The 576,716-nt window shown below is 43.9% G+C and overlaps 5 protein-coding genes and 1 long non-coding RNA gene across 18 annotated transcripts; 2 read left to right on the forward strand and 4 right to left on the reverse strand.

The window, feature by feature from the left end:
* Nucleotides 1-3,756: 3,756 nt before the first annotated feature.
* On the reverse strand, nt 3,757-81,369 carry PLXNB1 (plexin B1). Of its 4 annotated transcripts, none has more exons than XM_063411718.1 (38): nt 81,282-81,369; nt 59,504-59,775; nt 42,193-43,336; nt 37,475-37,657; nt 36,931-37,059; nt 35,041-35,141; nt 34,230-34,362; nt 33,379-33,535; nt 30,452-30,560; nt 30,245-30,353; nt 28,798-29,661; nt 28,554-28,679; nt 27,364-27,486; nt 26,226-26,319; nt 25,811-25,977; nt 24,634-24,785; nt 22,627-22,732; nt 21,119-21,255; nt 20,322-20,498; nt 19,967-20,135; nt 18,607-18,849; nt 17,177-17,353; nt 16,710-16,858; nt 16,231-16,331; nt 15,248-15,465; nt 14,889-15,067; nt 14,334-14,400; nt 13,643-13,789; nt 13,004-13,181; nt 12,061-12,164; nt 11,320-11,404; nt 10,434-10,600; nt 9,926-10,086; nt 9,557-9,704; nt 8,794-8,858; nt 8,635-8,710; nt 8,208-8,282; nt 3,757-7,670 (listed from the first exon to the last, which is right to left on the reverse strand). In XM_063411718.1, exons 3-38 carry the CDS (start codon nt 43,324-43,326, stop codon nt 7,566-7,568), a joined length of 6,615 nt encoding a protein of 2,204 aa, XP_063267788.1. In that variant the 5' UTR covers nt 43,327-43,336; nt 59,504-59,775; nt 81,282-81,369; the 3' UTR covers nt 3,757-7,565. The 4 variants fall into 4 exon arrangements, with proteins under 4 accessions (XP_063267788.1, XP_063267790.1, XP_063267787.1 ...); XM_063411720.1 differs by lacking the exon at nt 81,282-81,369 and adding an exon at nt 62,068-62,219 and having other exon boundaries at nt 59,525-59,775; XM_063411717.1 differs by lacking the exon at nt 81,282-81,369 and adding an exon at nt 62,068-62,219.
* Nucleotides 81,370-88,995: 7,626 nt separating this feature from the next.
* On the reverse strand, nt 88,996-93,221 carry CCDC51 (coiled-coil domain containing 51). Of its 2 annotated transcripts, none has more exons than XM_063411541.1 (5): nt 93,100-93,221; nt 91,530-91,759; nt 91,068-91,401; nt 90,603-90,767; nt 88,996-89,875 (listed from the first exon to the last, which is right to left on the reverse strand). In XM_063411541.1, exons 3-5 carry the CDS (start codon nt 91,383-91,385, stop codon nt 89,099-89,101), a joined length of 1,260 nt encoding a protein of 419 aa, XP_063267611.1. In that variant the 5' UTR covers nt 91,386-91,401; nt 91,530-91,759; nt 93,100-93,221; the 3' UTR covers nt 88,996-89,098. The 2 variants fall into 2 exon arrangements, with proteins under 2 accessions (XP_063267611.1, XP_063267610.1); XM_063411540.1 differs by having other exon boundaries at nt 93,036-93,110.
* On the forward strand, nt 93,091-97,536 carry LOC134558073 (uncharacterized). The gene is made up of 4 exons (XR_010082276.1): nt 93,091-93,194; nt 93,275-93,330; nt 95,110-95,197; nt 97,370-97,536. It is a non-coding gene; the product is annotated as an uncharacterized LOC134558073 (long non-coding RNA).
* Nucleotides 97,537-100,897: 3,361 nt separating this feature from the next.
* CCDC174 (coiled-coil domain containing 174) lies at nt 100,898-112,954 on the reverse strand. Its single transcript, XM_063411689.1, has 11 exons — nt 112,803-112,954; nt 111,283-111,387; nt 110,274-110,374; nt 109,325-109,383; nt 108,227-108,407; nt 106,642-106,737; nt 105,654-105,790; nt 105,182-105,276; nt 104,780-104,927; nt 103,834-103,968; nt 100,898-102,764 (listed from the first exon to the last, which is right to left on the reverse strand). Exons 1-11 carry the CDS (start codon nt 112,842-112,844, stop codon nt 101,476-101,478), a joined length of 2,388 nt encoding a protein of 795 aa, XP_063267759.1. The 5' UTR covers nt 112,845-112,954; the 3' UTR covers nt 100,898-101,475.
* A 15,228-nt stretch (nt 112,955-128,182) lies between these two features.
* On the forward strand, nt 128,183-388,593 carry GRIP2 (glutamate receptor interacting protein 2). Of its 5 annotated transcripts, XR_010082283.1 has the most exons (26): nt 128,183-128,377; nt 328,176-328,256; nt 331,429-331,564; nt 332,325-332,470; nt 335,245-335,331; nt 335,587-335,662; nt 336,280-336,425; nt 342,104-342,251; nt 344,062-344,231; nt 347,955-348,080; nt 348,731-348,883; nt 349,105-349,291; nt 355,272-355,417; nt 356,041-356,121; nt 364,405-364,471; nt 365,276-365,421; nt 365,705-365,849; nt 370,109-370,248; nt 372,561-372,737; nt 375,132-375,200; nt 375,500-375,653; nt 378,492-378,612; nt 381,942-382,178; nt 383,863-384,009; nt 384,354-384,483; nt 386,452-386,553. XR_010082283.1 is itself a non-coding variant. In XM_063411633.1 (25 exons), the coding sequence occupies exons 1-25, from the start codon at nt 128,323-128,325 to the stop codon at nt 386,647-386,649; spliced, it is 3,339 nt and encodes a 1,112-aa protein (XP_063267703.1). In that variant the 5' UTR covers nt 128,183-128,322; the 3' UTR covers nt 386,650-388,593. The 5 variants fall into 5 exon arrangements, 4 of the variants coding, with proteins under 4 accessions (XP_063267703.1, XP_063267706.1, XP_063267705.1 ...); XM_063411633.1 differs by lacking the exon at nt 384,354-384,483 and having other exon boundaries at nt 386,452-388,593; XM_063411636.1 differs by having other exon boundaries at nt 384,354-386,588.
* Nucleotides 388,594-390,701: 2,108 nt separating this feature from the next.
* SLC6A6 (solute carrier family 6 member 6) lies at nt 390,702-448,976 on the reverse strand. Of its 5 annotated transcripts, XM_063411818.1 has the most exons (17): nt 448,792-448,976; nt 444,336-444,371; nt 441,696-441,761; nt 437,312-437,368; nt 424,727-424,966; nt 424,012-424,146; nt 421,216-421,450; nt 415,221-415,353; nt 411,802-411,936; nt 409,788-409,891; nt 409,550-409,674; nt 404,750-404,862; nt 402,215-402,352; nt 401,073-401,175; nt 400,089-400,189; nt 399,234-399,404; nt 390,702-397,803 (listed from the first exon to the last, which is right to left on the reverse strand). In XM_063411818.1, exons 3-17 carry the CDS (start codon nt 441,748-441,750, stop codon nt 397,663-397,665), a joined length of 1,986 nt encoding a protein of 661 aa, XP_063267888.1. In that variant the 5' UTR covers nt 441,751-441,761; nt 444,336-444,371; nt 448,792-448,976; the 3' UTR covers nt 390,702-397,662. The 5 variants fall into 5 exon arrangements, with proteins under 5 accessions (XP_063267888.1, XP_063267889.1, XP_063267890.1 ...); XM_063411819.1 differs by lacking the exon at nt 437,312-437,368; XM_063411820.1 differs by lacking the exons at nt 437,312-437,368; nt 441,696-441,761.
* Nucleotides 448,977-576,716: the final 127,740 nt, after the last annotated feature.

Below are 576,716 nucleotides of genomic sequence, written 5' to 3' on the forward strand. Positions count from 1 at the left end.
TAGTGTGTATTTTCAGGGGCTTAGCGGGGTCTGTGGGATCCCCTCCCACTGCCAGGGAAAGCACCCCTCCCTATCCCCATCCTGGAGGAGGGAATTTGGGCTGTGGCTGGCAGGAGAAGGCTCCTGCTCCAGAGGGGTGTGAAACAGAACTTGTATTCTAAACACTACAGTACTGCTCCTCTGTCCACAGTCCAGGCCTGGTGCTGGAGCACGGGTTTCTCACTGACAATCCTGTGATATCCCAGCAAGGCCACGGGACATCCTGGCAAGGGGCTGCTCTGAGGGTTTGTTACTATGACAGCCCAAGGCGTAAACACCAAGACAGCACAGACAGACTGATCCAACTGCTGTCCCCCAGTGCCACAGCACTGATGTAGGACTGGCTTCAGTACTGGTCACCTGAAATAGCAGCCCAGAGCCCATGTTGCTAATGAAATACAGATTTAAGCCACAGTAGCTGGGGCACTCTCAACCCAGCCTTTCATAATTTGGAAATGTCACTTGCTGTACAGCTGAAGCTTCAGGCTAACACACTGTCAAGAGATCAAGACAGGTGATAGTAATGCCCATAGACCATTATCACAGGTAGAAATATTGAAGTTTAAATCCTCCAAATCAGGTCACTAAAGCTAAGAACTCATCTGAACCAGAGGAGTCTCAGAAATGGTTATAGAGGGCTAGCAGTACTGATGGGAGGGTGTTGTTCTGGAACAGTAACATCTTCCAGGTGCTGAGACAGCACACCTGTTTTGACTCAAAGTTTTGACTTCCTCAAAACATTAATGTTTCTTTCCACATGCTGATATTCCTCTCCCAGCACAGCAGCCAGAGGCACAGCCTGTCTTTGGGCACCCAGTGAGCTCCCAACAGAGTTCCAGTTAAGGATCAGACTGGGCTCAAGACTTTCATCCTGTCAGGGAAAACCCAAAGTGCCAGAGCTGGCATTACTCTGTTCACCCAAGCCTGCACAGAAATATGAAAGGGGCTCAAAATGCCTCCCTGTCCTTACACTTCTACACCTCTAACCCTTGCATTTACCTTGTTCAGAATCACTCTAAGTATAAACCTCCCGGATGCTGCATGTCTGCATGGCCACTCTTTAGAGCAAATACTTGCTGACATCTTACCTATGAAACAGAACTGAAATCAAAATTTTCCTCATTTGTGCACATACTAAGCTTATCAGTACCCTCACACACTCCTGTGCCACCAGCATCTGCCTGAGCCTTCTTCACTCACATCATGAGGACAGCAGGGCCAGAGCTGAGAGCAAGCAAGCTTTAGTTATGTGGCTTACCATTCACCTGCCAAAGGAAAACTCAGGAGTGTGTGGAGATGGGAGTTCAACAGCTTCTTCCCTTGGTATTCTGGTGATAGGAGACTTCAGTGAGAAACAGGACCCAGAGGCACATCCAAAGACTCATCCTAGCCCTAGGGCTGATGGAGTTTTTGGGCAGTTCACTGGGCCCTGGTGGCCTTGTTGCAGCAGAGGCAAGACAAGTCTATCCTTAGGCATGCAAGGTTTACCTCCATCCACCCTCTCTGGATGGCAAAAGATGAAGAGTGTTGCTATGCAACTTGGTACAGGAAAGTGAAATGCACTTTTCTAAGCTTTGTGATAAAGGACAATTGGTGCTTTTAATCCTTCATTTCTTGACACTTTCACATTAAATACAACTTAGTTCACTTTTGTCATTCTAACTATTTTGTGCAGAACCCACTGAATTGCTGCAGGCCTGGAGTAGCTCAGAGAACTTCAGGCCAAGGACTGCTCCTGCCTGTTTGTGAGAGCCACGGACAAGGGGTGATGCTTCACATCTGGCCTGGATTCCTCCACCCAACCTGCATGGAACAGCACAGAGCTGCCCAACACCAGTTGTGCCTTATGACACCTGGACCTCTGGAGTGGCAGAACTCATTAGAGCAGTACACACTTCCAGCTTCTGCACCACCACAGAGCTACAAGCCCTTGCTGAGCACAGCACCCCTGCAAGTCACAGCACACAGCACACACGAGTGGGGCTGGCAGGGGTCTGAGCCCCAGGGCCCAGCACAGACTCACCCTGCAGCAGCTCACGGGCAGGACACGCCATTCCCTTTGTCATCTGGCTCATTCTGGAGCTCCCCAAAGTGAGATACCAGCTGGTCCTGTTCTGATTTTAGTTTGCACTGCCCCAGGAGGGATGTCCTTGAGCCCACCAAATTTCTGCATCACTGGATGGACGTGGTGAGGAGTGGGGCAGAGTATCAGATCACAGCACCACTTCTGGGAACAACCTTGGCTTTGGGAGAGCAGGAGACCTCAGACAGCTGTGGTGGATTCACTTTACTGCTGGCCTCTCCCTGCCTCCCTGGCAGCAGGCCTGTCAGCCTGCAGTAGATTCACAGTCTCCACAGCAACTATTTATAGCGGGAAATTCACAGCTCTACTGAGATGGAAACAGAGAAATTCTCCCCCTCTGCACTGCCTTCTCCAGACCCAGAAACTGTGGGGCTGCCTGACTCTTCCCCCTGCTCCCAGCAGTGTGCCAGCAGGACTTGCTCCTGTGGCACCATCTTCTGCCTGGCAGAGCCGTGTCTGCTGCCAGACCAATCTTTGTGCCACACTGCTGGACCTGAGGAACCTCAGCCTCTCCAGCAGAGCCTGCACACAGTCAAACACCATCACAGCACGGTGCTGGTGGCCACAGAGCCCATGCTTCTCCTGTTCCTTTCTCTTGGAGAGCAAGTGCAGCAGCATCCTGGGGGGACCCGAGGATCCCAGCACCATGCAACACTGGGGAGGAAAAGGCCACACACAGTAAGAATCACATTTTTTTCCTCCCACTGCCACAAGCTGCAGCCTCACACCGGAGCTGGGCATGGCCTGGCCTCCCCCTCACTGGGGCCCTGGGCTTGCACAGCTCAGGTTTCCTGGCTGAGGCTGCAGAGAGCAGGCCCCAGCCCTGCAGCAAAGGGTTAACCCTGCCTGCAGTAGCTCTGCTGCAGCTCCAGGCTGCCAAACCCAGGCCAGGGCCTCCCAGAGCGCTTCTCCCCCTGCCTGTGCCCCTCTGCTCTCACCTGCCTTCCCTGCACTAAAAATACCAAGGGAGGGGGCAGAGGCTGCGCCAGGCTGGGTGCTGGGCCCTGCGGGGCAGCATGCAGGGGACAAGTGCTTTGTGACCCCTTAAAGGGCAAAAAGAACATACAGAGTACAGAGAGGAGGGGCTAAAGGAGGGGGAGAAACAGACTCTGTACAAAACTCTGCTAGTAAAGGAAGGGGAGGGAAGCGGACAGATGGGCCAGGAGCCAGATCGCTGTCTGGGAAGAACTGTGAAATTCATTTAAGAATTGTTTTGGTAAATTAGGAACACTGGCTTCTGCCTCACGCTGGTGGACAACAGTGACCAAGAGTGGCAACAGTGTCCCTTCAGCAACCCTCACCCAGTGAGAGAGCACAGCCAGAGCTGCCTCGCACCACGTGCCCCCAGTGCCAGCCCAGCACGAGTGTCTGTGGAGGGAGGCTGCCTCCTCCTGTGGGCAGGGATGGGATTTGCTCTGGAAACTGTAGAGAGATGCAGGTGGAAGGTGGCACAGGGTTATCCTTAAGAAACACAGCCAAGGGAGGAGGGAGAAACCTCGCTCCTCGCACAGCTTCCAGGTCCCGGTGCTTAAGAGTTTCCACTGAGGAAGAAAAAGAGGCAAATACATTCTGCATAACTGCATCATTATGCAATACAAGCATGACACAGAAGTTGTATATTAAAATTTATTGAATTATTGTGTAAGAATTCTCTTTATTAAAATCATTTTGACTCTAAACTGATTATTTACAGACAAAACCTCTTATATCACCAATAGATTCCTACATCTCAGAACAGTATCTACAAACAGTTATTACACTATGTAACAAAATTCAGATTTTTTTTTCAAGCTTTTTATATTAATTATTAATTCAAATTTAGAAAGACAGTACCTTGGGTGCTCTGAGCAGAACCTAAGGTGTGGCAGGGCATAAATGCAGGTCAGGCCATACCATAACAGACAGACACCAAGTCACAAGGCTGGGAGAGGACAGAGTCACCACGACAGAGGACCAGGAAAAAGACTACAAGAGCAAATGCCCTGGGTGTTCTGGAAACCAAAATAATCATTCCCACAAGAAAGGCACACAAAAAAAAGATTAAAAAAAAAAGCATCTTGCTGCAACCAGGGCACACCCTGAAAAAGAGATGGCGTTCCACCAAGGCAGCAGCATCCAAGAACCTCTATTTTTATTAAAATCAGCCATCATTTCTACCAAAATAATAAAAGCTTTCAGGTACAGTCTAAATTTGCCACCGCAGAGATGACAGCAAGAGCTCTCACATCTACGTCACATGGCGCCAGCTGTGCTTCATCATGCCAAAGGGAGAGACATTCAAATACACTAAGGGAGATTCATCTTAATACTGATCAGTTCTCAGCCTGTCACCCAGACCACGGCAGAAACAAGTCCCTCCCTCTGCCCGCAGCTCTAAATAAAGCCGGGTGCCTGCCACTGGGGAACATCACCATCCTGGGAGGGCACTGCAGCAGTGACATCCCTGTGTCCCACAGCAGGGCACCGGCCGCGGCGGCAGGGCTCTCTCTGCTGGTGCCCACAGAACTTGCTACCTGTGAACAAACAGGAACATCCAGACAGGATTCTCTGTTCTTGTCAAGAAATGTCCAGTTGGTTGTAGAATCAGGCAGAGACTGGAAAAAACTTGGAAGGATCATGAGGAATAAATAAATAAGTTTTCCCTGCAATAGGGAATTTCATAATAAAACATGTTTTGTGCAAAATTAAATGCAACAGAACCCTGTCACAGAAACAGATTTTGCCACAGGAGAGGGGCACGGACGGAGATAGGAGGGGCCCTGCCTAAACAGCCAAGCTGATCCCAGTGAGGCCCTTCAGTGCATGTCCACAGGGAGGAGGATGCTGGTATCTAGAACACTAAGGACAGATGGATGGGAGGAGATGGGAACTACCAGCTTTCCACCTCCACTGCACCTGCACTGGGCAGTGTGTCCTGTCCAGCCATGCAAGGACAAGCTGAAGATGTTAAATAAGTCAATCACCTATGTTTAGCTCTATTTTTAGGTCTTGATTATTGCTCTAATAAAAGCAGACCTCCACAGATCCACTCAGAGCAAGCAGATGATTTCCAACATCCAGGAACACTACTGAGAAGCAGGGAGAATGTGGATACTAGTGGGAGGTGGAATGAGAATTAAGCCTCAAGTCACACTGTTCTGGGAAAGTGCAGAGATAATTCTGCAAAAATAGGGGCAGACACTGACAGCCTGCAGAGCCAGAAATCCAGCAGAGATTCTGTGGCTTCTGACAGACACTCAGCAAATTGGAGAGGCCACAAATCAGGGTTTATTTCCTAGGGCAGAAAGTCCATCCACCAACACACAAGGGGACACTGCTACTCCACCACTATACCTGCACTTGCCTCAAACCAAGGAATCTCCTCCTGCAGTCCCTTAAGGAATGGGCTTTACTAACATGCATTGTATTGGCTATTTCCCCTCCAGCAGTCCTTTCCTCCACTCAGCTTTTTTGGGGGGGCAATTTAATCAGATTTAGTCAAGACAAAGGTTTCCAAGATGCTTTTGTGAAAATGAGTGATCAGGCAGGAGTGAGTCCCTAACTGGTCTTCACCTGGGGAAAGAGACAAACTCTGCAGCCCCATTTTTGCCTGGCAGCAGCCAGCCAGCCACCCTGCTGCTCTGTACAGCAGGACAGGAGCAGAAGGTTGCACAGGGAAGCTCATGCTCTGGGCACACTATGTACCTGGGAATACTGCTATACTGCTGAGAGAGGGTCACAGAAGAGCCGGCTTTGCAGGAGGAGAGCCCAGCATTAGCCTGCTCCTAGAACAATTTTGCAACTGCACAGCACTCACACAAAGCCAGAGGGCTGATGGAGCAGGCCTGGAATTACTGCTACGTGCAATGTAAAGAGAGGTAGGGATGTGATCCTGCTCTGTTCTAGCTCTGCCAGATTGTGTCCTGGCCCACACGATCACCAACTCAGAGTAGTGATAGAGGAGTCACACCTGCCTGCCTGTCCCAGGCACACAAGATATGGATTTGGGGCGGGGAAAGAGAACAAGTAAAGCACCCTTATAAATTAGCTCCTAGAAAGGCAGAGAACTGGTCACAACATGGAGGAACTAAGCAGGGAGCAGTGAGGAGCTGCCCAGTGACAGCTGCCAGGTAACTGTGCTTGTGCCTGCTCCAGGCCTCTCCTCCATACACAATTCATTCCTTTTTGCAGGATGCCCGACCCCCTTGGGAACATGATGGTTGTGCTTGACAGCTCCTTTGAGTTCACAGCTCACCAAATAACCCTTCTATGTGCCACACGGGAGAGTCTGAGCAGTGGAGCTGAGTTATGTGTAAGGCAAGCCTAAGGGAAGAGCACAAAGAGAGCCTGGGACTGAGCTCCAGGGAAAGGTGAGCTGCTGGTACGACAATGGAGACACCTACAAGTCATCCCTGCAGACAAAGCAGTGGAGAAAACTGCTCCAGTGCTGACAGACATTTGTCAGTAGAAGTGCACAGAGATACTTCTCCAAGAAAAGCTTTGTCTCAAAGCCACGAAGTTAAACATTCTCCTTTAGCATTTAAATACATTAACTTTCTGAGGGTATTTACAAGTCAGTTCAGAGCAGCAGAACAGCTGGACATTGGAGGAAGGGGGAGTGGCACAAGGCATTTGTTGTGCTTTTCCAAAGAGCAGGGCAACCTCTGACCACAAGGAACCAGGAAGACAGATTCAAGCTGAGCCAGTGGAGACCAAAGTGAGCCAGGTAGTGACTCTCGCACACTGAGTTTGTCCTGAGGCAAAGGGTGAGGGGGTGCTGTCCACAGTGGGCCCTATGGCAAGCACCCATGCTGGTGAGCACATTCCAGCCAAGCAGGTGCCACACACAAGCTGTCAGAGACCAGAGCACTTGGGAGCAAGAGACCTTCATGACTGGACACTCTCCTTTCTACATCCAACATGTGGGACCAGCAGGGACATTGCTGCCAGGAGTTTCTCAGGAGTGCTTGCTAGCTGGGGACAGAGGTTAGCACAGCAGTCAACCCAGGCAAAGCTTCCGATCCTCAAGGACATGAGTGGTTGCAGCAGGGAGTGTTCCAGCACTGGAAAGGGCATCTGTGCAAGGCTGAGGACTCCACAGACACAGTGCTCAGTGTTGTCACCTGGGTCTTCAATAACATGGTTTGGAAACTTGGCACATTCACATAACATCTGTAGGAAGGACCTATGTGGCCCCTCAGCAGTCTGCCAGGGAAAAACCAAAGTTTGTCCTTTTTTGTTGTTTGTTTCATTTTGCTTTTAAAAAGAAAAAAAAAACCTGTAAAAAAATATTCTCTGAGATGCGAGGACGCTTGTACTTTGTACTGCCTTGGCCATCCCCTTGCTCATGTCACCCGCAGGTTCCTTGGAGAGTCTGGTTCCAATGGCAGCAGGACACCCTGTTTATCAGCTAGGATGAGCACTGTCCCCATTCAGCCAGGGGAGAGCAGTCTGTCTGTGCCTGTCACAAATCTGTGACTTTATTCTCCACAGCTGCTGCAATCTGTTGCAGTCTATATCCAAGCTGCATCTTCTGTGCCGTTGGGTCTTCTTCCAAGGCAGTAATGATCTGCAACAAGATAGAGCTCACTGGCAGCTCTTCTCCAGCACACAACACTCAACCAGCTGAACTCCAAGCATTATGGACAACTTCAAGCTGGAATTCAGCATGCTCTAGTCTAGAGTGGGTATGTAGTAATTCATCTCAAATTAACCACAAAGGTATTCTAGATTCATTGTAGAAACTTACAGACTTTACAGGGCAAAAAGAATGCTAAACTTCTCACCTGAAAATTAAGTCTTTAGTAAATTAATCTGAATAAACTTTATTTCTTTCTTAAGTAGAGTATTTGGATATTGGTAATAAAAATGAAGAAGTACACATGAAATCCCAAAAGCCTCCAAATTAGAAATAAGTTCTTTTTGCAATTTCCCTTGCTCTTTGATAAGAATAAAGCAAACTTATGACACGAGTTATGCATGCCAATGAAATAATACACAGTTTTGGAATAGTCTGGCTGCTCTTAATTATTAATTTTTGTAGGTTTTTTGTTTGGGTGGTAGAAGAAGAAAGGCATATTCATACCTGCTGGAAACACACACTCACCTGGTCATAGTACTTATTGATGTATTTGTACAATTCATGTAGAGCCACCAGGGAATTGAGGTCACCTGAGTAATTCTGCTTATAAGAGAAGAAATCAGACAAAACCATGAGACACCTAACAATTGTCCTGTCAAATTCTGTCCTCACATCTCATTAAGAAAGCAAAAGGAAAGGGAATTCACCAACAGTTCCTAGCAAAGGAAAAATCACATATATTTCTTGACCTGAATCCTTGACTACCCCTCTCCTCTCCAGCACTACCTGGGCAGATCCTCACCCTCCCTGTGGTGCAGGGCAGCCACCAGGCACAGTCAGTGTGTCTGAGCACAACTGCACACTCAGCTGGAATGTCTCATCTTTGCATTAGTAACTCTCCTCTGGACACACAGGTGAGGGGCCAGGTGACTTCTGAAATGCTTTGATTTACCCGTGACAGCTCAGCCAGGGCAGAGTTCATCTCCTGGTCACTGGCAGAGATGGTCTGACGAATGTCTGCGTAGTACCTAGACAGGGGCACACAGGCAATTTAGAGCATGGTCCCTCCTCCTCACTGCTGAAACGACAACTCCTCACATCCACCACTTACCTTTCCACCATCTGCTTGTAGCGAGGAATGTCCCGGGCATAGAGCAGCTTATTGATTGGAGAGTCCTTGAACATCCAAAACCAGAATTGGTTATGAAAATCTCCTGTATTGTGCTATGGACTAACCTCAGCAAGTAACAACATCACTTCTGTTTTCTGCCATTTGTTTGGGATCAGGAATTTTTTGTCCTTTGCATGGAGAGGCACTTCAAATAGGCTCTCTTCTAGTAATGCAGTCTGAGATACCCTGAGATGTGTTGATGAAGGGACCCCTGGGATCCCTAGTCCAGCCTTCCCCTTGGAGCTGGGTGATCACCAGTATGAGATCACACTGGCAATGGCTTTGAACAGCTGATGCCTGATGTGCTCCAGAGATCCACCCATCCCATCTCTGGTGACCTGTGCAGGACTGTTCCATCCTCACCACAGGGTGAGCAGTGATGGTGCAAAGTCTTTCCAATGGCCAACCTGAATGTCCCAAGTTGTATCCTGTGACTCCCACTGTCTGCCACAGCCAATTGGAGTTTACCTCTGTTCCCCAAGTAGCTGCAAGCTGTAAATGAAGAGCACGCCTCAAAAATTTCTTGTTGCTATGCAAAATCTGATCCTCCCTCCTCTCTTCCCAGGAGCTCCCCTTACTCTCCAGCTGCACATGGAAGCCAGAGGGAGCCTGGCCTGCCGTCCCATGGTGCTATCATTGCCTTCATAAGGCCGCACTGCTAAGCTCTCTGTGCCAACCATGCTCCCTTCTCCTCTGTACTCACCCGCCCTAACTTATGGTCAGCTATTGTACAGGAGTCCATGAAGGTCTGTGCAATGACCAGCAGCACAGCGTCCACGTTGTCTGACGTCTGCACATCAAAAACAAACTGGGGGTTCTTGATGATGTTGATCCAGAACCGCAGGGGAAGGCTGTAGAGAGGTCAGAAGTGCCAAAGGACATCAGCAAAGGTAGCAGCTACATTGCTGAAAGATAATCTACATGCTTTGCCCTCCCAGCAAAAGCAGCTCTTCACCCTATGGTCTGCTGCTTTGCACTTGCATTTTGTTCTCCTCAGTAGGAAGATTGCTGTCACTTTGCAAGCTCTAAGCAAGCCAGCAGTGCCTCCTCCAGGGCCCTCAGAACACCCTACCTGTTTGTCTTCCAGATATGGATGGTCTCAGGGTCTGCGATCCCGTAGTGTATGGCCTGCTCATCTAACAGGTCAAAGAAATATTTGACTGCCAGAGGAACAGGGCGGTTGGTACTGAGGATCACCTGGAACAAGTCGTCCACAAACTTCTGCAGAGTACCCTGTGGAAAATCATGTAGGACAGGGTCAGCACAGGCAGAGGAGAGTAGAGAGCCTAGGCCTTACATATGAGAAGCCATCCTCTTCTTCTCAGTGACTGCCCTTCACCCATCCCAGGGTACTCCACCCTCCCTGAAGGGAGCAGCAACAAAGGAGAATGGATGCCCCTGTGGTTTGTGGAACAGAGGCCAGGGAGAACCTCAAAGCAAAATGTAGAGGAGACTCAAATATACTCAAAGCCACTGCAGGTAAAGGGTATTGCTTCGTCTTCACAACACCCCTGCAATCTGCTGGGGGATATGAAGGAAGGCAAGACCCCAAGCACAACACAATCTGTGCTTCTTCTCACCTTCATTGAGAGCAGACGTGTCAGGTAGATCTCTGGGATTGCCTTGGCCCGCTCCCGATCTCTTAAGCTCCCACGCCGATGCTTGGGAAGTTCTGGCTCTTCTGTTGGTTTTACCAGGTGCCAAAGTTTGATCCCACCTTCATCTGCATCCTCCAGCATCGGTGTTTCTAAACCAAGCAGTTGTTTACAGATGAGTGTTGGCTGTCTCACAGCAGACCTTGGTCAGGTGAGCCCCAAGAAAGCAAGATTTCCCAGTATAACAGAAACACAAATGGGAAGGAATCTCTGCAGGCCTCTATCCAACTTCCTGCAGAGTACAACCACTGCCAACAGCACAGCAGGTTGCCTTTGTTCATCCAAGACCTTCAAGATCTTGGAAGCTTCCCCAGAACAGAGATCCCCCACCACCCCAGTGGTCTGTTTCAGGGTTGAACCACCCTTTTGCTGAAGAAGTTTTGTTCCATATCCAATTTGAATCTCTTAAGCTGCAGCCTGTGGCTATTATCCCTCATGCCACAGGAGTATTCATGGTGTTGTTCACTCTGCCAGGCAGTAAGGAAACTGCCATCATCCCACTCTGGCTATGCTCAGCACCTGAACATGTTAAGATTTGTGCAAGCTGCAGACTGCAGTCAGCCCTAGAGAGTCAGGCAACTGTGCTTGTTCTGCATTTTCACACCCAGCCCAGCCTTCCTTTGCTCTCACACTTTTGCTTTTCTCTGACCTCACTTGACCAAGCTTTCACACTTCCTGAGAGTCCTATGGGGGTCCAAGGCATGTGTCAGCCTTCTGTATCAGCATAAAGCTGGGGCTACAGCAAGAAACTTGTCCCACTAATTGGCAAGTGCTCTAAAGTATTTTTATGAGAACAAGACACGAAACTCACTTTCTCCTGGGATGTAATCCTGATTTTCCCTGTGGATGTGCTTGGTCAGGCGTGGGACGAGTGCTACTGTTGCTCCATCAGGCACCTGCACACAAGCAAAGAAGAACATTCAAAGCAAATGGCATGTTTCTCATCAGCACAATAGGCAAGCGCTTGTAAAGCAAAACAGGCTGTACCATCACTAGAAACAGGGACAGAAACAGGGATTTTGAGGCACCATCACTGTCTTTCCTGAGGGCGAGAAAATCTTGTCTGTACAAATTAAGAAACAAATGTTCAAAGTACAATAAAGATAATACTCAGGGACTGAGGTCATTCACATCTAGAACATGTTGCAGCAAAGTGCTGACACATTGGTGCAAGATACAACATACTGGTGCAAGGTAATTAAAAAATCCCTCTTTCCATTGTCAGAAGGTACCTGGAAGTTCAGTGCGTCATCACCTCCTAACTGATCTGGCCTGGAACAGGAACAGATCCAGCACATCACTTCACTGCAGTATGAACTTATGCCTGTCCTTCCAAGCCCTACACATGTCCACATCTCAGGTATGGGATAAGGACAGGGTTGTGTTTGCTGATGTCAGGCTGCAGCCACAGCACTGACTTAATTTGAATATGCTCTGTAAGAAAGGTCCAACCTTTTGACAGTGGTCACCAGGAGCCAGAGCCATAAACAGATCATGACAGTGTGCAGAAGGATGAGAGAAGAGATAAGGCAATGGCAGATTGAGTTCTGACCTTGTAATGCTGCAGAGTGTTCAGACGTTTCCAAGTTCCTTGAACAACAGATGTCACATCCTCATCAGACAGTATCAGGTGACCTGCCAGCCCCGATCTCCACTCTACAGTCAGTGGAACACAGAAGATGAAAGGATTAACTGCTAATTCGAGGCATCATCTGCATCATCCTGGCTGACCTCATTAAACGGCCTCTGGTCCTTGTCAACTCTTACCTGTGCTGTTTCACAGACAACATAACCTGAGCAAGTGCCTGTAATGCATCTGAGTCCTGCAGTCACAGGACAGACCCCTCTGAGCACAGGGACAGGTGGCCTCATGGCCTCCCAGGTTCTACCTGTCATGCTCCTACAAGTTCTGTCAGATTGGGACTCTTCAAGCAGATGGTTCAAACCACAAATATGCACCCATAGTTCTTATCAGCTACTATTTCCTCAGTACCTTCTCATCCTTAAATGTCACCATTATTCATCAACAGAACTAAGAAGATGGAAAACTGAGTGTTTTCTCTTCCAGTGTCAGTTCTACCATTCATTAACTACCACGGGCAAAATGCTCCCTGACATATATTATTAAGAGGCTGCCATTGACTTCAGGAAGTGTCAGTCTATGCCCACAGCATCTCTGCACTGCATTCAAATCCCCCTTCCCTCCTACACATTTTCTATCCCTTTTTTCCATACACCTTTGCCCAAGGCATTGCTGTGGTCTGAATCTGGCAAAGAACGCCATGAAGTGAAAGAGGCTGAACCTGACTGCTTCTTTTCCACCCCTGCCCCTTTCTGTTACAGTCTCTTCCCTGCTGTGTCCAGCCAGAGTGGTCAGTGATTCTGCACACTCAGCAGAGACTGACAATGTCACACATGCCAAGGTCTGTGCACAGACAGCAAACCACCATCCTTCACTTCCTCACTGAGTTTTGTCACCAAAGAGCTCTGCTCACCGAGGTCCAGCGTGTCTGGGTCTGGCCGGTGACAGTATGGCGTCCCTTTATAGATCTGATCTAGGATTTTCTCCTTCACCTGCGTTATGGTGTCACAGTCCAGCACTTTCGCAGAAATCCCTTGAGACTCTTCTGCCCCTCCTGCACCAACTCCTGCTTGTGTCAAAGCATTTAAGGTCTGGGGAAGAAAAGGTCACAGCTACTCAGCTGATAAGATTACATCTGACACATTTACACCTTTGATGGTTAGCATTCAGGCAAGTTAGCAGCCAATCCTTTCATTGAGAGATTCAGAAAAGAAAACATCGACGATGTTAAACACCTCAGTCTTGTGTTCTTAGCCTTGTGTCAAGAGCTGGAAGCCAATTCAAGAGCACTAGGGTGGAGCTCCGATGTGCAATCAGCAACGTCATCCCCTTATTTCTAGACACAGCACAGCACGTACACCAGATGACTGTGGTGAAGGCTCCTATCAGCCTGGGGCAAAAGAGCCCGATTTAGCAGAGCTCTTCATCATCTACATCTGCTGGAACAAACCTGGCTCCCAGGAGACAGTGGCAGGATGCTGCAGCTGTGCCTCGGTTATGGGAGCAGAGACATTCAGCGCTGTCTGAGAGAGGACAGAGGCTTGGCACTTACCAGAGTGCGGTACTCCAGGTCCTCTCTCAGAAGACGGTTGTCGTTCAGGGTGTATTTGGCTTTCCCTGTCACCCAGTCAACGGGCCCTTTGTCCACCTGGTGTTTGATTCCTCGAAACAGCATGTAAAGGGGCTCCCCGACAGAATCCTGGCATGGAAAGGAAGGAGAGAAATTCAGCTTGCTCCTCCCAGCAGAGCCCCAGACCTGGAAACATGGATATCAAGCAGGACTGAGGATACAGCAGCTGAGCCACAGTAGGCAAAGACAGAGCCTGTGCCAAGAGCTCCTGCTCCATGCACAAGAAAAGTGCACCATCCAGCTACCAGAGATGCACATGACCAAGGCACTGCTCTGCCTCTGTGCCACTAATCTTGCCACCTTCCCCAGCTCTCCAGAAAAGGAATCAGACCAGCATCTGTCCTCCCATGCACAGACCAGCCTGTGGCCTGTGCATTTCAAGATAAAGGAGCTACATTGAGGCCTCTGTGACCTGGTGACACACCCTGGAAACAATTGGTATTGATGTTGATTTAAGAATCCCTGCTCCCAGTGAGCAGCCCAGCTCTTATTCCTCACCCTGAAATACATGGTGACCCTGGCACTATCTCAGCTATGAGTGAGGCACAAAGCAAAGCTGTGCCTGTCTCCCCTCTTTTGGCCCCTCTACATCACAACAGGACAAAGAGCTCACCCTCACAAATGCATACAGGCAGATGGACATCCAGTTGGTTAACAGCTTCTCTACCACTGTTTCTGTCCTGAAAGAGAGCATCAGGTTGGTCACAAGAATGTGGTGCAGAACCAGGGGAGATTTGGAGGCAAAGATCACTCCCTTTGGAAGAAGGGCACACTAAGTCATGATAGAGAATGGAGAGAAAATAAAAGCCTTTTGATACCAGCACAGTTAATGCTTTGCACACTACTTATTGGAAGCACTTGTCAGCCTGAAGGAGGCACCAAATTACAGAATTGGAGAGACAAGAAGCAGGGAACAGTGGAAAGCCTCTGGTAGGTCTCAAACAAGAGAAATGTGTTCAGATCAGAAGGATGGACCAGATAGGAGGCTACTGGGGTTCTAACATGGGAGATATCTCAGTTTAGCTTCCAAACATGGCTTGACTGAGAACCCAGGGACCTCTAAATAGCGAAGTGGGATTAGAAGACCTGACAGAGCCTTTCAGAGCTTGCCAGCCAGGCAGAAAGGCTCTGTTTCTAACTGCCAGTGGGACCAGGCTGGCTCACTCACCTTCGCAGCATCAGCTTGGGGTTCTTGGCCACATACTGCTCCACAAGATCATTCAAGAGTGTTTTGAGTATGTCAGTGAAGTACTCCAGCTTCCCATGCAGCGACACCGTGAGCAGCGATGCCACATAGGCCCGGTCTCTCGGAGAGAAAGTGCGCTGGATCTCCAGAGTGTGGATGAACTGGTGGGGAGAGACATGAGCCAGTGTGTGAATCTGCTGAAAGCAAAGCAGTCACAGCTGCTGGCTCTTGGAAGGAGTGGTGCAGGAGCTGTTAAGGAATGAACCTTAATAGACACTGCCCACCTGCTGCCAGGAGGCTCTGGCCCCACAGCAGGCTGCCAGCAGAGAGGGGGACATTACCTTGGTGAGGAAGAGCTTGCTGTTGAGGAGGTTGGAGAGCTGGACCAAGCCCTGCTCCACTGTTTGCCGTCGGCACTCAGGGATGTCAAGGTCCCTTTGCAGCGGTGACTCACGGTGGCCCGGAAAGAAAATGCGTTCTGCATAGGACTTGTAGTCCAGGAAGGGGATCCCTGTGCCCACAAGGTCACTTGTGAGGTCCATCATCTCAGTCATCAGGTCTGAGGGAAAGGAAAATGCCCATGAGGATGACACAACTGACATGATCTCAACTGATGGTGCAGAGCATGAGGTAAGGGGAGGAACCAGGGCCAGCAGCATAGGACTGAGAAAGAGGAAGGATGTTTCCTGTCAGGAAAAGGCATGTTGGGGTCTCATTGCCAGAATATTTAAAACTAGACTAGGCAGCAGGAGAAATAGCATGAGCAAAGTTCTAATCAGGAGCTGGTTTCCAATTTTATTTAATTTCCTTCCAAAGAGGAAGCCACTATTCAGCACACATCTGTGGTTACAGGCATTACCTACAGCAAAGACAGAGTATTAGAGACCTGCTCCTCACTCCTTCACACATGAATTGGGGACTACAGTTTCAGAGTTTCAGAGCCCCAGGTCTCCTATAGTTGTAAAGAGCTGAAGTGCAAGGTTTGTAAGCTCAGAACATGGCAATTCAACTCGCCCTACACAAAGACTGGGCTAGTAGCTGTCCTTAAGATCCCTCCAAGTGTGCTGTCTTGACTTTAGCTCTTCGTCTGAGTCTGGAGGATGAAGTGTAGAATAAGAGAGGTTTGTATGGATCATTGTGCTCTTAATTAAAGAATAAAAAAAGGAAGAATTTGGCTCTACGTTTCCATGCTCTGGCACAAGATAAATTATTTCCTGCTCTGAGCTACGCAGACAAGTACACAGGAATGGGAAGAGAGGTAGGGTTGAGAGTGGTTCTCCAAGTTTCCTTGAAGCTACAAAAACCCTGGAGCTCAGTGACTGACCTGTGAATTCCTTTTTGCATCTGTCCCGAACACTTGTTTCCAGATTTTCCAGCTGGATTTGAACTTTCTTGTAATCCCTCAGAGCCTGTTTGCTCTTCCTCCTGCAATAAGAAGCAAAATTGTTCCTGGTGGCACTAGCCCAGGGACTGTCCTTGCCAACTGCTGTGTTGCTGCCAAAGACTCCAGGGCAGTTGGAGCTGAGGCGATTTCTACAGAGCATCTTTGCAGGATACCACACAGTGTTCCATAAACTAGATGTGTCTCTTGAAGCACTCATTAGATTCTGAATGAACCACAGCGCAGACTGTGACTAGCAGTGCAACATGCCTCCCTCCCACATCCAACACCACCACAGGCTCACAATTCGGCACAAAAAGAAAACTGTAACTTTGTTTAGGCCCAAGATGTACACACTTTTTCACATCCACTGAAAACATTGTGAGGAACTTAAAGGCCTCCTACATGCCAGAACTTCTTACCTGTATATGAAGACGATGACCAGAACAATCAGTGCCACAAAGGATGCACCAACACCCAAACCAATCTGTGCCTCCAGCGGGAAGGTGAGCTGGCTTTCCGTGTCATACTGCACTCGGCCCAGGAGGAAGTTCAGGTTTCCCATCTGAACCTGTGAGAAGAAGGCATTTACCAAGATGATTCCATTCCTCTGTGCAGGAATGAAAAACAAAGCCACAGTGCTTCTCCAGAACGAGCATAGGGAGCACACAGCTGCCCACAGCACAGTGAACCCAGCTACACTGTTTACTTTCAGGCAACTTTAGCTGTTAAGAGCAGAATTTGAGAATGAGGCCAGTTCCCTGCCACCTCTGTTACTTCCCCCATCCCTCAGCAGGGCGTCTGCCTTTCCTAACTTCCCATCCCACAGCCACTTCTTGCACATGCTCCAGGAAATGACAGGATTTAGGCAGTGCTGCCGCTTCCCTACCGTGAACTCTGGGAGCAGGTCCGTGCCCTCCCGCTTGGTGCGGTGCCGCGGAGCCGGCTGCTCCGCGGGGGGCTCGCAGTAGAGGTGATTCCTTGTTAGTGTCTTCACCACACAGATGCCTTCCCCAATCATAGCCATAACTTCATCCTTGGAAATAGCCAGATCTAGATTTTCCCCCTGAAATAGATTTGGACAGTACATGAGATCAGGGAAAAAACAACTATGGATTGCCATGGCTTCAGAGAAGATGGAAGAGATCAATACCATAAGATGAAAGCAGCCTTTTTTCTTCTTTGTTTAGGCTCACATGTGAATTGGCTGCAGGGGTTAACTTTGTAAGCAAAAAAATTCATTTGCATATGATTTAGATTTAGCTTTGGGACCTGTAGCATACTGCATAAGTACAGTTATAAATAGCCTGTCCTCTTAAGGCTCTTCAGCCAAAACACAGCTAAGCTCAGCTCTTCACTCTGTATATTTAAAAAGGCAGTCTCAGTTAACCTGCATGCTCAGCTGAGTCAACCAATTGCCTTTCAATCAATGCCTTTCAAAGGTGTAACATGTCTGTGCTATTTCTCTTATTTGCTTTAATTTTGGGGGAATAAGACTTTTTCTTTTTTTAATAAAACCATGCTGACTGATGTTAATTATATTTTTATGCTTTAATGCTTTCTAAGCTCAGAGCTCTGTCAGGTTATCCCGACAGGCTGGCAGAGCAACCTCCTTGTCTTTTCAAGTTCTCTTCCAGTCTTCTCAAACTGCCCTACATCTCCAAGATGCATTCAACTGCAATGGCAGTGGTCTAGACATTTCTAGGTTCTTACATCCTCACAGTTTTTACCCCTATGCAAAGAGAGAGCTTGTGGACAATTTGCACCTACAGCAGCAGCCTTTACTTTCTTTAAGACTACTGGACTGAAAAGTACTTGTCCATACAAAAGAAATACCTCAGAATTTTTTTTCTTGCATATAAAAGCAGTCACTGTGCTCTTCTGTATCATCTTTAATGAGTTATTTTCCTGCCTTCACTTAGTAACAGGTCTTCCCCACTGGCAGATTCTTTTACTCCTAAGTTACATCTAGAGGAAACTGAAGTAGTTATGAGAGAGTCAACAGCTGAGAACAGGATGTTGGGATAATGCAGTACTAATATCTCATATTCAAACAGTTTATTAGGAATACAAACCCCCCCAAAAACAAACCACAGAAGTTTCCACAAGCCCTATGAAGTCCCTAACAATGATTTATGGATTCAAGAGGCTTTTTTGATGCACTCTTTTCCCTCCTCTTAGGTACTGTTTCTCACAGGCCAAGACAGATGTGCTGTGGCAGGTTGTAACCTGTCAAATGTTTTAAAAACCTTGCTGTTGCATGACACCAACTTAAAACTTCATACAAGGAATATTAATTCCAGCTGGTTTTTGTCTTACCTCCACAGAGATGACACTTCCTGGCTTGTGACGATATGGTTTGGCAGGGTCCTCAGCATTCAATGGTTTTAGGATAGGGTTGACTTCATAAGAGAAAGGCATGGGATGCAGTGAGTTGAAATCAAAGCTCAGATTATCCAGAATAAATTCCAGTTTGATACGGGCACTCCTCAACAGCAGGTTAATGGCTGGAGTTTTGCAAAGGATCAGGTAGGAAGAGTTAACAAGACATGGTTCTTCAAACTGAGGAAAAAGGCAAAAAAGAGTGTCAGTAATGGAACACCAGTACTTCTCCTGCAGCTTGGCAATACTTTCCACCCCAAACAATCTGGGGCCACTCTGCATTCTTCTAATCTGGAGAAATGCCAGAAGAACCCTGCTTAACTGTAAAGGGGAAAAATCCAGGATCTGAGGAATTCCCCATGTTCCTCTAAAGGAACCTTTCATAGCACTGGTTTTGTTGGAAGGTCTCAGCAGTGGGAATGAGCTCTGACATTCCCCTGGCAGCAAATTCTGGAGAGAGACCAGCTTCAGATTTCCCTGCTTTGAGAGAACAGGACCAAATTCCTTCAATGCAAGGCTGTTTTCCCAGTCTGAATGCTTCTGTGAAAGTGTTCTCATGCCTGGTTGAATATGTTTTACACATTTGGTGAAAGTATTAGAGTCTTTTTTTTTGCTGCCCTACAGCCACAAATCTTTCCTAAGAACATTGATAAAAACAGCTGTTATTGATGCATGTGCATCAGGAGTGCATTTATGGACAGGAAGCCCTTCATCATTTGCACTAATAATGCAAATCCTTCTTGTACTTGGGCTGCCAAACCACCCTCTACCTCTGCAAATTCTGCTGCATACTCTGTGACCTTGGTGACCACATCAATACTTCTGTAATGACCCATCTCAGCAGACTGGCAGCAGGAGAGCAGAAAATTATTGTGGTGCTGATAATTTCACTGCCTGGTTTTGTACGTCAGAGTGAAAGAGATCCCAGGAACTAGAGGGATAGACTGAAAGACATATGCTAAAGGAAGAATCTGAAGCACAGACACACTGGGCCACACAAGCTCTCTGGCTCAGATGTAGATTTCTTTATCTCCACACTGCTGCCTTGCTATTTCTGTCCCACATCACAATCCTGCACATCTCCAGGCAGAGCCAGACCCAGCCCATGGAAATGTTTGTGAAAGTGCTTAACCTCTCAGTCTGGCAGAGAACACTTCCACGGGCCAAGACTTGGTACAATCCAAGCAGATAACAGCAAGTGGTGGGAAGAAAAAAGTCCTAGGGAAAGAGAGTGCTCCTCTTCAGAGGTGGAACATCAACCCCTGTGCACCCACATCCCCACTGAGTGCTGTGCTACCTGCTGGATGCTGCACAGAGAATCCTCAGGACACTCAGAGTCTGGGATGATCCTTCGCCATCGCCCCGTTCCTCGGCGCCGGCGTTCCGATGGAGAAACTGTAACCCGGATCTTTGGTTTCTGCACAACATCCAAGTTGTATCCATGAATTCTGAGCACTCTCCCTCCGCTGAAAGACAAAAGTAGCTGATCTGACTCACTTGTTATTCATCAGTTCAATTTCATCCATGCTCCCATCCCTCTGTTTGTGCTCATTCTTACAAGCCTGGCTTTACTCCAAAGTACCACTCAGAGATAACACTGGTGCAGCAGCCCCAGCACACTGCCCAGGGAAAAGGACACTCATTCTTGCTACCTGAGGAAGCTTTTAGGTGGCTCCGCAAAAGTGATGTTGGGATCCAGAGTATATCTGAAGAGGGATCCTTCCAGTCTCCGCTCTTGCTCCCCATATTTGATAGTGACTGGGAGTTCTGTGGACACATTGCTGGGACTTGTCTGGCATGCCAGCTGATCCTCTGTCATCTCAGAGAGGCTTGGAGAGACAAGAAGAACAAGGGATTAACACAGCCATTGCAGAGACAGATTTTATAGTAATGTGTCTTTCTCTTTGCACAGAGTCTGCAAACCTCTTCTGCTATTTTCCTAAGTCTCATGCTGAAAGCTCTTGTGCCTTATCTGTGCAAGTAATAATTGCTGGGCAGCTGTCAGGAGCAGCACATGGACAAAAAGCAGGTACAGTCACTGTCCAGACTGAGGAGACTGGACATATGCCACCAAGGCCTGTGTAGCTTCTCACCAGCAGTGAGGTGAGGCAGGTGTGTGTGTCCCAGGGTGCAAGAGAACAAGCAGCTCTTGGGATCAGGCTGGAGGAGCCAGCTGCAGCTGCCTATCAGCAAAAGCAGAGTGACAGGATGGGTTACAGCCCTGTCAAGGGACAAGCAGAACAGAGATGAGCAGCCCTGCTCACATCCAGGGAAGGTGGGCCAAAGTCTTAGTTGGTTGAGATTGCTGCCATGACCCTCCCAGGGAAGATCCCCTGGAACACAGAGGAAAGCAGAGCTCCAGCTGCTCCAGGGCAGCATCACACCTTGGGAGGCTCTGGGAAGGAGTCAGGGCAGTGCACAGCCAGCACATTGGCAAGTTTGATCTTACATTTGACAAGGCAGGTCTCCAAGCAGGACACTGATCTCATTAGGGTGCCCAGTCAGCAGTTTTGAGCCTAGAAGGGTAAGGCAGGTTCCTCCTGCTTTGGGACCCTGAGTTGGAACAATGGATTTCAGCTCTGGATTCTAGAAGAGAGATGAAAAAAAAAAAAAAAAAAAAAAAAAGGGAAGTGAGTGACAAGGATCTCAAAAGATAAGACAAGGAAAAAAAACAGCAGAATGTGTTCAGTGTCCTCCAATGGTGTGAAAATAGAAGCTACAGTTCCAAACCACACACAGGCCTCCAGCAGTTACTTTACTGAGCAGAGGAGGGATCAATCACACCAGCAAGAACCAGGAATCCAGGACCTTTCCACAGACTGCCAAAGGCATATGGATGCTGCAACCAGCAGAGCTGTGAGCCTCACACACAAACCCAGGGATTAACAGTTCAAAGGGGTTGTTTAGATCAGTAATTGGATTAATAACTCATGTTAGGAAAAACAAGGTAGCAAATAAATTGCCTGTTTGCCTAGCAGATGAGGAGATTAACAGCAGGGAGCCCTAAGAATTTTTGTTGAGACCTGTTACCTGCTGTAACAAAAAAAAAAAAAAAAATTAGGACCACTGAGGAGCTGCAACAAAATTTAGAGAAACCAGGCAGAGAGATACAAGTAAGTCACTGCTGATAAACAAAAAGCAAGATCCTTGAAGTAAGAAGGAGGAGGGAGAGTTACAGGATAAAAAGCAAACACGTACACCACTGCTAGTCTCTAAATAGCATCCTGGTGATAACCAAGAGAAGAGCAACAAGCACAATCTAGTACATAAAATGGTTCTATCAAGCCAAAAATGAAAGAGCTTAAGACTTGTCAGAATCCCTTTCCCCTTCCCACGGGAGAGGGGGACATGCAACTACATATATAACTTGTAAATTGCACAGACAGAAAGAAAAAGAGGCAATTGTATTTAAAAGTTACTTAAGTGTTATTTTATAGTGTTGGATTTAAGATACCAAAAAGTTATCAGAAACATGCTTTAAAATGATAGGAAACATTTCTCTGCACAATGCACAGGAATTTTGGACTTACTGCCACCAGATTGTGCAGGTCAGAAGATAAAAGCATGTTCAAATGCAATTTGCATAGTAACAAAAGAAAAGTCAGAAGTCTTAGTAAGATGTTAAGCCGTCAAAAAAAAAATCTTCAAGTTGGAAACACAGAGGAAAAATAGAGAGTATCTTTAAGTATTTAACAGTTACCATTGTCAAGAATGAAATAAAATCACTAGACTACAGGATCTTTACTATTATCTAGTACAGCTATTCTTATAATCTAAAAGGGAGTGAGGGAGAACCAAACCAAACCAAAATCCCAGTACACTACACAACACAAGCAGCAGAAAAATCTGATAAAAATACCAGCAGCAAGTGCCAGGTAGACTCCTGTAAGTTCATGCAATAAACAGCCATTTAGCAGAGATACTGGGAAAACAGGGGAGATATTACAGCTATGTTACCTGATAGGTAAAAACATGACCAGAAACTCCACGGCCTCCTCCAGGCACTTCCACCACTATATGCCCAAACCTCTCTGTCCAGCTCCCGCCAGTGACGCACACGATGCTGCAGGACAATCCAAGAACAAAGTCACACCAGGGGAGAGCAGGGGAGCTGCGTCCATTGTAGCATGTCCTAAAAACATCTAGCAACCAAAAACATTTAGTTTCCTTCTTCCAGCCTTATCTGATGCTCTGAATATGCAACCAAACATCGAGAAACACCTCTAAAAAAGCTGGGTTAGGTGCAGCAGAAAAAAGCAGGGATCAGTTCCAAACAGACTCCTTCTATCTAAGATTACTCTTTCTGCAACAGACAGGATGAATCCCACTGTGTCACAGATGCACAGAGTCCAACAACTCTTCTATTTTCCAGAGTTGATCAAAATCAGTTGCATCTGGAGGACCTCAGGCCAGCAGTGGTCAATCCACACATTAGTGCTGTGTCTGATGCAGGAGACGACTCAAGGACTGGCTTTAGCTGTCACTGTTTAGCTGTCCTGTCTTCAAGCAGTGGCCTCTGCAACTAGCCAGATCCCCCGATCTGCAGCAGTCATTCCTCCCAGCCCTTTTTTGAGACATAATTTCCTATGGGAGATGCTGACAAAATGAAAAGTCAAATTGTACTTAGAACAGAGCAGCAAGGAGTCCCACGTTACAGCATTGATTTGCTAACAGAAAAGCTAATCTGCAGGAGACTTCCTAGCCCTCCTGCATAGCAAGAGATTAATTTTGTCTGGGCCTTGCTCAGGAGCGGGTTCCAGGTTCACAGCTATATCCCCTCAACTAAAGAGGCTGAGGAATTTGAACTTAAGCAGTGCAGTCCAAGCCAAGACCCTGTGATGCCAGGTGATTTACAGATACAGAGCATAGACAGTGCTAACCTCAGAAAGATTATGCTCTAATTCTAGGATGAAAACAAAAAGCAGATAGATCCAGACAAACAAATTGCACAGACAGGACAACACTGCTCAACACAGCAGGCCATTCCCAGCAGGATCTTACCTGGCTCCTAGAGGGAAGGGTGCTACAACTACTACTACCATGGAATGGAAAAACATGCTTTTAATGTTTTTATGTATGTGATAGCTCTGATAAGAGGTTACTCACAATCGCTCTCCTCTTCTCCTACTGGTTGTTTGGCTCCTCTCCCTCCCTTGTCCAAAACTCCCATCTACCTGCCCTGCCACAGGCCAGCTACACAAATATCCTTTCCCCCTTGCCTTCTAGTTATCCCCCACTCATACCTCTTAACACCTAACTACTGCTTTACTACTTTGTTCTGCCCTGGCCAGACACACTGGCTGCACAATTCTCTGTCACTGACATAAGCCAAATTCAGTATGATAGGTCTTCCTGCTTCTCATCCTTCTCCTTACCATTACTTTTACACGCACTGTGTGACCTGTCAGGCACTCCTGGCCACTAGAAGAGTGGCACTGGGCCCACTAGGACTTCCTCATCTGTCCCCTGCAGAGAGGATCTTTTCTTTGATTTTGTTCTTGTGGGGAAGTCTTGCTAGCAAGTGAAGACTGACAGTCTAGGGGTGTGCCTTCCACCACGTGTTCCCATCCTCACCCTGTATTAACATAGTCAGGCTATTTCCCTGTCAGGGACACTTGCACAAGCCATGTCCTTTGCTGTATTGAAATCTCTGGTGGCTGAGTGAGACACCCATGAAACCGCAGGGTTCTGAGCCCACAGCTCCCTGACCTGACTGTGGGCTCTGTCTGGGCAGTGTGGTTGGAACACGCCATCACTGTTCGGCTGTCGCCTTGCACACAGCCTTATCCCTATAGGGTCACTGCCTGAGCAACTACTCACACAGTGACCTGACTCAGGGCACTCCCTGGGAACGGGCAGGGCTCAACAGCTACTGCAGCAAAGGCAAAGACATCTCAGGCTGGGTTAGCAGCCAAGGGAAAAGCCAGCGCCTGCCTCTGGGAGGAGGTTTCACAGATACTCTACCTGCTAGAGATCTCATACTCTTGAGCATCTACGGCACAGGGAATTCCTGCAACAGTGACAGTTTCTGCAATGTCTTGATGTTTCTGCCCGAGGTTTGAGCCAGTGATGGTGATTCTAGTGCCACCTTCCACTGGTCCAGACAGGGGGTACACCTGCAAAGACATCCGCGCATGTGTAAATGTCACAGTATCTCAGGCTCCACAGTCTGGTGACCGATCTACAGCACAGAGCCCTTCAGCTGCCCTGGTGCAAACTCTGCCTGCTCAGGTCACTGCTGTTGGCTCCTTTTACTGGCTAGGACTAGTCCCAGGTTGCAGCCTCATCAGAAGAAAGGTCATAAAGAACACCACAGTTGTAGCTTTCTTTCCCATACCTTGCTGTTGCCAGCAGTCCCCACCCAGAGGTGATAGTTCACTTAGAAGGCAAAGACTGCTCTGCTTTGCCTTCCCACTGACATGCTGACCACTCCACAGGGCATTTCTGCTGAAGAGTGGGAATGCACAAGCCAATACATGTTACTAGTATTGAAGCAGCAAGCACCATTCCCCCCTCAGCATCAGGACAACAATGAATTGCATGCTGCACAAATGTCAAAGCTGTGCCCCTGAGCAGCACCCAAGGTAAACTAAGACAAGATGCAGCACATGGATGTTGTGCACCACTGAAGGGAGGACAAGCTGACAGCAAAAGGGACACATGGCTACAAACACTTGTCATGTGGCAGTTAGCAAGAAACATTTAAAATAAACAGACAAAAATAATTAATTCCAGTAACCCGTCATGCCTTTCCCATCGTTGCTGTGCTGCTGTCATTAGGTTTTACCCTCCTTTGCCCCAGGCATAGCTGGGCCAACCTGTTTCAGGGTCTGGCTCAGGATAGTTGGAGGATCCATCCTGTGGACCATTTCCCAGCTCCTGAATGATTCTGGCGTGCCAGTTTCAGCTGAGATACAAACGAATCATTCCCTACTGTTCTCTACCAGCAAACTGAACGCCCAGCAACAACAGTGTAGAATCTTCACAACACTGAGGGACTCCAATTGAACTTTCTCTTCAGAAGGTCAATAAATTAATGAGCTGCACTATTTGCACTCTGAGTTCACAGCCCTTTGATTTCTGCTGCAGAACAGAGCCCTCCTTGCCCTGTGTGCAGTACGCCAGTGAGCAAATTACTCACAGAGTGAATGAGAGGTGCTGGACACAGGTCTTCGATTTCTTCCTTGCAAGAGCCCCTGAAGATACAGCTGGGGTTGTCACCTCCACACCACACACAGTTGTACTTTGAGTCAGCTGTTTGGCAGCGGCTACAATCAGTGTGTCCCACAGAACAGTTGTAAAAAGTCACTGCAAAGGAGAAAAATTCAGAGGTACCTGCAAACATCCCCACAGGGCACAGCATAACCCAGCAACCTGCCTTTTACAGACCCCACTCCTCCTCCTGCCCCCATGACAAGTGACAGAAGTGAAGCTCTGTTTCTCTTAGTTTTCTTGTGATAGGACTACCACAGGTACAAAAAGCCTCATTTGAGGATTTCTCAATTCCCTTCCACCTCATCTGCTGTATTTTTACTGGGAAGGTGTTGCACTCCTACCATGAAGATCTGCAGCACTGTCCACTCGAAGGTGTCGTCGCCTCTGTACAAACACCACAGCATTGAATTCGAGTTGAGGTGCTGTGTAAGTGTACTGCAAAGACAAAGATCATCAAGAAGACTTAACAGAGGCAAAATCAAACCAGCTGAATAGGCAAGAAGCATCAACATCCACACTGAACAGTGCATGGCACATACAGCCTACATGGAGCTTCCATGCATGCAGACAAGGCAGTGTTAGTTAGGGCAGTGTTAGCACAGGCTTGTCCTCACTGGTTCACAGTCACAGTTCTGCTCTAGGAAGAGTAGCAGGTTTTGGTTCACTAAGATGAGTGCTGAACACCAAGTCTGTGCTCACAACAATACTTGCCTAACTTCCTAATTGCATTCCTAAGTGGCCAACCCTATCCACAAGCCCCTTGCTCAGAAAGCTGCTCAAGCTGGCATTTATGCAACTTCATTACATAACTCAAAACAAGATTTTACTTGATCCTACAACTGATGATGTAGGATCACAATTGGTCTGCAGGGCTCATATGCACAAGAGCCTGTGTTTTTCTTCTCTTTTAACTATATGAGTTTGTGAACTAAAAATAACATCTCTGCTTGCAAATCTTGCCTTAAGTAAAATTCACACAGCATCCACAAGTGTACATGTCTGTTTTAATTTTCCCTGATAATTTTAAATCCACAGGCTTGCTTCTATCACCAAGGACAAAATCAGCATTTTTCTTACTAACATCTTTTCTTTTGTACTAACAGCATTTTTCTTCTCACAAAAGAACAATCATCATGGAGGTCTCACAGGAGTCATGGTGCAGATAATGACAAACAACAGTGCCTGAAGCTAAAGCAGGAGTGGCACCATGCTGGCCAGTTTAGAGACAGCACCATCCCCTGCTACAGCCAGTGAAGCAACAGGTCATGTGGCTCACACTGCACAGACTTCCTGAGGTTGAAGGTACCAGTACTGGCAGGCAGCAGCATCACAGCTGAGGGCCCCAGAGTGCTAAATATTCTACAAATACTTTTGCAAACCATGCTTTTTTTCTCCAGAGCTTGCCTTCCATCCTACTCTTGCTGAGCAAAACCAGCACCTGTGTGAACTGTGAAATGGCACAGTAATCTCAGCACTCACCTCGTTCATCTGGCAAGTGATATAACAGAGGGACTTGTTTGTTTCTTCTCTTTCCACATAAGCTTCCATCACCACTGTCCTCCCCTCCAAATTCAAGACACACTCATAGTCCCACTGCTGGTCCTGCAGGAGGAGACACATTGGCACCATTTCCCAGTGACACACAGCTTCGGGCTGCACAAGTGCTCCCCTGCCTCTGAGTTCAGCACCTTTCCCCAAGCCACCAACATGCTCCTCTCATTTCCCTCGTTATGCCCACTCTGTGCTATATTCAAAGGCTCTCCATGCTGTGACTGTCTCCATGTATGGAAGACAAACCAACACAAAACACCTAGAAGGGAGCATGTGTGTCACTCTGCAGAGAACTTAGCACAGAGGGAAATTAAAAACACCAAAACAGTGGGACTGTGAAGTTATGCCAGTACATCCCTGTGAAATACTAGCTTGGAGATGAAGATTAGAGTACACAGATTAGAGCATGTAAAAAAGAGTAAGTGTACATTTCTCCTCTGCTGTAAACCTTCCACTGAATTGCTTAGGTACTTCCTGTAAAAAAGCTAGATATGCATCTCTCTGGAAACAGCTCTACTCCTCTGAGCAGTGCAGTATGTCAGGTTTAATGTATAAAGTAACAATTAGACTGTGGGCTGCATGTTCTGAGTTGTTTTTTGTCAAAGGTTACTAAATCACCTTCTGTCTTCAGAAGCCAAGAGAATTTTTATCAGAGGCACACCCAAGAAACAACTGTCAAGTGTGGTTTTCCCCACTGTGGAAGTTTCAGGTATGGCAGGAATAGCCACATTAACACGAGCATGCCAGAAAGGAAACGGAACAGATGACTTGTCTTTAGCTTATGGAGACACAAACAAACAGGATGGATTCAGCAGAAAGTTATTCCATGAACTACCCTCTGCAGTGCAGCACAGGTGCAATTTAAACCAAATACATGCAGATCTTCTCCAGCAGGCTGGTGCACACCTGTACTCTCTGTCTCTGAGTCACCTTCTGTACACCAATATATCCAGCTATGGAACTCTTTATGAAGAGAAATAGGTTATTTCTCTAGGAGAAATCTAGGCAGAGTCACACCTGTATCTTACATGGATTTTTAGCAGTCCAGTGGCCAAGCTGCCCAAACAGTGCTCTGCAATAATGCAATTTCTTACTGGTGATGGCACTGAGCTGACTACCTGATAGAGGTGGAAGTTCTTTCCCAGCAGGGTTATCTTCCTTGCCACATTGACTGGAAACAGCGAAGATCCCTGGATTCCCTGCACACAGGGACATGCATTTGGACCCCAGCTAGGCTCTTCACTCTGAAAAAAACCACAGGACACAACACCTCCTGTGTGCTGAAATACTAGACTGGCAATCTGTAAGAAAACTTCAGAGTTACAGCCTTAGACTGTGAACTACAAAAGGCCAGTAACTTACCTCCTCCCAAAACTCAGGGACATCATACTGATAATCGAGGTCAGGGTGAAGGATCCTGGGGAAGTCAGGGACATCCCTCTCTGAAGAATCGCCATCACCCGACAGAAGAGTAGAAGCAGAGAAAAGAGACGTGTCATTCTCAGCCTGCAGCAAATCCATCCAGTCCTCTGTGTCCTGGAGCTCTGTGTCTTCCTCCAGCAGTGACTGTGGGGGAGCTGATGTTGGGAGCTCTGAAACCGAGAGCTCAGTTCCTGGCAATCCAGGAGCATCATCAGAGACCACAGGGCTCCCTGGCACCTGGCTGGGGGTCTGGGGAGATGAGATGGCAGATGTCAATGCCTCTGTCATAGGAGAAGGACTTGGAAGCCACTTGAAAGTCATGACATGAGGGGATGGTGTTACAGCAGCCACTGCAGACGTGTGCAGAGGGCTACCCCCGAGTGTGGTGGGTGGGTCTGTGTGCTGGGCCTCCTGGGCTGTGGCTGGCCCTTCCGTGGGCAAGGCTATGTGATCCACGCTTTTAGACGGGCTGGAGAGGACAGATGCAGCAGGAGAAGTTGTGTCTGGCACAGTGACAGCAGGTTTGTCTGCTGGCGGTGGCAGCGGGGACTCTGTGGCAGCCTGGAGGGAGGCGGCGTCGGTGGCGAGGCTCAGGTGGGGGTAGCCGGGGCTCTGTGTGGGCTCCGGCATCACCTCCGAGGCCGCCGAGGGCGTGACGTGGATGGGCTCCGTGTGGGGCACAGTGCTGGGGCTCACGGGCACAGGGGTGGTGACAGGCTTTGTGGCCATGGTGGGGGCTGTGGTAGAGGACTTGGTGAGGGGAGCAGCTGAAGAGGGATACACACTCGAGGTTGGGATCTGGGCCTAGAAAGAAACAACACGGTGGGATGAGGAGAGAGAAAGAAACGAAACAGAATAAAACTCAAGCAGAAAAACATTCCATATGACTTCCCACAGACAAGAAGCTGTTTTGCCCTCTGGATTTTAACAAGAGCCACATCTTATACAATCTTTTAGAATGGGATTGGGGAACGTTCATAGTGCAGAAGATCCAGCAACACTCCCTCTTCCCACAGATGCCTGCACTGGCCTCCTCTCAGAGGGAGGTCTGCTAGACTTCATCCTTCACAAAAACGCAAGGCCACCTGTGGCAGCCACAAACTGGGCACCTGTTCCACTCCCTGTCAGCTTGCTCCTGTCCTTCCACTTTGACCACACTGGCTGCATAGTCCCAGGACAAGGGTGACCTGCTTCAGCTGACGGCACTCCCCCAGAAACCTGTAGTATCAGGGATGCAGATCCTCATGTCACTCCAAGGGGAGCTCCTCTGCTCCAACAGCTCACCTCCTTGCTTGATGTGACTGACAATTGCCATTTTACCTGAGAGGAGATCTGACTCACTGAGGCTGTGAGAGCACACAGGACTAGGACTGAGCAGGAGACGCACCCTTTCATTGTAGATAATGGTTCCCTCCTCACAGGTTGCTTTGTGGGTGCACAGGTGCTGCTGGATGCACCAGTTACATCCCCAGAGACTGCTCACACACTTCTGGCACCTGGAAGAATGACAGAAAAGCAGCTACTAAGACAGGACAACCCAGAAAGGGACAGCCACCCTCCCTAGAACTACAGAAGAGAAAAAGCAGGTGCTCACGGTGCCGATTTCCACAGCAGGGCCACTGCAGCACAGTCATAGAAAGAGAAGTCCACAGAAGCAATGAAGATGTCATGGAAACGCACTACAAGCTTTATGGTGACATGATCTGAAAATGAAAATAAAAATTTCTTAGAAATGGAGCCCCTACAAGTTTGCCATACTGTTAGGAGACACAGCATGCTTTAGGATAGACACTGTCAAACACTGAGAGAGATTCCCTTCCAGGCTTCTAGCACCTCAATCACTGGATTATCCTATGGACACCAAAAACAGGTTGGACAAGTTCATCAGGAGTAGTTTGTGACAGCTCTTGCCAACCCATGGGAAAGAAGCCTGGTCTGAAGATCTGTCCATCTTTATCTCTATAATTCCACTGCCAGCTCTGTATTACAGGAAGAAGTAACACTGAGGCTCAAAGCTGATTGTCTTTTGTCATCCAAAGGAAAATGAAGCCTTAAGAACTGATGTGCCCTTCACATGCTGCCTGCATCTTGAGAGCTTTGTTCTATGACCAGACTAAGAAGTGAGTCAGGAAAGAGGTTTATAAGATTTCTAATCTCACTTGCAACAACTCAAGGCTTATCTGCTTTAAAATCCAGGTCTCCCATCAACTACAAGCCTCAGGATAGCCCTGTTCTCTTTGGGAAGAGACTGTCACTGTTTTCTGTAGATCAAATAGCTGCAGAGATGGTCAAAACTTACAGCAGCTGATAGCATCAGCTGGAAGAAGATATTTTGCATATGAGAGCACTAAATCAGCTAATTAAGCTTGTCCCAGACAAATGCTTCCAACCTTTGAGCTGGTTACTAGCTCTTCAAACAATGGGAACATACCACATTCTCTGCTCAACCCCAGGAGCTGCTGTTTCTCCAAGGCAGTTAGCAATAACAATAAGTAACAAGAACCTTGTGAAGTGTTCCTCTCTGAATGAGATTTCAGATATCCTCTTGCAAGCAATGTCTAGTCACAACAAAACTATCAACATGTGAAGAACCAGTCAGGTCTAAGCTGGGTTTGTGACAGGATGGCAAGGGAAGCAGTATGCTAACAGAACACTGATGAGGGGTGTATTGAAACCCAGGATGTGCAGAAAACAAGGCTATATGCAGCTGGAGGCTGGAGTCATTGCAATACTGCCAGCTCCTATCACTGTCACAGAGGTGATTCCATTTGGCAGTGGTGGAAGGACTAACACCTCCCAGGATTTCAGGGTTATGACACCATATTTATAAACGCTCCTTTCTCTGGAAAGGCCATTATTTCCAAATGACTGCCAATAATGCTATTTGACAGAAGTTGAGGTGGAGCACTTGCAGATTGAGAGCAAGAGCTTGTGCTACTAATTTGGAGCTCAACAACTACACATGATAGATGAGCTGGTATGCAACCTTTAAAATAAAGCTGGAAAATGGCAAATATTTTAGTGAACTGGGGAAAGTATTATAAATAGGAATAGGAAAGGGCCCTAATGAGATCTCATTTAGAAAACAATGTATGAATCTGGTTACCGGCTTCAAATTCATCTTAGCAGAGTACAGAAGCCACACAGAAAAGGAATAACAATACAGTGAAGGGGAGAGGAAGTCTGAGGAACAAGAGAACACAAAGAAGAAGCAGGCACAATTACACAGCAAAACTCTGTGCTAGGAATGCCTGGCCATAGTTCATTGAGTGGGAGAAGCACTGCGGAAGCAAAAGGACAACACAAATAGATCAAACGGACAGAAACCATCCACGAGCAAGTGTATGCTGCAGAACAGGAGCCACTTGATAAGTCTCAGACACAATATGAAAGCAATGTAGGTAAGGCATCTTGGAATAAATGCAAGACTGACTTACAAAAGAGTTGATAAGAATATCTGAAGCCTGTAATAATAACAACTAGGCTATGGCTTTATCTACACTGATTTTGCATAACTGTGCTTAAATTCAGGCCCGTACAACCAAACAGAGAAGCAAATGCTGCCCCCTCTGCTTGCAGTGGCAGTGCATGAAGCCCTCTCCCCTCTTTGCCTGACCACCCTGAATGGAGAGCTGGTGGGTTTGTTCCAGACTAAAGCAGTATGAAAGCCAGATATTAAAATACTGCAAATAATATTGAAAATGAAGGCGTTTGAGATTGAATGAGTGTGTTAGCTGAGTTCTGGTGCAATGTTATGTCCATGGAGATTGCTTCATACCTATTAGCCAGCTGCAGACTTGCACAGAAAAATCTCTTCAGCCATTTAGGTGAATGGTGTGGAATGTGTCCCAATGGACACCTGCCTTTTACTTCAGATGAACAAGCTCTTTGAAGAGATCAGCTCATCAGAGCTCACACTGACAGGTTGGGTAAAATCCAATGCAAAGAAAACAAATCGAGAACTTTCCAGGTTCTTTAGAGTGGCCAATCAGCAATATTCAGAGAGCTATTATTCACAGGCTGACTGTGTATTTTCTGAGGTTATGCAGCATTGAAGATTTATTTCTATATTTAAGGACCATGGGTCTCTTCTTGCCTTTCCTTACATGTACTTCTTTCTCCCACTACATGGATTTTAAGAAGGTTGCATTTTGTTTGGTTTTAATAATAAAACAATATTTATGAGCATTTTCTCTCCAGATTTATGAAAAAGATGCCAAACCAGCCACCTCTCTAAACTGCATTTCAGATCACATTCAGATTTGCATACAACCCTTCAAACAGGATCTCCTTTCCAACTATCAGAATTTGGCATTGGAATTTGGCAACAGCCCAGAATAGCACAGGATGTGTGTGACATAAGTAGAAAGCAAACAGATATTATGAGGAATGAAATGAACACCTGCTGACAGTCCACACACATTCATGGCTGTTAATCCTGGCAATACGACGACCTACAACATACTTTCTCCCAACAATGTTATCAGAGCTATCATGCTCCATTTAAAGCATTTCACTAACCTGTTCCTGTTGGCAAAGCTGGTGCTTGGCTGGGATCTGGGGAAGGACACATGATTCCTGACTCTGTCAGAACTGCGGGGCTTTCGTAATCTTCGAAATAACATGAGTAAAATTCTTCCTCACGCAGAGAAGGTAAGTCCACGATGGCCAAGAATATCTGCCAGTTCAATAATATCCAGTAAATAATTTGCCTTTACTTAATGTATTTTTTTTGTTCTGTTTTTTCAAAGGAAGGATCCCATAAAGTATTATCTACCAAAACACTCGTTTTCCTATAATGTCTCCTAGGACTGACTGTTCCATTCATCATCTCTTGCCATTCCTGTACTGAAGTTGGCATCCCTCCAGCAACTGACAGCTTCCCCCATTGCCCAAGCCTATAGCAAAAGACAGGCTCTTGCCACCTCCTGACACAATGACAGACTTCAAATCACTCCAGCACCTTCTTAGCTTTTCTGCCAGCTATCACATGACACACAGGAGCTGTAATTTTGGGCCACTCCTTTCAGGCCTTCCTGACAGCAAGTGACAGAAACACTGAAAGCACAGACACAGGCACCTTATAGATACTAAAACAAGGAGGGTCCCCATCCAAGCAGGCATCACATACTCCAGAATACCCAGTAACTTTTAGCAGGCAAGGACATTTAGTTTTAGGGAAAACAAAGAAACAACCAAAGAACTGAATTAACAGCTTGGCTGTACCAGGATATAAGTCCCCCATGTGAGGCAGACAGTGTGCCTGAAGGTTCAGTGTTCCCCAGTGAAAGCAACAGAAAGACTTTTGACTCCTCAGTTTGCAGAGGACTTTCTATAATTTTGAGCATCATCAGAGGATCACCACCACTCACATTTCTCTTCTCCTCTCTGCTGATATTGGCTGGAGTTAGTGACTGGACAGACAGACACTGCTGTGTAGAGTTAAAGCTCCAGAGCCACTGCTCACTCAGCCTGGACCGCAAGCACTCGGAGCGACGGCTGCACCTGCAGGGGAACAGCAAGAAGCCCTGTGAGAAACCTGAGCAGCAGTTTGTGTTTGGCTTCCAAGCAGACACTGCCTGTCTCAAGCCTTGCTAGAGTCTTGGGGAAGCTACTACACAAGCCACTGAAGTCTCAGCCACCCACCACCCTCAATAATAGCATGAACTGTTGTGAAATTATAAATGAGTAAGCACTTCTTGAGCTTCAGGGGTCATGAACTTATTCCTGTGACTTTCTACAGGGAAGCCAAGCAGGCAGGCAGACACAGACACTGGAATAAACCATGTCTCATTAAGCAACAGCACTAGAGGAGCAAGAAGTGAAAGAGTGCAAAATAATACACCAGAGGAAGAGAAAATATAGTTTCTCTAAACTTGCAATGTAGTAGTTTGAGCTGAAGTTGGACTAAAACAAGGCTGAAAACTAATGAACAGGAGAATGGTGAGTGGTGCTGAAGACCCAAAAATTGCAATGGAAAAATGCCCCTAAATGTAACTGTTATTGCTGCTGGCAGTGTTTTAGGAAAGCAGAGAGAGGAATGGTAAGTTGGAGCAAATATTCCATAAAGGAACTAAAAATAAACTAAATCCAGACATAGATAATAAGAAAGAGAGTAAGCGGAGACAATCTCTAGGCATCCTACCTCCAAAATCCTTACAGGTGAACAGGGATCTGTCTTACCTTCCTTGAAGGACACACCAGCCACAGTAGGGATCTTTCAGTGCCAGACAGGACTCACAGTCCAAGTACAGTGAACATTCCGTTATGGGAACCTTTACCACCTGTCAAAGACAGAAATGAAAAGTGGAAAACACAGCACACACAACACAGATCCCAGGTCATTGGCTTCTAATGCCTAACTAGCAAGTCCCATCATGTGCGTGCTCATCAAAACAACATCTTGAGCCTCAATTTATCCTCCCATAGAGACAAAGAAAAAAGGAAAAGTTTCCAGAGCCCATCTGAATGGCCACTTCATATATTGGTGAAGGACACCTAAACATTAGGCTGTAGAGAAGCACTGAGAAAAGCAAACTGTATTGCTATTCGTTGGCTATTCCGCAAGACATTTTGCAAGGAGGAAATTTTATTTAGTCATGAAACTGCATTTTAACAAAGTGAATTACAGAATAGCCAACATAATATCATCCACTCTTTTGCTTTTCTGGACTCTCTCATGTGAGATCATCTCTCCTGACATGCAGGTGACTGAAGCTGGAGACAGCATCTACAGCTGAGGCCTCTGAATCCATCTGCACTATTGCCCAACTCTACCTGGCAGAACCATCATTTTGACTGAAAGCACACTGAAGCTTTGATCAGTGTGGAGCAAAAACTTTCTGCCATCTCGGGGTAAATTTTACTTGCAAAATTCTTCTGCTTTAACTTACCACCCTAGCTGATTTCAACCTCTTGCCCTCTTTAATCTGCTACTACACTTCAGTTACTACTGTCAGCTGCTGTGAAATACCAACTTCTAATCCCAGACCTATTACTTTTGCTAAGTAAATGATGTAATTTGCATCTTTTAATAAGCAGAACAATTACTGTTAAGGATATATTTCAGATTTCCCTAATCTTCTTCCACTCAGAGATTTCAACTCCTGCTTTGAAGTGTTACAAATTTTACAAGTATCTCAAAGTGCACTGGGGGAGTGAAGGGAAGCAGTGGCTCTCATTTTTTGTTTGCTCTTTCCTTCAGAGTAACTCAAGGACTGCTTTTCCTTTGCAAGGAGGATCCTTTTCTTTCCAGCTCAAGGAGCTGATATGAGTGGTGGTACAAATCCTCTCAAATAAAGTATCCATAGCTGGATTTCCTACTCAGCAGACACCAGTATCTCAAAAGCCTGAGGCATTGCAGTGCCTCTTCTCCTCCAAGTGCCTCTAAGTACAAATAGAATTACAGAAAGCAGGGGTAAAGAGAAAGGTGCTTCACATGGGTCCTTCTACCACCTGATTTCATTTGCAAGTCTGTTATTATATCCCTGGTCAGAGAACACCTCTGCTATATGAAGACATTTTCCACACATTCCTGCTTTTTGTACGTTACAGAAGAACAGCTTCATCTTTTAACTGATTAAAAACAGAAGTGCTACACTTTATTTACACAAAATCTCTCTTATCCCTTTTTAAGATCCTACAAAACCAAGCTGAGTCACATGTGAACCCAGAGGCTTTCTTCTGCTCAAGGGGAGATGCAAACTGTTGCCCACACAGCTCCTGCTCAACACAGTGGAATCCAGGAATTGGTGGTCCCTTATACTCATCCCAGCAGAGCAGCTTTTTACAGCCTGCAGTTCACATTCCTCCATCACTGCTGATACAGCCTGACAGACTTCAGAAAATGCACGTGCAAACAAGCCATGGATTAGGGTAACAAGGCTCTCTCCCTGCTTCCTCCATCTTTTAGGAAAGGTCAGTCCCCATTCCTGTAAGAAGACTGGCAGGCAGCTGCTGCCCAGCACGGGCATAGCCAGGTGCAGTTTCCCTGTCTCCCCTGCTCCTGTTGGCAGCTTGTCTGGACATGTAGTGCTTTCAACTCCTCTGTGGAAGGGATTGTATTGCTCTTACCATTGACTGGGTCATGACAAAGAGGTGCTCCTGCAGCTGGTCGAACAGCAGGTCTGCACTCACCATGCTGTTTGGCTGGATAGATACCGAAGCGTAGGTGTGCGCCTCTCCCTGGGCTCCCAAGTACACCTGCAAGAGAGTCACAGCTGTGAGCAGGCAAAGCCCCACCACAGGAGCTGGGGCACCCATTCTACAACAGGATACAAGCTGGAACCACTGCTGTGTGCAAGGATTTGAACTTCCCACCAGAACCTCCATGCAGTGACTTCAGCCACAGGAAACACATGCCCAGAAATACCTGTGCAAACCACGCAGGGTGCACCAGCCCTGCTGCTGGCTCAGTGCAGCTGTAACCAAAGACAATGTGAGCACGTTTGGGGCATTCACATTTTCCACAGGCAGTACAGGGTGAGAAGAAACTGTCTGATGATAATGATCTTTAGTAGGAACTCAACTTCTCAAGGAAAAAGAAAAACTCCTTTTTTCCCCTTCTACCTGAGCATCCCTGGTTAGTTTTATCCTTTTTGCTGCATGCAGATCATACCTTGTGCAGCCTTCCTCTGCTGTCTCCAAGAAAAGCAATGGTGTGGCCATCTTCCACATTCACTGCCACAGCTGTCAGACGGGCCTCAGTTTTCTCCAGGAGCGGGGCTGCTTCCAAGGGTACCCGGCTGGCCATAGGGCTGGGAGTGTGGTCAGAGCCACAGGGGTAGGCATACAGGGTGTCCTTTTTAGAGTGAAAAGAACAGGGAAATCAGTACCAAAAAATGGGTACAAATAACCTTAGCACATTTAGCACTTCCCACCATCCCCTTCTCCTCAAATTCCCCAGCACTGAATTCAGCTTTAACCCTTCTAAGCTTTTTTTACTGAGGACAAACCCACCCACGTTTTAATAATTAGTTTAGGTATGTTGGCTGTCTGTACCCTCACAGAATCCTGCAGACATTTCAACCAGTTCATTCAGCATCAGTAATGAAATGCACTGAAACTCTCTCAAGTTCTCCAAAACACACTGCTGTTACACATTGCCATGATACTACTTTGGGGAAGGTTTATTGTGTTTTTCTGAACAAAGGAAAAAGAATGGAATTTCTGTTTCCAGTGCAAAGCCACCTTGTGACAAGTTTCACTTCAAACAATTTGCATGGCTTTGTGATAACACCTGCAAGTTAAATTCTAAGCCTGAAGTAGAATCCCCATGCATCAGGACATACATAAACACAGAGTGGGACACAACCTGCTCCAAAGAGCTTATTAAGTGCACTTAAGAATCAAAGACCACATACAAGAGACATCATTGCACACTGCTTCAATCCTTCTAAGTCTTGTGAGAGTTCTGAACATTAACTCCACTGCTCTGTGCAGAAACAGTCATTCTTCTGTTCCAGTTAGTTCCCTCCCAGTGCCACCAAACCTTTAGAACTGCATTCTAAAGAGGAACAATGAAAGCTGCCAACTTATTTACTATTCGTTATGTGCAGAGAAAAGATATCCCATTATGATTCATCTTTTTCCTAAGTAACAAACTCAGTCTTATCTAGGATAGTTCCTCTGTTGCTTTATAGCTTTCTTGGTGCCCTTGTTCCACGTCCATTTCAATTTTACAGTATCCTGTTGGAGACTGAATGCAGGATTGTTCACCCAACAATTAATATCCAAAACACCGTTTCTTAATTGATCAGTGGCTTGCCTTCAAACAATGCGGCTTGTGTAAATTCAAGATTTTCATCATGAAATCCCTTATGGATAATGTTTTCACTCTCCTTTCCAGCCCTTACTAATTACTCTGCCAAAGCTGAGCATGGAGCAGAGCATTAACCATGTGGTCCATGCTCACTCCAGCTCTCTCTCTTGCCTCAGGCGACGTGGTTCAATTTAGACTCCTTGTGAGCAGGGTTACGTATTCCTTCTGCCTGATGTCTGTGGCTTTGCATTTGGCAGCTCAGGCTGCGTGGTACCAACCGGCACCAGGCAATAGAGCTGCCCCCGTCAGAGATCCATGATAACAGCACATCATGGCATTCCTGAGGCATCTGCTTATCTCCACTCACTGAGCCTGTGGAAAATCTGGCCCCTTCTCCCCTCTCCTCCCATTTCTCTCTGTTTTTGTTTTGTTTTTTCTGTGTGTGTGTGTTTGTGCTGTTGTTGGCTTTGTTTTTTAAATACTTGACTGCTTCTTGGAGAAACAAGAAGCAATCAGCAGCTTTTGATAAGGTCTATGGAAATCCCACAGTAAAATATATTTAGCTGCTCAGCTCTGTTCCCTTCTCAAATGCATTGTTACCTTAGCAGGGAAACAAGGCTTGACACAACAGTTCCATTAACAAACCATACCAGTTAGACTAGCACTAGTTTCAGTCCAGTGCTTTATTGTTTTCTTTTCAAATACGAATTCAATGATTTTTCTGCACACTTTGTGTAAGGGTCTGACAAAGTCTGAGGAGGTTATAGCTTTTAATGATTGCTAGTTTGTATACTCCTCTAAACTATCATTCATTTTTAGTGGCATACGTTTTTCTCACCACCTGTAATTTGATTTTTAAGCTTCTTCCAATCATCTTCTTGTAACTTAGAGATTTCTATTTCTCCAGCTATCCAATTCCTTCAAGATTTATTAGGAACCAGGCCATTGCCAAAATTCCATGCTCCAAAGCATTAGGTGCTTATTTTGAATGGGATTCTAGATATCTTTTGCAACCTTTGTACAAATTCTGGAGCCTAATGACCTCATTACTGGCTGATTTTTCAAAGACTGCTTAAAAAACATACATATACAAGTCAGAAATATTTGTAAGCCAGTCGTGCTCAGCACTGCTATTACCTATTTGTCATGCCAAGGGCAAGTCACTTCACACGCAACATTTATCTACCATAAACCAAAGTGACCTGTGCAAGCTCTCCAAGCACTGGCATAGCCCAGCCGTGGCCTCACAGGGGCTGTCTGTATAAAGTACTTATATAAATTTACATAGAAGCTCTTTGAATTGCTTGCAATGACTAACATCTTGGCAACATTGCAGAAAATGCACTTGAGGGATCACCAAGTGTCTTAATGAAATGCAGCAGCTGCTGCTGTGAATTCTGCTGTGTATATACTATCTGCACAGGTAGGAAATAACAATAGGACAAGCTATATCTATGTATGAAGAGGACTAAAAACAAAAGGATAAGATACATGCCTTGAAAACTACACCCACAGAAGACATGCAGCCTTCCCAAGCCTTGTAGAAACATGTTTCACACTTCCAATTTATCAAGTCACTAAACAGCATCTACATAGACTCCTGGATCTCATAACTAACAAATCTCCAGCAAACTGAACAAATGAACTGGGTCTGAAATTCTTATAAAAACAAGCTGGCTTTTTTTTTTCCTCCCCAGATGAAGAGGTTGTATTGAACTGTAAAACTCAATTTTAACCTCCCTTTCTGGGCTGAAACCCAGAGGCAGAGCTAACTAAGGAAAAGGGCATACCTTACGCACTAGTTGGTTTGGAAGCAGAAAAATGTGAAATTAATTAGCATTATCCTTATATCCAGCACAAGCTGCCACCATGGAAAACAAGTTAAAACTGTTCCTGCATAAAATGTCCATTGACAGCTGCTTCCACTCAGCCCTGACTGGAGCAGGCTGGAGTTGGCACAGACCTTTACATGATGTCAAATACAATTTGAACGACAACCGCTACCGTGTGCTGAATGGTGAAGGATCAGGTTTGTTAGGACATTTACATATCATTGGACACACTTGTTAATAAGACACCACACTACAGTCAGCCCACTCAAGCCAAACGATCCAGCTGGGATCCTGGGATCACACACCAGGAATCACAGTGACTGCCTTTTCTGCCCACCCTGTGCATCCACTTCTCCATTGGATCAAATGGTATAAGGGTACTCCATATCATTTTGAATGAATGTTTTTCTCATCTGCTCATACCTGTTTGACATTCAACTCCCTTAAGCTCCCCTAAAAATCACTTGCAACGAGTCCTTCCATGTGGCCTTTCAAAGGACTCATGGGGCATGTCTAAGAAATACAGTGACAGCAGGACACCAAGCTGGGCAGTCTCCTGCTTCCCAACTCTTACATACTCCTCCTAGCCTTACACTCATCCTGTTCCAAGTCTGCTCTTTACCCTTCCCTTCCCTATCATTCCCTTCCCTTGTCCCACAAGTACTGTACAGTCAGCTTTAGCTACTGAAAGGAAAACCATAATTTTGAGACTGGTTTTGAACCACACACCCAACCCCAGAAATTTTTAAAGCTCTTATGGTACCACTTTGCTCTTTGCAGCACCAGGCTGGGAAGAGGCAATTCTCTGGACAGCCTGTTCTGTACAGGGAAGACACAAGACAACATACTGCTCTGCTAAGGACCTGAAACACCCTTGCTGCAAACAGGCTGCTCATTGTCAGAGCCTCAGGCCAGGACACTGCATCCAGGAGAGCGCTGCTGCCCTGTGTTTGTATCACTGTCCCTGATTTTGCAGCCAGTGTGGCCACCAGATGGTGAGAATTCAGGGTCACAGCCACTTCAGGTCACATTTTTATCCTGCAACATCCCATCATGCTTTTGTCACTGAATTAAAGGATGATCACCTCTTACAGCTCTGCAGAAAAAGAGCCAGCTCAGGAAAAATGTGCCCAAAATTCTGCAGGACTAAAGCAGTCTACAGGAAACTGGGATTTTCACAGAATCACAGAATTATTAAGGTTGGAAGGGACCTCTGGAGATCATCTAGTCCAACCCCTCTGCCAAAGCAGGGTAACTTAAAACCTGTTACAGGAACGCATCCAGGAGGATTTTGAACATCTATTTGTTGACAATTGGTTTCACTAATGTTCCTTTTTGTTCCTCAGTGCCCTTGCAGGAAGCTGTTGTGAGGTGTACTTGACCATAAGCAACAGCAACTGCCTTCCCAACACACAGGAGCACATCCTGTGCTCCTCTCCTTCCCTGCAGTGAAGACCAGGAGATGCAACAGACACAGCATGACTTGAACAGCAGCATCAGTGCTCTTGCCTGGTATTGCCACGAGACAGGCCTCAGGGCCAGGTCACACCAGATGCTCCTTCCACTGCCACATACAGTTCATCTCCCTCGGCAAGGAATCCTGCCCATGTGGGACACAACAGACTGAGCCCAAAGGCTTTTAACCCAGATTTCAACATCCATCTGTGTAGGCAAGATAACTACAGGAACAAAGAGCAACACAAGAATACGCTGCAGACTGCACAAAAGTGCAAAATCACTTACCGCTGGCAGCTGGACACAGTTGGAACTGACATCATATTCAATATACGCCACTTCTGTCCCTTCCTCTGACTTGCCATCTCTCATGTAGCAAACATCCCTAGTCCAGTTGGTCAGGCGATCCACCTCCTCCATTGCGTATACACAGAGCGCAGACTCCTCGCTCAGTTTCCCAGAGGAAGCCTGCCAGGCAGAGAAAGCTGCGAACAGCACTTCCCCCTCAGTGTCCAGCCACCCCTGGGCCAGTTCCTTTCCCGGCCAGGTGACATAGGCTGCTTGCAGGAGGCTGTAGGTATTGGCTTTGTTCTGGCAGAGCAGAGGTAACTCCACATACGAGTAATAGTGGGAGTCATCCAGGCAGATGCGCGAGATGTAGGTCTTGTACTCGCGCGATTGGGATTTGAGGTCCCTCCGGTAGAAGAGGAAATAGACACTGGAGCGGTAAGTGAAGGATTTAATGAAATGGTGGTTGTACTCTGACAGCCGGCCCACAGCCAGTTTTGCTGTTTCTTCATAGGAGAAAATGGAGTGAGAGTCTGTTGCTTGAACATCCCCTCCATGGGCCCTGAGATTCCGGGTCGTGATGGGAGGAATCCCTCCTCCCACTCCTCGGCTAGTGTACCCTCGTCCCACAAACAGCAAGGGCACCTCATCCTTCGAGTAGGCGATGAGTCCCACAGTGGTGATATTGGGATCATTGGCAGCAACGTACTGAGTGTCACCAGGGCTCTCTGGTCGGAAGAGGACGTGGTCGATGGACGCCAGGCTCCTCTTCTCACAGATTCCCTGGTGGACGCTGCCACACACGATGAGCTCCTTCTGCACAGTGTTGACCAGCAGCAGCTTGTTGTGATTGTCAGTGTGGTGTGCCTGAGGGCACTCCAGCTTTGAGACCGGGGGGAGGCAATCCTTACTGTCCAGAACTGGTCCAGTCTGAACCATGTTCTCCAACAGCAGGTCAGATGTCAGCTGAAAGAGAAAGTTGGTGGCCCCCAAGTAAATGGTCCCAGATTCCAAGTCCATGGACAGGTGGAGGAATTTTGTAGCATTGTGTGAGAATGTGACATACTGCAGTCCCCGTGGAACTGATGCTCCCAAGAAACAGAGAACGGGAAGGAGGAACGTTCCCAGAGGCATGGTAAAGACTCTGCAAGAGAGGAAAGGCTGTTATAACTCCTTGGAGGCCAGAGTAAAGATTAACACTCAAAATCCTTCCATAGCACCCACAGCAAGAGGCCGTCAGGAGTATCAGAGATTTAACTCAGTCATCTCCACACCAAGATGACAGGCACAGCACCCTCAGGAGAAGCTGCAATACTGTAAGTACATGCAACACAGAAGCTGATCACTACTCCTGTAACATCAGAAAAATCCACATTTAAGTCGACTCCTGCAGAGCTGAGCTATGATGCTGTATTGGAAGTTCCCCAGGACAGGACCAATTTCCATAGGAGCCAGCACATTGCATACGGTGTTAATGAGCAACACCACAGTAAAACAAACTGCTGTCTAAGACAAACACAAACCTGCAGGACCATTGTTTAAATACACTGTAGCTGAGATCCAATTTTGAGCAAACTTACAAGCCCTTCACTCTGAATTTGATCTAGATACCATAATTAAACCCTCTCTTTGTCATCACTTACAGCAATCAACAACCTCTTGTGAGTCTAAGGCTGTTCCACTCACGCTTCAAAAGAAATCTTCCGATGCCATCTCTGCCACTGAGCATCACCCACCCAAGCAGAACCTAGGTGACAGGATGAGGCCTCTGGAGTATCAGTCATGTCAGCTCTCAGCCTCTCCCCTGGGGCCACCAGTCTGCCCCAGTCCTGCCAAGCCAGACTCTGTGGGACTGCATCTCCTTGAGAAGTTACGCAGCATGTCCAGGTGAGGGGGAGACCACCTTTACCTGTTCACCTGTTACTGCACTCTCTGGGGTGGAAGTCTCTTACTGGCACTTATTTCTCCACAGCACTTCTCCCAGTGCTGTGAAAGGTGATTTAAACATGCCTGTTTTGTGGACAGTACTCTGTTCCTTCCCTGTCCTATGTTTCAAAGTGCAACCAAGTCCAGGTAGGGTGGATGTTGGACAGACCCAGGGAACCACCAGACCTGTTAAGCTCCTCTCCAGAGGATATTTAGACCAACTTCTTTTGAAACCTAATGTGATCCACTCAAGCTGCGCCATGGATGGGAACAACTGCTCCGGGCAACATAGGAAACCCCACAGCATGGTGGAAATGTGGTAATAAGTACCTGCAACACTCAGATTAATGCTTTCCCCATGGAGAAAGGGAAACAGCTGCAAGTACTCAATAATATACTATGAGTACCATCTCATTTAAATTGAGAAGTAGGTGGTGATGCAGCTGTGAATCTATTTCCTTCCTCCTCTCCCTCCCTCTTGCAGACAGGGCATCAAAGCTGCATAGAGCTGCACAGCTGCCAAGCTGGGTCAGAGGCTCCATGGAGCTGATGAGTACAGTATCTCCTCCAGAACTGGCCTGTAATCTGCTGTGCTCATTTTGGCAACTTGCTCCTCAGGGGTGATACTAATTTTGTAGTTAAAGTTAAGAAAACTATCATCACTTCCCTCCTAGGGCATCAGCCCTCTTGGGTCCTCCTGGTAAGCTCAAAGTGCTTTTAGCTCAGAAGTGCTTAAAGCACAGAGCATTTCAACATTAAACTACTCCAGCATTTACTGCAGGACTTAACCAATTTAGGTCACAAACTTCTCAACCCACAAACTGTGCCTTACACTCATTCTATACAATGCTCAGCACACAATGTGCAGAAAACACAGTAGCAAAGCTGAGAACAATAGCTGTAAGATTCTAGATCCATCTTCTGCTCCCCTGCTATTGCAAAAAAAAAACCCCACAGAAGTCTGCTTTCTGGCTGCTTTGTCAATAAAACTGGCATCTTTGCTCTACCTAAAGACCAGTTGAGAGGATTAGTTTACTTGTGAAATCCAGCGGATGGAAGGTATTATAAAAACAACACTTTATTAAATATAGGCTTTGTGAAGCTCTGGAAAAGCTCCACTTCACACGGTTCTTGTAGGTAAGTAGGCAGCACTGTCAGGATATGCCCGGGTGCAGGAATGCTGGCTCTGGGCTGGCAGCTTTCCCCCAGAGCACACAGCCGCTGATTCACACCGCACCAGTGCCGTGTTTAGGCTACGTGCACACTGGGGCTTTTGTTTGCCCTGATAATGGACACTTAGTGCTTTCTGCTTCAGAGCTATGAACACACTCTGCTTCACCCAGACTGGCAAACAGTCCTGAACTACCCCAGGAGTCTCAATGCGAGGGCATTGTAGCACCTGAGAGAAACCCTCATTGTCTGGGAGACATTACGTGAGAAAAGCCAGCAAGTAGATACACACGGATTGAAGGGAGGAGATCTAACTGGACTTTATCCCTCAGGTTTACATCCGCAGAAAAGATCTTGCTCCAACTCCAACATGTCAGTTATTTTTAATGCTTTTTCACCATTTCTACTGGAGAGAACTTGATTTAAGGAACCCCTTAACAACACAACTGTCTCTATACCTCTGCACTGCCACCATGCAGATGTCACAGTAGCTTGTTGTGTGACTGTCTGGAGTCTCCTCAGCTTCAAAGCTGAAAATGCCTGCAAACAAAACTATAGGCTGACGGCCATCCAACAGCATGAGCTCAACTATGTTGTGAACAGCAACAATGACATGGAGAAGAGAATCTTTGATCTGGAAGCAGCTGAGAATCACAAGACGTCACTATACTACACCACTCTGTGGAATCTGTAATCTTCTTTCAAGCTAATGCAACCTTCCTCTGCCAGCACTTACACAGTAAAATCGGCATGTGTCTCCAGGATTTATGGATTCTGAAACAGTGGCTTTCTGGCTAGAGGTTATGCCTACAAGTGGCACGACTCTGCTCTGTGTCCCACAGAGCCCCACCAGCAACCACAGAACCAACCAGTACTTCAACTCAAAGCCCGGCACATGACACTACTCCAGCAACATGGATCTTGTTACAAGCTCATTGATCTGTATTTGAACATACCCCAAATCTTTCACTGAAAGCATTTTACCTTTTGGAGCACCTCTACTGGAAAGAGGTTGGAAAATCAACTAGTCCTTCATTCCAGCAGACCATAATCAGATCTTGCTGTGGTCAAGGCTCCAACATATAGCTACTCTACTTTCAGTCACCAATATCCCCCTGAAGTCACTTTGTTAAGAGCTAGTCCTTAAACGTCATCCAGGTAAGAAACTGCTCTCTAATCCTCATGACTCTGTGAGAACAGAGAAAACAAAACAAAACAGTAGTACAGCATGTTCTGTAGGCTGGTTCTAATCGCCCTGAACAATGGATAAACATGGAATATACTGCTCTTTGTTGCTCTTTGCTAAAGACCCATTAGCAAATGAACTTGTATTTATTGCTAGGTGAGCAAACATACATTAGAAATGAGCATGACTCTGTAGCTATCAGTTGCTAGAAGCATTTGCACCCTACATGAGAATGGAGAGGAAGAAAAAGCCAGCAGTGGCTTTTGATTCCATTTTCCAAGTTGTTTCTCAAGCACAGGCATCACTGCCTTTTTTATGCTTGCCTTTCAGTTAAGCCCATCACAACCTCTCCGGGAGGACAGGAAGGAGGAGGATAACCTACATTTAAATCTGATGGTTTCATGACAGGCTACACTACGGAGCTCTTTATGGATTTACTGAACCATTCTGCTTCCTGTGCTCACTGCTAGTGTATAACACAGCTGTTGCAGACAGATTGCACTAAAAGTGTGTAGCCTTTAATTAATTCTGAATGCAATTGCCAAGGTTTAAAGATTCCTTTTAAATGTTCCATTTTTTTGATGAATTCCTGTTAAATAGGAAAATGGTCCAGACAATACTCTGAACATTGCCTCTAACTCCCTGTAAAATATTAATATCCAAATAATACTGCTGAGTTTCATTTATTTAATCTGGATCACAACAGAAGGGCTGGAGGATTAGTCAATTCTGCCACAGGATATTAATATCACAGCCACATAACAACAACTTGTAACATTAAAGCAACGGCACTACTGTGTTACTTAAAATTTGAAGTAAGACCATGTTTTCTGTAGCACTATTTTTACCTCTCTGACCTCAGGTATCCCTCTGTGAAACTTAACTTATTTATTAAAGAAACAAACCCAGAATTCATTTGGGCACATTTTAACAGCGTATCAACACAGAGATTATTCCAATCCTCACAGATTATTTCCCTAATACCACATTCTATCCTCCAAACACAGAGAGGTCAGCTAATGTTCCAACTTCTAGGCTAGATTTCATACTCACCACCAAACTGAGCAGAATTAGCCTTGGAAAAAAATTAGGTCTCTGAAATCTGCACCTGCAATTTCTGCCATATCATTTGCAGAGCCAATCCACAGTGTGAGCACTAGAAGATTTAAAAATTAAAAGCACCATTCCTCCAGCTGCACGATGACCCTTGTGCTCCAGCACATTCACACGGCCCAGCCACAGGAGGACGACCACTGCTCTGTTTTCTGCACAAAAGCCCTGGATTACAGCCCCCTTCTAAGCCTCATATGCGCAACAGAGACTTGCTGTTTTCTGCTGTGAAAGATGGCATTCCCATTAAATAAATAAATCTTTCTTGAGTTTATTTACTACTACCAGGCCAGTTCCCTGCTCCGTTGTTTAAGAAGACTTGCAGCAAGCAGTCTCAGCAGAGATGAACACAAACCTCTGTTTTCCAAGTGAAATTGATCTCAAGGAGAATCCCAAGTCCAAGCAATGGTGTCAGAGCAGGACTGGCACAGACAAGGGAGCTCTATTATACCAGATGTGAATAATACCAAAGCTGGTGTCAAAATAACTTAGAAAAAACCCCCAAACCCTTAAAGGCAATATCAAATACAAAATGGCAAGGTGGCAGAAATTCTGTACTGCAGAATTAACAGCATTCTTAGACAAATACTTGGGAAAGTTATGTTTTCTAAATCCTTGATAGTTATTGCTGAACATTACAAGTTAATTTTCTGAATGGGGGTTGAAGTTTTACTAAAAGAATGTTGCACAAAATATTGTCAGCTATGTGATACTTCAGTAATGCTTGTGCATTACTCTTTGGAAGAACTGCAGAAGGTGCTTCTACATTTTTGGGGCTACTTAAATATTACTTTCAGCCATACTGGAATTAACTGATGGTAGTAGACAGGTATTTCCTCTAAACAGCTCTAGCACAACCAAACTTTACCCTTGCACTGATGAAAATGTATTATAAACACTAAGCTTCCAGTACAACTGGTTAATTAAGTGTTAATGATTAATACAATGTTAAATAGTGAACTTTTTACAAATGAAGACCAACTACACAAACATTTACAAGGAATATAAAGTAACCACACAATGCTTACTGTTGAAGTTTTCTTCATATATACTGTATCATTGCAAATCAAGGGTTGACTTTTCTACTTTACCATCCTCTCAAACACTACCTCAATGGGAACTCAAGACCATGTTCCACGTGCATTTTTAAAAGAGGATATCAAGCCAGCTATTAGTTTCACAGCACCTTAACCAAAAGATAATGTTCTGCCAGTGCTATACATTTGAAGATTAAAGTCCTTTAGGATCTGCTCCAACTTTCTGTGTAATCAAACCACAGAACCCCACTAAATACTCCTTCTAGCCCATGAGCTCCTGACTGAAGTCTCCTAGTGATACCAGGATTTTTTCTTAGGGCTCCTAAGTTACAGAAACTACCATCTTAACCCAGCAAGCTGATACCTGAGGGCTCTTTACCCCAAGTAAAATGCCTTGTCATATTGTCTAACTTTGCTTGTCACAAAATCTTCCAAGTCAAAGAAGCTTCTAGTCACTTTTTGAATTAACAGTTTGAAAACTAATCCTCCTTCTTAATCCTCCTTGGGCAAGATGATAAAGACAGCTATTCTAACTCTGACAGAGGTCCACCTACACAGAAACCCTAGCTGCAGCAGTAGACAATAATAGACGCCTAAGAAGTAGACGAAGGGCAGACAAGCATAATGCAATCCTTCCCTTACACATCCTGCCAGCTTTGAGCTTTCCCAAATCACAGATTGCAGCCATGTGTAATCCTTTGCATGGATACATTAAGTGGTCTGAGCTTCTTCAGTCAGAAATACTTAATTTTTCTAGTAGCTCTCTGAGCTCATCCCGATTTGTCAACATCCTACTTATTTAGCTACCTGACTTTTTTAGCTACCTGGATAAGCATTCCCTTTTGACAGGACCTGACCTGGACAGGCCACTCCATTGGCTCACACTGCACTCAGAGCAAGTGTTATTTCCCCCAGTTCCACCAGTTCTCCATTTACACACACAAGAACCCCTTGATCTTCCAGCTGCCACATCACGTGTTATGTTTGCATGTGGACAAATACCATCAGTGACTTAAGTATTCTTTCAATTAGGGAAAAAAAACCCCAAAGTAGTTAGGAAAAAATATCCCATTCTCTTAGAGTATATCCAAAGAGCCTAGACAGGTTTACAACTGTAATAAAACTCTGCCAGGAAAGCAGGGCTCACTGAAGTCAGCCATCCAATTGGCTCTGCTGAGCAAATTCTCTGTTTCTATGATAATCTACATAAATCTAAGCCCATCACTCCCCATTAAAAAATTGCCTGCATGATTTCAAGAAACCAATTGTTGCCCAAAATATAGATGAGTATGTGGAGCAGAGAGAAACCCCTGCAGCACTCAGGAAATTCCAAGTGCAGATTTCTCCTTTCTGTTTAGCTGAGATCCAAGAGACAGTTTTTAATCTGGTTAATATTAACTAAACTGATTTTAAAAGAACTGTCAGCTACGAATCTTGAAAAAAAAAGTTAAGTTATCATGGAATTAAAGTCACAGTCCCTATCATGATTTAATGGGTAGTTAAAAGACAGGTGTTTCCCTGTCAGATGTGGGTTATCAGTGAGATCTGCCAAGAGCTTATTCTGCAATCTGCACTGCTCAGTACATTCACATAAGATTTGAGAAGAGGAATATGTCTAGAAGTGGCAAATTTTATTAAAAAAATTAGTAATCACAATCAAATTCAGAGAAGACTGTAAAAAGAGAACTTGTGCACTTTAAAATAATGACACAATATCTTAGAATGTCAATAAATACCAAAACCAACAAAAAATAGTCGAGGTACATAAACACAACAGGATCAAAATTAGCTGTTATCACTCAAAAACTGAAAACTTCATAGGTCAGTTCAGTACTGAGCATCAAGCAAAAAGGCAAATACAGCCTTTGGAGTAATTAGGAAAGAAAACACGTATTCCTATTATGCTGTTGAATGCTGAAGGCAGCTCTGATTCCCACATCTGAAAAAGGAGACAATAACAAAAGGGACAACAAAGATGACCAAAAGCATGAAACAGCTTCCATATAAGGAGAGACTGAGCAGAGCAGGACTTTGGATGGACAAAGAAACAGCCAGGGGGAAGATATGGAAAAGTCAAGAGGTCTGAAACGTGACAGTGTCAAGATGAAAAACATGGAGTTATCGATGGAGTTACATGGTTATGCTACCATATTTTACAATGCAGAAACAAGAGACCACTCACCAAAGTTACAGACAACTTTCCTAAGTCAGCTCAGGGACATTATCACTGCATGTAGAATATTTCAAATAACATTTAAAATGCATAATTAAGCTGTAGAGATCACTGCTGTAGGATGTCATGGAGACCAGAAACATAAACAAGTGAGAAGATGGATTATATAAATTAATGGAGAATAGATATATTCAAGATCAGAGGATGAGATACAACTCCTTGCCAAGCGGGGCCTTAAACTGATGATGGTCATAAGCTGGGAGGCAAATGGAAGGGGGGAGAATGAAAAAAAAAAAAAAAAAAAACAAACCAAAACAAGCCCACCACATTATACATGCCCTGTTTCTTACAATTCCCATTAAGCATCTGCTTCTGGATCTTGTCAAAGGCAGGATACTGAGCTAAACAGAGCTTTACAATTTGCCCCAGGATGATATTTCTATTTAAACTTCTATTTTATAGTACATTTATAAGCTTTATTTATTTTTAAATTTTAAGAATGTACTCCAGCCCTGCCTAAACACATATTTAGAATGTTGGAAGCCTAACCTCCCTGGCTGTTTCCAAAGGCAGTATCTCTTATGTTAACATTTAGATATCATCTAACTGAATCCTGACAGCACAACACAAAAGTTAATGCACACCATGAGAAAGCACAGCCAGGGCCAGAGCCACAAAGCACCGAAGTGGCAGATGCGAGTTTAGTGCACCCACAGTCCCTCTCTCAGGAACTGCTCTTCCCTGTCTGCCAAGCATTTGATGGAAACTCCTCACTCAGAGTGAGCACAGGAGACCAATGGAACAGCCAAGCCTTGGGCAGCACTCAGCAGAACTACAATTGCTAAAAGTAGGTCAGGACCATCTGTTCCAACCAGGGAGAAAGGAAAGCTGGAGCACACCAGACTGGCCAGGTATTACAGAAAACCTTAATCTGGGATTTCATCACTACTTCAAACAGATGTGATTCATATTTTACTGGCCTCCACCTCAAACAAGGCACACCTTTCCAACCACACTGCCCTCCCTGTCATTAGGGGTACCTCTCCCAGCCTCAGCCAGGATCCTCCTGTTCTCAGCTTTTGCTCCACTGGCTACAAAAGCCAGAATCCTACTGTGCCACAACTGTTTTGCGCCAATTTCTATGTAGCAGAAATGCCCAGCTGCTTCATCCAGAAACAGGCAGGACAGCACACGATCTCAATGTAATCACTTCTGCCTTAGAGTCTATTTTCCTTGGCAGGATGCCCTGCAGAAGGGACAGAGAAGACCTCTGCAACCAGCACATGCTTCCCAGAGGACAGGACTGTGACCCCTAACCAAACTCTCAAAGAAGCAAAGGCTACACCCCCAAGGCAAGTTCTTTTGCATGCAGCCTGGCCTTGGAACAACCCAGCAAAAGAGGAGAGAATCTTCAAACACCCTTATGAAACTCCTGTGAAAAAGCACCGGTCCTACACTTCCACTCCAAGAGAAAACCCCATGGTCTCCATGCCAGCATCAGCCCTGCAGGTTTGCACAGTGGAAGGGAGAACACAGACCACAGAAGGAGTTCATGCCAGCAGTGGTACAGACCACAGGCAGACACACAGGGACCACATCCCAAGCTCCACCATCCAGTCGTCAAGATGCAAATGAGAAATGTTAAACACTGTAGCCTGCTTTGAATAAACCCTTTTGCTCTGCAGATATGGAGCAGTGCAGAGTGCTCTGTTATGTTAAAAAAAATTTCTTGATACCTCTTAAGTCTCAGATTTAGTATCACAATAGATCTAAAAAGAACTAATATGCCCTGAGAGGACAGGAAGAATTCTTCTTGGTGTTTTCCTTAATTTCAAACAAAATTCACTTTTCTGTCCTCCCCTAATGTTCTGGAGAACCATACATCCTGACAGCAATTTGACAGTTTTCCCCTCTCCCTCCAAGAGTGTCAGCAGTTCTGGCTATAGCCACGGATACAGGCAGTAACCTGCAAGTACATTTAATGCAATGCAGCCACATGAATAGTACCTATCCCCTCCCACCCAGAAGAGACAGCAGAATAAACAGAACTCCACATCACTACCACAATCTGCTTGTGGTTTCCCTTCAAACCAAGATGAGGTGTATTTTACCTTGTATTACTCAAGTTATGTTAAAGCATTATCAGAAATGACGCTTTGATCAATTATCTTCCATGAATTAGTGCCTCAGCCAGGAAGGTTCTCAGTCATCAGCCATGAACTACTAGGCTCAATAGTCTGGCAATTAGGTTACACAAGTCTGTTAGATAATGATCCAAATTGAGGTGACCAGACATTTTTTTCCACCTCAGGAAGCCAACGCCAAGGCTTTCATAAAGCCAGTAACAGATAACACACCATGCTGTTCAAAAAGCCTGGGGACCTTCCCAAGCTTGGGAAGCTTCACAGCTATGTACCATCTAAGAAACAACAGCTCCCATCACATTATTGCAGAAGCCTGAACAGGTTGGGTACAGACCTGAGAGCCAGGATCAACTTCACTCCACTCTCAACAGCTCTAAACAGAGACTGTCCCATGCAGGCTGGATATTCAGTGCTTTCAAATGAAGTCTAACATGGATTGTGGCCCAGGAACCATCCATGAAGGGCATTCAAGGTGCACGTGGTTGAGGAGTCACAGGCTGGCAGCAGCCATGTAGCCTTATTCTTCTACTGTGCAACCACAGCCCTCCATGCCAGACACTGCCCACTCTTGGAAGTTCTTGTTTCAATGATAAAATTCAGAGCACAAGACTGCATACAGAGAGGTGTGAGAGAACTATTGCCGTGCACAGGCCACCAGGCAATGCTCTCCATAGCAGAGTGGGTCCACAGCCTGGTGGAGTGAAAATAAGCAACAGGGAAATTAAGTGGCAAGGGAAGAAGAAGCTGAAACCCTGCAAGATTTGGTATTTGGAGAAATAAACCATGCACAACAAGAGTTCTCCAGTTACTTTGTTAACAGGCAGACATCTAGTCATATCTTACCCAGAACAAGGAATTTTATAACAAGAAATAATTCCCAATAAGAAATTTTATATCTTCAAGTGGCTTTACAAGCACAAATTTCTGTTCACTCAGATTAAGGAGATACTAATTTTTTTCTGGCAAAATATTTCAGCTCCTGGTACAGGGCTGAGAAAACTTCTTTGCTGCTGTCCCAAAGGCACAAAGGTTCAGAACCAGCTACCTGCTCATGAGAGCCAGGAATCTAAAAAACTTTTTGGTTGAGATTGTTCTTCACCTGATTCGCTACCCTCCTACCTGCACAGTCTGACAGCCACTGGCTAAGCAGGACTGACTGGCTCATCCTTTCCCCTTTCAGGGAAGCCCAGACCTTCACCTGAGGGCTGCAGAGATGCACTAAACAGGTCTGCAATGATAATCTGAAATGCAAACTGCTATGAGCAGGAATTTCAGCCAGTATAACCGGCTGACTGTTGGCATTTCAAGAGCATACTGCCTTGCCATGGTCACCCCTGGGCAAAAAAGTGCCCAGGAGACAGGAAAAAGAGATTTACAGTAGCATGTTAGGAACAGCACTGAGTTCTACTGCTGAGTGGTTGCTCCTCTGCTGGAAGGAACAGCTAGACAGAACAGAGAGACTGGTAAGGAAACAAGGGAGAAGTATATACATCTGTGCTGCAAGGATAAACCTTAGCCTGTGGTCAGCACAGTTCTGTTTGCAGATTGTCCCAGTTCCAGGCACCTTTCCTCTGTCATTTTAAGCTGTTTACTCCACACACATGGCAGGGACTGTGCCTTCCTCTGGGAAAGGAAACAGTTTACTCTGCCACACATAGATAACTAATCAAAATCCCACAAAAGTGTGGCTCAGACAGCACTTTTCAGACTTACACATGGACCAAACTGAGCAATCAGCTTACCCAGTGTCAACTCAGGAGTCCATGGTGGGGCTGACACAAATTTAGCCTCATAAAAAAGTTTTAGTTTAAATCTTCTCAGGGCTTAGTGGGAAACACACTAGTTAAAATCATGGATCAGCTAGGAATAGAAAAGATCATACCGGCTAAAGATGGGTTCAAACTAAATCTAATCTGGTCAGACTATCCGGAGAATGGCAGACAGGTCCAGCAAACACAGAAACAAGCTGAGAGAGAATCACTGCTTGAGTCAAGCTACTGATGAAAACAATAGCTGAGAAACTGAGAACAAACCAGGAAAGATACTCTGTAAATGGGGCAACAACTGAGCCCATTGCTACTTTGCAACAATGAGACTTAGGGTTTGGGGTAGAAATTTATTCCAGCATCAGAGCTGACTAAATCAAGATAATGGGGGAGCAATCAACAGGAAAGGAAGTTCAGTCCCCTCCACCTGTGCCAGTCTTCTCCAAGGTGACCCTTGTCCTAATCCTGTACTCCACCTGGATTCTCCCTCAGCCCCAGGCCTGTCTGTCTTCCCACAGCTGTAATCTGAGCACACAACTCCTCAGACACTCCATGGAATAATGTTCACTACACGACACGCACACAAGACTGTATCTGTATCCTTGGAGACAGGCTATAGCTTCCCAAAATACACCAACTCAGTTTTCAGTCACAAGAGCCTGCCTCCAAGAATACACAGCACCACAGTTCCGCTACCGGTCAGCTTTGCGTGCATAGCTGCTCCCCAGGGATCAAAGCAGCAAAGAAAGTCAACAAGTTTTAAACTGACCCCCCCACTTCAAAACTCAAAAGGATACTGCCTAACAGCAGAGACCATGTCTCTGGAGACAAAACAACAGATAGCCTGACATTGTTCTCCTCCTTCTGAAATTAAAAGTTCAAAGGAACAACTAGGGCTGTTCTGTACTGTGCCCTCTGCACATTTGGGTAAGCATCTAAAACCAAGGGCAAGAGCTGACTTTCAAGGGTGAAGCATCTAGAAGTGAGCCCTATTTTTGAGTTATTTTTAAATGTTTAGATGGGACCTAAAATAGGACCAGTGTTTTGAGTACTTCTGAAGAGTATGAACCTCACGTAGGCCATGATATTTTTGGTTTGAAAAAACTTTGGAACAGAGGTTTTACTGTTCATACATCAGCTTATCATCCATTTTAGCTCAAATTAAATTAGAGTCCATTACGAAGCAAGAAACATCCTTTCAGGGAAATTAACACAAATAAGATGTAAACTATCAGCAGCAAGGCAGTCTCTGTATCTCAATAAAACCTTCCATCCCATAACAGCAGGAACAGCATTTGCCACAGATAAAAGGGGAAAGTCAGCTTCTCTGCTTGTAATATTCATCTTCCCACCACTTTTCCTACCTGTGCAGTGCACTCTCTGCCTCTCTTCAAGTCAACAGCCTGCAGATGCCAATAGCCCAAGGCAACGCCCTCAGCAAGCAAGAGGTGCATGCTGCACATCACAATCAGCACAGAACCAACCTAGAACACAAGCTGTGCCAGTCTCTCGTTTTTTAGGAGTCTTATTAGCATCTCCCCTCCCACCCCATGCTGACAAACCGGGCTGCACTTGTCTGGCTCTGGCCTGAAGCCTCAGACTGAAGAAATCCATAGTAGCACCTCACCTCCCTGAATACTCTCCCAGGCTCCAACAATGAGCAGCTCAGGGACTCTAGGGATAAAGGTGGTTTCTATGCATTTAGTATCCTTCAATGGCTCCTTCTTCTACAGACCTGCCCCATATCTTCATATACACACAAATATTTGGCATTCAGAACATCCTGTGGCAAGAAGCTTCCCATGTTAACTGCACACATGAAGGACTAACTTGTTACTTGGTTTTAAGCTTACTACATGCTGTCTCCACGCAATACCTATTCATACCTCTAATGGAAAAGGGAAAAAAAAGGCTGCTCCCCTGTTGTGGTTTAGATTTAAACCACAACACTCCCCCTCTAAACTTTCCAGGTGATTCAGGAATTGAAGATAACTGTCATTTATTGTTTTTCAGGTGGAAGAATCCCAACTTACTCTGTTGTGCTTTGTATGGAAGGTAACACTCAATCCTGTTCACTGTTGCTGCTGTTCCATTTCTAAAAACAGAGGATATCCCTATTAAGATGCCAATGGTTTTCCTAAAGCTGTAGAAAATTCAACTTCCATAACAGCTGGAGGAAACTAGTGTGATGGTTATCAAACACAGCAGGGATTCCCCACTTCTATAGTGAATTGCTGTCTGGTAGTTCTCTGTTAAAATATTCAGCCTAACACTTTAAACTGAGTTTGTTCAAAAGCAAGTTTACTTTCAAGCCACAGCATTCAGCTGCACCTTCTTCCACAAGAACAGGGTGTATTTCTAAAAAACTTTCTCTCCCTGATAGTTCTTTGAAAATACAAATTATCTCTGAATTAGCCTGCTCTGATGAAGGATAGATCCCTCACAAGATTGTGTGCCAGGGATTTATTCTGTCATACATTCTTCATGAACATTTCAATCCAGAAGTTTTTCCTCAAGTATGGGCACAGTATTTATAGATTTCCCGATGCTACATAGAACAATGTTCTCCTGTAGAGTCATATAAGAATATTTGGGTTTGGATACTGTTTGGATCATGACTCCCAAAAATCCTGAGTGATTTCATCCACAAATGCTGTAAACCTAATTGCTTCTCACATTCTTTATGAGATATAGAACTTTGTTAATAATATATGCTTAGCTGACTAAGCAACCTAAACTTTCCTGTCAGGCTGAAATAACTTTCCCAGCTTTATTCTGTCATTAGCTAATTTTACTATTAAGAGCCAAATAAGTGTTGTTTAAAGATGCAGATATGTAGAAGTATAACTGGAACTAAAAAAGAGAAGGAAGGCCATTAAAACCCAACAGAACAATATATTATCTAGAGTTACAACATTCAGTGCTAACAGCTTCTTAAAAATATAAACCTACTCCACAATTTAGGATTTTGAACCACACTCCAGAGGTTAGAAGGAACACCTCATGCCACAAATGGCCCACAACTGGTCAATAACAAAGAACCCTTCTCCCAAGGTTCTATGAGCACCTGAGGTCCTTTCAAAGGCAAAGGTGAATGCTTCCCCTGAAGAATTCTTGCCTTGCACACAGCACTGCAGTTGTGTGTATATCTTTACTCTTAAAAACTGGTGGTGCACAGAAAATAGGGCAGAAAATCAGTCCCTGAACTGCTTAAAAAGGAGGGAAAGGAAGAGGAGGGAACAAATAACACTCTCCTAGGTAACACCAAGTTGCCACTCCGGCTGCACAGGAATGAAGTCGAGCGCGACTCAGATAATAACCGTAACTCACATTTCAGAGGTTAGTTTGTTCAGACATGATCTTTCACACTTAAAGGTACTAAAAAGCATATCCTCTAGTGCACTTCTGCTGGAGCACTTTTTCATTGGGATCTGGACAGAATCACCTCAGTATCTCAAAGAATACAACAGACAGTCCTCCGGCCTCCTTACGATCTTGTATTTTTTTATGTACCCTGAAAGCATGGATCCAGAAGGGACTGGCCTGAATTCAAGTCATCTCAAGTACTTACTCATTCCCTATTTCAAACAGCTTTGATTTAGTGGTTTTATTGGAACCACCCAGAGCAACGCAAAGCTGAGGCAACCAGACTCTCCAATCTTTGTACATTTGTTATATGTATTCAGGATTTATTCTTCCATGCTCCAGATTGAAAGAGATTTTCAAAACTTGCTCTTTATTATCTAAGAGTTCCATGCAGGTCTACTAACAAACTGAAACACACAGGCTGCACCTCAGAGAGGTCTGGGCTGGGGGTTGCTGTCTCATTTTGTTCGTTTTTATTTCTGCTGATTTATTTCCCCTGATGTTAGAGCTGCAAATCCAACAAACAGACATTCTTCTGATGAAGGGTTCCTGTACTCCCAGTGCTCTAACGTGATACTCATCTCGCCAGTGCAAAAGTCAGTGACTCATCTACATCAGCTCCTGGTATCCAGGTGCTGGGGTTTCACTTCCCAGACAGAAGTTCATGCAGATTTGCAGATCTCCAGCAACTCATTCAGTCTGGGATCTCTGGTGTACCACCCTACATTAGATATTCAAATTCCCATATTCAAATCCCATGTATTCACCTACAGAGTGCTTTGCCAAGCAAACTGACAGAGGAGTTGTAACTATCCTGTTTAATAGGATGCAGGCTAAAAGAACTCAGTTTCAGGAAGACATTTCTTCAAGAGTCTACAGCTGTCAACACCACAAAGCTCAGCCAGCACAAAGCAGCTCATCACAGTCCATGGTGATTGATAGACAGAGATGAACGTCACTCCTGCTCCAGGAGTCTGTCTTCAGATTTGGCAATCCTCAGTGGCCCATTTCTACTTATAGATCACCATGAGAAACTCACAGTTTTGTTTGTTTTGTTTGTTGTTTTTTGTTTCTGTCTGTAGGTTAAATTAATTCCCTTCTACAGAAAATTCAAAGTTTAAAAGCTAGTTTTTATATTTCAAGTGCAGCACCAGAGGTGCCAAGAAGACTTGTAAAAGGTGTACAGTGGCCTGACTTTGGCAGCACTGCAACCCACAATTCCTAATCACTCTCTCAAGAAATTTGGGGCAACAAAGAAAAAAATTACAAGCAAATAGGCAACCTCTGGAATAAATACAACTGCTTACATCAGAACTCTACAGAAAGAGCTTCCATTGAAGAGATGTCCTTCATCCTCCACAGCATTTCCCTGCATAAAGAGAATTTTCCTTCTGCAAAGGGAACAAGTGAACACTCCCACATACACCACTCACTCTTTCCAGCAGACCACGTGCCTGGAGAACTCGTCCAGCTAATCACAGGTGGTAGAGTTGGTCAGGTGGGCTCGTCACGCAGCAGCATCCAGAGGCTGCCCAGCATGACAGTGGCCACACACACGGAGAGGATCAGGAACACGGAGGAGCCCAGCGGGCTGCAGCAGTCCATGGGCATCCCAGTGATGACTCCTGGCACATTTTCCTTACCATCTGGACTCTTGGGAACGCTGAGACACCTTCATTTCTCTTATTGAAGAGTGTGCCTCAAGCTGGAAAAAACAACAGAGCATGAAATGCAAAGATTATTTTTCCAATAAATTAAATCTGTTGCACTTGACTCCCGCTGTGGTTCTCTTCCCCTGAGAAGGCATGGTCTGGCCAGCTGCGCAAAGTCCAGGCAGCCCTGGGAAAACAATGGGATCTTTTTCTAGCCAGAACCAGCCTTCCTGTTCACCCTTCTAACCATGGCATGGAGGACACCCCCAGTGTGTCTGCGGAGGAGAGGAGTCTGTTGGCATAGCAACTGTGCACGCTAACTCTCTGCTAATGAACAGGGATAAAATGTTTTGTTCTCATTAGGAAAAATACAGACACATTCCTGATTGGTGAGTAATGTCTCTGCCTCTGGGAGATTAGCTCAGAGCTGTGCAGCCTGAAACAGCCTCAATTCAGCCCACTGCAGTGCTTCCCTTGAACACTCTCCAAGGACCCCACATCTCTCAAGGGAAAGACCACAGAGCCTTCTGCAGCACTTTGCCTTTGGGCCTGAGACAGCTCGAGGCGACAGTAATGAGAAGAGGCTAGACAGGAGCAAACCAGAGCAGGCACAATGGGAACACACCCCCTGTCCCTGCAGGGGAGCCAGCTCTCGCTGCCTTGGCTGCACCTGGGTCCCAAGCTACTGCTCAGCCAGTGAGAGTTTCTCTTTGTGCATCCACTGCAGGTCTGCATTGCACAGAGCTCAGATCAGCCTGGGAACCCAGCTCCTACTCCAGCCACATTTCCCAGCATTGTGGGTGAATAAATGGACAGAGCAAAGAGTTGCAGAACACTCAACAGCTGAGCTCGGCGACCATTAGATGCCTGCGTGCAGAAAAGACAAGGGCTCCTGCCTACCAGCCTTTATTAGGATTTTGGCATTAACAATCAACAAGATCCATCACGAGTCTGGCATTTACAGAGTATTTGCATCCTGTAGTTCTATCACTAAGGTCTGTCTCTGGGTGCTAACCCAAGCTATACAAAGCCTCTGTCCACACAGGCAATACTGCTTCCCAAACCCTCTCCCCTGGCTGCCACAGGAGCCAGCACAGCAAGTGGGAGGATTGCACTACTTCACTATTTGCAAAGAAGATCTGGGGCAGATGCAAGGCCAGACACACAACGCACAAGCAAAAACCCAGTCTCTAACCACACCTTTGCCAGGCTTTTGGCATAACCTGGTCTATACAATGCAAACACAGCCCAGCAGAATCAAACTGCACTCCGAGCCCACAGTTCATCTCTCCTTTATGCTGCTATTGGATCCCATTTGCTCACATCAGTTCACCTGGCCTTGAATTCAAAAGCTGTTGAGAATAGGGACTACACCCCTTAGACCTCAGAGTCTTTCTAGGGGCTGAACAGGTATGCAAACTCCCTTCTTCCTCTGGTGGGAGACAGGTGCTGGCCAGGATTAGTACCTCACACAGACACACTCAGCTCCACAGCAAACGGGGATATGGCAGAGCTCTCTTGCTCTCCCACACCCCTGCATTGCTGATGGAGAAAGAGTGCGATTTAGGCTCACAGGCAGCTGCAGGCTGCGCTCTGAGCACCTGCTAACTCCCTCACCCAGCCTCTCAGACTTTCACCTGCCCTTTTCCTGCTCCTCAGGGCTTCAAACACCTTCAACTCAGCAGCTCAAAGTGATGCAGGAGAAGGTAGAGTCAGCATGGGGAAGGAAGGACTCAGTTCCCTTATGCCTTTGAGAAAACGTGCAGGTGCTGGAGCGAGTTCAGTGTTGCTGCTCTCCCTCAGCCACAAAACCTGTGTGTTTAACCTGTACTGCAATCTGTCCATAGGACTGCTCGGGCTTCATTTCTACTTTATGTCCTTCCAGATGAGAATTCTGTTATTTCGGTCTCTAGGCAGGCACTCTATTGCCTCCAAAGCCATCTCTCTTTGCCTAAATAAGAGAAATAACCCAGGCTCTTGCCCAGCAGCGACAGACCCGGCCTTGGCTGGCGGCCCCTGCCCAGCCTGCCGTGAAGCGCAGATCCCTCCCAGACCAACACGAGGCCAGAGGGGCCGGGGTGCCGCTTTCCAGCCTCCAGGCATTTTACTTGTTCCAGGCGATCCCTCCCCCAGCCCTCAGAAAGGAAAAGCCGTGGGAATGGAGCTCAACACCCCGAAGTAGGCTCACCCCCGGGCGAAGAGGAGCTTAACTCCCTGCGCGCCGGCGGGCAGCCCTCGCACGGGCTGGGGCACGGGGACATCCCGGGAATGGCCCCGTCCTGCTCTCTGCACCCACGGGCACCTGCACCACAGCCCCCGGTGCTGGGGACAGTGAAGGGACAGACCTGCCACTCGTCCACCACAGCCCCTCTCGTTTTCCCGGAATGTTCGTCACTCCCGCAGCTCTGCTTTCCAGCTTTTCCATCCTCCAGCAGCACACAGACAGCAAGCCACAAGAGGAAAGCCCTCTTTTCATCTTTCCGCTCTCCCAGCAGGTCCTAGAGGCTGCCCATTTAACAAAAAGTTATCTTTACCACGTCATCAAGGCACTTTTCCTCCCTTTTGCCCCACACGCTGCCTGCGGTCAGGCATCAGCCAGCATGTCAGGAGTTAAGTCTGCATTTCCATTCTCCTGACCTGCACCAACGCTGGCTGAATATCGAGCTATTCTTTGCAGCTTGATAAAGCATGAGAAAGCTAAAGGCCTCACACACTCCTCTTTTCACAGCTTGGCCTGCTGCCCACAAGCTGTCACTCCCTGGCACCCAGGGCAGAGAGAGAGGAGAGGCCAAGCTGCAGCCAGCTGCAATGAATCACTCGCTCCGTCCCTCCTCCCCGGGGAGCGCGGGTCCCTCCTTCCGGCGAGGGGACAATGCCTGCCTGCCTGCGCCGCTTCTTTCACAGAAAAAGCCATCCTGGCCCGGGGGGCTCCCATTGCAAAAGCTGCTGCCACAAAAAAGCGCACAGCAGCTCCCAGCAAGACCGAAGAACAAGGATTTCTGCTCAGCAGCTGGACGGGAAAGCACGGCTGCAAGTGTTCAGCACAAACACCACTTAAAAATCTGAAGTTGGTCATTTGTCTAAATTGCAGGAAATTCTGGAGGAAGGCTCAGGCACAGAATCTGATTTGAAGGAGACACTTTATCTCTTCATGCCCCACTAATACGGTATTTATTTTGGGGACTGATTTCCATTCAGTCCCTTCCTGGCTGCCCTTTTCTTTCTCACTGTATCAAGCCCAATTACCAGGTTTCAGCCAAGCTCTTTCAAACACCACCACCACCCCCTCAAGTTTATTTTGATGGGTTCCATCACACAAACTTGCTTCCACACATTACAGTTTGTTCTTCATTTTTAACACAAAACAGCAGAAGGAAATGCCCAGATCTCAGGGTCACTGACATCCACGACAAAAAAATGTAGCGAAGAAGGCACAGGAAGACCAAGGTCATCACATGCATTTCTTGTGCTATAGACCCACATTTGGAGAGCAGTGCTTTCAAAAGGTAAAGATGTACAAGCCTTTGCAAGGTCAAGCTTTGCAAAACAGCCTTTGCAAGCTGTTTGCTTTCTGAAAAAGGGGATATTCTTTAGTAAAACACATGCAAACTCAACCCCTCTCCATCAGCCAAAGCATGAACTGAACAGCAGCATGTGGATCCACATGGATACCTTCATCCACTTGCTTTTGTCTCCTGCAAAGAATAACTTTGCTGCACAGTAGCCAGTCCCTACTCATCAGCTGCATCTCTCCCAGTACAGAGAAAGGAGCTGCAAACTGAAGTTTTACTGGGAAGAGGATTTAACCCCAAGCCCTACAAAGGCAAATCTGCATTACCTCAAGGGCAAGATGAGAGGTTGCTTTCCCAGCATCATGTGCTACCATGTTCAGCATCCCTCTTCTTCCACTAGCACTATCCCAATGCCCCATATCCCTAACAGCCATACTCTGCCCCCCTTTCCTACCCAAAGCAGCCATTTAGGCTCCAAATTTAGCATACCTGTCTGGTAGTGCACTTCAAACTCAGTCAGTGTCAGAGCAGGATTAAATAAATTCCTCTTATCTCTTCCTGCACTTGCAGGGTGATGAGGGAAGGAAGAACTGCACAGTTCCCACCTGGCAGAGAATGTGTATTCAGTGAGAAAATCATCAACTTTGTTTGGATCACAGAGGTGATCCACAAAGGGTTTCTTTTATTATTGTTGTTGTTTGGGCTTTCAGGGTGTTTGTTTTTACAAAATCTGGAACAACACAAAACAAAATCGTGAAAATAAACCTTTTTTTTTTTAAGAGAAACAGAAGGACCTTGACTATTCCTAAAGCCACCTTCATCACAAACTACACCAACTCTTAAAAACACTCTTTCAGAGGCACAGGCTGTCAAGATTCACAAGTAATCATAGTCAATGCCACTTCATCCCATTCTCTGCCAGATGACACACTACGTATGGATTTCCCTTTATGACACATTTATAGCACTTTGTAAGGTTTCTCCTGCACTCCTGTACATCTACATCAGCACGTGCACCCTCCACAACACCTGCAGCTACAAAACTAGTACATCGAAAAGATTATTATACTGAGCATCCGTATGTTAGCAAGCTCCGGATCTCGGGTTACCCCTTGTGCAAATGAAACTCAAAACACTCCCTAACCACACTCACACACACTGTTGTGCTGTGGGAATGCCAGCTCGTCTGACACTGGCCCCTCCTCTGACAGAAGGATCTCTAAATGCAAAGCTTAATAGAAACAGTTAATATCCTGAGTGTGGCTCTGAGCCATCTGAGCTCTATGTGTAATATAATCGGGTTCATAATGCCCAGAATAGCACTCTGGAGTCCTAGGACAGACTAAGACCTCACTGTATTAAGTGTTGTGTAGATAGTTGCAGTGGTGCCGTTTTCTCCTCTGTAAAATTACTGAGCACCATATACAGGAACCAACCATAACCCATATTTTACAGAAGTTGGGACACAGGAGAGCAATGTATACTTTTCAAATGTCTTTTTTTGGCAGCTAAATCAAGTTAGTATTTTCACAGACACACTGAGGGAGGGAGGGAAGGGAACACTGAGGTTACTCTCTCTCCAGAGCAGACAGGCAAAAGCCTGGTTCAGCCAAAGCTCACTGAGGCTCTTTATGCTCCCATTCAGTGACAGAGGTCACTTGTCGAAGCCTGAACCAGACCTGGTACAGGGCTGCCTGCTAAGCATGCTGGCAAAAGGATCTGAGCTATACCCTTCTCTGCAGCTGTTTGTGTTTCTTCAGGAACACCAAAGACCTGGAGTCTGTCCCAACACTGCTTGTACTGCCTTTGCTAAAAACATGCCTTTTAGCTCCAAAGTAAAATTTGTCTTGAATTCTTTGTGCTCTGAAGGAAGAAAGCCCATACACAGGATCCATGAAGAAAGTAATTGGATGCGTTTGCCAAAACACTTAACTTACACAAATTCTAATTTTCAGCACAGATTCCAGGATCCTTTCCTACCACAAACACAGGTTAGATCCACATTTGAGCTGATTACCCTTTGATGCTCTTTAGGTTCGCATTGCACAGCAGGTGCTGCTCATACTTCCAAAGCATCCACAACTCACAGCTCTTCATTTCATTGATCATTATGAAGCACCAGGTCACGCTTTCTGGCCTTCAGCTGATCACAGTTCATGAGCTTTCTGCACATTTTGGGCTTAGGAACAGTATGAGTTTGAAGTGAATAGAGACTAGATGTCTTCTGGCAAGATGCCTGAGGCAGAGGCTTCCAGAGAGAAATTCACCATTTCCCAGGCTAATACAAATGGACAGGCATCCCCTTGCTTCAACTGTTATTCCCTGTTTGTGAACTGGCTATGAAGAAAGACATTCTCCTCTCACCTAAAAAAAATCTGTGGTTTTTAGCACTGCTTTGCCTTTTTTTTCTGCTGTGGGTTTTTCCCTGAAGAAGAGGAGTCCTGTCAGCCCATGCAGTGTCTGACCAGGGTCCATCCTGCCCTGGCAGCATGTTCTCCTGAGCTAAACAGAACAGGTGGGGAGGCAGGAAGACAAACTTCCACAATGCTGTTTCTCAAACCAGATTTACAGGAATACAGTGAAACAGAGTACAGTCATGTGAGGGAAGACTGAACACACTTATAGCTAACCAGCAAGACTGCCATGAGAGACTGTGACCTAAAGACAGATTTTCAGGGAAAAACACCAAATCCAACAATCACATGCAGCCCAACTGGGAGCTGCCACTGCCTCCACTCTTGCTGTACCACTGCAATGCAATCACAACCACAGTGAGATCTTTCTCACTGTTCCTCTAAGAGGAGGCCATAAAAACTACCTCATCTTTTGCATGCCATGAATGATGAGGATCTGAAAGTCTGGGTTTTGGCATCTAAAGTAACTGCTGTGAAAATGTTACAGGAGATTTTTTGGTAGAACAGGTGAGAAGAGCTTTCCAACTTCTTGAAAAAGATAATGTATACAGAGGGAACCCAGTGCAGAACAGCAGGGACAGCAAAAATGGAAGTCCCCCTGCTGTGGTGAACATTCCTGAGGCTGTCAGTGTAGGAAAGAGGAGAAAGTTGGTTGCTGCTTTATCTGTAGCCACTCAGGAGACAAGCCATAAAGATCTACAGAAATTCTGATTATCTTCTGGAATAACAGATGCAGTTTTTGGGAGAAAGATTTTTCATAGGGATATTTTTGACTATTGGTTAAATAACTTCTTTGTTCCAGAGTACAGCAAAGAAAAAAAAAAAAAAGAAAGACCCTTCTTGCTATTGCTTTGCCATTCCAGACATTGTCATTGTCACCTTTCAGATGTGTAAGCATAAGAGACAGCAGCAGCTGAGCTGTAGTAATTAGGAGGGAGAGATGTGCAGGCCTTGTCTCACATCTTCCTGTTAAGATGCAGTTTATACTTTGGCAGATTTAACAGTCCCCAGTGAAAATAAGCCATCTGCATCTGCTCCAGCACACCATCCTCATTTCTGCACCCTTCAAGCAGTTCTGGAAAAATCAGCATCGCCTCCCTACTTTATTCAGGCCCAAATGCAGTCACAAACCCATTAATTCTCTTACAATAATGCAGGAACACTGGCTCTAGATCTGTTCACAAGGCATTTACTAAAAAAAAAAAAAAAAATTTTTTTAAATTTTCCCATTTTATTCAGGCATCTGCTGAGTTCCAAGTTCCACTGCTTTCTGTACTTGCAGCAGGGAAGCCAAGAGGGACGCAAGCAACCTTATTCAATTCTATTCACAAACACCCTTCCTTGGGAAAGCCAATAACTTTCACAGGGTCTCTGCAGACTTTGCTCCACTGCTTTGCACACTGGAGAATGGCTGGTTGGTAATCCTCTTTTCACTCAGTGAGCACAGACCCAAAGGTTTTCATTCCTGTGAGCTCAGAAATTTCCATTTGAGAGAGACATTTTCCTGGCAGTTCTCAAAAGATGCATTTGTAAAATAGGGAAACAACCTCAAGGAATGCTAAAGCAAAGGAATAAAGCTGTATGTAGACAGCCTTTCTACCTCAGCCAGGAAAGGAAATTCCTTCTCAGCACCAATGCCCCATAAACACAACCTACTCTGCAACTCTCAAATACTTGATCAACACAAAGTGACCAGCTGACCACTCTGCCCGGTACAACCACCAAACATTTTCCTCAGTGTTGGTTTCAGATCACCTGGGGCAACAGCCTCCAAAATCTCAAATGAAAGAAAAAGTCCAGAAACGTGTATTTGTGTGTACATGCAACACAAGCAAAGAAAAGGGGTGCACTTCAGATAACTACAACACATTAGAGAGGTGAAGCTGTTCCACTGAACTCACTACAGGAAGACATGCTCACATCAGCGGTTTTTAAACTTGCCATAGTCCATAGACTTTTGCTGTCTCCAAAGATAATTAAAAAGCCAAATCCATTGTTGTATCTGTACCGTAAAACATTTAGAAGATTTGAAATCTAAAGAAGTTGAAACTGGCTTCTTCCAAGTGCAAAAGATTTAGATGGCCCAAAACCAAGTCCCAGAAAAAAGCCCTAGTCAGTGGCTCAGGAATGCCAGCTCCTTAACGCCAACCAAATGCATACAAACCTCTGGTAGGGCAATTCACAGTATCATCTCCCATAAAAACTCACTTAAAATTGCAGCTATCACTCACCTCCTTACTTCTGTGCCAGGGAAACCTAACTGAGTCTCACTCTGCTCTCCAGAGTAGTCAGCCGAGTGAGCTATTTTCCCTGCCTTGCTTTGGGGAATTCCTGCTTAATGTTTCTGTAAAGAGAAACAAGAAGGCTTCACACTGCAACAGGCAGGATCCCCTCCATCACTCCCAGCTCCTTAGCAAAGGCATTCCTGAGGTGCACTGTGCCCTAATAAATCAACAAAAGTGCTCCAGGTTTCCCGGCAGCTGGAAACTGGAATTCTGCAGTGAAGGCAAACACCTCTCCAGCTAAAGCAAACACAGCCAGGGAGCCCCTGCTGAGCACCACAGCTACTGTCAAAAGAGGGACAGAGGGAGAAGGTGGGATCATAAGGCATCTGGGCAATAAAGGATGATCCAACATAAAGACAGAAGATGGTCATAAGCCCAGCCCTGACACAGGCATTCCTCTTTGCAGGCATGTGCTTGCCAAAATGGTTTATCAGAATAAACCCACAAAACCTCATTTTTAGAGCAATGACCATCTTGCCCTGATACAGATAGTACTTTTGCCTTTAAGAGCATTTATTTTAGTGTTTAGAAGAGCCATGTAAAAGATCCTACAAAAATACAGTACAAAAATAGCCTAGTCTTAAACAGCTTATAACTTAACTCTAAAATAAACTAAGACAAAGGAACAGCAGTGATCAGTATGAGCAGCACTCAGCTCAGCAGAACAAGACGACTGCTGTTTCCAGGGGTAAAGGAAGGCATTTGGGTTTTTTTTCTTTTTAAACGGTATAAAAGAAAAAATCTGATGAAAGATTTGAGAGAAGAATTATTAGGTGGGTTGGAATACATTTATGGGCCAACCACCTCTCAAAACAGAAACCAAACCAGCATTTTTCAAAAGCAGTACAAGGAAACAACAGAGGGTAATGTTACCAGACAAACAGCAGCAAGAGCCCAGTTTCCAGTACTAATATTTGCTAGATTGCATACAAAAAACTAGATGGGCTGCTTCAGTACCTCATTTTCAGTTGCACTTGGCAAGTAAGGGAAAGGAGAAACCAAGCAGGGCTGAAACAGCGACAGTAAAAGCAGAAGAGCTGACTGCCTCAAATGCTCTTACAACAGGCACAAGCCCATCAATACCATAAAATACCTCTCATTCAAGAAAACAAAGGCATGTTCCTCAGATGCACCCTGAGAGCTGGAATAAATACCCAGATTTTACCATCTCCCCCTCCTGATGTTTATGCGCTCCCACAGGGAGTTTCCTGGTAACGCTTTCAGTGCCTGGACGGGAGGTAGCAGAGAGTAAGTGTGAACAAATTTACTTATGTCAGACCCGATCTGGACTGCAAATCCAAGTCTTCAGCTTCCCTGGCATCATTTGGAGCCCTCACTTTGAGACCACTGTAAGGCACATTTTCCTTCCCACTCCCTTGAAGAACCACCATACACCAGTCCACAAGCAAATACTGTCTTTAGGGTAAATCCTGGTCTACCTACACGTGCTTAATTGAGACACACAGATGCTAGGGAGCTGACAGGGCACAGCAATGGTGCAAAGCCAGCAGCCCCATCAGCAGGTGAGTGCCAGGAGCTCCCACACCACAAATCATCCCCCCACCCAGCCTGAGGGAGATCCAGCTGGCAGAGCTGTGTTCTGTTTGGGAAGACTGAGTGGCACTCAAAAGCCCTGAGTCCCAGGAAAGAAATAACAGATGAATGTGCTGGGTGAAGGACTCCTACATATGTATATGTGGAGAGAGAGACACACACACAAAGGAGGGCAGGGGGGGCAGCTGGGAAGAGTGACAGCAAGACTTGTCTCTGGGCCTTGTGCTTATTTTGACCTTTCAGTTAAAGATTCTCCAAAAAGGCACTGCTCAGCCCCAAGCCTGATTAGATGTCTTGGGAAAAACAGAGCACAAAGCATCACACATGAATGAGCACAGAGCCATAACACGATCTTGATATTCCCACCCATCCATATGGCCAGAAAAAGCAACATTCTTCAATGCAAACATTGGCAGCATCAATATGAAACTAATGTGTTAATTAGCAGATTTTGCAATCCAGCACACAGCAGAGACTGCTGATGGTGGCTATTATATAGTCAATCAGAAGTGAAACAGAAGAAGTACCATGTTACTTAAACCATTCACAACAAGGTTAATAATTTGCTAATTGCATATTTCTGGCCTGAGCAGACCAAGGTCTGTTTTTCAAGCTTCTTTTCTCAAAGGTATGTTGAAATGTATTTAGTAGGGCAAGCTCTCCATCACTTACAACTCTTCTCTTTGTTAACATTCAGTCTCAACTTGAATGTTTAGCTTCAATTCAGGAAAGGCCACTGCCTTGCTTTACACAGCGTCAGACTAAATGAGCTCAATGATTACCCAGCCTTGTAAAACTCTTTGGTTTTCAGCCCGTAAACAATCTCAAGTTATTCTGAAACAATCAGAAGCTAAATTACAATGTTCACCAGATTTACTTCTTGTATAGGATTTTCACATTGAATGCAAGAGAAGATTATAAAACTGAATTAGTTAAATACCACTGGAATTTAATGTAATTTCTCGGACTACATGGATTTACACACTAAATGCTTAATAAAATGCTACTCTCCTAGAAAGTTTAATCAATAAAATAAATACCACAAAACAGGTGAGATACACTGTTTATTTCACCATTACACTGTATTTCTAAGAAATATAAAAAAATACAAAGATTTCATTTTCAGGAGATATTTGAAGTACAAACCTCAAGCTGACACTCCTGTCATGAACAACATTCTTTACATCCAGGATGTACCACTTATGGTGCATAAAACATTAGACATAAAGAAAGTTTAGAGGGAAAAGAACAAACAGGGATGAAGAACACGACTGAACTGGTCTTGGGGTTATTTCTAAAGCACGGAAAAACAGAACTCAATTGCACCAGGACTAGTCAGAGTCACATAATTTAAGGTACGGCTGCTCTGATTTCCTGCCTAAGACACAGGCACTGCTCCATTTTATCCACTCACACCTCCATAAAGCCCATTAAGTGGTTCTGTGAAATGTAGTGGTTTATGGCATCCAGACTAAAGGCCTTTGGAGGTCAAAATGTAAGTTCACCACTCTGCTAGTAGTTTGCTACAATGGCTCCATCATTCTTCCTGGCAGCAAGGCCAGACTAATTTCTTATTTGTTTGCCTTCTGCCTTGAGCCATTAATTCCTTCTCTGTTGGATTAAAGAGGAGCTCCTCAGAGTCAATTATGCACATGTTTTAACCAAGTCACCTCTCAATAGCTTTTCTGGCAATCAACAGATTGGTCCTGTGAGTGTCTCAGTACAAGGCATCTTTTCTTGAGTCCTTGAAAAGCTTATAACTTTTTTTTTTTTATATCTATTTTACTGTCCTGCCTCCACCTCTTCTCCCTTCTTCAAGGTCACTGCTTTGGTGAGGCGCAATCAGTGAAAAATCAGTATCTCTGGCACACGTAAGTCCAAACTTGCCTGTATCAGATGGATGTAATTTCAGTGGACCTGTTTTACAGCATAATGGAGGAGCTACAGAAATCAGGCTGCAAAGATCATATCAGTTCACTAATAGTCAATTATCTGACTGTACTAAATTTAAGGAGCATATCTTTCTTAATCACCATTTAATAATTTCTCCAAAACCTCTAAGGAAAACTTCACTACCTCCCCAATCTGCCAAGGACTTACATTTCAGAATATTTAAGCAAGAAAATGTCAACATTCCTGTCATTTCCAGCCATGGTTTTGAATTTGTCCTCAGCATGGCCTGCTTCTCTGCTGAATCAACATTAGCAGTGGCTTTAGACTTATTTACAGAATACTGATGAACTACTGAACAGCAGAGTACACTACTGATGCTTGCTGAAGTCACCTGCTAGGAATACCATTTTCTGAAATGTACTCAGTAAACCATGAGTTCAGAAAAATCAGCCTTTTCTTTTAATTAAATAATTATGAGGTATGCTGTTGGTGTTGGCACAGATCAATTATTCATTCCATTCTATGACTCCAAGTCAAACATCCAAGAACCACATTACATGAACAGTCACCTGCTGCTGTGTTTTTTTCCAGAAGCACTTTCTTACTATTAACATGACCTATCCCTTCAGAGGTATCTTCTGCAGTATACACCAAAATTATAAATACCCATCTCAAATCTCCCCTAAGACCTGACTTATTCAAGATGACTGCATGAAAAGCATTAATCCCTTGTATCAACTGGGAACACCAGATCACAAGAACTGGTACCTTCCTCTACTTCTGTTCTAGAAGGAGGCCCACTGAACTTCCACCTCTAATCAGATTTCCACTGTGTGGCACTTCTCATTTTGTGTTACTTCTTATTTTGTGTTATACAATAAACACATATCTAAGTTTGCAAAGAACACAAGGCAGAGAGCTCATGCTCTGTGACAGGCAGGAGCACAGGCCAGGTTTGGGTGTGGAAGATCTCTGCCTGTTCTACCACTCAGAAGAAGATCATTCTAAGGCAAGAGTAGAATGAAACATGTGGCTTTTACCAGTCCTTACCTTGGCATTTTCAAAGCAAGAAATTTACGTCCCATTGTGAAGCCCCCTGTCCCAGCTACCCAGGAACACCAATCCCTGGCTGTGTGTCAGGGACAAGATCACCAAGAAAGCTCCAAGCGGCAGGAGCAAGCAGCCTATGGAAAACTGGTTTCAGGGAAGGCTACCCATCAGTTTTCACAGCAGAAAGTCTGCTCATATTTATGCATGACCGCTCAAGTGAACTGCATGACTGCTTTTGTTGATCTGCTCGCAGTGATCCATTCTTTCAGTAGGAACACCAGGAGGAATCCACGCTGCGATTGGGCAGGGGAAAAAAACACCCTGTGGACATACTGAATGGGACAGAAAATTCCCCTACAATTTCTGTAAGTCTACTTCCAGCAATGCCCTGCATTGACTTTTGTAGCAGCTTTTTGGGACACCTTCACACATCAAAGCTCAAGCCACACCACAGCAGTAATTTTGACTAAATCTGCTTTAGAAATTGATTAAACCATTGATTTTTTTCATAGCTTAGATAGACACAAAGTGACCTTTCCATCCCACAAAAAAACCAAAGGGAATCAACACACATAAACAGTCTTCATTTAAAAGGCAGTCTTTTGCTCCATTAGAAGGAAAGTCCTGCAATACTTATTTTTTCCTTGCAGCTCTCAAAAGATCAATTCTCCTTCCTGCACTTCAGCTTTGCATCTTTCTGTCCAAAACAGGCCAAAGGCAGAAGACTTCTCAGAGCATATACAGAAAGGCAGCCTGAAGAGAAACATAAGTCTTCCTGTAGGTCACTGAGTGGTAAAGATATCAGTACTATTTTGTCAGCTAACAGTTTTATTTCAGTCTGTGAAGCAGCAACACAGAGAACAGTTCCCAGGAGAGACAGGAGTTTTACAAGCACAAAAAGTTTTATTATTTCTCTATACAGAACGGAGGTTTTTGAGCTGTTATTGAGTGGAATAACAAGGATGGTCCATGTCTTTATACTGGCTGAGACCATTTCCCTTGTGAATCACTGCATACATATAATTTCTACCTGCTTAAAATAAACACATTGTGCTTTGTGCAAAGTTCCTTCATTAGGACCTTGTGCCTTCTGGTACTTCCTACATGGTGCACTTGGGGATGCAGATTACAATCCTAGACCTGAACAGCCAGGTATCATTTATGTTTGGGTGATCAAACAGGCTCTGGCAGCCTGCAGAAACACAGTGTCTGTAATTGTCACTGCAACACCCGTTAGGACCACACTGTGCTGGCAGCAGTGGGAGGAAAGGAAACAGATGCACAGCGCAGTGGCTTTCAAACATTCAGGAAAAGGATGAAACCACAGAACTGAGTGCAGGTCATTCTCCTGTAACAGCTTTGCTGAATGCAGCAGCATCCTGGGATTTGCATGTGGATGCTAAACACCTGCAGCAGGCACAGACACAAACCTTTGATCAGCAAGAGAACACTGAAATGCAAAAGCACTTAAACAGAAGTGTTCTTGGGACTGTGTGAGCAGCACCAGCATACAAATTCCTCCCAGCAGGACACCCGTCCCTGTCATCCACTGAAGGGTAAACACTATTCAGATGTTATTTGTCTGTAGCTAATGAGTTTGGCATTCATAGATCCATGGCAAGAGCTCTGCTACAGCAGGTAGCAGAGGTGGGATCTGTAGCTGTAGAAGTATTTGGATGGCTGGATCCAAAATAACACTGGTCTGTGATATGTCCATCAGCTTGCCTCCTCTTTCTACTTTTCACAACCCTTGTTCACAGAATTCAACGGAGACAGCTCTCCACAGTGGTGAAGCCTAGTTAAGCATTGTGAACAGTGGCCATTACCAGTATATGTCACTAAGGAAAGCTTCATGATGCCACCACCCTGTACAGGCATCAGACACACAGTGAAATAGAACAATTACTTGCAAGACCATCAACGCCAGGGGCCTGCCTGTGTTCTGAGCCCAGAAAATGCATTTACAAAGTTCAAGTATCCAGAGAAGTACTGCCACCACAACATAGAGGAAGAAATACAAAATACAATTAGCAAGAAAGCATGATTGTCAGAAGCCTTTATATTTGGCACTCTGCTGAGCTTGTTACTGAGGCTACTGACACAGGCTTTCACCTCCCCTGCAGACCAGTTCAGTGTGGAGAAGGAAAGGCCCATGGTGACTTGGGCACTGTGAGGACAGAGACTTGACTGTCCCAAGCCCAGAGAAAGCAAAACAGGCTAAATGGCTCTTTCATCTGGTCCTGTGCAGCTGCTCATATGGCCACACTGCCAGCAGCAAGTCCCTACTGCCCGTGTGTGCTGCTGTGGGAGGTAATCTTGCAGGTACCTGCCCTCTGGGCAATACAGAGAGCAGGAGCAGCATTTGTATGGCAGCTGTTCCACCTCACCACTCCTTTTTCTTTAGCTCTGCATCATCTCAGCAGTGCTGGGCACAAAGCACAACCAGACACTCCAGCTCTGGGACTCCAGCTGCCTGTTACTGAGGCCAAGGAGCTCAGCACATCGAGCCACTCAGGGATGGCAGTGCTGCAGGGGCTGCTCTGCCTTCCTGCCAATTCAAATTTTGCCTGTGCTGCCAAGAGGACAAGCTGGTAGCAATCACTCAGGGCCATTCTGAAATTGCACATGCACCTCTGTTGGCTGTCACACATCTGGAGAACAGTTTCTGGTTACAAATCCCCAAAAGAGAGGAAAAAAATTAGATCAAAGGAGGAAATAAACAGTACAAGTCAGTGTTACCCATTACAGCCACAGCAGTGCCTCAAAAGGCACAGTCACACAAGGGAACCACACCTCTCCATCACAGCCATGAGAAAGCTGCACTGCTACACAGGACAAACAGCAAAAAGCCCTTGCAATCTTTGTCTTAAATCTCTCTCAAGTTTCAGGTTGACATGAAATGCTATTCAAAATACATTTCAACTAAGGATCAGAATATAAATTCACAAATGCTATAGTCTTCCTAGGTACTTCAACATTTCTGCAGCCTCATTCCATCCATTTCTATTAAAATGCTGGAAAGATCTGGCAAATAAACCAAGCCTCTGGTTAGTAGTTCTCCATTTCCCACAGTGGTACACCTAGATCTCATGTAATTAACTCAGCTGCACATCAGCTTTACCATTCACTTGGGTAACACCATTTAGTACTAGACTGCAATCTGTATGCAAGAAGTCAAGCAGGAAACAAATAAAGATCAAAATACTGATGTCAGTACAATTCAAAAGTCCAGGAACTGCTTCTGCACTAGAGATCTCCAGCACATACAACACTAGAAGCAGGAGACAGTAGAAGACAGGTGGGAAGAGCTTATGGTGTGTGGAAGACAGCAAGCAGATGATCAAAATGCTCATTGCACAAGTTACCAGAAGTCTCTCATGTATGAGTATTTCATAATTCACTAACATAATTGCTTTCTCCAGCATTTTAAGAAAGTTCAAAGCAAAAGAAACTTGGGATCAAGGCTGAAAGTCCTAAAGAGACAGGTGCTTCAGGGCCATTAACTAACTCTAAGCTGTCCAAAACCCTACAGCAGCTTCAGTAAAGACATTATTTCTGACAAAGCCCAATCTGGTAGGACCATCTCTGAAGCTATGGTTCCTGTGCTTTAAGTGTTGTTGTCTGAAGGACTTCCAGCTGAGCAGAACACTCAGCAGGCAATGCCAGAAGCATTTTCTCAGGCATTTGCTTGGCCAGCTGTTCACAGACGTTGGCATTTCTTTATGGAAACTAGAGAACCCAAAAATTCTTCTGTGTCTCACACATAAGGATGAGGGCATGGGCACTTGTAGGTACAGAGGGATTTCAAGAGCACACAATCTTCAGGAGTCAGGGTCAGAGGGGGGAGACAGATGGCACTGCAGTTCTTAATGTAACTCCACACAGGGAGCGGAAGAGCAGGGAAGCCACTTAACCAAATTGTGAAACAGTGCAGTACAGGAAAGCTAAAAGAGCAGAAATTGAAACAAAAATTATTTTGAAATGGCATACATGGGCAGAAACCCTCAGCTGAAAACACTACTTCTATGTAGTAATTTTGAGAATTATAACAGGGTAAGATGTCAAACATACCCATTCTATTTATAGAATGACATGCAATTTAGTCAGAAAACAAGTTTCATCAGCATAAATGCTTGAACACAATCAGCCTCCTCCACCTGCACAGTTCCAGGCACAACTACCCTCCTGCCACAGCAGAGCTGCAGGGAAGGGTAGGACACAAGCACTGCATTCTCCTTGGAATAACTTCAGCAGCAGCATGAACCTCATCACTGCGACTCAATACCACATTATGCCAAGATAAGCTGACACACATGTTTTTTTCACTGAAACCCAGAAGCACTGCCTTTAATTTCAGAATGAAGGAAAAGTGCAACGAGAGGGAGAATGGTGATGACTTGAAATTGTCTGCACCTGCAGATACAAAGCAACAGCAAACCATTTAGTCAATACTTTACAGCTGTGTTTGCCAATGGCTCACCACAGATTCTGTGTGGGTATCTGGAGCAAGTGGTGACACAATTCCTAAACTCCAGTCCCCAGTACAGAACCAGCCTAGCTAAACCACCACCAGAAGCAAAGATCAATCCCCTTACAGCCTGTGACACAGGGACAAAAGACTTCCCACAGGAGATAGACCAGGAATAGATACAAGCAGCAAGATAAAATTACAGCGTTCAGATACTTCCAGAAGGGAAATGAATTATCATTTTCTGAAAGGGAGTAGCAATGAAGTTGCAAAAATGTTGAGATTTTTGCAGAGCAGAAGGTGGAGAAACTCAACAGTTCCAGGCTGTTCCACAGTTGAACTTCAGAGCCAAAAGCAAAGCAAAATCTCACATGTGTACCAGGCACTGAAGAAGTGATCCTAACAGTACTTGCAGTTTTTATACTGCAGGCAAATCACTAAAGTTCACATTCAATTAAAGTCTGGCATCTGTAAATTTCCTTAGGATCTGTTTCATTTGAAGATTTCATTTCACATTTGATCAACATCTAAAATCAGATCCTGCTACCACAAAGTTCTTTTCTACTTCTTTTCCCCTTCTTTTTCTTTCTTGAGACTGGCAGGCAGGACTCGAAAGTGAAGGTCTAAAATTAAATTCAGGATACTAGAAACTATTTAAAAATGGATTCAATAACAAAGCTAAACACAACAAAACAAAACAAACAATGCAAAAACTCAAAAAAACCCAAAACAAAATATCCAAAACAAAACAACCAACAACAAAAATCGACCTAAAATAAAACCATTTGTTTCTTCTTTTTTCTTTCCCTCATGAACATTAGGAGGCAGCACTTACTTCTAGTTAATGAAAAGAAGACCTAAATTGTTAATTGTTTCCTGGAACCTCAGAATAGCTCAGATGTCTTAGTTACTACTTGGCTGAAAAAAAATTATTAGCAGTAAAAACAAGTCCTCCGCATTTATTACTTAAGCAGCTGGGGAGAAGAGGCAGAGCCTTTAAGAGCTCACACCAAAGCTCTGTGGTTCTCCCATTAGTCAGGGCTGCATGTTGGTACAGGTTGGAACATCCTCCTTCATGTTTTTGCACCTTTGCAGCTTAGCAAGTCTGAGCTCCAGCAACTAAAACCCCAGCCAGTTTATTAAGCAGGGGAGCATCTCAGTTATCACTGTGGCAAACCACAGCACACAGGCTGATTCTTCATGGTTCCAGAGAAATGTGCAGGTAGCAAAACCCCCTTTGTGCTGTTTTTAGGGAGTCTCCTACACTCAGTGTGCCACTGGGTAAAGTCCTTTGGCTTTCACCACTGTGCTGGAGTAAAGACTGTGCAACACATGAGTTTACTGTTTCCCAATTAAATTAAGCATCTACTCTGCCTTCCGGAACAGCAGTGTCACGTCACAAGACTGTGCACATGCTCCTACTGCCTCAGTCGCTGAAAAACACAGACAAGAATTTATAGGAATTGTCATCCGGCACTGAGACAAAACCAGACAAAGCCCAAATAATGATCAATATGAATCTTCACTAAAGACAGCATCACAACCAAGATGCCTGCAGTAATAGGACAGGGAAAATGATACCAGCACAATGAAAGACCAGCTGGCACATTCCCATAAAGGCAAAAGCAGCCCTCCTGTGGTTTTCATGAACAGCAGAAGATGAATCCTTTCAGATACAGTAATCCTGCAATCAGATACTCACAAGAACCACAAATAAATGCAAATCAAATCCAGGGCTTAAACAGATTATAGGGAATGCAAAGGAGGGTCAGTAGAATGCACCAGATCCCAGCACACAGAGCACAAAGACATTTCACTGGAGATCCAGGTGAGCAAAAAGGGCACCAGGCCAACCCCTGCTTCCTGAAACTAGCTTGTATCTAGAGGGCTAATTCTTACAAGGAAGCAGGCAGGCTCATGCCTCCTCTGACTGCTACCACCCTGCACAGCCTGCAAGCCAGGATGGATCAAAGCCCCACCATGTTCCTCCAAGATGCCCTTATGCAAGATTGGGAGGGTTCAGCTCAGAACTTGGCTACAACAAACAATTTGAAGTTTCACAAGAAAAAAAAACAACAGCTACAAACAAAAATAGAACAGATGGAGAGGCTGTCAGTGAGGAGAAGAAATTGAAGTCCTTGTGAGTTTGCTTTGACAGGCAGCAGGAAGGACTGAGAGAAGAAGATGACAGAAGAGAAATAATGTCAATCTACCCAATTCAGCAGTAAAGCTTTTACCAGAAAAAAATCTCAAGCATTTCTGGGGAGTGGCTGCTTCATCTTCTTCTGAACTTGTTCTCGTCTGTTGTTCTCCCTCTCCAGCTGACACTGAAACTTATGCTGAAAGAGATACCATGCTTCCCTGTACCCATCACTGCTGCTAAAGGACCAGTCCAAAAAGCAAACAGCAACAGTGCAAGACAAAGTGCAATTACTTTTGTCTTCTGTTGAGCCGTGCTGGATAGCACACACCCCACACAAGCAACCTGGGTGGGTGCTTTTTCCTTCAGAGCACACCCAACATACAACTGGCACTGCTTAATTTGGCAGGCAGCCTCTCTCCAGGCTAACGGGGCCACCTTCGGCAGCCAACAGATACTTTTCAGACTCGTTTAGTCCTTGCAGGCTCTGCTGGCATTGCCAGGAAAGCCCAAGCGTGCCAGCAGCAGCAACACTCCAGCAACAGCCCCGCTCCACACAAAGACTGGCACTGAAGGGAACGGCTCTGCACACTCCTTACAGCCCTCTGGCAGCGATTCCCTCTGCCCTTATATGGGAACATCCCGTGGCCCCGCCGGGAATATGATGCTGTTGGTGGACATGAAAGGTAAGGCAATACCTGAGCTGTCAGCAGGCGAGGGCAGAATTTTTCTGTTCTGAAAAGCAAGCAGAGTCTTGGAGCCTGAACTCTTTACAACACTCACATGGGAGAAAGCAGAGATTAGAAGTGTCAGCTGCTGACAGTCTGCACCCACCTTTCTCAAGAGTTATGCTGGTGATTTTAATCTTATTAAATATTGTTAATCGTATTACTAACTTAACTCTTTTCACATGGTGGAAGAAATTTAAAGAGAAAATTCCATATATGACCAAGCTATAGTAAATGCTTTCTGGCCAAATCTCAGTTCAGGGCAAGACCCTGGCTTACAGATTCCAGTCCAGCTGCACACAGGTGTGGATGTGCACAGAAACAGTCTGCTCAGCACCAGACTGCCTATGAGTCACCTTCCTTGCCAGATTCTTCTCCATCCATAACTTATTTGCTTTCTTCTCCTGTGATTCTGCTAGGGGTTGCTGGCCTCTCAAAGTGACCCTGTTAAAAGCTGTGAATTTCCATGCCCCATTTATAGACGGGGAAACACCAATTTCTCCATTACAATGCAAAACCACGTAGCAAAACAGCTCAGTGCATCAGCTTCCCCCTGAATCAGGGTGAATGCTTCCAGCAATGGCTTAGCCCCCTGACGTCACACAGACACATCATTAATATAAGTCATTGATTTTTGCATTTCATACACAAGGCAGAACACTTCTGTGATCCCTGTTCAAAAAGTGAGGTCACAAATGAGCAGATCACATTCAGCCTTACATAGAATGGAGCACTTGTTTAAGTAAAATACTGACCCCACTGTTTTACAACACTCAGGATTGTAGCCCCTTCTCCTTTGTAACTACAGCAGCACTTCACAGATACTCTCCCAGGACTACTCCTGTTCCAGACTGCTGCCCTGACACAAAACAGCAGCCACAGAAAGTTTAGATTTAAGAAAAGAAAGATTTCAAATTGCAACTCTTGGAACACAAACCACACCTGCAGAGGGGCCCAAACACTTGCTGCAAACTCTTTCAAAAGGGATGTGTTCGAGGTGGAAAGCGAGGTCTCCAGACCACCGGGAATTACCCATTCGGTGCGCTGCGAGGCGCGGGGCGCGGGCCGGGCAGCTCTTGCAGCGCGGCCGCACGGGCTGCCCGACCCTCAGCCCGCTGCCGCCTCCCACCGAGCCCTGCCCGGTCGCGGGGGCTCGGCCGGTCCCGGCAGCGCTGCCGCCGGCGGACGGGCTCGCCAGCCCCGCCGCCCGCTCCTGCTGCTCCTCCGGGGCGCGGAGCCGCGGGACCCCCGCCCTCCTCCCCGCAGAGCCAGCCGCGGGAGCGGCTCGGAGCGGGGGCTTTCCCAGCCCACCGGAGCCCCCTCGCCCCGCCCGGGAGGCGCCGCCGCTCCGGAGGGGCCGCGCCCATCCCCCCACGCGGAGACAAAGCGCGGCCCCCGGGCGGCACCTGCCGCCAGCCGCTGACCCCCGGCAGCGCTTCCCCGGCCCCGGGCCGGGCGCGGCGGGCAGCGGCCCGCATCCCCCTCCCCGCGGCCGCGGTGCCCGCCGCCCCTCACCTGCCGCGGCGGCCGCCCCGCTGCGCTCCCGCCGCCGCCGAGCGCTGCCCGCACCGAGCCGCGGAGCGCCCGCCCCGCCCCGCTCCCGCCGGCCGCCCCGCCCCCCGCCGCGCTCCTCCAATAGCAGCCGTCCGCTCCCCCGAGACCCCGCCCCCGAGGCGACCCCGCCCCGCAGGATCCGGCTGCCCCCCCCTGCACGCGGCCGGCGCCGAGACCCCATTGGCTGGCGCGGGGGGGGCGTGGCCGGCGGCCCCTCCGCGCCCCGGGCCGTGCCGGGGTCCCCATCCCGAGCCCGGCGGGGACGCGGCGCTTCTGTCGCTGGGCACGGCGAGCCCTGCCTGTACCGAGCACAGCGAGCCCTGCCTGTACCGAGCACGGCCCGCCCAAGGCCAGAGTTCCGGACGTTGCCGCCAAAACGAGCGGCGGCTGCCGGCCCGTCCGAGTGCACAGCGCTGCGCCAGAGGGGTCCGCCGCGCCGCTGATGAGAGCTGGGCTTCAAGCTGGGCGTTTTGGAAGAATTCGCAGCGTTTCTCTTCTCTCTGTGTTTGTAGCTATGTGACTGCAGTTAGGCTCGACAAGCCTTTGTGCTCGGCTCAGCCGAGAGGTGCGAGTGACTGGGAAACTGCAGCGGGCACAGGGCACAGGTAGCAAAACCCGACAGCAAAACCCGACAGCAAAACCCGACAGCAAAACCCGACAGCAAACCCGACAGCAAAACCCGACAGCAAACCCAGTGTGTGCCCCTATGCGCACACAGCATCGGGAAGCTCAGGCACAGCCCAGCTCCAGTTTGCAGCGTATGTGGGAACCAGCACATTAGCGACATTGAAGAATGTGACAAAAGCATAGTTATCTCTAGCTGCAAAACAGCGAAGTACATACCATTCTAGCTGAAAAGTCAGTGGAGACAAAAGCTCCATAAAGCAGAAGTACCTGAAGTGATATGTGTAGTATAAACTGGTATTTTTATTCCTGTGAAGCTGGAAGCTCCAGTTAAGGGCAGCGCAGAGGCTGGTGCCCTGTGTAAGAGACAAAGGCATTTCTTGCCACTTAGAACTGACTGTATAAAATCCTCTCCCTGAATTAGGGGTAAGTTCTGTCAGTAACAGCTCTACAGAGGGACAGAATTAATGCTCCCATTTTTCTCGCTCACACTGTAACTTCTGTGTTTCCCAGATGTGCTGTGCTCTGTTGTGTTGTTGATCAGTGAATATACAGTTAGTCTAACAACTGACTTGCTATACATGCAGTGATTGACTGTCAGGTCATTTGCCTGCTGAGCTGACTGCCAGATGTTTGGCAATCCCAGACAAAAGATGGAGTTATGCCTTGAGCACCCAGCCACAAATTCTGTGTGGAGGAAAGAAAACATCTCTGAGGATGTGAAGGAGTGATTCAGGAGCTGTAGGTAAAAGCAAACTGAGGAAGAGTGCACTGGCCTGGGTTGTGCACAGTACAGAATTTGCCTTATGCTGGGGTGCCCATCACTTATCCTTCTTGGCTACAGATGAAGCTACAGATCTCCACTGAAGACATAATGCTGCTCTGAAAGTCTCAGTCGGGCTTTCCTCCCACGTGCATTTCTGACATTTCAGAGGGACATAGTTGGTACAAATCCCATGTCCAGAAGTGTCATTAAACATCTACTGTCTTTGTTACAATGCATCAGTCTCTCATACGCCCAGCCCCCAAATTTTATGAAGGAAAAAAATACGTTTGAAAGTTTAGAGATGGTGAACAGTCCCCAGGATCTGGCAGCGTGACCACGATCTCCCAAAGAAGGATTATTTCAGAGGCAACTGCTGGCTGCTTCTCTGGACCTTTGCTCCTTGGCCCTTCACTATGCTGAAGAGTCCTTGCAGCCTGCTGTATGCAGAGCCCATGAGGACTCCCACGAGGAGATGATCCCTTACTTGTTCTTCTCCCAGTGCAGAAAAAGCCATCTTATTACCACACCCCACCCACTGAATCGCTCTTTAGCTTAGAGCTCACTGAATTATCATCTCACTAATCAGAGACATTTTAACTGCACTCAAATTGCATCCGCCAAAATCCAGTTTTGGTGACTAAGAGCATTAAAAAAAAAAAAAAAATCCTGACTTTTCTTTGCTCCAACCCATTTCTGACTTAAAACACTAATCCCCTTTGTGCCTTTCCCCCAGAGCCAGTCCCAACCTGCAGCCCCTTCCGTCTGGTAAAAAATATCTGCAAGCTTCACTTAGAGAGCAGGAAAAACTCTATGAGAGCACATTTGAAAGAAGAAGCTTTTCCTTCTACTCCGTGGCAGGGTTGCTTCTGGGAACTGCATGCAGGGCTTGCCTTGGGAGCAGAGCAAGAGCTTCTATGCTCTTTAGAGATGCTACAGTGCCCCCCTCCCACCCCTCCTACAGCCCTTCTGAGTGACAAGGGTATTATAAAACCCGTGTGGGATTAACCATTCCCTCTTTTGGGAAGAGTTTTTATCAGTCTGCACAAAAATTTTGCAGTTCTTAAAAAAACATGAACAAACCAATCAAACCCTAGAGAAAAAGCTAATTCTCAAACATTATACAGCTGAAAATGGTGTCACACAAAACCCAAACATCTTGAGGAACAAATGAAAACAATTTTTGATTTCCATTAGTTCAGAAGGTTTTTTTTTTATTGTGTTGTTTTTAGTATATTTAAATCCCTAAAGGATCCTTTTCTGTAAAGACCCTTGGTAATGTCTGGTTCTAAGCAGGTTAGCTAAGTTTCTTACGTAACTATTATGATAATCACAAGGCTAGCAGCTGCTTATGCTCCTTTTGATTTCCTTCTTACTCTTTCTCCCTCCAAGCCCTGGATGAGACACTTCAAGAAAGTCACAAGGGATATGTGAATACTGTCTATAGCTTCTGGGAATAAAGTGTATTTAGAGCAGTAATTCAGGGACCAACAGAAGGTTAACTACATCTACCCTACTTCATATCTGGCTCCATTCCTTTCAAGCTTTCAGTTGTCAGAACATTAGGAAACAGCATTAAGGTCTTTGTTCTGGCCATTTGGGCACCTACATATCTGATGGCAGCAGTCTGTTGATGTTTAAAGATCTGATTTTGAGTACAAAAAATAGCCAATACCCCAGAACCTGCAGGGATGGAGCAAGAGACTCTGAGCCCACACCTATTTGCATAGGTTTGCTTTTCTCCCTGCAGAACACAGCAAAACAAGCTTGGGATGCTGGTGGCAATCCCTTTATCTTGGAGCTCTGCTGCTGTGTTTAAGCACAGACCTTCTCAGATTATCCAAATGCCAAACACCAGAAATCTCACTTCTCTATGCTTTACGAGTGAGGTCATGAATGTAACTTGCTAGCAAAAATCTGGCAATAAAATACAGTTCTAAATATATTATGGACAAATCCAGCATTGTCTGCCTTTTCCTAGCTCATGAACCTCATTCCTACAACAAATCTCAAAGCTGTTTCTGAGGTAAACAGGACACCTCTACCACTCCTATGCTCCACAAAGAGGGAAGTACTTGTGTTTAGAAGGTATCTTGTGAAAGGAACTGTCTTTTCCAAACAAACAGATACAAAGAAATCAACAGGAGCACCTGCAACTTGCAACCAGGATCCTAGAATGTCGAAACATTCAAAACTCAAGTATTAATAAATAAATATATGTCCTGATTGTGACTCTACACCTAACTGCTTTTGTCCTGTCTTCTTAAGCAACATTTTCTAGTTCTCTCCTGGGTGGAAGGAAGGGCAACTTTTCTCTTCAGAATGCACCTACTGTTAGAAGTCTGCAGTGACCTCATTCAAAGTTATTTCCATAGCCACAAGCTGTTTGCTTTTGAGTTACTGGTGGTTTCTCAAGGAGCAGTAAGAACTCAAAATAGCTTAGCATGGGCCAAGCTCAGGCCACTGCCACCCATTTTTCTATAGTTAACATCTATCAAAGGGTTTCCTGTTGCTCTTACCAGGTTCTCTCTAGCTCAGCTTCTGTGTCTTGCCAGACAGAGGAACTAATCTGAATGAGCACTGGCTTCCTCTGACCTATACACAGTACCCAGGTCAGTCCCTTGCCTCACCAGTCTTGTACATGATTTTGCAACCACCATCCCCCTTGGATGAGCATTTGGGGCACAGGGCTGGCTGAACCATCCTGCCTAGGGAGGTCTTTGCTCACAGAGTAAGAATTCAAGTCTCAAAAGGCCATAGCAAGCAGAAATTGTTGAAGAAAGGATCTGCCGAGAGACCTCATTCCAAAAGTAAAACTCATCTATCTATTATAAACCTTTTTAATAACCCAAAGGTATGCAACAGAACAACAGAATGCACTTTTTTTTTTTTTTGAGGGGGGGGAGTTGGGATTTGTTTTGTTTTTTATTTTACTAGAATAGACCTGAAGAGCTCAGGCAACAAAGTACTCACTTAGTCCTGGCTGAATCATCAGGAAACATGCACTGAGATGTCATGTGCTTGTGTAAATCACTGCTGCAAATGTTCCTGAGCTGAGGTGAGTGCCCAGGTAAACACCCCCTGCACGGCTGTGCTGGTTTTGTTCAAACTCGTGTATTTGCTGCCCGTGTTACCATGACAAAGGTTTAGCACAAAGTACTAAACAGATTATACATATAGTCCATGTTATAGCATCTTCCTGAGTATTGCCTTCAGCCAGCTCAGGTACAGCTGCCCCTGCTGCAGCCACACCTTCAGGCTTTGGGGTGCACATACAGTGCAGTGCCAGGCTGCACACTGAGATCATTGCCACAATGGAGCGATGATTAATCCAGGATTGAGGGAATACACAAATCTTCTCTCCTAATTATTATATAGTCACAGTTAATTACAAGGGGTTTTTCCTAATTGAAATTATTCTGCTGTCACTTCACATAGGAGGATTTAGCAAGGAAGAGCAGAACTAAGCGAGCCATGGTAATTACTTGTAACCCAGAGCTCTGCCAGCGGCACACAGGATCTGTTCCTGAATCTTTGAAACTCCCTATGAAGGACAAGATCCAGTTATTTTCATCTTGATACATACACCTTCCAGCTCTTCTCAAATTTTGGGTGTTATTCAAACCATCATTTATCACAGATTTGTTTGCTACTGTTCATTGACTGTTCATACAGTCCTTGAGTGACTTCCTGTAACTCTACATAGAGTTAAAACTACAGACTGTCATAATACTCTCTTTAAATAGGTAAAAATCAGATCTCTTTAGAGAAATAAACAGCCCTTGATTTTGTTTTCTCATTTGTTGTATACAAGTTTAGGCTCAGACCTCTGCTTGTTTTGATGCCACCGAGTACCATTCAGTGAGTGCTGCACTGACTTTCAAGTTTAACTGCCTAACCTTCAGCGTTTAAAAATCATTCTGATATATATAATCCAATGTTTAGTGATGTCAAATAACAAATTCAGCCAGTTATACTAAGGGAGGCCAACTTTATGTAATTAAACTGAAAAAAAAACCCAAACCAGAACAAAATTCTCAGTGACTAGTGTGGCAAATTACAAATAGAACCATTGTACTAGTCCTTCCCCTTTAACTACCCATTTGTCTGATTTTCATTAAGTTCCTGCAAGAAATATAACCTGTAAAAACCCTTGTGAAATCATAAAATGAAATATTATAGATTTGAAAAATTCTGTTGATCTGTATGAACACTTCTTGATACAGCTAAGTGTATGGGAATTTTATCCCAGTTCCAAAGCCAGCAGATCAAACTGCTTCCCTGATGAATGTTTGTTGCTCACTTCACACTCCAAATAATCAATGTATAAATCAGCAGTGGCACTTCCCAAAACCACCTTTTACACTTTCATCTCTCATACAGGTAGTGAATCACCAAAGATCATTCCTAACACTGTTTCTTTATTGTCATTAGCACTCAGTGATACTAAATGAAGTTCGTGCCACATACATCCCTGTCCCAAAGATCTTGCAGTCTTAGGAGCTTATAATCAAAACCTCAAACTCTCTTAAAACAGGAGGAAGTCCCACCACAGCAGTGTGTGCCAGGCAAGCTGCTTACACAAAATCATTACAGCATGAAGTGAGCACTCTGCTCTTTGTCTGCAAAGGTCCCTCAGAAGTGCTTGTGAAGCAAGAGTTCCACTCTGGATTTGCCTATCTGCTGCCATCACAGGGAGAAAACTGTTTCTTATCTGAGCCATACCAGAAACCTTGTGTGGCCACACACAGATACTGATGTTTAGCTGTTCAGGCAAGTGTTTTGCCTCAGTCAGCCAATTTTCATCCTTCCAGGGAAAACCGGCAGCTGGACCTTTCACTTCTTTCCAAATATTATTTTGGAGTAGTTTGTGTCTATTACTGCTGATGTACTGGCTTTAAAACACCTGCTGTAGAGTAGCATTTCAATTTCTAGGCAGGACAAAATTAGGAAAAAACCCCAATACAACAAACCTGGAGAAAGTTCCAATGAGATACTAGCAAGGATAAGAAAGTGATTGCTCCATAGATGATTACTAAAACCACAAAATACCTTAGGAATGACGGGTTAAGGAGTCTCTAGAGAAAGCATAATTGGCTTATATTGTCAGAATAAACACCATCATACTTTATACAGCTCTGTATCTGAACCCTTTTCCTCTTTCTCTGCCTGCAAGCCTTGAAGGACATGCAGATATCAATAAGAAAGAGCTGAAACTTCAGAAATGTTTTGGATACTTCATGACAAATCATTCTAGGAAAAGGTTACTACGTGTAGCTTGAACATATTTTAAATTCATCATACAGCTGTTTGTTAAGATAACTCCTAATGATATGTGAATGAACAAATGGCAAAACTATGAAGAAATGAAGAGCAAAATATAGAGAATTATACATGAGGCATTTAGATCAATGACAGAGCAAAGGAATAATTGGAACAGGAAATCACAAATCCAGCTCCAGAGTGAAAATCACTGTACATTTTATCAGTTACATGATGTCCATCTCAAGGTTCTGTCACTCAGTAGTGGCTGTGGTGTGGGGTGGTGAAGATGTAATAGAACTTCATGGTGTCCTGGGGAGAAGGAGGTGACAGGAGAACAGTGATGGCTCTGAGGGGATGCAGGATTTGGGGGGGATCACCTCGGCTCAGTTCTGGCACTGTGCAACTGGAAGAAGACAACTCCTTGTGCCCAAACCTGGGGGAGAGGGAAGAGTGAGGGTGGAGGGACATCAGTTCATGGTCAGATCTCAAAACCTGTCAGTCCCAGCAATAAATGTGTCTGAACCTTGGACGCTCAAGGGGTCTGGGAGGTGGCTGGGGCTGCAGGGAGTGGCTCGGGGCTGGGTACAGGGATCTGTGGGTCAGGGTACTCAGGATATGCACCTGATTACACTACAGGGCCTGTCCTGGGTTACTGGGGCCACTGGGGCTGCAAAATGGGGCCCATTGGGGTGAGTCAGACCCTGATGGGAACAACTGGGACCACTGTGGGGTGATGTGGGGCACTGGGAGCAACCAGGGGTACAACTCGGGGTCTGAAGGGGGCCCTTTTTGGCCTCACAGCTGCAATCTGGGGCTGAGCAGGGCATTTAGGACACTGACTTGACACACAAGACTAGCCAGTAAGAGTGAAACAGTGAATGAAACAGTGAATGGAATGAACAGACCAAAGTGTGGCATTTCCTTTGCTTGTGGAAAAGCACAGTGTGACAGAGACTTGGCATGGAGCCTGCAGCAGTAATGGACTAAGGCTTTTCATGTTTTGCAAATACACAGGAGAAGGCATAATGAGAAACACTACAGCAGCTTTATTTGGACTTGTACTCCAGGTACTTAGAGTGCAAGTTTACCCTTATTAATCTAATAAGTTGTGGCAATTCATTAGGGATCAGTTCCCTTTTAGTATGATATAGAGTACAGGCAGAGTAATGGCAAACATAGCACATGTCAGTGCAGTGCTGTAAATAGAACTTCTCTTGATTTGCGTTTCCAGTCTCCGCTCGGTATCACACAATTCCAAAATCACATCTCTCACAGCAGCAGCCTGGCCCTTGCCCTCCCCTGAAGGCCTTGGCATCACTCTTTCTGTAGGTCGGGAGTGGATGGCGAGCTTGACACTCTGCAGCTCGGACAGCACCTGGGTGATGCTTTCCTGCAGACTGTTAAACTGCTGCTGTAAACTCCCTAGACATGAACTGACTTGTTTAATGTAGTTCAGCTGTTCATTTAAAGGCATTAAAAGAGAATCTATTTTTATGGAGTCATTCCTGGTTTCTCTAGTTAACAAAGCCCCTTCTTTCACTCCCCGTGATGCAGTTGTTTGCAGCACATTTTTTAGGTCTTCTATGACATCACTGAGATCTTTCTGCTGCAAGTAATGGCTGGAGGCCTGTTCTTTGATGGCTTCTTGTAAATTTATCGGGCCCTTCTGTGCTTCAAGCACCAACACTTTCAATTCTTGCAGCCTTACTCGATTGACATAGGTGGAACCAAGAACCCCAATAATGGCTCCCAGTACAGAGCCAATAATAGACCAGTTCTTCGTTTTTTCAGCTCTTGTGCGCTCTTTCTCATGGCTTTCCCTGACAGCTGCAGAGAAGAGAGAGAATTTTTCTCTCTCAGATTCTTCTGCATTTAAATATGCAGCTCGGTACCTCTTCTCTTCCTGCAAGAAATACAGTGATGAGAAGATATAATATGAAGCTATGAAGTCTATACTAAAGGAAAAAACCCCAAACCAAACCCCAGTGCAGGTGAAGGAATGGAAATTGGGAATGTCTATTAGTAGTTTTAGAAATTTCCCTTGAATGTGGGATTTTCTTTATTATTTCTCATGAAGTCAATGAGACATCATTTTAAGTCTGAGAAATGGAGAAGGTTATCAGGAACCACAGCTGAAGATCCTGTACATGAGAATCTGCCGTGTGATGACAGAAAATGGCTATGAAAGAGCAAGATTTTTCACTCCCCATAATGTTCACTGTTTCTGCCCTGCTGACTTCACCAGACATCAGCAGAAGGCAGCTGAGAGAATTTCCATGAAGTAACCAGAAAGGAGTTTCTCTCATCCCATGGAGAATTAATGCATTGAATGGCAGCTTTTTCTTAACTACTCATGTACAGGTTACCACTACAACAATTAATTTTCTAGGCTCATTATCTTCAGTTTGATTTTCCAAATTTACTACCCTACTTTAGCACTAACATATAAAATTTGCACAGAGGATCAAACCATTGATAATAACTAAGTAAAACAAGTACCCTAAGAAATTAACTCTGATCACACATTTCAGAACTGAACTGCATCTACAAAGACAATCAATCACTAGTGAAGGAAACAAAGCACACAGATTTTCAACATATTCACCAATGCTTAAGTACCAACAAATTACCTGCAGCAACCTGTGCTCCAGAGTTGCCAGTTCTAAATACTGGGTGTCATCCCGAGAGACCCTGTCTAAGCGATCCCGAATTTCCTTCAGTTTAATCTGCTGGGCTTCTACATTCTCACGAGCCTCTCGTACTATCCCTCGAGCTACCATAAAGACATTTTCTGCCTGAGAAGAAAGAGCATTTGTTTTAGAGACTTATTACCATACAGACCTAAATTGCTGAATTATACAATTTTTTTTTTGTGTGGGGGGAGGAAAAAAACCAACAACAAAATAAACCACACTCCAGTTCAGGGGATAAGCTCTATTTACTACATGCATAGCCTAGAACATATTCACAGTACCTACACAGACAGCAAAAGCAGAAAAAGACATAATTCTCCTTGGATAACCTCACAGATAATGTTTATGCTTCATATAGCTCTATCCATAATTTTAAAAATTCTGCATTATCTCCATGTTTACCTCTGTCACTTTTCCCTGAGCCTCTCGAACTTCATTGATTCCAACAAATTCTTCGTATCTGTCCCACCAATTCCTGCATGTTGCAGACACTTTTTGGAGGGAGTTTTTTCCCAAAACAGTCCCTGACTCTGTGATCCGATGAAGGAGACCCATGGCCATTTCCACTGCAGACTTGGCTTCGGGCCTCTTGGGCGCTGATGGGCAGTAAGTCCTCACCACGTGTAAATTCACTTTTGGACTCCACTTCATCAGTGAATGGTGATACTGCAGACCACAGGACACTGAGGACACACTTGACGTGTATTTCATGGGCCCCATGTCTTAATTTTAATCACTAAATAAAAGGAAGAAAAAGAGAAGCTATTGAAGTATGGTTGATTCATAGCTCTTCGACTACATGTGTGCCAAAAGGAATCAATTCAAGAATGGCTAAACCATCGCGACTTTTACATCACTGCTTACCCAGAGAACTTTCCACAATTTTCAACGAAGTGCAATTGTGCTAAAGATTCCTGATTTTCTGTTAGGAGGTGCTCCCACCATGCTTCATGCTTCTTGATTCCTAATTCACCTACAGCGTGAAGAGCAATCATGTGCAGATCCAGTAACAGCAGGAATAACTTCAGAGGAATTTAGTGCTTCAGCAGAGCAGTGATTGCATGATGTGGTTTGTGCCTTAGGTACTCACAATTCTGCAAAAGAAAAGGAAAAAAGGCAGAAAGGGGACAAAATTTTGATAAAAATAAATTGTGGCTCGATCATTCTCTTTATCTTACATTGCACAGATACAGGAAGTGTTGAATGATGCAAAGACAAAACCACAAAGGACAGAGGGAAAACCCAGAAGTGCTGAACCAAACATAAGCATTCCCATGGAACTACCTACAAAATAATAAACCAGGACAAGCCACAAGAATAGAAAAATCTCAGGCAGTGAATCACAGCATTCTAACACACAGAGCTGCATTTTAAAATGAGCTTAAAGTTCTTGCTTACCCTGCAAAAGCAGGCTGCTAGTTATGGTTTATTGTCTACTGATTTAAAATAGAGTTCTACTGCGACCCATTCCTCTAAAAGCTGGAAACAGGAAAACTTTTCAGTCAGGTTGAGTATGACTATATTAGGTTTTGACTAACATAATATGAAAACATGAGTTACTGAGAACACTTGATAACTGCTGCATAGTATTTTTAATTATCTAAAAACAGCTTTCCTTGTTAATCTTGGCTAATAAAGGCCTCTACACAAAAAAGTATTGTACCAGCTGGAAAAATTCTGACCACCACAGGTTCATTCCCTGCTGACTAGTTCTAGCAACTAATAATAACATTAAGTGGCATTATAAAATTTTTACCAGTTGTTTTACGTGTGTAACAACATGGAAGATCAAACCCACAAGAACATGGAAATGAAGGAAGCTCTCTCTCCTGCCAGCATCACTCAGCACATCTACTATAATCAGCAGCGATGAACACCTATTCGACACTGCAGGCCACAATAAACATCAGCTCAATTTTGTCTGTTCCAGACTACAAAATCCCCCTCTCTTAATTGCATTACTACCTGAAGAGTTTAAGCAAATATTCAGGCTACCGGGCTATAGAGAAAGAAGAAAGGTGAGATTTGAAGAAGAAATTCTATGCAGACAGTCACAGACTGTGGTGAACGTGATCTCAGCCTGAGCTCAGAGGACACAGGAAAGTTGTGAGAGCTTAATCTGAGATGACGTGCCTTGCTTCCCCCGCGAGAAGCATTTCCTCTGCCTGCAGTCACTGACAAACACCCTCTCAGAGGCCGCCGCACACACAGCGCCGGTGCCGAGCGGGTCCCATTCCGCGGGTCCCGCCCGCCGCAGCGGTCCCGCGCCGCGGCCGAACGCAGCCCGGCGCTCCCGCCGCGCCCCCACATCCCGCAGCCGGCCTCCTCCGCACGGCCGGCCCTTCCCTGCCCGGGGGCCCTTCCACCGACCCGGCCGAGCGCCGCTCCCCTCCCGGCCGGCCCCGGCCCGGCCCGGCCCCGCCGCGCCCCGTACCTGCCCCGGCCCGGCGGCGGAAGCGGCGGCGGCGGAAGCGGCGGCGGAAGCGGCGGGAGCGGGCGGAGCGAGCGGAGCCATGTCGGGCCGGGAGGGTAAGGCCGCGCCCGGGGCCGCCGGGGCCGCTCGCCCGGCCCCGCCCGGCCCTCACTGTCTGTCTCCTCTGTCTTTGCAGGCGGCAAGAAGAAGCCGCTGAAGCAGCCGAAGAAGCAGACGAAGGACCTGGACGAGGTAAGGCGGTGGGAGAGCCCCGGGAGCGGCGGGGCTCAGCCCAGGCCGTGAGGGAGCCGGAGGGCCTGGCTGCCCGGGGGGTTCCTGCGGACATTCACAGGAGCAGACAGTGACAGGACGAGGGCGAATGAGCTCAAAGTGAAAGGGAGGCGGTTTCGATTAGATATTAGGAAGATTCTCTTGCCTCTGAGGGTGATGAATCCCTGGCACAGGCTGCCCAGAGAAGCTGGGGCTGCCCCATCCCTGGAAGTGCTCAAGGCCAGGTCGGAGAAACTTTGAGTAACCTGGGCTTGTGGAAGGTGTCTCTGCCCGTGGCAGGACTTTGGAACGAGATGATGTTTAAGGTCCCTTCCACCCCAAACCATTCTGTGTTTCTCTAATTCCATGGCGACATCCCTCCTGTGTTCCACCGTGCTGGTGGATGCAGCAGTGCCGGAGCATCTTGGAATGCCCTTGCCAAAGCATCAGACTTCCATCTTCAATCACTGCGGTTCCAGGAGCCTGGGATTATTGTGCAGCTTGGATAAATGAAGTACTAAGAATTGCTTGTTAGAGATACTCTGAATCCTTACATTTAAGTATGGATGTGAGCTGCTGTTTCTGAGAATAGTGCATGGTGGATGAGGTGCCACTGTTTGGAAAAAGGCAAATACAGTATCTCTTTGAAAAAGGAAAAAAACCATAGCTTTTTAAATAAGCTTTATTGTTAAAGAAATGGTAGAACGAATAAAGTGCTTACAAGGATCCAAGTTATAAATGTTTGTGTGTCAAAGGATGTAATATTTCGTTTTGTCTCAGCCCTGCAATACTGTGAGCACTTGGAAGCAACACATTGCAAAAAAAACCCCACAGAAGTGGATAAATGTGAGGGATTGTTTTACTAGGAAAGATACATTAGCCTACAGGGGACAGGAAAACCTGGAGAGAGAAACAGAGTATTCTGTTCTGTGGGGGGTAGGTAGGGGAAGTAATATGGTTACATTGCAGCAAGGGAGGCTTTAAGTGAAAGAAGAGGAAAGCTTTGCAGTTGTGAAGATGAGCCATAGACTGGATTGGTGAAGAATCTGTGGAATCTCAATCAATCAGTCTCAATCAATCTCCATCTCAGTCAGTCTTGTCAAGGTCCTCAGTTCAGTTACCCCAAAGTCCTGAGCGCTAAGTTAAAAATCTGGGTCCTTTTCAGCCTTGGTATCTGTGAAGAATGAGTATCTAAGGGACAGAGTATGTGTGACTTCTGGATTTGGAGGCTCATCCAGCAAGGAGGCTCAACAGCTGCATTGCCTGTACAATTTGCCAGCAGTATCACTAGATTTCTTGGAATTAATGCAGATTTATTAAACCCAGCAAAAAGGACTTATGCGTGGGAGGATTTGAAAAAAAAAAAAGCTTTTTTACAGGTGAAAGCAGCCTTACTTTATTTAGATTATAGTCTAAATGTTTTTGTTAGTGCCTATTTGCTGGGCTCCATGTGTCACTGAGGGCATGTTAATGAATGATGTTAATGCAAACGTCTGTCAGTCAGAGGGATCAATCCAAAATGAGATTATGCCATGGGAAATAATTCCAGAAAGACCAAACATACAGTGTTAGTTTGTGGTACACCAAAAACGTGGTGATAATTCTGCAAAGTTCTGCATATTTAGCATTATTCAGCCATCCTGCCTCAGTCCAGTCAGGTGTTTGTTGCTGCTGGAATATTACATTTGTTTTTCATTGCTTCTCAGTTTTTGAATTTTTCTGTGGAAGAGATGTTAAAAATGCTGCTGTTCTTTCCTTTAGACGGATCTGGCATTCAAACAAAAACAGAAGGAGGAGCAAAAGAAACTTGAGGAGATGAAAGCAAAGGCTGCTGGAAAAGGGCCCCTGGGTAAGTGAGGTGTCACCTTGGCAGGAGGAATGAGGGTCTTGCTGGCTTCAAAAATTTCATGTTTTTGCTTGACAAACATAAAAACGCAGGTGTGTCTGGGTTATTTAACATACATGTGTAAGTTGATGGCAGGTACAGATGATCTGGAACAAATAGAGGCTATTTTTTTTTCTTTTCTTCTATCTTCTTTTTTTTTCTCTTTTTTTCCTTTTTTCTTCTTTTTTTTTTCCTTTTCTCTGCATTTTCATCCCCGAATAATGCAAGTTCAGGTTCAGCAGGCAAAACACTGTGTCTGACATGCTGACCTATTCCACTGGTATGTGGAGGGACGTTTCTACTCTCTTTTTAGCACACCAGTCGTTTTATTTTCTTTTCAGATGTATTACATGTAGGCTTTGCCACAGTCCTCCAAGTTTGACAAATCCAGTGCTTGTCCTCTGAGAGGATAAATTTCTTCAAGAGCAGGAGATTCTTGGCAGGGAAAAAAAAAGTGGCTGGAAGGGAGTCTGGCTCCAATTCCTCTGCCTGAGTGGCTGTAAAATACGTGACACTTGAAGTGAGTTTCCAGGAGGTGCCCTGGTGGTGCAGGGAGCCCAGTCTCTGTCTCATTGACAGTCAGGGAGTGTCCATGTGGGTCTGCACTCGCCTTCTGCTCCTCCAGTGTTTGCCATGGTCCCATCAGAGATGTTCAAGGGTGCGCCCTGCCTGCTCCCATTAATGTTACCACTTTTCCATTTTGAGAAGATCATTAAGTTCACACTTTACTTCCTATTTTTCAGCAAACTCGCAGTCTTGAAAGATCTTTCCAACAATCCCGTAGCAAAATAGTTTCATTAACAACCTTTGCTATGGAATCTTGTCAGGTACTGTGTGAAAATATGAAGTCCTCTGAGTTTGCTTTATTCAGACACTTTGTGATAGCCTCAGGATCCCAGCAGGTCAGTGAGGAAGGATTTATTCTTTATGGGAATCCTCTTTCACATGACTGTTCATTCATTTGCTTTGTTCCAGCCTGTGTTATCTTCTCAGACACTGAGCTCAGACTCACTGCTCTGTAGTTGCCCAGTTCTTCACAGAACCCATTCCATATCTGGGAGCTTTGCTGGCAGTCCATGAGTCCTCTGACACAGTGTATATATTGGTGCTTTAAATCTTAGCCAGCAGATCTGCATTTTTGCATTACAGCTTGTTGGGTGCTCATGAAGGAAGTGTTATCCAGTCCCGCTGACTTGGAACATCATTTATTTATCTCAGACTGATCTAACTCCTCTGTTTTATCCATGTACAGAAAGTGTGCTGGGTGTGGGACTTGAAATGTCTTTGGTGTTTCAGACAGATGCAGAAGAATTCATTGAGCTTCTCTTTTGTCCATACCATCCTGAATTCATTCTGTGTAGGGTGCTTCAGCTCAGATCTTTTCAGAGTTCTTTCTCTGCCCTTTTCTAGACTCGGTGTCAGTCTAGAAAACCTGGCCCTTGTCTGATGCTTACCAAAGTAGGTAAAGATTGTTGTGTTGCTGTGGCAGGGTCAGCCTATTTCCAAGGGCCTTATTAGCAGGGCAGTGCTGTTGGAATCAAGTTGCAATGCAGGGTCTGTTGCTGACCCTCGGCCCTTGCAGTCTGTCTTGGTGCAGCCTTGCTGTTCTCTTTCCTTCCCACTGGTCAAACCTGACACAACTGGAGAAAATCAGCATTTACAACAAATGCCACACTTGCTGCTGTGTCAATACCCAGTGTTCTTTCACTTTAGTGTTTTCAGTAGTCTGCAAGGGAATTCCAGTACCTGCTTCTGCAGAGCTTTGGTCCCAGCTGGGGGCTTTAGTGTAGGGATACTTTTATTTCTTTAGCCTTGATTTTGATTTGACCAGACTGTTCTACTGTATAAGAAATGATCAATGGAGAAACAAAGTAACTGTTGAAATATTTAGTTCCATTGTAGAATCGTAGGGCATATTTGGTTCCAGGAGAAACTTAATTTCTAATGTTAAATAAATCCCTGTTTACTGTAAGGTGTGTGAGATCAAAACCACACAGGAGCGGTCACACATGCAGAAACAATTCACCAGTGGGGACTTGGGCCTGTTCAATGGGGGGATTCAGCTTTATGAGGAACTGCATTTGTAGCTAAGCTCTGTCACAGTCAGCTAACCAGCTGTGTTGTTTCTTTTGGCAGCCAGTGGTGGAATAAAGAAGTCTGGCAAAAAGTAGCTCGATCAAACTGCAAGTGATCAAGTTACTCCATGGACCTGCAGACTTCAGAGAGTCTTGAAAACACTCTGTCATTTGGGAAACATTGTACATTTTGTTTAGTCAGAATAAATCCTTTTTGTTAAGATGTGATATTTTCTCTTTACCTGTAGGTTTTGTTTAAAAATTGCTTTACTGTTCTGTACTGGAAATGAGACTTTTACTGAAGACCATATGTGCCCTTGTGCAGCCTGAGTGTATCTGGTTGTTTAGTAGTCATTTGTGAGAATAAATTTCAACTTCTCTCTTTTGACAGTGGAGTCAGGGCCTGAGTGTTAAAATCGGCAGAGTTTTAATCCAGAGGCTTAAGTTTAGTTGCAGTTGTCTGAGATGTGGCTATAGCAGTGTGTGTTTTCCTAAGAGCTCTGAGTTTTCTTTAAACAAAAGTTGGGTTATACTTCTAGCACCTTGGGGTCAGCCCCTCCAAACCAACACTCCTTTCTGTGTTCCTGCTTAAGAACACTGCTGTGCCCTACAGCTCCACTGCCGGCTGAACATGCACTTGCCTTTGTCCTAGAGATTGTCACTGCACCATTTTCCTAGGCTACACACTAACATCACAGCTCCTTTACACTCATGGAATGCCTTTGGAGTGGAGAGGGGAGGGGAGCAATGCTTTTGAGACTAGCTTAATTCTTGAAATGAATGGCAGTGATTGAATACTGGTTATGGAGACTTGAAGGAAGGAATACGCTGTTCCCAAGGTGGGAGTTACAAGGGAAAGAATCAATTCAAAGCCTTCATTACTGAAGAAAAGTGGTGATACAGAAACTGTTCCTGCTGTCAGGGAAGGCAGCTGATGGCTGCAGGCAGGGAAGGGCTTCTGACAACAGCGAGACTCGTGGGCTGCAGCGGTGGGGGGAGTTACATGGGAAATCTGGAGTCTGCGCTCCTAAGGAAGAGACTGCAGGTGTTGGCTATTCGGTGCACAGCGGGCTACTGAGAGGGTTTCCTTGTTAAACATTTTTAGAGGCTAGGGGCGTCACCTCCTTCCCTCTGAAACGCGAGGCTCCGTGTCAGCAGCGCTGGAAGGGCGGGTGCCCTGGACCCTGGGAGCTGGAGGCGCAGGCCTTACCCTGCCATCAGCCCGTGCCGAGGGCCGCCGGCAGCGCCGCTGCCACGGGCCGGGACCGGGACCGGGACCGGGGTGGGGACCGGGCGGTGCCGCGCGTGGGGTCCCGCCCTTCCCCGGGCTCTGCCGCCCCCGCGCGGCGGCCGCGGACCCGTTACCGCGGCTGCGCGCATGCGCAGTGCTCTGCGCCGGCCGCTTCCCGCGCCGGGAGCTCCGCGCCGGCCCCGGCAGCTCCCGGCGCGCCCAGCCCCGCACGGGAGGCTCCGGTTCCCGGGCTGCCCGGGCCCTGAGCAGCCAGCGAGCCATGCGCCCCCTGAGCTGACACAGCTACGGCCATGTAGGTTTTACCCCGCGCATCAGCCTCATCTCACGTGCTAATCGTTCACAGGAAGATCAGATCCCTGCTGCCCTCCAAAAGGGGATACATCAGCCCTCGGTGATACTGAGAAAATTGTCTTCTGTCAAAATACTTCACTGGACATCAGATTGAGTCCTGCCAGCCTGATAGAGCGTATGAAAGTTGAAATTCAAGATTGCATCGTTCTTGCGTTTTGGATAAAGATACCTTTGGTAACAGAAAACTATTCACACAAGAATGCAGGACAAAACTGCCTTAGGTACTGAGCAGGGACTGCCCCTGCATCTGTGCAGAACACTGAAGGCAACACCAGCCACCATCAGTACCTCTCGGGGCAGAGCTCCAACCCATGAAACACAACCACAGAGAGTGCTTACATTTCTGCATGTTCAGTGAGCAAACAAGCTGGCTTTGCTTGACTTTCATCAGTCAGACACGGATGATGGCAGATCCCCACCCACACTGCCCCCCTGGCCCCCATTTCCACTGGTGTCAAAGTAGGCAACCTGGGGGTGGGGAGGGACAGGGACACAACACACTCCAAAATATGAGAGAAATAAAACTTTGGCAGTGTATCAATAAGGAATTGTTTGCCCCACTGAATGAAATGAATGAGGCTGCTGATCCCAGCCAAGCTAACTTGAGGTGGTCTGAGGGGAGGACAGTGAACGGAGATGTGTGCTGCACAGCATGAGACAATATGCAAAAAGCATTTCAGCAAAAAAGCAAGACAAGAGGGAAGGAGACCAAATGGCGAAGTGACAGATCACTGCAGTGGGAGAGCTGTTCTCAACAGGCTCAACTTCAGCGTGGGCACTGAAGCACCCTCCTGGCCAAGAGTCTTGGTTAATACTAGGCTGTGGAAATGAAGCTAAACAAAGGAACACTGACTGTATCTTTTTACATAACAATATGTAATAAATTGCATTTCATTTCTTACTGCAGCTTCAGCTCAAAGTTGAACTAATGCAAAGATAATATAACTCCTAAATCATAGATACACATAACATTATCACAGTCTGAAGGGCACAGGAAAAAAAACCAGCCCAAAAGCCAGTTAGAAATGGATCTCAATTAAAATAGCAGCAAAATAGACACAAATATTCTTTGCAGGGAAATCCATTGAGGGGAGACGATTGCCATAGTCAATTCAAGTCAAGCTCTACTGTTTGAAAAGACTTTGCCTGCTCTTTACTTTGCCCGCTCTTTTCAGTTAGTTCAGCTCCAAGGAAATTATAACCCTGCTCTGAATGGCTTCCAAATACTGATTCTGTGAGGTCTTACAAGAGGAAACTTCTCTAGTGTAAACCAGCTGGCCCAGAAAACTGGGTGTGACCTCTAAGACGTTTTCCATTCTTGTTTTCTTCAAAACTGGGACAGTGGTATGCTCTTACTTCAGAATAGTATTCTGAGGTTAAATTAATAAGTAATTGCAATGTACTGTTCCTGCTTTGCAAATTCCAGTGCAAAAGCCAGTGATGTAGGAGCTGAGGCTAAATTAGAATTTGAGCACAGAATATGTTCTTCTGCACGTCCTTCAGTCACACTGAACATCTTGGTGTTCCCCAGGCTTGCAGAGCAGCCTGAGATCTGACTGAAGCACACAAGAGGAGCACATCAGCTTCGTCTCTTTGGCCAGTTCACTGTTGCATTTAAATGTTCACTGTTTTGACTTCACCTCTGCCATTTAACAATCTATGCAATTGCCCATTCTAACCTGCTTTTCTAGGTCTTATCCTTGTATGAGGCTTTTAAAACACAAGTGGAGTGATCTAAACTACCTTCAGAAATAAAAGCCTTCTACATGGCAAGTAAGTATTCTCATTTACTAAGATTCTGAAATAAAGGTTTGGTAGATACTGGTCTGCTTTTATATTTAATGACTGTAGTATCACATTTTTTGGGGAAAAAAAAGTAGTAAATAAAGCCATATATATACCTCCTTACACAAGAAAAATATAGTTTTTGGAGAATTATGAAAGGATTTTCTCAACCAGTAAGACAGCAATTTCAGGTGTCAAGGCTTCTGCTTCAATGATGTGTTTATTTTTAGCCTACCCATCATTATTTATTCATTTCTGCAATGTCTCCACTCTAAAATGCTGCACAGAATTATGAGCTACATATGGACCTCAGGAATGCACAGGCCATGAGAACCACAACTGTTCACTAGATCATATTTGGCACCTCTAAAAGACAGGAGATTAAATAAGGAACAAAATAATTCTGTATTTACCAGCAGAGGACCTACCATTTCCATATTGTTTCTGTGGATGTCACAAGTTGTAGTACCTCCAAACCAGAAGCCAGCTAGAAGCAAACAACTAAAGGGGTTTATCTCTTGAAAGTAAGTAATTATTATACCCTTAAGTTCAGGTGTAAATGTCAAAGTTATATTTTAGTGAAGAGGTAAGAATTAAGAAAAACAACTGGGCAAAATATAGCTGTGATGTAAAACAGCTTAGGTATCTGGGAGATTTATTCTCATGTACTTACAGAAACTTATTTTTCCCATATTTGGGAAAATAATATTCTGCTGAGCACAGAATTAATTATATTTCAGTTCTTTAGATCATGGTTCTTGCTCATCTTTTTGCTCAGCTCAAGTCACTTGTCTATAATAAGAGAGCATGTCATCTAAACTTTGGTAAAGTGGTTCCTGATTTGGAGTATCACTGCTGTCCGTCTGCACTGGAGGTTCCATATCCTGAGTGCTGCAGCCACTGGCCTGCGTTCCTGCTTGCACATCCTGGGTGCTGCTGCCACAGGTGTCTGTTCCTGGTGGCATCTCTTGGGTGCTGCAGCCACAGATGTGTGTTCCTGGTGGAACATCTTGGCTGCTGCATCCACAAGGGTGTATTCCTGGTGGCACATCTCGACTGCTGAGATCACAGACCTGTGTTCCTGGTGGTACTTCCTGGCCACTGCAGCTACAGGTCTGCATTCCTGGTGGCACACCCTGGCTGCCGCATGCACAGGTCTGCACTCCTGGTGGCACACCCTGGGTGCTGCATGCACAGGTCTGCACTCCTGGTGGCACACCTTGGGTGCTGCATGCACAGGTCTGCACTCCTGGTGGCACACCCTGGGTGCTGCATGCACAGGTCTGCACTCCTGGTGGCACACCTTGGTTGCTGCATGCACAGGTCTGCACTCCTGGTGGCACACCCTGGGTGCTGCATGCACAGGTCTGCACTCCTGGTGGCACACCCTGGGTGCTGCATGCACAGGTCTGCACTCCTGGTGGCACACCTTGGGTGCTGCATGCACAGGTCTGCATTCCTGGTGGCACACCCTGGGTGCCGTAGCCATAAGCTGGCATTGCAAACGGCACGTCAGGAGTGCCGTAGCCGTAGCCGTGCATTGGTGGCACCATTCCTGGTGCCCCATAGCTGTAGGCCTGCCCTGGGAAGGGCACCTCGGGCGTGCCGTAGCCGTAGGCTGGCATGGGCGGTGGCACGCCCTGGGCGCTGTAGCCGTAGCCCCGCAGTGGTGGCGGCACACCTCGGGCACCGTAGCCATACGCCCGCGCTGGTGGCAGCATGTCCTCGTCATCGCTGCTGTCATCCTCTGCTGATGACACGCCCTGAGCGTCACGGCCACCGGGCTCTGCTGACCCTGGCTTGTCTGGAACGTTGCTGTTGGAAGCCTGTGCTGATGGTGGCACATCTCCAGCGCTGCTGCCACTGCCCTGCCCTGATGGCCTCTGTTGGTTTTGTGCTCTCTCTGTTTCCAGTTTTTCAGAGGAGGTTTCAGAACTGTTCAGATTCCGATTTCGGTAATAATCATCTTTCTTTTGTCCCAAAAAGTAATCAGAAGGCGGTGCAAATTCTGGGTCTCGCTCATCTCTAAGTTCTTCCTGTTTCTTTTCCCATTGTCCAAACATCAGTTCTGTTAGACACAGGAAAATGGTAGATTTAGCATAGATTTCAAGATCTGAAGGTCAATCAGACAGGAGGGAAAACAAACTGGCAAACAAAAAAGATGCAACTGTGTAAAGACACCTGAAGTTCCTTTTCCACCCCATACTACATGGAAATACAAGAATCTAGTGGAGATTCCTACAGTGAACCACCTTTAGTTCACTTTGCATTTTAGAGTAACTGTCCTCTGCTTTCTGCGTGTAGTACTTGCTGCAGTGCTGCCTGGGTGTTAGTGAGATACCAGGCTTCCTCAGAGGAAGGAAAAAAATAGTGTCAGACAGGATAAAGATTTATGAGATAGGATCTGAAAGTCTGGGGTTTTAATGGAACTTTTATGGACATCATATTTGAGTTTTTCCATGAAGTTTTCCCTCACAGTGATGTTCATTAATGGAACATAAAGATTGAGAAGTAAGAAGAATCTGGAAATACCAGTATTGCATAGAAGAGGAATAGTGCTGTTATAGTACTAAAGAAGGTGAGCATTTATCTGCTTTGCTTATTCCTTGTTTGCTTTTACTTAGAAGTCAGGCATCAGATTAGAAAAATGTGCATGAACTTAGATTAATAGTGCAAAATGAGTTAATAGGTTTGGGAAGGATCTACAAAACAGCCATCAATTTGTGACAAGGAAGATGCCTCAAAAGGGGACACAGGCACTGAAGTGGTCTCTGCTTGCATCATGTTTTAGTATCGTGTTGTACCTGTTTGTGTGATACATCCTGCTATCAGGTAGCACAAACCACAGGAATATATCAAGAAAATTCACACTGTACATCTTATGAACTACAGAATTTGTCATTCTGTCAACCCGTCAAGATCATCCAGAAATGCAGTAATTCACACAGAAGAAAAATTTTGGGGACATTATAGCAGCTATTGATACTAAGGCATCCTTGTTAGTCACTGCCCTGGACACTGGAGAGTCATCCGTACCAAGGCAGAAAGGATTTCTGTGCTTCTCAGTCTTACCATACTTTGGTCACAAAACAGAAATGCTCTTTCCCAACGATGTTCCCGAATCTGCATTTCCTTACCTTTGCCTTTATCCCACTCTCGGACATAAGGCACTCCAGGCTTTGTATCTCTCCTCTCCTGGATGATAACCTCTACCTTCCTACTCGCTGCAGTAACTCTTGGAGGTTCTGGTTCCTCAGCAGCACCTTTCACCTCTGTGTTACAGGAAGAGATAGTAGAGATTGTCAGTTACAGAACAAAACCTGTATGACACTCACAGGTAAAAATAAGAACATTTATTTCCCTTTATCTCAAATAATAACAGCATCTCTAGTTCATCTACTGGAGAAAACAATCTGCATTCTTATTCTTCTGAACAACCGTAACAGCGAGCAGTGGCACGATGCTGTTCTTCATTTCCAGAACACTTCACAGTTAATCACTTAGTGACACAGTGAAATATTAGCTACATTTTCCAGTGGGAAACAGACAGTACAAGTTGACTATCAGTGTTGTAAGGGAGACTGCACAGAGACAGGACTAGAATTCAAATTCATTACCCTAAATCCTAGAGTCAGCTGTATCTCAAAATCACAGACTGCACTGAAACTGCCACAGTGCATATTGCATGATATAAAAATTGACTTGTTACCACTTATTCTACCTCATCTTCATAGAAGAAAAAGCCTTTTTTTCATAGAAGAAAAAAGTACAATGTCAACAGCTCTAACCTCAACCTGCATAATTAACCCATGTAATTCCTGCTGTCAGGTGTGAATCAAAAAAAAGGCTACAATCTATATACCATATTTCTATCTGCATTATTAAACTATTTCTGGCATGATTTTATATCTACACACAATTCCATCAACTCTCATTATCCTAACAGTTATGTTAATTGTATATATAGAACACAAAATACAATATATTGAATATAAATTAAATATAAATTAGAATCTGTCTCTCCATAGATCAAGAAGAAGGTGAAATAGCAAGTATTTAACTTAAAAAGGCAACAAATCATACCTCCATTCTCCAGTTTTTCTGCCTCTTCCTCTAATCCAGCTTCCCTTAACTTTTTAATCTTCCGTGCTCGAAGTTTGGACAGCCTTGCATCTAGAGCTGCCTTCCTCTTCTCCTTCAGCTGTTCACGTTTATTTCTCTGGTCAAGTGTCTTAACAGCAAAGAAAAAAATTAATTAATCTTCCTTGGTTATTATAAACAAGTACAGATCTTCCTTCACAAAACAATTAAAAGCAATCCTAATCAAGTACCAGGTTTCAACAGGAAAAAAGAAGCCAAATTTCTTTGGCTTCTTTAGAGTCAGTTGCAGGCATCACCTAACACAGCACTTACACAACAAATCAAAGACAGTAACCACTGAAAGCACTGTGCCCTCACAGCCCAGTCTGCTCTTCACTCTCATACCTGCTCCCTCAGCATATCCAGGGTTGCCCGTTGTTTATGCCTGAGTTCTTGGTCCCGAGAAAAGGCAAAGTAACCAACACCGAGCTGCCTGGCCTCTGGAAAGGAGAAAAACAATAGGTTCAAGTCAGATTCAGTTTATAATTGACAATAACTACAGCCTCCCGGCAGTCTGCTTTCGGATGTGGTATTATTCCCAACACTACACTAGTTTTAGATGGCTAAAAAAGGCTTGCTTTAGATGATACATAAAGTGAAGATTCCTGAAGGAGAACACAGGATGAGGAAGAGAAACATTTGAGAAAAATGCAATTTGAAGAAAAAATAGATCTAGACTTATGAACTGGTAACTTTCAACAGTTATTACACAGCTACACTTTGCCATACAAGCTGAGGAAGTAACTTTCCCTTGCTCCCTCTACAACTGATCTCTTTGGTGATACAAAGGTAAGTGATATAAAGGATGGCAGTGTACCATTTTCTCGAATGTCCTCATAATGTATGGGTCCCATGGGTTTTCTGAGGGCTTCTTCTTCTTCCTTTTCCCACTGCTGCCTCTGAAGTTCTCTTCTCATGTCTTCAGATAACAGAGTATTCCCATCAGGTTCTTGTCTAATTAAAAAAAAAAATTAAGGATTACAGAACAGAATTTACCAGTTTGTCAGTACCAAACAGTGCAAGTATGATTTGGTTTGATCCACTACTGCAATTTCCAGAAAACACGGATGGATGTAGACACTACTTAGTGATACAATGCTGATGACTATTGTACATGATCAAGATAGAAATACAAAGCTGCCTCTAAAACAAGGTACTGGTAGAACATGTTATTAAAAGACAAAATCATATCCTTTCTCAGAAGCTTTATAAAATAGTTATCAAATCACAGAATGGGAGATAGAATAATCAGTTATTGGCGTCTGTGGGGATTCTAGCAATCACATATAGGAACGTTTCCGATTTAATGTGAGAAAATGAAAGGTACTTGAAGTAACAAAAAGGTATGCATTTACCCAAGAGATCCAAGCAAAATAATAATATTCAAATATTAATAAGGAAGTAATTTTAACAGAAAAGCTGTTAAACAGCTGTTTAACACAAGAACGAAAGCAAACAAATGGAGGTCTAACAAATTCACTTTGAACATCATAAAGAATTGGAATCGCTAAAAGACTCTCATCAGTTTCCATGTTAAACAGAAGCAGGAATCACTTTCCCGGCATTTTATGGAAGGTATAATGAAATACAAGGACCCTGGTTTTTAAAGATTCAACGAATATCTGAGATTGCTATATCAATTTATTAAAAAACCCCTCTCTGCAAATTATGCAAATCTAGAGAAAGCAGTTACATCAACTCTGGATTGAGAATGGGGTGACAAAGCACAGCCCCTCTTCCTTCTCATTAAAAAACAGTATGTTAAATACTGAGAGGAACATGTAGCTCCATTAGAGAAACCACACCTTTTGCCTTGAAGTTCCTGATCCATTTTAAGTAGGCTTGGTAAATCCTTCTTCATACAGCGTCTAGATCGGCCCAAGAAATCAACATAATCAACCCTGTAATGAAGGAAAAAGAAATGTGAAGCAAAACTTGTATTTGCAGATTGACAGAAGTCTTACCCAGAAGACAGAGGCAGTGATCTCTTTCCAAAGAGAACTTGACACCTCTCAACCTATCTCTGTTTGAGAGTTGCTCTTGCTTTTCACTTAACACACTCCTAGTTTAAGAGGACAGTTCTGAGTGGGGCATATGACAGTTCTACCAGACATTTATTCAATCTCCCTTTGAGACTCCTGTTTGCCTGGGCAATAAAATGGTGTAAAAGATGTTCAAAAGCAACAATGTCACATAGTTTTCACAACAAAATAGAACTCAGCCTACTGTTTGCTTCCCATGGTGAGGATAATGATGCAGCATTGACTTCTTGTGGATATGAAATCGCTACAATACATTTCAATTATTGGTCTAAAGGCCATTCAGAACAGACTGATAGTGTGCATTCAACTGGCATAACAAAGGCTGACTAAAGCACAAGCAAAATGTTCCTCTGAAGCTATTGTGCTTCTTATTCAACTCTTTATAGTACTGAGCACCTGATTTAGAGTTGTTGGAAAAGCTATTAAGAGCTACATTTATTGTCCTGTAATGTAGGAAGTTCTTTAGCATCAAGCTGCCTCAATTATCCCATTCTAAAGAATATTACATCTGAAAAAGTATAACTGGCAATCTAGCTCCCAACCCCCAAACTTTTAAAGATCTGTGCTTTTACTAAGTCTTTTACATAGTTTCTAAGGATATCTACAGTTTAGTATTTGAAGAATGGGGATGCTGTTTTGTATTGGTTACTACTGGTTTAAACTGATTACCAGAAGTAAAATCTCTTGTTCCACAAACATTTTAAACAAATGGACAAGGAAAATGTTTAGTCAGAACTGGTTTCATAACTATTCATAATGTCTCAGATGAAAAACTAGTGGTTACTTGGAATGACACAAAAAACTGTTAGAGACTATTTGCTGTGCTGCAGGAAAGTGGAAGAAATGCTGAAAATTGTGTTCTTATTCCAAGCAGTTTTTCTCCTTTAAGAGAAGGCTGTACAATGAAACGACTGCTCATATTTTAAATTACTCACAATTAAAGAAGGAAAGAAGAATACTATAAAATCCTCAAGTTTTGCTAAAATACATTCCAATTCAGGACATCAAAGCATAAAATGGCACCAATACCGTTATGAGTACTTGCATAAACTATGCAAGAAAATAAGAGAGGTGATTATGTTGTCCCCCTATAGTACATTGCCCTCACTGCAGTTTCTCAAGATCCTGGATTCTATTGCAGTGTTACCTATGTGGAAATGAAAGTGATATGGTGGACTGTCTTTATAGGAGATATCAAAGACTGTTAACACTTCCTTGTCAATGTGTAGTATTAAACAAGAAAAACAAAGGTGCCACTTCACACATTTTGGAAAAGAAAAGTATCTTCTCATGCAACTCTCAAGAATAAGAGTGGCCAGGCCAGATGAGCCCAGTCAGCAGCACCAACCATTCCTCATCCGGGTCCTCTGGCGGTGGAATGTCTGCTTCAGGCAGAGTTTCCTCCTCATCTGTGTCTCTTTCTGAAGTCTTCCCGGCAGCTTCGCTCTGCTGCAGCTCCTGTACTTCGTGCTGTTTGTCTATGATCTTCTGAGTGAAATCCACCAGGTACAAATCCTCAGTCTCTTCATCTATGGCAGAAAATCGATTCTTAGAGAACAGCCATGAAAAGAGCAGAACTGAGCACAAAATCAATACCAAATAGCTACAATCAGCTTCTCAGCTGCCAGCGATGCCCTTGACCACACTATTGGGGAGTACTTAAATCTCATTCAGTGCCAAACAAAGCCCAGAGCTATCAACTGGCTCCACACTGATAACTTTTATTTCTGAATTGAAGTTTCAGAGCGATGTGTGCAGTACAGAAAAGGCTGCATTCTTTGCAGCAAAACATTCTCTGCTCGATAACTATTTCATAAGCAAAGGATTTCTCATGTGATACCTCAAATACTTTTCTGATGCTTAACATTTGGTATGCTGGCAGGAAGCAAGCATTCATGAGGGTACTTTTTATAAAAGTAGAGGAAAGTGGTGTGGTCATGTGGATGAAGATGGACACTGATAAAGAAAACAGATTAATTGCAAAGAGATTTGTATTCTGTATTAGTAATAACTTTTTGAGAAGGACTGAATGTGTGAGAGAAGAAAGGAACAGATTAGCATTCTCTAACCCTATTAGCTGCACGACTGCCATTTACATATGGACCAGCCAGACTCCTCTCCTGATCCTCTTTTCCTCATAAAGGCCCAACAATTAGAATGCATAACTGAGCATCAGCAATGCAATCCAAAGATTGCACAATGGAGAACATTTTTTTTTTGTTTTTCTATGATACTGTATTGAAAAACCAAAATATAGCCCATCCACTTATAGTTCATTCACTTAATGAATGAGTGAAACAAGCCCCTAGTGCTTTACTTGGTCAGGCTGTCCTTCAAAAGGTTTTTTTTTCTCCAGTAAATGTATTTTTTCTCCTTTTCAAAGTGGAATAAACCATGCCAATCAGTTTGTATAATAATTCCAATAATTTGGAATAGTATTGTTCACCTGGGAAGTCTCCTTTTGTCATTTTCTCATACAGCTTTGCTTTCTCTTCAAGCTTCTTCCTGAAAAAGAAAAAAAAATTACCTTTGCAATCCTGCCAATTCCAAGCACAGTTTAAAGTGATCTATTTAGCCTTAGATAAATGGAACAGGAAAATCCTGGGTGTGTTGAGCTGTTTATTAGAAGATGACTTATGCCTGGCTTCTGTGTTGAACATTTACTGGCATTTCTGAAGATACAATCTTTTCCAGTTCCAGAATTTATATTGAAAATAATTTTAGTGAAGTTACAAATTTAGTCTCCAATGTAATTTGTCAAGTAGGCAGAAAAATGTTGTTACAAGAATTCTACCTTTATCGAATTACTGTGGTCTTTCAGATAAATACTGGAAGCTAAAGCATTATTTGCAGATACTGAAAGACAGTTTTACAAGAAAAAAAAAGAGATAACACAAAGTTACACTTAATCTTAGAAACTGAAGAGAAAACCTTAGCTGATTTCTGGAATTTCAGAGAGCAAGGAACTGCTTACAGAAGCACATCAAATAGTTTATAAATGGCATTTTCAACATATATGTTTTTGTACAACCAATCCATTTAGAAAATGAGGTAATTCTTGAAAAATGTGAGCCATTTTCTGTCATGCCCAAGAAACACTTTGCTACAGAATTTTAACATGTTGCTGCACTGCACTGGCTGGTAGTTCTAAAGATGACTTTTAGAAAAAAATCAGTAACTTGACACATTTAGACAGCTGTGATAATGTGAGGTCATGAGAGCATAAGACTGCTGGGATGCATTTTGTACACCACTGGCAAAATGTATGGATGATGCTGGAATTACTGGCTGGTCTAATGAGAACTGCTGGTTAAAAAAACCTCTTTCTGTGCTTTTATAAATACCAAAAAACGAATTCTGCAAAGCATTCCTTTCTTACAGAGCCTAAGAGCTACCTTGATTGATCCAATATATCCTGCTCTTCTGCCTTCTGCTCAACATCTTTTGCAGCTCGATTTGCAACTCCCGTGTTCTGTTTGGTCCAGATACTTGCTTTCTAAAAAGGACAATTTTGTAACAATAAACAAATAGATGAAAATATTGAAATGGTAACAATTAAAAAAATATTTCAACTCTATAATGCAAACAGTGCACATCAATCATGGAAGACTTTGTAAATAACATCTTACACCTTATTGTGCTGTAGGATGCAGCAGGTATGTCATGAATTAACCCAGGCTGCAAGATAGTATCACAGTTAAGGGCAGGCTGAGAAGCTAAAAAACCCAAAGCCACTCAGAAATCAGACAGAATCTATTCTGGCAAAGATGTTAGGGTTAAAAGAACCCAGTCATGCAATCTTGCTAATTAAATATGTACTAATAAAGCTAAAAATGGCTTCTATTCTCTACTGCCCCATTTTAGATAAAAATTACAATCAGTTGGCCTGTTTGCAGCATAACACTGTAAATCCTGCATGTGCTTCAAATATGGCAGGAACAGCACATTCTGCTTCTAGAAAGCTACAGAATGAACAAAACCCGAAGTGTAGGATAGAGCAAAACAAGAGAGATAATTGTGTGTTCATTATTGTGCACCACAGATAGCAGAGCATTTATCAAAGAAATTCAGTGGCTCTAGAAGAATCTCTCATCCTCCATCCTGTGGCATCATAGAAAATCCTCTAATAAGAAAAGAAATATCTTTTCCTATAATTAAGGAGTGTGGATCGTTGGGGAATGAAGATTAAGTGAGGATTTAGATAGGCATAAGCACAAGACTACACTGTCTGCTGTGCACAGGAATCTCACCTGGAAATGAACTTTAAAGAACGTTCTCATCACGTACATTTTATATTTGACTAGAAACACAGCTCTGAGTATTTACTACTATTTAGATTTGAATATTAACTTCCTTACTTTCAGGAGAAAGAATGACAAAAACAACAATGGAAGATTTTTTTACCTTATTAGAGGTTCTGGGCTTTGCAAAGACGCCAGCATCTTTCAGTAGTTTTTCTTTCTTGAATTCCTCTTGCTTTCGGAAGAGTTCGGCTTTGAGATCTACCAGCTACACCGCCAGCAAAACAACACATAAATCACATGTAGAGACATGAGTTACTGCAATAAATACCTGTATCTCTATGAAAACAGTCTGGTTTTGGATAGGAGCACTTGATTGCATTTTTATGTGGAACTTTGAAGCACTGATCTGATCACCAAGATCACCTTTTACAGCAAACAAAATAAAAAACCACAGAATGCAAATTATGATTAGGGATTGAAACAATCCCCAAAGATATCCTTGATCCTTTGCTACATAATGAGGATGAGAGAGGCATAGCTCTGTCTAGATTTTACCAGCCTCCTAATGGCAAACAAATAGAGAAGAAGCAATGAAAAACACTACTGAATATGAAAGGGAAACTTTTAACCATTTGATAGTTAATAAAATCCTGTCTCAAAAGAATTGATAAAAGTTTGCTATCACAAAAATATTTTTCCCACTGCTTTATGTACTGTTTAACAGTTTTAGATTTTCTTTCTTCTTCTTTTAAAATAAATATATGAGTAGTATTGCCACCTGTGACCAAGGTCCATCTCAGCTTTTATTAAGAAACAACATGGGCAGGGGTGTCATATCTTGGAATTACAAAACTAGTCTGGAAGAGTATATTGTAATACTTTTCCTGCAAGTCCTACAGACAACAAAATTCAGAGATTTACATTAAACCAGGGAAGTGGAAGACTTTGGTATTAATATTTGTCCCACTCACTAAAGCATTTGCTTTTCATGTCCCTGGGACAATGAAGTGCAGTGTCGTAAAAATCACCTGTTCTCCCTTCTGCTTAGAGGTGATCATCCAAAAATTCAATGTAAAATATTTCACTATTAACTACTAACCTACATTAACTATTTACATAACTCTTCATCTGAAGTATTCGGCAGCACCTCTTGTGAGCGTCCTGGAGAGCAGCGAGGGGCAGCACCTCACCATCCCTAAGGGTGGGAAGTTAATTTGCCACAGCACAGACCACCTGATTCTTAGGAAAAGCTCTTTTCCCTGTTATTTTATTTATGGCGTACTTTTATCATTACATCAGGAATGCCAGCAAATCCAGGCCCGGCAGGCTCGGGTTTGGAGCGCAGGGCGTGTGCCTGGTCAGGAAGGTGAGGGGACAAAATCCCAGCCCCGACACTGTCACAGACCAATATGCGACACACGGCGCTACCACAGCCCTTTAATCCCGCATTTGCTGCAATGACTGCATATCACAGCGGGTTAAGGCGAGGACACAGAACGCCGGCACTTCCCCGGTGCGCTGCTCTCCCTGGAAGCGACGGCACCAGCGCATCCTCACGGCCTGCGCCGGCCAGGCCCGCCCCGCCCGCGGGAGCCCCGCGGCGGAGCACACCTCACAGCCCTACAAGCCTCCTGGGCAGGCGGAGGGATTCATTTTGTCTCTCCCCGCTCAGTCACTCACCGAGGACGCGGCCACGTCCAGAGGTTTCTTCCTCCGGTCCATGGCGGCCCCGGCCCTGCGGCCGCCTCCTCCCCGGGCGGCCTTGCCGTAAAGCGCGGCGGAAGCGCGGCGCTATCGCGACAGTGCTGCTGAGGGCGGGCGCTGGGCGCTGCCGCCATGTTGGCGCGGTCTGGGCCGGTCAGGGGCGCTGGGGCTGGGTGGTTTGGCGGGGCCGGAGCGCTCCCGGCCGGGGCTGCCCTGGCTTTGGGTAACCCGTGTGCTCAAACTGCGTGGGAAAATGAGCGTTTCTGGCAGGTGTGGGACAAATCCTCCAGGCGTCCCGCTGGAAATGTGCTTGTGCAGCCGCGGGGCCGCAGCTGCTGCTGTTGTGACAGAGCTGGGGTGGCCGCTGTGTCCAGAAATGGGCAGGATTGCAGGCTGGCCCGGGGCTGGGGTGGGGCTAGGTGGAGAAGGACATGGTTCAAACTTGGCACCAGTGTTGACCTGAATCTGGACTTCTTACCTGGTGCCAGTGCTAAATCACATGCTGAGGCCAGGTATTCCTGTTTTGTATTCTTGTTTGTGCAAAGTTGGGAGCTGGGTGGTGACCCATGGTAGGTTAATTCACTGATCATCCAAACTTCACACTATTTATACAACTTAATAAACAAAGGCATCAATATTTGTTAGTTACAGATTACTCAACTCCCCTATTTGGTCCTTCTGTCTCTTCCTTCTCCTGCTAATTAGTCTGCAGGCACAATTCTTCCCTCCATTTGAGTCTGGGGCCCATTTTGAGTAGGTGGTCGATGAGTTGACATCATCTCCTACTGCCAGCATCACCTTTCCCCAGGTACTGCTCAGTTCTGACTTCACTCCTGGTGCCTCTCATCCCGACAGCCCATTCATTTGGGGATTGTCTTCTCTTTTTCTTAAAACAGCAGATTAGCCAAACATAGGATGCTCACAATGCAATTGCTTAATCATAACCATCCATCTATAGCTACTGATTAACACCTAAAAAAAGCACAAAGTTTGACTCAACCCCTTATCAAAACCTTGAGAGCCTCAAATCTTGAGGGGTTTGGTATCATTAAGAGAAAAAAAAAAACCCAAAACAAACCACACCAAAAAACCCCTAAACGCAACTAGGAAAAAGCCAAATCCAAACCAATCAACTCAAACTAAAACTCTTTCCTGGCTTAGTTGATAAGTGGGTGTCACAGAGATGAGACCTGAAGATAACAGCCAGGTACAAACCCACCTACATGTGATGGATCCAGCTCTGTAACCTCAGAGAGGAGCATAGGTGCTCTTGGGGAGTGAGATTCAGAGATTTAATTATACTGGGTAAGTCTTTATATAAATTTTTCATCCCCATGAAGAAAAAGGACTGTCTGATAGGTTTTAATTGAACTACTGGTCATAGTTATCTGTGGTTGCAAGAAGAAACTGCCTTTCACTTGTCTTTAATAAAGTGGAAAGCGTATAAGGTGCTCGATGTTGTTGCTTGGCAGCGTGACAGCTGATAGAAGCACCAGATACAGTTCTGAGTTTGGAAATGTATTACTTTTGGGTTTGGCAAGCTGGGTCAGGCCTGTGTTTCATAGTTTATGGACACAGAACTACAAAGCTGACAGAGATAATCAGTTGCTAGGAAAGCTGCACCTGTATTCCAGGGAGTGTGAAGTGTGCAATTGAGAAAGAGAAATTTCTGGCTGTAATGAGGCTGTCTTGCTTTTGGCTGTTTAAAAGGGGAATTGGTGAGAGACAGGTACAGAGAAGTGCAGGTCATATTAGAGCCATGAAATATTTCAATCTGCAATGGAAGAAGAGAAACATGCATGACTGAAAAATAGGGCAAATTAATGAAAACATCTGTGCTGTTCTAATTAAATCACACTTCAACAAATCATTTATTGTTGCCTGTTCAAACCTCACCTGAAGACAACACTGAGAAGGAAAAACAGCCCAAACCCAGGCCAGGGTTGGTTCTTAAAATGATTCTTTCTGGTTGAGGGTGAGATTCATCACCGAGTTTGTAAGGAAAATCTGTGCAACTGAGTTACACGACAAAATGTGGGAAAAGGAATTAATCCTAGAAATTCCAGGCTGTCTTGTGCTGCTGTGAGGATTGCAGAGCCGGCACCTGTGTTCCTGCAAGAAGCAGTGGATTGTTCTGTGGGTAGCAGGGCTCTGGCTGGGCGTGCCTGGGCTGGGAATGAGTCAGTCACTGACGCTGTGTAGAACCGAGCAACCTTCAGCTCACGTTCTCTCTCATGTAGCATCAGCAGGCAGGGAAAAACATGGACCAGGGCAGAGGGGAGCACTGCTCCTGCCGGAGCTGTGGGATTGCTGTGCTGCCAGGCTCCCCCAGCCTTGGGATTCGGCACTGAGAGCACACACACACAGATGGCTTTGCGAGCATTCATGTCGCTTCAGTGGTCTTGGATTTACAGCCTAAGAACTGACAAGCTTTCACACATATGATTCCCTCAGAGAGGCTCCATGTCGACTCTAACCTGTGAAGGGCTATTCTGTGCATTTTTTTAATCCAGCCCACAGGAATTCATAAAATGCCAGTGAGGGAGGAATAAGAACACTTCAAATTGTAGTGTTCAACACTTCAATTGAAGTAAAATCAGCTTAACGTAAAGAAATGAGGTGGGGAAGGGGAGGAGTCTGCTTCAGTGTACAGTAGAAGCTCATTGTGGCTGTGCTGTGCTTATTTTTCATCAGGAATTTGTGAAAGCTATATGAACTACCACATCTGATCCCAGACTGCTGATAGCCCTGAATTTCTGGGGAATAATTGATTCAGCACTTCCAATTAGTATGCTGCTCATTTTAGCGTGAGGTCTAATTGTGTTTGTTTCCACAAAGCTCCATCAACACAAAAAGCTTGTTTATTATTTTTGAGGAAGACTGGGGATCACAGTGGATTGTTATAAGGGGATTTGTTATAAAACAGTGGTGTTTCATTGTCTCATAAAATTGGTGAAAGATGCTGCACAGACTTGAAATGAATCAGTTGCAAAGTTTTGGTGTGGATTTCTCCTACACCCGCCTACCAAAACTTGCAGGAGCCCCAGACCAAATGATATTGATGTTTGGAGGTTTTGTTCTTCAGAGACTGATTCTCTTATCTCAGACACTAAGGTTTTGTCCTACCCTAAGGCCTTGATGTTCTATCTTATTTTCTACATCTTGGCTTTAAGATGAAATAAAATGGTGAATAAATAACAGCTGGACATTTTGTGAGATAAGCCCTAGTGTTAGGGCACTGTGTCCTCATACACTTTCAGAGCCACTCAACATAAGACAACTCATCCATGTTTTTCTGATGGATGCAGAAATTCCTTCTGGTTTTCTTTTAATTTTTTTTTTCAGTCTCTTCATCTCAGAAGTTATCATATGAAAGAATTTGTGTTATGTCAACAGAAATCTTTTTTAAAACACAGCAAGATTGTTTTTTGCTTTCTATAGTTTGCATAATTTTGGTTAGCTGGAGTATTTGTGGAATTTGTGTGTCTTAGTGTGTGTGAGGCTAAAAATGACTGTGGAACAAGCAAAACTGTTTGCAGACTAATTCTTGCAGCATCAGAGGTCCAGAAGTGTTTCTTTCCCTCCTAGAAAAGATTGTCTCTTCTCCAAATCAAGTCCCAGCATATCTTTTTTTACTTACTTCTGTATATTTTCCCAAGGAGACCTGAAACATAGTCTAGACTTTTGTATTTTTGTATTATATTCTCAGAAATGTGCAATTGCTGCAGCAAAACAAACAAGCAAAAGAGGAAACCAGAAGGCCTTTGGTAGAAAGTCTAAATGGACACTGGAATGTTTTTCAGGGAGGCTAAAAGTTAGAATCATTTGGGTAGCTAATTGGCAGTCTTGCAGACTAGGAGAAAAAAAATCCCAAAGATAACTGCTTGGTAAATTTTTGAGCTCTTTTGCATGATCCTAGGCAGAAACTCAAAACCAGAAGAGGTACACAGTAAGTATTTAAGTGGCATGTGTGTGGCTCTGGTTTTTTGCCTGTTGGGTCACAAGTTGCAATGCCAGATTGCTTTTGTGCTATTTTAGTTTTGCTTGCAAACTGAAAATTAGTAAAAAAAAAAAAAAGGTTTAATGATGGTTTAATGCTAAATTGAATGGAGATTTAAAGGAGTCTTGTTCTGTTGTATGGGAACCTATATTTTCTGTTCAGTTTATAATACACTTTAAATCATGTCTTGTGTCTACACTATTGTCCTCTCTCCTCTCTTCATGTTATGAGAGAGAGAACGCTGTTATGTGCTAGTTGTACAGAAATTGTAATTCCTCTCAAATACAGCTTGAAAGTAGGGATTTCCTGAGAGCATCCAACAGCTTCAATCAGAAATAGGCTTAATGTCATCTTGCAGCAGAATCTGTAGGAGTGACATAGTTACTGCAACCAGAATTAGCTTTGAAAACTACTGTTGATAGCCATGATTTTTTAGTGTGCATTTTGGCAAGCTTTGCTGCAAATGGGTGTGATGACCCTTCCTCCTTTGGGGAATGTGTGCATGTTCTTAAGTCTGATGGACATAAGAAAAATAAATTGAGCATGAGTTCAAAAGAAGAATAGGTTTTTCACTGTTTTCCTGTTCTAAGAGATACCAATGGATATATTTTCTACACTGGAGATGTAAAAAGGAAATTTCCGAAGGAAATTGGCTTATCAGTTTCATTGGTGGGTGGCTGTGCAATATTTTCATCCTCCGAACAGGAATTCTAATTTATTGGGCTGCATGTGTTTTCTGTGGTATCTTTGTGGTTGGCGTAAAAGACAAACATGCCCTTTAAGGAATTGCTCAACTCCTTGTGATTTACCCATTCATCTGTCCACCCTTCTTTCACCATCTGCTTCTTCCGCTGTGGACATGTGAAGTTGCTCCATGCCTGCAGCAAAATGCAGCCTGGATGGTTCACAGTCAGGCTTTTGCATGCAGCAGGGTTTTCCTGTCTTTGCAAGCACGGATGGACTTTTCTCTTTGTCAAGGTGTAGCCCTACAAAGAAGCTGGGTTTTGTATTCCAGCTGCACATCTGCAAACTCCTTCGAGACACTACAGACTTGTATTTCTTTGTCTCTAGGTGTGGGATGCCAGGCTGGAGGAAGTGCCTTGTTTTTTGTCTGCGGAGAATGCAGGACAGAGGTAAGGCAAGAGGGGAATATGACAGCAAAGGGGAGATTATAATCGAGGGGATGCCCATGGGAAGGGGTTGAGTTTGATGCTCCTTTTTCTGCTCATTGATATTGTTAAAGCTGCAGGATCCATCCCAAATCTTGAGACTTTTTATTTAAAAGAAAGAAATCTACAGTGTAGCTTTTGCTACACAGCAAAACACAATTTCACTTGAAATCTTTCCCCTTCCAAAGAGCTGATCTAGATGCTGCTGGTGAATGCACACCTGCTCTGTTACATCTCAGTCTTTGATCTGGACTAACGGAGCTTTTATGGTTGTAAAGTTGACTATTAAAAACATCTACCAGAGCATAACATTTGGGAGCTCTAAAGCTCATGTACCTACTTTATGGTCTGTTTTTCTTTTAAAGAAAACACTGGGCTATTGATTGTGTCAGGTAGAGAGACACATGCTCCTTATAGCTGTAGCTTTCCAAAGAGGCTACTTTCTAGCTGTGAGTTTAAACCCTGTTATTTATATTTATTTAGTGTCACAATGATGATGTAAGTCATATTTATATCACTTCTTGTAAAATGCCTCTGTTTATGTCCTGCTGTTTGAGCTGAATTATTTTAAACCAGCAGGCTCATGGCAGCAGACTCAGGTTTTCTGACATGGTGGCAGAAATCTGGGTCCTATAGCACATTGCTAGGCTACTTTGGAGGAGGGGGAATAATTTATATTTACTAGTCTTTGCACAATAATGTTGAATTGCAGTTGTCGCTTTTTTAATGTATATTGAACGGTGCTATTGAAATCTGAACTTGGTGGGATTTCAGTTCAGTACCAAGCAGCATGTTTTTTTCCCTTAGACCAACAGAAATCTCTGAAAGCCTGAGGTCTTTCATTTGTATTCTCAGGCTAGAAATGCAAGAAATGCAAAGAATATGACTGTTTTAGGAATAATTAATTAATTAAATAAATATATGTATACATAAATCTTTGTTCTGTGTTATGAATGATCTTTGAATTGCACTTCAAGATGCAGACATGAAGACATCACTTCTGCACACTTACTGTTTATGGAGGGTCTGGTTCTTGGCACTGAGCAGAAAATGGGCTGGCATGGTAGAACAAATTATCACTGTACATGAGATTTCCTGATGCATTGGAAGGATCAAATCTGCATACTTGGGCAGGACACATCTCTGGCACGGGATCATTTTTACCTTGATGCACCAAAGAGGTTTAAATCAGCATAACTGGGGATGGGTGTTCTCTACCATATGGGCATTGATTATCTAGCAGTCATCTACCATCTGCCTGCATAGATGGCTATGTGGCAGCTATGATTAATTTATTAAGAGAATAAGAGTATCTTGTATATGTAATCTTTCTCTGATACCCTGGTAGTGAAAAGCTGCTGTTAGATGTTTTAGAACTAAAGGGAATTTTTTTCCTCCACTGTAGCTCAAAGCCTTGGTCCACTCTAGTTTGGATTCCTCTTTATTTTCTACAGTGAGATGTATCTGCAGTGAAGTGTTCTTTCACTATCCACCATCTTGTGATTTATTCCAAAAACATGAAGTGAAAGACACATGTTGTCTTTCTGGACAAAGTCGTTGAGCACTGTCTGTGTTTAAGGGGAGGCTGGAAGGGCTGTTTAAGGTAATTTTCTCAGGAAAAGAGAGAGCAGTGTCTAAGGCAGAAAGGAGCAGTTGTGGATGGCTCTCTCCTGGCTCCCCTCTGCAGCAATGTCCCCGAGGTGTCACCCTTGCTAGAGGGATCTCAGGGCGGTAGATGGCACTGTGAGACTGTTGTTGCAGCTGAGTAATTCCCTTCTCAGTGAGACTGTGAGCGTTTGGCAGAGGTGACCTCGCATAAATTAGTGTCTCCCCTGCACTTCCCTGTCATCTCGCCAGCACCGGAGGAGTAAATTGGTTTCTTCTCCCCATTCCTCTCCTACATATAAAGTTAGGTGAGAAATAAGACAAGTGGAGAACCCTGAACTGTAAGAAGAGCTGGCCCCAGATTTCCAGCTGCCAGTTTCAGTTCGGTGAGAGTTAGTGAGACTTGAATTTTGGGTTCTACTTTGGCCAGCTCTCTGCAATAAAAGTTGGACAAATGCTTGTATGTTAAGTGGCATGAAATAGCAGCCATCCTTTCAATCTCCCAGCTGACAATGTCTTTGCAAGGGGTGAGATTGAAGATTAAATAGGTGAGGAGTTCTTCAAAAGGGTTGTTAGCTTTCCAGGGACACCAAAACACACATCTTAAGGAAATCCATGTTCCTTTTGCTTGAGTGATCCCTGTCCTGTTGTTGAACAGGCCTTTAGCCCCTAATACGAAGGCTACTCCTCATAAGGGCCTTCCCATAAATATGTTACTTAAAATAGAAGCCCAGAAGGCACCAAAATGTTGCTATATGTATCATGAAAGCTTAGAGTGATTGTGGATGTTATTTTAGCAATAATTGAGAAAAGAAATATTGAGTCTCTGTGCATAGAGAGAGCTTGAATTAAAAGTGTGTGTGGCGCTGCTGCTATTAGTCAAATATAGACAAGTGGAATGAGAACTAGAATAATACTTCAAAATGAATAACTACATCAGGCAAAAGTCCAATGATTTCTTTATTAAGGCTTTGATGAGCGCCAAGCAACCCCTCAGTTCTACCAAAGAGTCATACAAAATGTGAATTCCAGTATTTTATGAAACACTGGAGGAGGGAGCCCACACTGCAAGGAAGTGAAGGGTTTTTTTTTATTTTTTTAGCTCTTGCCCACAGTGCTCATTTCCCTGCCACCTGATTTGGGAGAGATCAGAACACCGAAATGCCATTTATTGTATTTTTATATCCCTTTTGAATGTACATGTAAAATTACAGAATGTTTCCTTTAAGACCAACAGTCAATATCAATGATTTGCAACTGTCTTGCCTCCTTCTCTGATCTGAAATAGACTGCAGTCATTAATGTGCTACTGACAGCTGGAGCTGGGTCACAATGAGAGGGATGAGGAGGCAAGACAGTCATAGTAATGACTTTTAACATATGTTGACAGAGATGTAGTGTTGCTTTCTGCACCCTGCTCTTTGCTTGAACTGCTTCTGTTCATTAACCAGAAAAAAGAAAACCACCTAATTTTTTCTAATGGCAATATTGAAGATAAATTTCATGAGATTCAAACTGTCATGTGCTTTATTGAGAGATGGATGGATAGTGTTTCTCTGCTTACTATCAAGTGCAGTGTGTTTTGGAGGAATAGATGAGTGCTTAATGCTAACTCTGGTTAAGGAGGGAGACTGAGACTGTGGCACGGGTGAAGGCTGGGTCCAAGCCTGTCTTTATGTCCTGAGCCGTCTGCCAGTAATGTACAACAGTAACTCACCTCACAGATTTGTTTCTCACAACTTCTGGTTCATAGGATTCTGGATACTGTTGGTCAGCAGGGCCAAACTATTGGGAGTCAAACCTACCAGCTGCTACCCTGAGTCTGACTGTCCAGAGCAGCTGGGATTTGCTTCGACTTCCCTTCCACTGTAGTTCTGAATGGGCTTCTGGGCATGGCAGATATCGCAGTCTTGTTAATAGAAGGCACAGAAGTACTTCCATTGTGTATTTCTTTCATGGTTGTTAAAAGAAACTGAGCTATTCCTGGAAGAAATGACAAATCCCTGGTGATCAACTTTTTTTACTTGCACAGCTCGTAACCAAGAAAAATACAATTTGTGAATGCAGGAACAGCTTAAAGATCCTTTCCCATAAAGAACAATTTGTCAATCAGGAAAATAAAGCAAAATGTAGAGCATGTCCTAATGGGAAACCTTCCCATGCTGTCTGGTGTCTGGCATTCTGGTGGGTGGTGCAAAGCCAGCTATCCTATACCTGATAGCTCTTTCACTTAAGTGATCTGTGAAATTTCCCTGGGGCACCTCTGCAATGAGGAGCAGAGATGAAACCTTACATAGCCAGAGGCAAATCTTGCTACTAAGTGGATGCCTGGAATGAAAACCTCTATGTAGCAGTGGGATGGTGTGGAGATTTCTGCTGTGGGTAAATGGTGGTAAGCACAGTTTTTGCTTGAGAGGGTTATGTGGCTTTATGAAGCTAAGTATGGAACATGGACGTGGTGCAAATCGTGACACTTTATTAGTGATGCTGTGTGTGTGTCTAAGGCAAAACATGGTGGTGTGTGCAGGGGAAAAACTAATATGAAAAAGGGAAAGAGGTTTTTAAAAAGAGAAAGAACATGTTTCCAGCAACTCCATCTTCAATCAAAAGTTAGAAAATGGCTCTTCATTGCTGTGACCAAGTTCTCCTGTCTTCCAAAGTAATGCTCCAGATCACACAGCAGCTTCACAGTGACCCAGACAAAGCTGTTTACTGGCTGAATTGAGGAGATTTTCACAGAGGATGGAACCAAAAGTATTGTCTCTTATGTTGCGCTGTTGTCAACAGTATTAAGCAGTTGCCAGCTGCTAATGCTTCAGACTCTGCTGTCTGCTTCGATGTGGGGGGTAGTACACAGAATAACATGTATCATGCATGGCCACCTTGGATATTGAATTTCTGACATGTTTCAGTAGCCTGGAAATCAATAGGCAGCAGCTGCAGTGGAGCCAGGGGCACTGCAGGGCCCTAAACTCTGCTGTTAGCAGGGGAAGGGGCACACACCTTGGAGTCTTGCTTCAACATGGATGGTTTGCAGCATGAAGGGAGGAAGATGCAAGGCTTCTCTGTCTTGCTACACTGTAGTCCTCCCAGCACCATATAGTGAGCTGCTGGGTCACTGGAAGGTAATTGGGGATAATCTCTGTGGTGAGGCATTGGCAGTAAGTGACAACATTAGGTTTGGGAACAAGGTGGACAGCCAATGTTGTGTTGTTGGCAGAAAAAGTGGCTGGTGTCTGTGGCTTCCTCTAAACAGCATCTATGAGTTAAGAACCCTCAAAGGAAGCAAACCCAAAGCTTCAGCACTAGCATCAGCCCAGCAGTCAGGTCAGCAAAGACAGGCCTTGTGCCCAGGAGAAGAGATCTGCTGACAGTGTTGCAGGAAGTAGAGAACCAAGTAGAGAAACCCCTGGGTTGGCTGGCCACGGGAGCCTCATTGCTTCAGCACTCAGAACTTGTTGCACATGTACTTTGTAGGGTTCCTGTAGAAGGAAGATGACTTTGGAAGGAGGTGAGGGGTGGATCTGAGTCCCTTTGTGCTTATGCTGTGATTTCCAAGGGAGGAGGTGAAGAACCAGTTCCTGAGCTGACTCCAAGTATGTCTTTGTGATGGAAACAAGGAGGATTTCAGCTCCCTTCCAACACGAAGAGAGCACAGTGGTGACCATATTCTCATGGAGGCCTTAAATGGTGTGTATACCTGTGTCAATGAAATCCAAAGACATCTGTCTAAAAGGTATTCAGACATTCAGAGAGATGAGTATCATCCAGAAGAGGCAAAATGACAGATTGCTTCCAGCCTTCAGAACCTAGCTGACATGAACACTTCTGCAGAAATCCATAGTATGAAGTGCCTGACAAGAAGCAGGCAACAAAATAAGTAAACTGTTTGCACTGCCTGAATTAAAGGAAAAAACAGAACCAAGTTGGATTAGTAAGTAAAGTTGCTATTAATCAACCTCTGGTGGTAGCAAAGTGAAGCTAATGCATTTTAAAATTGCCTTTAACCTTCTACCACGACAGGATCGTTATTAAATTCCGTGATCTCACTGCTGTGTATGGGTATAAAAGCGAGTGTAGCAGCCAGTGAGACAAACCCATCATGACGCCGTGTTGTGACAGAGATTGATGCTCTGTATCCCCACTACCCTTCCATGTGCCTGAGAGGTGAAAGTAGGGACTGGTTCTGCATTAATGCAGCCATGTGCTATGTACATATGGTGGCATGGAGATAAATTTCCTGTAGTCCCTGCCTTCTCCATGTACAGCTGTAAGGATACAGAGTGCACTGCTACAACACTCAGCAAAGTAGCCCAGCCTTGGTAGAGAAAGAAAATTTATCTTTTACTTAATTAAATCTAGGACTGGGAGTGAGAAAGGAAAAGATTATTCTAGACACCTAAATAGATTTCCTTTGTGTAGGATTACATAGCTCAAAGTAATTTCTATCTTGATCTTAACTATTGAATGCTGCCTGGCAGTAGCACCAGGTCAATATGAAGGGGAAGAAGCCCACAGTCCTCTCTGTTTCCCCAGAGAGTTTCATGATGCCTCCAAATCACTGTTGAAATAATGCAGCCTTGAGGGTGCCACCTCACTAGTGGTACATCTTCACTCAAGCTGCTAGGAATGGTGGGTGGACAGAACACCACTCCTAAGGGTCTCCCAAGTGCCAGATCCTCATGGATTCAGAAACGGCAAGAAAGGAGCTCTTAACACACTTGGTTTGGGGCCGAAAGTGAAGATTGACTCATTTCACTGACTTTCCTTGTTGCAAGAAGCCAGCTTACTCTCGTTGTGAGATGATGAAATGAGTGACCCTCAGAGTGAGGGAACACATGACAGTAGAGTCATGGAGTCAACTGGAGCTGTCTAGAGGCAAAGAGTTTAAGGACTAAATGGAAGCTAAAAAGCTAAAAGGGACATTCTCCCTTAACCCCTGCAGGAAAATGAGACTTTTACATGGGAGTGTCCTCTCGCCACACGAGTGGCATCACCGTGTGCATGCAGAGTGCAGGAGAGGTGAGATCCTTCCAGTTGCAAATCCTGGTTTGAAGGCTTGTGACAGGCCTGAATCATTGCTCAGTAGCCAGCTTCTGAGACTGGAAAACCTGGTGCTCTCATATTTTTGTTTTTCTTACAGCTATAGTGGTATTTAAAGCACAGTGGAGCCAACTGACTCTTCTTATGTGTCACTGAAAGCTGGTGGGAGGGAGATACAGAGTTTGAAGCTACCCAGGACCACTGAGACCATGCTCTCTACAACCCATTAAGAGCAAACCTGTAATTCAAGACCTCCCATCATTCCTCCAGCCCTAGAGAGATACCCCAATACACATGCAAGGAAAATTTGTTTTTTATACTGAGGCATGCTGCACATTTAGGCTGCACACACTGCAGGGCGTAGACCTTTCCTTTTGCCCAGCTTAGCAGCAGCTGGGACTTTAGTCTTGTTGTACTCTGTGTTCCTCAATGAGCCAAGGACCACCAGCTGCTGAAACAGCCGATGCTCAGGGCACAGTAAAGTCCTCAGTTGATCAAACCAGGTCGTCCTGTCCTGGGGCATGTAGCAAAAGGGGAATCTCTGCCTCACAAATTTGGTTTGACAACCATTTCTGCAGGATGGGGGAGGACAGCAGTACCTCCTAAAGTTGTGGCAGTATCCATGTTACAGTGGTGCCTAAAATCCTGCAGCTGGACATTTCAGTTATACAGACAGATTAGACATTGCTCAGTGACATGGCTATTCACTTCTAAAGTTTTCTGTGGACTTCTTGCTGATTGAAATATCCCTCCATGACTTCCCTCCAAAGAAGTACCATAGTATCTGTCTTACATTGATTCTGCTTATGAATTCTCTACTGGTACTTCCAGGTATGTTTCATTTTCTCTAACCCAGTTTCCTATGCAAGTACTGAAGTTAGTACTTGAGAAAATCTCACCACACTAACTTTGACTCTTTCTACAATAACGGATATGTCAAATTCAATTCTTAAGACCTCTAAGCTGCTTTTTAATCTAGTAATATGCTTCCTATTTTCATGTTTATTTATTTCTGTGGTAGCAGTGTCCTTTAAAGAGCAGTCTAAAGACACTTCAGGGAAAGAGTCTTTTGTGCAAACAACCAGTGTGAATGGCAAAACCAGATGAGCTTTTAGGTACAAAAAGTGTCAATTTAACCTTACTTTAAGAGCCCCTTCCTCTATCGTGTTTGTTTCAGATTCTCATTACTTTTTCTGAGAGCAATATTAAATCAATAACCATCACTTTTCTGGAAATCTTTTTTCTAATTCCCAGAATCTGGAGATCATCATGCAATTATAAAATACAGCTGTGGAAATCAAGGCACAAAAAGGGCAGGTGATTAGCCTGTGTGGGTGGTTGAGTTAGTCATATAATTCAACAGCACTTGTCTCTCTGTGCTGCATTTTAACTATTGAAGAAGCATCATTCCCTTTCCCCAGGATGCATCCTGGCTTTAGATTAGTCCTTCTCAAAAAAGCTTCTGAGTTGTGCTATCAGAATACTTGGGCCATATCACAAACTTTCTGTAGACTAGCATGATGTACCCTCATCCAATCCAGCTGTGGAGTTGTGATTTGTCATGAGTCCCAAAAGTACAAAGAAATTGCAAGGAAGGGGGGTTGTGGTGGTGGTGGAGGGGGTGTTGTGTTTTCCTCCAGGGAACAAGCTGTGCAAATGTGCTGTATTTAGCACAAGGAAAGGAGCTCTTTAAGAAGTAGCTGGATGGGGAGTCAATCCCTTCTTATGTTTCTAATCTGAAGGTAAATGTGAGCAAAAATATATTTTCATGTCTGTGAATTTTTGTGTGCTGCTAGTGGGGTATAGCAGGTCTGAGCTATATCTGTGCTCCTGCTACCAATATTCCTCAGGAAATCTCTCTTAAAAGTGATTGCTCCAGCTGGCTGGAATAAGCCTTCAGGTGCCATCACTCCCATTACTGTCCTTTAAACTGATGGGTAACTGTGGTTAGAAACATGGAAGGGAATCAGCCTATACAGTGCTGCTCTCTGCTGTGCTGGGAGCCTCTCATGCAGTCCTAGGGCATTGCATACTGCTGTCTGCCTCTGCAGTGTTGCAAATTCTTATGCTTAAATGAAGAGGGCTGTCTGTTCTCATGAGTTTATGATTGTCCCAGCTTAACTCATTGGAAAAGCATGCTACAATAGTAACTTCAAAAGACCCTCTGCAGCCCAGCTCCCACATTGCTCTTCAAGAGCTTGGGGGACAGGGGGAGAAGCTAATTTAACTGTAGGCCTTTAACTCAAGTACCTCAGATAGAATTCTCATCCCCCAGACTGCCCTAAAGCCATGGGTTTCTGCTTTTGGCCCCTCCTGCAGAAACTGATTTTCTCCCTTGGTGCACTCAGAGCTTTAGGAGGTTGTTTCAAGGAGATTCCCAAGTATTTTTGTGTTGAGCCACTTCCATTTCCACCAGGCACTGAAAAAGTTTCCAGACTCCCACCTCCCAGCATGGCATATGCCACGTCACACTTGGCTGGCAGCTCCCAAAATGGCAAATGCTTCTCAGATGTGAGCAGAGCATAGAGGGTGAAGCTGCTGCCCCTTGGCAGGGTGCTAGGCTGCCCTGCAACAACTGCTTTTCATGCAGGTAAGTACAGAAAAGCTGAACTGAAAAGCCAAGGTCCATATGGATGCATCGATGGATGTATTCTCTTGCTATCATAACTGACCTGTTCCACATGAGTAGCATGAGACACCAGCCTCTGAAACTGGAATTAGCTCATGCTATCCCAAGGAGAGCTTGGCTCCTAATATTTTAGATTATAGCAGATGTTGCACATAATATAATAACTCTCACAAAGGGAGGCAGAGATGCAGAATGAGACCTACCAGATAGCTAATAAAAGAAAAAGCCTCATGAAGAACAAAAAAAAGCTGCTAGCGATTGCAGTGATATGTTGCCCCCAGGAAATTAAAAGCACGAATGCCCTGGCATATGCAATAAGCATCTCCTTTGTGTCCATGTAAAAGTGCTGAAGCGTCTGCACTATTAAGAGATTGAAAAGATGCTTTTAAGTCTTCAGTTCAGCTGCTTGCAAGTGGCAGTGAAGAAAATGAAGTAGATCTGCCTGGCTGCTGTGCAACTTTATTTACCAGAGAACCCACCTTCAGGATAAACACACGCGTCAATGCACGCACCTGTGTGGGGCTGCCAGGCAGCTGCCGCTCGCTGAAGGGAAGAGGCGCCAGGCTCCAGCTGTAACGCGAATGTAGAATGGGAACAGTGTGCTCTCCGTATCTTTCACGGGCAGATATCTGTCCAACGTCAGCCGGAGATTTGGGACCCGCAGGGAGCCGGTGTGGGTCTGCGCCCGGCGCCTGTTTGCAGGCGAGGCCCATCCTGTCTACGCAGACCACCCCCCCGGTGGAAAAAATACACAATACATACATACTGACACGATTTTTCTACTCCCCTGGCCCCAGTTTGGCGTTCCCCGCCCTCCGCGGCGCGGGGAGCGCACCTGCGCGGCGGGCGGCCCGGGGCTGTGCGCAGGCGGGGGCGGGCAGCGCTCCCCCGCCCGGCCCCGGCCCCGCCGCCGCCGCCGCATGCACCGCCCGGCCATAAAAGCGCCGGGGAGCCCGGCCGCGCTCGGCAGCGCCCGCCGCTCCGCCGGCCCCCCCGGGCCCCTCCAGCCGCGCCGCTGCCCCGGGGGGCGGCAGCGCCGCCCCTGCCGCGATGCCGGGCTGGAGGAAGAGCCTCGCCCTGTGCCTGCAGCGGATGCAAGAGGACGGTGAGAGCGGCGGGGGGAAAGGAGAGCTGGAGGTGCTCGGAATTACCCTCTGCCTCCCCTTTTCCGTTAACTCTGTGGGGTGATGGTGGTGGTGATGATGTGTGTCCCTCTGGGAGGAAGACGATCCTCTGCTGGCATGGAGCTCCGCGGATGAAGGGACTGGAGGGAGGGATGCTCTTTGTGCCGATAAACTTTGCCGCAGCCAATCTTCCCTTCCATCCCTTGCTTGGGCTTGCTTGGGTTTTGCTTTCGTGTTATTTTCTTCGTCAGGTGGTGGGGGCAAACCTGAGCGCGAGGTGGCTGCACGGTCCTTTTTGGATATTTACAGGGACTTGCCGTATCTGAGCCCCAACTTTCTAAAGCTACTGGTGATGCAGTTTCCAGCTGGTAATTTTTCTCAGTGCTAACCCCACCTGGGGAAGAAAGGGTTTCCAAATTGCACAGAGAACGTGTTATGGTAATCTGATTCCTATTGTGCCGCTTACTGTTGCTCACAGTGACTGTGAATTATTTTGTTTACATGCTCAAGAGTGTGATGTTAAATAAATGCTGGACCTGCGGCTCATAAAAGTCATGAGAAGACATCCACAAGGTGGCACAGCATAAGGGAGGTTTAAACGTTGCACCCCGGCTCCTGCCTTTGTAGATGAACAGGGATGAGAGTGGTGGGGAAAGTTTATGTCTCTGAAATGAAGTGCAGTTCTCCTGTGCACTCATGGGACTCAGGTGTAGGAGCTGATCCAGGATAGGCAGAAAGAAGTAGAAATACCTATTTTATGAAAGTCTGCTGCTCTGGTGCAAAGTAGCTAATGGTCAGCTTTTCCTTTGGGTCCCTTCCCAGAGTACCTCTCTAGACTGTTCTGGTCTGTAAAACAGACTTAACAAATATATGAAGTGGAACTGTTGCAGCATTTTGTGTGAATAATACAAGAATTGTGGAGTTCTTTGAACCTGCTGGTTAATAAGCACAGAAAGAAATTGTGCTGTTAGATCCCCTGCAAGGTATTAGGATAGCGTCATTAAGCTGCTGTGTCTTTCTGATGCTGATTCCTGGCTCCCACTGCTTTGGGAGAACACCATGTATTTCTGCTGCTGGATTGCTCTAGGACCATGGCTTCCCCTTGGAGCTTCCATCCACCTGAGATAGAGCTCTTAAAAATCTTGTCCTGTAGAAGAGTGAATTAATCCCCTGCTCAACACACCGAGACCTGTTGGCAAGAATTCAGCCCTGTTATGGTGCAGTGCTTTGTAACACTGCCTTGCTGCAGCTGGCACAAATCCTTTTGCACCATTAGATTGAGGTGGCTTTGGGAACCTGATTAAACATTCACAGCAGGGACTTCTTGATGTACAGCTGTACTGGGTTAGTGTTTGCTGGGTTACTTTCTCTGTGACTTCATATGTGTGTGTACTGGCTCTTGTCTCTGGCTCTATGTAATGCCTTTCCTTCTCATCCCCCTTTCCTCTGACTTCAGTCCCAGCACTGCAGTGAGTCTGTGGCTGGTGTGCGTCCCTTTGATACATTGCATTTATTTCCACGGGTGGTTCAAAGAGTAGTCAGTCTTGGGGTGGTGCCATTTAATGGGAGAATGGCTTCTCTGGATGGATAAATCTTGCAGGCTTGAGTTGATATGCTGTATGGAGGAAGATTAGCTGAGCTTGTAGGGAACTTCTTTCCCTTTTCCACAAGACAACCGGTTTGATGGTTGTATTATAGCATATAACTCTGCAGGGGCAGCAGAGGAAGTATTTGGTAATGTTTTTGTAGCACTGCAGTGCTAACAGGTATGTAATAGAAGGTTTTGCATCATGATGTGTCCCTGTCTGTGGCAGAAGGATTGGAACTAGATCTTTAAGATTTCTTCCAACCCAAACCCTTCTATAACAACACTGCAAGAAATGTCTGCACTGTTCAAATTTTGATTTGGCAAACCAACCTCCAACCAGTATATGAAGAAATATTGACTTCTGTTTTTCTTTATTCAGAGCAAGTTATGTCTGCCTTGATGGCATCTCTATGCCTATGTGGTTGTGATAGATTTGTTGGGGTTTTTTTATACCCAAGCTGGGGAGATTTTCCCCCAGGCATGTGTATTCTGGCCCATCATTTTTTTCAGTTCCTCTGAGGACCACAGTACTTAAGCTTCCAAAGGAAATGTCCTGGTTTTCAGCAGGAGCACAATTGTAATTAGAAGAGTGGTATATTTTGGTTACTGACTATTAATGTGCTGAGCACCTTTTGCAATTTGCAGCCATTCAGAGATGGATTAGAAGCTTCATTAATCACAGTTGGTAGAAAGGTCAGCTATGGTAAGTCACATAGGGAAATGCAAGATATACACAAACTGTGCTGAAGTATGATTGCCATTTCAAAATATCATCCCCAGTGAATCTCTTAATGCATTTTTGCCTTAAAATTTCTGTCTGCAGGAAGATGGGAGTGACTTCTGGCCAGTGTATAGAAATCCTTAATTATATAATGTTGTTGGTTTCCTCTACCACAAAGAGGCTTGTACATGGGATGTCCTACTGCTTATTCTGTTTCATGCAAGAAAAAAAATTAATTGGTGTCAATGACATGGAAGTAATTGGCGAAAAATGTGTTTCCTCCAGCCTGCATTGATAACAGACCTGTTAATCCAAAGTCATGGGGTTGATCAGCTCCTCCCTGCATTACTGTGGGGTTGTCTCAGACCTGAAAGGAGAGATTAAAGCATACAGTTTTTCTGTCCCTCACTGTGTGGCCACATCTTCTGCTGGTTTCTTTCCCTGATAACTCATCCTCTTTTGAGGCAGTGATGAGATCTAGTTGGCCCTGCCAGACCCTTTTCCATCACAGTTTCTGCCCTTCTTATTGCTGTCCTTTATGTGAGGACTGATGGATTTGAATTGCATTCTTGCTGCTCCAAGGTTTTCAGTGGCAGAAGAAGCAAAGGCTAATTTCTGCTTTGGTAGCAAGGATGTATGTGGGCAGGTGGGAAAGTCTCTGTGTTTTTGGCACATCTCAGTGGATGTGGAAACTGTGTCTAGAAAGGATAAACTGTATCTGCAGCCTGAGAATTAGAGATGCTTTTATCCAGACTGGTGAAACAGAGTGTTAGCTAGATGCATAGGACTTGTGTAAGATGTGCCACGGTTGTGGGTAGACACCCTTTGCTTACCCTGAGATGTTTTTCTGCTTCGAGGGAGAGGGAATACAGAGTTTGAGTGTAAATTTAGGTTGTTGATACAATTCCTCTTCCTCTCCCAGATGGATTTCCTTGAGTAAAAGCAGAAAATTTTGACTCTCACCTTTAGAACTCCAATATGATACCTTATAAAAATAAAAGCCAAAACCAAACCTTACAAAAGACTGAGGTAATGGGATTATAAAATATGAAGTGAGTTATCCAACCCTTGCTTGAATCATGAGGCAAGTGGAAAGGAGGGGAATGGGAAAGGGACAAGTCAGAGCTGCCTCAAAAAGTGACGATGTAGCAGGGCTTTGTTGCTGCTGTTTGCTTCCTTTGCTTGTATACAGCTCCGTGCTCGTTACCTTGGAAACAGCTGTAGGAGCATATAGGGGCATTTTGCTGCTGTGCAGCCGTGGGCAGAGGTGTCCTGTGGTGCATGGAAAGGAAAATCTTTGGTGGTGCAGGTTGATTTGCAAGATGAGGGCAACAAAGTAAAAACCCGTTGCAAGAGCTCCCTTTCTTGGCTGTCCTGTCTTGCTGTAGGTACAGTTTGGCAGGAGTGGGACTCTGGGGAAAATTTAGCAGGGGGTGGATTTTCATGATTTTGGTAGAGTTATTTAATTTTTTATAATAGGAAGTATTATATAAATATCTCAACAGTCTGTTTTGAGGAGGCTTATAACAGCTGGGCTGTGGACATCAGATTTTTATTCAGTTCTCAGAATAATGTAGTGGGATGCTTTGCTCAATAGCTCTGAAACTATGTTCATGACTAGAAATGGGATTCTTCTACTTATTCACATGCATCTGGAAGAAGCATCCCACTAAGATGGAAATTTGCTGGGTTTGCATGATTAGCAGAAAATTAGATCTTTCAATGGATTCCATGTTGTTTGTGATATGCGTGTGATGTGTAGAATAACTGCTAAAAAGAATGTGAATTGTCTTTTGTTCACTTACTCATAAACATTTTGATCTTGCAAATGTTACGGTGTGCCTGACTTTTAATCAGTTGAATGATTCTGCTATTTCAAATAGTGTTTTTTCTTGTGCTTGCCACATCAGAAATAATTCAGTCACTTGGAAAGGTTTTTTTTTTTTTTTTGTTTTTATCAAGTTGTCTTAGGACCATCTTTCAGTGCCAGGTTGAGTCTGTTCCATTTTAATACATTGCTTTAGGGAGTCCTTTTGTCCAAACCTACAATGACATGATCTATTATACTGGCACTGCATTTTCAGTAAAGAAATTCGGCTGTGTAGCTGTCACTTACTTAGCGTGCAGTTGAAATGTTACAACTGAAGGGCTGTTACATCTGTCCACTGTATGTGGTGTATTAATGTATTTCTGCATGTGATACTCTTGCTGTACAATGTGTCCAGGCTTTATCACAGATGAGGACTTGCTCACACATAGCTCAGGGATTTATAGGCTGCTGTTTGTTGGTAGTACTCATTATACGGGCACTACTTTTAAACAAAATGTAAAAATAGAGGTTCTGACCCTCCAATGAAGTATGGTATGGAATTAGGATTGCATGAAGGCTGTGGTAGTAATGCTTAGGGGATAATGCTCACTTATCAACCTGATGGAAGAGCCAGAGCAAATCCTGCTAGACTTTGATGGGGTCTTTTTTTGCTCATTAATATGTTGATGGGGATTTGGCACCCATTGAGTGAGTAATAACTGCACACAAGCACTCTGTTCACTGCTCCCTTCCTTGCTGCCTGTCACACTGCTCTGAGTTTGAGCTGCTGCTTTGGATCCTGTACTTCAGCAGTCAGAAAATTTAGCTCTGATTGAGAAGTCCTGCTCAACTTGGGGATGAAGCCAGAAAGGTTTTACAGAATGACTCCAAAGCTGCATTGAAATTTGATTAAAGACAGAGATTGATCATTGTTTTGCTTTTTGAAGTGATCTGCCAGATTTTACAACCGGAATGTGCTCCCATATCTACAAACTTCAGCTTTATGAAACTGTATGGACATTGTGGCTTCTGCTCTCTTGTTTATGTTATTACCCTGTGGGGATTCTTGTGAAGAAGTTTTATTAGCAATATTGAGTGATGATGCTCAGTGCTGACAAAAGCATCAGCTGCAGTGGTTTGGCATGCTTTTTCTTTAGAGCTGCCAAGGTTGGAAAGTGTCAGGAGAAACCTTTCAGGATGCTGAAGACCTTGATGGAAACCATGAATTGCGGTAGCCAGGAAAATTTCAGAGTGAGGAGAATTGCCAGATCTGTCTGGAATTAGGCCATGTTTGATGTTCTCCAAACCTATTGGTGTTTCTATGGACTCATGCCAAGTGTAGTGGCAAAACACATGGGCAATTCCCAAGAAATGGATGTGGTCTTTGAATCTGCCCCAGTCTTGAGCTGTGATTGCAGCTACTGACCCAGAGAGCTCCTGATGCTCTGGGTTGCACTGAGGAGTGCTCAGGTTAAACCAAGGTGTGTGGCCAATCTGAGGTGAATGATTTGCTGTGCCTTTTTTTTCATTTCTGTTTGTCTCTTCTAAGTAGACACAAGTGGTAGAGCTACTTAGTGGTAGGCAAAAGAAGGCTGTCCACCAGGGCATGAGTTCTATGCCAGATTCTCTTTCTATGGTTAGGATTGTGTAGGCCTTCCTACAAGTGTCTCATTTTACTGACTGTTTTGTTAATTATTTGCCTTCATTATAATGGAATAAAAGTATTTATTTTGAAAATGAAGTGAATTTAGAGGCAAAAATGTAGTAGAATAATTATAGAGGTAGAGCTCTATTGAAATTACCTCTGTGTAGACAAGCCCCAAGACAGTGAATCAGGCATTTCTGGAGCTCTGCATCACATAAATGGAGCCATTTCTTTTAATAGCCAGACCTAACCATTGACATTCAAAGCAGTGATCTATGTGCAAAAGGCTTAGATTTTCTAGAGGTACCCTTTCTTTTCTAGAGGAAGGTGAAAGCTTTTTTTCCCATTATGGTCTCTTTTCCCAGAAAGGCCATGTCTCATATTCCCATGAATGTTGGTGATGATCCCATGTTTGTGGGAACTGCTCCTGCATTCATGTCTTGGGCTAAAGGCAGTCATACCATCTAAATATCTGTTTGTGTTCCTGAAATGAGTATAGCTGCTGTGCATTGACACTGGTATAACTGGGATTGGAACATGGCAGCATTTGATTGAGAAAATAAATCCCATGCTGATGGTCTCTGTTGGAAATGGGAGCATCTCTTCTGCAGTGCTTGGCCGGGGTGAACCACCCAGTGGAATGGAACATTCCCTCTTGGAAGGGTCTGCATTTTGTCCGGTTATTCTTGGTCTTGCTGTGTGCTCTGTCCATTGAGAGAAAAATGTAATGAAACTTTCCATTTAAAATCCAAGTAGAATTTTTATTCAGTCTTCTTGTTTTGTTAAAAGAATGAATTATCTTTTTATTTTCTCCAAATTTCCTCCCCCTCTTTGTCTTTGGAAAATAAAGGAATTCAAATAAGTTTGTAAAATTTATTTAGTTTAGCAATTATGATGATTTCCCTGTTTCTGACTCTCCCCCTCATTAATGTTAGATGAACTTGGCATCTAGTAATTACTGGCTTTCACTTTTCAGCCAAAACTATTTTCTGGCTTCAGCAAAATTTGCAGATTTCAGTGATAGTGTTGAGAGCACTGCTTTCCACTGGGAAATTAGTTCAAACATTTTCTTCTGACAGCTTCAGGTATGTGGCATCAAGACCATTCTATATTTAAGGAGAAGAGGTTTTTCATGGTATTTGAGCTCAAGGAAATGCACTGCATTAGGATGGGGTTGGATCCATGTCTTATCTGCATTAAGTGGAGGTGTCAGTGACCCTGCCAGCAAAGCTGCTGTGTCTTGAGGAGTAGAAACCTCTTGCTGAGGCCACAAAATAAATTCTATGCTACCTTCTTCAAATTATCTATGAAGTAACACAATTTTTTGCTTAATAACTTCATTTCCACTGTGAACAAAGCAGTACAGAGCTTTTGTTTGAGCAATTCTATTAATACTGGCTACTATTTTGTTGCCAGTCAGAGGCTTTTTAAGGTATTTATTTGGATTATAGATTTTGTTGCCTTTTCTGGTACATGTGGTACTGTTAGTCATCCTGGTGACACTTCATTCACCTATACAAAGGAATAAAAGTTCCAGCTCACATTTGAGTATTGCCTCATACAGCCCGAGAGGGGAGCTGCTACTTCCATAAAGCCTGAGAGATCTCACTTGGGTCCCGTGGGATGGAGCTGAGATTAGCTGCTAGAATTTTTTCTTCTGTCTTCAATTTATAAAAAAATTTTCAAATCTCTTCTCTGTTCTCAAGGCTAAGTTGAGTTGAATGTACAGAGTCTGCACAGAGGACTCCAGTCTCATCTTTGGTCCCAGTTTGATGAGAGCAGTAACCAGGGGAGCAGGGTGTAGACTGTAGAGTTGGGGGTGGAAGGCTTGTCCTCATTTGCATCCCCTTGCAGCAGAGGCCTTGAAGATTTAACAACAAATGAGATGCAAAGAAACAAGGAGAAAAATAAGATAATAAGGCAAACTGTCAGGCAGGGTGGCAGTTTTGCAGAAATTAGTGATGCTAAGTTGCTCTCTTCTTACTTGGTACCAATATGCTTTTCTGGTTCAGTTTTTCTATGTATGCTCAGGAAATGATGTTTCCAAGAGTGGGGGCTTCCTCATTAAAACTGTTTTGCCCAGATCCGTAGCTTCTGATTATTGGAAGTCAGGGGAAATTCCCTAGGGCTGTCAGACTGGGATGAATTTAGTGAAGGGCTGGGAGGATATGTTAGTATTCATAGCAGCTTGTCTCGGGGCTATGTGTTAATCCTGAACAGAGGGCAGTGTTGGGAATGAATATTTTGTTTCTAGATTAAAAGCTCTTTTGTTTTCTTTCATCTTGAAATAGGAGGCAGTCAATCTCAATACTGTACATGCAATGATGTCTGTAAAAACACCCTTACAAACTTCCCTTTTGAGGTTAGAGGGCAGATAGATCTGTGTGAGGTGTGGCGGTGCTGTCTCAGTCTTCTTCCCCTTGGGAGCGTCATCTTTTCAATCTTCCTCCATCTCTGGTTCTCCCCTTCATGTTGTGGAGGTTTCTTCTCAGCTGGAAGGTAGCCACAGGTAAAATGCTTTGGCTCTGTCCCACGGGGAGCTGTCCAAGTTGTTTCAAACAAAAGCAAAGTTCAGGCATGCTGCAAATCCCATGGCAGACATTTAGATGAGATATTGATGCTGTGAGCATGCTCCAACTCACTGGCCATGCTTTGCTACTCCAGAATCTTTCACGGACTTTGTGTCCTTTGCATCCTATCCAAACACCTTGTGCAGCAGCACCTGGCTGCATGAAATGGCTGCCACGTTCCCCAGTAGATCAGGCTGTAGCCCAGTGATAACTGCAGCAATTCCTGTGTCTGGCACTTACTGATGAGTTGGTTGGTGTTGAGGGTTGGGCCACAGGCCTTTTGGTCCTGTGCCTATGACTGAGCATAGGGCTTGCAGAAAAATAATTTTATCATTTAGTTTCTCAGAGTGATGGGGTGTTTTCTCTGTCATTTGAGATTAGTGGGACTGAGGGGTTCTGTGCTACTCTGAAAACCTCTGCATGCCACAGTCTTCGTGTCTGCGGAACACGGATAATGACTGCCCTTTAAAAGGTTTTGATGCTCAGATCAAAACGGATATGAAAGTGCAGTTATTAAGTGTAACTTCATGGCTGTCTTCCTCTGCTTAGTGTCTTCATAGTCATAATTATACCAATTGAGCCAAATATTTGAACAAAAATGAGGTAGAAAATGTCTTTCTGGCACAGGGTTGCAAATCTATTGCAGCATAGAGCTGGGCAGAAAAAGATGATCTGTTTATGTGGATAAAAATTTCCCTCTACAGTAATGAACTGTGCTGCGAGTTTACCAGCTATCTAATCTAGTTTCCATCCGTTACACCAAGTGATAATCCTCTAGCAAATTAGGTGCTGTTAGCAGCATTTCTGTCAGCCTGGCTCTGGCTGCACATCTAGGCAACCTGCCTTTGAGGAATTTCAAAATTTGCCCTAGTCATTCATGCTGCTTCCTCAGCCTCTGGAGACTGCATTTCACATGTAATACAAAGCTGAACTGTCTCACTTCTTTAATTGTATTTATTCTGCTTTTCCTCCACCCACCACCTGCCAAGGCTGTTTGGCCATGTCTAGAGCTGGCTCCTGGGTTGTTTTCTTGGAATATCCATTGTAATTGGCTTTTTGGTGTATCCTGTCCTACTTTAATATAATTCCTTCACTGTTACTGTGCTTATACAGGGACTTGTTACTTAAGTGGGTGGGGGATCAGGAAGCAAAATGTGTGCAAACCAGGCTGGGATGCTGGTTTCTCTAGGGCTTACTGCTGTAGGTGTTCTTGCCTGAGGATGAGCCGTACAGCACTGTGTGCCTTTGGCTCCCAGAGCCAGGCCTGCTCTGTGGTGAGCCCCGTGCTGCTGTGGCAGCTGGCCCTCCTCTGCTCTTTGGAGCTGCCCCTTGCCAAGGGTCATGTACTGCCTGGAGAGATTCAGTGACAGTGATATACTGCAGGGAATGCCATCCAGTTTCTGTCTCTGAATAATTAAGAGGGAGAGTGTGGCTTTTGGCCAGGGAGCGCCATCCTCTTCCACCCATCTGCTTCCCTGACTGTTGCTTGGAGCAGCTGCACATCTCCAGGGGCTTCTGGCCAGGGCAAGGGGGTGCAGATTTGACTACTCTTTGTTGTCTTGCCACTGACATACTTAGTGAACTTCATGTCCTTGGGGTGCTGTTTTCCTGTGCTTCTCTTTTGTGCAAATTCACGCCACGATTTTTAATTGCAAGCTGCAGTGGTAGTTCTTGGTTTCAGTGCTGTGGTGGAGAGCACAGAGATGTGAGTGAGGGACAGGGACTGGAGGAGTGTGGAGTGAGGGGCCTTGTTTTACTGCTATCTCTCTCTGCAGCTGTGAGCTTCTGATAGAAATCCAGCTCCAGCACAGCTGGCTGTAGGCTGGAGGTGCTGCTCAGCAGTGTGCAGGGAGGGCAGCACTGAATTGCTCTGCAGGCAGACCCCTCATGCTCAGGTGTGATGGGCATGCTGGTAAAGCCCTCATGAAGAAGGAGGAGGCCTGTTCAGCACCATGTAAAGCAAAAACCACTGACAGATCAGCCCTTGCATAGGAGGGGCAGGTGATGATGACAGCCTCTGCAGTTTCAAACCAGCTGAGGAATTCCCTATGTAAAAGTTTTTTAATGTGACTAACTCTAGAGTGAACTGGCTCTAGAGGCTTTTCATAGCCCCTCAATATAGTAGGATAATGTAATATTTTTATTAGCTGTGGCCCTGTACAGTGGGGGTGGTCCAGCATCTGACCCGTTGGACTTTAACACCAAGTAAGTGACAGGCAGGAAGACACCTCTAAAGTTGTGACAGCTTTTCAAACTCATGTCTGGGGACTGTACTCTACTGCAAGCTCTTCCCCACCTACAGCTTTTCTCATTCAGTTTCCTGCTGGAGCTCAGCAGATTTCCTGTGATGATTCACTGCTCTGAGCCAATGTGACAGTCGGTGTGTGACTCCTATCTACCTGTCACCTCCTCAGCCTGCCACTAACCAGCTGGGTGGGTTAGCCACTGGCAAGCTCTTTAACTCATTTTGACACAATGAGTTAGTCAGGCTCACAAGTCAGAGCTGAAATAGACCTTATCAGACAACACACAAACTTTGATTTGTTCTGTGAGTATTGTTGGTGGTGTTTTGGGGAACATTATGTGAGTAAAGGAGCAGAGGTCCATTAAGAGATCTTTTAAAATCTACTTCCCTCTTTTTTATTAATGAAAATTCGAAGCTGAATGAAAAACAACAATTGGGGGTGGATAGGGGGAATAGGAAGACTAACTTATGCAGCTAAGTAAGCAAGCGGATGGAGGTACACTGTGCTGTGACAGGATGAGGTATTGGGAAGTGCAGCTCTCTCCTAGTGTATAATGTTCTTCACTGCAAGGGAGACAGACACAAATCTACCCATCCTCCACAAAAAAATCTTTGTGGAATGGTGTCCTCTTTCCAGGAGGTATTTGTTTCCAACCAAGAGAATAAGTCCCTCTTCCTGGCTGACTGTGGTGACCCAGCACTGGCAGGGACCTCTGGGGTCTATTTGCCCTGTAAGTGAGACGTTAAAACACCAATCATCCAGGATAATACTGTTTCAGGAGCTCATTGATTTTTAGCAGAGGGAAGTGAGTTAAAATGATGAGTCACTGACCTATTTGAAAATTAACAACCTCCTCAGTGCCATTAGGAGCTGGTAATAGATCATCCTGGACAAGAGCTGGTAAAAGGGGATTAAGGGGTTTCCTTGTGCCTGCTGTTGCTCTATATTGTGTGTGGCTGCTGTTTCACTCAATTTTTTTTATGGATAAAGAAGAAGCACACTTTACATATAAAAAGCCAACAACCTCTTGTGAGCATAACTGAAATTTAAGTCTAATCCTTATTAGTCCTGCTGTAATTGTTACAAACAAGGAAAGGGTGCTATGCTCTTGCTGAGGACATGTGGTAGTGGTGGATAGTGCAGTTGGAGCTGGTGTAAGATATGTCTCCCACTAGAGATCCCCTTGCATGGGGTTATCTGAATTAAACAGTAGGGAATTTACCTGCAAGATTGCTCCTTGGCAAACTTGTGCCTGCCTTCTTTGATTCCCCCTGCCCAGGCTGAGGAGCTGATTGTTTGTTCTGGGATTTAGATTGCCACAGAAGGTGTGGAGAACTGAGGTCTGGCCTCCAGAATAAAATACTCTGTGATTCACCTTTGAGAGTTGATGACCAAAATGTAAAATTTTAATTTAAAAATTGAATAATACTGTAATGGATTTTTTTGCTTCTTGCATTGTAGGCCAACATTGAGCCCATGGTTATTTGCTCTCTCACAATTTAAATATCAGTTCCCACTTCCTTCTTATCTCTAGTACCTGCACAGGGCTTTGGTTTAATAAAGTGGAAGTCTGGTGCTGAAATGTCTTCTCTGTTTTGTGCTAAGCCTTGACTTTGGGAGTTCAGTCAGTGTTGTGTGCAGCTTTATTTTGATCAATAAAGCTGCTAGTGATGTACTTTGCTATTAAGTCTTAGTTCATTGATATAAGGAGTTACAGGAACTAGGGGAATAACATGGTTAATTAAGTTGGTTGGATTGTAAGGTCCACAGGGATTGTGCCTTTCTTTGTATTCTCTGAAGCATCTCGGACACTTCTGATCACTATAGAATAATTACTTTCTTCTCAGATGCTGGCAGTTTGAACTATTTAGTTGCTTTAAAAGTATGTGCAAAGTGCATTTCAAGGCAATGAATTCCTATATGGACTATGGAGTTATGGCTTTGTAGCCTTTGGCTTTAGAGGTCTAGGCAGTAGTGGAGAAGTAGACTTCTAATAGAATTTAGTTAAATAGTCCCAAGGAATCTGGATCTTTGTGTTTGCTTGCCAAGATTTCTTGTGAAGTCGTTACCCATGCTCTTAGCAAAAAGCCTGTGGGGCAACTTTTAATGTGTTTGTGTTTTATATCTTGGCCTTACAGCTAATTCTAATTATAGTCTTCTTGCCATCCAATAAGATATACGAAGAAATAATACAGAAATAAAATCAGGCTCTAGACAGATCTATTCTGTAGCATCCATTTTTCAGGAAAGTAATCAGATTTCCCCCTGTCTTAAATGAAAATTTATTCTGGATATAGGAAGTCTTATACAGAGGTATTCTTCCACAGTTTTTATATCATCTAATTTATAGCTTCTCTTCTTCTCCAAGGGAGTTGGAGACCTAAACCTTCCATTCTAGGTCTGTAATTTATGTTTTCAAAATTCAGTGATTGTAATCTCAGTGTTTTTATGAAGTTCTGCCGTGGAGGTGCTCAGATAAGGTTGTATATTAAGTATTGGCCAACTTGCTAGGAGCAAAACTGGGATTATAAATTACTGGAAACATTCTCAGTCCGCATGAGCTGGTTCTTGTGTTAATGTCTTTAACTTCCTTTGAAGAATTAGCGAAGATGATCTATAGAAAGACAGACTGCATGGAGCTATTATGTGGTGGCTGGAAAACAATGCTTATTTTAATAACCTCCTAAAGAGAAAGAGAATATGTTTGTTGAATTTTTAAGATGGCAGTAAGTCGAAAGATATTACAAAAACACTGGTTAGGAAAGCATGGGCTTGATCTCTTGAGACATCCTCAGGAAAATTCTCTGAATTCCATGACTTTATAGGAAAAGCAAGGTGTGGAAGATACATGAGGACTTCATTTGTTCCTTGTAGAAACTAGAACTTTTTTTACTTAGAAAAAAGGTGGATGAAGGAAGAAAGCACTTCTGTGTTGCTTGGCGATGCAGCCATCAAGAGAAAAAAAGTTGAAACTGGATTTGCCTAGTGATCTGTTTTGAAACTGTACTTATCCTTTAAAGATTTAAATTCAGACCTGTGCATTCTGTGCCACCCTTTTTCGGATGTTCTGTGATTATTTTCCATGTTTACACTTCCACAGGAATGAAGTACTCATCTGAATCTGGAATTTAAACACTTGGCTTTGGTGTCTGTGGTCTTTTTAAGGTTGATTTTTTTTTTTTTTTTTTAAATGAGAGGATTTTTGGTGGATGGTTCTTTTGGTAGTGATTTTTTGTGTGTTTTGGTTTATTTCTTTTTTTTTTTCCCTCCAAAAGCTTAACACATTTTGAAATAGGACCTATCCCCATATCCAGTTGAGAGCAACTTATAATTTTTCCTCTTTGTTTGACTGTCATTTTTCTTACTGTTGTGGGTTTTTTTTTTCTTATTGTTGTTTTTTTTTTCTTATTGTTGTTTTTTTTTCTTACTGTTGTTTTTTTTTTTTCTTGCTGTTGTTTTTCAAAGTGAGACAAGGTATCATACAAAATTTCCCTAATGCTAGCTGTGATGATATAGATATAAATGAGCCACTTCCCCTCTTGCCCCATCTATTTGTCTTGTCAGGAAAACATTTAATCCTTACTTTTGCTCTCCCAATTTGTGTGTACTGTTCTGTGGCATATTGACATGAAGCCATCTCTATAAAATTAATTTTGATGTGAGAAATTTGGCTTTCAGTATTTTTTTTTTGTTACTAGATAGAAAGCAAAGATTTTGTGTGGCTTTTTTTTTCCTTAGAGAAAAAATTTTTTTCTTTATAAAAATACATTCCTTGTAAAAATGCCAACATAGTTTTTCCAGGAATGATTGCTATATGTGGTTGGTACAAAGTCAGAAGTACTGAAGAATACCAGCCCTGATAATAACTGAACTATGCAAGGACAGCTTTTGTGATGCATCCAAGTGTTGCATGGTTTGAAGGAGGAATTATGTTGTGTGTTTGTGGCTATTTGTATGGTTGGTTTTTTTCTATATGTGGATGTGTGTTTTAAAATCTTGCCTGCAGACATCTGTGTTTGCAGAAGCATCTGTCACTTGAATGAAAGACTCTCTCCTTGTCTGCTGTGCCTGATGGAGTCATCTTACTGTCATCAGTGCCAGATTTATTGGCAGCAGTGTGATTAGATGGAGACCAATGAAGGTGCAAGCAATGCAGTGTGCCTTGCTCTCTTTTGTGTGGCCATTCCTGTGGACAGGAGGAAGAGGGGACAGGAGGGTGCTGGTGTGGGTCTGCCAGCTGTTTCTGCAAATGCCTCTCCAGTTTCTTCCCCATCTTGCCTTGAATTCCCATTCTGCAGGATTATTCCAGCTGCTACAAGAAGCTAATTTAATAAGCTAGGAGTGGCTGCTCTATCAGCTCTTTCCAATGTTAGTAAAACACCATTTCTCTTTAATTTTCAGTGGCTGGTTGTACAGGCTCTCAAATCAGTTTAAAGGGCTTGTGGTATGTGTGGAGCTGAAGCAGGGCAAGGAGGAGCGATGCTCCTGGAGGGGAGGGTGAGAGCTTGCCCAGAGCTCCTCTGTGGACATAGAGTTTCCATGTCTCTAAATCCCCTGGAATCCAAATCTCTATGGTCTGGAACAAGGAGCTTTCAGCAAGTCTTCTGGTGTAAGTATCTTAGATTCTAAAGAATTGCGTTATTCAGGCTGTAGTCTTGTATTTATGTGTAGACCTGAACAGATCTGTTCCTCTTCCCAGCCTACTGAGTTCTCTGGGAGGCTGCTGCTTTTCCTTCTCTCAAAAACTGATAGTGGGGTATATATAAAATTATATGTAATGGTAACATTAAAGCACTTCTGTGAGCAGCATAGGTGTTACCTGCCAGCTTTTCCCAGTGATGCAGTGCTGGTGTGGGCATTGCGTTACCTGTGTGATACTGCTAGATTTCAGATGAGATTCTGAAATCCACTCTCTCTGCCAACAGTGATGGCTGCCATCACAATCTTTATCCCAAGGGACACAGTACACATAAATGTATCTCTGTTTTAACCACCCACACCCTGGAATGCCATTGCTACTACAGATCTCTCTGCCTGCAACTGCTGTTCAAATGGCAGCATGGTTGTGGGCTGAGATGTCCTGAGATTCTCGAGTCTGCAGGAGGAGAGAAACTCACCAAAACACTCACAATGGAATTCCAGAATGACAGTGCTTTACCTGAGTGTTACAAATATTTCTGTGGGAGGGATAAATATCAGTTCTGGAGAAAAGACCACAGCAACTGAGATGAGCAGAAGTACTGCTGCTGATCTTGCCCAGGACCAGAAGCTGCACTAGGCAAATTGCCATCATCAGTGAGCAATGAGGGAAATCCCAAGACATCTGGAGGAGGAATGCTGAAGTGCTTCTGGAGGAGAAAGATTGACAGATGGACTTCAGGGCAATGCTCTTGTAAGAGCTGCTGAGCAGAGAGAAACTCAGAAGCTGAATGTGGTGGAGGGATGTGAGGTCAGATAGGCACCTTTGTTCTGTGAGTCCCTAACTCCCCTTACCTCCATCCTGAACCCTTGCAGCAGGGAGACTCTGGAAGCCATCACTTCACATTATCGGTGTGCGTAGGCTGCTTCAGGCAAAGCACCAGAAACCCATCAAAAAAAAGAAAAAAAAATAACAAGAAAAAAGGGAATAGTAAAGCACCTTCAAACTGCTCCAAGTGTTGCCTCTGCAGTGGATTCAGTTTCCAGCAGTAAATCACTGCATTGCAAAAAGCAAAGCAAACAGGGGAGCACCTGAGTACTGAAATAAACTCTGAAATGCAAAATAAATCCTCGCAAGAAGCTCAGCAACAGCTCATTTAGTTCTCAGGCTGGTGATGTTTGGGTTTTGGTTTTATTATTTTGGTTTTAGGGAAGGAATGAAACAAGATTTAAGCATTAAAAACCTTGAAGTAGTCTTCCCCCACTATGAGAGTTCTTTTGCAGCAAACTACTCAGGTTTGGTAGGAAGATCTTGGTGTAAAAAGAGGGAATAACAGCTTGAGGCTGTTTGAATTAGCTGGGAAGCTGAGTGGTGCAATGTCTCTCTTGACGTGGAGTTGCAAACAGTGCTCAGGGCTTTTGTCCCTTTTGTGCCCTGGTATCACCTTGGACTCATCTTCCAGTGGGTGTTTCAGTCCTCCCTATTTCATCTAACCCATCACAGGAGCATTTGTCATCGCTGAGGTCAGTACCAAAGCACAGCAGCCCACAGTGCATGGATCAGGTCTTTGCCTGTCCAGAGCCACTGTGACTCAAGATAGTTGCCAGCCAGATTTGTCTCACTGTTCTGTCTATGCACTTACTCAAGGTATTTGGCAGGTCACAATGGACTTGAAAGCTCACCTGTCTTCTGCTCTTGGTATGGTGATGTTGGAGTATCTAATGTGACTCACTTCATGTTATGCTCAAGGTTGATATGGTCCTCTTCTGGAGAGTTTTTTAATTTTTATTTTCATTGTCTGCAAAGCCTTTATGTCATCTTTATTCATGTCCCAAACCTCTGATGGACACCATGACCTGAAAGAAGAGGCTGTATATCTTTCTTTAGAGCTTTGAGGATGTGTCTTGTGGAAATGAGGCAACAGAGGACCAAGTCTGGATGGAATGCGAAAAGATAAATGCAGACTGCTGGCTTTATTTCATGATGAAAAGATGTGGGAGTACCTTTTAGAAATACTGTTATAGCTTGATAGTATAACTTTGTGAAAGTGATGATTTAGTTATTCTGGCCTCCAAAATGGGCCCTGCCCTGCCTCATTACCCAAATAAGAATTGTAAAATTCTTAAACTGTTGAGAAATATAGTTACAGCTCAGGTCATAGGCAAGCAGAAAGAAATGTGTAGGATTGTCCTTGTGTTTGGCTGTTGAGCATTGCCAGCCAGCCTGAACTTAGTGTCTGTGATTCCTTAGGTTTTTAGCTTTTATATTTTTCAGATCCTGTACTGCACTAGTGTATAACTCTGAACTCTATGTGGAGTGTTAGTAAGCTCTCTTCACATTTTGGTCAGAGAAAACAATCCTTCTGGGCCTGAGAACCAAGGACAGCTTCTGCCTCAGGCCCTGAAAAGCATAAACAGAAATGATTTGGAAGGAGCAAACTGGGGGGATGAGATTTCACCTCAAGCTGTAATTAGAGAATTAACCCCTGATATGCAAATAGACCAAACTTATATCCATTTGAAAAACTTGTGACTGTCGTCCATATTGAATGTAGCCTCTGTGAGGCTTTTACACTGCCCAAGGTGTATCCTTTGAAGGCCTTTTATTAAATACCTACTTTATTCTCTAACTCTGTCTAGGCTGTGTTCTAGGTACCCACTCCAAGGCATCATCTGGACCTCAGTCCTCTGCCACCTCTTTGATAACACTTTTCATCTTACTGGGGAATTTTTTGTGCAAGATTGAGATGTCACATGCACCAGCATCCTTATCACACAAATGTAGCTACAGTACTGAGAGTTTTCATTTGCTGTCACCATCATTTATTTCTTGGGTTCCTTTTATATTTTCCCAATACTTCATTCTAAGCAGATGGTTGGAGGCTCTCCTTGTTGGCAAACTGCAAGTGAAAATGCTGTTGGATGGGATTTGTTCACCTAATTTTGCCTGTCTTCCCCCCTTCCTCATTGTGGAAGGGAAGCCAGTGGTTTATCTTCTTTTGCCCCATCCAGATATGTGGTATATCCATGAGCAGCATGTCTGCAAGGGCTGCTTCCCCCTGTGAAGGGGTGCCCACCTGAGATGGAGACACCCTCACTGCCAAGTCCAGAGCTCCAGCCAGACTTGGTTGGTAGTAAGTCATGGGTGGAACAAATAGGCCCAAGCTCTCTGAAAGATTAATGTATTTTAATGAGATAGCTGAAGACATCCAGAGAGGCTGGATGTCTCCAGCCAGGAATCCCCTTTGCTGGCTTTGAGGCAGGAGGAAATGGAACTAGAGATTTGGATAAAAGTAAAATTTGAGTTGTTCTTCAGTGGAGGCAATGATTAGTGATTCAGATATGAATCAGTCAGTCCATTAAATCTTAACCTTGCTTATCAAGTCCTCAGAGATCTCACTTTCAAAGCTGAAGGCCTCTGATGGTGGCTAAGGGCAGAAGGGAATGATGTAAACATTTGGTGTCCCAAGTTGGGGCAGTGTCTTGGATGACTGGCAGATTGCCTCTTTCATCTTTGTTGGCCTACTCAAAAGACCAACAAGTTGGTGTAAATCCCTGCTGTGCTGACTTGTAAAGATCTTCATTTAGGGTAGTCTCTTCTGCCCATGTTTCCTCCAGCACACTGCAGGCAGCAGTTTAATAGAAATAAAAATTGATTAGTGTGGTCCCTTGTGAATCTTTCAGGGGTTTGGCAGTGACTGCAAATAATATGTGTGCAGCTGTTTAGTGAAGGGGTGAGATGGCTGTTATTCCTCTTAAAAATTGATCAGTGCTATTCCTGGGTATTGATCTGAGCCTCCTGGACAGAGGAGGAGCCAGCCCTGTCCAAGGGCACATGGATAGTGCTTCTTGAGGAGGCTGGGAAAATAGCTCACTGTCTGCAACAAGAAAGTTTATTCTTGGTCCCATCTTGTGTTTTAACCTTTTTTCTTTAACAACTTTCTCTACAGTCATGCTTAAGAGTTTGGGTTATGGGAGTCCTCAGTGTTTAGCACCTGGAGGAAGCTATAATGACAATGGCACTGTGGCTGAACAGATCTAGCACATGTTAGTGTTCTGTATTTGCTTAGGGGAAGCATACAGTGCATCTCCCAGGCATAATTCCCACTGTAGTGGATGCAGGCAGGATGACACTGGACCAAGGAGCTTTTCTTTAGCTCGTTCCAGTATTGTATTAGTTGGTTTATGATAAATGGATTTATCAAAGTCTGTGTAGTCTGACTGGGAAAAAGTGTGTCTGCAGGTGGTTCGAGTCCTTGTCATCCTTTTCTGTTGCTCTTCATTCACAAAAGTCCCCATGCTTTGCTAGTTTCCCCTCAGCTATGAATGTATCTCTGCCATTAAATGAGAAGGGCAGGCAAGCTGTGGTGAGGTGATGAGGACCTTGCCTAAGGAAGAAATGTGCCCACAAACCAGAACCAGTCCCTCTTCACTGGTATATGGCATCAAATGCTATCATACAGCCCATCTTGTCAGCAGGAGGTCAGAAAAGATGCCCAGGAAACAGCCACCTCTGTCATGTATTTCCCTCCCTTGTCATCTCTGTCCTCTCCTGAAAGCTGAGCTTGGCTTTTCCTTTGTAACAAAAGTTGATTAGGGGAACAAGATATCAGGGAGGGTTTTCAAGTCCAGGTTGCTGGTATATACCAGGTAGGTTTTCAAGTCCAGGTATATACCCAGGTGTCTGCAGTTTAGTAGGTCTCATATTGTGCATTCCCTTTGCTGAGCACACAGCAGAAGCTGCAGAACCTCTTCTCTCCTCTCAAGGCTGCCTTTTGGGAGCCTTTAGCTGGATGCTTATCCCAGGCAGTGCCAGCTGAGTCGGTAACTGACCCTAAAACACTGTGTGCAATAGTGGTGTGACCTCTCCATCTTCTGTTGGAAATCTGTGACCAAGCACTGAAAAGTAGCAGAGCTTGTGCTGGTGAGTTGTTGTTGCTGTTGTAGTGGGTTTTTTGGTTTGTTTGGGTTTTCTGGTTTGTTTGGGGTTTTTGTTTATTTTTTGGTGGTTGTTGCTTTTGTCTGTTTGGTTGTTTTTGTTTTTTAGCTTGTAACCATAGCTTTAATCCACCTTGAAATGAAGAGTGAATAAATTTCTGTGGTCTCCATGCCCCAGGGAAGTCTGTGTGTTAAAGGAGAAGGTTGCAGAACTCAGGAGTTTGTTGCATGGGATTAGCTGGGAGGCAGATAGGATCCTTTTTTATTCTTTTGGTAGTATACTTAGTCTCTGTGAGAGTAGTAGGTTTGTCTGTGTTAGTATATTTTCAGGGAAATATATCTGAAAATGGACCCATCCTTGAGGGGAAACAAGCTCTGTCATGCATTGGCTGCTCCTCCATGGTCAGTAGCAGGAGGACCACAATTTTTGCTGCTGTACTGGCTCTGACAAAGCCTGTGGTGCCTCTCCTCATGGATGCCCCATCAATGACCAGGATGCTGTGGTGATGGACATGTTGCCTGGTAAGTTTTGCTCCTAAATCCTAGGAAGTGTGGTTACAAGTAGGCTGGGCTGTAGTGTTTCTGAGCTCACTGGTGGAGGTGCCCAACTCTGCTGGTGGGGCTGGGGGCAGTGCCCAGGGTTTTGGGTGCCAGTGCCTGCACCCAGCCCTGGGGCTGGCTTGCCCTGCTTGGTGCATATCTTGATGCCTGGCATTTATTTAGGGCTTGTCCTTCAGCCCTGTGCCACTGAATCCCTTCTGAAGGAATTAATGTAGGAGGAAGGGGTGTCTTTGGGCTTGTAGTTGAGACTTGTTGCTCTGAGCCAACAGCAGGAAAACCTCATGAGAACTGGAGGAAGCAAGACTGGGATAGAATTTGCCAGCAGAGCATTCACTTTGCTCACTTTGTTGAGGAAAGTGCAAGCCAAATGACCCAGTAATGGATCCTGCTGAAGGGGCAGCAGCCTTGGAGGGACAGTCAGTTCTGGTGCTCCCCATCCTTACTATGGCATGGAAGCAGTTTTTCATTGCTGTTTAGTACCTCCTGCAGCAAACTATTCCTTGCTGTTCTCTTGAAGGGTTCATGACTGTGAATAATTAATTTCCCTCTTTTCAGGGTTTTTTTTTTTGGTGTATGGGGGAGTGTTTTTGCACAAATCTCAGTCCTTTGCTGCCTTCACATCCTGTTGAAGATTATTTAATAATATACAAATATCTGCACAGAACAGGGCTGCTGGCTTTTGGGTGATGACTGTATTAGCTGTGCTGCTGACAGCTCCTTGCATTTTGTGCTGGAAGATCACTTAAACAATGAAATAAGCCCCTGGGGAAAGAGGTAGGAAGGCTGCTGTTTGATATTTAAGGCTTGATTGCACAAGGAGGGCGCATGAAAAAATCAAGCCCCTTGGGAAGGTGCCAGGCACGAGGCCCACACAGAAAAGGATGCTGGAGATGCCTGGGTCGTGTGCTGGCTGTCCCTATCAGTCTGAGTGCCTTTGCCGTGACTGTGAGCGCAACCCCTGAGCGATGCTGCTGGCATGAAATTGCTGTGAATTGCAGTAGTCTGGTCCTCTGGTTGTGGCTTGCCAGGATTTGCTGAAAGATTTACTTTACCAGATCAGGCTTCTGGGGTGTTAAACACAACAACCCATTTTAGATGGTACCTGATGTAACTAATCTAGTTATGCCAAGATACATATTGTGTCCATCTGTTGAATCTCTTATTTGGACCAGTGGGTGATGGTCACTCCACACCAGAAAACATATTTCAGAATTAGTGAGTATTCAGAGGATGAAGAACAATTAATGATATGCTAAAGCTTTTCTGGTGTGAAAGAAAAAGAGACAGGAAACCTACCCTAAAAAGGAAATAAAGAAGAAAAGATATCAGTAAATGAGTACCCCAATGGCCAGTCTGGGGAAGAACAAATTGGAGTGTTCAGTTACTCTTTTTGGTCCCTTGTTTCAGTTCTTGATGCTCATGAGCTGAGATGTGGCACTACACAGAGCTGCCACCAGCCTGTTCAGTGCAGTGCATCATCCCCTGCTATTTGGGGGTGAGCTGTTTGCAGTAACAGAGATGCTAAGAATTGGCATTGCTATATTTGGCAACAGAGCATTTCTGTGCTCATTGTCATCATTGTCTTTCCCCTTTTAGTGATATCTGTAATGAGGAAGGAAGGACAGAGCTTTATGTTCCAAATAGGGAAGAAGGCCTGGATAGCCTCCTCCATCAGCAGCATGAAAGGCCTTCGTCCTTCAGAGCCTGGTAAATCTTCCATGAAATTCAGTGAAATGGCTTCAGGTGATAGACATGTGACAGCAAGTCAAGCCTGACCCCTGTGACACAACCTTCAGTTCATTGAACTGATCCATGCCTATGCCTCACACATCCCTTGGATCACCCACAGGCAGAAAACAACTGCTGTGCTCTGTTTTCCCTACTTAGGTAGGATTTCCTTTTTCCTGTATGAAGTTAGGTGAATCTCCTTCTAGGAGAGAAAACTACATCAGGATAATTAAGGAGTGTGCTTATGTCTCCAAAAGTCTGGGTAGCAGAGGCTGAGCAAGGGCACCATTTATGACCACACAACCAAATGTTATTGGGAGTGCCTTCCTAAGAGTGGCAGGTTTGTCATTACTGAGCATTTGGATTGACAAAGGATCCAGCTACTGAGCCATGCTGTGTGTGGCTGGAAAGTGCATCATGGCTGCTGTCTTTCTGCACACCTGATCTTGCATAGTTATAGTGTGGCCAGAGACAGAAATAATGTTTTCATGGTAAATTAATTTCAAAACTTCCAGGTACTGGTTTTGCTGTAAATTATAAAATATAATTTAAAAAAACTCACAGAAAAGTAAATATGGAAGCATGACTTCTAATGTAAATATGTGTGTGTAAATACTAGAATCCAGGCATTCATTATGTTTAAACTGAATTGAATCTACCCAGCATGCTGAGTCTAATTTCTAACATTGCTTGCTTCCCAGTATTTCTGCTGTGTCTTATTACCAAAAAAACCTTCAAAACAGTGGGGTACATCTTGTAGGTAGGATGTGGGGAGCTGGAGAGATTTGTCCAGGTGTAAAGCTGTAACAGGACCTGATTTCAGATGGTTTAGTAGACCATATGGCCTTACTTGCAGGGATGAGAGACCTCCTTTATAACCAGAAACTGCAGCTTTTGGGATTTTTGTGCAAGGAGGTTTCACTGTTTTTATGATCTGCAGGCAGGTTTTGGCTGGAGTAGTTTGAGATGGTGTGGAAACCCATTCTTTTCTAAACTGCTGTTCCCAGGCTATGAGTTTTCTTTTTCTTCCCTTCTACAGAGCTTGGGCTTGGAAATGTCTCCTCACTGAAATAAAAGGTGATCTTGAAACTTTATGGCAGGCTCATCATTTCTCAGAGTATGACTGCTATAATAATCATCAAAGCACTAAGGAAACGATGGCAGCTTCACTTTACTTTAACTCCTGCTAGTCACTGAACTTTAATCCTAGTTTTACAGCAGTATAAAAAGTGTCATTAAGCTGATCATAAATCACTTGGTTTGCTGGGAAAACTGTTAGGACCATTCTGGTCCCACAGAAGAGGTGCTTGTTTGTGATGACAAGTTTAAATGCAGCTGTGAAAAAAAGAACCCAGTGCAGTGCAAGCAAGATGTTGGTATTGGCTGGGAGGGGTCAGTCCTGGCAAACCTGGAGCTGACAAGAAGCAATTTAATCAAAGTGGATGTGTTTATGAATCTTTGCTGGGCTTTGCTGTTTCTGGATGTCTCTGGGGTGACTTCTGCCAGGAGCAGGGTGCTGCCAGCATGGAGCACTGTGCTTCAGTGGCCACTTGTTTTTTCCATGTACAAAACTGCATTTCTACCCTCCTATCACTCTACTCTTGATACAGAATAAGATGTTTCACATGCTGAAGATGTGCAGAGTTCACCACATTTCCTGGAGCCACTGCTGCAGGACTGAGCAATGCTGTGCAACTTGCCTGCAACAGGACTGTCTTATCTGTCACCTGTGTGTGACCCCTTTAGTACTGAAAATTTCAGTGCTGAAAGCTACCAATCAGACAAGTGGTGTGTTCAGAGCTGGGAACTAATTTGAAGTAGATGATTTTATGCTCACAATTTCACAGCCTTTTAAAAATTGTCCTAACAAATACCAGTGTTCCCTCTATTCAGCCTTCTGCTGTATCGGGGGTGATTTATGACCTGTGTGCCTGGCCCAGAAATGGCAGCTGCTTGCTGAGTTCTGTTGGGCAAACATGTCTGAAGATCATGAATTAAGTAAGTCATGTGTGGATTAAAATATCATGCCAGCTTCAGGATGCGGAGGAAAAGGAGTGTTTTGGGTTTTTTCCTCACAGCTGAAGTCTATTAGACAGGGCTGCTGGAGAGCCAGACACTTCGCTTTCATCCCAGAAATTCATCTTTCTCTGTGCCTGAGTTACTCTGCTTCATTTAAAATGGGTCTTCAAATCGGTTTTTGCTAAATTGCTGCAAAATCCTGTGTGGATGCTCTTCAGTTGATTTAATCTTGGTTTATGTTGATTTAGTTTCTTGCCAACTTTTGCTAAATCCATTTGAGACAGAGTTAAATCAACTTATGAGTGTCCTTGCAATTTAATTAAATCGACTGATGTAGCTAATGTAACTGATTGTAATTAAATGCAAGCAGCTTTATACAAAGACAAGCCCTGAGGGGCTTCAGGAAATCCCATCTCATGTTCCCATTAGCCCCTACAAGGAGGAGTTTGCTCACAGTTTACCATCTCTGCCTCTGATCCTTGTCCCAGAGCAGAACTTTGCTGTGTTGGGCTGTGCCTTGCATTTACAATGAACTCCATCCCTAGTGGCTTAGCCTCGTGGCTCTGCCCCACTGCTGCCATCCCTTCCTTGGGTGACTGTGTGCCCACAGCCTGGGAGAATGGCACTGGCTTGCTTGCTGCCCTAGATAAATAATAACCTGCTCAGATGGTCAGTCATTATGAAGTTGATCACTATGAATTCCATCATTCTGAGTACTTCTGCCTAGAAATGCACTGCTTTTTCTTGGTCTAGGCCTCAAACTGGAAGAAGTGGTCTGTAATGATGTAATCTTCTAAAAAACATCCAGGTCCCATGCCCCAAGGGCTGCTTGTTGTTTTCCAGCAAGGAGTCTTGCCACTTAAGGGAGCAAAGATCCTGTGTTAACATGAATTTCTCTGGTTTTGAGTGATAGAAGAAAGGACCAGATGGGAGAGCAGCCAGAGCAGGCTGCAGCATCCTTTTCCCCTGACCCTGCTGGCATTGCATGGATTAACTGCAGTGACAGCAGCAAAGGCAAAGACAAGGAGTATCCCTCTTCATCCACCCCCTGCTACTCATGTCCCCAAAAGTCTGGATAGCAGAGGATGAGCAAGGGCACCATTTATGACCACACAAACTTTTAATGTTTTTTTTTTCCTGCTCAGTTTCTAGCTCAGTTCACATATTAAGAAAACATTAATAGCCTCTGATGATAGTTTCATGCTCTGTTTGCATCCTTCCTAATGGGAGCACTCTCTCAATGAGCTGAGGTACCATGTGCAGATGTGCCACTCAGTGGCAAGCCCACAGGGAGTTGTGAGGCTGTTCATGCCCTGGTATTGGGCTGAGCCCATGAGCCCCTAAAAGGGGGTTGCTCACAGTTTACTATCTCTGCTTCTGATCCTTGTCTTTAAGGGGCTTCAGAAATGATCTTTGGGCCCTGAGGACCCAGACTGGGCTCTAACACTGCCTCTGCTGCCAGATACATGTGTGATGGAGATTCTTTTTCAAGGGTTATCAAACCTTCTTGGGGTCCACCTTGCCAAGGGCTTATAGGTTCCTTTTTTCCTCTCTCATCTACCTCTTTCAGCTTGGAGCAACCCTGAATCTTTACTGTGCCCTATTCTCCCTCTTCGCAGCTGTGCAAAAGCAGTGGGAGAGTGGCACTTGGGCTCAGTGAGCTGAACAAAGTCTCTGGCCCAAGAGGCAACAACAGAGGGAAGTAGCTAAGGAGAAACTCCGTATGCAGGGAATTCTGAGGTGCATCCATGGCTAAGGAATAGGAACGCAGATCAGTGGTGAGGTGGGAGCCAGCAGAACTTTCAGCAGCATCAGTGGGAGGGGATTTGTGGACATAAAGGGAAGTGACTGGCTTAAAAAAACCCCCAAACCACAAAAGCTTCTTTGTGTGATTATTTGTAGAGGGATGTGGTAGACATGCCCAAACCACCTTTTCTAGGATGGAGTTACTGGTGGAAACTGAGGTCATCTTAAAACAGCTGATTGTAAAATCTAGCTGTCTGAAGACTGGTAAGTTCCACATCTCAGAACAGTGTGTCAGAAGAGACAGGGCAGCCTTTGGCTGACATGTTTCAAAAAAGTGTTGGAAATGGGCCAGGCTGGATGGCTGAAGTGAAGCTGACATCTTACAGAATGGCTGAGGAAAGCTGAGCAAGGAAGAGTTGAAGCAATGAACCAGCAGACTCAAGGCTACTGAAAGCCTTTGGGAGTGCGGGAGGGAAGGTACCCTGAAAGACACTGAGGGTAAAACTGAATGTGATACAATCTTTCTCAACCTGTGGGAGTTGAGCAGGGAAAAAGAAATCTTAAGGGACAGCCCAGATGTTCATCTGGCTGTTAGGTGGAGCAGATAAAACAATTTGCACCTAAAAATAGATTTTGTGTCTGGAAATGCTATAGCAAAGAATGAGTGAATTCAAAACACTGAATTTTGTTCATTTGTTAAAAAATCCAATTTGGTGTGCTCTAGTCATCCTTAAAATGCATTTAGATTTTCAATGAGTGAAAAAATTTGGAAAGTGATTTTGATTATTTTGATGTTGTTGAAAGGGAAGTACTTGTGGAGAAGTTAATGAAGAAGAGAAAAAAAGGGTATTTATAATGTTCTTGGCCCTCCCTCTAGCACTAAGGGAGTGTTTTTGTACATGAGGAACACAAGTGTGTTGCCATCCACCATCAAGGCAGAGGAGGAAGGAAGCAGAGCAGAGATGGTGTGACATGAGAGGAGCATGTGCCACATACAGTATGTACCTGTGTGAGGTGTATGTAGCCACCTATACGCAAGTCAAAAGTCCACTTAAATAATGAAAACAGCATGAGAATGGAAAAAGCAGGGGGGCTGCTGGTGTGGGGATGTGCTGTAAGATATTCTGATCATTTAGGGCAAAGTCCTGTACAAGTTCAGCCCAGAGAAAAATAGGTAGGGAGAGAGGGAAGGGGGAATAAGAACCTCCAACAATGAATGCAGAGCCTGCTGAATGTTAGTATGAAACACATGGGGGTTACCTAACTCCTTTCATTGAAACTTTTTTCATGTTCTGAAGACTTAACTCCCTCAATTTTTTATTGCTATTTTTAGCCAAAATCCCCTAGAAAACCAAGAGCATAATTTTGCCACAAAAAACTTGCCACAAGGGAGTTCCCTTGGAATGTTGGGCCAAGATGTTCTAATGGGTGGGGTGAAAGAAACTTTAAGCTGGAAACTGTCATCTTGTATGAAAAGGAGGTATTTTGTGTTTGTTTTTTTAGTTGAAAAAAATATTCACAGCACCCTCTTGTCAATGTAAGTGCATCTCTAATTATCTGGAAAACATAGTTCTATCCTGTGGAGGAAAAGATCAGGGAAATCAGCAACTGCATTTTAAGGAGTGCACTCAATAGATATTTCTTATTTTAGCTGTGAAATGTGGAGGAGGAAGGGAGAAAAGGATGGAGAGACCGGACTACAGAAAAAAAGAAATTAAGGAAAAAATGAGCAATAAAGGATCTACTGCTGGTGCAGTATTTATTTTTTTTCATCCTATTATATTTTCCAGCAGGAGTTCTCAGCTAGAATGGTTTTGGGGAGAACAATAGGATGTGAGCTTTCCCTACTGACATTAAGGTAGTTAGCAACTCTGCATTTTGTAAAGAGATGATAAAATGAAAGATGTGAATGCAATCACTAACATTGACCTGGCTGTGTGTGAACTGCTCATCAGCTGCTGGGTAGTAAACACCGAGTTTGAACCTGAGCTTTTTTTTGTAAAATTTGTCTCTTGAGATATTGTTTTCAGATGTTTAATACAATTTTTTATGTTTTTCTTTTGGTTGCAAATCAACCTGTTTGGTTTGGGAAGGACAGAGGGATTTGGTAACCTGGAGATGGGATCCTGAGAGCAGCGACCCATCTTCCTGCCATCATGTGTGGATTGCTAATGACAGGAAAGAAGGGTAATGGGGAGTGTTAATAAGTATCTTATTCAAGGATCTGCAAAACAACAGGAATTCCCAAACAGGGTGGGAGAGGGACCACAAATCACATACATGCACGAAGTGAGCATACCCATGTGGGAAGGGAGCCATGTGGTCATGCAAGAGGAACTGGGTCGGTTTTGAAATGTAGTTTCATTTCATTAAACTTCAGTGTTTTTCAGGATCTCTTTCTCAGCCACACAGATCCTGCTGCAAGCATCCTTGTGTTTAGCTGCTTGGTAGACTATGAAATGTGCTTACAGTGCTCTGTCCCTGACCACAGAATCCCTCTGATTCTCACTAATATTTGTTATTAATAATTATTTTCAACTTGACCTCTACATTTCCTGTCCAGCAGGAGCAAATATATATTCCCAGTACCACTGTGACATTCTTGGGCAGTAATTTATTTCCTTTCTTTATGCTCCCAAGATTCATAAGATTGGTTTTAAAGCAAAAGCCATGGGAAATTTGTGCAGTCTCTTTAGGGGAAAGTCCTGCTCCTCCATAGAACATGCTGCAGGATTCTGTTAGATTTGATGGGGATTGAGCACTGTAGAAACTGTAGCACTGTGTGAGTGCTGGTTGTTGGTGGTTTTGTGTGTTCTCTACTGCCAGAGCTGAATTTGTGGGATTTCTTCACAAAATGTGCTGGGCTATAAGTAAAAAGCTTCTCTTTGCCCTAGCTCGTTCTAGAGCTGTGGAAGTCTCATCTGCCCCTGCACAGATCCTGCTATTTAAAGCTGTATCTTTGCTTTCAGGTTAGACAATATTATTATAATAGTCACTAGTTTCTCTTATAGATTTCTAAGCTGGGAGACCCCCTCTCACAGAAGGACTCCATATTTCCTTGATGTTAAACTAAGATGTTTTTTAGATTGGATCTGATTAATGCAGGCTGCTGATAGAGGCTCATTAAGGACAAGGTTTTGTTGTACAAATGTGTTCAAAATTCCCCTCCTGGACTGTGTGGTTGGAAAGGGAAATTGGCTGAATGTGGCCATTGCAGCACATCTGCAGCACCTCTCTGGAGAGATGCAGCTTTCTTACAGCAGTACTGCTTCAGCAAGGTAATTTGCGCAAATCCAGAGCCTTGTGCATTGTGCTCACCCTGGTAAAGAAAACTGCATTGGGGAAAAATTGCCCTAGCATGAAGGCTCTTCTGGGGAAAAGGTATTCCCATGGCCTTGCAGTCAAATTTAATGACAACACGCTAGCAAACCCAAGAGCACTGACTGAACATCTTGCAGGCTCTGTCTGCACTGGAGCTGGGCTGCAGCCTGGCTGTGGGGATTGTGTCTGTCATTAGGAGCTGTGAGGATCCTGCTGCCTGCCTTAGCCAGGGTCTCCTGCTTCCCTGGTCCCAGGGCTGCAGGTGGGTGACAGCAGCAGCATTTCTCACCTTCCTGTTGAAACGAAAATCTCCAGCAGCTGCTGTTTAAACTTCAGGCCTGAAGCTTGGCCATGAAGGATGGCTTCCCCCAGCTGAGGCTGCTGCCAAAGGGAGGGTTAATTTTGCAACCCACAGGGGTTGTGGAACTGATGAGATTTGCATTGGGGGATGTAATTGCTTTGGGGACAGGTGACCCTGCAGGACATGAGACACATGGAAGCAGCAGGCTGAGGTACAGAGGTGGGGGCTGCCAGGTTTGTGTTGCTTCCCAGTGTACCACTCCAGCTTGGTGCTGGGCAGCTTCACTCAGCTCAAACCTGGGGCCCAGGTAACACTGGGAAAGGAGTTTAGTAGGATCTTCCAGTCTGTAGGTGCTTTGTTGTTTGGCTTACACTGCAGAATTTATAGCTGTTGATTCCCAGCTGTTGGTGTAAAGTAAAATTGAAGCACTGCGTTTTTGTGGTTTTAGAGTTACCTCTTAGAAAAGAAGAGAAAAAGTGATTTGATAGTACTATAAATTTTATATTTCCATGCTTGTAATAGTAGGGAAGTGAATCCAGGGGACTGTTGTTCTTTAGGCTTTCCCTCTGTGATAGCAGGTCCTGTCCTGCTGACCCATGGAGAAAACGAAACCATTGAGTCACTTCTGGAACTATTGCATTTGGCTCGTGGTTTGTGGGCAGTTTTTAGCCATGTGATAGCACTTGGGTTTAGCAACTGTTTAAGGAATGTGCAGCTGTTGTCTACTTCTCCATCCCCTCCAAACATTGGTGTTCCTCAGGATTTTATATCAATTCACAAACAGGTTGAAACAAAATGCAGTGAAGCAGGGTGGTAGATGAAGTAACCTAATAACTATCTGATAGAAGAGGAACTCACTTGTGACCCAAATTAGAAATAAAATTAAAACAACTCTTCAAATGTGTTTTCTTTCCACTTTCCTCTGGTCCTCTAGGCATTGAAATGAGAGAGGACATGACAAAATACTGAGCTGGATATAAAATACTGCTTTCTTTGCTGAGTCTGGCCCTGCTGTAATCCTAACTGCTTGTGACTGAGCAGGGTTTGAAGGATCACAGGCCAGGGATTTTTGATTTGCTCTTTAAATAGATTCATGTGTGAATGAGGCATCCCTGGCTATGTGATTTTCAATTGGTCTTTTGTGAAATTTCATGTATTTTTAGTAAGACTCTCTGCTTCCTAATCCATTCTTGGGCCCCAAAATTTTTGTTTTTCTCATTTAACAGACAAGCCTTTTGGCATGGCTGGATTTTGCTGTATGAGCAATATTCCAAGTCCTTGCCTGCAGAAGTTGAGCCAGCATGGCTCTAACACAGACTGGAATCTTGAGTTTGGGCTGCATGTGACCAGCAGAGGTGGTGACAAAACCTCTAAATAGAAAACTTCTCTGCTTACTGTTGGAAAGCTTCTTCAAGCCGCCCTCTCCTTTTTTTGAGGCTAATGAACTTCAGCTCTTGTTGACTAGCATATTGATTTCTAAACCCCATTGGAGCTGTCTTACACAAAGACTACACCTCTTGGGGTGTACAGTAGCATGGAGGGCATTCCCAAGGGAACACTATCCTCTGGAGAAGGCCCCCGAGCACCAATCTCCCTAGTTCATTGGACATGGCTTTTCTCTTAAGGTGGTCCTTGCACCATGCTCTGTCACACAGGCAGTTCTGAGTTTAATTTTATTACTGTTTTATTGGTCCCAGAGAAGAGCAAAGGGAACTTCTGCAGGTCACAAGGAAGAGTGGAGGTGGTTTAGCCACAAGAAGTACTCAGTGTGGTGTGGAGAATTCACTGCAAAGAAGCACCTGTTTTTAATTAATCTTTTGAACCAATTTGGTTCTAGCAAACTAATTCCATTAACAGGCTAAGCAGAATAATGACAGGCACAGCTGCTATAATTCCTTGTTATGCTTCTAGTTAAAACAAAATCCTCTTTGCATCAAAAAACACTAATCAAATGTGTTCATTAGGAAATCTTTGGTAGCTGGGCACATCCAAATGTTTTACATGTGTTTTCATAATTTTTCCCCTCCCTACTATACGAACAAAGTATGTAAGTGATGAGGTGATTTCTCCCCAGAGAAACAGAGCTAATTGGTGCATTAATGCTCCTGAGATAAATCAAACTGAAATCACCTGCTATGCTTAGCTATAGGGTAGACTTTCATATTAGCTCTAATGTTATTTGGGATTATTTCAGTTTTGAGTTGGTTGCTTGCTTTACAGCCAGACCTGTGTTCAAGCGGTCATTTGCTGTCTTCAGAGAACTCTAATGTGCTTGAATTATAGTCTCACTACCAGGAAAAAGATAGTGTCAGACCATCTAGCTCAGTTATCCTATCCCTGGTAGTACTAAAGGATGGCCCAAGAAAAGAGGACAGTGTCGATGTGTACACTGGGTGCTCATTCCTTGTGTGCAGTCTTTCCCCTGCTCCTGCCTCCCAGTCCTGGCTGCGTGTCCTGCTCCTTGAGAATTGGCTGCAAGTTGGTGATGCTCTATTGAATCCCACCTGTGATTTTAGCCTCCTCCCCATCCGTCAGCTGTGAGTTCCACAGTGCTGCTGTAAATGGTGCAAGAACAACAGCCTCGCTTCATTTGGTTTAAATGATTTGTCCTTGTGTGTGCCCTAAATCACCAGGGTAGCCGTGTCTCAGCTGAAAGGCCAAATGCTTAGGGAGGAGAGAAATACTGTGAGGGCATGAATGATCAAATGGAGTAGGCAAAATATGAAACCCAAGGAGGCAAGAGGGGAATGTGGGTTCAGACCTGACTCATGATCTGGCACTCAGCCTTCAAAGGAATGCTTCCCGCTTGTCATACTTGCCACGTGCCTGTGCAGGGATGTGTTGTGTGCTGCTGCCCTTCAGAGATTTACAGCTTACCCTCGAGATCTGACGTTGCTAATTTCTAAAGTGCTAGTTTTCCAAACTGGATTTATCACTAAGAAACAGATGAGGTTTCATGGATTAGACTCAAGTCAGCTACCCTGAGAGACAGTGTAGAAGGAGGGGGTGCTGGCATAGTCTGCAATTCTTCCTTGCTGGAGCAAGTCAGAAGCATAAACCAGGAGTGAGGCCAGGTTCTCTCCTGAACCCAGGACTGGGCACTGCCCAACACTCCATGCTGCAGTGTTATCACCCAAGTCCTTGCCTGTAACTGGCCTTCTTCTGGTATGTCTTGTCTCACTTTATCACTGTGAGGAAGGTGTAAAGGTTTCTGGTCTTGTTAGCAGTGGCACCATCTCCTGGTGTGCTGACTTCAGGTCTAGCTGGTGAAACATCCTGGCTCCCTGTTGTAAGGGTCGACTGGCTAGAGCTGTGCCATGGGGCTTTCATGTCTAAAAGCATCCTATCTTAAGGTGGGATGCTCTTGTAAGCTGCTCCAGTTTCCTTGTGTATTTTTATAATGCATAAAACCCCATTAGAGCCCTGATGTGCATCTGGGGTCTCTTACCCTACAAACATAAAGTAAAAAGGGTATTGTTAAACTATTGGGAAAAGCACTGGTTTGCTATACTGGGGCTACAGCTGCTTGTATGTCCTCAGGGACATGATACTGCTCTACCTGTGTGGGTTCTATTGCCTGCAGAGCATATGTGGGGCAGCTCTTGCAGTTACAGTGAGCAAGCTGGCACTTGTTAGACTTACACTGTGAACGGATGTGAGGAAATGGGCTCTTGATTTTTGTGGAAATGTTTTCAGTGCAGCACAAGGGAAGGAAGAGGGAAATCTAAGTCACTGAGATAATTTTGAGACTGGCTGCTCCACTGTGAGATTTTGCTGAGTGATTTCAGAAGTGACATTCAGCACAGCTTATCAGCTTAGTTTAGGAAGAACTAGAAATTAGAGAGTGATGGAGGCCAACCTTCAGAGACCAGCTTTGTCAGAAGGCAGCTGCCAAGCAGAGCTTTATGTGACTTGCATGCAGTGGAGCAAGACTGTGGAAATCCTTATGGCTCCAACTGGCAGTAGCTTGTAGATAAACAAATGCACAACCCTCTGCTGACTGTGTCCATCCTCTCACATAGGTGTGTTGGCAGGCACATACACACACCCTCTTGGTAAGCACATCCATATCTCAACTTTCCCACCTGAGGTAGCTCCAAAAAGCCTTCTCCAGAAAGATAAACAGGAATGTGGATCAACCAGTGCTGTGATTGCTCCCCATCCGGGATTAGTTTCTGCTGTGTTAGTTAGGGAGATGCAGGTGTCCAAGCTGAAAGCTGCTGGGCATTTGTGATGGCAGTGTCAGGAGGTGAGTGCAAGCAGCTGCAGCACCCCTGCAAAGGGAGTGTTGTACCCAGCTTGATCAGCCCTCAGGTTATGGGGCTGCATTCTTTCTATGGACCATGTCTCTTGTTTTTCCTGTTGCTCTCACTCTGTCAATGCAGATTGTGAATTATGTGGGTGTTCTGCAGGTAGCAAAGATGATATTCAATCTGCTTTTTTAATGGTTAACCATCCAGAGCCACTTTTCTCTCGAAAAAATCCGGGGTATCCAGTGAAGTTATGCTAGCAACATACTTGGCATGGAAAGCTGATTGAAAAATCTCTTTGCTTCTCTGTGAATAAACCCCTGACACCTCATTTCACTGAAACCCCCAGAAAGTGGTGTGCAGCTTCTTTCTATAAATACTGATCAAGGCTGCTAAAAGCAGCAAGGCCATCCATTTCTAATTACAAAGCTATTTCTGCCAGTAAAATATAATGTTTTATCTATTCTTTGCTTTCAAAACTCACTGTATTTGCATGAATTCATGACAATTTCTCTCTCAGCTTACATTGAATATGATGGCATTTGAACTACAGCTCCCAGAGTATCAAGCATAAGCAGTACTCCAAACATTCAGAAAAATACAAACAAACCAAGGAAACAACACCAAAAAAAGACCCTTAAATCCCATAGTAGCAAAGTAATAATCACTGTTAACATTTCAAGGCTTAATGCTTCAGCCGTGGTACTTAATCGATAATTGAAATTGCAAGAGAAATGTAACGCTTGAAATTCATGCAGTTAATTTTATTGCTAGCACTTGTAATTTGAAAGCAATTCTGAAATCAATATGACTTTTTTTTTTTTTTTGCACAGAATGGGAAAGCCTGGAGTGGGTTCAACCACAAACAGTTCAGTATTTAAGTGGGACCCACTGTTCTGTAAGACATCAGGATTAATTCTATCCATTTTCCCCCCAGCTATAAATAAGATCTTCCCTACACCATATGGGTGTATTTAACGTGTGTAAGTTTTTTGAGATTGTATTTCCTAAAGGCTTCAGATGCTACTCTCAGATTTTTCTCTCTGTCCCACAGGTTGTTTTGAGTGCCAACAGGGCTATGGGAGAGGGGAGAGGCCAGAAAGTTACAAAATTTCTCCCTTCCTAAATCCCATTCCTTCTCAATGAAACGTGCTCCTGCACTGTTTTCCCCAAGCTCTATATCTCCACTGCTGCAGACTCCAAAGGAGATATTAATTAAGGCAGGAGTGCGCTGGGGTGATTTGTACCTCTGTGTCTTCCCAATGAGCTCATCAGGAATGGGCTCCTCTGGGGCTTCTGGGGGCTGCAGTGAAGGTAAAGTTACAAGATCCTAAGCTGGAAAAGCACCACAATGCTCTGGTTTTGTCTCAAGTAGTTAAAGCTTCTGTAATGCATATGCAGACTAGCCAAGAGCCAACTGGGATGGTTGGATCCTTCAGAGATGTCTGTTTGTGCTGCAGGGGTCACTGTGTTGTAGAAAACTTGGCCTGAATTAATGCCTTGGGTCTCAGTGGGGTTGGAGAGGCTCTCTGGGCAGTCCTGGTGGGCTTCCCTGAGAAGATATGGGAGACCTGGAAAGGCAACCATGGTGCAGAGAGTTGAAGGGGTTGTTATGTGTGTCTTGCAAATATGTATTCCATCAGGAAAATGGCCTGACTCTAGCCTTGGAATTTCTTTTTTGGAAGAGTCCAGGCAGTTTTGTAACATCCCACCCTCTTTCCAAACTGCTGAAGTTTGGCAACTGCGCTCTCCCCCCCACGCCCCCCAAAAAAACCCCAAACAAACAAACAAACAAAAAACCCCCCAAAAACCCCAAAACACAACAAAAAAACAAAAAACAAAGCCACCCCAACCCAAACAAAAAAACCAACAAACCCAAAACCTCATAAGCCTTGAATCTGAAGAAGAATCTTATTAATTGCCACTAGTGTGTGTAGTCTTGTTGGCTGGAGGACCTTCATCCTTATCACCTGAAGCAGCTCAGATGAGTGGTGACTCCTGAGCCAGCCCTCCTCAGGCGTAGGGGTGAGAGTTGTCAGCTTAGATACTCTCTGCATGCCTGTGCTTCCCCTGTTCCAATACAACTGCATTTATGGGCACAGCAACAAATACCACTTATTTTGCAGACTAGTTTTGTGGTGCTGAAGTTCAAAGGTTCCTTTTGACAGAAAAATCTATGATGACACATGCTGTGATCAAGAGCTTGTGCCTGGTTTTTGAGCCTGTGGTGTAAGCAGGGACCAGCATGGGCCTCTCTCCCCTGAGTAGGGATTGGGACCAAAAGCTGCCATCCAGGCTGTCTCACTGCTTATTCAAACTGGCATCCTCTTGATCCCTGTGGGAGTGCTGACAAATGCAAGAGCAATGGTTTCTTTATATGAAAATCACCTAAATAAGCTAATTTTAGAATTAACAATGATCTGATTGTTTTCCAAAATACCTTTGGTGTGTAACTTCCAATGGCTGACAGGACTTTGTAGGGGAGGGTTTAAATAAGAAAGGTGGTTTTTTTTTTTTTTTTTTTTTACCTTTGCTTTCATCCATTAATTTATCAAGCTAATTAACTGGTTTTACCCAGGGACACTTTGTTCCTATGCAATGCCCTCCCCTATCTGAGTCAGGGGAAGGCATCTCTGCACACACAGGGTATATTCCTATCCTGTAAATGGTATGTAAGTAGGGTGGTGCTTTCTCATTCATTTGGCTTCAGTTTAATCTTTTCTCACTTCACCCTGAGCTCAGCTGAAGTACATCACAGGTTCTTCAGCTAATTAACACAATTACAGCTGTCTGCATCAGGTTGGGAGATTGAGTTAGAAGCTGTCAAGATCCCAATATACTGGAGTCTCATTACTGAGTCTCCAGTGCAGCCACATATAATGAAATTCAAACAGATCAGGTTAAATTAGATTAGCTAATGGAATTCTCATCTTCTCAGTTTAATGTAATTCTCAACAGTGACTCTTTAGTTTACTTACAAAATAAAGGTTTCTTTGAGTTGGATTTGACCTGACCCTGCAGGCCTGAACTCTTTGGACCTCTGAGAAGTTAATGTTCAGGATCTGAACTCTGTGGGCTTGGTTGGTTGGTGGCTTTTGAGCAGCCTTGTGCTAGGGGACTGGAAGTAACTTGGTGCTGGGAGAGGAGGCTCTGCAGTGCTTTTTGTTAGTGTTTGTGGGGTGGCCCCAAGGGACTTGAATGGTGGCTCTCTCCTGCCCTCAGTGACTGTAGCTGGGATAGAAGTACAGAGCAACTGCCTGTGCCACAGGTCCTGTACCTCAGTGCAGAAATAGAGGGGCCAGAAGAAATAGCCTCTGTTGCATCGCACTTTAAAATGTTTGTTTTGTGCTATTAGCAGCTCGTTCCTTTGTCCTGGTACTGAGAAAGAGGAAGGATTGGAGCAGGCACCTGATAAGTAACTCCAATGGGTTGATGCTCTTGTTTCAAAGTAGACAAATTTCTGGAAATACAGTAGTACTTGTTTCTTTGGTAAACTAGGGGTGAGAGGACATTGTGAAATATTAATCTTTTTATAGAGGCAATGTCTTGCACAGTCCCTTAGCAATCCCCAGCACAGGCAGCAAAACCAGCAGTGCCAAAGTGAGTTAGAGCAGCCTTCAAAGCTTGATGGGGAGCTGCAAAGTTGTGCAGAGCTGCACAACTGCAAAGCTGCTGAAGCGTCTTTGCTGTGACCCTTTTTGTAATCAGCAAGGGAACAGGCAATATGTAATGGAAGGTCCCTGCCTGTCTCAGTGGCTTGGTGTGACAGCCTGTGCTGATGGGAGATGCAGGGTCTGAAGATGGCAGGGTCCCAGTGCCTGCTGGGGGCTGTACTGAGTGAGGATCCCTGGTATTGTGTGGCTGCTGCTAATCCTGGAGTGACACTGCATCTTGGTGGAGGGTCACTGGATCTTTGTGAAAGTGTCAAAAACTGCCTCTCTGTTTAACTTAAAGAGAAAACAGTGTGAGTCAGGAAAGGATTTGCGTCCTGGTATCCCCTTACCAGCAGAGAGCCAGTGAGGCACACAACAGTTGGATAGAGCGGGAAAGAAACAGTATTCGTTGTATTTTTCTGTCTTTACAGAAGCTGCTTCACTTCTTGAACTCTGTCAGTGTGGCACCTTTTGCAAGAACTAAATTAATTTAATTTGCAATGACATTGAGTGTGGATACTTGGTGTCATTGTCTGACAGCAGAAGGGCTTTTGAGGAGCTGTTGGGGCTGTGTTCAACTCAGATCTCCACCTTTCCTGTCTATGTAGTGTCTGCAGTCAGCACATCAGTATTTATATCCCACTGTCATGATCAGAGTCCCTCCATAATCACATGAAGCTTTTGATTCTCTTCCCCAACTTCCAGTAAACAGAATAAGTTTTGGTTAGAAAAAAAGTAACTTCTAGTCATACAATGACACTCCTAAGGACTTTAAACACTTCTCTGGGTGGTATTAATTTGGTAGCATCTGCTAGTAAAAGTGAAGGTCTCTGAGCAAAAGCAGAGTCCTCAATCCAATTTTCTTGTGAGAGGCTCTCCTTGCTGTGACATCTATGCCGTGTTCTCTGTGGGGTTGGTGGTTTGGTGGATGTATTGTCCCTGTAAGTGTCCACCTGCTCACCCAGGCTGATGCACTGTGTTCAAGGCACAATACATTTTGCTGGTTATGGGATGCTGCTGGGACTGGAAGAAGTTACTCCTAGCAGGACTCCTCTCTCCTTCCTTAACACACATGTCTTCTCAGCTGCAAATCCCATCGCCAGCATAATAGTTGTTTTCATTGCTTCACTGGGAGTAGTGAGGTTAACATCTCGAGCAGCAGCTAAAATAGACACAAGCAAATAGCACAGTACCTTAGTCCCCTGGAAATTACTCTTTTCAGTATGGAGTTTTGTTTCCTTTTTGTCTCCCCCCACTTTCTTTTAAAAGGCAGAATTACATTTTATTTACAACTGGGCCCAGAACCTGTAGTTGGCTGTTTCTGCTTGCAGAGTCACAGAATAATCCTCTAGATACTCCTTTCCCAAGGAGAATTTTCTGGTTCGAGGGTTGTGAGACCTTGGCAATTCAAGATGGAGCAGTTCAACCACAGTGTATCATTGTTCTTAAATGTGGCCTGTTGCAAATAAGGTTCCTCAGTGGAGCAACATCTCTATGGTCCTGCCTGCAGTGGAGCTGGGAACAAGTTCAAGTTGTCATTGCAGAGATGAACATCTTTCAACATACATAAATATCCGCTCCTTCTCTGTTGATTCTCCCACTTTCCCTATAAACAGACACACAGTCACTCTCCAAGTGAGCCATCTGGGTTTGACAGATGTCGCTGGCTTTTTCTGGACCTATTGTTAAATGGGAAAAAGGGAGGGAATATTCTGAATTGAAGGAAATAGCTTCTGATGGCAGTCTGCAATTTCATGGGCTGGGAGATGAGCTGCCCTTCTTTCCTTCAATTGCCATTATCTTCATTGATTATAATCTGCATTTGCAGCCTGGGAAAATCACTTCTTGTGGGAAGTCCTGGAATTGTCACTTTTTTGGGAAGGAAATTTAGGTACTTTAGGTACTTTTACTCTTGATGCAGAATTAGTGGGCTTTTTTGTACTTCTGAGAGACGAGACATTGGTTTCTGAAACTATATAGTGAGGTCTGTAAAGCTCTGATCTGGGACTTAATTCTCATACTCTGGATGCCTTTTATCCATCCTGATCCCAACACTTGGCAGATGCTGGTACAAGGTAAAGGCCCTCTCCTCTCAGTCTGAGAGCTACATGCACTTGTATATTCTTGAAGCCTCTTTGAATCATGATATTTGCTTCCTAATGTAGAAAGATCTCCATATCTGATCATTTTTGACAAATTGTGAAATTAGTAAAGTTGACATTATGGCTAAATACCAACATCAAATATCAACATCATGCTGCCTTTTTTTTTTTAATTGGCGATGAAAGCATGTGAAATACATTAACTTTCTGAAAGTGATGGTATTAAAAATAGAAGGGGAGGTGTGTATGAAATGCTAAAGGTCATGCATCAGAAGTGAATTTCAAGGCATTTGTTCAATGAGAGTCTGTGATGACATGCTTTGCTTCTCCTTTTAATGTGTGTGGGGGTGAAGTTTCAAGCTCTGGTTGACACACACTCACAGACATCTTGCTCTCCTTGGAGTTTTCTGCCACGCTCGTGGTTCTGCCAGTGGTGGTTGTGAGGCATCTAGCACAGAAGACAATGTGCAGTTGTGGGCTGAACATGGACATGTGAACGTGCAAATTATCATAATACTTCAGTGAGAGCAAAGTCTGAAAGGCACATTTAGGACAACTTTGCTAAAATTGCAGATCTTACGCTTGCTTTTAGGGTTTATTCAATTAGTTTAAAAAAGGAGAGAAGCAGGGGGAGCACTGTGCTTACTCAATCCTGCATGTATGGCAGCACACCAAGTGTGAAACTGTCAGAGATAGAAGTTTGCTAAAGAACTCTAAATGCTGAAAACCTTTCTTCCTCCTCTGCATTATCTTCCCTGAGAGATGTAATAAAAGGTGATACTACATAACCTATGTTCAACTCTGAACCCTGAATCCTTGTCAGCCTGTTGGAGAGTGTGTGTGAAAAGTCTTTGTACAGATTGCTGCTGTGCTCCTGTATTTGACACCAACTCCCAGATTTGACACCAACTGTAGCTCCCAGCTCTTCAGTGTTTGTGCTATAGAAGTGTGTTTCTGTTTTGTCAGCTTCAGATGTATTTCTACACAAAAGTTCCTGCCCTGCACTGTAAACATTTCTGAAAAGATTTTGTCCCTACTGTGTATCCTGTAGTGAAATGTTTTCTTGCAAATGTTTCTGGAATGGAGCTCTGGGTTCATGCTTTTATGTGACTCTAGGGAAAAATGGCAATTTCTACAGAAGGATTTGACTGTACAATAATTGTAAGGGAAAACAAACAGAAATTAAGTGGCCAGCATTTTGTATCAACAGATGTTTTTTCAAGTTAAAAATGATTTGTTCAAATGATTTGCATTTAAGGTGGGATTTGGGCGTGAACAGAGCTTCAAGTACCTTTCCCCATCCATCTGCCCCTTTGGCATCTATGAGCCTTTCTGTAGCAGCATCAGAGGCATCAGTGCACTGTGTGGCCACTCTGCTGAGCTACCACAGCTCCCTTAGGTATGGCAGAGTTCTGCTGGCGTTTTTCCTCTCCCTGTTGGACTCAGTCTTAGAGCTGTTTTATCAGCACTAGATTCTTCTTGTGATTTCCTTGCTCCTCATCCTCTTCTCTCTCCAGCCCCACTGCTGTGCTCCTTTTATTTTTTTATAGCTTGTTGTGCTGTGTATTCTCTGATGGCACAGGAATAATCCCAAAGTGCTTTGTCCTGCTGAGTGCTGGGGCTCAGCCTGGGACATTTGCAGAACTGGCAGTCCCTCTCCAAGAATTGAGCCTGAAGGGTCTTGTATTAGGGTGAAACAGGCAAAACTGGGGAACACATAATGTTGTGGAGTCAAAACTTGAGTACCCAGACAGGAAAGCACGGAGTCTGTAGTGCTGAATAGTGTGAGTGGTATCAGCTTGATGCATTTATTTTGCTTATCAAGATCCACTTGCTGGAGGTGCCTGAAAGCAGGACTTTTACTGGCTGTGCTGAAGAAGTGAATGTTAACAGGAAGCCTGGGATTTCCAGTGGGCTCCATGGAAATGACATACTTAAATCACTGTAAATGGTGGCATTTAGTTCCCTCTGGGGATACTTGGAAAGCCCTACCCTGCAAATGCGAATCGATTGCAGCTTTGTGAAGAGAAGTGTGATAAAGCGGTTTAAAAAGCTCAGTGAGGGACGGGAGGCCTCTGCAGAAAGGGATCTGTGAATTTAGGAGCTGAAATGCTGTCTGAATCAGCAACTGGATGAATTGGATTTGTTTCAGGGGTCAGTGCCCAAACAAATATTTTCAATAAGACATTCATAAGCCTTTATTAAACCTAGACTGGGGCCACCCTGTCTGAGACAGTGAAGGAAGGAGACTCAGGATAAAAGGTTTGCATTAGTATTGGTAGTTATGTTTGGGCAAGGATGTTTTTTCACCTTACATAAAGGGAAAGCAAGTCCAGGAGGTATCTGTGAGATGACAAAAGAGACACTTGGGACATAATTTTTCCTTTTGCATGAATTTTAAAAACACCTAAAGCTAGAAAAGCTTTGCCCTCAATAGTGTCTCATGAAATTCAGCATTTGCTTTCAAGTGAAAACAGCTATAAACACATATGGACAAGGAGAGGGAAAAATGCTTCTTCAAAGGAGTTAACCAGCATGTGGAGCAGAGGGCTGTGTTGGTAATGCCCGCTTGGATTTTTTTGAAGACATTAATCCAGGTTCCTCACAGAAGATGTTTAAGGAAATGAAGCAGCAGTGAAAAAGAGAAGGCAGGGTTTTAGAGGAATAGTTGGTTAAAAGATGAACAGATAGTACAAGTAAATAATGCATTTTCCTGGTGGAAAGAAGTCACCAGCAGAATACTGCAAGGTCTCATGCTGGGACCTTGTATCTTTCAAATATTAATCGGAGACTTGAAAAAGGAACAAAAAAGAAAAGAAATAAGTTTTGGCAGCACAGCAAACTATTTGGGATGGTAAAGACAGGAAAAGTACAAGGATGTGCATAAGGATATTCTGAAACAGAATGATGGGATGCTAAAATGACAAATGAATTTCAGGGAAGGAGTATGTGAAATGATGCAAGTAAAAATAATTCTGCATGTACATAAGGCAATGAGCTGAGATGCCAACAGGCTCTGGGAGGCTTGAGGTTCTGGGTTATAAAGCAGAGCTTCGTGGTTGGCTCAGTGTTCAGCAGTGATCAAAACCAAGCTGAACATTAGAAGTTATTAGCAAAGACTGTGGGAAGAAAACCTGCTGCAGCTGTGTAAGCTTGTGTTTGCACTGCCTTCTGCTCTTCATCTGGCTCTGGAACAAACCAAGAGAACTGGAAAGAGGTTCAGAGCAGAGTTAAATCAGAGGTATTGGATTGTTTTTCTACAAGGAATTTTCAAGGAAACCATGGTTCCTTAGTCTATGGTTGAGAATGGCTAAGGTGAAATACAGCAGGAATCTGTAAAAACCATCAGAGATGGTGAAGGTAAATAGGGAATGATTTCTGGTGGTCCATCTCCAACAGATGAAGGGCAAGATTGCAAGTTTTGTTTGCAAGGAGTGCAGTTGTAGCAGAGCATGTAAAATAAAGTTCTAATTATGGGTGCTGTGGCCTTTTTGTAAATAGGAAGCCTTTAATGAAAGATTGAGTAGTGGACCAGCAGAAAGATATCCTAGGAGAGAAAATGGTGAGTGCATGACTGGAGACAAATTGATTTGATTTCTGTGTGCCCCAGTAGGGTGGTAATTCATGCTGTTCCCTTGCTGGTGTGTGCTGAAATTGCAATGCTGATGTTCAGCCTATGGCTGTCTGGCTGTTGTGGCATAGGTGCCACTTGGCAACGTGCGCCATTCCTTCGGTTTGATTTGAGACTGGAACTTCAGCCCTATGGAGCATATAGGTCTTGGGAGAACCATTCCCTGGGAGACCTGAGTGTCTTGCAGACCCAGATTCTTGTGGGAGATAACTCCATCAACCCTGTTGAAATCTGTTCAGAGTGGGGCTGGGAGGCAGTGAACTTCACTGGCTTTGCTTGTCACCACCTGAGCCATGGTATGCTTACACTGAAGAAGCAAAGCAGATGAGATGCACTTCCAAGCACAGTATCTGGGTTTTATCTCTGTTAATAAAAAGGAAAAAAGTTAAAAGGAATCTCTGGAAGGGGGAACAACCTTTAAATTGATTTAATTTTCAATCTGGACAGATCTCTTGAAGATCTAAGTGTTTGTTGCATCAAGCCGAGATCTTCCTCCTTGCTCAGGGCAAGTGTTACCTTGTAAGAATGAAATGTTTCTGGGATCTGTGTGCCTGCTAGTAACAGAGCTACGGACCATGTCAGGCTTCTTTTTTTTTTTTTTTTTTGAAGTCTCTTTTATTTCTAATATAGTTGTCTGCATTTCACAAATTATCTGAGGTTGCTACTGTAGTTTTGCATTACTGGGCTACACCCTGTGGATGCTATTTTGGCTGCTGCTCACCCAGGTACAGGTCTGCTCTCTCTGCCATGGAGTGATTTCTTGACAGTAAGGGTCAAGTAGAGTTGAGTTGGGTCAAAACTCACCAGGTAGATGCCAGGTCTTATTTAGAACACTCTACCTGGGGTTTTGTTGGTGTTTGAGTGTTGTAGAGACACCTGAATTGCTTCTTGTATGTGCTAAGGACATATGGCTGCCCCGAGACTAATTGAGTATTTTAATGAGCAGAGTTTGTCTGCTCACCTAAACATTAGACTGAATGGATGTTCAATGCGTCTAGCTTTGTACAAGGCTGAGACTGCAACTGCTGTCCCATTAGGCTTCAGCTCTTTGGATTTACCCCTGGCTGCTGTTAACTTTCTCTCCCCCAGAATTACTTTGGTGATGTGAGAAAGGGTGAGCTAGAGGACTTGACCTGTGCTTTTGTGACACTCTTTTTCAAAACATCAGCCCTTTTTTAGATTCCAGATTGCTTTTCAATGCACAGCTTTTATTCAGACTTGACTACCACTTTTTGTTGATTGTTTGCCTCTGTTTTTCTAGCCTTGAAATTTTGGCTAATTTAAAGTACTAGTGTCTGTTAAGAATGCACGTTACTCTCCACTCTTTCTCATTTATTACTTCCCATGAAGTCCTGCTGTTAACTGCAAGCCAAAAAATTTAGCCTTGGCCAGTCTAAAAGAGCTTTCTGAGGAGTAGCTGGGGTAGCTGGTGGGAGCACTGTAGTCACAATTCTCCCAAAACAAATTGACTTCTGCTCTCTGAGAAAAAACACAATATAACTTTCTTTGTCAGGCCAAATTTGTAAACTAGAACAATTTTGGTTTTTAAAAAATTGTTCAAAGATTTGTCTGCTATTAGCTTTTTCTGAATTGTTTTAATGAAAAAAATTAATGGGAAAAATAAGCTGATAATTATAGGCTGAATAAATTCTCTCTAAATCTGAGAATTAATAAATCCAGGACAAAAGAGTCGAGGCAAATAAGATTTGGAGTATCTTACAATAACCCACTGGCCTGCTAATGTGTATGGAATACTGCAAAGGAAGATGTTTAACAATGTGCTCTTACATGCTTTATAGGGCATTTGCATCAGCAAAGTCACATTCCCTCTTATGTGCTGCTGCTTGTGGACCAGCAGTGTTTCCTAAATGAGAATCTACATGTATTAGAAAAGGTCACAAATATGCTCGATTTTGCTATGTTCTCTGCTTTGAAAGAAAAGCCCTGGAAAAATGCATGATATCTGAAATTGTACCCTTTTTTCAGTGTTGTGCCCACTAATTCCCTGATGAACAGCCAAAGTGAGGTCCTGGGTGAAAATGAGCAGGATGAACCCTGCTGAATGTAAATGATTATTAAGCCACCTTGCCCTTATGGAGGTCTCCATGTTCTGTGTCATCCTGAGGCTCTTGGATTGCAGACTGGAGGGGCTACCGTGGCTCTCCTGAGCTTAGAGCCTGTGGATGGGACTGTGCTGTCACACAGGCTGCAGTGGGCACCTCTGTGTTCAAAAGCACATTTTCCTCCCTATGGACAGCAGCACAGACTCATGAGCTGGCACTGTTAGCAAGTGTGTTTTCCCCTCACACAGTGCAAGAATAATTATCCTCTCTCAGCAGTGCAACTGTTTCTGTTCCCTCTGATTTATGGAGGCAAAGAACTCATTTGGGAGGATGAGTCAGAAGTAATTGAGCTCCAGGGGGCTGTATTTCATGGCTGCTCCTCTCTTTATTTTTGCCCTGTACTGCACTTCATGGTTACTAGTTCTTTGGCCTTCCAGGGAACATTTAGTAAAGCTTAGGAATGAGCTCAGGTCTCGGTTCACGTTTAGAAACCAACCTGATTCTGTAAATCAAGAACGTGTCACGGTGATAATCTTTCAAGATTTGTGATATTATCATAAATGTAATACGATTCATAGTTGGCTATTCCAAATACTTGGCACCTTCTATAAAATGCAGGATGGGTGCAAGAGCTGCTCTGCAGGGACTTCCACATGTAGCTGGTGCTGGAGTGGGATTTGGCAGCTGGTGAGTTGCAGGGAGTGGTGCTGGGTTTAGTTGCAGAACATAAATTAAAGAGGATTGCTAGGTATAACTGAAGCTCCTGGAAAGTAAGAGTCCAGGGAAAGCTTTAGGGAAGTGCTTGTGCTTCTGCAGAGGAAGCCCAAGTCCTGTGTGTCAGTTTGTGTGTGAGTATGATGCTGGTGCTTGAGCCATGCAGACAGACCCCAAGCAATCAGGGATTGATGGCATGGCCTGGGAAAAGGCGGGATACAGAGCCATCACTGCTGAACTGATGTAAGCAGTAGGTGGTCAGCAGATGTGTTCTGCATGTTACTGGTAAAGGGCTGTGGGCTTGAACATCTGCATGATGTCTTGAGAAGGGTTTTGAGTCCCACAGTGGGTGAGTGTCAAGGCAGCATGAAAGGCCTGGGGTGGTCTGAGCTGCTGGCTGTCCAGCTGGCAGCAAAGAATGAGATTTTTATTACCCTCCTGAAATAATTCCAGTCCTATTGTGGTGGTGAGCAAGGCACTGGTGTTCACAGGGGCCTTAATCCTACAGGCAGGATTTGAGTTGAGGACTTGAATAATCTTCCCTACCTTTCTAGAAGGGCAAGGCAACCAGTTAATCTGGAAGCCTTGGGTAGTGCAATTCAAGTTGGGATGTGTGCTTTTTTGCTGTTCTGGTTTCTCCTTCTTGTGTATGTATTCTTTAAGTTCAAAATTTTTCCTGCAGAAGTGCCCTGGTGACAGGAAAGAGTGAGATGGCTCATGAGGTGCCCCGTTCCCCTGTGATTTTGCTTAATGCCTTTGCCATTGGCTGAAAAGGCTGCTAAATTCAGTTGCTGGCTTCTCCCAACTTGAGACTGACTGCTAAACTTCTATACAAGCTGCAGTGACTGATGACTCTGCTTTTGCATTTCCATTTCTATTTACAGTTTAATTTATCTCTCTCTCTGTCAAGTGCTTCTTGAGAACACTTCAGTGGCTTTTTCCTTCAAGTGTAGCAAAACCAAACAAAAGAGCCTGATGTTTCTTTGCTGGACTGAATAAGTCACTGTTATGATTGATAATGGTGAAACTGGTTTATAATTTATCTAAACAGTGATGTACATCATTAAAAACAAAGCATGCAAACTCCAAGTCCTCTGTGGATCTGATTGCTTTGAACAGCAGATGATCTCTGGGGAACTCAGAGTGGGAGTTCTAGTTCCGAGGGTGCTTTGAAGCATTGTAAGAAGTAATCAGGAAAACTGAGGTGATGGATCAACAATTCATTGATTTATATGTGCCTTTGATGGGTGGAATTGTCAGTTGCAAATGGGCTTTGCTAGCTTTTAGCCAGTAATCCCTTGGTTGTTCCCCTCTGCTTATTTCTGCTAAACAGAATGCACTGTCTCAGAATTAATCCTATTAGTTAATTACAGTCTTCTTTTCTCTGTGGCTTCTTTAGTCTGCAGATCCAAACCGTGAATGGTGGTATGGGTGGCATAATATTTTGTTTTTTCTGTGCTGTGGCCAACTCAAATTTGGGGTATGGATGCTTGTGGAGATTAAACTGAAAACAGAAGTGTTGTGGACTCTTAGGAATTTTTCTCAGGTGCACATACTTGTGCTGTTTGTCTGCAAGAAGAGTTTTAGGGAAGAAATGAAAACACAAAGGAAATCTGGTTATAGCTAAACCTAAGGAACAAGCAAGCCAGCACCTGTGGAAAGTTTTCAGGTGAAGCTGCCAACCTCTCTAAGATACATTTTGCAAACTGAATTTTCCTGGCAAGGTACTTAAGGTTTGCCGTGCACATGTGCTCTGTCTCTGGTGTATCATTTGGGCAATGTAATGCATCCAGGTGCTCATTTTGGCAAAGCTATCCTTACTGGTGAAGGTGGTGCCTGGTGCTTTTCCCTCAGGGCAATGAAAACCTTGATCTGTCTGTCCACCTACCTGATGGCCTTTCAATCTAACCTTTAAAGCTGTGCAGTGCCCTCCCATGTACACCTTTCATGGATAGAAAGTGTTGCTTCTCTATTGCAGATAAAACTGGTGGTGACTTCCAGTCATGCTTAGTGTTGGGAGAGATTGAAACTCAAGTTCTCTGACCTTTGGACTATCCTTCATCTGAGGTGAATTGCTCCATGGACAGTTTTGCCAGTGCATGGGTTCCTCGCTCTGAAGCGCTTCCTTCCCCAGAGATGGAAATACATTCCCATTTCTCTCTGTTGCTTTGCAGCTGGAGTACTCAAGGCACCAGGATCATAGAATATCTCAAATTGGAAGGGACCCATAAGGATCATCAAGTCCAACTCCCTTCTCCTCGCATCCAACAATCACTGTGTTAATCAGAGCTTATTTTGTACTTTGCTGCTTTGAACACAAATATCTCCAAATGGCTTAAAGATGGCATGGTTGAGTAGTCATGTGAAACAACTCCAGCCTTCCAAAAAATCCAAAACACAGGTGGCTGCTAAAAATGATGTTGCCTGGAAAAGTCTTGTGCCCACTTGATTTACTAAAAACAGTTACTGCTATCAGACATCTCTGTGGCTTATGTCAAGGGATTTTCAAGGTTAGTAGTAGATTGCGAGTAAGAGATTATTTTCTTGTTGCAGGGCAGAAGGTTGGTCCCAAGCTACTGGTAAATCATATTGGTTAGCAAGAGGAGTATAGGAAATCCAGCAGAAGGTGTGGAAGAGGTGTTTGCTGTATCTCAGCCTGGAATGCAGTGTTGTAATTCAGATGGCAGAGTGTAAGATACCAGATTGCTTTAAATGTGTTGCAATCCTGTGGTGTCAAGAGTTTGATGTGTCCCCAGGGGGTTAGCAATGAACAGCCCCATCTCCGTGCCAGACTTTGGAATCACAAGGTGTATGCAGAAGCTTCTCCTCCACAAATCCAGAGAGACAGGCTGGGTCCTTCAAGTAAATGGATTGCTTTCAGCATTCAGTGAAAGCCTCGTGCTGTTTTTGATGGCACTGCTGGATAGAAGTGTTCCCATTGCCGTTGGTGCTGCCTCGTTAATACTGCATTGCTCCCCTGCCGCGGGGATTTGAGGATGATTTAAGTGTCTTTGCATTGTCTCTTTGGAGGAAGGGAGAGAATTGCAAGGGAAGCTCTGTCAGATGTATTGGACCAGTGCAAAACAGGCTAGGGTGGTGTGGTAGGAGGATAGTGGAAGGGGGAATGGATACTGAGGGATGGGCAACGTGGCCAGGGCAAACCAACTTACAGGGCTGCAGGCAGCTTCCTTGCCTCTGACATGTGCTGTTCTGGGAGATGCTGCTGGACCATGGAGACACTCCAGTGCAAGGCATCAGCTTTTGTTGGCACTGACTGGAATCTATCTTGTCCAAATTTGTGTATCTGCACTGACAGCAAAGAGCTGGAGTCTTTCCACTGTCACTGTGGGGTCAAGCAGCTGTGGAGCTCTGGCCTCCTGGTCCCAAGGTAGGGATAAGGAAAGGAAAAGGGTAAAGGGCCCTCCCTCTAGGCTTTGGGGGCAAAGTCCATGGAAACAGTCTCCTCCTGTCAGTGAGGAACACTGAATCCTGCTGCATTCTTAACAATGGAGGTACATTTATGCTTTTCCAGGAGCACAATCCCATATGGGAGGAATTTTCTCCTTGACAAAGCCTCTTCTGAAATGAGAATGCCCTGTCACTATGAGTGCATCAAGGAACATCAGGGGGCACATGAAAGCAGCACAGTATTTTTAAGCCCCTGCATTGCTATGGTGTAGGGTAAAAGGTCTTTTAAATTTGATTTAAAGTCCTTTTGCTGATAAAGATACAGGCTATGGATGCAAATACTCTTTCATCTGATGACACCTGGAGATGAATATATTTCTTCTAGATTTTAGAATATAGAAGAGGGTATGTTATATATTTTGATTTGTTATGCTAAGTAATTGTAAAATATGTTGCAAGGTTTGTTGTGGTGCCACCACACACAATTACATTTCTTCTGTCTTCCTTTCTTGCCATTCTATATCACCCTTTTTCTATTCTCAATATTGTATATACAAAATGAATTTATACAGTTGAGTGGGCAGCTGCTAAACCCGGGAGGCTCCAAATGATCTTCTTCCAGGGAAAAACCTGAAAGAAACCCTTGGGGCTTTTTTTGTCCCAGAATTTTAGGTGGAAAAGATTGAAAGATACAGTTACTATAGCTGTGGCTATATGTAATCTTTATGGTTTAAATCTCTATATTGATATATCACGAATGCTGGAATTATATTTTCCCTCTTCCTCTCTCTTGAAAACAGAATTTTCATTGGTGGGAGGAATAGGTTTAGGACTGTTAATTCCAGTGCAAACTGAAACTGTGAGCCTTCACAGCATGTTTAGACTTGAAGTGCCAAGGTAGGAGATGCAGTCCCCTCTGAGAAGAGAGCACTCCTGGGGGGCACGGTGCTGGGTTGGAGTGTCCCTTGTGGTTCTCTCCTGCCAGCTCCAAGCCAGGCACAGAGAGGACCTGACCCTGCCCATGCCCCATCTCCAGCAAGCATCCGGCCCGTTGAGTCGTAGAGGTGCTCAATTATTTTGATGAGCAATTGCCTGTTGACCTGGGAAAGTGCTCTGCAAATGTATCAAACCCCATCAGCCTGATGTGAATAAGCAGCTCTGGCAGAGATCTCTGGGTGTTATTTTGCTGCCGTGAGAGGTCGTGGATGGTGATTTTAATGAGTAGCCCTGAATGAGAGCAGCATTTCTTGCAGTTGACAGGGGCCCCCAGGGCTGACCTCAGTAGCCACCCAGCCCCAAACCCTGGCTTAGCCTGTCCCCCACTGTCCTTGGAAGGACAAGATTTCTTGAGGCTGCTCATGTCCTCCAAGGAGCCACTTGTCCATCCTTTCCCCTAATTTTCCTGCTGATTATACCTTTCATGCGGGTGTCTGTGTTTGTCCCCTGACACCCTGCCTCAAGCAAGATTGCTTTGGGTTTAGTTACTCAGCAGAGCTGGTGTTTCTTCTGAAGGGTTCCCAATGGCTTGCTTCCAGACTGGTATCTGTGTACTTTTTATTATTCAAACTGAAATAAATACATGAAAAATGTCTTACTTTAATTTCTATCAGAATATATTTGTTTTTCCCTTAGGAACAGAAATAAGCAACCAAAATATCATCTATAATTTTTTCCATGCTTTTCACTATGAGACCTAGAATAGTCCTGCAGACCACTCCCCCCTTCAAGCTCAGTCCAACTTTTTCCAATTGCATCTAATGGGATTTCTGCCCCCTTTTCTTCCCTAAGGGCAGTGACTACCCTTGTCTTTATACTCCAAACCAGCAGCTATTCTGGGGTAGATCATGGGGATAGATATTATAGACCAGCTCTGGTCATGGACTATTGAGTGTTTTTTCATAGATAGGGTGGTGGGAAACTCATGTTTCCCTCTGTCTTGTCCTCTATCCCCTTCACTAATTATTTATCAGCACTATCACAGCAGTGTCCAGAGGCATCTGATTAGGTTTTCACTGTGCTAAGCGTGGCTCAGAGAATTCCTTTGGGGTGATAAATCAGGAGTATGAGGAAGAAGAAGGGTGGCTGTGGCTGAAGGGTCAGAAAGGTAAGGTACGTGATGCCAGAGTAAGGACCTGCTAAACGCAGCATGTTTCTGGTAGCATCAGCTTCTTTTTTGTCGTGTTTGTGATAAAGATCTTTTGCTAAATGGATCACTGAAGAGAGAGTCACAGACTTTAATCTGATGCTGCATTCCTATTACCTAGACTTGCACTTGTAGGGCTTTATTTGCAGACAAGTGTGTTCGTGGTAGTGTGCACAACCTCTGTGGCTATGTGGGTGCTTTATCTCTGTGCACCTGTGCTGCAGCAGGATGGCTGTCCTGCTGTTATCTATGTGTTTGGAAGGACTGGTGCAGAGGGAAAAGGAAGATGCCTCACTTGAATTCATATCTTAATATCTACAACACTTAATTTTATTTTTGCATTGTCAATTAAGTATTGTTTTGTTGTATTGCCATAACTCCCTCTGCTGGTTAATTTGACAGTTTAACGATCTGTTTTGACTGATTTTACATCTAGATGTAGCAGGATTATGTATTTCAGACTGCCTTGGATGGAAAAGGTGAGGAGTTTGTACCCTGTGAGGGTGATGTGTTTGCTGCCTGTTCTTGCTGTACAGGTTTGCCTCTCTCTGTAGCTGAGTAAACCCATTGCTCTGATGTCTTGTCCTCTGACTCAGAGCTACTGAGTGAGTCTGTAGCAATTAAAACCCCATCAGAAGGGTTTGGGTCTTTGCTACACTGCTGGGCTGCAGCTGATAGATCGGGGGCCAGAAACCCAGGCTGAAGCCGTGCCTGGGAGTGTGTTGTTCCCTACTCCACAAGCACCACTGTAAAAGGAAATCCCAGCTACAATGGGAGCACTGTGTCACGGAGATTCCCAGGAGTTCCCTGACACTAGATAGCAGTTATTAAATGCCATGCTGAAGCTGAGACTGGCAGCTGTGCTGGGCAGAAACATCTCACTTGGAAGAGTCAAAGGTGGCTCAGAATTTTGATCTCTGCTCTGCTGGGTGGCAGCTGTGTGTCCTGTGTGGGAGCATCACCTGCCTTTGTGGGTATTGCTGCTCTCTGCTACACCTCTACCTCCTAGCTCCCTGCTCCACTTGCCCATGGGGAAACACTTTGTCTTTTTTTAACAACTGATCATTTCCCCATCTATAGGGCATTTTAACACACTGGCCCATCTGTGCTGCTTGGACACAAAAACACAGAAAAATTGCCTTTGTCAAATGACATACAAGAACCACAAAAGAATTGCTTAATGAATATCATCTCAACTACAGAATAAGTACTAAGTTCCTGCGAAAGTGTAAATTATTTTCATATATTTTTATATATACATATATGCATGTCTTTGCAGGAATTTCAGGACAAAAATAATAAAGTGTTCCCCTTTTGCCAGCATAACAGAAGAGACAGATACTATCTCTTTGTTCTCTGGGTATTATTTCTTGCTGCTTTGTATTGAATTTAATTAAATTCTGGACATCTAATACTTAGAGTTGATGGATTATATTTAAAACTACATGCTAGCTAGAAGTATTGTGGAGAGAGTGATGAAATGTTGAGGAGCCATTGGGCAGAGCCCTTTTATCCCTATCTGGCTCCTAGAGGTTCACCTTGATTTAGTGCAGAAGTGCCAAAGGTGTCACAAATATGTAGCTGGGAAGTTGAGATGTGGGTGGTTTGGATCAGATGTAAGGTTGGACCCACATACTGGTGTATTTCTCCTGTTTAAAAATATTATTTGAGGTTAGCTCCTCTTTTCTTCTGGTTTTCTCTGTGCTAATGTAACTGCTGAACTTGGTGAACTTGTGTATATGTCAAATCAATATGAGACTGGGGAAACAAAAACCTCAGCCTTTTGGCATTGGCTGAGCTACCCCAGATTTGCTGTATTTTGGGAAGAGGGTGGAGTTGGGTATTTTCTTGTGGAACTAATGGATGAACTGAGCTGAACTCTGCTCGTCCTTTCACACATTCGACATGACAGTGCAAGAAGTCTAACCTGGGATGTGTGTTCTGTGGTTAGAGCGGAGTGTGGGGATCCCCTGCTACCCCCAGTCCAGGAAGCAGTGTGGTCATGTCTAGGGATGCAGAGAGCATCCTCTCAGTGAACAGCTGGGCTTAATTTCCTTTTTTCTGTTCAGTTTTGGGCTGTTAAAAAGGCCCAAGGAAGGCAACCTGGGGAGGTGGAGATGAGCAGGTGCAGGAATGAGATGTAGCCCATGAAGGGAAGCCAAGGAATGGAGATGAGGAACGAAGTCAGAGCTGGGAAAAGGCAGGCAGTAACTATCTCACCTGGGCAGGGCTGAGCTGAAATCCTCCTCAAAATCACCATTCCTAGTGTGTCACATAAGGGGTCAGTTAAAGATAAGAGGTTAGGCAAAGGTTTTCATGTTTGTAAGAGCATCAAATCTGCTGAGCAGAGCTGGATCTGTAAAGTTACAAAAACTGAGTGGATGAGCGTGATCCATTACTCCTTGCAGGGCTGAGAGGGTGTAAGGGTACCCAAGGGGACAGCAGGGGTCAATCTTGCTGGAAGGGTTAATCCTCCCTGGAGCTGCTGCAAGCAAAGTTGCCAGTTCTTGGAGACCTGGGAAAGCAGCACTTAAGGTGGGCTGGAGGAGATAAAATGCTGTAGTAGTGGCAAAGCTGTGAAAAGCACCCTCCGTGAGGGGGTTACAGCTGCAGACAGCTCTGTGGAACTCAGGGGCTCGGGCAGTGCAGGCGAGTGCCAAAGGTGCTGCGGACCCAGGCGGAGCACTCGTGTCCCTTTGTGCTCGTATGCTTGTCAGCGTGGGTGCCAAAATGAGGAATATTCATCATGACCTGACTGTGCTGCTGCTGGTAGGAAATCAGTGGGCTCCTCACCTAGCTTGCTAGACATGCATCCCATGCTCCCAGCTGTGCCTGTTGCCTGTGCTTTATCTGAAAGAGAATTGATCGCTCTGGGAAAACGAGTGATGGAGGAGCTGCAACACCTTGGTAGAGAGCAGGTAAATGCCCCAATACAGTGCTTGGAAACTTTCCTGGGCAGTTTTGACACATCTTAAAAGCTGGTGTTTGAGAACTGGACCTGAGGGATCTGCTGGCATTGCAGTGCAGTGATTTGTTGTGGCTGGAAAAAAAAATCAAAGCTGCAGAACTAGGGAATGTATTACAGTAATTAACTGTGGCCTGAAGAAAGTGAGGGACATCCTGGACACAGAGGAAATTAAATGGAAAGTGGTATTGACCTTATGTGGGATGGAATTGCAAAGAGTTCTGTTTGCTGGGTAGAAATTAATTATTGGATTTTGTCTAAAGCAGAGCTTATGTAAGAGGCACGTCTGTCTTCCAAACTTTGCCACCTCAACTCTTTGCTTCTCTGCTCATTAAAGAGGCACAGTCTGCCCAGTGACAGTTCAAGCCAGCTGCCAGCTCAGTGGGGCTGGCTTGCTAAGGCTACTGATGTTGTTTTCATTCAGGGATGTTAGACAAAAATTTTAGTTGACTGGGGGCAAATCGAATCTGTCCACCTGTCACTCAAAATGCAAACCCCTGCAAGCCCTCCATGTGCTGGTGGTGGGATGTTGCCTTGAACAGGGATGTCTCAGCAGAATGAGGGTGAGGATGATGTTGAGCTGAGATCTCCCAGTTCCTCCAGGGTCGTGGGATTGCCTCTCCTCTCTGTTGGTAACCAAGGAAAGCAGCTGCCTTAGCCAGTGCTGCTCGTGCTTTGGTTTTCCTGACACTGCCGACCTGGGCATGTCCAGGATGGGACATCCCAGTGGCAGGCATGGGGATTTTGTTGGCAGCACAGGACACTCTGCACTCATCTGCAATAGAGATTCAGAAGTAAAGGATGTGGATGGTTACAGTAGGGATATTTTAACTTGTATATTTTTGTGCATATCCCACAGGAGACCAGATTGTAGACCAAGACTGGTAGGCACTTGTCAGACAGAGAAACAGTGTTTAATTCATTGATTGTTCTGCCAGAACCTTGACAGTTGTGCTTTCTCCGTTTTCATTTTCCCACATGCAGAGAGCAACTCCAATATTTTTCTCTTTATGTTGACCTTTGTTTGAAATGAAAGTAAAAGAAAATTGTAGAAAGCCCCAGTGTGAAAGCCAGGAATCAGTCTCCTTTCATGTACTGCATGGCTTATATTTCATGGAAAGGCCATGTGCCTCATTAATATATTTTCATCACAATTTGTTTTCTAGGAGAAATGATTTTTCAAAGGAAGCAAAACGTTACTGAAAACACTTGCTATTTCAGTTCTAATGTTTTGCTGAAAGACATTTTTGTTGCTCATTCATGTTTTTAGGAAATCTGTGGAAAATGTCAAACATTCCAGACTTTGATTTTGTAATAGAGTATGTCCATCCTTTCTCTAGTGGTCCTTGTCAGTATCTAGAGAAACTCATTTTTTATATGAACTAGGAAAAATAATAAGAAAGATTTTTTTTTTAAATAGGCAGTTCTACTGAAAAGCAAAGCAAAACCAGAGGAAGGAAGCAAAGCCCTGCCTCCGTGCAGTGTCCACCAGTGCAGGCCCTATCTGTGAGGTTGCTCTATCCCTGAAAGAAGAAGATAGAAGAAAACCAGAGCTGCCCCAAAGCACTGCAAGAGCATATTTAAGTGGAAATAATAATGATGCAATTATTTTCCCAATAAACCAGCATTTAATTGAAGATTTAATCCTTCCAAAAAGTAAAGCAATAATGATTAAAAAAAAAAAAAAAAGAAAAAAAAAAAGAGAAAAAAGAAGTAAAAAAATCTGTATTGCAAAATTACTTTGGGGGTTAGTGGTGGGAGATTCCTTTATTCCTGCTGCTATTATGGAAGCTTACTGTGTTTTATTTTTAATGAAGAGATTATTCAAAATAGATCATCAACAAAGACCATATTCTCCTAAACCACTGTCTTGCATTGGATGTACAGTTTTGTTGCTGAGGTAGAGGGATAGGGTAGCTGTATATGCAAGATGCTGCTGAATCCTTGATCTCTTTCTATTACTTAGATTTTTGATTTTGTGGGTCCATAACACTTAGGGAAACATATCTATCTATACTCAAAGGGAGTATTGGGATGTCTTGCCAGTGTGTTTCAATCTCATTTATCCTTTACTGGAGCAACCCAGCTGCAAACTTTTTTTTGTGGCTGAAGGAGTGGAACAGGGTTAGGGTTACATTCTACCTGTTTGGGGACTGTTATGTTTGAGTCCCTCAGATTTATTTCCAGATATAGTCCAATGGGCAGCTGAGACATGACCTGCTGCAATGCAGCTGCTCAGTGACTGTGGTTCTTTTTGTTGGTTACCCCTGTTCAGTCTCTCCTGGTTTTTTCATGGGGAGAAGCTAAACAGTGGGAATAGGGTATCAGTACTAGACAAAGGGTTATCTGCTGTAAGATTCCCAAGTGATCAGAGGACAGAGGCAGGTCACTTATTTAACCTTGCACAGGGTAGAGCCAAATTGAACCAACCTCAGATGAGCTGTTGGAATCAATCTCCAGGCTATGAACTAAAACTCAATTCTGCCACTGATTTATCAATGTGTTCTGAATACAGCCTGGTGCTGGATGTTAAGGAGCTCTCCCATGGAAGCACAGTTACAGTTCCCAGCTCAATTCTGATCCAAGGGCTCTGAGCTCAGACCCTTTAGGATAGTGTGCGAGGAAGGCAAAGCCTTGCAAGCATCACTTCAGGCTCAGCAGAATTAACAGTAAAGTGTGACCCTCTCTAGCAGGGAGTGGAGGAGAGGCTTGTCACAGATTTTGACACTCCCTTAATGAAATCAGTGACCTTTCCTAATGCCCACAAGTACATGCTGAGCTGGTGAGCCCTGCTCTGCCCTAGACCATTGCTGCCCTCAGGTGAGAGGGACCTCAGACAGATAGCTGGTATCTGGCATCACCTGTGGTGCAATCTTTGAACTGCCAGCCTGTGGTGTTTTGGAGAGAGCTGACAGGACTTCCCTGTGCTGCTGCTTAGTTTCAGACTTTTTTGTTTTGGTCATTTCGAGTGAGTGATGGATGAATTTCTTGTGTGGATTTTGAAGGGTCTGAAAAATGTTATGCAATGCCGTCCATTTCTCACATCACATTTTTGACATAGGAAGGGACGATGAAGAATATGAGGTGCCTTCCTTTAAATTTGCGAGACTTCTGCCTGAAATGGTTAATAATGGGTATTTTTGATAGAAATAGAGTAAAGACCTGGAAGCATGGATCCAGGAAATGAGTGTTGTATAGACTGCATCTGGGAGGGAGATGTTGCAGCTGGTACTGCTGATATCTCACAAAGGGAAGGTTGGAAGATGTGCATGGAACAACAGGCTGGGGTGATCCCTTGGTGCAGGCACTCTGAAGCTGAGACAAGTAATGAGCTTTCCTAAAGTCAGAACATGTGTGCAGATGCTCTTTCCCCTCTTTGTTAAATCAAGAGAGAGATCAATTAATTATTTTCATATTTTCCTTTCATTTTACTGTGTGTTTTCATTGACCTGAGAAGGAGTTGGGTACATCTGACCTTCTTTGACTTAACCTGAGCACTTATAAACTATTTCAGTCCAGTGTGGTGTCAACCTCACAGTTCTTGATTGAAAGCATTGGGAGGTAAAGGGTCCTTAGGCAAAATTATTTTTTTCATCTGACTGTGTGCAGTGCTACTGATAGAGGCAAACAGAGTGAAAACATAGTAGAGCTGAAAGTCTGTTCTCTGTTGTGTAGAAATGATTTAATTCTCTCAGAAACTTCTGTTCACCAGCCTATCAGACTGCAGTAAGAACCGTGTGCATTTTGTTTCTCTTCTACTAACTGGGATATTCTATCCTGTGGTGCAGTATCATAAGACTGGCAAGTTCTAACACATCCCAGTAAGTCATAGATTTTTGAAATAGCGAGACTTTATATGAGCTGCAAAACAGAACCATGCCACATTTCTTAGGTTGCCTTTTGGTTATTTGCACTGAAAGCAGTGCCAGTGAATATTTGGGGGGGAAAAGTTCAGCAGCAGCTCAAAAGAGAAAAGAAAATTCAAAGCCAGACTGAGTTTCCTTTTCATGTCTTTTATGGCCTTCTGTAGTCTATGGGGGGGTCTTTACTTCAGTTTGCATGAAGTTACTCTTTCTGTTTGCTGTTCACATCTCTTGGTTTCTGGGTGTTTAACGTTGGTAATTTTTTGACTCGTGGATTTTGATGTGTTTTATGGCTGCTTTTGTCTGTTAGTGCAGCTTCTGAAATCAAGGCTCTAAGATTCAATAATGAACTTCATGAATCACCTTTGGCACTGTGTATGTACTGTACTGAGGGAAGGAGGGTGCTGCGTTCAGGAGGAGGGTGTGGGACTGGCCAGCACTGCCAGGAACACGGGATGGTGAGAACAGGCACCCTGTGGCCATTGATGCAGCAGCAGCAGCAGGGCAAATGTGCCCACCTCTTCTGTGCTCTCTGGAGACAAGGTTTACCCGGCCTGGAACAAGAGAGGGCTGAGCTCTGTCCACCTACATTTACCATTGGTTACATCCTTGCATCTGCTCCAGCTCCTTGCTGACCCATGTGAGCAACTGCTTCTGCACCCAGGGCATTTCAAAGCTCAAGATTTTGATTTTCAATCTAATCACGTCAAAAGCTATTGCCTGCTTTTTCTATTTCTTTAAGAAATTTATCTTATCTCTTCCCAATATCCGTGTCTGAAATCTGCTGCTACTGGGACACAGACTCTGTTTCCATGCACAAACACACAGAATGGAGCAAGAGAAGCAAGGTGGGAGTAAGCATTTTCTTATTAGGGCTACAGTTTGAGATAATGAAAATAATAAACAGAGTCTGGGAGGTGCTGCCACATGTCCTGGTGACTGCATGAAAGGAAGATGAGAAAGGGTGTTGTGATGCCCTGGAAAAGATTGAAGTCCTCGTTAAAGTTTACAGAGCTGATTGAATTAATGTCAGGCTTTATCCAAGTGTTTTTATACCTCTGTGCTGTCCTTCCTTCCCATCTTCAACAAAGACCTGTGTTCTGTCACCAATCTTGTGCCACAGCTGTAACACTTCCATGTTTCAGCTGGGTCACGGGGAATGATGCGTAGATCCACAGAATTGCTGCTGATAGAAACGAAGATCTCAGTTGCAGCCTAAAAATTACAGCTAGCCAAACTAGTTCTTGGGACAGCGACAATGCTGTGTATAGGCAGTGTGCAAAATGTTGCACTACAATGTGTGACAATCATTGAGAGCAATTGACCCAAAGGGACTGGGTGCAACATTGGAGTTTGTGGGTGTGTCAGGAGACTGGAGCTGTTTGGGTGACAAGGATGTTTTGGATGTGGTTGAGTTCAGCCCTTCCATCACTAGCTTGGGAAACAGGTGAACTGCTTCACATGAAATCTCACCCTTGCTTCCAAATTGTATCCATGCACAGATATATATGTGCCAGTGTATGTGTAGCTTGAGGCAAACACCTGACATGGAGAATGTCATCCCAATCCATTCAGTTTGGTGGAGATTTAAGCAGCAAAAGACAGAGTCTTATAATGGAAAATAGAGTTCTCCCAGCACAACTTGGACTCCAGTAAATTGAGGAAAATCCCTCTTGAGCCTCACTGAATGGATCACTTACTGAACTTATCATGGATTGAGCTGTGCTGAATGGATCACTGAGGGCACTGTTTCCAGAAGATGAGCATTCCCAGTTGGTCCCTTCAGAGGCTGAGCAGAGGGAATTGTAATTGTATGGGCATGTGTGTAAGCATCCATGGCTGGATTTTACCTGGTGTAAATCAGTTTAGTTCAGGAGCATCTGAGTGGCTCAGGCCAAAGCTCTTGTTCATGGAATGAATGTGGAGCACCAGACTCCTGCCCTCACAGTCCTTCTGTCTGGTGTCATTCCCTGAGCTGCCAGGTCAAAACTCATGGCTGGAATGTTAAAGACTCTAGACACAGGATCAAAAATGAAGGAATTGAAAGGAAAAAAGTGCTCCTCTTCATTTAGCAGTGGTTTTGAAATTTTCCTCTGCAGCTGGATCACATTTTCAAGATTTTTCTGTCATTTCCTTTGCAAAACTAGACACTGTGTGTGTGTGTGCACAAATTTAGGACCACAGAGAAAATGTAAATGTGGTGTGACTTGGGATAAAATTAGACTGACAGTGCTGGGCTGTTGTTACTCCATACTGGGCTAAGTCATCATTATTTGGATTTGCTGGAGTCCAGAATAGGCTTAGCTCATGTTTTGAGCAAAGCCAGCAGTCACATCCTGCTTTCTTAATTGCTATTTGAGATGAACCATGATAATTTCCATTATGAAGCCAGTTTTAATTAAGCAAACAAAACCTCTCTGCTATTTTTTCTGGCAAGCTTTTGATGACTTCTTCTGAATTGTGACAGTCGGGTTCTGATGTGTTCCTCAAATGCAACCAGATTTAGAAGCTGCAATAAAGAAGAGAATCATGTGCATGGCTTTGAGCAGCAGTTTTGCATAGCCCAGAGTCTGTCAATGCTGGCCAGTGCATCCCAAGCAGGATTTTAGCCATCAGTGTTCCCTAAGTGCTGGATTGCTGGTGGATCTGTAAGCTGATGTGTAGTTGAATGCAATAATTCAAGGGACCAAGGGGGCTTAAACCAGCCGTGAGATGCTTTGTGTTCTGGGTGTTGCTGCTTCCACCTAAGACTGCAATTTCAATTGTGTTGGAGAGAGAGCCATAACTCCCCAATTATTGTTACATTTTCTCTAATAGAGAGAACCAGTCCTGATCTTTATTGCAAAAAAGTAGTTACAATATAATAGGCTGTGGCCAGAGTTGAAGGTAAGGCAGGCAGATATGTTTGATTTTTTTGTGTACGATATGTACATGGGAAAAAAGTCAGACTCTCATGCAGGAATCAAGGCATGTAGGGTGTATGGGCTGAGTAAGTCACTGAGGAGCTGCTAAATCACAGTCCTGGCATGTGAAAATCCCTTCCAGCCAAAGGGTAAGGGGATGGTTAGGTGGCTTAACATGGGTGGTTAGATGAGGACAGCAGGTAATTTATTTCTCCCATCTCATGGTACATAAATGACATATGACAGATAACCTATTACCTAACTCTGTAATAACCAAGGTAGAACACAGGCAGGAATGTGCCTTGCTTCATCTTTTGCTTTCTCTTGTGACAGCCCAAGAGGACATGGGCTCAAGCTGTGTCAGGGGAGGTTCAGGTTGGACATTAGGGGGAATTTCTTCACAGAAAGGATTGTCAAAGCATTGGAACAGGTTTCCCAGAGAGGTGGTGGAGTCACCATCCCTGGAAGTGTTTAAGGAAATACTGGATAGGGCACTTGGTGCCATGATCTAGGTGACAAGGCGATGTCTGTTCAAAGACTGGACTTGATGATCTCTGAGGTCTTCTCTAACCTAACTGGTTCTGCAATTTTCACCAAATAAAAAGTATTCTGTGATTCTTACCGCCAAACTAGCAGAAGAGTTAAAGACATGCTTACTTGGGACTTCCTTGTGTAGTGCACAGCAACAGCACAACTGTTATTTTGCAGGAGAGCAGAGAAGGATGGTGGTTTCATGAATACAGCCCAGGGAACAAGGCTGGGTGGGTACAGGAGGGGGTAGATAAAATTCTTGTTTATTCCCCTGTATGGCCTCACTGTACCTGTGTGAGGAAGAAGACAAACTAGCACTTACTAAATGGTACTTGTCCTTGCAACAACAACCAAAGCAATACTTCATTATTCACTAAGATTGTGGGACTACTTTTCCCCTGCTCTTCCCTGTGAAAAATTTGAGCTAAACACAAACTTTTAGAGATAATCCTAATTTAGGCTGTTGGGATCATTTGCAACCAATTATAATACTCCTCTGCTTGAGTCCACCTTCATCCTTTGAGTTGTCTGATGGTATTTAGCCATGTGTTCTGTGGTTCTTTCTGAATCACTTTTTACAGTCCTTATAATATAATAATTGGGCTCCTTCCCACACTGGTGGTACTAATGGCTGTGTTAAATAATATTGGTAATCTATCTGGGGCTGCTTAGTTGTGATCCTACTGTCCTAGTGGAATGAAATAGATTAAGTACCACTCCCCAGTGAGAGTGTAATTCATAAAAGCAGGGTGGACAGTATGCTCTGCCTGTCTGATGTGTTTTAGAGAACATCTCTGCTGATGATTATACTTTGGGAAATTGGAAGAACATTTCCCCAGGACATATAAAGTGACTGTCTATTAGGAACATGTAGGGGATGTGTCAGGTTTTCAAGAAATGTACTAGAAAGAGAAATTAAGTTTGAAAAAGCCAGTGCACTGAAGAAGGCAGGCACCTCCTTTTTCTTCCAATGTGGATGAAAGTGGATTCTGCCTAGCCATGCATGCAATTTTAAAGCTGCATATACAGGCTCAGGAAGGATCAAAATGGCATTTTCAAGAGGCTGGCAGAACTTGTCTGAAACAGTGGTACCTCATTAGCAGATGCTGATCCTATCAAAAAAAAAAATGGTGTATTTTGCTTCACTGAAGAAGATGCTATCTTAACCCTTCACTCCCCAGTGGGAAGGGAAGAGTATCTAGGCAGTAACGGTGAAGGGTTTGAGCAGAGCCCTCCTGAGGGGCACCCAGGGTTCAGACAAAGCTGGGAGACACTGCAGCACTGTCTATCCAGTTTGATTTATTAATGGGCTGCCCTGCAGGAAGGAGTTGTTTGGAGCCCACACACCCTCAGTGCTCTGCTTGGGGAGCAAGCTGCAAGTCATGTCTGGTACCACACATGAAGCTTTGCTTTTTACGTAGTAGTTTGGTGCCTGTGAGGGTGTTCCCAGGAAAGAGGGATTGTGGAGTCACTGGTAGAGGAGGATAGGAAGTGTGTTGGAGGCAGCATATAAAATCATGGAGAGAAGTAGGCTGTGGTTTTATACTCTGAATCTTACAGTGACAAAACTAATGCTGAGACTGTCAAGCTTCTGAGAAGCTTAATTTTTCCTCTTGCCATATGTTTAGTGTAGCCATCCGTGCAGTGGGAGGGAGTAGGCAGATAGAGGAGGAAAAGGAGCAAAATTGAGGTGGAAGTCAGGGTCCTGGAGTTGGTCTTTGATTACTCATAGGCATGGATCCATTCAGGCCCAGGTGGTATAAGTTGGCAAGTAACTCTTCTAGTAAATTTTTTAAAACATTTTTTTAAGAAAGCAAAAGCAATTAATGAATCTTTAACTGTAAGGCTTATGTCTCTAATCTGTAATGCTGAAGAGCTCAAGGGAGAAGGTTCAGAATAATGAAAAATTCTCTCAGCTCTACCTGAGCTATGGAGGAATCTTTTAGCCAATCTTCCCACCAGCAGCTGCCAACAAGTGAGGGGGGGGGGGAAGAGTGATGGAAAGAGCCTTTATATCTAAGTAGGTTGTATTCATGATTTCCTGTGTGGTATCTACCTGAGATGAGATTCTGTTCACATCTTCATTCTCTCTCATATTAAAGAGTTTCATTATCACCTAATTGCTGCTTATTTTCCTCATTCAGAGCATCCAGGTGCTGTACAATGTTCTTAATCAAGTGTGGAAAGACCATTTGTCAAGAAAGTTCCTGCTTCTTCAGCAAGGTGCTTCTGAAAAGGTTTTGCCTTTGTCTGTGCATATCTAGGGGCAAAACAAGTGACAAGAGTCTGGGACCTGACTGAGGATCTTCACTTGATCCTACCAACCTTGTCTCCATGATCACACTTCACCCTAGCAGTGAAAGCCTCACCTGAACTGGAACTGATTTAATGGTATGATTCTAGTTTTGGCCTTGCTGAGCAATTCTTGGGACAAGTAGGTTACTCAGTCAGGAGGCTGAGGGATGAGCAGTGTGAGATGTTACTGGAAGCCTTAAATCCTTTGCTCTGTAGAACTGGAAGACTGGCTGGGGAAATGCACAGTTTTGAGCCCAGCTGGCTGGGGTGGTAATGAAATCAGAAGTTAAGTGGGTTCCCCTTGGCCTTATACATCTTGTTTTAGTCACAAATTGTCAACTGTGAGAGAGGTTCTTGAACTGGAATATCAAGGGAATAGTTCTAGTGATGTCAGGTGTCTCCAGGTGTCTTAGGTTCAGGCTTTATCTTTTTGGCAGTGACGAGGTGATCGGAGTGATGGACTGTTGTCCTGCTGGCAACGCACAGGACTTGAGAACTTGAGTGTGCTTGTCCGTATCATAACCAGTGACACTGGGGAGTAAGGTAGAGAATACTCTCCTTAGTGAAAGGGACAAATGTTGTCCCCTGTCCAAATGAGACTGACTGTAGAAAACACTAAGAACATTTATTCCCCTCCACCTTACAGAATTAATCCAGTGGAAACAATCTGGATTTAAGATAGCATGCCTGGAATCAGAATAAATACCTTGTTTTTCTTGACTATTAGGATATTTACTGGTTTTTGGGCAAAACCTCTGCTGATACGACTCCACCAAATTTAGTGAAGCTTGGATCAAGATCTCCAATGACATATTTTTCATCCAGTTCATTAAGCAGCAAGCAGTTGGATCAGATAGGACACAGAAAGCACAAAACACTTGCTGAGAATGTAATATACTTCATTAGTCATCTGGGTTTGCAAAAGAGCAGGGAGAGAATTGTACCCACATCACCAAAGTCCTGCCAGCCCTTGGTGGGTGTCTCACTGTGTGTCTCCAGCCCCTGTTTGAGCAGTGCTGTGGAAGGGCTGGGATGCAGCTCTATTGATCACTGGCTGAATGATGTGCAGCTTGCTGAACTGAAATGCCATAAGAGGAAAAATATCTGATGGAGCAAGTGCTAAGGGACAAAAAGATAAAGAGATGAGAAAGCATATTCACCCCCACAGAAATCCTATTGATGCCGTGTTGCTCCCAGGCATTGCTGGTGGGAAAAGGGGAGCAGCTTTGAGGGCTTCTGTGGAACAGCAGCCACAGCGCACTGAGCAGTCAATATGGGACCACAAGGAAATGTTTATGGTGCTTTTGAAAATGAAGTTTTGTTAATTTTATTTTATTTTTGCTAATGCAGTTTACAGGAAGTCCCAGCTTTCTTTGGGAGGGGTTGTCAGTGAGTTTAGCATGAGCTAAACATATTCTTGGTGCTTACAGTGACCTGTAGCAAGTGTGCAGGAAAGGGTGGATATCGCATGTGCCTGTCAGAGTGGTGTGCCAGTCGCTCTGAGCCCTTCAGCACAAATATCTACGGCTGTGTGACTGTGGGAGGAGAAGGAAAAGGATGTGTGCAGGAGAAAGAAGTTCTGTAGAAATGTGGAACAGAGGATTACACCCACAACAATTGATATGGCAGAGCAAGGATTGCTGCCTGTGTGTGACATTGTGTGGGAGAGATTAAAGTCACCCTAGGCAAGCAAGAATTGGGTGTGAAGCAGGAGAAGAAAGGGGGATTAAGTTGGAAGGGATGTGATAGAGGAGGAAGGAGTCTTCCTCTGGGTGAAGCACAGGTAGTGTCAGATGACAAGACTTGGATGATGTGGATAGTAGGTGCATTGTAGCAGAGGTACAAGGGCTGAAGGATCTGCAGGATGGACCTGGGGTCACTCCTAAAACTCAAACTTCTCCTGGAGATTCCTATTCTTCCAGCTCTTGGAAGCAAGTGGTATGAGGCTTACCAGAACAGCAGTCAGCCCCAAAGATTGGAGTGGTGCAGGATGCTTCAGAGTCAGGTGAATTGTAGGGCTTTCTTACTCTCAGGAATTGGTTGTTAGAGGCTTTCTGCTTTTGGGTGCATTTCTGGGTTCCCCAAGTGCCACTTGTTATCAGCTCCCTGGAAAGCCTCCTGCCACTGCAAAGGAATCTCTAGTGGAATCTAGCTGAGATGCCCAGAAGGTTCAGACTAAATCTCCATGGTGCCAAGTCCTACATTAAAATGTAATAAGGGATACTTTTTGCCCTAACAGTATTTTTCTACTATGCCTGGAAAAGACAAAACAATGTATGGTATGAACCAGCCCCAAAAAAGAGGGATTGGCGCAGCCTCTCATGGATATCAACATCAGCACATTTGGTACAAGGGAAGACCTTGGAGGCAAACCTAGAGGGGTTTAGAGCTGGTTGGAGTGCTGTACTGCAGGTGTTGAAGTGCAAAGGTACAGAGGAGACCATCTGCTGAGTGTCTAAGGCTGATGCTTCAGTTATATTTGCATGTAGGATGCCTGCATTGTTTACTTATGTTTAAAATCCAGCCATAAATTGTACTTTCAGTGGCTGTTACACATTTCCTGCTCCAGGAGCAGACTTTCAAAGCCCACAAGAAATACTCAGTTACAGTTATGTCTGATTTAAAGGGAAAAGATCTGTAGCTTTGTAGCCTTAATAATTTGCTCAAACAGCTGTAGATTAGTGAAAGTGTTGCTCAAGGCATATTTCCAGAAATAGCGTGGCTTGGCCCGCTCGAGTCACATTGGTTTAGGAAATGTGTTTCTGTTTTTAATGCTGGAAGTGCACACAGAAGGTGATCTACCAGCGCTCTCTGGACTCGTGGTTTAGCTGGTCAGGTGATGTCCAGAAGAGCTTGAAAACTGTTTCTTTGTGGAGTTGCAGAGGTCTTTAAAATCAACTTATAAAATCACCCTTAAAATCACCTTTTACCTATTGTAGAGGGAATGTCAGCCTCACTCCAGTGAGTGGCCACCAACTGCTCTGCAGTCAGAGCACTGAGACCCTGATGTGATATTCCTGTCCCAAGAGACAAAGCAGATAAATCTGTCACTTCAAACACTGAGGTGAAAGAATGTAAGAAACATCCCACTCTGTGGTATTGGACACTATTGAACTTCACAGATTGATTCACCAGGAAAATTATGTTCCCTTGAAAAATGCTCTTTTAACTGTATGTCTTTTCAGTCCATTGTCTCTTAATTTGATTGAGGACAGAATGCCTAGGCACAAGAGGCTATTTGAGAAGAAAACTGCAGTCATCAACTGGAACTTGAATAAGAGTTCTCATTCTCTGTCACACAGAGAGCCACAGGGACCTCACTTCATAATGTTCCATGTGCTTTCCACAGAGAGAGGTGCAGTCCTTTAAGGTCCAGTCAGGGGCAAGTGTGAAAGCAGAATTAGTGTCTTCTCATGGTATGTAGTTTGAGATCATGTAATGTCCTGTTGATTGTTGAAATACCTGTTTTGGTAGCTTCCACATTATCCCATTAATATGGGATTTTTCCTGGCTCTGAAGAGAAGCATACAGTAATTGGTATGAGCTAAGCATTGCCAGGAGAGCAGGGACCATGCTGGCCCTTGTTCTGGTTGTGTTATGGACTCTAATGAGTCCTGTAAGGTCCGTGAGTGTCCCAGATAGTACAAGAATAAAGTTAAATGTTATTTGCTCCCTTGTGAAGATCTGATGACTTGCTAAGTTGTGCCCTGCAGTGGGACTGACAAACGCCTCCTGCAGTCATTGCTGCTCAGGATTCCTGTGGTGGAGGACTGAAGATCCCTCCCTTCCGAGGCTAAGAGGACATGGCACTGCTCCCACTTCAGTGAACACACATCCACTGTTCTGTGTAAGAAGCAATAAACCTGCTAATTTGTTCAAATGCTGCTGCCCTGTAATAACACACACTTTTCTTCTGAGACACTCACTTGATTGGGATTTTTCCGTTGATGTCTGGCTTGATTTATCTGTTTCAAACATGACTGCAAATAAAAGCAGCACTCATTGAGCTGATCCAGTTTGACCTGACAGGGGCAAAATGACAAGCTGGATGGTAATTCTCTTCCAAAAGAGATTGACAGTGGTAGATCAAGGAGATATGGATTGGTTGGTATTTTACACAGAAGTGGTACACTTCTTTCCTTCATTGCTTTCATAAGTCTGAATGCAAAGGTTTTTGCTTGTGGATGGTAGATATTTTTTGGAGAAGGAGGCAAACTTCTTTATTTTAGAGAAAAAAAATTGATGCTGCTTGAGAATTTTTGACCACTCTTAAAAAATGTTGCTAGGCTGGTTGCCTGAGTGGGCAACATGCAGGGAGACTGCACTCAGGTGCTCTTCAGCAAAGCTCCAGCTGGTTAATAACATAGAAAGTAAAAAACTTTAGGCTTGCAAATATTTTAATTTTCTTGAATTGGTTGTTAAGAAAAAGGCTGTGCAAAAAACCAAACCAGCTGTGTGATATTCTGAAATGATGTTATAACCATTGTATGACCTGCAAGGGTAGGGAGATGATTTTGGAGAGCTTCTAGACATATCTGACTATAAAATAGGAGAGGATATTGCATGTCCTTCCCATACTTAAGGCAGTGGTAATTTGCCTGTGCCAGAGACAGGAAACAGTGACAAAGAATAAAACATCCTCTCAAAAAAGTTGTCCTGTGGAGCAACACCAGCCTGTAAAGTGGTTGTTGTGAATTTGGAAGCACTGGGGTTTGCCACGTGAGTGCTGGCTGTTGCTCCACTGGTGAAGGCAAGTGAGGAGTTATTATTGCACTAAGGTGCAGCACAAGACACTCACTTAATGACTGGAGTATTGCCTGTGGGGTGAGCAGGAGCTGGGATGAGAAAAAATTCCCTATTTTCTCCCTTTGTTTTAGTTGTTTTGCAGATAACTGACCTAGGATGCTCTTGGCTGGATTGGCAGTTTGCCCCTCCACAGAGGGGGCAAAGTAGCTTTAAATACAAAACAAACTCTGTGTGGCAGCTGGTCGTTTTCAAGGGCATTGAGAAATTTGGAGATGAGTCTAAATTTTCACTATCAGACAGCACTAAAAGATTAATTCTCTTTGCAGAAGGGATGCCACAAAGTCTTACTGTCTTTGGCATGCACAGGTCTCCAGGGAGAGGAGAGAGGTGAGGACGGCAAAGAGCTTGTGGACTTTCATAACGTTGTACAGCTTTGGGTTTGCTGGTCTCTTAATGAGATTTAATTGTGGGCTGCTTGCTTGCCACTAGATGACAGCCTTACTCTGTGCACCGGGGCCTTGGTTATCATTAATAGGGGGCAGGGAAATGACCCTCTTACAGGACATGTCCTGCCTGTCTTTCTTCCAAATGCCTTCTTGCAAGGCAGGGGGAGCTGGGCACAGATGATGGTGCAGATTAGCTCACTTAATGGAAAAGACAGTACTTGAATCTTGGACACACTTCAGATGTGAGGACAAATCAAAAAATGAAATCAAGAATCTGCATTTCTTCCAAGAATGAAAGGATGGATTTTTTTTTTTTTTTTAGCTGCAAAGCTGTACTCTTTGGGTAGTTTCTTCCAGCCTGACCCAGTATGGTCTTTGAGCCAGTAAGCTCTGAGCTCTGCATCTGGCCTTCAAGCTGGCTCCCATTTGTGGTGAGCTTTCCTGGCAGAGTCCCCTCCTTCCACTGAGCAGAGAGGGAATGAGGCATGAAGCATATCATCACAGAAAAGTCACATACTCTGTTGCATTCCTTGATTGCTTTTCCTCTGTGTTTTTCTTGTCTTCGGTTTCAGTCTGTCTTGTTGCAGATGCAAGAATCCAATTGCATGGGTTTTTTGGAGGGGCAAAACATCCTACCACCTTTCTTCTGCAGGCTTTTGGGATCTGCATGATGCATATGTGCTGAGAAGGAAAAATGAAAATTGCCCAGTTAACGTGACGTTGCTATCCAGTTGTTAGCATGGCATAGTATATAAAATTATAGAGATCAGCAGGACAGGTTTAATGGCTTGAAAGCTTTCACACTGCCAATGTAATAGTATCAAATCTGAATATATGTGTTTTATATCAGGGCTGACTTTGAGGGTGTGAAAGGAATGCAAGGTGGAGGAGGTAAAATGTGAAAGCAGTCAGGGAGATTTTAGTGTTGGACATATGTGGCCTATTACAGCCCTTCTCAAGGAGGCTTTTGGAGAAAAACCCTTGCAGAGGTTTTGAGTCCTTGGTCAACTGTTCAATTATATTTGTACCATGCCCTACCTCAATGTGTTTGCTTCCATGTGATCCCGGGAGCCTTGAGCCCACCTTGCCTGGAGGCAGTAGCACTCCTACTTGAACATGGCTTTTCAGCTTTGCAGGACTGAAGAAATCCTCTTGGGTTGCTCCTCTGGCTCTGCCCAAGCAGAGCAGGGCTATACTTTGTCTAATGTGTTGTCTATCGTGGAGCCTTTGGCAAGGGATGCTAAAGGGAACACAGGTACATGCTAAGGTGTTTCAGTGTCCAGAATGTGTTGCTGTCAGGATGATGTCAAAGAAATTGGGTTGTAAGATCATTATTGAGCAGGATCCTCTCAAAGTTTGAGCCACTGAGCTTATATCTTATATCATTGAATTCTCTTTCCCTCCTTCTCCTGTCCTTAAAATTTTCTCTGTTATGCAGTCCAGCTTGGGAGGAAATCAGGGATGGATTCACTGGAGCACATGGAGGGAGCTGGATGGGCAGCCACTGGGCCAGCTCATGGGACAGGATCCTGGAGGTAACAAGCACAAGCCCACTGCTGCACCTCACTGCAGACTGCTCCAGGCAAGATATGCAAGGAAGAGATGCAGGGAAACATAGTTGCTTTGTACAGTACATTACATATGCACACAAAAGATGTATCTTGTGGTTTGTACAGCTGCCCAATAACCCCTCTGAAACAGCTAATTCCTGGATATAAGCACATTATTATCTGTTTTGATTAGGGTACTAATACATATTAATATTTTACTGCTTTCCATCTATCAGCTGAAGGAGGCATGTCCTTTACAAGCGCTTAGTTAGCTGGTTATATGGGCAAAGCATATAAATAATAATAAAGAGAGGGGAAAATGGTAATATCTGGAGTGGAACTCATTAATTACTACTTATTAGTCATTAAGGAGTGAACAAAGTGCTAATTGACGTATGTGAGCTTGACTAGCCATGAATGTTTTCACATGACTGTAAGAGAATCACTGCTTTTCAAAACACTGTAAGAGCATTTTGAATTCTGTTAATTCTTTTTGCATCCGTGGTCTTTGCTGAAGGTTTTCAAGCTGTGCAATTGCCTGATGATACCTAATAGTTATTTTCAGCAGAACTTCTAGCTCTAGAAAACTGTTGGAGACTCATCCTTATGTTTGAAGATTTGCTTTGGTTTGTATTTCTTTTCACTACCTAGTACATGCCTGTGTGCACCAAGAAAAAAGGAAACTCTGTTCAGCTGAGCCTTGTGGTCTTTCTGGGCCACATTCTGCTTTCATTGCCAGCTTTCTGTGTTTGTAAACGTACCTTATACTTACTGACAGAGCTGAGGTTGGGTTCTGTCCCCAGGTATCTCTGTATGTGACCAGCTTCATGTGTGTGCACATGCTTGTGTGCAAAAGTCTCCCTCACTTACGAACCATTGATGTAGAGGGCACATTTTGTTGCTTAATTGCAGTGTGTTACCCATCCTTGTTCTGTTTGAGGCAATTGCACAGAAACACTGAATGCAGCACTGCTTTGTTCTTTGCTTTTTCCCTTTTTGTGTATTTCTTGTCTCTTTTTCTTCCTTTCCACTATTTGGATGCTGAATTGGGATTTATCCTGTCCTGTGTGGGTGACTTTCCAGGCACAGATAGGTGGTGGTGGCTCTCGGGCTGTGCTGTGCCTGCAGGGACACGCTGCGAGGTGCCGCCGGCCTCGATGCCCAGCTGCTCTGATGCTTCCTGACAGCTGCGACTGCATCCAGGAGGGGAGGTCTGAGCAGGAGCATGTCTCGGTCCCGTGCTTTTATTTCTGGCTCTGTTGTGAAAAATAAAGCTTTCCAGCACATTAAATATCCTTTTGGGAAACAGAAAGCGCCATCTCCCAGCTGCGTGTCTGGCTGTAGTGGCCAAGCCTTGGGTGAGCCTTTGCCCCACAGCAGCCCTCAGTGCAAGACAGTTGTGGGTGCCCTTGACCAAAGCTTGAGTGCTGTGAGAAAAGGCTTTTCAGTTATTTGTGCTGATGATGCAGCAACTCCACAGACTGTTTCCTTGCTCCCTTTGAGCTGAAGGGTTGTGGCTATTTGTCCTGGTTTTGCACAGTGGTCCTGGCTTTTAAGGACCTGGATTTGTGACTGAGCATGGAAACATTGCTATTGCTGGGGAACCCAAAGGTGGCATTTACTGCAGAGCAACAGAGGCAGATCCTGGGGACTTGCTCTCACTTTCCTAAAGGAGAAATAAGGAATTGGATGGAACACCTGACTCTGTCGAAGGAGAAAAGCCCCAAATCCATTAGGTCTTCTGTTTTACATCCTGCTTTAGTCTGTAACAGATATTTTGACGGACAGGCCCATACTCCTCCCCATGAAGGGCAGGGGTGTTGCACAGACTGTAACTTGGACACTGACTGGACTGTGTTTTTCAGTGTTTTGGATCATTTGTAACATGAGTGATCCTTTCAAGGACTAGGGCCCCTAGACACTTTGTCAGCATTTTACGTGTTTATGTTCCACCCATGCTCCTTCCCTTCAGCAGAGACACAGGAGAATGCAGCTACAGCGGTGGTGCAGATTACACCTTGTCCAGTGACGCCTCACTGGCTGCACAGCACCCACAGTGAGGAACAGGAGTTCCACCAGGATTTCTGAGCAAGGACAGCCCTTCCTGGAGGAATATCTCCATCAGCATGGAAGCTTGCAGCTGGACTTGTTCCTTCTGTTTGTTTGTTTTAATGTTAGCTTGTTAATTATCCTAAAAAAGAAATCTGTGTATGTTCTAAAAATAACAAATCCTTACATGCTTTTGTGCCTGAATAATCTCAATTTGGTGACCCACAAACCATAGGCAGAAGCATAAAAGAAATAATTTTCTTTTTCTCTTGGGAAGCAGATGGCTCAGTTCAACTTCTGTGATGTTCCCTGAATGAAATTGTGTTGCAGACATGCAGCAAGAAACTAATTTCAGGAGTTTGAGAGAACTCTGGAAGGGTGAAGGGACCAAAACCACAAATTTCATGTCTCAACAAGGGACAGGAGAGAAGATGTGGGAGGACAAATGGAGGAAATAATTATAGTGCAGAGTTTATTCCAAGCTTTTCCTTCTGTGCTTTCCTCTGGAAAGAAATAGCAAAATTCACATATTTATTCAGTGTTTGCATTTAATAGCAACCTTTTTTCAGTCTGTAGTTCTTGGCCTGAAGCTGTTAATTGAACAATTCCTTCAAGCTGTTTGCAATTCATGTTGTGGCAACTCACTGTGTACATCAGCTGGTGATGCTGCACTTTCCCCTATGTGACCAGAGCAGCGTGAATTTGGAACTGTGTATTTGCACATATTGTTTGCAGATGGATGGCTGGAAATGTGTAGCCTGCAAATATTTGAGTGTCTGAGTATAAAATTTGCTTTTGCTTGAGTGTTCACACCTGTAAAGCTCAAGCATCAGAGCTGGTACTGTGAGAAAAAACAAAGTCTGGAGGAAGGACAGTGAGGAGGAAGAAGATGGTTCAGATCAGTCACTGGGAATATCCAGTCCAGAGAGCATCGCTGTGCTTGAGGACAAGAGGAGAAGGGTGAGGATTTTGTTGAGGAAATGAGGGCGTGTAGGAAGAGGAGAATGGACTTCAGCTAGACCAGCAGTTGCTGAGGGCTGATCTAGCAGAAGGAAGAGGCTGAGCCTGCGGAGAAGTCAGAGGATCTGGATATGATGGAGAGGTGTGGAGTTCCTGCACTCCTCTGACTGGCTGGGTTATCACTCCCTGCTCACACTGGGGGTGTCTTTTCTCCTGTCTGTGATGGGTGAGAAGAGTGCATGAGACCAGTAAAACCATGGGAAGTTGTGGTAACTGTTAACTGTGGTGACTGTATTGCTTATAGTCATGTGCATCATATTTAAGCAGAGTACAAAACTGCGTTCAGGAGCAGAGGAGTGTTGTGGGAGCAGCTTGGTTTTAGCCGCTCCAGTAGCACAGAGCTGGAAAGCAGAAGATGGAAGGAAAAGGCTGGAAAGGCCTCAAGGACTGATAACATTTTAAATTTTAAGAAGCAGTTGAGTTGGATCTCTGGCACTTATATCTACTCATTGGTGATGATCTCTATCCTATTTATAAGGATGCTTTCAAACTAACTGGCTTCTCTGTGCTACTGTGTGGTGAAAGCAGAGACTGTTACTGGTTTCTTGAGCATCCTTGGACAGCTCATTTCCCATGCCTCATTTTCCCCATGATGGACACAAATGTTGATTCTACTTTTAGGATGTGTTCTGGCATCATCTATCATAAATCTACAAGGCACTTGTGAAAAAAATAAAAACAGTCCTGCCTCAATGGGTCTCTGGAGGGAACAGGGTGTATGGAGTAGGAAATGTCAATGCAGGAGCATTTTTGGTCAAATAAAATACAAGGACTAGTAGAACAAAAAGATGAAGAGTAAAAGTAAATAAGAACACAGTTTCATTTACCTCTCTCTAAACAAATCACTCTGTGTGTGTATACATAAGTATATATAGATATACACACACACACACATATATATGTTTATATGTATATTCTTTTCCCAGAGCAAAATAAGATACAATTTAATATAATGAAGTCTGACGCATTAACAGAAAGGTGCAAAGGCTTGTGAAGCTGTGGAAATAATTGCTTTGACTCTTGCACTGGAGCTTTAGGATAGCTGGATGATATTGTTTTCTGCCTCTGTCATTGTCTCCTTGTTCCTGTGCCTTACCTAACACAAAACATCATCCCTGCAGGCTTTGGAAACTGTGGCAAATTGTCATCTCACCGTTACTAGCTTTTTCTTTAACAGACAGTTTGTATTTCCATAGCCTGCAGCTGCCATCAGGCTTCCCAAAGAAAGGAAGGAATGTTTTTTCTATTTGTTTCTCAAATTCTAGACAATTTTATACCCTTTTCTTCAAGAGGGACTGCATTTGCTTCCACAACAGAAGAAAGAGCTTGCTAAGAGCTTTATCACTGTGCTTACATTGCTGCAGGCTGGTGTCACTGTTGTGCTTTATGAATTTTTCCCTTTCTCTCCCTGACTAAGGGTTGTCCTTCCAGCCCACTTGGTTGTGCGGCCTCTGGAGTAGCCCTGCAGCAGCAGCACCAAATTGAGCTCCTCTTGTCTGCCCTTCCAAGTCCATATTTCTAAAAGTAGTAAAAGCAAAATATCATTATCCCCTTTTTGCAAGGAGGAGATGTGTTGTGGAAAGGAGTTGAATGTGACAACAGTGTTCATGACACAGAGATGTCATGCTCTTGAGAAACTGAGGTGATGTGTCCTCTGAGCCCACAGCATGCTGTGCAGCAGCCTGGTTGCTCATTGATGGTGTTGGATTTTAACACTGGAGTAACCAGCTCCAGTGGTGAGGACCTTTGCATCTCTTTGTCCCTTCTGTGGGTGTCCCATCCTCCTCACAGAGGAGCAAAAGATGGCTTTTCTCCAAAGCCTCTGTGTTCTTTGAGGATAGGTAACATGTGTGAGCTCTAATCTGGTGGTATTTTTAGCTCTGCCAGGAGGATTTGGTCATTTCAGTTCACTCTTACTGATTTTTTGTGTGTGTGACATTCAGCCTACAGCTGTGGAACGTCTCTGGTTGCTGACCTCTCTGAGCAGCCCTGCAGTGCCACGTGGTGGAGCTGTCTTTGCATGGATGACTGGTTTTAAGACTTGGCAGCTAGGGAGGAAAAGTGGAGTAGAAAACCGATCCTGAAGAGCAGTCAAGGATTAGCTAGGGAGATTGTACACTGTAAATTTGCATTTCCTTTCCTAGAGAGTCACAGGAAATGCAGAGAAAGACTGACAAAGCACAAACGTCAACAAGAAAACCAATAGTCTTGAGCTAGTTTTGAACTTCAAAGAAACATCCAACTAGTCTGAGGCAAAATTACAGGCCTTGTTATCCAAGCTCATTGATGCCAAGGGGCTGGTGCCTTGGAGCTGTGGGGGAGTAGGTTGGCTTCTTTTTGCTTGTATATTATTAAAACCAAAGCCAGCATGGTTCTGATTTTTTTTATTTTTTAAAATATGATGTTTGGTAATGATGCATGAAGCAGAAAGGAATTTATTTGATTTCCCTTTCCCCCTCCACCCCAAAAACCAATCTTAGGTGTTTTGCATGCTGTGAGCTCAGGAAAAATCATGCTGAGACTTTAAATGGAACAAATAGGATGAGAGAATCATTAGGAAGGGAGAAAAAGTAAGAAATGCTGTAGCTGTTGGAGTTTGGTCTTGGAGTAGTACAGGGATGTGATGGCTTATCAGATGTGGTCAGTACTGGATGGAAAACACTGCAGGAGCTGGAGGTGGCAACTGTAGTGGTGCTGATGTGAGTTCCAGTCTCAACAGAGACTGTTCAATGCAGGAGCAAGGTTCTTTTCTGCCTGGCCTGAAAATCTGAGGGAGACAACTGCAGACTAAAGACCACTTGCTGGCACTGTTCTATCTTCCAGTGCTTTCTGAACTGGTGAAAGGGGTAATGAGATCTCAAATCAATCTTAAGAACTCTGTTACTATCCCAGAGAAAAGTAGCTCCTGAGCAGCAAGGATCCAAGCTCAGAATGGTCCAAGGCTCAAATCCACATCCTCTGATTAGACAAACAGCTGGCAAAGCTCACTCAGACTGACAAGTCTAGAAACTGGGGGCCTGGAAGCACTGCTGGGATATCAGTTTAATGCTTGATGTAGGAGCTGCCACGATTAGCAATGCTTTGCAGTCTTCCCCACAGCCTTCATGCTGCTATGAGCAGGAGTACACAGAAACCAGCTGGTCCTTGACCAAACCCATAGTGCTCTCAGGAGCACAGTGTGGTTGGCAGTACCTGAGAACCCACCAATCCAAATAAGTCAAATTTTCATTTGTTATTGGATCATCAGTAGCTGAAATGAACACAACTTCTCTTCCAGGCACTCTTTACAATGTGTGGCCATTAAAAACTTCTAAGAGGTGTTCACCTTCTTTATTTAGTGTTGCATGGAGGTCATACCTGAAATGCCATCATTTTATGTGTTCTGACTTAGGAAACTTTTTTAATTTAGAAGGACATAGGCAGTAGAAATATCAGTTCATTCTTGTTACAGCTTGTTAACTTGGTTTAATTCTCTATCACTTGATATGGCAAAGCACATTTTGGCAGCTGAAAGGCCTAACCTATTGGATACAGTACTCCCTGCTCCTTGCATTGATTGCCCTTTCGACACTGTCACCGGGAACGGGAATAGGGTGGTAATGCCACGTGAAATGTCAAGCACACATGTGCTCAATTAGTTTATACAAGCAAAGGGCACCTTTGCTTAGAGGCTACACTCATTGCAAAATCCATAATGATGTAACAGTGAGGCTGTGGCATAACCTACCCTGGGCAAGAGGTTCAGGGCTGCTGCTCCAGCTGGAACTTCCTTTACAGGGCAGGTTCTAAGGGTGTCTGGACTTGCATCCTCTTGTGATAATGACTTTGCATCATCATGAACCTCTGTGTCACCTGACCCTTCATGCAATTTCTGGGACAGGTGACACAGAGACATGGGCAGCCAGCACATCATGGTCCATTGGGAAATCATCCCTTTTCCCCAGGGGCCTTTGTGTGGAGGACAGCAGCTGGTAATAGACCATGTTTCTAATGGAAATGGAAATCATTATCCTCTAGTTTTGTAGTGATGTCCGACCCAAGGACAGCCCTGCATTTTCTCATCTTCCTCTAAAGTCGGTGACAGTCACTGTCTTGAGGCTTTGGAAACTCTTCTGAGTTTCCATGTTGAACCTTGTTTTTCATTCTATTTCATTCACACTAGGCTAGTTGTAGACTAGTTGTAACCAAACCTAGTCACCATAGAGGGAGACCACAAAACTTCATAAACTTTAGAATGTGCTTAGGAATGATTTCAAATAAAACTTAAAAGCTCATTATTTTATTGAGGAGCAGTGGGCCTTGTTAGGCACTAGTAGTGAGATGCAGGGCCTTGCCTTTATGGGTTGCCAGACTGAGTTTAGTCAGACTGTATGTAAAGCATGTCTCAAGTTACAGTTCATCTTCTCTCATTTCCACCTGAAGCCACAGTAAATCCTCTGTTGATGTCCTAGTTGTTCTGACAAGAATAGGATGCTGCTGCCAGCCAGGGGGATGATCAAGAAGAATAAGCAGTAGGGGAAGGGCCTGGACTGGTTCTGTAGTGATGACAATATTTACATAGGAACCCCTGAGGACTAATCCATAGGTGAAACAATCGAGCTGATGGTGCATCAGGGAATGGGCACAGCAGTGTGTAGGGGTCCGTGGTGACCTCTGCAGTTCAAAGCTGCTGGGGGAATCTGGTTTCTCTGCCTGCAGGTTTCTCTGGAAATGACAGATAAAAACCTGTGTGTAGGTTTAGATCCATGTTTCCTAGACCATGCTGACGATTTATGCATTTATTCATGGTGCTAGAACTCCACGGGAGCTTATGCATTTAACATAAGCCAGAATCTAATCTCCACCAAAGGTCTAACTAATTTTTATCAACAGTCAGTGCTGCTGACACCTTTAGCTTCTTATAATTTTCCTTGAAAGTAACAATAATTTCAGGAAAAAGTAGGATTAACTCTCGTTTAGTCTTCTCCGTGTTTTAACATTCCAGCTGTTTTGAGCTTCGTTGAGGACTGCACACTCTAAGTATTAGGACTGCATTGTGGTTTCTGAACTGTTTCCTTGGGAATGAATATGAAAGAAGACTTCTTTAGGAGGGTACACTCCTCTTCCTTGGGTAAGGGCACTGCAGAGCAACTGTCTCTACTGGACTTTTCTGACATCTGCACCTCAATTTCTGAACTAAAGCATTTAGGAGTGAGAAAAACAAAACTACAGAACTGTTTCTGAACATTTTGGCTGGACATGCTGTTTTCAGCCTGAAAGTGGGCAAATGTCCTCTTCTCCAGCACAAATTGAAGGGCACTGGTTGAAATTACTGCTTTTATTACAGTGAAATTGTAATAAGGTTCCAGCACAAGTGAGATTCCATCTTATCCAGAAAAACCAGCATACATGGTTTGAGCTAAAATAGCCAGAGAATGGTTTAGGACAAAAAGAGAGCAATCCTGTATTGCTCCACTGGAGGGAAGTGTTTGTCTCAGTGTCAAAAGTATCATTGTAATTTTTGTCCTTAAATCTAGTTCTATTTCTTTTCTTTCAAGTGCATATTATGGAAAATGGCAGTTAAAAAGCAAGCTGTGCCCTTGTCTGTAGATTCAGCAAATTCTGTGCCCTTGCTTTCAGTTCAAAATAGATGCTGCAGTCTTCTAAGACCACCTCTGATTGAGATATTTAAGCTTCCAGGGGAGGGGAAAAAAAGTTAAAATAACTGTTTTTGGGATCTGTTGCTTTTCAGAGATGACTGAATTACTGTCATTGTCTCTTTTGGTGTAGACCTTTGACATTTGACCGAGTGTCTGACATTTTCTTCTAACAATAATGAAAGCAGTAGAAAGGGACAGTTTTGGTACATGTTTGAGATGTCTCTCTGCCTACCAGTGAAGTCCTGTTACCAAATGTTTTCTCAAGCTGTGTTAGCTGATACTAGTATTTCTATTATTTAAAAGCTTAAATTAGGAAAGGAAAAAAGTAGCCCATGAAAATGTATATCTGCTGGGTGACAAATGACAGTGTGGCTCAACAGTCATGATGCTACTGACTGTTTTTGGCTGAACCCTCTCAGAAATGAAACCACACAAGTTCTCTCAGGTAAGTGGGACTTGATGAATTCTGCTCCACCATCCCTTTGTAGGCAGGACTGTGCTCTGAGCAAAAATTAGCATTACCTGACACTATAAAAACATTTCCAGGAGGCTGCAGTGCCAGCACAGTTGTGTGCAGTGATGAAACATGAAATTTTCTACCAGGAGATGTTTGATTTCTGCAGAGGATCAAGCTGGGTCTTGGCTCTGTTAATGCATCCTGCGGTATCAGGAGACAAGAGAGGACACTAGTGGTCACTGTTACATTAAATAAGCAGCAACTGTATGAAATACAAGAAAAAGATGGGTTTGTTAGAGACATTTCTTGGTTGGTATTTGAGAGATTTTGGTTTAATTCCATTCTTTTATTGCGAGTTCCTTCAGACCTTGGACAAATCACCAAGAGAAGCATCAGCCCCATCTGAGATTTTGCACCCAGAGGTGATTCCTGGCTCAGGCTGCATCTCTGGGGACATACAGCCCACATGAAAGCAAGACGTGTGAATTGTAGGCCTGAAACCAGATCTTAGCATCTATGCTTCATTACCTTTTTTTGACATAAGGATGATGGCTAACAGCATTCCCTTGGGAATGCTGTGAGGATAAATTAAAGATGGAGTAGAGAAAGGTGCTGGTGCAGAGAATAAAGAATTAATAGGGGAGAACTAGCAGAATGCCAGAAAACCAGTTTTAAGATTAAGGCAGAAGTTAAAAATATGGGGCACATATTAATGCAGACATTTGCTTGTAGATTATTTCTTCTCTCTGCAGTGAGCAGACAGACCAGTCTGCTTTTGCTCATAACTGCAGAATTATCTCCTCCAGTCACTGCACATGAGTGACTCAGTGGTAATTTCTGATTCTGAGGCAGGAAAGTGACTGCAGGAAAGTGCTGGAGACACTTTTAGCCCTGGGTGAGCAGCAGCAGTGTGCAGGGCTGGTATGCTGAGTGGGGCTGGGAGTGCTGGCTGCCCAAACAGGTCTGGGTTCTCATCTCCTCTGTGTTCAAGCTCCTGCAACCATTTCTTCCTCATGCCTTCCCTTTCATCATTTTAAAATCCTAATCAAAACCAGGAAGGAGATAAATGCAGCCAATCTGTTTAAATAGCCCTTCCTTCCCACCTAGGCCATGCATAGCTCCTAAATTTAATGGGAGTCTTTGCATAGCTTTGGAGGCTGCTCTAAAAATCCCACAGAGGACACTGCGAAGGATTGTGATCGTTTTCTGCTCTCAGAAGTGTCTGCTAAAGGACTGCCACTTTCTTCTGTCCTGTGGCACAAAGTTATGCCTCAGCCTTCTGTCTAGAATGAGACTGAAGGTGCTGCTCTTCAGTGGTTTGGTGGTTTAAGTAGTTAAGGTACCATAAAGTTCTTCCTATTGTTAAAAGTATTGAGTCTGGGCAATTTTTTTTGTAATCCTTACAAAACACAAGTGCGCTTTTTTTTTTTTTTTTTAATGTAAGAGAAATAGTTTAGATAAATCTGGACTCTTTGCAGAGGAGAAGCAGTTATAAAGTCTGGCTAAGCTGCTTGTCAGAGTAAGAGGCTTTTCCTGCAGTGTGTGACTAAAGGGCACTGTGCCCACCTCAGGTATCAGTGAGCTTTTTAAGGTGCTAGAAGAGGTTGCAGCTTCGTCTGACTTTTTCTGGTCATTCTGACTATGTGCCACATAGGATAGAGAGTCCAGAAACTGCTCAGTGCATTTAATGTGTAGTTGATGCCCATGTGTACGCCTTGCTATTGGTGCTGGAAGTGCTTGGAGAAGGTTGTTCTGAGGCTTTTGGTAACTGGGGAGCTCTGAGTAGTGAAAAGTCCTGGGCAAGCTTCTCTCTGGGAGACTTGATTGTCTTTGTGCTGGCTACCACAGACTATTGCAATGTGGGAACTGTGCTTGTTCAGCCAGGGGGTGAGAGGCTCTTTGGCTTCTCCTTTCTGAACAGTGATGTTTTTAACTAGGGCTGATCAAATATACTCCAGAGGAAATCTTGCTTTGGTTTTCATTCTCCAGGTGCAGCAAGGATAAAATTCTGCTCTGTTCTGAGTTTGGCAAGCCTGAGTGAACCTCCCATGTGATTTTAACACCCTGATGGTCCCAGATCTTTGGATGCTGGGAGTAAACTTCAGGAGTGATGTAAGTGTGCCTGAGCAGCACTTCAGCTCCCAGGGCACAGATGTTCCCTGTGCCCTGGGAACAAGACATTTTGTGCGCTTTGCTTTTCACAAGGGGATGATTTTTCTCACATTTGTCTCACAAAGTGGGAAGGCTTTCATCTTTCCAGCAGTGATTCAAATAAAGCTTGAGTCACTGTCAGAGAAGTCTTTACTATCTGATAGCTCCTCTGTAATCTGGGAAGAATAATTTGGTGAGTGTTGGTTTAGTCCCTACTGGGACAGATGTCTGCGTCATGAAAAATCGATTTGCCATTTGAATAGAGAGGTTAAATGGACTGTGAAGACTGCTCTCCTGTCAGTTCTAGAGGCAATGATGGCTTGTGATTTCAGCATATCAAATATAAGGCACCTTGATAGGACACGGAGGGAGAAGACTGCACTGCCAGGGCACAGTCTGCAGGTACTTTGTGGATAAAATGCTCTTTTCTTGGCTTAGAATAACCAGAGTATGCCAAGAATACAAGGGTACATTTGTGTGAATGTAAATGAACCTCTGTGCAGGCATATACACATGAAAGAGTGCACGGTGCATATGAGGAGAAGAGGAAGAAGAGTGAGTCAGATCCAAATGTCGACAGATGACAAGAAAATTCCCATTTAGCCGAAACATCCGAAGAACCTCCGGGAAAATGACAGCTTGACTCTCAACTTCGAAATGCTCATTGGTGACCTGGTATAATATCATAATGCAGACCTGTCTTCATCTTTATCCCACTTTTTTACATGCTTTTATTTGCCTGACTCATTTTCATGTCCACATCACAGTTCAAATCATTTTAGCAAGACGGCTGTGCTTAATCTGACTCCCTGTGCCATGTGTATCTTGTTGATTACAGACCCTCTTAAGATGCCATTATGAGTACTCTTTGCATGCCCTACTGTCAGCAGCTTTTCCCTTCCTTAAGCCTTTTGAATGTCTTTGCTCAGGAGATTATAAGCCTTTCAATAAGTACAGGATGATTACTGAATTAGTGTAAATTTTGCTCTGGGATTGCCAGTCACTTAGAGCCAGAAAACCAACAGCAACTGAAGGTAGCTGTGGATCTTTGCTAATGTCTGATGGAAGCCAGAAAAGTCATGTCCTTTTCCATGCAAATTGTCAGGAACTGATATTCAGGAAAGTTTGATCTTGTTTGTTCTGCTCTCACGCTCCAGGTACTTGGGAATAGGTGAAGTCACATGGCACCTCTGGGTGCTTCCTGCTCTCTGGTGCAAGCCAGGCTGGAGCGTGATGGGAAGATGCAGAGAAGGGGAGAGTAGGCTGGCAGATGACAGCCAAATCATTCATTAAGGTCTGCTCATTTCTGTATCTCTTGTCAGGAGCAGAAATCAGGATAAACAGAGATGTATACAGTTAGAAAAAGATCTGGTGGAAACAACCTCTTTGAACACCCTGAGGTGTGTGGTGTGACACTGCTGTCTCCCAGCAGCAACCAAAGAAAAGCAGATGAGTCACATCTGAATGCTCATTTATCCTACTCATTCTAGATCATGCTGAGCAGATCTCTGATTTCTCCCTTCCTCAGTTTATTGTTTCAGTACAGTAACATGAGAGGACATATTCCAAACAGTTCCCTCTCTGACTTGCACACTACCAGGAGTGAGAGGATGATTTGAAAGACTGTACCCACATTTTAAAATAAGTTCTGTGCTGGGATGCTTGAGCAGCTCATGGAGGTGGTGTATTTAGCTCCAAACCCACTCTTGGTCTATGTCTCACTTTTTTGTGCAGGCTGCTATTAGAGGACATCCCATTAATTGCTTGCTGAAATCTAATATGACATGTTTAGGATGACTTTTAGAATGTTGACAGGGGTTAGGCACCTAGTCCTATGGAGTCTTCCTGCAGCCTGGGTTCCTTGACGAGTTGGCAGCTTTTGAGAAATCTCCCAAGAGCACTGGGAGAAAGAAGCAGCAAGCAGGAAACCACAAAGCAAGTGCTCAGTGTATCTGAGTGAGTAGCTGCTCTGTTTGCCTTTGGCAGAGTACCCACAGGTAACAGTGATGGCACAGGAGTTGTGGGTTGGGAATAACCTTTTCTCCCTGCTGGAAATAAAAAATGTGATTGTTTCCCTCTGCCACACACTGTTTTGAAAATGAGTCTGGTTTGATTCCAGTCAACCTTTGGAAAACCAATGTCGGTTTCAGATTGCAAACAGGGGAGGTTTATGGACTCAGACTGGCTCTGTGCACACTGAAAATGTTGTCAAGGGTCAGGCTGTGGCAAGTGTGGCCCAGCTCGACCCAGGGGCTGTGTGTGCATGGAGTGGGGGTCATCTGTGTGATACAGGTGTGCATCCTGAGGGCTGTTAGGGGGCCCCAGAGACTCATTATCTCTGCAGATGAAGGACTTACATTCTCATGTGTTCTAGTCCAAGCATTCTGCATATAAGGCAGGCAGCAGCAGATTGGGTTAAATCCTAGAGAAAATGCCAAAGATTAATAATCCAGGAACTACATGGATGCATGAAACTGTTGGAGGCACTAAAACTGCAGGTAGAGGTATCGGTGTGTGCTCTTTTATGTCAGTGATCCTGATATGGGCGAGTCTTAAAGTGGACTGACTTTTTGACTATTGCCATGAAGTCGGTAGGTTTCTGCTGGGAGCCCATTTACAGAGAAATATTTATGCTTGGGGAATGACAGTTACTTTTATGCCTTAGGCACTGATCTGATAAAAACAACTAGTGCAACAAGAAGTGCACTATTCCACTATTCTGGTAGCTAGTAGTTTTTTGGGAAAGAAAATATCAGGTTGGTTTTTTTTTTGTTTGGTTTTTTTTTTTTTTTTTTTTTTAGAGAAGGAATTCTTAGTTTTTAGAAAGTCATTGTGTTTAATCATGCTTTTTGAAAATTAGAATGGAAATTCTGTGTTTCAAAAAAAATGTTCCACATTCACCACAGTAACTTGGCAGAAAATTGTGAAACCCTTGGGGACTATTAGTGCTTTCAGTCCACATCAGAGGAAGCACAATCTCCTGAAGATTTCCTTTTAGTGGGTAATGAGGAAAAGAGGGCATGGGTGAAGCTATATTTGAGTGCTCCTGCTTTCAGCAAATTTCTTACTTCTCCCTAGCCAAGTGTTGGCATCATATCACTCCACTCTGGTAGGTTTTGATGGTAGTAAATCATGAATTCCCAGCAATTATGAATTTGACTTAATTTTTTCCCCTTCTTCCTTTGCTGGCTGGCTTTTGGGATAATCATGGGGAGTCAGGCCAGACAATAGGACAGCTGAGTGGATGGAGGGTGTCAGCGTGGTGCTTTCTGCAGCAGGGACTAATGATGTGCTCCAGATCCCACAAGAGACACTAGCTGGTTTTTGGAAATGGCAGTTATCAGACATTTGACCATGTTTGATTAAATCCTTCAGCTGTGTTATATGTGCAAGTGAAATGTGATTGCAATTGTCCAGGCATGCTCTGAGTATTGTAATGGTTTTTTTAATGTAGCAAATAGTTTCTATTATCTAATTTCAAGTGATATTTTTTGCTTATTCTTTGTTTTACACCATTCTGTTTCTCTGTTAAATTGTCCATGTACCTCTCTTGGGTGCATATTAATGGCAGATGAACAGGTCTGACAAATGGGTGTCCAAAGCTGCAGAGAACAACTCAGATGAGCAGATCACCATTTGCCTGCACAACTGCAGTGGCTGCAGCCATGCCCATATTCAAATGTACTCTTGTTTTTAGATAAAGATGTATGGGGGAGGTAAAAACTCTGTCCTTATGCAAACTGGTTTAGGGCAGTGTGTCCCCTGAAGTGCCTGCCTGCTAGAGGAATGAGAGGGGTTGAATCTTCCACGTGGTTGTGGGAGGTAGTTGGTGCTTCTCTGCAGAACCCCTCAGAAGGATTTTACCCTGGTGCCATAGGTTGGGTCCCATATCTACAGGAGGCTAGTGGTCAATCACTAGCAATCAAGTGTCGTCTTAGTTGCTTTATCTTTTCCCTTCAGGCAGAGGAGACTCCTTACAAGCTATATATAACCTACCTAGTTCCTCCTTCCTGCATCTGCCCCAGCCCCTTTGCTCTTGGTTTTCTTAGACCATCTCCCGGCTTCCTGGGTTAGCTTCATTGATTGAAGTTTCTCCTCTAGTTAAAGGGAAAAGCAGCCCACATTTGCAGAACAAAGTGCAACCCTGCTGAGGTAGTAAGAGAGGAGGTTTGAGGAAACTCCTATTGCTAGTTATTTTTCAAGATGCTCTAATAAAACAGTGTAGCTTAAGGGTACCCGAGAAGCAAAGCTCAGTAGCATCAAAGTTGGTCTGAGCACAGAGCAGGAATGAGATGGAATGCATGGCTCAGCCATAGTGATTTATTTTTGCAATTATTGTTTAAGGTCAATATTGCAACGAAATAAACTGCAGCATAACTAAGCTAGACATGGAGGAACCTGGGTGGTAGAATTTATGGTCTAGCTCTGCACTCCTACACTTTGAGGAGATTTTAAAGAGAACTGTATGTGCTTAGCACCTGGGAAAAATCAAAAGCCATCTGTTAAGTGTTTGTGGGACCAGATTTTTTTCCTTCTGTCCAAGCAACTCTAAGTTGGACTAGGGGCCTAGAAAAATGGACCTTGTACAAAAGCTAACCACAAATCAACTCAAAGACAATTCTATTTCACTAACATGCTAGGTTTTTTTGTGTGTATATGTTATTTTTGGTTAAAAGAGCCCCAGTAACTAGCCAGGTTTGGGGAGCTGTTTTGGCATCTCTCACTGTCCTATGTTATGTCATTTTATTCTGTTAGTTCAGTGGTAAGTGCAATAAGTTCATAGTTCTGGGCCCTGTGCTCCCTGCTTGGCTTTTGAGTTTTGGAAAACTTCAATTAATAGGCTGAGGTTTTTGTAGTTGTTTCTTGCTGGGAACAAGGCAGAAATTGTAGAACATGGAGTAGGAGAATTACAAATAATACATTTCAGTGTTGAGGGGAACAGGACAACACTGATTTTTGTTTTGTTATTGCCAACAGACGACAGTAGTTTTGCTTCTATCCTCTGGTGGCATCAGTTCTCCTGGGCAAAACAGCAACACAGCTTACTATCTGTGGCTGTTGTATGTGGCATTTGTCAGGGGAAAAACAACTCCTGCCTTGTAAATTACAAAGAGGCAGAGCCCAGCATTGGGGTGCTCAAGGGGCATTGTGCCTCTTTAACTCATGAGCCATGGCATCCTGGCACAGCAAATCTGTTCATAGGTTTTTGTAGGTTGCTCTCTGAGTTCTTTGTCTACCTGTTAGTTCCCAGTGTAATTTATTCCAGAGTGTTCCCATTTCAGTGTGTGGTTTGCAAAGTCAGCGCACAGTAAACGTGTTTCAATCTTTGCAGGCAATTAAAGAGGTGAAAGTAGGTTGAGTTCATGGAAGGACATGAGGAGCAGCCGATTGCCTGACTTGAAAGGCTGCTTATTTTTTCAGTGCTGCTGATTTCTAGATAATGACAGATGCTTATACTTCAAGGTGAGATGGAACAGGAGAAAAGAGATTATTAGCTGTGTGAGGGGGTCAGTATGCTTCTGCATGGAATTCGAGGCCAAGGCATTCAGGTTCAGCTGTCTGAAATGAAATATCTGGAATACAAAGAAGAAAATCTGAGCTGAACTGGCAGCAAAATTTACATGTAGCCTAATGAATGCTTTTGCACTCATTGAATTGAGTAGTTGAATTCTCTTTTTTTTTTCTTTAAAACTTGAAGATAATTCCTTTTAGAGTTCTTTGTGCTGTCCAGCAAGCTGAAATGCTTTAAAGACAGTGTTGAAGAAACAGGTAAATGTCACCAGGCAGAAATCAAGAGAGATACAAGAGCAAACAGTATGTGAAACTCAGCAGAGCAATAAGCAGTTAAGGCTGTTTCTTCTCCAGGGCTGCTGGACCTAGCTGCCTGCTTGGGAAATGCCTTGGGGATGAAGGATCTGAGTACTACGAGATCCAGATTTTACATCCATAATGAGTAAGGATTAAATGAAAGACTTCTAATGTTTTGTTCTGTTGTGTGTTACGGAGCAAGATTTCATTTATAAAGGTGCAGTTTTATAAATGTTCCCTGGTGAGATTTGTGTTTGGTATGGTCATGGCAGTCACTCTCTCCAGCCAGGGAAGGGTGCTTATTACTGTTTGAAGGGAGCTTTTCTCTATATACACTTAGTAATGGATAGGATGTCTTTATTGACTAGATGATGATGTCTGTCTTTGGATGCATTTTTTTAGAGTGGAACAGAGCTGCTGTAAGGCCATACAAAATGAAATTTTCCAGTTAAATTTTGAATTTGCCCTCTGTTCATGGCTGCATAATCTTTTAGATACATCAGGTCTGGTTTGCAGAAGGCTAACAAGTGGCTCTGGACAATCTCCCATGTCTATAGTGAATAGGCCAAGAAGGAAGTGGCTTAAAATAGCCAATATGGCGGATAGGAGAGAGTTTTATGGCTAGGAAAACCACCGAACTTTATGAACAGAGGTAGCTGGTTTCCTTTACCCCTGTGGCAGCCAAGGTAGGTTGTGTCCAGCAAGGGAGGCAAAGGACAGATCCTTGTCTCTGTGTTCCTGATTGGGGAATGTGATGTGTCCCCACATCCACAGCAGATTCACTCCTAAAAGTGCCAACATGGCCTGAGGTTAGAGGGAGGAGAATAATTGTTCCAGAGTTTCCAACATCAGTTATTCTCTGATTCAGCATGCACAGGGCCAAGCAACTGTCCCTGCCGACTTCTGAGGGGTTCCTTTTCACCTAGAGACTGCAAAGGGCTAATTAAAATTGTGCCCTCCAAAACTTGGGTTTAATGAAGTGTTAAGTGACAGAGAGGGATAAATAAATTTAAAAATCCTAACAACTTCAATAGGAGGACAATTGAATCAATTTTCCAACAGTTTTAAGATGCATGCAAGTTGCAGTAGCAAGAACTAGGACCCCATTCTTCTGGGCTGAAGTGTGGAGGTATCTTTGAGCATTTGCCCTGGCTGTTCCTGCCTTAAATGGAGGAGCAAAGTTCTGGGATGAGGCTAGGCTTTGTTCCACTATTTTAGCCTCTCTGACAGCAATTCTAGTAAAGATACATTCAAAATACCGTCAGCAGCACTGGGAGCCCAAGTGCTCTCATTTCCGTCCTGTTTTCACACTTACCTGTGCACTATTTAGATGGTCCAACCCCAGGTCTGGGAGTCTGTTTTACTGAGGCAGCCTTGCCTTTCTTGCATTCTTTCAGCAGTAAGAGTGAAAGAAAATACTTTGAGTGGCCCTTTGTTCTGCTCCTATTCTCCTTAGTGTCAAGAATGAAGATGTCCCCTGACTTTTCTGGAGTCAGAAGAAAGTAAAATGGTGCTTCTTACGATTGTTGGTTTTGATTGAGATGTTCAGATCCCTTGGCAGGCAAAGTTCCCTGTGACTGCTCTCCTTTCCTGCCCTTTTGTCCTTTCCCTGTGCAATAACTAAAAACATCTGGGTGTGAATTCCCCTTCTGCCTCCATCTTTCAACAGGTCAATGTCTTGCTGTGCCTGGGGCAAACTTACATTGCATCTGGTTGTACATGGAAACCAGAGCAGTTTCAAGGAGCAATGCAATATTGCCTGTGTTCAGGTTTGCCTGGAACAGCCCATCCTCCTATCTGACTGTAGAGAGAATCTGGCTTTTATCAGCAAAGACTTCGTTCTGTGAAATGTGGATGGTTGTCTACTTAGACAATATAAAATGATCAAGAACAAGGTCAAACTGTTTTATGGGAGATAAGTCTCTGGCCTCATGCCTTCTGGGGAGAGGGAAATGTGGAGCAGCCCCACACAGACCAAAGAATTGCATGGGAACCGTGGGCATGGTGCCACCCACTCTATACTAAGGCAGGGCTACTTTCCCCCAAAGAAATTCCTTTGCACTATCTATTACATGTGTTTATGTGCTATGGTTGCTTGGCAGGGTGTGAGTTAAACTTGAATGGATTTCTGTCCAAAAGGAATTGTGAAAATAAATGCAATTCTGCCTCCTTGCTCTCCTCCTCATGCTCTGGCTCTCTCCACCTGCCTTGTGTCAGAGCAATCACATAATCATATGGTGCTGAATAAACAAAAGGGCCTAATGTTCTGAATGTGGTGTAAGCGGAGCAGTAATGGCAAATGACACAGCTTTAATTTCTTTGATAAACAAATCTGCTCAGGGAGTTGGTTTAGCTCACCAAAGGGACATGGTGGCACTCTTGTTCCTTTTCTGCAGTGGTAGGAGTGTGGAAGGACCTAAGCAATGGGATTGGAAGGGCTGGCTGTGCAGCTCATGTACTAGCCAGATTTTTGTGCTGCCATTGCTCTCTGATTTCCTTGGGATTATGTTTGCCATGGGCTTCTTTCCAGCTGTGCAAAGTCTCTCTCAGCTGCCTTTAATTTCCAGGATGCTTCTTTAGTGTTCATTGCCAGAAGGATAAAGAGGAGCCTGGAAAGCAGCAGCTGTCATGTGAGAGCTGTAGTAGATCAGATAGAAGAGTATTTACTTCATAATTCTCTTTGCAACTTTTTCCCAATTTCACGGTCCTGGGTAGGGTAGCAGGAAAGCTGATGCGTACCTGTCAGTCACAGCATCTGCTGAAGGGCAATCAGGGGCAACAAAGGAGGTGAAAAAGAAGATAAAGCAACCAAATCAGCTAGGTTTCAGTGGGGTTTTTCGTGCCTCCCATACTCCCTTATTCCTGCCATAATTCCAGACAGCACAGTCTGGCCAAGGAATGCATGAGGCTTGACCAAATTCCCACTCGGGCAGCCCATCTCTCTGGGCAAGATTTTTCAGCTCTGGAGATGGTGTCTGTGCTCTCAGCTGCTGCTTTTACCCTGTTATAGAGAAACTATTACTAATAAATTATTCTTTATTTACTTTACTTCTGGCAACCAACCCTGTAACATTCAAAGCCTTGTTTGGCAAAGCTGACCCTGGAGGTTATGGAAACTCCTGGGATTTGGGGCCCTAGGGAAGCTGAAGTGCACTTGGGTGTTTTAGGTTTTTATGTTGCCACCTCTAGGTTCCTGTAAACTCACAGTGTGAAATGGGGGCCTAGAGGTAGAAACCTGGTAGTTAATATAGTTGGATCAAGTGTGGAGGGGCCTTAGATCTGGGTGAAACTTGAGTCCTTAGTTTTGCCCTTTTCACCTTGAAAATTAACTAATGAAGCAGCTTTCCTTCTCTTGCTCTGTTGGCTTGTGCACATTCCAAATTCTTCAGGAGAAAGAGAAGCCCAGGAGGCTAAATCTAATTTTTATTTTTTAAATTTTTTTTTGTGACAAGCAAGTAGGCCTGGGTAATGGCTAAATCTTTGTGTGCTGAACAATAAAGAAATAGAGAATTTGTTTAACTACATAAAGATATGAACTCTGTAGCACCCTATTGTAAAGTGGCTCAGAATTGCACAGGTGGCTCCATGCATTGCATAGCTGTGGGGAACCCATACATTATGCTGTCAGGATGAATGATACCCTGTTTTAATGGGAACAACAGGAGTCATTCATTACTTCAAGAGCTCCTTTCAGGCTGACAAGGTGGTAGCCTGCATTCTGAATAGCATATTTGAAAACTGAAAACACTTTCCTTGTGTGCTCGGAAGAGGCTGTGGTGTTCTAAGTGTCCATGGGATGAGCACTTCTCCTGCAAATCCCTGCAGGAGGTAGAGACAGAATGGATGGCTTCAAGGGTTATTGCTATGTTTGCAACCTCACCTCAAATCCTGATTTAAAGGCAATATTTGCAGAAGTGATTTATGAACCTATGTGGCACACAGTGGCTGTGGGGACCAAAGTTATTTTACAGCTTTTGGCATGTTTTATCCTCTGGCTATAAATGAAGATGTACTCGAGGGTCTTGCCAATAATTATAGAAGGGGAAACTACTTTTGATCACGTAGGTTAGCAGATGTGTTGTGAAAAGTGCTGTGTTGCAGAAATTGGGTCTTTGGCCCATTGAAATGAGGATCCAGAAACCAGTGGTGTCCAAAGTCAGTGGTGGCTCTCAGGGCTCTCCTGCCCTGCAGACCTGCAAGCAGGACAGAACAGTCTGTGCAAGTATGGGGCGCTGCTCCAAGCTGTGGAACACTGGAACTGTTTCACAGGCAGTGATGGTGTGGTGTGCTCAAAAGTGAGAAATATCCTCATCTTCAGCCAGAGCCAATCAGCCCCTTGTGTGCAAGAATAGCAGAGTAATAAATCAGGAATCAGATCCCATCCATAATCTGGAGATGTAGTTAGTGAAATCCCTCAGTGGCTTTTTCTGGCTCAGGTAATGGTAATGTGGATGCAGAAATGCTTTAAACCCATCTTTGCATGTTTACCCTTGCCTGGAACAACAATCCTTTTGGGTGACATGGTCCTGAATTAGAGGCGTGTGGTGTATCTCAGTGTCTTTCCTCTGCCCTTGCTGATGTTCTACCCTGCCTTGTGTCTCCCTAATATTTTTCTGTTTATTGTTACCTTCAAACTTTGAAAAATATTTTGTATTATGTTTTTTGGATCCGTTCAGCAGAGCAAAATTGAATTGTTTTTGACTATTCCACCACCTTTCATTTTCTAGTACTGAATTAATTCTCTTTAGCTGTATTTGCTTACCCTAATGCCTCAAAATATGAGTTTACATGTTAAATTAATTTTTTCTTTATAAATACATTTAGAGTCCTTGACATGAGTTATGATTCCTTAGCCTTTAAGCCACCGTGAGTTTATGTTTTCAGAGCCTTTTTGTTGGTAATTGTGAAGTTTACAAGTGTGGCTTTTTCAAAAATAAAAAACCCCTGAGATTCCCACATTTACCTTCAGGAATTGCAGATTTAAAAGAAATACTAATTGTTGAGACTCACAGAAAAATCATAAGGCTTGGCCACTGTGGGCCACATAATCTTAAATTTTTAATTTGACAGGTTAAATGCTAACAATCTTATGAATGGTGCATTTCATCCAACAGGAATTAAATTAAGAGGTTCCTGGTGATTTTTTTTTTTCAAAATTGAGCACTGAGACTTGCAAAATATAAGCTCTCACATGGGAAAAGTGTGTCCAATCAGCAACAGAGAAAGAAACAAATCCAAGCTAGGAAGCAACCTGTGAATTCACTCAGAGCTGGTCTGTACAGTCTGAATACTGAGAAGTTGTTCCTTGCAATAATTTTTATTTCTGGGGGCGATTGTTGTTCCATCTTACTCACTGACAGAGAAACCCTTTGGGGCATCACTGGAGCACAAATGTCAACCTTGTCTGCTGCCTCTGCATCTCTTATGTAAGAGAATTCAAGCTCTGCAGTCAGGACTGCTTTCCTTGGCATTGAACAGAGACCACAATCAGACCCATTGTCAGAGGCTTTGTAAAATTAGTTTGGGTTTTCCCCCCTACATAACTAGTTTCAACCACAGGATGTCAGTGGGGAGGACCTGAATACAGAGGCTCTGTTGATAGCTTCCCCTCTGCTTGTTTATTTTCAGTTGCCTGCTATTAGGTCATTTATCAACATCTGCTGCCTTCAGCACATGTGGCCACACGTTTCTCGTGCTGTCATGTGCTATCAGAGGTGGCAATGGCTGTGCCAAGGGCAGGTCAGCAGCCCTGGTCTGTTTGAACTGAGCATTCAGTGTGGGATCAAACTGCTGTGCTTCAAGCAAGGAGCTCTTCATCACATCTGGGAGATTTGTGTGCCTTTGTGATCTGTCCCATCCACCAGGCAGCCTCTGTGCCCCCAGTCTGGGCCTTTGGACCTCCATAATGGGGAGCTTCATTTTGGATAAGTCATATTTTTGTTAGGTCTTGGCCTGAGAAGCTTTTATGAAACTCTTGTTCTTAATCCTCAGAGCAGTCCTCTCTCTTCTATGAAAGTTGATATAGAGAAAATAAATCTCATTGTGTTTTGTTCCTGAACTTTAACCCCATTGCCTGAAGTGCTGAACCATGCTGTGCACCAGCCTGTTGGGTTGTTCCTTCTTTTTGCTTTTCCTAATTTCTATAAGAAATCTCTTTGCAGGTGGACAGAGATGGAGGCCTTTTCTAGGTTTTGGATGCAGTGGAAGAAAAACTCATTTACTGCAGTGAGACATGCAGGAAGAGTTAAGTGAGATGCTAATGAACATACTCTTAATTGTGCTATACATATATCATATATCTGTGTGTCTATCAGAACTGGAGAGGCCAGAGCTACTGCCCTCCAGATTTTTGTGTATGTGTGAATGTGGAAAATAATGGAATGGAACTATTTTTCTTGCATCATTTAAATCTTGTAGAAATTCAGTGACCAGGAACCTGAACTGTATGGTTGTGCTGGGATCTGGGAATTTGAAAGTGAAATCTCTTCAGTTCTCCAAAGAAACTGAATCAAATGGCCAATTTTATCCCATCTCTAATATTTACAAAAGAGAAAAATTATCAGTTATAATTACTTACTAGCATCACAGTAGGAGACATTGCATAGGAGAAAAAAGCCAAACTGATAGCTCATGGATGATAGGATGGAATTGCTCTAAAAATTGTCATAAGTTGGGGTGGGATTTTGTGTTTTTTTCCATGTCAGCTTCATGGTGTGGCTTAAATTCAGCTGAAGAGCAGAGGAAGAAATTAGAAAACTGGTACTGAAATGTGGAGGAGATGAAGACACAAAGAAAATTTCTCTTAAGCATAACGTCTAGCGCATGTGCTACATCTAATGTTTCTTGCATGTGCGGCCTGAACAAGACAGACTTCTGAATTTGGGCTGAATCTGGCAGAGAATGTGTGCAAACCTGAGAAACCTGTGCAGGCCAACCCCTATTAGAGCTGCACACCTGGCCAGGCTTAGGTATCAGCAGAAGTGCCCAGATTAATTACAGAGAGGGGAATATTATGTGTAGCAAGCCAATTTTTTTTTTCTATGGGGCACATTCAACACTTATAGCAAGCCATTACAATCAGAATCAGGTTGTATTATCATCTGCTGCTTCAAATTGCATGCAAATCTCCTCAAAGCCTACCTCTTCCCAGTGAGATGGAAAGAGAGCTTTTCCCCCCATTTTGCTAATGCTGCCATCTCAGTGTCTCACTCCATGACATTTAACATCTTTGCCAAATTTAATTTGTGCAAAATCAGCTGCTTAGTTGTGCTGAGGGCAGTCCTGCTGATTTTAGCAGTATGTGGACACCACGGTGATTGACACTGTGAGAGGCAACCCCAGGGCTCCTGTGAGAGACTTGCCAGTCCTGCATTGCACTGCTGCACTCGGCTTGTGGAGCAGCCCCAGATGTGGCCAGAAAGGTTAAATTTGCTCTTAGAAGATAAGGATGTTTAACTGGTCTACAGAGGAGGCTGTAGCTGTATTTTTATGGCCTGGAAAGTGACAGGGTTTTGGTATTTGGTGGAGAAGGGTGGATGATTGCCTGGGTGTAATTTGTTTTGTCATATTTGCTGCTGCTGAGGAATACAAAGAGCAGATGTGAGTTGGAGGGACAGGAACCTGTAGTTGACCTGAAGTTCTGTACTCACTTTGCTATACTGACATTTCTGTGGATGATGCAGAGTCCCCTACTCACCCAAACTGACCAAAAAGTTGGCACTCAAAACCCTCCCTGCTCTCTTGTCCTCTACCAGCCATGCCCAGCCTGGCTGTTGACTATGTCTGTTGTTCATGGTTAGATAAACCAGGGCATGGACACTGCAAGAAGAGAACAGAGCTGAAGTGCAACTCATTTTCAGTACTTCCTACTTACATCTCTGTGTGGGCTACTGAGGCACACAGGCTTTGGTGGAACAATTAGGAGAAAGTATTCTATCTACTAATTACCCTTGTTACCATCTAACCCCATTCCCCCAAATAGTTGTTCCATAATTGCATTTTTTCCTTGAATAAGCTTAGAAAATGGTAAAAGTTAGGGTTTTTTTATCTCTTGATATTTAAGTATATCCTTGCAGTGTCATTTGAAATTATCTTGAGATTTGGACAAAACTTTTAAAATAATTAAAGATATATGTCTTAGGTTTTAAAATATCTTATCCTGCAGACACAGACATGTGAAAAGTGCTTCAAGTGCATAAAATTTTGTAACTATTTACAGATGTTTTGACACTTAATCTTGGTGATTGGGGAAGCACAGCTTGTAGCCAAGTGTTTAAACTAAGAAAGAAACCTGTTGCATTTATTGTACAAAGGCCCTCAAACAAGTTTTGCCTGTGAAAAGCCCTTTGACACATTCTATGCCTCAAAGATCCGACTAGCATGTAAGGCCAAAGTTCTGGTCAGTCTCTGTATTCACTATGCCTCAAATACACCATGAATCCTTTGTCCTGAAGGTCATGAGTGCATTGATTCATCGAATTGTCTAAGTGATGGCCCCTGTGAGTTGTGCTGCCTTGTAAGGACAGAGAACAGTGTCTTGGTGTTTCCATCATGATGTATGTCTGTTTGCTAAAAAAAAGAAAAAAGATATTTATTTTTTCTTGTGAGGAAGTCTTTGATTTTTATAAGATATACAGAGAGACTGTTTCAGTTGTTTACCCGGGGATCATAAGATCTATAGGCATCAAAAGCATTTATTTGATGAGTGTGATCTAATACATTCAGGTAATATTCTGATGATTCCAAGGGTATTAAAAGGAATCCAAGTCTAATGGATCCTCTTGATAAGCTGAGGGTGTCATACATGCCTGTGTGAAAGAAGGAAAGGTCACTCAGTATCAAGGAATAAGGACTAACTCTTCATCTAGAGAAATCTCTCATCTGGCCATTTGTCATGAATGTGTTAGAGAGGTGGAGATTGAGAGATTTTCTGGTTTAGATTTTAGATGGGTTATATTAGCCAGTATCTTAGCCTGTAGCACATGTACAAGGAAAGTCCTTTTTTTATCCCTAGTGATGGCTGAGCTTCAAACTTTGTTTTAGCAAAGGCAGAAAAGCTTTTAGATAGTTGGGTACCCCCTGAAGTATTATCTGATTCTGTTTGATTTGCTTATCAACTCAGTTTTGCTATGGCTTAGTTACAGGTTATGAATAAATATTCCTACTATGGTAAAATATTGGCTATTGAAAAGTTCTTGCATCTAGCAGAGAGGAATTAATGGCTGAAAGATGGAGCCAGATGAATCGACAGCAGTAGGGTGATGAATGTTTGAAGGAGTAATTTTAGATAATGATTGAGATTAAGGAGGTAAAGAATAGAGGAGAGTTAACATTTCTTGATACCTTCAGATCATGATTGAATGCCTTTCTGGAAGATATTTTTCAGGATATTATGCACTGCTGAGCTCAGTATAAAGAAAACTGGGCAAAAGATAATGGTCTGTGTTGGAAAGAGCTATCACTGGTTATCAAACGGTGTCTCCTGGCTTCACATGTTATGAATTGAAGCAATTGGTAGGTGGTGCTGGGAAATGCATTTCTTTAATGTTTCCAGGACTTCTGTATGGACTGAAAGAGTGAGTCATTTTTATCACATTAAAGAACCCCCATCAATCTGATGAGCGTGGACTAAATGTTTATGCTGATGTCTCACTTCAAATATAAATTGTCATAATTTATGACTGCTTTGTAAGTGGAGGACATTTTTTGAGATCACCTATTTTATAAAGACTTAATTTTGCAATTATAAAAAATATTTTAAAGGTTTGTTGCTTTACTAGGAAATCCTCTAATAGGAAAATCTTATACAGGCAGAAGATGTCACAAAGGGGAAATCCTACATGGTAAAAAAAAAAAATCTCATCTGTCACAACGTGTAGTATGTGTCCCTGGGATGTTTCTGTGGAAGGCTGCAGTGAAATGAGAAACAAGAAAGTATTGGATGTTTGACTACTACCTGAATTTTACACTTACACAGAAACAATGGGGTTTTTTCTCTGCCATCGCTATTTAGAAAAGGGATTTTATTTCAACATTGTACTGGAGGAGAGCTGCAAATATTCCTTCCTTGTGCCAAGGACCCCACTGGTTGACATCACCAGTGGAGGTAAACCCCTTTGTAGGCTGGTAGAGGGTCTCCTGCCACTTCTGCTCTAAGGATGCCACTTCCAAACTGTTTCACATGCAATTTTAAAGTGGAGCATTTAAGTATCTCTCTTCTGAGACCCATCACATTGAACTCCTGTACATTTTTCACTGAGATGCTTCCTTGAGGAGATTCCCTGTCAAACTATCAAATCTCTGCAGAGCTGCTGGCTTTGTTTGCTGTAGCAATCCCTTCTGCCAATTCTTAGGACATGTGTGGATCTGAACACTGTCAAGAAGGACAATGATTCATATTAGTGCAAAATGCTTCTGACAGAGCAGCAGGTGTTGCTCAGTGTTATCTTCGCCATGGAAGCCAAAGAGAGCTTGGTGCCTGAAGAAAGTGAGGAGATATTTGCTGGTGGAGCCCAATGCCAGACATCTATGCAAATACAGCTCCTTTTCAGCATTGCAGGGCAGATGTTAACTGAGGTGAATACATGAATATGGGCTGGGGAAGAGTGACTAGAATCGAAGGCAGAGATGAAGAGAACTTTTCCATCTTGATTTTCATCTTTTTTTTTCTCATGGTGCAATATGTGGTTGCTGTATAAGAAGGAATGATGAGCTTAGGTGGACCTTTGATCTGATCTGCCATGTATTAACCTGCTGCATCAACATAATCATTTCTGTTGATGAATTGGTGTCACAGTAGCAGTGAAACTCATCCTTCAGGGGCAAATTATCAGTTTTCTTTTCCCAGTGTGTGTGGTGTTGCCTGACTGTCACACTATACCTCACTGATGCTAGTTAAGCCTGTATGTTAGTGGATTTTGTCTTATGGGACTTGGCACTGAGATATTGCAGTGATGGAAATAGTACAAATCCTTTAGGCAGGTACAACAGCTCACCTGGAAAATTATGATACTGAACAGGGTGAGAAATTTTCTGTCTGAGAAAAGAAATGTTGAGAAATTTGGGGTTCTGAAGCCAATACATACCTTGAGGGTGTGCAGGCACAGGGGCCAATACCTTGCTGTCTCCCTTCTCTGTGCTGTGCTTGACTCTGAAATAGGAATCGTGATCAGAGCCAACTTCCTACTAATTATGTACACACAGAACAGTGCAACATCCTCTGAACGAGGTATTTATACCGTGGGATCCTTGTGCTGTATAAATAACTGCAGCACTGCAAGCATTGCCTGCTTGACTGTAACCACACTATTTATATAAATCTGACAATGTAACTACAGCTATGGAAGACGATTTAAATACAGCTGGTGAAGTAAGTGCACCCTTAGGAAGATATAACTAACTACACAGATAATAGTATCAGGTAACTATACCCACAGGAAAGCATAAACATACAAATAATAGCCACAATGTAAGTGTAATATAAAAGTCAGAGGGTCTCAATATTGATATAATAGCAGTAGGGTATCTTTACTCAGAGGAGAGGAAAATAACTGTGTGAATAGCAGTTGCAGCCCAACTGCAGTGATGGAAGATGGGAGCTCAGGGAGCTGTGATATCTAACTCCCAGTAACAGGAGGTCATCTGCATGTGGCCAGAGAAGGTTTCAAAGTAAAACTTTAAGTATGGGAAATTAGCTGTGGAGTGTGTCTGTTCCTGGGCAGTGGAGTGCTGGGAGGGGGGGTGTTGTGTTCTAGCCCAGGATGATGATGGATGGAGGAGTGCAGTGGATCTGGCTTCTGCTCACTTCCCCAGGAATTCAATTCAGTGTATTTCAAAACATGATCTTAAGCTGAAACCAGATGTTCTGATTGAGTTTCCAAACACATGAAATACTGATGGGCCTATTCAGCTCCAGAGCAGCAGCATCATGAGGCATGTGCTGGGTACAGGATTAGTAAAGTAACTTATGCTGGAAAGAGGGGACAGGAGAACAGAGAGATTCAAAAGAAGCAATTTGTGCAGAGACAAACAGAAAACACAAAGGGAAACTGTTAAAATAATGTCTCAATTTGTTATTTTTTTCTTTTTTCAAGCCTGATCTACCTGACCTTCTAAACAGAGATAATTTTACTTTTCTGTTCATCTGTCTTATAAAAAGATAAAAAGTGAAATAAAAATCATTGCCAATTATTCTCTGTTTGTGTACAGCCATTCAGCAACAAACTTGACTGAAGACACAGCAGAAGCAATCCACTTTCCCACTGCCTGCCATGTTGGATTGAGACTGTGGACTCTGAGCTGTGTTCAGATAGAAATTGCATCGAGTAAAATAATGATTGCCATCTCCTCTAGACCTTCACATAGGCTTGTTCTATTTCTTAAGGTGTATGTTTGACAGTAGAAGTTGAATGCCTTAGTTTTAAAATAGAATCAGTTTAAAGCTTCCACACAGTACTAGTCAGTTAAGCTCTTGTGCTAAGTCAAGAAACTGGGTTTTGGAGTGGGTTTTTTTGAGTTAATTTTTTCATTAATTTTGTGGAAGATGTTGATTGTCAAAATTTGAAATTAGATACTTGTGAGGCTGTTTTGAGGGTGAGCACTGGAACAAAACCAAGTCCAAGGCATGGTGTTTCTGGGCTTGGCAAATCACCTGGTAGATTTCTGAGAAGTTTCTCTGATCATTTCTGATTTTTAGAAACAGGGAGCAAAATATGTTCTTTGATCCCTCTTTGGAAATGTGGTATAAATATGTAATGATTAGCTTGGTTTTCCTTTGTCCTTGGTGCAGTGACAGCTGTCTGAATGCTATGACAGCTCTGTAGGAATTGGTGCTTGGAACAGACAGGTGGTTGTCAAAGGGAGCATTGTATCTTAGGAACACCTCATTGGAAATCTGAGTTACCTCCATTTTAGAAGTAAGCTGAAGTGTCTGACTGCTTTACCTTAATGTGCCAAGGATATCATTTACCCTGCAAGCAAGATGATCAGAAAACCCTTGGGCTCAGTATTAAATTCCTACAGGGTGCAGGGATACAGGCACAAAGTGCAAAGACCAAATGAGATAAGAGGTAAAGTTTTCTGCCTGCAGCTTCCCACTTATGGGACTGAGGACATGCACTATTCCCTGCAGAAAACTTCTTAGGGAGGGTGTATCATTAGCAATGCATATTCCCCTCTTTAAAGCTCAATTTGGGAACCTTTCCTGATTTGAAGTGACTGGAAAACGATGGGGCAGTGATGCTGGTGGGTTGGGTTTGGGGAGGGAGAAGCCCTGCAGGTAGAAGGATAGGCCAACAAGAAGGGGAGGGGGAGGGAAGTGATGCTGAGCATGGGGAGATGTCAGCTGCATTATTCACCAGTTTCCTTCAGGCCAGCTTCAGGACTCACATTCTGTTCTGCTGCATTCAGAAATCACCATGGTGAGTGCTCTGTGTAATCTCCCAGATGATTTAACAACACCAGTGGATAGATTTAGCAGATGGTATCAGGCGTGAGTAGCAATGTCAGACAGGCCCCCATAATCACTGCTTATGTTTGTTGAGACCAAGAATTCTGGATTGACATTAGGTGCTTGTATTGGTTGCAAGTTCCAGTTGGGTCTAGTCCTAATCAGAGTCCTAAACAGGTCAGTAGCTGCAGAAATGAGGAAGACTTGAGAACAAATCTGTTGCAAGAGCTAACAGGACAGATAAGGGGTCCTCTTAGTCAGTGATAAGAGCATCTTAATCATAAAATAGTTTGGGTTGGAAGGAACAATTAAAGAGCATCCAGTTCCAACCTCTGCCATGGGCAGGGATGCCATTCCCTAGACCAGCTTGCTCAAAGCCCCATGCAGCCTGGCTTTGAACCCTTCCAGGGGTGGGATATTTTAGCCTTGGCCACACAACAGTGAAGTGCTTTACTCTTGCTGTGATCCTACCAAATTTTGTTTTCCCTTTGAATCCCAAGGAGGTAACCCAGGATTTTTTTCTCTCCCAGAGGAGCTGCCTCTGCAAATGTGGTGGGTTTGGTTTATTGTCACTTTTTTGGATCCAGCTGACAAGATCTGTCACAATTTGTTGTCTTTATTGCACTTCTTCATAGTGATTAAGGAATTCAATATGCTTTTATTTAGCTAATGACTAGAAATTGTGCATTATAAGGTTTCAGTCCCAAAATTCCTTCACATGATACTTTTTTTCTGCAGAAGTCAGGTGCTTTGTGTCAGCCTAACTTTCAAAGAAATGCAATAAAATTTAATGGTAATGGAGATACAGTTGTACTTCATCAAATGCATTTGTCTTTTCCTTCCAATCCTTTTCAGCATTGCAAATTTTATTTGAGTCTGACTTCTGTTTCATAACCTCTCTTGCATAAGGCCATTACAGAATACTGCATCTCAACCTATACATGCTTTATGGTGGTAGTGGGCCAAATTCTATCAATGCAGGTGATTCACAGTGAGCTTGTAGAATTCCTGTCCACAGACTGCTATAAATGCAGGAGGTTTGTACAGACCTTCACAGACCTTTCCATATAGCTGGAAGAAGTGCCTGGTGGGGTGATGTGTTGGTCAAGTTCAGGCTGAGAAGAACACAGACAAGAAGATAGTTTAAAACTTGGGAGATTTCTTGCAGGAGTCATATGCACCTGCTCTCCTGCTGGTCTTCACTTGATACCCTCTTGTGCCCACTGCTGAAGGCAGCAAAGTTCAGTTAATCTTGGTGTTGGACACTCACTGATTTATTCAACAGAGGATTAAACTGTTGTTTGGATGTCAAGTCCTTTTTGGTTCATTGTTGTTCTTAGGAGGAAATGTGAAACAGGCAGAATTTTTGTCAGTCAATAGCAGTTTTCATCAGCATCTTAAACAGAAAACCCCACACTAAGCCGATCAGAAAAAACAGACATATTTTTCTCTGTGTGAACTATTTTCATCCAGTATTGTCTTTCCTTTCTGTTACAGAGTTTTTTTCCTGTTATTTTCCAGCTGGCCCAAATACTACACTGCTTAGCATAGCAACCTCTTTTTAACTGAGGTTTTTCTAGCATTAACACCCTTGTGTTTCTTTAATTGGAAATGCTGTTGTTGCTATACAAAATTGCTCAAAAATTATCCTGTGATCCAGAGGTTTTCTTTTGTGAAGGCAAACTGAATTGCTAAGGATATATCTGTACAAGGATGGCAAATCTGCATCAAAAATTGGCAGTGTTGTAACACATGAATTTAACTGAATACCATAATCATTGTTTCAAAAGATTTGTAGCCGAATTGCTGCCTTTTTAGTCTAGGTCACCAGCTTTTTCACAGGAAAACATCCTCACAATAACGTGGCTGTTGAGTGGTTTTTATGATGTGTCATTGTAGTTTCCCGTTGTTCCTGTATGTGCAAATCTATACATGATAACTGGACATACTGGACAGAGGCAAAGGACTGAGAGCAAGTGGGATTTTGGTGCTGAAGAACAGCCTTGGCAGAACAGCCAGACAGCAGGTGAGGCACCAAGGGTTTGTCTTGCTGCTGCCACTGCCACATGTGCCACAGTATAATTTTTATCTCTCTGCATTGCCAGTCCAGCAGAGTTACTGCACGCTGAAGTGTGAACTCACTGTTAAAAAAGAGCAGTCAAGGGAGGATGGTTCTTTGTGTAACTTGGCATGCTGTGGATGAAAGGAAAATATTATGCTCTGCAGTTTGAGAAGGGCTGGGGAAGCTCAGCACTACTTAGGAAGAGCAAAGCTTCACGAAGGATAAGAGGTGGGATTTCATTCACTGCTTGATCTCCTTTTTAATACTTCTGTAGCTTTTCAAATTCTTTGTCTTGTAGCACTGTCAGTTGAGAGACAGAATGGCATCTTGAAAGCCAGGAGAGGTGTCCTGCCTGGGTCCCTCTGCAGCAGGACCTCACGAGTATGAAGATGGCCATTGCCGCTTGTCACCTCAGCCCTTGAGTGTCAAAGCCCTTGTCCTTCCCTTGCTGGTGCTCAGTGTTAGTGTACTGAGCTGTGACCCTGCCTAAAACCAAGGTGGGTTCTGCTGCTAGCAAATTTTGCAGTATTTCTGAGCTGCTTGGGAAGACAGTTCTTCAACCCAGTTTTCCTTCTAATCTTCATTTCTGCATGAAGATAAAAAGTGTTTTCAAGGATTCCCTTGAGGACCAATTTAGAGTTCAGTTTTGATCGAATTAGTTGGATGTATGTAAATAGAATCACGCATTTAACAGAAACCCAGATGAAAGACACTTTCAGGAGGGCTTGGGGCAGATGCTGTCAGTTTAGCCTGCAGTAAGCACCTCAGAGAAAATCCTGTGCTTCTCCCTTTTATCGTGATTTTTTCCTTTCTCCTTCACATCTCAGCCACTGGTGAATGCTGTTGTTCCAAGATGCATATTTGTTTTGGGTGCTTGTGCCTTGAGTCTACCTTGAGTCTGTGGTTGGTCCCTTTTACATAGTTGTGGGCCTCAGAAAAAATATTTTTGTGCTGTTCCAGAAACTCTTGTGTTTGAAAAACTGGAGTCATAAATATGGATGGCATAGTTTGTTGGCATGAGCAAGGAGGGGGTAAAGATGAAGGAAAACTGCTTTAATTAGCTGCCTTTGTGTTGAGGGAGAGGCACTCCATGTGTCAGCAGTGAGAGCGGGGGACGTGGGGTGCTTCATTGCCTCCCTGCTGAGGAGGGATGAGGAACAGCCACCTGCAAAGCCAACAGCATGGGCAGGAGGTGCAGTGAATGGAACAGGGTTCTGAGTACAGCTGGGAGCTTGAATGGCTGCAGAGTCCTGCATCTCCATCCACAAACTGGGAACACAGGGACTGGCAGCCAATTTCACCTTGGCAAGATAAGCCTGGACCACCTGGCTCTGCTCCAGAGGCATCTCCTGTGAATGCTGAGGAAGGAGACTTCCAAAGGCTCACCTTTATTCCTCATGACAAGAGCCTTCATTGCAATCTTCTTGGCTGGTTGTTTTTCTTCATATAGGTACCTTGTGAGGTCATAATATGACTGTGTCACTGTTTTTGCACCACAAAACACCTGTTCATCCTCCTGTGGGAAGCCCTGATCTCTGCAAGTACTTGCTGGGCTTTTGTTGGGAGGCACTGCTTGCTGCTGGTGCAGCAGATTTGCTTGGATCAGCCTACCAAACTGAGAACGCAGAGAAATCATGAGCTATGGGGCAGGGGGCAGAACTTGTGCTTTCCTAGGTGCTTTGGAAGTGATCAGCGTGCTTCCTTTCCACCTTTCCACACTAAACTGAGGCCTTAGTTTGTGTTCCCTTGGGTTTGCAAAGCTCAGTGCCATAATCTGAAAAATGTTGAGCTTTACATGACAAAGAGGACTGTGTACTTTAAGATGTATGTAATCGTTATGGGACCATTTCTTTCATTTCTCATAGCACAGAAACATCCCCAGTAAAGCACAGCTTTTTGAGCTTTGTATGCAGAATTATCTCTTCAGTGCTGCCCTCACTTGCAGCTATGCTGTTTAGTCAGGGCCTAATCCAGTTCAGATGAGGTTGTACTGCTTCTTTGACATGTCTGTCTGGCATATGGTGCTATGCAGCCAGATACCCTGCATCATTGTTAAAAACAAAGTAAATAAGACACTGTCCATCTCCTCCCTCCCACCCCTGAGCCTGCATGTCTGTCTCCCTGAATGTGGGCTCTTGAGAGTTATTTAGCCAAAGGCTAAATCACATTATGCCATACATATTAACTGGAAACAAAGCAAGTCTCAGCAGACACCTGAGCAGATGCCAAATGTCAAATTTGATGGAAAATGCTTAATTACTTCTCCAAAGCCTACTTGTTTTTTTTCCTTCTCCTGTGTTTTCTGAAAATTGCTCTTTTGCATTGAAGAAAGTGAAACGTCTTCCCTGATTCAACCCTTGGTTCAACTCTCCAGAATGGAGTTTTTTGTTCCTACAAGAATCTGGGAAACTCAGATGAGGGAGCTTGGAAGAATGTGATCTTTTCAACATAGTCCTTGCAGCTTTTGTTCTCAGTTTCATGATCACTTTCCCTCTATAGAATTGATTTGGGGGTGTGAGATTTTATTTCTGCTTTCTGTCCCTCATCTCTTCAGTGTATTTTTGCTCCTTATCTCTCTGGCTGTATTTCTACCACTCACTTTATTCCATGAGAGTGAGCTGCAGAGAGTGTGGTGGTGATGACACTTGAGAGTAGATGTGCTTGGGAGTGAGTCTGTGCTTCTAAGTGAAATTACAGATCAATCAAACTCAGATGATGGGAGTCTGAAATGTGCAGAAACTCGTTAGAGGAACTGTGCATGATGTGTGCGAAATTCAGGTTCTGCTCACTATAGTAAAGCTGGTTAGGGTACAAGCTTAAAACTCTCTTCCCACAGCTGAGGTGAGTGCATTGTCCATGAGGCTGTTCTGGGAGGACCTCTATTTTCTCCTTGCTGTATTTTGCTGTTGGTCTGGTGATGAATTCAGATGAGTTTTATCCCTAGGTGGGACAAATGTGTATTTATGAAATCATTGTTACTCTTAAAGGATAAAAGATCCTGCCCTACAAAGACACAGCAATTGGGTGTGTAACCATTCAGGATGACAGCAGTGAGGATTTGAATACACAGCCTAGATTTGAATATAGGATCTTAAGCTGGTGCTATTTCCAGGAGCTGTATTTTAGCTCTTGGAGAGCTTTATATGCAGAGGTTGAGAGCTGTACTGCCAGCGGAAGCTTTACATATCCCAAAGGGTGGAAGGCTGGAAAGGAGGGTTGCAGAAACCATGAGGGCTTTTGGAAACTGAAAGTCATGAGGACACTGAAGGTAACTCACACAGTGCTGCTCCTACAAGTAGCCTGTACGTGAAGCCTGTTGAGAGCTCAGAAATAAGGCGTGTTGCATTTTTTCATACCTGACGTATTTTCTGTGATAAATGGATTTCCTGTGCTTGGATTTCCCTGCTTTCCAGATCTGCCTGTGTGTCTTCCCCTAACCCTTCCATTTGCTGAGTTTCCCCTGTCCCACTGGGGCAACCCAGCAGCAGTAGAGCTCTTCCTCACGCAGTACCTCCCGGCACACAGGGAGCCGTGATTTGGGAGGAGGGCAGGGATAGTGGTGTGTGCATTTACTGTTGTAATATTTTCATAGAGGCGGGAAACTAGATAGCATCTACAGGACCTGAGAGCTGCATGGCAGGGCTCGAGGAGCCTCTAGCATGACATTATCATAAAAAAGTGAATTGTGAAAAGAAGAGATCGATGTGAACTTATACTTGTTCTCTTTAAAGGGTAGTTTCCTTAATGCCCCCACGCTCTCGCCTACCCCTGAGCAGCCTTTGCCATCTTCAAGCAGTCCTTGTCCACACAGGTGTCTGGACTCACACTGGGACACACAATGCCCTCTCCCATTGGGCTCTGCTGTTTGGAACATCTTCAGTCCCATCCAGAAGCAAACCCAGAGCAATTCGCTTTGATGTGTGAAGTCTGAATTAATTAAACGACTGAATTAATGTTTTGTGCCTCTTGGGGAAGTGAGCAAGGGGGATGTGTTGGCCTATATTTCATCAGAGGGAAAAACTTGTTTAGTTGTATGCACAGAACCAAGATATCTTAGACTGCATGGTCTCTGTGTTGATCAAGTGCATGATCTCCAAACCTGCTCCATTTCCCATGCAGCCGGTTCTTGCACTCTGCAGAGCTGCTGGCCAAAACAAGGGCAAAGTGAAACTTTCTTTTATTTTTTTTCTTGAAAATTGAAATAGGACTTTGAAGAATCATCTTTTCTGGCCATTTGGGGCAGGACCTTGTTGGAGACCATGAACACCCTCCCTTCTGAGGAGGAAGTTCAATTTCCGAATGTGAAGCACTTGGATGCTACAGTGATTTACTGCTCTAGAGGAAGTATGACCATGGGACCCTGAATTTAGAGCAGCCTTTGATTGGGGTGAGGTGAATTGGGCTCTGAGAGTCCCCTGGATCTGTAGATTCATTGGTGTGTGGAAAGGCTGCTGCCTTTTGGTTATCATCATTCAACCACTGAATAGAAAGGAGATGAGACTCTGGGTTAAAAACAGTGCATATCCTATAATTAAAAATGTGCACTTTCATATTTATGTACTCAGAGGCTGAATTCAAGTAATAAAACCCTTTAAATGTGCATTTCATGAGGCTTTCATCATGCAGTTTATAGTTTTAATATTCTTGCACCTGATTCTGTTTCATGTGGTTTTTATGAGCAATTTGTCTGGAGTGGTCAGGGCCAGTGCAGGCTGTGACAGTGTTTGCACGTGGCTCTGAGCACAGAGAAGTGGGAGCTGGCAGCCTGGAGCTGCCTGGGGCCAGCCTGTCTGCCAGCAGAGCAGGCTCCGTGTCCTGGCACCGTGGTGCCCTGATAAATTATGCCCTGAGCCCCCTCCACACAGGGCAGGTTTTTCCAGCAAAGTTGAGTGTATATTACTTGTTCAGCTGAATCTCAGCTGGACTCTCTTCATTGGATAGGGCAGAATGCTTTAGTATTCTAATTAGTCATTAATTAGGGGTGTGAGGTCTTAACACATAATGCCTGATGTGTCACAGGAGCTGCTCAGCATCTTGCAGGATGAGCCCCCAACTTGTTTGCTCAACTCCAGCATTGAGCAAACTGCAAACGGGGAGGGAAAAAGATGATGTTTTATTTTTTTGAAACCAAGTCATCTTATGCTTTCCCCATACAAAATTGCTCTAAGAGAGTGAGCATTTTTCTGCAATTGATTGATTATTTTTCTGTGATGCTTCCTCACAGGAGCAATGTGTTGCTGTGGATCCTGCTCATTGTTCTGGCAAGGGATTTTATTAAATTTTTCTTCTTTGTGCAAGATGCTCTTGAGAATTGAAGCTGAATCAACGGTAAAGGAACAGGGCAAAAGTGAGAGGCTACGAATTAGCAGAAAGTTTTGTTCTTATGCAAAATTTCCTGGGTTCTACCTGGTCCTTTTTATTAGCTTTATTTATCTGGGTAGAAACTCTCTGAGATTACAATCTCAGCTTCCAGGAATATTTGTCCTAGTCTTCTGGCTTTGAAAAAGGGTCTCCAAGCCATCTCAGGAGTGACACTCTGGTTGTTCTTTTTTGCTACTTGCAATCTGTCCTGTTGCTATAGGAAGCTGTAAATGGTTTGTTTGTTTGCTTCTTTTCCTACACAGCTCCTGTAAATCTTTCCTCCTTTTCTCAGGGTGTGAGTTATGACTCGTAGGAGGTTAGTGAAAATCACCCTGAAAGGGATGGGAAGTATCAATTTGCTGTAAGTCGTTTATTTATAAAGGCTGGGAGAAACACTTGTGGAAATCACAGCTCTGGGCCTCCTGATGAGTGTCCCCCTGCTTGTGGCTCAGCAGTGGTGTGGATTGGTTGTGTCCCTGGCATGGGACGGCCGATTGTGTCCCTGCAAACCCCTGGGCCAGCAAGGGGAGGAGCAGGGGGTACATTGCCACCCCGTGTGCAGACCCCTTCCCTCCAGATCCACCGTGGAAAAAGGCTTGGAAAAGCTTTGACATCAGGGCTGGCACCGCTGCTTTCCCCTTGCATTAAAATAAGCCTCCCACATAGCTCAGCTTAGTGGCAATCACAAACTGGGAAATATTTTCCAATAGTCCACAGCACTGGCAAACCTGCATGTGGGGGATGTCCTGTCAGGTATTCAGGGTGGACCTGCAAGGTAGGACTTTGCAGGACAAGGAGTTTAAAGGGAGATATTTGCCATTTCAACAATTTTTTTTTTTTTTTTTTTTTTTTTTAGTTTTAGTTTTTGCAGTGAAAAGACCTTTAGGAAGAGCAGGAGGCTGGGTCTGACTGTGCTGATGTCAGTCTGGATTTAGCTGTCTTAAAGGGAATGAGGTTAGTCTAGACTGACACCGGAATAAAAGGAGAGGGCAGAATTAGGCTTACGATATCTAAAAAAGTCTTAGGTCCTGATTCATCAAAGGAGTTCAGTATGGCTGAATTCTTCCTAAAGCTCATATGTTAGCATTTTGCTGACAGGGGACGTTTATTTTTATTCAGAAATATCAGAAAGGATAAAGAGGAACACTTTAGAAATGGTTTCTTTCTGACTAGAAGTCTAATTGGCTCTAAATTTTGGCATAAACAGGAGAAAACGTTTTAGACTGAAAATTTCTTGTATGTTAAGTAATGTATTTTACTGCAGAAAGCAGCTTCTAATGCAAATATTGTGTCAGTTGCAATGACAACAGTGGAATAATTATTTTTGATAATGAAAGAACATACTATTCTTTTCAACCAAGGAAGATAGAGTAGTCATCCTGTAGGATTTTTTTTTACTGGCTGTAACTTATTTCTGTATGATGTTGTAATCGTGACATAATCACAATCTTGAGATAATACAAGCACTTGACTGCCCTTTATGCATCAAAATACCCCAGAGATGTAATTATCTTGTGGCTACTCTATTTTCTGACAAGTCTGATAGCTTAAATATTGCAGACCCTGAACATTGATATGCACAGAAAACATTAAATATTCATTTGCTGATACATGTATTTATAAAAATCTCATTTCTCCATTGAGTGAGCGGTGGTTTTCAGGTCACCCAATTCAATAACTGTGAACATATTTGAGGGCTCAGGAAATCTTGCTCACTTGAAGTTCTGTAGTTTTCTTTTTTTTTTTTGGGGGGGGGGGGGGCGGGGGTGGGCAAAATAAATGCAGTAACTACTTTTCTGGGAAAGGAATACATTTTTTCCACAGTTTGTTCTGCTAATACTCCCTGTGTACTGCATGTGCAACTGTGCCTGCCTCATTGTTGTACATCCATGGAAATAGGCAGTGCTGTGTGCCAGGCTGCAGCTCTTTCCACCTTTTGCAATGCACAAGATTGACCTTCCACCCTCCTCGTGGTTCACAGTGGGGAGGGACACAGCCTTGGTCTGGCTGCAGGAGGGGTGTAAAGCTTTCATTTCATCTCTTCTGTCTCCCTGATCATGGTGAATTAAACTTCATTTTTTCAAATTGTTAGAAAGTGTTTGACGTTTCTGCAGGATGAGCAAATCCATCTCTCCTCGCACCAAAAGTGTCTGTCATGTGTCTTGAAGGAGAGGATACCTCCTCAGTCATTTGTGGCCAAAGCAGCCCCTTTTGCTCAACCTGTGTTTGGCCAGCCAGGTGTCTGGGATGCCTCAGATTCTGAAAGAAGAAATGACCAGGGCTAGTAGCAAATGTTGGAAGATGCCTCAGCTTTTAAAAAGCAAAACAATCTGTTCCCAGCTGTATCAGCACAGAGTTGTCCAATTCACCTTTTGGACAGTGGCACTTATTTGTGGCTGCGTGGCCCCTGTTCGTGTGACCTGTGGTGTCCACACTGTACATGCATGAATGCTGTGCATGCTCTGGGGTCACTTTAGAGTCTATATCTGTGTTACATTGGCTGCTGAAGCGCCAGGTTTGTCCTTTTCAAGCTACTTAGGGTGAGGAAGAAGATGGGGATCTCTCCAATGAGTTTTGAGCAGTGCATTAGTGTCACCTCTGATAGCAGTGAATGACCCAGGAAAATCAGCTGGGAGTGCTCACCAGTGATTAAACAGCAGTGCAGAAAGAGGTATCTGTGCCTCAGGGGCTTTTCTGCTGGTGTGCCCCACTGAAGTGATGGATAAATCCAGGGGCTGCATCTTCCTCAGTGACAAGTTGAATCTTCCCCTTGTAATTGCCTGAAACACGACTTGTGGTAAGTTGGACAAGCTGAGCAGTTGTGCTGCTGTTTTTGTTTATCCAAAAGTCACAGACAGTGAGGGGTACTCTGCTTGAGTCCAATGTAAGGCAACAGAGCAGGATCCAACATGTCTGGGCTTTCTTTAAGGTAAAAGAAAAGAAGAAGAGTGTAATGAATCCCATGTCGTCAACCCAAATAGTTTGCTGCCATTTCTCTTGCACTGGCTAATAATCCATTACAGGAAAAATAGATTACCTGCTGATGTACAACACACAGGGTGATACATGAAGGGAAGATGTTCTCTGGATCCAAGTAGCCAAACAGTTTCTAGCTGGAGCTGTGTCTTCTGTAACAGGTAGGTGCAGGAGTAACTTTTGCAGAAGTGAGGAGCTCCTGTGCTATGCTTACTGAAGAAAAAATAACAAAGCCCCCTGTACTTTCAGACATGCCATGACTTCAGGTTGGGGTACTCCTGCTGTAGTGATAGAGAACTGTGTGGGCTTGCAGTACCAGGCTGTGGTGATGCTTTTGGAATTTGATGTTCTGTTCCAGTCCTTCCACAGAGCCTAGCTGTCATCCTGGCCTTATTTCTGTGTAAAAAAAAAAAAAAAAAAAAAAAAAGGCACGCCTTTGTTGTGTGTTTTTGATCTGTTCAGCTCTGAGGAAACCTTTTTCAGTATCACTCACCTCAGGTATGTAGCTATTTACCTGTGGTTTGAAGAAGACTATCACTTTAATGCTTTATGTACTTGAAAGGAACTTAAATAAATAGCTCCTTTATTCCTTCCTTTTAGTTTGTCTTGGACTCTTCACCCCTAAGAAATTGTGAAGCCAAGTGGAATAAGAAAAGGGCTGCATAGCAAGCAGTATGCCCATGAAATGCATTTGTTTTTAATTGCCTCATTAAGTCAGGTTATGATGGATTATGTGACCTTACCCAATGCAGCTTGACATAATGGGATGCTGTCAGAAGTTCTGGAATAATAGAGTGATATTCACTTGACTGGGGTTTTCTTGCTTGTGTTTTTAGCTGTTTTGATCGCTCACAGTGGTTATACACATTAAGAATGTCTTGGCATGAGTAAAGGCAAGGTCATTAATGCTTTTTGTCATGATTACTCGATGAGCTTGTTGTTCCACCAGGAATTAATGCCTTGCTGGTAGCACAGGAAGGAGGCGTGATGCTGTCATGCTGTGCTGCAGTGGGGCGGGTGTTGGGCTCACAGATTTCTCATGGTCCCTCCCAGGGCTCTGTCCATCAGCTGTTATCAGGGATTGCAGCCAGTGACAGCACAGCCATTCCCAGCAACTCACAGAGCAATTTTCAGCTGAGGTCTTTTAAACGATTTGGCTGGTGTTTAATAAACATGTCTAATGTGGCTTGAGGGGGCCCCTCCATGTTGCACATTTGTTTTGGAGAGGGGCATAGCAAACGGAGGTGTTGTGTCCAAGGCAAAGCAAGGTGGCTTGGCAGCAGGAGCTGGCTTTGCTCCCTCCATGAGGGAACAGGAGCCCTCTCATTTCCTGGCATGTGTTGGTAGCTTGTGTAATGGAGAGACACAAGAACATTCTCCTCTTCCCATGATAGATGAGGTTTGTAGGTTTTAAACTGTTTAAATAAGACTTTTAGCCACCAAAAAGTAGAAGAAAAAACTCCCAAACTCCCACTCTCAGGTAAATGATTATGCTGCATTTGTTTTCCAAACCCTCTAATAATAATATAAAAAAGCCATTTTGAATGCTATTCCTTTTGCCTTTTCAATTTCTCCCTTGGAATCTCTCATCTGTTAAATTGGTTTTTGGATTCATCCCAGGCTTATGAATATTTCTTTGTCCCTCTTCACTTATCTGTCTCTACTCCCCCATTCTTTTCCAGAATAATTTCCAGTGGATGAATTTTTTGGAAACAGTATTTCCATGTGTAGGTCTTACTCGCCCAGCACATCTTTCTTTAAATAATACTGGTGTTTTTTACATCCTGGATGGGTTCTGTTTAATTGCTGAGAGCTGGACTGTTGACTTGGACGAAGCCCCACTGTGTGTAAGTGCTCTTACAAGCATTGATTAGGATGGCAGGTTTTGACATCTGAGTCAGCCAGAAACCTTGAAGTACACCATTTGGGACTGTTTGTTGGTGATAATGAGTCTCAACTGCCATGGACTTTTCTTCTTCTTTTTTCAAAAGTTTAGAGCTTTCTCCTTCATTAGAACAAGGGCATTCTTCAGACTCCCTTGAAACGGATGCAGCACCTCCTGTTCTCCCACAGTGGTCATTGCTATGGATAATTTTGAAGGAAACAAGTGAGATTTAGGAATTTTTTCAAGATACTGGATTTATTTGCTTATTTACATTACAGCTCACTGAGAAACTGATTTCCATAATCACTCTTGAGGTTTGTGGGACAAAAATGAATTCTAAACCGGAATGCATCTAAACTTTAAAGTTTTCCCAGGAAGTTGAAATTTTAGTGTATTCCTTATGAAAACACTGAAATGTATTTCCAGGAGAGTAGATTGCTGTCTGGCATTTCTATGGGACCTGAACTTAGCATTATTCTTATCAGCTTCATTTGAGTTCTGCAGGGGGAGGTGGTAGGAGAGTGAGAAAACTCATCTCAAGTCAGATTTGCAGTTGCTGGGGCTTGCAGCCTCTGCAGCTCCATGGATCCCCGTGCTTCTAGGCCAGGAATGAGCTTGCAAGTGTCAGACAGGGCTGAGCAGGCAGCTTGGCCACTGTGGTGTGTGTTTGTAGCATATGAAGAGAAAACACAACTGCATGCCCTTCTTGTTTGGCCTCCAGCCTTTTGGTCCAGACTTCTTGCACAGCCTGATATTCATCCATCCCTCCTCTCTTTACCCTGCTGAGCTTTTCCAACCTTTAAACTAGTTGGTTTCTGAACATTATCTATGTTGTGGCTTCTGTGGACATGGAAACCTTGGAGAACCACAGCAGAGCCAGCCAGTCGCCAGGCTCCCCTGGACGTTCATGAAAATGGAGCTGCTTCTATCAAAGTTCTCTTAAAGCCTGTCAGTCCTTTGGAAAAGAACACATTTAATCAGAAATCTTCTTTTGTTTCTGTTCCTCCTCTCTCTACTCATCTATTTCCTCGTTCCTATTCCTATGCTTGTCTTGGTCTTCTCCTTTACTTCCAACCTGAAGTTCTGGTACCAAGTGCTATTTTTGGGCTGCCAGCCCCTTGCAAGCAGTCAGACTTAGCATGTTTTGGAAAAATGCAAGCAGCTTCTCAGGGGTAACAGAGGAAGCCACAGAGCTGAAAGCTAGCCCTGATAGAATCCAGGGAGTTTTTACTGTCATGAAGTTCTTTAGCAAGAGTTGTTGTTTGTTTGGAGCTGCTGTGCAGTGATTATTTTTCAATAAGAACTTCAACTTCACCTGAGTATATCTGTAGTGATTACAGGGCCGAACCTAAATGTCTGGGGAGAATATGCTAAACTTCACTGCTACTGGTGACAGGCTTTAGTAATACCTGCCTCCACAAGCCTACGGCTTTAGACATCTGCCTCATTTGGACTTGCTGCAAATGACACCCCCAAGGAGCTTAGGGGACTGAAATAATCTGTGCTGACAGAATGTGGTGTGGAAATGTCCCTCCTTAACTGTTTTGCTGATGCATGACTTCAGTGTGGAAACAAAGAAAGATTGATGGCAGAGAGCAAGTTTAAATCACACTGATGTTTAGGCTTGACCTGGGTTAGGCACTGAAGAAAGAAATAAATGGAAGAGGGAAATTGGGTCCAGAAGTGTCATTCCTGTTGTTTCTTAACTGTCTAAGGCACTGGTGAGGGAACTCAGCATCTTGTGCCAGAAGCAGCACTGTGAATTGCTTTGCTTGGCAGTGCCATCTTTTCAGAGCATTTTGTTTCAATTCCCTTAGAACCTCAGTGGGAGAGCTGAGTCTCTGAACAGCTGTAATGAGCCCACGAGTTCATTTCCAGATGGGGTCTCCTGGCATTAAGAAGATGGTGAGATTTGGGAGGAGCAGTGAGCTAGCTGCTTCTCACTGGCTATGGCAGCTTCAAGGGTCAGCAGATCCTGAAATTAACAGGGAACAATGAGCCAGCCAGGATGTTCTGGCACATGAGCCAAGATCCTGGGTGGAAGCTAAGGGAAGAGGAGGAAGACAGTGAAAAATTTTGGGGCAGCTTTCTTCTTGCAGCTCTCAAGGCTGAACCCTGGCCATAGGAGCCCTTCATTTTAAAGAGAGAATGACATGCCCTGATTACTGAGTCATCTGAGTGTTTGAATGTATTTGAGTTCTGATGGTGCATGTGCTTGTATCCCTGTTTTTAGCTGGGTGGTTGAGGCCAAAGTCCTGCTGATTTCAAGGGGTTGGCTTGGCACCCCATGGTGTGGCCCATCACCTTGTTCAGTCCTGAAGCAATGCCACTCATCTCTCCTAGTGGTAAATTATGGATCCCCTACCAAGAAAGGAAGGGCGTTTTGGGGCCAGTTGGCAGCTCTGAAGTCTCTCTATGATCTGGCCAGAGGCAATTACAGCCTCAGCTATCTTCTGTTTGCAGGAGGCTGCCTGTGCCCGTTTCTTGATTATGGTAAGACAGCCAGGGCTATTTCAGCTGCAATGATTGCAAGTAGACTTGGGGAAGCTGATTATTCACAGTCATACCTGACACTGCTTTCAGATCTGGAAAATAAAAACAACATTTGTCAGTGTGAATCCCTTGTGAGGCAGTGAGCTCAGAGCCCCTCTGTGAGGTAAGGTGGTGTCTGTTTGCCTGCGGAACAGGTACATTTTTGGAGGTAGGAGAGCAAACTGTGCTCACCTCATCCCACTGAAACATATTGCACTGTCAGTACATCTTTGGTCTGCTGCAGAGTAATTATCTTCCTAGTTCTTCTGAATCCCCCACCTCCATCAGAACTGCCCACTGAACATAGGCCATATTTCTGGGGTTTGGACTGAGTCCCACATCTCAGAATCAGACTCCTTGTCAATTAATGCCTCTTTCTGCATGACACCCTCGGGCTCATTTCAGATCAGCTGGGCAGCTTCCAGTTTCATTCCTCCAATGTTTCTCCAGCCATCCTGTCTTAAAACCCATGTGTGTAACTTGTTTCTGCTTGCTCTTTCTAAGTTCTCTCTCAGTACTGTTTTTTCTTTCTAGTCGTTTACTTACGAGCCTTCACATAAAAGCAGAAGTTTGTGTGTTTTTCTGCTTCTGTGAGATCGTCCTTCACTTAGAAACCATGGTTACAGGGTCAGTCCCTTTAGACTTGGATACTACTGACCCACCTGTGATACTTTATGCTCCTGAAAAACTTCCTGTTTCTCTGAGCTTACTTTCTTTGTCAGCTGTTGCGAGCCTGCATTTGGCACAGGATCAGAGTTGTCAGCTTTCCAGATTTTCTTTGCCAAACCAAAATAAAATTTCGGAGTGTCTATAACATGGGAGTGCTGAGAGACAGTACCTGAAAGCACCAATTATGCAGCACTCAAACTTTCACAAAACAAAACCCAGAGTTTTGCTTTAACAATTCTATGTTGGTCTCTCTACTTTCCCTTCCAGTAGAAGAGTGTCTACTACATGTTCCTGGGCTTGGCTGCAGCGTATGTTTGGGTGTCTGTGAGTGCCAGGGATTACATGTCAGTCACCAAATGTGTCACCCCACTTTTCCAGGCCTGTGCCTTTCACCCTGTCTGCTGAGGCTTACTATTTAATTGGTGCTGTTATGATCACACAACAACCTTTGGAGGCCAGAAGGGCACTGCAGGTGCTGGAATAGCTTGTGAGCTACTATCAAACAAGTGAGAGAAATTAAGGTAATTGGAGAGAAGAACCTGGAAAAGAAAATGTGTGAGTCAGATAAACTCATATTTTGCTCAGGCATTTTTAATAATTTCTCCATGATTAATGGCCACAGTCTGTTCCTTGTTCTCAGTATTGTTACTGTTACAGTGAGAATACCATGGCCACTGTCAAGCACTGAAATTTATTTGTGTGGTTGGTGTGGGTTTTGTTATCTCTACAGCAATTACAGCTCTTTATTCTTTTATGGGTATTTTTGGACAGTGAGTATTTTCCTGCCCTAGAAAAATAAACAAAAAGCCAAATATGCATCTTATGCTTCTAAAATTGTGAAGATTTTAAAAACCATCTGAGCCTTTTTTCTTTGGCAGTTTTAATTCTGAGACCACATTCCCTTGAAATAGGCATTAGCTTAGTATGAGTGGTTGGAAGTAGCTGGGTAAGTCCTTAATTGCTCTGCCAGGCCTGTGCTCTTTCATTTATTGAAGATTTTGAAATCTCCAACTTCAATTTCTGTAGCCACAGTTAAGCTGGTAAAATGCTGCACACAGGTGGCAAACCTCCAACATTTCCTCTTTCTCTTTTGCCTTGATTTATTGTCATGTTTATTACTTTGTAATAAAGCCAAAAGCCTCAAATAATTCACTTGAAATGCAGCAGTTGCAAGACACCAAGCTGTTGTCTTCTCAAAAGCTTCTCATGGTCTTTGAAACAGCTGGAAAATAGTGAAGGGAAGGGAATCAAATGGCAGGGCATCAGCAGAAACTTGCAGACAGGGTCAGTGCTACTGCTTGGCGTTAAAGCAGGTGAAGACTTCACGACATAAAGCCTAACAGCAGTGCTGCATGGTGTGATTAATAACTGCATCATGTTGTTCTGTCTCCAGCCTCACAGAAACTCAGAGTTATGCTATAAGCAAAACATTATGTGGTAGGGAAGGATCAGGTAAGGGCTCACCTGTGAAATAGTAGTTGGGGCAGGATGCATCTCTTTGTCTGGAGGCATTTGCTCAGGGTTGAATGAGGACATGATGTGTGTGTGGTGTCTCTGAGCTGCCGCAGACGAGCACGTTCCTGTGATTTCCTGGAACCATGGCAGTGCTGGCTTTGAGAACCTGGTGCCAAGCACCATCTCTGGAGAACAGTGCCTTCAGTTTTGCCTGAGGGTTGCCTACCAAAACAGGCCACAGGTTGGGTCTGCTTAAATCTGTCAGATCTGTCAGCTGTGACTTAGGTGGCTTGGCATAGGCAAATAGGGCAGTGGTTTTGCATCCCTTGCCCCTTGGGGTCTTCCTGCTGAAAACTTCTCTCCCTTTAGTGTTTGTGGCAGATGCACCATATGTATGCTTTATAAAAATACAGGGCAATAGTATTGGCTTCCTCCTGTTTGAAATCACTTGGCATGTCCCAGTACTGAGAAATACTGAACACTGGTTAGGGAGCAGGCTCTTCCTTAGGGCATAGAATGGCTCTACAGTCAGGGGTGGGATTAGACAGGAGCAGGAAGAAGAGCAGGATCACCAGGATGAAGGGCAGCAGGAGGCTGTTCTTGGTCATGTTGGGAAGAGGCAGCTGCCATGTGCTGCTGACTCACATAATGACCCTTGTGCTAATGCTGTTCCCTATCATTTAACACAAAAATAAAACTGCTAAATTGAGACCGATTTGAAACATGCGTGGTTTGCTTTGGAGGACATTTAATAGCAGCTATACTTGAACTGTAGGACTCTGACTGCAAAAGGAGGGACAAGTAAATAGTTTACATTAACTTAGCAATGTTATTCTGTAACTGTTGAACCTTCCTAAATTCTAGCCAAATCATGGCTCAAATCAAACAGCTTCAGATAATTTGTGAGAAGCAATAGGTGAAACTGAGTGGGAGTAGGACATGAAAAGAGTATGTGATTACCTAAATGGAAACGAAAGTGTTCCCAGTACTCACAGTAGTTTGTGAGATGCTTTGAAGGTTTTTTCACCTCTTAAATCCTTAGTGCTTTGAGGCAGCGATTTTGGCCTTCAAATAACTACAGCAACTTGCTGCCCTGACGGCAGAATAAATTTTGAAAGCAGTGTGAGTGCAATCTACAGGATTAACAGCCAGGCCGTAAAATAGAAATCTTTACAAAACAGAGAGATCTTGTGATTACTTAATCATGAAATAGTAGCCTCCAAGACCTGGGTGGTTCATAGTGGCTTGTTGCCTTTTATACTGGCAGGTGGGAAAATACGGAATGGGCTGAGAGCAGGGAGCATCTGCAGTCACAGGGGACATGCAAGTTTTATCTTTGGTCCCTGAGAGCCTATCTCAGCAAAATCTTTTGTGTTGCTCCACGCTGTCTTGCTTTCCTGCTGCTCACTGTATTGCTGCAGCTCTCTAAAATATTAATGAGATGAGAAGGAGATTGCCCTCAGATGACCCTCTGTAGCATTGCTTGCTGGACTGAGAGTCTGGGCTACAGTACAGTCCCAAATCCATGTGTTTTGTTTTTATAGAAGTGGTAATGGTGACTCAGTATGGATGACAACTTGAACTGGTTATGTCAGTTCTAACTAATGACATTGAAGACCAATAAAGTGAATCTTAGATTGGTTTTGTATTATTAGTCTCATTATTAATTATGGAGACATGACAGCAGCATTAGTGCTAATATTAACCATCAAAATAAAACAGAATTATACTCATAAATCTCCCTGATTAGGAGTACATGAAGGATTACAGCCATTTTCCAAAGGAAAAGAGAGGAAAGGGAGTGAGTCTGGTATAGGAGTGAGATGGAGGTAGAAGAAAATTTAGGGAAGGATAGCAAGTACGCTGAAGATTGTTCAGAGAAGGAGCCTGAGCAAAGGGGACTAGGACTAGGGCTAAAGTCTGTGGCTGCCAGGGTGGACAAGGTTGGATTTTCCTGCATGTTAGCAGCAGATATGGACCCCATTGCCCTTGAGCCTGGCTACCTGTGTAGTGGTTCCCACTTCCCTTTGGGACTGTGCTGCTGGCCTGACATCCAATCTGGAAACCACTGCAAAGGGTTTCTGCATGGTGTGAGGCTGGGCCAGAACCATGCCCATCTCCAGGAAGTGTGTGGGAGCCTCAATGCCTAGGAAGAGCAGGCAGATCTCAAATGGTGGAGACCAGTGCAAACTGGGGCAAGCTCTTGCTGGGAGCAGGCTCTGATTTGGATGCTGCCTGTGGACAGGAGGAAAGGGAAGCAGGCACATCCATGCAGCCCTGAAGGGGAGGCAGGGAGATCCCTGCTCAGCAGAAGAGCTGCCTTTGCTCCTGCATCGTGAGCCAAGTCTGACAGTGGTAAACTGCTGAGAGGAGGCTGTGCAAATTATCTCCTGCCCTGGAGAAAGGTGGCAGGAGAAGAATTATGCCTCAGAGTGATGCATGGGAACAGCACAATTTCCCGGGGTGGTGCAATTTGCACGATGCTGCATTTTGGGAAACATGACTCATTAAAATCTGCGCTTTAATGAGCTGGGAAGCATCTGCCAGGTCTTGCACTTGGGGTCTTCTCTGTGGCACTGCTGATGTGGCTATGTCTGGGTGCTGAAAGTTCAGGCCTTGAAGGGTTACCCAAGGCTGGCAGTGGCTGTCACTGGTGACCACGCTGTGCCCTGTGCTGGCCTTTGCAGGGTGTGGCCTGCCTCTTGCTCAGCAGTGAGTGATGGCCCTATTTATAATGCCTTAAATGAAGTGCATGATAATTTAATTTGTACGTCCATGAATACTATCTACTGCAGGGTTTGTACTTAATTATATCACTCTAAATTGAGTTTTAGGTATATTAACAGGGTCTCGGTCCTGCTGCCAGGCACAGCCATGTCCAATTCCTGCACATGGTTGCTTGGAGAAGGTCAGTTCCATTCCACGAACCCCACTGGCTGGGTTGGGGAGGGTTCTTCCAAGCTGACAGTCACTGCCCAAACCCCATCATTCCTCCCTGAAATGGACAGGAGACGATAATGAAATTTCTTTGGCATCAGTGTGGGAGATAGGATGGTGCTGACTCTCTCTGCAGGGCAGAGACAAAAGGGGAAACTTTGAGCCAGGAGCTAACTCAGTTCACAAAATTTTCCAAGGCGAGCTCTTCCTGCAGCCAAAAATAACTTTGTAGGTTGTTTGAAGATTGACCTGACTCTAGGGAACTGATAATGTACTTCTGCTATTGTTTCTTTTTGGTATAAATGGGTTAATAAACATCTGTCTTAGGTCACGTCTCATGGTGTGGTTTAAATCTGAGAAACCAGCAGTAAAGGTGTGTGTTTGTCACAGAATTGTAGAATGGTTTGGGTTGGAAGAGACCTGAAAGATCATCTAGTTCTGCCCCACCCTGTCATGGACAGGGATGCCACCTGTTACATTCATCCTGTCACCCACCTGACTCCCAGGCACACGGGGTTGTTTTCCACTTAGCCTCCTGACTCTCAAAACTGTCATTTACAAACAAAATGAGTCTTTCAAAAGGAATGCTCTTCTTACTGCTCATCCATTACTTGTTTTGCAGTGCTAGGATGAGAGCAGTGCAAGGGACTCTGAACTCTCTGTCGTTGGAGATTGCTGTGGACAGGAGATCATGTCAGAGTTTCCCACACAGGGTTCTTGCATTCTTCTCAGTGGTTAGAAGGTATCTGAGAGCAGCTGTGGCTCTGGATGGACACTATAGGCTGCATGTTGTTATCCATTAAAGTCTTTGCAAAAATACCAGAGGGTCATGTAGAGACATTTGAAGGCTCCAAATTATTTGGAAAGTTTAGAGAGCCTAAGTTTTTGAAACAGGAAGAGAAGCTATTTTCAGGGATGTATTCCTTGCTTCTGCTAAAAACATCTTGACCAGCTACTTCACCTTGCATTGCCTCAATGTCTGCAGGAAACTGGAAAAATTATTTGCCTTTTTCCAAAGATGCTAGTGAGAAAGTGCTGAAAGGTAAGCAATTGTGTGAGCACAGGAAATTCAATGTTCTTTCCTACAAGCTTGCAGAGTTATTTAGCATTTCTCATAGATGCAGATATTATTTGCTGTCTGTGTTAGCTATTTCTAGACTTTGAAAAGAAGCCAGAATTCTTTAAGAGTCACTGCTTTTTCTGAGCTGATGCTGGCTCTTTTGCCCGAGGAGTATTTGAAATCTGCCAGAATGCATGTATTGTCAAAACCAGAAATTGAAAACCCTATACAGGATCTGCTGCCCCTGTGAATTATGAGCTTTCCCAAGTTGTCAGGGAGAAGAAATGCCTGCTCTTGTTGTCTGTAAGAGCTGTGGATGGACAGAGGCAAAAGAAATCCCTCTCCCTCCTCCCCCCTCTCCCATCACCACCCAAAACTCTCTGTTTAGGTGGAAAGAAGCTTTTGAAACACACACACATACACACAAGCTCTTTCTCAGTGACCTGCCTGCTTCTAGCTGTCCCTCCTTCCTTGGGAGCTGGAGCTGCTGAGACACCGGAGTTGGGGAGATCCCGTCCCCTCTCTGCAGCCTTGAGACCAAATGAATAAAGTGAGCAAGGTTTTGAAGATCCTTAAGAAGTCATCGAGGAGAAGGAAGAGATGGAGAGAGGAGCTGAGGGTGGAGGAGGAAGGGGAGAGCCAGGAGCTCTGTGACCCAGGTGGTTTGTGCCACCTGCACCTCTGTACTGCTGGTAAGGAAACAGGAATGTTCCTGCTCACCTTGGGACAATGTGCCCGTTTTATAGCCATTGCTTATGCGTGACAGGAGAGCTTCCTACAGCCAGACACTGCTGTTCTGCGTTTTGTGAAAAATACTGGTGGGAGAAGGGGTAAAGACAGCGGACTGAAACTCCTGGGTTTCCTTTTATAAACCTTCCCTTGCTTGTGTGGGTGGCATTTTGCACATTTGTGATGTGGGGAGAGAAGGGAATATTCTTTCTGAAGGAATGGTGCTCCTGAAAATGCAGGGAGAATGTGTAGCTTATTGAGAATTTTGTTTGATATATGTGGTTGCATTTTCAGATATTCAAGCCTGAATGTTTATTCTGTGTATTTGTGCAACAGAACAACAATGGGAAATGGATGAATTTAGGTTGCTGTTTTTCTGAGGGATGTTTTTGTCCACCAAAGTTGATCTGGACCCAGGTCCATTATATCCACCCTTACCTTTCAAGCAAACAATGCTGTGGCTGTAATATCATTGAAAATGATTGTGTGTTTTGTTTCTGTATAAAACAGCAAAACGGAAGATGCCAAGAAAGTGAAAAAGGGTCATTTAGAGCATTCACTGACACGTCCCTAGCACGTTTGAACTTTCTGCTGAGGGCTGTGACCCAGCAGAAGAAAATGTGTAAGTCTGTGCAGCTGCCCATCAGGCTCAGCTTCCTTCCTTTTGCACTGCCTGTGTCCAAGGGCTATGAAGCCCTTATGAAACCACACTTAGGATGAAGCCACGCTCAGGTTCAATGTAGGTCAATGTTCTTCTTGCTGTCACATTTGGTAGTTTGTTTGCAGTAGTATTGTTGTAGCTTTTGTACATTTTACAGACTCACTCCTTTTCTTTCTCCTGTACTAGTCCTGTTGAGCTGCTTTTCTGACCCTGTCCTGGACCATCTGATGGTCCCATTCTTTCAGGACCTTGGGCAGCTTCATTTACAGCTGGAGGCCTGGGGCACAGAGAAGTTACTGGACTTGCCCAGGGTTATACAAGCTGGGGTAGGGGTGGGCACTGACCTCTGAGCTTGAAGCCTGAGAAAGTCATGATGAGCAACACTGGTCACTGTCCTGCTCTTGGCTTCAGCTTCCAGATGTCCAGACTTTCACCTCTCTTACTTCCTTAGGTAGTTCAAGAGTCTGAGATTGTTTCTGCCACCATTTTTTCCAGTGAAATATAATCAAATAATTTTCTTAAAGTTTCTGTTATATTTCATACCTTTCCTTTAGTAAGAAACTGCTCAACAGATAAGAAAGTAAATTAAAACCTGAACATATTAAGGTATCAGAATGTGAGGAGGCAATGGAAAACATTAACCAATTTTGACAGTTTGGCAGTTATTTCTATTGTTAACCCTGTGTGTATTTTACTTTCTAATAGGAAGTTGTCACTGAGAAGGTTCATCCCCAGCCCTGAGCTTCTCAGCCTGGGAATATGGTCCCATCAGGGCTGAATTTTATATTCAGTCCACTTCCTTCTAACCATCTCATCTAGTGAGCCCTAAGGTGTTGAACTGAGAGATGGAATGCTTTGGTTATTTTTTGTTTATTTAGTTTCTCTTTTGATGAAAAGAATGACACAGATCTTTTGAACCTGTAGTTAGTGCCAAGCTTTGTGGGCAATATTAGTTAGATAACCTGAGTCCATCTCTGCTGAACGTACACTGTGGACTTCTCCCTCTAAGCCATGGATTCAGGCTGCTTAGCAGGGAAAGAAGAACTGGTGCTTCTTGACCCAAAACATCCTAAACTTGTGTGATGAATTCTCTGGAGCGTCTGTTCCTCTCTGTTGATTGCAAGGGAAGTAAAACTGAAGGCTAAGATGTCACCTGTGGGCTGACTTTTTTATGGCTTGTGGGGGTTTTGGGACATGAATGTGTGACTCTCTAAGAACTTTTGGGCTTTATTGCCCATATATGCTTTAGGTGAATAAGTGACTGTGGGTTCATGCACTTCTGCCATCCGGGCAACAGTAATAGCAATGGATTGACAGAAAAAAAAGAAAAGCATCAGTTAAGGCAAATGGGGAGAAAAATAGTGCATTCCTGCAGTTGGGTTCTGTGCTGGCAGTTATTCCAACCAGTTGTATCTCCACAATAAAATGTAAATGAATGCAATCATTTATTTTGGAGCCTGGAGGCCTAGTGGTACGAAAAGATAAGCAAGCATTTTCCATTGTTTATTTGGTGGGGGTGGCTCTTCTGTGTCTGCTGCTGGCTCTCTGATACCTTGGCAGCATCTAAATGTTGCCTTTATTATTAAAAACACATATATGGGAGTCTAATATCTGAAACGGATTAGAGTGGTGTTTACAGAAGCGTCAGCCAGCCCCCACTCCCTGCAGGCTCTCAGCATTCGTGTTCCTTCTGCAGGAGCAGTGCACAGGGAGCAGGAATGCCAGCAGCTGGCTGAGGACTGGGGAAAGCAGAGGCACAAGGCAGAGAGTGATGGGTCTGTAACGTGTGTGGCTGTCACTGGTCAGAGGGACGAGCAGGAGGGACTGGGAGTCTCCAGTGAGCTGGTCTTCTGGAGGCTGAGGAGGGGGAACAAAGGGAAGGTAGAGAACAATAGAACACGACAGTGGCATTGGGATAATCTCTGATATCCTATTTAGGCTTATTTAATTGGCCTGTCAGTTTTTCACATCTCATGCATTTTCATAAGGATTCTTCTTTGCCTCTCATTTTATCTTTTCATAGTTCCTTGGATTTCCCTGTGGACAGTCTCTCTGGATTTCTTTGTTTTGTGCCCCCCCCGCTCCTTTCCCATTGCAGAGCAATGAGCACTGAGTTGCCTGGCGTTGTGGTGTCCAAGCAGAAAGACAGATTCAGCAAAGGAGCTGCTTGGGAAAGTCTCGTGTCATTCTCAACAAAGAGAGAAATTTGGTATGGGAGGGATGATTGTCAGTGACATGTATGCCATCTATCACAGCTCTTTTTGCACTGGTCTAAGGCTATGAATATAAACCTACATTCCAATCATATGTAATGTTATGGAGAACTAATTTTTTTTCCCCTCTGGTCCCTCTGAAAGCTAAGATACATTTATTCTTATGATTTTTCAACCAGTATTGGCTACCTTTAAAATATTGAGCTGCTGAACTTCTGGGTTACATAAATTAATTCAAAGGGATGTTGCTCAGCCTTTCACATCATCTCTGTTAAATTCCTACCCTTTCATTCCTAAGTGATGCCAGACCTAGTTGCTTCATCCTCCCACAAGAAATCCCCCAGGCACATGATTAAAACCAAGTCATCCTTGTAAAGTCACTGGCCGAGCTTGCCAGAATTGCTAGTGTATGTCTTGTGGCTTTGATGCTCACAAGTACTGGGGCTTGGAGGGACACGAGGACCCACAGAGGGGCAGCCTTGGCAGGAAAAGGAGATCAGAAGCTCCTGAAGCAGTGATCTCTGATGGGCTGCTCTCAGAGCTGGTCTTGTCCTACCTGATCCCTGGGGTGAAGGCAAACATCTTCAGAGTTCCCCTTGAGAAGGGGGCTGCACCAACAAGGGAGTTCAAAACTGCCAGGCTGTCCAAAGGAACTGTGTGCTTTAGGAAATCAAGGGGCAAAACTCATGAGAAAGGTATCCCAGACCCTCAGCAGGGGAGGAGATGGGAGGAGCTGCAGGTGGCCAGGGAAGGGCATCTCCTACTTTGGAAGAGGCCCCTGTACCTCATGTCTGCAGAAGTGCAGCTGCCATAAAACCCTCTATGTCCCATCAGAGGGGTTGTTTTCACAAGGTTTTTATGCATTTTGTGATGACAGCTTGGTTTGTGGCAATTTATTGTCCTGCAGGGTTGTATTCTCTGTTTATATCTTGTGGGTCTCATTGTACAGCAGTAAATCATTTCAAAGCTGATAGTTTCATTTCCAGCTATAAATACAAGTCCTGGAAAAACAGATTTGTGTATTCCTATGCCTCTGTTCTTCAAATGTGGCTGTTCATAGAGCTCTGTATGCCCCTAGATGTGAGGATGATGTTTGGTAAAAGCAGTGGTAACTTAGTGTGAGCAACCTCTACATAAATTTTTATATGGCATTGGAAGAGGTGAAGTGATTTGGGTGAGACTCTACACCTGGGAAGGTGAAGAACCAGGAAAGGGAAAGAGATGCTTTTGGCAGAGTATTGGCACAAGGCTGGGTCTATGTGTGCTGCACTATCTGGTGAAGGTCTTGGTCTGGGGATGGTACTGGAGCACAGGAAGCAGCTGATGTTAAACCTCTGGCAGGTCTGGTAAAACTCTGAAGGTCCTGGACTGAGACCTGGCACCAAGTGTTCTGCTAGTGAGGACAGTATTGTTGATGGTAGACAGGAGAAAAGCTAGAGCAGGAATTAATATGTGGCTCTGAAGAAATCAGGGTTAATAGCATTGAGGCTGGGATATTTGTAGATAAAGGCAAAGGATCCCAAAAAAGCCACAGGCTGGAGACCCTAATAATCCTCTCTCCACTGGTGCCTTGCAGTGGTGAGCAAACTGTAAATGAAGCAGTTATTAGCAGCTCTGCTCATATCACAAGATATAAACTGGTCTACTGAGCAAGAAAGAGTTGCCCTTTTTTAACCTTTCAAAGTGATTTCCCTTGTGGGGACCAGCAGAAAGAGAAAGCTGTGCTTCCCGACTGGAGTCGGGTGCCCTTTCCAAGCCCCAGCAGCTCCGATCTCCCTCTTTGCTGGGGGCATTGTGGAGCTGCATTATTTATAGCTCCTCCTGGGCACCCCACTTGCTCGTCCTGCAGTGCCCATGGAAAGGGAATTGCTGGCATTCACTGGAGATTCAGAGGTGACTAAAAGCTAAAATGTTTATGGTCTCTCTTAACTTCCAGCAAAGACAATTGTATAGAGAAAGCTTTTGATCAAACAGATACAGCCCATTGTAGCCAAACATGAATGCTGCTAAGAAAATATTCTGTTTCAACATTTCCAGCAATTAAACTCTTCTACATTTGGACTGTTTAGTGCCAGAAATTAATTAGTTGATAATATTCTCTTTAGGATGAAGACAAATGTTTTTATGTCTTTGCTGAAGGCTAATATTTGCAAAAAGAAAAAGTAGATGAGTTCCTTAAATCTCTTTAATCTTGTTCTGATAAATATATTTTCTTACTGCTAAGCATTCTTTGAATTTGTGTGCCTCTTTCTCACATTTCATATAATTCCAAGTTCTAGAGAGTGGGTAAATAAGAGCTGCAGGTTTCAGCTTTCAGAGGACCAGGGTGATCAGATTCAATCCAGTCCTTCCATCTCGGAATCAGCTGTCATAAACACCAGGGAAATGAGTGAAAATGTCTCATGAGACAGCTCTTTTTCTTCTTCAAGAGCAAGTACATAAATGCTCAAATGATCAGAGGTGGCATTCACACCTTGCTTGCTTATAAAGTACTTGCAGAAGCTGTAGTTCACTCCTTTTTGCAGCCAGACCTTGAATTTGTCTGCAGATGAGACAAGCACAGGTGAGCCTGGAGGCCAACAGCTGGATTTTCGAGGGAAGCAGAGACACGTACTGAATTAGCATCTCAAAATACTCCGCAGCACTTGCTTTGGCAAGTTTTCTGCAGTTGAGAAATAAAAATAAATAAGCAAAGCCAGGCAGCATAAGAATTTTAGAAATATCCAGGCACCATTTTTCCTCTAATCCATCTGAAGCCGCACCTGCAGGATGCATCAGCGCTGCCTTTGGAGCGAAGTGTTTTCACCTCATTCCCCTGAAGATGGGATCAACGCATAATAAGGAAATGCAAATACAGAATGAGGGTTTCAGGCTCCCTGATTATAACATGAAGCTTTGACATTGTTTTTAGACATCAACATAAATTATAAAGTATAGACTGAATTGCAGCCTTTGTGAAGGGCTGAGTTTGGCATTATTGATTAGAGAAATCAATTTGGCAATTCTGAGATGGGGAAGTGTAGGCTATGGGGGTAGGAAAACATTTCAGAAACAGGGATAATAAATTAAGTCTGAAGTCAGTTGACATGGGAGATGGAGTTCTTAAAGTCTCCCTTGGATGACAAAAGACAATATTTCACTTAGTAGGAAATATGAAATTGCTGGTAAGTGCTTTTCAAAGTATCTGTTGGCCAAATTCAATCCATTATTAATTATGCCATCATGGTGATAATTGTTACAATTTAGACACTTCCCAAACAAATCTCTAGTTAATTAACAGTGCAGTCAGTTCTTGGAAATGTGAGCATTGGGTCACCTCTGTGATGGTGCAGCCCTGGGTCTGATAACCACAGGGGCTGGTAAATCTGCACCTATCAAATTGGGTGAGAATTCAAGCCTTGTGTGAACAGAAAAATGCTTAAAAGAGGTAAAATTAATGATGAATTTTCAGATGGACATATGGATTTACTCAGGGCCAGGCTCAGTTACCTACTCTGCTGTTGGCTTCCAGTCTACTGGCTAGGCCACTGATGGGCAAATTTTCTGCCAGAGTAAATCGGGACAGCTGTTTTGCAGATGAAAAGACAATGCCAGTTATGTGTGGCAGTGGATTTGGTCATGAGATTTGATGGTGGACAAGGATAATTCAGCTTGATGTCCCATGAAAACACAGGCCAAGTCCTTTAGCCATGTATCCCTGGCAACTTGGACAAGACCAAGGCAAACCTGGTTGTTTACTGGTCAGTGGACATTTGGTTTTGATTTAAGGAAACCAGAATACACATAATGTGCTGTTGCCTTCATTAATTTGATCTTGTGGGTAAAACAGCCTTATTGGTATTATTTTGAAAAAGATGTCTATCTATAACAGTTTAAAATAAAGATAATTGTATTTCTCTTGGCCCATTCTGTCTTTACCTCTTCTACTTAAACCCTGCTCAGTGTGATCTATACACTGTAGGCAAAATGAAACCCCAGATGAGGTTTCGATAAGCAAACATAATACTGGTGCAGTGTGTTTAATGGGAATAATAAAATTCAATTTCATGAGTCCTTAAAACCTCTTGAACATTCTGCTATTGATTAATAATTAACTTGAAGCTGCCAATATTTTGCTTAAAAAACAAAGGTTTTTTTTTTTTTTACTGGGGGCTAAATATTAGTCTACAGCAAGTCTACCAGCACAAACACCCCATTTTGCAAGGTACATATACATCCTAGCATGAGCAGTACTGATTCTGCATGGTTATTTAATTTTTCCCTATATAAAATGTCTAAAATGAGGCTGTTTTAATTTCAAAGCTAAGCTGCAGTGACCGCAGCTTTCCTACCATCGTTTCTGGGGCTGGTAGTGCTCTGTAAGTAACAGATTTGTGTGTTATCTTTAACTGGGTTCACAGGAAAGGACTGCAGCTGGCACTTAAATCTGGGACACAAGAACCTGCTTAAAAGGGAGATGCCTTTTGGCCTTCGTGTTACTAACTCATCTGGGCTGTTCCTGGCTAATTGCTTCATTAGCACAACAACAATGTAAAATAGAGTGAGAGGACTGTTGGGAGTACATAGATGAAGGCAGATCGTGACCCCTGTCTAGGCAGGCATCTGCAGTCAGCATTTGCAGGAGCCTTTCATTCTCCCAAGTCAATTGGCAGTCGGAGCGAGTGGCAGTACAGCACACGGAGATAAGGCTGTTTTAATTTCTTGCTTCAGGAGACTCAGCTGCCTCCTTGGAAAAACTGATGCCTTGTCCATGGATTCACAGACTGAACAAACATACTGTGTCATTTAATTATTAAAGGATGGCTTCAGAATTTCCTGGCAAAATAAACTGTGGTCTTAGGCTGAATCCTGGCAACAGTGTTCCACCTGCAGGACCACTCCTCTTACTATGAGCAATAGGCAGTATCACTTTGGTCACTACTCTTTGGGATAATACCAACTCTGCTAACCCCATTTCCAAATATCAGCTGATAAAACACTAGGAAGAGAAGTCTACAAGTAATACTGATATGCCTTAAGCTGGAATGTCAAGAAAGGAACATAGAGGTGAATGCTTAAAGTAGTCATCTTCTTAGCTCTGGGACATAATTCAAATGCCATTCACCCACTTCAACTCCAGAAAAGTGCCCGAAAAATCCTATATATTCAGCCTTCCTGCTAATATGGGGTGTGACTTATGGAGAGGAAAAATAAGAAGACGTATTGGAAATGGGAAAAATTGTCAGCACGTATGGTGGTTCCACATGCCTGAATTTCTGGTCTGAGAAAATGCAATGGTGAGAACTAGGAATTCCTCCAAAGAGCCTCTTGCTGGTTTCTTGCAGCTGGTGCTACAGAGGGTTGAGGCTCTGGAGAAGTTCTAATTCAGGGGAAATAAGTGCATGTAGCTGAAAACTAAACATGGCATTTCTTCTGAAATGTCCTTTTGGTGAATTTGTAAGAAGTTTCACAGGATGTTAAGAGTGTGTGTGTCAGATAAGGTATCCATGGATGCAGAAAATAACAACTTTCAGAATATCAAGGGTGAGCATTAATGACTGAAGCCTATTTGCCTTTTTTGCTGAGCACAGTTTATGACAGACTGTCACCTGCATAAGTTATTGTCAGGGTTATTAAACCTCCTAGTGCCACATGACACATCCCACCCCACGTTTTACTCAGTTGGAGGCATTGCACAGGGAAAGCTGTAGCCATGCAATTAGGATCAGGCAAGGTACTTGTAAAGCATAATTTAGACCATTTCCTTTTGGGAATTGTCTACTAATGAGCGTGGTTCCAATGAAATTATTCATTGTTCGTGCTGTCACAGGATCATTTATTAAGGGTAATCAGTTAAAACAGTACAGATGTCAGTGTGGGCAGAACATCTTCCAAACATCTGTTATTGACAGTGTCAATATATGAGGAGAAACCACTTCAGGGCTTTGTTGAGCTGCCAGTTTGACCCCCCCAGCCTGAACTAACAGCATTTGTTAGCAGCATATTTGATTTAGCAGACTCCCAGAGGGAATAAACTTGGAGCCTGAGAGAGGGGTGAGCCCTTTCTGGCTACCCTGGTGCTGCTCTGCTCTCCACAGCGGATATGGGTGTTTCTGTGGGAATTCATATGCCAGGAAGGGGAGCTTCACTGCCAACAGACAGCAGCCAGTGAGTCTGTGGGATACCTGCATTTTATAGATCAGCTCATCCTGCCTTTGGTTCAAGGCTTACTGTATTGGGTTTGTTGTTTCAGCATTGATCCCTCTTGCTTATCTAAGGCAGACTTTTTGTCTCCAAATGCTTTAATGCCACAGTTGGCCAATGTTATTTGCTGCTGTGGCTCTCAAAGGGCTCCCAGGCTCTTAGGGGGAGATCTGTTGTCTGTTAATTGCAATAGATTATCTTCATATTTACTATGGTGTGAATGTTCTTGAGAGATACCTTCAGATTGTTGTTAGCCAATCTATTTGACATCTATGATGAACTTTGGTTTTTTTGCTTTCTTTCTAAATGGAAGGTGTACACTGCTTAGGCAGTTTAATGTGGTCTGATGTATAGAGATGATAAAAAGACGGTTAGTCCAATATCTAGAAATACCTGGTTTTATTTTCTTTTGCAGACAACGTACAAATGCCAGAAGAAAAGAAGAAAAGGCTGCCTTTCCATATAAATCTGCATTTTTCTCCCCAGAGCCCATTTTATGGGTCTGCCCACTGACTGTACTGATAGTCATTGAAGCACATAAAAAGTAATGTAGCAACATCCCTTAAACTAGTGAAGATGAAAATAATCAGTACAAATTCACAAAGGCAGTATTATCAGTATTTGCAACGTCAATATATTCAGCCATAACAGCACCTGTTAGTAAGGAAATACTGCCTTCTGAAATGCATTTTAGTATAGTGTGTAATTTTCAGGATATGTATTAAACACACAGGATTTTGCTTTATTATTCCTGAGGAAGGAAACAAACTGTATGGCAACTTCAAGGGAAAAAGGAACTAATTTATTGTGAGCTCTACTTTGAGTAGTTTCTGCTCCTTTAATTTTGTTCTGATACATATTTTTAAATGTTTACTTGAATAGAAGGCTGTTTCTTTTCCTTGCCATTTCTCCATTGGTTGCTGTTATAGAAAAAGTGTATTCAGTGTCAGACAGATAAACGCAGCAGTACACACATATATTCTGAATACTATATATTCATCAATCACATGGCACGTTGCTTTATTTTTTATGAAATTTGGTGTATATTTTCATTATCCTCTTGCATTATTTGCAATGGATTCTATGGCTTGGCAGAGCCACTTCAAATACTAGGCATGATAAATGGTAATAGATTTCCCATCATACAAATGCTTTTTTATCCTTTTAGTTTAATTGCTGCATTTCTCTCTCATTCTATTGTGCACTCTTGATGACCAGTGTCCCAACAGTCATTTCCTGAGCTGAAATGAGGATTAGATTAATATGTGGGAGAGCAGAAAACACATTTGTTTCAGTATCAAAGAGAAACAGCTGTGTTTTGTTTTCAACTGCAACTTCCTCTAAGGTAAAACCAATTGTCTTGGGACATTCAGGCAATTCCCCTGGATAAAGAAGTTCTCTGAGACTCTTGGAGGAGGGTAAATTGGATCTTAATATTCAGGTTTAAATCAGAATATGCCTAAATTCTAGTGATGAACCTAGAGAGAATGAAATGGCATGGATCCTCTAGTCTTATTTGTAGACTGGTACTTCAGCATCATGAAAGCAAGGAAGATCTGGTGCAAAGTCATATTTTGATTGGAAAAAGAGTGATCCTCTGCTACAGTTCCAGTGAAATTAATTGGAGATGCCTGTGCGCAGCAGAGGGGAGAGAAGAAAAACCAGCAAGCAGCTGTGTGTGGGGAGCTGGGAGTCAGCTCTCAGGCTGTCTCAGAAATCGAACATTTGGGGTCTAATCAGCCCCCAAGTGCTCAGGCTTTCCATCTTCTGTACAAGGCTTTAAATACATTACATCTAAATGTATCTATAGTTAATACACACATGCACATTCATCAATGCTATCAGCTCTATACAATTTTAAAGAAAACGAGATGGAGGCAAGAAGAAAATCTATTGTGTTGTTACATCAGGATTGACCTCAAAAGCACTGGGGGTTTATTGAGCTTTGAGGGTCTGTAATGGGAATTCTTGAATTTGGAATTCAGCATTCCAAATTCGCTCTCTGGGATTGTAATTTGTGTGTGCTGCTAATGCTTCTACATATTCAGAGCAGCTCTCCATAGCCCTTTCCCTGCTGGAAAGCTTTCTGGGTCAGTCTGTGTTATGTTTTCCTTTGGTTCCAAACTTATACCTCTGAGTCTGAATTTGCAAAACTGTTCATGTGTCCTTCTAGCCTAAAAAGTGGGAGGGTAACCCTGGTGACTAAGTGCAAAAACACAGTGGCAGAGGATTGCTGAGATCAGGCACTGGGGGTGAATTATTGTGTCATGTCTCTAAGGAGACTCCTGGAAAGCCACAGTGTGTGTGGTTTCTGCACACCATTGCAGGCAGTGAATTGCAATCTCCAAAGTCATCTGTGACATCAGCAGAAATGTTGGCTAAACTCCCTGATGTCCATCTATTGAGGGCAGCCTTTAGCCCTCAGGTATTGATTAAGTTATGAAGCTTTCTTCTACAGATCCAGAGTTTCCCAATGGTTTCCTGGAAGCCACCTCTGAGCTCCTCTGGGACCATGGTAAGAAGAAGTTGAGAACCACTACTGCTCTAGTCTGAGTTCCCATAGAGAGAGGGAAGAATATTTTGCTTATTCAGCTGCTGGGAGAGGCTCAGCTCAGCAGAAAAGGTCAACTAAAGTGCTACTCCCACTGTGATTTGGTCTAAAATTCAGACAAAAAGGAGTAGTAACATATTGGTCAGGCAGAGTCCTCAGCAGCTGGTGTTCTCCCAGAAGAGTGTGAGGATGAGCAGGGTTGGGCAAGAAAGGGAGTGAGATTTGTGTGCCATCATGAACCCTGTCTGAAGTTCCTCCACACAAAAAAAAATAGTGTGAAGTTTATTTGGGAAATTGATGTTTAACATGTAGTTTGTGGGATGGTGGCTTTCCTCTTAGGTCTGCATGACACTGTCACTGGTTTCTACAGACACAAAAAGCTTTTTCTTCAGACAAGTTTCTTCTTTTTTACTTGCCCTGCTGGGGCTGTTACCAGAACAGTCCCACTGTATTTGTGCTGGTGCTGGGTTTCTGGTGAACTGCTCCCATAAAATTGAGGGCTTTTATCTCCTTTGCTCTAGTAATCTCTGGATTAGCTTTCTGGTGAAGTGCAAGCATGCACCCGTGTATGCGAAGGAATAATCTTACTTTGCAAATTAATATGTTAATGTAGTGCCAGACTCCCAGCCTTTAACAGTGGGAGACTGGTGATAGGTTTAAAACATCAATGTGTGATTTTATTCATCTGGACGAGATAACAAAACAGCCTCACACTGAAAATACCGAGAAGGGTCTGTGCCCCCTCCAGCTCAGTCTTTGCCATTCTCCCCCCCAAAACCCCTTCCCCTCACTCCATCTGCCACTGCCTAAAGCTCGACTCTATTTCACAGTAATCATACATTAATTTCGAGCTGGCAGCCCCTCGCAGAGCCAGGCAGAGGTGCGGAGGGAGCAGCGGCACAGAGCCATGTGAGTGCAGCGCTGGAGGCTGCAGGAAGATGTTCGCTGTCTCGCTCAAGTGCCGGCTCGGGGTGGTGAGACGGAGGAGCAAAGGTATGGTCAGAGCGGGGCAGCTCCTGCCTGAGAGAGGGACTTGGAGGGCACTCACTGAGCATTTACCTTTCCTTAGCTGGGCAAGAGGAAAAAAGCTTCTTGGTCTGTGATTGCTTTTCACCCTCTGTGCATTGGCAGGCGGGAGTAGGATTATTTTAATTTCTTGCATGTCCTATATTTTTCAGACGCTGGATTTTTTTCCCATTGACTCTCTGGGTTTTTTCTCTATTCATGTGCCATGGTTATTACTGTAGTAAAGTAGATTTAGGTGTGCCTCAGAATCTCACAAGGTTTCCCTCCTCCCGTGTGGGAGCAGTTACTTTGCAGGGAGAAGCACTTGAGTGTTGGACTCCACTAGACTGTTAGGGTGTCATGGTCCCTGTCCCTCCCTACACTCCTTCCTGAAGGGAAGTGGGTTGAAAGGATGAGAAACCTGGCAGGATAATGGGGAGAAAATCACTTTGAGAAGGTCTGAGGAACAGTAATATTTTATTTCAAAGTTAATCTGAGACAGGACAGTTTCTGTGCTCACCATCCTGCAGTGTTGCATGCAATCAGAAGTGAAGAAGTTTTGCTGTGCTGGGCTGTGATCCAGGGTCCCTCGCCCCAGTTTGGCTGTGTGAGTGCTCGGAGTCTCTGCACTCCCGGCTCCTGGGGTGCGCTGCAGCCGGGGCTCGGTCCTGCTGCTGCTGTCTTTGATTTCGGGGAGCTTTGCATTTTAATGGAGCCTGGAGCAGATCTCACTGCTGGGAGCTTGACTCCCCTGTGCAAGCCCTTCCAGCCGGCGGCACTCCTGCAGCAGATCAAAGCCCTTTGCTGTTCAGGAAGATGACCTGCATTTTTATAGGGACCTCTAAAGCAAAACAGCTTTTAGGGGCTCAGTGTAACTCGGATGCTATTGATTCCAGATGAATGCATAAACTCAGCTTTTAGCCTCACTTAAGGGGAGAGACACTTACATGCTGATGCAAGGAGCTCTGTGCTGACACACAGAAACTCTTGTCAGGACCGGCAGGTACAAAACTTTGTTTGCAAAGAGAAAGGCCTGAATACAACGCACAAGTTTGTGATGTGGACTGGACCTTAAGTCTAGGGTGCAATTCCTATATATGACTTGCCTAGTAAGTAAAAAAGTATTTGCTCAGATCAAGGCTGCAATTCTATGGGACAGGTGTGAACAGAGAGCATGAACCTTATGGCTGCTTCACTTGACATTGGTTATTGGGGTGCTAAGGGAGCAAGGGAGCACCTGGGTTGTGATTCCCTCACTGTGCTCCTTCCTCCTGTGCACTTCCTCACAGGCAGTGAGATGCTCTCTTGTGCTCTTTGCTGCACACGAGGGCACATTCACCCCGGGGTTACAGTCCTGCTGTGGCATCCTTGGAGCTGGACTTACTTCAGGTGTATGAATTTATATTTGGCATCACTTGCCTTTGATAGTTTATCCTCATGCTTTGTTTCTTTGCCTCCATGGTTTGGAGGCTTCATGGGCTTCTCTCTGCACTGGAAGGAGTTTCATGTTTGCAATCAAACAGGCAAAATTTCCACCTTCTAGAGCAATGCCTGGAAGTGCTTGCAACAAACACAGCCCTGGGGTCCCTTTATGTTGGCAGATGCCAGGAGAAGGTCTGGTGTCTGATTAGTTTTTACAGTTCTTTTTCCCTGGCATGTTTTTTGCTACATATCCTTAAGGAATTGGCAATAATGTTGGAACATGACGGTTTTTTCTTCTACAGTTTTCCAGGAAAGTTAGGAACACAGGGCAGAATAAGTGCATTTGTGCTTGCAAATTCCAAAAACACTGAATATGCATCCTGAGATTGTAATGAAGGTAAAAAAAATGTTATCCCTGTACTACCTGATAAAGTTTTAGTGGCTTTAGTTGAAATATTTAGAATTGACTTAGATCACCTGCATTTCTTAGTGACAGATTTAAATGAGAGAATTGCTAATCCAATGCTAGATTTTACTGCTTTGATCAAGGATTAAATTGAGCTGGAAGTGGCTTTTGGGACTTGAGCTTTGAAATGAACAACCAGAGAGAGATGATGTTATTTGTCTTCAGCATTTTGGGACAGACTATGTTTAAGGAACATACCCAAAAGAATGATCAAAAATAAATAATGCCTGGGCACTTTGTTACTGGAATGAGCCCATCATGACAGGGCAGCAACCAAGGATGGGATCTGCTAGGAATTATGTTAGTAATGAAGAGTAATGAAACTCTGCTGCATTTCACATGTTGCTTCTTAGGAGATGGTCAGGCCATTATTTGGCACTAAAAATTCCCGCCACCTTTTGAAGAGAGACAGGAAGAAATGGCAAAGGGGATGTGTGAAAGAGAGTGGCAGATACCCCAGCCCAGGTATCTGTCCTCTGGTCCAGGCATTTATGTGACCCAGTGTCCCAAAGCCTGGCTCTGCAGGTGGGTGCTTGCTGAGGGGGACACTCCTCTGCTAAATCTGATTTTAATTAATTGTTAGGTTAGGTGTTCAAATCTCAGCTATAGTGGCTGCTGTTAGTTCTGTGTGGTATTAACTTTAAACATCCTCATAGAAATAAGGATTGATCTCCCTATACTAATTGTTACTCTCTGCTTCAAAACAGACCCCTTTCCTCAACTTTCTGCCTTCTTTGCTATTTTCTTTTCCATCCCTCAAACTTTGCCTGCCCCTCCCCAGCTAATCCCCTCACTTTGGGGAGAAATCCTTGCAGTCAGTCCTCTTGGATTCCTGCTCTCCTTCTCTCGCTGAGCCCTTGAGCTTTTCCTGGCACGAGGAACATTCACAGTTAATCCACCAGGCATTCATCCGGTTGGCCGGGGCTGGCAGCACTTCCCTGCTCACAGCTCTCAGCTGTCTTTGGCCAACATCAGCTCATGCAGCTGTAGGGCTCCTCAGTCCTCTTCAAGGACTCTTGATCCTTGCAGAAGGTGCTACTGAAGACCCCAAGGAACATACAGTCACTTGTCCAATACAATAATTAAACTTTCCTCAGTATTAATGTGTTTTTCCATCAGAAAAGCTAAATGATTTCTGTCTGGTCATGCTTGTCATTCAGCTGAGCTCCAACAGGACTCTTTGGGGAGGCTTGATTGGTGGTTGCCTGCCCTGCTAGCCCCCAATTACTGCAGCAATTCAACTGTATTTTATAAATAAGTAAACAGAAACAGTGAGGAGTCTAAATAATTAACGAGATACATGTGTTGGACTGAAAAGTAGCAAATGAGGCAGTTCAAAGGTGTCCTCACTGTTTCCCCTATTTTCCAAAGACTGCAACCCAAGGGGAGGGGGCAAGCTACCTCAACAGCACACACCAAGAGTTCTGGACCCCACTGCCATGGCAGAAGAGAAGCTTGATTACTTGGTTTGAGACTTTCAATCTTAAACCTGTTTATTTTTGTCCAGTCTAGTTTCTCCTATGGTATGTATGGTGTGAATGATGTAATGAAAGTAGTATTGCTGTTCCTTTGTCAAAAGCTGTCATCTGAAACATGCCAGGCATCACATCCTGTAAAACAAAATACATGTTCTGCTTTCCATTTACATACCTCTGTGTTTCTCAGCCTTTTAAGCTTCACTGAGTCATGTTTACTACTTTCTTTTTTAGAGTAGATGCTTTCTCTTGCATTTTGTTCTTCCTCTCTTATGTTTGACTGGAAACTGAGAAAATAAATAAGCAAAGAAAAAACACCCTGAAACTCCCAGGAATAAAATAGAAGAATATGTTCAGAAAAACTGTCATATAGAGTGAAAATTTCAATTTAAAAACCAGTTTTAGAACAGCAGCTTTTACAGTGAGATCCAGATTTTCAATGATACCGTGTTTGGGCATGTAAGCATTGTTGGCCCTTAGATAGAGGTTTCTGCACCCTGTTCAGTGTGGGAAGACATTTGGTTTTATTTCCATGTTTTATTGAGAACAGTGTCATGGGAATCAATCCCAAGAACTGGGAACATGCTCTTGTGCCACTTCACCTTGTTTGCTGTACAGCAGTGTCGAGTTGTAAAGCATCCTGGCTGTGTTCATAGCGGTTGGGTTTCTGTCACAAAAAGATTTGCTCACTGCAGGAAAACAAGAAAAGTTTTGGGTCTCTACTTGGCAAGGCGAAAAAAAAAGAAAAAAAAAAAGGCAAGCAGGTAAAGCTGCTTCCATCCTGTGGTGTGGTGCGGTGCCAAGTCCAGAGCACTGCACAGCGATGTGAGAGAGTGAAAAGTTTGATGGAGCTTCTACTCCTGGAGGAGAACACTACTGTTACTCCTGTATTTATCCTCCAGTCCCAGAGCAGCCCGTAAAACAAAGCAAATGGGCAACCAATACAGAGAAAACAGAGAAACCAGACTCTTCCCCAAAAATGAAGCTGTAGTACAGACATTGAGCCCATGGTCTCAGAAAGCTGAGGCCAAGTGCAGTGTTACAGAGCTTGCTTGGCCAGCTTTTCTTTAGGATGATTGCTGCCTCCTAGGATTTATCCTCATCCTCACCTGCCTGTTTCAAAGCAGAAGGCATCTTGGGGGTGCTGCTGTGAATATTTATGGGGCTGTTCCTGCTGCAGCAATGAAAACCAGGCAGTGGTGAACACAGGGAACTCCCTCAGCCCAAACCACTGAGCTAGCAGTGGCTGTGATTCCTTTTGTATCAGTGTGGTTATGCTTCAGCCCTTTCCCTATCTCATTAATAACTCATGACTGGGCATGTTTTATTTATATCTCCAAATGAAGCCCATTTTTCAGCCTGATGCTCCAGCATCCTGGGTGACTGTCACCTGCTCTGAGCACTGTGTGGTTCCGTCAGCCCTAGCTCATCCCTCATCTTCCTCCAGGCTCCAGCAGCAGAGAGGATTTTGATCTCTTAGGACGGTAATGGAATGAAAAAAGCCCCTAGCAGCCCAGAGGCAGAAGATAAATCCTTGCAGGGAAGCCAGTGTGCAAAACAGTGTGTCTGAGGGGGCTTTAACCCTTCCTGCTGGAAAGGTACAGTATGTGCTGGAATCCTGTGTGCAAATCCTGCCCAGATCCCACCTGTTGGAACAGGAATGAAAGACCACCCTGCCTTGGTGTGGATATATTTATGACACAAGAGCAGTTGCACTGGCCCTTTGCTGTGCTGCATGGGGAGTCCCAGGCTCTTTCTCGAGTGGTTTGAAGAATCTGGGCCTTGATTTTGATCCTGCAAAAATCACAAGGGGTGAAATCCTTGTGCTACTTGTGTGTATCCATGTATCCTTTCTGATTTGCATATAAAACTGTGTGGGGGTTTTGAGGGTATTATTAAAGCTAAAAACAGGGGCTGGGGGCTCTGTCCCATACCTTCCCTTGATGTTACTGCAATTAACAATTTGTTGTGCAGGTGGTTTTACTGGGCATTTGTTTTCTTTGTGACAACCATTCCAGCTGTCTCCTTTGAGAAAAGTCCAGGATGGCAAGAGCAGGTGCTGTTATTGATCAAGGCTTGTTTATGTGGATGGATTTGCCTCTGGCTGCAGGGCAGCACCCGTCACCCTCTGTCCCATGCATCCCCTGGCACAAGGACATGTCACAGTGGCACGGGGACAGCCCTTGAGGCTGGGAAGTGCTGCTGCTTTGCATCTCTGGCTTGCAAGCTCACACAGGCATTTTTGGAGAACAAAGAATTGTTTCCTTAACTCAGATCATGTTTAATCTGCTTTGTCATAGAGAGGAAAACCAGGCCTTGAATTTGGAAAGCTGCGGAAGGTCCATGAGGTCACAACTGGCCTGTCTGCAGTGTGTGAGTGAAGGAAATGCAAATGCACATGGTCCTGTGATTTGATAGTTGACATTTAACTGTTTTTAAAACAAAACTCAGTTCACTGAAGTTGTAAGATGCAGTGAGTTCAGGGTCAATAGAAACAAGATTTAAAAATAATATTTCATAATTACCATCTTGCTGCTTATAAGATGTGTCTGAAGTTTCTTTTTTTTTTTTTTTTTTGCATTGTGTCACCAGAGAGGGTTTGGATGTTAAACCCATGGATCTGAAGGAAATTGTTTTCCTTGTTTGCCACTGAGCTACTTTCCTCTTGACTCCGTTCCTTACATACAGCTGTGGGACATATTTGTCACAGTCTTCTAAGTCAGTGAATAATACAAAGCAGCTTGACAGGCAGCATTTAAAACAAGTGAGGAAATACCTTGATCTTCTATTCCCCTGCACCTGTAAAACTTTTTATCCATAGCATTTCTACCCTTGTGTGCAGGCGTCTGACTTCGCATACTCACAGGGATGCACCAAATCACAATTCTTCATTTATTTTGGAGTTGACAGGGAATCTGCAGTGGGTCTGTCTGGAGGCCAATCTGCTCCTGTGCCTCGGGGCCATGTCAAGGAGATTGTATTAGCTTCTCTGTTCTCTCAGTGTGGCAGTAAGTACTTTCCTTCTAATTGTAAAAATCCACCTAAATTTGACAGAATTGAAAGTCTAAAATCACCCCATGGGCACCCTCAGTAAATTCTGTATAATGCTGTTTTCCCTCCTCATCGAAGTCTAAAAATTCAAGCTCCTACCAGGCTGATCTGTGCCTCCAGTGTGACATCTGGAACAAGACAAAATTATAATCCAGCGTCAGTAAAAATGAATCTTTTTCTTTAACCTCTTGCTTCTATAATCACTTATAAAAATATATTTAAAAGTGCTAGAAAGGCAGGTGCTGAAGTTATTTACAATGTTACTAATATGGGATATTTTATACAGTTGCTGGCAGATCTAGGCTTTCTATCCTGTATCAGTGTAAATGCCTGGTAAGGAAATAGGTTTTTATTTCTTACTTTGAAGGAATTACTTCGAATGGTAATGGATAAAAAGAAATGAATTTATTAACTAGCAAAATATTTTAACAATGCATTCCCGAAGAGTAAGAGGACAAAATAATGTCTTGTGACATTTCAGCATTCTGGCTCTGGGTGGAGTCCTGAGATGATAACAAGGCCAGATATTGGCAAGGTAAAAAGATCTATTTATTTTAATTTTAATTTTGTCTTTTTGCAGTCTGGCCAAAGAAGATGTTTCCATGAGTTACAGATACAAACAGAAAACTAAACAACACTGACTTTTGCTGTAGGCTGAAATTACAGTAACTTTTCAATTACTTTCAACAAATCTGGTGGCCACCAGCTGTTCTCTTAGTGCAACTGTTAGCTAATAACAAGAAGTGCTTCCCCAGCTTTCTATTCCCTCCTGGATATGCTGTGCTGACTCATTTAGCTCAGTTAAATGGAGTGATCTGTCTCATTGTAGAATGTGTTAGGAGAGGGTCTGAACCGGATTCCTCTATTCACTTTTTACTCTGTTGCATGAGCTACTTACACTCCACTGTACTCAGGACAAAGAAAATAGCACTGTGTGACTCCTTCTAGGGTCTAAGTCCTTGGGAAAAAAAAATCCATTGCTTTCTTTTAATATGGGTTTATAAAAGGTTTTCTCTAAATGTGCTGTGCTGTGTATTTGAGGCTCACTGGGTCTGACACACTGGAGTTAGGGTTGTGTCCTTGCCCAGGCTGACAGCCTAGTGCTGAACTCTTCTCCTCTTCTTGGTTTCACTCAGCTCCTGAGGGTTATTGTAACCTAGTTTTTCGTGAGTGATTTCCTTTCCTCTCTGTTCCAGTTGCTCTTTTTGCTTTACAAAGTGTAGCCAGAGTGGTCATACAAAGCCATGGAAATCAACAGCAGTGTGTAATTCAGGGCTTGATAACTGACTGTGGGGAGTGCACAAAGGAAGGGTTGTGCTCTTTACAAAATTGCCACATGATATATCAATCCCCAAGATATATGTCTGTGTTTCCTTTTTTGCAATCTATTTCAGGAAACACAAATCAAAAGGAAACTAAGTGCCTTTTAAAATAAATGGTCTGTCTTCACAACCTATACGCCCCTTCTCATCTGAGTGCGTTGGAGTGTAGCAGAACAGTCATGAGATAATGTTTCCTCCTCATACACACTCTTTTTTCCACTGAGAAAACAGGCCTGAGCAGAAAATGAATGCTTTGGGCATTTGTCCAGAATCTTGCAGTGGGTTGTTCATGCTGTTGCTGTGTCTGTGCTGCTTGGAGAGATCAGCATGCATTGCACTGGGGCCAAATGCCAATTAGAGGATAAAAGTGATTACAAACCAGCAGTTGCTGAGATATTTTTCTGTGAACATAATTTTCACCGAGGCACCTCAGATGAAACATGAAGTTAGCAGAGGCTGAGTGCTGTGTGAAGATGTAGCCTTTTCTCAGCTGGCATGTAACCAAGAGGAAGTATCAGCCTTTTTCACCTAAAGGCTTTGCACATTACTCTTGGGGTTTTCTCCTCTCCCCTCTCTGCTTCCTTATATTTTGTTTTGCTTAAAATACACTTGCATATCTTTAAAAGTTTTGGGAATTTAGGAATGTAGCTGATACCTCTGGCAGTGAGGAAGGCAGAGTCTTTCACTCCGTCTAATTCCTTCCCAGCTCTATTGCAACCATATAAGTGGTCTAAGAAATGAAGGTAATTGGGAGTTTTTTAATCAAAAGGGAGAGTCAGAACTCAGAGATGCATGAGATCTGCAGAGTTTTGATGTACCTGCCATTAGAAACTCCTTCGAGAGTCCAGGATGAGCTTTGTAGCCACAGTCAGAATAAAAAGAAAGAGACATTTTAATGAGAAATAGGTAATCACCCAGTGTTGGTAAGGATATTCCTGTGAGCAGAGAGATCCCAGCTGAGATCCCTGATGTGCCTGATTTAGATCTGCAATTGGAATTGACATCTCAGGTTATTTTAGGTTATCAACTATGACATGTACAGCTTCTGTATCATCATAGAAACAGCAAAAGAAGTTCTGTTTTTGCAAGACAAAAAAATACTTCCCTACTTGGATTCACTACCAATGCAACAAGAAAAGCACAGCTATATGAATCCAATAACACAGGTCTCTCTTCCTGAAATAATTCTTCCTCTGCCTTTAAGGGAGGGCTCCAAGGATAAGCATTGTTTTTTCCAATATCTGTTCAGTGATCCCTGCTGGAAAATAAAATAATGTCCAGTTAGTTTACTTTACCAGCTGCTGTTACCATATATGAGCAATACCTGTGGTCTTACATCCCAGAGGTATTGGCAAGGTCTTTCTTTGATGAAATGATCCTAGACAGATAAAGCAGGAAGAAATAACTCCTTTTTGTTTCTGTGATATGTAGCTGAATGGTCATACAGATGAGACGTTTTCAGAAAGCAAGGAATTAAAATAGTAATAATACGCTGTCTGTGTTCCACCTGTAATGCAAGCATTGTTTCCCTGAGCAGTTCATTTCTTATGCATTTTCTTTCTTTGAATCTATTGTCATGTTTTCTGATGAACTCCCTTCCTGCCCTGGAAAGAGCTATTGCTTACAGTTTTGTCTTCAAGCAATAAGCATAATAATAGATATTAAAATGACTCAAGAAATTCAGGTACCAGAGCACCCACAGTTATACATTGCTTTCTGGGAAGAAAATAGAAGAAATATAGGGAGGTATAAACCAGACTGATTTCAACAACAAAAAGCAATTCTAGCATCCCTCACAGGGAAATTAAAATGGTTGTGGTGTTTCTGATATATTTTTGTTGGAAAACAGTCAGGAACTGAGCTCTTGTTGAGCAAGTTCAGGCTTTGTCTGTCTGTCTAAGGTGCTGTCATTTGGCACAGTGGAGCAGGCTGATTTCAGGTTGCCAGCAGCACAGGAGATGTGCCGATGGTTAAAGTCTCTATGGCAGGTGCACCCTGATTTTGGGAACCTCAGGGGGTGAAGTAACCCCTGTAGAAGCCCTGACGCTTCAGCATATCAATATTACTGTGGTTAATACAAATGGATTGGCTGCAGTGTTGGGCTCATGCTCCCAGTCCAAAGGGACACCCCAGTGAGAAAACAAGAGCTGGGCCCTATTCCTACTCCTAAGCATCAGGTGAAGTTCAACCCAAGTACAGGAGGGTTCAGCCTTTAAATCCCATCAAAGCTGAAGGTCTCCAGAGGCAGCCTTGTGTCACAGAAGGAAGTTTGTTCATGCATGTCCTACTCATACATGGGTCAGAGGCTGGATATCCTCTGTGGTGATTCCTTGGGGACCCATTTCAGGCCTGTCCTGTCTCCCTGCCACTGGGAATGTCATTTAGAGCTGTGGTGCCTGGAGGGAGCCCAGTCTGAGCAGTGGGTTGTTGTGTTGGGACCAGTGGCACAACCTCCATTGCTGGCTTCACCCATGGTCTTGGGACATTGGAGTTTCCAGCACTGGCTTGCCGAAACTCTGCCACACCCAGAGTGTTTTCCAAAACTCCCTTTATCTGCTACTTTTAATGTAGCTTGGGGTAACATGATATTTTATTTTTCCATAAGTTGCACCACTATTTTTTCTCCTGCACATAAGCATCAAATGGTGTTTGCTGAATATTTCACTTGTTCTTATTTGGGCTGAAGGTTTCTGTTACCACTGGCCCTTAGGGGACCAATTTAGCTGCACTGAACAAGTTTTGGTGTTGAATTCCTTCTTTTCAAAGAGCTGCATTTACACATCAGTTGAACCCTTCCTATGCTGGCATCTTCCACACTTCCAGCTCAATGAATGTTTAAAAGCGATATGTCTATCACCACACACAGATATGCCTCTGCCTACGAAATGCTGGGGGGACATGAAAGTCCTGCTGAGAAGCGGGGGAGATTTTGATGTAAATGATGTCCCGCAAGGGACACAACCTCATTCCAGCTGAGAGAAGTTTTCTGCACAGAAATGCAAAATATTCAGCCCATGTACCATTAAAGTGTTGCAGCAAAGCCTCCCCAAGCCAGTGAGTGCCTCAGTAAATTCTGAGTTGCTGACCAAGTCTCAGTTCTCTGCCCCCACCTGTGCTATGAGATTGGCCTTTATAACTGCAAATACGCCCTGCAGGTTCCTGCTGTTTGTGGGGTCCTTGCCCCTGGTAAATCTTGACCCCACTGGTGTCTTGTGGGCATACCTTGATGGGCAAGCCTACAAAATTCACTCTGTTCTCTTCCAGCCTTAGTAAGAGATGCAGGCAGAGGAAATCTATAGTCTACTGTGTTTTTCAGATAAAATACACAGGATTAAAGTTCTTTTGGTGCCCATAAGTTTACATTTGGATATTGGAAATGTGCTAATTGTGCATGTTGTTTTAGATGGCGACTTTCCTTAATTTAATCAGAGTTGTGATGTTGATATCTTGGTGGAGGAGAGAAGGCTTTGTGTTTTATTACAGGGAATTTTCAGAAGCGTCATTCTGAAATCAGCACATGGATCTTTTCTTGAACCTGGTGCCCTGCAATCTCACAGAAGCTGTAGAAAAGCCCATCTCACTGTCTTATTTGAATCATCTTCCCACACTCACCCCATTCAGACTTTACAGGATAAAGATACTAGAGCCAAAACAAGCTCCTGTAGAGGATCCCTGAAGGTGCTGTGTGCATGTATGCTGCACTGAGTGTGTGAATACTCTAAGTTCTATATATTCCTTCTGGGCCATTAAGCAGGATCCTTATTTTCTGTCAGATTGTAGCATCTGAGTGATGGATTGCAGAACCCTGCCTATTGCCTGCCTATCAGTTTAACTTCTCCAAGCCCTTTTGGAAGCCATGGTGCTGTATAAGCAGAATACATTTGATATAAGCAGAATACAAACTCTAAATACATCTAGAGTTTGTTTTCCTGTAGCTGTTGGCAAAATGGAATCTTTCACCCTACTTGGCACAACTCTTTCTCACCGTAGGATGGGGAAAGCCTGATGCAAGGGACTGTGATGCAAATGTTAGTACTTAGGATCTCCATCACGAGCTGCAGTAACAGAGATGTGTGCTGGGAAGGAAGGAGATTTAATGCTGGTACTGTCTAAATTGTGTTTTACTAGTGGTGTCCTAGTATTAGTGGTATATGATAGCCCTGTAGTCTGCACAGGGATATACTGTATGCAGGGTAATACACAATTTGAATGGTTCTATGATCTGTCCTCAGTATGGCTGACTAGACAGAGCACCCAAGAGAGGCAGGTCCATGTATCTCCCTTCCTGTCTTATGTTATCCCTAACAGTTTCTGGATGCTGCTGCTCAGTTCTGCACAGTCAGACTCTGCTATTTAGGAATGACACTGAAGCAGTATTATGTGTTTGCTTTTCCTATTTGAAATGCATATCCCCCTTTCCTTAAAGCTACATAAAGAGTGGGGTGACACGTGCACAAGGTCTCTGCAATGACCACCCAAAGCCTGGGACACTTTTCTCTCTCGGAACTCCCACCTGCAGAACATGCTCCCAGCTGGCTCCTTTGGTGGCAAAGGTGTCAAGACGATCCCCAGCAGAAGCCCAAGGGGGACACTGGGATACATTTATTTATTTGTGGCATATCCTCTCAGCTTTGGTAGTCAAGTTATGAAAATGAGGTTTGTCAGCACACTGAAGAGGGTCGGGGGGCCTTTGCATCTTCCATGCGGTTTGATCCTGTGCGGCTCGTTAACACTCAGTTGCTTTTGTGATTAATTATTTAGTCCTCTCCCTTGGTACTGGGGTATAATAGCACAACCCCCATTTCTGCTGAGATTCACAGTTCTTAGCTTTTCCCTTCAAGCCTTTCACACCACTTGAAGCTCAGAGCAAGGCTGTCCAGGCTGCAGCACTTAAAGAGACCTGCAGGTCTGGAGCTGCTGCTTGCCCTGTGGCACTGCTGGGAAAGGGCTGGGGCTCAGCCCGTGGGTGGCCATCAGTGCCAGCTCCTGCATTGCCCGAGTCAGTAGGAGCAGTGGGACAGCTGCCCCTGAGTGCTCTGTCCCTCCAAGTATGGCCTTTCATTCCAGAGGGTATTTGTGTGCGGGGAGACATCAGACAGGGCTGACTCTGACTCTGTGCAGCCAGACACAAGAATTGCAAATGGAGGCGAACTTGTCAGCAGGGAGACTTTATTTGGGAAGTCAGGCTCGGCAGCCCTCTTCCCTTTCTCTTTTGGATGCATTTTGAACAGCTTTCAGTTCAAGTTTTTGTAATCACCCAAGCGTTGCTTCTTCAGTCTTTTGTTTTTGGGGGTGTTGCTCATTGCCTTGATTTGCTGTCTCTGGTCATTTGTGCAAAGAAGTTTGTCAGGTCTTTGCACATGGCAGGGGCTTGTGCCCCTTATGGGGCAGGTGTGGGGTGACCCTGAGTGTGCTGGTCAGTGATCAGGCACTGGATGTGTGTGGACAGGCATAGGGTGAATTTGGGTCCAGTGGGTGCTGTGTTTGTTACTGGGCTTGTGTTTCAAAACAGGTGAGCTGAGAGCTTGCAACACCTGAACCTGTTCTCTAGGGCATCAAGGCCATGGATCATGTGCAACTGGTGGCTGAGGCAGGGCTAGCAGGAACCCTCAGCATTGGAAAGCACCTTCCTCCTTCCCCAATTCTCCTTGGCTGTGCTTCCATGTGAAGCTGCTGGATAAGGCAAAGCCTGGGGTCTGAATAATTACCAAGGAATTAACTGTGTTTTCTTTATGACACAGTCTCTCCCCTTCTCTGATGTTTGCATCCTTTTCCTTTCATCTCGTGCCTCTGTGGCAAGTGCCTTGTGCAGCCACGGGATGCGTGGGAGGCTCAGCCGAGGGGCAGGCAGGCGCATTCAGTGCAGCAGGGGCTGGAGCCCTGCTCGTGTCCCTGCCCTGCAGATGTGCCAGATGTAACTCGGATGGGGTGAGTCTGTCCTTCGCCCTGCTGCAGACTCCCTGTCTGCTGCTAGATGAGCCACTCTTCCCCCAGAGCCACAAAACAAGGGGAACTGCCAGCTCCCCTCCGCACCAAAGATGCTGGAAAATCTTAGAAAACTGATGAAGCATCAGCCTTGGTTTCTTTATGTTTTATTAGGCGCCATAAATTAAATGGAAATTCACAATGATGTGGAAAGAAGCCAGGGAGAGCATTTATTTGTCAGAAAGACAACATGACTAATGGCTTTGCTACGTGTTAATTGAAAGCACTGGAAATTTTAGCAGTGTAACACCTGAAGGCAGCTGGTACATGAGTGTGTAGAGCAGACTACAACAGGCTGCAGCACTCACTCCTGTTTAGGGAGATCAGTAGTAACCACAGTTCATGAATCAAAGAGCATCTTTAAGACTTGGAGCCAATGATGGAGCCACAAAGCCCCAGACCTCTGATCAGCCCCAGTGTTCTGATGTCCCTGTTTCTGTTTTTAAAGCTGAGGCTCCTGCTTGCAGACAAATTTAGTGTCTCCAAATGTCTGAGCTGCAGTTTCCCCATAGGTTATAATTTTGGAATTTGCCCTCCCTGATAGATCCATTGGGGATATTTCCCTCCCAAGGCTGTACTTTGCTGTAGACCTGTGTAAATGCCTCTTTGGGGCTGCCTGTGCAGAACCGTGGGTGCTCCTGCCCTCTGCCCACATGCCCTCATCACAACCCTGTCACACGCGGATCCAAGCCCTCAGACACCTCTCAGGTGGTGAGTCAGGGTGAGAGGTCCTGCAGCAGTGCACCCCTGTGGGCCCTGCCTCCCACCACAGCGTGATGGGGACTGTCACCCTTGTGTTGTGCAGTGTCACTGAGGCCCTCCCTGTCCCTGGGGGCACATCCAGCGTGCTGGAAGACGTTTGGAAATGGGAGAATCCCTGTGTGTGCCTCCACCTCCAGTGTCAGCTAATAGCACATTAACAGCCTGATGGGTCAGAGATTCTGAGGGTAACACATAAGCTGGAAAGAATCCAGAGCAGAGGCTGGACTGGCTGCCCTGGCAATTAGGTCATAGTAAAATTAAAATTCAGGCCACAAATATGCATTTATTTTTCAGACTTAACCAACTCTTGAAATTACATTGGGTTGCACTGTAAATGTGGGTACACCAGGTACAGTTTTTTTCACTGCAAACCAGCATTTTAGTACCCTGATGTCATAACCATTGAGCCATATTGATCATATTATTTATTAGAAATTTCAGGGTCTGGGTCTTAATATATAGGCTTCAGTTCATTCCACTGTTTAATCTACTTAGTGCTCATGGAACTATTCATATTACAGGGAAACTAATATACATAATAACTTGTGGGATTCAGGCAGTGTATAGGAATATGTTTAGTTTCTCAGTTTTCAAGAAATTAGCAAAATAGAAGGTAGTTCTGTAGTAAAAGAGTAGACAAAGTAAAGAAAGTGAAAAACATATTATATACAACATCTTGGTAAAGTCTCACAAAATCATTAAGTAACTGGAATTATTTTATTTATGATATAAATAAATATATTGTTTTTTAATATGTTTGATTACATTCTGCAGTGCCCTGAGCACCTTGACTTCATAAATAAAAGAATTATGTGGAACTTCATCATATGAAAATGAATGCTTAAATGCTTAGAGACATAAACATTTCAGCAGGTTTTCTAAGGCTAGTGATATGGGTTCATAAAAACATTAGTTTTCCACTCTTAAATATTTCAGGTCAATGGAATACAAGAGGAGATGTTAACAAAACCTGTGCTTTTTTCATAAGAGACTGGAATGTTTGGAGGGCAGCTGTTCTACTGCAGCACTCTAATAACATCTCCAGATTCCGCAGCAGCAATAAAGCATGACAGGATTGTATAACTCGATTTATCACATTTTTTTAGTAACATGAAGAGGGTATGTTACAGCAGCCATCTAACCCATGCATCCTTCTAGGGCTTTGGGCAATTTGGGGCAGTTACTGCAGAAGGCCACCATTTGTTGTTTTAGTCTCTGAACTCACTAGAACTTCTTTGGGGGGTGGTGCATGTAGTGTGTTTTGCTTGTTGGAAGGAACTGGGAGCAGGACATGCACGTGTGCCCGTCCCTGCCTGCCAGAAGAGGCTTTGGAAAGGGGCAAAGCCAGTTCAATGCAAAGACAGTTTAAATGTGCTCAGCCCAGTTTCCCTCCTGAGCTGATCTGGAGCCCTTACCTGTGTCATTTATGTGTTTTCCCCCTAGCTTTGTTACCTGGGGGATGGGGAAAGAGGAAAACTCGGGTGTGGGAGTGCCTTTGTGCTGAGTTTACAGTGGGAGCCTGTCTGGCCATCGGTGCTCTCTCCAGCCTGGGCTCAGGTCTCCTGAGGGCTGGTGTGGCTGGCTCTGCTTTGTGCACAGAAGGAACCACACATTACCACAACGTATTCCCCAGGAGGGGAACTGCTCCAAAGCCCTCAGCGGCCAAAGATTCAGCGTGGGATAATGCTGCAGGCAGTCTCTGAATGGACAGCCTCTTGCTGATTAGTATGGTGTAGGGAAACTGTGGGTTCTCTTCTCCCTTGTGTACATCTGGACATCTAATGATCAGTTGGGTAGCAGGCACATAAAATTGGATTGGATGGAGAGATTTCCAAAAGGATGCTACTTGACCCCTGCCTCCCACACATTCCAGAGCTCCTCGGTAGCCAGGAGGCGTCCCAGAAGAAGATAATTAGGCTTGTGCTATTTCAACTTCCTCTGATCCCTGAGAAAGAGTTAATTACAGTCTTTTCCCTCTTGCTCAAAGGTGGCTGGGTATTATTATCAGAGCTGTAATTATTCATGCTAATTGCTTATTTGGAGAGGGAGAGAGCATGAGAGAGAGAAGCCCCAGACTCCCCCTCAGTGGTTAGCAGAGCAGCCCAGGTGCACTGTGCGCAGGCTGGTCCGAGGTGCTGCGGGGCTGGAAGGAGTTGGGGATGCCGGAGTGGTTGTGAGCGAGCCGTGGAGCAGCCCCGGTCCTGCTAATGCTGCCACCACCTCCGGGACTGAGGAAAAAGAGCATGCACTTCTTGCAGACCTTCCTCTGGTGGAGGGCACTCCGAGGTAATTGTCCTGCTAACTGGAGTTTTTGTTTGTTTTGTGGCTTAATTAACCTTTCGTCATTTGTTTTGTTTCGTTTCAAATCTCCCTACGAGGGAGCAGTGTGGGTTGTGAGATGCATGTCTGAGGTCTGTGTCTAAGCTCTTCTGCAGATCTTGCAGCTGATATTTCAATAACTGAACACAACTTCCACGATCCCCTGACTGCCTCTGCGTTCCTGGGTTTGAGCTGGGGTGGGGAAAAAGAAGGTGGCATGTCTGTCCCCTTGTCCAGTTATGGACTTCTAATTATAAGGCTGATTGTCTTTAGAGGCTTATTCCTGTAACCAGATCTTGGGCTTGCCTGTTAAAAGCAGTGGGTTTAAGCCTTATTTGTTGGCGACTAAGGGTATCAGAAGTGTGATGGTCTTGATTAGATGCTTTGAAGGCAGCAGCATAGCAAAATTTAACTTGCTGCAAGAGCTGAGACTTTGTGGGAAAACACAGTGGGAAGCTGTCTCCTTGGGCACACCTGGAGCAGATTGGAGATGTGGTGGTGTGCCATGGACATGATGACACACTGGCTTCTTCTGAAGTGACCAAATTGTTGGTCTGGTGGGTGCTTGTTGGGAGAACTTGAGTCATCTCTGAAAAGTAATTATTTTATTTGGCTTTATTTATACATTTATTTATATAGACTTTTTCCTGGAACAGCAGGACTTTGTGTTCTGCTTGACTAGGGTTGCAGACTCCTCCTGGTATCTAATCTCTGCATGAGTCAATGCAGTGGTGAGTGGTCTGTTGTGGCAGTGGGCTGTTTTCTGTTGCTCTTTCTGTTTTCTTTCAAATCTTTGATTCCTGTTGCTCTTAAGGATGAGGAATACAACCTTAAGAATTGCACTTATAGGTGATGTAAACTAAGCAGGCTTTAACAAAATAACTGGAAGTAGTTGCCCCTGCCAGATACCTTAGGGTGTTCCTCTATCCTTCTATAAAGGTATGTGTGCTGTCCTCCTTATGGGCAGGAGCCATGTGCTGTGCTGAAAGCCAAACCCACTGCTCTGCCTTATAGAGATCTAAAATTATGATCCACATGCTTTAACTTCCTAACCAGCCATAATTATGTTTTAATGTACTGAATAATCTTTTCATCTGGATATTTTACTACTTACTTAAATTTCACAGGCTTTCCATGTTCCCATCCTCTTCCTGACAGAAGAATTGGCTGGGGACAGAGCACTGCTGCAGCAGGGACTGCAGTCATCCCTATCCTGGGGGTAGGAAGCAGGGACAGGGCTAGGGAGGTATTTCCTTGTGAGTATCAGAGAAGCTGGGATTGAAAAAGAGATCAGAGGCTTGGGTCACTGTTCTAACAGGTATTGTGTTGCTGAGCCTCAGCTGAAGGTTTATTTGTAGTTTTCTAAGCCTTTTGCTTGCTGATTATTGAGAAAACTGTTCACCTTCAAGAAGCCACAGTATCCAAATATGCAGCAGTGATATACAATAGAAATTGCATTTATTAACCTAGTTCATCCAAATCTGGATCCCCTACTGACAGCAAACTTTTTCCTTATTTCAAAATCTGTAGGAATTAAGAGTCTTTTTACTTCCTGAGGCATCTGGCCAAAGTGCAGTGATATATTTTAAAAAGTTTCTTCTTCTCCCCATATTTTCTGACAATTACAACTTCATCCTTTGCTTTTTTGTTCCCAAGCTATGTGTATGAGCACATTATCCAGCTAATTACTACATACTGCTTTCTGTTATCCAGCTAATTATGACTTACTGCTTTCCTACGGACCTTAGATCTCCCAAACACCTCCTAAATAACACTGTTGTAGAAGATCAATATACCTTTGTGTGCTTTCACAGCAAACCTCCCATGCCCTGCCAGCAGAGCGTGCTGCCTCTGTATCTCTGTTGTTCTTTGTGGTGGAGTTGCAGGGCTGTGTCACTCAGAAGTTCAACTCCGTGTACAAATTGCCTGGGAAAGGCAGAAATCTTCAGGCTTTTAGACCTGATCTTTGCATTACAGGGGTTAAAGTGTGGTGTGCTGCTGCACTCCAGGGGAGTGATGCTCCAGAGGAATGTGCTCTGGGGGATACCAAAGCCCATGGGAGACTCCCTAATGAGGGAAACACGTCCCTCCTCTGGAGCACCTATGCATAGTGTGTGTGTGGCTCTTGTTGAGGTCCCTGATTGTGGGCCTCTGCAGCAAAAGAATTGCTTTGAAAATCTCAACAGTTGATCTTTTTCAAGTCATAAAGGGATTCCTTGATGGATTTTTTTGTCCCTTGTTTCTTCTCGGACATCAGAGTTAGGGTATGTAGGTAAGCAGAATCCTTAAATATTATTGGAGTTTTCCATTAGGCTGTTGTTAGTAGGGAAACAAAAATCCTGTAAGATGGTGGGATCATGATGTCTCTGCTGCCTTGTGTTAATGCTGGCTCTGGACTGATTGGGGTTAAGCTACTGCACTGCTGTGGTTTTCATTCCTGTCCCCCAGGAAGGGAAGTGACACTGCTACCAGGAGCAACTGGTCTGCTCAGTGCTCGGTGTTGGGAGCTGATGCTGGTGTGTGTGTGTGTGTTCAGTGGCTGCAGGGTGACCAACAGGAATCCTGGGAAGGTTAACCACTCTTTTAGTAATAGTAATAATAACAAATTAAAAATTATAGCCTTAATGATATGGAACTAGCTGAGCTTGTATGTCATAGGAAGAAAGGTGTAGGATGGCCAACATGAGTGAGTCCCAACTGGAGACAACACTGTTGCCCTTGACCTGCTGACATCCAGATTTCTGGGATGCAAAAAAGGAGGCTTGGAGCAAGCAGCTGCAAGTACAGGGCTGGGTAAGAAGCTGGGGAGTGCAGTCTTGTAGCAGTTTGGTGCTTGCTAAATGCCCGCCTTTCATCTGCTGTTGACCTGCACTTGGACTTGGAGATAATCAAGGAGGTATCCAGACAAGCCTTTTGGACAGCAGGTGTGTCAAAGCAGGCTTGGTGTGCTTTGATCTGTAAGACTCTTCTGTAAGCACCAACCAGCTTTTCAACTGGTTGCTGTGGGAGAGAGGTTTTGATGGAATGAGATGGCACATTGGAGTTTACTGGATTTTTTAAACTCCTGTGGTTGAAATCAGGAAATGTAGATGATTTGTAAGGGTCTGGCTTTGGGAGTAAGGGGCCAGGGAAAGCTGACCCCCCAGTCCACATCAACCATTGCAGTAGTTCAGGCAGTGTTATAATTTTCCTTTCTTTTCCTGAAAAAATCCATTAATTAAAAGGTTATATCAATCAGCATTCACTGAATTTGACAGATCTAATTCAGTGCTAATTCATGGATCAGCTCTACCCAGTGTGTGTGTGTGTCTTTAGGGGCTAGGGCAGTCAGCAAGTCATCATCTGTCACTCTGAGTTCTTGTTTCAGCTACGCCTGGTATATCTGGGAGGGGGGAAATGCAGGGGGGAGGCCTTGCACAACTGAATGTGATTAGTGAACATCACAGAAAAAACCAACCAAGCAAACTAAACAGAACACAGGAGCTGACAAAAGGTATTTGGGCAATGACCAAAATGTTCTTCTTAGAGAATACTTACCTCTATGGCCACCCCTAGCAGGACTCTGGGCCAGGCCCCAAAAGGGTGGGACTGTGCAGCCTTAGAGTGGTTTTTCTACAAGTTAGCCCTGCAAAACATCCTAGCTGGAAATAATTTTCTGCTCCAAAGTGTAATTCATGTAGCAGGTGATTTCCTTGGGGTTGGGTTTTTTTGACACTATCTGAAACAACATTGTGAAAGGCAAATGCTGATTTTTTTTAGGTTTTTATTTGTTTTTCCTTGAGATACTGCTATTTCCTTTCTTTTCCCCCATAACACTGATGAGGGCATCCCTCATTATCCTCATCCCTGACAGAACTTTCAAATCCTTCCTTGTCATTTTGTCTGACATGCATTGGTGACATAATGTGACAGGGACATATGTAACAAGCTTCTGTGGAGAGACATATGTAGGAATATATATATGTGTATAAATATTTTGGTAGCATTTAAATGTATTACCAGTTTCTCTCACATTCCTTTGGAGGTACAGCAACTGATGGTGGGGATTTTGTGTGTTATCCCCAAGCTCCCAGGCAGACACGTTGCAGCTTTCTGCTATATTCCACTTTCATGCTCAACCAGACCTACAAGGTCTTTTAGAAAGTATCACTGTTCATTTTCCAACATATCCCAAGTAAATATTCTTGATAGTATTATCTTGACAGTAAACAACCTGTGCTGCTCCTGCTCTGTGCTGTGTTGTTCTCTTCCCCACCGTGGCACTTTGCAGTTCCTTCTCCACTGTTTCCCACTGAAGTCTGTAAAACTTTAGTACTGCAACTGCACAAGGGCCTTTTGTATGTCCATCACCACAAAATGAATGGGTGCTGACCTGGTAGGGATCTGATTGAGCTGTCCTGGATGCATAAGTCAGTTGAAATAACAGTGTGTAATCTTGCTCCTTACATTATTAATATCATGGTGCAAAAAGTTCTTGTGTAAACTGTCTTAACCCACTCCCCCATCACTTTCTAGTTGGCTGCTCTATGCCTTCAGAAAGTCCTGGCTTCAGGGGCTGACGTGTACTAATTTTTTTTCTTTCTTTACGCTTTGTGAGACTTAATTCAGGTTAGCACATGAATTTTGTGTCTTGCTCAGTTTATACAAGGGGAGCAGCAAAGGCAAATGTCAAAAGAGAGTTTCATTTCTGTCAAAATGCTGAGAAAGGAGAGGATGAAGGGTATCCTGTGCTTCTGTTGGACTTGTCTGTATTATCAACAAGTTACTAGGATGGCCAAGTCAGGTCCTCCTGGCTTCAGTACCTGACTTGTGAATCCCAAAAAGCTGAGTGTAACCAGGTTGAAATCTGTTCTGAAGCCAAATTCCCCTGACTTCTGGGGTTTTTGTTTGGTTTTGGGGTGGTGTTTGTTTTTGTTGTTTGCGCTTTTTAAAGAATTTATTTTTAAACTGTCTAGCAGTTATTTACTATGGTAGGTCGGCTTATAGAGGCAACAAAGATGAAAAAAAAGATCAACCGTGCATCACAGCAGCCCCTTCTCTCTTGCAGAAAGCAAAGGGTCTTGTTGTGACCCTGTGTATATGTGCATGTAAGAATAGAAATACTAGCCTGCATCCCTTTGTGTCCTCCTGCAGCTCTCCGTTAGCCATTCCACAGGAGCTGTGCAGTCCAAGTGCAGGGACGTGCTGCTCCCTCGTGGAGCTCCACACACTGCAGGCGAGGCTGGAGCACAGCCCCGCTTTACCTTACAGCCTCAGGCTCAGCCCTGGTGCAGCAGCCTCTGAAACGACAGATGCTTCTTTTTGGAAGGGGAAATGAGATTTTACAGGTGATGAGATGAATGGCTTTCCTGTCTTTATTTTCCAGCCAGCCCTTGCCTTGGGATGGAACATGCACTGTGGAGCTGGCTTGGCTTTGGTGCGCGGTAAGGAAGGATAAGGACATGATGATTTCTCCAGCCTTTTTTAGGGATTAGTCAAGCCGAAGAGCCTGTATACATCCCCAGGATTTTAGAGGCTTGGTGCATGTCCAGCGTGCCCCTACAGGCAGCCCTGTCTGTGTCTGCAGCGCTGCAGCCTGAGGCAAGGCAGAGCGCTGGGCACTGCCAGACACGGGGCTGAGTCCCTCTTGCAAAGCGGGGAGCGAACCTGAGCTCTGGGCTTTCCCACCGATTGCCCTGCCTGCCTCTGATCTGTGAGGAATCTGCCACATCCTACCGTCATCCAGCACTTCTGTCCTTTGGAAAATTCAATGAATAAATGTTTACTTTAACATGAATGTCCGGATTAGGTGATTTTTTCTGGAGAAGAGCCTTCCCCGCTGAAGCACGGGGAGAGGGGAGAGGTTGGAAGCCTGGCTGTAATCGCAAGAGGGCAGAGTTGGCTCACGGCTCCAGAGCTCCTCCAGCTCCTGTCCCCAGCACGGCGAGCGGGACTGGCCTGCCCTTGGCACCGGGGCCAGCCTGAGCAGCCGCACTTGCTGGGCTGGCGGCACAAATGTGACTCCATCCCTCTGACTGTGCCCTTCAGCACCAGTGTTAGCAGGGGGATACACGCATGAGACAGGAACGCCTCTTGTGACCCTCCTCTAGTTGCTTTGAAAGGTCAGCAGTACCTGTGCTGCACTTGTGGGTGGTGTCTCTCTGACATTAATAAAAGCTTCATATTAATATTGATGTTAGAATTGAAAATTGATTGCTAAGTAGCAGCTGCACTGTGGCTCGAGCAGAGCTGGTAACAATGCATGGAGGCAGCTTCACTAGGATTGCCTGCTCTGAACTCTGCAAATAGCATAAATGCAGATCACAGGTCCTGTTTGCAGTTACAGTAGTAGAGGTGCCATTGCTAGTGAACACATTTTCTGAGCGGATAGCTAGCAGGCTAATAATACTGGCACATTTTGGGCCTATCTTTTGTGACATTGCCTGGAAGGAGCTGGAATGATCATGGTGGGAGAATGCCTCCTGGTCACCTGTTTGTGGTTGCTTTTTGCACTTTCAAGTAATGCAGAAATGCAGAGTTTAAGGCTTTTAAAGAAATTCTAGATTTAGAGTGATGGGAGGAAAAAATCTTGTAGCATTTCTTTCACTTCCAGTGAAAAACAGTGACTTGGATAAGTTCAGCCAGTGCAGCTGGGATCCTGTCTAGAGACTGAAGTGTAACACAGTGCAGGTACCTTTTGGAAGTCCTTCTTGCTGAGATTGAGCCTTTTGTCTCCCTCTGAGGTGCTCTGGCTCCATGTAGAATATCCTGGATGGGCGAGACTTTTGTTCTAACTTCATCTGATCAAGATCAGATCTAAAGCACGAGTGCCTACGTAGAAGACGCTGAGGTCCCTGATCCTAGACTGGAGACAAAGCCCATGTTGAGTATCTGGGCTGCAAACAGCCTGGATGCTGAAGCAAGTTCATCAGAGACATGAACTAATTTGAAACTGAAAATGTGGAAGAGCCCAAGGCTCTGTCATATCTCTGAGCATATTGTCTGGCTGAAGAAAACCCACCCAATAAAAAAGATCATCCTTCCCCATCCATCCACTGCCATCACTCTCAATCCACAACTACAGATGTCTGTCACATGGATTGGCATCCTGGCTCCCAAGTGCTTCTGAGGAAGGGTCTGTGGAGGTAAGAGATGCCATACAAACTGTCCTCAGCCTCAAGATAAGGGGATTTATATACTGTCCCCAGGACAAAGGAAAGAATGCTGCTCCCTTCAACTGGATTTCACCCTGTCACAGGGAAAGGTGTGGTCAGCCAGAGGTCCCAGGGCTGTGCAGCACTGTGGTGGAAGATAGTCCCTGCTTCCCACACTGAGACCCCAATTAGATCAAAGCTCTAAAAGGCAGCTGAAGCACAGGAGAAATATCTTGTCCTTGGGAGATTAGTGACTGAGTCACGCTGCCTTTGCCCTTCTGTATCTTGGGAGCTTCTCTTCCTCAAGGGATTTTTTTTTTTCTTTAAACTTGGAGGATTTTTGGAGCTGCATGGCAGAGAAACAACTGGCAGGGCTGGATTGCTTTACTTCAGCTCTCCTCCCAGCTGCAAGGTACAATCCAAAACCATTTCCTTGTCAACAGCTTTTCCTCTTGGCTGTTTTAGTCTCCATGCCAAGGAAACACAGGTTTCTCAGTTTCTCATTTCAGCAGTGGAATAACTTAGTGGGAAACAACCAGTGCCAACCTATCAGGCTTAGTGGCGTTGCACGTTTTCCTTCAATTTCCCCCTTTTTTTCTTTTTCTTTTTTTTTTTTTTCTAATTCGTCCTAACTGGACAATCTTTGAACATGGTGAACTGTTTGGAAGCAGTGTTATCCTTCTGAAATGTAGCTGAACTGCAGTATAGCTACTGCACAGGTACTTGCTAGACTGGGTTTTTGCTTTGTGTTGTGCTTGATGTTCTGGACAAGGAGTTATCAGGAGGAAATCTTTAATGTGTGTTATTTAGGCTGGTTTGTTTCAAAATAGAAATCTGTGGCACAGCTCTACTGAACAGTTTGAAGTATGGCAATCAATACAAGTGCGACCTGTGTGATTTTTAGGTAAGACTCCACACAATCTTCACTTGAGTTTTCTGAGTTTCATTGACGCAATGAAGTCCATCAGTAAAGTTACGATTAATGGACAACTCTACATTCTGTGGAATTTCTCCTGGGGTATGGGAATAATGTGGGATTTTTGGCTCTCTCCTCCGATTCGTTTCTGGAAAGAAAAATTGGAGTTGTAAAACTGAAGGCAGAGCCATGCCATCATCCACGTCATGCTGGCAATCTCGTCTGTGTTTGGGGAGCAGCTCCTGAGTGCAGCTTTGTTAGGGTTCAGTCAGCTCTGCCATCTAGCAGTCTGTGAGTCTGCCCTAAGCGGGTGCAATACTGGTGTCTGGATTACAGATTCTCCTCTAATGAGGTGATGGTAGGTGGTGCATGCCATTAACCTTCCAGGCTGTTCTAATTACTCAGTGTCTGATCAAACACAGCTTGTATTAATATGTGATGGCTGAACTCAGTAGAGTGTTGCTGGAGCATCTTAGGCTCTACAGACTGCACAGTAGCCTCTTCTTTTGCTTCCCTCATTCCCATGCTCCATGCACAAGGAAAGTAAGCCTGAAGCCCAGACTTGGAAGACGGGTTGGGGAGGGAATAGGGGCAAAAAAACTAACAGTAAAGAAAAAGCAAACTGCAAAAATCTCTCAGTTTTTGTGTGTGTTTCCACTTAGTAATTTTCTATATTTTTTCCCTAGTCTTCATATTTTCCTCTTAATTTTTGCCTCATCAGTCTTGGGAGTTGCTTTAAATGGGACTTTCCAAATTTATGTCCCCACCGCTCACTTATTTAGTTCAAACACTTCTTTAATCCTCTTTTGTCTCTACCTGAGCCCAGCATTTTCACAGGGGAACAAAAAAGCTTCCTTCACTGGTGGCTTGTGTTTGCTCTCCAGTTTGCTAGCTGGGTGACTTATCCCTTGGGTGTGTAATCCACAGGGAGGTGGTGTCTGGTGGCAGACAAAGCAGTGCTTAGGGTGGGCTGTGCTGGTGGGGGTGGGACGATGTGTCCCTGTAGCTCCTGGAGCAGAGCCCAGTCCTGTGCCCAAGGGTGATGGGGTGCATGTGTCTAAACAAGCAAACACCCCCCTCCAGAGCAGGTGGGTGTGCCTATGGTGATGTAGGAGGGGCTGGTGGTGGGGCTGCCAGCCATGGCCTCCAAACTGGAGCACTGTAAAAGCGTCCCAAAATCTGGGCACTGAAGCGGTTCTTCAGGATGCTGTGCAGAAACAAAGAAAAGTGGCCATAACTTCTCCCATTGATTCAAATTTTACTGCAAAGCCTAAGGAGAGATTTCCCATGTACCACAGATGAGTTGACAAGAAGACATAGAAGGAAAAGGACTTTCTGAAGTGAAACAGCCACAGTGGGAGACATTCAATTAGCAAGGGAGCTGGTGGTAAACATTGTCCTCATCTTGAAGGAAATGCATGGGGAACATAAATGTTGGTACATTTGACTTAACATGACTGAAGAGCCTCATCTAAGATGCAGAGTAATTAATCTGATGTTACTTAGATATGAACTTGTCCCTAGGCAATGACATTTGCCTCAATGAAGACTCATCTTGTACTGTATGTTCATTATAACTGAATTCTGTTTAAGGATGCTCATTGTATAGCATCCCATAAAATAAAATCAATTATGCTTCAGCCATCTTATCTCTGCTAAAAGTAAAATGGGGATTGATTGTGCCTCTGAGAAGAAAACTCCTTGTAACACTTCTCATCTGTGTCTAAATGTGTTCCTGGTAGGCCAAAACCATTTAGAAACAGCTGCAGCAAGGGTTGGATGATGGGGCTGGATGGGGGTTGGTGCTGTCTTGTCCTGTCCTCAGAGGAAGTACAGGAAGAGCTCTATGTTGCCTTAATACAGCATCCCTTTTTGCAAATGTATTTGAACAACAGTCTGGAGACCAGGACAAAATTAATACCTGATCAAATCATGCTCTTGGTGTGTCAGATTAGTTGCAGGTGCAATGGCAAAGCAGTCTTGTTTAACACATTTTTATCTTCTGTACCAGTGGATCCAAATGGATGAAAAAGATCTGGAGTGCTGGGCCACAGCATGTGGGAGGAAAGGCTGAGTCATGGGTGGTTATTAAATGACAGCAGAATTGAAACGCCACAAAAGCCCCAACCGTGCACCCTTGTAGGCTGCTAATTGTTCATGATTTGCAAAGGCCTGGCTGAACTTCTGAGAGTGCTCTATTTCCCTAAAGGAAAAGAGGAGTAAAACAGCCTTTTTTCCAGCCTCTCAGCTGAGCTATGACAACATCTATGACAGAGAAGGTGTGGCCTCCCTTGGACTGCTGGTTGAGATGGGATGGCATCACTGCCCTGGGCTCCCAAAAAGCTTCTCCCCCACCTCTCCCATGGCACCAAGTGGAGCCCATCTGAGTGGTCTGAGGTTCTCTCAGCATCCTGGTAATGGTGATGGTTTACTGTGCCTCTGCAGGTGAAAGGGCTAAGGTGCAAAGGACAGCTGCCCTCTTTTATTCTGGGGGAAATGAGTCCAGAGAGATGCTGGTGATGGCGGGAGTGTGGGGCAAAGGACTACTGGATGCAGAACTGCTCCGATAGTGCTGAGAGCCCTTTTTCTTTCCCAAAACATAAGGGTGCCCTTCTAGTATATAAAGCTCTGGGCTCTACCTCCTGATTGAGAACCATCTTCTATTCTGTGGTTCCCTTATTCACCAGGTCTCTTGCTTGCACTTGGGTTGGTTTTAATTCTCCCCAGGCTGTGCTGGAAACTTCCTGGTCAAGGCTGAGGAATTTTAGGTTAGACTGGAACGAGGTATTTTCACCAGGTAACAACTGTCCCTTGAGGATTTAGATGGAAAAATGTCTCAATCTGTTTAATTTTCCTATAACCCTGGTGTCCTGTGTCTAGTAGGACTGGCAGCTCTGTGAATCCCTGGCCTGGCGCTGGTGGCTTTAGGGACCCGATGCCAAGTTGTGGAGGTGGCATGCAGAGTACTGCAGCATGCTCTGAACAGGTTGCCCTGACAAAAATAGCTGTGCATGCCTCAGGTTGAGGCTCTGTGTGATGAGAACATATGAATTAGGAGCTTACTGCTCGCTTTTAAGTCAGTAGGAGAAGGACCAACTTGATCCTCCCTGGTGACAGACCCAAGAGATTACAACTCTTCTATCTGTAGTGTAAAATGACGTTTTGCCCCTAAACCCAGTGCTGACTAATTCTGCAAAAAAACATATTGGAGCTATAGCTCAGTGCCTGGGGAGATATTGGAGGTATTAGTAGGTCACTGGTTAAACCTATGTAAAACTCTCCAGGGCTTGGTTTGAGGACAGAGCCTTGTCCCCAGATGTAAGACCTGCTTATTGTATGGAAGGGCTCAGACACAAATACCTGCCCCCTTCCTTCCCAGCTCCTTTGGGCTAGCAGCACTGCCAGCCCCTTCCTTGCTTCCTTATCAACTTGGTCATCTCTATGAAAACACAATGCTTTCCTAAATTTAGCTTCATAAAGACTGTGGGTGTTGACTCTTCTCCCCCCTTCCACAGTTTCAAAAGCCATCTTAAAAACTGCACAGCGATTTAAATGGCAGCTTGATGGGAATCCATGGCAAATGACTCTGCAATTAGTAAATCTCTCCCATTGTGACAGCTCTATTATTAAACTGCCATAAATGCTAGGCTATTAATCTGCTGTCTGCTCAATCCCCATGCTTCCCCTTCCTTGCCTGTCCTTTTCACAATTTAATTTTTTTTTTTTAAGTATTAACTGCCTTCCAGCAAGTGTTCTCAGGGAGGGGTGTGAGGTAGCAGTGAGAGGAAGGCTTTGTGGCACTGTCCTTTTGGAGCTCTTCACCTGTAAGAAAGGTGAGAGAAAACATTGCATGGTCACCTCTCATTTGCTTTGAAACTTTTGCTACTTCAAAACCAAAGTGAAACCCTAATTTGTGGAAGTCCAAGGAAGGCAAAAGCATAGGGAGAGAATCTGTGACAGCAACTGGACAGCAATATTGTCTTGGGAAAAGCCATAGCTGTCCTGATGGCACATTGAACTTTGCAGCTGCCATTTTCTCCATCCTGTGACACAGACGAGCATCACATTTCTGAGTCCATAAATCTGCTCTGTCACCCCTGTCAGAGTCCAGGACATCCCTCTGGTCTCACTGGAGGGTTTAGAGACTGAACAGGAGGGTCTGAGAACTGTACAAGGGGGTCAGCAGCCTTACACAGAGCCCAGGAAGACACTGCTTTTGATCCCTAGCCATAAGAGTGAATGCCCACATAGTATGAAGAATCACAAGCTAAGGAAATTCAAAATTAGTAGTAGTTAGTTTATCACAGAGTGTGAATGTAGAATCTAGGATTTTTGGTATATGGGTTTGAAGGAGCAAGATAGAGGAATTAAAGAATTGTCTTGTCCTCCTTGTTCTTGGTCTCATCTCCCGTTTTCTGCTGAGCTAGATCACAAAGATTAGTTTAAAGTAGAAATGACATGTTAACATAAGCAGTGAGTATTGGTAAGATTTTGTAAATACAAAGTACATTGTGAACGGTGGTTGGACCAGAGAAGTGATACAAAAGGTCCGGGACCCTCTGATCCGCCCCAGTCCTTCTGCGTGTCCTGCTCTGCTGGGGACACCTTGCAGAGCTGAGAAAGAACTGAGAGATAATGAAAGAATAAACAACCTTAGAGGCACAGACTGGCAGACTTTGTCTTCTTTGGCTCTAGCACGAGACCTTTCAAGCATAAAAAGCTTGAAAACCCTACATACCACGGGAAACAGCAACCCTGAGGAGAATCTCAGAGAAAAGCAACCCCGAGAACCCCAGGGCTCAGGGATAGGGGATGTGCTGGTGCAGGAGCCTGAAGGGCTGCAAACATCAGTAACAGCAAAGCCTCAAATTTCACCCCAGAGAGTGTTCCCATAAGGGTGGGTGGTATGTTGTGTGAGGACTGCACACTTTTGGGCACCCATCCCTCTGGAAAGGCAGAGGCTGGCAATCCAGGGGCAAAGGGAGCAATAAGATGCCGAGGAGTGGCTGCTGCAATGTGGGACTGGAGTGGCAGGAAGGCTTTGCATTTATTCTGAGCATTGAGATCGGCCTGTTGAGATGACACTTATGTCCTGGGGTTTCTGCTAGGCAGGGAAGCTGTGTTCTCTGCAGTGGTGTAGGATGAGCTAATTGCAGGGACGTGTCCGTGGGCTGGTGAGAAGACACATGGGAAGGTCCTCTCCAGCCTTAAATCTGTGACCTCGCAGCACAGAGCTGCTGTTCAGTGTGTTCCTGGTCTCAGTGCAGAGATTTGCCCTCCCTGCAGCTCCCCAGGTACCAGGGTGGCCCACAGAGGAAGAGCTGATGATGGTGCTGTCCAATGCTGCCTGGCAGCTTTTCAGAAAACCTGGACATATACTTAGAAAATGTTCATGTCTAGATGTCCCGTTCTTCTCTGAATGCAATGACACTGCCCAGTAACCAGCCAATATATTTGCACCTGCTGCTTGGAGAAGAGTGTATGTTGCAGTACTGTCTGGACTAGGTCTTTCTGAAAACTGGAAAATTTGGGATTCTATGGCCTTTCAACAGCTGGAGTATAAAGAAAGCATCTATCCAGGGACAGGGCTTGGAAGAAGTAACAGAGAAGTGACCCATCAACACAAAATCTGAGACTTAAAAACTGTTGGGGGGATGAAACAAAGGGAAAAACTCCTCTGATGGGGAACTGCATCTTGCTTTTTCAGGCTTTTCCCTTGGTCTCAATGACTTAAACACAGATGTGATGGTGTAAATCAGGTGTGCTGCGTAAACACCTAAATTTTCTTTGTGTCCTGTTGCTATAGGAACTTTCCTAAAGCTTGGGTACCAGCACAGCCACTTTGCTGTTTTGCTTCTGAGCTGGGACATCCAGTCCAAGAGATCTGCTGTGGATTTAGGCCCGTTCTGGAGAGGACTCTTTTTGGCTGCTACATTTGGGCTGCTGAGGTGTTAAGGAAAGTGAAGATCTGCATCCACTTAGTGCCAGCTTTGGTCCCTGGTGACGGGAGATGGGCTTCCACTGAGCACGCTGCCCTCTGTTAACTGCGGGTATTTAGGAGATTCTTAAATACAGTATTATATCCCTAATTATGCAGAAATCCTTCAATCTGGCATGTTTCATCTGGAATTATGCTTGATCATCAAATCCTGCCAAATACCTTCTTAGAGCGAGGGAGGCTGGTGCACTTGGGTTGCCCTCTGCAGAGAGGAGAATCCCGGCCACGAGGCCAAGGCTCCCAGCCCTGGGCAAGATGAGCAGATGTGGATGCTGCTGGAGTGGCTCTGCCCATGTCCCTTTCCACAGTGGACAGCAGGTATAGCCACAGGCACCCACCTTCTCTCACCCATGTGGTCCCCATGTAAACATTTATGTTGTTGGAAGCTTCCCAAGTAAGGGGAGTGTTTTTATTTGTCCATGGAGTTCCTTCATGGCAGCGCTTCCAGAGAGGTTCCTTCCAACCCAAGTGGTTCCATGAAGAAGAGAAAGGAGAGAGTGGCTTGCAGAGAGGACTGATGTGGCAGATACAGCAATGACCTGTGAAGAACATTTGTACCTTCCTCCTCCAATACCCTTCTCCTCTGGCTAAATCACTGTACACCAGGAGTGAGTCATTCTGGGGATAACTACAGCTGCGTGATGCTTTGTATATTTAATAAAGTATTTAAGGTAGCTACAATTCAGATCACAAATACCCTTTGTAATGGTGTGGCTACTGCCTAAAAACATCCTGATGAGCTTGAGGTAATGCTATTTCTAAAGGAACTCAGTTTTGAATTACTTTGGGACACCACAAAAAATGTAATTGTTAGTCAGCCATACCTGGGCACCATCTACATGCAATGGTCTCCAGGAGTGCATAGTTACTGCAGGGGTGCACCTGAAATCTTGCAAGAAAGCTTTAATTTCCCCATTGTGACCTGCTCCTCAGGTGTTGCTTTTTGGTTCAGAGCCTCTGTAGGCTTCACTGCTCTGTCTGTTTTGATCAAGACCTTTTTTCCTGTTGTCTGTCCTCATAATATGTGCATTAATTCTCAGCTATAAAGAAAGCAATCGCATAGTTTTCACTCAAATCTCCACATCCTACTAAAGCCTTGTGCTGCTTCTTAGAATTTAATTAATAGTTGAGTAAAAGGGGTTTATAGTACAGTATATTTTGGAGAATAAATATTCCTAAGTGATCACTCTGTAAGTAATTGGACAGAATATTTCTATTGTGAAAAGCTTTTCCTAGGAAGCTCTTCTGTAATGCTAGTTCTATTTTGCAGTAGGTCTGTAACTGCATGTCAGGGATGTCAGCTAATATGAGGGTGGGTGATCACAAAACCACAAAACAAGGTCTTCACAGTGCTTCTTACAGCTTTTAGAAAATAATTTTCTCTGTGCTTTTTTGTTTTTTTTTTCCTTTGAAAAGAAGGAGACAGTCAAAGCATCTTTTTGCCAAATATACAGCTTTAAAACTTGGTTTTCTTGGCAATAATTTATCCAGTGTTGATGCTGGCTTGGATTCTTGTGTTCATCTTTGTGGAGCAATAAGGTTTTCAGTATTGCTCCCAGTGGCTCTTGCACAGAAATGCACTCGTGGAGTAGGAGGTGTAGCTCTAGAGAGTCAGCTTCTGCAGGATTTTTTTGCCTTTGAGTACCAGAAACAACACCCAGGAAAGCAATAATGAACAAATCTCTAACTTTTAATGCCTTCTCGCACAAGTAACTACCGCGTTTCAGCATGTGCACAGCTGCTGAGGTAGTGGAGAGTGTGCACTTGCTGCCTCTTCTCATGTGTAATCAAAAGGTACAAATGATAAGGCATCTTTCCCATAAACTGGGTCACTGGGTTAATAGAGTTTTGGAAATATGCCCTCCTAACTCATGCCTTTAGTATCTCAGCATCCATCTAGATTTTAATACTGTCATATGCTCATGATATGTGTGTCTGTCATCTGCTTGCTGTGAGGATTTTCTCCCTTAGTTGAGGAAATACTTTGCAAGATTGAGATCACTGCTGAATGCAGGATGATGCTGTGACTGGCAACAATTCATCTTCATTTGAACACTAAATATTCCAATTCACCAGCTAATGAAAGGCTTGAATTAGGATAGCAACTTCATGACTGTTCCAGGAAGGGTTTGAAAAGGCATTATTGAGCGTACTTTACACAAATTTGTTTTTTTAAAAACTAGCTGAGCTTTTGAAATTTCTGAGTCTGGTACCCATTGCCTGGACTCCTGTGTCTTCTGATTCCATGGATTTGACTGAGACACTCTTGTGTGTGTAGTGTTTGCACTGCTTCCTTCCTGGGCTTGAGCGTGTTCTTTTTGATAGCGATTCAGCAGAAAATGCTAGGTTTTAGTGATGCTAGAGAAAACTTAAAGCATCATTTGGGGGAGGAGGAATAGGGGAAGCAGTTACTGAGCTGTATTTGCTGTTCTGTCAAAAGAGATGAATCTTCTCTGTAGTTTATAGATTGCTAAAGTTAGGAATTTAATTCAAAGGGACTTGAGATGACTTGTTCTCTAGGCAAACATGTCCTTCTCCTGGGTCATTCTAGGGGAAGCCATGGTGATGCTATTAGACAGTTCATATAAGGCTGGATCCCTTCCTTAGTGCTTTCCTGAGACATTATAACACAAACCATTAGCTTGACTTGTTGATTCAAGCACTAAATGCTTCTTCCTTCTCCCCATACCTTTTGGGCCCAAGTGCTCTGTTGCTTTTCTCATCTTCAGTCTGGGCAGAATGGGCTGGCACACTTACTCCTAATGGTGTGGCCTTCCCATATCTGATCATGGGAATAGGAAAAGTTGCTTTGCTAACAGGTATGTTACCCTTTTGGGACTGGTAATCAGGATCTTTAAGGAGGTGCCAGATGCTTGGTTTTCTGCACAGCACAAGTGCAGATTTCATGTGAAGAAGTACTTGGTCTTCCTTGCCCTGCAGCAGCAAGAGCTGAATGGCCATGACCTCATTTTGTTCATTTAGGATGTCTTTGAATGTACTTTCTCTCCCTCTCCTCTCTTTCTGAGAAATAGGCTTCACTCTGCCCTTGCTATTAGGGATCTCCTTCTTTAAGTACATCGCTCCCAGAGAGATCACAGGATCGAGCCAACCCCTTTTCCTCATGTAATACAAATCCCATCTAGTCCAGGTAGTCAAGATTCCCAACTAGCTTTATGGGCAGTCTGTGAGAGCAATAGGTCGAAGCTGTCACTGTGGTTAGCAGAATTAATTTCTCTCCGTTTAAATGGAGGGCAGTTGTTCTCCCAACTGGCTCCTTTAAATCTTCTCCCAGCCCAGAGCTTAGCAGCCAGGTCCCAGCCACCCTGAGGTTTGTGGGATCATGTTCTGAATTCTGTGGGATAATGACTTTTCTGCCCATATCCAAATGACACTGACTACCAGTTACAAAAGGAAAACGGTAAAGTCATCTGTTAGCTGCCCTCCTTCCTGCAAGATTTACTTCCATCAGGGATTTTTACAGCCCAGTGCTGTGTCTTTCGTGATGGGATGTGTGGTGGAGGAAATTTATTGTTCCCTTCCTAATAGATAGCTGTAATTTCATTTCAGAACAAGCACTTTATGTGCAAGAAAGAGATTCCATTATGTCACCACACAGCATTGGGAGCATCTGTGGCAGTGGGGTATTTGGATTAAAGAGAGTAAAGGCTGCACATCTGCTGCCCTCCACCCCTATTCATAGAACAAAGTGTTAATCCTAAAGAAAAGAGAGCAATTAGCTTGTAAACCCTTCCTGAACCCACTGGAAGATTAGCCATTTTCAATTAAAGCTTTTCAGCTGGAAAGATAATGGGCTAAAATTTCCAGCTTTAAAAAAAATACTGTTATTGACCATGTGGCTTTATTTCTGTCAATTTACGTCCTTTGTAATTAGCTACCCTGGGATGATTAGGACTGTCTCACGCCATACCCCGATCCCCACTCTCTCCCTTTACAGTGCAAACGGGAATCTGACTTTATGGTCGGTCTCTTGGCCTGTCGCAGCTCTCATGGATCCACTGGTGGTGTCTGGCCCCATTCGGGGCTGAGCCCGAGCATCATTTCACAGGTTACTGCAAGGCACGAGGGAAAGGATGGAGCTCTCCAGCCTGCGGTGAGCGTGCTGGAACTGCTCCCGGGGAGCGCGGGTGGGAGCGGGGCGGCTGAACCCATCCTGCAAACCTGCACTAACAAGCAATTTGCACTCCCTCAGGGAGCTCCGCGTGTTCTAAAGCCAAAATACTTCATAAATCACTGGTCTCAGCGCTCGGGGGTTACCCGGAGCTGTGTGTGGCTCTGCTTGCCCCAGCTTGGGAGGTGAAACTTGACAAGCTGGAGCGGGAGCCAAGGCGGCAGCCCCAGAACGCGCGTCTGCCTCACCTGTCCGAGGGCGCCTGCGAGTGCCAGCCCCGCTGAACTGGGGACGGCCGGGAGCCGGCCCGAGGCAGCGGGGGAGCCTGACCTGGCTTCACCCGCGCTGGGACGCTGCTGCCTATGGCAGGCAGTGCCTATGGGTCATGTCTGTCTGCCTTCTGTGCTCGGCTCCCGCCGTGCTCCTGCTGCTGCCGCTGAGTGTGGCACCCGTGCTGCTCGGCGTGGGGGAGAGCCGGGGGCTGGAGCTGACAGCAGCCGTGTACTCGTCCAGCGCTGTGTCCCCGCTCAGCTGGGCATCCCTGTCTGCACTGCCGTGTGTCCCCTGCTAGCACGGGGTAGCAGAGTCACCTGCTTTGGTCCCTGCAGGCGAATCTGAAGCACAGCAGTGCCTGTGCTGCGGGTAGTGGCTGTGCTACATCTGAGCAAAAACCGAGGAGGAAGGCTGACTTTTCAGGGAACTGCTCGGCCATGCAGCCTGAGGTGCCTCACATGAGGTACCTCCTCAGCCAAGGACTTCTGAATGAGGTGAGCTCACTGAGATATCTGAATGCAAAACCATCCAGAGCTCTGCCTCCCGGGTGCAGTGTGGGCTGTGCTTTTTCTGAGTCACCAAAATTATTGGTATTGCTTCTAATTCTTGGCTGTCTCCCATACAGACCTTGGCCAGGTCTCACCTAGCTTTGCCTTGTCTCTTCTAGAAGAGTTGCACAGCATAGATGCTGCACAGTAACATGCTAGAGCATATGTAAAAGCCATTAAAGCTTTTTTTTTGGTGGAGGAATATAGCTTGGTGCTCTTGAGATTTCCCTGGCCTTATCATACTGCTGATACTAATATCGTCTTTTGCAGTCCGTGCTTCTCTTGCTATTTCTTTGTTGAAATGCATATGAAAATGTGCCTTGGAAAATATTTTATATCTCAGCTAGTTAATACAGCACCTTGGAGAGAAGGTGTCTGATGCAACAGAGTACAAATGAAGCCTCATTAAGCAGGAATTCAGTGATTCTACTGAATGCCCCAGCAATTAAATTTCATCTCGTTTCATATGCAGGTCAGGAGAGTTTGGAAAGAGAATAGAGGCAGCAGAGCAATGTGGCTCTGCACTATGCAAATTAGTGTTAACATGGCATTTCATTTATTGTTAATGCATTGTTACACTGCTACTCATTGAAAAGAAACTGTGGCAATGGGTAAGACTGATGACCCACTTGCTTATTTTTCCATCTGCACTGGCAGCATTGCCTCTGCAGTGACCAGTGCCAGAAGAAGACGCAGAGGTTTTTCTTCCCACAGGCAGGAGTGGAGGTGGATGCTGACTAAGACCTGTCCTATAAGTTGTAGCATTGCCTTTCTCTCTGTCTTTTGGGATGCGATGTGGCATGGCCACATCCCTGCTGCTAGAAGGGTCCTCTCTTTGGGCTCAAGCACTGCGTCCTTTTGGATCAAGAGAAAGAATTCTTCAGTCCCTACTACTGCAAACACGTGAGCTCCTGTGGCAGGTAACATAATAGAGGGTTGAACAATGCTGATGTTCTTTGCAGCTCCATCCACACGCTCACACCTCTGCTTCCTGCTGTCCTTTGGGCTGATTGAGCTCTAAGGCTGTGTCCTATTCTTCTTGTAGGGCTGAAGTGCCAGTTTCCCATTTTCTCTCAATATCCAAAGGTCTATAGCAGAATATGTTTTCTCTCATCTGTATCTTAATTTTGTTGGAGCTTGCTTCACCCAAATTGCCCACACATAGTGTGGAAGGAAGGTGGATGCTGGCCAGCTGCCAACAGACCCACTACTATTTTAATTCTTGGTGACATGAATAAAATATAAAGAAGGAACAGCATTTTTGCTGAAGAGGAGAGATCACAAACAGGCCCTTTCAGGGCAGCCACTGGTGCAGATATTGAAGTGCCAAGTGCAGCTGCCACACACTCGCTGTGAATATGAGTGGTTTAATGACCTTAAAACTGGAAATCGGTCCCATCACTGAAAAGCTTAGATGCCTACTTGCCCTCCAGTGTTGGATATTTTTTTTTTTTTTTTTTTTTTTTTTTTTTTTTTTTTTAATGTCAACAGATTGCTGTCGTTTCAGTGCATGGATCACTGAAAGCTGAGAAGATGGGAGCTATTAGATATTTTGTTTCCTCCAGTGGTATGGCGCTGCTCTGTGTCTGCATGGTTCCTCCAACCACACACACGCTTGAGGATTTTAGCAGTGTCACCAGGCTGTGGGATACATTGCTAAGAAAGATTGGAGGGGGGTAAAAAAACCCCAATTAGGAGAATCCCCAGAGACATGTATTTTGCCAAGAAAAAGTACTTATTTTATACATAAAGCCACAGAAATAGAGATAAATGGGAGAAATATGCTTTGAAAGTGTTGAACCTGCTTTCAGATGTTGTGCATGCAATTTCCAGAGCTCTGCTCCTTTTTGACCAGGTCATAAATTCGCACCTTGCCCTGGCATGGCTGATGGTTGTTGTTCTATCATTAACCTCCAGCTGTATTGCTTATTGCTGTATCTTGTCAAGCTCATCTCCATTTGGCTTAAAAAATCATCGTAAAGCCAAGATTCACTTTTGTTGGGATGACCTTTGCTAACAAGGTCCCTAAACGAGCTCTTTTGTATCATTAGAGCTGGCTGGGGAATAAAGGACCTTGTACTTTGCTGCAGCCTATTTGTCTTCCACTGTTTCTCCTATCAGCACTGGGGTCTGCAACCCCAGTGTGTCCTACTCTGATTATGCAGAAAAATGTGCAGGAACCATTTTATTGTGCTTTGGTGGGGGGGAATGGATGGGGTCTTGGAAGTACCTTTGCTTTTTAAAGGAAGTACTCTGTCTCAGTGCTCTGCATGTGTGCATGCAGCATGGGTTCTAATTGCTTACTGGCTGCGTCAATTTATCTTTCAGTGTTCATTACCCATAATAAATTAATGTTTAGGACTGGCTGGTGGAATTTGCACTTAAAAAAAAGAACAATCAAGGACTTCTTCCTCTGGCTCCATTATTAAGCTGTTTAAATACCCTTAAAGATTTTTTCTTTTCAAGTCCCTTCTCGATTTGCCATAAAAATATATTGATGAAACAGTGCATCGCATTTTGGGATTGTATGTAAAAATCAGGGCATCTGCTTAGACCAGGGACGAGGCCTGAGGCTGATATGCAGTTGTCTAGGGTTTCTAAATAAGCACAACTATGTAAAACTGGAGCAAATGAAATGGAGCAAATGTGCAGCCAGTGGGTAGTTGGGTAATCAGTTGTGAAGTCTCTTCCACCAAGAGAGTGATGGCTCTTCTTTTTGCCCCTCCTCCTCCCTATCTATTGCAACCAAAAATCAATCAAAGAAGGGTGTAGGCTCTCCAAACTTCTTGATTTTGTGCAGAGATGCTTAGAATTCCCAGGAAAAACTGTCTTTCCCAGTAAGGCAGCTGGAAGCACTGAGTCTGCTGTGCCAGAAACAAGCCTTGAGAGGGTGGATGAGCAGGAATATGAGTCCCCAGCCCCAGGGGGATCCTGATGTGCAGGCGTGTATTATTAAGTGGAAGAAGTAGGATGAGAAGAAGGAGATGGCAACAGAAAATCTTAATTTAACATCTGAACTAAAAAAAGTAGAAAGCAAAGCATCTGTGTCAGTCTCTTCTGAACCTTCCCTAACCCAAAGCAATTTCTGTTGCTATTAATATCATTTTATATGCGGTTGGAACGACGGTGTTTCTCTGCGCTCTCTAAGTGCATGTGGTTGGGGGTTTTTCCTCATCGTTTTCTTGTGGCTCACTGTTCATTATGTTCATTCAGCTGCCTTCAGAGAGTCTCCTGAGACTTCCTAATGTGGAGTGATGTAAGATTCTCTCCTTGTTCTCCACAGCTCAGAGCATGTTCAGCACTAAAATAGTTCATATCAGGATCTTGTGTGTGCCTTCCACGGTCCTGTGACTTCTGTCAAGGATCCTTTTGAATGTGGTTAAATAAGTAATGGCTACAAATACCCATCAAACATTGGACTAAATAATGGATATTCTGAATAGCCTGTGATATTCCCTCTGCTGTCCTCCCTGTCTTGTTTGCATAAAAGTGTATTCTGTAAATGTTGTCCCAACCAATTTAGGCCATTTAAGGTTTGCAGCATCAATCCCATTGAGGTTCTGGGAGGATCTGTAAGTCAGCTTTGGGGAAATATGTATGAGGTTCACGAGCAGGACAGGATGTGCTGGATACAAGAAATGCTAAACCAAGTGTAGTACAGGTCTCTGCACGTAAGGGTAGGTATTCCTTACTTACAACAAATGAACTTTACTCAAAGAGCAACCTGTTCCTGAGAAGGGTAAATGCCCATGTCTCTAGAGCAGGAGCTTGTTCACCGGCATCACCACTTGAGTTGTATGGATGAGAGCCACGAGCCTGCACGGATGGATGTTCCAGGAGGGACCACCCAGAGGCTCTCTAGCCATGGACTGTCCTCAGCCTGTGCTTTCTCCTTGAGCATTTTATACTGAAGTGGGGATGCAAGAAAGCATTCCCTAAACCCTCTTTCCTCCTGGAATGGTAATAGGAGACCAGAATATGCCAAAAAAACAGAATTGAGAATTTTGGGGTTTTTTCCCTGTGAAAAGACTTTTTAAACATCCCACCTCTGCAAAATTAACTTATTTTAGAAACCATGCATTCATAGGTGAGGCTTGTATGTAGTTGATATTGCCAGAGCACTTTTGGAAAGCTGCTAATTCTGAGCACACAAGCTTAAACTTCATGTCAAGAAGGTACAGGACAATGCACAGACTGTTCCTGAAACATCAAAGCTCTGCATACTGTTCCTCAAGTTGGTAACCATAGCTTAGGTTTGCCTCATGCTCTTTTATGACATCTACATATTTTGATGCCATGCCATATGCTTTTGGTCTGCCTTGTTTTGCTGGGGTGTGTGCTGTATCCTTTCCCTTCCCCATCAGAAACTCAAGCTGTTCACTTCAACTGGTTTTAATACAGTGCCACCTGAAATATGAAGAAAGTGTTGTGTTTGTGGATTTTGGCCAGAAACCACAGAGTAAACATCTTTATCCTCTCCAGGCTCCTGGTGCACTGGTGTCTTGCCAAGCTGCTCAACAAATGCCACCAGCAATTCTGGGCTTGAAATGCCCGAATGCCTCTTCCTTCTCCACCAACATCAGAGGGATGGGGCAGTTCCAGCCAGTTCTCATCCACAAAAACAAGCAGCTTCAGCTGTGTATTAGATCAGTCCTGTCACACACTTGCTTTGTGCAGCAGATAAGAGAAATTCTTCTGGGAAGAATTTTATGGTGATGTAAACACAATTATTTTAATTTTTTCTTTAAAACACCATTTTGGAGACATCCATTTCAAGGCATCCAAAGCAATGGGCTATCCTCAAATTAGCAGCTTCTTGTATTTGTGGTGTGACTGGTAATGTTTTTTTCCTTTAAGATAAAATTTCTCTGCAGCATTAATAGCTGTGTGAAAAGATTTCTAATTATAAATTTTGCCTCAATTACTAATTAAGTCTATTGTCAGACTGAATAACTTATTTTAAACAAATTATGGACCAAAATATCTCTTTTGTAAGTAGTTTTTTATTACTTAGTGATTTTATTGCTTTTGTGTAAGTTATCTTCTCATGAAACAGCTGAGTTTGAACCACAATAGGGATGCTGCTGCATTTGAATCTGAACAAGGACTCTGGCATTAGGCTGAAACCCAGTTCTCCTCCTCCACACAGAGTTAGGGCCCCCAGGTCTGTAAAAATTTTCTGCTGGCACATTCAGATGTGTTTAGTTCCTCTTGATTTATCCTGATTTCTTTCCTAAGGAAACAAGATTTAACTTTGCTGCTTCTACATGAGCTTCCTTCTGAATTTGTGACCTCTTGGCTGCTTTCAGACAAATCTAGTAGCAGTCTCAACCATGACTGTACCCTCATTACAAAAATGTAGATGCCTTTTGTGCCTTAGTCCATGCTCATCTTGCTCTCTTTTCACTGTTTGTGGGTATAATCTTGTTGTTATAGATGGCAGCAGTTCTCAAGGGAGTAGGGTGACTATGGAGAATGCTGCCATGAGTTGGTTGGCACAGTTTGCATCTCACAGCTTGGCTGAGCAGGGCGCCTGCACAGTGCTGGAGGCAGGATCTGACCCTGTGCCCACCCTTACAGCCCCATGGCCATGGTGTTGGCATTCCCTGCATGCTCTGGATCTTCAACACAAGTTAGCCAACTTTTCAATTTTAGTAGTGAAGGAAGGAGACAAAGGTTTACTGCAACTATTTCTTCCTAGGGCAGTGCCCTTTCTCCACCCACAGTGCAGGGCTAGCAGTTTCCAGGGAAGCCATGCAGCATCTCATCCTGGAGGGCCAAACTCCCCGTGGCCATCTGGGTCCCAGCACTGCCCCAAAGCCTCCTCTCGCCAAAATCTCAACACAGGACTTGCATGCCTTTTGCCCGTGCTGTTTCCTCTGCCCTTCCTAAGAAAGGGTTAAACTGAGCTTTCAGGAAACGCTGTAGGGAGGACACAAGACTGCAGCCTCATATTCCCTTACGAGCATCGTGTGTGTGTGTGTGTGTTTGGGAGGCACTGTAATGCTTTGACAGCAGCTTGACATTGCCTTGAAAGGTGCTGGAGGCTCTGCAAGCACTTGCCAAGAGGGGGTGGGGGAGAGGAAAGTGTGTCAGGCAACACTGCAGTCGCAGCCTCTTCTTGTGCTCAGCCCCGCTGCTGCTGCTGCTGCTGCTGCAACTCGGGGGCTGCTGCGCGGCTCCGCTGCCGGCCAAGTTCTGGCGCTGAGCGCGGCACGGCGGCAGCGCTGCCTCCGCCGCAGCACCGCCCGCGCTCCCTCCTCCCGTCTAGGCCTTTTTCTATTCCCCCACCCCCGCCTGAAATGCCCGTGAAAGCCACCGAGGGGCTCGGGCAGGAAGGGGCCCGCACAGCTCCACGGGATGATGCCCGCTCTCCGCCGGCGGGGCGCGGGGTGGAATTCCGTCGGGAATGAAGTGCTCGCTCGACATTTGCTGCGTCTGCCGGAGCGTCAGGGTTCAGTGGCTGCCTCCCCTTCCAGCAGCTGTTCCGGTTAATCACTGCGCTTCCAACTTTTGCTTGGCAATGCCTGATGGCCAGCGGAGCCGGGAGAGCTAGCACGGGATTTTTAGGACCTCATTAAAAAAAACCAAAAAACAAAAAACCATACCCTTCATTTTCCTATGTCTACACAGGACTGGCGAGCCGCACGTTAAACAGCCGTGTAAAGGTATTTCTTCCTAAAGGACTGCCACATTTCTGAGCCCTCGCAAACTGGAAAGCCCAGGACGATCTGTGTCCGATCTCGCTGCCGGGAAGTGCGGGAGCCGCGTGTGCTGCGGCCGCGTTCGGCCGTGGGAGGCAGCCCGCGCTGCCCGGGAGGGATTCCAGCGCGGGCAGGGAGAGAGGACGGAGCGGCTCTTGCAATTAGTTGAATGATTTGATAGATAACAGCAGACATGCTTTGTGGACTGAAAAAGGATTTGCAGTCAGACTTTGGTGAGTGAGTCTTGTCTGTATGTTTTTTTTCACCCTTGTCCAGTAGTTTACTTTTGTTTAATCTGATTTTCTTTAAGCATCTTTAATATCATTAACAGTTCTATATGCCACTTTCAAAGTGGTGTTACAAATCCAAACCGCTGCGTGCAAACTTAATTGCTTTGATTTGGGAAATATATCTTTGCCTCCCTGTAAAGAATTTCTCCCTGTGACCACTGGAGAGTACCCTTCAGGCTGCCTTCGCCTTCTCCACCTGGAAGATCGGCAGTCACAGGGGCTGCTCCTATGGCACCTCAGATATTGTGGAGCCTTTACAGCTGTTTTGGCGTTTTAAAAAGCAAAATCTAAATGCAGCTCCTTATCTTCAGGACCAGTGTGTGAATGGTGTGAGCATTCAGCAATGGTGATTAGGAGCCAGGAAGGAAGAGGGGGGAAGGGACTCTGCTGAATGTGGTGGGAGCACTGCCATTGCCCCCCCTCATGTGTAATCCACTATTACCTTGTCTAATAAATATTTCAGCTTTTGCTAGGAATCTCCCATTTCAATGAGCTGCTAACCTCTGTTTTAGATTCCTGGGGTGAGCAGTTCACTATTACTGTGGAGTATCTATTTCATTTCTGCAAAAGAGTAGGTAGCTGAGTGTAGAAGGGCACCTTTACAAAGGGCAGACATCAAATTCCAGCCCCAGTCTTTCCAGGATGGAGAGGCTCTTACATTTCCGAGTGCAATATTCAGGTACTTTGTTGCATGCTGTAGCTCTGCTTGTTGCAGCTGAATGTGCTGCATGGAGCTTGTCTTCCGCTCTGATGCAAGTGTTTCCCTTCTGAAAGCAAAGACGTTGGAGTTGGAAGCACAGAGGTAATTTATGGTTTCTGAATCATTTTGCACTGCCCAAAGTGATGTAGTGAGGCTGACTTTGTCCTCCCCTTGGCATCAAGAAGCCCTAAAGCATGAACCTAACTTTAGAAAATTGTTTTCCCTCCCTAAATCTGAGGGTAAGATGAACCAGGTGGAAAGCATTTTAGCCTGGCTGCGTTGCCTAATCCCATGGATAGTGACTGGAGGCAATGTCTACCTACTGTACCAGCACAGCAAGAGGCATTTTGGGGGCTTAATTTGAAGCTGCCAGAGACACGTTGATGAGTCCTGATAGGCTGAGGGAATCTGGGCGTGTGACTTAACAGGGCAGGAATGCACTTGTTCCATGGAAAGATCAAAAGACAGCTTGGTGGAATCTCGCACTGCTCTTGGGGTTGAGCCAAGAGCTGGGCCCTGGTTTAGAGGTGGCTGACACTGAGTGTGCTGGAGGGGTCTCCTTGATGCCACCAGCCACAGAGGGGGTCATTTGTGAAGCTCTTTCAACATGACACCGGAGACCCCTGGTGCTTCAAGATGGCTGCGTTGTTGCAAATGGTGATGTTGTCTGGATGCTGGGTGATCAAAGGAGAAATTTTCCTGCTGTCAGCCACAAACATTTCTTGAGAATCTTGGGCTGATGTTGTGTCACGTACAAGGGAATGGTTCAGTCACTGGGTGGGTAAGGAAGCCTTTTTTACCCTGGTATCAGACCCTCACAGCTTATGCTTGTGGTGCTTCTGAGGAACAAGCCCACGCTTTCATGGGAGTGCTTTCTAGAAATCTAGAATGGAAGCAGTGAAGGGAATTGCAGTCTTATCATTCATTTTAGCATTTTAAGTGGAATAGGCAAAACCAAATGGATTGTTTCAAAGAAGCACCCAAACATTTCAGAAGTGCTTTTTGGGCCCACTACCATTAGGGTATTGGTGATTTCTTACCTTCAGTCTCTTTCAGAAGTTTTTTGATAGGAGATTTTAATAATGTATTTTGTGTGTCCTTCAGAATGAAAGGGTCAGAAAATGCAAAGTAGCAGTGGTATTTTACGGGAGGTGGTGTCTGTTTACTATTTAGAGTGAGTGGTTCTGCTGATAGCAGGGTGATTGTATTTCCACAAGAGCCTTTGTAATCTCGCTGTTGGAGGACTTCCCTGAAATCCTTTATGTCCCTTCTGAAGTCCAGGAACATCCTCTATGTTTTGCTCTAGCAAACCTCACATTCAGTTAGTCCTTACTGCAGGATCATTTCAGGAATGGACAGAGCAGCAGAACTCACTGAAACTCCTTCCTGCTGCTTCAAGTGATCCACTGAAGATCCCATACCAAACCAGCCCATGTCAAATGTTAATTGAGGACAGCACAGACAACTTCGGAAGGCCATTTGTCTTTCAGGTGTATCCATTTGGGTGACTTAATTATTTTTGATTTTTCAAAATACAATTTGTATAGAAGGCAAAGGAAGAGTAAAGATAATAGATGAATGAGGATGTTCAATGCTTTTTTGTTTGGGATTGTTGTTTGGTTTTAGGTGTGGGGTTTTTTGTTGCCATTAGAAGTCTTCTTTTAGCATGAGATGGACTCTCTGCAGACCAAGGAGAACAGCATTTCCTATCCTTTTTCCAGACTGGCAAACTGGACCCTTTATTGCAGGGTGGGAATGGCCAGAAAAAGAGACCTGTTAATAGATCTCTGTCCCTTCCTGCTCTCGGTTTTCAAGGGATCAGCTCCCCTGTTCTCTCTCAGCTTGCCAAATAAGCAGGAGGAAGAATAGAGAAAAACATGCCTGAAAGGGATAGAAAACTAATGTGGGGAGCTAGAATAAGACAGGAGGAAATCTTTATAGATAAATCTCCTAGGAAGAAAGATTTTATCTTTCTTATTGAAGAATTCATCACAATAGTGCTGTTTAATATAAATCCTGCTCATCAGGCTGCTTACGTCACTTGTCAGCTTTCCCACAGTTGCAGCCAAATGAAAGATTAAGAGGAAAAACTAACTGGCGGGTGTGTACCAAGACAAACATCTCTGGGTCTGAATCATTGATCTTAATTTCCTTGAGCCAAAACTGGGCAGAGAGAGTTTGTGCTATTCCTCTGCCTTGATAGTATCAGCCATACCTGTGATATCATCCCTCCACATTGCATTTGAATATATCCAATCTGAGAACATGACATCAGCTCAAACTAATTCAGTACTCTGAAATATTATGGAAAAGCCTTGCTTGTTTATAATTTCCGTGCCTTTGCATTCTGTCCTAATACAGATGACAGATTATTCCTTTCCCTCTGTGCATCACACGTCTGAATATCTGAAGAGAGTAACAATACTTTTTTCCTCCTCCCTCTCTTCTTTTTAGCATAGACAACTCATCTCTCCCCTCAGCTTCAGAAATTGTGGTCTTGCAGATGTCGGACCAGCCTGCACTGATTCAACCTGAATGAACTCCAGCTGGCTCACATCATTGTTGAGCTGTGGTACCCAAGGCTAGGGACTGCATTCAAGCCAAGGCTTTTATCAGTGCTGAGTAAAATGAAAAGATGATTTTACAGATTTTGTAGACTATACCCACCTTGCTTGTAGCAGGGTGTTAGCTCCTCTTGCATATGACATGACACTGTGGATTTACATTTGGTTTGCAGCCTACAGTATCCAAAGAGTTCTTGCTGTCACTTCGATAGGTTTTCCCCATCCTTCATTCATTAGATTGTCCCTGCCTGGGTCTGGTAGCTTCTATGCCCCTCTACCAAATTGTACATCTGTCTTTTCAAACATATATGAGTCATTCTGGGTTCAAAATTTCTTTCCCAGCCTGCTTCCAGTCCCTTATGCCTTATGGCTGTCAGTGAACTTAGTAAGATCAATCTCTCTGCAACCATCCTGGTCATTTAGTGAAAACTTAGAGCTGTACCAGGCTGATGCAGGGTCCCCACAGATCTTCATTTAATACATCTTTCCCTCCTGATTGTGAACAACTGATGAATTTTCTCAGTGTGTGGTTTTCCAATCAGTTTTGCATACACTTCATAATCATCTGTATCCTGCTTCCCAAACATACTTACAAAAATAGCAAGTGAAACAGTGTCAGAAGCGTTTCTAAAATTGAGATATAGCAACTTGCATTTTCTGTCTATCCAGAAAAGTTACTCTCATATGGAAAGCAATTGAGTGGGCATGACTTATTTGTGGTAGATCCAGGTTTGCAGTTAGTCCTCCTCATTTGGTGTTAACAGCTCACACACAGATAGTCAGCTCCAGGAACTGAAAGAGATGGTGATGGATTTGTCATTCTCTCGCCCCCACTCTGATAGCATGTTGTTTTGGTTTGGCTTTTTTAAGCTGAACATTGCATTTTATTCTTCAGCCTTCTGATGTCTTACCCCTCCTCCTTAGGTTCTTACAGATACCTCCTGGTGGTTTTAGGACTTTGGTGATCAGGTCTCTAAAGTTTTGTTGACTAAACTTCTAAGTATAATTGAGCTGATCTGTGCAGTCAAAAGAAATTCTTGCTCTCTTCTCAAGATGACCCATTCCACTGAAATTGTTCCTTTATACCAGAAAACAGATGAAAATAATATCCTACAGCTTTTCATGACCTATAAAAACAAATCTTTTTTAAATTCAGTTTTTCTCTTCCAGTATGGAGTTACTGAGTTTTCCTCTCAAAACCTTGTGTTCAAGCACATCTTATTACTACAGATTTGTTAAGAGAAGGATGTTTTTTTGTGCAAAGGCTAGGGAGATTTGATACAAATGTTGGTCCACAGTGTCAGTTGAACAACTGCTACAGAAGTTTTCTCTCCAGCATTAAGTGCTGGAGTCCAGTTTCCAGCCCAGGCATTAACCTCCCTGCCACCCTGCTTAAGAAAATCTCATTGCCACTGGAAGAGGTTCATTCTGGCTTAGAGGGACCCATAGAAGGGGACTGAGTTTCATGTGGTGTGTTAAGCCTTGATTTTGGCTTTATGTCCAGGATTATTATTCTTTATAATGTTTGTTCTGTTTTATTAACCCATGGAAACCAAGGGCAATGCACTGCCAAAGTGTTTGCATATGTTAGGGCATGTAGGATTTGATTTCTTTTGAAAATGGGCTGTTAAAATTGATTGTGTGTGGATGCCAATGTTAACTGCTTGTGATATTATCCACCTAATTCAAGGATGGAAATCATGCAATTTTAGCCAGAAGGTCAGAAAAAGGTACTAGGCAACCTGGAGGGGAGGGCACCTCTGCTTTTGTGTGTAGGCATGTGTAGGTCTTGCAAATAAATAAACAAATCTAACAAGTAATAATAATCAGAAAGAAGTGTTTAATGCAGAGCTGGAGAAGAAAAAGTAGAGCAAAAATAAATATTTAGCAATGTTCATCAATTGACAATGGAATGCTACCAGACATAAGAACATTTAAGGCTCTTTTCAGCTGTCGGTTCAGCTACTGCATAATTTTTAGCATGTGAGTAATCCCATCAGGGTAGGCATGGTCTTAAGCCTTGATAGGATGGGGCCCCCAGGTCATTATATGCCTGTCTATTCAAGGTGGCAGAATTCAGTTTCAAGACAAACGTGCTTGTGTGGGCGTTAGGAAATTCTGGGTCTTTGACAGTCTGACTGCCAGTCTGCTTCTGATTTTTTCTCGTATAATATTATTATTATTCTGTTCCTTAAAAAAAATTACTAACTGAGCTTGATGTTCTTAGCTGCCGAGTTTATTAATCTGTGGATTTTCAATCAAGCTAGTAACTGGAAATGTGCAAAATCACACAGGATGAAGAATTTTTCTCTCTCCATTCCTAACAATTGCCACCCCCGATTTTTTTATTTCAATGGAAGGTTTTTTTTTTCCCTTTGACTGTGTGTTTTTGTTCAAGGATCTGATAATTACATGCTTGGAGATGATGGCTTTTCAAAAGCATCTTTCCCAGCAATTTTCAACTGGAGATGTGGATAAAAATATCTCCCCATTTTTTTATCAGAAATGTTTTCAGTAATGTGCAATTATGAGCTCTGCCTTCATTCAATTCATCCTGGAAGAATTTGCTTCACAGGGAAATTTGTTTCCTAGCTGCTGTAGATGCCAGCATAGTTGGCAGCTGGAGGTTTTGTGGGGAGGAGGGAAAAGAAAGGCCCAGAAATTAAAATTGCTCTAAAGTAAATTGATCTCAACACCTGGAAACCATGAAAAGATGGAATCTTATACTTTTTTGTTTAATCGTTGTTAAACTGCTTTTCATGTCAGTCCCAAAATGTAAATTACTTAGTGTGGCTGAGAGATGAAGAGATGATCGACTTCATCACTCCTCACAACTGATCTGCTTCTTATCGTGCAGGTTCATGTTAACAAGGTGGAAGGCATCGTGGTTTTCTTCTCAGCAGTACTCCAACTTCCAGTCTCAATATATAACCAACACTTGTGTGGTTTATTATTTATGTGGTACTGAAGCTGTAGGTTAGGAACTAGCTCAGGTCTGGGCATTGCTGAGAAGATCTGTGGAGCTGTTTCAAAGAGCATAAACATGCTTTTGTCCTGGGAGGCAAGAACTTGTGCTGATAAGAGTATGATCTGGCTTCCTGCTGCCAACTGTGTGGATGAAAACAGGATTTGTTGCATTCTTCTGCCTCACTGCATCTTCCTCTTCCCCAAAGGAGGGATGTAGGTCCCTGATCTGGTGTGTGCTTCTCTTTTGGACGTCATTTGCCAACTTGTTTGCAGAGATTGAGTAAGCTGACTTGAGTGAGACTTCAGATAATTCTTCCCTCCCAGCTTCTGTCCCTCCTCAGAGCCCTCTCAGTACCTGGGGCGCCCAGAGGTCCAACACATTCAGCCCCTGCCATATGGGAACTCTCACCTGAGGCTGAGTGCAATGGCACAGCTCCAGACATCTACTTTTCCAGCCAAGTAGCTGACTTAAGTCATGGATCTGCACCTCAGTCTTTGAGCAACCACCTGCATGACCATACAAATGGTGAGGGTCTGAGTCAGACCTCCAGCCATCCCCACTGTTGTGCCATCAGCCCACATGGTGGAGATGTCACAGCAATAAATCCGCTTCTCCACAAGATTTCAGCAGAATCCCTTTCTTTCCCCTTGTGGGCACGATGGCTGATCCATACTGCAGTGAGTCATTCACCCTGAAATATGAGGGAAGTGTCCTGCTCCTACCCCAGTCATTTATAGAAGATCATTTCTTTATGGAATGTGGTGCCACTTGGGTAGGATTACACTCTTGGCATCAGATAAAGGTATGTGTTTTGCTAAGGGTTTTTTTTTTTAATAATGTAGTGCATTTCCCATACAATCCACTGTATAAACAGACCCTGTTCCTTCCTGCCATGAGGTGCTGTGCTCTGCTGCTCCTGCTCCCAGAATGGCTCCAGCCTGCAGCCCAGCAGCCCCAGGAGCAGGGGGGATCTTGGGGCCTCATCTCTGCAGGTTCAGCTGATGCCTCTGCAGCACTGAAGCCATGCAGGGGAATCAGGGGGATGTGAGTGTGAGGTAGGAATGGACTACATGGGGTCCTGGGACACAGCCACAGAGATATGCCTGGAATCAGTGGGAAGATGCTTAGGTACGTGCAGATCTGGATTAGACAGCCCAGGTGACTTGTGAACCTTGTACCTGTGGAGTTAAAATCAGGGTGAAGTTAGAAGAGCTCAGAGACAAAAGGTGCATCACTCATTGCTTCTTGTTTTCCTCCAAACCCAGGTGTCACTCTGTGGTCTATTGCTCCCTTGCCTGTCCTTGCTGTGCAGATATTTTCCCTGCCATTCCCTGCTCCTTGGTGCTGTAGCCAGGCCATGAGAGGTAACTGCTGACATCAGCGTGGTGGCAAATACCACCCAGCTCAGGCTGGCTGCAGAGACAGTCAAGACATAGGTGCAGTGAATTGTGAGGCTGGACAAGAGGCTTGAGACAACAGAGAAAATCTTGTTGTTGTTGTTATTATTATTATTAATAATAATAATTTCAAAAAAGAAGAAAAGAAGCTGCTCTTACCCCTTGTATTTCAATTTATCCCCAGTCTTTCTCACTCAAGTAAGCTTGACAGAGGGGCCCTATTGCTTAGAGAGGGGATAAACATTCACCTTGCAGGAACTAGAAAACAAAATGTTTGGAAACTGTGGTGGAGGTGGGTGAGCAGAGCTCCACTGGCATTCCCTCCTTTCTAAAGGACTCTGTATAATTCAGCAGCTGACTCCAGCAGCATCATGAGCTATAATAGGCAATTAACTCCTAGCAGATTTATGTGACACAGTGTTTTATAAGCAAACAGTCATGTGTGTTTAGTCATTAAATGGACCTGCTGTATCTGATGTTCACAGAGACAATCTCTCCCCTCTCGCCTCCCTGAGCACACACTCAGCTCTCTTGCAGCAGTATGGACCCACAGACATCCATACTGGTGTGAAACTGGTGGAAATTTATCATCAGCAGCTGCCTTTGGTTCTGGCACGCAGTGGTAAGAGGTAAACTTTTGGCAATATTTGCCCTTGGAAAATCAAGACTTTGTCTGGAGGTTAAAGAGGTGGGAATGGGAGATACCTGGTGCAAGGATGTCCCCTCACAATCCTGACGACCCTTGTAGAGGTGAGAGGCTGGGTGGGCATTTGCACAGCACCCTGCCAAAGGCTTCCATCCAAGTGGTTGCAGTGCTCCCCAGACTTCCCCACACTTGGAAAATAGTCAGGTTTAGTTTTCATAGTTAATTTTAGATATACCTGCCCGTGCTGCTCTTCCACACATCCATTGCACACTTGACAGAAACTACTGGTTTTAATTTTTATTAGCAGAAGTGCCTTGTTGAATCAAAATTGAGTGGGTATTTGAAAGCATAATGTGAAGGTGTCACATGCATCTTCTCTCCCCAAAACTCTTTGGTCTTTAGCTACACCTGAATTTTCCCGAGTTCATTGCTATTTCCTATCATCAGTAAGCTGTAGAACTCCCAGCTGCAACCTTGCAGGTGTGTTGCATCTTTTCAGATGTATGGCCTTATTCTGGTGTAAGCCTGTCTGCCCTCGGGTGTGGTACGTGTGGAGAAGGCAGGTTTGGGGTGCAGGTGGAGCTGTGCTTCTGGAGCTGCCCAGCCCACGCCGGGGGAGCTCCTGCGCCTCTTCCCTTCTCATGCAGGTTCCTTGTTCAAAGGGCAGCAGGTGTCTGCCTAGGGCAATGCAAAACTGGCTTGTCCCTCAGTCCTAGGCATGAATCTGCCACTCCCTCTGGCGTTTGTGATGGTTGGAAGAGCTCGGACTCTCACCAAATTGCAAGTGCTGTTTTAACCAGCGTTCCCATTTCCCAACCCTTGTGAGGCTCCTTGTGGCCAACACCTTGCTCCTGGCTAATCCTTTGATTGCCATGGTTTTGGGTTTCAGAAAAGGCCAAGGGAAAATTAACCCACAGAACTATGGGGCTTGAACTCTTCACAGAGCAGGATTTCCATGTGAAAATCTCAAGTTTATCTCGCCTTACATGTACTCACAAGAAGCATCTTTGGGAGCCTTTCAGAGGGTCACAGAGCACAGCTTGCAGCATTTTGTTGTGAATTTCACCAGGAGTTTCCATGCTTTTTGTGAATTCTTGTGCTGTCTGAAGCTGACTGGATTCTTTACCTGATTCATGTCACCTCTGTGATACAGAGCAACTGGAAACCAGCACAGCAGTTTGCATTAAGGAATCCATGGAAAACAGCTGGAACACATTAATAACTCTGCTGGAGCAGGGTCACATCCATCTTTCATACTGAATAGATGTTTGCTTTCATCATAGTGGTGCTGTGCTGATCTTTGACATCAGCCTGTTTGGAGGCTGGGAGCAGAGTCTTGAGCCAAATCAAAGCTTAATGGGAAGCAAGAGGTGGGCAAACACAGGAGCTGACCTTGTTGAAAGCAAGATTTAATGGGCAATTCAGGTATATTTTTAACAGCTGGTTTGATGAGATCAGGCTGCACCAGTTCCAACATCAAATAACTTGGAGCTTTGAAACTTTCATATTTCATCTTGTCCTGCTAAATCTGATATTCCCTGACTCTTCGATTTCTCTCCTTCTCCCTCCTTCCTTTCATTTTAAGCAAGGCTCTTGCTTAAACTTTCTTTTAGCTATAAGCTTATTCCATCTCTCACACAGTTCCTGTGAATCCTCCTGACACAGTCTAGGATAAAAGCAGCCCGGGCATGTACATGGGCCATTGCATAAGAGATGGTTTGTGTGGTTGTGTCAGAGTCTAAAATCTACATATGTTTAGATCAGTCATAAAGTGGGAACATCTGTATGTCTTCATATATAAGGGCTTTTACCACATGAATGAATAATCCAACTCCCACGATTTGGTGTTTTTTTTTTTTTTTTGAAACAGTGCTACTTAGCTGAATACTGAGGGAGAATCACATTTATGGGAATTAAGTCTTAGTAAGGTTTAGCAGAGCTTCATGGATAAGCTGGAAACAAGTCTAAATGGCGTGCCAGAAATCTTTCTTTTAAAATAGTTAATGCTGTCTGGAACTTCTTCCTTATTTTTTGACTCCCACTGGTTTTTAAGCACTTTGCATCAAAATGCAGTGCAAATCTGGGATAAAGCACTTGATTTGCCGCCTTCTGCATTGAATGTCTTCCTCTGTGATGTCACCTTTCTGCAGCACCAGCTGTCTTTGCAGTGCTAAAATAGGTTCCCAAACCTTGGGGGCTGCACTGTGGCCCGGGGGCTCCAGCTGGGGCATTGCCCCATTGCTGGCAAACCTGGCTATGAGATGCCTTGGTGCACTGGCCCATGGGATGATGCAAAAAGCTGTTGGATATAGGTTTTACCTACATCTGTTTGCTCACTTCACGCCTTGATCCCTGGCTCATGCTTTTATTAAATGTTACTGCACTGAAATGCGTCTCCCCTGTTGTCTGATTTGCCATTGGTTTTGTTTTGCTTTTTTTTCTGCTGCTCTTTTTTTTTGTGGTTTGTAAGGATTTTCTCATTGCTATTGGCACTGAGATTGATGAACACCACACACAGACCTGTATCAATCTCAGCCACTCTTGAACTGGCACTGTAAATCTCCCAGATTTGATCCTTCATTTAATTTGCTGTGGCTTTCCCCTGAGTCAGAACAGACTTGTAACTGGGAGCAGAGAGAGGGTGCTAACCTGGACATGTGGGGGGTGACCTTGCTTGAAAAAGCCTTACTGGCCCCCTCTTGCCCACCCCTTGTTATATCCTGCTGGTACTAGTGTTGCTTATGTCAAACTGATGAGATCAGCAGGGAAGCAGGATGTGATTTGCTGTAGGAAGGGGCTTTCCCAGCTCATCTAAGGAGCTGTGTTTTCTAAAAGGTTTCCTTAGGCTTGGTTTTCCTCTTCTCAGCTGGTCTCCACATGGTTTGCTCTAAGTTTAGAGGTGCTAAAATTTTGCGTGTGCTCTTCAGGACACATAATTTACTTTTGTAACAAGGACTCTCTTCAAAGTACTATAGATGTAAAACAAAAAAAAGGCAGTACAACTGTAGCTAAGTCCCTCTTTGTAAAGGATTACGAGGCTGAATGTTAGCACAATGTCTTTTTGCCACGTCATCTTCCCTGTCTGGTGAATCCCATGGTTTTTTCTTTGCTTTGTCTACTGCCTGTCACAAAAGATTTGCTCTTGACAATTTACCTGCTGAACTGGGAAAAGTTATCTGTCTGCAGCAAAGCCCAGAATTAAAAACTGTTTTCTCAAGCCCCTACTTTACAAACTCAAGGATATCCAATGATAGTTTTTATTAGTTCGGCTTCTATTTCAGAACTCATGCTGGTTTTTTTTACTTCCTATTGAGGTATGTATTGATGAGTATTCCAGTTTTCCTCTGTTTGAAATAAAACATCTTTTCACCAGCAAATATCTCAGGGAACCCTGTCAGTCATTGTTTTTTTGTCTCTGCTGCAATAATATTGATGTATCCTTCTGCTTAATTTGAGGTGAGATCTCAAGCTTTGAGCTGGTCGAAACTGCAGAAAAGAATTATTATGGGCAAAATTTACCCTTTCACTGAACTGTGATATTTCTTTTCAGCCAATTTAATCCCAAATGGCACCTTCACCTGTTTTGTTTTGGGGTTTTTTTGTGTAAGACTGGGTTGGGACTGAGCCATTCAACATCTAGTCTCAGTCTCTGCATAATACAGGTCAAAGAGCTTAGTTCCTGTGAGCTGTCCTCTGAATTGCCTAAGAGGTGCCAAATGCTTTTGAGAAAGATGTCTGTCCATCCATCACAACAAGACATTCTGTAACACAGTGTCCAGGTGGTTAATTCTTTGCATTAAGTGGAAAGAAAGGAGACATGCACATGTCCCAACATCTAGGATGCATCTACAGCTTTCCTTTTCAAATTCTGGCTCTCTGCCTCTGCACTGGAGTTCTGTGCTCTCCTGCCAGGCTCACACACCAGACCAGAGTGCCTTCTCCCTTCTCTTCAGTACAGCACTACCTTGTACTTCTTAAACTCCTTTTCTTCCTGGAAAGTTAACAGCCTCTTGATTTAACAGGTCGTTTGTAAGATCTTGGAGGATGAAAGACGAGTACCGTTTTTAAAGCAATCATAATAGGGATAAAAAGGAGTTTGTAAAAAGCAAAGAGTGCCAGAATTTACTATCACTATTGCTGCAGCAAATTGATCTCCATTTCAGAAGATGGAAGTCCTGATTTCTCCCTGTTCTGACACCCCCAAGCTGTTGATTTGTGCTTCATGTTCCCACCCAGGCTGTCCCTGAAAGGTGCCCAGTTCTTGGCACTGCCCATGGCTCTTAAGTCCTGTCTGCCCATCTCCTCCCTTGACCTCTGTGAGTCCAATTCTGGCATTAGGTAAGACAGTAAAAACCCCAACAAAACACTGAGATGAAGTATCTTTTAATATGGCCATTGATAATGCTTTTGGCTTCAACTATTGCAATATCATAAATAAAAGCTTTTGCCTGTTAGGGTGTAGCCTTTTGACAAGCTGCCTTAGTTGGAAGGCAGCTTGGACCCAAACCCTGTGCAGTGAAAACAATCATGATGGTTTTCATCCAAACAAAGCCCATTTTCCTTTTCTGACTGACTCCAGGGTTTTTAAACAAGTAATAGTGGCCTCTAGACTTAGGTGGCACCAGTGATTTGAGTGCTAAAGTCTAATAAACTGACAGTACTTAATTTCATTTGATTGAAAACCCACAATAGAGCTATCTTATTTGATTTGGTTTGACTCCACAGTCACTTAGCATGGCATTTGGTGCTTGAAAGAAGGTAAGTCCTCAGGGTTTGGATTCAGCAGGCTGCATTTCTTTTCCACCACCATATTTAAGAAAGAGTTTGGAAGCTTACATGGAGTTAATAGGGAGAATTGATTCCCTTGCCAGCTAGGATTTACTGCTGCCTGCTGCTTAGATTAATAAATCCAATTGTATCTAGTGAGGCATTCTTCCTTGGGAATGATGTTAGATTTTATTGGTCATTTCTCACCATATTAAAATTGCTAACTTGGATAACTTTCATGAAAGATCAGTCTGAAAATGTATCTTATTCCTCTTTAATTTTTACTCTTGAAAGTTAGTTTCTTCAGATAACGCAATCAGTATATCAGCAATATTTCATCTTTCTAGCTTAGTGTGGGACTCTCCCCAGTACAGTCTATGCTGCTTAATAAGAGAAATTGCCAGATTGACTGGAAAATGTAACTTTAATAACATCATTTCAGGCACTAGAACGTTGAGAAATAATAATCTCATGGAGTTGGTCTCTGTACTATTCTTGTCTCTTGTGCGTAAAATTACTGTGAGTGCTCTGTGTGAGTCTGTGTGTGCAAACGACCTGCAAGGGGGTGAGGCACTGCAGGGGTTCCTCTACCACTGGGTTATCCACAAATCTTAACTGGTGAAGCTGTCTGAAAATGCCTGGGAGGATGAGAAGGATTGCGGGAAGGGAAGTCTCAGTTTCTTTCTGTTTTTTAACACTAGAAGTGCAATCTTGCTGGGGACTGCTTAAGAAAAGTGAACTGGAGAGGGCTCAGTGAGGGAAGAGGGATCTTCTTGGTGTGGATGTTGTTAGAGGATTGCTTGGAAGACATGGATAAAGGTGAAGATTCTTGGGTTTTGTTTCAGAAAAGCTATTTGTGCTGATGATCCAACCTGTGAAATCCCTCAAACAGCTCTTAATAAGCCTAACTTAATGCACAAAATCATAGAATCAGGAAAGAGTCATCCCTGATACTTTTAAATGACAGAAACGCAATCACATGCTGCTTCAGGAGAACAACATAAGCTCCTCTGTGAACAGAAGACCAAAGGAATGCTTAATTTCCATCAGTTCTGCATTCACTATCCTGTGGCCTCCTCCCTACCATGCAGAGGAAATGAGTGGTGAAGTTGGCCTAGAGCTAATTTGCACAACAGCTCTTTGCTTTTCTGACAGCAATAACTTGAGTCTTTTCTACTCAAAACACATTTTTATTGAAAATTACAAGATAATAAACCTCTTTCAGGCTGCACTCTCCCCCCTCCAGGATGATGGATATTGGCCAATGAGTTCCAGAGGTGCAGAGGACATTAGATGAGCAGCATGGGAATTTCATTTTCATACAAAACCTGGAGAGACAAAAAAAGCTGATTTTAATAAAAAGTTTTAGTCACTTTTTCAAGTATTTTTTCTTCCATCTCTCAGTACAGCTTGAGTGGAAATTAAGAACTGCTTCTAGCTACTGTATCACAGAGTCCCTTGGATGTGCTGATTAGATAAAGTAACTCGGTGTTGGCTTCCAAAGCAATAATAGGAACAAACAATGCATTGTAGCAAGGGCTCTGGTATATAAAAGGCATGAGTCTAATGGCAGGTTGATTGTAGATTCTTAAATTGTGGTTTTTTCCCTTTCTTCCTTTTTTTGGTATGTAATGTATTTAATGAAAACACAAGGAGTACCAGATGTTGGCACTGCGAGCTGAGTCCAGCATTCACTCTTATCAGATGGGACTTGGATCAGTCCTTGAGAGGTGTTTAATATCCTGTGAAAGTTGATATGAGTTAAACCTTTCCAAAGCATGGCTTTTCTGCAGACCCAGCTTAAATAGGTTTTGTGCACACAAAACTTGTTTCCTAAATGCTGAAACTCTTCTCACATCTTCATTCGAAGCAGGAATTGGTGTTATCTGCTACAGTCTTGCAGGGGGTAAGAAATATGCTCTTGTATCCCTTGGAGGCCAACCTGCGTGGTAACAGAGACATGTTCTGGCTCATCTTGGTCCCACAAAGGCCACTGCTATGCAAATAATTATCTACAGCATTTCAGTTGAAAAGGATTGCTTGAAACAAATTGTTCCTTTAAAAGTAATTTTGGTTTCTTACTAAAAAGAAAAAAAACCTCAGAAGAACAAAGCACAGAGTTTCTGTTGAACAATAAGTTATTGTATTTTCCTAGAACTGATTCCTGTGAATACAGTAGCAGGTGTTATGAAATTGTACATGCCTGAGAAGGGTTGGTAGGTGAATGAATACAGAAGAAAAGAAGGAGAGACGTGGAGTGTGTGGCGAGATGAATTTCATGCTGTGTCTTGTTGAGGAGAAGAAATTAAGAAGTACAACTTCCTTTTGGAATACCCTCAAAGTTTGGACAAGTTCCTCCTGGCTCAGAAGCAAGGAGCAATAGCTACACAAGTGGATGGAAGAGCTGCCACATCAGCCTCTGGTGGCACAAGAAGCTGCAGTTGATGGAGCACATTCCCAGGCCAGGGTTGGGAACACAGCATTGTTGCAGTAGGGCTGGCACAGGCACTGGCAGCAGGTTGATAACAATTTTTCCCTCAGAATTATCTGGGAAAATGGAATAAAGCTCAGGTGTTGTTTTTGGGGCAAGAGCCTTGTTTCTGGCAAGGGTGGTTCTTGTATAGCATGGCTGTTTTCCTGGGCTGTTCACTCAGAAATTTGTGATGAGAGAAGTTCAGAGGAAGCTTCCCCAACTTCTCATTTATCACCAGGTATCTCCTGAGTATGAGCTGGGAGGGGATTTGTTGCCAGTAAAGGGATAAATAAGAGGCTCTTCTTCACAAAAGGCAACCTCTGCAATTTTTATCAGATTTGTTGATACATGTAGTTATGAAATTAGGGAGGAGCTGCTCCCTAAATAACTTTGTCTGTTCCAGCCGTAGCTCACTGGTTAAGGCAATTTTTTTTAATCTTCCTGGTGTAAAGGAAGGGAAAAGCATTTCAAATTGCTGCTTGACTTTGGATTAATGCTGTGGGAGAGTCACATGGAAGGTGCCCTGGACTGAGGAAAGGGATAGAGCTTTGGTGGGTTTTTCACTGGGTTTTTCACTGGCATTCTTCCAAAAGCCCACCCCCCCTTCTGGAGAATAAAAAGTGAGGAAACACTGGGCCCTTTCAGAGTTGGGTTGGGGGGTGTGGTGGGTTTTTTTTTTGTTGTTTTTTTTTTTTTTTTCCCTTTTATTTTTTTTTTATGCAGCAAGCTAAAATCAATGTGATGAAAATGAAATTGTGGTGCAGTATCCTAAAGCAAAAGTGACTTTCTGTTTTCTTGTTTTAAGCCCAGGAACAGGGACTATCTTGTCTAAGGATTGAGTGTATTTTTTGCTATATGCTTGGATTAGTTTTATGTAGGGCAGGATTATGCTTTAGCTCAACTTTTGCAGTATTCCAGGAAAAGCAGTCTAGAGATCACTGATAGATGTACTTCATCTGTATTTTTGGGTTCTATTTATTTATTTTCTTAAAGTTTAATGATACAGAGCCAAACCACTCTATTTCTGGAGATGGGAAAAGAACTGAGCAGCTGTACTGGTTATAGTGAACTCATGTACAGATTTTCCAAGGGCCTGAGGAGCTGAGGATTTAGATGGGCAGAAGAAAATTCAAGCCACCTGCTGAGGGAGGCTTGGGGAGGATGGGATCCTTCATGCAAACAGCCCCTTGTCTGAGGCAGACATGTGGGAGGAGCTCTTGCTGTGCAGTGAACTTGGTAATTAGGTAGTTTGAGGAAATCATGCTGTCTGTTAGTAACAGTATTCAATGGGCTTTTTGTTTTGCTTTGTTGGGCTCTCTGGATCTGCTTGTCTCCATGTTAAAGGCTAAGTGCTTTGAAGATGGGAGGCCACTGCAGTGCTGCTCTTGTGCAGAGCTGACACCGACACCGCGGTCCCCAACCCGCTGAGGTGGTGCTGGATCACCCAAACTGCCCTGAGGGAGCTGTGCTGCAGGGGTGCAGCCTTGCAATCAAGCCCAAATCCATCACTGGTGCATGAGATGCCCCTGGGTGTGCTGCCATGTGGAGCGCCAGCCTGGGGACAGTGGGAAGGATTGTGTTACTGTCCTCCTCTAATGATGGTCCAGCCCCGGCCAGGCTGTAGTGAGGGCTGTGTCATGTGGGAGCCGAAAACCAATTTAAGATTCAGAAAGGATGTGCATGGGTATATTACTTTCCCCCTCTCCTCCTTCTGGTAATACATCAATTTTTTAAAGGTGATGAGATGCCTAAAGATGCAGCTAGATGATTATAGTCTGTTTTTGAAGTACATGTCTGCATCTTCAGGCACTCAGAGATCTTTAAAATCCCAGGCATTGGAGGTTTGCTCCCAGAGCTGCAGGTTGAATCATCACTAGCTGCCTGACCCACACTCGTGTACCCCTGGCTGCTCTTTGCCTGACTACAGATAAATGCCTCCCTTGACTTACAGAAATAACTCTCCTCAAAATGGATCAAATCGCAATTAGTTTTAGTCATTTGGATTTCTGCTTCCGGCCTCATGCTTTTATTCTAGAAAAAAAATACTGGCTTGCCTTAGTGTGAACTGCTTTTGGTTCTTAATGCTGGTTTGGTATTCATTTCTCTAAACAAGGAATGCAATTACCCTGTAGCAAAAGAACTGTCTCCAACTGTCTTTTTTCCATTAAACAAATGGGAGGTTTTACCTCTTGGTCTTCCCGTAAGATTAATGCACATTCTCTGCAGGAACTGTCTTAAAATGATCCAAGCATCTGAACAACTTGCAGACAGCCGCCTAATTGTCACAGAATCTGATTTAGCCAATGCTTATTTTCATTAAGAGGTGGTCTCTGCTAATAGCAGAGACTAATAGCTCTTCTAAATTTTTAAAAAAACTCAAACCTTACTTTTTTCCCCCCACAGGCAGGGATAATGAACTCCTAAATCAGTGCTCTTTCTAAGGAAGCTTTTTTCCCCCATTTTAACAGAGTTTGGCTTGGCAGCTAACTGATCTCATGAGATCTTGGTGCCTGTGCTTGCAGGCGTAGTGGAGTCTGCCCTGACCTTCCTTTATTCCTGCTCCCCAGCTAAAGCATGGAGATTTTTCCTGTTCCTTCATCTGTCCAGTTTGTTTTTGAAGGAGTGAGGTGGAGATTATCTTGTATTTACTGTGACTGCATACTGACGTGTATCACTGTTCTGCTCTGCTGCAGGGGAGGAGAGTTCAAAGCTCTGGGTGAAGGTGTAGGGACTCAGAAGTTCTTCTGTCTCTGGTGTTATGTAGATAGTAAGGCATGTAAATAGTAAAAACTATTGTCAAAGACTTACAGGAACTTTGTATGTTGACACAGATTCCCAGGGATCAATATATAGAAGGTATTGCAATCTCAGTTTTACTGAGGATTTTATGTACTTGGTGAGCTTTTCTGAAAGGTCTAGAGCAAGCATTACCATCGCTGCTTGAAAACCATCAATTACAGAATCTTTTTTTGGAAGATTTCTGGTGCTCTTGGTGTGAGAGAAAAAGCTTGATAAATATAACTCTAATAGCTCCAGCACAGATTGCTTGCAAAAAGAACCTGCATGGGATTAAAAAAGAGAGTTAATTTCCCAGCTTTGAGGAGAGGAAAGGTTCATAGATTTTTAGTGCTTGGATTTGTTGCAGTTTTGGCCAACTGAGCAATCAGGCTGGTTACGAGCCTCACTTCCAAATTGATGCTGTGCTAGGCAGAGGAAATAACTGAGAGCACAAAAAGAAGTTCTTTTTTTAAAAAAAATAATGTAACCCCTTGCACAAACCAACAAAAAAGTTCATAGAAAATGACTCCATTATTACCAACGTGAGTGGCAGGGCAGGAAATTGGCTGCAAATACACAAAGAGCCATGCACACGGCGGGGATGCTCCTGCAAGCAATGCCAGTTCCCATTTCAGCCAGCAGCGTGTGGCAGCCTCCTTTGCTGTTCAAACATTTTAGCCAGATAATGAGGGGAAAAACCCAAACATTTTTCACATAAACAACTGAGTTTGGAAGGGAGGAGCAATAGGAGAAGTGGAGCTATAGTGCTGATTATTTGCTGGCTGATGTGGCTGTGAGGAGCAGTGGGATGGGGCAGGGGTTGTTGCTAATTGCCAGCAGGGCCTTTAGCTCGGGTCACTGCTCTTGGCCACTTGGCTGCTGCTGGAAGCTGTTGTTAATGCACAGGCAACCCAGTTTCTTGCTTAGAGGGAAGCCAAGGCATGTTTGCCAACAGCTGTTGAGGTAGGGAGGGCAACCAGTAGCGAATTGGGGTTTCCTGTTGACACTGATGGGGTTGTGATGGGGAGATGAAGTGCAGAAGGGTGCTGGTGGCTGCCTGCTCCAGGCTGGTGTGTTCAGGTGGAACAGATGGTTCCCTGCTGCAGTTTGCCAGCAGATTGTGGAGCTGGCTTGAACCACCTTGCGTGGTTTCCCAGGAGCGCAGGGATCCCATCCCCGCAGAACGCCGCTGCCTCGAGCGCGTTACCTGTGGGCAGAGCTGGCAGCAGGGCTCCCGTGGAAGGCGCCTGGTGCTGGGTGCTCCTCGCCATCCCCAGTGGCACCAGAGGCACACTGGTGCTCCAGTGCCAGCAAGCAGCTCCAGCTGGGGTGCCCAGGGTATGTTGCAGGTGCCTTTGCACAATTACCTCCAGAGCTGAAAAAGGAACCTTGTGCTGGGGGTCCGGAGCTTTAGAGTTCCTCTTCCATTGCGCTGCTGCATTTGGGAAAGAAATAAAGGGTGGTTGTGTCTGTTGGGAACGTGGGCAGGGAGCAGTTGGATCAGCATTGTCCTGCTGCTTCCCTGGGAATTGCCACCTTCCTTTATACTCCCAAACCATCCCTGTTATCTGACTCTGCAGTTCTGCCAGGGATGAGGTGACAGAGAGTGGGTAAACCAGGATATTAGGAAAAACCTCCTGGTGAGAGAGACTAAGATTTACATCATCTTTTTTCTGTGTATAGGGAAAGTGGGCTGCCAACAAACTGAGCATTGGGATTGAGTCCTCTCTGTACAGAGCCTTGTCTTGAATGAGGCTGAACTAAAATTTTTGTTCACTTTGTATGGAGTGGGACAAAAATCTCTTTGTAACTTAAATGTAACTTACTTAAGGACTGTGGATAGGAATAAATGGATAAGGTTTTCAATAACCTATGTTTATACTATCATATACAACTTCTAAACCTTCACAGCTGCTGAAAAATTCAAGAATGTGATAACTGAGAATGGGAATTATTTGCTACTACATGGTACTGGAAATCATTGATTGAAAAAGTGCCAGCTTTTATGAAATGCCATAAAAATAGACATTTTAAATGGATGGAAATGAGATCTGTAGAAGCATGCTGCCTTCTCTGCAGATAAGCTCTGTGATAACTCTGTAGGAGTCTTTCAATAGGACAATACAAAGACATTTAGATGCTTTAAATTTCAGCTTATGCTGGACAGTGTATTTACAGTGTACAATGCTATTCTCTCTTCACTCTGACTTTTTTTTCTTTTAATCACTTAAAAGAAGGTGCTCTCTATATTGTACAGAGGCTGGAACTGCAGCAGGAAAATGTGATTCTGAAATAATGGGATCTATAAGAATAGGCAATTTCACTCAAGTATAGTGATTTAGTGCCCTGTTAGTGTTCTGATGTATAACTACATTTCCAAAGACCGTAAGTTTCTTCACAAGCATAATGACAGGCTTGAAACTTGTGAGACTAATGTCCCAGCTTTCTCTATCCTCAGCTGTTCCACTTAATTACAGGAGTAGGGGAATTTTGTTCTCTCCTAGCAGATTAGCTCCAAGAAGAATAAATCAGATAATGTTACTGCCTTCCTGTTTCCCTCTCTGTAGGGTGAGAGCCTACATGGCGCAGTGCAAAGCTGGGGCTGGTAGTGTTTTTTCCTGCCTGCAATCTGTGATACAAATGTGATTCCACTTTTGGTGTCACCAGGACAACTTCTTAAAGTGCTCTGGTTCAGTTGCTTTTGGCTTTTGGTACTAATTTCAGCTTCTGTGTTTGCTCTGCTCACAGATGATGGCCCTTACTCAAAGGGGAGCAAGGACTCTGGTGGGATGGACACAGCCCTGGTCTCCAGGAGGCAAAGCATCCCAGGTAAAGGAGGGGATCAGCTCCCGCTCCAAAACGTTGGGGCATCCATTACACTTTACCTGGATACTCCTAAAATGGGTAAAACCCCTGAAAACACTAATTTTGGTGCATCTATCAGTGGGGCTTTTGCTGGAGGACAGAAATGGATGGTGGTTACTGGTCTCAGTGAGTGGTGTATTACTGGTACAATCCCTGTCTTGTGTGAGGCTGTTAACAGGAGTTACAGACAGCTGGGAATGGACTTACTCCTCTGCTGGACTGACACTCACAAAAAAGAAAACAGCAGCAAAGGAGAGAGGGAAGAAACACTGCCATAGCTGAGCTCATCAGGCAGGGAGGGAAACTAGCAGTGTCTGGCAAGCTTTGAATTTCCCACATCTGACTAAGTTTGTTTTGATATTTAGTCAGTCACAGCAAATTTTTGTGTGAGATAAACCTTCCCATACAGAAACACCCCAGGGGCTGAAGAGGAAGTGGAGAAGTGGTAGTTTATTTTCCTCTGTTGGTCCTGGTCTTCATGTGCCAGCAGCACTCCAGTAGGTCTGGATGGGCTGCCTTGCACAACTCATCTCCCTCCTGGCAAAGCCAGGGGCTTGATTTTGACTTCTGGCTGCTAATGACCCAGTCACAGGGTTGGTTCAGTGTGTTCTAGGTCATGGGGAGGAAGTGGGCCCCTTTTGCTGTTGCTTCATCATTCGGCACTTGTTCCAGAGGATATTCTGCATCACATTATCACTGCAGTGCAGCCCTGATGGGGAGAGGCTCAGAAGAGCCAGTGTGCATCCAACAACCCCAGCTCAAGACATCTCCATGAGGAGGGAAAAAATCAGGTGTGCTCATCTTGCCCTGGGATGCAAAATCCAATCATATATGCCAGTAGAAGAAATCCAAGACTGCTCATATATGGTGCTTAAAGACTATGTCTTGAAGGACCAGATCCTCCTTAACCAGCTCACTTTCACACTGTGTGGGTCTGTGACAGTAGCAGTAGATTTATAGAGGGATGGGTCAGAATTCCTCATTGCTGACCTTGATTGGTTTATCTCAGGTCTTTTATCTTTTTTTGGAGCAATGATTTCTCCTTGAACCCATAACAATGGGTAATTGCATTCTGGGAGTTCTCATTTTAAACATTTGTCAAGAATCAAAATTAAACCCCATTGAAAAGCTAATAATCTCCCCTTGTGGCACCATCTGTGTTGATCAGTGGTGTCTGTAGTTGAGAGGAAATTTCCAGGATGGTGCTGGATGTTGTTCTTTCCAGCACAGTGGAGAGATCCCCCCAGTTTCTGGCAGCCCCTGGGCTCCCAGGTTGGTGAATTGAAAATTAACTTACTGCTGTTGGCAAGGGATCAGAACTGAGTTTAAAGAGCAGAAGTATTATGGACCTGACATTTTTACAAGCAGCTGCCAGTGCCACATTAAATGGGTGCCCAGCAGTGCCTAAATGCCTGCCAGACTGGAGTTAGATTGCAAAGAGGTTCCCTACTCACATTAATCAAGTGCATAGGTTATTCTTGGAAATGCTTTACGAAACAGGTAGTGGATGACAGGGCTCTAAGTGAGTTGCAATTTCTGGTGTCCTGGTGCCTTTGAACAGTAGCAAAGTGCTGGTGATGAGGCACCACAGTGCCAAATGAACCCATGTTTTGGATGCATGGAGGAAGCCCTGCACCAGCATGGATCTTCTGTGTCAATATGCTGTTTAAGGGGCCCTGCCTTGCTCTGGAAGTCAATGTGCAAGAGATTTCAAATGTTCTCTCTCCAAGCAGAGCATCTCGTTTGAGCCTGGTAATGTTTACTGTGCAAACAAGCACCTGGGCTGTTTGCAACATGGGATTTTTGTCCACACCTGTGGGGCTGCTGTTTGTTGTGTGCTGCCAGTGCCCATCACCACCTTCTCCTGCACAGCCTTGGAGAAAGGCACCCTGTGTGAAGGTGACTGATTTCCTCCTGTAAAATCATGGAAGATTTCAGTACACTGAGATAGTGGAAGTGAATGGATAATGCTATAGACAAATTGTGTAAAAGCTTTGAGAGGAGGCTCTGACAAGGTGTGGATGTCATCCTATTTGCCCCAGGGCTAGTCCCCCTTTGAGCACAGTGTGAGGTCTGTTGTGTGCAATGTTGCAGAGCTGCCTTTTGCCAAGTCTTGATCTTTTCCTTAGGCCAGGACTGACTCTCCTGCTCACCTACTGCCCTTTCCATGCCAAATCCAAAAGCTGGAATAATTTAGGAACCCTGTTTTTGTAAAACCCAGACATGATCTGTTATGAGATCAAAACTGATACCAGGCTTGGTTTATATGTAGGTGCTGGACAGACAGGAGTATTGTCTTGGGCTAGAAAAGGTGAAATGTGCACTGCCTGCAGCACCCAGAGAAGCAGTACTGGTGCAGCAGGTGTGGGGTGGAATTCTCTGAGGCTGGACCTGTGTCTGATGGCAGGCAGTAGAATAAGTCACAGTGTCAGTGTGACTCGTGGCTTCAATTCCAGCTGTAGATGAGGTGGTAGTAGGGAGTCTGACTTGGACTTGGTGCAGATGGGTGAGCAAACTGCTGTGAATGAATGAAGCTCCCCCTCCGCCCCCTGATGATGGCAGGATCCCACCCCTCTCCACATTGTGTTCTTTATCTCCCAACTGTATTGATGTCTCATGACAGTTTTTTTAATCAGGGTATTTTAAGATCCACCCTGTTCTGTCCATCCAGGCAGCTACTGCAGGTCCACATCTTCTGGACCTGGATGTAGGAGCATCCTCCTCCTGTGTAACTGTGACTGCCTGACAGCTCTGTTAATGCCCTCTCCACTCTATATCAAACATAGTTCCTGAGGTGATCTCCCTGGACCATTGCTGAGCTCCCATCACCCTGGTTTTGAATTTTTCCACTGCCTCCAGCACCTTGAAACACAAGGTTTTTACTGTCTCATAAGCCCTTCTTGCTCTGCCTTGTCTTCCTTGGTCCTGCCTGCCAGACCTGCATGCAAACATTGTGTGGGTCTACCAGGACACGGTTTTACAACTTAACTTCAAATGCAAACAGGCTTTTTCTTCATGCTAGTTGTTCAAATCATCTCAGGTCTACTTTCTCACCAGCAGTAGGAAGAGGATATCATTGGGATTGAGAGGAATGCTCCTTCCTCTGAGCTGTTTGTCTTTATTCCTGATCTTTCAGAGGAGTTCAGAGGGGTCACAATCGTGGAGCTGATTAAGAAAGAAGGAAGCACCCTTGGTTTAACCATTTCAGGTGGCACAGACAAAGATGGAAAGCCAAGAGTCTCCAATCTGAGGCCAGGAGGACTGGCTGCAAGGTGAGAAATGGAAATGGGGTGCAGAGAGCACAGCAGGAATGGAGAGGAACAGTTGCATGTTCCAGCTACTGAATGAATAGAGTTATAATTAAAGTAGTTGGCACCCAAGACCTATTTTCAAGTGCACCAGAATGCAAAGTTGTTGCTTCAGGAAGTAGAACATCTTCTATTTGGAGTTATTTCCTATGCTCTGTGCAATTATGCTCTGAAATAGGGATATTTGGAGTTCTGTAAAATTAGGCAGCCTTGTCAGGAGAGCTGCATGGTACAATACATCTTGATCAAGTTAAGTGGTTTAATATTGTATCTGTTCTGAATACTGAGTGTATAAGTAACATTATTGGCTCAGAAAAGGAATGGGCAAAGAAAGGCTCCAAGAAGCAGGAAAAAGGAAAGACTAATTGAACAATTTTGCCGAAAACAGGCAAAAGGAAAGATGTTTTCTCTTTCCCTGCTGGATTTTTTCAGACAGCTCTTGGTGTGCTTTTCTTTGACTGATTGCTCTACATGAATGAGAACTTAGCAACAGCAGAGAGGTTGTGAACATATACGCTGCGATTGTTGCTGTATGTACAGAGCTGAACACTTGCCACTGGGAAAGATAGATGGCTTCAATTTTAGCACTTCCCTCTGACAGCAGACACACACAATCAGACAGCAGAGATCAGTCCAGCATTGCTGGCTTGTTCAGAAACTCCTACAGTTACTAGCCAGCTGGAGACTTTGTGCTACCACTGCTTTTTATTTTATTTCTTTGCAGGAGTGACCAGCTGAACGTGGGGGATTACATCAAGTCGGTGAACGGCATTAACCTGACCAAGCTGCGGCATGACGAGATCATCAGCCTGCTGAAGAACGTGGGCGAGAGAGTGGTGCTGGAAGTGGAGTACGAGCTCCCGCCAGCTGGTGGGTGCCCCTTGGACAATGCTGCTCTCCCTTCTTGGCTGCTTTTTCTCTGGGGTGCAGATGGACCTGCTTGGGCAGAGCTGCCGTGGCCAAGGCAGTGTCCAGGGGCTCTTTGCTGTTGCCTTCATCTGCTGGCGCGGGCGGTGGGGGCTGCGAGCTGTGTGCAGTTGGAGCAGAGCACTTTTTCCAGCACAGTGGGTGCCTGTTCATGCACACTGGCAGGGGACGGCTGATTAGGTCTGTCTTGCCTCGGAGTGACTCGACAGCACATGCCAATCTGCCTCCTGATGCTTCAGCTTCTCTTTTTCTCTTTTGGAGTGTGGCTACGGGAGGTTCAGTTCAGTCTTAAACATGTATTACCAGATGCCCTTTTCTGAACTGTGGCAAGTGCTGTTAGTCCTCTGGATTCTTTGAAGTTTTACCTGTTTTTAGAAGGGAAACTGAAGCAATCTGCTTTCCAGCTGAGGGGCCCTGGCAGAAGAAGGCAAGCTTGTGTCCTGTTGTGGGAGACTGTATGGTCTTGTCCCCATTTGTTTTGATGATTGATGTTTCTGGTTAAAACAAATTCCTCGATTCTCTTTGCAGTCTTTCCATTGTGAGTACAATCACCACAGTTATTACTCATTCATTTACCCAGATCAATCAGATGATTTTTGGGCAGAAGAAATAGAACAACTAAAAATAAAATGACAGGAAAAACAAAACTAATGAAATCCAATGTTTTGCCCCAGATAGGAAGATATTTTACACTTCAGAGCTTTGCTCTAGCTGCTGCCTTTAGATGAAAAGTATTGAATATATATTGACTGTGTAAATCCCAGAAGAGTAAAATCTAATCTGGAACAGATGAATCTGTATCCATCATTCCCCTCTCTTCTGCTGTAAATGTTAGTGAGCTTTTGCATACTATGGTAAAGCCAGCTGTGGCTCAAGTCTTCCATGTTCTCATGTTCCCTGGAGATGACCACTCTTAATCTTTCTCCATGGCATTCCTTATTCTCTGTGATATTCCTTATCAGGAATCTGATGAACTGTACTTACGAGCCAAGGAGTGATGCCAGCTCAATCAAGAGCAGCAATGTGAGATGTCCTTAGCTTTAAATGAGCAGGAAGAGCACACTGAGATAGTGACTTCTCTCCAGTGAGATTACTGGGGCTGTTTATGAATGGTCCAAACAAAGAAGCACTGCAAAATACAGGGAATTGTCAATTATTGCCTGATTCCAATTCATTGTGGGCTTTTATCTGCTGTGAGGGTTTGTTATTGCTGTGTATGCTCACCCTTCTCTCTCTCTCTGTCTTTCCCTGGACAAAGAACAGAAATACAGTGCAATTCAACAGCTTGTGCTTATGGGTTTGACTTTTTCTCCCCCTTTTGTAATTTCCTGCTTTGAAAGAGATCTTGCAAGTCCAAATCTAGTTTTTAGGATAGTGTGTTATATCATCTCTTTCATAAATAAGCCAAACCCTGTGTTAACACTGGCTTAGGTTTCCCAGGTCCCACTGATCTTATGAGAGGCTGTTGCAGCACTTCTTACTTCAATGCTTAGGACAGAAATTGGATGGCTTCTGAACTCATTTGTGGATACTTTATACCCTTTTCTTGGTATTTGAGTATCACCCCTTGGCTGGGAATGTTCCTGTGACCTGAGCACTCCCTTCTGGAGTATTTCTAGACTGTGTCCCTATTAGCTGTGTGTGCACAGCAGCAGGAGCAAAGTGGGGACAGTGTTTGGAGGTTTATTTGGCCTCGCTGTAGCTGGTCCTCAGGGCTGCCCACCTGCAGGCAGTACTGTGCCTCTGTTGTATGTCTTTTGGGTTAGTTCAAGGGCTGGGCTAAGCTTAATTTGGCTGCAGGTTGCAAGCCCTGAGAGTGCTTGGCAGAAAGGAGGAGTCTGGTCAGTGAAGACAGTGGGGAGATTTGCTTCAAAACTCCCCCCTGAGCCAAGGGAAATGGCAGTGTGGATGTGCCTAGGGCAGCCTTCATCTCCAAGTCAAGTTCTTGGCCTTTTTTTTCCTGATTATCCTTGTGGCCATTCATGGCACTTTGAAAATTAGCAATTTTCAGAGTGGACCAGGCTGAAATGTGCAGTTATGGGTGGAGAAGACTGAGAAATTGGCCCATATTCACTGCAGTAGTGCAATAAATCATTAAATAGTAGGGGTTGTCAAAAGATGGAAACAATTTCTTTCTTTTTCTCTTTACTTTGTACATTTTGTATTTTGTACAAATAGTACTGTGTATTTAACATAAAAATACTGAATTGCCCTTAGGATCAGTTTAAAGGATTCACTTAATCTTTTTTAAAATCCAAAATATGAGAGGTAAGGGAAAAAAACCAACTTTATGCATTGAGGATTTGGGATTTTCATTTTCTTTAAGGTCAGCTGGTGACTTGATTCCTTATGCTGCTGCTGTTTTTTTTAATAAGTTTCTATCTGTGGCAGAAGCTTTTGAGAAAAGCTGAATGCATTAAAGTCAGTTGATAAACGAGATGGTTTTACTTGAATGTCAGGGTATTAACCAAGACAAATTTGAGGGGAGATGCACAACACTGAGCTGGTGAAATCATCCTAAAACCTGATGGTTGGCTCTGATAAAGGTTGACGTTGAGCCAGGTTGGGCTCTTTTGGCTTCTGAGCAGGGAAAATAAAATATGGGGTTTGGGCAGGACTTTAATTTCAGTGTTGTTTGGATGAGTTTTGATACTGTTTTGCACTGTGGTTGGAAAAGATTTATCTGGAGTAACTGGGTCTTTTTCTCTTCCTTTTAGTGCCAGAAAGCAGTGCTGGCATTATTCCCAAGACTATTGAAGTGTCCCTCTACAAGGAAGGCAACAGCTTTGGCTTTGTGCTGAGAGGTTAGTAGCTTCTTCAGTGAAAAGCAGCAGCAGAGGTGGAAAGTGGGAAAAGTAGGAAGGTGAATGACAAAAACCTCAGCTAAGCAGTCAAAGCATGTCCTGGAGAGGATCCCCTGCAGCCTCTAAGGACTGCTGTCTGCCTAATCTAGGGCAGTCATTTTGTGGCAGGCTGTGTCAGCTGTTACATGATAAATGTCTCTTTCGGTCAGGCTTTCAAACCTGCGGTGACTTACGGCTCTCCTGGTTTGATTACAGGGGGAGCCCATGAAGACTGGCACAAGTCCAGGCCGCTGGTGCTCACCTACGTGAGGCCGGGCGGCCCTGCAGACAGGTACTGCTCGTGTCACACCTCCCAGGCTGCCTTCACAGGACAGACCAGCAGCTGTCCCCAGCTCCTGAGTGTGTCCCCTTCCTGTGCTCCTGCTGGTGCCTCCCCGAGGCATCTCCTGCTGGTGCTGTGCACTGCCAGCGCTGGTGTGGCACCTGTGCCGTGTGGGGAGGAGGGCACGGTGCTCCCAGGCTGGCCTGGTGCAGATGTTGTAGTTAAAGGCAGAAGCTGCTCTTGCAGAGGCAGCACCTTCATTAGCCCTGTGCAGCTGCATCACTGATGCTGTGGTGGAAAGCAGGAGCCAGTCTATCTACTCTCATGCTGATAATTTAATATGATGGGCCTGGTACTATAAATAACCCAGACTATTGTCCAAGGAGTGTTCTTCCATCCTACAGGATGACAGCAGTTGACTTCCTGATATGTGTATACACACACACACACACGGTGTGCACACACACAAATAATACATACTTATATATTTACATACAGATAATATAGATATATAGCAAATTTTTATATATAGATATAGATATTTATATAAAGGCATATAGATTATTTGTCTAACTATAGATAAATATATATTGGTAAAGAAGACAATTGCCTTTGGTTTCTTACAGGGAAGGGTCCTTGAAAATTGGGGACAGGCTGCTGAGTGTGGATGGGATTCCTCTGCACAGCATGACCCATGCGGACGCCCTCAACATCCTGAGGCAGTGCAGCCAGGAGGCACTTTTCCAGATCGAGTATGATGTGACCATCATGGGTAAGGACAAGATGGTTGTGATGGCATTTTTTTCTCTTGACTGTCTGGAAAGTATGTGAGACTAGAGGCAGTAAATGGGATCCTCAGTTTCAGTGGAAAAATCGCTGAGCAGTGTGCTGCCAGCATGGATGGAGGGGGTGAAGTTCAAAGCTGGCTTCGTCAAATGCATTTTAAATGCCCTTATGCAGTGATGTGCCTTGATAGGAATGATGAGTGGCTTTAGAGGAGAGGGCAAAAGGGGATTTTGTAATGTAGGCAGAGAGGGCACAGGAGAAGTCAGAGCTAAGGGGGGCTAGAGCGCTCTGCCAGCACTGCAAATAGCACTATTAAATGTGTGCAGAGGAGTGAGCTGCATGCAGGCAGAGACTTGCTGTGGCTTTGGTTCTGAATTTTGACCCTGCTTAATTCTGGAGCTATTTCTTTTCTTAGAAATGTTACTTCAGATCTGCTGCAGAAATAAATGAGGGGTGATCAAATGCTTGACCCCAAATAAGACAGAATTTACTGGAGGGCAGAGGATGAGTATTTCTAAAAAGCATTTTACACAGTTTGAGGTTTTGGTGGGTTGGTGATGGTTGGTTGTTTTTTATTTTTTTTCATCTGATTTTAAGTTTCAAGCTCTGGGAAAGGGTTTATTATTAGGTACTGTAAAGTCATTTTGAGCTGGTATTGTGACACACAGCTGTTACTGCAGGGGGCGTTGTTAGTGAGTTTAAGGTTACCACAGAATTTGAAGCTGTGTTGGCTCTAGAACCTTGTTGAGCTGTGTAGTAGATTGTGATGTTTCATATACATCTCCAGAGGGGTTTCTGCCTCCCTGGAGCCATGAGGTTGGAGTCTTCTCAAAAAATCTCAGAAACCAGTCCAACATGCCTGAGCCTAGGATTTAGTTAGGAATAGGAGTCTGTGATATCAGGTTGTTTTCTGATTTGTCAGTGTGGAGGAAAATAAAAGGAATCTGAGGCTGAGAGAGTTTGATGCCATATCACCCCTGAGGAAAGAGAGCTGAGAACACCAGAACTGATCCATGCAATGTGCACCAGGATAAGGGAGCTCCTTGTGACAGCCCTGAGGGATTTCTGCTGCCTGTTGAGTCTCCTCACCACATGCTTTCCCCTTCCTTTTGGTAGAAGCTCCACAAGCATGCACACAGTGGCCCTCCCCTGGGGGGTGGCTGCCAGGAGCTGGGCAGTGTGTGCCCCAGACAGGTTCTGTGCCCCAGACAGGTTCTGTGCCACAGACAGGTTCTGTGCCCCAGACAGGTTCTGTGCCCCAGACAGGTTCTCCATGGGAGAGCTGGAAGGAAAAGCTGATGCCTCAGCAGTTGCCTGCATGCTGCCTGGCTTCTGCCACATCACAGGAGCAGTTTCTCTTTGGAAACTGGCTACTGCTCATGATAAAGAGGAAACACTTAAACCATGGCAAACACAAACAACCCAAAACCTATTTTCCACCTTCCTATGATTTTTGGGGGGTAACTGGGCAGTAAGAGATGTCCATTCCTCTCCTTGCAGGCTGCTCCAGGGAGGGGGGCAAATGGAGGTAAGGAGGGCTTTTGCATGGAGCTGTCAAGTCTGAACAATAGTAAACAATTAATTGTACGTGGGACATGGGCCTTTTAGGGGGTTTATTGTTTTTGCAGTCCATGGTGTCTATATTGCAGAAAGCTGCTTGTTTTAAAACCTGACTTGGAGCAAAAAATGGCCATGAGGGTGATTTGGTGTCTTGGTATTTTTTCTTGAGTGACTCTCTCACCTAAAACTGTGAGGGTTCAGTGAACATGGAGGGACAGCAGGGTTTTAGGCAGTGACTCTCCATCTTGTGTTGCTAATCTGTGGACCAGAACTAGATACTTCCCAGAAATGTAAAACCTGCCCCTTAGATAATTTCTGCCTAGAGTGCTCTCCACAACCCTGTAAAGGAATATATTTGTCCTGCTTTCTTTTAAGGCAAGATACAGAATATGCAGCTTACAACAATCTCTGCAGACAGTTTTGCTGGGCAGCAGCTAATAATTGCAATGGGAGATGAGTACATTGTCTCCAGTTCACAACTATTACAGCCCCTGGAAGATGATAAGGGAAGGGAGGAGCTGGTGCTGCTAGTGGTCTGGTAATATTTTCAGCCTAAAAGGACTCTTGATTCCAATTTTGAAAACCTGGTGAAGGGGCTGGGGACACCACAATGAAGTGGTGCTTGTCCTGTTCACCCTCAGGAAAACAGAGGTTTTTACGTGGTGCTCACTCTCTGCTGCAGCTGTATGGGCTGGGGTGGTGTGGGCTGACCCTTGAGGAGGGAAAGTTGTTTTTCTGCATTTGTTGGTGAGAGACCAGGGTTGCTGCGGGGGAGCACTGAATCATGGCATTCCCCAGCTGTCACTGTGGTTTTCCAGCCAAGATTTTTGTGCACTGGGGATGATCTGCACGGGCCCAGCCCTGCCCTTGGTGTGAGGGATGTGGCAGCTGCCCGCCCCCGCCACTGAGCATCCCCCGGCTGCTGGGATTTCACCAGGGAGGCTAGGCTGGCGTGGGATGGGACCATGGCAGGCTTTTGGGCAGGTTGGCTGAGATTTCTCAAGGCCACTGAAGAAATTAAAATAATGTGCTGTTTCCATTTAAAAGGAGTGGCAACTGGGCATGGAGGCATTGGAAAAATCTCTGCCCTTTGCTGATTGCCAGATGATCTTTGCAATGAACTGATGTTTTCCCATGGCTGCACTTTATCTTATGGGCCTTTTAAAAAACAGGGGTGAATGGAAAAAAAAATCACGTCAAATAAACTGACCAGCCAGAAAATGGTATCTGAGTAGTTACTTTGCAAATAATCTGTGTATGCCACCTACCAAGGATCTGGGCTGCAAGCCTTTAGGGTTGACTCATGGAGGGGGAAAGGTTGCTACCAGAGATGGATGAAGAAAGTGGTTTGCTGTGTCCTTTTCCTTCACTCCCTTCCCCTGGCTGCCCCTCCACCCATTCAGTTTTAGGCTGAAGTTTTTTAAGCCTGTAGAGCTGTCCTGCTGCTCCAGTGGAGGGTTGGTAGTGTCCCACAAGTGCGTGACCTGTGGGAAAAGGAAATCCCTTTCCCTTTCCTTTTCCTTTTCCCTTCTCATTTTCTCTCTCCCAAAGTGCATTACAGCAGGAAAAATTTTTCCCTACCATTACACTTGGCTTATTCCCCAAGCAATTGCACTTTCCAGAATGGTTGCAAGAGCCATTCCTCCTTAGAGAGGTGAGCAAAGCCAAGTGACGCTCAGAAACCTAGTGCAAAATGAACCCCCCCTCACAGTGCTTCCTTAAAAAGGAGCTGCTGAGACAAAGATCTTCTAGAAAACACCTGCCAAGCCCCTGTTTTGAGTGGTGGGGTGATCACCTTTCCCCCAGCTTTAGCAGTGGGGTGAGTGAGAACCTGGAGCAGGCTCTGTTTCCTCTGTATCCATCACTATATTGCTGAGTACCCTGCAAGCATGTGGGTGTGAGAAGGTGTTGCACAGTCCATTGTGTCCTCCTGGGAGGTTGTAGCTGTGCATGATGGTGCAGAAACACCTCCTGGTGCCAGTGCAACAATGCCAGTTGACTCCTTACAGAAAAGTTATTGCATGGCTTGCTTTGTCCTTTCCATGTTTCTTTTAAAATTAGCTCGGGTATAATAGCTCCATGTTAATCACACCTCACGAATACTGCTGGATTGCTGACTCCTGACCTTTGATTTGAGGCAGATCTTCTAGAATAATTAATAGAGGCTTAGCTGGTATTTCCTCAATAAATGACTCTATAAAATAGATTTGGAGCAATTCTTTTATGTGATGGAGATGACAGTTAAAAGGGACAACGAGGTGGCCTGTGCTGTGTGTGGCAGGAGGAGTGACCATGGGCTGGAGGGGGGACTGTGGTGTCCTATAGTCTTACTAATAACCCTGGTCCTGAGATCCTGAGGCTCTTTCTTCTCACCATCAAGCTGAGACCTCCCTGGGAAGCACCTGGCAAAGCTGAGAGGCTTGGACACTGTGTAAACTGGAGAGGAGCAGGTATTTTGCTTGCAAAGAAAGGTCTGATGGTCCAACAATCTCTTTTTATTTTCCTTTCCTTCTTCCCTTCAGCTGGAGGGATATAAATCCATGTCCCTCTTCAGAGGAAATGTGCTAGACATACACAAAGGCTGCAAAAACTGACATATACCTGGTGTTTGCTGTTCGAAGAGCTCCTCAATCTCTTGGTGGTTCCTTTGCTAACAAATGCTTAAGTGCACCTTCTGCAGGCTTTAGCTGGGTGCTTTGTGTGTCTTTTGATTAAACTGGGACTGTGCTTTTTACCAGGGCTTGCTGATCTCCCCAGTGGTCCTTTTCATCAGAGAATAAACAGTGTTTTATGTGAAGCCTGCATAACCTTTAACGTGGCTCATTCCTCTGCTTCCTCCCGTGTGAAAAATGTCACTATGAGTAGAGCAGAGCCTGAATATCCTTTGGCTGATCCCCAAGGGGAATTTCCAAGGTAAATTTCTGTCTCCAGAGACTCTGCATCTTCAACAAATCTCAGAAAAGACCTTGCTGCAGCTTAGCTTCCCAGATCTGCATTAATGCTCCACTTTATCAGAGAGCAAGAATGAGCCATGCATCAGGTTTGGAGCCAAGTAGCATCAGCATTTTTAGTAAAGCATATCTTTGGAAGGGAAAAGCCTTACTATGAATAATTAAGGGTTGAGGAAGCATCAGGTGCTGAGAGGGCTCTGCTGGCCTTCTCTTCAAAGTGGATGACTGGGTCTTCATGTGTGCTTTCGTGGGAGCTGTCACCTACACATGAGGGGTGCCAGTTATTGGATGTCTGATGGTGATAACACATTTGTGAATCCCACCTCTTTGTGGTGGCTTTAGGTAATCTGGAAGCAAATGTGTGTAAGAGAGCTGGAGGGAATTTCTGTCTAATCAGCCAGAAACACGGGCTTTCTTTGTCCTCCCCCTTCCTCAGAAGAGATGGATAGGTTTGGTGCAGGCTTATGCTAACAAATGCAATTTCGTAGGAGTTTCATAGTCTTACTTACAGCATCTATTAAGCTTATTGCAGAGATACATCTTTTAAAAATGACTTGTCCCTGTATTGTCTGATGGGAGAGGAGGATGTTGTGAGCAGAGGGTTGGCAGTGCTGTGTCTCCTCCCACTGTCACACTGGAGGAGCTCAAACAAGGAGTTGAAGTGGTATTTTGAAGCTATTGCTGAAGCAAAGAGGAGCTGACAGTCTTCTCATCAGCCACAAGACGTCTGAGCACTTCAGAAAGTGGGATCCTGTATCCTTGTGCCTTTTCTTTTTGGTTTCTTTGGGGAAAAGCCAGTAACAGTGATTATGATCATCCTTTTTTGTGCTTGTAATACCATTGATGTGACTGTTGCAGAGCCTTTGAGCAATCTATTCCTCAATATTGCTGTTTAATCCGAAGTAAAGAGAGAGTTCTTTCTATGAGTGAATTGTTGTAATACTCTCCATTGTCATGTAGATTTTGTGCAGAGGCAGTTTTGCTTCTTGAGCGTTCTTCTTTGTTAAGTCACCATGTGACATGGACCATAGATGTCCAAGCTAAAGATTTGCTTCTTCGCAATGGTGCAAGTCAGCACCATTGGCCAACCCCTGCATTTAGAGATGGAAAAGGCTGTATGAGAAGTGCCTTCAGGTGTTCTCTTGTTTTGCAGATACTGTAGCAAATGCTTCTGGTCCTTTACTAGTTGAAATAGCAAAGACTCCAGGCTCTACGCTGGGAATCACACTGACCACAGCCATGCACCGGAACAAGCAGGTCATTGTCATCGACAAGATCAAGCCAGCCAGCGTGGTGGACAGGTACAGATCTCAACAGGCTGCTCCTAGCTCTGCTTTTCCTTTCTCTGCTGCTTTTTTGTCCCCTTGTTAGTTATAAAGCTATTCTTCCCAGTCTTGCCTTGAAATCTTCATGTCCACATGTTCTTAACACTGTGCTAAAAGTATCTGAGCCATCAGCAGTGGACAGTGCTCACTGGAAATGCAGGTAACTCAGTGCATGTGAAAGCTGAGCTTTAAAAACTTCAGGTCTGACTGCCCTGGAGCTATGAAATGGCTAAAGCCTATTATGGAAACTTCTGGCTGGACCCTTTTCCTGATGGACAAGGCAGGAAACCCTTTATGTGGGGATACACAGACAGGCTGCTGTGCAGCATGGGCTGTGTTCAGTTGTGAGCTGAGCTCCTGGCTCCTGGGATTTAACTACACTGCTGGGCGAGCCCTTAACTATCCAGACTGGCTATGAGGGAGCACTTTTACAAACTTAAAAAGTTTTTTGTCAAGTCACCAACAGCACTGACTCAAACATGCATGTGTTGGTTTTGCACAGCCTGGTTTTTGGTAGCAGGGGACCACAGAGGTGGCTTCTGTGGGAAGCTGCTGGAGGCTTCCAGCATGTCTGGCAGAGCCAATCCCTGATGGCTGCTGGCCAAAGCTGGGCCAATGAGAGGTGGTGGTAACGCCTCTGAGATAGCATAGTTAAGAAGAAAACCTAAATAAAGTGTCATGTGCAGTGTTAATTCCACCTAGAGAGGAGGAGGTGAGAACGTGAGGGAAACAAGGTGAAGACACCAAGGTCAGTGCAGAAAGAAGGGGAGGAGGTGCTCCAGGCACTGGAGCCAAGGTTCCTCTGCAGGCCGTGGTGAAGCAGCTGTGCCCTGCAGCCCCTGGGGATCCACAGGGAGGCAGAGATCCACCCACAGCCCCTGGGAATCCATAGGGAGGCAGAGATCCACCCACAGCCCGTGGGGATCCATGGAGGATGCAGAGATCCACCCACAGCCCGTGGGGGAGGTGCTCATGCCAGAGCAGGTGGATGCCTGGAGGAGGCTGTGATCCTGGTGAAAAGAGAGGTCCCCTGCTCCCAGGAGCAGCCTGTCCTTGGAGGGCTGCACCCCATGGAAGAGTGACCCACACCACATCAGTTTTGGGAGGACTCTTGTGCCCATGGGAGGGACTCACGTTTGCAGCAGTTTTGGGAGGACTGCTGCTCATGAGATTGGTACCATGTTGGAGAAGTTCACTGAGAACTGTGTCCCATGAGAGGAAACCCATGGCATAGCAGGGGAAGGACTCCTCTCCCTGTGCAGTGGAAGAAAACCTCAAGTGATGAACTGACCAAAACCCCCAGCCCCTGCCTGCCAGTCTAATCCCTCCCTGGGGGGGAGGAGGGACGGATTAGGGGAAGAAAAGGTATTTTAAGGGTTTATTTTACTTCTCATTATTCTCCTCTGATTTTGCTAGTAATAAACTCACTTGGTACCTTGAAGTTGAGCCTGTTTTGCTCTTGGAGTGTTTTTTCCTAGTCCTTAACTCATGAACCCTTTGTTTAATTTTTTTTTTCTCTCCTCTGCCCAGCTGTGGAAGGGGAGGGTGAGCGAGTGGCTGTCATGGGTGCCTGGTGTTGGGCCAGTGTCAAACCACAACAACCATCCTAGCTGGGTAATGCTTGAACTTGAGGTTCAAACCAGAATGAAAAAAAATTATATATGAAAAGAAATTACCAAGAATTTGAACACTAATTTGCAGTTAAATTCTGTGTATGTTCTCCATACTGCAAGGATGTGGATTTTGGCTGTGTGAGTATTTACCTCTCCTGCTGTTTCCTTTGCAGGTGTGGTGCATTGCACGTTGGTGACCACATTCTCTCCATTGATGGCACAAGCACAGAGCACTGCTCCTTATTAGAGGCAACTCAGCTGTTAGCTGCCACTTCTGAAAATGTCAAGCTGGAGATACTACCTGTTCACCAAAGCAGGCTGCCTTTGAAGCCTCCAGAAACAGGTGTGTCCTCTGTGCCTACACTGTTGGTCACCCTCAAAACTGTCTTTAGGACCCTACAAGGGGTTCTTACTTTTGAGTGCTGGCAACAGATTCCAAAGAGAGACATCTGTAGAGAGAAAAAATGGGTATTTTGATGAAATGCATGTGATTAGATGATGTTCTTCAAGGATGTGAATAGGAAAAAGAGGCAACATCTGAACATCTGTGCTTGAATAGGGAAATTGGAGATGGGAATCCCAGGGTTTTGCAGTGCTGAGTGCTGTGCAAGCCACTTCCTTAGTGCGTCAGATAAGAGAGTTGAATTGAGAGGGAGGAAAACAACCTTGCTGCTGGCAAATATATTTATTTCTAAGCTCAGTTTTTATTTGCTGATGCCTTGTAAGGCTTTGTAAAAGATGCGTTCTGTAGCTGGACAGGGTGCTGATGGGCTTCCAAAGCTGGAATGTAAGTGCTCATCTTTCAAACCAGCCTACTTGGGAGGCAGCGGTGTCTGGGCAGCCAGGGGTAGAGTGAATCCATCTGTTGCTGCTGGTTTCTACCACCCATACAAAAGAAATACCAAGGAAGTAAATTCTGGCTCCAGTAAGATCAAGCCCAAAATGCCTGTAAAATGTCATTAGGAATTCACCCTGGTGAGCATTTTTGTTACACACCTTTAGTTCGTCCCTCCGCATGAGAAGCTGTCTCAGACTCTCCTATAAATTTCGTTGTGACCATGGCCTCAGTATCTGTATATTTGCTATAGCTCTTGCCTACAGTTTTGCTACACTATGTACTGGCAGTCTTGTAATTCAGGTGTTTTGGGTTCTGTGGGTGACTGTTCAGTGCCAGTCCCTTTTTCCACCATTTTCAATCACTTATCTCTCAGAGACATGCATTTTAATAATATTGATGCACAGTAGACCTGGGCACATCTGCTCTTTCCACTCTCCTCTAGGGCAGTTTAGGGAAAGGAGGAAAATATCTTATGGTCTTCCTTAAACTGATACAGTGAAACCTAAAATCTAAAAAAATCTCCATGTCTAGAAATAATTTCCTTACATGTCCAGTCCAATTTGTGCAGAATTGAAGCAATTTAACGAAGTGAATGGATGACTTGACCTTTGTGCCCAAGAAAAAATGGAAAGCTATAATCCTTTTTCAATGGTTGTTAAAATGAAGTATTCTCCTCCTTCCATTAGTGCCCTGTTCCTAATCTTCTTGAGAATGTGTGCACTGAGCAGCTGCTCAGGAGAAGGTGGCTCTGTGGAAGGACAGCTCAATGGGATCAGAGCTGTTTACACAAACCCCCATACACAGATCAGTTTTCTGTGGCACAAATACAGAATGCAAACTTGGGACAATGATTGCAACACTTGAGTATGAAAACTCAGGGATCTAACAGTTGTTTCCACTTTTGATTAAACTCTCTGACACATGAGGGATCATAGGGAAGGATGCTGTGCTGACTCCACAGGCTGCTCTTTCTGAGTTTAGCAGACAGGGATACTGAAGAAACATGGACCCTGCAAAAACAAACTGTTGTGGCCGGCAAGAGAGTGGAGCCCAGGGAAAGAATCAGGAGAGGATGTGATGCAGATTCATCCATGTTCAGCACTTGCATTACTGAGTCCGTTCAGCCTGTGCCTGCATGGTGTTTGTCATTATATTTTTAAAAAGTGGCTTCCTGTGCAATCAGCATCTGGTTGGAGGAAGTGTAGAGGGATCTGAAGCTGGATCAGGGGCCATGCAAAAATATGGCCTGATGCTAAAGCACAAACTAAAGCACAAGCTAAAGCATAAACTGAGTTGGCTTTCTCTGTGGTTCTGGGGACATTTGGAGAGTTTATGGGAGGATTATGCCCTGCTCACAGGATCCGTGGGGCAGATGGTGCCCAGGAGCAGTGCTGGGATGGATGGGTTTCCTCAGGCAGGGATGATGTGTGAAAGGTTGGGGAAGGCTCTTGTAGGAGTTTTTTCCCAGCATTGTCCAAAATGCCTTCTTTCCCCCAGTTTGCTGACAGTTGAGTTTCAAAGGAACATTTTTTCTGTTGTCAGATGTAAGCTAAGAATTAATATACAAACGGGAGAGTTTTAGTTTTTATAAGTGGATTAAATTATTTTGTATATATGCCCATAAGCTCTGCCCCTTATGTTCAAAGTATTTAATTTTATTAAGAACTTTTTGTCTAGATATAGCTAATTTGATTGTTGTTTTTAAAAACTGCCCAGCTCAAAATTTACGTTTGAAAATACACAAAATAGAAACCCCAGAGCTGGAAGGGTTTTTTTAAAAGCTTGATAGACTAAGTGCTAAACTCACTAAATGTTTAGCAAAGACTAAATATAATGACTATATTGTCAGGAAAATCTGACCTAAATGATTTAGTGCCTGTGATACACACACATAAAAAGGGATGTCTGCTATTCAGGGCACTAACAGATGACCTTTAGAGGAGATTTCTGGATGGGCTCAGTAAACAAAATAAGTCCCTCTCCCAGGTTTGCACCCTCAGAAGGTTCTGGTAGTGCCAGTGCTGCTGGCATTTCTGCCTGCTCAGAGGACCCAGAGGCAGGAGGAGATGTCATCTTGGGAAGGTGCTGGCCTGTCAGTGCCAGTGACTGCGAGGTTAAAAACCCTGGGATAATGTGTGGCTGTGATCATGCTCTGTTGTGGGATGCTCTCCATACTTAGCTGAATAAAAAAGCTTGAAATCGTGCTTATTAGCCAGAAGTTTCTCTTCAAAGAAGAGAAGTCCAGACAGATCCAGGCGCAGAGATTTGGGACAGAACACGTGGTACTGGGCAAAGGAAACCAAACTGACTTTGTACTGCCCAGGGGCAAAAGGAATGTCAGTGAGAACAGACAAGGGACATGTGCCTTGGGACTGTTTGAGGCACATCAGAAGAGACTTGTGGCTTTGTGACCTTGGTGTTGCAAAGCTGCAGTTCCTGGACAAGGGATTTCCAGATGGTGGATGTCACACTGCAACAGATTCTGCCAGGATATGTTGGGGTTAGGGTTGAAGTTATAGCAGTGGTGGGCCCCTGAACAGGCTTTGCCATGTTGATGCTATGCTTTCATTTGCTGTTTGCACAGCATTGGCATATTTCCTGTGCTGGTGGTCTCCTTAATTGTCTTTAAGCAGTGATGTATAAACCCCCTTTTGTTGTGGTGAGCTGGAGGTGGCTCTCTGTTACTCCTGTCTTTCATCCGTGTGTGCATTCCTGTGCCAGAGCAGTTGCTAAACAACCAAATGCTGAAGCCAAGCAAAGTGCTCACAGCAGTCCTTGGCAGGTGGGGAAGGCATTGAGCCTTGTCACAAGGAGGGCAGCTCTGGCAGCAAGGTGGGAAACAGCACAAGGAGCCTTCCCTGCTGCTGTAGGAGAGTGCTGATGGCCTCTGCAGGTAACTCATGGCTGGATGGAGCTTCTGCACATCACACAGCAGACTGCAAATGGTAATGATGTGTGCACTGCCAGCGTGGCTGAGTCAGGCCACTGGCACAGGATGCAGAGTTTTTTGTGGAAAGGGGTGGATTTCTGCCACTTTGCATCAAGTGTCATGAGGTTACATGGGGTTGTGTTTTTGCTGCTGATGCTTGACATGCTATAGTTGGGTCCTGACTTGTTCAGAGTCAATACAAGGCTCTTTTCTACAATCTCCTAGTTTATGGTTCTTACCTTTTCTTTCTCTCATTTCTCCTTCCTGTTTGTGATTTCTGCTCCCCTGGATGCCTTCAGTCAAGGTGCAGAAGAGTGACCACCATCACTGCTGGGACCCCTGTGTCAACTACTGTCACACGCACCACCCCGGACACTGCAAGACACCCACCTGGAACCAGACACCTGGGCAGGATTACTGCAAATGTAACCTCAGTGCATGGCATTGCCCTCATCCTGCCCGTGTTCATTCTTGTTGTACCCCTCCATTTCCTTAATATTCAGGTCCATGCTGTAGCTTGTCACTTGTTTCCTCCTCAGTCATCCAGTTCTGTTTCCACAGCCCTGAGTGTGCTGAGGTACAAAATCAGTATCTGCAGCCCAGCAGACACAGATCTGGTAACTGGGACAAGAGCAGTGCACTGGACTGACCCATGCACCCATCCTCTAACCCCCATTCCTGTGCCTGCTTTCATACAGCAAAAACGAGCTGCTGTGGGACAGGGAAGGGTGTCTCTGGTGTTCTGTAGGAATGTGATACCGCAACACATGCAGCTCAGCCCTAGTGCTGTACAGCTTGTTAACAGCAGGATTATGGCTACTTCAAAATGTCTAGATGCACTTCTTGTCAGGCGTGGGCTCTGTGCTGCCCCAGGTTTCTTGTCTTGTGGCGGTAAGATAGGGAAGAGGACACACTGGATTATGTCCAAACTGTGGGAAGCAAACATTCCTTGGGTCTTGAGCTGTGAAGCTGTAAAGGAGGAGCTGCTCCAAACCCATGAGGTGACACTGTTAGTGAGTGCACCCACTGCTGCAGCCCCCTGTGCACGTCCCTCACGTGCTCTGTGTTTCCCCAGCTCTGGTGGCTGCCAACTTCTCGTCTCCCACCATGAACGCGCAGGGATTCCCGTGCCAGAACTCCAACACGCTACCTCGCAGCTCCCACCCCATGAGCCCCCGCACCACCATGCTGAGGAGGAGACAGAAGAAGAAGGAGCACAAGAGCTCACGTAAGAGCAGTCTTGGGCGAGGCTGGGTTGGAGGGGGCACTCATACTTGTCTTGCTGTCCTTGTTGTCAACTGTTAGCCAGGGTAGAACCACTCGTCTCAGCACTGTCAGTGCCTCCCTCCTCTTTGGTCACTGTCCCCACCACCACCAGACTGAGGTCTATGCCCAGAATGTTATGTTGACCGTGGCTGCCCTGACCTTCTGCCTCTCTCCTCCTCTCAGTGTCACTGGCCTCCAGCACGGTGGGTCCTGGCGGGCAGATAGTCCACACGGAGACAACAGAGGTGGTCCTCAGGGGAGACCCTTTGAATGGCTTCGGACTTCAGCTCCAGGGAGGCATCTTTGCTACCGAAACTCTGTCTTCCCCACCTCTCGTCCGTTTTATCGAGCCTGACAGCCCGGCAGAGAGGTTAGAGACCTTGCCCTTGGATGCTGATGGTGCTGCTGCAGAACATTTCATGGTTTGGTTTGTTTTCTCTCCTCAGAGGCTCATTTAGATATTTACTATCATCCTTGTAATATCTCCCATTCTTCACTGGGCATGGTTTACTGTCACTGCCATTTCTGCACTCGTCGGCTGACCGCGGCCTCCCTCGCACCCCAGGTGAACGTCTTGGCACCAGGCTGCGGCCGGTCGGGGAGGAGGAGGAAGGGAGTGTGTGTCTGTGTGAGAGTGCCATTCCCATCCCCTTTTTTTGTTTTTTTAATTCCTCTTTGAAAGATAAATCATTTATGTAGGTGCAAAAAGGGAAAGGTCTAAATAAATGGCCTCTGCAAAATGTTTTCTGACTGATTTCATTGTAGCAGAGCCCAGCTATGTAAACTGGCCATAAAGACAAGGCTTTGAACCACAGAGATAGGGCTCTAGTTGAGGAGCAGGTAGGTGCTGCAGTTAATCCTTCCTGCTTTTGACTGCGTAGTACTGGGAAAAGTGCAGAAGGCAGGAACAGCATTAACTGCTCTCTATTATCCCTAAGGACACTGGGACCAGTGACTCCTCCAGTGGTGGAGCCTCAGCCCTGGAGCTCAGTTGCTCCCAATGCCCTTGCTGGATGGATTTAGAGTCTGCTTGAGTGCCTACAATGTAAAGCCTAAAGCTTTTGTTACTGAACAGGTCAAGTCCTAGCATGGCTTGATCTCTTGAGGGATTTAAAAGAGAGCTGATTTTGTTAGGCTAGAACTTACTGTCCCTGTGCTCATTTCTCTTCCCACCTGTGATTACCACTGTGGTCTGTCCAGCCTAAAAGTGCCAAAGGTGCAGCAACGTGGCAGTACTCAGTGCCTGCTGCAGAGCCTTTCTTGGAAGTCTCTGACAGCCCCATCAGCATGTGCTGAAGGTTTGGTGTCTCCAAGCCAGCCCAGAAAAAGAGCCTATGGGGGAGTTGTAGACTTGTATGGCAGAAAAAGTGTCTGCAAAATGAAAAGCAAGTCCTTGCTGTGCAGACCAGTCTCTGTGTTGTAGCCTCTCCAGTCAGCTGATGCAGAGGCAAGGTGGAACAGGAGTACCTGGTGCTTGTGTCCTTGGGAGGACAGTGACAAGGGGCTAAACAGGAAAAAGAGCTGTCTTGTTGCAGATTAGGAGAGATTTCACAAGCCTGTTATGCCTTTTGTTTGTTTGATTGTTTCCAAATATTTACAAAGGGTTTAAATATTAAGGTGATGGTGTTACAGGTTTTTTTATTCTCTGTTGTGGGTGAACTTGGCTCATGTTGCAAAGCACCAAACTCCTTTCATAAATCAGGCAGCAACAAAGCCTCCTGTCCCAGGGGATGAGAGAGATGTGCTGAAATCTGCCTGGCTTTGCTTTATCCTCTTGCCAAGTCTGGAGGAAAAGCAGTGACTGGTGGTGCAGCCTTGTCTGGCTCTGATGTGCCACCCTTGCTGCTCAATCTTGCACTACCCACCCAGCAGCATTCACACTCTTCTGGCTGCTGCTTCCTGGAGACTGGAAGCAATCCTCTCTGCATTTGCAGCCTGGATTTGATTTGGGATTAAATCTCTGCTGTGTATTTTGTTCTTTCCTAAACCATACTGCTCTTCCTGGCTGGCAGGAAAATGCTGTGTTTCCTCCCCATCTTGAAGAAATAAGTGCACTGCGTTTGCAGTGAAGTGAAAAAGACAGTTTTATGTTTTCATTTAACTTTTTGTTTCTTGCTATTTCACAGAGCTCTTTGCTCTGTCATTCAAGATAACCTTATTCCCTGCTCTTCAGAGGTTCTGCTGTAGCTGCAGCCCAAGACATTAGAGCCCTTTTCATCCCTTTTACCAGACTGAGCTCCCAGCTGAGGCTGAGCTGTGCTCTTTCTTGTGCTGTGGTTTTCGCTCTTTGCCAAAAAGGTGAGCTCTGGGGATACAGGGATCAGGTTTAGCAGCCTGGATCTGACCTGGATGTTCACATGCTCTGCAAAACCTGTGGATCTGAAAGTGCTGTTGTACAAGTGCATGATCCATACTGGCTTTGTCTGTCTGGATTGTTGTGGAGGAGCTGCCTCTGGGGTGCCCAGCAACTGTGAGTACTACCAGGGAGGAGCATGGCATCACCCTCTTTTCAGGGATGTTGGGCTGCCTGACATTTATTGTCTCCTTTGTGCTAGCTTTTGGCAAGTGGTTTGATGAAAAAAATCTCACCTGTCTGACTTGTGATTTGTTTTACTACAAATAGCCTCTAATAGACCTCCCTCCCCACCTGTTGTTTTGTTTCCAGGGTGCATGATGAAGCTTTTGGGTTTTGAATGAGACAGGGATTCAGCCCCTGTTATCAGCAGGGAAGGGGAAGAAGCATAACATCCCCTGTTGGCTGCCTTGAAGCACACAGCTTTTGTCCTTCCTTCCCCAGCTGTCATTGGCAGCAGAGGGAGAGTATCTGACTTCTCCATCCTGGTATCCAAAATCAATGCTTCCTGCTGAGCTGCATGTTTTCTAGCTCTGCTCAGACACATTTGTTTGATCATTGTGCTTCTGCCTTTCGGGTATGAATAGTTTGCAAAAGCAGAGTTTAGCAGCTGGCTGAAGCTGTCACCAGAGCTTTGACCCATTAGGGGCTGAGACCCACCCACCAATGTGCAGGCACAGATGTGCACACAAAGATGTGCTCGTCTGACCTGTGCAGGCTGGCTCAGGGGCATGTAAGGGCACAGTGGATGAGTGTCTGCATCCAGCAGTGTGGCCATGCAGCAGCTCCCCCCGCAGCTGCAGTGACCACGCAGATGTGGATGATGCTGAGTGAGCTCTGCAGTGTATATCCTGCCCAAGGCTTGAATATGTGCTGCTCTGTATCAAGCAAGACACCTCTGCTGCTCTGCTGCTGTCTTTAAGCCCAAGGAATGAGTCATGGAAAAATGCAAATCTGTTCTACCCCAGGGAGATATTCCCATCATGGACTCTGACACATCTCTAGGGCTGTCTTTCACTCCAGGAGATGCCTGTACTCCTTTCTGATTTTAACAGACTTCTGCTCCCATACTCTGAAAGCACTTTTTAGGTGCTGATGTTACCCTGAGAATCTCTGATACAAATGCCTTCTCTTTGGAAGAACTGTCTGAAGATTCTTGTAGGATCCCATGGCAGAGCCAAGGAGAGCTCTGCAGGGTGCTTGGCTCCCCAGGCTCCCCTCCCAGTGCAAAGGCACATAACAACTGGAAATGGATGTCTCTGGAATGATTTTGAAGGGTTAACAAGACATGTCAGGCCTCCTTGTACTTGGTAGGGGAAGGTAGCCAGAAGGCTGGCATCACACCACAAACTTTAACAAACTTGCAAGATTAAACAACTGTGATTAAACAACCAGGGATTAAACAACTGTGATTGACCAAGGCTAATAATAAAAGAAATAAAATACCTAACAGAGCTGTTGGCTGTAAAAGACTCAGGCAAATGCACCTTGAGTGAAGAAACACATGAAACGGCTGTTTTGGGAGAAGGCATCTCTGGTGGGAAAGGTGGCAAAAGTTTGCTTTGATGCAGTGTAAAGGTATCCTGTGAGCTCCCTGCCCTTGTGGCTGAGACAGTGTGCACAAAGTGGATTGTGTCCCAGTGTTACCTTCAAGATGACAGTGATGTCTGAGTAAGGCAGCTGTTGGTCTCTCCTTTGCAAAAGGTGCTCTTTTTGGTAGACATACCAAGGTAGTCATAGCAAGAGACCTCGTGGTGACAGAGGAGTCATCACTGTTTTACTTGGTGCCATTTTTGTATTTATAAGCTGATCTTTCTAAGTGTGTCTATATGGCTGCATAGCCACAAGTCCAGTAAAGGACTGTAATTAAACTTGATGTAATTTGTTCGCAAGGGTGGGTTCATTTATACATCATGGAGTTGTCTTTCCTAATCCAAGTCTCCTTGAACAAACAGCTCTGAATTTGCATCTCGTAAAGTAGCCAGTATTTTTCCATGGATGGCATTAACTCAGGCAGAAGTGTGAAGATACCTTCCTACCAGTAAAATAACCTCCCTGGGCCCTCTCCACTCTTGTTCATATCTCAGCTTTTGGTGAGCCACTGGCACAAGATGTTGTGCTTGCTCATTCTTCTTGAATTCAGATATGTGTACTTTTTCTTGATAACTCGGCCTTTCATATACGTCCTGTTGTTTGGATGTGAATAATACAGCCAAGTGTCTGTTGCCTTTGATGCCTTTGTGTGCCTGGAAGCTGTGGTGCTGTTTTCTTACAACTGAACTGGATGTGAGTGATGAAGTGTGACTGGAAGGTTTAGTAAAAAACAAGCTGTCTTCTGTGAGGTATCTGTGAAAAAAAGGGGAAGACAAAGATGTGTTTGATCATTTAACAGGAAGGGAATAAAACTTCTCTGGAGAAGGCTTAAAACAGGATAACTAATGTTTTCTGGAAAATCTTTGTGGTAAAATAACTCCACACTTTGAGGCGAACCTTATACTTGATGCCATAATCCTAAACTTCTTTTGAGACCACTCTGTAGCTTAGTGATGGGTGAAGAGTGGTTTCCCAAGCTCTGGTCTCATGGATAGCCAGGTGATAAATGGAAAGTCTAAAAAGATGTAGTTAAAGTGAGCAACTGATAGAGGAGAAGGAAAATGAGCAATTTCCCATGGTTGCAGGGAACACTGCAGTCTTGTTTTTGTAGAGCCATGGGCCAGCCCAGGTGGGAACGGGCTGAGATAATGTGGGAGATAACTTGGAGGATCGCCTTGCTGGTGTTGCAGTATATGTAAAAAAAAAGGGAGTGTGGGTGGATACTGAATGTAGGAATGTATGAAAAACACCTTGCTTATAAAGGCAGAAGGGTCCCAAGAGACAAACTGTGCTGTAGCAGTACATCTCCAATGTGTCCTTGCCATCATGTTCTCCTTCCAAAGTAAAAATCCTGCTCATCTCTGTTCCTGGAGAAAGTGGGTCTAAACCAAGAGCTCCAAAGGGTCAGCTGGAGTTATATCGTCAGGCCATCCCACTGGAATAATATTGGCCTTTCAAGGCAGTTAAACAGAATCATTGTACATTTGGCTTCCAGAAATGCAATTAGAAGGGATAAATGATTATCTAATTTGCTGAGACATTTCGGTGAATTTATTGGATTGTAGCTTCAGTATTGGCCATGAACTAAGCAGAGGAATCTGTGCAATTTTCAATGCCATTAGTTTGTGTTCCAAAGGGTGCACATGCAAGTGCATGGGAAGAGCTGTTTGTGGTTAGATTGGGAAGTAAGTCACATTCCCTTGTGTTGATCATTCTCATCTCTCAGGCACGGTGTTGATTTTTAGAAAGGTGAGGTATCACCGCAAGGCCTACCAGAAATGAGACTGGGGAGACAGATCTGGGTGGACAGAGCATGCAGGGCAGAAGACTTGCCCCTTAGTTTATTTCTCTATTATATACCTATAGCAAGGTGACCATGGATTGGAGGGTGGTATCCCCACCTCTCAACCACATTGGCCAAGGAGGCTGTCATTCAACTTCCCCTTCTCCTTGAGAAGGAATTCATAACAAGGGCAGTATTTACAAAACATGGTCCTGTGTTTACATTCACGAGCGTGAGAAGTTGCACACTTCTCCTTTAATATGAACGCTCAGCAAACCAGGAAAATTCATGGCAACAGTGAGGGTTACTTTTTTTCCCCTTGGTTGTTGCAAAAAATAGACCAGAAATGGTTATTATGAAGCAAAGTATGTTTGAACTTTAGAAACCCACGAAGGTTTGCTTCCTTGTGCCCTTCCAGGGACACTGGGACGGGCACAGAAAAATGAATTATTTTCTCTTTTGGGCCACTTCTGCAGAACATGTCAGTACTTTGTGTGTCTTGTAACAAATTTGCCTGGCAAAAGTAACTCATGGCTGGTTGTGGGATTGTTTTTTTTCCTCCTTTCCTGTTTTTCCTTGTCTCCTCGTTCCCGTTCCCTCTTTTCCCACTGTGAACTGCAGGTGTGGACTGCTGCAAGTGGGGGACAGAGTCCTTTCCATCAACGGCATCGCCACGGAGGACGGCACCATGGAGGAGGCCAACCAGCTGCTGCGGGACGCGGCGCTCACCAACAAAGTGGTGCTGGAGGTTGAATTTGATGTGGCAGGTACATTCCCAGAGGAACTGCTGCTCCTCTCTGCCCATGGGACTCTGCCAGTGCCTTTGCTAACCCATAGGAGGGAGTGTATTCACAAGGCTCAGAGGGAAGGGTGAGAAACCCTGTGAGGACTGGCTCCATTTCTTGTTCTCTAATGTGCACTGAGGTGGAGGGTTCTTCTGATCCTTTCATAAATGTTCTGTGCTCATTGCTTGGCTGAGATAAGCCTAAGGAGTAGATGAAAAGGACACACTTTAAATATTTGCCCAATAATAGGAATAATATTTATATTCATTTATGGCCTCGAAGCCAGGAGGGAGCCAAAGCTGTAGGCTAGGGGTAAAGTGCACCTTTGTATTAAAAAAGAACTTTTCTTTCCTTTTACATTGACAGAGCTGCTTCAGTCTTGAAATACAGTGTGATGTGAGCACTTAACTTGATGTTCAGAGCATGTATTTTTAATGAGAATCCAAATTTCAAGCTGAAGTCCACAGGGCCTCAGATAACCTTATTTGAACCAATAAAGCAGTGCTTTATGGGCTTGTTTTCTTGGTTCCAAAGAAACCATACATGCAACTGAAAACTCTCTTTTTTCTCCTTTTTTCCTTTTTTGTTTGTTTTTTGCTTTATAGAGTCTGTCATACCCAGCAGCGGCACTTTCCACGTTAAATTGCCCAAGAAAAGAGGTGTAGAGCTTGGAATTACAATCAGCTGTAAGTATTGCTCAGACTTGCAGTAGCAGTTGCAAGAGCCTCTGCTTTCCACACAGGCATTTTAGAGGACTCAGCGGAGAGAGATAAGATCATGTGGGGTTTCTATAGCACTCCGGTGCTCGTGATTTATCCCAGAATGAATCAGATGTGGTTCCTGCCTCCATGAGCTGGCAGCCGCAGAGAAAAGCAGCTGCATGAAGAGTTGGGACAAAGGATGTGTCTCAACTGATCACTTGATCTGTGGTGCAGAGGAATATTATATTATATTATTAGTAATATTTTTTTTTATTTCCTTGATCACACTTGTATTATGTTCTTTTTAAAAAGAATTGCCTGAGTCTGGTGAGACCTTTGTAAAAAGAGGTGGAGGGAGAAGAGCAAGTAAGAGGTGAATGCCACAGCTTGAAGGGTAGAGAGGGGAAACTGCCAAGAGGAGGAGCATGAAGAGGGTGGTGGGTCTTGAAGGCATGAAGAGACAAAGGAAGGCAGTTTAAATTCCAGGGTTTGCCAGGAATTGTTTCATTGACAAACTCAAGCCATGCAGAAGGAAAGGCATGTGCCAGGACTTGGTGTGCACTGAGAGAAGAGAACATAAACCTTTTCCCTTCTTTTCTCTCTTCTCTGCTCACTCTTGATTAATTATTAATCTCTTTTTCTCTTCTGAGCATAATTTTTCATTTAAAGATCTTTTGGCCTCTTTGGAGAGGATGCTGTAGGGGGAAGATACAGGCAGATCCATCCCAAATTTCTGGCTAACCTGGGGTCTTGTTACGCTTTGTGTCAGTGAATTTTTCCTGTATGGCAAACATATGCAGGTCTTGGATCACTCATCCCTCTTTCACTTCGAGGTAAAGTGAATTGAATCATCTCAGGATTGCTGTGCCCAGAGACTGCCACCACCTCTGATCTGAAACAGAGCAGCTTGGGAGGCTGCAATAATGGGATCTCTTGTCTAAGCCCTCAGGAGCATGGACCCAGCTGTGTCTGGGGAATGAAGTGGCAAGGGACACTTGAAAACTAGGTTTCATTAAAAAGGATAAGCTGTGGTAATTACTTCTTGACATTTACAGCATTAGTTAGAGAGTTAATTGAAGCTGTTCTGGTCTAAGTGGGATGATTCTAAGGAGTGACTGGAACATTGACAGGATGATGCCTTTGCACCTTGTGATATTTCTTCTCCCTCTTCTCAGCTTCCCCTATTTGTGCAACAAGGACAATCCTGAGAGATAACAGCACAGTATTTAACATTTGGCTTGGTAGCAGTTACTGTCTGAAGACATCAAAGTGCTTTCTGAAAGCAGCAGGCTGTCTAAAATGTCATTTCACTAGCAGTGAGCAGTGCACAGTGCAGGCTGTGCTGGGTTCCAACCTGCTGCCCTGACACTCCCTTGGCAATCCAGCCTCAGGGAGCAACCTCGAATAATGGATCTGGTAGCAAAAACTGGCTTGAGCAAGGCCCTATTAAGATTCAGAGTTTAGTTGGTGTCTGAGGCTAGAGAGTAAAATGAACCTGGGAGCTGCTGGCAAGAACATAAGTTTTTATTTGTGAAGTCTTATTTGAACAGGATCTGCTTCAGATGAGCATTTACACTTCAAGCATATTTTTATGTTAGAAAGGTTTTCATTTCAAATTTGTTAAAAAAAGTGATTTCACACACTTTTTTGAAATCACTGCTAATAGAAAGAAACTGACCCCTGGGTTTTAAATAGATGCCCACTATCCAACTACAAAGCAGCTTTTTAACACTATAATTGATTTGATCTTTTTGATTGCTGAACATGTTTGTAGGATATTTTTTAAGTACTGCACATGCATAAACCTAAAATATATTGCAGTTGATTCCTGAGTCAAAGCTAAAATTACATTTGCAAATGGAGAAAAAGGCACCTAGAAAATGCAGTGGCAAGGATGAAATTCAAGCTTAATCCTAATTTTGTTTTCATATATTAGTCTATATAAACCTATGTCCACATCATCCTTAGCAAATTAGATCATCATTTTTTCACTTTGGCTCTGACCAGGCAAATAAATATACCGGGTTCAAACATTAAAACCAAAGCAAGCAGCCTTATGTTAAGTACTTCCTGCAGAGGCATGATGTGCATGCAGGAGTGTGATGAAAGCAGCAAAATAAGAGGTAAAAATAACTCTTCTCTGTTTTGCTCAGTTCCTTTCCTCTCAGTTCTGCTGACTTGAGTGCTTGTGCAGATCTAGAAACAGCTTTTACAGCTTTCCTTCTGATATGGAAAAGTACATAACTACTGCTTTAAAGGAGGGGACTTGGTTTACTGGCCTCTTGCACTGGATTCCTGTTCCCTACTCTGTAAAACTGGAGCAGCTTAAGAGATGACAAGGTGAAGGGGTCATTAGAAGACCCACTGCACTGTTGTGGCCACAGAATTTGGTTTATTCATGAACTTTATAGTCTAGCTACACTACAGTTGTAAGATGAGTTGCTTTCATTGAGTTATACCTCTTGGCTTCATCTGGCTTCTCTGTAGTTAATTCCTCTGCCTAGGAAGGTTTCTCTCCACCTGGGCAGAAGGTGTTCCAACCTCATCAGAGGAGCACTACAGAAGTAAATGTGATCAAAGTCTTGCTGTGCTGTGGCTCTCAGAGTTAACTGGGAGATGGACAAGTAAAGGGTGAAGGGAGAGCAGGATTCTTGATGGATGCATTGGAAGAATCCATGTAATGGAGCTGGCTGCAGGAGGAACCATAAATCTGCTGGAAATGCTCATGAAAGGGCTGAAAACCCAGGAGATTTGTGTATGAGGAGGGCAGATGCTTCTGGTTCTGGGATGAACATACAGGGAGGGGCTGTACCTGCTCCTGGTGAGGGGCAGAGGTTTGCTGAGGGCATTTAATCTTCTCAGAGATCTCAGGGTTTTCCAGAAAGAGAAGGCTTGGGCTGGATGGGTCTCCAATTGTGGTCTGAGAGCACGGATGGGTTTCTTCCTCCTGCTCAAACACAGTGTGGCAAAGGGACACAGCAAATCAAGATGCATGGTGGAAATACGTGCATATAGCACTATTTCCCTTTCCATTCCCAAAAGGATGAGTACAAAATCCAAGGGGTGAGCCTCTCACTGACACTGCTTTGTACTCCTGAGGGAGCTCTATGCCTTCACGCCTCATTTCAGTCTCCTCCATGTGCTATATGAAAAACACTAAATCTGCCATGTGTGTGCTGCTCCATGCGCTTTGTGCAGGGCTGAAGGAACATGAAGACAGCTAAACTCTCATTTTCTCCATAGTCCAGTACTTCAGCCTCTGTCCCAGAGAGAAGGGTATTTGCTTGTAGAGCAGCTACTGTGGCTGAAGAGCAGAGCATGGGCCTTTCTGCACCAATGGCTCTGAACTTGCCTGTTTGCAGCAACCTCTGAGGCTCTGGATGGTGAGGATGCAAATACAGGGAAACTGAGAGATTTGACACAGGGATGTGAAGATTTGACCCTTGTTAGCCTGAACTACCCATCTCCATTAGCAGAACACATGCCTCAAATGCTCTGATCTTGCTGGCTGCATCAGTTCTAATGATGCAGTTATGCCTTTGTAGGTTTTCTGTAAATCTCTTACAAATTAAAATCTCTAGCAGTGAGAAGCTAATAGTCACGTATTCTTGTATGTTCAAAACCTTACCTCTTAAAATCAGATATAGATTTGTTATTACCCTCTGGAAAATGATAGTTGGTTACATAAAAGATTTCCTTTTGTATTGAGAGTTTATTTTTTTTCTGTCTCAAATATCCTCTCCAAGGGCTGGTTGTGACATTCACTGTAGGGTAGAGGTGTGTTGATGTTGCTGTTTAAAGGGATACTGAAATTGTCATTAATTTTAGATATGCATTAATGCTTTATATAGCTTGTTTATCAAATTACCTTTATATATCTTAGCAAATCAATTCCTGTGCCCTTGGTGTGAAGTACTACAGATAAGGAGTAGGCAGTATATCTGCTTGCAGGTGATAAAACCGGAATTTGGGTAGATAGATAACTTTGATTAAGTTGCTTAAGCAGTGTAATCACTGTCCTAGTGAGAATATGGATCTCTGAACCAAGCAAATCTAGTTTTACTGGCTCTGTATTAGCCTGTGCCCTGCCACCAGCCCAGCAGAGCATATCTGCAGGTGGGACAAGCTCAGCAGCCACCTGTCCTACCCCCTCACTCACACTACAGCTCTGGTGCTTTTATCCTGGTGGGATATCCTGATCTGGTTTTGTGAACTGGAGATTGTGAAAGGAAAAGGATCTGCTGGAGGCACTGATAATTTATGCACCTGCTGCTAAATTTAATGAATGATAGCGGAAAAAGTTGGGTACTGAGGATTTGATTTTCACAGCTGCTCTTTGAAATCAATTCTGATTCACTGTTTTTCCTCTTCTCATTCCTTAGCTATCCTGAGATTATTTGGTTTCTGATTTTGTTATTTCCAATTTAAAATGGCTTCTTATTTAAATACATTCTTATGGCATTGTTACAACTTCTTTAATTACCCATTGGCAGTGTTGCTTTGGCTTGGTCAATAATAAAGGACATTTTTAATGAGTTGATGCTTGTGAAATATGTGCTGATGCTCTTTGGAGAGGAATAATTTACCAGTACAAGTCGTTATGCATTCTGTTAAAAACACAAACTGGACACGTGTTCCTGGGCTCATCATCCATCACAGCGTAAACACTGAGTGAGCCACAGTCCCAGCAGAGAGACTGAAAGCAATTTATAAAAAGTAAATAACAGTATTGATCAATTCACCTTTTTATCACTGCCCTGTCACCACTGCCAAGCAGTGTTCTAATTTTGAGTTTCTTCCCCACCACATGCTTCTACTTTCACCAGCTGTTGATTTATGGAACCCTCTCTGGGCCACTGGAGCAGATTTAAACTGTCTTTTGCACTGGTAAATCCACCAAAAATACAAATGTGTCTGAAAAAGGGTCTGTTTCCACCTGAAGTGGCTTGCCCTGGCGGATGGAGGCTACAGCCAGGATGCCTGCTGAGAGTGAGCATGGGTTTCTGCACACCAGCTCCTGCCTCCACCTCTTCCCTTGATTTCTTTTGCTGTCATCTCCATTTCACACACAGGAAAGTAAAACCCAGAGGCAAGGCTGTGTCCAAACTGTCTTCCTGCAGCAGAGTTCCCAAGACAGTGTCTTTTAAAGAGAAATAACCACATTAACAGCAGAAATTAATGGATAAGGAGGCTTTACTCATCTGGCAAATGTCTTAATGCCAAAGATCACAGCCCTAATATCATAGTTTAGGCTGGTGCTGTTTTAATTGCAGGCAAATTGGAAATTGTCTGTTGAAAATCTCACCAGGGGTTCATGTAGCTAATGGCTCTGACCTCTACTGAGCTACTCCTTCAGTGAAATTGCAGCTCTCTCACCATCAGACAGGCAGCTGTTGCACAGAAGAACATTGTCACCCTGTGTGAATGGCCCAGGATGGTTAAAAATGTGAGTCTCAGGGGTGCAGAGGGCAACCTGATCCCAGCACACAGGCAGGAAGCCCATCTGGACACTCTGCTGGGGTGCCAGGAAGGGCTTTGGGATGCCAAAGGTTAATTAATGGAGTCAGGTTTATAGAATGAACAGCAAGCCTCTGTTCTGTGCTGTGAGATTTCATTATCTTAACCTTGTATCTTATGCCTCTTGAGAGAACATGGTTATTCATTAAGTCTCTCTAACTTACCCTTCAGATTTGATGGTTTTATAAAGCCTTTGCATTTTACATTAAGTAATTATGTAATGTGATGATCCCCCATCCCTGGAAGTGTTCAAGGACAGGTTGGGTGGGGCTTCAAGCAACCTGGTCTAGTGAAAGGTGTCCCTGTTCCATGAGTGGAACTAGATGATCTTTAAGGTCCCTTCCAATCCAATGATGATTCTGTGATGAATATTTAGAACATTTTAAGTTTACAAAGGCTGCCATTTATTAAAGTTTGAGTTCTCTGTTGGTAGGAACAGTTGTATGCAGTTGTATATGGCTCTTCCTTTTAACTCAGATCTCAAGAAAATATGTTCTGAGAGCAAAACTTCTAAAAAAGCCTGCAAACAAAACCCAGAATGATTTTTCCTTAAAATTCTCTAATGGATAAAGCACTTGGTTCTTTACCCTTGCTTCTGTCATGGGAAGCTTGTGCTGTGTTGAGTGCTGACACCGACTGTAGAGCTTCAGAGGGACAAGGTCTCGTTCTCTGTTCAGAGACTGACTGGGTGCCCCCGCGTGTCACAGGACTTGCACGGCAGATGCTGAGAAAACCATAAATTCTGAAGAGCTTGAGGCATGTTGTTGTCTATACTTGCTTGCTTGCTTGCCTGCCTTTTTTTTTTCTTTTCCCTCCCTCTTTGGTTTCTTGATGTTCATGGTCTCCAGACATGTTCAGCTGTGGCTTGGTCAAGTTAGAGATGGCCATCCCAGCCCACCACAGGACAGGTTAGGATCCTCCCTAACCCCTTTCTGTCACATTACCTCTGCTTTGAAACTAGTAAACAAACCTTGCAGTGAAAAGTATTTCTGGTAACCTGGATTGTTTTGACAGAACCAGGCTAGGGAGTGATTAAACATGCAGCAGTGCCACCTGACCCAGGGCTAGGGGTGTGCTCACAGGGTCTCCCCTCACTGCTGCCTGGACACCACTCTGTACACCTCTGTCAGCAGCAACTCTGTGTCCTATACTGAAAAGGAGAGCCACAGTAATAATTGTCAGTGATACATCTCAATCCCTGTGCTGTCAGTCCATGGTGTTTGGCCTTCTTAGTCAGTGTGGGGATTTCTGCATGGTTTTTGCCTGAACCCCACCCTTATTCCCACTGCTCAGTTCTGCCCAGTGCCTGTCCTGTCTTCAGTCTGGTCCCTGCTGTGGACAGGTTGAATATAGGGACAAGCCCTCTGTGAATCTCCACAACACATCCCCCTCCCTTAGATCTGCAGACAGAAGCAAAACGTGAGTGTCCAGTCCAAAACTGTCTGGTACCAGGCTCCAGTAAGACACAGGGAAAAGAATTCCTCCAGGCTCTGTACCATTCAGCAGTCACATTGCTGTGACTATTATAAAATCTGCTCTTTGCTGTCTGACCTCACCGTGGTTCTCAGCACTGCCACAACTGAGATTGGCTGACTTTTCGCTCTCTTTAGTACAGAAGGTTTGGTTATTTTTGGGAGAGGGTATCCTTAAGGGTGTTGGGTTAGACATATGTTTTTAAATCTCATAAATGGATGTAAACAGAAAAATCTAGAGCAGAGAAGCTGGTAAACACTCATTATGTCTGACTCTGGGTGCTCTCTAACTGCTGTTTAGGCAGGTGGATCTCTGTGTATTTGGTGCCACGTGCCTCACAGATATTTTAATCTCTGCCCTGCACCTAATATGTTCAGAGGCTGTGAGTTTCTTTCTTCCCACGCAGTTTTTGTGAGAAGCTGAGAAGCTCTGTCAACTTTAAGTGAGGCAATGCAATTCCCATAGCAAGGCAGGAGGGAAGGATGCAGGGCGGAATGGATGCTCTTTCTTGGTGTATGTTTGGCATGTGGTTGACAAGGAGGTCAGGAGGAGTTTGAGTCATAAATATCTCTTGGGTATCTCAGGAGAGCAGCAGGTCTTGCAGACAAGTTTGAAAATGTAAATGCTCCCAGAGATGTGTACATACATCTCGTGGGCTGAAAAGTTATCAGGGTCAGCCAGGAGATAAGAGTTGGAAACCACCCATCCCTTCCAGCTCCAGTACAAACCACCCCTGATTAATCTGGTTGTACAATTAAGTGCCCTAGAGAGCTGAAACAGCTGGAAAACTGTACTCTTTCCCTGGGTTATTTTCCACCTGGAAAATTTCACAGCCCACTTTACTTGAAGGACATGGAAATGCTGGTATGGAGCATGGGGCTGAGCTCTCCAGGCAGCAGTGCTAATTCTGACTGCAGCCACAGCCTTTGGCTCCCTTGTCTTGTGTGTGAGGGGTGGTGAGGGGTGTTCCACAGTGCTGGGATTGGCAATGCCACCTCTTGCTGCTGGAAGCCTCTTGCTGCTGGACACCACACGTCCTCTCCTTCAGGAGTCCAAAGAAAATTAACCTGGGCAAACGGACAAGCTTTTTAGGGATTTATGGTTTTTTTCTTTCTTTCTTTCTGGAGAGGCTTCCAGAGCTCAACTGTGAAGCATCATTTTGTGACAGGAATATAAATCCCTTTTCCTTATGGCTGCTTCTCCCCATTAACCATCCACCATCCCCCTCCTGGACAGCAAACTCAACACCAGGCTTTGTACTATGTGTCTCTTTTGCAGCTGCAAGCAGAAAACTTGGGGATCCTTTGATCATCTCTGACATCAAGAAGGGGAGTGTAGCACACAGGTGAGTGCAGGATTTTCCATCTGTCAAACCCACTGCAAAATGGTCCTCCATGATAGTTAGAATATCTACTAGAGAAGTTGAATGGAGCTCAAGCAGTAGTACTTGGGTCTGGATATTTCCAGAATCCAAGAAGATCTCAGCACTAGAGGTTTTTCTCAGGCTACAGTAAAGTTTGCAATAAAATCTCTCTGTATTGAAGCTAATAGAGTTGAGCTAATGGAGAAGGCGACCAGGGCACTGGTTAAGATGTCTGCTGAGTCTTTAGGAGATGGGTGTTCAGCATTTAAGAGCATGTGGTAAAGGGCTTCATGTATCCCAGGAGGTGCTATGGATCATCAGGTAGTTTGCCATGTCTCAGCTCCTGCTTTGGTGAACAGGTTGAGTGAATTGTGGGCACTGGTGGAGAACTGTGCAAATAACTCAGCATTGACTTCCTCTCTGATCCCAACACCTCACAGTAAGGTGTCCAGAGGAATTTAGTGTGGCTGCATGGCTTATTTCTAAGAGTGCTCACACAGGAGTTTCCATAAGGGGTAGAATATGTGTCAGTTAAACATCAGGCATTTTCAGGGTTGTATGTTACTCAGGAGATTTATCCAGTCTTCCTGGCTGGTTCTGTGCTCTATATAAACTTCCTCTTACTAAAATTACAGATGTCCCACACTCAGCTCATGATTGTTTTCCAGGAAAGATCAAGGACAGTAAAAAGTTAATATTGTCATTTCCACTGTAGAACTGAATGTGTTGTGAGATCTGAAAGGCAAATATGAATGTACTCTTAGTTTTCTTTTCCTCTCCATGTAGAACTGGCACCTTGGAGCCAGGAGACAAGCTGTTAGCCATTGATAACATCCGACTCGACAATTGCTCAATGGAGGATGCTGTGCAGATTTTAAGGCAGTGTGAAGACCTGGTCAAATTGAAGATTAGGAAGGATGAAGATAACTCTGGTACAGAAATCCTGATGCAAACTGGTGCCTGTCCACTGTAATGACATTTCCCAATAGGTAGTGCAAACTAACAAAGATAAGGGCTGCTGCTGTCCGGTCACCACTTTCCAATTGATTATAGTCTATTTTTGTTATTCTGCCCTTAAGTGGTGTCTGGAAGGTTAAAATCCTATTTGCTGTGAGTGTCACTGAAGACTTCTGGCTTTTGCCTCTGGATGCTGCAAGTCTTTCCTATGACTACTTCTATTTGGGAAATGAAAAGAATTCCTGTTTTCTCTTTCAGACGAGCAGGAGACAACTGGTGCAATTATCTACACGGTGGAGCTGAAGCGATATGGGGGCCCTTTGGGAATCACCATCTCCGGGACAGAGGAACCTTTTGATCCTATTGTCATTTCGGGCTTGACTAAACGAGGGCTGGCAGAGAGGTGAGGACTGGGGGCAGAGCAGTTGAATTGATTTGCGAGGAGGTCTTGAACCATGCCAAGTTTCCTCTGCTGTCATAAACCCTTCTTTGGTGTCTTAGTCTGCGAAAAAGGAAAGGTGCTCTGAAGGTACCAAGTGACATGAAGCATGGTGGTGGGGGCTATGCTGCTGGAGCAATGAGAGAGGCACTTCAGGAAAAGTCAGATCCAGTGAGTCAGGTGAATTCTGCAGCAGGAATACATATTTATTTGCCCCTCTTCCACAGTGGTGCATCCTGGTCTGGGATTTGCATGCACACCTTGTGTCAGGGGAGAGCCCGGCCTGCCTACGAAACCACTGTAGACTCTGACCAGGACTCCCCTGTTGCTAAACTGGCTTATGGCCATTGCAGTGGTTTGTCCTGCTGAAACCAGGGATCTTGGGTGTCTTCTGACCTCTTCTTTCTTGTTGCTCAGTGTGTTACATGCGCGGGATCTCAGTGCAGGTTGGTGTGTCCAAGCACCAGGCATTTATACTTAATAAACGTAGGAGCAGATTTACCTTCAACCAGTAGGGAGGTTACTGTGTGCCTGGGTCTGAATATATGTGGATGTGTGGGATTTAAAGGATCAGGACATTCCTAAGACTATAAGGTGGAACTGAGTCATACACTCTATCTTAATTAATCTTTCTATACGGGAGCTGTGACTTGTAAATAGATCATTTCAGCAGTCCTGACTCATGCTTCTCTAAGGGTCTCTTACTTTGTGCTGCCTGACAGGCAGAACGGCAACAAAAAAAACCAAACCCTGAACAAACTGGTGTAAAGTGCGAGACCTTGGGGATGTTTGACAGCAAATCTGGCCTTTGCTTTTTCTGTTTCAAGACCACACTCCCTCTTAGTTGGACTGTGAAACAGCTTCGTGTCATTTTCTGCATTGGGTTCCCAGAGCTCTCAGCACACTGCTGTGCATTTCCATTGCTTCCCTTTGGTGCAGAATGCAGAAGGTCTGTATCTCCTGGGAATGAAGGGGATAGACTTAGTCATTAGTGATTCTTCTCTTTGGGGATTTTATATCACTGCCTGCCACTGTAGGATTTCGTCTTTTTCCTTATAAGATAATAGCCACAGAGTATCCAAGGCTTTTCTGTGCAGCACTTTTGTACTGTACCTGCAACCCAGCGTGAGAGAGGTTAAGAACAGCCAGCTCAAATTCTGTCAGGTGTCAGAAGACAGTCTTGTACCTTTGTTGATCTCAGTTCCCTTTGCAATTCCATGGCTGTTCCTCCTGTGAACTTGGATGCACATCGGTGACTGCTATGTCCAGAAATGTAGTGCAGGCGAGTGCTGCAGTACTCCTGAATTTTGATCAGGAGGGAGCAGGCAGTGAGGAATGAAAAGCCTTGTGAGAAGAGTGATGGAGCTGCTCAGCACGTTCGCTGTGGCTGAGTGGCAGATTACCCCGTGGAGACTGAGCAGCACAGGGATGTCTCTGGGTAACCTTGGGTTCCTGTGGGGAGAGTGAGGAGCACTGGGATGAAGGCTGCTTGCAGGAAAAGTGCATTTCTTTTTCTCCTGCAAGTGAGAGAAGGGGGTGACTTGACCTTGTGAAAAGAAGAAGGTGCTCCTAGTGTTATCCTAAATTGTCATTTTCCTGACATCTCTACCATCATCTGTGCCACAGATGCCCTTAGCCAGGCTCTGATTGAAGGATAGGGATTTAATTCCAAATCCATACTCTTACTGGAGCACAGGACATGGTTCAGCAGCACTGACACGGGGTGGACCTGATCCCAGTGTCTGATAACAGGAATCCACGGGCTGTTCTTGTAGAGGCACAAGTGAAAGTCTGCAGTGCATCTTGGGCTGCTGGCAGTGGGGGAGGCAGGGTGTTGTCTAGGGTCTGTCACACATCTGTCTATGGGTGACAGGCTGTCTAAGTCAAAAAGGCTTCAGAGTCAGATGACTCAGGTTTTATCTTGACCTTGAACATTTTTTTTCCTCATGTCTAATCTTATGGAAAACTACTAAAGCAGCTCAGGCTGTTAGATTGGTGTTGAGCTGTGGCTGTCTCCCATGTTACTGTGTCCCCCCTCCTTGAGCGCCTGCAGATGGCTTAAGCCTGTGCCACAGGACTTGTGTTTTCCTTCTTGACCAAGGGAGTGTGCCTGAACAATATTGGTCAATTTGGTTGAAGTGTAATGGTTGTCCAAGAGCAATTTTTGGCTACTGCTGACATTTCAAACTGCCAGACCAGCCTCCTTTAGTGTCACCTGCTCAGGTAGATGGGGGTGGCTGTAGGAGTCCAGGAGTATCCAGCCCAAGCCATGTTGGCAGGGAGGAAAAGCAATGGTGACCCTGGCCATGTGCCAAGTTAGTCCCTACCAGATGCATGCAGCCACCTCTTCCCCAGTGCTTGCTGAGAAGTCCTTGCAGCCCCTTTTACACCTTTCCACTCACCTGTTACTCAGTTCTGTTCTTGCATGTCCCCTGTGAGCAAGAAGGGACATGCAGCCCATGGCTCCTTGGGCTGCTTTGTGTTGGAGGTGAATTAAGGACTGTTGGGAGTAATGGAGAGGCACGAGGATCACTAGCTGGAAACTGCTTTCTCTGTCAGTCCTGCTCAGCATCTGTCTGCCTGGCCTCACAGAGGGTCCCTGAGAGGAATGGACTTTGGTTTGCTTTCCCCCCCTTGAAGAAAAATACCTGGCTAAATGTGATCTTTCCCTTTATTTTTTTCTGCATTTTTCCCTGCTGAGAGACTTTTATTGGAGAGCCATCGTGTTGTTCAGGGCTGGGTGGTTGGACTGGTGTCTTGGGTGGATGTGTCCCCATGTTCAGGGATACAGCAGGAAACCCTTGAATGCTGAAACACTGCACTGAGAAAAGGATCGACTACAAACTACCAGAAGTTTAGCTTGATTTTTTTGACTACAATAGATGAAACTTTTAGGACACATACTCCAGTCACAGTTTGATCTGTAATTTGTTTGAACCCACAAATGTTTCCCTGACAGCTCTTCCAGGATGATTTGGGTGGGACAAGACGGACATCTAGTGGCTGATGGGACATCATGGCACTGCTGAGTGCCTCAGCAGCAGCAGAAGCCGCAGCCTGAGCAGTCCTGCCCACTGCTTGGCTGCTTTTCCTGATTTGATTTGTACTTACAGTGGATGTTTCACAGCAGTGTGTCTAACAGAATTTCGGTATTTTGGGGAAAGCCAAGCAGCTGTTTTGCCTGCGTTGATGTATCAAATTCCAGTTCTGCAGCAGCTGCAGGTCAGTTTGGAGATGCAACCTGAGGGAGACAAGTTGCTTGCTATGGACAAAAAGATATTGCAATCCAGATTTGCATCTCCTGGCTCCACCACAGAGGTTCCTGATAGCAAAACCTCCTGCAGTACTGGAGAAGGAGGCGTCTGCTGCTCTCATCTGCTGGCATTTGGGAGCTGGAGTGTGAGTTTGGGAAACTGAGTCCAGCTGGTGGCTAGTGTGAGCTCCAGCCTTGTCAGCGGCTGTGGCAGGGGACACATCCTGCCCTGCCTGCTCTTTGTAGAGCTTCACTGGGAAGAGGCAAAATGAGCCTTTGCCTGTGGCAGAGGCAGAGGGGAAGGATGGAGAAGGGGGAGAATTGCCCTGACTTGTTAGTTTGCTCGTGCCTGTTGCTGAAGCCTGAGGATTTATCTAGGTGAGAGCAATAGCCAGTGCTGGAACGTGGCTGAGCAATAAAACACAACCTCTTCCCTAGCTGTGGAGAAAGTCACAGGGGTGTAGCTGAGTGGGGTGAGCTTTAAGCATATCATTAACTGCAGCTCATTCAGCTCATGCTTGCACACACATAAGCAATTTTGTTGAGCTATTTTGGTTTGGGCTTTTTCCAATAGGTTTCTGGGTTTGTCTCATAATTTCTTTCCATCAGGGTGAACATGTCCTTCAGTTCCATGTTTGATGACTGTGTTGGGCTCCTCATACTGAAAATGTGTGTGCTTTTAACCCCATTGCTTTGAAGTGTTTTGTCTCTAAGCTGGTCTGCAGTCCCAGATCCCGAGGGGCCTGGGATTTGAGGAGCTCATGTGTTTCCATGTGTATTTGCATGTCTGTGCACATGGAAGCTGGGGAGGACCCGAATTCCTGGTATGTGGTTGAAGAGGAGTGTACCAAAAGGGAACAAAGATGTATTTTAATGTGCTGAGAGTTAATCGCTTCAAGTGACATCCGAGTGCCCTGTCTTCTAGAGGAATTGCTTCTCTGGAGTTTCTGACAGTGCCTTTTCCCTCCAGAACCGGAGCCATCCACATCGGAGACCGGATCTTGGCCATCAACAACGTGAGCCTCAAGGGCAAGCCGCTGAGCGAGGCCATTCACCTGCTGCAGATGGCGGGAGAGACCGTCACCCTCAAGATCAAGAAGCAGACGGAGAGTGAGTCTGGGAGCTGGGCTGGGGAGGGGAAGGCTCACCCAGCAGGGACCCTGTGCCGTAGAGCAGGCACTGCTGGGGTTTGTGTCGTGTTGTGGAAGGTGAGATGAGGCGGTGTGCTCATTGGGCACGGCTGGGCACTGTGGGAAAACGTGTGTTTCTTGAACTTCAGACTCACAGATGAAAAAAAGGCAACCCAAAGCCTCTCTGTGGTGATGGTAAGAGATGAAACAGCAGGTTTATTTGCAATGGTAATTTTTAATTCAGACTGACATCTTGTACTGTTGTTGCCATTCCCTGTCTGTGTTGGTGTTTCACACAGAAGTGAAGCAGACATTACTTTTAGAAGTATAAGAATGTAGGATTTTTTAAAAATGTAACCCTGCTAAATGAGCAAGAAGACTCTGAGTTGGTAGAATCCATTAATTCCTCCACTCCTGCCTCCCACCCCCATCTTTAATTCAACTTTATGGAAACAATTGACAGTAAATCTGTTACACCTCTTTTCCTGGCTTGGGGTTCTAAGATCATCTTTCAAAGTCTCTAACTTCATTCTAGGGATCCCCTTCTGGTTTCCCTGCCAAGCTCCCTGCGCCTTTGAAGCTGTTGTTGACATAGTTTAAAAAAGTAGAAGCATACTTAGTACTGGCAGGCCACTGTTTTTTGGGGATAGAAGGGTGATTGGAAAAAAAGAGGGATCATTCACATTTTCTCTCTGCTTGCATGACCACAGCCAAACAGAGGCATTTTCATTACATTCAGAAAGTACCAGGTGAATTCTGGCTTCATTCCCGTCTCTCCCACCCCCAGTATTTTCCTATTTTTTTGGTGCAATGCTTCTGCAGTCTGTAGATTTGGCTGGACTTACTGAGCCAGTGGCCCACAGTACTGTGGCAATTAGAAGAAATTAAGAGATAAAGCTTTTCCAAGCAAGCATGGTCCTTGGGATCCCTGTCCTGCATCTGAAAAAGTGGCATCACTCTTCAACATAGAACTTCTATAGACCTTAAAGCAGTTTGCAGACATGTGGAAATGGACTGTTTTACAAATGGATAAAGACTGGGCAGGGAGTAGGGACCTGGCAAATAGAGGTAGAACTGGGGAATTGATTCCTCTTCAAGAAGTCCCAGTCTCTTCCCCTGTAAGCCAAATATCTTGGTCTTTGGTCTGAAATGCCTTTTTTTCCCCCCTGCTGACACTTAGCATTGTCACAGCTGCTTGGTGAAATAATTGACATGCAAGTGCCTGTTGGAGACTCATTAATCATTCTGAGAATGAAGCAGGTGTAATTGAAATTTCAAGGTAATCTTGAGTTAATCATGGTGAGCAATCTTCTGAAGGCTTGGAAAATAGGGACTTTCAGGACACTGGGCTTTGTTTGCTAAAAAAATCTGTCCTCATTGACAAATGCAGATTTTCAGAGGGCTTTTTATCCCTCAGGTCAGAGATCTAGGGTGTGGATGGCTAACAAGATATCTAGTCAACAAGGACTTAAAAATATTCAGAACAAAGAAGTGCTTGTGCTGAGAAATCATTCTTTGCATAGCTTTTACCTGAAAAGAAATTTGATATAATGATAATAAGGGCCTGTTAGCCCTAAATAATGGGCTAAATATAACTAAAATAATGAAAGGGAAGGTCTGAGCTTCATCATTCACATTCAGCTCCCATTTTCTGATCACTGATCAGGGGAAATTCAGCCTCAAAATCCCACACCCGGGAATTTCACTGTTGTCACATGCGTGGGAGACTCTGGAGAGGTGGTGATTAGCTTTGAGTTCTTACGAAGTTGTACAGTCTTGGAAGAGGGCTGTAACTTCAGCAGTGGTGGTTGTCATTGGAGTCTAATTAAAATACCTGTTTGTAGCCAAGTTTGCAGCCAGCACCTGCCCTGGTGCTGCTCTGAGTATAGAGGAGGCCCTCTGAGACCAGAGAAGCTACAGGGTATTGCTTGCAGGAGCCAACAACTCTCTGGGCAGGGCTGTTTGCAGGAAGTTTCCAAAGGAACAGGAAGATGTGCTTGTGAATTGATTTAGGTCCCAACTCTCTCATACGTGGTAATCCTCAAATGCCCATGGCTGCTCCTTGTATTCCATGTGCTAAAAACTCAGGCATTTTTTTCTTGATTCAGCTTGAGATAAGAGTAATGCATTAAATCCTTTCACATTCATTGTACATGCTTTTCTCAGCTACTTTTGAAGAGTTAAAGATGTACTTTAAAGATTTGCTGTACCTGGGCTTGCTCCTGTGTCAGCATAAGCTTCTCCCTGAGGCTTGCTCTTTGTGCCTCCTAAAGCAGGGTGTTCTGGTTGCAGAATCCTACCCCAAGAAGTCGGGGAGCATAAATGAAATAAGTGACCCAGAAGATGAGCTGACAGACTCCCAGAAAACTAGCAAGCTGTCTGAGATATACTCCACCACAATTCCGAGTGTGGACAATACTGTGGAGTCCTGGGATGGCTCTGCCATGGATGCTGGATATGGAAGCCAAGGTAAGCCAAGGCTGTGTTTTCTTAGGTGTCTCTGCTGTGTCTGGGTCTTGTCTCCAAACATGAGCCAAAGCCTGTGGCCTGACCACATTTGTATAGCCTCTCGCTTCCAGCAAGGAACAAAATGTATTTTAGAGTGCACTCATGTGGTGCTTTGAGTTGGTGTATCTATTTATGCTTTTATTGGCACATTTGTTCTGGTTTATATGGCATCACACTGTTCTCATCATTTTCAAAACCATTACAGCACTTTATAATTCGCATAATCAGAGACAGTATTCACTGGCTTTATGTTTTACAGAGTACTTGGTCCATAGCTCACTTTTATTTCTCCAGAGAGGCCTTGTAGGACATAATAATCCCCTTTAGGATATTTTAAAATCCACAAGAATATCTTGTGACTAGAAACACTTGCTTAACAAAATAATTAAGGTAATACTACAGGAAAGTATCATGAACTCTCTAGTGAGTGATCAGATGAACATGTCTTCGAGGTCAGGTTTATTCAGCTGTAGCTTCTAGCAGATGTGGAACTGGAATGGAGGATACTGTAGTCATAGGAATATATTTTTCCTTGGAGAAAAGCAGTGGAAAATAGTTATACCAGTTCAGCTTTAGTGACATAAGCTAGCATTAGCCTGTGTTGAAACAAACCAAAGTCCTGAATCGATGCTCCAACAGGAAACTGGTGTGGAAACACTCCTGTCCAGAACAGAATGTGAAAACAGGGAGGGATGCTGCAGGGTGCTGCTGCAAAGTGTGTGTGCTGTGCTCACTGCACTCTGGCTCAGTTCAAGGGGCAGCACTGCCCAGGTGTCTCTTTCCCCATCCCTGCATCTTCCTTCAGCCTCTGTTCGTCTGAAGTCTTAATTTGGGAGCACAGTTGGCACTGGAGGCTTCATTAAGGAGGAATCCCCTGGCCTTCATAATGCTGCAATCCTTCTCCATCTAATTGAATGTTAACACAAGTTGGACACTGGGAAGTGATTGCTTTGCTGGTAAATTGAGAACAAGTAATTGAGCACAGCGCCCCAGGGAGCAGGGCTGGTGCCAAGTTGCCCAAGATCCACACACTGCAGCTTTGCTTCAGGGGCTCTCTTGTCTTCCCTGGTAATTGCATTTGGCTGCATGGTGGTGCAGTGGTGCTGGCTGGGAAGGGAGGTGCTGGAAGGTAGGGAGAAGGGCATGGAGGGCTGCCCATGGGATGGGCATGGAAGGCAGGGTGCAGGGAAACCTGGGAACCAAAGAGCCTGGAGATTAGGGGTTACACCCCACATGGAGAACTATAGATCAGTGTCTGCAGCTTTGTAGGCTTTTAGGTTCATCCACAGCAGTAGGAGATGGCTCAAGGAACGATTTTGTCAGGGAAGCTGTGCCGGGCCTGGTGGAAACATGCCACCAGGTGTCTCTGAATCCCAGGGATCCAGCCCTTCTCTCTGGACGGAGGTGAATCTGTAGCGATGCCAAGTGACTGCTCTGGACATATGCCCCTGTGCCTGGCCCAGACCTGCTGCCCACCTGCTGCAGGGACCTGCATCCAGGGCCCTTGTCCTGCTCTGGCAGGCAGTGAGTGCTTCCCACTGCTGTAAGGTGTTGGCAAGCAATTTTCCTGGGGCTTTCTCCAGAGAAGTCTAACCTTTAAAAACACACAGAGGAAACAATCAGTTAAGTGAAATAACAGCCTTGGCATTTTCAGAGAAAGTGTTGGCATTGTCTTTGGGTATTTCCATTGCTCTTAGCTGTTTTGGACATCAAGTCTCCCTTAATTACCTATTTCTCCATTACTTCTTCCTCTTTGCTTGGCACAGCATGTGATGGGAGCTTATGGTGTTTCTTGGAAAGGCTCTGAGGATTTCTCTGAAACACTGAATAGGCAGAAAGAGGTGGGCAGGGGACTCAGGAGATTTATTTCTACTGCAGATGACACTAATACTGCTGAGGAATGGTCTGTTTTGGAAGTTTTCTGTTTAGGCAGCTTCTCATGAGACTTGAAGACCTTGTGACTTGGTAGTGATGGATTTTCATCTCTGGGCTAATACACTGCAGTATGCAAAAGTCCATGGGGGCAGATGTAGTGAAACTTGTTGGATTTCATACTAACAGTCTCTATTGATCTCCTGTCAAATGTGATGTAGATGAGCCTCCTCTGCTCTCAAGCCAGCAGTTTTTCATTCTGTTCCTTGCCTTTGACACACGTCTCTGACGCAGCTTCCTGTACCTGCACCAGCTGATCCCAAAGGCATGGGAATTCTGAGAGAACTGGCTGGGAGCTCTTAGGATCAGAGCTGACTCTTCCTCATTACCACCACTGAGGGAAGCTTTTCAGGATCTTCCCTTTGCCCTTTGAAGAACTTGTTGTATTTAAAGGTGACTGATTCAACAACATAATTTCTGCAGGGTTCAGTGTGGAAACAGGAGCTGTTAACCGCAGCTGGAACTGGCTGGAGGCAGGATCTGCATCTGTGGGTATGTGTACTCCCAGGTCTGTGGATCCCAGACCCACACCATAAAACTACTGAGAAGCAGGGGAGAAAAGGAGAAATGGGGCATCCCATATCAACATCCTGAGAAGCTGCTTTGGTTAAAGCCAGAAGAGATTGGAAGAACTGCTTTTGGGTGACTGAGATGGAAATGTGTACAATCCATGTGACCTCACATTTGGGACCTAGGGAAGGAGGCTCTCCCGGCTCTGTGTGTCCTATCCCGTTTGGAGTTTCTGACCAGGTATTGCCCTCTCTCTCCTCCGCTCCTCTTGCCTTCCCTAGGTACGTACATACCGCAGGCTGCCGGCATAGCCCTCCATCCACACGAGTGGAGACACAGCAGGCAAAAGAGCAGCACCCCTCCAGCAGACCCCAGGAAAAACTACCCCTACATGGATGGGAGCTTCAGTGAGGATGACTGGGACAAGCCCAGCAGGTACGGAGAGGTGGGAGGAGGCAGGGAAGTGTTTGGAAGTGTGGATGTCACTGCACAGGGACCAGGGGAGCATGGGAATGTGATGGAAGGGCCAGTAATGTCCCCTCCATCAACAACCAGCTGTGTTGGGCCACCTCCCCAATACCTCTGCCATGGCCAGATGACATTTGTGTCTGGAGTTAGGGTGGTCTCAGCTGCATGAACCACAGCTTCCTACCATGTTTCTTAGTTCTGCCATGTAAAGGCTGCGGTATTTTTGTAGTTTGGGTGAAAGAAATAGATACGGTCAGGGCTGTCCCTGTATGTGTTGGCCAGACTTTTTTGAGTAAGGATGTAGCTTCACAACAGCTCAGTGCCACAAAGCAAAAGAGGCCAACCAAATGCTTGGAGGACCAGTGAGAGGTTGCATATCCATGTTAAAATCTACCAAAATTGTGGCTGGATTCTCTCTCCATCACACTTTGGCCCTTCCAACACCTCAAAAAAAGCTACACTGAGTGAACATGGTCAAGTTAATCCTCCAGCTCAGGTAGCATGGGGAAAATGCTGCTGTGGCCAGGGAGGCAGCTGCAGCTGCCCTGTGCTTTGCGTGAAAATCCTGCTGGATCTGCCTTGGCCAGAGGCTGCCCCTCACTGAACCACACATAATGGAAAAGCCCCGTTACTTCAAAACTTCCCCTCCCCTCGACATCCTCCAGAGTCCCCATAGTTGTGTGTGTCGTGTTGTTACTGTTGGTTCTTTTTTCTCCTATTTTTTTTCCTTAACTTTTGTTTGTCCAAACAAAACCCTTAGAACATCTCATGGCCATTTCCACCTATTTAAAGATGATCAAGCTGGCAGGAAGGCTGGCAGCGCCGGAGACTTTGTTCTTGTTTTGCCTCTCAGCAAGAGCCAGCTCACAGAGGTCACTGATCCCTCGTGACCCTCCCGGCGAGGCTGCTGGCAGCTGAAATGGGCAAATCTGAGCCCTCAAAACCCCCGTGTCCCTAATGAGGACTCCGAGCCCTGGTGTCAAAGTGCAAGTGAGATAGTTCATGCCCTCTTTATTAGAGAGAAAAACAAACCCTGACAGCCTTTAGCCTGGAAGAACCTGCTGACCCAGTGATGTGGGAGCCCGTTCTGATTCATCTGTGTCCTGGATATGTTTATGTATTGCTGCTCTGAGAGGCAAGACACTGGTAACTAAAAGAGACATTTGCCTCTTTGGGAACCTGGGAGCAGAGGAAGGAAATGAGTAAGGGGAAAAAAATCAAAAATTCCTTTTTGGGGGAAATTTTGGTTTGTTTTTATAAAGTCTTGCTGGGTGTTTATTTGACCTTTCTGCCTGGCGTAAAAGCTACTGTCCTTCAAAAGCTGATGAAAGATAGGGGATGAATTTAAAATACAATAAGCCATGTCATGTACTGCTCTCTTCAGGAAGTCCATGATCCCACAAGGAGCAAAAGGGTGTGTGAGTGAGTTTCTGCCTGCTACAGACTCCCATTTAAACCAATGGATCAAGGGAAAGTGTCTGCTAAAGACTTTGCAGTTGTTAAACATCTGGAAAAAGACCAAGGGGTCATTATATATTTAATGGAGGCCAATCTCTCTGTGACATGTACTCAAGTAAAATGTTTTGACTTTGCTGAATGGCTCTGGTGGATGAGTGTCCCTTCCTGTCTGTGGACCTGAAGACCATTAAACTATGCAAGATACTACCAGATGGTGCAGAGCTGGAGCATCAGCCATGCAGCTCCTTACAAGATATGTATAAGATGCATTAGGGCTGCTCTAATATCACTGTCCCCTTGGAGCTCTTCCCATGACGTGTTGGTGGGTTTATCATGATCTTGATTTAACACCACAGAGAGTTTCCTTCCAGAAGCTCCTGTTAAACAGAGCACTGGTGGTATGAATTTTGCAGTCTGGTGTTCAGTAAGGTGTGTCCAGCATCACCTGGTTTTTTGTTCAGAGGATTTCACCATATTAAATTGCTGTTTGATTTAGAGGTATTGACCCTGGCTTGTGGTCAGAGAGAAAAAGTGCTGAATCTGCCAAGGTGGGGAATTGCAGAACCCCGAGCACACAGTGTTCACATTAATGTGTGTTTGTACCAGCTTGAGAGAGGTTCTCTCTAACCTTACTCTCTGTTGTAGACAGAACTGGTGGCAAACTTTACACAGCTGTAAGTGCCAAGACTGCTATACAGCAAAAAAAAGAGAGACCTCCTGAAAGTAACAGCTCAGTTCTCTGGCCATCCCAAAGCAAATGAAACTTGGTTTGTATGGGTTGTACATGACACTGTTGATACTGCTGCTGTAGTGTGCATTTGCTTGTCCAGCCCAGGGCAGCCATTTTTATATACATCTTTGCATTATTTACTCTCATAGAGACCTAATGTATTTATCATTTTCTCACCATGTCTGTTACCCTCTGTGTTTTTCTCTCTCTTCTCAGGTGTTCTGTGTCTCAGATCTGAGCTCTATCCCATCAGCCTTTGTACTAACAGTCTCTGAGGCTCCTGGTTTACCCATAACGCATCCTTTTTTCTTTCACTTCTCTATTTCACCAAAAAGTCTTCCTAAACCTACAATCTTCCTACAGGCACTTTTTAATTTATCCTTTGAACTTTGACATTACTACACCAACCTAATGCTTCCTTTGAAGGACACTTGCCCCGTTAGTAAATGCATGGAGGTCTCGTATGTGGACTCTTGTTTGAAAAGTTCATATTGTTTGCTTTTGTATATGAAGACTCTTCAAGTCTGCTTTTACTGGTGAGACACTTGCTGTAGCCTTGCAGCTTTCACCCCGCTGCAGAAGAGTGCTGACAATATTTGGTTCCTACGTTACAACAGATACCCCAACCGCCAAAATGGCCTTGAGACCACTCATGAGGACAATTTTTGGCGTGTTTTTGGAGAAGCTTTGGAGGATTTGGAAACATGCGGCCAGTCTGAACTTTTGAGGGAGATTGAGGTAAATCACTTTCCGAATTTGCTGCTGATCTGGCTGTTTTGCTCTTTCCATAAATGTTAGATGGTTTCCCCAGATGTCACTTGCCCATAGCATCCCTGAGCTGCTGGTGTTGTGAAGAAGGGTGTGAGTTTAATTCCTGTCAGGCTTTGTGCTAGTGGGTAACTCTGCCACATTAGACAGCTGCTTGCGTGTGCTCTTTCCCTGAGCCCATGTCTTGCCTGCCAGGAACTCCACGCCCTTTTCACGAACTGTTGCTGGCCAATAATCTTCACATGACTGTTGGCAAGCCTTCCCTATCCAGTGGTGAACCCTCTGCTTGGAAAGATGCTGTCTGTCCAAAGCACTTGAAGGCCAAGCAAAAGGAGCCCCACAGAGCCCCACTGGGACTGAAGCCTTGGCTTGCCTCAAGTGCCAGCAGGCACACGTATCTCGCATTCAGCTGTCACTCTGCCGGAAACTGTTTTAGTGAAATAGGTAATTGGAGGCTTTTCAGCCAGCCTTCCCCATGGAAAAATCTGAGAAAGTAATTGCTTCCTGCAGAAATAAAGGTGTTTCCTCTCTTCACAAACCACTTTCTCTTTTCTTTATCCAAAATGCTTTGGAGGTCATGTTATTGTGTCCGGTTATAGGATGAGGAGCCTGGATTTCTAAGTCATGGGATGCAAATAAGATCCCCCTTGAGACTGTGAGCAGCAGGAAGCAAACCTGCCTGTCAGGATGGGGCCTGTGCTGCTCCCTCCCTAGTTCAGCTCCCACAGCCTGAATGAAGGAGGAGGACTCCATAAGACCACCTCACCCTGTGCCCTCCAGGTGCAGAGGACTGGGGAGAACTCTCTGGGTCATGCCCTCCATCACTCCCAGTGGGACTGGTTTTATGTACAGATGGCTGAGGCTTCAGAGAAAGAAAGGCGACTTCTGACAAATTGAAGGTTGAAGAGGAAAGTCCTGTTTTAGTTTGTATTGTGACAAGGGACTTGCTAGTTGTCCTTTCCTCCTTGATCCTCAGCAACTGTAAGTGGAGGAGGAAATCTCAATTAAATTTATTGTGCTGAAGCATGGAAAGCTGTTTTTATTATCTTAACTGCTTAAGAAAATGCTGACTTAAAAATACCCCCACAACACACTCAAAATCTCAGATCCCCAGTCCTCCCAGACTATAATTTTTTCCCTTGATCACTTATTTCCTGGATCTCAGTTTATTTAGAAATGAGTTCAGGCAGCTGTTCTCAACCTTTCTGAACAGTTGTTGACTGCTTATGAGAAAGTACCTCTCTAAAATGATGCATAAATATTTCTTTTCAAAGAAGGGATTTGTTGGACTCTCTTTTGTTTTCCGGGATCTGTGCTGTAATTGCCGTTTTATGCTATTTGGAGCTTTGACAGTTACAGAAATGTTTTTAAACATGTAAATGACTCTTACTGAAAGCTGAGCACTTCCAGGATTTCTGTGTATGAAGCATGTTTCTAGAATATTTTGAAAGTTTTAGGGAGAGAAGTGCTCTGTTTTTAGCAGGAATCTGTTGGGTTCAACTCCCCTTTTATGGAATCCAAAATACAACTCATCCATTCCTCCCTCTCTGTATGCTCAGCCTTTGTGAAGGGTTCTGTGGGATGTGCAGAGCTCACTGGGGCCTTTCCTATATTGCAGCTTTCTTAAGTGCAACACTCAGCCTCTTAAATAAGAAGAAGAATCATGCAAGGTGACCCATGATAGCCTAGAAACAGGTTTACACACAGTCAGAATCCACTTCCAGGCTATGAGTATGGGAAGAAGCAGGCTATTTCCAGTAAAAATGTGTGTCTGCTTTGCTTTGAGGGCAGCCAAGACATGGGAAAAATAATGCAGAGCAGCCACAGGCTGGAGAAGTCTGGAACTGCCCTTTTTGCTGCTTGCACTAAACCTAAAGCTTATGGAAAACCTTTAGGAAATTGCTAATGGTGCTGCAAGGAGGATTTAAAAGCCATGAAGATGGAGGAGTTCAATGCTGTTGGGTCCTGGTTGGTTGTGATATTTGCAGCCTTTGTGGGAGGGCAGCAGCATGGTATGCTCAGCCCTCTCATTCTCCCTGGCCCTGCAGTGCTGGGACAGCACAGCACGACATCCTGGGGGCTGAGGCTACCCGAGGGCAGTGACCAAATGTACTCTGGTTGGCTGTGCTGTTGTTTGTTAGTCTGCCTTTCAAGTATGTGGTAAGTCAGTGTCCTTCCACGTAGCAGGTATTTGAGTTTTGCCCAAACTTGAGCTGATCAGGTCATGTGTGAAGACCTGATAAGTGCAAAGATGAAAGGTTTTCTGTATTTTATCCAACACTTTTTGGGGTAACATAGGTAGTGCTGTCATTTTCCTACTGCAACCATAATTCACTTTATTTGCCTTTGTTCCACCTTGGAGCAAAGAGCTGGAGGGTCTTGATTAGAGATTTAGTTGGATGATATTTCCCCTGTGCACAGAAGCAATTGCTCTTTGACGTGCCACATTTAGTGTTGAAGAATTTTGCTGTCTGCTCCCTACCTTTCCTTTCATTTCTTCTACCTTTTGACACTTATTGGGACTGCAGACCCTTTGAACTTGAACTTTGAAATTAGTTTCATTATGCTGTTTAAATGGACTCACTGACCTGGAGCCAGCTGAGGTTCCACAGACTGGATTCTTGACTCCTTCATTAGCTTTGATCAACATCATCTTATTAGTGAAAAGCATTGCCAAATGGAGTTGAATCTACTTAGAGGCATCTTTTAATGGATGCTATCAAGGATGACCAGGCTTAAATACTACTTAATTTCATATTTTAACTCAGTTTTGCTCAATGACAGTTCCTATTTACTGACAGATAAAATCCTAATTTTTGTGCTGAAGTGGCCTCAGTGGAGTCCAAGGCATTGACTTCCCTGGGCCACTGCCAGCACTGTGTGATTCTGGAGAGGAGCTGCAGCTTGCAGAGGCAGGCTGGAGACCCAGGCAGGCACTGGTTCCTCTGGGAGCTCCCTGAGAATGGCACATTCGTCCTCCTTGACTACCAAATTCGTTCACACGCAAGATGAGGCCTGCCTGGCCCTGTTTGTGTTGAAGGCATCATGGAAAAATCAGGCAGTGCTTCCCAAATGCTTCCTCCTGAGATTAAGCTCTCTGTTGGGGTGGAAAGCATGAAGTGGCTCAGCCATAGACCTGGAAGCAGGCTCCCGAGGTTTGGGAATGGCTCTTACAGCCCACAGGAAGAGCTCCTTGGTACTCGTTTTGACCAGTGAGAGCAGTGGTGCCGCCTGTGGTCTGTGGTCCGTCTCTTCCTGCTGCTGGCTCAGCGCAGTGACGTTGTGCCCTCGCCCTGCAGGCGTCCATCATGACAGGGAGCGTGCACAACCTGGGCCTGGAGGGCAGCAAGCTGCTCCTGGACTCTGCCAACCCCTCGGGAATGAGCCCGCTGAGGAAAGCCAGCTCCAGCCGTGCCGACGGACAGGCTGAGGGCAGCAGCTCCCCTGCCAAGAAGAATGAAAGGAACCTGGACGTGAAGAAGATGGAGAAGGAGATGCAGGAAATCATGTCCCCGACCCCCCTTGAGTTTCACAAGGTTTGTGTCGCCGAGGGTGGGTGTAAATGTGGCACTGCACTACCTTAATGGTTAAAGCTGTAGAACCTTTGCAACCTTGTAAAGAATCTGCTTTGCTCAGAGGCACTCCCAGAAATTGGTCCCTGTTAAAGGTGGCCCTCACTGAGGTCTGGAGCAAAGGTTTCCAGGAGGACAGGTTAAGATGAAGGAGCCCCTTCAGAAGAGTAGTGGGATTTAGCTGCCATCATTCAGCAGGGTTCAAACCTGGACTTTGCTGTTTCTCTTTATATGTAAGATTTCCAGGTCCATGTGTTTTGGAGTTTGTTATTTGGTGCTACAGATAAAAGTGAGAGAGCTTGAAGTAGGGCCCCCTGGAGACCCATCAGCTCTTTTCCTGTGGTACACTCAATTTAGTAGGCCACTTCTCAAATAAAAAATGACTTATTTTTCCCTCCTCTTCCACTCCAGTGATGGGATACTGGTTTGATTTCAGCATCCAGCTGAATGTGACCAGTTTTACCATGGTGTGAGGCAATGATAATTAGGAAAAGTAATTAACTGTAGAAGCTGCTGATGTTGAATGCAAGCAGGGAAGGGAGCTGGAGAGGTTTCAAAAATTTGATTGCCTTTTTCTTTCTTAATGTGACTTCAGAACGAAACCTGCAGTTATGCTAGCTGGAAAAAACAACTTTTTCATGTTTGATCTGGTTTTGCTCTTCAGGGCATGGCAAATGTGTCTTTAAATAAAACTCCTTGGTACCTGAAGGAAGAGAGCTGTGTAATTAGGCATGTTATAGGGTTACTCTTTTTTCTGCTGGAGCATCTGGTGATGGCTGTGTTTGGAAATGAGGCTGAGGCCAGGTGGGATGCTCCTGTGTGTCATCCTGAGCATTATCCTTCCCCAGGACCTCAGATCCATGAGGCTCACCTGGCCAGGAGCACAGTCATGGACTGTGAGCCATGGCAGAGATTCACTCCCAGCTCATGGCGGGCAAGGGGAGATTTTGGTGCTGTTGGGGAATCAGTTGTCCCTGGTTCCCAGTGTTATCCCATGGCAAGACACACTTCCAGCAGTGCTCTCCTCCTTTAGACAAGGCCAAAGCATGACATGCCCAAGGGAAAGGATGATGAGGTTGCCCATTTCTTGTACTCAGAGCATCAGCACTTACTGATATGAATTTTCTGAAAATAACTTGTGAATAATACGGAGAATTTTTGATGTTCCTGCTGAGTGATGTATTAAAAATGAGCTGTCTTCACATTTGACTCACAACATTAAAAATTCCCAGTAAACATGTTGATTTTTCATGTTCTGGTCTGGCACACACAGAGGATACACAGCACAACCTGGGCCAGGGAAGGCAATGCTCCATTAAAAACACTTGATTGCTGCTCTTTGGGTGAAACATGAGTGCTCTCTGTGTTGCACTGCTTGTGTTTCCTTCCACATCCAAGGGCGAGGGACTGTCATGGGGTTGGTTTTATGCCAGTCACCAAATCAATTCTCCTGTGATGATGGTGTCAGGTAAATAAGGCTCAATCTGTGTTATCTGCCCAGGCTAAGAAAAACCTGCTCAGGAGACCCAGAGCAGAATTGCTGTAGGTCTGCACACATTACTCATGCTGCTCCCATCCTGGCAACCCTGTACATCCCCTCATTACTCTGCTGCACTGAAACCTGCTTCTTCTCTCTCTGCCTCTCCAGATGACACTGCACAAAGACCCGGAGAGCGAAGACTTTGGATTCAGTCTGTCGGATGGCCTGTTAGAAAAAGGTGTCTATGTAAATATGGTCCGGCCGGATGGGCCAGCAGATCAGTGTGGCCTCAAGCCATATGACAGAGTGCTTCAGGTAATAAATGCAAAATGCAGTTCTGGAGGCTGGGACGGAGTGAATGAGTGGCTGAGAGGAAGAGAGAAGTGAGACCCATCCATGGCAGCACTAACTTTAATGAAAGGTAATAGTTAGCCAACTAGGTGAGCTCTTAGCCACCAACTCTCAATGGGACCTGTGTTTTATAATAAAAAATCACTAGGTAGTACCCTTAGGTGGTATGCCAGGTGGTACTCCTAGATTACACTGGTCCAGGGCACAGCCTGTTCTGGCACTGGCCTTTTTGAGCTTGGACAGCTCAAAACAAGCAAAAAGCCGTGTTGCTTCCTCTCCTCACCCTCAGTACTATTCCTGGTTTTTAGATGAACCAGACTGTATTGACCAATATGTGTTCCTGTGAAGCCCCCTGTGGAATTAAGTGAAGTTCATGAAGTTCTGTGCATGCCTTTGACAACTAGAAGCGTTTTCTAGGAAACACATCCTTCAAGCAAGGTATTTTTTATGGATTTTTTCTTTGAAAAATGCATCATCTGAAATAGCTGTGGTTCTCCAAGCAAGCAGACAAGCACAGTCTGTACTAAATGTGCCCTGAGCATTTCGGACTACCAGAGGGACAGAAAAAGCCTGGTGAATTTGAGAGATTGGAGAAAAGCTCTGTGGGGATGAAAACCAACTATTTTAGCTCTGAGGCAACTCAAACAGCAACTGAAGGAAGTGCAACCTCTGTGGAAAAATTGCCACCATTTGGAAATGCAGATATTGTGACCATATTTGGAAACACTCAGATGTTTAGTTTTACTGATTTCTAGGCAGGGGTTCTTAGCAGTCGGATTAGAGCCAATACTTTATGTACATCAGGTAACTGGAGGACTGGCAGCACTGTGGGGAACCTTGTTTAAGCTTGTTATGGTCTCTAGCCAGTTGGCTGCTATACAATTATTCCTTCTCAGCTTCAAATAAAAGATGGTGCAAGAACGAACAAGAAGCTAATTAGGCTCTGGGCTGCCTTTCTGTACAATGTTGGATGTGTTGCTTTTTGCGAGTGCCAAGTGCTCTGGGAGGTGTGCCCAAAATCCTGAACAGAGCGGCACGGAGACTTTGGACACCCTTTTCGCACGCTGTGCTGCACAGCTCGCACCTACGGCACACGGGGCGGCTGCCGTGGCCCCGACAAGTGGAATGAGGGATCGCAGACGTGCCATGGGTGACTCCCCTCAAGAAGTGCAGAGATGAATTGCTGAGGATGCTGCACAGTGCTGCTGATCGTGGGCACGATGATGTGCCCGAAATCCAGTGAAACACCTTGTCCCTGCTGTCACAGACCCTCCGCCTCTTGGCTGCATGGATTGACTGGAGCATGGCATTGCAGTAGTGGCACTTCTGCACTGGAGCTGCCTGGCTGGCACAGAGCAGGGGCAGAGCAAGCTTGTGGTTTATCTCTCCTTGTCCATGAGTGGGCTAGAAATTGTCCCTCTGCTGCAAGGAGCAGTACTGGGGTCTCTGTGCAGACACCGGCTAGGGTGGGGGGACGCTGCTGCTTTCACAGACCCAGCACTGTGGGCATGCATTAATCCTGGGAAGGGACTTGGGATGGAAGGGTTGTATGGAGCCAAATACCCAGCCCTTGCCCAAAGAAGGAAGCAACACCTGGCCCTAGGGGTTATGTTCACTCCAAGGGCATATGGGACATTCATTTTCCCCTTCCACGCTTCCCATCCCTGTGCCATTTGCCTGCCTGCTCTGTCCCAGAGCTGTCAGGGCACCAAGCCCAGGTGTTCTGGTAGCTGTGGGAGAGAGAGCTGGGGTGGTTTCTCTGGATGACCTAGCCTAGAAATGTGCTTGAAGGTCTGCAACAGCCAGCAGTAGCTGCTTTCACTGTTGAATCCTACAGGGGGAATTTGCAGCTGCTTCCTGAAATGCATCCAGACTCCTGTGAAATTAAGGATATAAATGGGGAGAGGGGAAGCAGAAACTTTTGGTATAATCTGGGTTTACCTCTGGCTGAGATGGAAAATGGTTGCCAGAAGCCTCAGGCCTTTATTTGTTTTCTATGGGCGGAATACTTGGCACCACAAATTTAAGGCCAGTAAAAGCCATAATGGCAAAAAAATAATGGTAAATGGCAACATTTTTCTACAGGCTTGAACAGGAGCACTGGTTTTGAGCTCTGCAGTGTTTAACACTTGTAATACTGCTGCAGGCACTGAGGGTCAGGGTTCATGCCTGGTCCAGACCTTTTTCCCCCTTCCTCTATCAGTTATTGCATTATTCCTCAGCTAAGCATGGATGCTCATTTTGAAGGGATGCTTCTCTTCTCCATTGTGAACCTGGAATCAGGGACCCCCAAGAGTTGTGTATTTTTTCCAGCTGGGGTTTAGCACTAATCTTGCATTTGCTGACTAACAAACATGATCTTTCTGTTGTTCCTCCCCATGGCATGTCCCAAATCCATCCCGGCAGGTAAACCGCGTCCGAACGAGAGACTTTGACTGCTGTCTGGCCGTTCCCTTGATTTCAGAGGCTGGAGATAAGCTGGACCTGGTGATTAGCCGGAACCCCTTGGCACTGGCTGCCGGCGCTGCCTCGGAGGGGAACAGAGAGCTCCAGGCGCAGGGGCCCCGCAGTGCCGAGCTCAAGGCGAGTGTCCAGACGCTCTGAGCAGCAGGAGCAGAGCAGGTGATGCCTCTGCTGAGCTCTTGTGGTATTTGGGGTGTTTTTCCTGTTTTTTTGCACTGGTATTTGTAAATGCTCTGTGTACCATAACCTGCAAGGGGAGAGATGGGTCTTCAGTGAGCCTGGAGACCGCCAAATATTGCTGGAAAGGTCAGAGCTGGGTGTGAATCTGGGGCTGTGGCAGTGATGGCAGTGCGACAAACAGCCCATAGGAGGAAGGAGCATCCACAACCATCCCCCATGGTAGGGCATCCCCTCTGTGCTCCTACCATCAAGTGTGCAGGATCCTGCCTCAGACATCCTCCTCACCCTGAAAGGCCTTGGCCGTCCTACAAACACACATGGTGCTATTATGTTCCTTGTTTGCTCAGTTAATCACATACAGCAGGACTGAAATGCCTTCCTTTTTATGTTGTGCCCAGCTCCATCCTTTCAACACTCTTGGCAAATCGATTTCTGCAGCCCCTTGCACTCCCAGTGCAAGGCTGTGGAGAGAGCCGGTTAAAAGACACTTCAAAATGTGCTTGAGAGTGGCTAAATGCAATTCTTGTGTAAAAATTGGTGTTAGCAGCTGTCTCCTGCCAGCCCTATCCACACTCCCCCCTAGGTGTGGCTCACCCTGTAGTGGGAGCAGGCACCTCGTGTGGCTGATTCCCATGAGCAGTGTTGTTACCTGTGCTCAGCAGTGACTGCAGAGTAGAGGCCACACCCAAGGCTAAAGGCCTTGAGTACCTGCCTGAATCCCCCTTGTTTGTCTGAGCTTTATGGAGATGTCTCACTCGCAAACTTGGCCTGTGCCTGGAAGTAAATAGCAGAATAGTGAAATTCCCATGGCTGCCCCTGATGTTTTGGATCAACAAAACCTTGCTGCTCCCCTGAGGCAGAGGCATGACGAGCCCTTGGTTGGGTGGGGGATGTTTTCCTGCGGGCGGTGTGTGCCCCTTTCCCTTTCGCTGGCCTCTTGTAGCTCTGCGGCCGCTCTGGTCCCACCCGGCCCCGCCCGGGGCTGCGGTGTCCGCATCGCCCGCTCTGTTCCTCTCAGTAGCACTTTATGGTGATGTTCTGTCGTGGTGGCGGCGTCAGGCCGCCTTCGCTTTCCCCAGGGGGCCCGGGCCGTGGGCCGGAGGGCTCGCTCCGTCACACCCGGCAGCTCCGAGCCCCCTGCCCCCGGTCCCCGCTGGCCCTTCCCGCTCCTCCATCCCCGCTGCCCGCCGGTGGCGGGGCTCGGGTGGGTGCACCACGCGTGTGTCGCTTTGCTGAGCCGGGACCTGTCCCGCACTGTCTATCCCGACAGCCCCCTGTGACAGCACAGAGTATCCTGTGTGTATCCTGGGTGTCTCCTGGGTGTATCCTGGGTGTATCCAGGGTGTTTCTTCCAGGCACGGCCCCATCCAGCTCTTTGTCGTTGTAGCCATTTTCTCTTGAGTATGCAATATCCCATCCCATTGCTGCCACAGCTAGATAACGTGCCATAATTGATACTGTGGAGCATTGACCGTGCAGCCGAAAGTGTTTTTATATGCAATATTCTGAGCAGTGGAAGCTCACTGGGGCTTCTCTTAGGTTTTTAATGAAGACTTTTATTAAAGGCTTTAAAAAATAACAAAACAAAACAAAACAAAACAAAACAAAAAAAAAAGGAGGAAGAAAAACTTGGTCCTTGTATCCCTTCCTATGCATTTTGAATGATATGAAGATGAAATGCATTAATTAAATGTGTATTTTTATCCATATATTAGAGTGTATTCCTTGTAAAGTATTTTTATATGCTAATTTTCTTATGTATCTATGAAAGCACAATATTTAAAAGTACAGCATTTCAAAGACTATTTTAGTCCTGTTTTGGACCTATTTGTAAATCTCTGTATTTAAATGGGATTGGAATGACTTTGACTTTTTTTTAAAATTAAATAAAAGCAAATGAAATGCGTTTGTTTTGGTTTGTGTTGCTTTCTGCTGGAGGATCATAGTGAGGCAACACTTTGCTTCCAGCAACATTTTAACTTGCCAGGGGACCCTGTTTGTGAGACACCTTGGAGGACGAGGGGGAGGTTGCACAGAAGGTTTTGTTGGGAGGCCACTGTTTGTAGGGCTGCCAGTGTAGGGCTGGAGTTGTCTCTTGCCACCCACCATAAGCAGCAGGACTTGGGTTGCTCCCCTCCCTATGCCCATGGAGGCAGTTTTTCTGTAGCTGTTAACAGGAAGAGCTGGAGATGTTCATGCATATGGTTCTAGCACTGCTTGCAGCTTTTCTACACTGGGAATCTTGGCTTAAAGCTGGGCTGCTCCGTGACAAAACACTGACGCAGCAAAGCACGTGGCAGCCGTGATGTGGCAGCATTTGCAAAGCTGTGGTTAGTCCCTGGGGATGGGTTAGAAAACTCCTGGAGAGTGATGTGCTGGCAGGAGATGTCCCATCTGGTGCTCAGAACCCTGCAGCTCCAGCGGGGTGCCTTGGGGAGCTGCACCGTGGTAGCCAAATTACCCCACCTCTGAAACCAGACATCCCAAGGAATGACTGCCATGAACCCAGAACACACTTCTTGTGTCCATGCATTGAGGATTTCTTCCCTCTGCTCCCAGTGTGGGCTGCACAGGCTGGAATGCTCCCTGGATAAGGCCACAGGGAATCTCTACTCACCGGCACAGAGAGGGCAGGCTGGGTTTTGCAGCCCTTCTTGGCCAAGTGAGTAATGCAGGAATTTTCAGAGACTGAGCAGGGTATGGGAATGCTCCTGGTTAGACTGGGGAAAATCACTGCCACATAAACAACCCTTATCTGCTGTCTCTGGCTGCTCTCCTGGGGAGAAGGATTCAGGGCAGGGCCCTGCACCGAGGCCTTGCCAAACCCATGTGGAGCCAACCGGGGTGCAGGAGGCTGAGTGGGTGCCCATGAAAGGTGAGCTTCGGGGCTCAGGGTGTGTGCAGGGTGTGTGCAGGGCTTCTGTGTGTGTCCCAGGGAAAAGGTTGGAATGGAGCTGCTCCCTGCATGTGCCTCAGTGGGCAGCACATCCCTCTGCTGCTGTCACCTCTCATCCCATGGGCCTTGGCTGATGGCAGCAGCTGCAGCCCTGGGCAGGTGATGGCCACCAGGGCAGCAGCCAAAACCCTTCAGCAGCAGCTTGTGGCACTGAGTGCCTTTTTGATTTCCTGTTTATTTTTAACCAGAGATACACTGCATTTGCTGTCTGTGCTCTTACAAGGCTGCTTAGCCCAGCCATTGCAGGCTGTGCTGATGAGAGGAGAAACCCCTGACAAAGTCCTCAATCACATCCAGCAAAAAAACCAACCAAACCAAAAAAACCCAACTAAACACAGCTATGGGACTGATCCTGGGCATGGGGTTCTGGAGGCTCAGCAGTGACACTCAAATATTTTATTTTGACAAGGAGTAGCCAGCTACATGTTGGTTTTTTCTTTGCCTACCTCAAATCAGGACTTCAGGGATGGACACTCTGGTTTATCCTCCATCTGTTCAACTAAAGAGGCTGTCAGCAAGCTTGAAGCAACCAGTCCCATACACCAGAAAAATAAATGTTGAGGTGGGTTTTTTCCTTTCTTTTTCTTCCTATTGGGCTTTTCTGACATATCTGAATTCTCACAGTAGTGGTGCTCTGCAGGGCTGGGCACTGGCTAGTGAGAAATGGCTTTCTTTTGCATCATTTGGGTTTTTTTATTTTGTTTTTTACCTCTTTGATGTGTTTTGTTGTGTTTTTTTTTTTTCTCACCCCATTTTTTTGCTGCTTATTTACTTGTGTCCCACGAGTTTTTGCACTTTTACCCTTCTGACTCTCTCCCCATCCCACTGAATGAGGGGGTGAGTGAGTGGCTCTGTGTGGGACTGTGCTGCCAGCCAGAGTAAAACCATGGCAGATGTGAAGTTAGATGGTGATTACACAAATTTTATATATATAGTATTTTATAAGGGCAAAAAAACCCCACACCAACAATCCCAAAATAACTAATAGGTTTAAAGGAAAAACTGAGCTACTAAAAGACCAAAAAAAAAAAAAACAAAAACCATACAAGAACATCACTGGTTTATAAAGGAAAGTTTTATTTTCAGTTATAAGGTGATTACAAACTCATCTAAAAAAGCAAAGATGACTTAAAAATGTCCATATACATTTCATTTATCTAAAAAGCAAAACAGAAACCGCAAAATACAAACATTTACCATATACACAAAGGCTAGGGGGTTTTAGGATTAAATTACACTCCAGGATTTTTTTTCAAATACAAATGTTCCATTTTGGAACGCACAAAAATGGTTTAGAATGTTTTAAAAATATTTTTAAGGTTTTTTTTCTTTTAAAAAAGTTCAGCTGACATTTTTAAGGAGGCTATCATCACCCTCGCCTCCTCGCTGCATGTGCTACTCATTATCACATTACTGTAGTCACAGTTGCTAGGAGTTTAAATAGTTAAAAAAACACCACTGTTTTTTAGCCAAATACATCAAACAAGATGGACCACCTCTTACAATGTGAAGTCCCTGGCAACATTATCAGGTAACAATCACAACATTACACTGGAGAAAAAATAACATCCTATTGAACAACGAGCACTTCAGAACAGTACTGGGATGCTGCGATGCTGAGAGACCGGCGCTGGCTTCCAGGACAGGAGCAGGTCACGGACTAACTCAACTTGCCCCCTCAGGTTTTGTTTATCAGCCTCTCAGCATAATTTTGCCACTGTTTGGTTTTTTTTTTTCTTCTTTTTTTTTCTTTGTATATTGAAAAAAGTTCAACCCTTTCTAACAGCTCAGCTCCAGAAGCAGGTACATTAGGAACAGTACCGTGCTCACTGTGCTACGGGACTGAAGCCCTACAGAGCACATGCACAGCTCCTTAGCATCATCGAGTTCTACTTTTTTTTTTTTTTTTTTTAATAGCTTTATTTTTCCCCTTATTTCTTCTGATTTCTTGAGTCAGGCCATGTTTTCCCTGTGCTGCAAATGTGAAAGTGAGCAGCACCACCCCGCTGAGCACTGCAGATCCACAGGGAACAAACCTCCCAAACTTGCCCCTTTGAAATTATCTTCAATTTACTTTACTCCTAAAGCTCGTGGTAATTAAATTCTGACACTTTTACTGATTATTTCAAATGAGGACACAGCAGCAATACAAAAAGGCTGTGTCTGCCATTTAATTGCCCAACATTACCAGCAGGGTCAGGCTCTTTTCCAGGCACAAACCCTGTCACCAAAGTTTTCAATCTTTGATGGGGATGGGTGGGTGACTTGCTTTCTTGAAGTTTTCAACCTGCAAAATTTTGAGCTTGTCCCTGTTTCCGATGAAATGGTGTCTCAAAGCTATTTCTGTTCTTGCTTTAGGACATGGGTAAATTGAAATTACCAATTCCCAAAGACAACTGGAAAAAAACCACACAAAGAATGTGACTTTTTCTGTTTACTTTTAATAAGAAACAAACAAATTGAGTTTTGTTTTTGGTTTTTTTTTTTCAGAGAAGTGTTGTCCATGTACACATTTTTTTGGGCTAACAGAAAAGAGCCACAATCTGGTGGAGGGTGGGGGCTGGATCAGGCAGTTTTCCAGTGGGTGCTGGTGCTGGTTATATTCAAGTCTCTCTTGAGCAATCTTTCCCATAGACTCAAATTGACTGCTAACACCATACGAAAATTTTTGTGACCAAAATATGAAGCTCAGGGCACCTCTTTTGCACTAGTTCAAGGGTTTCTTAAATGTCAAGTGTCACCAAATCAACTAAGTACTTTGTTTCTTAAGCTTATCTTTAAGAAATAAAACAAGCTACCAGGGTCTGACAGTTCCTGACCTTTGCTCATGCAAATATACAAATACACAACTGCACGTCAATCCTAACCACAAGGCTTTGGATGCTGATTTCAGAGAAAACAAGTCCAGGGCAGCTGCCTGAACCCACACCACACCCAACCTCCCATGCCAGGAGCCATGTGATGCCTACAAGGAGCCAGGAGAGCTTACAAATGGAACCTTAAGGCTTCTTTGGAGGGGCCATGGTCCAGGATTTTGTTATTACTTTCCCTCTTCCACCATCCCCATTTAGGAAAGACCATTTGGACACCCTGGCAGGTTGGCTCTTTGCAGGTAAGTGGTGCCTAAACCTCCTCAATCCTCATCCTGAACAGCTTGGCAAGATTTACACACGTGATTTGCAGCCTAGGAATAGAAGCAATGTCCCCACTGTGTGCGTGCATATGAGGGTGGAAGATTTCATCTACTAGTCTACTTAAACACAGATTTATTTTTATTCTTTTTACTGAAAGTGAGCAACTTTCATTGATTCTCCTTGGAAATGATGTCAGGGTCATCTTTCTTCCAAGTGTACTTGAGCTGCTTAACTAACTTGTCCACTGCATTCAATGCACAGCTTATTTAACATTTTATATACATTATGCCTCCAAGAGTGATCCTGCAGGGACCACAAGACATGGAAGCTAATAATCAGTTATTCAAAAGTGTTCAAATCCTTCTCCCACAGCTGGAAGTTTGCCATGATGCAACAAGTGGGAGCTTTGAACCCAAGTGTGACAAGCACAACCTCAACAAAACTGAAAGTCTCCTTAGCAAATAAAAACAGACCAGGAGGAGACTTGGAAAAGATCTATTGCATGGAGATGTCTGTGTGTCTTCAGATCTACTTGAGTTATCTAACGCTGAGACAAAGAGGAGGAACCAGGAGCATCTGCAGTTGGGAAAGGAGGAGGAACACAGGACTGGAGACAGCTGCAGGAGGTGCTGTTCTGGCAGCGACAGTAAAAGCTCTGCTGATGTTGTTGGGGTTTTTTGTTGTTACAGCAACTGTAAGGCTGCACTGTCTTTTTCTCCCCTGCTTTTTTTCTCATTTCCTCCACAAGAACAGCAGTGAAAATCAATTTTGCTGAGCTGTTTCAGCAGATCATACCTAACCCCCCTCCACCCCTAATTTCAGGAGCTGTGCTGCTGCTGTGGGGTGGCCACCAGCACTGTTCTAGATGGTAAATACAGCTGCCAGGCTTTTGTATTTTCATTTACAACACAAGAACAAATCCATTGTGGACCTACTATCTCAAACTTGAAAGAGGACTTTTCTAGATTTGTGGATCTGTTTGGACCAGATGAAAAGGAAAGCTATAGATGAGAAGGAAAAGTAGAATAACAGCAACAATAAAAACCCAGTTCTATTTATGAAATCATACTGTTTAAACACTGAGATACAGACTACTGGTAAAGTCCCTTAGAATAGATGCTCGTTCAGAGAGATCATCACTAGTGACAGGTGAACTGAAAAGGTTTGGAAAATTGAGAAAAATAAGAAGCAGGTCAGAAAAATCTCATGGGGAAATGGTCCCCTTTACATTTCTGCTATGTCTTGATTGCAGTTCAGCTGGAAATAAATACTGCTGAAACGCTGCTGTTTTCAAGCCCAGAAGACCCCAGGAATACAAAGGTACATGAAACATGAAAAGGTGTGCGTTTTTTCTTGGTTTACGCTGGCTTAAATCTCGGGGATCTGGTTCTAAAGATCTCATGCCAAAACTGCACTTTTTTCCCCAGATCCAAACCCGTTCATCTATAACTAGCCATGATGTTTTAACACAGAGTTCCTCATTTACACAAAACAGGTAAAATAGGTCATAAGAGTTTAAACAAGTAAATACAGGAAAAAAGTCAGTTGTCTTTGCAGTCAAAATAGGTAGAAAACACAAACGTTCTTTAAAAATTATTTTTTAATAAATTTGGCAGACGATCATGTTGAAATGCAAATTTATCACCAAGAAAAGTTTAGAAATCTGATAAAATCGTTAGGTAAAAACCCCAAACTGTAAAAATGCAAATGTTCTCACTGGAACTCAAACCTCAGATAAAACAAAAAGAATTAAGTACTTTTGGTTTTTTTGGTCAGGGGAGGGAGGAGGGAAGAGGGGAACTGTTTGAGAAACAATGATTTCTTGGCTCTTGGTGAGTCCCAGCCCTCCCTTGTAGTCGTGCTGAAAAGCACAGCAGGGCCAAGGAAGCTGACAGAGATTCTTCACAAAGGTTGTTGCATATGTGCGAGACCTTTTCCCTTGGAACATGGAAGCAACTGATTTGAATGGCACAGTTTGTACTGAAATGGGGCTGGGTTCTAGTCTCTGGTCGTTGTATTTTGAAAGGTGTAGTATTATCCCTCTGGTTCTGCCCACTAAGACACTCTCCATAACACAGGAGATGCCTAAACACCCAGCTGACTCGCTGGAGACATTTTTGATGCAGCCAAACCATTTTTTTCCCTAACTAAAGCTTGTCTCAGCTCTATAGCACAAAAGTCACATGCAAACTAAATAATCTCAAACACAGTTGTATGACAATGTGTCTATATAAAAAAAAAGAAATAAATGAAGCATCAGTGTTTCATCTGCACTCACAAAAACCATTAATTTAGACCCCCCTAACCTTCTACTTCCTCTTCACCCATGTCTGTTTACTGCAGACCCTGATTGTAACTCAAAAATGAGAGTCCAAGCTGGAGCCCACTAAGAGAGTTATCTTTGGTTACATTTCCTTGCCTTTGATTGTTAAAAAAAAGAAAATTGCTGTATGCATTTTTCTTTATTTTGGGCACATTTGATGACACCCACTGGCTCTCAGAATTCTTCCTGTAAGCTTGGATGTTTTCTGCCACTGGCCCAGCAGGTGTCATTTAGATATTTGCCATCTCCAACTGTGCAAAAGTTTCCTTCAGAACTCTCATAACACAGCAACCAGAAAAAAGAAAACAATTCTACCACAGCTGGTTTGGTTGCTGCAACTCAGCTCTCTGTTGTAAAAATATCCACAAATTCAAACTAGAAAGATTTGAAAGTTATAGATGCAGCGATGTTTTTCTTTAATAATTAGTAATTATTTTGGTCCATCTCTTGGTTTTACATCTCCCTGTTTCTGTTACAGAGAAACCAACAAGCTAAGAAATGTTTGTGCTGCTGTGGCCAGTTAGCACACAGGGCGGGAGAAAATGAAATGAAGCTACTGTGTAGGAATGTTAAGAACTGTTTATGTTCCTGTTTAAATAAATGACAACCTCTGCCCTGACAGACTAAGCTGACAGCAGAATAAGCAGATACAAACTCTGCTTTTATCAAGCATTTCTTCTAAATACCTTTGGATAGACTACCTGTGGTATCATAAGAAAAAAACCTCTCTTCCTCTAATACAATGCCCACAAGACAAAGCTGAGTTTTGCCAGAGAACCTGTTCCCAGCACAACCTGCTCAAGTTAAAAAAAAAAAAAAAAAGAAAAAAAGAAAAGAAAAAAAAGAAAAGAAAAGAAAAATACTTTTGTCCATGTTTTGGACAGTTTTCAGGGATCCAATTCCCCACAGAAACATCCACCTGCACTACATGAAGTGGAATCCCCATTCCTGTACTCCTTGTAGTCATTTCTCTTCATTTCCCAGTCTCACCTGGAATGGTACCCAATTCCTTCTGACCAACACAAAATATTTCAGTGTTACATGTTCCCTTTGCTTTAATTTAAATTCCAAACAGCCCTGTTTCTTCAGCAAAGATTCATAAATATGTTTGCCACCCTCCAGCCACCCTAAAAATAAAATAAAATAGAATAAAATAATGTAAAATAAAATAAATTCATGGTTTAGTCCAATGATGAGCAAGGAGACTGGAGGTTCCAGGTCCACTGCTGCTATTCAGTAACACGGACAAGGGACTCACTTAGTCCTTTTGTCTGTTCCTCCAACAGCAATGACCTCCCTCCCCCAAATAAATAAATAAAGCAAATCTTGGTTACCAAACTTGGAAAAGCATTTTTGAGCTACATGGATGAAAAGCACCTGTTTGCTGTGTGACATTATTATCACCATTACTATTATTATTAACAATGTATCTGTTATCAATACCAGTTACACCAGGTGAGTGGTTTTGTTCCTCCTGTCAGGGATGACCTGGTTTGTGTTCAGCTCTGGACAGTCAGAGTCCAGAAGTGATTCCTTTATTTTCCTACCCAAAGTCCAAATGAGAAAGTGAAAAGCACCCAGAGAGCAGGTGCTGCTTTTCCCCTCTTGGCTGCTCTGTGCTCATCCCTGCTGCCCTGGGGACAGGCTGCCCTCCCTGTCTGCAGAATTCAATTTTACACCAGTGCCACCACACCAAAATACAGTTTGCTGGAAAACTCAGGAGCAGATACTCCACCTCCCTGCTCACACACAAACAGCAGGCATTTCACTTAAGTAAAAAAAAAACCCCACAAAAAACCAAAAAAACCAAACCAACCCAAAATTTTAAAAAGAACAACAAAAAAAGACTGAACCATGCCAAATCCTGCCAATGCCTTCCTCAAGTTCTCCTCAGTCAGTGTGACAGGGTCCCAGTGCTGTCCCTGGGAGGGACAGCCGCAAGACTGTTCACACCCAGCTTCTCTGCATCCCTTGCAAGCTCTCCACTCCAGCTGTTTGGCTATATCCTTATCCAAGGACTGCACTAAACAGAACTGTGCCCACTGCCTAAAGTGACCCTGACACCTGCCGTTTACCACAGTTGAACCAGAGGGTGGAAATACTACACCTTTGAAAATTTTCTTGAAACAGCATTTTTTAAAAAATGTATCTCTCAACAGAGCTTCTTTTGTGTGTTCTGTAGGTTACCCTGCTCCCAACCATACCAGCACCTAAAATTGCTTTCTGAGACTTGAATGTATTGCTGGTAAGACAATCAATTCAAGTGGTTAGGTGTGTAATATTTAGAGATAAAGATATATATATTTTAAAAAACCCAATAATAGTAAATTCTTGTAATATGTCTAGTCTGATATGAAAGCTCTCCCTCTACAGAGAGATGTCTGCTGTGATTACCTTACAAAATATTAAAAAAAAAAAACCACACACACAAAAAATAACTTTCTCTGTGAGAAATAAAAATAAATCCTAGTGCAAATATAAAGCTCTGTAAACCTGGTCCTATGAGAATCTATGGTTAGTAAACGGCAGTTAAAGCAGGTTTATCCTCTCACAGAGAGAGCTCACATCATGGTTTCCACAATGATATGAGTTGGCTTGATCAATCCGCCAATCGAAGTTCCATTGGGGTAGAAGGGGATGGCACTCTCTGTTTCTTTGGACCATCGATTCACTTCCTTGGGGGCAGCCACTGCCTTTATCCTCTGAAAGAGAGAAGGAGAGCAGAGGTGAGATGACCAGAAGGCCTCTGTGTCTCCATGTGCAGGACGTGGCATTCCAAGGACAGGGAATTCCACAAGCCTGTGGCTCTGTAAGGATCTGTGGAGCCTTCAACTCCTGCTCAGCTGCAGAGCCTGACGTGAGGCAGGGAAGTCAGACAGGAGGGGAGTCCCAGCATTATCCAGCATCCTGCACGTCAGGCTTTCCGTGCTGCAAATGATGCGAGTCCTCCTTCCTCATTTAGAAACAGCTCTGCCTCTCAGCCCAGCCTTCACTGCCAAGTGGCAACTTCTGTCCTACATCTCCGTTCACAAAGGAAGAACTGAATGGCATCTGACCAGAGCTACTCTCTTTCCTTTCCTAACTTGGTCTTTGAGCAGTGTTTTGGCTACTTTTAGACTTGTCTCTCATGGCAACAATGGTGACAATGTAGGCAGGAAAATTAACACTTATGCCCTGGCCACAGCTGAAAAAGGCCATTAACACTTGGACAAAAACAAATGCAAGTGTTTGTGCTCTGGGAAATGTTTGGGTTTGGTACTTTTTTTTTAAATTCTATTCTTTTTTCCTAAGCCAAAGTGTCCCACTTTCTTCTCCAAGAATACCCTGAGCTGCATTAAAGATCGACTTGTTAGGAAAAACAAAACTAATCTGAAAACTTCGAAGAGAATTGCTAAGTTTCATACTTGCAAAGCCTCTAAAAACTTTCCACCGCAAGAAAAAAAAAAATTTGAGAAGCCCAGAGTGAACTGCATAGGGCAAGAGATTTCCTGCAAATCCAAACCTGAGGGAATCTTCACTGTTAAGTCTAAATCAGACCCAAAGTTTTCCAAATAGCAAGGAAACCTGGATCCAGCATTTCAGTTTGAAATAAAATAAACACAAACTTAGAAAGCAAAAAATTGAAGCCCTCTGTCAAGAGGGTTTGACTTTTATTTAGTCCCCTACAGTGAAGGCCATGCCTCAGAGACACACAATCCACAGGTGTATCTGAATTTCTTTGAAATTCAATGAGTTTTCACACAACCAGGTTTGACCTAGGTCTCTCTCTCTCTTTATCTTGCTTTCCCAGCAATTTTCAGGACGGTGCTTCTGTGCCCCTGAGGGCTGCAGAAGAGAAAACTGAGACTCAGAAATACCCCAGGCCTTGAATGTTTGTCTGCATGTGGAGGTAATGATTTGCTAAGCTGGAAGCTGCACAAGTGGGACATGAGTAAAATCACTTGGTGTTTATCTGAGGACAGAAGGCTTTGTGTTTGTTCTCTTTCTACTGTTTGCCCAGAGAACAGGTGATCTTTAACCGTCTTATTTGCCTTACCTGGGCAAGGTGGCAGTTTTCCAAGCATTACTTTGTATAAAACACAACAAGTTAAAGTCCCCCTTCTCCCCTAGACAGACAACTGGTTGTTCTTACCTCAATGAGTGACCCATCTGACTGAATGATGCGGATGACCATCACCATAGGGATGCAGATCATGGAGGAAAGGGCAAGAACCCAGCCCAGGCCAATTGCCCAGTCTGGGTATGTGTAGACCTTGTTGTAGGTCAGTGGTTTATACTTGGCCAAAGAAAAGATAAAGCACCCCTGTGGATGAGAAGGGAAAACAAAATGAGGCTCAAAAATGCTGAAAGCAATAGGGCTCTGGTGCAACCATTGGCCCTGGGGAAGACAGGCAGTGAAAGGCAGAGCTGATGGATACCATATGTATTTTAAACCAATGGGGGAATTATTCTTCCATTTCAATCACTGGAAGAGCATCTGCATCTGCTTATAGCATCTGCTGTGTGACGACGGAGTGCTAAGAGATGGTGCTGAACAGCTGCAGTACACTGCCAATTTTCTTCATGCTCAACTATTTGCTGTACACTGCAAGATTACCAGGATGTTCTTCCCATCCAATGAAATACTGCAAGTCAAGGGCTGCCTCAGACTGCTCAAGTCCTTTTATTACAATGGCCTAGCAGTCCTACATTTTAAAGTAGGGACTGCTCTTTGGAGAGTGAGTTTTCTCTTCATGAATGTAGAATTTTGCCAATCCTAAGAAAAATCCACTTAAACATAGCCAACTGCAATTTGTGCAGGCACAGTAGAGACTAGACAGCTGTCACGTTAACAGCTGACATCTGAGAACATGGTGTCTTTGAGAGTATGTTCAAGCCTTCAGCCTCTCTTTGCAAACTGGCAACAGCCTTCCCTTGAAGAGAAGGAGTAAGAGGTGGCTTAGCACTGCCAAGCATAAGACTTGAAAGAGCACAGGTCAGTACTCACCACACAAAGAACTGGTGTGATCACAATCCAGCTCCATTTCATCCAGGGACCAGGTCTGTATCCAATCATATCCTCAATGGCATCATAAATATTATCAGCGCCTGTAAGAATTGAGCAAATAAAAGCCATGTAAACACTGTAGGGTTAAAGCTGCTTTCCTAGGCTCCTCAAGGGGGATTTAAAGGGAAGATGAGGGTGTCAGATGTATTCTTCAAATGCTTCCCACAGCTGTGAAGTCCAAGATGATTTTCTTGAGAAGCTCAAAGGTTGAGGGACTCTCTCATCCCACCCTCCCTTCATTATTTGGCTGCAGGAGTGTGATGCTAATCTCTCCTGCTCCCATCACACCCCCTCTCCTCCCTACAGATTCTCTCTTCCAGGAGGGATTACCATTGGAAAGACTTGACAGCAAACGGTGCACCTGCTTCTACAGACATCTGACTTTGTTTGTTTTGCTTTTCTGAGGAGATGGAATACATGGAGAATCAGACAAACAACCAGTCCAAATCAGCAAACATCTGACTGTTCCCCAGTCACAGCTCAGGCAGCCACAGAGGCCACTGTCACACCATGGTGCTTGGCATTGCCGAAAGCAAGGGGGCAGAACAGACTTTCACCTCTCGTTTTGTACTCTCTGTTTGGTTGGCTTGTCCCTGCAGACATTGCAGCTCTGGAAGGAAATTCTCTGAGAGGCAAACAGAAATTTTCATGGTTGGCCACACTTTCAACTCTCACCGCTAAACTTAACACATGAAAATGCTTAATTGTGCCCTTATTAATTAGCAATGGAAGAATACTTGTTTTTTACTGGAAAAAACACTGAAGGTTGGATTCATCCCAGATGCAAATTTGTATCCAAGAGGCCAGGGCAAATCTAGATTAATGGCATGTGTCTGTTGCTGGGAAGAAGACTCTGGGGTGTCTTGGCTAGCAAAATTGTCATTGACTCATCAAAAGGTATCAGACGAAAGGATTCTCACTTACCATAAACCCAGGCTACAGCAATACATTCAAAGAATGCAACCCACAAAAGGCATACACCACTAGCTGCATAGTAGTCAAAGAGTTGAAAAACATACATGCCACCCTGTAAAAGACAGACACAATTGGCTAAGATCCAAGAAGGAAAAAACCCCAAGAATTCAGGCCCAGGTCCCAGTAACATCTACCAACATATCCCAATGACTACTGTCCAACAAGAAGCAGCACCTAGCAAATGGGTAAGGTAAATATTTGGCATTACCTTCCCCAGGGAATATGCATGTTTATTACAGAAATAACTCCAAACAAGACAATGATTAAACAAAATCAAGCCACGTAATATAATCTACTGGAACACTTAAATTTTTCCTTCTTACAAGTATTTTAGGATAGGCATTTAAAGAGACAAATGGTTGCCTCCTAACATTAACACCTTAAAAAGAGTAAAAATGGAAGTTACTTCATCAGGAGGGTCTTCATTTATTTATTGAGTGAAAGGGCTACTTTAATGAAAATAGATCATTTTTTCTTTTATAACACTATACTCTGCTGTTAGACTCTGCTTTTACTATACTGCACTTTCATTTGAAAAACTGTGGGGTTTGGGCATCTTTGTTACAGGTGCTGTTTTACCTCCCACAGTCATGCTCTTCCAGTTGTTTGTAAAATCTGACTTGGATTTTATTTTGAAGATAAATATCACAACAGTGCAGGCACTGGAACATATTCCTGTCTTGTTTAGACTAGAATAAATCCAGTGGTATTTAATTAATTCAAATCTGTGCAACTAAGATAAAAATCTCTTTCCCTGCATGCCACTGGATGGGTACTTAATGGGCCCTGCTGAAGGTTTCCTATATGTTTCATTATTTAGGACTAGCTGTTAATATTCAGACTCTTGTTGACTGGTACCTGAGATCAGATTGAATTTAATGAGATTTCATGTTTCTGTTCCTGTGACTGAAAAGGGAAGGGATATACAATTCCCATTCAAAATGCTTTCAGGTCTAGGGATGAAAGATGCTCTGTCCATGTAAAAAGCACTTCTCCTCCAAGCAGTTAATTCTTTGCAGTCTCAGTCATAGCTAAAACTGGCTTGAAAATGGCTAAAAAAGAAGGCAATTTGCAGCACTGGTACCACTTACCTCAGTCACCATAGTTAGTCCCAGAAGATAGCTAAGGAAACACACTATAGCGATGAAGATTTCCCGTCGGTAACCCTTCCTTAGGAAGGATGGGTGCAGATCAACTAATGACGTGATCTGTCCTTCAACTTCAACAAACTGCAGGGGAAAACAGCACAGAAATGACTTGAAGATTGCCTGCCACACAGTTCACCCAGGCTCCTGCTTAAACAAATCCTCCCCAGCAACACCCCAGCCCTGTGCTCTGTGCTGCTCTCAATAAAGACATAGAAACCATTCCTTTGTAACCCCGAGGTTGGAGCGTGGGGGGAGCTTTCAGGCTGGAACAAGCTTTTAGAATTTCTTTTTATTACCTAGAAGCCTTATGAAGGCTTTTATTACCTAGAAGCCTTAAAAAGGGGCTCTGTAAATGCAAGCCACAAGGATGAAGGAGGCACTTATGTGCCTGATGACAGGAAGGCACTTATGTGGCTTTTATGCTGTCACTGTTCCAGATGAACACAGGATGTGTTCTAGAGAAGAGGCAGAGGGAAAACACTCAAAAAAGTCCAAGCTAGTCCCAGACTTTTTCTGATGTGCCAAGAGACGTCACAGATACTAGTTAGGTTAATTCCACAATTTGATATAATTCTGCTCTTGGGTTTGTTAGTGAAAATCCAGCCAAGGGAAAGCAGACTGTGATGTGAAACAGCTTGACTGAACGTGTTCTTTGTGGAGGTGTGAGTGGAGTATCTCTGGCTGAGGCTCTGGGTACTTCTGCAGCAATTATGGAGCTGTTCATACAGTCCTCATTCAATGATCTGGCAAACTATTTGCACTTGAAAACCAAAAATGAAACTCTGAATAGATGAGCTAAAAGTCTTTATCTCACTTCACTGATAACTGTATTTATATTTACTTGCCTTTGGAAAACTATACAACTGTGTAACTTGAGTTAAGCAAATAACCCAAACTAGATTTGAATAAAAGTTTAAAGTTAATCAAAACCCAAATCTTTCTGCACCTGAAGGAAAGCAACTGCTGAACTTCCCCAAGTAAAACCATGGAAGGGATCTTTTGACTGATCTGTGCTTTCAACCTGGCAAGATATTAAAGCACCAAGCTCACTGAAGACATGAGGATATGGATTGGAGGTATCCACCAAGGCTGCCTTTGTAGAAAACCTCTTCACTTTAAGTAGATACATCATCCTAACTAGTAACTTATCATGGGGAACCTAAGACAGAGATTATTTCAGAAAAAGCTACATTTTCCTACCTCGCACCTCATTGCTCTTACAGTGCCCAGAAATGCCCTGTAACAACCCTCCCCTCTTCCTGAAGCTCTATTTTGGAAATACACTGTCCTACAAACAGATTTCGTCCTCCACCAAATTTTATTATCTCCTGTCCTGTTACTTTGACTTGTGTAAAACTGGTTTTCTTTTTAAATGCAACCCTTTCCTTTGAGATGATTTGATCTGAAACTGCTCTGGCATTCCAGAAACCTGCTTGACTGCACTCCAAAAAAACAGAGGGGTGGAGGAGAGAAATTAAGCGCTCCAATTAGTTTTAATCATTCTGCGCAGTGAGGAGCTTTTTAAAATTACTAGACAGCTTCCAATTTGCATAAGCATAGGGTTGCTGAACCACAGCATTGGGTACTTTCACATTTACTTAGGAGCAATTGAGAGTTGCTCACTAGAGTTCAAAGATTAAGCCATAAAGAGGTTCATTGACAGTATTTAGTCCAAAATTCCTACAAGTAACTATTGGGAAAAATAACCTAACTTTCTGACTGAACTTTTTGATTTTTTCATGCTCGCTAATTAATAGCAGTGTGTGCTATAAAATTAGTACAGTTGGAATCTGAGATGCTTTCTGGCCTGTTTGGAGGTTCTGAATGCTGCTGACGTGCAAGTCAGCAGGATCCCACATTGCTCAGCACCTCCAAGCCCAAGGCCACCAAAAAAGGCTGCAGCTTTCAGCTCTCACTGTTCTCAAAGCCACCCTGGATATACTGCACAAAGCATTATGTGCTTTTTTTGTACCTCATGCTGACTTTGCTTTTCTTTTTTGGCACTTGGCAACCATCAAAACTCATACTCCTAATAGTTATTAATTGTTAGTTTTTTAATGATGGTGTCTACACCCTGCAGGTGTTCACAATGGCACAAAGTACTCTGTGGAACAGACTGCTGCAGACCTTTATGTTTTAAAATGATTAGGCTTTTTTTCCCAAAGTAAGAAAATACTGTGACCAAAATGGTGGTATTTTGTGGCCAGACTAGGACCAAAATTTAGGTTAGGGAGTACTGCCCTAGTGTGGTAGGGCACTATCCCTTGATTTGACAAAGATTTACTGAGCAACACAATATTATGAATCAATAGTTGTAGACTCATCAAGTGCAGCTCCTACACTGAAAAGAAACCCAGATGAATTCCTCTCAAGCAGCATTAGAGATATTCTCTTCTTGATTCATGCCTGTAAAACCAGCTTTTCTCAGTCAGCAGTGCTGACACAGTAAGTCACACATCCATTATCCATTGTACTAACCTGGCTATCCAGTCCAAGCAACAGAAGCATAATAAAAAAAAGGATTGCCCAAAAGGTGGGCAGTGGCATCATGGACACGGCTTTTGGGTAGGCAATGAAGGCCAGGCCTGGACCTAGAGAAAGAGAAAATAGGGAGGGGGGAAGGGAAGGGAAGAAAAGTAGTAAGTACCAGCTCTTTGGTAAAGGTAGCCACCCTCAAATTCAGGAATGCCTGGTTCCGTTCAGATAAATCCAAACGCAGCTGGAAATACCAGAAATGAAATAGTTTGGCTCTTTTATCTGAAATCGAAGCACGCATGACTACAGCAGAAACCACAGGCAAACCCCCGAGGCCAGTGCTAACAGATCTTCAGTTTTAACATCTGTCTCAAACATGCCAGTAATGGAGGTGTCCTACACCTGCCCTGCAGGGACATGGAACAGTCTTGGGGGCCAGGGGACAAGGGGTCACCCAAGGGAATGGCAGAATCCCACTGCTAGCCCACATGGTCATGGTGAAGATGATGATGATGAAACTTTTGCATGCAGGGAAGAGGACTGCTACAAACATTCCCTGCATTTCTGCTAATGCAATTACTGCCTCTCTCTGTAAGCAACCTACAAACTCTGCATGGCTTTTCTGAACTGGGGTTTGCACTCCAAGGAGTTTGCTCCTTCTCTTCTGCAAACCCTCCCTGCTGCACTGAGTTATCAGGCTACTCTTAATTTTGTCAACTGAAAATTGAGAAAACTGCTGTTAGGAACTGCTGGCGTGTAAAATCTCTCTGTGTAAAATTGCTTCCGCATGCTGTTACACCCTCTGCCCCTATCCAGGCCAGCCTACATGGACCTGCCACAGTGACACTGAGCATGACCATCACCACCCCCAGCGGCAGGACGGGCTGCAAGTGCAGGAGGACCAGTGGGGCTGGGGCTGGGCGCTTGGGGCTGGGTGCCCAGGTTCTCTGCTCTGGAACCCAAAGTGTCTTGCCTGCCCTGTGACCAGGAGTCACCTCACTTGTACCCACACACAGAGCAAAGGTGCAGTGCTTGTCTCCAGAGGCCCCCTCACCTGGAGCCAGGTGCTACCAGTGTCCTTTGTGAGAGCTTTTGTGGGGAGAGGAAGAGCCCTCCACCAGTGGGAGACAGGAACACTGGCAACTTGGCCTTTATGGCAGGCTCTCAGAGGCGATGAAGAAATTTGGTGAGGCTGACAAAAAATTCTGAGGGTGGATTACAGTTCAGAGTGAAACCAGGAATACCTGGTTCATCTGCTTGTTTACTTTGAGGAGCCTTCAAAGTGCCAGTTTTCAAGTGGATTCATGTAATTTTCAATAGGAAAAGGATTTTTTTTAAGATGTTGCAGTGTGGGGCCAAAAATTCTTATCTCTGATCTGTATGGAAAAATCTCTAACACTGCTCTTCCTACCTCCCACTTTGTCTTTCCAACAAGAAAGATGGAAAAAAAAGCAAGAGAAAGAGGTAAAACAAGATGGCTTTTTTTCAAACTAAAGAAAACTTTAAGTCACTGAAAGTATTTGAACATAAATAAATACAAATTAGCCAACAATCAAACAACTAATTTTATTTTAAATGAAACACTAATAAGATTTTATATGACAGAAGATACCAAAAAATTGATGAATGTCTCAAATTTTGGGGAGCTTTGCTTTTTTTCCCCCTTTATTCAGTGGATACAGTAGAACCTCTCTGAGGGAGAGTTGCTAACAGATGGCATTTGCAGCTGATCTGTGCAATTGATGAGACAGATGTAAAACTACTCTTCTCAAAATTTGCTGCAATTCTGTAAGCTTTGGCCAATGAAACTATTCTTGCACTGTGATACCAACTAATACCAAGTGCCCTGAGCCCTGAGCTAATTTTGATTTTCCTTTGAAACGAAGTGTTGAAATAGAAAAATCCATGTGAAAGAAAATGTTCCTGGCAAGCCCTCAACTGAAACATAAATAATCTAAAAATTGTATTTAATTTAAAACTCTGTTGTTTTGAAGGGTGTTTTGCAAAAGTGAAGCACTTGTGGCTGCTATTAAAAGCCAGTGAGGACTGCCATGATCCCAGCCCACGCACTGGCTGATTGCCATGGGTTGCTGTGGCATGGCTGGAGAGCTGCAGAGGCAGAGACCAGGCAGGCACCAGGAAACCAAAGGCACTATTGTAACCTGAATTCGTTTGCAAATGGAATTAAAAAAAAAAAAAAAAAAAAAAAAAAAAAAAAAAAAAAAAAGAAAAAAAAAGAAGAGAGAGAGAGAGAGAGAGAGAGAGAGAAAAAGAGCAGCAAATCTTGTGCTGGTCTAACAGTGCTACAAAGTAGCACTGGGTAGTAAAGTATTTTTTCCAGCCAAACAGATTAAACAGAACTCGTTAAGGTTTTGTTGAGCCCCCACTGCTTTCCTCTCTACCTTTAAAAGAATTTCTGAGAAGAAAAAAAAAAGCCATTTATTTAAAATCTGTTTTCACTGACGAGTCAGAGAAGTCTGAGTTAACTGGTGAGTAAACCTGCTAAAGCCAGTGAAGGCCAGCAGTGAGCAGTGCTTTCAGCAGGAGCCAGCTCTGGCTGACAAGTGTGTCCCAGGCACACGGCACCAACACTGAATTTGGCACTGGAAAAAAATGTGGCCATGAGATTTTTCTGTCAACAAATTTGTTGATGTTCCTGTGGCTTTCAGGAGGGCAAACAAATAGTGTCATGGATAGGGCAGGAGGAATTTAACTCACTGGGCAGAGATGGGGTCTCAGCCCTGCGGACAACATCATCTGCCAAGTGCTGCAGCCAAGTGGCAGCACCTCTGCTTGCTTTTTCCTGACCAGGGGAGCAGTTCTGACCTTCCATCAAAAGAAACCAAAAAAGGCAAGGCCAGAAAAGAGAGGCTCAAGCACCTGCTGGATCCTTCTGTGCTGAGAAGAAGCAACTAAACTTCTCCCAGAGCCCCAAGCAGGTCCTGGGACACTCATCCCAGGGAGACCAAATGTTTTCAGTAGCTCTGCACTTATCTGAGAAAGGCAGCAAGAAAACACAAGAGAGGGAAGTGGTTCAGATACTTTTGGATAATTTCAGTTGTGTTTACTGTCATGTAAAAATGTTCCCTAGGACTGAGGCAAAGACCAGCAGTGATGGGCACCCACTGTGTGGTGAGACAGTTGCAATCTCTGCCCATCGGTGACATGGATTTAAATAAAGGACTAGGCAACAAAACATGCAAAAAAAATCAAAATCCAAGTTCAGAAGCTAGTACATGCTCTTGCTGTCCTTATAATAAGCTATTAAACCCCTCCTTTAAAAAAATGCTTTGCGAGGTATTGAAAAAGGCTGTTTAACCACTGAGTTAATTTGTGTTTAAGGATTACTTAACAATCCAGTGTTACTATAGAATTGTTTAATCCTAGAAATGTCAAGTGACAGGAATGTAGCTGCCTCTATCAGAGATATAATATTAAAAATTAGAATAAATATAGACCAGATAAAAACCTAATGTACAAATAACTAAAAAACACTACTTTTGAAATTGATCCACCTACATTTAAATAAAAAAAAATAGGGCTATTTATGAATCATTCAACAGGATTATTCCCTTGCTTTCTGTTTCCAAACAAAGCAATCAACCTCTGATCAAAATAAGCATTATGGCCAAGATTGTTACTAATTGCACTTGCAAGAGCTATGCCAATTGCAGCCACCCAAGAATCCAGCGGTGCCGTCAATGTCATTAGTTTTTCATTAGCCCTTGTGTAGTGAGACATTTTTCTTAAAGACTTTAATCCCAGAGCCATGTGATTAGAAGATATATTGACTTTTTCATTTTAATAGCATGTTTGCAGAAGAAAGCTTTCAAATACTATGCAGGTGAATTACAAGGGCTCAAAAATTAGAAGGAAATAACAAAAGTGCACTCAGGTGACATTGTTATTACTAGAATCTGATTAGCTTTAAACCTCATGGCTGTCAAAGCTTGATTCATTTTTTTTCCATGGTAATTCCCAACTAATCTGTCTGTTCTATGTGAAAACACATGGTTACACCTGCCCTCATGGACTAGGAATGCACAGAAGAAAAACAAAATCTGTTTTGTTTGAGATACAGTCACAAGCTATGAGGATTGAGCTTCTGCATGTGCATAGCTGGATGTTAATGGAAGGTCACTTTCTGAAATAAGAGAGGAACTTAAGTGTACATCAGGTTTCAAAATGGACTTTGACAGTTCTGTCAACCTCACACTGAAGCTACAGAGCACAAATGCAGGATTGCAACAGCTAGAGTTCCTGCGGGTGAAATGGTCCACAAAATCCTGGAGACAGAGTTCTCCAACTTCTCTTGCCTTGCAGTGACATTTGGAAATGTATGTGTGCGTGTGTCCCTTCAAAAGGCCAAGGTACTAGAACTAATCCTGTTCTAGTGCTGTGAGCAAGCAACACTAAGCTTGAAAAATACATAAACACTGGCAATTTGCATTTGAATGAAAATAAAGGTAGTCTGAAAAGAAGGATGGAATAAATTCTTGAATCAATGACATTCTGGACCCTGGATAATGGTGTAGTTATCTTAGCTTTAATCTTAACTCAAATGTGTTAGCACACTCTAGGAAGTTTGTTTGCTGTCCTGTTAATCAAGACAGAGTAGACAGTACAACCCCAGCTAACCCTCACTGCTCTAGATTAAAGCCCAAATCAACAACATGCTTATTTTTTCTGGCAATTATGGGAAATCTTGTTCTATCACTTAGATGTTAGCTGATTGGGTCTGCAGAACTTTGCTCACACGCTGGGCGGCAGTGCCCACCACCACTGCCACCAACACCATCGTACCTGACTCTGCCACATCAGCAATGTTCACCCCTTGCTCTTGTGCCATGAAGCCCAGGACGGAAAAAATTGCGAAGCCAGACACAAAACTGGTACCACTGTTCAGGCATCCCAGCAGCAAACAGTCCCTAAGTCACACATATGTCATGGAGCAAGTTAATTAAAAAAAAATTAACCCATTGTCCCTACTTTATTTACATAATTTAGCTAAAACACTAAACCCCCTTGGATGGAAACTTGCCTATAGCAGTTGTATTTGTACTTGTTGTAGCTCCCCAGGGAAGTCATTGCTCCTAAGCAGATTGCATATGAGAAGAAGATTTGTGTCCCTGCATCTATCCAGACCTGAAGGGAAAGATAGAAATACTGTTACTACCAGCATTGTTGCATTGTGACAATCAACACAAACATACAGTTCAAACTAAGCAAAATCAACAAAAAAATTGTTTCCATTGAGGGTGAGAGCTAAAGGACCAGGGATACAGGGAAAGAGAGCAACACATTCACAATTTTGGCTTTCACAAGGAAAAGAAAATTGTTAGCATCAGAACCCAGAAGAACATAATCCGTACAATAGTTCCTGTTTCCCCTCCCCAGAGATGCTCAGTATTTCTAGTTTCTTAGTTATTCAGCTGATCCTTCCTGTTGGCGCAACAATAAACGTGTTTCAGTGCAATAGGAAATGCAGAAGTATTTACAACATTGCTCATTTCTCTTGTAACTCATTTCAGTTAGAGACAGCCAACAGATTCCTTAAACTGAGGGTGAGAAAAGCTTGAGAAACAGGTTTGTGTATTTGGCTTGTTTATTTTTCTAGCTTTCTGGTTGTTTTTGTACCTGTTCAAATGCAAGATAAAAAGTTGTAGGGGTGGGGGGAAAACATGCAAAATACAATGCACTTTATAAGATACATATCTGATCTTGTTCTCATGACTCTCTGTCCTGATTACATTAAAAAACACACATACAGAAATAACCGTACACTATGAACTTCTTGGATAGTAAATACATAGAAAGCTATCAAAACACATCCTCTGAATCCCATCTGCTCTCTTCTTTCTGCAAATTCAAGTCTGCTAACACCAGTGGAAACTACCAAGGAGTTTGAGTAAGTGAGAATGTAGACTGAGGACCCTTACCTCCTCCCTCCCACCATCACTTCCCAGCACCTTGCTGACTACTGCCTCCTCAGAGTGATGCTTTTGCTAGACCGTGGGTGGGAGCTGGCCAGCTCACATGAACCTCTCCTACATTATCTGCTGATACTCTGGTTAGGGCTAACAGTAGATCATAAAAATGATAGGGTCCCATAAAAGAAGATTAAGTCATAAAATATAATGTCTCCTGTGAAAAGGGTGTTTTGTAAAGGAGGACAAGACTAGACAATTAACCAGATTTTCATATTTCTTTCAATTGCCCTTTTCCTACTTCAGTTCTTTAGTGACCACTGGAGTTCTATTTTAACCAAATACTCATTAGAAAGAAATAACAAAGACATGTCATTTCTTATCACTCTGACCAATGTTTTATTATTTTCAAAGATTCCTTGTTTTATTTTCTTTTTTCATGGGGGAATATTCTATTTTTTTTTCTTTCTCACGTGAACACTCTTGGCTGAAACAATGCTGATCTACTCAAGTGCCCCATACTTGCACTCTGTAAGCACAGACAAAATTTCTGTCTGTACAGAAAGAGTAAGCCTGGCTCCCACTAGCCAGGGCCATGCAAACAGTAGTTCCTGTGCCTCAGAAAGCATTTTCTCCCCCTTTGCATGGCTTTTCATTCTTCTATAATTTCATTCACTTCTCTCCCAGTCTCCTCCTATTGAGCAGTGGGAGACAAGTGAGACTGGTACTCACAGTTGTCGCTTGTTGCTCCATCTGTGAAGCTCACGTGTCTCTCCTTTGAAACTAAAGACTATCCTCATTAAAAAAATGCATCTCCCTTACCTTACCAACAAGAAAGCTGAGGTTGTATAACGGGACAGAGCCTACAGCCTCAGAGTCCTTTGACACAAAAAAAAATACACACGCATACACACACGAACATACACATGGAAAGATGCATTAACACATTTAACAGTGACCTTCTCAAGCAGATCTCTGGAAAACATAACCCAGCATTAAAGTTCATGCTATATTTGGACCTCTAAAGACTGTGGAAAAAAACCTGAATGCCATTACATCAGCACCATCACCCTCCACCATCCCCCTTTGCACAGGAAATCATCCCACTCCCCACTTCTGGTTCTGTACCTGTGGGTCAGCTAACCGTGAGATATCAGGGTAGAGATAAAACTTGATGCCTTCTGCAGCTCCAGGCAGGGTCACACCACGGATGAGTAGAACAAGGAGCATGATGAATGGGAACGTGGCAGTGATGTACACTACCTGGAAAGAGGAAAAGAAAAAAGGAATGTTTAGTCTGTGGCAGCCAAAGCTCCAGTGCCAAGAGAGGTGTAACAATGGGAATTCAAAGCCCCCTCATACCTAAAAAGGGTCCAATCTGAGTTTCTGTGTCTACTTTTAGTTTAATGGTCTTTAACACCTTATTGCCTTAGGCCTGAAGGCAATGCATGAATCCCTCCAGAGGGCCCAGTCAATGGTCACATCACTCAGACATGATTTTATACAATTCATCACTTTTGTTCAAATTCCGCCTTTGCATTTGTCCTCCTCACATGACAAGTGCACCTCTGCCAGGGAAGTGGAAAGGTTTCCTCACTGAGGGCCCCTGAAACATTACTATCTCACTCTTTATTGGAACTTTAAAACTTGTAAACTGCAAACTGTTTCGCAAGCTCTGCTGCTACTTCTGACCTTGCTGTGCAGCCCCACTACTGCTCCTACAGTCAGCTTCCCCAGGGACTGTGCTCAGAGATTAAGGTAATTTAGTCTGTGCTCTTGTGTCTCCCTTCCCATCTCCTTGAACACACCAAGCCCTTCAGGTTGGCATCAGCCAATTTCCAGTCCTATAACTTCGTTCTTGCCCTTGCTGCCTATTCAGCAACATCATTACGGGAAACTAAGGCTCTATTCACCCAGTTTGAAAATATGTCTTCATTATCTTTAACCTCTATTCCCACTCTCTTTGAATAACAGCCTACTTCTTCTCTTCTTGTTATCTCCTAATTCATTTGATGAAAGAGCCCTTTGCTTTCATCTCTAGCACGAGGGTTAATTGAGCTTGCATTTGGACAGTTCTATCTTTAGACCCACACTTTTTGACCTCTAACATTTTGCTTTCTTTGCTCATCGGTGCTTTCTCTCATTTTTTTGTATAACTGCTGTGCTATGGTCACTACTGTCCAAGAAAGGGCATTTTTCTTGGAGTCAGATGATTCCCCCAGGTAATTACAGTTTGCTGCCATGAGTTAAAATGTATTTTTATTTTCCAGAATTTGCTGAACTACTGCAAGGTTCCAGGATGCTCCATTTTTCTTCATAAGTGTGTCCTCTGAGATTAATAAGGAGAACTCAAGGCCTGCATTGCCATAATAATTCACTGATCTGGGTTGATTTAATGGAATGAAAGGACATTTTTTTCATACATGCCCTTTTTAATCCTCTCTTTGAATTTTCTGAATATTTTACACAAATAAATGTGTATGGCACATTAGCCTAGTTTCACCAAAATCAGGAAAAAAGGGGGATTTTTGCACCTTCTTATTTTTTTTTTAAATAAGCCAAGATTTTGAAAAAATAAAAATTTTCTTAGAAAAGAAAGAATTTTGACGTATTTGCAGGAACTGAATGAAGAAAAACTCACTGAGTCTTTGCACTGCAGGTAGAGATTCTCTCACAATGGTGCAGGAACTTTAAAGAACAAGCACATTATCTAAAGCTTAAGCATAACTAATATTTTTCATCCAGTTTTCATACTTATTTGTCCAATGCTTTACTAAAAGGTTTTAAAACTACATCTTCCCCCCACCCCCACCCTGCTCTCCAAAGAGCCATTAACCCACCGGAAAGCAGGGAAGTGCTATAAACAACCCTCTGCTAAAGTAAACTAGACTTCTCAAGCAATTCAAGTCCTCCATTAGAGTTTACAGTTTACTTTTGTTTGACCCCAAAGCTAATGGAGTCACCCGGAGACTGTCCAATGGTTTTGTTGGTCTTTGGCTGCACACCCGCACGAGCGCCGACGCCACAGAGAGGGTGAGAGAATTCCTACCTGCTGCCCTGTTTTACACATGACACCATTTTTCAGGATTTGCAGAGAGCACAGATTTTTAGATAACTGATTTTAACAGGCCTGTTTTCAATCTTTTATCTTCATGGGATGTGGAAATGGTGCCACAGGGAGCTTGGAACGCCTCTCTGTGCTACTGGAGCCTTTACTGAGCAGACACCAGGGTTGCCAAAGGTGCTGCAGAAATGTTCACTTCTACCCTGCTGCTGCAGCAGATTTACTGCATCCACCTTTACTTTAAAACTTGTACAATCTCCTCACTGAGTCACATGAGACAGAGGGAACAGAGAAACAAACATTTTTGCCAATGCATGCTTTAGAGGTATGGAAGCTGTTCTTCGAGGTAAAGGTGGTGAGAATCCAGGGCAAGGCACCAGCTTTTTAATGAGGCTCACTGACAAAAATCACAGAAAGCAAGGCAGAAACTACAGTAAAGCAAGTGGTTTAGTCAGCAGTGGAACTCATGATGTGTGGCTTCCTACAAAGTTTTGTCTCCTGGTTGATTCTGCAGTGTGGAACAAGCTAAAACTGCTAAATTATGCTCTCTCTGCTGCTGAGGCACTTGGAATTTCTTCCCCTGAGTTCTCTGAGAACTTACAAAAGATAAGTTCACACTGTGGCCCTTTTCTCAGGAAGGACACTAATGGGGTCACTTCCTCCACCTAGCTGAGAAGAAATTTGGAGAACTTAGTACCTTGAGATCTCTCCTCCTCTGTCAGACTTATCTGAACACTGCCTCAGGCAACAAGTTTGAAAGCTAAGAATTACACAAACAAAATGGCTTCAAAACTTAGGAAAATAGGTATAAAACCACTACTGAATGCAAGGGGGATAGCATTAGGCTTCACACCAAGTGACTGACCAAGACTGGCAATGAAGCAGGATGTTCAGGAGTGATGCAACTGTTATCCTTGAAAGGAAAACATGACTCTGAAGAGCATGTGATGAAACCAAACCCACAAACTATGCAGGACCTTTGTTCATGACAATACTCCCGAATGAGCTCCTAAGTTTAGTCTTGTGTGTCTACACAGAGCTCTTCCATAAGTGAGTGGAATTTCGAAAATGCTCTGCATCTACAACACCCCTACCACAGCTATGTTAACATCCATCTGCTGCACTGGAATGGACTTGACTGGAGTGAGAACACAGACACACAGTGCAGAGAAAAACCCATCACAAGCCTGAGGCCTTCTGTACTCATGACATCAGTGGGATGTTCGTCCTCTGAGAGCCAAAGTGCAGCTCAATCTGTGCTTGTATCTGCTTCTTGATGCCCTTCCAGTAATGGCTACTTGACTCACAGGCATTTAGACATTGGTAATAGCCTTCAAAAGTCAGTTGAATATGAATTCTTCTCTTACTCAATGGAAAAATACAGTTTTTCCTGGAAATGGTGAATATCTTCAGGAACAGCATTACTTAGTACTCCTAACATCTCTAACTGAAATGATTATAGACTGGGTAAAAGAGCACTTACCTTCCCAGTGGACTTGACTCCTTTCCAAATGCAGAAGAAACAGATCACCCAGACAAGGAGGAGACACAGTGCTAGATCCCATTTGATAATACCAATATCTTCAATTCCCGAGGACAAGCTCAGCACATTGCGCCTGAATATTTGAAAGGAAACAAAACAAGAGAGATGCAGGAGCTCAGTTGATGCAGACTCTGGTTGTGACGGCTGAGAATACACAATGGTGCAGGGCAGCTGATGCACAGACAGATCTCTGCTCTCAAAACACTTGCTAAATCAGTGGCTTATGTGACCAAAGCTGTGCTTTGCAACCCTACATCTCCCCTATGTCTGTGTGACTCACACAGTATATTTATTCAATATACTGCACAACATTTTAAAAAACTAAGCTCTTTTTAGCAGTCTATGACCACCCCCATATGAGATAAAAATGTATTTGCTTTCTTGGAAATCAAAGACCAATTTGCCCCAGTGAAGCTGGCAGGCAGCAGTACACACCATGTCCCCATCATGGACACTTGCAGCTGATCTGTACCCACAGGTTTATGCTCCTTTTCAGTTCACTAGCAAGGCTGCCACGAGGAGGAAAGGGAAAGAGCAGTGCAGGGGAGTGTCAGACCATGCAGCTTTGAAGGGTGAAGGCTGGAGGCATTATCTGTTCTCTCCTTGGGCCCCCCTCAAACAAACACTGCCCTGGTGCTGCTGCTTGCCCTCAAGCACTCCCAACACCGGGGTCTCATTTAGCTAACACCAGATTGTTTGGGAAACTTTATTCCCTTACTTAGGTTAATAAATAAAAAGTAATTCCTGAGGTGTGTTTTAAGGGACCAACTTCTGATTATTAAAAGACTCTGATCCAGAGGGGAAATATTCATTAATGCTTCTCTCTTTTCAAAATTCCCATGGCTTACCATTAAATATTTAAACTATTTTTCAAATAATTTCATGCAACATACATTGTCCTCACACACTGCACAGGCCTTGTCATACTCAACAATTCATTTGTCAAATATGTAAAAGGACAAACTGTTTTTTACTGTTCACTGAGCTAAAACCCCTCTGCAAACAAACCCAGTAAACTCTAAAGAGTTTCTGCAAGGTTTTTTTTAGTCAAGGAACTTTTGACTTCAATTACCACAGAAATGCTGTACCCCAAGACTACAGAAGTGAACTTGCTACGTACCAATTTTTTTTATTAATTATTAGTTAAATTTTACTTTCAGACAGCTGTAAAAGTCAGGCACTTTCATTCACCAGAGTCATGGAGAGCAGAGCCCAAAGCAGTTTGGGTGCTGTACTGGGTCAGGCCCATGTATGTGGCATGCACAGCTTTGCATGGGGATCCAGTACAAGACAGACCATGGTGGTTTGGTTTTCCCCTGACTAATGAAATTTTTTTTTTTTTCTATTACCATGGAAATAGTGAATGAAGTCACTGATGGAAAATCTGCAATTAGTTTTTGGAAAAAGCCTTGGATTGACCACTTTAATAGGACTCAAACCCTCGCCCATCTGTTTTTGTGTCTTCGTTTGCCAAACTCACTTGGATTACCTGTGTGACCGTGTTCTCACACCAAATGCTTTATTCTCTCTGAACATGTGTGTATTTTGTTATGGAAAAGGACTAATGGCACCAGACAGGATAAGTCTGGCCTAATCAGCACAGCTATTCAATAGTTATGAGAAACCCCTCAGTAATGAATATTTGGCATAAAGTTGCAGTCCTGCTTCACCTGAGCCTAAAGAAACAAAGGAAAAACCTGCTGTGCATATACAAAAGAAGAAAATACATTTATAAGATGACAAAGTTCAGCTGCAACCTTCTGTGCCTTTTTGAAAAATAAATGGCAATTTTCCAGTCAAAGAGGCAGTTCATATTAAAAAGGCAATCTATAGAGTTGGCTCTTGGGAAACCGTGAATAATTAACTGCAAATGCCTTTTGGAATAAGGAGCTTTATTAATGCATTCAGCTAAGACTTCTTTGCTGTTTACTGTGGAACTAAAAGCAAGTGGCCATCTCTCCTAGAGTTTGCCCCAGCAATTCTTTTAAGATTTTTTGGAGGACACTCCAGTGGGCTACTGAAAGCCAGATATGTTGCTTTTCTATGTTTTTCTTGCTTATCCCATCTCACCAAGACTGACTTCCTCAAGGAATACTTTCTCAGAATTACCAGGGGAGCTCCAGCATTACAATTGTTTTATGACTTCTAGCCCTATGTATTTTTGCAGAAGCACTCAACCTGGATTTGCGAACCTGTAAATTGAAGTTCAGGAAGGAGCACGAGCTGGGCTGTGCTGATAACTCTTCAATTTTGTTACATAACCCCCAGACTACTGAGATTCAGCCAAGCCAACTCAGCTACCTTCACACCACTCACACACAGAGCTGTTACTCATACAGATTTATAGTCTGATGCTGTCATTAACTATCACTCATATATAATCAATGGGACAACAGGCTGGGGCTGAGTTTGTTGTAAACACGAGTTCTTGACCCTTGAACACTAATATGTTCTAGTGTGTGCAATATGGAAATGTAACAGGAGCTGTAACTGGCTCTACAACATAAACAAAAATAAAATGAAGAGAGTTATGCAATCCTTGGGGGATATTCCAGCTCATTAATCAAGTGAATGCAGACAAGACCTTTCAAAGCAGGAAAGGTGAAGCACCCTTTCATACTGGATGGACAAGAATAATTAACACTGAAAAGGTTGTACAGAAGAATATTAAAAGGAGAATATGAAACAATTTTAAAACCTCTCAACTTTGCTCTTAAAGGCAGAGACAGCTGCTCTAGATTTTGTTTAGTTTTTTTGTGTTGCTCCCTTTAGGATTACATGCCATTAGCATGTGATGGTCTTTCTTGGGATTTGGACGAATAAAGTCTGCTGATTACCAAATATTTATAAACACTTGGCCAGCACCAGACAATCAGAGGTTTTGTTCAACTATAATTACCCTATTACACTTATCCCTTACGTATTAATATGTGTGTAAGCCTTTAAGGTTTGAACTCCAAAATAAAATCTTCAGAAATAAGACCTGAAGCATGTGATACCAAGAGGTAAGTCTCCTGATATAAAGCCTGATTTTCTTAACCCCCTTTTATTGCTGCTCAAGCAAGCATGTGATTTGCACAAAACATTAATTCAAGTGAACTGAAATGTCAGGCTGCACTATACAACCAGCCAGGCTGAGAAGTTCAGTGTGAAGAGGTTAATGCATCTACGTGGTCAATTATACCTGAGCAGCACTAGTTTTACAAAGCAGTACTGATGAGGACACTATATAAATGTCCCACAATAAAAATGGCATTGGGTTTCAGAAACCAAATACTCACAGATCTCTGAGTTAAACTGGAATTAATTGTGCCACAAAGCAGATGGATATCTTCAGTTAAAGACTAATTATTTACCTGTCCTTTCAATGTTGGTAGCTGGCTGGCTGACAGCCAGTATTGTCTATGGTGGCATGGTACTTGAAAGCTCTTAAAACTATTTTTAATTTCAGAACTGTAAAGAATAGTAGCATGGCTGAGGAAAAAAAAGGAAGGGGATATTCAGTGCTTGCACCACGTGAAAGCTATGCTACTTTAATTACAACAGTGCTGCGTGATCTCTGCTCTTACTTTAAGACATCAATAGTTATTTATGCAGACAGCAGCTATTTTTAATACTCCTCTAAGTGTCACGACTCCTGAAGTCAGCTTGCTCTGTTAAGGGCAGTTTTGCCCCAATGAAAGAGTGAATTATGGGCGGTATGTCTGTCCTAGCAGGATTACAAAGCCAAACTCTTCCCTAGCAAGACTCCAGGGAAGAGTTCAGCTTCTGGTGTCTAAAACTGTTGAGGACACAGGTTAAAGTGGCTGCGAAGTGCAGGGAGAGCTGCTCCAGAAGCACTAATCACTGAGCAACCTTTGTTCCGACTCTGCTACAGACACAGTGAGGGCACAGCTGAGGACAACAAAGTATGTGAGGATCAAGGATTTGTTGTCCAGCCTCAGGCTCCTCCAGCCTGACTCCACCTACAGGAGTATTTGGCTCAGCTTGCAGAGGAGTCTTTGGTTTCCCTTAGAGGGAACTTAACTAAAAGCTTCATCACTAACGTGCTCCCATCACATCATTCCCATTACCCTTGGCTGCCCAGCCATAACACTCTTTACCACACACCTGCTGTGTTACCCACAGAGAGCTCTGCTGTTCCCCAATGTGCTGCAGCCCTTTCCCAGCTCCCAGCCCTTTCCCTTCCTGTTGCAATATCTTCAGTCTACTGAAGTGAGCATGCTGCCTGGGACCCTCAGGGAGACAATTTGGCCCACAGATCTGTGCAGTGCAGGAGTAGGAGCTTCCAGAGCAGCAGGACAATCCCATGGCCACATCAGGAGCTGCCAAGCTCATGGCTGTCCCAGGTACAAGAGGACTGTCAGCAAAGCTACTGCACAGAAGCGGTGATGAACACAGTGAGGAGTCTGGGGGAGCAACACTCTCAGGGGCAGCACTGTGGACCTCTGCTTCCTTGGGAGGCCTTGAGAAGACCGTGGAACACATAACCAAACCAGCCACTCATTTGGATTCAAGGCCTCCAGTCCCCAGTCCCCAAAGGAGTGAGAGCTGCTTCCTCTTCTACTGCAAATTGTCTCTCAGTTCCCTCAAAATATCAAAAGGTACCATTTAACAATTGTTTTCCAACTTCCTCCATATTTACAAGGGAGGAAGTCACCTGGGAAAGGTGCTGCCCTCAACATGGAAATGCAGAGCTCATGGTGAAAATGCCGTTCGCAGAGCCTGCACTCTCTCTCTCACACCAGCCACCAGAACCTTTTGACAAATTACCAATCCAAGATTCAATCTGCCCCTTTATATTTTGGCTCTCATGTTACAAATTTCAGTACTCTTCCTAGGACTATTTTTTTCTAAACCTAATGCATGCCAAACATCTTCAGCATGAACATGATTCCTGCTGGGGCTTTGGCTGATGCTTATTTTTAAAAATAGAGAAGTAGGTACAAGTTGATCAGAGATGAAACTGCACTGTAACACGCTGCAAAAGCCAAGCTGGGCCAGAAACTGATTCTACCCATAAATGATTATCTCAGCAAGCTAGCAAGCAAAAAAAAAAAAAAAAAAAAAAAAAAAAAAAAAAAAAAAAAAAAAAAAAAAAAAAAAAAAAAAAAAAAAAATTAATAAACTATTTGAAGATACTTTAGATTTAGGTTTCCCTACAGGTGTCTTCCTCTGCTGCTATGTTTTAACACTTACATAAACACACAGAGTTTTGAGGTCATGCCTGTTCAGAGATCACATTATGCAATATGATTTAAAACTTAAAAAATAACAGAGAAATGAGAATAAGAATAAGAATAAGAAGCTTATGACTGATGAAATTCAGGCATCTGGCAAAGAGTCTCCTCAGAGACTGCAGAGAAAAACATTGTAATAGAGATGACCTGAGAAACCTAGAACACAGGACAACGTTCACCAGCTCTGTCAGATTTATTACTGAGGTAAAAGCTTTACATTGTAGTCAGACTGAAGAGAGATGTGTTACAGCTTCACAAAGTGTACTGCAAATGCTAACAGCTGGGGAAGAGGCAGCCACAAAGGTGATGATTTGTCACTGTTTCCACTGTAAATCCCTGCTATCAGGGCATTTGCAGTGACTTGTTTGTGTTCTCCTGTCACACTCAGAGAGTCCAGCTAAGAAGGAAACAAGTTTTCTTCTGAAGAAGAATCTGTACTGGGCTTTTAAAGCTCATTGTATGGTCTAGGATAAACACACTTACACATCTATCACCTGCCTCCACCATGTCCAGACTTACCAGTCTGTCTCAAGACAGGTGAGAACCAGTAGCAACCACTGGTCAAAAACCTGACACCCAGAGCAATTTTCTTTTCCTATCTAATACTCCACACTGGGCTTCCTTAAAATCTCAGGACTGACCTCTGGCATGGCACCAAAAGCTCCCCGAAGTCACCATGAAGAAGGGGTACTTACTCCCAAAACTCTGTGACAGGAGAGGTGAAGTTAGTGGCATTCAGAGATATCCAAAGCGTTTGGTTCTTCCTGAGAGTGTCTTCCACGCAGGTGGGCGTGTTCCACTTCTGGTGGCAGTGTGCCCATGGCAGGACGCTCTGGAACGACTGGAACAGGTAGTAGAGTCCCCAGGCCAGGATCACGATGTAGTACACATTCAGAAGGGACACAATCACTATGGAAGCATAACCAATTCCTGGAAAGAAAGGGCGAGAAAAGGAAAATGTGCAGATGTGACAGCTGCTGCACCTTGTGATCTCCTGGGGCTGGTGCCATTCCCATTGCGTTGTGGGCTTGTATCCTGCCCTACCCTACAGCTGATGGAAACTCAGCTCAGCCACGCACAGGCACAGACCTGCCCCCATCTCTGGCACTCAGGGCTGAATTTCTGGCTATGGTTTGCTGACACTGAGGGGAAGACTGCAGGAATCTACCCAATTTAACACTAATCCAGGTATTTCAAGTTTTAGTAGAGGGAAGTCAAGGCATCAGGCTTTGCTCGTTTGCTGCAGCATCTCACTTCTTAGGTATCTTATCTGGGCAACCTCATTCTTGGCACACTGTCCCCCAAGCCAACTTTCCTGGCAGCAGCTCAGCTGGACAGCACCTGCACCGCTCAGTTATCAACAGGCTGGGCTCAGCCTACGTGGGGGGAAAAAAAAGACATTTCGTGAATGAGTTAAAAAGGAATCAATGTGAAAGTGGTTGTTTCTGCCTCAATTTCACTTGTGCAAAGGACGCATGGTATTTGTGGCTCTTACGTTACCTGGATCAATCTCTGCTTACCCAGTTTGCCAGCTATGAACCACAGGCAAAATAAAAATATTTCCTTTAAAAATTTAGAGCTGTCTCTTACAAGAACCTATGAAGCTCCCTTTAACATCACTCTGATGGATATTCCGGCAGTTGGGATACCTGCTTCATATTTTACATTTTAAAACCTTGTTGCAGCAGGAGTCTTTATTACCAAAGATTATTTTCATGTGAGATGGAAACAAGCGGAGTAAGTGCTATTTATTCTGTACATCTGCACTTCTTTCAGCATATGCAGCTAGTCACATTACCTACACTTTCTCTTTATGGATGCCTGAGAGATTGCTATTTAAACAAGGAACATTCCTTCTTCCTCCTCAAAAAAAAAAAGTTTTCACAAAAGTGTGAGGAGGAGGAAGAAAATTAAGCTAAAGCAGCACAATTACATCAGCTTCAGCACCATTTTGAGTACTAGGTGGGAGGGTGAGCCTCAGAGAAAACCCCCACTTCTGCTTGGGGTGACATCAGGGGAGAGAGATGCCTAGAACAGCAACAGTGGCAGAGCTAGAGACATGCCAGTGTGAATCGCCCACTCTTTCCAAATGGGATTTGAACAGGGCCACATGTTTAGTGTAGTTATTTCAAACGGTTCTGCTTGTGCTGTCCGCCTGTAAAGGGCAATCTACACACAAGACAGACAGCCTCTGTTCTCAGGGTTGCTGTTCCCTGAGATTCTCCTCGGGGTTGCTGTTCCCTGAGGTATGTAGGGTTTTCGAGCTTTTCTTGCCCGAAAGGTCCAGTGCCAGAGCCAGAGAAGACAAACAGAGTCTGCCAGCCCGTGTTTCCAAGGTTGTTTATTCTTTCATTATCTCTCAGTTCTTTCTCAGCTCTGCAAGGTGTCCCCAGCAGAGCAGGACACGTGGCAGGACTGGGCGGATCAGAGGGTCCCGGACCTTTTGTACCATTTCTCTGGTCCAACCACCATTCACAATGTACTTTGTATTTACAAAATTTTACCAATTCTTACTACCTATGTTAATATGTAATTTCTACTCTAAACCAATCCTTGTGATACAATTTAACAGAAAATGGGAGACAAGAACAAGAACAAGGAGGACAGGACCACTCCCCAATTCCTCCATCTTGCCTCTTCAAGCCCATATACTAAAAATCCTAAATTCTACATTCACACTCTGTGATAAAACTAGCTACTACTTATTTTGAATTCTTTCGCTTTGTGATTCTTCATACAATGTGGGCATTCACTCCCACAGACAGGGATCAGAGGCAGTGTCCTCCTGGGCTCTGTGTGAGGCTGGCTGACCCCCTTGTACAGATCCCAGACCCCCTGTCCGGTCTCCAAACCCTCCAGGGTGGCCAGAGGGATGTCCTGGACTCCGACACTGTCATTTTTCCAACCTATCTTTCATTTTTACTTCTAGTTAACTTCCAGAGCAGCCTTCATACTGTTCCTGTGAGCACTGAGCAGGCAAAGGCCCTTTGATAATATCAGACTAACATTTGCCAGGACCTGCTCAGCTATGACCAAACTCTTATTCCTGAATCCCACCAAAAATGCTGTCCAGGTTTTGATTGTATCAGTAGCAGATGGATGATGCCAATGATAAGCTTGCACATGGAAGAGGGATTTTGATTTTCAGACCAAAATAACATTTCAAAGCTGATTTCATTAATGCCATCTAGCCTTCCAAGACAGCACTTTCTCTGATACCTGTAAACAAAATGTGCAATTGCCTTAAAAGGCATAATATGCAATTTCTTTCTTGGTTATTGGCAGTTTTGCCAGTTAACAAGCTGATAGCATCAAAATCAATACCTCACTTTGTCCTTCAGACCTTCTGACTTCTACCTTTCCAGGAACCAATATCATACCCCTAATTATGATGGCAAATAACCGAGTTAATGGACATGAGGGAAATGGTGCTGCTACATATGGTTTACAAAGGGGTCTTTAAGCAGTAAAGCACAACAAGATGTACTCACCAGTGAAAATAGGGCAGATCTTTTCCCAGCATGTAATTCCACCTTCGGAGGTATACTGTCCTAGCACCACCTCCAGGAAAAACACGGGAAGACCTCCCCCAAACAGGAAAATGAAATAAGGTATAAGAAATGCACCTGTTGAGAAAATACAGTAGTACATAATGAGATTAAATGAATGACCTTATGCAAGATCATCAAAAAAGTGGCAACAGGCACATAGAAACAATAAAGATATTTGATACTTTAATATCACTATGCAATAATCTTATTCTGGGGTATTTTTGCTCATTTTCTTTGCAAAAAGGATGAGTGTAGGCTGGAAAGGGCATTTTCTCACCTCTTCAAAGTGAGTATCTCCCATAACAATGGCAGATTGTTAGGCACACAGTACTTTCACATGGCTCAGACTGCTCTTATTCTGAAAACCCCTGGTCTGAAATCCTACTGGTCTATATTAATAGCATATCTTTTAGTTAAAACTCAGACTCAGTTGTAGCAGGAGTAAAAGAGCACGAAAGGTTCAATAGCTCAACATTTGAAATTGCTGGATTTTTTCCCTAATAGAATTTTAATAAAAACTATTCAGCGATGAAGACTGGTGAGGGAGGCAGAAAACGGATGCATGAACAGTATTCTTAAAAACTGGATGAAGGCACTGAAAGACAGTGAGCGCAGGGCAGGCAGACTGACTCCTGAGCACGGGGTAAAGACTCACCTCCGCCGTTTTTGTAGCAGAGATACGGGAACCGCCAGACGTTGCCCAAACCAATGAACCCGCCCGCCACGGACAGCAGGAAGTCGATCTTGCTCGCCCACTTCTCCCGCTGCGGTGGCTTTCCCTCGGCCTCATCCTCAGGCCGTGTCCCCGGGCTCTTGCCGGGGGAAGGTTTGAGGATGTCCTTGTGGAAATCTTTCAAGCACTGAAGCTTTTCCTTTGTTGCCATATTTCTGCTTTCTACATAGAAAAAGAAAAAAAGAGGGTTATATTAAATGGTCTTTTCCATCTGAGCTCTCTAACTCTGCAAGAACTGTTCAGCCAAACTCATTCCATACAAAATGGTGCTGTTTATGAAGCAGAGACAGGAAAATCATATATCTGATGACTTCACTGGCCAGGAGAGACAAAGTCCCCCTGACTGTGTGGTCACCTGTCTGCAGGCAGAGCTGTGCAGAGCGCTGTGAAGCTCTGGCACTGCTCGCTGCTGTCCTGCTGCCAGCAGGGAAGGGGTGCCCCAGGAGCACTCCCCGTGCCGGCTCCTGCACGTGGTGCTCCTGGGCAAGTGTCTAACGCTGCTTCCATGCCCAAAATAAAGCACAAATCATTGCATTTGGTTCCCTCGAAAACATTTATGTGAAATACAGAATAGTAAATATCACCTTTCCAGACAAAACCCATTCTTCTCCTACCCGATAACCTGAGAGATCCTGTATTATTTATTGCCTGCAATTTCCATTCCCTGAAGTACTACAAACCTTTCAGAAAACTATACGTTCATAAAAACTGCAATGACAAGTCATTTGTTCTAATCAGCCTGCAGGAACTGAAGGAATCTTTTCAATTCATTCCATTTTCGTAACTGCACTGTTTTCCCTTGACATCAATAAAGGAACAAGTATAAGCCTTTATATTCAATTATTGTGAAATGCACACCTATGCAACAGAACGGGTTGCTGAGAGTGATGGCTCCTTAGTTAATTAAAAAGTCAGTGGCATGAGTCATATTAAATCATAGCTGGTTTATTATTTATAATTTATAGATATAACTTATTATCAAAATCACAGACTTTCAAAAATAATAACAGAAATAATTTTCTAGCAAGTGCCTTTTTAACCAAGATCTTCTAATGAAAACAATTTAGGAGTAACTTGTAGCCTTTCTGTTAACTGAGATCACATGCATATGCAGCCAATTCATTCTTTGCAGAACTCAAATGACTTCAGCTGGATCTGACCAGTTATTTTTGCACAGCGTGTTGATACTGAAATTTTCACCAGAACCAGGCAAACCAGCAAGTTTATTCCAGACCACAACCATTCACTGCTTATACACGTCATTATGAGTGCAGTCATAAAAAATCATGCTGCAGATTATCCTGTTTGATAGCTGCCAGCCTCCCTCATCCCTGAGTACTGGTTTTGATCTCTAACCTGACTGAGCTCGTGGCAGTGACCCGAAGACTGAACTGACATTAACTCTGAAGGAAGTTTTTAATCTGAACGTGATTTTTAGATAGATATGCATCACTGTACCTGTAATGCTTTCCATTCACCACAGAAATTTCAGAGGGCCAACACTGCCACAAAGCACAGCAGCTCCCCACTCGCCCCACTGGCACATTGGTGGCCTTCACAAAGCAGGCACTGCGACAGCAGCTGCCTATCAGGCCATGATCTAAAGAGGGACTTTAATCTCCACAATGTTAATCATTATGACTTTCTACTGGTTTTTAAACAAGGCCATTGGTGAGTGCACGGGGTGACAGAAGCACTGCAATACCTCGTGATCAACAGCAGAGAGAGCTCACAGAAGGAGAAAGTGAATAACACCACTGCAGGGGGATGAAGGCAGGCCATATTCCACTAAAATATCTCCTGTTGGTCACTGTTAGAGGCATGGTATGAGATAAAGCAGTAACGGAACGAAAAATGGTAGGGCCAGCCCTGTAACAGCCTTTGGGCACTTAGTTGTTTGGGGGGCTTAATTAACAGTAGCTAACTGGAGTGTCATGAATGGAGATTAATGGAGGTGCCTCTAAAAGGGATTCACAGCAACCTTAACCTCCCTGAGACATCTGCATCTCACACCAAGCCCCTAACAGGCACCATCCTGCATAAACGCCTGGAGTCCTCTCTTGAGGGAGAAAAAAATAAGTGGACACAACTGCTTTTCTTCAAAGAGGTGGTCGATGTCTGGCTCTCACTGCAACAGATACCAGGTATGGAGAAAGCTCATTTTTGCTTTCTTTTGCTATTTGTGCTGCTTGAATCCCTATCTTTCATCTTGCAGGAGCATGTCATAACCATCAGGCAACAGGCTATTCTGGGCTGAGGAATGGAGGGCATTTGGATTGGCTCACGGAAGCTTTTCTTCACAGGGTTATTGAAGCACTCATCAACAGAGGGAGAAAGCGTGCAAAAGAGAGAGGCTCACACCTAGTGTTTAGGGTATGCTCTTATTTTTCACATAATTTTTTGGTGAACTGGTGGGACAGCCATAAATCTGCTTGAGAAGGCACAGAGATATATAGATTTATAGAGCCCTGCAGGATTAGGTTTGAAATAAGAGCTTAACTGCTCCCCATGGAGACTGATACTAGGAATACCCCGAAACAGAACACTGGGAACATAGGCTCCCCTTAGGTAAAAAAATCTAAGGGGACCTGCAGTGTTAGCCACCTCTAAGATTAAAAACTCCTCAGGATTGCAATTTTTTGCAATCTACTTTTATCTCATGACACAGAGTTCTTTATATTTCTGCCAGCTCTAATCCTCTTGCCAGCGGATTTACTTTGACCCAGGTGTTAGTCAGTTCTACCCAGAGATTGCAAGGCTGACCAGCTGATTGCATTCTGTAAACCCTGACTCTCCCTGGGACAAGGTGATCACCCTGTGGTTTCACCCAGTTACCCACACACAAAATGTGAAATGGTGCCTTTCCAGACTCTTTCTTTGTAACTGAGTGGAAATGCATTATAAAACGGATTTCTAATTTGTCTCAAGATACCCCAAAGTAATGGCTGTGCTTGAAAAGCTAATTAGTAAGCATAGATTTTGCTTCAGCCTTAGTTGCAGTGTGATGACAGAGCGTGATCTCTCCCTTAGTCCATGAACCCTCAAGGTCATGCCTGCTTTTGGGGTCGTTTCACTGTACAGGTGGCAGGAGATGAGCCACCACAACTTTGGTGCAAGTCACCAGCTCTCAATAGTGGGGCGCACTACCTATCCAAGGCTTGCCCAAAATTAGTAACAGCCCAGCTTTACTGTGTATAGGCTTGCTAAGATCCCGATTGTGTCTGGAGGGCCAGCAGCTGTGGCTGGCAGGCACGTACAGCCCACCAGTACCACAGGAACTGTCGCTAAGCAGCCACCTGGGACTGTGGTCCCAGCCCATGTCACGTTCAAGGGATGTTGGATTTATCCCCCTTTGCTGCCAACCATTGGTGTCCACCCAGCCATTCCCAATTACAGGAACTGTCTACAAAGGCTGCAAGGGTGGGGGGTACGGGCGATTCTCCCTGGCGAAGAAAAGCCAAGAAAAGTAAGTTTGTTTAGTGAAAGGCATTGTCTTTTTCCTTAATGGGGTTGGAGTTTCATTTCCTTTAGCTATGTCCCACTGGGTGAGGCTAAAATGGCTCTTAAGGGAAATAGTCTGACAGAGATGCTGAAACAATATGTTGTCACCGCCCAGGTCAGAACCAGAGAATAATAGGTTATTTTTACTGTATCACTTAAGTGGGGATGGTATTCGAGATCTAAGTCCATCAGACTCCTCCAAGGAAATATATTGTGAAAAAATGCTCTTACAACCGCATAGTCCAAAAGGAGCAAATCCAAGTCTGAGGCATGTGTCTGACTCCCAGAGACTCATGTCTGCCTTCCAGGAGCCATATCTGACTGTGAGAGTACCCCCTCCAGGAAGCTTCAGATGGCCCCAGGAAGTTTTGGCTTCATCTGATGAACTCAATATGGATAAATAAAAGCAGCAGTCAAGCCTGCTATTTATGGTGTGCCCCTAGGCTGAGCCCAGTCACACTGCAAGAGCCTGATCCAAATGCAAGGGGAGAAAAAAATCCAGACTGGGCCAAGCCCAGAACTGCTCTCACATGCACTGGTACAAATACTCATTAACTGCGGACGGAGTAATCAATTATCAAATCGATGCTGGTAAAATATGGAAAAATAGAACAAGGGATTAAGCATGGGCACTTTGCACTTCTCGAATGTCTGCTCGCTGGTATGGCCAGGAGGCCCTTCCACAGGAGAGTCATGTGTCTGTCCCTTGCACAGATTTCCTCAGGTGAAATACCCTGCAATAACCCAGGCTCTCTTGCTGCCCATAACTGATCAGTCTTTGGTGCACAGGTGAAAATACCACGAGACCAGCCATAAGAGGAGTGCTTTCACAGCCAGCTCAGCTTAGGCCATCCCCTGGGCGACAGCTATCAGATCTTCAAACGTAGGGCCTGCACCTCAGATAACCCATACCCTTTATAAAAATACTGGCATTGAAATGTAATCCCTCATAACATGCAAAAAAATGAGGGGTAGAGGAAGGGGGAGGTGCTGCACAGAGGGGGCAGACGGTGAGCAATGCCCACGAGGGAAGGCTGCCAGCACAGCCAGGACCTGCTGGTTGTCAGAACAGACACAGCTCCCAATACTGCTGAACCACTGACCATTTTTGACAGACAACCCATGGATTACACAACTGAAAATACACTGTGTTCAGTTTTTGCTTTGGGATTACAGTAATGATCCACTCCAAGCTTCTTAGAGCTGAAGACAAGCAACCAATGCACAGCAATACCTTCCAGGAGGAACCTTGAGGACAAATCCATTGTGGATGCCACCTCATTTAATAGTCACCAAAAATCAAAACTTTCAAACAGTGTTTTTCCAAATGCTGATGGAAATGGGAAAATCAAAGTCTGCCTGTACACAGATATGTGTTTATAAATACTTATACATGCTAAAATGCATGCCCTGTCTTGCATCTGAACACCAGAAACCACAGCAAAGCAGATACTTCTTTTTTGGCCAATGCATATAAACTTTGATTAAAATTCAACATACTGAATTGTTGACCAGAATGGAATAATATGCATTTTTTTCTAGCTTCTTTTTCTGTTAGAAAACTAAAAGCAAAGTACACATTCAGAATGTCTTTGACCTTGATGGGAATGCTGCTTGAAGAATGACTGTATGGCCGTACCACTGATTTTATGGACTATTTTTGCAGCATGATGTGTATCATCATTACTTCTGCTTTCAAGGACCCTTCTCTACTAAATTCAGCCTGTGCAGACTGTATATCTCAAGCTTCTCAGTGCTCTCTCATCTTTTTCTGCCTCAATGACTTTGGAAAGGCATCGGTTTACCACATTATAATTAATTTTTCTAACCCTGTTTAAGCTCACTGCCTCTTTGGACATTGGTATCTCTCTCATTTTTCTGTCATTTCTTTTGTATCCTGCAAATTGAAGTCAACATTCCTTTACAAACTGAGTTTTCCTAGAACTGCCAATCTATTTGTGGGTTCGCTCTTCAAAAAAATTATTATTATTTAACATTCACATTCATGAAAATTTCAAAATTAGATGCCCTGATTGCTGGATCAGAGCTGGTCTTCAAATAACCAGCTTTCCACTTTCATTGAGAGCAATGGAAAAACTGCTATTGATTTCAACAGTAGTAGGATCAGGTCCCAAATAAAACTGCATTTATTATGTTTGGCTCATTTCCTAGGATTACTTGGAACTTTGAAAGCTGTAACTCTTGATGCTGACAGCTCTCCCTCCCAGGGCAGTGTGGTTAAACCAATCGATACATGATTAAAATAAACAGCCCCTTGATCAAACTCATGGCTTTAGTGCAAGTCTTCGTGATCTGGAGGAAAAAAAGCCTTTGTGTCTTCCAGCCCTCAAGGCCCCACTAGTGTCCAAGGAGCACCTGACTTCACTTATTGTCCCTAATTCATATCCAAGTTCATTCTGCTTCATTGAGCAAGATACCTACGATTTCTGAAAAACAATACTACTCCCTTTACTGCACACACTCCTTGTCATCCTCTTAAAATGTATCCCTAAAAGTTTCCTGAACTACAGCTCACTGTTCTGTCTTTAATGGACTCCTCTTTTTCTGTATACTGTTCCCTGAGTTTGGGTTGTTATTTAAACCCTAGAATCCATTTGTCCTTTCTTCTTTCTCAGCTTTTGCTCCAGCTTTTTCCATCTCCCTTCTCACTTCTTCATCATTTCCTTTTCTTTCACTGTGATGCTTTTTATAGTCTTCTAAGATTGACTGAAAAGTCTGCTACTGAAAATTTTCTAGGAGGAAAATGAACTTCTTTATAAAGCTGAAGCCTACTCTGAAAGAAAAGCCCAGGGCTTAATGCAATTTCTTTTTCACCAGTTGTGGTCTGGACAAAAGGTATCTTTTTTCCCCACATGCTTTTTTTTCTTGTTGCTGTTTCCATTCATGCTCTTCAAATGCTTCAAATAGGCACCATGTCACAGCACTGAGCTGTTATAAAATCCTGCATCTTTACTCAGATTTCAGCAGCAGAAAATCTGCAGTCACATAATACTCTAGATGCTCATTTTGTTCTACTTTTTTGTGTCAAAGAACAAAGCAGTTACAACTAAACCCAGCACAGGAGGAAATGAAAAACTCCTCTTCCGTTGTGTGGGGTGGAAAGGAGGAAAACGAATACCTACAAATTCCAGTGGATTTCAGAGGGAACATGACCCTGGCCCTAAACAGGGGCTGAAGCAAGGATGATGCTCCCCAGCTTCAGGGACGGAGCCTGATTCCCCAGGGAGGTGGCACAGAGCAGTCGTGGTAGTCAGTAGGGAAGCGCAGGGGATGCAGTGGAGGTCTGGCACACTGAGTCACACTGGTTATGACTCTGTCCTACTGAAATCCCCTGTGGGCAGTGTCACCTGTATCCCAGACTGAAACCAAATGGCCTGCCTGGAGAGCCACGGTGCTCCTGCTCTGTCCTGTCCTCAGAGAAGAAAGCCCAGGGGTTGCTCTTGCAAAGACAGCCAAGGGGAAGGAATGGGAGGTTGGCAGAGGCAGAGACTGAGGGGAAACTGCTCATCCTTTGCACATTGTGCTGGTAACTCTGTGCAGGAGAACAAGTTCTTGGGTTTGTTCACGTGAAGCCAACTGCTGACCCAGGTTAATGCCTCCTGACCAATGACCCAGCTCACAGCCTCCTGACTGTCAACAGGCTGGAAAGAAGCACCAGCTGCCCACTGCCCTCCCTGCCTGCTTCCTCTGGTCTCCAGCTCACCCACTGTGAAAGTGGAAAACCATTACTTTGCTGGGTCATATCACCTCTTGAGGCCATTGTCCTTATGAGAGGGCCCTTAACAAAATGCATTCTGTCCATGTGGTAGCAAGCTGGTGGCTTTCCAAGCAAGATGGGCATTTTTGAAGAAGATTCAACAAGCTGTGCACATACTGAGCTCTTCAGCCTCCTTGTACCCTGAAGTTATACGCCTCTTGACAAGGGAACAATACTGTCATATTTTGCTTTAAATTCTGAAGGTCTGCCTCTGAATGGTTTGCAATTCTCTATCAAGCCCTGGTGTCAATTAAGTCAGTTCTATTGCCACAAATAAACCACACCAAAATCAATTAAGGGATGTCCTTCATCCTGCTATAAAAAAGGCAAACCCCCTAATGCTCACAAAGCTTATGAACTCAGTCAGTGGTGTGCACTGTGCCTATTGAACTTTTTGCATGTGATTAATAGTGTATTGATCCCATGTGACACTTCTGCCAGGCCCTTGCAACACATGATAATGTCAGACAGCAATTTCCATGCTACAATAATGAAACACTGCCCCCGTGCAAGGAGGAGAAACAATAAAGTAGTCATTTAGTAAAGCAAATGTGCAATAAAACATATGAATTCATTATTTCAAAGTAATTTTTTCTTAGGGATAAACCATTTCACCCTCACCTGTTTTTTCTTTCACACTATTTCTAAATTTAAATTAATTGAGTTTACCAATGCTAATGTTCAGGGCTTTCTCGCAATTGAGGAGTACTGTATTTTTTCATTATGTTTTCTAACTACATAAAAAACAGATGGACGTGTAAGACTATATGTTTTTGGAAAAACAAATACAGTCTTCTATACCCAACAATGGCTTTGATCAGCTGTTGCCATACCTGCCTAGGCCACCCCCACACAAAGCCGGAGTTGTGTTTTTAATGCCTCTATCCATTAATCTTAAACAATAAGTGAGGATAGATTTTTGTCCCACCTGTGGCAGCTGTACGAACATGTCATATAGTAACTTATTCCCAGAAATCTAGATCCTCACACCATCAGTGGAAGGGAACAATCCTTTCTTCTTTGTTCCAGTGCCCCCTCTGCCCAACACCTGATTTTTTTTTTCTAGAATACATTAATGGAAGGAAGAGTTGTGCAACACAGCACCGTGGGTGGAAAGCAGCCAGCCAACCTGTACCAGGAAAACAGCTATTACATGCACGCGATCCGCAGTGTTAGTCCCATTACAGGGCTATAAAATCTGAGCAGGTTACAAAGCCCTGAGGGCTGGGCCATGAGCACTAAAACTTAATGGTGAGAGCAAGCTACTTTTGATTTTAGCCTTGACTTCTCCTCCATGCTGGCAGTCAATATCAGCAAAAATACGACTCAGTGAGAGAAATGAGCTGCAATCTTTTAAGAAGTGAAGTGTCAACCCTTTGCTGATGAACCAGAGTACTCAGGTGACTGGAGTGCTCTGCCAGGGCAGTTCTGCTCACAGGCCTTCAGCCACAGAAATTTCCTAAGGACTCTGAGGTTTAATTTACTGTTGTTGTTTTCTTTCCTTCAAGAAGAAGAAAAAAAAAAAAAGAAAAAAAAAGGAAAAAAAAAAAAGAACGAAAACTTTAGGCGTATGAAGTTTCGCACAGGAAATGAAATTGAAACCAATGACACGACAGCACAGCAGCACAGGCAGGTCTGCAGGAGATGTGCAAAAAGAAGAAGTGGCAAAGCTGATGAAAAAGCTCAGGGAGAGCACAACTTTGCAAAACGGGCTGGTGAAATACAGATTTTCACACAAAAAAAAAGTGAAGCTCTGCAGACGCTATGATATTTATTTGCTCTCCTGCAGCTGGTGCCAGGTGCTGGCTTGCATGGCCGGACAATGCCATGTTTTGTTTAATCCCAGAACAGCCTTGGCTCTGTCTCCAGCTGCAGCCCCGTTCTCTCAATTTCCCCGGCTGCCCAGAGCCACTCACTGTGCTCCTGGAGGGCATTTGAGAAGGAATACTACTATGTCCTACAGGCCTTGCAATGGGCATTATTTGATTTAAAAAAAAAAAAAATTCACTGATTTGATCACTGCCCATCTGCTTTGAAGTTCTGAGTTGCAAATATAACCCTTGGTACTGACCACTAAACCACCGTGCTTTTAAATACTGTGTGATTCAGACTGATTCCCAACCAGAGGTGTATTTTCAGTTCAGTTTTGCCATGGGTCTCTGACATTTGCTTTCATAGACTGAGAGCTGTGCTCGTTTCTATGTCAAGAGATATGAAAACCAAACAGTGCCAGAACAAATACTCCAATATTCCAAGGAAACTAACACATAAACCACTTCTGCATACCACGGTCTGCAAAGTGCAGAGCACACACCAAGTACACAGGGAACAAAATCCTGGGCCCACACACTACTTGACAAAAGCCCCACAGAATTCACCCTCAAATTGCTGCCTCCGACAGGACTTGTGTTAGAGCAAAGGCTGACTCCAATACAAAACAAGTATCTGCAGCCCCACCTTCATACCAGGGTCAATCCCACAGGCTACAGGAACTTGTTTGCTTGTTTTTCTGTTGGCTTTTACATGTAAGCTTCCCCAAATACAGTATGACGATATGTGAAGAGCCTATTTTTCTCCATCTCTTCTTACCTTTTTGAACAAATGATAGCTCATGGGTTCATTGCAGGTTGCTTTTATAGTCCTGGCCTGATTACTATAAGCTGAACTTACTCCTGTAACCAGCTGAGGATTTTTCTTAGTGCAATGTCACCTTTGCAAACACGCTTTAATAGCATACAAATATGGCACTTAAGCATCTAAAGCTGTCTTCATCATGACTACAATTATTTTTCACTATTTGGTTTTTTTATGCAAAAGTTCATAAAGGACAGGTGGGAAATTGTTTGCAGTTCCACTAGTAATGATAGGCACCTGCCAAACAGCTGAGATAGCAACAAAAACACTTCACATGCAAACTAATGGTAGGAAGTGAGAGGCTTCCTTTGGTTGACTTGTCTGAATTTTGGAGCTCCTGTACAAGAGCTATATGAACTTGTGATAGCTTTACAGGAGAAATCACCTAGGTGATTCGAAGTCAGATGTACTGCTTGAAGTTTCACATTTGGATACTATCTGCCCATGAAATTTGACTTATAACCTTTCGCTTGTGTACTGCACAAAGAGCGGAGGAGAAAGGAACTTCAACCCTACTGAGCAACAGTAACTTCCATTACTATATTGCCTCTACCTGGCACAAAACCCTTTTCACACTTGAAAGAGCAGTACTCTGCATCATTTAAGCAGGCTCTGTACCAGGTGAGAGTATTTCTGTGTTACAGAAAAAGGAAGGCAGCAATGAAAGCAAGTCCATCCTGTTCAATCTTGCTTTTAGAATCCTGCCTTGTGTAAAAGGGAACAACAAAAGCTTTTGGTTGCTCATATTTAGTCTTTCTTCAATCCACTATGGTAGCCCCATATGTAAACTTTACTTTTGATATAACCTGATGGGAAATTAGGTGTTTACATAAGCAATACACTTCTTCAGAAAGTAGAGACATGCAGAAGAAGCACCTTATTTTGTCAGACTTGAAAGAGAAACTTTATGAAATATTCCCATTTCTTTTTCCCACCAAGGGAATTTTTGAAGGGTGTTTTTTTTGCCCTAGAATAGCTACATCATTGTTCAAAATCCCCTAGGCTGATATGGTGAATCTGAGTGTGATCTTGCTTTCTCTCAGCACAATTAAAATAACATTGTTCTGACAAAGGGCATTTTTTGGCTAACATATGGGCGGACCATGAAAATTTGCTACCCGATGGAGCTTGCAGATGCCCCTGTGCACGTCCCAGCTTTTTGGCAGACAGCTGCAGGGCTGGGAGGGCCTTGAGCTGAGGAGCAGATGCTCTGTGCAGCATTAACTCCCTCACGTGGTTACGGCCACATGAGGAAACCAGCACGTAACGGCCCAGCAAGGGCAGTTGGTGACTCACTAAATCCTAAATACCCCAAAGCTCTCTTCAAGGCTGTTTTAGAGAATGAGATTTGTCACTGAAAAGGAAAAAAGGGTGATATTTATTTTTAAATACTTATCATCCTTATATAATTATGCTTTAAACTCTTCCATTGATAACTTCAGTTGGAACTTACTAAAGATTTGAAGAGAACTGAAGTGAAATCCTGTGTACAAATTCCCAATAATTTCAGAGATACCCAAATTTCACCTACTAATCTTATCTGAGGTCACCATTTACACCTTGCTATTGTTCCCATGTAAGTAAAACCTCTGTCACCTCACTGACCTTTGGGAGGTCGCTCCTGTTCTACGCAGGTACAAATAGGAGTGACAATGACAGGGAGTGAGGAGTTAATGACATGCACAGCACTATGGCTGAATCAGTACAGGAAGTGGGTATTAAACAGAACCATAAAGCAATTCAGGTTAGAAGGGATTTCTGGAGGTCACATAGTCCAGCCTCCTGCTCAAAGAAGGGCCAATGTCAAAATCAGACTGGCTTGCTGATGTCCTTATCTGGTCAAGCTCTGCCCAAGAGTGGAGACCATACAATCCCTGTGCAACTCATCCCACTGCTTCACTCTGCTCAGGATGAACATTTGTTCCATATAAACAATCTGAATGTCTCTATTGGACAAACAAAGAAAACGAAGAGGAAAAGGGTGAGGAGGAATAATACAGAAGGACAAGATGATACCAAATGGAAGGCTCACTCTTCTCACTCTTCACTCTTCTGGTACTCCACATACAATACAAGCAGTTGGAAAACAAAAGATGCTGAGGGCTTGGGCAGTGAGTGACAAATGTGTAAGCTCCAGGTTAACTACAAAATAAGCATCAGTCCCTGGTGGCAGCACATAAGACTATACCCCTTTTATTGTCAGAGTAAAACATATTCCTTTAAGAAAACCAAACAAAAAGCCCTATTAAGTGCTTCAGTGCATGCCAAGCAATTATTGCTTTCCACACTGTGTCCTGTGACTCCACTGTGCCACAATGAACTGGCATATGGTGCTCATTCAGGGTATATAACTCACACATTAGCTCTGAAGAGCTAATAGTTACTTGGACTCTAGTTAATTGGGGGGGGCTGGCGGTTAATTTCCCCATGGCAATGCAATAAATGTCATGCTTACTATTGTTTAACTATTATTTAAAAAAAAGTTTTTAGTGGCAGGCAAGTGTCATTAACGCCTCAAATCTCTCGTATGCAACAAAAATCAATTCAGACACACTCTGGCATGCGAAAGCACATAAATAATTGGCAAATACTACCTGTGGTCTTCTGGGTCCAGATTTGACTGATGCCAAGAGCAATCAACTCCTTTTTGGCTGCAAAGGATAGGAGGGCACTCAATACCTTGCAGAAGGCACTGAGTACCTGGCAAAAATCAAGCTTTCTGTGTGCCAGCTCCCCACGAGAGAGCAATTCTTGAAGCACGTGCAACAGAAAAGGTTCTCTTCTCTTGCAAGGGAAGGCAATCTCCTAGAGAGACACAGAGCCAGCTCTCTGTAGGGTGTCAAATACTCTTCTGGGCTGGAAAGGGAGCACTTTCTCTTATAAAAGAAGGCATAAAATGTAACAAAGCCTCTCTCTTTGAGTGAGTCTGCCCAAGAGCAGTAGACTAAAAATCCAGTTTTTACCATGAAGAAAACATCAGAGATGCTTAAAAGCAGGGACTGAGTAATGGCCGAAGAAACTGTTTGCAATTACAAGAAAATTCTCCTGTAATCAAGATGCCCCAAATGAGCCCAGGCTGCACCATGACTTGTACAGTCAAGAAAACATGGCTGCAAGAGTGCTAATGGAGCTTTCCACCATACCCAGATGATTTTATGGGGGTAAGAATCCTGTAGAGCTCTGGTCTGCTTAACACTTGTATACATTTGACAAAAGCAACACTGAAGCCAGTGCTACTCATTAGCAAAAGTGGATCAGAAAGATGGAAGTGGCTAATTCAGATTTTGTCCATGTAGGGACTCAGAGCTACAGCAGAAGTGCAACGGGGTAGAAGGTCAGCAAGGCTGAGTCCTGAAGAAGGCGGCCTGACTTTTGACATAGTTTACATGATAAAGCAACACCAATGCTACTGGAATCAACAAAACCATGCTGGCAGAAATCAGCTGAGAATTATACCCTGAATTTGTATGTCTTTGAGCTAATTTCGCAGGTACCAAACAACATTAATATCTCAAATGTGACTTGGAAGGCAAAACATAAACACTTCAGCCTAAAGCTCTGCTGCTCCTGATCCCCAAGGACGCAATTATTCCTTTGGTGGTTTCCTGTATAGACCAAATGCAATGTTTACCAATACAAATCTTTTTCCCTGTAATTTTTTGCTTCATAAAATGGAAATTTGGACTGTGTTGTCTCAGCTGTTTTCTTTAGCATTTAACACAATAGTCATGGAAGAATATGGTCATGACTTTACCATGAATGGCGATGAGGAGTAAGGACCTCCTCTGCCTATTTCCTCACCTTGAATCTCCTAACTGTTTAGTTGAGTGGGAGGTAGTTGAAATTGTGCCCGAACCAGGACTCCCAGCATTTGACCTGCACTTTTTAGTTACTGCTTCATAGGTTCTTTATTAATAGTAACAATATATTCCCCATCTCCTCATAAATATCTTTGATTTATTAAAATATTTGTTGCATCTCACTCAGCTACCTTCCTCTAGGAATGTATTTGAGAAAGGGAAAAAAAAAATTAAGCAGAGCTCAGGCCTTTTTCCAATCAAAAGTCATATTCATCTATGCAAAAATGTCAAAGTCTTCATTTCACCCAATGAGATAAAACCAGCCTTTAGGTAATAGCCACCTTCTCCTGAATGCAAAGACCCCTGGGTGGAGAAGGAAATGCTGCCCTTGTCCAGATCCAAAATGTTCATTCTCTTGTTGGCTAATTCATGACAGTGTTAGCTAGGTTTTCATTATAGAGTATTATTTGTAGCTAGATTTTCATGAAGCAGCCATAATAAACAAGTGAGATTTATGTTCCTTTTCAAATTGCTTAAAATAAATAGTGTTGTTAAATTTAGACTCTGAAAAAACCTACTGATTTTTCTATTATTTAAATAAATACAGAAGCTACAAAGCAATCTAGCACCCTCAGTCAGGCCAGGGTCAGAATCGTATGTATGCATTATATGTAATAATGTGTTTCAGTTGAGGAAATAATCTAAGTTCTCCAAACAATCTTTCAAAAGTAAATGATGGTTGTGCTGAATGAAATGTTTTAACAACTGCACTGCGTGCTATTTTTCTCCAGCCGAAATGCAGACAGGACTTTATTTTATTCCTGTTCTGGCCTGTACAGGTACAAATGGTCACCCTGGATGGGGATCACACCAGTGAGCTCAATGGAAAGCAGGATCAACACCGAGACTCAGATCCAGACCCAAATTTTGCAGTGCTTCCTACCTTGATTTATGCTGCATCTAAAAGCCCTAACCCACGTCAGACATTTAGATACCAAACTCAGAGTTTGTGGTTTGCCCTCATCTCTGCATCATTTATTTTTTCCACTCATTCCCCCTCAATACAGCTTGCTGTATTGACAGTCCAGACACTTATTTAGAAGAAGTAAACACGGTGCCCTCTCCAACCCAATTTGGTTGTTCCACAGCTGGAGCTGCACTTCAGAACCTGATCCAACAAAGCTGCTTCATGACAGCACCATAAAAATATCCTCTAAAAAGTTTTCCACTCATAGTTGGGTTTTTTTTGGTTGGTTGGTCAGTTCTGTGACTCATCACCCTTACAGTATTTTTCTTGGTGCAGATGCCACCGCCTCAGCTGTCCAGGTTTCCTCAGTGCAGTGGGAAAGACAAGAGGAAATCCCAGGGGCCAGGACAGAACCTTAATAGTTCTACAAGAGAGGTCTGATGTCCAGCAGATGTTCAGCTGACTACAACCCCAGGAGAGGTGAGGAAAAGATGATCTGCTGGGGGAAAGACCACATCATGCCATGCATAGAAGAGGTAAAGAAACAATAGCCTTATTGTATAATGAAGAAAGGTACAAAATGAAGGCAAGGAGAAGGCTAAACCTGCCAGCTCTTATGAACTTTTATAACTAGAGGAAGGAAAATCAGGGAAGATATACAAATAAGAATGATGAAGCTGGGAAAGGAGTCTAAACTGACATGCAAAAGACAGATGTAATAGGTATCAAAATATAAAAATTTTAAATACTTTTCTCTACATATTTCTATACAAACAGTAACAACTTCTATGTAAATGATAAAATCCCAGAGTATTAAAATAAATAATGGCATATTGTTTCAAAATATTCCTGGATAAAATAAGTGGCATGCAGTGGGATGGGGATTTAGTGTTAGGAAGTATAAAGCCCAACATCCCAGCAGAACAGTAAGATTGCCTGAGGAGTAGCTAGCAAAGCCATGAGTCCCAGAAGAACCTAAAGGTGATTGCAGGTAAGATAAGCCAAGTAATAGAGTTTCTCTGTGTGATGCTTCTGAGTGATGCAGAAGGGTCAAAGGCTAAGCTACTTCTGGATGTGGACAAGGGAAGGGATGACATGGAAATCTAAAGCATAATGCTATGTCTAAACAGCCACAGTGAACAAATTATGAGTTGTTCAACTCTCCACAGATTAGAGAGCAGATAGGGAAATTAAAACACAAATAAAGACAACAAAAGTAATCTAAGGAGAGCGTAAGAGAGCTAAAATTAATATGTTCTATAAATGAGAAGAATCCTTCTCAGCTGGGTTGAGATCCAGCTATAAATACCTTCCAGGTACTGTGTGTAGAAGAAGGTAATTAATCTAGCTCAAAAGATAGTAGGCCAAGAATGAATTGCTTGAATTTAGGAATGGAAAAAATTCAGGATATATAAGAAGAAAAAGTTGTTTAAAGAGACAGATCTGCTCAACAAGGCAGATTGTCAAAGTGAGAGCTAAGGCACACTTACTGTATGCAGTCCAGAACAGATTGTATAATGATGAGGCTCTGGAAATTCTGCCATCCCAACTTTTTACTGTCCTAAAAGACTACTACTGATCTTTTAGTTGTGTTCTTTTATGGGCTATCTTCAAGACTGCTTCTCTATTAAAAAAAAAAAGAAGCAAAAAAACAACACCCAAACAGCATTCAGCCTATACATCCAGATAGTGACAATACATCTACACCAGAGCTCAGACCTGGGGGTGTGCAGCACTCCAGGGTGCATGGCAAACCTCTCTGCCTCTCTTCTGGCTGTGCAGTGGTGTGGACAATGTGAGTCTGTTGGGTGCTGGGCGTGAGAGTGTCAGCAAGAACAAAAACACTGACCCAGACCTCAGATTATTCTGAGTATCTCAACAACTGAGGTCAAAGTCCAAAGTGGGAACTACCTCTTGCGATACTTGGGGTCTTCCTCAGCCCTGTGTTAAGACATCCTGCACAGAAGTTTTCAATGTGACTGCATAAATTATGTACTTTATGATTAGCTGAAAATGAATGCTAGCAGTGTTTAACAACTCTTAGGAGCTCTAAATATAAAATAAAGAAGAATATAGAATAAAATCCCCAAAACATTTGCAACAGACCTTACCATTTTCAATTACAAACGGGTACACACAAATGTGAGGAATATAAAACCCAAGTACCCTTAATACCCTCCCTTAAACAAATCCCATCCCAACTGCACTCACCAATCGGGACTTCTGTCCCCTCCTCAATGTAGATGGGCAGTGGTGATTCCTCCATAGGATGAGGCACTGATGGAAAGTAATGAATTGTGGTAGTATTTGTCGCAAAGTGACTAAAATAAGATGGTCCCTTTCTTATTACAACTATGTATGGCTGGTTACTATCACAAAGAGCCCCTTCTCAAAGTGGTCACCTCCTGTCACAGAGACCGGCCCAAGCCATGGCCTGAGGGGTTTATCCCCACGGAGCATTCCCTGCCACAGGAGTAAACTCTCTCTGGAGGGGGCCTGGGAGAGATCCCTGTCCTGGATGCTTCATCCTCCTGCCATTTCACTATAACCTCAACTCTCCCATCCCTGGAGCTTAACTCAATCTTGGAAACTCATGCTGTTGTAGAAGCCGAGGGAAGCCAATGCACAGACAGGCACAAACAGGGTTATTGAGTCAAAGTCATAATATTCCATGCACAGAACCAGAGGAGAGCGGCTCTGATGCTCAAAGCTTGCTATTAGCTGTAGAAAAGCCACAGCAGGTGATGGAAGGCTGCACTGCAAATGGCCTCGGGACCACTGACTTTTCATTATTCATTTTAGAGTGTATATATTTGACTCAGGAATTTTCTTTGGGATACTGCAATCTCCAAGGAAACTCTCCAGATCTGCACTGCATGGTTATTCTGCAGTTTCCAGACACTGTACAGTCACTGCTGTAGAGTTTGTCTGTTTGAGTTCTTCTTTATTTGGGAGCTTCTTCTCTTAAAGGGGTTTTTGCTTCACCATTTCCTCTTTATAATCTCTGGGAAGCATATGCTTCACAGGATTTTTAAGAGATTTGAATTTCCCATTCTAGAATGAAATAATAATGAGCTACAAATGTTAAAAATGTTCATACTCAAAAACCTTCTGGATTTTTTTCTTCTCTGTTACCTTTTTAAAATGATGATGTACCCTCTCAAAGATACAAACACTTAAACTAGTCTCAGCTAGGATTCCCAGCAGCAGAAAAGGAGGATTCTTTAATCCTTTGTGGGGTATCCTTCACCTAGTACTGGATATATATATATATATATTTTTTTTTTTTTTTAAAGATTGTCTTATCCATAAATCCAGCCAAAGAACACTTGTGGTTTAAAGCTATTAAATAAAACATCTAACAATGTTTCTGCTAGCAACACAACCAGAACAAAGAGTGTTTTCAACAGATGCTAGACTAGCAACAGGCATAATATGAACCCCACGATGGTGTTTTGAAGGATGCAAAGGGCTGCCAGCTCCTGCCTTTCCGTCAGCCCACCCCTCGCTCTTGTGGAAGATGAAGGGAAGCACAGGGGAGAGGAAGAGCAGAACACGGTTGCCTACAGAACTACTGTACAAGCCGCAGAAATCATGGTCTACCGGGACGCCTTGCGCAAGCCACTTTTATCTAGAAGCCGAACTAACATTCCAGCTCAACAATAGCAAAAAAACATTTGTTACCATATGGTATTTTGCTACATATTAACCAGCAAGTTGCTACGCAAGCATAATGGAGTGCTGCAATTCCGAGATACATGTTGTTAAAAAGAAAAACAACAACAAAAAAATGACTTATGGGAAATCAGCCTGAGGTGAGTGCTCGTGGGCTTGCCATGCCACTGGACACAGTACATGCTCGGAAGTTATGCAAAGCGGGCTCTGCATTGGGAACAATGCAGTCATTTTCCTTGCTAAGCTAATTTTGCATAAAGGCAATGAGAGTCTTCATCTATGCAGCCCCATAAAACGTTTAATCAGATTTATTTACTAGGAAGAAATATCAGAGCAAAGCTTTCTATATTAGTCAACAGTTTTCAAAGCTGAGATCTGCAAAAAAACAAAAAACAAAAAACCCCACCAAAAACAAAACAAAAAACCCCAACCAAAACCAAAACAGGTCTCTAGATGGTGTGGAAAAAAAACTTGTGTTTTTATGACATTCAGCTTTCTCAGTCCCACGAAGAATACTTTAACAGGCTCCCCCAGACCGAGAGCTAGGCTGGAGTCAAATGCTTTCACAAAACATTTGCAACAGTATCCACCAAAGGCTGGTGGCATCTGCTCTTTAATGGGCATCACCATAGGTTGTAGAGAAGGCCTGAAATACCCACAGGCTATTTGAGGCCAGGTACACGTACAGACACTCTCTCTTACCCATACATACACATGCACACACTTGCACACGTGCGCACAACAAAATGGCTCTAGGGGCAGAACTTGGATTCTGTAGGATCCAAGGCAGAAAAGCTGACTTTGTCACAGCATTTGGGGATAAAGGACTCTGGGGTGCTAAATCAAGCTCTCACTTATGTGTCTTCTCTGCTTTGGGCAAACCACTTTAACATTATCTCTCCAGGATTTACACACCAACTTCATGGGCATGCTGCTTAAACATCTGCAAAGTGTTTTGCAACGTTTTCTAAATTCTGTGATGATACACACAGAAGAACTGCACAGACGGATTTAAGGTATCAGTTGCTGACCATTATTGCTGTATAACTACAGCCTATTTTTACATGCTCTATACTTGGTTTCTACAAACAGATGGTAAGTGTTCAGTATTTGAATGTTTTAATGAGCTTTTTAAGCCTTTTTGTAATTTCATAAACAAGCATAAATAACACTTACATGAAGAAGAGTCTCTGCTGAATGTATTTTCTTTTCCTGTTTGGAAAAAAAAAAGAGAAAAAGAAAAGGGAAAAATATTTTAAAGGAAAAAAAAGGGATCCAGCAAAATAAGCCAGACATGTTTCAATGCTATAATGCACTGCATTTTCTGAATTTCATCCGTAAAAACTCCTATTTGAAGAACACCAAGACATAGAATGTAGTACCAATGCCAAAACAGGAGATCTTTTCTCGTGTGTTTCATCCTATGCAGAACATCACAGGAGATATGATTACAACCCTCTAAATAACGGGACAATTCACTGCAGCAGTGAAATAAAATACAAATGCCATGTGATCTGGATCAAAACATGAAAAATGGAAGAATTTTTAACTACATTCCAGCTCAGAGGTAACCCCATGGCTCAGAGTATGGGCTATTCTCCTACCTATGGACATGGGACTTACACCAACACCATGAAGCAGGGCCCTCCTGCTGCATTTAGGCACAGCAGGGTTGTTTTTCCATGCCAGGGCTCAAGCACTGACTGCATTCAAGCCCAGGTTGGGCAGCCATGGCAGTGAAGGCATCCTTCGAGGCTGTGACAATTCTGAGCGACAGAGAACCACAACAGGAAACCCAGTAACTGCTAAAATGTGGAACCTTCCCAACAGCCACCTCCTGCAGCCACGGCACTGCCACCCTGCTGCCACCCACCCGAAGCTCGCTGGCATTTGATTCACACTCCCACCAGCCGAGCTGGTGGGTTTGGTGGATGCTCTTGGAACAGAGTTTAGGGCTGGCACTAAATGGCTTTTTGCGGGTGTAAATCTGGACACATTGGAAAAAAAGAGAGTGACAGAAATACAAAAGTTGCTGTAGGACACCAGCCATGTTTTCAGAGTCATGGACTGGCAGCACAGCAGCCCTTCCAACAGCAGGTTTTTGGGGAAAAAAGGACAGTGAAGAGTGCCATGTTCAATTAATTTCTACTGTATTACCTTGTATCAATATTAGCTACTATGTAAGCAATTTAAAGGGTTTTCCTCAAGTTTATATGCCTTGTGATGATACTCAGCTCACACAAATCAATTAAATCCATGGCACTACAACAGCTGAGGGTTCAATTAAATAGGCATATATGGAAAAATTCAACAAATATTAAATCACTGCATTTTCATCCTCATGCTTTTCTACTAAGGGCCAAGGACCCAATCCTGCAAGCCGTCCCCCTTAGAATGCCATTTGAATTAATTTTAGTTCTGTATATAGAGCTCTTACTGGAGTAGACACAGGATTACGTTTTTAAAAAATAACCCTGATCCACTCTGGTCACATAAATTAAGTTAGTGATGAAAAGAAGTCGAAGGCACTAATCCGACTGGGTAATCTATTCAAAGCTTCACTTCTTAAATGCTGTACAATTTATTTATATGGCCAATCAAATAAACATTACTTACAAAAGGCTGCAACTACATTGGCTTTCCCATCCACTTTCAAGTGTTGTAATATGGTTAAATTTAAAATAAACTGATCAGCATAATCTTTTCAGAGTTGTTTGCCAGCATGATTAAAACCCCAGGTAGGGCACCACTGCAGACTCCCCTTACTGGTGGAACTGGCAGCACTGCCAGTGGGGCATTGGCGCAATGATGTCCCACTGCCCACTGGGACAAAAATATGGGGCATTGGAAAACATAGAAGGGGCAAAATTAAAATAATAGGGGGTTGCTGCTAAGCCTTGATGTGCATTGATGAAAATCCTAGGAATATCACTGTCTGGAAAGTGCCCAAGAGTCTCTTTGGAAACATCCAGCCCATAGGACCTGGCTGGAAGCCACTAAGATACACTAAGAGTATTGATTAAAAAAACCCTCACTGAAATATTAGCAATGATTTAGCTGTACTACAAGATCCTCACTGAGGCTTTACAAACAGATCTCCACTCAGGCATGGGAGGTTTCCTAAGCACTCTGCAGCAAGAGCAAACCAACCTAAAGTGTCCTCCTCGTTTTCCAGGGCAATGTGGCACCTCTTTTCTGCCAGCATTTAACACCAACTGAAGCCTCCTGCCACTGCCCCAACATTTCACCTCTGACATGAAAGCTCCAGGCAACCCACCCAAAAGCTCTACATTTGAAACTACCAATGAAGAGCTGTATGCCAAATTTTGTTCTTGGTTTCAGCAAAAGAAACTAAAACAGAAGTCGGCAGCATTTGAAAGATTCCAAATTTCTACCAGATTCCAGTCCAAGATTCCTTAAGCAAACAGACAGAACTCCCCAGGATTTGGATGCAGCACTCCCCAGCACACATGAATCTTCTCAGGGCCTACAGGTATCACGGTGCCACCTGCGACCTCCTGCTTTTTGCCAAGTATGACAGAAAATAGCCCTCAGAGCGCGCGGTGAAAGCAGCAGGTTAATAAATGACAGCAAGAAGCGGCCTTTCCTCTCCGGGCCGAGGGGTCGCGGTGCCCCGGGCGGCAGCAGGCAGGGGAAAGGTGTCTGCCGCCCTCCAGTGGGAGCTGCCTCAGCGCGCCGAGGCGGGAGACGTGCGAAGGGACAGAGGTGAAAGGCAAATAAAGAGAAAAAAAGACAAAAAAAAAAAAAAAGAACATGCAAAGCAGATCAGAGACAGTTGAAGGGGAAACAGAAAGATACTATCTGTGAAAGCATCAAAAATAAAGATTCCAGTGTCAGTTTAACCAGGGCAACACAGACATCCTCCTTCAACACTTGTGCTTCAAACTTGACTTGGTCCGGGCGAGCAATACTGTCACTGTCATGCTGCTGGCTGCCTCAGCTGCTCACACATTTTGCTTAAAAAAACCCCAATAACCTTCAAGGAAACGTTTCTGTAACACTTGTGCCAAAGGTAGGCAGTGCCAGAAAGCAGTCAGCTCGGCTGAACGCAGACCCAGAGGTAAGCGCCCGGCTGTCAACAACCATCAGAAAGCTCTCACCAAAGCCTCTCCCTCTAAATTCCACAGCAGCAGGTTTTAACGGGCTGATTTACCCTCAAACCTAAAGCCATAAAATCTAAACCGGTAGCAACTGTCATCTGAGCCTTGAATTACACAGCTGATGACATGTGTCCCCGTCAGGACTGCCTCACTGTTTTGCTAGTCCAAAACTCAAAACATTTTCACATGCAAGCAATTAAAAAAAAAAAAAAAAAAATAGAGTTACCAAAATAGCCCTATCAACGTAACCAGCTCCTCTCGGCACATTTTCTTAATGCCTTTCCCAATACGGTTAAAAAACATGGGAACTAATCAAAAACTTCCATCTTTACACCTTGGCACAAACTGTGCTGAAATAAGTGTGGGGTTGTTTTTCTTCGTGTTTATCTGGATCCTCTCCCACTACTTTTTCCTTTTTTATTTTCATCCGTGCTTCCCTTCAAACACAGCTCTTATTAAACAGCAGAAATCAGCTTTTACAATTTCTAAATACCAAGTTTTGCCACTCTTGGAGCTGCCTAAGAACAACACAGCTTGCCTCCAGTGTCATAAATAACACATACTCTGCACATTTCTTCGCCTGGGTGAAATAAATTCTCCCATGTTCTTATATGGAAACCTTGTGAGTCCTCCCACATACCTCCTGCTATAATACCAGGCAGCAATGGGCATTCATTATCTTAAAGCCAGTGGGTGAATTTTGGATGCAAGTTACCCCCAGATGAACCCAGAATTATCACCCCTTCACACCATGCTGAGCTTGGTAACCTGCCCTGTGTAGTCCCAGTGTTTTATTTCCAAGCCCCATCACTACTTTGATTTCAGCATGTCAAGAACCCACAAAATAAAAGGAAAAGGAGGAGGAATAAAAAGGAAAATGAGGTAAATAACAAGAAAGCAGCAGCAGCGGTATTACCCACCAGATAGGCCTATTAGCATCAGATGTAGCATTGCCTGTACCAGTCTCTTCACTCGAGGTCAGCGCACGGCAGACAGAGAAAGCACAGCGGGGTGTGGTGGGAAGGAGAGAAAAAATGGGCAAAAATAGCCGGGGAGAGAAGCGTGCGCCGTCGATGTGCTGGAGGGCTGCCAGCGGGGAATGGCTGAGAACGTTATCGCCAAAAAAGTTAACGCAAGGTGTTGTGGGGGGTGGTGTGGGGTAAATAAAAACACCGCCGGGGTAACGCGAGAGCTGGGGAGGAGAGGGTTTTAAGGAGAAGGATGAATTAATAAATAAATGGAAGAGGGGAAGGGAAAGCGCGCCGGGGGCACCCCGAGTCGAGGCGGACAAAGGGAGGACGATGCCGCCCTACCGGCCCGGCTCGGTTCGGCTCCGCTGGGCGCGGAGCGGCCGCCCCTTTGTTCGCCGCGGCAGCGAGGGGCGATCCGCGCCGCTCCGCGCCGGCCCCGCCACCGCCACCACCGCAGCGGCACCAGCGGCAGCAGCAGCGGCGGCAGCAGCAGCCGCAGCCCCAGCGCCCGCCCGTCCTCCCGCCCGGGAGGTGCCGTACCTGTGTCCGCTGGCCGCGGTGCCTGCGCGCCGCTGCGCCCCTGCGGCGGTGCGGCGCGTCCGGCGGAGCGGTGCGGCGCGACTAGCAGCGCCGAGCAGGAGGAAACGGTAATTTATAAGCGCTTTCTTCCTGACCTCTCGTGTCTGTTGTCTAATGAGGGAGCTTTGAGCATCACCCATCCTGCTGAGTGGAAAAACACCGGCACGGCCTCTTCTTTGCTGGGGAGGGGGGAGCCTAAAGGAAGGGGTGTGGGGGAGGAGGGGCCATGCCGCAGACACGGCGGCGGAGCCCGGGCTGGCAGGCGGCCGCGGGCCAGCGGGGAGGGGCGGGCGGGTGCGGGGCAGCGGCCGCCGGGCAGCGGCCGCCGCCTCGGGGGGGTGCGCAGTGCCGCCCGCCCTCCCCCGCGGCTGCCGCGGGCAGCGGGAGCGGCAGCGGGGCCGCCCCGAGCCGGCCCGAGGGACCCGGCCCGCGTCCCGCGGCTGCCGCGGCGGGCAGGAAGCGGAGCGAGGGCTCCCAGCGCTGATCTCATCTTGGTATTTTTCATTTTCGTACATTTTTTTAGTCGTTATTTTTTATCTTTACACAAAGAGTGCCATTCTCATAGAAAAAGCATCCCACGGCGCTGTCACCGCCCCTGCCCGTCCCTGCGCCTGGGCCCTGGCTCTGCTCCTCTGCGGCCACTTTTCTCTCCGGCCCCCGGGGGACTGGACTCTGGACCCGGTGCCGCTCTGCCACGCTTTGGGAACAGGTTTTGGTCCCGCAGCCGTCTGCTGCTGGAGGAGGCAACATGGGAGCGTGGGCTGGCAGGTGCCTGGGAGGTTAGGATATCCCTGCTCTGCCCTGCCGCGTCCCAAAAGCGCGATCCCCGGCACCGGAAAGTCCCGGGGGCAGCTGGAGAACAAAGTACGGCCGGGGCGATCGGCGGGGAAATTGAGCAGGGCAACGTTTTGTTTTGCGTCGGGTTTCACAGAACCGAAAGCCGGTCCTCTTCCCCTGCAGGCGAACGGGTATATATGACTCAAACACGTCCTTGCTCTCCTACCTGCATCCCCTCTGGTTCTCTTAAGGAAAGGGTACAGCAGCAGACAGGGGCGCGAGGCATTTTCATATAAACCCTGCTGAAGACTCAGTAAGATCCTCTGTACTGCAAAATACCATTTGCATTGTGTGAGTATAGTTGTGATGGAAAGGAGATTTGGGGCCATCTGTGTTTCACAGAAGCCCCGCAGTGCTAACCTTGCACTGGGAACAGCAGGGATGGACCAAAACAGAGTGAATAGTCCCCACATCTCTGCCTCTCTAGTTTTCTCTGGTACAAGAGACTGCCTTTCTACACCACGAACTAGGACAGCAGTGACTGGGGGACCACCTCCGGAACCCATCACCTATGCACAGGCTGCTGAGGGGCTCAAATTCCATCACAGCAGCCTCCAGGGAGGTCTCAGAAAATGCCCATTTCCTTAGGTGGTCGTTGCAAAAGCTGCACCATTCTGCACACTTTTTGATGGCATACAGGATGCCAAAAACACTGTGCCACAGTCACACATACGGTTTTCCCTTAGTCCAGTGCATTTTGTGATTTTCAGTACCCAAGCTGATTTGGAACGTGAGTAGGTTTTTAGCAGAAAACCAGATAGAGATATAGGATATACACAGCTAATTGACGGCATATCTCCACTGAACAGCCTCGTTTAAACTCATAACGATATAGTCCATGCTGCCACCTACGTCTTCTGATTCAGGTTTCTTGTGTACTGCAACTTTGATTCACAGGCATCCTTTGCAGAGGGCAGCTCACATTTTGTGAGGCTCCACGAGGAGCCACAAACAGGCGGCTCTGGCTGCACTAGGGAATGAAGCAAAAGGTTTCTCACTGGCTCAGCTGCTTGTTTGGTTTCAGTGAGGATGCCTAGATGCAGATTAGGAACCAGCAGTCACATCAGTGAAATGTAAGTAGTGGCTGGAGCCTTGTCTGAGTGAAGGATCCTGCCAGCACAGCTGTACTAGTGGCAGCAGTGGAATATTTTGCTCTTGTTCTCTAGAGGAATCAAAGTCTATATTTTGTCTCTGGCTTTCTTTTCTGCTGCTCCTCACTCATTAAAAGTCAGCCACACAAAGCACATGGTTGCTTTTTGTGCTTAGAAAAAAAAAAATACCAACAGCCAAAGCTGTTTTGAAGTCAGAGGCATGCAAACAGTACCTGGAACTAATAACAATAATAATAATAATAATGATAATTATAATAATATTAATAAGTCATTTTGTATCATAAATATGCACATTGCTATCTGCTATTTCATTATGAGACAGCACAACTTCTGAGAATGTGCCTGATGACTATTTGGGGGAACTCTGCCTTCAGCTGCAGTGGCGTACGGCTTCTGGCTTCTCCACTCTCTTATGTAACCAAAATCACAAGTTAGAGCCTGAATTACAAAGCATAAGCATGTGTATAATATTAAGCATACAAATGATGCCTGAAATGACTTTCCTTTTCATGTAGGTCTGTTTTTAATCTATTAGAATTTTTGCTTCTGCAGCTTTATTGATTTCAGTGTCCTCTGATGCAGTTCATAACACAATCAAGCCTAAGCCCTTAAAAACCCACTGTGAAGACATTAACCCAAACTTAACAAAGGCCAAAATCACTCTGGCTATAGGTAGATGAGTTCAAATGACTTTTATACCTCGAGTGTATCCTGTATCAAGATGCAAGCAGAAAACCACATCCTTATGGCTGCTTTGGTAACCAGACAGAGTGGCAGGTTTTTGCACCCCAGCCCAAGGCATGGGTTACCCATCACCTTCCTTTGAGTTTTCCCTCTTTCTCAGAGACCATTTTTGCCATTGCCATGCTGATCTTCTTGCTGGAGTTCTAAGGTGTTGGATGCTGATACAGCGAGTGCCTCTTGTATCTGTTTAATCCGATAACATAACTCTTTTTTAATCTCCATGTCTGGGTCACAGGGTTTAAAAAAGACACTGGGCCAAATCCCCAGCTTGGCTACAACGCGTGGAAATCTACTGTGATGGCACGAAAGTCAGCAGAGAGTCACTGTATCTGCACCCGGGTAAAGAGGTCTTGAGGGGCAGGGATGTGAGTGCCAGTTTTCAGATGGGTGAATATTAACACAGGGGTATGGCAGAGCTAATTCAGGTTTCCATAAGGTGAGGTGGAGGGAGGGATATTACACCAGGACCTAAAATATGCTTGTCAGCAAATTCTCATTGATTTTAAAATGGTAACCGATTTAATATTTCTTCATTTTTCAGGAGAAAGCTTGTTTTCATTTTTTGGCTGCTAGAGGGAACATGATGTTTCATGGACTCAGGACCAAGATGGGGCATGGACAAAGAGGAGATCTTTCAGGGATTGGGAATATTTTACAAATAAACATTAAAACTTTAAGAAAGCAAAGGTGATCCAGGCATAAAGTCCAGCAGAAATGTAAGAGAGAAATGGACATCACTGTCTGTAAAGGATTGTGTAAGCAAGAATGGCAAAAAGATGGTCTGAGTAAGTCGTTTGCATTAATGATTTTCTATACATGAATTTCCTATACAAAGTTATATGGGGTCAGTCTTTGGAGTTCGCCTGTATAGCAGAGGATCTTGAACCTGAAAAAGGGAAGCAGGTTTTGTTAGGGATTTGCATATCATGGAGTGACTCTGGATTGCAGATTTGAAGCATTACTAGATTGGGGAATAAACTGTGGCTATTGCTGTTACATACCAGGATATCTCACTAATCCACGCAATCCACTAAGTTGCTGTAATTTTAGTCTGTGTTTATTTTAGATGAAATCATGGCCTGGACAGTTAATTTTTCTTGGTTTATCCATATAAATCATATATAAATAAGGTATCAAACAGAAATCAAAACATGACCTGTGTTTTTGGTACACTCGCCATCATGTGAACCTGCCAGTGATAGACCCGTGCACCGAGTTTACAAATCAAACACAAAGGCAGTGAAAAAACACAGTTCTTCTTGAGAAGTAGCCAGTTGCCATTAAATTCTCTTGCTTTAATGCTCTGAGTGGCCTATTTTGCTTATATTTGGGACTGCCTAGCCATTATGGGATTGCATGCACCGGTCCTTTCCTTACATCAGGCTAATTACAAATTAACTTGAGGCACTTAGCCAGGCTGAGAGGCTGGAGCTGGTCCCTTCTGAACACAGGCTGAGTTTGGAAATGCCTGTTGCTTTCCAGGGGCTGGTTCCTAAAGTGAGGGGCAAACACAGAGGAACCAAAGAGCCTGGAACCAAAGTGGTCACACTGGCTTTTGAAAAAAGTGAGTGACTCAAGTTAACTGACAGTCAGCTACCTGGAAATAAAACCTTCTCACATATCCAAAGGTTTTCACTGGGATTTTCAAGATCTCCTGAGCAATTTAAAATCTTTGAAAGGAATGCACTATAGAATGAAAAATATAACTATTATTAAAGAATGTCTGTGAACTGAAAGCCAGCCAGTTTCATAAAAATGAGCTAAAAAAGCAATAACAGGTACTCTGTCTCCTGCTGTATGCTATATGAACTGTATGTTTTGTATTTTGGAAGTCACTCTAAAACAAGGGTTTTTTCTTCACTACTGATGTTGGGAAGAACAGTAAAAGAACTATGCATAAATGAGATTAAAGTAATTTAATTAAAATATAAACAATGTGTTTTCATTGTTTTCATCTTCATATCCAGCCATTTGGGATCTAAGTTAAAAAAAAAAAAAAAGACAAAAATTCAGAAATTCAGAAAGGATTTTGAAAGACAACTGTTTCCCTTTAAGATTAATGATAATCATACTTGTGTGTTCAAGGGAGAATAGATCCAGTGTTATGTAACAGGATAAAGAAACAAAATCCTTTTTCCTTAAATTAAAATAACCAGTATGTGTGTGAATTTTAGTCAATCACTGAAAATTCAGGAAACCCATTTTCTTTCACAATTGCATTCCACATTCTAAAATTGACGTCTTCTAACTTTTAAACAGAATCACAATAATTAAAGACAAAAAATATGTCTTTGTTCCATTTTACTACACTTTGCCAATAGAGGATTTTTCCCTATGGAAAATTCTGTGGCACTTGCCCTGTGCAAAAATCCAAATATTGATCATCTTTTTATTTTATGTGGCATTAGCAAATCCAGTTATTGCACTTCCCATTTTTTTCCTTTTAAATCTGATTACCTAGTACTAGATATATGGTAACTTATCTCTTTTAATAGGTTTTTTTTGCCTGAACTATTACATAACAGTTCTTATAAAATCTTGTCTGCTTAAATTTGCCAAAAAACAGGACAAGATCAACAGGTAATAGAATTTTTTTTGATGTTGGCATTGTTGTTATGCTGGCTCAATCATATAATATTTATTAAAAAAACACCCAAGAAAATAATTTCCTACCATAGAACATCCATTTTCCAGTTCTGTATTTTACAGAAGCACTCATACCAGAATTTCTGTATCAGAATTTGACACATAAAGTTCCTCTATCACATGAGTTCAATTTTCCAAAAGAAGGCAAATGGTAGTATTAATAACCAAGATATAAGCCCTGAAAAGGCTACATTGCTGAATGTACTTGCTGCAAAAAAAAAAAAAAATCTTGTTGGATCAAATTCTGGAGTAATTGTTTGACACAATGCAGAGCAGCTGGGATTTGCATAGAAAGGCTTTGCTGAGCTCAGGTGATGTTCACTCATGCATGGGAGAAGCTCGTGTGAGCTTTGCTGAGCGACTCCAAGCTTTGTCTGCAGACCAAAGTAAACGCTGCAGATGTTGGCTCATCCTTGCACATGTCCACACTCAACATTTTCAGTCCTGAAGGCAAAGCTTCACATCTGGGCAGTTTAGGTGACATTCCCTCACTGGACCAAGTCCTCTGTTAGCACTTCTCCAGAAGCACAGTGTGCTTGCAGATGCTGCACATGGTGAATATGCCTCTTTCCCTGCTAGTAACACACCTGCCATGCTGCAGCTAAATGTTCTGCTGCTGCACGGCCTGCAGAGTTTTCCTGGGCCTCACGAGCACAACAGGTCCTGCCCAGTCAAGATGGTTACATGGGTGCAGCAAAGATGATACGGAATCTGGGAAGCCACAGGAGATGTAAGTTGGGAGACGGGGAAGAAGTTGTGGTAGACCCACTCTGAAAGCAATAAAAGGTCAATAGAGTCTGAGGGTGCCCTGCAGAACCACTTCTATTTCTATTTGCAGCTGATTATTGAGCTGGGCAGACTTGGCCTAACCACATCCTTAGTAACAGTAGACATCACAAGTGGAAAATAGTCCAAAGATGTACGGTGGAGAGCTTGCTGAGGCAGTTGAGCCTTCATGACTTACACAATGAATTAAACTGTTGAATTAAACTCACCAAAGAAGAAGAGTGATCACTTGAGTGAATTCATACAAGCTCATATTTCTTTCTATTTGCTTATGGGTCCCTCTGTTCCCTTGCCTCTCAAAGTGATGGTAAAACAGTTATGAGGAGAGGATAATTTTCAATTACGTCATTTATTCTGACAAAATACATTGGTAGATATAGTCAAACACTGGGAGAAAATACTGTAAGAAACAAAACAATTCCCAAATGCATGCTTGTACGAGTTCAGACAGATAGAATTTCTGGCTAGGTGAATTAATGCACTTCAAGCACAGAAAGGGCTTCTAATGCCTGAGTGTCTAGAAAAAAGAAGAAATTTAAAATGAACCCTGCAAGCTGTCCAGTAACTGCTTGTCCAGTATTTTAATTAACAGAACTGGAAAGCAAGCATATAATATAAACTGAAAAACACAGTGCTTTGGTTTTCCAGAGTGCCAGTCCAAATGCAAAACAAATTGCTTGCATCTGGTGGCAGGCAGGCAGATCTGCTTGAGTGGCGCGGCAGCATCCGCGGCGCTGCCCACGGAGGGCTCGTCCCTGCCCCCGGCCCCCGGCGTGGCCCGGCCACAAACACTTGAGGCATTGCCTGCGTGCTCCCGGGAGATGCCTGGGCTTCCACCTCCGCTGGTAGCAGCGTCACTGAGGGGACACCAGGCTCCCAGGCATGGGTGACCTTGAGCCTCCCCAAGCAGTTACCTTTTCTGGACCTTTGGCAGGCTCACAAGTGATCTTTCAGCCGGAATCTCCGTGGCCTAAAATAAATTCAGCAATATTCACTGCGGCATCCCTGCGCTTCTCTTTTGGGATACCTGACGTTTATGTCCCAACCTGGGCAGAGACTGGTTTTAGAAAGTTTATTTGGGTGCAGCAAATAAATTTCTGCCTGTCTCTCCCAGCCAGCGCAATCCCGCTTTGTTGTCTGTACATGAAAAGGTGGGGAAAGGGGAGAGGATGGAATAGGCTTAACATGAAGCACAAATTATCCAGACTTGGGCCTCTAAATCTCTTTGGCCTATTGGCCTCGTGGAGGAGCTGCATGGCCAGGCTGGGTTGTAGCAGTGACCAGGCATCATCCTGAGCAGCAGGGCCTGGGACTGCCTGGTGACAGAGCTGGATAAGTCATGGAGCAGAGGCACACAGTGGAGAGTGTGGTGGACCCCTGGGAACTTTTCCATCCAGTTCCTCCGGAGGTCTTGTGGAACCATGTGGAGAAGTGTACAGCACATATCAGGTACATCCTGTGGCCTGCTGGAGCTCAGGACATGAGCACCATCTCCAGCCAGAGCAGGGGAGGCCACCACATGCCCACTCCACCTGGCTTCAACTCAGGTTTCCCCTCAAGCTGAATTCATGCCACCCCAGAAATCTTTCCATGTGTCACTGCCTGAATTTTGTGTCCACACCGGGAGACTAAGCTCCCAGTTCTCCCAGTAAGATACAGGTTTATATAGAGGTCATGTTTCTGCTGTTCTCCACCAGCAAAACTGCTGTTTGCTCTAAACATGAAGATATTTTTGTAAGAGCAAAAGCATGAATTATTTCAAACTTGCCTCAGGATGAATTTTCAAGGGTACTGCGGAGACTGTTTCCACAACAAAACAGGAGCTCTTCCCCTTCTGAATTGTTCATGTTACTTTCATGAATGCTAGAAAAGAGGCTGGCTTTTTTAAAATGTCAGCAGATACCTGGAATGGGAATTTGTTTCCATAAATCCTTTGGAAACTACTGTTGTTGATGTTGTACAATCTGACCAAAAGTTCAATTTGGCAATTTATATTAAGCCTTGCTGTTAGGTATAGGCAATTAGCTTAACAAAATATCAGATAGGATCTCTGCTGTTTTTGCAATGCCTGTTGCTCTGATCCTTACCTGGTGGGAAATGGCTTTGGAGGAGCACAGCCACATCTCTGTAGCTGTTTACATCACATTTCTGACAGAGCTCCACCCTGCTTTCCCCATTTGTACTTTGTTTTTCATGAATAAAGGTCATGGCATTGGCATCACAGAAAATATTGTTGCTACAGAAGGAATTCAGCTGTCCCCTCTGGGTAATAAACAATAATGTACTCCAAGGCTGGCAGGGCAGCAATCAGAGATGGAAGAGAAGGCCAAGACCCATTGAGATCTCTGCAGACCTCCAGCATCTCACAAGTCAGCTATCTCCCTGCCTGGGCTGTGCCACTGCAGACTCTGCATATCTCTAATATTTTGCCCAACCTAGATTTAGGCACCCCCAGCTGTTGGCAGTGGGTTTGTTGTGGGTACCTGCCTCCCAGCCAGTCACACTACTGGAATTTGTTGTCTAATAGTCAAAGAGAATTTTCTCTGCAACAATGTCTTACATTAGCCCAACACTCCCTGTGTGTGTTGGTGGCCTGGGGACATGGTTACCACATGTAGTTGCCAACTACTGATTGCCCCTGCTCTGGAGAGCTCTCCAGGGAGGTGCTGTGGCCAGGGAACGTTGGCTGGTTGTGTGGGACTCTGACCTGGCTGTAGCCCAGAAACACAATACATCATTTTAGCCATGTTGTATCTAGATCAGGGAATAAATGTATAGGAACTACATCCCTTGATTCAGCTATGAAGTAAATGAGATCTCTCCCATGTTTCTGTATTAACATCCACATTGACCTTCGTGTTTGCGCTCATGTCAAAATCACCACTTGTCTTTTGGCTCAAAAGCTATTCTTCTAATCTTTTGTTATGTGTGAGGCTCTCAAGCTGTCTGGTGTTTTTGCCTCCTTTCAGGCTGCCAGTACTTTCCAGCAAGGTGAAATTTTAAATAGCTGCTATATTCCAGGAGTAATTTCATCACCAGTGCCTGTAGGAACACTCCCTTAAACTTATGGTCCATGGTTTTATGATTCTCTGGGCATGGACCAAAATCTCAATTGTTCTGAGACTATGAGGGAAATGAGAAGTTGCTGCATTATTGCCACAGCCAAGGACACACAACAGCCAACAAGCTAAAGCTCAACATCAAAAGTATTGGGAATACTTTTAGCACAAACACTACTCAAACAATTCCCAGTTCAGTAGACAGCATGCTGGAGAAAAATCTTAGGCAGACCTTGAACTTTCTTTCCCCGGATGATGCCTGTTGAGCAGAAAATCAAATTCTACTGAAATAGCTAGGTATTTTATTAGTAAACAGCCTAGAGGTGAATTCCTTGCTTTTTCTCAATTAGATATGTTTGTAACAGAGAATTGTCTGAATAATAATTAATACTTGTTTTTTACACGGTGCTTTAGCATAATCCCAGAAATCATAATTTAGGGAGTACAGATCTTCCTTGTTGCAAACCCTCAAGATTCCTGTGGCAATTAATAAAGTATTTAATCATTAAAATTTTTCCAACACCAGAAGATCTTGAAAGTCACCCAGCAGGTTTTGTACATCCCCTGGCATTTGAAATTTTGTCAGTAATGAAAACTAAATGAATGTTGAATACAAGTATAAGGCTTAAAACAATGTCACATGGGTGTCACATGTTAGTGTGCACAAAAATAGTATTTGAGGGGAGCTGTTCAAATAAAACCAAAATTGTTTATTTTTTTTATAAAGCAATCTCCTCTTGATTATTAACAGACTAAAAGTTGCCTTAAAGAGGTTCTAGGGCCATCATGCTCCTATTTTCTCTTAGCAACAACTAAATAGTGGTTGAATTTACATCCCTATTTAAGGTTTCCACATCTCTCAGTACTTTGCATTGTATTTCCTCTGTGAAGTTGCCTAACTTCTGCTAATCATGTAGGCCTGTGTGGCCTGCAGAGCACATCCACGCTCTATAAGAAGTGGTTTTGGTGCTGATCTAGCAACCCCAAATCAGTACTGAGTAAGCAGAGGAGCTGCTCAGCAGAGAAATCACACAAATGTCTGTACATCCTAACTGCTATTAAGAATGAAGGCAGCAGTTATGATGATCAAGCCTACTACCCTTCAAGGAAATTGAAATTCTCTCTTTTATTCCTCCCCTATGTTTTAATTTGATACAACTTCTATCCCTGGTGCTGCTTGCTGCAGCACACTCTCCATAACTGAGGAGCTGTCCTTTCCTTTGCTCAAAGTGTCCCCAGACAGGAATTCAGGTTGGGTAACGAACCCTTTGTGTCTCTGCAGCAATGTAAAGGGAAAAGGATCTCACCCACAGAAGAATCCAGGTCCTCTTTTACTTTACAACAGAGCTGACTGCACTTTGGAAGAAAGAAATTAATAATTTTCTGGTTTTTTTAAAATGTGAAGCTCCTTTAATTCATCATTTTAAAGGATTTGGGGACCATCTGATGAAAAGTCTTAAAGAAACACAAGCATCCCTGCTGCTTGGGTTGCAAAGCTAAAGCTCATGCTCTGAAAAGAGATGTGTGCTTAGAACAAAGAGCTTTTGAACACAAGAACAAACCATGGCAATGCATGCTGAAAAACACTTCATCTGCCTGCTGCCATTTACATTTTTTTACATATCCATGGAGTACTGCTGAGGGCCTTGGTCACCTTGACCTGTCACCAACACAAATCTGTTGAAGCTTTCTTCGAAATTAATCCCTGCTGCCACTCAGGTATTTTTTGCTATTGCTTTTGTTTTTTATTCATCTTTGAATTGTTTCCAGTCTGAAAGCATCTCTCTGGTCCCAGAACTGTACAGAATATATCAGGCAATCCTCTAGGGGCACTGAAAGAAAACCTAAAACTCCCTCTCCCACTACTCTTACACAGTCAACCCATAAGCTTTTGATTTCAGACCTTGTTTTAGGTCTACACAAGAAAGGTTTTGACTTCTTTAATTTGGTTTGGTTGTTTTTTCCCCTTTAGTTTTGATTTCTTCCAGTTTTCTGGATAGATTTCACACAGCTTGCCACCACAGCTCTAGAGGACAATAAAAAAATGTATGGGAACTCGTCCAAAGTATGTGTTTGCAACGAGTGCTATGCCAGGAACATCATTACTGGAGTCCCAGTAAATAATCCAGAACCAATGCCATAACTTTTATGTGTACCAAGGGCACTGAAACCCATGCTGAAATACTTGGCAAGTCTACCCTTAAACTAGGATATATTCTATTGATATTGGCTGTGATCAGCCACAACATTCCTCAGTTTTGAGGTAGTATTTCTGAAGGGGGAGGTTTTGCGATGCCAGTTCTTGTCATATGTTTTCCTGTCTCACCCTATCTTCAAGCCCAGCTAATCTGATGACATCCAACTGTCCTAATGAGCTGCATCTACTTCTAGGCCTAAGCGTTGACAGCTGCCTGTTCTATTGCCAACACAAACTTCTGAGACAACTGTATCTCATTCCTGCAAGTACGCAAATCGCTTCATTTCTAGCACAAATATGAGATATAATGATATTTCTTTTTGCTGATCCAGATCTAAAAAGAGATGTGTGAAAAATACCATCCAGCACTCAATTATTCCCTCACATGCAGTTTGATCCCTCAGCTGGAAACAAGGGTTATGTCTGTTGGTTACAGAGAAATCAGGGGCTCGTGTCTCTTACAGCCAACGTACAGTCACACGGGCTAAGGTCAGTGCGAAGGACATGTTCCTCCAATTAATGTTGGCATGTGTTTATTTATATTTTTATACATTGGTAATTCTTCCATTTGCTGTTCTTGGATTCAGAGCTCTTGGCAAGAGCTTCAGCTTGTTCTTATTCACATAGGATTTAATGCACTTAAATCTTCGCCATCACCTTGACCATCTCAAGCACATGGGATTTGCCCTCTTTCCCAAAGCTGTTGGACCCACAGACTCATCAACCTTTCCTTTCCCTGGACTGCTTTTCCAAAGCATAGAAACTGGGTAACAGGTAAGACCAGGCTCCCAACAAGCCATTAAAAACTACTCACAACCTCTGGAGAGAAAGCTATCTAAAACAGAGACTGAATTTGCAGGATGAATTTTGTCTTGGGGGACTACAGTGTCCACAGCAATAACAGACAATAATCCCCAGACAAAGATGGAGAGGAGACACGCAGAAACACTGATTTTGATCCAAATGCAGTCAGAATAAATAGAAGCAAGCCCTGCAGTGACAGCTGATCAGCTCATCTCCAGGCAGAATAACTTCTCTTTGTCAAAAGAAAAATCCATGTCTACCCTCTGCCTCTCAATAATTTTACAACTTGCCGGATTCCAGGAATCATAGAAAATTCTACTGAGCTGGGGCCAAGGGGCAGAAAATCTAGGGAAAGCACATCTAGTCCTGGCAAACTGTTGTAGCAGCCCAGGTCACCACTGTGGCCTCTCCTGTGCCAGCCTTTCACAGTTTTCCCAGCTGAGGATAGGGCCTATTTCGTCAATTCAGCTTTGCCTCAGAAAGTTACTCACACACATACAAGCTCAGAAACTCAAGACTCTTGCCTGGAATAAGGCTGGAAGGAAGGAGAATTTATTGTTCTAAGGGGAGGCCATATAAGTAGCTAGATTAGAGGAACAGACATAACAGTGGTATTGGATACAGAAATAGCAGTCATTGCTGGTTCCATGGGAAGGGAGAACAAATGAATAAACATCAATCACAACATCTGAAACCACCAGGCTTGGAAGAGCCTCTTGATTTTAGGAAAAATCTACTGAAAGATGTCAAGGCTAGATCTGGCATCTTACTTTGTCTCAGGAGTATAATTGCCATTGAGGAAGAAAAGAATTTTTGAGGAGCCATAAATCCAGGAACATTCTATGTCAGTATCTTTTAGTCAGTAAGCTCCATGGACAAACACAAGGGTTGTTTTTTTTGGTGGGGCTTATTTGTGTTTTTATTTTAAAGCTGTAGTTTTTCCCTCAGCATTTTTGAAGTGTTTTTCATGATGAAATATTGCATCTTATCCCAGGACAATGTACAAACTGAATGCAAAGGCAAGCAAAATATCCAAATAGGTTTAATTCTCCATATCTGCTGAGTACAAGATGGTCTCACCTCTACAAAACCTTCTCCACTGTTAGCAGATACAACATACCATCAAGAAGATAGGGCAAAATTCAGGAGGAAATGATAAGTATATATGGACTGAATGTCAGTGCAACTATACTGTAAGTCCTATCCCAGCCTATGGGACCAAAAAGGTATTTTCAGTTTCTGGTGTTATTTATGAAGACGTTTTTGAAGGAACACAGACTGTGCTGTTTTGGGGAGGGAGGAATTGGCTTCTTTGGTATTACTCAAAACTTATTTAATAAGAAGCTCTCTGTATTTCCTCACAGCTGGAGAGCAATCATTGTTATACAGATAGAAAAGCTGGAGGCTGAAAGAAGAGGAATTCTCTGATTTACTGGAGTTCCTTACACACACAGCTAGTGTCTGCAAAATGTGTCCAGGTTCTGTGAAGTGTGAGATACTGAATATCTCTGTCTGCCTCAGCAATATTTGGAACTTTGCATTGAGCTGAGTGCTCAGATCCCGGAAGGTGGCATTGTGAGGCCAATCCCTTAGGACATCCTTGGTGTCAAATTCTTTGAGAATACTTGAGTACACTAAATGCATCACAGCGAGGTGACACGTACCTTCTACAGAGCACGGAGAAGACCATATGTCATAAAACTGTGTTCAGCTTTGGTTTTCTCAGTAAAACAAAATAGTAAAGAATAAAACCAAACGTAACCACAATGAAGTTTCAAGAGGCTCGAGGTATTGATTCAAGATGGTGATGCCCAAAATGCACATTTAGGGTGGAATGCTGGCACCATGAATATCAGCAAGAAAATCTCCTGGTGCCTGCATTGGAACTGTGTCCATACGGTTTATCCAGACAAAGACAGTATAAACACCAGAGGCTCAATTGTCCCTGAGCTAACAGTGCACAGTTGTTTAAGCACAGGAAATGGCCCACCCTTTTCCCACCTTTGTACACCCAGGCAGGGGTCAGAGACAGTGTAGCTGCCACAAGGGCAAGGCTGATCCAAGCTAGTGTCTGACACAGGGTGACAGACGCAGGGGGATGGCAGAGCTGCTGCCCTGGAGCTCTGCCAGTGACTGCAGAGGTGGCACAAAAGGGAAGAATACATGGTCAATCTGTCAAAAAGCCCCATGGGCAAGCAGATACTTTCTACCAGTTATCTTCGAGAAACTGTCTTAAACCACTGCTCAAGACAGAGTTTTCTTTCTTAAAGCCAATACTCAGGTGAAAGAAACATTCCAATAATTTCCCTTAATAGTCTTCTTATATGGGAAAGAAGTCCAAGGAAACAAAAGTACCACTGTCATTGACACAACACAATCCTACCTCCTTCCAGTATCTTTTGCTACCATAACGTGATCCTGAAGTAGTTGTTTTTAGTTCAGGATTAAGACGATTTCATCCTTCACATTCATTATCTGAATAAATGAGTACATACTTCTCTCATTCTTCATCTTTGTCTTGATTATTCACCTTGGTAATGGAACATGTAACAGGAGTGGGAAGGCATGAGTTCACTGCCAGGGAGTGCCTCTGCAGGCAAAATGAGATACAAGTACAAAAATAAAAAGCCATGATGGAAGAGAAAACTGTTTTTTCATCTTCTCTTAGCCTAAAATCTCAAGGCAAATTAGTTGCCCAGGCGTCTCCAAGAGCTCTCCACATATTAAGCATTGTGAAGCTCCTATCTTGGGAATAGTGGGATCAGGCATTGAGAGCTGAAATTCCATGCTGCATAGAGATGCACACATTTAATCCGGTTGTGGTTTCCTTAATATGCAAGGATCCTAAAGTCAGCTCTGGTTTGACTCATCAGTTCCAGCTAATTTTCAAGTTAAGGACTCTAATAAGCAGATTCAAGAGCATCTGGGCAAATTTAGCTCCAACCAATTTGCCTTGAGAACATCCTTTGAATACATTTGCATAGTCTGTGCTCACAAAGCTACATAAAACATGCTTTGCCAGCTGCCAGCTGGGCCCCTCAGCCTGGCACACTGTTGTCACAGTTGAATATCCACTGAAGGCGTGACAAAGTGCTTACAGTCATTCACTTTTCCCTTAGTTGATATCGTGTGTACCCCTGTCTCATGGTGTGCAACAAATTTCTGGAATAATGATGATTTAAATACTGGACAGGCAGTGTGCATGCCCCATGTCACTGTGCCACAACCTTGACCTGATGACAGGATGTCTGAGAGTAAGAACATAGAGCTATCACTAGCACCGGGCTTGGCTTTCCCTCCACAGTGCCAAGTTTGATAGTCTCTTTGGTAATCCAGGCACATGCCCATTAAGAAAGTTTATTTTAAAGAGGTCAGGTAGCAGCTGATGGGTGGTAGGAATGTTTTAGTATTCCAAAACAGGCAGCATTTGAACGAACAATCTGCAGATGCGAATGTCAGCAGATTTATTGGCAATGCCATGTGCTAGAGCCTTTGTGAACTCTGAATACTTGTTGTTTGGTGCCCAATTATAGTCCCTGGAGCAGTCCATTACTTGCAATGTATTGGGATCCAGGGATTCTGGTCAGATTTGGAGTCCCTTTGTGCCAGGTGCTGCACAAACACAAATGCCAGCTCTGGTAGACCCTACAAGATGAGACCCTGCGAACACTTCCCCATGTACTGAACTCTCTGCACAGCTGTAACTTCACGAGTTTTAGTCTGATCTGTGCAGATATGCAGTTCTATTGTGTTCTAGTTCATTATCTATTTAACACCTACTGAACACTCTGCAACTGCTTAAAAGCACAAAGTAAATCATGCGCATAAATGTTTGTAGAATATGGGGCTTAATAAAGACCAGCAGCAATATAGGCAGGGGAAAGCTTGAGTGAGAGGGAAGATAAAAGTAACCAAAAAGGGAACTTGTGATTACATAGCCTGGCTACATTCATAATTTGTGGGCTTCGCTGTTTGGGAATTTTGTTTGTTTGCTTAATGTAAATGAGCAAGAGAATTTAAAGAATCCCTGCCACCTACTGAAGCCAGAGCTGCAGTGTTGTAGGCCTTGCCCTGTGCATTTATAAGTCCTTCCTTGTTCAGCAAAACACTTGCCCATGTTTTGCACTCGAAGAGGAGAATACCAAATAGCACATTCTGAGCAAGAACTGGGCACCACTTGCCTGTAAAGTGCAAACCCAAATAAACATGCTATCCTCAAAATACTCCTGCACAATGAGCATATGGAGGGAGAAGCCTTTGAGGTTTGGGGGTGATTTTTCTTTTAATATTTGTGAACACTTTTCTGTGTTCCTTGGCTAGCTCTAACCAAAAGCCACCTTTAGGAGTGTTCCGTATTCGGTCTAATTTAGACTTACCCAATTTAGATGCAAGTTTTCATCATACATCACTTTCAGAACAAGTTTCTTTGTGAGATGTTGACAGAAAATGGTTATAATCCTATTACACTCGAGTAAAAATGCAAACTGAGTAACTGATGTAATATCTTTTACTTCAGTTTACTGGGGTTTATTTCCCTGTTATGCAAAGTTTTGTCACTAACTAACTTTGTCTTGACTCATAACTTTTGCTCTCCATGAGCAGTTTAGCAAGCTGAAGTTCAGAGAATTTGCAGAGTGCTTTTGTTTTGGAGCAACAATATTTCCAGGGAACCAGAATTCCTAAAACAAATTATGTTAATCAGAAATGTGTTGTAACTTCTCAGGTTTGGGAACACTGAGATAACAGATCACCTTTAACTTACTGACACACTTTTGGGTTTTGGCTACTGAATAGTCACAACAATCTGCACATTGAGTATCAGCTATTTGTAGCACTTGGCAAATAGGATAAAAAAGGTGAAACTATGAGTTTTTATCAGCTCTCTGCAGGTTTATAAGTCTTACTTAACAAAGAGTTTCTATACTTACTGAAGTTAAACATACACTGAAGATAAGCAAAAGCCTGAAAGCTTTGCTGAATTCACACTAAGTTAGGTAAGGTTACAGGGCTTTTGCTTAATCTGGGCCACAGCTAACAGCTGAGTAGTGATACTGGGTGCAACAACCGGGACTGCAGGGAGGGTGTGGATGCTATTTTTGACCCACTTATATTGATTGCTATTCAAGTTTTATGTCAGTTACAACAGGTTACAAAGATACAGAGAATCTACAAACAATCCCAAGTTACCTTCTTGGTTTAACAACAGTTAACAGTTTCAGTTCAGGGCCCTTCAGTTTTTTACCTTGCCTAGTGGCTTTCCTTTCACCCCAGCATGCCAAGTTGGCTGATCTTATTGAATATTGATATGCAAAAGAAACAAGCCTTCCATTTACTTAACATGAGTCTTGTTTGCCCTTCCTGGCATTGGATCTTTATTACATCTGCTGGGAGGGTTAGCTTTTAATCCATGTGTCTCCATCAAGATAGAGGCATGTCCCAGCAGGACAAGATGCTATGAAAGTTCAGGTTGCTGCTCTTTGCTTCCAGCAAAGGAAAGAATGTTTTAGCCACCCATGTTGAATTGCCACTGGCTGACACACAAACCTTTTGTAGACCAAAAGCTACCAGAGCATTGATATTTGCAATGCCCAGGATGCAGCTCAGGGACCAGCAAGTCAAAGGCTGAATATTGAATTTTCTGAAGTCTTGATCTTGTTAAGCTGTACTTGCCTAAGAAATCTTCCTTCATGATATTAAACTTACTGATTTAAACATGAACCCAATCTCTTTCCTACTGAAATCCTCCCTAAATGACATCAGGAGAAGCCAAAACTTATGGATTACCCCGGTGAAAGAACATGCTATGAGCAGGCATTATGGGCTTTGGGAGGAACAAAACAGAACACAGTAATGATTAGAAATCACAGGATCACACTCTCAAACCAAGCACAAGGTCTTCTGAAATGAGTGACAGTGTGGCTTTCAGGGCTATATCAATGCTGTATTGCAACACACCTTTGCCATAACTTTGGTTGACAGTTCTCCCAGTGTACCTGTCTGTGGACAAAACACACTTTCCAAAGGTATTTATAACTTTCACATACAGACCTTGTTCTTTTCAACAAAAGCAAATGAAGCTCATGAAGAAAGACACTTTGATTATGACAATCTGCTGACACACATGAAAAAAAATGGTTTTTTTTTCAACTCAGAATAACCAGAATACCCCTATGAAATATTCTTTCTCACAAAACATACTGTTTTCTCATTATGTGTGTTGACATTTTTCAGACTGACCTCAGCTAGATATTTTGTTCCGGAGTCCCCATTTAGTGGAACATTTAAACAATAACACTTTGAAGCATGCTCAGTCTCTCTTTTGAAGTCCATTCAGGCTCTGCCCTAGGGTCAGCAGGCGCATTCCAGCAATGATGCATGGACCATCTGCTGTACAAGTTTAAATCCCACTGGTCCTATACCTAGAGGTACTAACATGTTGCATAACTAGCACTGAAAAACAGTCTGTCAGTTCAGATGGAGTTTGGATTTATTCCTATAGCTCTCTTATGCTCCTGCTGGAGGGCCTGTGCCCAGTAACCTTTGAATGTGGTTTCTGGGAACTACAAACTAATGAGATAAAGAATAAGAAATGACATTCAATTATTACATTCAAAAGATTTTTCTTTGCCCATTTACAGCCTGGCTCTGAGGTGATTCCCTGAGTTCACTGTCTGGCATGTCATTTAGGTGCCTCCTTATTCCAGACTTTTCACTTAGGTGGACTCTGGCTTAGTTACCCTAAATAGTAATCCATGGCTTAGTGTCAATTCCTGAGCAAGGGAAAACCAGCATGGTGCAATATAAGGGGTGATTTTTTCAAGAAAATGTCAATGATTCAGATTACCACGGACTATTTACTTGGGTAGGAATCTGGCATTGAAAACATGACAAAAATCTCTGCCAAGAAAACTCTTTGTCTATATATTTTATCCATTGTGCTTTAATGTTAACTAGTCATTATTAAACTTAACAATGCATTGGCTGAGGTTAATGTATATCAGACCCAAGCACTGCTGGTCTCATTGATGCTATGTAAACATAGAGGAAGGAGTGGTCCCTGCCCTTGGGAGTTTAAAACCTAAACTCGGACAATACACTTCAAACATATGGTATATCCTGCAGGCTGAATTACCAAACTTCAGTCAGCATTAGCCTTAACAATTAATTTATGTTGCACATATGTTCTGCATTTGGGGGCATGAGCCCTGATGGCCCCTTGACAGAAACGTGAGTGTATATACATGGTGACCTTTTAATGGTGCAGAAGTACATGGCAACAAGGAGAAGGTCAGCTGAGACCTGTGGGATGGAGTATGGCACAAGGGTGAGCATGGCAGAGAACCGTAAATAGGGCACAAAAGAGGAGATGTGGAAATCTTGTGGCAGTGAAGGAGAAGGAGAACCGTCATATCAGAGCAAGTTTTTTCAGAGCAGCTCTAGCACTAGTTGAGCACCAAAAGAAGTGGGCACATTTCCACTTCTGAGTATCTGTCACTTATTTAGATGCCTCCTTGGAAACTGAGTTCTCTGGAAAATCTGTCTTCAGCGGTAGGTGCAGAGCACTAGACAATCTGGCCTGTTCATTTTCTCAGTATGGGGTTCATCTGTTCTAAGGAACAAGCCCTTCTGGAAATGGGAAAAAAAAAGCAGAAAGAAATGTTGGATACAGAAAAGCATGCAAGCTGCCTCGTGGACTAATGATCAAGAAAGGCAGAATAAGCAAAATTTAATAAACCAAATGAAGTCAAATGTCCTATAAACACTGCAGTAGTCCAGGAAAGATGGTGGACATGGGTTAAAGCACTGAGTAGGAGTCAAAAGATATGAATTGGCTGAATTGCTTAATCTCCTTGGAAAAAATATTCATATCTGACCAAAAAAAGGAAAAAAAAAGGTGGAATGTGAATATTTGACCCACTACCCTATAGGAGGAAATTGTGAACATTAGTTAAGATCAAAACATGGCCTCAGAAGGAAGGAGCAGCCCATGGGGTTGAGGGGAGATCATCTGAGGCTTTCTGCCTCCATAAAACAGAGTTGAAAACTGCACAACAGAATATGAAGGGACCCAAAGCTGCAGAGCGTAATGGTGGACACGCTTCCATGTAGGCAGAAATCCAGCTCCCAGCTGTGGAGGGATATAAATCCCCTATTTGTTCACCATGCCACATGATGAAGTGTGACGTAGCACTAGTGGTAGCCAGTCAACTTTTTAGTTAGAGCTCCTCAAATCATACTATTAACTCTGAACACTTTGAATTAAAGAGTCACCTTTTGCATAATGCACCTCTCTCTGCGTCACCACCAAACTTGTCCTCACATCTCCCTAGTGGGATCCTGTAAGAGGATTGGGTGGGCCACGAGCGAGCAACTCCATTGTGTGAGCACAAAAAGCCATGTTCATTAGTAGGCAGGCATCTTAGAACCAGTCGTGGAAAAAAAGAGAGTGGATTTGCCATTAAATCGGATATTCTTGTGGGTTTTCCTCAACACAACTCCCTCTTTAAAGCTAACAGAAGCAATTGAGAAAACTCCTTGGTAATTCCTGAGTTCCAGTCCCAGCTCTGACATGAACTCTGAGGCCAATATAATCCTCTTGTTCCTTACAATAAGACCTCAATCCTCCCCTGCTGTAAATCAGCCTAATGCCATTCACACAAGTTAGTGTTACCCCATTGGAAGATTTGGTTCAGAAATTAGGGCACCACGGGACAGGACCATGCAGAAATACCCAGGAAAATCTGTTCCCCAGAGAAGTTTACACTCCAAACTAGGAATATGTGTGCTTGTGATCTGTCTTCATGACATTTTGGGCCCACAGAGTGGTTGTCTCCTGACAGGACATGTTCCTGTGAGATGCAAGTTTATGAGTGATGGCTATCTCTCAGGGTAATTTAACCATCTTCAGTTGCTCCTGCCAGTGAAGGGAGGGAGCTTTGCAGTGCCCACTGCACAGCCATAGATTCACTCTGCAGAGGAGCTTCCAGAGACTTGCTTTGTACAGGATTCTGTTCAAAGGGGCCAGGTCAGGAGTTGGGAACAGGCCAAAATTTAAACAAGATTCCTAGTTCACATCCATTGCCATTTTCTAGTTATATTTGCCCTCTTCTTGGTAAACAGCAAATATTTTCTTGGAATAAGTCTAATTTCTTATGCCAGTGGCAAAATAAACCCCAGCTCATCATGGATATGTCCTTTCCAAAGAATTACCACAAAAATGTCTGAAACCCTATAAAGGCTGTTAATGACTATAAATCTCCATAGGGCTTTTCCTCCCCTTCCTCTTCCCTCTTTTCTCCTTGCTCTGATGAGCTGGTGAGTTGGGAATGGCTTTAAATACCACAATAGTCATGGCAGGACATCAAGTAAGAAAAAGGAACAGGGTTTTGAAATACTTTGTGTAAGGCTCCAAGCACTTGAGTTGGTGCTTAGCTGCCTGGCATGTACCACACAGCAGTCAGACGATCTCTGCAGCTTTGGGAAATAGGAGAAACTCTGGAGAAGGGTGGGGGGGAAATGGTCTCTCCCACATTGGTCTTTATTGTCTTATGGATTTTATCACAGTATTGTTCTTTATTTCCTGCTATTTATAGGCTCTCATGTTTTGTGCTGCTTTCATGTTTGTGTTATCTGCCTTCCCACGACATGCTTCACCCCAGCCCTTGCCTACAGCTGGGTCCATAAAGGCACATGGTTTGGAATGGCACATCAGGGCTCATCTTCTTTCCCTGGGCAATGCCCTTTTCTGAAGCACTGGGCAACCTAGATGGTGATTTAAATGATGGTGGTTGTTCTGCAGACTCTCAATAAAGCGACTGAAGAATTTGTCAATGGATTTTTGGTTATCAAGCAATGGCACTCTTTAAAAGTCCCTGAGAGCGATGCTGGGGCCATTTGCTCTGAAGTCCACATTTTACAATGAATTTAAACTGTCAGCCCACCAGTATGTGACTTGGTGATAGCCACTCCAAAAACTTCACCTGAGTTCTTTTATAACTCTGTGTGCAGGTACTGCAGAGAGAATGTACTACAGGGGCTACCTCTGTCCTAATCCTCTGTGATTTAGGGATGTAACCCCACTGACCTGAACTGGCAAAACTGAAGTTAGTTCTGGTTTGAAATAAATGCAAGTTTTCTAAAAATCACATCCCTAAAAAACTTGCTGCTAAAAGATGGCTCCAAAAGGCCATGGGGGTAGAAGTAAAAATGGGAGAGGTGCAAAATAGTGCTGAAATCACTCAAGTCACTGATTGAATCCTAACAAGATCCTTGTACCTTACCCCAAAGTAATTTCTAGGTAGACAAAACACCAACTCCCAGCACAAAGCAGGAACCAAGCTGCTGGTTATCCAGGCTGACGCTGAGGGACTTGCCCCCACCAAAAATCCCTTTTGTCCACTTAGGGAGTGACAACAAGATTCCTGCATGATTCCACAACTTGCATCACTTCTCATGCACCAAGCAGCCTGCCTTGGAAGAGTCCACACACCTCAGTGCCAGTAACAGTAGGAAAACCCCTTCACCTAAACAGAGAGGAATGGCAAGCCCTTCTCTGGGACTCCTTCACAACACTTACCCAGCAGCAACACCTGCTATGGGCTGCTGGAGAATTTTAAGGAAAATTTAATACTTGCATAAAAATGAAGCCAGGCTTGGGCAGCTTTTGCTGATTTTTGGGCAAGTTACTCCCACTCTTTTACCTGTGAGTGTGTGTAAAAGGGCCACAAAACATCTTACTTTGGTGTTGTGGAGCAGCATAAAGGCACCTGTTTGCCAAGGGGAATCATTTGGTTTTGTTTCTCAAATTGTGTCTACTTTGGGAACATCCCTTGAAAAAAGTAGCATAATTTTGCTGTATGCAGGGTGAAGTACAGCTTTTATTCAGACAGTAAGACAGAGGTTTCTGTAGCAGCCTGACTGAAAGAAGAGAATGGATGGAATTTGAAACCATCTATAATGCACGAGACTAAGCAAAGGTAAAGTGTGGTGCAAGGAGACTTAAGTGGTGACAAAGAGCATACCCATATTGGTGAATCCCAGGATTCTTTTTAAGTGCTACTAAGAAGCAAGTTTATGTCAAGCTATGAACATCACTAAAGCACAGTTTCTTGTCTCCCAAGCACCAGTAAGTCCCAAAAGTTGCCATTTAAATTTTTTAGTATCCATTACAGGGAAATAATTGATTACAAACAACGTGGAGAAAGCTATGTGAAAATTTTTTTTTCAGGGTGGGATGAAAAAAATGCCAATAGGAACCCTGGAAAACAAAGACTGTACAAACTCTCATTCCATCTGAGAAAAAATTAAAAGCGTGAAACCAAAGGTTTCCAGCAGAGACTGCTGCAAAGGCTTAAAAGATAGTGGCTCTGGAGCAACTGCTGTGAAACATAGCCCCAGCCATCCCAAAAAGTGCCAAGTGCCTTAATGTCCATGGGAATCAGTGTGGATGGGGTGCCACCTCTCCCAAGCCCAGCAGTTACATTCTCCTTCTGTCCTTTGTTTCAGCTGGTGAAAATTCGACTGTTTTCATCTTGGAGCCAACTCCTGTTTATCTCCTGAGCCACACTTGCCAGTGTGCCATCGGGTGCCCTCTTGGCCACCATCTAAGGAGCACTGACAGGTTGTGGTAGTTTTCCAGTCAGACTCTGAAATGGTTATTCACACTTTTATCATGGCAAGATTAGATTATTGTAATTCTTTATTGGCTGCCTTCCCAAAGGGGGCTCTGCACAAACTCCAGATGGTGTGAAATATGGCCGGCAGGATTTGAGTTAAGAAGGGACAGTATCATCCATTCTGTTAAAACCTCCACCTTGGCAACTGGTTAGACAGCAAACTGATTTCAAACCTGTCCTTTTCCCCTCTGTGCCCAGCTGAGGCCAGGTCTCTGTGAGCAATATTGGGATTTGTTATGGTCCAGAGTACATTATCCAGGCTCACACTACCTGGTAAATAATTCTCTGAGGAGTCATTTCAAAAAGGTAAGGGGAAGTATAAACCTGATTTCCATCTGCTCATTCTACTCTGTAGCCTGTGCAAAAGGTGGGCGGGATACTGCAATTACACCCTTTGCAAACATCACACAGTGTCAAGGATCGATGAGCTGCTCTTAGTGAACTGCCTAACCAAAACTGCAGCCTAAAGACCACTGTTCCTGGACACCTCCATGCATGAGCCACAAACATAGCCCTCCTCTGGCACGGCTCGGGAGAAATGACAATGCCAACATTATCCCACAGAGGCAGCCATCTAAATGCAGCACACACCTAAGGCTCTTCTAGTTTTCAGGTGACCAATCCCTTCCAACCCCGTAGTGAGCTGCCAAGGGGACACCCGGACAGCAGCCAGCTCCCTGCTGCTGCTCTAGCACTGCAGGGCCTCATCACAAAACACAGACTGCTGGTACGTGTTCCTATGTGCCATCTTCCACTTTGTGTAAACAGTGACTACACAAACAATTCATAGGATAATAACTGGCTTAATACAGACCAGCACAAATAAAACCTTCCGGTGTTTTGGGCTTTTGTCTTTTTAGGACTTTCCCTTTCTGGAAGAGCGTGATATGAAAGGTGTATTCCTTCTCATTTGATTTGTTTTCATATTGAGCCCAAGAGTTAAAACCTTCCCTGATTTAGCTCATGGTGCCTAAGCTCCTACAGGCCTTTCATGCAAGGGAAGCCTTGGGCAGGCTGTAATTAGAATCTAGTAAAGAATGATCATTTGGCTTCTTTTTATTAACTGCTGTTTACACAGCAGAATGTGCTTTGCTGCATAAGGGGGTGAAGGGCTGGGGACAGCTTTTGCTGTGCACTGGAATGGCATAGCAAACACAGCGTGCTCTGAGCTGTTTACCTTCCCCATCACTTCTGCAGGGAACCTGTGACCTGCCACTCATGGACGTGGATATAAAAGCTCATGCTGTTTTGGTTGGTTGTTTTTTCTGTTAGTACAAGACAGCTGACACAGACTGTTTGCTTTAGGAAAACAACCAAACCCTTTTGTTTTGCATAGGGGGTGAAAAAACCTGTATATAAAGAATTGCACTGACTCTGCAAACAGCTACTGCACAAGGAAGAACAACTGGTGGTCAGCTCCAGGGCATGCTGACTGTCATTTTAGAACTACAGTGCCACTGGCATTTTAAAAATTCAGGAGCCTTAGGAAGCTGAAGACACAAAAATATTTCCTCATATGGATAAAAACAAAATTTTAAGAAAAAAAACCCCCAGCAATGTGAGAGAACAGACAAAGTCAGGATGGTTTACATGAAATCAGGAGAATTTGGAGTAGAGATAAAATGGTCTCTGTGCCTTGTGCTGTACTGTTCTGCACTTTCTATGGGACCAAGAAGTAGACAGCAACTTTTTGTACCCCTTTTACAAACCCTGTCCTGCTGGACCAGATGTTTAGCCATTTTAGCACAAGAGATAAAGTGAGAAGGACTTTGGGTTTACTGCAGCCTGTACCACCCTGAGAACAGCTTTAAGGTGCAGGAGTTACCACAGTGTAAACCCAGTACTTTGATAAAGCCCTGCCTCAGTGCTGCCTTGAGCATGCTTCTGCCTATGAGCGATGCTGGCAGACACCTGTCAGTTGCCCATTCATTCCATTTCCAGGTTTCTCCAGACTGTGAAGGTGCCAGTCCAAGTCCCATCAGTACTGAGGTACAGCCTTAGCTTAAATCTATGAAAAAATGAAAAAATTACTTATTTTAATTTACCAACAGTTCATTTTAAAGACAAACTTTATCAGTATTTGTTCAGCTGGAGCACTTCACCAATGGGTGGGCTCTAGGTATCTGAATCGAGGCATCTAGAGCTATTTGAAAAGTCTGTGACCCCCCTAAGGCAGGTAAAAGTCAGGGCCTAGAGGAGATTCACATCCTCTTTTAGGGACAGATGGAGCTCATGTGGGAGACACAGAGGCACTGTAATATATAACATCCTACAGAGTGCCACACATATATATGTGTTGCATACAGGTAAAGCCTTATAAAATAAGGGCCTTGTTACCTTGTAAAATCATGGCTCAGGCCTGCTACTTTGGCTGAGTAGAAGGGAACTGTGGGAGAGTGACTCAGCTGGGATCGAGGCAGAGACACAAGAGAGACGTGTGAGATGTGCTGTGTGACTGCCACAGATCCACAGCATGTGCTTGGTGGTTGGTTGGCTTGGGCTTGTTGTGCCTTAAAACTATTGAAACTGATAACTGGCTAACTGCTTAAAAGGGCCTGTTTTTTACAATAAAGCCACTCTCCTTTGCACTGCCTGGAGACTCTCTGTCGCTTTCCTTTATACAGGTAGGCAACTGGCCTGCCTCCTGTGAGTCAACTCAATGTTTGCAAAGGATTTGCTCCCAGCTTCTTTGTGTGCTGACAACGAAGCCATGAATGTGAATTTCAGAAAACTGTCCAAAAAGAGTGCTGGGAAAGGCAATGCCTGCTTATTTTACATAAAATATAACAGATTACTTGTATTCCCTATGTAATCACTAGAAAGGTCTCCATGACACCAGAGCCTTGAGCAGCAGAGCAACCCAAGCCATGATCTGCTCAAGCCCTCATGTACGCAAACATCAATACTTTCAGCACATGCTTATGATGCTGATAACTATCTGATGGGCCACATGACAGACTAGAAAATCAGGCAGCAAGCCTCACTCCAGTGTGTGACACAGAGCCCACCAGCCCAAACACATGCCATTTCAAGCCTAGTTCTTTATCAGATGAAAAGAAGGCTCTCCTGGTCAGATAAACAGCATAATAAGTGCTGGAGCCCTCAGCTGTGAAGATGAATGCTCAATATGCCAGGTGGCTTAAGTTGCAAGCATGTAATCTCCTGTTGCTCTATAGCTTTCAGGCATTCTTCCATGTTCTTAATTCTCCTCATAAATTTAGAGAGATTTGTTTCCAAAGAACACATTTTCCAGCAATTCATAACATAAAATATCACACATCGCGAACTCTATCTACCACACTACAGCCAAGAATGAAAGAGCTCAGATATCCCTATAGATCCACTCTTGAACATCTGGGGGGGAAGCACATTAAAAGGAGGCATGTTGTTTTCTCTAGAGACCACCACTGTGACCAGAAGTGTGAACGACTACCAAAACCTCATGTTACTTGCAAAGCTGAAGAGCAAAGTAGAAAAACAAATAGATCATAGGCATTCATACAGAGCCTTTAATTAGAGATAAGGATGTGGCTTTCTGCCACAGGAAAGCTGTGTCTTCATATGGTGCAAATCAACACTGCTCTATTATGGAATTACATCAGTCTGTGCCAGTGGGGATTAGGTCCAGGTATGCACACGAAGATGTCTGTCTTTACCATGGAAACACAACACCTAGGTGAGGGACCACACGAGAAGCTTAAAAGCAACAGTATTAACACTTGACAGAGCAGGAAAGAAAAATGAAAACAATTGTTCTAATTGAAACTATGGGGGGTGTATAAGTAGGGCAGAATGCACAGCAATTACCTGATTTGTGGAGCTGAGCCACAACACCAGCACTGCTGCTCCTGCTCTATGGGATTGCAAAGGAGCCTAAGTAAACAGGATTCTGGTTTTCCATATTTGGCTGAAATGGTTGTTTACATAGAAAGAGGGAACTATGTACAAAGACATGGTGCCTGCCCAAATCTGAGAGCTGAAGCAAGGCCACAAGGTGAGGAGCTGAATTGCTGCCTACACTTACACCAAATAGCAAAGAGAGATGGTGCTCCCTCAGAGAGGTACTTCCTGCCTGGATAATGGATGGCACAGCTTTGACCAGCTGTGGAAAGAAAACTCCAGGTTACTACAATGAAATCAAGGCTCCAGAAGAGTTAACATAAATATTCTGGATTTCCTCAGATTGGAGATGCTACCAGATCATAGCTCCCTGTCCCTGCAGTCCACTTGCCACATGCTACTGCTATTCCTTCCTCATAGCCATCACCAGCAGGCTCCAGGCACTGCTCCTCACTCACCACTACATCTCTCCAGAGAGGCAAACCTGCACAGAAAGCTGTTGAGAGGCTGGTCCCCAGAAATCCCACACGGCAATTGATTCCCAGGCACGGAGTGCATGAGAGGCACAATGACAATGGTTAATAACAAAATGAGGCTCCACTAGTGGCACGAAGAGGGTATAACCTGGCCTAGAGTTACTTTAAAATGTCACCTGAGAAGCAGCAATAGTGTCCACAATAAAGACTAAATGAAGTCCTGCAGGAACAAAGTTCCTTTTCTGAGGAAAAGCCAATAGGCAATGGCTTACCCAGTGATGTCCTTCATGGTCCAACAAACAGTCATATAAGAGAGGAGCAAGAGGAACGTGAAGCATCTGCTCCATCATCAGTCACTGCTTCATGGCTGTGCCAGTGACTGCAGCCACAGGGGTTCAGCGCTACAGGCCCTGCACACACCCAGCACACAGGTCTGAACCTGTGACCCACAGCTTCTGCAGACCATCACAAATCCCCTGAGACACACAGCTCCCCACAGCCTTGCAGGTTGTTTTTAGTTAGAAAAATTCAAATGGCTGCCACAGAAGCTTAATCTCTTTCCAGCCACACTCATGCTGAGTGTCAATAGGAAAAAGTCCCATGAATACACTTGATAATTACAGAGCCGTGGCTGTAGCAAAGAACAAAGTATAATGCAGGCTTGAATACTCAGGAAATTGACTGCTGATATGTTTCCATTCATTGTTTTGTTCTCTGTTCTCAGTGTTATATTAAAATCTCCTACTAAGAATGAGCTTTCTTGTTTAATGGAACTTGTCAGTTAGAGGAAATCTGCTTGAGTTGTTTGATCTATTCTTTAAAATAATATTAATTGCAAATTTAGCACATGACCCTATCTTTCTTAGTTCAAAAACTAAAGCTGATATTTTTCAAAATGCATTTGTTTCCCAGAAAAATCATGGGCCATCACTTTCCCACTTGAACACATTCACTGTCCTTTTACCCCACTATTCAGCCCTGGCTATTCATTAGATATGTTGATCAACTGTACCAGTCAGCTGACATTGTTTTCCTAAATCTATTAGTGAAAAGTGATAGGACTGAATAGCAACTAGTAAACATGGTGCAGATCTCTGGTCATGAGAAAATCCATGAAACCTTGCAGTTTGTGAGCATCTTTACAAAATCCTAACAACCATATCCACATTCAAGTGTGACCTCATGTGTATAGGAAACCATAGTCAGTGCATCTGATTGCCTCTCCATTAATGGAACTGGCTTGTCTATTTTTGATTCCATGATGTTCATAATTAAGGACTGAATTTGCATGTTTGCTATTCATCCTGATTCCAAGCATGTGCAGTCACAATAACAAATCTTAATTTCAGGCTCAGAAGCTGATGTTCAGTAGAATCTGAATTTCCCAAATCCTACAGTTCAATGGTATTTAAATCTGAAGGTTTCACTTGGTTCCTTGCGGATATAAAAGAACAATTTAGAAGAATCAGATGCAGTGGCCAGTTTAGACTCTACATACATTTGCAGGAATATTTCAATTTGCTGGTTCTGAACCTTAAATGAAAATTGGCAAAAATGGGTTGCATGGGGCTGTTCACAGAAACAGTATTTCTTTTGTGAGTGTCTTCCTGAACCCAGTTATATCAGAATGACAGAAGAAATGGGAAATGGCCAGTTTCAGGGCTCATACCATTAGATATAACACATTCTATCACCATCAGTACTTGATCCTTTACTTTAGACAATCTCAAAAGACTTTTGGAAGTGCTCAGAAACTACTGTCCATGTCATCATGACCACAAGTGCTGTCACTTTTAGGAATTTGACTACAAACAGAGAAGTGGTGCTGTGAGCCTGTTCCCTGTGAGGCGGTAGCACCAGCTCCATCATAACTCCTCTGGCAGGCAGGGTGAATGCCCTCCCTTGTCTGGTGGCAGCGGGTTTGCTTATCCCTGTTCTCATTAATGGAATTTGGTTCACCTGGCCTTGCTAAGAGTGCTGCCCTGCTGCTGTGCACCTCCAGCAGTGCGAGTTAGGGGCAGTGAGACACCCCTACAGAGGCGCCTTATTGAGGGATGCGCCTCAGCCTCGACTGCTCGTGCTGCTGGGGGAGCCTGAGCTCCCTGCCTACGCACCTTTCAGGACACATCCTCCTCTGCTCCATCTCCCCTGCTCCTGACTAATTCAGGCAGCTCAAGGTGCAGGGAATTCCTCTCAAATAAATCCATCTTCCCCTGCCTCGATCCTTTCTTAAAGTAAGGGCAGAATTGTTCAAAACAACCCGAGGGAAGAAATCTGAAATAGGAGGCAGCGTCCTTCCAACTCCCAGTGCTGGGGGCTGAGGTGTGGCCACTCCTCGAGCTCCCTGGGTTATTCCCGCGCCTTTGTCTCCTTCCCTCCTGGAGCAAGGCCCTCCCACGGGCTCGTGTTTTCCACGGCCCATGAAGAGTTCTCTGTTCCCCGCATGAGTCACGCCCGCAGGCTGGGCAGTGACATCAGCCCCTCGCAGCCCTCCCCGGGCCGCCCTTGGCACTCGCTGGGAGCGGGGCGCTGTGCCGAGGAAAAGGGCCGGGGCTGTCGGTGGGAGCATCGCTGGGCTCGGCTGCATCAAGCGCTCTGTTGTGGCGGATGCCATCCGTGAGCCACCGGAGGAGCAGCTGCAGAAGCCCTGTTTTTCATGCCTGCCAGCAGGCAGACCCTCTCCTGGAATCCCCGGAGTGGTGCTGAAGCCCTGCCGGCTGCCACTACCTGTGCCAGCTGCCCCAGGACACGCCACATGCTGCAAACACCTTTTTCTTTGACGGTCTTGGTGGTGCCTCTGACCCAGGACAAAAAGGGCGCGGCCAGTTCTCGAGTCTGCTTTGAGACTACAATAAGAGCTCTTTATGGGTTTAAAATTACCATTCTGCAATACTGGCAAACCATTACCTCTTCCAGGAAAGCTACTTTGTAGTACTGCAGGAAAGTTATCCCTCTGGTGTTGTAAGCCGCGCCAACAGCATCGCAGGCAGTCCTGTATTCCTGACCAGGGGCTACTTCAGCAAGGGATTGAATGACTTCATGACCTTGATGGAGGCACAGAGTCAGTTCAAGAGCACTCAGCTGTGCAAATGAAATGCTGGCACCTCACTGATAAGGAGGAGAGAGTACCCATGCCAGGGCAGAGGGGGGGAACATGTAAGGATGCAGCAGATAATGGTGGCTTGGGTGACAGCTCCAGCTCTTAGCTTGCTGTTTTGGGGAGATTGGCACCCCACCTACTTCAGGCCAGTCCCTTCCCTCTGTGGCAGGAGCAGCCAGCCTCGTTTGCCAAGGCTTTACTATAAACAAAATGTCTAATGAAGTATTTTTCTAGTCATTTTCTTCTAATGCTGCTGGAGGTCAGAGTCATCCCAGAGCGGTTTGCTCACCTATGGACTTCATCTACACCAGCACAGATCCACCCTGTCTAGTGGGGAGAGGTGATAGGTGAGCTCCTCCAGTCTAATATTGTTTTGAAACATCAATAAGGCAATTGCACACAGAGAGGAAAAACCAAACTTCTCAGTTCCAGTGCAAGGAGAGTTCTGCTTTTGCTTGCAGCTCGCTACTTTGGTGCTGTTTGAGGGTTAGACTACAACTCAGACCTGCAATTCTGGCTGAACCTCCATGGAATGTCATGTACACTTATGAGATTTCAGCACAGAAGATGGAAAACACCTGAAAATATCTCTGATATTGCTTTCTGAGGTATTTTTTGTCCATGAAGTTCTATACCCTGAACCCAAATCCTTCCCCAGTTTGTCCTCCAACCCTGGCTACATATTCTGAAGCCAAATAATATCCCCCTTTTTTTTCCTTCTGGAGACACAGCAGCTGTTCTGTTTTGCTGCCGAATGAAGCAATGTTTTACCAGCTACGGTTTCCTAATTTTCTGATTTTGGTGGCAGCGCTGTCACAGTGTTCCCACCATCAGCCCCTGCCAGTGTCCCCCCCTGCCACACAACACTCAGGCCTTTCAGCTGGGCCAGAGCAGTTGTCCCCGGGGGCAATGCTGATCAGGCACTCATCTAGTCAAAGCAAAAAGCAAAAACTGAACCAAACCAAACCAAACAACATACATAAAAAAGAAAAAACTAAAATCCTTTCTATTTTACAGGGTTTTTTGTTCACAGCCTTAATCACCAGCAGCTCCTGATGTGGCTTGCTGCAGAGTCACATGAAGAGTTGTTTAGATACAACTGGGAGGAGGCTGAGCTGGAGTAAAACAGTGTGGAAAAAAGCTGAGATGGGAACATATCAAGGTAGAATTACTACTAAAGCTTCCTTTTCCTTAAACCATGGCCAAGGTTTCTTATCTTGGACCACAACCAGGAGATCACCATAATCTTGCAGTAAACAGTCAATTCATTTCACAATTTATACATCACTACACATCCCCCATGTACCAGAGAATCAGATCTGCAGACTCCTTTCAGGCCTTAAAAGGATCCTTAGGGTTCAGTTTTCATTTTTAAATGAATGCAAGCATTCAACTTAGCTCTAAGCTATTAAAGCAACACATCATTTCACTGATAATTTCACAATAATACACTTAATTGTCTGATTCACCTACGCCTTTAGACCAATGTTTTGGGATTCCAAATAACACAAATAATAACAAAAAATAACAGCAGGACATTCCATCTTACTGAACGAAACAGTAATATACCAAAACACAATTCATGATACATTATCACTGGTTGTGCAGGAGTGTGGGTGGGAAGGAGGAGGCTGCAAGAAGAGACAGAGCAGCTCCTACATGCCACTTTTTCCTCTGTATTATTTGCCTTTTGCTGAAGAAGCGCAGCAAATACATTAACACACGCATGAAAAATGAGCTGAGGTAATTCCATCTATGAGCATGTGATCGGTCCTCCTGCCACAAATGTTTTCCCTCTAGGTCCATATCTGAATCTCACACAGACTGACTCACTCTGCGGCCGCACACGTCACTACTACCCGGCAGCGTCAGGCTGTCATTTGTTTCCTTTTGGAACGGGATGTTCTATAATAGCTCCAACTCCCACTCGATAGTTTATGAAATTGCAGCTCTTTCACACACTCCTTTGTTCCTGAGCAGCCAGGAGTTGTCAGTTTGTTTCTAAGGTGCTAAAAGGGGATCAGAGTGGCCTGAGCTCAGGGATGCCTCACCCGAAGCACTAACAGGATGTGTCTTTTAACAGGATGAAGGTGTGATGGTTCTCGGTGCACTGTAGAGTTTGTTCTTCAGCAAGACAAAGGAGACACAGTGCAGAACTGTTGCTTCTGGGGTTTCTCCCATAGCCAGGGAGAGACTTCCATGTCATGTCATGGACATGGAAGCTGAGGCTTTGGACATGCTGATGGAGCCATGAAAGCAGAACCAGCTCTGCCTCACAATGTCTCACTACGATGCTCAGATATGCAACATTTGTTTTTCAGCACTGGTTAGTTTGACCCTCTGCTCCACGAATGCTAATCTACATCTGTCTTATTTTGGAACAGGTAAATGTCTCTGAAGTGAATCCCTGGCTGACTGTGCTTCACTTAATACCACACAGTTTCAGAACTCAGCCTACAGGAGCAAACTCCTACTAACCTCAGGTTAAAACCTCCAAGCGTCAATAGTATAGACATGGAGTCAGCACCAACTGGTTTGTTCTGCTGGCTTGGTGCTCCTGTCATATCAAACTACCACTACTTGCTACCTTTCTTTCAGAGCCCAAAGTCTAGAGTTGTTGTATCTCAGCACACAATTGCAAAAGGAGGAATGTGATGTGGGTCTAGAAGTGTAGCAGAAGAGTCTCCCATCTGCAGTCCCCCAGGGTTCCCTGCCCACCTGAGGACCATGTTCACCAGGATACACCCCTAACACTGCCAAGTTTCCTGCTGGGAACATCTGACAGGCAGCTGGTACAAAAGGACAGAACTGAGGCAGCAGAAAGCCAAAGAAGGAAAGGATGCAAAAGATTTCTCCTCCTTACTTTCGGGATGCTGCTATGATTCAGTGCAGGCTAAAATGGGTTTGTCCTCACACTGGGTGCACAGCAAAGTGGATGCATTGCTATGTGGAATCCAGTGTCCCCTGCTCCAAGTGCTGCTCCCCTGTTTAACAAAGAGCTTTAACCAAATGGGGAGCTGACATTACTTCCTAAGAGCGCAGCCATTGCTAACAAGGAGGTCAATGACAACTTCAAGCACACAAAAAGAGTATTCTTATCATTCTCCAGAAAAAGGTTATCACTTATCCCATTGTATTCCCACTTGTCACTGGGAATACAATGGGAATCTTAAACATGACTCGAAGATGATTTGGAAAAGCAAAAGTTATAATTTGCAAACTGCACATAACATTTCTCTGAGAAACAAAAAAGTTCCTGAGGCTTCTGCCTGCAAGAGGGTGCCATAAGCATCCCTGCAGATATTTATTCTGACCTCCTGGACCTTTGTGCAAGGTTCATTCATTGGGTTTAAATAAATAAGCATTAACAAACTCAAGGCTCCAGATCTTCCACTGTCCTGCACTGAGCCAAGATCTTAAGCAAAGAGGTTTAAATCACATTTATATATCCTTTGACCTAGAGAGAGAGCACAGCCCAGTATATCCCAGTTATGGAGCAAAAAGACCTTTACAGCTGCACAACCTTGCATTCAGCTGCCTGAGAAATCTTTGGAAACTGCTGTAAAGGCAGATCACCACAGACTGGCATTCCGTGCTTGCTGCAGACACCTTTACATGCAGCACTGGCTGGGGAGAACAGGCAGAGCCCCAGCCCTGACTTGCATGACAGCCTCAGGAATCCTCCTGGGGCTGCCTGGCCAGCCTTGGGTAATGCTGCACTGCAGGAATACAGTGCCCAGGCTCTCAGAGCCAGCCCTTGCACTTTGATAGCTGCCAGGACAAATGACAGTCTCTAAATGTAAGTCATTATAATCTCACAGACATCACCTATAACTTTACCTGGGCTTACCTGGGTCGCTGTGGAGGGTAGGGCAGTGTTTCCCTTGACATTCACAACGAACGCGTGCACCAGAGAATACGAGGCTCCTCGTACACAGGGTATTGTTCTGGATTTCGTATTTCTTCGGGGTTGTCTTGGCAACGAAGAGGGTTTGCCGCTAGAGGTGTGTGAAACACTGGGCAACAAAAAACATCACGACTCCCACTTGTTTCATTCCATCACCCTTTTAAACCTGACTCCTTTTCAACCTGGAATGCTCTCAGTGTGCTGTGTGTCAGGAGGGGCAGCACGAATCAGCACAGACTCCTTTGCCTCCCCCTTCCCCCACACAGTAATTTTGAAAATAACAAAATCTGATATTTTTCATTGGAAAAGGGTGTCTATCCGGACACCCTTACAAGCTCTGTTCCCATTCTCCCTTCAGCTACTTTCTTAGGGAGTAGTTCCCTGGCAGGCAATGGAACTGACAGCTCCAGAATGAAAAACTGGATTTGAGCAAAATTAGGATGGGTTATTTTCATTTGTTTGCTTGTTTTAATTAATTACATTTTAGTGATATCAGTGAAGTGAATGGGGTGACTGTGGACTGATTTTGATATGACCAGGTGTGCCAATTTGCCCTGATCAAAAGGAGTCTATTCTTTGTACAGAGAAGAGATGCTGGACAGATAATGCTAAACCTGGTCAGCAAACTAATGAAAATACCCCACTTGCCCTTCTGACTCAGCTCCTTCCATGGACAGCAGACTTTTATTTACTGTAGATGAGGCCCAGGAAGTATTCTGAAAAGTTTTTAAAGCATCTGTGGATGCAGTTTCACCTTACTCGTTCGTGTAATTTGCCTTTGTTTTTACTTACTGAAGACATTAAAAAATTAACCCAAACAGTTGTTAAGATGCCTCTGCTTTTTATGCAGCAAAGGGAAAAAAAGTCTGAACAGCTGTGTCAGTGGAACACATGTAGGTGCCATCCCTAAGGCAAAGTTTCTACAAAATCTGTAAGATAATGTTTTTATTATCTTAGTTACTTTGTTTCTTTTTTATTACTTCACTCTTGTAGCATCTTAAAGAGGTATTGGCTACTTATTTCTTATCTTCACCCTCATTCCTCAGTGTTTGAGCTGTGTTGTAGCTCAACACAGATGTTGCAGTGATTCAGCTATCAAAGGGGAAAATTACCCTTTCAGCATAATCCTCCTGAACCTATTCCGGGGTCTTAAATGGGATTTAAGGCTTGTAAGGAGTAATTTTACATATCTGGCCTTTCTATGGGGAGAAACGAAGGATGCAGCACCAAAAATTGCCTTAGGGACACTCAAGAGCAGAGCTAATTTATTTTCCAGGTTGTATAATTAAGTCAGCTGAAATGCACAGTTTTGTAGCAGTTCCTTGACCAGGTAGCTGGATCATCGTCAAGGAGAGGCTAAGACTCACAATTACACAAGAGTCTGAAAGAGCAGTTGTTTGGCACTCCAACGTGTAGCATTTGGGATTTGGAAATTGCTGGTCCAATTTTCAGCTGGATGATGCTGAAATCTGTATCAGGTTCACTGACAAAGGCTCATGAAGAACCTCCCTTATTGAGGTACTGAATTCCTCAACTGGTCTCCCACTCTGTGTGGAGTAAATTTTAGCTTTCTAAACTCTGGTTCCCTTTCCATGCATTTACTATCACATCTAAACCATGACAGGCTTCCAGACACCTGCTCCAAGCTCTGCATTTCATGGCACCACACTCCATCTATGCTCTAGTCCATCACACCATAGTCCAAACTCTACACTCTGTCCAGTCATCCAGGGCTCACCTGATTCATGCTTTCCATATAAACCCTCCTAAGAGTGTGTTTATGTTATAATAAGGGAGCTTGCTGATTTATGGATGTGTTATTCATAAACTGCTGATTGATATTTTCTGCCCCGACATCAGTCCTTGGATTATGAACTCTGTAAAACAAAACAAAAGCACTGAAGTGTCTGAAAATTGCCAGCCACATCACAGGTGTTACAGCAAATGATATTCATAATAACAAACAATAATAGCAGTGATAACTGAAGTGATTAAGCAATTTGTTGCTGTTATTATTCTTTCTCCTATTCTCACAATGTTTGACAAATATGGGCTCTCCTCTCCAGAGAGTTCTTGAGACTGAAGAATGTTTTCAGGTGACACAGAGTGCAAAGAAAAGGTTGGCTTTTCAGCTTATAGCATAATGATAGTAGAAAGCTAAATACCTAAGTATGTTTCTATACCACTAAGACTTTTTTTTTTTTTTTTAATTTGCTTGAGAAACAAATTATGTAAAAATGTCTGTACAGTCCTGAGAAGGACCACCTTCCAGAGGAAAGCTCAACAGAATCATCCCTGAGTCTAAAAGAAAATTTCATTCTCCTCTAAATCATTCCCTTTTGGTACATTTTCTTCATATTTAGTAGCTGGATGCAATTCCCTCTATATGTACTAAGCTTGTGTTATTACAGTTTGAGCACGATATATGTTTATTTGGAATCTAACAAGATAATCAATCAGGAAATACCACTGCACTTCATATTATGTATTTATTTAATGGTGTTAGGATGAAATTTACCTGGGTTCAGAGAACAAAATTAGGCTGTTACAGCCCTTGGTTTCATATAAGTTATTTTCCTCTCAATGCCTATGCCCTGTGGACACAAATTTATTTCTCCAATACTGGATGAAAAATCTCCATTCTTTCACTGCCGCAAGGTAATGATGTCTATAGCTTTCTTTCTGCTTCCAATTTTGTGTCCAATACTTGGATGCTTGAAAACATAAAATACAATACCATAAGTCACAGAGCAAGAAAATCTGCAGTGTGTAGGGAATATTTATTTTCCTTTTCAATCCTTTTGTAATTAAAGAAATTCTACTCAATCATTTGATATCTTCAGTGACATGATCATGTTTCTCATCTTAACCTTCCAGTTAAATTTTAGGGGCTTGTTAGCCATTAGAGAGAGAGAGTATTTTGGAGACAGGTTATGGGATGCAGATTTGGAAAATCTCAGTTCTTTGAAGTATGTCACACACCGAGCAATGAAAGATGACGTTAAATGGAGCGCGTACTAATAAATGTAAATATAAAAGTGGAAAATTACATCACAGAATATGAGAGCTCAATGTAGTTAACCATAACAGTAATTACCTTAAATAACACTAAAAATATCAGTGAAAAGCATTAAGAGACCTTTGTTAAGTGTCCAGATGTGTTCTGATTGCTGTATTTGACAACTCAGCAAGAACCTAAGTCTCAGAGACTTGGAATCTCCATGAGATTAGATAGTATTTGCACACAAAATGCAGGAGAGAAGTTAAATGAACAAATGGCAAGCTTATCTCAAATAGAACTGTTATAAAACCATTAAGCAAGTAAAAGTTTATTCAGTTAATTGGCTAAGGCCCAGCAAAGATTTCACAACACTATCAGCAGGGTGTTGAAATACTAAAAAAACCAAAAAGAAAACCCCCAAACAACAAACCAACAACCCAGCAATCAAAAGCTTCAGAGAAGAACTGTCATTCTCTCTGATTTCAGAGGAGAGCTGTCATTTAAGAAACATTCTCTTCGGTATTTATTAGATAAGAAACTGTTTATCAGCACATGTGTATCCTCTTCCTGGAACTGAGGTCCATGCCATCTATTTTACATACAGCAGTATTCTCTCAGCACTTTGCAATTTTTCCATGCTCAAGTACCAGGAAAAGTGGAAGAGTCATATACAGTTACAAAGAGGTATGACACATATTATTTATATTTACTTAGTGATTTGAACTAAGGTAGATATGCAATCACAGTGTAATGAGTTAACCAACAGGAGCTTCTGGCACTTCTTGTACACAGAGGAAAAAAATCTCTTATGAACATGGATGTGTCAAAGCAGGAACACAAGGAAAGATAGCTCATGCAGCTACTGATACAATAGAAAATTTGAACATTGTGAAACAAACAAAAAAATTTTGAGGTATTATGTATGAAGTATTATGAGATATATGTAAAGCAAATGAAAGATGAGCTCTGGACATCCAGTAAAACTCCAGCCTAGGTGTACTGATTGTGTAACAAACTTTGAAACAGAACGTTTGAATTTCTGCTCCCTTGTGTATCTTTTCTTAGGAATAGTCTGGCCACCTAAGAAATGTTTCACTCTACCTTCCAGCACACACAGAAGTTTGAAAACAATGCAAATGTAAATAGTTCCTGATGCCAAACACTTCAGTTGCCAAGAAGAAATGATGCATTTTGTACCAGGGCTATATTATGACCAAGATTAATTTTTGGATGGTTTCCGGCTATTCTTTAACAAAAACACCTCCTGATGAAACACAACCTGTAACTCACAGGTTTTGTGTATTCAGGGGAACTTTTCTCAACAGCTGATTTACAGTGTTCATACAGAAAAAGCTGTACTGTGACGTGCTTTTAATCCAGCTGCCAGATATTCCAGAGGTAAAGTGTGAGAGGACACCAGGTTTTTGAAGACAAACCTACTCAGTGATTAAGATCTTATGGAAAACCATAACAAAACCAATCAATGATATACCCTAAATTCTCTTAGCAAAAGGGAAATATCTCACCCTTATGATATAAGCAACTATTACCCAGTAAGACTTGAAGCTAGGCCTCAAGTAATATTTCACAGCACGAGTTATATGATCAGGTTGCTTGGTGCAACTGCACCAATTGACTGGTCACACGTGATTGCAATGTCTCTAACCAGATCTGCTCTCTTGCTCTGTGAAAGAAGTCAACCTCCATAAAAAAGAAACCACTTTATATATCTAAATTTGTATATGTGGATTCATCAATGTTTAAAAACATCTACTCTAAATTCAAAGATGAATTCTGGGATCAAACCAGGCATCATCAAGATACAAACCTAAGAAAAAGTAGAAGGGAATAGAAGAAAAGAAGGGAGAACTGACAAGTGGTAGAGAAATAGGGAGAAAATATTGGGAATGTGTTAGATTATGATCAGATGGAACTTCCTTTGCATCCAATTTTAGTTACTTTTGGGAATAGCATGCAACCAAAATTTGCTTATGGCTGTCATATTAGAATAATGATGCATCATTTGAGTTTTGCTGATTCCTTGTCAAAACCTTTTGATTAGAAGTAAATTTCCCTGCGTAATGTGGCAGCCTCTCCTTCCAGCAACCAAATGATATTTGTCTGAGTTGAATGCAGTTTACAAGGTTTAAGTCATTAGGCATCACCGAGCTGACCAGTCGTGTCACATGAACGCCGACTCATCACCCCTAAGAGATGTCAAAAAATAACCACATCAAGTAAACCAAAACCTCAGAATTTGGAAGAGTGGAGGGACTGAAAAACTTCAGTTTCTACACAAACAATTTGCCAAAAGACAAAACACTACACTTGACAAGGAAATTCTTTTGATGAAAATTGCATGCTCAGTTATATGATTACATTGCTGGTGTCCCTCTCTTCTTCTTCTTCCTCCTATGACTCTCTCTAGGAAATATTTCCAGAACTTGCTGGTTCAGTTACCTGTTTCAGAATTATAGCATTCAGCAGTTCCAGGAACAAAGCCTTATTATTATAAATACTTCAGCCACAACATTTCTAAGGAAATTAGACTGACTCTCATAATCTCCTGCTAACTCTCACCTGAGAATTTTAAATTCTCTAGTGTGGCAATAGACTCTGAGGAAAAAACACTAATCTTTTTTATTTAATTAAAACCTAAAGAAGAAATTCAGGATAAAAATTTCAAAGCCTGGAAAGAGAAGTCAGAAAACAGCAAGATGGGAAAGGATGAAAACCAACACCACACTGATGACTCTGGACAATTCCAAGTCAAAGTACATCACAGTACATTGCAAAGCACACATTTTGTTTTGGTACAACAATATGATAATCAGTACACTTGGACTTCAGAGGCTCTTTTTAAACGGTTTTTTAGCCTTTCTTATTCAGCCTTGTACTTGAATAACAGCACGTTCCTGAATTGACAGTCATGCATATTCTCCACACTTACATGTAAAGTTATATTGGCTTCCAGCAGATTATGTTTTTGAATACAGATATCACCCCTGAAATATTATCTTCTGGCCTTCAAGCTTGCCACATAACATCTAGTATTTAGATATTAGCTGTTATCTAGAAATGAGCCATCTTGAAGTGATCAGGGTATTTCATCACTCTACAGAAGTTCATGCCATGAATCAGCAGCAGCACCAGAGATGCTCTGTCACTCTCTGGTACTCAGTGCTGCTTTACAGAATGACACACTATCAAAGATAATAACCAGCCTCTGGAACAAACAAATCACAGACTAATGAATACAGAACATTAAAGCCCAAAATAATTTTCCCTGTATCCCCCTAGAGAACTATAACCAACACTATAGAAAAGTCTCAATGAAAGCTTGCTGAGTTCTGTGTGGAGCCCTGTTGAAAGCCAAGAGTGATGTAAGATTTGCTGGGAGTTTGAACAGAATCCTCTGCATTGTTCTGAGAGCTTACCATTAAAAGAAGAATAAATGTTAGCAATAAAAAGGTCAAGAGAATGAACATCTGAGAGCATCTAAAGATCTCCAAGGGACCTCATAAATGTATAGCAAACATCCTCCCTGATGGATTCTCCAGAAGAGAAGAATTCTACATCACCCACAAAGCACATTTTTTACAATCTGTTTCTTTCTGTCTGGATGCAAAGGACTGAAGCAGAGTGTCTAACATATGACTTGTAAAATTTAAAGTTTAGAGCTTAGGAAAACAACCAAGATTAGAGCTGTTCAACAAAATCGTATCTCCCTTCACAAAGTGTCTTTTTATTCTTACAATTTTTCAATAAACCAACACAATGAGACTCTCAGCTATCAATACTGTTAGGTGCCATGGCTTTGGTACACAAAAATAAATTAAACAGCATGGGCTTGAATAATACCAACACCACGAGCAACTGCTGTGAGTTTTCCCACCAGATGCATTGGTGAGAGCTTAAGGTATTTGCTGTCATTTCATTCTCTGGAGCCCTAAACTTTGACAAATGCAATAAGTTCTGGCAATTTTTGTTGGCTCAGGTCCTTTCTACACGGGCCATATATGACCAAGATCAGCTTCTCATGAAGAAGTTAGCAGAAACTTGAGCATGCTCTGCCAAGAAGTCCCTGGGAAGCAGAGTTTGTTGGCACATTGTTACCTTCAAACAAGCAGGCAGCAGAGGTGCATCTTGGGGTTATTCAGCTCCAGGCAAAAATGATCTCTTCTAAGAAAGGTCTTGAAAGCAAAATTACAGTGGGTACAAGTGGCAAACATAAAAGGGGGAAGACAGAGAAACATGTACCAAAGAACATGTACAGGGAGAATGGGAACATCATCCTGTGACCGCAGCATTTACACATATAGGATACGTGTATAGGATTCTGTTTCTCCTCCTGCCATTCAGCCCTGGGTGGTGAAACAGCTGATGCTCTAGGGGCTGTCGTGGTCCATCCTTTTTCCAGCTGGTCAGATACCAGCTGAGGGACCTCTGTAAGCAGCACATTGCTCTGGCAACAAGGACTTGCAAGTCAAGTTAATGCCTGCACACAAATGCTTGAGATGGCCTTTAGCTGCTGAAAATTCTACAGCCCTCTCCTCTACCCCTTGTCATCTTTTAGATCAGAGCAGAAAAGGAAATGGGCAAAACACAGCTACCTGGTCATGAACTAACTCTTGGGGTCCATTGTGTTGAGTCTGTGTTCTGGAGCTGAAGTGAGAATATTTGGCAAAAGGAGAAAAAAACCCCACCTCTAAGAGAAACCAAATAAAGGAGCTAGAGAAAAAGAAGTGACAACAAACAAGCTCTGCAGTCAAGGAAAGGGTAAAATCTTGGCTCTACTGAAGTCATTGGGATGTTTGCCAGAAAGCTGTAGACAGCGTGTTTTATCCAGAACTTTTAATTCGTTATTAAATGATTCAATGGCAAGTAGGCTGCTTTAAGGCACAAAAAAAAAAAAAAAAAAAAAAAAAAAAAAAAAAAAAAAATCATAGAATAGCCCAGCATAACTCTCCCTGCCCTGCCTATCTCTTGTGAGGTTCAGATCATGCACAGCTTTTTTTAATGGGAGATTTGACAGGTATTTCATTGAATCTGAGTTGAAATCAGTAGGTTGCCAGGCCCAGCCTCCTTCCCAAGTTTGGGGATGAAGATAGGAAACACCTGCTGGTGACACCAGAGACACAGCAAACATCAAAGTCAGTAGAAAGTACCTTGAAAACCTGGCCCCTGCAGTACTGACAGAGCTTATCTGGTGGGGGATAGCGCACATGAAGAAATAGGATACTGTGTTCATTTAACTGACGTACATTTGAAAGGATTTGAATTATTCTTGAATGACATACCCACAAATAAATAAAGCAGCTCACTGCCTTCAGGCTTTAGCCACTTTGTGAAGAGCCCCACAGCCTGAATGATCTATTCACAGCACACACTTCTGGTCTGCCTCATTTTTCTGCTTTCCTCTGTCTCCTTCTGCCTTCCCCCTCCAAAGTACACTGGTTTCTATGGGAACAAAACACATCATCAGAATGGACAGAACTCAGTGACGTACCCACGTGCAGACCCAAAACAGGGTTTAAATAAGCACTTTGCAGTTTCTGCCACGAGCCGGGGAAGGCGATGACCCCACACGTGTGTGCGCACGTGTGAGTGTGGGCGGCTGGCCCTGCACGCACGCGCTGTCCCCTCGTCACACGAGGCACACGCATGCACAGCCACCAGCTCCCCGGGACAGCAGAAGGCTCAGCAGAACTCGTTCCATCCCATTCTGCTTTAATATAGCTGAAAATTGCTTTGACAGCTGAATAGCTTCTTTGTTTATAACTCGTTCTTAGCTGACTCTGCTGCATTATGGAGCTTTGTAAAGAGATTACTTTGTCAAAAACTGAACATATATGGTCTGGGCATGAACAATTTAGTGTGATGAACTGCATTCATTTTATGTGATGTGCAATCTGCAGTCTTGCTGCCTGTAATGCATCTGCTTTTCTCTGTGGGTTTCATTTTCTGATCTCAAGTGTTTTATGAATTTTCTTGGGGTCTTTGGGATTATCTATTATCTCCTTTACCCTCTCCTGAACAGATGTAGAGAATTTACAATATGTCAAATCTCAAGTTATTTTGTCTTAAATTAAATGTACCAAATCAAGATTTGGGCTGCAAATAACAGATCATCATTCTTATCCACATGCAAATATCTTATTCCTGCCCTGAACTGCTAGAGAATTTTTTGTATTTGAATTAAGATTTCAATACAGTAGAGTGCCACCTTAGAAACTGGACCCACTATAAGGAACACCATATGGAACATATACAACTTCTTACCGTATCCCTTCATCCCCAGTGCTAAAATCCTAAGTAGATAGATCTCTATTCACATGACTTCAGCTCAGCTGAACCAGTCCATTGTCTTTACAGAGCATTATCTATAAAATATTAAGGCAAATGCAGCCTGTACTGCACTGCAGGCACTTATCAGGGTCTTGCACTGTGCTCTGGATGAGCTTTGCAGGCTCTGACATCGTTGCCTTTAGCCAAGCTTGAGTTTACCGCAGTGGTCATCTCCCATCACCATTGCAGTTTTTACTCCTACATATGGCTTGCTTAGAAATTACATTACTGCAGATTGACTTTATGCCCTGCCTGGAGGCACAACATAGACTCAAGGCAATTTTTTCTGGTTTCTCCTGTCTTATTCCTCTCTCCCTCACTCGGTTTTTAAAACAAGCAGCATTAATTCTGATGATATGATTCAGTATAAAAATGACTAAGAACATTAATTGTCCTAACAGTAGAATTCCTATCAGCTTTGTAGTAGGCATTACATTGATCTTTTGTGGACTGGAGACTGAGCACTTTTCTTATGGCTGCCACTTGAGGCTTTTCTTGTGCAGGACACAGAGCTGGGTCTCACAGCACCTTGCATTTCAAGGAGGTTTGCTCAGCCCATGAACTGTCAAAACTGCAGTTTACACTACACCCTGCCTTTTGCACTCAGTGTTATTTTGCCACTTTTGAACATACCAACCTTCTCTATAAGCAGAGGGGAAGTTGGTCAGACAGACAAATCCCTCCTTATCTCTTAGTCATAACCCTGATCAACCTCAGATTATTTAAAGAGCTTCACATACTAACCTTTCAAATAAAGAAGAAAACAGCTTATTTGCAAACAATTGTTTGAAAACAGAAGCTGCTGAAAGATTCCTTATATCCTTACATCCTTACGTGCTCCCACTCATACTCCTAATGGGCCCATATTTCACTAGAGATGGCACAGTGCACGCTGATTTGTTGAAAAAACCAAAAATTTGAAATTCAACATCTCTGTGGAAATCTTTGTATTAGAAACTAGTGCCTTGACTAATTAATTCCTTAACTATCACCTCTATGGCAAATGATGGACTGGTGTCACTGACAAAAAAATACCTCTGATTCTGCAATATTCAGGTAAGTAATGAAAGGCTGCACAGGTGGTTTAGAAACAATTATACTGGGAATTTTCAGATTTAGCAAGAAGTCACGCGGTCTTGAGAGTCAGTAAATTTCCACAGAGAGTTTCTGTTCTTCACCCCCCCTTGTGGCAAACATGGCTGAGCCACCAGACATGTCTCAATCGGTCTGTAACCTGCTCCGCCGCAGGAGCCCTCGGAAAATCCCAGCCCAGCAGACACCAGCTGCACTGGTAAAGGCAGCAGGGAATTGCAGCGTCACTGCTGGTGTGCGTTGGTCAGAGAGGCTGAAGTCAACTGGCTGAAACACATCAAAAGCTTTGTGCAAAAGGAGACCACGAGGGAGAAGAAAGGAGAGTCTTGGTTTGCAGAGGAGAAGTCAGTAATTTCCAAGGTCAGGGACCCTTGATACAGAGAGAAAATGAGAAGTAGAGAGGGGAAGGAAGGCATGTCATCACCGCACAGCGTGATACTTCTGGAGTAAATACAGCTTTGTAGGTGCTCAGTGTATATGGCTCTTTCCTTCAAGAAGAGCTCCGTATTGCGGATTTCCACATTCATATATCTTCTCATTTCGGTGCTGCTGGCACCTAAAAATATAAATTTAAGTTTCCAAAACCAACTAAAATCCCTGCCTCTGACTCTAGTCTTAGCTGTTCCCTGCCTGTGTGTGAACATGACTCTCCTTCCATAAGGTCATAGTTAATAACAAGCTAAATATGGCCCACCTAGAGGACCTAGAGGGTCATGATTTCAGTCTATATTTTATAAGTAAACGTGAGAGCTTATTAAAGGACACTTTCCCCAAAAGGGATCTTAAATTTTGGACCATGACAATGAGTCAGTGTACAACTCCTTTGACAAAGACACATAACCAGTTTTCTCTTTAGGACTGTGCCAGGAAATACATTAAACAGCGGACTCCTAGCTCCTGCCACTTCTGACCCCCCACTGGCTCACAATGCCTCAGATGGTTGACTTGCACCAAGCTCATCATGGACATGAGAATACATTTACCCAGAAAGGAGATCTTGTATGCTCTGGTTTCTGGAAATGAAACTGAAAACACAAGGGTTGATGCCATTAGCAGATGGAGACTTTTCCTGTTCAGAGCACTTTCAGCCTGTCGTACTTATTGGAAAAGTGGGACGATGGGAGCAGTACCACAGGCCCAGCTCTCAGTGCCTATTAGAGGTAAAGATGCAGGGCATGAGCACACAATTAGGATTAGCAGGCTGAACCTCAATAGATAAAGCATTTAAGACTGAATCGGCATAGTTGAAAAACTGAAGGAAAGTCCAAGGCTATTGCAAATGCATATTTACTGATCAAAAATTTTCCAGAAGTACTGGCAAGCTTTCTCTGGATCTCATCAAAATAGTTCCTAAAAGAAATTTTGAAAATCCAAACCCAGAAAGAATCACCCCAAAGAAGCTCTGAAGTGATTTCCTTTAAAGAGAAGGGATAGGTACAGGAATTTCCTCATTCTCTTGTATCAGAGACAGGCAGTGGGATTTTGCACAACCCCAGCAGCCTGGCTCAGTTGTCCATGGGATGTTTCAAGTTCTCCCTCAGCAGGGCATAAGTCCACCTGAAAGAGCAGCGATAGGGAAGGAATTGCACAGCCACGGCAGCAGCCTGAGTATTATGAGACTCTTCCAGACCAGCTCTGTAAACAGGAATTGCCTTTGGACCCTTAAAAACCACGCACTCTATCATTCTGGAATGGCGTTAATCTCCCGGTCATGGAGGTCAAAGCAAGAGTTCTATTATAAGCTCTGTGAAACACATCTCCTTCCCAGCCACTCACTTGCAGGGAACAAAATCCAGTCAGCCAAAATGATCCACGTGTAACAGGACACCAGAGCAGGCATTTGAGGCAACTTGGGTGAGGCATTTTGGAGCCGTGAGACCTCCGAGCTGGTGCTGAGCCCTTGGTGAGGCAATACTGGCTCAGAGCCACAGTCAAGGAAGCAGAAGAGACACTTTTCTCTTTGCTTCCTTGCAGAGGACAATGGTCTATTCACAGACAATATCAGCTGGAGAAACCATGGCCACACCTCTCACCCAAGGTCCAGCAGGGCCTTCCACAGTACTCCCCAGCATCAGCTGTGGTGCCTGCCTGCCCTCACTATGCTTCCATCTTTCCTAGAGCCTGCTTCATTTATCTCAACAGCACTTAAAACAGCTGAAGCCCAGGAAAGACTGGACCTTGTGGTTACAAGTGACAAAGCCCCAGCCTTGGGTCACGTTGGCTGAGCAATGATTGACATGTGCCAGAGCATGGACCAGAGCACTCTGATCCCCAGGGTGTGGTAAGATGGAGGTAAGCTGAGGACCCTCCACATCTCCACATCTTTCTTTAACATCTTTTCTTTGTATTTTCCCAGGGTCCACAGTGCACATTGGACTTGCTGATAAACTTATCAGTAGCAGTGAAACAGCGGTTTCATTTGTGCTGTTTACAGAGAAGCTTTTTCTCCAGTTGGTAAGTTGGGATTCAGCGAACAGAGTGACCCTGTGTTTTCTTCCATGCCTCCCAGCAGTATGTGCCACATGTCAGAAGATGGGGAGAGACTCTGCATCAGGGACCAGCCCTCCCTCCTCCACCCTGATGCTGGAATCTTCACCTCTACACTGGAGGTGGTCTATCCCCAAACATCATTCCCAGCCCCAACCCAACCCCTAGAGACGAGGAAAGGCTGTGGCACAGTATGTGGATGCCGATTACATCTCCAAACAGGAGGAGCACACAATCGGTGGGATCCGCCTGCTTTCCAACCCCTTTGTGCTCAGGGGCAGAAATACAAATAAGCCTCAATGTCTTTTTCCTGCTTATATGAACCAGGATCCGTTTTTCAATAGCAGGCCCTGTCAGATAAATATTCCCTATTCTCAGGAATTATTTTTGGGAGAGAAAGCCTTTTGCTGGCTCCCATGACACTCCCCTTCAGCACTTGGGAGGTGCAACGGGATGGCAGGTAGAGCTGTGATTTGGGGATGCTCCTACACCCACTGGAAGCTGGTGTTGCCATGCCAACCCTGTAGTGTGTGCACAGCCAGCCCAGGGCACTGCAGGCTGCTACAGTGTCTGTGCTTTTACACATAGATCAGACTCGGGACCTTCCAGTGGAAGATTTGTTTGAACCTTTGGTTGCAGGATGGGTGACAGTGTGACCGTGTGACAGTGTCCCACTGAATTTTCAGCTCACCAGCCCATCTCCCCACTTAGTCTTGTCTCGAAGAGAATAGCATCACAAACTTCATGAGGGAGTTTTCTAAATTAATTACATCACACAACCATTGCTAATACCCCGTGTTGTTTCAGAAAGACCACAGAGAGAGAAGTGGGTAGGAATGGCAACAATCCTCCCAACAAGCCCAGGCACCGCTGGCAGAGCCGCACCCACCCTTCACCCGCTCAGCATGTCAGCTCATGTGCTGCCTGAGACAGCATCCAGAGCCCATCTGAAGCACTCACAGCACGTGACTAACTACCTTTCCTCTGCTTAGACTCACCTAAAGGGACATTTTAGAAACTGTTCGTTCCAAAAAGCACTAAGTGACAAAGTCAGCTCTGTGCAAAGACAACCGAGGTGGAGGGCACTGCTGACAATTCACAGTAAAAAGGCTAGTTTGTACTTTATTGCCTTGTTGGAGAATTCCCTGGGTAATTTCCTTGGTATTTTCTAGCCTACTTCCTTATTGCTCTCTGGGTAAACTAGGTCAAAACACTTGCCTTGTCTGAGCCTTGGTTTGTCAACATATTAAACGAAGGCAATGGAACAAGTTGTTCCCTGCATTTTCTGCATGGAGTTCAACCTTACAGAAAGTCCCTACAATGTTCTTCTTCTCCTTCATTATAGCCAGGAAGGCCTTTGAAATCCCCAAACTCAGACAAGTTGAGTCTTTATAAAACATATAAACAGTTCAAGAGGAACATACGTGAAATGTGAACAACTAGATCGTTAAGAAAAATATGCTCAGAGTTGCACAGTATTTTGTCCCTAAAAGGAAAAAAGGCATCACCTGTAACTGTTTTTTCTTGATCAGCTGCTGGCTAAAGTAGGAATACCCTTACCAATCACAATATCTGAAGTCTCAGGAAGTATTATAGGAACAAAGAAATTATACCAGCCACTGTGCTGCATCCCAGATCTGGCTGCTCCTTCCCAAGATACTGCAGTATATCCCAGCCTTGTTGGCTGCCACTCTACTCACACTGTTTATTCACCTGCACTGTTTTCTCAATAAAAAGCTGAGCATTTAAAACCACAGTACCTTTGAGGGTCCTGCAGCATGTACAGTGGGATCTGACAAAAGGAAAACTACTGTGAGCAGACAATACAGACAGAGAGGTGGGCAAGTGTCTTTGAATCTGAATTAATACATGTGGCTATTGAGTTTGCCATAATAAAAAGGGTTAGTCTACAGCATCCCAGATGGGGAATGAAAAGTTTTTTTTGAAGAAGGTAGGGGTTTATTTTAATAAGATGTCAGCCAGCAGTAATATGTTACTGCACTGTTAACATGCAGGGTAAAATATACCAACAGATACCACATAAGACATAAGCCTATTCTTCAGAAATTTATTTCAGTGTCTGCATGAAATATGGCAATAAACCAGGACAATTTTATTCTATGTTACAATGTATCAGCACCTTCATACTTCCTAATATGATAAGATCCATCATTCTGGATAGATTTTTTACTTATGTAATTCCTTACTCCTTTTGCATTCCAGAATTTGGGAGTGATTTAGCATCAGGTCTTTAAAAACGTAACCTCTAGAGAGTAGTTTCCCTGGGGAAGATGAAAACCCTGGGCTAATGCCCTGGGAAACCTCTTTATAAGCATAGTAACCAAGAGGCTTATTCACATGCTCCCTCAGTTAAAGTATGCAAATTGTTGCTGGAAAGTTCCTAGTTCTTTGTGTTACCATAGGTTGATTTTTGGTGCAGAGATTTTAATATTCCTAGTTGTTCTCCCCCATTGGTCCCTTCCCTCAGACCCCTTGTTAACTCCTCCCCATACCAGAATGTACAAATACCCTTGTCTGACCCTGGCCTCGTGTCTTTTTGCCCCTTGTTACTTCCTTGTTCCAGTTTGCTCCAAATACAGCATATGTCTTATTGTTTGTTATTTTTGCACTATTAAAATTCCATTTCTGGACAACTGAATCAAGGCTACCTCTCTATCAAGTCACAATGGGGGCAGAGTCTCAAGGAAACTCAAAGGGATCCGATCGTCCAGGCTCAGACCCCCAGAAGTTTCAGTAACCACAACCTTTTCCAGAGCAGAGAGAACCAAAAATACATTTTCAACTTAGCAAGACCCCCACAGGGACGCGGAGGAAGAAACAGTTGTCAGAACAGTATTGCCATGACTTTGTTTCCTATAGTATCCTTTGGCTGCCTTCCCTAAGTGGCCCTTGCCTGCCTCCTCCTCCTCAGTGTCCCACCTGTGGGCTCTATATCTTCTGTTTCATGGCCCTGCATAGGCTGTCCCCAGTTTATGATATCACAAGTCATTACTATGACCCATATAGCCAGGCTTGGTACACAGGTTCAATAGTGCAAGTCCTTTGAACTGCATTCCTCAAGTCCACTTTTCATCCCATTATCAGCTTGGTACTGAACAAAGGCCAAATGGAAAATCCCAGTATGACATGCACATGCTGTCATTCACATGATGGCTATGATCAGAAAAGGGTTGGTAAGAGACCTCACCATATACTGAACTATGTGAATTATGTGTGTTTAGTTTAATTGGAATGATTTCTGATATCTCAGGGTCAAAGTCTCACAATTCACAGGCAAACATTTTAGAGGACTTGTATATTAATGACATACTATTAGCCAGAATCAGAACTAGTTCTGCTTAGCCAGTCACCTTGGATGAAAAACATTCAGCCAGAGATTCTGAGACATGATCTGGCTCCAGGACTTAAAATGAAGTCTGTTTCCCTCATTGTCCAGCTATGGCAATTATACAGCCAAGGCTGGGTCTTCCAGACAACAAAGATACTTGAAGATACTGGGAAGGTCCCACACTGCCTGTTGAGAGAAAACCCCAATTACATGCCAACAAAACAAACATCTAATTTTTGACAGTTTTAAAGCTTGTTTGCTTGATTTTGTGCTACAGCAGAAAAAAGAAAGTGCCACAGTGATGACTTTGGGCCATTAAAAGGATCAGATCCTTTGATGTGCACATGCTTTGTGCTGCACTGCACAGTCTGCAGGGATGTACATCCTGGAGCATCGCTGCACATACAGTCCCCAGAGGGGCTTTGCAAACTGCTTAGATAACTGTTGCATTAAATTACATTTAGCTTGAGAGATCAGTAGCTCATCTGTTGACTTCTGGCTCTGATTTCTAATAACTGGAAACATCTGACATAATGAAAACCCTAGAGAAGGCACAGGGAAAGAAATAAATGTGCTAATTATGCTATGCAGAGTGCCTTGGAGAAGAGTGCTCCACTTCAAGGATACTCTGACATTTCTGACCCACTACAAGTAGCAGCATAGAAATTTCAGGAATTTAATGTCGAGTGTTTGAGACACAGATGAAAAGAAATCAGTAGAATTTAAAACTGATTTTTTCCTTACAGCTTAGTAAATATTCTTAGCCACTAATGTGGCTAGCTTTGATTACAGGAGGTAAATCATCCTCATAAATATGATAGAAAGCCATGCAGGCCTAGCACATTTATGATGCATTCTTTGATTGCAGTGCAAATGGAAATGCAACAGTCCCATTACTGTATCCTGCTTTGCACTTAAAAACGGGGAGTTTTTGCATTTATGTCCATCATTGGAACCTAAAGACATGGAGGGATGTTTTGAACTGTACATATGATACATATTTTCTTCTGAGAGTGAACCTGTAAAAATACAGCTCTAATAATACTACACTCAGCATCTCTCCCCTCCAAACCCTCTAACTTTTACAGTTTTGTCACAGGATACATTTTGGTTTATGTGTTTAAATACGTGGTTAAACTGAGGCTTGACAATCAGAAAGTTACCAGGGTCAAAATGCATGTTAGATACAGAGTTGGGGAAAGAAATCCTGATCCAGATTCCTTGTTGTCATCTCTGCCAGTTTTCTGGTATTCCTTTCCTTGCTGGCATTTAGGAACACATTATCTGGATGTCCTATTGATATAAAAGGTGTTGTATGCAAGACCACTCTTCTTAGAATGGTTTGAAGCCCCTTGCCTTTACCTTTCAATAATTTTTACTTGTTTTTCAAATGAAAATGTGAGAGTTATTACATAATTTGTGTAATAATTTCATTAGCAGACAAAAAGTTCACCCTCCTGTATTGTAAAATAGCTCTCATTTTTAATTTACCCTAAGTTACTCAATACTCAGCACCTGATGTCTGTGTTTTTATCTGGACTCACTACATCTCTGAAACATGTCAGAGTATCCCTTTAACAGCTATAAACAGGAACCTAAATCATAGCCCAGGCTATGATTATTTTGGAATTTGGAGTTTAGTTCATGCTCATCACAGGTGTCAAATTGGGTTAACCTTTCCATGTTTCTCCATGTGGCTGAATATTAAATTAATTGGTTATGATTAACACAGGAGGATCATTAATGAAAGCTCTTTCCATCCAGGTGGCTTTATTCAGTGTCTGCGGGATATGAATACTTGGATGAAGTCTCTCTAGACGTATTTCTCAGTTTTCCTGTTAGTGGGAACCCAGAGGACTGGATATACAATCTTAAACCGCTCCAGTTTGTGTCTCCAACTCTACTTAATCCATGTACCAGGGCAAAAGCTTGCTACTACAACTAGCTGGACGAATTGCAGTGGAAGTGACTGACAAACCTGAAAAAATCCAAATAAAGAGAAGCTACAGCTCCAGCATTTTCCCCTCTGATCTCCTAACCAGAGCAATATCCTGCAGAGAGAAATCTAGATCCCACTGAATGTGAGAAAGTTGGCTGGGAATGGCAGCAGCACCCCTTTGATGGCAGAGCCAAGGAAGAAAATTATCTAACTGTTCCATTGCAAAGTTCCCACTGGACCAAAAACAAAACAAGCATTCAGTTTGGTCATGCATGGGTCTAGCTCTGAGAAATACTCATCTGGGCCTCCTGTTCTTTCTCCAGCTGTGGATGCTGCACCCTCACACCTTTGCTTCTCTCCTGCAGCCCCCCAGCTGGGATTAGGTAATCTGTGCTCTGACTTGTTGCTCTGCATTTCCCAATAGGCCTGTGCTGGTCCAAGCTGCTTTATAGGATAATTAACTGAAAGAGGAGATATTTAGATTAGACACTAGGAATGAATTCTTTACTCTGAGATGGTGAGGGCCTGGTACTGGTTACCCAGAGAAGCTGTGGATAACCCATTCCTGCAAGAGTTCAAGGCCATGTTGGACAGGGGTTTGGAGCAACTTGGGATAGTGGAAGCTGCCTCTGACTATGGCAGGGGCATGGAACTGGATGATCTTTAAAGTCCCTTCTAATACAAGCCATTCTATGATTATAATAAGCCATTTGAGTTTTAATACAATAAAGAACAAGAAAGATTGTATTTCTGTTGCTTTACTTATATATGGAGCAATGTAATTGTCTCTCCTTGTCTCAGTCTCGTGCTATAAATAAAGTCCATGTGAGGAATATACACACCTACAGCACGTGTGAAATCTGTATACGTAACTGGTCTCGAGCTAGAATAGTTTCCATGCCATGAATCTCCATATAGCCCATCTTTCTGGCACATGTGACCCAGAAATGTGTCATCAGGACTTGTGTAGTCACTGGACTGATGAAAGGAATTCAAGGGAAACATAAGCAGCAATGCTGCTTCCAACCTTTGCTCAGCATGTTGCTACTGCTCTCTAAAAAAGTTAGCAACACATGAAAAAGATGTCATCATCCCAACCTGGCCATGGTTTTATATTTTTATATAGCAGCCTTTTATGTAAAGCTATATTTCCCCAGAGATTATTAAGAAAAAGGAACAAAAAATCCACAGCTGTCAGTTTTAAAGGCAAATAATCACTTCCACGCAATGGCTGAAAGGCAATTTTATACCTAAAGACTTGAAACTGGCATCATTGACACTGTTCATTGTCCAGTCAAACTGTTAAAAATAAAAGTGAACAAAATCCACAGAGAAAAATACTCTAGATTTTAACATTTTTTCACATTTCATAACCAAAGCTGCGGTCAGCAACATGGAGCAAGAAAGATGTTTGGTTATAAGTCATGACTACAATTCAACAGTCTCACTGGCATCACATGGAAAACTTCCAAATTAAATGGATGTCCAAATTAAAGACATTCATCTTTAAGACATTTTACGTATTTTACGTAAAAAAGCTACATTATATATTACATTATATAGCTCAGCTGATTTTAAGGTGTGCTCCAAGTCCAGTTACTAATTAGAATAAGGAAAACTATCAACGTAAATGGCAGGAATTTCATCATGTCAGAATAGCAATGGAAACTTTAACAAGAACAACAGTCAAATCATGTCAGACACAGTGTTTGATTATCCACAGATGGATTACATGAGCCATGGATTGGCCCATTCTGTCTTTTCCCTGCAGCCTTGGCTGTGTCACAGCCAGGACAGAGACTCTCACCTGCTTATGGCTCCCAGGAGCCCCGGTTATCTGTGGCTGTAAGGAGATGCATTTTCTGCATGTTAAAAGATGGACACACTGACTAGTTACTGTCTCACTGGCACATGTTTCACATCAGCTGTGGGCAATCCTCCCCCTCCCTCTCCCTGCCCTTCTTCATTTTCTGGATAACTGGCTGCAGACCGTTTCTGAAGCAGTATTGTTGGGAGCCATCACAGGTGTGTATTATGAAAGAAAGAGCTCAACCATAATAATATCCTAATTATAAGAACAAAAATGCCACATAACACAAAGTTTCTGCCTTCCAGACCCCTGTACTTCAGATCCTATTTTGCATCCAGCAGTCAATGCTGGCACTTTTGCACAGGCCAGGCTCCCAGCTCTGCAGAACTCATCAGCCCATAGTTTGGAGAAAATCTGCACTTCAAACATGGATTTTGGTGAAATTTCGTGATACAGAAATGATCAAGACAGCAGCCTGCAGAAAAGTAGGGTATAGAAAGTAGTGATCTCCAGTTCTCTTTGCAAACACTCTGCTGCAAAGGTGCTTTAATTGTATTTATGTTGATAAGTGACAAAGAGACTTCAGGGTGCTCAGGCACTTTTGGGCCCCTTCCAGCAGCAGGAAATCCTTCCTCAGTGGGGTGGAGCTGGAAGCCTCAGGCTGAAAAATCTAGCTGGTCACTATCCAGACCACAAGGATTTCAAAACATATGGTACCCATGGGCTGGATCTATCCACTTGCAACACATTGCTTTCCCTGTGCCATCTACTCCCTTCCAAAAATCCCACAATTGCTTTTATTCTGACTTAGCTCAGTTCTCTGAAAAGACACAGTTGTGAAAATACAAACTTTTGGACCATATTTGAAATAATGATTCTATTCATAGTTTCCAAATTCTCCTTTAACCATACTAGCAAGACAGCAAAAGAGATAAATCTAGCTGAGCTGCACAAAATCCTCCATAGTGCTTTCACAGATACCCAGAGAAAAAGGGCACATGCAGGTCAGGACACAGAACCTGGCTCAGAAACACCAAGGACAAGTTAAGATGATGCAGCAGGAACACCTTAGGCTGGAGGAATTGACCTATTTCATTGCAGCTGAACAAGGATCTCAGTCCGTGCTGAGACCTTTCCTTTCCTAGAGTCTACTTTTTTGATCTTGGTAAAGTTGTTACTTGTGTTACACTATTGTTTACCCCAGGTTTACTTATTTACTTTGCTATTAAAATTTAGCTGCACAAGGGGTTGTACACTTTGTTCAACTGGATACAGTCATTGTGAGTTTCCAAAGTCCCCACAGTATCATCTACCACACATAAAATTCAGGACTGTGACTTCTCTGAACTATTAAGTAATATAAATTCTTGGAACACAAGGGAAGGGTGCCTTATGCCATACATATGCGAGCATGGCTACACAGAGATAACACCTGCCAGCTTCAGGAGACTTGTAATGGCAAGTTTTTTTACATTGGTTTCATTATCTCAATTCTGTATATGGGGTGTTGCTGGAAATCATGTGAGTTCCTGAAGGTCAGCTCCTCTGCTTGTAAATGTGTTTAAGAGTTTCACTTTTGGATTGCTGGAAAATAAAAGTGAGGTACTGCTCAGTAAACTTTTGCTCTACAAAAAATGGTAAACTTTGCTCTACAAAAATATTATGGAAATAATTTTCATTACTTATACTAATTTATAACTGCTATGTCCTCCCTTTACGAGGATAGCTTCCTGGCATGGAGATATGAAATGTCCTACATTTCATTTATGAAGACATTGTCATCAAACCCAAAAAAGAGCTAAATGAAATTATAATAATTAAATGTACTCAGCTGCATTTTCCCTGAGAATTTCTGTATGCTTCGAGTGTGGGAGAAGTGACTCATTCTTCGTGAAGAGAATGCAGTATAAATCCTGCTAATTATTTGTGCTGAGAGTGGTATCTATAATTCATTAATTATATGAAAGTTATAGGGCTCTGGCACTTTTTCATAAAATGCCATTAATATTGCAGCTGGCTAAGCTACAGACACTCTGCAAGATCTTGAGAAATCATATTCCAGATAGGGTAGAAATACTTTAAATATATTTTTATTCAACATATTTTAGTATTTCTTCTTTGAACATACTCCCCTGACAAATGAAACAATCTCAGCAACTCCAGCAGGACAAAAAAAGAAAGGCTCAGCTGCAGCTAGAATTCAGAAATAGATATTATGCAGCACCAAGAGATATTGTGCACTGTTAAAGGATTCTTGGAATGAGTGCAGGACTGGAAGTGAATCCCCTGCCATTTATCAATCCCCTATTACTAAAGGCCACATTCCAGAATAACTCTCAGAACCAGCTAACAGGTTGTTAATTAGTAGTCACTACAATATAAATTAGAACCAGGGGACCAACAGGAGCCCAGACTCTGTGGCACAGCTGGAGTCCCCCAGCCCATTTCACAAATGGTCTCTGTGCTGCCCATGCTCGATCAGCCGTGGCTCTGCCCAGCCCCACTGCTGAACCAGCACAGCTGAAAAAGCTGTCAGCACCTGTGTGTGTTTGTAGAAACCAAGAAGAGATGGCAATATCCAGGGAAGAAGAAAGGAGAAGGAAGACGAGGAAAGCAACACATGAAGTGATGCAAATTCCATCAAGCTTGAAAGAACCTGTCAAGTCCCTATCCTGCTATAGAAAAGTTGCTATGGTTAACTGAGCTGATCCACCTTTCTGATAAACTGAATCCTCTTCAATTGCAGTGCCATTTGTATCCAGGCTGATGTGTGTGTCTGGCTCTCTGTAGAACATACGTTAGGAAAATAATGGAAGGCACCTGATAGCATCAGTCAGATAAGATGGCTGATGTTCCCTCTACAGTCCAAAATGTTGCAAAAATACAAAATAATATTTTAGCCTGGGATGAATCAGAAATCAGCATCAACTTGCCAACTTGGAAGGCCTTAGGATGTTTGCTTCAAATAGTATCTTGGTAACAAATTCGTATGTCACATTGGCCTATACAGATCCATACATAATGAGATTAAAGGTCACAGCTCCTGAGGAGAAACCCTGTTAATACAGAAATACAAAGAGAGTCTGCTGTCTACAAACAGAAAACTTATAATCTAAAGGCCCTTCATTAAGTGAATTGATCTCTTTCTAGAGCTCTTAGAGCTTCTAGAGCTCTGCTGTTTAATAGCCTCCAGCAAGAAAAACCCATTATTTTTTTATTTGTTTTCATGTTTTAAGTTGTTTGTTGGGGTTTTGTGTAGGTTTTGTTCGTTTGTTTGTTTTGGTTTTATATTTAGCATTTTTATCATGCCTGGCTTTCGACTGGGAGAATTATATTTTAGGTAGAGGATTTATTCTGAAGGCTTAGATTTCTAACAAACTGAAAGCAGTTAAGTTTTGTTTTGTTGTTTTTTTAGTGTGATTTTTTGGTTTGTTTGTTTTGTTTTTGTTTGTTTTGTTGTTGTTTTTTATTTCAGGAAGAATTCCCTTTGGTATTTAGGATCTCCAGTAGGAGGACAGAGATGAGCCCTTACATTTTTTATCAACAATTGACTTATGAACCTGATAACAGCTTCTTTTAAGGGTGCCATTACAGAGATGATCTCTATGACCAGCAGTAACTGGAAGAATTAAGAATAGGAATAGTCAGACTGCATGTGAGAATCAGAAATTCCTGACATTCCCCTGAAAAATTTCTCTGCAAGGAGGATGCCATATACCTTAAAATGTTTTCAGGTAGTATCAAGGAAAAAAACCTCAAATAAACCTGCTGACTGAAGCGCACTGGAGTTTAGGTGTACCTGAAGAGATGGACTGGGTCAGCCATAGGACTAGATTATTACTGCACTAAAGGCACAAAACACTTAAATCATGACACAAACTGACCATAAGGATGCTGTAACATTAGACCCTTTCTTTACTTTTCATGGTCATCAGTCACATGTGAAAGCCATGACAATTTCAAGCATCATGATAAGATTTGTACTATTTTCCCATGGGTTATTTTCCAGACTGGAAAAAGATATTTGGGGAAAAATGTTTTGGAAACTGGAGTCACATGCCTTGATGTGAAAAAACAGCCAGCCTGAAATTATATATTTTGACCTCAGCATTAAACAGTACTCATCAGTTTCTTAAAAGAAAATACAATATGCTTTGGAAATTAAAGTGAACTTCCACATGATTGGAGCAGAAATCTCATACTTGATTTCTGTGCATTTGACACGAAATACATAAACCTTTGAGTTAGATTTCAGCATGTTTCAGTATATTCCAGATAGCCCTTAGGGCAGCTCCAGAACTAAAGGTAATTATGAAAATAAAACTTTGAATTTCTCAAACAAACCAAAGGTTTGGTTTAAATCCTGAGAAGAAACTTGTGGAGACTGGTCCATGGTGGTTCACCAGAGCTGGGTACATGAACTGGTTCCACACTAACTTGGCCAGACCTGAAGCTCATCTATGAACAATCTCTATGTCTGGCACTTAGGAGATATGTATGTAAAAGCCTTAACTGAATCTCACCTGCAGATTGAGTCTGGACCATCCTGCTAAAATATGTACCTTCAAGAAAAAAGCTCCCAAGGCCCTCAACAGAGAATGTAAGATTAGGCATTTGACCAATTAGCTGCTCTTTGAGGCTGTACATGCTTGACATAAATTCATTTAGTCATAAAAAGGTCTACAAAGTCTTTAACTTGCTAGAAACAAGCAGAGGCAAAGAGTTTCCCTGTGCAGAAGTCCCCACGTCTGCCCTGCCTGGATTTAAAGCTCAAGAAACCCTACCTCTCCTTGTTCTCAGGGTCTCACTCACCTCTCCTCTCTCTCCAGGATTTATTTCCGTCTCTGTAGTAGCAAGTGAGGTAGACAGGCACCTTGGCTCTGCCTTGCCCTGTGGGTCACAGAACCTTGTTCAGCCCTGACCAGGACTTGTCCTGGCCATCTTTGAGCCTAAAAGACAGCATCCAGAAAACCCTGTAGCTGCAGGATTACAAAAACCTTTCTGTTAGTGAACACTTCTCAACAAAACATTATTAAATAAATAGCACACAGTGGTGTTGACTTTACCTCTGTGTTGTAACCAGCACGTAGCCACAGCTCGGTATTGCACCACACAGACCTAATGTTTGCTTTTCAACGATGGCCTCTGTTGGCTTATCCCCTCCAGGCCCAGTTCCCACCCCTGACTTGAACCTGTGCTATTGCTATACTCCCTCCTAATTGCCAAAAATTGCTTGTCTTCTCCATGCCCTGGGATTGTCCAAGGTATCCATTTCATGGTGCTGATGGTCCTCTTGTATTGAAGCCAGTTTGGTATTAGGAAAGATTACAATAGTACAACTTAAAATGCTTTTGTTAATAATTATATGATACAAAATTAGTAATGTAAGCTACATTAATTTGCTGGTCTGTTCCACTTTCTTCCATTGCATGAGCATTATAAAGTAAACCACCCAAGTTCCCAATAACAGTACCTTACTCTCCAACACATAAATGCAGAGCCTAGCTTTGGGAGATTTTTAAACACAAGGACAGTAAAGGAGGCCATTTGGAGACTCACTTAGAGGTAATTATCTTATTTTGTGTATATATTAGCTGTACAGACCTTACTCTGGCCACACATTATTCCCACCTTGTGCTAAGTTCCACACCAAGGGATCCAGTTCAGCACCAGGGGCTTCTCACAGGGAAGCAGCACAGGAACATCCCTCAAACTTCTTAAGGGAGAAGAATTTTACCTTTCAAGTTAGACTTTAAAACTTCATTACAACCTTTAAAAGCCTCTGTTCTCTTCCCATTGAAACTGATGAATCTTATTTTGCTTGGCAGACCCTGTTTCCCAGAGATCTGCCTCTCATCCCCTTCCCCTTGTCCCACATCCTTCCCTCCAGAGCTTTCCTTGCTCCCATCTCCCTAATCATCTTGGGCTAATTTCCAGGGATACTTGTAAAAATACAGCAGAGTGCTATAAACAGCCAGTCTTGTCAGCTTTAAACTTCACTGGTTACTGTTTCTGAGGCAGGAGAGGAGGAAAAGGGTATTCCAAGGGGACCCCTTTGACGTGACTGTTCATCTGCCTCCATCAGCAGTTCCCAAGCCTGTTGGCTCCCACCTTCATTTCCGGGCTCATGACCTCCCTTCCATCAGCGCTCCTCGGGGTCGCGACCCCAGCTTTGGGAACGTCTCGTCTGGATCCGTCAAAAGTGATGCCTCAAGAATAATTTTCTAGCCAGTGCCACGTTTGTTTATGCTCCTGAGGGGTGTGATTACCCTGGAGTTCACGTTCAAACTTGTCTCTTTGCTTGTTTGTAAGTTTGGAAAGAATTTCTCAGTGTCATTCAGCCAGTTGATAGCAAACTCCAACTTTTGACTGTTCTGATTGGAGACAATTATATCCCAACTGACCTGGTATGGCATTAAGCTCTCACTTGCAAAGTTCAGCCGTGGTTGGAAGAAGCAAAGATTTTGCTTCTCTGCAGAGCCTGAAAACATCGTTTTCCCTGCTTGTGTGTCACGATCATTCAGATATAACAATTACTGTGCCCAAACCACTCCTTATGCAGTGACACGATTTCATCCTCCACACCCTGCACTCTCACTGCTGCACACACACATGCAGACAGACGAACTCTCACAGCTGGTTTTCTGCACGTCTGGTTGTCTTTATGGTCATCAAGACTGTGTGGGTAGTGAACATTGTAATATTCTAATTTCATGCTCTGCTTTGTCATCTTTTCTTGCTGATAAAAGGGTGGTGGGAGGTGGAAAATCAACAGTGGTTTGAAGACATCTTGAAAACACCACTGAAAATGCTAAAACTGTCAGAACGTTTGCAGTTTGGATGTGCTACAGCAAGGCCTGCTTTGGAATTTCCCTAGAATTAAAACAATTGGCCATTTTTCAACTACCTGTTTCTTCTATTTTCACTTCATATCCTTATTCAGCTTACATGTCTGTAAAGGTGGTTCTGCTCCTGCATTAAAGACTTTAGCTTTCCTTCCCACAAAATCTCTCTCACCTGGTACTCTTTTACTTGAAGCCTAAAGCATTTGTTTGAGCCTCAGTCTATTTCAGTGTTACTGTTTTTCAGTTTAAACAGCCAAGAGATGTCTGCCTTGACACACCAGGATGGAATTTGGAGAATGTAAAGTGGAAGCTTAGCAGTAGCAGCAGCCTGGGCGCAGCCAGCGTTCATACCTGCCTAGGGAAAACATAAAATATAAATCCTGAGTCAAAGGGAAACCAGGTAATACTGAGTATTAACTAAAGGAAACCAGTTATTAAAGTGTATAAAAGGACACAACACCACACTTGCACTTGAGAGGGATAAAGTAATTCAAGATCAGTTAAGGAGGGAGAGAGAAGAAAAACATTTGTGAATTTTCACCACTCGGGCACCTGTGAGTACCTGAGGCAGTTGGATACAATCCCTTTTTCTAAGTATTCAGTCTCCATAGGAGGTTTAAGCATCTGACTTTGGATGCTATCAATAAAAGATATTAGGGTGAAATGTTTCAGCATGAAAGGCAACCACTGATGCCAACATCAGGGCTTCTCTCTCCTTCAAGTATGAAGGCAAACCCCATGGCCTGGCAGTGCAGGCTGGCAGGTGAGGAAAAGCAAAGTCAACACTTTGTTAGAAAGAAACTTGGTGAGCATCAGAGCACATCATCAGCACAGAGAAATTCCTGTATTATGTGCATGAGACCATCACTTGTATGTCCCTGAACTGCACTTGCAGAATGGTTGCAGATCCTTACTGAATTGTGAATGGTTTTCACTTCCTTCTTGTTTTTTGTTGGCACTCGGTGCTTACAAGAGTTCTCAGAGGTCAGGTTTGCCTTCTGCCTTCATTTTATGAGATAGAAAGCTGTTGGAGATATCAGAGTGATGGACTTGAGTGATGGACTTGAGAAGCTGGTGTGATTTTTGCTACTGAGTTGAGTGTACCTGAAATATCTCTGCCTGCAACATCTCCAATTCCAGCCAGGGGGATTCAGATGGACAGATTTCTTTCAAGGTTTGTGGGCATTTGTCTGGTTGTGGTTGGATTTTGCTTTTTTCTTATTTTTAAATTTATGTATTTGGATTTGCTTCAGCTAGGAGGGAATTAAAAATTTTACCAGAAAGGACAGAGCACTGGACTGATCTGAGATCTACAAAAACCTCATGCTTAGAAAAAAATGTCTTCATGAATAGTGTTTGTACCTAAAGGAAAAACTGTACTGTTAAATGTAAAAGAGATTCCAAAATTAGAATAATCTTATTAATCTTGTTAATGCACATTAGAGAAGGATTGGTAATATGCATGGACTAGATGGAATTTAGTAAACAGGTTGACAACTAAAAATATTTTGACCAGTATAGGAGATAAAATCTCCTTTTGAAGAAAAGAATCGCTATCAAAGGTTTGTGGCTTAAAAACTAATTAGAACACAGCCATTGTAGCTACATGATATGTGTATAATCAGATCAGATGCCCATTTGATTTATCAAATGCACAGGGGCTCTCGTTTCAGGGGTGTATGGAAGCACACTTTGAAGTCTGTATTTCATATCTGGATGAAGCTCTCATGTACAGGTGCAGCATTTGTAAAACATCCAGGAAAATACAAAGGGCCCTTTTAAGAGAGAGACTCCTCTCACTGGGAAAAATTCTTCTCTTTGGAATTACACAACTATTCAGCTAATATTAATATTTGGGCTATTCTTGCTGATCCAAAGAAACCAAACAGAACATGGAAATGTTGGAAGGTTACGGGTTTAATTTTGTCAAAGGTACTTTCAGGTTTGTTTTTTTTTTAGTAGAAAGGCCAAATGCTTTATTGATCCCTTGAAATATGACACTGAAAAATATTTTTCAGAAAAAGTAGCTATCAAAGGGTAAAGGAATGGAGTTCAGCCGCATCTCCATCCTGGCTTTGAAAGACGAAGTATAACTACAAAATATAACTACAGTGTTTCATGTCATTAAAGACACACAGGTTTCTCCTACCACTGCCAACATAGACAAGGCTCCAGCAGGTATCATTAATATATATATATTTTAGATCTCAGGGTACCAGAAGACCTACCCTAAACATGAATAATTTAGGGAAGGGAGCATTTTTGGGGAAGGTTTTCAAAAGACAAAAGTGCTTTTGAAGAAAGAGAAACTTTGCTTGCAAATCACAAAAAAGCTGCAGAGCAAGGGATGAAGAGAGAGTCTGAAGTGAACTCTGCTGGCCACTCTGACAGCCTTCCCAGGGAGCTGAATGAGGAGAACTGAGCTGGCACATCTTGGTGGCTCCTAGTGCTAAGGACTTTACACAAAATGATGTTAAGGGACCCACTCTGCTCAATTTATTACAGGAAAGATAATCACGTTTGCTCATTTTACTCATTTATCAGTTCTGAATGTGTGCCCATAACCATACAAACTGTAGAGGGGAAAAAGCAGTTGGTTAAATAATCCTACAAAACAGCAAGGGAATTCAATAAAAATCTGTAATTCTAAGTGAGAATGACTGTCAGAAAGTTCATAGGGCTTCCCCTCGTGATCCTGTACCTGTCAAAGGAAAGGATCTAGACAAGGTCTTATTTGTGAAACTGAAAAATCCACATAGTCCTTGAAAGGAGATGAACTCTTCAAAATAAAAAGAGTGCAAAGGGAATAATTCACCACAATTTGTTTCTTCTTGCCCTTCGTTAGAACATTGTTCCCTAAACCAGCCCAGCAAGAAACAGAGACACGGAAAATAAGTGCAAGTAGGTATTGCCATGAGAGCAGCAAGCCTTACTCCACCAATTCTCAAACTAAGAATCTTAACTCTATTATACGATGATAAAACAATTTCATCTGAGACATCAACTCTTCAGTCCCAAAGATAGAAACATTTTATCTGCATCTGACAAATGACAATGATCCTGCAAATGTGGAGGCTCGTGGAATTACAATAGCTTTCTTCAAAGATGCTGAAAGGCACAGATGCCAAAACAAGATCAGGGGAGCTGAAACTGACAGTGCACAAGATTATATGAATCAACCAAACAGCCCAGTGATGCAGGGGTCAAACAGATGGGAGGAAAAAAAGGAAAAAACCCTGCAGGCCAAGGGTATTTGAACTGTATGTGAACACATTTATGTTCAGTGTGGCACTATCCTTGTGTCACACACAAAAGCGGGACCTGTGCTAGCCCTGAGGAATGCTGCAATATTGCCTTATGACAAGATATTCACTCATGACATGGGCACTTCTCTAAATTAAGTGCTTTCTAGTGACAGAGAGTCTTTCAGATTTGCTATTTTTTAGTGCTTTTTAAATAGCTTGCTCTCCAGTGACCTGGAGTCACATGCTTGTGCCTTTGATCATTCAGAGAGTATTTCACAAGTTCTTTGGGAAAATATTCAGACCAGCCTAGATAAATAACAGAACTGTGCCTGTCACAAACTCCCCTCTCTACCTGGAACGAGCTGAAGACAGGGGGAGATGTTTCCACAGTCAGCAATAGAACTAAGACTAAGAAGTAAAAGGTGCTCACCTGTAAGTTTGAGCTCTTGGGCTATTGCTAACAAGAAGAACTACCAATATAAAAGGTCAGTGGAATGACCCAAGTAAAGACATTTACCCCATGAGGGTGCAGAATTGAAAAGGAAGGCTGGGATTTTATCTGGCCAGCTCCTGTTGTATCAAGAAATGCATCTCTGCAGAAGAAGTAACAGACTGGTTTGACCATACAGACAGGGTAGGCACAGCCAGAGCTGAACTTGAGAGGGTGGCAGAGGTTATTGGGAGGGCTCAGTCACCACTTGGGAAAAGCAGTGGGGACTTTCCTTGGGTGTGAAAGGAGCTCACAGCAGTGAGATTTGAGTGAGCTGCACTGATGTGCTTTTAGTCCTTGGGCTTTACCAATTGCAATATTTACCTGTCACTGGCCTGGGAACCATGTCCCCACACTGGGAACATCAGTGTATCTGTAGAAAGACAGTTCCCTGTTCCCAGCTGTCCCAACTGAATATACACAGCAAGGACAGAAGGAAGAATAGCAGTTTTAGAGGGATGGAGTGATTTTGGGGTCCTTGCAGGTCCTTTCTTTTTTCTGGCATGCACTAGAGCACTTGAAGGCAGCTCTGAGATGTTTCCCAGGGTCTGCAATGGGCCCTGCCTGCAGGGCACTTCAGCATGGCCCATTTCCAGGGTCCCTGTGCAGTGAGTCATGAGCTGAAAGGAATACACAGAGGAGGTTGTTCTTGTCTCTCCTGCCCCCTTTCTACAGCCTCTGAGAGTGGCCAGGACAGCATTTATGAGGCCAAGTGCAAGCAGGAGTAAAGTCCTGCTCCAGGAGTGATTGAGAAGTCTGTTAAACAAACTGGCTGGTAAAGCTGGCCAGGAAGTCTGATGCATTAAGTCTTACAGAATGGATCATCCTTGGAAGGAAACTACACAACTTCAGTTATGATGCATAGGATCACCACAGACCTAAACAAACACTCCACAAGTCACCAGGAATTCATGAGTATGAATAAAAGCTGCTCCACTGAATCCTGAATCCTGCAATCCACTGCTCAGAAATTGCCACAGGACTGAACCCCAAAATGCTCCATTGGGGCCCATCATGTGTCACCAAGGCCCGGCAGCCTCCTCCTCCAGGCATCTCTGTGTGGATGGCCTAAGTAGTTCTTTCAGGTGTACCTGATGGACTGAAAAAAAGATTTAGAAACCTCTATCAGTATGATGCCTCGAAACTGCTCAGATGTTAAGATGCACAAGCAAACAGCACAAGCAGACCTTCTCCTCGCTGTCCGAATCTAAGAAAGGATACTACAGAGGGCAGAAAGTTTTAATGCATGATCAGAATCTGCTGTAAAAGTCCTTGTGGAAACTTGAGCTCTATTATATTTATCACAAATTTGCTAAGTAAGGTTAATAGCCTGGCATTGACCCTGCCTCATATGCCCTTAATAACATTATTATGCTTTTTCCTGTTAAGATTTTACAGTAGAAGAGATAACACATGGTCAATAATCCATTATAACAGGTACTTTTCTTCTTGTCCCCTTGCCCATAGCCTCCAACCCATTGCAGCAGGGAAGATACTGCCTCAGCAAGAGAATTTGGTTCCAGTGTCAGCCTGTGACCACCATATACCTGCAGAAAAAGAGACTGATCAGGCATTTTGGTCTTTATCCTGGCAGTCAAATAACCTGCATGAATATCAACATTGCCATAAATCATTCAATTGCTGAAAGTCATTCTAACATGAGAAGGAGCTGAATAGCAACCATTTCTCAGTCCTGATCCACGTCTACTAACAGCAGCTGAGCTGTGGGGGTATATAGACCTATTTTTCAGCTACCATGATAATCAAGCCATTCCTCATTTAAGAGTGAACTCATTTGCCTTGGTATTAGTCCTAAGTAAGAATACCAGAAACTGATATGTAATCTCCAATTCAAACAGAGATTAAACTGATGCTACTCCTTCATTCCTTAAAACACATATAAAAGCCCCAGCAAGATTCTTATCTTGATGTGAATCTAAACATACTGAATAAAATTTAAAAGCCACCATTTCAGACTGGTTTTTCACGGCGGCCCCAGTGTAGCCATAAAAATCAGAATCTGTCCTTAATATCTCTGTACAGTGGTACTGTGCAGAACTAGCTCCAGACTATTTATAGCTCACACTATATATACACACTGCAGCTTCCAAAGGAATATTTTATCTTTTGGGAGGACAATGCTTTCAGTAATGAAAGAAGCCAAAGTTTTGCTTTAAAAAAAAACAAAACCAAACAAACAAAACCTCTGCTCAAACCCTTAACCTGGAAGAGTGGCCCTGCACTGCCAATCAGATAATGGGCTTAATTCTTACATCACACTTTATTTGTAGCTCACTGTGTAGTTAATGTTTGCAGCTTATCTAACAGGAGAAATGTGAAACCAGAATTTTAGAACAATAGAAACAAGGCTGTCACCAGCAGGCTGCCAATGAATCATGTCCCTGCAGTCAAGTTCTCCCAGAAGGTCATTTGTAACAGAAATACAGCCCTGCCTGAGCTGGCAAAATGCTGAAAAGTGTTGCTCGGTTTTATCCTAATAAAACATTGAGCAGATCAATTACCAGGACAACTTTACCTGGCAGGATTTTTAAGTTCTGTTGTCTGCAAGAATTAATAGTTAAAGTTACTGAGTGAGCAGGCCTGCTTGCTTCTATGTCTGGGATTCTAGAGGTGGTTTTACCTTCAATCTAAATTCAAGCTACCAAAAAACCTTTTACAAACCTCAAGAAAAGTGATTTACTGCTCTCTATCACATTTTTAAAATCAGAAAAAAAAATTTTAAACACTTAATGACTTTCTTCCATACCATTCAGAGCAGAAGCCCTGAAATCATGGAAAGCTAGTGAGGTTTGCAAGAATGGTTTGCCAAGATACAGAAAGCAGCACTGATACTTTCTTTCTTCATCTTCAGAGAGAGATGCAGAAAAAAGATGAAGAAGTAAAAAAAAAGTACCTGAGTCATAAAAGCTGGTTTTTGCTCATATGGAATTATTTAAAAATAACTACAGCTTAAAAAAGAAAAAACATTTTTTCTGCTGTGCTTGCAAAAGAGCTCCAGATTTTCTGCAAGAGGGAAAGCAAATGATGGGGGTTGCTGTTCTTTTTAGAAAAATGTCATTGGCACAAACAGCTGGCACTTGGTGACATGTTATTTATATGTGCAGTTGCTCGTGTTTTTTAACAGATAAGAAAGCATTATCTCATTTGCGATTCAGGTGAGGAACATGAGCAGCTCTGCAGCGCTGCTGGGCCACATTCTTATCGTATCAGAAACATCTGTCTTTTTGCAAATGAGTTCAGTATAAAAGTGCATCAAATATGCAGTTTCAGGATGAGACAGCATTCTGCAAGGAAACCAGAAAAGCAGCCGCCCCCTGCAAATGCTGGGATGGTCTATCCCATAGTCACCAGTTGGGATGCGAGGAAAGACTGAGAGGGGGAAGGGGAAGAAAAAGAGAGAGAGCTTGGAAGTGTCATGATTATAAATTATCCTTTCTCTAGGAGCCAACTGTGCCTGAGAACCGGCTTGTGAGGGTCTGGCAGTTCATCTGCAAAATTATTATCACATCATAAACAGACCTGGCTGAATCCTGGCCTTTGTGGGCCAGAGGATTTTACTCAAGAAAACACCAATGGGGTGGGGTAGGAAGGATGCATGGAGAGGGGGCCAGGGGATTACCAACAGAAGTGTACTTGCAGGGGCTCTGCTCACAAAGATGGAATGAATCCATTTTAAGGGCAGCTGAGGATCAGTTGGTAGGAGCTTCCACTTCCAGGGAAAGTAAGATGTGCCTCAAACTCCAAGCTGCCACAAAGAACAGGGCAAGCTCACGTACCTATGTTCACCCCTGCACTAATGCTGCACATGGCACAGAGTTAGAACAATTGATAGTATGGACCATGTTTTCCTCTGGTAGTGTTCTCCAGAGACTGGGCTGGGTCTAGTACCCCTGTGAGTACAAGGATATTTTTGTACTCCTCTTTAGCAGGAAGAAAGACAACTCAAGGTGACTTCAAAATCCCTCATGCCTAGAAATGCCTCGGTACCTCTGGAAGCAGGCAGCTGGATTGAAATCCCCATCTGTGTCACACTGAGCAACTGCTTCCTGCTTTGCATTTGAGCTTTTATTAAAAAATACAGGAGAAAAGTGATGTGTCTTTAGCTGTTACTGAGAAATCCCTTGAAATTCAGCTGATGCACAGGGGAAAACTATGGACAGACTCTGAACTGCATTATTGTTCCTTTAGCCTGTGCACATGCTGCCTTTTCTGTCCCATCAAAGACCCCCTTGGTGACACTTTATGGCTGCTGTACATCCAATTGTGGATGAAATGTGAACCATCCTCTTTTTTCCCCCAAGGAGTACTCAAACCAGGCATGCAGCTTAAGACAAATAGGTGAAAATACCTATTTTAACTTCATTTCTAACCAGAAAACATATATTCTTAAATATGCATACATCAGCAGAAACAGCAGGTGAGGGCTCGCACTCTAAAACAAACAGAAACATGCACTTTGAGCCCTCATATGAAATTGCAGTAAAAACCCAACCCAATAATTATTTTCCTTGATTTTCAGCCAGACGAGGCACAAGACAAATAAGTCATCAAGGACAAATAAAAGGAGGTTCATTCATCGTATTCAGGGCTGGAATCTTTAATGGTCACCAAATGAACTAAGATAACTAAGTAACCATTGTAAATATTAATCTTTAAAGGAAAACAATACTCCCAACAACAGGAAGCCTGATAAGACATTGGATGTGGCCATCAGTGTTATGGAGTCTCTCTAATTTCCTTAGTTTTTTCTTATGCCTGTAGAGGGATCAGGAAGAGGACCATATGGTATCTCTCAAAGGAAGTAAATTAACATTATTAATAGCTAATGTGGGAGAGGTGAAACAGTGATTGTTCGTTCTGGTTGTTATTGTGCTTTTGTTGGGGGGGAAGCCTGCCTGCTAGTAAGCTTAAGCACTCAAGCCAAATTCAAAATCTTGTATTTATAAACAGAGATCTGATAACAGTTGCCTAAGCATCCATGATGCTTTGCCAGCGCACGCACATCGAGCTGATCCGAAGGGCCTGTGTCCTGGGGTTTGACCCAGGACTTAGTTCACACAGAGAAGAGCTTGGGCTGTGGTCCCTGCTCCCAAGGAACACCTCACAGGGACCCTCACATTCTCCTCTGTGTTGATTTAGTTTGAAGCAGAAGGACCAGGACGGGTAGATCTGCATTTCTGAAGGACACAGCCTGTCCTCTGGCATCCACTGAGGCAGTGGATCGAGGGGCCACAGACGTTCTCACAGGCACTGGTCACTCTGTGGGACATTTACTTTTGAGCCCACAGTGTTGGCACAGCTGAGGGTTGCTCAGCAGCGTGGTATGGAAGTGGCAGAATTATTTTGTAGCAAGCAGTGATAACAAAGTGCTGTATTAGGACTTAATGATTTGGATGAATACATCAGAGTCCTGGGATCCCATGCACTTTCTGTGCACTATGAGAAGAATTCACCTTGCTTTGGCCTCTGCTTTTTTTTCACAAATACTTAGAGGGTGGTATTTATTCACTGTAAATAATATCGCCTCTTAAGTTATACATTGTGGTTACTTGAAAGGATGAGACCCTGATCTCAAACTCATCTGTTTGTCCCAGAGCAAAAACATAAAATGCATTTCTCATCTTTTTCAAGAGTTCCTATACTTTCTATTTTCTTTCTAGTAATGAAAACCTGAAGCAGTTTCTAGCTGGCCTTGCAGAAGTGGGCTTTATGACACCTTGCCTCTTGAGACAATCTGCAAAATAAATTTGACAGGTAAAACTGAGAGGAGCTGATTACAATTGCCATTACCCATTGAGCTAGGTAGATTTTGGCAAACTTTGGGGAAATTGTTCAATAAATTCCTCAGAAAGAGAACAGTGGAATTTGGTATAATTAACTCACTGGACCTTAATAAAGTACCTCATGCTTCAGGGCACATGGTGATTACTTCATAGAGATAATGGAATTCTCTCTTCCCTCAAAAGTTTATACTTCAGCTGCAGGCTACCAGCTGGGTTTTGGTTTCCAGGCCTGAAGAGTACAACTTCAATGTTCTAAGACTATACAGACTTCAGTGGAACTTAGGTGGAACTACTCTGTGAGGAAACCCCTTCCCTACCAGACAGCTCTACTTGCAGAAGGAAGTTGGTAAATTCTGATTAAGTTTGTGTCTTACATCTGGTCTAAAACACCTCTTCCTGGGTGATGATGGGATATTTTATTTCTTAAGAAATTCATCACATTGACCAATGAGTTCAAAGGCTGAAGAGCTGTGCATTGTTTCCTGGCTCTATGGAGTCATATGACATGGATAAATTGTTCTCTGTGCTGAAGCCTGGACAGCATATAATGTTGTGTAGTTTTCCACACTGCAAATTTTAAGGCTCTTTCATATTTCAAGTTACGTAAACTTATAATAGAACTTGTTCCTTGGGTCTGCAGAATGGGACTTTCTGCTCCATTAGGACAGGGTTGATTTCCAGACATGAAAGGGAGGATACTTTCGTGATAGTTTAGGAGAGGACATTTGCATAATATCCACATCAGTATGAGAAGACAGGTCTTGTCAGGACAGTTCTACAACAAGGAAAAACACTATCTCAAAAGAAATTAGATGTGTCAAGGCAAACTTTCTAGTGATTGAAATACTTTTTAAGACAACAAATCTGCCTATTTTCGTAATCTTAATTATCAATATCAATATGATGATATCACCCTGATGAGAACAATTCATTAGACTGTGGTCACACATTTGCTTCTTGTTGCCTGTCCCCTACCTTCCATACATGTTGGGCACCAAGTGTGGTTGTTTGGTGGTGCCAGACAAAAATAATTCTACTCTAGACCCACCACAACCTCAGAAAGCAAAGCAAGTTACACTGCACTTCCAGGGAATTATAACACCAGGTCAAAAGGTTTACAGATCTCAGGAGGCCCTGATATCAGTGGGGTCTTGGAGTTCACGTGTCTGTGGCAGCTGGACAGCATGAGCAGCTCTGGGCCATGCAAAGGTCACAGGCACACAGTTAACCCCTGCACAAAGCTATTGCTCACTTGCAACCCATTCTCTATCCTTATCATGTAATTAATCACACTTTGTGGGAACTTCAGGAAGGAGGGTGTTGTCTGGGGTGGCCGTGATTACTCAGTTGCAACTTGGACTCTCCACCCAGGCAAGGGATAATTGGAGAAATCTGGCCCTGCCTCCCTCCCCACCCCTGCCACCTGGACCTTGGGCAAAGGCACAGAATCCATCCCTCTTCCCTACTGGCACGCAGGAGCAAAGGGCAGACTTGGCTCCTGCCCTGTTCTTGACCGGAGCAGCAGCACCTGGAGTGAGACCTCAGGTGACAGTAACAGGTTATTTGTAGTAAAGCTCAGCAACTTGCTTACTAATCTCTGGAAAGAAGGGGGAAGCAGAGGAAGGATTTTAACCCCACAGTGCCTCTCAGTCATCTGGCACAGGAGCACAGTGCCTCCCAGGGCCACCCCAGGGAAGTGTGCCTCCAGAGCACTGTGCTCCTGAAGCCAGGGCATGTTTCTGACTGCCACAGGACAATTTATAGGACAAATATTGAGGATAATTAAGGATAATCTCTGCTTTAGGTGTCTTACAAAGAAGGTCAGGTACTCTCTTTCCTTGTCAGATGTGATGAAGTCAGGCAGCTCCCACGAAGAGGAGGTATTTGTTTCTCAGAACAAGTAATAGTAAAACCCATTATCTAGATCCGAAAGGTTTCCTAGATTTAATCCTCTCAAAATTTAGACACGATAATTACAATGAACTCTGTCTCTAAAGAGCCATAACTGTGAATTACATTACCAGCATCAGTCTTCTTCTGGTACATACTTTGCTGTTCTCATGCTAGCAAATACAGAGAGGTACTATTATACTAATGTCCTGAGCTCAGACACTAACATACTTTCAAGCAACTTGGCAGGTCAGGGTAGATTAGATAGTCACATAAAAGCAAAGGAAGAATCTGCCCTGACAACTTCTGCTATTTTTTCTATGTTTAATCTGATGATTTCATAATATTTGGTCATAAGATGTTGTTTTAGATATTCAGTCAGTATCATGACAGGTTTCTTCCTAAATAGCCTTTGGGTAACAGACATATGCATTGCTGGTGAAGTGGCAAAGTTCTGGCTCCAAATCTGGCTCTTGAAAGATCCCACTATTCCCCAGCTAACAGGATTTGAGAGGGCATGTGTTGCATGATCTCTTCTACTTATACATATGACAACTGAAACCAGAGGAGGTCTTCGAAAAAGGCACGCTCCAGCCTCTTTTTCACAATCCTTGTGTGCATAAAAGCCCAGTTATCAAGAAATCAGAGCAACAGCAGTTCCCCACCCCTGTGAAGAAGGAATATTCCTTGGAAATATCTGTCTTATGCCACAATGATCAGGATGCTGAAGGTGAAGGACCAGCAGCCAGAGGAGGCCAATGGGCCTGTGGTCAAGCCAAGACTGTGCTCATGCAAGAGAAAAGTTCAGTGATTTCTTTGGAAAGACTAATTCAAAACACTGGAAAAACATGTGGCCACACAGCCACTGAGAGATCACTGTTACTATGGAGCCATTTGTAGCATTCCTGACCCAGCAATCCCCCTTGGTGTCCGGCTCTTCATTTACATCCAGGCACAGTGCTGCAGCACTTGAGCAGCTTCAGCAATATTTTAATGTATCAGCACATAACTATATTTTAATTAAGCTGATGTGATCGAGAGCAGAATTTGATGCTCAAGGCTGCATATGGCAATTGAGCTTTTACAAATTATCATACCCACATAATTATGAAAATAAGAATTGAAAGATGCCTTGCTGTCCAGGTAAGTGCAGTTCTACATAATTCACCACATTAAACAAATGCGTGTTATTTTATTTTATTTTATTTTATGTCTGTTCTGTTCAGTGCTTTCATGATCTTTTGAAAGTTCAAAGATAAACAAAAGTTCCCTAAAATGACCTGTCTACAGGAGATCAAAGAATAGGCAAGGGGAAAACCCTTGCAGTGTTAGGCCAAATTATCCATGGCTATGCAAGAAACCTCTCCCTAAAGTAGGTTCACCACCACTACCCTCTTCACATGTCACTTCACATGTGGGTGGATTCACCTCAGTTCCCCTACTGTACGTTTTCATGAAGTCCCAGTCAGCTTTGTAAATTCATGTACCTATGCAAGCACCGAGGCCTGGCTGCTGCCAGGGCCACAGATCCAAGGGATGGCTGGTCCAGCCGGGGTCCTGCCACCTTCCCTACCTGGCTCTGTCTGCTACAGAGTGGGCACAAATGGCAGCCAAACTCCAACCCTGGGAAAAGAGAGGGAGGAAGGAGCCTGGATCTCCATCTCAGTCACCTCTGGTGCAGTCAGGCTTAGGGATGGACAGGGCCTGGAGCCTGCACAGGCAGCACAAGGCCAGGAGCTGAGGGACAGGCTCACCACTACACTGGATATGACAGCAAGGCCACGTCTTGGAAAGTGGGGAGAGCAGTGTCACTGTTTGTGATGACACAAACTGTCTCTGCTTTCTGTGCTTACTCTTTATATATATACATACAAATTCACACACAAGCCAGGCAAGGCAGGCAGAGAGACTGTCCCGCATGGAATAGAAGCTTGTGTTCAAGATAGGCTGCTGTGCCAGACTCACCTCCATTCTGTATCTCCCATGTACCACCTACATGACCCCAACTTAAACCTGAAAGCAAAAAGGAAGAGAAAGACAAGCTCCATCACCCTGTCCCTCTCTCAGGATCCCAATTCAGCTCTGGTTATGAGGAATTTTGTACTCAGGCCATAAAAGTCACTTGCAGTTAATATTATTGTTTGGACAGTAATAGGCACATATTCCCCCAGCACACATGCTGACCTTCCAACTCCTAGACCTTAGAAGAGATGTTTATGAAAATATAGATATCATCATATTACTTTAGTGATTGGAAAACACAGGCTTGAGAAAAGTATCAAATAAATCATCCAGAATCCCACAAAACTAGAGCCAGAATCACACCTACAGCTCTCCATTTTCAGATGTCCAACTACCTGCATGTTCTTTAGTCTGGTTCTGCTGAAAACTTGTGTTGTGACAAGAATCTAAACATTTTTTATCCCTTTTGACTTACAAACTATGAGATCACATTTATCAGATGTAAAACTAGAATTAATGCACGCAAATTTAAAGTTTTCTCAAAGCAGAATGGAAAAATTTTAGTCTGAAGTGGTAAGGATGGGGTAGGCTTGGGTAGTAAGAAAGTACTTCTTGTTCAAGGTAAAGATACATTCAACTTGAAACAGATCTTTTAAGTTTGACTGTTGGTCCTCACCCCATACCCAGGATGAACATTTATTTTTATTGTGCCTCTTACTTACAGGACTCTAGAGGTTGCTAATAACTGAATTCCAGTCACAAAGCATACTTGTACAGATAAGTCCAGTAGCTAAGCTGCTGACTGCATTTTCTGAAGTCCTTAAAAAACACCAACCTATAATTAACTTAAAATACCAGCCAAGAGTAGTTCAATCTGTAATACACTCATGTAGTTACATTAATGATACCTTCCAAGAGTGACAGGGACAGTGCAGGATGTACAGTAGCCTAGAAATGGGTTGGGTGCAATACATCTGTAGGGCAGAATTGTGTTTTTACCACAGGTGTTCTTGTCACAGGTGCCTTAAGCACAAAGCTGCATCAGACTTGGTGCTCTTTGAGGACTCTGTCAGCACCATCACATTTGAAATTTTGGGTTGGAGCCGTGCTTGCTCATCCATAATGACAAAGTCAGACTGATCTCTGTTATTCTATCCTGAGCCCAGATTAACTTCATTAACTATCAGAACAAGGTCATGCTCTGTTAAGTTTGTACTTTCACATCCCATAGTAACTTTGAATCATCCTCACTGTCAATTCACTGACATTTATGGTCTTCTACTATCATCCCTTTGTTTATGTTCAAAGTTCATTCACCGCCCTCTTCCATTAGGGCCCTGTAACACATTCTCTGCCCTAATACCTCTTGTTACCTTTTTCTTACTTGACCCATCAAAAGTTTCTATCTGTCACCAAAGAGGTAGTTTCCATGGAAACTCTGAAGAACAGGCTAAGTTAATGAGGCATAAAATGAAGACTGTGTCCTCAAGCTCACCCATTTTGAAAATCTAGGTCAGCAATGTTTGCTTAAAACATTCCATTCTTCTAAAACCATGTTCACTTGACTGTTAAGGATGTAATAAAAAGAGAAGCTCTAGTATATCCCAAACTTAGCATGTTTAATATAATACTGGATGTTCATGTGAATAAACTATTTTTACAATTTCTCCCAGCCTTTTTTCCCTTTCAGTTTCCTTGGATAACCCACAGGCATTTAGTTTTATCATCCAGTTACTTATCTTCACCAAACATTTACTCTGGCCATCATAATCTGACTCTCAGGTAGTGTTCAAGAAACCTGCTATGATCTCACTGAGGGCAGGAGGTATTGGCTCTATCATCCCTTTTAATCTCATTTAGAGGATCTACAGGAATGATGAACAGTCTGCATGAAAGCCCAGTTCAGTCTTAGTCTGCACAACACACAGGCAGAAGCCCAGTAACGAAACCAATGCTGAAATTCAGAATTTGAATTTCCTTACGGTTGATGTTGTCTGATCTCAGCCACTAACTCCAAGTACCAAATGCTGATCTGTTGAAATGTAATGGACCATGCTCCAGTAAATAATTTATTGCATTCAAGGGGTTTCCTTAGTGAGAATCACGGTTTCTCTCAGGAGGAGAAACAGCCATACTGAGTGTTAGTGCTAAAATATGCTGTCAAGTACATAAGGTTATAGAAGGCTGCCTCAAAAAAAGCTGCTGTGGAGGGAAGCAATGCTGATGATTTGCTTGTCATTTCCTCTATTAATTGAAAGCAGATGTAATCAGCTGCAGTCAAACACCTTTGAGATGCAACTATATAGCCAATGATACCCAAGTTTTTGGGCATGTCTCAATCTGATCACCAAATTTCTCTCTAATTTGTACAGACTGAGGGCCTTCAGTGGTTTAGGTAGCTGAGTGATGACCTGATCCCATTAAAAGGTAAGGTCCTGTGGACTTTTTTTTCCTGGTTTTTCTGTTCACAGTGAATGGTGATGGGATTTCAGCTGTTGATGACAGGCAAGAAACAAAGGTTAAAAAAATACCTATAACCTCATGAGTTCCTGAGAAAATAAGGTGCACATGATGACAGCTTACAAAAAAAAAATCTTCTGTCCTAGTAAAAACCTAATGCAATTCACCCTATATTCCTTGTGTTATCAAATATCAAATCTGAAGTAAATCAGGCCTTTTTCTGGCCTAATCAGGCTTTTCTCTGCCTAAACCCCTATGTAATGTGTTGATTTAGAAATGATGTACAGTCAGGATGGTTTGAACAACATCTGAAGCAGAACAGCAGTCCCCAAAAACACTTCAGTATAATCCAATTACACTAATTAAAATAATTATTTCCACTTAGTTTGCTACTGAACTGCTTGCTTGGCACAACTAGAGTCAGTGCATACAAAGGTCAGGTGCAGCCTCTCCAAACTCCAGGGAGCACATGAAAAAGTAGTGTAGCAGGATGCAAGTCTCTAGATGCTGTTTGTGGTTTGGTTTTGCTCAAGTGTGTCAGTTAACAACAGGTGGGTGGAGAGCCTCCAACTTGTTTCTTCTTGTCTACACATATCATGCTTTCCCCCCTCAGCTCTTACTCCACTCCTCTGTTGTGCTGCAAACTGAACTCCAAGCCTGGAAAGTTTTCTCCAATGGTGTTTTGAAAGAAAATGTGCTAAAAACTTGAAATGTTTCTGCAAATGGGTACTTTGTGGCACTGGTTCTCGAATAAGAATCATAAGGTAGACAGATTGCCCTCCAAATTTGCAAATTGAAGTGTCTGCTACTTATGCCTACATCTTTTGTAGAATTTCTGAAGGAAAAATAAATACATTTTAGAAAGAAACAAATAGAGACATAACTGTCAAACTTATTTTCTATTTTTTTCAGTTAGCCTAAAGGAAAATTTCCCTCTCCCCACTCAATGCTGTCAGTAGAGCTTTGTCTCCAGCACTTTACAATTTTCCAGCATGCCTGTCTGCTGCCAAATCCTTCCCTTGACACAACCACAGAATAAAAAATCCTTTGCTTCCCTCATTTGAACATCTAACAAACCACAGTGGCTTTCTCAACTACTGCTTTCTATGAAGAAGCACAGAAAATAGTCCTCAGTCATGCCCACTGAACAACCATACAAAAAAGCCTGATTTCATTTTTCCTCATATCAGCACAGTAGACCTCTGATATTACCTTGAGTAATGCCTCTAACTGGCTACCTCAGCAAGCCCCTGGGTCTTTCAAAGTGCCACCATTCCTCTCCCCCACACAAGACAGGAAACCATTCTTCCCTTCTTCTAACCCAGGACCAGGGGCTGCTGCTTCATCATCTGTATTTACCCAGAACAGATGTAAAAAACCCACAGAGATTTGTAGCTCCCAAACCAACAGTAACTTTTGTATAAGAGATGCTGCTGTAAAGGAACCTAGTGGCTACAAAAACTGGGACACTGGTGTTTTTGTCGTATGACCTCATGCTGTCACTCACTATCTGATCTGTATCAAAAGGGCAAGGCCACAGTGTGCATGCTGTCAGTATTTCCCTGTGCCTTAGACTTCTGTATTCTATGGGCATCTGAGCCTTTTTGCTGCAGTTGAGATAACACTTACTGTACTCATCAGGGCATATGAGGTTATCCCTCTGTTATTTGTCTTCATTCACAGCATATGTGCACAAACTTCCAGGTGAAAAACAAGTGCATTTGGATTAGCCTTTTTTAAAAATTCTGGAATGAAGTTAAAGAAGCTGCAAGCAAAACAAACTAATACAGTCATCAATCAGTTCTAAGATTATGACAATGATGGGGAGAAAAAATTAGCCTATTCAGTAGATCAATAGATCTATTGATCTATCTTGGGGACAACGTTAATGGAACATAAGCCAAGCACATGTGGATAGAGGGGACAGAGTAAACCATCTCCAAATGGCACCTGCTGATTTGTTGAAAGTATAAAATACGCCCTTGCAATCTATTGATTGTCATGGAATTGGATCAAAGCACTGATCTTCTAGCACTAGCACTGCTCTGGCCAGACCCTAAAAGACCAAACTCTGTGACAAATTCCAGCTAAGAATCTTTTAGGTTCCATTGCTTCTATCATTCTCACTCAGAGGGTCTTTTGTGCATTCATTTATGTTTGTCCAGAGCCTCTGAGTTATCTTTAATCAATATTTATGCATTGATGACAAACTGCATTCTGTCATTCAGATGTCCTACTTCTATCCCAGGAATGCAGCTAGATTAGAATTTGCCTTATCCCAGGAAGATTGTGAGATGTTAATCCATTCTCGTGTTACATCTTGGCTGGTCTCCTCACACTCCTTGCTGACAGCTTTAAGAGGCAGGGCCATGAATTTATTGCAGCTTAATTCAAATTTATCTGCAGAAGATGCCACCTGAGACTAAACATTCATGTATCATTTTGCCTGACTTTAGAACCCATCAGCTCTCTCCCCAGGAAAGTGGTGTATTGATATTAACAATTCCTCTGTTCATGCTTATTGCCATTCACTGATCCTCTGCAATGGCAAACATTGCTCCAGGCTCATCCTTTCCCTTTGCTCCTGGTGGACAGATTTAGTGATGTGAGTGAGGGCAGAGAGCATACTAATTAAATTCAGATATTGAATCTAAATCAGGAGGTGCAGCAAATGCCAAGGAAGGCAGGGAAAACACATTTCAAAAGGAATTCATAGCCCCTGGGACTAAATGGAAAAATCTGTCAGAATGCAAACAGAAATGTTTGGGTAAAGAGAAATAACATGAAAGATACTTTCACAACAGCATCACTGCAAAATCTTGATGTTAAATGGTTTGTAGAAAGTAAATCAGATCAAAGCTTGAAGTAAAATATGGCATTAATGAAAACAACACATGATTAGTGAAGTTTCCTTCATCAGAGGCAAAACATTATTTCTGTATTCAATTCACTCCCAGGTTGCTACAGGCCACAACTGCAACCATAAAAGCCAATGTGTAAGAGGAAAACCAAAAATTATTTATAAGGATAAATCTTAAGGACTAAATGTGAGTGGCACAGCCAAATGGATGGGGAGTAGTAAAAAGATTATCAAGAACCTGCTGGGAAAACTACCATGGAAGGGAGAAATTTGTAAAAGCTCAAGGGGCTCAGCTAGGAAAAAAAATGAGTCAAACTTTGAAATAAAAGAGGGTCCAGGGTTACTGTCCAGAAAATGGTGAAGTTGAGAGATCAGTTCACCTAAAATACATCCTCCAGGGAAGTATGATGGCTGATGTAAATCGGGAATGGGCTAAAGGACAATAGACAGAAAACATTTTTGTATTTTTTGGTGCATAAATAGCTATGTTTTTAAGCAGCAAAGATAAATCCTTAGCTGGACTAGACCACTGCAGCTGCACCAAAGTCTGTCAGTTTACACCAGCCAAGATCTGGCATACCTATCATAATTCACATGCTGGGTTGCCAACTGTGATTAACCCTGCCTGCACCCAGCAGAGTTCCCTTGCCCTTTATATTTGTTAGTCAATACACGCTTTAGGAAAACAGGGTTGAAAGGACCTTTTGGATTGTCTGATCCTGTCTTTTGCTGTTACAGTGAGCCATAACCACTACAGCTGACAAACTGTAAAATGACTGTGGTTGTTTGATCCCACTTGGTAAAAGAGTCCCCTGTATAACTTGTCAGAGAACCTAACTTAACATCTAAAATAACAAAATCCATTTAAAAACCTTCCCTCTTTCTTTGTTAACAATATTCTTCTCTTAATCTGGTGTTCAACTCACCGTAGTGAAAGACGGGTAAATGCCCCTTCTAATTACAGCTGATAAATTAGGGGAATGATGACTTTTGCTAAGGAACTGAAGATGTTACTGTGATGATGGCTTCTTTGGGATCATTTTCATAGGTAATGCTTTGAAATGGACCAAACTCACATTGCCTCAGAAGGGTCAGGATTGCCAGGACCAGTCATGACAATATTTTGCTTACTTTTTTTGGAAAGTCAACAGTATTGAGTGGCTGGAGATACCAGACTGAAACCCTGATCCAGAGGAAATCAGCATCAGTTCTGCCACTGGTGATGATTGTCTTGCATCTGCACACCTCAGATATTTGTGACCTCTGCCATTGCTCCTCTGCACCAAAATTTTTCCTTCATCCTAAGTCCATATCAGCAAAGAGCTCTTGTTCCTCCCCATTCCAGCCTTCCCTCATACTTTCAGAAGGCAAAGTTGAATGACCTTTCACCAGGCCAGAGTACCATCCTCCACATTAAGTGATGCCTAACTTGCCCTAGGTCATCACCAATAGGTTTTTCACAGGGTTAATGATTTTGGGAAGCTCTGAAAAGCATTAGCACAGAGAGCAATGTAGAACTGAGGTCATGCCAGGGGGAGATGGAAGCCTCACGAGACTGGCCTGACCACAGTTGTCCCAGAAAAAGGGCATTCACCCCATCCCAGACAAGGGGGAGAGGGGAGAAAAAAGAAAAAAATAAAAATAGGCCCTGGCTTATAAAAGGTAGTGGAAATTTAATTACAAGAAATGTTGTACTTTACATGCAGAGAATTGCACAGATCAGTAATAACCTTTATAATACCAGGGCAGAAGTCGACTGGGGAGAAAATTCACTCTTCTATGCTGCATTGTACAGTGAATGAGGAAATAAAAAAGGACTATTCAAATCCATTTTCCCTGGCAGGTATCTTCAATGAGATTATCAGAACAAAGATACTAGAAATCAAACAGATGTATGGGCAATGTAACAGATCATTTGGTACATATGGAAAACAACCAAGCTTTCAAACAAACCCTTCAACTCCGAGGCAGAAGTCTCTAACTTAACCCTACGCAGAGGCTAGAGAGGCCTGAGCTTGTCTTTATGCTTAGAAATCCACCCTTTTGAAAGTTCTGTACTTGTCCTTTGTAGAGCATCTTTCTGCTCAAGTCCTAAGCAGCATCACACACTTTCTTCTGCAGAGACTTCCCCTTACCCCTGCCTTCTGAAAGAGCAAATCATCATGAGGAATAGAGTTCAGGCTTTGTTGTTCCTGTCCGAGAGTTGCAGACAGGGAAGGCAAACAGAAGGTTTCTGTGCTACAAGATGTAGATTAGAGAGAAAACCCAGCATCCTTTATCAGGTCATGAGAGTTAAAAAGGAAGGAAGCGGCTCTTGATGCTTCACATGCTGCATGTCCATGAATACCTTGCAAATATTAACTAATCCTCATGAAACCCCTGAGACAAGTTAATATAAACCATTTATATTAAAACAAACAACAAGAGTGTCCAGAACTTGCCTGGGTGCTTTGCCAGTGACTCAGGAATTGGAGTAGGTCAGTCAAACATCTTCCAACTTTCTCTAGTTTATTGGCTTCAGTGTCATCAGAAATCATAACCAATATCCTATTAAAGGTCCAAGCACAGCCCAACCCTCTCAGACAAGCTGGGGCATAACAATTCATGGAAATTTGTGCTGGGAATAGGGAATGAGAGCAGTTTTAAAGTGTTGGGAGAAGAAACTAAGAGAAAAGCTGGCCATTTCAGCGCAGCTTTGGAAATTTTGAGTTTCTTCCAGGTGTGACTCAGTAAAATTTGCATATGTGGCATTTACATCCACACAGACATCGAAGAAATTCTTCATTTAGAAAATTCTCAGTGCTAAGACTGACAAGCTAAAAGGCATTTTCCCATGAAAGGCATACCCTTCTTGTGTGTCTAATCCAGGAATTTAATGCAGCACTTCAATAACTAAATTTACACCCTTATGTTCTGTCTCCTCACTTTATTTAATTTCCCTGATTACTAAGGAATGAATTCCATTCCTTATTTGAGCTGGTGAGTGCAGAGAAATGGCTTTTCTCTTCCTTTTTGATAGAAAAAGTTTTCATTGGCAACAAGAACCTGGCCAGTTTTATCCAACTTTCCTGCCTGAACTATGAGACAGACAGAAAGCAGCAAGAGATGATGTTTGGCCTCTAATCTTACAAAATCCAGTGGCTTGGAGTGAAGTGAGGCAGCTGTGACACAGTTTAGCGCAGTAGAACTAAGGGAGTCCTCATCCATCTAGATGAAATAAATTTGGTCTACATTTGACAGCTGAAAATTCAAATACTTCAAAAGTTACCTTAGCAAGAGAAATGATTGCCCAAAGGTAGCGAGGCACATGCAGCAATTTGATTTGGAGATGGAATGCAGGATTCCCATGGTCTGTTCCCAGCCTTGCCACTGACCTCCTGTGAAACTAGAAGGCAATCACTCAACAGCTTTCCCTTCAATTTATTCTTCTTTATAAGATGTTATGGGACTTAAATGCAGGACTTCACAGAGGATATGTTCCTACAATTTTTTATGAGGGCTGCAATGCACTAGCTTGTGCTTTGACATCATGGGCTGAATAGTGCATGAATTCTCCATGCCTTGGTTTTCCACTGACATAAAGAGAATATTCACGTGCTTTGAGATCTTGGATGGAAAAGAAATGCAAACACAAAAGTGCTACTCTTCTATTGAGAGGAAGAGACTGTTAAATTCTGCCCTTTTGCCTCCCTACTCTATTGGGATTGGCATGAAAACATAAAGATGACAGGCTGGGCCCCATTCTATTAAGATTTAAATTTAGCAAGGAACTGGAAAATTACTGGGAGCCTTATGTCTAACCTCTGCCTCAGAAGCAAACATGCATAATTCTTGTTCCATAGCTAAATTTGAGTGAATTACCAAATGTTGGACCAATAAAAGAACTGTCCAACACAAACCTTATCTGCCTGAGATGCACGTATCTGCTTACAATATCCTTTGTTAGTTAAACAAAACAGAATCATTGTTGCTAAGAAGTTAATATTGTTTAAGATTCACTGGCTTACACGCAGAACACTTTCCTGAGTTCCCCCAAACACATTCCTTTTCTGCTCTCTTCATTTCTTCCCCCCTTTTTTCCCTTTTGTACTGACTTGGCTAAGGCTGATATTTTCTTTAGGTGAACTTGCTCATAAGGTGATATGAACTTTGAGGCAGGCAAACATTTCAGCTGATACAGTGAAGGGTAAATAGCTGTTCAGATCAGAGCAAACAATTCATCTGAAGACCAAAATATAACTGAAGTAATTCCCCAATCATTGAACAGGAGCCTACTTGCTCTACCTCCTACCAGCTCAACCTTTCTTGCTTGCAACCTTTTAAACCTGTGTCGCCAGTATCCAAAATCCCTTCATCAAAAAGTGAGTTATGGCAAAATAAACCCAACCGCAGTGTTCCAATGTCTCTGTGAATGAATAAACATCCTTCAATGTGATGTATTTTCTAATTTGATCATCTTTTCTAGTGCTGGGACAGTACATGCCACACACATCCACATGGAAATGAAAATAAAAAGAAACACTTCATTACCAGAGCATTATCAGTCAAGATGCCAGATGTAAAAAACATCTGGCAGAAGGACATCACTCCATGGCAGCTGCTAACCTCCCTCTGATGACAGCAAAGCTGCACTTGGTATTGATCTGCTAAAACCATCCCATCCTCTCCCTGCATTTTCTGTGTCCTGCAGCATTATAAGGGCTACCATTAAAAGCACATTTCTGTCAGGGTAATTTCACCTGCCTTGTAGGTGTCTGCTGACAGAACTGTGCCCAGCTGAGAGCTTACCACACCACAGCTCTGGCTGATGCTATGTGCACCAGCTGTCCAGGGCTGCCTGCTTTGTGAGCTCTGAGAGCCCTCCAGGGTCCTTGGCCACAGCTATCTGCAGAAAGCTGTGCAGGGTAAATGAGGGCACAGCAGGCTCCCTGCCACTGTAACCAGACATCCTGAGCATCTCCCCCCGAGGCTGCAGCCTGCAGTGTGGGCAGGCACAGATATGCTGGGGGCATGTAGGCGAGACATACTTACAAAACCCAAGAAGAGATGTTCTGCTCTCACAGAAAAAGCACTGATAAGAGCCACTTTTCACAGCATGTGCTTTCCCATCAGAGGTTAATAACTCAAATACTTGGCTTTCACTGGCTATCAATTTTTCTAGCCTAAAAACTGACAAAAAACATTTTAAAGAGTCTGAAAAATGAAGCTTTTCATTTTACACACAAAACAGACAGAGGATTGGAGGCAGTGGTGGAAGCTGCATGATCTAGAGATCAGTCTGAGGGTGTGTGTCAGACCTTTAATGGGTTTTATTCCACAGGCTGGCAGTGAGCAACCCCTTAAGCCATGAGCAGTCCTCATAACTAGATCAAAAGCAAACTCCTCTCCAGCAAGCACAAGGGGACAGAATCCAACTAAAACTCATGGCCCATGCACAAATTCACTCTGAATTTCTCCTGGCACCAAGTAGGCCTTATTATGAGGATAATGTTCAGATCTCAATGTGTATCACAGCCAAGCGGGGACAGGTGAAATGGGCTGTCTCTGCACTGAATGCATTTGACACCACTTGCTAACTTTTCAAGGCAGAGAGGTACAAGATATGCCCCAGCACCACAAAAATGACTGGCAGAACAAAAATATGGTCGTGAAATGTGTTGACTGAGTTTGTCTTGCAAAGAAACTTTCAAGTCTGGCTGTTAGGGGCTCCTGAAATAGCATTTCCCAAAGGTTTAAAAAAACCTACAATGAAGTAGTCAGTGAAGATGCATCGTTGCCACATCCTGGGCAGAATTAGAATATTTCATCACATGTCATCAACTACTAATGGAAGAAAGCATATGGTGACTCATCATGGGTGAGGTGGTAGGGATCTGTGGCTTCAGATCATGAGGAATTACTCTGCTTCACAGTTCTGTCCACTGGGAAATCACACATGGCTGTGACATACAACACAAACCATTTGTAACACTCCCACATTACCCTGGAATCTGGGGTTTTTATTTAAGCGTATTTCACAGAATCTCAATTTGAATGTGAATTTAAGAGCTAGATGGAAGGATGTGTTCCTTTTCAGATCAAGGAAGATCACTCAATAAAATCAGATTAAATGAAACATTAAGTGATGCCAAGATCAAAGAGTTTCTCATCTCAGAAATGCTTCCCTATTCTATGGTTAGATACAATCACAGCAGAACATAACTAAAGAGATTCAAAGCATCCATTAAAGAAAAAGGAAAAAAAAAATAAAGAACAGTGCCCTAGATCTGAATTTCAGGACTATTCCCTTCTGCCTTTAAAACATTGTATAATCTGCTTTCTGGATCAATTGGGGTATCCTTTTTACACTGCAGGGCATGAGCACTCTCTGGAACCAGAAAGAGATAAACCTCCCAGGAACTAAAGGCTGACAAACCTCCCTCTTGCTGATCCCAAACATAACTCTTTCAGTGGCTTGCACAGCCCTAAGCACAGAGGATGATACAAATACACATTATATGCACATACCTCGAAACTAACATGGCCCACACAATCCATCCCTGCAAGGAGCACAAAGGGAGAGCAGGTGACACGAGACAAGCAGGACTCATCACATCACTGGTGCTTGGGAAAGAGGGAATGGCCAAGCAGGATCAGATAGGAGGCTTCTAAGTCCTAGTCCAGGGCAGTGTGTACTTCCATAAACACATCACAAACCCAGACCAGGAATCTTCCTACACAAATCCCTCTCTCCCTTACATCACCCGAATGCTCTCTCCCACTCTCCTCTGAGAACCTCCCCTAGGTTCACCTGCCATGGACCCTTCCTTGCACTAGTCCAGCTCCACAATAGCTCCTATAACTTCCCCCTTTCCTCCAGCTCTGTTACACAAGCTACTACCTGCTATTTTAGATTATACATGATGATGAAAACAGAAACAGCAAGTTTGGGTTAATTTCCCTCCCTCCTCTCTTTGTTTGGTTTTCTGGAACTACTTCATCCCAAACATTTGTAAATAGTGCTTGGAGTTACATTCCAAGTTTCAGCAGTAAACATGAAACTAATATATATATAGAAGGATGCCTGTTCTTCCAGTGTATCCAGGCAACCTCGCAATACAAAGTTAAAGCACAGCTATTTGTTCAAAAAGTGTTTTTACAGCTATTTCCTCTTCCCCCCACCCCCCTTTGACTTTTTCCACTAGGCACTACTTGTATTTATCATCTGGAGATTCTGTTCCCTATTTCCTTTTTAAAAACTTTATAACAGCTTGTTTTAAGAGCAGAAAGCATAGACACTTAGCTTATAATAAAGCTTGATTAATTTGTGACAAATGAAAGGAAAATAGCAAAAGTTTCACAAGAACACTTGAATACAACTCCTTTGTCACAATCTGTGGTAACTCTGGAAGGAAGATAATTTCCAAATACTAAGGAAATCAGAATGCTGTAAGGAAGGAAGAAAACTCTATTTACACAAATACTAAAGCAAGCTGAAAATGTGGTTTACTGCATCCTACCTAACACTAGTTGGAGGTTTCAGAGTAAAACATGTTTCCTCAGAGAGAAAAGGTCAGGCTGAACTAAATTTTTTCTAAAGGAAGAATATAAATTTTTATTAAATTTTTCAATTGAGAACTCTTTGGAGTAAAAACCTGTATCTCAATAGGAAGTGTTTTTCATTTCAAAATGTCAACTCAAAATGAAAAATGTTACTTTGTCATATTGGACATCTTTATTTTGGTAGGCAATGTTGATGTTTTATGTTATTTCTTATTTAAAAACCTCTTCAAATTATTTTTCTACTATATGGCTCAAAATTTCAACTTTTGCTTTCTATTCTGATGAGAAACAAATTTTTCTGATAATAAAGTTTTCTTCTTAAAATGTCTGCTGAACAGTCCCTGATTTCAGTGTCATTCTTTTCTCATGAAATGCTACAGTACATAGTTGACATTTTTTATCACAATAACAGTCAATTAAATACTGCACATTAAAAAAAAACAACCAAAAAAACCAAACCAAAACAAAAACCTGAAAACTTTTTTTCAGCCTTTAGGGTGAATGGAGAGGAAGAATAAAGAAAAGTCTCTGGAAATGTAACCACATATTGGGCAATAGCATTCTCATGCCGTCTTTCGCACATCTACTTCAGTGTCTTCATATGCCAACAAACTATATAGTGAGTGACACTAAAGTTGTGAAATCAAGTCTTACTTCCTTTAGAGAAGCAAACCCTACTTCCTAAATGATGGGTTTTGCCTTTACAGAATCTGCAGATATGGGGTCATGTAGATGAGCCAGGAAAATGAGCCTGAGACAAGGAAGAGCTGGAAGTAAATGCACTACATTTATGAAGTACAGAGTAGTTTGCACATCTCAAGCTTTGAGAATGAACTTCTATTGCCTTTTCCAGGCAACTTCAGCTTCCAGCAAAGCACCTTTTCCAAAGTGTTTTGTTCCTCAATTTACCAAAAAGGAAGCAATGGGCACGAGGGCAGATGCTGATTTAGTAAGCACAGACTCCTATTGGGCAAGTGGCTTTTCCTGAAGTTGTTTATGTGGAGAGATGACTTAAAGAAGCTGAGGTCAGCAAGGGAATATAGTTTATTATTTGGCCTCAGAGTTGCTGTGTAATTTGTCTTCCAAGTCTTAGTGTTCAGAGGAAACTTCAGTCACAGTTTTTCCTCACTTCAGTGCTACATCTAGTTTTGTTTTGTTTTTTTCCTTGAACAGGCAAAGGTCTTGCATCTTTACTGATTGATTGAGCCCATAGGGTGGTGTCTAAGAACAAAGGCAGTAGCTAAGGCCCACCACAAATTTCTTCTAATTTTGAAGAATTCCTTAATTCCAGCAGCTTCTCTAGAGGATATGCTGGTTTCCTCTAAAATTGATGGAACTGGTGAAACAAAACTTTTGGTTAGTGATTTTCACTTGCCAGTGGCCACCCCAAAATTTAACCCCTAGATCTTTGATGCTACATTATGACTGTCTGTCCCAGTGGTAACACTAGGAGGACATCAATAATTTCTTAAGTTCAGCTGTAAAGTACTTGAACAAATAATGTACCTGGCAAATAAAACAGCTAATAAAGATCAAGAAAGATGCTGTTAAAACACATCAGTTTTCCAGGCCCTGATTACAGCAATGATAAAACACTAAAAAAGCAGTAAGAACAACCATAGTTGTGTATATCCCGTTTTACTGTTATTTACCAACTTAAAAAAGAAAAAAGAAAAAAGAAAAAAGAAAAAAGAAAAAAGAAAAAAGAAAAAAGAAAAAAGAAAAAAGAAAAAAGAAAAAAGAAAAAAGAAAAAAGAAAAAAGAAGAAGAAGAATATAACACAAAGAAAGCAAAATATTTCTAACAAGTTGCCAAAAGTATCTGAAATATGTCAAATGTCTGATCAGGCACTGCAACATATTTCCTATTTCATTGCTCCCATATATCAAGGCAAGCAATGGTTAAAAGGAACAATTTATCATGGTTAAAAAACACAGGACTCAGGCAGAAAGTCAACAGTCCTTCTCATGCTTCCGGTGCAACAGAACTTTCTCTTTGTTTTGATTTCTCTCTCTTTTTTTTTTTTCCCTTTTAAACAAAAATAGTCATACTGAAAAAACTAGCCAAAGTGGAAGGGAAACAGTTCAAAAGGTGTTTTTAAATACTTTTCCATCTCATCTGGACAATAATTTGTAACATTACTTGCAGCAACAAGTCTGGATGAGTACACACTACCCTGTGTACTCCCAGGGTGACAAGGAATATTGGTTTTGCTGGTGATGAGCTTTTGTCTCGATGATATCAGCACTGAAACGTTTGCCACCTTTCTTCTAGTGCAAGGTAGCTACCCAAGCTTTGGGCACAGACAAATATCACCTCCCTTAAGCTTTGTGTAAATAAGTGTCTTGGCAGTAGCTGACATTTCTGGATTACCTCTGCACATAAATATGACTTCATTTCCTTAAAAGCAAAAAGTAGTTAGGTGGAGGTAGGAGCTGGTTTGGTGATTATCTCTGCCTTTTCCCCCTTCTCATCCCCTGAAAGTCAGGTATAAACAGAAAAACAGTTCAGACACAAGCCAGGACAATATGTGAAGGGGTGAATTTTTCCAAAGGGAAATGGAGATTCAGCACCAAGGGTGGTTCTCTTGTGGGACAGGACAGGTGCTTTTCCAGTTATCTGAACTCAGCCAGTATTACTGTCCTACACCTCAGAAGTTATCCTACATCACCCAGGTGGGCAAGGGAGGGCAGAGCCACCCTCCACAGTCATTCCTCACTTTCCTGCAGACAGGCACTTCCACATCCAGCAGTGGTACCAGGTACTGTTCTGGTGCCAAGTGTCTCCTCACTTCCAACACCCCTGTCCACAGACAGCATGGCCTGGTGTCTGAAAATAGGATCTGGTCCTCAAGCAAGGGTTTCTTCTAAAGCCCTATGAAATAATGAATGACATTCAATTATTTTGAGCCACACTTAGAACAAACGGCCAAGTAGAAATGAAATCCTAGGCATAGGAAAGCCCAGTGTTTAGCAAGAGTGAAAGTGTGGGGAAGAAGATCTATTTTTTTGCAAGGGGACTGACTCCTTTCCCACTCTAATTTTACAGCTGCTGTTGATAGATGCTCCTAGGAGGGTGTCAACTTTGTAGGCTCACAAAGGAACCATGCAAAATCAACTGCTGTGATTTTTTTGTAGGATGTTGGTGTTTGCCGTGCAGCCCTTCAGAGGGACCTTGACAAAGAGACTGGTAGAGGAGAGCTGCCTGAAATTCAACAAAGGCAAGTGCAGATCCTGCACCTGGGACAGAAAATCCCCAGGCACCAGCACAGGCTGGGGCTGACCTGCTGGAAAGCAGCTCTGGGGAGAAGGAACTGGTGGACACAGAGCTGTCCATGAGTGTCTCCTGGAGTGAGACAAATGGAAGGTGATGAGGAGACAAGATGGACAAAGATGATGAGGAGACAAGAGCAACTCTCTTACGAAGAAAGGCTGAAGGAGCAGGGCCTGTTCAGCCTGGAGAAGAGATGACAGAGGGAACCTCACAAAAGTCTGTCAGTGTCTGCTGGGAGGGTGTCAAGAGGATGGACAAGGCTCTGCTCCATATTGCCAAGCTCAGGAAAAGAGGTAGAAACTGATGAACAGGAAGTCCCACCTGAGCATGAGCAGGACTGTGGGATTACCATGCACTCTAACAGATTGCCCAGAGAGGTTGTGGGGTTTCCCTAACTGGAAATATTCCAGAACTATCTGGACATAATCCTGTGCTATGTGCTCTGTGAGGACACTGCTTGAGCAGGGAGGTGGGTCCAGATGATGCCCTGTGGTCCCTTCCAAACTTACCCATTCTGTGAAAACAAAGCCAGCTTCTGAAAGTCAAGAGTAAAATTCACAGATCTCTTGTAAATGGAGGTGAATCCAAGGGGCAACCACTTAAAACTGATGGACTAGGTTCAGCAGTGTGGCTTGGATACTTATACAGTGTGAGGGATCTGCAATTTAAAATATCCATATTTTAAAGCAGCAAACTTCAGCTAGATTAGGCTGGCCTTAATCACAAAAATGTTCTCTTTAGGGAATGACTGTCACTCAGGAGAGAATTAACAGAGCACAGCCATTTTTAGCATGAGAATGGAGGTCAAATGCTTTCCTGGCCCACCTCTGTGGAAGGACTATGAGGTCAGAAATGAGAAAGAAGTGTCCTTGCAAGCTCTGCCAGGACTTCAACAGGTTGCAGAGCTACTTTTCCTCTGGATGGGATAGCTCCTTCAAAATACATACTTGGTAGATGGAATAAAACTTGGAGAGGAAGCAAGAGACATTTAGAGAAATGAAAATCAAACTAGACGCTGTCTTTGCACACTCAGCCAGCAATCTGGAACCGACTTATCTGCTAGGAAATGCAATTGCTGTCATCAGTAATCATCATACATCTCAATTGTTCCAAACCACCATACAATTGGACATTCCTTCATCCCTTTCACATCACAAGTAGCACTAGCAGGTGCACTCCCATCCTGCTTTCCCCATGTGAGATAACAATGATTCCCACAACAGCAATCCTTCCCTTTCCACAAAATCTTCTCTCCAGGATTCTCAGGTGTCCATGATGTACACCCTCAATGGTGACCCAAGCCTTTTCTACCCTTCTTCATTAAAAAATGAGCAGGATCCAGCCATGTGGTTTGACAGAGACAAAGCCAACATGCAAGACAAACAGCCAGACCTTGCCAACTGCAGAGCAGTCTGAACTGAGGGGTGAGATTCATCCAAGGCACAACTTCATTGCCTTCATCTGGATTATGCAAAGAATAGTTTTGGCCTGGGGGCCAAATTGATCCATCTGGATATAAACTGATAGCAGTAATTAGAGCTTGTAAGAACTACTGAAACTGCTGGCATCTCTCCTGGTTTGGTTCTTTGCTGCCCAGCAGTCTAGTTCAATTCATCACTGTATTAAATAGTGAAGCTTCTATTCTTAGCAACAGTTTATCCTGCCCAAAACATCATGTTTCAACCCTGTGGCAAACCTGGAAAGAGTCTAGAAATAGGCAACGAAAATGTGAGACATTCTGACACACAAAGGCATGAAGGAAAGGCCAGCACAGTTCAAGGTGAAGACAAATCCCAGAGGACATGGGAGTGCTCTACAGACTAGACAATAGCACAAGGAAAGCTGGCAGTGGTGTGTACCCATGGGGGAAGCAAGAACAATCAACGTCTTTACTTGTACCACAAGCATTTATCTGCAGTCAAAAATAAAATTATCTTCTTCTTCTCCAAAACCAAGAGTTAAACACACGGATAATAATTCAGAAATAAGCAATATGTGCCAAAAAAGTTAGTTTGTAACTTTGGATACTTTAGATCCTATGAATAACAATTTGATTTATAAAGAGAATCCCACCTTTAGCCTGGCTGTACTACTGTTATCTACAGGATTCCTTGTGTCCATCTCAAAAATTTGTGCTTTGGAAAGCGGATGCTCATCTTCTGGTCACTGGCCTGTCTTGTTCAGGATTTCCTGTACTACATTCCTGTGCTTCATTGGTTAGATTTAGAAGGAAGGTGGGTTCAGAAATTCAATAAAATGAAAGCTACAATTACAGCATCTGAAAATTCAGGTGTGTTCTGATCTGGGGACTGACTGAAGCACACTCTCACCAAAGTACTCAGTGAAGCAAGGGTGCCCACTGACCTTTATGGGGTATGAATTACTGTTTATGCTGGTGTTGTATAAATACATCATTGCCCTAGTGTCTAACAAGAGCAGAGGCCAAGGATCCTACTGTTATTAGAAAGTGGACCTATTCAGTTTTCTTAATCTTGGATCAAGTAAATACCAAGGTTTTCAAAACCTCTTCAGCAATTTAGCATCTTGAGTTCACCTCCGTATAACTAGGTACAAAAGACACTTTGAAGAGATGCTCAAATTTGTAACAGGACTCAGCAGTTCTGTGCTGGTCACCCTGGGATTCCTTGCTCTGCTTAGCATAAAGAAGAGCACACAGATGACATCTGTCCAATTCATGTTGCACACACACTGCAGGAGTAAAATACAGGTGTGCTTGAAAAGCTTGGCTTCTACTCCAACAGAGCCACATCACCTGATGTGCTTCATTGGGTTTGCAATTTCTTTTTGGAGAAGGGCTGAGAGGTCCCAAAGCTTTACACTTGATCCATATTATACCTGTTAAGAGCTGAAATTCAGCTTGCCTGACACCTTGCAAGACACACAAGCCACAAAACGCTCTTTTCCACTTCCTGCAAACCACTTCAGAATCTGGAAGGCCATGCTTGGGAGGGTGGAGGGGTGTGTGACCAATGCCCTCTAGAGGGTATCCATGGCCCAGCAGGACACTGGTTCTGAAGCCAGTGGTACTGGGTTCTGCTGCCCACCCATCACTCCCATTCTCAGCTACAAACCGCACTGAGAAAGGTGAAATTCCATGGGGGGAAAAAAGTCAACAGTGGATCTGGGTTTTAAAAAACGTAAAAACCTGGGAAGGGCCAATCATTGGTGGGTGTTTGGCAGGGCTGACTCCATGATGTACGAGTTTCTTGCACAAACACTGTAGTGAATACTGGAAGCATAAAAGATGACTCAGAAGCTAACCCTCACTTGAGGATGCGTTTGCAACAAAGGGCCACTTTAAGAGCACCAACTGCCATAAAGTCCTTTCCTACCTACCAGCAGAGCATCTTTAAAGAAGTTGGTCCATCGCTGAAGGCTTTGTCTGCATTTGAGGGAATATGTATCAGCTGGCCAGAGATGTGGAAACACCAAGGGATGTTTAAGTGAAGTAATTTGCATTACCAGTGGACCCTTTCAGCCAAGCCAGGCCCACTTGTAAAAAAAAGAGAGATGCTTTTGGTGTTATTCTTTTGTCTCAATCCACTGAATGTACACAACACACTTCTCTCCAGGTATTTCTGAACACCAACTGAAAAGAAGGAGCCTCTACCTGATTTGGCCTTTTTGAAAGTGTCCACATAGGAACTTTCTCTCCAAATGCAACCTTGGTTTAACCTTTCTGTATATGACTTTGATCTGCAGACCCTGACATGAACACAGCTTTCATCAGGGAGCTGTCATTTTGGAGGAAGGACCCAATGGAATGACTATATTTATATCTCAAATATTTTGCAGAGCTGTTACATACAGTATAATCTATTCTTTTCCACTGCATATATATAAATAGTCCCTATTTCATCTAGGGGTCAGTTGAACTGTACCTCAGTGCCACACAGGACTCAGAAGCTCAGTGTGTGCTTGTATCCATCAAATGCCTTAATTACACAGGTCTCTGCTGTCACACATGCTTTAAATCCTTGCACCACAGATCCACCTAGGAGCCTCCAAGGCTCTTTTAAAACCTTAAAAGCAGGTGCTTGGCCAAAAATCCCACTTATAAAACCTCATATACCAAATACTGTGAAAGCATCTCAAGATGGGCCTGCCACAAAAAGAACTCCAACAAAACAAACCAGCTAAGGGGACAATAGGCAGAGCACTGACTGGCTTCTGTTTCTATCTCAGCCAGTAATGCTGTAGCCAAAAGCATATTACAGGATGTGGGAAAGCAGAATTCATCCCTGGCCTTCCTAGTTTGGGTCCAGGGCTTGGTTCCAGCTTTCCAGTGTCTGCACATATACTTGGCATAATACAGCCTGGGTCCTGCTGCAGCCCAGCCCTCCTGGTGCTTTTGGGATTGCTGCTGGTTGGTATCTTCCTTCAAATTTATCTGTGACTGCCCACATAGGAGCCTTCTTATACAGTGCATGCTTTACTACCTCCTATAGACCAGTATCCCTGTCAAGCTAGAATCTGAGTCCTGCAAGCCAACAGTTCAATGCACTCAAAGCACCTTTCTTTTACCAGGTACGACAAGAGGCCTCCTGGCTGGTGAGCATCCCACTCACCCCAGCCTTTTGCTGAGATTGAGAAAGCTGTACCAAGGAACAGGTCTCCGATGCCAGTTTAAAAATGGAGGAACCTCTCTGGGCTCTTGCAGCATTTATCCCCCCTCTAAACCCTGCACAGTATTTATCTGCTCTCCAATGCTCTGGCAGTCTGGTTTTAAATGCCTCGAGCATTGAAGCTCCTTGAGTTTAGATAGACCAAGAAGCCAGTAATTAGGAAACTCTTTACCGAAAGCCAGCTCACATATTGCTTTTGCCTCATTTTTATCATCTGACTACTTTTGTTCCAATTGTTTATCCCTCAAGGATTATTTTTTTAATGCTTTCTTTTTTTCTCCTCAGAGTGGAACTTGTTTTGCCAATGACTACTGAACCCTAGCTTTGTATTTGGGAAGCTTCAAAATAATAAAAAATGTCACACATTAATGTTTTACAGATATCAGTAAAATTTCTAATTCTTCATTTTAGTAATTCTTTAAAAGAAGTGCAAGAAATGATCTTTCCAAACCTCCGGCCAAGTCTGCTGGCCAGGTTTATTTTTACATGATCCCAAACTCCTGAAGTCATAATAGTTCCAGGAAAAAAGAAAAAAGGAAAAGAAATGCACTTTATGGGATCTTTCATTGGTTAAGTCCACATCTATTTCTGCTTGATATCCAAAGCCAATTTGAGCTTCCTCATCACCATAATTCCCTGGTTATTAGACTTATTTATGTAATTTCTAAAAATAGAGAGCAACTATATTTTTTACATTAGAACATGAGTTTTTCTTAAAAGGCTGGGATGTTAAGGAAAGAAGCCACTAGGGGAAAAGGCAGGAAAAAGCTAAGAACATTTCCTTCAGCCAGCTTCTAAAACACACTGTGCATTTCCTCTCTGCATGAACTGGAGAACAGTGTTGGAAAACTGTTGTTTCTCACACACTTTCATCTCATGGCTGATATCAGAGAAATATTCACAGCTGTGTGAAGCAACTGAGAGTCTTTGCAGTTATTATGTTTCTCTTGGTCTGTAAGAATGTGAGGTGCTTATGCATGGCTCCTTTGTCCTGTCAGTCCCACTGCTGTCCCCAGCCTGCTGGCTTAGTGTGGAGCGTCCCCTGTCTCCCTCAGAGGACATCTCCTCCAAGCTGGCACACACCCCATTCCCTACCATTCTTGCAGAAGGCAAGTGAAGTCATCCCTCTCTTCTAGAGCTCTCTCTCTACATGGACAGCATTGGTAGCTCACAGTCTACACCACTAAGACCCATTGGTACTAAAATTGCTTTCTTTTTCCACTCCTCTATTTGCCTGTCATTATGTTTGCTTTAAGTCTAAGCAAACCCATTTTACACACACTCCCCTACCAAAGTACTCTCTGTTTAGGAATGTTCATGGCAGTTTCCCTCCTGAGGATTTTTAAGAACTTTGAAAACATAATTCAGCTTCTTCTTTCCTGAAGCTGGCAAATGTTAGAAACAGTTTTCTCAAGATGTGCAAGCTCAGGTTCACCAGCTGGTTCAAGGTTATATGTCTTCATAGTGCAGGTGAGAAAAAACCCAAGTCTGAGCATAGAGCCTCACTTCTGCCTGTGAGCCATAAGACACTGATGAACAGCCCCATTTTCCTCCCTGTCTCTTTCCCAGCAGGGCTCAGTGAAAAATATAATCTTCTCTTTCCTGGCCTTGTCTTTCTCACACCTGTAAACACCACAAATGATACGTTTGGAAACACAAGTTAATCCTATTCCAGAAACATGTCCTTTTCCTGATGACTGTTCACTTGGGGCTGTCAGTGATGTCCCTGCTGAGCACCATGTGCGGGTGGGAGGCTTGGCCATGTCACACACACAGAACACACCCTTGCCTGAGAAGGGAAGGCACTGAACAGTGTTTACAAGAGTACCTGAATTTGGTCCTGAGTGCCAAGCACCAGAGACCTGAATTTGAATGGACTAACCCAAAGAAAGCTCAGTATTAAACTCAGCTATGCTTCCCATAATTCACTGATCTCAGGTCCTCCAGCAGGTTGGACCAGGTGTCCATACAATGGTAACAGGTGGTTCCAAGATGAATTACCTTGCTCTTTAAATACACTTCTCCCAGTAAGAAACTACACTACATTACACAACACTAGAACATAATTAACATCCGAGCAGTGGGTTCTGAATGTGGAACGTACACACAGGGAGGGTAAAAATGTGTCACAAATACCAGGAAAATTCCCATGCTTCGGTTGTCCTGCAGATCACTTTGCTTCCAGCCTTCATTCCCTTCCTCCTATTCCCATCTACTTAGGAGTCTCAAAGGCTGTGTAACAGGTGCACACAACTGGACTTGGAGAAATCTTTTTACCTTTTTACCTCAGACTTTTATCACTATAAAATATCATTTTGTCATCTGAGTAATTTAACCTGTCTTCCACTTAAAGCAATTCCAGGATGCTACACAAGTGTACATGTACAAGACAATAAAGGTACTTTTTATGAAATCTGCAGGCACGGCCTTTACCAGGTGGAACATGAACAATCATCAGACAACACCAAAGACCTTTATTTATTTTCTAGAGAAGTACCTTCCAAGCACCAGAGCAGGGCAGGTAGTTATCCAAGTTTGCCAGGTCAGTTTTTTGCATGAGCTGCTCCCATTTTTCTTCTTCTCCCCTGTTTAGTGTGTCTGCACCTCCTGGCATGCAGCAGCCTTGAGAGGAAAGTTACTGTGCCCAGAAAGGGCTTGGCACTGCACTAATGTACACTGACAGTGTGTTTTCCTCCCTGGCACCCAGCCACACACAAATCCCCCTTCTGAGTCACTCCCAGTGAGAAAACCAACACCGGCATTCTGCTCTGCTGAAATGGTAAGGCTGAGAGAACAAACATAAAAGGAGCTGCCCATCAAAAGGGGCTGGGGATGAGCTGATGTCTGAAAGCATCAGAGGCAAAGGGAGAGAATTCCTATAAATGCAGTGTAACGCTGATAAGGGGGGAAGAAAAAGAGTAGTGAAGGATGCTGGAAAACTACCACTTGGCAGAGCAGATGATGCACACTCCCACCAGTAACTTATAGCAAAGTCAGGCCTCCCAGGCTGGACTCTCACTTTCTGCTTTTCTTATTTTAATTAAATTGCCAGACATTTCTTGCAGTTATCAGGGCCAGTTTTGTCCCGCTCTGCACGAATATGGCAGATGCCATCTTGGCAAGTACCAGGGTTGAAACAGGGATCAGCAGAGCAATAAAAGCAGGATTCTCTGCAGCTTGAGGTGGGAAGCCAGGCCAGCAGCTGGGAGCTATAACAGACCAATATCCTCTGCAGATTGGGCACAGATGTGGACATGTAACCACAGGCCAGGGTGTTACACAAACATATCATGTGGACAAGCTGTGCCTCCAATACTTACAGCCTAAACTGGCAATAGGCAGAGGAATAACAGGACAAGCAGAAGATTGCAGTGAGGGTGAGAAATGAGTCTAATTTTCTTGAGAGTGAGATCAGAGCATGGAAGTTAACATGGAAATTACTAGGGAAGAGTCAGTCACAAACCTGCACATCTTCTAACAGATTCTTTGTGTTTGTATCTGCAGGATACAGAAGTGGAGAGGAGCTTTAGGGGGCATTTTCTCAGTAACTTAGCTCCCCTCAGGCTGCTTTGCCAGCATTATTGAAGTGGTTAGTTACTTTACATAGTAATGAAACAGGTGGAGGAGAATAAGCCAGAGGCTTGCTTGACTGAAGGTAACATGTCTTCTGCCTTGGAAAGAAAAGCAGAACAAATGTCAGCAGGGCTCCATTCAAGCATTCCAGTGACTAAGCCCTCTTGGAAACCTTTAGACACAACTTCTTGTACTTGTCTCCGAAGGTAAAAATATGGCAGGGCATACAAGTCATAGGTCACTGTGTGAAGACATCTAATTTTGAGCCAGGTGCTAACGACAGGAGCATCTAAGGTGTGTTGTGGACCATTTACAGAATCACCAGCTGGTAGTTCTCTCCCAGCCTTCCCTCACAGCTTAGGCATAAAAAGCAGACATCTAACTGCCATGTAACTGATTACAGTCACTGCATATTTGAAAGTGTTCCTATGCTCCAGGCTGCTAAAAGCTAGTTTGAAGAGCAGATTTCTGTGTTTAAAGCTTTCTCTAACCAGGCAGTAGTTAGAGACTACAGAGTTATTGGATGAGACAGAGGAAGAACTGCCACAATGTTACAGCCTTGCAAGGAGAAAAGGCAGATGAATGAATCTGTTTCCATAATTGCACAGTGTTTGTTCTGTAGACCAAACAATACACAATCCATACATCAACCTTATGCAATCTCATACACAATAAACCTGGATGCCCAGAGGATCAAGTATAACTCGGTGGGTTTAGGCAAATACTGCAGTCCACACAACTCTGAGAAGCAGTAATCAATGGAATAAATAAAAATATGAGCAGGCATCAAATGACTTCAAATAGCAAAGAATAGCACAGGAGACTAAACCTTTATTATGTGGCAGCCACTGTGAAATGGGATGTATAAATAAAACCAAGTAAAAATAGAAATTGCACGCAAGGCTGAAACCCTATAGAGCTCAGCATCTCCCAAGATCTCATACTGGGCATCGGCGATGCAACCACAAAATCTCTGGTAGCTGTTTCCCCAGGCAGCCTCATCGTGTCTCCTGTCAGTGTTTCATGACAAGAGCATCTCCCCTTGTGCACACTCACGCTTGTGTTGAAAGGCACCAGTGTGCAGCACCCCCTCACACAGGCCCTCACCACCAGTTTGTTGTTGAAGTAGAAAAAGCCAACACTCACAAAATCAGGATCAACCAAAGCTACTCAGCCTATAGAAACTGTGAGAGGAAAGCATACTTCTGATGCACAGTATGAGGCTTCACAGCACTTTAAGTTACAGTTGGAGCCTTCTACCCTCAAGCTACATAAGGGTCATCAGTTGCTCCTAGAAGGAGTCGGGGTGCAGAAGGATGGAGTTCTATCCAAATCATATGGCTGAGGACCCTCATGAGTATAGATGTTTCCTGGGCTTCCCCTCCTTCTCCAAGAATACACAGAGCAGCTTTGACCACTCTCCATGATTGCTCTGGGATAAAACTCTTACTTTTTCCAAAACATGGCTTTGTACTTCAGAGCTGTACACACACACACGTAGAGCTGCCCATGACTGCCTAAACCTGTATGCACAGAAACACCAACTGAGTCATGACAGTGCTTCTGAAAAGGCCAGACCATGGGCTGGGGTACATGTGTAGCTGAAGTGAATCAGCACAGACATGATTTTATTTTCACCACCTGAGGATCTCATGCTAAATGCCTCTTTGTGCTCATTTAAAACAAGCTGAAGAGACAAGTTACACCTCCCAGGAAAAAGCACATGCTTGTTTTAAGACAGAGCAAGCTCCTCCTCCTTCTAACAGCAGAACCAGGTGCTGCACTGATATCATTACCCTTGAACTTACCCTTGTCTGAGTCATCTATGAGATGGTTGAAGCTGACAGGTTGTTTAAAATCATTGCCCATGGATTATATTCAGAGAGAGCTTTAAAATATTTTCTAATTATTTTTGCTTCCACTCCACCAAACACTGTTAATCAAGAGCTATTTCCAAAACACTCTGCATTGTAGCAGTGCTACACTCCACAGGAGAGGCATCAATTGGGTTGGACAGCTTCCAGCTCCAACTATCGGATGACCAAGGTGTTCTCATTCTTAGAATAAGGTGCTCTTTATGGGCAGGGAATTTACATTTTTTCTTTATTTATGCAAAATGCAAAGGAGAATGCTTGGCTGTGGGGAAATCAAGCTGCCTGGCTGGATTTTGCATTTTGATGACCATTCACTACCAGCGATAAAGGTAAGACTTCTTCACTTACACCTTGTTTCATTTCCCAGGTTATTATTCCTTCATGTTGCACATAAAGACCTGGCCTGTGCCCTCCCCATGTGGGTGTGACAACACCCAACCCCCAACCCCTTCCTGTGGGTGCAATAGCAGAAAATTGGAATTTTGGAGCTCCAAAACTTTGTGATCCAGCTCGAAGTCTTGCACTGGTTTTTGGACTTGGGAGCTCTGTGTCATTCGTAGCAGTTTGTTTGCAGAGACTTCACACTGCTCCTGATTTTCCTCTACTTTGCATTCCTATTTTTTTTTTTTTTTTGCATCCAAAGCTCAGTAAGGGAAAATGTGAATTCAACACAGAACAAACCTTAGTGCTTCAAACAATGTTACCTGAAAGTACTACAGCAAGTGGAAAAAAACACCAAACAACCACAAATGAAAAAATTCTGATTTGTCTAACAAGTGATCTTTCTCACTGTGGAAGGCTTCACAGATTCAAAATCCTTTTCACAATCCCCCTAATTTAGAATTGGTAAAACATGAAGTTACCCATATTTCAGTGGTTAGAAGTTTCATCCTGAAAAATGTTGGGAAATTTTTGAAAGAACCTTCACCATACATTAGTAGTTCACATTAGAATTGCTATTAATGTGTAGAGACTGTATATAAAAATTAGATTTAAAAAAATCAATAAAATAATTCCAATAAAAATGGCACAAGATTAATTTACTCCAGGATGCTCTAAAAATTAATCAGTTTTAAAATAGTTTATTTTTAAAGAGTGCAAACTGCTTTTACCAAAAGAAAATCTTTAATTTGTTCTTTCCTCAGAAGCTTTGAAAATTTATATTAAGAATTTGAAAACCACATTAAAAAAAAGTAATAATGTAGTAATACTTCTGCTAGTTACCTAATTTATCAAGCAGCAGCACTGAATCTAATAAAAACAGGTCCAAGACACTAAATGTGTTCTTCAGTCTGGATTTTACCTCAGCTTGTTTCCATCTGTGGTTAGGCATATTTTCCTGATCACCATGGAAGCCAAAGAGGTCCCCAGTTCACCAAAAACCCCACCCCAAACAAAAAGACCCACAGCAAACAAACAGAAAATCCCAAATCACATCTTGATCCTGAAGATCCTAAACTGTTCCTATCTGGAGTGTTTGTTCAATTTTACAACTACATTTATTGATTCAGAGAGTGTTTTCACACTGGCTCTCCTCCCAGGCATGTTTAAACAAGCAGCAGCACACAGTGCCAGAACGCAGCAGAAACGTGTTCTATAGACAAGTAAACAGAATACCCAATGGCTTTAGCTGCCCACACCACGAAAGGATTTTGAGCAAGTCACTTCAAATTATGTTTCAGTCTCCGGACACAAAGCAGAGTTGCTTTAGAGTTCTTTAGCTGTGTTTTGGGTTGTGGTTTTTTTATTACTTTGGTTTTTAAGCCATTGGCTGGCCCACACTCCCCAAAGATGTGGGCTATTCATTCTGTTCCAGCTTAAAGACTCAAAGTGGAGTTGATTTCAGCAAGAAGTGCGTGGTCTGTAACGTGGTTGTAACTCAGTCTGGAAGCCCAGAGACCCTCTCTGCCATGCACACACGGCCTGTCTGGAAGCCCAGAGACCCTCTCTGCCATGCACACACGGCCTGTCTGGAAGCCCAGAGACCCTCTCTGCCATGCACACACGGCCTGTCTGGAAGCCCAGAGACCCTCTCTGCCATGCACACACGGCCTGTGTGCACTGCGGCTGCGGGCGGGACCAGCCCCGCCGGTCCGCACAGGCCGGCGTGGACGGGCCTGCAGTCCATGCACCGGGCAGCCGTGTCACAGTGCAGGAAGTGGGAACTGCAGCCCTCGGCCCCGTCCCACTGCAGCCAGGTACAAAAATGAAAACTCAGAAAGGAAAAGAGCATCTTTTCCAGAGAGCCAAGGATAGTCCTCTCCACCATCTGTTGGCGGGAGCCACAGCGCAGCTCCTCCTGTGTGGAGCTGGAGCCGGCCCGCAGGAGGTGGCTGCTCCGCACAGGCCCGGCAGCTGCTCCACGGCCATGGCCACCCATCCCCAGGACACTGCAGCAGTGGTTTTCCTGTTGTGCAGGCAGGAGGGACGGGAGCGACCCACACGTGGCTCCAGCAGGGATGGCAGCCTTGTCAGCAAGAGCTGAAAATACCAACGTGCTGGCACTGCTTCAGAGCTACGGCCTCCCCCCTTGCCCTTTGCTCCACAAACACCCTCCCTGAGTCATGCATCAGCACAAGGGGCTCCCCTGGGTCCACCATAAACTCTTCCTGGAAGACCAGCACATCTTGATCTGGGACCAGTTATTTCCCCCATCACTGGTATTTCTCCGTGCTTTTGTTAATGTTAGAATGATCCTTTCAAATTTTCTTTTCTTAATAAATGGATTCCTAGTCTTGAGATGATTCTGCCAGAGTCCACAAGCATCCCAGAGGGCACCAAGTACAGCAGCCAGAGTGAGTTAGTTACCTGCAAGGAACACGACTGTGGCTCTCCTAGCATAACCCAGGAGACTGCATCTACCCACCAGCCCAGCTGGTGGATTGGCCCTGCCTTACCACAGCAGTGATTCTGGGCTCCCCAAGGCTGGAATTCTCAGCAGCTGCTGCTGAATTCACCCTAGAACAGCCATTTTAATCTCAGGTCCATGGTGGAACATGCTGGCAAGGAAGGAGGTGAAGGTATAACAACCTGGATGTAATCCTCCAGCACAGCTACTGGCAGCACCACAACAGGACACCTCCCTACTGCTTCTGTCAAAATTTTTGCTCTCAGGCACTGCCTTTATTCTATGTCAAAGAAAAAAAGCCTTCTCCAAACCTGGGGGACCTTCACTCCTACCCCTTTAATTCTTTCCTCTGTGCTTATGTCTCCATCTCACTGGAATATTTACTGTTCTGACGTCAACTTGCACCAAGAGCCAGGAGGCATCTGACAACATTTTGTCAGTGACAGACAGCACAGCCTTCTCCTCTGGTCCCCATTTGGTGAAAAACAATTCTTTACGTAAGGCAAACTACCACAAGCTCAGCATTTAGAGCCTAAGTGTCACATTAGATGGCAATATTAGGATCTTCTGCTGTGTAAGATTTTGGCACCTCCTCACTTTTATGGTTCAGAACTGTTGACATCTTAAAATAAAACCCCAAACTGAGGTTCAAGATGTTTATTATGGTGAGGAAGAGAATCATATGGTGTGGGAAATTTCCAACACAAATGATTATAACCATTATGTTGAGGCATGACCACACTGTTCCGTATTTGCAGTCTGGGCGTGGGTAGATTTTGTTTCATGGCAGCACATCCATCAAACCCCATTGCCCTGTGCACAGCATGACTCTGAGGGGACTCACATTGAGTGCACTGTATTTCGAGCCCTACGGCAGGTCACAAATGTCACTGGAACTAACATGATAAAGGAAAAAGTAATAGAGCACCATGACAGAGGATTTAAAGAGCTGGGCAATCATTAAAGGAGGACAGAGATGACTGGGAAATAAGAAGTCACTGAAGGACAGTGTTTCAGTGGGCTTTTGCTGCACCCCCTCAAGCACCAAAACATATTATGATTATTTTAAAAGGTATACTACTACTAATAGTCACGCTATAGCCAAAACCAACAATATATTTGCCTCCTTCCTAAGATGTTTGCATTTCATCAATGAGATGACACTTTACAGATGAACTGGGTTTTTATTGTGGACCTATTCTAAAGCAGAGTGTTTTGTTGACTAATATTTGCTTCACATAGAGGTTTATTACTCTAGGGTTGCTCATAAGTACCTAATCTTAAAATAAAAAGAAAGTGGATTATATTTTTGATGAAAGTTAAAAATATTATTAAAGCTTGAAAGTTCAAAACAAGTCATATTAAGAGTGGTTTTCATAGGAGCTTCAGGTATTTACTTTAGGACCCACAGTTATTTCAGTGTGGCACTTTTACTCCAGCCAACAAATAGGAAAACAAGGTATTTGAGGCCTAACTAACCTTCTACATGTCTCTAAAGGAAAGCAATGAACTGACATGAAATGCCAAATTTGATGTCTTTTGTAAACAGTCCCATTTAAGCTCCTCTCCCAAGTCTACAAAATCTTACCCCCATTTGCCTAAAAGTACAAAACTTGCTCAGGTTTAATGGTGCCACTCCCAGTAGCAGAGTTGCACAGTATTCAAGTCTTGAATCTTGCAAAAACTTTTACTGAAGAGTTTCACTTCCATCTAACAATGACCACAGCTGGGCAAATAGCCAAGTCTTCAGTCCAGAACAAAACTGAGAAATGCCATTTGCATTGACTCAAAATATGTTATTAAAATTTATCAATTGTTTAATGGCTTTTTAAAGTGAAAAATGTCTCCAACACCTCCAAAAGTTCTCTCTTCAGGTTATTTAACCATATTGAAAGCTTGCTGGACTTTTTTTAGGGGGCATTTCGGTGGAAATGGGAATGGATAGCAGAATGGAGAGGCTGTTTGTTCTTCATTCTAAATATAGACCAACTCATCACTGAATTTCAAAAATGTCAAGCTGTTTCAGCATTTCTGTAATATTTTGTTCTGAAAACACTGAAGCAGAACATTTACACTCTTTAAAATAATGGCTCCTTTCACCAGAAACAAGTTGTAAACAACAACCTGAAAATTTTGGACAGTTGAACAGAGACTTTCCTGTTCCCTGGAAGACTACCTGTCCCCTTGCACCTCCAAAACTCCCACAAACCAACCCCCACCAAACAAAACCAAACCTCATCATTTAAGCATATGACTACACATACCTTTACAAAATAGCACATAAGTGCTACAAATTTGAAACCTAAGGACTTCTAGAATAAAGCTATATGTGAATTCATTTGATTATGATTAAAATCCAAGCATCTCATAGTATAGGCATTCCCAGATAATTATTGCATCCATGGCATCATTTGGGAAAATAAATACCATCCCAAAAGCAGAAAGACAAAGCAGTATGGTCTCTTTCCATAAGTTTCATGCAAATAAAAACAGGAAACAAATATCTTTCACACACTGCCCATTTGAATGCCTCTATTTGCATTATGAAACAGTCACATTCTGCATGCAACAAATACTCCCAAATTTTTGTCATCCATCATCTTTCCTCTTATGAAATTGTAATGACCAAAACAACAACTTCCCAACCTCTCAGCTCTGCAGTTCTCTGTAGCAGAAACGCCTGGATCAAAGGTTTAAAAAGACCATATCCATCATCTACTCCATCCAGTTATCATAACCTTACATGTAATTAGTGGTCCATGTTGCCTCTTCCCACCTGCTCACAAGTCCTGGAAGCTCCCTGTACAGGTTAAGTGTGTAGTTGCACTAGATCTGCATTGCACTGCTCTCTGCAGGAGAAGGAATGCTCCCAAAGCTAGGGGCATGGTGGAAATGCATGAGTTATGGATCCTTTGGGGAGTGTCCCCCTTTTACCATCACACACCTTGAATAAACTGACCTGAGCATTTAAGCATTTAAGGGGTTGTAAAGCAAACTTCTGCTTTACACCTGTAACTGGGGCCCACCACTCTACTGCCCCCTAAAATAAAAGCAAGTTGTCCCACTGTGTCTGGACACCTAAGCATTACACTGACTTTGCTCCATGTATTTTACCTATTTTACTCCCCAGAAAGCAGATGCAGAAGACATCAACCAAGCCACCTGCCTACACCTCATAGTCCAGCAAACATGATACTCCCAGAGCAGCAACATGGCAGCCTGAGCACTCCTTTCTACAGAAATAACTACAGCAAAGGAAGCAACTCTGAGCTTTTGTCACGCCATCCTGCCAGCACACCTCAGCTTTAACCTTCAAGGTTTCCCCCATCCCTGTCCATTCTGCTGAGGCTCCCAAAAAGGGTGCAATTAGTGTCATTTGGGAAGGCAGGATCTGCAAGGCTGACATATGACCCTTCGGAAACTGGATTGTGCCCAACATTTCTATTTCTCCAGGCCATTAAACAGCTGTCAGAGTGCTGACCCATAATTCCTCCTATCCCATCCCATGGAAATTCCGAGTTGGTGGCAAAACATGGGAGGCTGTAGGTACTCGCAGTCATCCAGGCGTCTAGAACAAGGAACTGCCTAATCCATGGGCTGCCCATGCAATGGCCAAAGGGATTTTACAGCCAAAGATAAACACCTCTCCAGTTTCCAGCCAGCTACAGCTTCTGAGGCAGGCAGAACTCTCTTCTGCTTTATACAAGGAAGGAACTGGTTGTTCTTCAGGAAAGATGTCAGGCCCACCTGCCACCACCTACCAAAAACAGATGGGTCACCTTCAACTCTGGCAGAAATCTCTTCTAATAACAGTGTGTTTAAATGGCTTTCAATCCCTTGAATATCAGCCTGGCATGGGAAATTCAAATTCTTCCAGGCTGGGTGAAAGCATCATTTAAATGTTGATATTTGGAAATATAAAGAAAAATACATCTGCATTTACTTGGCAGTGATAGAATACCTTTTAGATCACAGGTTTCGGCAGCAATCTTTTCCTCAGAAAAATTGAAGTAGAAAGTGGAGGACTGAAGATGCAACATCTTAAATAAAAAATTATCTTTATTTAACTCAGCCCTCTTCCCTCTTCTCATTTCTATATATTTTCTTGTTCCTCCCTTCATTATACATATATATGATATGTTTGTATTAAGTAGGATTATGATACATAATCTGCAGGTTGGATGGTAAGACCCATTCTCAGAGTGCACACTAAGACTGAAATCTGTAAAAAAAAAAATTACCTCATAACCTCTCCCTTCAAACCACTTCTAATTTACTTATTCCCTTTACTTCTCCTCTCTTGTCTGCTATACACAACAGGTATTCCCCACGTGGGTGGATACAGCAATAGCTTAAGAGAGCTGGGAGATGAAAGCCAGTTACCTGTTTTTTATTTATGTCCTGTAAAACCCAGCACACGGAGTTACACAAGAGACCCTGTAAACAAGGTGAGGGCCAGTTACTTTATACAGCACGGAAAATTCCCATTTCTTGGAATAGACAGGTCAGATTGGAAGGAAGCCAGCCCTCAAGGTCTTTCTCCCTCTTTAGGGCTCATCAGAAACAGCAGCTAACCCAGAAGGCTCTGCCCAGGAGTCAAGAGAGCCAAACAAACAGATCAGTGTGAGGCACAGCCTCAGCTGCAGTGATGTTTCCATTTCTCGCCTGGCCAGGCACCCGGAGGTGGGGTCGTGTTGCCAGACCAGTACTTCCTCAGCTGCCAGGCTCAGCAGTCTGGAGATTTCTGCTAGAGAAGCACAGCTGGGACTGGCAAGCAGCACTTGTCCCAGGGTTAATATATGCCTGTGTGCCTCCCCTGACAGACTTGGGAAGCCAAGGAGAGAAAACCTGAGAACAGTTCCAGAATTAGATCAGATGGCCCTGAGCCATCTTCTCAGCCCTGGGTACCCAGAGAACTGGGGGAGAACCTCAGATATGATTTTCACACTGGTAGACAGATCCAGCACCAGCAAGGGTGAAGAGGAAAGTTCATTTGTACCTCTGCTCCCCTTTCCAGCTCGCCTCTTGCGCCATCTGAACCTATTCTTTCTGCTTTGTTTTTCCTCCTATACTTAGCAGTGCTCTTTCCTTTCCTCCCAGCTCCCCATATGCAGTTCAGTTCCAAGCTGTCACTCAAAAGGTTGACATTTCTGAAAAATGTCCAGATACTTCAGCTATTTCTATTCTGCCTGGCATAAGGTGAAAATCTGAGTCAGCTGGCTACGCTCTGTCAGGTTTTTTGCAGCCAGTGTCCTGCCTCTCAAAAACACCCACCTAATTTTGGAAACACCAGTCTTAACTTTGGTGCTCCTGATAAGAAGCAGAAAAACACACTCAATCCCAGCTGCAGAAAAGGATCCAGAGAAAGGAAGATGCTTGAATATGAAAAAAAAAACAAAAAAAACCCCACCAAAACCAAAACCAACTTGTTCCTGCTCACTTACAAACATCTTATGTAGTTTTATGGGAGGAAGACAGAAGCATCTTGCCAAAAATATTGTCTGGGCATAATTATTCCTCTCTCCTCCTCCCCCTGCCAAGTTAACCTCCCTCTGAATCAGGCCATAAGGAAGGAATAGAGCCAGACAGGACTTCTACACATTTTGGCTCAACATACTGCGAGTATAAGCTGTCAGGCAGCACTGTAGCAGCAGAAAAGTGTTGCTGAGTAGTATGGGAATATTAATAAGCAAGACATGGGCTTTAACATCCGTCACAATGCACCCTCCAGAACCACAAAAACAATAGAAAAGGAAGAAGAGAAGAAAACAAACTAGTCTGCTGTTCAGGGCAGTACTCAGTCATTCTAGGGGGAACAAATTTACCCCAAGCCAAAAGCTTACCATGATAGTGGCCATTTGAAAGGACTAGCAGGTCTGAGACTTGCAAAATTGGTTTAACTCTGCTCCCAGTGACATTAAGAGTAAACTACAGATAGGTTTCAGTGAAAAGTGACAAAAATTTAAAAAAACCCACTTTTGAAAAGCTCAATTTTACATTCCCGCTCCAAAAGCAATAAAAACCCCACCCCAATACCAAACCTCAGCTCATCCTATTTCCATGCCACAGGATTAGCTCTACCTTTGTCATGCCTTGTCAGCATTTCTCAAATTGCCCTTAGAATTTTGCAGTTCTGAAGGCTCTGTACACTCCTAAACCATCTGTCCCAGGACTTCACTGCCTTAAAATCCTATCAAAATCTGCTTCCTCAGCAGCATAAATCCATTCCTTCTTTACAGTTTGTTACAAAACACAGTTTGATCCCTTTCTTCTTGCAGGGATTTCAACAGAAAGATTTTTTGAATATCTGGAGGCTGTAAAGGCTGGGATCACTTAGCATTAAAACAGTGTGCATCAATACTATGGTCTCACATTCATTTCACCTAGAAAACAGCAATGAATTCAAGCCTGGGGAGTAAACCACAACACCTCTGATGCTTATAGATAAAACTGCTGTAGGGTGCAACAGCAAGAAATAACTTTTGGAGGCCTCACCATGATCACTACCCACCCCCATTTTCTAGGTAACTAGTCTTCTGTACCTAGTATTAACAAATAGTCAGCTACCAGCCGTAAGATAACTTTAATAAGGATTAAAAAACCATAGTAAATTCTCAATATCACCCTTCACAACACAGCCACCTCTCCTCATTTAGTGGTGCATCTGATGTCAAGCCAAGCCTCCAAATGAAAAACTCTCAGCCTTAAGAGGGGAAATAGAAGCAGGGCCTCTTGAAGCTGCAGCTCATAAGGGTAACAAGGCTGCCAAGGTTCCTCTCTGCTGGGCTGGTCAGGTGTGCTCTGGCCTTTCCCCACAAATCCTGTGAGGACTCTTCATCTCCAGCTAACTTTTCTGTGGGACTTTGTGGTTTACAACTACAGTTGAAACCAGAAGGAGCCTGTGTACTATTTCCAACTTGGTTGAGGAACTTCTGGTGAAAAAGTCAAAAATATTTCTTATCTTGGAACCCCTGGCTTTAAATGTGAATCAGCTGTGAACTCTGATTCAGAATGAAATTGTGGTTCTTTGTCTTTTCCTAATTAGTACTATTTGTTATTAGCATATCAAACAGACCTTGTCTGTCATCAAAAGTGGCTCCTGCCTTGTAGTTTTGTTAAGGTGGGCAAGAAAGCCTACCAGGTATTAGCTGGGGAAAAATCAGGGAGAAACTCAGGCCTATGGTCTAAGCACGGTGATGGGGATGAAGCTCTGCTATGCTCTTCTCTGAACTTAGAGTATCATTCTGGTATCACTGAGAAAATCAGATAGTGTCTCTGAACCTTCTCCTCTGGAATATCATCTCCATTTTGAACATAAAGCCATTGTCCCCAGTTATCCATCCCTGCGGGGGGAACTATGTTTGCACAGTTCTTTATAAACATATTTTTTTAAGAATTATCTGCTGGCACTTGAGTCAGAAAGCTGTAAGTCATTCTACACCTTCCAACTAAGAAATTGGATTCTATTGACATCCCTGGGAACATTCTCTCTGGCTTGAAGCTGTTCTTATTTAGGTATCATAAATGTGTCCTGTAGCCAGTATTGTTTTGTGGCCAACACTATTGCTATAGCTCTATAAATCTGCAGACACTCTGCAGCAGGAATGTAGTGCCAAAAAACTGCAGAGTTCTCTGCTCTGCTTCCAGTTTGGGAACACATGCTGGAGCAATACGGCTGGACAAATGTGGCACCTGAACACCTGATAAAACCTGGTAACTGGAGAGGGATTTCTGCATGTCTCTTTACTGAAATGATTGTTTTCTGCTCAAATGTTACAGCAAATGAATGAAAAATACACAGGAGATGTTGCATATTAGTACTTCTAGGACCCATACCCAAATAGGTATAGTTGGCAGTCACTGGGGATATCTGTGTCTGCTCAGTCTTCCTTTCCTCCCCTGCCAAATCAGCTCCCAGGCTTACTTTCCTTTGAAGCATGGAGAGGGTAGGAGCCTGCTGGGGGACTGCTTACTGCAGGAAAAACAGCCCCTTCATGGAGCAGAACAAAGAGAGCATCAATCCAAGCTGATGGGGCCAAAGGGACTTTGCAGTGCTGCAAAACTCACCTTCCCATCTGTGCAACAACTGCTGGAGAGGGCTGGGAACCCCGGGGATGCTCTCACTTGGCACCCTCCCAGCTCTCAGCTGGCTGCTCTGCTCCTGCTTGGTGTGAATGAGAGAAACTCTGGCTTCAGATGCTATTCTGCCTCTTTCCAAAACCCCGCAGTCTGGCAGGAAGGGAGGTGCTTTAGCAGGGGGAACTCAAATTTATTCAGTTCAATTCAGCCTGCTGCAGAGGACAGCTCTTGTAGAGCAGGTGGCAGCATTACAGTGACAGCAATACCTACAATAGCTCTGCAGCAGTAATTAGCATTATGCCAAAAGCAATACGATGGCTTCTCCTAGGCCTGTCTGCTCCACTAACCACTGCTCCCACCCACAGCAGCTGCATCCCCATCCTACTCCCTGCTCCAGGCCAGGTGAGTGAGTTTGTGCCAGTCTAACCCCTGACCATTCCATCTTCTCCAGCACAGTCTCTGCCAGGCAGGGCAGCATTCCTCCCAGGTCAGGGACTAAAGGATAGTACCAGTCCTGTCCATGGAGCCCCTAACTGCCTGAGAAGGTGGAAGGAGAAGAGGGTGGAGAGTTGCCAGATCTGTATTGACACCGACTCTGTGTGTCATGTGCTGTGGCCATGGGATTTTGCCCTTGGGCTGGCTCTTAAATGACTGCTCAGCAGGAGTGGGCTACTGTCTGGCCCTGCAGCTCACGGCACAGGAGGGGGGCTGAAGAGAGCGGCTGTTCCACTGCTGAGATGGGGACAGTGGGTTGTTATTATTTATGTTGTGGTGCTGCCTAATATGTTCTGGGTGCATTCCAAAGGCAGAGAGAAACACGGGCCCTGCCCTGGAGAGCCATGTGTAACTGAAAGAGCAGTCAGTGCATTATCCAAGCTGCGGGCTCTCCCAACAAGCCATCCCTTCCATTCAGAGGATTCTTTGAGGTTGAAGGGAGTGCTGGGGATCATGCAGACCACCCCAACTACTGTCATGGACTGGGATTTATTTAGTCTTCCCAGAGCAATGGCTGGAAGCTTAGAAGAGATTCCACAGTGTCCCTTGATAGTTTGTTCCAATTGCTGTAACTCTTCTTGGAATGATGAGGTTTTTTCCTAATATTTATACTAAACGTTCCCTGCTCTAGCCTCAAGCCATAACAGCATTTTCTGTCATTTTACTAATGAGAGTGTTTGATGTGTGCTCTTCCTCAGAACATCCCTTAATATATCTGAGCACAGCCAGCCTGTCTCCTCCGTGGTACAAACTATCCCAGGGCTCCCAGCATTTCCTCAGAGGCCACAGCACTTTCATGGGTCGGTGCTCAGCTCCAGTCAGCTTGCCTGTCTTCATCTCAGCTGGTACAAATGAACACTAAACACAGAATCTTTCTCTTTCTTAATAAGTACCACATGGCCAATGCTCTCCATGCCTCCAGCATTCAGGCCCTCTGAGCTATTTGCACACCCTCATTTAGGAGCCTTGACAGCCATCGACACAGTGAGAGACTCTTGAGTTGTAATGGGGTCTTTTGTTACTGATGCAGATAACTGGGGGTCCACAGGGTGCTCCAGAAAAACAGTGGTGAAACTCAGACTGCATGAGGTGAAACCCAGATGTGCTGTGGGTGGACCTTCATGCCACACTCCCTCCATTCTGCTGCACACATTTCTCTGCATAAGGATGAAGAAATGCACTGTGATGTCCGGTTCACACAGACCTGGAAAATCAAACTCTTAGACAAATAGAAGCAGATTCATGAGATTATTCATGAACTGGGGAAATATATTTTCTTTCCATTTCTCCTTAACAGGTAAAAGCATACATATTGTGGCCTCAGCAGTGAAGAGCAAAATAACTATTTATTGCAAGTCTTCCTGGGTAAAGCCTTTCAGAATAATTTTCTAATCTCTGGTGTTCCAGTGAAGCCCCTGGAAAGGAGCTCAATTTCTGGGAGCATCATATAGCTATGCAAGACCTTTCATTGCTGTCAGAGCACCCAGAATCCTAATTCCCTCTGAAGATGTTGGTCATCATTAGCAAACAATTAATTAAAGTGTGCAGCAGCTGCCTGGTTCTTCTGCTCTGGATACAGTGACCTAGCTGGGATTTTACCAGGAGTAGTGAACAACAAAGACTAGATGGATGAAACCAAAGCTTCATTTGCCGGTGATTTATCTTGATAGATATAAATCAATGATAAAAGGGAAACAAAACATAACAAAAAAAAAAGAAAGAAAGGAAAAACAATAGAATCCAAGACAAAAGGTGGGCAAAGAAAGATGTTTTGCAGAGTTTTTAATGAGGTTTCAGGTGGCCTTCCTTAATCCTGACTCAGAGAATTCATGAATATTCCTGACTCTAGGAGGACAGAATTATGTTGCATAATGTTATTCTCTCTGAATTTTCTCTCTGAAATTCATGCATGGACTTAATTTATGTTCTGGCCTTGCCACAGCGTTTAGTATTCATAGAAAAAAGTATTTGCTTTTGTTAATTTTACCTGGACTCTCTTGGGGTCCTGAGTCATATCCGAGGCAAGCTTATAGTCAGTCAGGGATAATCAGTGACTTTAAATGGCCATGTTTAAGTATTTAGGAAGAGCAGTCAGTTAATAATCAAGATCTAGAGGATATTCCCTTCATTTATTGCCAGGGCCTGCTTTGAAATTCCCCATGCATTAAGGGCTTGCAGAGTAGCTTAATGATTAGAGAAACATAATTCAAACCTAGTTATTAGAGAACCATAATATCACAAAGCCTGGTGTTTCTTCTCAGCTTAGTCCCGATGTGCCATGTCAACATTGTACATTGCACTTGGCTGAGTACCTGAGCTGAATCCCATCCTTGCTGTGCTGTCCTCCAGCATCATACATCACAGGGCTGCTGGGAGCCTTTGCCAACTGCTGTGCACATCACCATTTGCAAAACAAAGTGTTTACATTGTGCAAAGTTTCACAAAGAAAACTAGACCTCAGCTCATAATCCCAAACCACTGGCTTGACCAGGAGGAGATGGAACCCTTTAAGGGGGGACAGCAAACTCCTTTATGACCAACCACAATGGTAACCATGGCCATCATGGTGACACTGGTCAAAGGACCAGTGGAAGAGGCAGTTGTGGGCACTCACAGAATATCCACCCTGAGGACAGGGAGATGAGGAACTGCACTTCCTGTGGAGCCTTGCAGGGACCATATGTGCTGTGACATGGCAGGATTCCCGAAATGCCAAGGCAAATCAGACAGGCTGTGCAGTCAGCACAGCCAGCAGAGGCAATGCAAGCTTTCCACGTTGGAGGAGGAAAGGATGCTGGAGTTTGGGTAGCTCCAGGGCCAAGAGATTGCAGCTGCCTCACTGATTTTGCTCCAGGTTAAGGCTGACAACTGCAAAAACATTCCATGACCTTGCTGTTCTTTGCAGGGTTTGTCACTCAAAGCCAGCACTTGGCTGGACTCAGAGGAAATCACAGACTCACTCTTTCAAACGTGGGGAGAAAAATGAAAAGCCACAGCTAAAACAGCTGCATCCTTCAGCCTCCCTGACACCTCGGGTGGAGACCAAAGCAAGTTGCTTCCCCTGTTCTCTTCACTGGCTCAGAGGACAGCCCTCTTACATGCTATTAACTCTTAGTAGTTAGGAGGTCCTGAGGGACCTCAGGTGAAGTTGATGGAAATCCAAAAAATAATCCTTAAAGTGAGGTTTCAGCAACAGTTTTTATGTTATACTGGAATGAAATGAGATGTGTAAATCTTCCCTGGGAAATGAGTTTATCCTTTGCTGAGAGGAGACCCCATCCCAGGTGAGTGTCTTCACAGCTGGAAGAGCCCCACATTTGGAAGAGCCCCAAGGTTCTGGAGCTCTTCCAAATCAGGCTGCAGCATTATTCTTTCAGTTTCACGCAAGGAAATGTCCCAGGGGTTCAAAGCAGGGGGTGCCACCCCTCTGTGGTGTGCAGTGCTGGGGGATCTTCTCTCCTTCCCTCCAGCTTGCAGATGAGAAACTTTCCCAACAGTGTGTTAGCTAAAACTCCCCTGGGAGAGCTGGTGGAGAACATTGACAAATACTTAATTGGTGTCTGGGCAGAGATGGAAAATGAACACTGAGATGTTCTGATGGGAATGTATTTAGAAAGAGCGTAGGATGTCTCAGGTATCTTCAGGTCAAACAAGAAAGGGAGTTCTAACTGCTTCCTTATGTTAGGTGACCCCTCACTGAGGGCAGTGGGTTCAGAAGTGAGCCTTCAGTTCACTAAAATTCTCTTTCAGCTGCTTAGATCCTGGGTGGGTTATTTGAGAGCATGCAAACAAGTTGAAATAGGACGAGAATGAAACCCAGATTCCCTGTGTCCCAGGGTTCTATTTACCAGATCGTCATTCCTCGTAGACACAGTGCATGTGACTCATATCTACAGTGTCAGAAGTGAACCAACACACCCCAGTAAATTAAAGAATGTTTCCAGACCTACTGTGACCTAAAGTTCCTCAGGATTTCAGCCTCCCCAGGAGGGAAGGCAAGGCAAGAACAGACAATATGGACAACTGTGCAGGAACATACCTCATTTATCACAGAGCATCCTTCTACAAAATGATCAAATGTCTCAGATTATTTACTTCTGGCTAGTCGCTCCAGAACTGGGCTTTTCTATCAGAAGACTGAAAACTTTTGAAAACTTCTCTAATTCCTGGGCTAAACAGATATTTTCAGTAGAATATAACAATAGCACAGACCAGTTAATGCCCTTCCATTTCTGTGCTGAAGGTGATCTTCAACTTCAATAGGTTTTAACACCTTGGTTCTGTGTGTCAGAGCAACTGTATCCCATCTTAGCCTCATCTTCTTAGACACCTGACAACTACCCCTCAAACTTTTTTAACATTACCATCTCTCACCTCCCCTCTAGCCTGCTCCCTTCCCATTTTTTCACTTTTGTGATAATCACAAATTTCTTAAGCTCTGTTGAAAATTCCTCATCATGACCTTATATCTTTATTGTTTTGCTGAAGTTTAGACAGATGTGATCTATCACATCTCCTTTGTACAGATCAGTTATCTTATCAAAGAAAACCATGAAGTTAGTCAGACATGATTTATCCTTTATCAACACTTCTATTGGATCTCATTTTTCCATTTCTTCCTTGTATTTAATTATTGTTTCTTTCAGTAATTGTTCTGATAGCTCTGTATGCTACAGCAGTCAGAGTGATCCATTTATAATTTTCCAGAGGGCTTCCTCCCTCCATCTTAGGTACAGGTACTACATTTTCTATTCTCTAACCATACAGCACTGCCTTTAACTTGATGAATTAGTAAAATATCTTCTGTGAACTTGCAATTTCATCTCCCAGATTTTGAGGGCGAAAATATTTTGGTTCCCTGCACACATCAGTTAAACACCTTGTGTTTTCTTTCCCATTGACCACCCTGCATTTTTTCCACATTCAGTATCTTTAAAAGGTACCTATTACAAGTTTGGGTCATCCCTGGACTCCTTAAAGACAAAAAATTGGGGTATCCCCACCATTTTCTGCACCAGATCATTGTTAGTGTGTCTGCAAATCTGACTGGTCTCTCCTCCCTTGTATCTCCTCCTTTCTGCTTTTAAAAGAAGAAGTAAGGAAAAAACTTTCTGTTTCTCCAATAAACTTCCTTTACTGTTTGTTTGTTCATATGTGCTTGGGTCACCTGACAACATTTGTATTGAGAGAGAGTGGAGTAACTCCTAGAGCAAGCAGGAAAAACTGATTCTGATTATCCCCTCTGACAGGAGAGAAATGTTCTGCCTGCTGACAATGCCTCCCTGCAACACTTCTGGACTGTCCACAGGGAGTTCATTTTTAGGTCTATAAGTTGAAACCAGTGTTATATTAGATAAAGATTTAATTTCAGCTGTATGTGTAGTAACATCGAGAAAGGGTCCTGAATTGAGACATCCAAATGATACAGATAAGGTCAATCCCATGTTTGAATTTCAGCTACAGGATCTTTGAGAACACCCTGTCCCTTTCCCTACTTAGAAGCCTTACCAGCAAGTGGCCTTCACTCAGTTCAGATGGGTCTGTTGCCAGATGTATCCACAGGCAAGATTGCTTTCTAACCTCATTCTAATAATAAATATGAACACTGCTTTCACAATACCTTTCAGCATGGGAATTCAAAGTGTTTCAAATATGTCAAGCATTTTAACAGCAATGAAGAACAAATTTTGTAAATTATGGTTTAACTTTGTTAGAGCAGATGAAAATTAACACTGGGAAGAGTACAAATTTAAGGGGATGGCTTTGTCTTTCTGATTGATGGATGACAACCTACATGAGATCTTTGCTGCTGAACAGCACATCTCCTCCAAAAAAAGGGAATGTATCCCCTTTGGATTCTGCCATAGGAGTTTCATTGCTTTCCTGCTACATTTTGCTAACTGTACAGTGAACCCATTCAAGTGATGTTTGCTCTCAAGCTATGCCCCAGAGCTTCAGGGAAGATAGAGACTAGGAGATCATCTGGCATAAGAGTGTTCTTGCTCTCTGCCAGGCTTTTCCCAGGTAACAATTCTGTCAGGACTGCTGCCCTGCTGCCACAGTGATCTGGCTCTGAGTTCACCTGCCCTCAACATCCTTCAGTAGTGAAGGTCTGGCTTCTTCAAAGATTCCTCCTCCTAAAAAAGATGTGATGTGTGCCTAGAAGATCCTGCAGAGGAAAGACTTTTTTCCCATCAAGGTGTGATGGCTCAAATTGACCAGACAATTTCTCTCTGTTGGAGGACAATGTGTGAATGAGGAGCAACCCAAAACCCATTATACAAGAAGATTTTCACACTGATCCAATGCTTTGGAAACATTGTAAGTTATTTTTTGGGCATCACAGGATTCGGTGTCAATGAACTACCTCTCCAGCTGAAGGGAAGAAGTTTGGAGCCCTAACCCATGCTGTAAGCTGCAGGACTCCCAAATCTGCTTGGCCTCTTGGACTGTGGAGGCTCTGGGAGCCCCAGTTCAGCACAGCAGAGGTACTTGGGAGCTGCAGACCCTCAGTGTCTGTCTGGCTTTCTGCAGTCATAGAAGTGACAAGGCACAGATCCAGGGGAATTTAGCCTGTATTTCAGAGGGAATTTATTCATTTAGATGAAACAGGGGTTGTTTGTTTTCAGTTAATCATTGCTTTCCATTGAAGAAAACATCTTGTCAGAGAATTCCCAGCAAATTCACTTCCTGGATTTCGGCAGAAGAGCTCAAACTCAGTTCAGATGCCCTCTCCCACCTCTGCTTACAAAGCTCTTTGGTAACCTTTGCCATTGTGAGGGTCTCCTTGGGGCACAGGGGCCTTGCTGCAGTCCAGCAGCACTGGAGAACATAGAACTCACGGAGAGGAGACACACTTTGAAACTGGGTTGTGGTTTAGTTTCTCTAGCTCATTCCATCATTTTCTTTTCTGCAGCATTTATCCCTGCCTTAAAACATCATTTTCTCTTCTATCTCCCTCCAGAAGCAGAGTGGCATGGCTGGTTTACTCTTCTCTAAGATAGCAGATTGGTTGGGGACCTCAAAATTCAGAGTGTTGGCAGCTGCCACAGTTTTGTCACAAGTTTCTAAAATCTGGTTTTCATACAGCTCCAGCAACCAGACCAATGTGATAAATACAAATTTTCACTTTCTTTTACTTTTGATCCTGCATGATAGTAGAAAAAAGATGTGATGATTGAATGGCAAAAATGAGAGAAAATAAAAAAAGAGAGGGCTCCAGGTCCTGAGGCTGCTAGTCTAAAGAAGTAGGGCTTGCAAAGGTCTCAAAGACAAGAACTTCATACAGTTTTTTCAAATAAACAGATGCTGAGTGATAGGGACACTTAGTTCCCTCTGAGGGGAAGCTGTAGCAGGGTTCAAACAATATTAGACACTGGAACACAGGTGAAAATCCAGCAGACTCCGTTAGTTCTTGTGCTTATGGAAACACTTATTTTCCATGTCAGTATTTTGAACACAGTTTTCCCATGGCAAGGAAGGCAGATTTTCAATATTTTAAAGTCAGCAGAGATGGTGAGAGCTTGCTTTTTTTTTTTTTTTCTCCCCCACAATGGCAGATTGAAGTATTCTTTAATAAGAAAACATTTTTGTTGAGCTCAACAAAGATGCTTACAAAAGGGAGATGTTACTGTAGCTAGAACATATAAACTGAGTATAACTCACTTCCTCTCTTAGGGGTCATGGTTTTCTCTGTCTACAGGTTGTCCCCATTTTTTTGTAAAATATAAAGTAAGCAGAGCATAAACCATGAGTATATACTTTAAAAAATTCTAAAAAAATTTTAAAAACTCACTGTGGCTTGACTTCACAAAGAAGAAAAGGTTAAAAAGTATCCAGACCTTTTTCCTTTAACACCACCCTATGGAAAATCACACCAGCTCTGTAACAGTTGTCAGAGCAGACGCCTTGCTCTAAGCCAGACAAAGATTTGATGCTGTGTATTTTGCCCTTTGAGTCTGGGAAAACACCATGGGGGGAAAAAAAGTGTTAGTGCTTTCCATTTCTTGCCTTAATCCTCTCAGCCTGCAGAGTTATCGTCATTATTTAAAAAAAATGATAACAAACCCAGCCATCTGCTTAAAAAGCCCAGGCTGGTCATAAATCCACTGGATCCCTTAGATTTAAAAAAGGGGGAAATGCTTTGAAGCAATTGCAAATTATGCAATGCCAGCCCCCTCACTGGGAGTGCTGAAACCTTTAATCACCTAAGGAGGGGGAGATGCACTGAGGCCTGGGAGCCCCATGTCAATGTTTTTCCTCTTACATAACATCCTGCTTTATTTGCTGATTGAATGGGTTTTTGGTTTTGGTTTTTTGTTCATTTTGTTTGTTTGTTGTTGTTGTTTGTTTGGGGTTTTTGTTTTTGTTTTGGTTTTTTTCCCTGTTTTTTTGGTTTTAACTGAAGTTGTCCTTCAGATACCAAAAAAACTAGCTGTTGAATTGCAACCTCTTCAGAAGGAAAGCAAGCCTTACCTGCAAGCAAAACCAAAACAGCATGACAGATTGAGATTTGCTATCTAAACCCAAACAGTTTTTAACAACAAACAATCCAGCAAAGAAGATACAGCAAGCATTGGGCACCTTCCTGACACAGAAAAATGGGGCCAGCCTAGCAGGACAGAGAGACAGAGCTCCCCATCTCCCACAGGCTTGAATTACCCACTACATATTTTCTTTAACCTCCTGCAGGGAAGATATTTTATTGATAATGCCTCTCCTGGGTTTGTGATTACCCCCAGGGCTGAGTGAGATTTGAAGCTGGTTGGTTTGACATCATGTCTAGACAGTCCCTTTCCTTGGCAAACACTCAGTGTACCTGAGAGCAGACCAGTGAGTCCAATAATGTGCAAAACTGGGCAGGAGGAACCTTTAGGGGCACGTTGGACACACTGAGGGGGCTGCACAGGGACACCTGAGGTGAGTGTAGCATAAGGAGTCCTCTTACATGGGGGCACGGAGAGCTCGGTCCTTCCCTGCCCGGGTACACAGCTGTGCCCAGGCTGACATCACTGAAGCAGTGCCCATGACTCCTGCAAGCAGACACACCAGCACAGCCACGCACACAGCAGCAGAGCTGCCCTGGGTGCCTGCACACACCAGGAGTGCCAATGGGTACTGCCCCGTGTCCCCACAGTGCTGACTTGGCAGGGCTGCCTTACACCGTGCTGTGCCATGATCCAGCTCTCTGCCCTGTTGCATGGGTGTCTGAGCTACTAGGGAAATCCTTCTGGGGGTTACAAGCTGGTGCTTTCAGGGAAACAAGCTCAGAACCAGTGTTCCTTAAAACACAGCAGCTCTGGTTCACCTGCCCAAAGCTAGGAAGAGAAGAAAGAATATCCAGAATATCTGCCTCTCAGTGAAGGCTCCAGCCCCTTGGGCTCTGTGATACACACGTGCAGGGGTTCTCTCACAGTGAGTGCAAGAGCAAACACCACATTTGTACATGAAAACAGACCCCCACCTTGCCCTGATTTCTTCCAGGGTTAGTGCATGCACAAGGACATGCTTGATCCATCAGCACACAGGTCTCTCTTCAGTCTCTGTTCCCTGGTACAAAAGGAGAGGGTGGAGATCTCAATTTTCCTCCAGGAGAGCCAGCTGCAGTGTTGCCCTTGCCATCTTTTAGGCTCACATGATAAAGCTGCTGCCTGCAGACCAAGCCCATGCCAAGTGAATTGCTTTCTGGGCCAATCAACACCCACAGGGCCCAATACCCTTTGTGCTCTCCCTCTTTGGACTGGATAGAAAACATCTCTGTGAAAACCTCTGTTATTTTTAGGCCAGGGCTGAGCTACCTGAATGACTCATGGCTGGTTGCCTTCCTGCCCCTTGGAAATGGGGAATGCAGAAGGCAGGGAGGAAAAGGCATGGTCACATCATGGTGTTTTACAGCCATCCTCAGCTGCCTGGGTGCCACCTCTGTGCCTGTAGGCAATTTACTCCACAAATATTACAGACCTGAAGAATCTCTACATAAGAGAGGAATTCAAAGGGTTGCTGAGAGCCACCTTTGCTTAAAAGGTGGATGGAAGACCTGAGAAGAGCTTCCCTCTGGTCCTGGTTAGCAGCTGGCTGGTTCAACTGGGCATCCATCACACAGCAAAATGCAATAATTGTCGTGCTCTGTGCTCCCCAAACCTGCCAAGCGTGGCCCATGCCCACTCTTAGCAGGTCCCACCCTCGTTGCCCTCTCCCCATCCCCGTTGGTCCGAGGCGCCGCGCTCTGGAGCGTGCAGTGAAGTCCCCGCCGTCCCGTGGCCCCTGGGCCAGTTTGTCATCGCCAGCGTTTGTTTGGGAATGTTTGTTGGGAAGCACATGGTGGCAGGGTCAGTGGATGCTGTTGAGGTTTTTTTCCTCTTGTGCCTAGGGGCCAGAGAGCTTTGTGTGTTTTTCAGTATGTTAAACTCAATTAAAAAAAAATAAAAAAACCCAACATCAGGATAACTTAAAGCAGATGTGAGCACAAGCCTGAGACCCTTCTGAGCACAAACACAGCCATTTCATTGCAATTCCAAAAGGCTTTTCTGGCAAGCCTCCCCCCCCCCGTCCTACATTCTTTCATTCCAAGGAGGACAAACAATTCAGACTGCAGCAGCAAGGCACGTTTTTCAAATAAACAGGTTCCCTCAGTTTTTGCCTTTGTGTCACCCCAATATTCCATTCCTCTGTTAAAGGGCCTTCTGGGATGATCCAAACGACAATTTCTGTCACACCTTCCATTTAAATGGTTCAAAGCCCACTACACTCAGCCCATGTGAGCCTCTCACATGGAAATATTTTCACCTTCACATGCCAACACAGTATCTTCATGAACTGAAGTTACAGACAGAATCTGTGACATTTTTGGTAGCTGAAACTAGAAATCCTATGCAATCTTGCACTGCTAGAAGAGGAACATCCCTAGACTATGAGGGGCACTACTTGCTGGTGACTGGGGATCCTTTGAAAAGCAGGTTGCATGGTCATTTCTGCTCATCAACACCAGGTCTCCGCTTTTAAACAAAAAACCATATTTTACTTTATAAGTCTTTCAATGGCTCAATCACAGGGAGATTTTTGGGCAGAAGTAGTATACAACACATTACTTGATTCCCTTGTTACCTTAATTCCATCTCCTGTTTCTCCCTGTATCCCTCAGACCATGGCTGCTTTGTAAAGAGTCACTCATCCCGTCTCAGATTCTGAGTTTTGTGCTTACTTCACTGGTTACTTTTGAGTCTGGCCATGATTTCTGTGACTAATTCCTGGACTCTGCTGCAGCCCAGCTCATGAGTTCTCTTCAGCTCCACATTGCTCTACCTGTCTCTTGATAAGTAAAAGCAAGGCCAGGTCTGGGAGGATTTCAGTATTTCAAAGTTTTGGTTCATCATGTGTTTTTCATATTCTCCTCTGTGAGAAAGAACAGAGGTTGTCTCTGGAGAACCTCAGGAGATGGGTGGAGACAGTTCCAAAATCTGCACCTCAGATCCTGTTTCTCATGGACCTTCCCCATACAAGGAAACAAAACTGAGGCAGACTTAGCTCGAGCCTTCTACCCACAGAGGGCACACAGCCAGTACCGGCAATTTCCATTCCAGATCAAGATGGTGTGGAGATATCCTGGGCTGCTGTGTGTGCTCAGTTTGAAGAATTTCTTAAACCCTTGAGTCAAATGGCATCTACACAGTTAAAACTGATGTAAATATTACATAACAGATGTAATAAATATAATAGCAGGTAGCAAATAATGAATAAAAGATAATAAAATGGATTACATCTCACAGATTAAATAAAGAGGAATTAAAAAAAAAAACCACCTTCTGCAATGTGAGGACAGAACAATGGCTTGAGAACCAACAGGAGGTCAGTTCCTGGATGAACAGCTTCAATCTATACCACTTTCTCCCCCACTACAACAGGTTCATCCCAAGGCTCAAAGCTGGATTCCTTAGTAAGACACAGATACAGATGTGATGATCAGTGCCATGGCAGCCGAGTGACTCCAGCGCCAGGGGTGAAGCAAGAGAAATGAGGTGGCTTTCACAGCCCACCCTCACAGGAGGTACACTGTTGCATCATCTAGGATCTACTCCAGCCTCCTAATAGGATTTTCTTATTCCTCATGAGCTTAACATGGGAAAATATGTACAAAAATAAATCGATCATTACAAATCAGGATGATGAAAAATCTTTAAATCTCCCAAATCCTTCTAAATCCCTTTAAAGTATTCTGTATTTCTCACAGTAAGTTCTTTCAGTTAATTCTGCCACTGAGTTAAGGTACCCAGAGGAGAAATAAAAAAGCTGTGCTTGGAAAACATTTTTCTTTGACTGCTGGACTTTGCAGGATCTGACAAACCAAGGGACAAGCGCCCCATATCAAGAACAGCTGCATAAACATCCTGAGCACAAGAAATTAATCATAATAAAAGGCTTTTAATTTTTTTTAATACAGTTAGGTACCAAAGATAAAAGGGTTATTTCCCAGAATCGTTCCTGTTTGGCATGGATCCTGATTGCTTAGATGAAGAACTTTTATTATTGAGCTTTTCATAACCTCTAACCTCAAAATCTGGGGAATGCCTTACATGGAAAATACAGAACACAGTAAAATTGCAAGTGTTCCTGGATTTTGTGTTCCTTCACACCAATGTTCCTTCCTGCTCCTCAACAACTCACCCCAGGGCCATGCAGGCAGCAGTGTCTGAAGGCTGCTCTCAAGCCAACTCTTGGCTAATAGAAATATTTCTGAAAGTTGGGTGGGACTGAACCAAGCAAAGTAAATCGCTCTTTAAGCCTACCCAGATTTGCCTCTACTTGTACAAGACTGTGAATTGAGTGCTCAAGGATTTCAGACTTCTCTCATATTGATTGATGTTTCAGATAGTCTTGCTTTCAGTGCTCAAAAGCTGTTTGCTGCCAATATTGATTGTGTTCTCTGTGTGGTTCTACAACACAAGCCCGTTCTGCTGCATGGATGGAGAGGCCATGAGAGTTCAGTGCTTCTTGTCTGGAGCCAGCTGCACAAAGTGACCTGGGACTGGCAGCCTGACTCTGGGCAGAGCAGTGTCCACTCACCCACCAGGTTCCAGCTGAACCTGGTGCAGGAGGCACGAGAAGAAGGAGGAGAAATGCTCTCCTGCTGCCAAAATACATCATGAGCACAAACACTGCAGTCACTTTACACCTGTGCTCATCCTGAAATTTCAAGCAGCAGAGAAATGAAACTAAACCGAGAATGAGGCAGAAGGGAGTCCTGCCCTGTGCTGGCTGGAGTGCAGGGACAGGGCAGGGCAGCACAGCTGGGATGTCATCAGCTGGTGTCAGAGGCTCATGGAAGCAGCTGCTCCTGAGGCAGGAAGGTCAGGAAGCTGCCTCCATCCCCATCTGCCAGAGCTGTGTCCAGTCCCAAGCTGTCACTGCATTAGTATTAATTCACCACATACCAGAACTGCCTCTAACTCTAAGCTCATCCTGTAGGCTATACAGACAGAAAATAAATTCTAGCGATACACTTGTTCTGTGATGGCCTTTAGCATTAATATATATATATGTATAAAGCTATTAAGTGCAAGAGGGGAAACTGATATTTGGGGATGGAGGAAGACTTGCAGCTCAGTTCTACAGGGTGTTCACTCAGAGGAACAACGTCTTTGAAATTATCATGCAAATCTGGAGGCTTTTCAGCAATTTCAGCTAAATCCTTCAGGCTTGTGTGCACAGAGAGGTTAATTTGGTTTCAAGCAATATGGATTAAAAGCAGAGCAGTTATTCCTGATTAATTCCTCTGTGATCACTTCTATTTTGGAATAGAAATGCCTGACTCTGAACCAACCCAACTCATTCCCAGCCTGGTTTAGGTACATTAACAATGTCAGTCTTTCCCAGCTGACAGTGTTTCTAAAGACAATTAGGGAACAGTCAGGAATTGCTTCACAGACAGTCAAGCCTTTACTAGGTTAGGAAAAAAACCCTTATAATATGGAATATTTCCTAGAATGAGACTCAGATACCAATTAGATCATTAACAAGTTCAGGATAATTCTGCTCTCTTCCATGAGCCAGCTTTTGATCTAACCCACAATAAGAACTTGACCACTGACTTTAGAGGAAGTTTTTCCAAGAATTAGAGGGAAAAAAGTTATCAGAATTTCAGCAATGATTCCAGGGGAGTCATTCACACAGGAAAGGGTGTTAGAACTGACCCTTTATTTCCACGCAATTAGTTAAAAATTTATCAACATTTCACCAGTCAGGAAACTAAAATTCCAGAGAGATCTTGGCCACAAGAAGAGCAGCTGACAACAACAATAGAGCACAGCCCAGAACAACTAAAACTGTAGGTGAGGAATCAACAAACGGCCTGTGGCTTCAGGGGATGCTCTGGGGCCTTCCACTGGAAGCAGACTAGAAGCTGACCCCTAAGCTGCAGTGAAAGCATTGCCTCCACTCCTGCCTTCTGCTCAGGAGTGATGCCTACACTGGCTATGTGCAAATCTGTGATCCTATAAATCAATTCTCCTCTGCAGAATGCAGACACCCCCAAAAGGGAGCATGGCAGCTCTGCAGGTGTTTATGACAGCTCTGCAGGGCAGGCTGGGAGACAAAGTAAAGGACAATTATCTAAGGTGGAATATCTGGTCCTGTTGCAACTCATTCAGACAAACTCCAGCAAAACATCTCACTCCTCCTACCCTGCAGGCAGAACTTTCACCTACCAGATTCACATCCCACTCTCACCACAAACTCTTTCTCAAAACCATGCCTTGCCCAAGCTGATCTCAGAGAGACTAATGGTGAAGACTACCTT

This window comes from Prinia subflava, chromosome 14 (assembly GCF_021018805.1).
Source record: "Prinia subflava isolate CZ2003 ecotype Zambia chromosome 14, Cam_Psub_1.2, whole genome shotgun sequence".
Lineage (NCBI taxonomy): Eukaryota > Metazoa > Chordata > Aves > Passeriformes > Cisticolidae > Prinia > Prinia subflava.

What these genes read in the sequence shown, in the direction of transcription:
- CCDC174 (XM_063411689.1), bottom strand. Translation starts at nt 112,844, where the DNA reads ATGGACCGGAGGAAGAAACCTCTGGACGTGGCCGCGTCCTCG. An exon ending in TGGACGTGGCCGCGTCCTCG is followed by an intron (nt 111,388 to 112,802) that starts GTGAGTGACTGA and finishes CTGGCGGTGTAG; the next exon opens with CTGGTAGATCTCAAAGCCGA. An exon ending in TGGATATGCTGAGGGAGCAG is followed by an intron (nt 104,928 to 105,181) that starts GTATGAGAGTGA and finishes TTTGCTGTTAAG; the next exon opens with ACACTTGACCAGAGAAATAA.
- SLC6A6 (XM_063411818.1), bottom strand. Translation starts at nt 441,750, where the DNA reads ATGGAGGAATCACCACTGCCCATCTACATTGAGGAGGGGACAGAAGTC. An exon ending in TACAAATACAACTGCTATAG is followed by an intron (nt 409,675 to 409,787) that starts GCAAGTTTCCAT and finishes TGTGTGACTTAG; the next exon opens with GGACTGTTTGCTGCTGGGAT. An exon ending in TGCTTGGACTGGATAGCCAG is followed by an intron (nt 402,353 to 404,749) that starts GTTAGTACAATG and finishes TTTCCCCTGCAG; the next exon opens with TTTGTTGAAGTTGAAGGACA.
- PLXNB1 (XM_063411718.1), bottom strand. Translation starts at nt 43,326, where the DNA reads ATGCCTCTGGGAACGTTCCTCCTTCCCGTTCTCTGTTTCTTGGGAGCA. An exon ending in CCCAGACACGCTGGACCTCG is followed by an intron (nt 12,165 to 13,003) that starts GTGAGCAGAGCT and finishes CACTGACTGTAG; the next exon opens with AGTGGAGATCGGGGCTGGCA. An exon ending in GGATTACATCCCAGGAGAAA is followed by an intron (nt 10,601 to 11,319) that starts GTGAGTTTCGTG and finishes TGCTTGGTTTAG; the next exon opens with AAACACCGATGCTGGAGGAT.
- CCDC51 (XM_063411541.1), bottom strand. Translation starts at nt 91,385, where the DNA reads ATGGGGCCCATGAAATACACGTCAAGTGTGTCCTCAGTGTCCTGTGGT. An exon ending in CTCAGGGAAAAGTGACAGAG is followed by an intron (nt 90,768 to 91,067) that starts GTAAACATGGAG and finishes CTTTCTTCTCAG; the next exon opens with GCAGAAAATGTCTTTATGGT. An exon ending in TGGAGCACAGGTTGCTGCAG is followed by an intron (nt 89,876 to 90,602) that starts GTAATTTGTTGG and finishes TATTTCTTGCAG; the next exon opens with GAAGAGAAGAGGTACCGAGC.
- GRIP2 (XM_063411633.1), top strand. Translation starts at nt 128,323, where the DNA reads ATGCCGGGCTGGAGGAAGAGCCTCGCCCTGTGCCTGCAGCGGATGCAA. An exon ending in GTATGATGTGACCATCATGG is followed by an intron (nt 336,426 to 342,103) that starts GTAAGGACAAGA and finishes CTTGTTTTGCAG; the next exon opens with ATACTGTAGCAAATGCTTCT. An exon ending in AACTTTTGAGGGAGATTGAG is followed by an intron (nt 378,613 to 381,941) that starts GTAAATCACTTT and finishes CTCGCCCTGCAG; the next exon opens with GCGTCCATCATGACAGGGAG.